The following is a 543,653-nucleotide window of genomic DNA, read 5'->3' on the forward strand; positions in this document are numbered from 1 at the left end:
AGGCACAGAGAAGCGCGCACACGGGATGTGCTGCTCCTTCATCCTCTCATATAGCTCTTTGTACCTTTCCCAGGATTGTTTTAAAAGCCCTGTGGGTGGGGGTGATCACTGTCCTTGTAAGCAGAGTGTTTTGGGAACATAGTTGACAGCCCTCTTTACACTCTAAAAAGGGCCTGTTTCCAAAGCCAGTTGCTACAAAATGGGGATTTGTGTGCTTCCCCCACCCCTGCAACCACCGCACATTCTTCTCCAGTTCCACATGAAAACACAACAATATTTCAAATCACCTGCGAATGCGAACTGCTTATTAAGATAAATCACCACAAAAACATTAAAACAGATGCTTAAGAGGAACAATATCTATTATTCCAGCTGGATTGTATACAAAGATCAGCATTTACACATCACAGACTACACAAATACGGCTTTCCCATTTGGTCAGGTGTTACTTTTTGTCTATTCTTCAGAAAGCTAAGGGTTGACCACGTCAGAAAGTGCATCTGTCCCCACTAAAACGCTTGAGTAAAATAAAGCCTCGTTTTATGAAAGGCACCCCTGTCTCTACGGCATTAGCCACCCGGCACAAAATCTTATTTAAAAGTTGTTTTAAAAAATAGACTGGATGGAACACCATAGTCTTGGGGTGGGGGGTGGGGGGAGAATAACTCAACAAAACAGAAACAGAATCCAAAGGGAAACTAAAATCCCTGGCATTCTCCACTTGCCTCACTACATTTTGGACGGGTCCAGTGCCCAATAATATTAAGTTATTTAAGAAACTGAAAAGGAATTATGATCGGCCAATAAAATACACATGGTTTTGGCAGCTGTGCTCCTTGTAAGAAGTGGTGACATAATCAGAAGCGAAAGGACCACCTCTTTTTTCTTTCTGTTTCATTCACTGTGGATGCAAAACTCCTCTAGCTGATACTCCCTAGCCTAAATGTTATAGCTCTATGGAGCTTCAAGGCAGGGCCTACTGTCAAAAAGCCTTGCCAGGAGTACATAAAACTTTTCCGAAAGTTGGGACCCCACAGGCCTTTACGATATCCTAGTTTGGAAAAACGGCCCTTATAGCAAAGCATCAAAGAGAACGTCCTCCTCCGGATGCCCAGGTACAAGACCTCTCACACAGTGAGAGGATAGCTGGCCTGAGCGGTGGAGTTTATACGAAGGTTTCCCTATCTGGTCCAGTGAAGGAAGACAGAAGCAAGTCTCATCTCTGCATGAAGTTTTTTTCCAGGGCTGCCGCTGTCCTTTGGATGGAGTGAATGTTCCTCTTGACCCTGTCTTCAAGGGAGGAGGTTGACGCACTCTCAAGCTTTATGTGGCTGCAGGAAAACAGAGAGAGAAAGAAACGTGATGAGTTGGGAAAAGCAGCCTCCTGCCTTGTACCCCAAGTGTGTTTCCCACCAGAAGGAATTTTAGGCAGGAAGGAAAGAGGTGGAAATCGGCTCAGAAGAGGCAATGCCTCTTCTTAAACCACATACCAGCTGCATATGGTATACTTCCTCAGCCACGTGCAACCCTTACTGTAGTTTTGGAACTGACATTTTATAGGAACGTGTGAAGGTGTTTAAATCAAACCACTGGTCCATGTAATAATAATAATAATAATTAAAAGGTAAGGTAACGGACCCCTGGATGGTTAAGTCCAGTCAAAGGCAACTGGGGTTGCGGCACTCATCTTGCTTTCAGGCTGAGGGAGCTGGTGTGTGTCCACAGACAGCTTTCCGGGTTATGTGGCCAGCATGACTAAACCGCTTCTAGCGCAACGGGACACTGTGACGGAAGCCAGAGCGCGCGGGTACGCCATTTACCTTCCCGCCGCAGCAGTATCTATCTACTTGCACTGGCATGCTTTCGAACTGCTAGGTTGGCAGGAGCTGGGACAGAGCAATGGGCGCTCACTCCATTGCGGGGAATTGAACCGCTGACCTTCTGATCGGCAAGCCCAAGAGGCTTGGTTTAGACCACAGCGCCACCCACATCCATGTAGCCCAGTGACATCTAATCTTTTTGGCAGTGGTTCTCCAAGGTCTTCCATCACTGTCCTTTTAACTTGAGATGCCAGAGACTGAACTCAATGCACCTGCTCAGCTATAGCTCCCCCCCCCCCCAGGTTTCAGAGGAAGGAAGGAAACTCACTGTATGAACTTCCCATTGCCATTGTCAAGTTTATCCCGTGTGAGTTCTCGCTCCTCTTCTTTTCTGTGTCTGTTCACGTTCTTCGCTCTCTCCTCTTCCCGCCACTTGGCATTGTCCATCATTTCTCGACGTTTTCTCTCCAGCTCTTCCGCAGAGAGTTTTCTCCTAAAGCAGGTCAAATGCAGTTACAGTCCCCCCAGCCTCCAGTGCGAGAGCTACAGCAGAATGTTATAACTTTGATCCGTGTTATCGGATCTGAACACTGCTTGGTCTTTTTTTTGGTGAGCCAAGGAGAACATGGGTTGATGGGCGGTCATACAAATAGGGTAAATGAGAAGACCTGGGTTCAAATCAAATCCCTGCTTAACTGGGGAACTCCGAGCAAATGGATTTTTCTTAGCTACAGCAAACTGCCTCTGGCTACTTGCAGTGTGTCAAGCTCATTTAGAGCACATAGGCAATCTTGAATGTGCCCAGAAATGAAAAGGAAGTCAGAGAAGAGCATGGCATGGCACATGGGCATTAAGGGATCTAGATTTCACACCCACATCAGGATTCATCTGGTTTTAACCAGGTCTGCTGAGTACATTGGACCACCCAGGGCACAGAACTGAAGTCTAAAACTTGCTTATTAAAAAAAAAACCCTAAGAACAGCTTTCTAATCTTCAGCATCCAGGAAGGTGGACTTGAATTAAACACAAAGTGCAGGACTTTGAATATCTTCGCCTTGCTTTGCTTTCTAGAGCTCTTTCTACAGCTCTTTCCCTTTCTTCACAATGTACCCCCTGGGACTGTACCCACTTAAACATACCTTGAGGTCTGTGGTCTTCTATAGACTTCTTGCTTTGGCGAAGGACTCCTGCCTCCCATTTTTGCCTTCTGTTCCTTGATTTTGTGGCTGCAATTCAGGAAGATCCTTTTTTATTTCCACCACGAAAATAACCATTTGGTCCCAATGAGTCTTCGGACCTATTTCATTCTCCTGCCCCTTCCCAATCTTGTACTGTTACTACTATTATTATTGATTGATTGATTGAATTTGTACACCACCCTTCATCCAAAAATTACAGGGCAGGTCACAAGGTAAAAATACAAAATGAGAACATAAAATACATATTTAAAAAATGAACAAACCAATATCCCCCCCCCTCCCACAAAAAGGCCACATAATGTTAAATCAGCCAGGGAAGTGGTAATAAACTTTTTCTGTCTGGTGCCTAAAGATATATAATGAAGGTGCCTGGCAAGTCTCCCTGGGGAGAGCATTCCACAAACCATGGCAAAAACGGCCCCTTCTTCTGCTGCCACTCTCTGGACCTCTTGCAGAGGAGGCACACAAAGAAGGGTCTCGGGTGATGAACACAGGGTAGGTGAGACATGCTAGAGATGGGATTATCTCCCTTCAAGTACACTCGGACCCAGGGCCGGCTCAAGCAGGTCGGGCGCCCTGGCGCTGAGATCACGCCGCGCCCCCACCCTCGCAGCACGGCTTCTGCACGGCTTCGCGGTGCAGCGCCCCCCCCCTTGCTGGCCTAGAGCCGGGCCTGCTCAGACCCCATTTTGCTTTCTAATGATTCTAAGCCAGAAATAGCCTAGCTTCCACAGCACTATCAAGAGGCACCCAGCAACAGAAAAGAGAAGCAGGTGCCCCCCCTCTCCTTGCTTACTGTTTATTGTGCCTAGGTGACCTTGACCTTCTGTGGCTGCTCAGCTCCGCCTCGTAAGCGTTCTTCTTGCCAGACGTCCTCTCTGGCGACAGGCCTCGGCTCTTCGACCCGGAACTCTGCTGGACCTTGTGGCCAAATGTGCTTTCGCGGCTGGCGTTTTGGATCTGAAATTGGAGAAAGGTGCGACTGCTGATGGAGGCAACCGTGCTTGCCAGCCGAGGTCACCACCCCTTCCATTCTGCTACCCCCGGGGGGGGAGTATTAAGGGTAGACAGCTTGGGCGTACCTGCAAGCCATACCCGGGTATTTTGGGGTGAAGAGGCTCCGAGGAAGAGCGGTCCATTTTCTCCCGTGACCTAAAGCAAAAGACAAAGGCAAAATTTATGCCAGCCTCTTTGTCAGCCTGGTTATTACTGAACCTCTCCAGGTGGTCTGATAGCTACGGAGCCTTCAGATATTACATGGCACCTAATTCTGAATGCCTAACCTGTAGACCCCAAGCCTTGTCAAGGAACCCAGGCTAACAGATAGACAAGGGGAAAGAAAACAAGGCAAGCCTGGGGATCCAACAAGTTGCCTGAGGCAGGAGAAAGATTTACAAGTGCATAGGCTTGAAAAGGAGGCGCTTCTGCCTCCCACAAGGAAATTTCTGAAGGGAGAAAGGAAACTATTCTGCCTGTCATCGCTTTAGCAGATACTGAATATCCACTGCTGCTTCATGGGAAGAGTAGGTTCAAGTCCTATCTCTGCAGTTGTGGGCAAATCACTCTCTTCTTAGCCTCCTTTATCGACATCTAAAGGAGAGACAGAGCCCTATCTCACAAGGCCAACTGAGAGTGGAAAACACGTTGCTAATAAAGAAGAGGAAATGAATGTTGAACAAGGTTGCACTGCGTATAAACGTACTTGGCTTTCGCCTGTTCGTCTTCGCTGCTGCTGGGGCTGTGGTGCTTGTGTTTCTTGTGCTTCTTTTTCTTATCTTTCTTCTTCTTTTTCTTCTTCTTCTCCAAACTGCTTTGCAACTGGGGGTGGGGGAAGGAGAAAGATGCCAGCTCCGTATCAAACGACAGAGTGATTTATAACGCAGTTCTATCTCGTGAAGTACAGGTGAAACTCGGAAAATTAGAATATCGTCGAAAAGTGCATTTATTTCAGTAATGCAACTTATTATTTTTTATTTTTATTTTTACAAATGCTTTCTTTTGGAAATTCCACAGTAATAAAACAAATAGTTACAAAAATAAACATCGCTATTACATTTCATTAATTACATTCCATTTATAATTGACCCGCCTAACGACAAATAACTACAATTACAACAAATAAAGGCTTGACATATCTTGCTTTGCATGTCATGCATCTATCTCCTATATTGGTTTCACCTTTTAAGTTGCATTACTGAAATAAATGAACTTTTTGACAATATTCAAATTTTCCGAGTTTCACCTGTAGTGCGAGGAAAAAGACTTCTTCCAACCACCTCTCTTTGTCCTATTCTGCATTAGATAAAGTTGGAATAATTACCTCCTGATAATATACGGGTAAAAATTGCTGCTCCAACAACCGTAATCAAGCATTGGAAAGCGGGCAGGGTAGAAAGTCACCCCTCCCTGTACCAGTCTTTAAACCACCTTGGTTGTGAGCACACAATTAAAAGATGAAGGTTACATTTATCCTCAATACATTTATATCAGCACCAATATAATGCCAGGGTCCACACTGCCTTCACACCCAAACATTTCACACCCAAGCATTGGAATTAAAATACTATTCCCCCCCACACACACACCCAAAGACAGAAGACATTTTAAATGTTAATCCTTGCTATAAGGATTTATTACAGACAATAGCACAATTCTATACACGTTCCATGGAATATCAGCTAAGGATACATAGAATGGCAGCCTTAACATACCAGTTCTTTGATCTTCTTCATTTTTACAGGGTTGTTCAGAACTTCACGCTTCTTCTCTTCCTCCCTCTTCCTAAATAACAACATTAAAAACCGGGTGCAGGGGGAGGGGGAGAGGGAGAAGAGAGATGTCAAGGTTATGATGAGATTTCCCCATGCACAGCACTGTTATCCCAACATTGCAATGAAACCTAACAGCAGGGTTACATAACTGCAGGTTTCTGCAATGTAATGTAATGTCTCAGCTTTACATTTTTCTTACATCTTTGTCTTACTAGAAAGGTAAAGGGACCCCTGACCATTAGGTCCAGTCGTGGACGACTCTGGAGTTGCGGCGCTCATCTCGCTTTATTAGCCGAGGGAGCCGGCGTACAGCTTCTGGGTCATATGGCCAGCATGACTGAGCTGCTTCTGGCGAACCAGAGCAGCGCACGGAAACGCTGTTTACCTTCCTGCTGGAGCGGTACCTATTTATCTACTTGCACTTTGACATGCTTTCAAACTGCTAGGTTGGCAGGAGCTGGGACAGAGCAACGGGAGCTCACCCCGTCGCAGGGATTCAAACTGCCGACCTTCTGATCAGCAAGCCCTAGGCTCTGTGGTTTAGACCACAGCTACTACTGGTGTTTTAAAGCCACTTTTGGGAGTCTTTTTAGCAAGGTAAAAAACCCCACTTTAAATAAATACATATTGAAGTGGGGAACTGGTGACGCTAATGAAAACAGTACTGTAAGTCGGCATCCTCCCACTGTAAAAAGGCCTTGACTCCCCTGTACTTTACAAAACATACACAGCACCAACTGGTTCCATATAAAGCTAAAGTTTTTCCTACCTTATCATGAACAGCGGGTCTTCTCGGATCTTGCTGGCCATATCCAAGGCGGAGTTGGCACCTGCTGGGGCAAAGATAGAGCCTGGCAGGAGGCCGGTCTCAGAAGAACAGCCCATTTCCTTGTCCTCCATGGGCTCAAAGACGTATTTGTCAACTGGGCGGCCCATAAGGTATTCATCTCTGCTCACCATGCCTCCTGGTCCTTGGTACATCCACTCCAGCTTCTCATCTTTTTTCCTAATTCATTGGCGGAAAAGGACATTAAACATATTTTTCAGACCAAGGCAGGAGACAAAGTGGGTGGGAGCTGAGAGAAAAGCAAAAGATGTCTCCTCTACAACAGAAGCATTTCTCAAACCGTTATAAGGAAGAGTTGACCAAGGAAGGTGAAGCAGATCTGGGGTAATTTTAAACTTTCTAAAATACGTTTTTGTGTCTGTGCTTTGTTTAGAAATCGTGCATGTTAGAAACAGAAATAAAGACACGGGTACACAAGCCAGTGTTAGACATTAGCTGGGCACCAGGTGCATTTTGCTACTGGCACTGGTCCAATTGCGACCCAGGATTGTTATTTTTTTCAGCTGGGATTCACCGGAACTCAGTTCCGGCACACCTCAGGTAGGCGCCATTATCATTCTAAGAGAACGAGGAAGGCGTTCTTGGTGAGTTCTGGCACATCTTTTTCTAGAAAAATAGCACTGTTGCAACCACATGGAGATCTCTGGATGCCAGGCTGGTAACTGACATTTCCATCTGGCTGGCCAGTTTTCTTAAGCAGGTATGCAGAAGAGCTTAGTTAATGCATTTAAATCCCACGTTTTTCTCCAAGGAGTACATGGTTCACCCCTCAACCCCCAGTTAATCCCTAAAATGACCTTGTGAGGTAGGTTAAGAGGCTGGGACTGGCCCAAGGTCACCCAGTCAGCTTCATGACTGAGTAGGGATTTGAACCCAATTCTTCCAGGTAGTGGTCCAACACTCTAACCCAACACTCTAACTCTATCCCCAACCACTGGTCCTGTTAGCTAGGGATCATGAGTTGTAGGCCAAATCATCTGGAGGGCCGCAGTTTGGGGATGCCTGCTCTAACCACTACACCACACTGGCGTCCTAGAGTACTTCTGTTATGGGGCTGCTATATAATTTAAGTGAGTAAACAGATATGGGGGAAACAAAATGTCACTTAGAGAGGGATCTGAAATATTTTCCTTGAGGCTTGAATTTGTTTTATTCTGGATTATTTTATTTGACGTTTCAATGTGTTGTAAACCACTTTGAGAGTTTTTTTAAAATATTTAAAGCAGTATAGAAATGAAATGAATAGAAATAATAAGCCTCACCCGGGGGGGGGGGTTGCCTACCTTATATATCTGAGTTTCTGACCCTGAACAGGTATAATTTCACTCCAAACTTTCCCCAAAGAACCTGAGAAACTATCATCCTATGAGGCTGTTTCTACTAACTGATTCATATTCCTGTGGTGTTTCGGTCACCCGGGTAGCTGCTTGGAGAAGCAATCCTAAGCACCTGCTCAATTTAAGCCCTAAATATGCCCGCCGGCCAAGGAAATCCTGCCCCACATACTTGACTGCCCCCACGTCCTCCGCATAACGCTGCATTTCCTCCCGCGCTCGTTCTTCATGTAGCTCCCGCTGCAGCTCCTCGATTTTCTTCCGTTCGGCTTCATGCTTCTGTTCTGCCTTCCAGACTTTCTCCACATTGCGCAGGGTTTGGGGGTGCCAGCTTTTCTTGAGGTTCTGCAAACAAGAATGAGCCCCTTGAATTGAGGTACACAACAGGTGATATGGTTTCCCTTGCCAATGGTGTACCAAAACCGCGAACGCTGCCGGGAACAATAAGGGGAAAGAAACCACTGAAGCGCAGATTTCTCCCGATTTCCTGAGTGGCCGGAATGACCCTTCCTCAAATACTGGTAAGTTCACTATCATTTTTAATATTCTGTTGGGAGCCACCCAATGTGGCTGGGGAGGCTTGGCAGATAGGCAGGGAATAAGTAATATTATTATTATTATTATTATTATTATTATTATTACACTGACTGACAGCTGGTTTCTAGGGTTCCCGACAGGAGGCATTCCCAGCTCTAGCTGCAGCTGCCATGGCTTGCACGCATCTCCCACACACACAAAAATTTAAGCAACTGAATATTGATAAAATTAAAACAAGAGAGAGTTTTAATTCCATCAATATTCAATTGTGCTTTAAGATTGCTTTCTCTTTTAGCCGTTCTTATTTTTATCTGTAAGCTGCTTTGACTCCTGTCAGGGAAAAGGCAGGGGCACAGTATTAATAAATATATAACAACAACAACAACTAACTTGGCATAGCTCAGTTGGTACAGCAGGAGACTCTTCCTATCAAGAGTCATGGGTAATTGCCAGAATTGGGTAAAAGATTCCTGCCCTGCGCGGGGTTGGACTAGATGACCCTCGTGGTGCCTTCTAATTCTACAATTCTATGATCCTATCATTCTAACCTGGGCAATTCTAAAAGCAAGGCAGACCACCACCATCGTTTTGTTTGTATGCCACCTTTCCATAGTTAGAAACATGCTTCAAGGCAACTTACAACAGTAATAATGTTACTTGCCCGAAAATGGAAAGAAGAAAAAGTCCTGGCAAAAGAAGAATGGATACAAAAATTTGTGGAATATGCAGAAATGACAAAACTTATCGGGAAAATAAGAAATCAAGATAACAAACTTTTTATAAAAGAATGGAAATGGTTTATTGAATATTTACAAATAAACTGTAAACAGATAAGAAAATTGGCAGGATTATTGAAATAGCCTGCAGTTTTATGTGTATATATTTAAAGTAGATGAGTAAATTTGGATAAATGAGTAAATATATATTTTAAGTAAATGAATTAATTTGGATATGCAGAAAATATTAAAAATAAATTTAAGGTACCACAGAAAAAGGGGGTAATAATAATAATGATTTATTATTTATAACCCACCCATCTAGCAGGGTTTCCCCAGCCACTCTGGGCGGCTCCCAACAGAATATTAAAAACATGATAAAACATCAAACATTAAAACTTCCCTAAACAGGGTTGCCTTCAGATGTCTTCTAAAAGTCAGATAGTTGTTTATTTCCTTGACATCTGATGGGAGGGCATTCCACAGGGCAGGCGCCACTACTGAGAAGGCCCTCTGTCTGGTTCCCTGTAACCTCACTTCTCGCAGTGAGGGAACCGCCAGAAGGCCCTCGGAGCTGGACCTCAGTGTCTGGGCAGAACGATGGGGGTGGAGATGCTCCTTCAGGTATACTGGGCTGAGGCCTTTAAAGGCTTTAAAGGTCAGCACCAACACTTTGAATTGTGCTCGGAAACGTACTGGGAGCCAATGTAGGCCTTTTAGGACCGGTGTTATGTGGTCTCAGCGGCTGCTCCCAGTCACCAGTCTAGCTTCCGCATTCTGGATTAGCTGCAGTTTCCCGGTCACCTTCAAAGGTAGCCCCACGTAGAGCACATTGCAGTAGTCCAAGCGGGAGATAACCAGAGAATGCACCACACTGGCAGCAAGTCAAGTTTTGAAATGTTAAAATGATTGTGAAATTATTGAAATTCATAAAATTTAAAATTGTAAGTTAAATATTTTTTTTTAAATAATAAAAATACAACTTACAACATGAAAAGATTTAGATAACTACACACAAGACAAAAGCAGGTGCTCTGCCGTTCATCTGTGACCCAGTGTGAACGCCTAGCGTCTTACAATAATACCTCACTTCCCTTTCAAAGCTGGGTCTCCCCCCCCCCCATCTGAGCGTTGGCCTCCAGGGCCTTCGCATCATAGACTCAGAACTGTAGAGTCTGAAGGGACACCCGGGGGTCATCCAGTCCGACCCCTAGGGGGGGAAACAAACCCCACAACACTTCAGTGCTTCCACTGGGGCTCGAACTTCCCACACCACCCTTCCTTGTCAACAGTTCACAGCTTTTTTGGGAGGAAGAACTATCCCCAATGTCCTCCCCCCACCCTCCCCCTCTTCACCCGCCCCCCGCCCCCACCCACCCCCGTCCTTACCAGGTCGCCTCCCCCCATGTCGACTGCGGAGGAGGCCGCACCGTCCGGCTGCTTCTTCGCCGCTTGCCCCTTCCGATCTCTTCTTCAGCCGTCGCGGCGTGATGACGTCGCCCAACTCGCCTCTCCCCCCCCCCCCGCCTCCAATAAATCGGCCCTGCGCTTTTGGCCGCAAGGTGACGCTAAGGACACACGCAGAGGCGCGCGATTCCCTCATTGTTGCATTGTTGAGGGTTGGGCTAGAACAGATGACCCTGGTTGTCCCTTCCAACTCTACCGTTCTGATTCTATGAATTCTAAGCGCACAACTCTCTCTCTCTCTCTCTCTCTCTCTTGCTTTCTTCCTCACTGTCGTTTCTGGCAGTCTTTTCTTTTTTTAAGCAATAAGTGGTGTATAAACTTTATGAAATAAATAAATAAATGGCAAAGGTACAATATAATAACAATCGTAAAATTATATGGGCAGATATTATTATAATATAATATAATCAGTGTTTCTTTTCTGGGAGGACACGGATACACATACCCCTAAACATATTTGTGAATCTTACAAGAGCAGAATTACATTTTTAATTTCTTCTCTAGCATGGTGAATCTTCAGTTCCACTGCTACCCCTGATGGCAGCCTTTTATCCTTTTACTGTACTGTATTTATTTTTCCCAATTTGAACTATAAAATGGTGGTTTTCTTGAGTCAAAATGAGAGTACCCCTAAGCTTTTTTAAAGAAAAACCCCACTAAATATAAATATAACATAATATCTGCCCATATGATTTCCGGTACATGGACTTTTATTGGAATTTTACTTTTATTGTAATGCTGCCTTTTAAAATGGTGTGCTAGAGGGGGTCCTGCTTTGAGCCCCTTCCCCTGTCTCAGCCCTGATAAGAAGGCTTTTTTTGTCCCAGCATCCAGTTTCCAACAGTGGAGGGGAACCACACAAGCAGGGCATACTGCTACCCTCTTGAAATGACCGTGCTGCAAGATGTGGACTCCCTCCATGCAGACTGAAGGTGCAAAAAAACCCTATTTCTTAAAGCTACAACAGTCTCTGCCGCGTCTCAATTCTCCAAAGGAACACAGGCCCTGCCTGGGTGAGTGCCTGGAACACCCCCCCCCCGGGCCCTTGCCCGCGCTCGGCAGAGAGGGGGGGGAGGCACCCAACCTTTGTAACATTATTCTTCCTCCCCCCCCCCCCAAACACAGAAGCGCACACACAATGTTCATCTAAATAAATTAAAAGTATATATTTTTATTAATTTGGAGAAATCAAGATAATAGTCAACAAATGGAGAGTGTGATTAGAGGACGGCAGTGAAGAAATCCTATGCTACGCTTCAATGGATGGGGAAACATGTGACTTCGCCAAAGCAAGAGGAACGGGCGCGGAGATCAGGTGTGTTGCGGCGGTATCCGTAACGTCCATTGAACCCTTTCACCGGCTTTACGTCCATCAAGTGCCAATAGTGGCCAGCCACTTGCTGCGGAGAGTGACCTGTATGTGGGGAGAGGGGGAGAAAGTAATTCTTTATTACCCTTGTGGTAAGAAAATTCCTCTAATTCCCTTATGGGGTTTCCAGAGCCTGTATAGAGTCCCTCCCCGGTCGGAGAGAAAGCAGGGGCCAACCAGAGAATCTTGAAAGCAAAGCGGCTGGTAGGCCTGATCTTCATTTAAAAGGAAATAAACTGTTGCAACAGGGTCACCACACGCAGGACAGAGAAGAACCCTGAACAATGGTGCGCAAGACCCTATAATGGCATTTGGAATTGCCCACGCTGTACCCCAAGACCACCCCCCCCCAAACATCATACATACATCACAGGAGGAGGCTGTCTTCAGCAGAAATTTGAGAGTGTTGCTTCTCTCCTGTCTGCCAGGGTACCTGATATTGCCTTACTTGGTTGCATTTTCTGGGTAGCCTGGCTATCCAGGTGACGGTAAATACTTTAGTACAGTAAATACTAAATTTACTGAATCTCTTGCACATATTGAGTTTGCTCAGCTTAACGGATACAGTGAAACCTCGGTTTTCAAGCATCTCGGACATTTCGGAAAGCCAAACGCCAAAAACCTGGAAGTAATTGTTTCTGTTTTTGAATGCGCATCGGAAGTCGAACGGCTTCCGCTGCATGTTTTTCCTTTTTCTCAGTGGATTTTGCCAACCGCCCATTGCTCCTCGGTTTTCAGACATTTCAGAAGTCGAACGGTCATTTTTTACCCCAGACCTCTCACACTGTTTATGTTATCTGCAAATGCCATTTCGATAAGAGACATCAAGCTGCTGACAGGATCGGTCCCACAAGTCCCTGCATCAGAGACCTTCAGGTTATCTTGCCCTCCTAAGGTAAGAGGTCGTAACATCCTTTGTGTGTAGCCAAAGGTGAATGCTGCCGTTGGGCTAAGGATGTTTAGCTGCCCTTGGGTTATAGCAAAGAAGGTGACATGGGTGGCGCTGTGGTCTAAACCACTGAGCCTCTTGGGCTTGCTGATCAGAACGTCGGCAGTTCGAATCCCCACAATGGGGTGAGCTCCTGTTGCTCTGTCCCAGCTCCTGCCTACCTAGCAGTTCGAAAACATGCCAGTGCAAGTAGATAAATAGGTACTGCTGTGGTGGGAAGGTAAACAGTGTTTCCGTGCACTCTGGTTTCCATCACGGTGTTCCGTTGCGGTTAAGCCATGCTGGCCACATGACCTGGAAAACTGTCTGTGGACAAACGCCAGCTCCCTCGGCCTGAAAGCGAGATGAGTGCTGTACCCCATAGTTGCCTTTGACAAGTCCAGGGGTCCTTTGCAGTTCAAGGGGACTGTTTTCTGATTGAGTTCATATAGGACTTTAGGCTAATTTTGAACTAGTTTTGTAGCCAAGAGGCTGAGCCAGGAGAGGTTGCATCCATTAGGGAGAATGGGGCTCTGAGTCAGCCTCCACCTGCCTGCCTTGATACTTATGACCTCTCCAAATAGCTGGCAGCTTCCTCCTCTAGCTTTCCACTTGTAGATCTCAGGGAGGAGGGTGGGGTCAAAGATAGGATTAGTTGGCTCTGTCCTGCTGTTGAGCAAGACCTCCTCCATGCTTGCTTTAACCGAAACAAGACTAATGCCACCTTGAACCAAAACGGACACCCTTTTGAGAATCATGCTGAAATGCAAGCTCAAGGAACAGGAAAAAAAGGACAATGACTGCAAGGACAAAGGTGCAAGGGCATGACCTTTAAAGAGGGGTATAAACAGGAAAATGTATCGCTAGCCGAGGTGAGAAACATCTGTATTTGCAGTTAAAATGGCAGCAAGACTGTATCGGCGGGCGTCTTGCATGTCTAAGTTACATGACTATAAAAATTGTGTGCAAACAGAGATTGGGGTTCAGCCTCTGAATCTCTGATCACTTGCTGTAATCTTTCCTGCTCAAGCAAGAAACAGAATTTTGCTTTTGCAGATTCCTTGGGTGTCACTTGTCGTTGCTAGCGAGTAAAGCAGGCACCCCCAAACTGCGGCCCTCCAGATGTTTTGGCCTACAACTCCCATCATCCCTAGCTAACAGGACCAGTGGTCAGGGAACATGGGAATTGTAGTCCAAAACATCTGGAGGGCCGAAGTTTGGGGATGCTTGGAGTAAAGGATTTGTCTGTGTGAAAGACCTTAGGTGGGGTTTTCCCACATTGCCAGGGAACTGTGAGAATTGTCATTCTATGAAGGGAATAGGGCAGGCATCCCCAAACTGCGGCCCTCCAGATGTTTTGGCCTACAACTCCCATCATCCCTAGCTAACAGGACCAGTGGTCAGGGAACATGGGAATTGTAGTCCAAAACATCTGGAGGGCCGAAGTTTGGGGATGCCTGGAATAGGGGTTAAGCGCGCTTAACAAACTACAATTCCCATGATTCCATGGGGGGCGGGAAGCCATGATTGGTTTACAAACTTAATCCATTCCAGAAGTCTGTCCTTAAACCAAGGTGTTCTGGAAACCAAGGCGTGCTTTCCCAAAGCAGCGGGGGACTTAATTTACAAATGGAACACACTCAACATGTTCTGCTTTCCAAGGCAAAGTTCACAAACCAAAAAAAAACTACTTCTGGGTTTGCAGCGTTCTTAATCCAAGTTGTTCATAACCATAGCTGCCAAGTTATCCCTTTTTTAAAGGGATTTTCCCTTATGCTGAATAGGCTTCCTCACGAGAAAAGGGAAAACTTGGCAGCTATGTCATAAACTAAGCCAGGCATCCCCAAACTGCGGCCCTCCAGATGTTTTGGCCTACAACTCCCATGATCCCTAGCTAACAGGACCAGTGGTCGGGGAAGATGGGAATTGTAGTCCAAAACATCTGGAGGGCCACAGTTTGGAGATGCCTGAACTAAGCTGTTCTTAAACCAAGGTACCACTGTACTGCTTTAAATGTATCGCATGGTGAAAATGGTAAAGGGACCCCTGACCATTAGGTCCAGTCGTGACGGACTCTGGGGTTGCGCGCTCATCTCACATTATTGGCCGAGGGAGCCGGCGTATAGCTTCCAGGTCATGTGGCCAGCATGACAAAGCCGCTTCTGGCAAACCAGAGCAGCACATGGAAACGCCGTTTACCTTTCCCGCTGTAGCGGTTCCTATTTATCTACTTGCATTTTGACGTGCTTTCGAACTGCTAGGTTGGCAGGAGCTGGGACCGAGCAACGGGAGCTCACCCCGTCACAGGGATTCGAACTGCCGACCTTCTGATCAGCAAGCCCTAGGCTCAGTGGTTTAACCACAGCGCCACCTGGGTCCCTTATATCGCATGGATGTGGCCTAAATTAAGTTGTTTCTGCAGCATCAAACACAGCTTCAAAAGCCTTTGATTGCCACAATGAAATAGGGGGAAACAGCTCCAAGGAGGTAGAGAGAAAGAGAGGGAGGGAGGGAGGGAGGGAGGGAGGGAGGGAGGGAGGGAGGGAGGGAGGGAGGGAGGGAGGGAGGGAGGGACGCAGGGAAATGAAACACAGGCATAGGAAAAGGCACAGGATTTCTCTCACCTGCCCCGGCCCAATTTCTCCTGTTCAAGTACCTCTGTCCTGGCCCATAGATATGAAAATAATCTACTATCCAGCCATCCCTCGAGGTACCTCCGCGGGTCTGTAACAAGCAAAAGCAATTAAAAAAATATTAATGATGCTGCTTAGCATTTTAGTACCAGCAACGTGCTAGGGGCTGTACGGAACTCGTTTTTTAAAAAAGCCCTTCTAGTTAAGATATTTTTGGGCGCGGCGAAGCGATTAAATTTGTGGGGCGGGGAAGGAGGGGTCTTTTCAACTTTTCACATTGCCCAGCATGTTCCTTTTCCCTTTTCCTAATGTAATTGGGGCTGATGTCATAGGGGCATGCAGTGCATACAGTGAGGTCATAGAGGCAGCTGTGACATCAAGCAGCAAAAGCCGATACATTCCAAGAAAGGGAAGTCCAAATATAGAAGATGTTGAAGATTTCACACACCTCTTCTGAACACCCATGCTATAGGCTCCTTCTGAACACCTATAGACACCTAGTATAGAAGATGCACAGCCTATCTATCTTTTGGAAACATCCCAAGGTCTTTTAAGTAGGACACAATTTATTCTTTTGAAGTAGGGCATGGTTCAGGTGTTTGAAGTGCTGAATGGATTGGAATCTGGCTGGACACTTAAAAAAGAGCTTGACAGGGGCATGACAGACACTTTGTACTAACGTAAAGCTATTCTAATGCCTCCAGAAGCAACCTAGATTTAGAATAATTGAAAAGGCAACAATGGATTTTACTAGCCTAATGGGCAAAACAGTAACGTCTGTATGGCTAAGCACTTCAGACGCCGATCCAGCCTTTTATTAACTCCCTCCAAGGCAGGTGAACCCACACACCACTCCAAGAGCAATGGATTCTATCACTATACACTTTCAAAAGTTGCACAATGCTTTGCATTCTCAATTAAATTGCAGCACATGGCAACCCACCCCCTACCACTGCAGAAGCAGACACTTTGCACAGCCAAGGAAAGCATAGCAGCACACTATTATGGGATGGAGGAGTTGGCCTGGCTGGAAAACTCCAAGTGGGCACAAACTAAGAGCAAGTTTCTACGGCAAATTGTCCTGCAGAATCGCAAGTCAGCAGATCCCGCGGTACCTGTGTGATTGTCGGCAGAGTTGGTTTCATTATCCTAGAGAGGCACTTACCTGTTCTGTCTTCTTCAGCACAGATTTGACCACTGGGGATGAGAAGTAGCTGGCCGCGTGGATGTCCAGCTGAGCATTATAAGGAGGCAAGGCAGACCACAGCCTGGGCAGGAGATTGGTGTAGCTGCTTGCTATAGTGTCTACGGCCACACCATCGAGGATGAATTCCTTTTGCCTTTGCAGGCATCGCCGTGTGACACAAGTCATGTTTTGTCAGAGGCAAGAGAAAAAGCCGCTGGTCACTATCCCCAGCTGTACCACTTTCCCTGTCGCCTCCCCAGCAACTTTCACTATTTCCTGACCACACAATCGGTGTCACTGTGATGCTGTCAGCATAGACAATTGCCTCCTAACAACCAAGAGGTTGCCAACAGGTTGTTAGGCTTGAGATGACTCATCTCAGGCATGGATGGTATGTCTTGATCGATTAAGGTGGGGGGAGGATAATCCTTTCCAGTGGAACAGAAGAGTTGGAAGGGACCCTGAGGGTCATCTAATCCACCCCTCTGCAGTTCAGAAATTCTGCCCAGAGCCTTCCCTGGGTGGGCTCGAACCACCAACCTTCTGGTTAACAGATGCACTGACCCATTGCACATAAATGTCTTTATTTTAAATCCTCTCATTTCATTAATGAACCTACCCTCAAAAAAATGGGCCATGGGAGTTGGAATTTCTCTAATACATAATAAAAATCTTTTAACAAAACGCTCAAGATCTTGAGTAATATTTATATGCCGTGAAAAAATATATTCTTTTCTGCTCCATTTCTTAGCTGCTTCTTTCTTCAGCTGTGAGCCATCTGCATGCACAGCAAGGTACATATTTATTTTTAAGGACTTCACATACATACTTGGGAGAACTCAAATGTAGACATCACATTCTGAGCTCAGTAATTCACCCTGCCTTATTTGTGCTGGAGAATTGTGGGCATGATGCCCTCAGACACCTCCCTTGGCAACTCCCAAGGTCCCCTGTCCCTTCAAATTTCATACATTTTCCCTAAAATAGGCTTTTCTCTTGTGGGTGCTACCTGCTAGTCGAATAGTTTGGTGGTGTAGGCTTATTGCCTGTTGGTGGGAGGTTATCATTGTGCTATTCTTGCGAAACTGCTATTTTGCGGCGCCCAGCAGAGTTCTTTAAATTCCTAAACGTGCTCCTTAGTCCAGCAGGTTTGGCAATCCCTGACACACACAAATAAAAGTAGAGAATTCTGATATTCTCCCATGGCTGTACTGAACAAAGTTCTTATTGCGAAGAACCTACTCCCAACAGGGTGCAAGGAGTACCGGTACATTAAAAAGTACACATCCCACTAAATAATCACTACAGGATTATCTAGCGCAGGCTTCCACAAACTCGGCCCTCCAGATGTTTTTGGTCTACAACTCCCATGATCCCTAGCTAACAGGACCAGTGTTAAGGGATGATGGAAATTGTAGTCTCAAAACATCTGGAGCAGGCACCCCCAAACTTCGGCCCTCCAGATGTTTTGGACTACAATTCCCATCTTCCCCGACCACTGGACCTGTTAGCTAGGGATCATGGGAGTTGTAGGCCAAAACATCTGGAGGGCCGCAGTTTGGGGATGCCTGATCTGGAGGGCCGAGTTTGAGGAAGCTTGATCTAGTGGTTTGTCATTATTTATTTTACGGCTTAAAAATATTTTAACTCTCTTTTGTTTTGCCCAGAGTTAAAATAGGACAGTACAAGCATAGAAAAAACCTACCCAAGTCTCTATCCCGTACGGACTAAAAGTTAAACTTTAAATACTTTCAGCAACACCTTTGGAACTTCAAAGTTTAAAATATTTTAATTCTACTATCCTTGCTCAGGAACTGATACAGGTATAACTGCATAATTAACATGAATGGTTAGCAAAATAAAAAAATTCCTTCAGTAGCACCTTAAAGACCAACTAAGTTTATATTTTAGTATGAGCTTTCGTGTGCATGCACACTTCTTCAGATACGCACACTTCTTCAGATACTTCTTCAGATATGCACACTTCTTCAGATACTTCTTCAGATAAATATAAACTTAGTTGGTCTTTAAGGTGCTACTGAAGGAATTTTTTTATTTTGCTTCGACTCAGACCAACACGGCTACCTACCTGTAACTAGATGAATGGTTAGGTTCTCAACTTGTTAAAAAGGAATAAATAGTACAGAAAGATATTCCAAAAGATCACAGACGAGATGCAGAAGAGCACTGGGCATGATACAGACTGGTGTAATGCCAAAGGCCAACCAGCATTGATACTTGCGCAAGCTGGGAAATTACCACAGAGTATGCTTATTCAACTGGTTCCAAGTACCCATAACTGGATCACAGGCTTGGCTTACAGGTGGGCTAACCTTCCTCAGAAGACTGATATTAAGGCTCTAGGGTGTAGGACACAAGCCCAAATCCTAGTGTTTTCTGGCAAGCAGATGAATTGCAAGGAAGTTGCATGAAAGCATAATTTCACTGAACTGGGAACACATAGCAGGAAAGTTAAAAACAAAATATCCAAGAGGGATGACCCGTTACTGGACAAGTGAAAGGCCAACAGTCGAGAAAAGCTGTCCTTGTGAAGCTTTCATACTATTTATTGCATTTACACCAGGGAACACAAGGCACACATAGGGGCGCTCCAATTTATTCCACCAACCCTTTGAGATAAGATTGGGCTGGGAGAGTGATTGACTCAAGCTTTTTTGTCCAATGCTTCTTCTGTCTTCAGGAGCCAATAAGCCAACTCACAGAAACACCCTACACGAATTGTGAAGTTGCTACAAGTCAGCGAGTTTGCTACAACCACTTTTTTATTGGACTTTTTTACAAGACAGGTTTATGCAATGCTGCCAGCGTTGGAGGCAATCCTGGGCCACAGATCTGCACATTCCTTGGCTACGGGGCCTGTGATAGCAGAGCCTGGAGGGGGCAAAAATGGTAAAAAACAGTAACTATTAAGCACCGGCAAAGGAATTCCTATGAAACATATTTACTGAACTTGTATTTAATAAATTAGTCTTGGGAAGAAGTCATTAACACACTCGCATGGCGGCTTCAGCTGCAAAGCCAAACCTGAAGCAATCAATTCACAATACAGTACAGGATAGTCGACTCACAATTTGCACTCTTTTTACTTGCGCGATTGCAGCTTTATGGCTGGCCAGGTACAATTGCACAAATTAAACGCACGCAAGGGGGAGAGCTTAAAAGCTCTTTCCATGCTGGGTTTTCTCAGTGCAGAAAGAGCTTTTAAGTCAGGGGTAGGCAACCTAAGGCCCGTGGGCTGGATATGGCCCAATCGTCTTCTCAATCCAGCCCATGGATGGTCCGGGAATCAGCGTGTTTTTACATGAGTAGAATGTGTCCTTTTATTGAAAATGCATCTCTGGGTTATTTGTGGGGCATCAGAATTTGTTCCATCCCCCCCAAAAAAATAGTCCGGCCCCCCACAAGGTCTGAGGGATGGTGGACCGGCCCAAGGGGGGGGGGAAGAGGCCCACTGACTTCAGCAAGGTAGGGATGGTCACAAGGGGGCAGTACCGGGCTTGTCCTGATTACAGTACAGTAATACCTCGGGTTACGAACGCGATCCGTTCAGGATCGCAGTTCGTAACCCGAATAGTTCGCAAACCGAACGCGATGGGCGCCGCCATTTTGCGCATGCGCAAAGCGCGCGATCGCGTGCGCGCGGCGAAAACGCTTCCGGGTTTGCGCAGTTCGTAACCCGAACTGTTCGCAAACCGAGGTGGTCGTAACCCGAGGTACGCCTGTACAGGCGTACCTCGGTTTACGTACCGCTCGGGTTACGAACTCCGCAAACCCGGAAGTGTTTTCGACGCGCGCGTGTCCCGCGCATGTGCAGAAGCGGCGCGCGCGCTTTGCGCATAGCGCAAAAATCGCAAAAAACGCTTTGTGCATGCACAGAAGCACGCGCTCGGTTTGTGACCTTTTCGGGTTACGAACTGCGACCCGGAACGGATCGTGTTCGTAACCCGAGGTACTACTGTATATGCAATTTCAGCTTCGTGTGCAAACCCTCAGAACGCAATCCCTGCCCCAAGCCAGTTGCAAGCCTACTGTGGCTTTTGCAGGGGGCACAGGACTCTTTTGGCTTCCTACCCCAAGTCAGCAACCATACCTTTCATTTCCCCTTTGTTGTTTACTATGACCCCCGCATTGTCTTCAAAGTACAAAAACACCCCGTCTTTTCTCCTATATGATTTCCGTTGACGAATCACAACTGCCGGATGCACTGCAGAAAGGAAGAGAAATTCAGTACAAGCTGCCGAATAAAGAATATGCAGCACAGGTACACCACAAACCTTGGGCTTAAACTCAAAGGTAATATGCACCCTCCTAAACATCAATTTCCTTAGGGTTCTATAGAAGAGTTTGTATTTGATATCCCTAAGGATATAACCCCAAAGCGGCTAACATTTTCCTTTCCTTTCCTCCTCCACAACAAACACTCAGTGAGGTGAGTGGGGCTGAGAGACTTCAGAGAAGTGTGACTAGCCCAAGGTCACCCAGCAGCTGCATGTGGAGGAGCGGAGACGCGAACCCGGTTCCCCAGATTACGAGTCTACCGCTCTTAACCACTACACCACACTGGCTATATATGTGAAATATATATATATATGATAGTATATGTGTATGGATTATATAGGCTTACGCCTACCATTTATTTCAATGAAAATAAGAGGTACATAAGTTTCGGTAGATCTAGCCTTGACTCTGAAGCACGATTTCTAATGGACAGGACATCAATGCCCAGCATATTACTTAGCTTTAAACTACAGGACACAATTCACCTTTTCTTGCAGCAAAATGTTTTGGTTTTTTTTAGTGCAGCATAGATTTGGCTCTGGGCATAGCATCCAACACTAACAAGAGAATCGACTTGCCCTCTGGGAGACCAACACACACACACACACACACACACACACACACACACACACTGTGTGTATGCAATTAATTGTACATTGCATGACCAGACATTATGCTCCTAGGTAGTATTGAAGGATCTACTTAGCTAGAAACAAATCTGCTTAATTGTGAACAACAGCCAATTTATGCGCATCTTGGAAACATATGAATTAGAACATAATTTAGGTCAAATATTTTCCATGATTTTAAAATGACTGCATTCCATCTCTCATCAACACAATTAAGGTCACAACACTGTTCTCCCTTATGATCAGCTATTTTCTCACTACCCATAGTCCCAATGCAATTAACACAGTAAGGGGGCTTCAAATCCATGAATCCAGCTTCCTCCATCACCCACCTTTCTTCCTGAGCTCTGGTTTGCCTTTCTTGACAGTAGCCATTACCATGTCTCCAACGCCAGCAGCTGGCAGCCTATTCAGGCGCCCCTTAATCCCTTTCACAGAGATGATGTATAGATTTTTGGCCCCTACAAAGGAAACAAGAATCATCATTCTATTCACCCCGAGCCACGGTTAAAGAGACTTCCTCTTCAAGTATATGTGACACAACTGATTGAAGCAAACCAGCACAAGCTGTCACCTCACCCAAAAGTTGTGCTATTGCTGTACCCTTCTACGACAACTCCCTGGGCCACGGGAAAGCAGACCCAACAAGTGCTTTTCAGAAGGGAAAACCTGCTGCTTCTGCCCAGAATTACAATTTTCGATGAGCATTGCTGTTTAAGAGTCAGAAATGAATAAAGGCCGCTCCTTCTCACAAATTCAGAATGGAAAGAGATCAAGGCAAAGGAATTCACTTTCACCCCTCTCTCCCCAGCTAGGATCAAGAATCCATAGATCACCCTTCGTGGAACCCCAGACCGTGATATGCCACCATTCTGATTGAATAAAATGCCAGCCAACCTAAGAAGAATAGTAAGTTGCATGCTGATGCTTGCAACCCAAAATTTGAAGGTAAGCTAGTACTTAGATTGGCTGATGCTAGGGGTTGGAACTCACCTATCGGGGGGGGGGGGGAGACTGAATCACTAGCTCATCTAGCTCAGTATTTCTCTACAATGACTGGCAGCATTGATTGGCACCAGAATCCCAAGCCTGCTGGCCTTCTCATTCCAGCTGGAGATGCCACACATTGAACATAGGACCTTTTACATGCAAATGATAGGTTGTACCAAAAGAAGAACACTCGCTCCTTTCCACAGTTGCACAACAAAATTTTAAAAGAAGCAACAAAACTTCAGCACCGCAATGTTTCTCGTAATACAGCTTAAAAAAAAAACACAAGTGGGGTGTACTGTATTAATATATATTTTTCAGCTTAAACATACCAGTGTTGTCTGCGCAGTTTATAACAGCTCCCACAGGGAGACCAAGCGAGATGCGAAATTTCGCACCAGATGAACCACCACGTCCTGTTATGGAGACAGGGATGAAAGACAGAGTTAGCCAAGACGAGCCACCTATGCAATGTCTACCACTTTTAAGGTCTGCTTCGCTTCTCCCAAAACAGTGAAGGGTTTTCTCTCCACCCACAAGCCCCTTTTCTACACAAAACCACTCTTTCATCACCGCTGCCATGTCCAACTATTGTCTTGTTCAGCTCCAATAAACTGTACTGGTCTATTAAAATGAAGTAAACGACGAGTTTTAAAGAGTGATGCGCAAAACCTAAGCAGTTTCAAGCATGGCTACTTAAAACCTAGATAATTAATTTTAATAGGTGAAAACTTTCAGCTCTTCAAGACGAAGGAAATAAAAGAAAGCCTGGTACATATCTCACACCACCCAGGGAAACCCACCCTGTTTACCAGCTATGGGGAACTGGTGTGCTCCTCCAGATTTTGTGGAATACAATCTCTGTCACTCCTGGTGATTTGCCACACTGGCTGAAGATGATCACGGGAGTCCAATAATGTTCCGAGGGCCACAAGTTTCTATACCTGATCCAGCCACTCTTGGAGGCCCAACTACTACGATTTTAACATGCAATAAACAAGATTAAGGCTTACTGCTCCTGGATGATAAACATGATGGTATTGCATGCCTCTTCTTTCTAATTATTATATATTATATATATATTAACAGCACCAACAATTGACGCAGAATTGTAGCGCTGGGAAGGATCCTGAGGGTCATAAAGTCCAACCCCTGCCAATGCAGGAATCTTTCGCCCAATGAGCGGCTTGAACCCACGACTGCCTGTTTCTTATAGAATACAGGCCTCTGCCTTTTGGGGCTTACAATCTGAAATTCCACAGAAGAGAAAATAAACAGGGGAAGTAGCAGTAAACAGGGGAAGAATTATTTTTTAATAAAAAACTGTAGTTTTAACTACGATAGAGGGGGCTGCTGAATGATACTGACAATTTTACAACTTACAAAGCTGCTTTGGCGGCTAGGAAGACTAGGGCAAAGAATTTAGATAAATTAGCCATTAATTGTAAAGGGGGCTCTTGAGATCTGATTTACACAGTTCACATGAGACTCTCCTCTATTTTATCTGTCCATATACCAAAGGTTTCTGTTAGATTTGGTTGTGGTTTTATTCTACATTAAGTGTCTGCTGATGTTTTGGATGATGTCACGGCCCTTTGCTGGCACCATAAAAGCTAGATTTTTTGAACTTATGTGTTGTTGTTGTTTTAAAATAATTATACATGCTTAAGCTCAGTTACGGGATAAACCAGAGCAGGGCAGAAGACCAGGCGACCTTATTCTCGGAAGAGCATTCAGCACCCCACATACTAAAAGCGCTCTAGAAGTTACGAATCCTGCCCAAGTCTTCCTCTTAGGCCTATACCCAAGTACACGTATATTGAGCGCATGTCCTTCCTCTGCTTCCTTCTCCTCCATTCTTCTCCCCCAGGGAAATGTATTTTTGCTCGCTAACTCTGTACAGCTTCACGGGCGCGGACACGTTCCGGCACCCTATTCATGACAGCACGTCAGGATGCAACTCAAGCCCCTGAACGCGTGTTTGCTAAGGGTGCCAGCAAACACCCTCTTTCCCACCCGACCGAACGCTTCCCTTGGATTTCCAGGATTCCCTTCCCCCCACCCCACGGTATTCCACGCGGAAATACCCAGCCGCCGTGGCAGCCAAGGTCCCCACGCGCGCAACCCGCGACCAGGTGACTCCTTATCCCCGCCGTGGCGCCGGGATGGAGACGGATTCCGCGCCACCCGCAGCCCCGGCTCAGCAGGCCTCACCTCGCTTAGACATCTTGGACGGTCGGCGGAAAAAATGAAAAGGAAGCGCAAGGCCTGCCGGGAGAGTTAGTAGTTTTTCCTCGGGAGGCGCCCGCGTCACGTGAGGCGGCGCCCCTCTCACGTGATGGCGGAGGCGGAAATCAAAAGGCGCCGGCCGCAGCGCCACCTAGTGACCCGCACGTTTAACTGCAGCCGCTCTTCCCCTACAAACCCAATTCTGTTTCTCCGCGTGGTTTACTTGGAAGCAAGCGAACTTCAATGGGCGCTGCTCCCTTGTAGCCGAACAGAACCGTGCAGCCTTAAAAAAAAAAAGGGCTTGAACTGAAATGGAAGATTGTTTTGATTGATTGATTGATTGATTGATGGTAGACCGAGGGCGGTTGTTGGGCTAGATGACCGACTCTACAAATCTAAGGGTTTTGTACCCTTAGATTCTTGCGGTTTCATAAATTAAGTGATGTTAGTCGTTTTGCAAGCCGCCGCCACCCGCGAGCATGTGCAGAGTGACTTTCCATCATCGCCGAGGAACTGCGGTTCATCCCCCAAATGTTCCAGAGCTGCCAAAGCAATTCCACGTTGTCCCGAGACTTTGGGACAACACATGAATGGATAAAAGTATTTGATCGCTTCTCTGAGCATCTGAATCATAAAGTGGGAAGTGACCCGGCGCAGGGCTCATCTAGTCCAACCCCCTGCAATGCAGGAATATTTTGCCCGAGGCGGGATTCGAACCCAAGACCCAGAGTTTAAGACTCTCACGCTCTACCCAGGGAGAGACCCGTACGGATCGCAACTTGAAAGCAGCTCACATATCTGGGATTTGGGACTAAAGACTTCTTAGGAGGAGCCCACCTTAAATCCTTTGATTTATATTTTATGTAAATCATATATATATAATTTCTATGCCGTTTTCATTCCAATGCATCCCAAAGCGGATTACGAGAAACAAACAACAACACTATAACAAGTGCATCGCAAGTACAACATTGATCATAATATAACCAACAAATCACCAGTGAAACAATTCACAGCCTATCTATAAAACGCTGCTAACAAACCAGCAATTGTTAAACATAAATAAAGCTTTCACCTTTTTTTTAAGTATCTTAAATTGGAAATCAGTTGTTTCCCAGTGACTAATTGTCTTAAATTTGGAGACCGTAACCAGCTTTTGTTGTAACCGAACTAACGTTTAGCAGCAATTCTTTGACATTTGGTGCGCCGGTGTTTTGCAAACTCTGGCATTAGAGGGCGTTTCTCTGCTAAATCTCCGTTAATCCCTTTTGGAAAGAAAGACGCGATTTTCGACTCTGGTTTCCTTACGTTGATATCCAGCGTGTTGCCGGAAGAGGGGGTATAGCTCAGTGGTAGAGCATTTGACTGCAGATCAAGAGGTCCCTGGTTCAAATCCGGGTGCCCCCTTGGACTGATTTTTTTTGTTCCTTTGATTGCCAATTTAAGAGTTTGCAAGTGTAACGTTTAAGAACCGACTCAAAAGCCACGCGAATGGCCTACAAAAGAAAACTAGCGGTACGTGTCCATTTGAGCAGGAGGAAGCTTACACGATCGCAATGCACTACTGCGCCATATTCTCAAATTTTGTATTCTTGGCTGAATTAAACCAGAATTACACTCAGTGGCAAGTTCAGCAGCCACGGTCATAAATTAAAATTCTGTCTTCGTCAATCAACTCATTAATCCTTGCTCCCTTTGTTTCCATGTCTTTAAGCTGCGTGGTGGAAAGAAATCCAACAGGTGAAGCTTTATGGCACCTGCATTTCCAAGGAGGGAAAGGCTTGTCGTGCAATCACTCAAAAACACCACATCCTTGCACTTTGGATGGGAGCAGAGTACTGTACTTACTCATACTTTCTCTTTTTCTTTTATTTTTGAGACTGAACTGCTGCCTGCACCAGGGTTGGAGAGTTATGGGTCTCAAGGGGATGGAAGAAGGTGGAGGAGGGAGGCAGGTCTGCCATGCTTAAGAAAAATCCATGTCTTCCTGCTAAAGCAGCTGCTTGGAGCTTGAAAATTCAGCCCCTTTCCACGCGGTTAAGGGTGGAGGTGTCCTGCATTTCCGTTAACTTGCTAGCACAGTGGAAGAAAGTGCTTTCATCCTTTCCCCCCCACTTTGTTTAGTGTTCACCCCCCAACTGACCTCCACTAGAAGTTAGGCATCCCTGTGTGCAGTTGAGATTCTGCATGCACCCTTTGCTTTTATTTGATTGATTTATTTTATTGAATTTATATGCTGTCCTATACCTGGAGGTCTCGGGGTGGTTCACAGAAAATATCAACATAAAAACCATGCTATATATAATCAAAATAAGAATAGCAACCCAATAACCACCTCCCTCCCAAAAAAGAGTCACATTTTAAAAGGGCATTGGATGTCAATCAAATCAACCAAAGGCCTGGTTAAAAAGGACCGTTTTTGCCTGGCGCCTAAAGGTGTATATGAAGGCGCCAGGCAAACCTCCCTGGGGAGAGCATTCCATAGATGGGGACCTTAGGACAGCTCTTGATAATCTTTTTACACCAACAGGTCCTTGCAGTTGTTTAAACCGATTAACCCAGCCATAGGCAAACTCGGCCCTCCAGATGTTTTGGGACTACAACTCCCATCATCCCTAGTTAACAGGACCAGTGGTCAGGGATGATGGGAGTTGTAGTCCCAAAAATCTGGAGGGCCGAGTTTGCCTTTGCCTGAATTAACCAGTCACTTTAATGATTATTTGGATTCTTTTTAAACGGTGTTTTATTTTTAGCTGTGCGTTGCCCTGATATTTTATGATATGGGAGTGCAGAAACGCTTTGGATTAAAAACAAATAAATTGATGCATTACGGTTTGTGTGCGCAAGGCTGAAGAAAGCACTTCCCTAACCCAAACTCGCCGTTGCCTTCAAATTTTCACTGCAGCTTCCAGTAGTGTGCTTGAAAGAAGCAGAATGAGATGCGCTTAATTTGCATGCAACTGTAAAGGTGTTTTTTTTAAGCGAGGAAGATCAAAGGGAGAAATACAGTAAATGCATTTACAATAAATTCTCATCAACAGATGTTATTTAACCGCAGAACTATGAGTTGTGTGAGAGTTATCACCCCCACCATAATTTTGGGAATTTAACATGTACAGGCAACACATGCGGCTTCGCTAAGGCCTGATATATGATAATTTTGCGGGGCTTCAGCATCAGCTACCATAGGCATGGATAATGTAAAAAAGAGAGAGAGAGAGAGAGTTGTTGGCACTGCTTGAAAACAGATGCAGCTTCAGACCCCATCTTATTATTTTTATTTCTTTTGTAAAAAGTATACACCGCTTAATTGCCAAAAACAAAGAAACCCTCAAAGTGGTTTACAAAAATGCATGGGATGTTTAAAGAAGTATCATACCGTCATGGCTTTCCCCATAATTCCTGAGAACTGTAGCTTCTTTAAAGCTGTTGAGAGTTGTAAGGAGACCCAATTCCTTACAGAGCTTCGATTTCCAGAGAAGAGGGATTGAATGCTAAACCGTTCTGGAAATTTTAGCTCTGTGAGCGGAACAGGTGTCACCTAACAACTTTCAGCGTCCTTAAGAGACTACGTTTCCCAGGATTCTTTGGGAGAAGCTATGACTCTTTAAAGTGGCACGATACTGCTTTAACTGTACGGGGCTGTTAATTCTCCACAAGTTTCCAAGTAAATTACACTATGTTGTTACATCCAGGTGTCACACCCAGTACAATGTATTATTTTGTTTCAGACACAGGTAAGAACAGTTTGGGACAAGAGCCATGTTCTTTGCAATGTAGAGAATCATTGCAATTTTTATTGTAATAAAGTAGGTCTTAACAAATTACATGTCATTATCAATGTCTATAAATGGTGCTGACCCACCTTTGGATAACCATTTTCCTGACTAAGCAGTAGTTCCAGATAGGTATTTATTGTTGGCGTCGTTCATGCTTGCAAGCTTTTCATAGCACCTGCCCCCCCTATCGTAAGCACCTAAACACCAGCCTGTATTTCCCCCTTTAATCCAGGTTTATACTTTCCACACAAAAACCTGTCAGTTAAAAAGAAAAAGAAATGGATGTCAAACACCTATTTGCAATATGACTCCCATGTCTGGAAGCACTCTTAAGTTTAGGTGATGGGAACTCCCATATTTTATTTCAAGACAACAGTTTGAATGAAGAGCGGAAATAGGAGCGTCAAGTCCACAGATGAAAATATTTGCACAGCCCAAGCTAGGAAAGAGTGTGGTTTTGAGAGAAGTTGTGTCAGGCTGAACAACGAGCATTCAGCTGAAGGATCAGTTGACTGAGATTCACATCTTCCTTAAAAAATAAGGGAAAGTGGATGTTCTTGAAAATTAACAGCATCGGTAACAAATAAATATCTTTGAACCTGTGTGGAGTTCACTGAGCCATAAACAGCCCACATACATCTAAAATTTCGTACTGGTACGGCCCTACCACTGGGTGAAGAAATTTCCACCCCCTCGGTCACAAAAGGGAAGCAGATTGTTAATTATTTTATTTATTACAGTTGTACTTTTGCTGCAAAGGAGAAGGAAAGGTGTTGGTGGGATTTTCTGCCTTATGTACTCCAGCACTTTGAATGGCGAGGGACGTGTTTAATGCTCACGTATAGACGGCTAAATGTATGGGGCTAGTCCTGATGGGGAGATATCTGCGTCTGATAGCATGACATGGAATGGGTCTGAGCCTCTTCACCTCTCATTTAGAATCAGACACGAGCAAATTCAATTTTTTGGGACACACATGGATTTGATAGGGAAAAGATGATCTGAAGAGCTGCCCTAAATATTTTATCCCCCCCCCCTCCCCAGATACATTTTGAAAAGGGCCATTTTATTTTTGAAGTAGTTTGCAAGGCATGGTGGGCCTAATGGTTAGGCCTATGGGCAGCACTCACCCTAAATATGTTATCAAGAAACTTATGCATATACAATCCCAAAGGAATAAAAATGCTGACAGGTTTATCCCAAAAGTATAAACATGTTCCTTTGCATAGGAGGAAAAACCTCTTACATAAAGCCAATTTAGACAAAGGGGACACCCAACTGGCTGTTTATTGCGAATTCATTCTGATTTGTACACAAAGATCCAGTGGTTATTTCAAGCTAGTGGTTATTTTGCCACACTTTCCAGTGCAATTTGCTATTCCTTCTCTTCTTATCTGACTTTTTTTCAGTACGGAAAGCACAGGACTACGAGTGATCTTATATAAGCTCTGCGCAAATTGTAAGTGAACAAATCAAGATTTCTGCATTGCAGGGGGCTGGACTAGATGACACTTAGGGTCCCTTTCAACGCTACCTTCTATAAATTCTATGAGGAATGCTCAATAAGAACAGCCCACATGGAAGTGCCTTAAGATGTATTAGCGAGGATTCTGCTTACATTTTAAATGTTAAAAAAACCAATTTAAACTTAAACGTCGGTTCTGTGCACCAGAAATGTACTGGAACAAGATGAGTTACATTCCAGCTCTCTGTAGTCTTCAGTTTGTACTGTAGGATGCTCAGAGTCATAGCTGTCAACTTTCGGATTTGAAAATAAGGGATCAGCAGCCTCACCCGTCCCGGGGACAGTCTACGGTATGTCTAACAATCCAGGATAGCAGTGGGAAACGGCGCTGGAATAAGGGAATTTTCCCGCAAAAAAAAAGGGAGGGTCGACAGCTATGCTCAGAGTATATAAATAAAACTTTAGGAACACAGGCCTTAGAATCCAACTACATTTCTACATTCCCAGAAATGGAGGGAACTTTCAAAGGCAGCTTGTGATAATAATGGTTTCGGATAATAATGCAAAGCCATAAATCCTACTAGCCAGGCCCTCGAACCCCAGACGTACCTCAAGTAGATCTTTGCAATCTGTATGGGTTCCAGATTTTGACACAGCACCCCTTTATGTGGCCTTACTTGTACTTCAACAATAGATAACGTTTTTCTTCTCGCTGTAAAAAAAAACCCAACAGCACCCCACTTCTGACCTGGCATCTATACCACCTCGGTGTCACCCAGTTCCACACATGGGAGAGAATTAGAACAAGACATCAAGAGAGCAGAGATTCAGTCCTGTATCTCTGGGGTGCTAACCGTGCAGCAAAACTATGCTACGCAGCGGACGGCACAAGCTTTGCGGTCACGACTGTGGCGCTAGGTGAGGGGAAGAGAGGAGACGACAGCGGGGAACAGTTCATCCGAGGAGCTCTGGCCTTCTGATTTCTCTCTCAGATTGTCGACTGCTCCTGCAGGAAAGCATCGCCGCTTGGCCCAGTGCGCTCCGGTTCAGAGGCGAGGGCTGCCTCGCGCAACACAGCCATGTGCTCCTCTGCCGCAGATAGCGATTGGTCAATCCAGTCCATGCGGCTGGGGGAGTGGCAGGCGTTGCGGGTGATCAAGACCAAGTGGCTGACCGAAAGGAGCAGCGCTGTTGTCCTTCAAAAGGATGGAGACTGGTCAGAATAATGCCAAATGCCCCCATTCCCCTGCCCCCGGTACAGAAAATGAATTACTATTTGTTGTTTGTTCACGGGATTAAAAAATAAACCAATACAGTGTGTTATACATTAAAAGAAATTTAAAAGAAAAGAAATTTAAAAGAAAAGAAATTTAAAAGAAAAGAAATTAAAAGAAAATTATATGAAAATGATGTATTGCTGGTATTTAACTCCGAGTAGATTAGGGACCCAGGTGGGGCTGTGAGTTAAATCACAGAGTCTAGGGCTTGCTGATCAGAAGGTCGGCGGTTTGAATCCCTGCAACGGAGTGAGCTCCCATTGCTCAGTCCCAGCTCCTGCCAACCTAGCAGTTCGAAAGCACATCAAAATGCAAGTAGATAAATAGGAACCGCTATAGCGGGAAGGTAAACGGCGTTTCCATGTGCTGCTCTGGTTTGCCAGAAGCAGCTTTGTCATGCTGGCCACATGACCCGGAAGCTGTCTGCGGACAAACGCCGGCTCCCTCGGCCTATAGAGCGAGATGAGCGCCGCAACCCCAGAGTCGGACACGACTAGACCTGATGGTCAGGGGCCCCTTTACCTTTTAGATTAGCAACAATGTACAGGGCAAGGTCAAATGTTTGTTGGAAATGTAAGGAAAAGGAAGGCACCTTTTATCATATGTGGTGGAACTGTAAAGTAATAAAGGAATTCTAGGAAATGATATACAACGAATTGAAAAAAATGTTTAAAATAGCTTTTGTTAAAAAACCAGAAGCCTTTTTGTTAGGAATCGCAGGTGCAGAGATACCGAAGGAACTGAAAAGATTGTTTATGTACAACAGCTGCAAGGATGCTTCTTGCCCAGAGATGGAAAGATGGTAAGATACCTACCAGGGTAGACTGGCAGATGAAATTATTGGACCAGACAGAGATAGCAAGATTAACTGGGAAAATCAGAAACCAGGAGGATCAAAACTTCAGTAAAGAATGGGACAAATTTACATTATATTTGAAAGACCACTGTAAACACTTGAACCCTTGGGCAGGGTTCAACCCTTTGCAATGTTGCACAGATTTTGGACACAATGAAGGACTGTCGGTTAGATGGACTTATAATATGCAGTTTAAAAAGTTACTTAAAGAACCCACAGAGAGGAGGAGTGAAGTCTTGAGGTTCGGAAGAATCTTGTGTAATTTCTATTATTTGTGATTATGCGTGTGAATGAAGTTGTAAAATCAAATTGTAAAAAATTGTTTTGAAAAAATACAGTATAAATTCCAAAGCGATATACAACGTAAAACCGAAACAATCAATTCATAAAATGCTGTAACACTATCATAATGATAAACACTATAATGAAAAGCACTTATCATAATGATAAAACAAAACAAAAATAAAATAAAACCCATGGGACGAACTTTGGGTATGAATGTGGTTCAAGAAGGCAATTAGAGAACAGCCTTTACCAAAGGTGTCATGGACTTTGAAGAAGCACGAAGTCAGGACCAAAGGGAGAAGCAAGCTAAGAGGAAGGCTCACCTGGCAATTCCTCAACTCCCACCCAAAAACCTATGTCTAAGGCTCCAATATGTCCTGGACATTTTCCGAACATCTCCGGGATTTGTCCTTCAAAAATGCCACCCAGGCCTAATTTCCAAAAAGCACTCAAAATGTCTGGCATCATTGCAGCCCGTATGGGCAATGTCCTTTTCTTTCATTTTGCAAAATAAAAAAATTCCTTCAGTAGCAATTCCTTCAGTAGAATGTCCTTTTCTTTCATTTTGCAATTTTCCTTAAAAAATAAACACACACACACACACACACACACACACACACACACACACACACGAAAAACCTCAACAACTTCTGTGTCCAGATTTTCACTTACGGTAACCCTACCTATGTCCCCACTGTGGAAGGACGTGTGGATCCAGAATCAGCCTCCACAGTCACTTTTGGACTCACTGTTAATACTGTTTTCATGGAAGGCAATCTTACTCGGCCACGATCGATTGCCAAAGAGGATGTATGACCATGTTGCACAATCCGTTATCCTCCACTGACAACTCGCCTATCCGACGTTGCCTACTCACCTGGCATCCAGAAGTTTGGGATCCAGTGGTGGGTACATGGATCGGACCACATCATCGACCCTGGGAGAAAAAAGAAAACCAATAGCCTATGGGGAAGAGATGGCTCTTTCAAGGCCCTTTGTAACACAAGTGGTGTGTATTAGATTAATAAGAGCTACAGGCACATTAAGAAAGAGGGGAGCGTGAGAACACAGAATATGCCCTAGCCCAGGCATAGGCAACCTTGGCTCTCCAGATGTTTTGGAACTACAACTCCCATGATCCGTGACAACTGGCCCTGTTAGCTAGGGATCATGGGAGTTGTAGTTCCAAAACATCTGGAGAGCCAAGGTTGCCTATGCCTGCGGCCTAGCCCAATACAACTCAGGTTGGTGGGGAAGGAGTGGACTGGAAATACAGGAGAATCTGCAGGCTGATGTTACTGCTACTACTAATAATTTTATTATTAATATGCTGCCCCTCTAAGTGGGTTGTTGCCCCAGCTGTTCTGGGAGGCTTCCAGCAATATATATATATATATATAACACCATCAAACATCACACATTAAAGTATTTCTGCAGTGGGCGTTCACTGAAATGGCCATAGTTTGTTCACACACTTTTCATGCGGCAGCTAACAGCAGCAGCAACAACAACAACAACAACAACAACAACAACAACATTTATTTATACCCCGCCCATCTGACTGGGTTTCCCCAATCACTCTGGGCGGCTCCCAACAATGTCAAACTGTGTGTTTCTTATGTTTCTCCCCCCCCCATCCTTTTCGCACAGCAGAAAATTATATTTTTATTTTTTTTGCAACCCTGGATGGAAAATCATTAGCCAGACCAGAGGTGGAGAACCTGTCATTGCACTCCTATTCCCATCTGCCCCAGCCAGCATGGCCAATGGTCAGGGATGAGTAGAGTTGTAGTCCAGGGGTGACTTGAGAGTCCTGAATGGGGTAACTGTGCCCCTGAAGGACCAGGTGTGCAGCCTGGGAGTCATTTTAGACTCATAGCTGTCCATGGAGGCGCAGGTCAATTCTGTGTCCAGGGCAGCTGTCTACCAGCTCCATCTGGTACGCAGGCTGAGACCCTACCTGCCCACGGACTGTCTCGCCAGAGTGTTGCATGCTCTAGTTATCTCCTGCTTGGACTACTGCAATGCGCTTTATATGGGGCTACCTTTGAAGGTGATTCACAAACTGCAATTAATCCAGAATGCGGCAGCTAGACTGGTGACTGGGAGCGGCCGCCAAGACCATATAACACCGGTCCTCAAAGACCTACATTGGCTCCCAGTACGCTTCTGAGCACAATTCAAAGTGTTGGTGCTGACCTTGAAAGCCCTAAATGGCCTCGGCCCAGTATACCTGAAGGAGCGTCTCCACCCCCATCATTCAGCCTGGACACTGAGGTCCAGCTCCGAGGGCCTTCTGGTGGTTCCCTCACTTCAAGAAGCGAAGTTACAGGGAACCAGGCAGAGGGCCTTCTTGGTGGTGGCACCCTCCCTGTGGAACGCCCTCCCATCAGAAAAACAACAAGTACTGGTATCTGATTTTTAGAGGACATCCGAAGGTAACCCTGTTTAGGGAAGTTTTTAATGCTTGATATTTTATGTTTTCAATATTCTGTTGGGAGCCACTCAGAGTGGCTGGGGAAACCCAGCCAGATAGGGGTATAAATAAATTGTTGTTGTTGTTGTTGTTGTTGTTGTTGTTGTTGTTGTTGTTGTTGTTGTAGTCTGGGTATGGTGAGAATTGTAGTTCAGGGATGGGGACTCTCAGGCCCCAAGGGCCAAATGCAGTCCTCCGGGCCTCACTATAAACACCTTGGGACTCTCCCCAGGCCACACCCCCTCCTGAGCCACACTGCTCACAACCCCTGTTTTGTACCGTCAAGGTTTTTTTTGCCTGGCTGGAATTTGTCTTTAAACTCTGATCGTGCTCCTTGCTTGCGTAGACGGAAGATAAAGATGCGGGAGGGCGAAGAAACTAGCCGGCTGTGCATAGGTAGCGTTCAAGGGCTCCGTTTGCTTTCGCCAAGGGCTCCTCTCCCCGATGGCCTGCGGCCTCCGAGAGGTTTCCTGGAAGAGAATGTGGCCCCCCAAGCTGGGGAAAGGCTCTGCACCCTTGTTGTTGCCGTGTGACAACACCTGGAGGGATGCAAGGCTTCCGACCCTCGGCCTGCTCTAACGCTTCCCGCCAGTTTGGCATCGCCCCCCTGGCAACTCTCACCTGGGGCTAATCCGCTTGGCAACCACAATGATGTCGCTGAGGCTTGCCGGAGGCTTCATTTGGGCCCCCGAACCCATCGTCATGGCAACAAGCTTCTCGGTGAGGGTGTGGCAGATCTGTCCAAAGAGAGATGGTGTGAGTCAGTGCTGCCGCGCATAGCATCCTCACATTGTGCCCCCCCCCCAAAAAAGAGAAAGGGATTTACCTTCAGGATAGCAATGCAATGGGAGACCAGGCCCCTGAAAGGAGGAAGAAAGAGGGGGGGAGAGAAACACAGCAGTGAGTTTGAGAAGCGATGAGGCATTTTAGCAGATACCACTGAAAGAACCATCCAAGCTCTCCTGTTGTACCACTTTTGTAGCCAATGCAGAAAAGGGAAGTGTCACAGGACTGATTGCTCACATGATTATCGGTTAGGGAGCTACATTGCAAAATGGAGTAAACTGCAAATTTTGAAAAATCACATTGGTTCCCTGCTCCTAATGGCAAGGGGGTATTTCTCAAAGTTCACCATTCATCTTCCTCCCATCAAAACCAGCTACTCCCCACCACCACCAACCCCCGATGAAAAATCGTAGGGTGTTTTTCATGGGGAAAAGTCTGGCTTGCCAACTGCTCTGCGTTTCACACTCAGATAGACTATAATCTCTGGTGTTGTATTAATTAATTAATTACACTGGCAAATTAATGGCGGTGTACTGGAAGAAGCAAAGATCACCAGTGCCAAAGCAATGATTCTTCAACATCAACTTCGTTGGACTGGTCATGTTGTGCTGATTATCGTCTTCCAAAGAAAATACTCTATTCCGAACTTAAAAATGGAAAGCGTAATGCTGGTGGTCAACAAAAGAGTTCTAAAGACTCTCTCAATGCAAATCTTTAAAAAATGTAGTATAAACACCGAGAACTGGAAACACTGGCCTGCGAGTGCTCCAATTGGAGAACAACCTTTACCAAAGGTGTCATGGGTTTTGAAGATGCTTGAACTCAGGACGAAAGGGAGAAGCGTGCTAAGAGAAAGGCATGTCTCGCAAACCCTCACCGTGATCAACTCCCGCCCGGAAACCTAGGTTCCCACTGTGGAAGGACATGTGGATCCAGAATTGGCCTCCACAGTCACTTACGGACTCACTGTTAAGACCGTGTTCATGGAAGACAATCTTGCTTGGCTATGAGTGATCATCAAAGAAGAAGAAGACGTCTGCAGTTGTTCCTAATACCTTTCACAATTCTGGGTGAATAAAAAACAACAACCCTATTCCCCATTTTATGCTGCCTGGGGAGGCATCGCTGCAAAACTTACGAAGCATCTTCAATCCAGTCTGCGTTCTCCAGGATGGCTTCAATATGTGGGTTTGTTAGAACCACGTCATCCAATTCCAATTCTGAAGGTTCAGATTGGGTTTCCATGGTGCCACTGAAGTCGACGATGGGCCTGCGGGGAAAGTTCAAAGGTGAACTGGGATCGAGATCATGATCTTTCTTTCTTTCTTAAAATAATTTTTTATTAAATTTTCTGTTTTACAATTTCAAATACTAATTTCACATCCTTAAGATATCAATGACTTCCCTTCTTCTCTTGCCATGGTTCATTTGACATATCTTAAATACCGCATTTTACAAAAACAATACCAATCGGTTTTCCATTATTGCATCCGTCAAAACTTATTTACACTGCTGAATTTATCTTAATGCTGCCAGCGTTTTCACCGGTACAATTATTTTCCATCATTTTTTGGTTTTGCCTATCATTTCTTTTAAGGTTTAAAATTTAAGCAGTACTGTAGCTTTGAAATGGCTTTTTTTAATAAAAAAAAAAATGAGTCACTCACTGCCCTGCAACATGTTTTGTTTTGTTTTTGTAAATTGGTGGAAAACAAAACAAATTTAAATAATAATACTGTAATCAGATAATCTGGGGGGGGGGGAATCCCAACGGAGGAAAAAACAGATACAAACAAAGGGCATACTGATATACTGCAATGGCCATTTATTCTTCATAAAAAAATGTTGAATAAAAACATACGGTGAATGGAGTGTCATTCCCCTCAGATCTTAGTGTTAGGTCGGGGTTGGGTTTTATTTTATTTTTGCAAGTTGCGCATGAATTCGAACTCTGGCCCATCTCTGGGCAGCACAGCCACCTCCGAAGCAGAGGCGGGGCTCGAGAACTACATTTCCCATCAGGCGCTCCTCGCAGGCAAGACAGCGGTTCCTTCCACCCCACACGGCTGCTTCAACTAATCTAATCTATGCAATCCAATTCACCGGGTTCAAAACCACTGCCCTTAGACCTTTCATACACAAACCACTTTACAAATCTCCTCTGGGAAGCTGTTAAAACATTGTGCATAGGAGAGATACCTTCCCAAGCAAGACTGATTCCCAGACCCTGTTTTCCATCCTGACACTCAATTCTGACATGTTGTTAAAGGGTCCCTGCGAGAGAGCACGGAGTTTTTCTGCATCACCCAGTGCAATGTCTCATGAATTGGAGGCGGCTGAGGAGGGGAGCGTTACGTCGCACCCTCACCGTTTCTTTTTCAAAAATTTGCACGCTCACCTGGTATCATAATGGTTCAAGAAGTCCTTGGGCCGGCAGTAACGTTGCCTGCACACCACGACCAGAGCCACGAAAGAAGCCAGGAAGATGGTCGCCAGCACCCCAATGGCCACAATCACAACCGTCTCCATTGCTGGCCCGTTGTACCCTCAGGGAAGAGAACACTTAGGACATAGGACACTTCAGAAGCGCTTCCACCTAGAATGAAAGGGAGCAAAAATGAGGTCGTGGAGATGCCAGTATAGGCAGTACCACCTCCACCGAGTCCTTGTGATGCGAGATATGTTTACAAAGCAAGAATCTGTGCTCGGGTTCTCTTGAAAAGTTAAGGCATGACTAATCCATATTCAGTGATCCTGAGTATAGGCACCTTCTTAATGCTTGTTAAGTGCCTTGCAAGACCAGGTGAAAATTCAGCATCCTTTTCAAGAATCCCTGCAGAAAAGGCACTTGGTGGTTCGCCAGAAATTGGCCAATGGATGGATTGCAGAAATTGCAGAAATTGGCGGATTGTAGTCTACTTTCCCCTACTGCACTGTTGCCTAACACCAATTGTTGCTTACTCCAGGCGTTTGGGGTGTGTGTGTGTGCGTGTGTGTGTGCGTGTGTACACATGGACAACAGACATGGTTTTGCTCCAGCTTCAATAGAATGGTGTGCATGTTCACCATGTGCAATGGAACGACAAAGAAAATACCATTTGCTCCCCCCGGAAAAGAAGATAAGGGAGCACCACAAATCATTTTCACATGCACATTCTTTCACAAAATAGTAGATCTAGTAGATCTGCATTGATCCTCAGGGACCCCCAATTCTTATTATTGTAACATTACAAGACAGGGGCGCCATCCGGGGGGGGGGAGGCATCACAAAATTTTAAAGAAGGGGGACGGGCCCCCTCAGCATTCTGCGGTGATGTGCACATGTTGCCCGGCATGCTCATGTCACGCAATGCTGCATCACATGCACATTCTTTGTGGCATGTTGTGCGGCATGTGCAAGTGATATCAGCACGCTTGCAGCGGTGGTCCCCTCGATTGCAGGGCAAGCCGGTGCCCCTATTATAAGACGATTTGTATTATCTTAGAGGGTTGTGTAATCTTTGAACAGTGTGTGGCTGCGAGCGGGGCATGGCTGTGACTATTATGAAGGGACCCTGCACTTCTTAAGTTGTCACAACATCATTGCATTTCTTAAGGGTGCCGACCTCGCAAAGCTCTCGTTCCCACCACCCTGAACAAACTACAGTTCCCAGGATTCTTTGGGGAAAGCCATGTTAAAAAAAAAAAGGTAAAGGTAAAGGACCCCTGGACAGTTAAGTCCAGTCAAAGGCAACTCTGGGGTTGTGGCGCTCAACTCGCTTTCAGGCCAAGGGAGCCGGCGTTTGTCCGCAGACAGCTTTCCGGGTCATGTGGCCAGCAGGACTAAACCGCTTCTGGCATAACGGGACGCCGTGACAGAAACCAGAGCGCACGGAAACGCTGTTTACCTTCCTGCCACAGTGGTACCTATTTATCTACTTGCACTGGTGTGCTTTTGAACTGCTAGGTTAGCAGGAGCTGGGACAGAGCAACGGGAACTCACTCCGTCGCGGGGAATCGAACCGCCAACCTTCTGATTGGCAAGGCCAAGAGGCTCAGTGGTTTAGACCACAGCGCCACCCGCGTCCCGATGGGGAAAGCCATGACAGTTAAAGCGACATGAGAACGTTTTCAATGCATGCTGAGGATGGGACCTAAACTGCTGTTCTAGTTGGCTTCTGTACATGGAACAAGCTGGAGGGACCCATGATCTTGTCCAGGCATCCCCAAACTGCGGCCCTCCAGATGTTTTGGCCTACAACTCCCATGATCCCTAGCTAACAGAACCAGTGGTCAGGGATAATGGGAATTGTAGTCCAAAACATCTGGAGGGCCGAAGTTTGGGGGTGCCTGATCTTGTCCTTCATCTCAGGCAGCAAAATGTCTTGGGCTGGTCATGTGTCTGCTCATTTTTTTTTTTAAAAAAATATCCCCTTTATTTTATTTCTATGGCAATTAGGCAGGCATGTTGATGGATTCTGAAACTGTCGGCCGGATTACATAAATCTGCTATTAAAAGGTGCAAGGCATATTCCCACCCCTTTTTTTTTCACCTGGCCAACTTTGGGCCGATGCCGTGTGCGAAACCGAACGACGACCCCAAACAATGAAGGTAAAGGGCTGATCCCTCCCTTGGCTAATATACACAATGATCCCTCCCTTGGCTAATATACACAATGATCCAACTTCTCGAGCAGGACCAGGTGAGAGTCCTCATGCAAATCGAGCCAGCCCACCTGGGAAATTCAACTTGTCTGCAGCAGGATGGGGCGGAGGGAAGAAGGGTCTCACCTGGCCTCCGCAGGATCACAGCCGCCGCCGCTGGTGCTGCCAGGAGGAACTTCCGTGCAAGGAAAGCAATGGAGCAAACAGGAGCGGCGCTGTTGACCTTTGCCCCCTGTCTTCACGGCCCAAAGCAAACAGTGCAAGGAATGGGAGAGTGTTTCCTTGGACACACTACTGGCCTCACTAGGCCTGCCCAGTCGTCATCTTGAATCAAGAGGAGATGGGTGTGTTTCGAGTGCGCACACAAGCTGTGGGGAAATCTAGCCCTATTGTCGGGGAAAGTGAGGCGGCTGCCTCCGACATCAAGTGCCGGGAGGTGGGAGAAGCTGCAATCCCAAACCCATCAAGTGTCCCTATTTCCCAGGGACCGTCGTGGATTGACAGAAGCCGTCCCACTTTCTAGAATCATAGAGAGTTGGAAGAGACCACAAGGGCCGTCCAGTCCAACCCCCTGCCAAGCAGGAAACACCATCAAAGCATTCCTGACAGATGGCTGTCAAGCCTCTGCTTAAAGACCTCCAAAGAAGGAGACTCCACCACACGCCTTGGCAGCAAATTCCACTGTCGAACAGCTCTTACCGTCAGGAAGTTCTTCCTAACGTTTAGGTGGAATCTTCTTTCTTGTAGTTTGAATCCATTGCTCCGTGTCCGCTTCTCTGGAGCAGCAGAAAACAACCTTTCTCCCTCCTCTATAATATATGACATCCTTTAATATACTGGAACATGGCTATCATATCACCCCGTAACCTTCTCTTCTCCAAGCTAAACATACCCAGCTCCCTAAGCCGTTCCTCATAAAGCATCGTTTCCAGGCCTTTGACCATTTTGGTTGCCCTCCTCTGGACACGTTCCAGCTGATTTGATCCTGGAATCTCCCGCTTGGGACGTCCCTATTTTCATCGAATAAATGTTGGAGGGCATGAACCATATACAGTGGTACCTCAGGTTACAAACGCTTCAGGTTACAAATGATTCAGGTTACAAACTCTACCAACCCAGAAATAGTACCTCTGCCCCAGGATGAGAACAGAAATTGTGCGGCGGCAGCAGGAGGCCCCATTAGCTAAAGTGGTGCTTCAGGTTAAGAACAGTTTCAGGTTAAGAATGGACCTCCGGAACGAATTAAGTTCTTCACCTGAGGTACCACTGCATTTAAAGCACACACACCCTGCGCACAAAGAATCCTGGAGACTGTTGTTTGCCCCTCGCAGAGCTACGATTCCCAGCACCCGCAACGTACTAGTTCCCAGGATTCCTGGAGGGAAACCGTGTGGTTTAAATGCATGGTGTGTGCGCTCAGTCTGTGTCGAAGAATGATTCAGCTGCCACCCGCCTGGTCGGCTTCTGCACACAGAAGGCAAGGGGAGACCCAGTCTTTTATTTACCAGCAGTAACAAAACGTCTTGGCTGGCTTTGGGGAGGAAGAATTACATGGGCACTGTTTGCAGGTACAGTAGGCCCACAACTTACGATCTGGGAATCACGCCTAAAGCCAAAATTGCCTATAGCAGGGGTGGCCAACTCCCAAGAGGCTGCGATCTACTCACAGAGTTAAAAACTGGCAGTGATCTACCCCCTTTTTTTGGAGTTCATGTCAAAGTTGTTGAGCTTTTTTTAGGAGGAAGGAAAGCCCATTTTTTGGGGGGGGGGTGGATCAAAGTTGTTGAGTTTTTTTGGGGAGGAGGTAAAAGGTTGAGGTTTTTTAGGGGAGCCACAGTTGTTCAGCTTCTTTGGGGCAGTGATCTACCAGTGATCTACCCCAGACATCCAGTGATCTACTGGTGGATCACGATCTACCTGTTGGACATGCCTGGCCTATAGTTACTGGGTTCAAAGGTGGGTGGGATTGCCAGTGTCTTTTTCCTGGATGTCCAACCCCTTTTTATTTATTTATTGGCCAAGTTCATAAAGATGAATGTGCACAAGTTACACGCGTGTTAAGTTGTGGGCCTACTTTACAGTGCAAGAGGCCAGGACGTAACCCTAATGTGCACCGTTAATATATTTTGTTTGTCTGCCGTCTCCAGAGCTTTACAGATTCTTAAAACACGCACTCCATTCTGCACTAAGAAAAGTCAAATATTTCAGCCTATAGATAAATGGAACAAATCAGAACAAAATACACTTAAACTTCCACGTTTTGCTCAATTTATTCTGATTAGAATAGAAAGGGGATCCGTTTGACCACTGAAAATATTAAGCACCTCCATTGTCGTCTGTTTCTGCGACTTCAATGAAGAGCTAGACATTTACTTTATTTCCCAACATGTAACAAGGGGAGGTTCACTTGCCTGTGCAGCTTGCGACAGAGAAATCCTTTTCTCTTTCTCTTTGCTATGCTTCCAAAATGGCCCTTTTGCTTACCTTTTCTTTGTGGGTGCAGTTCCACCCTCAATAGGAAAGAACTCTAGGGTAGTTCAGATAAAAAATAATCATGCTAATAATTTCAATTATTTATACCCCGCCCATCTGACCGGGTTGCCCCAGCCACTCTAGGGCGGCTTCCAACACATATATAAAAAAACACAATAAAACATTCAACATTTAAAAACTTCCCTATACAGGGCCGCCTTCAGATGGCGTCTAAAGGTTTGTCTAGCCAACTTATCTCATCGGAATTCACAATAATTTTATTATGATGAACTGTTTTTAACTACTGTACCACCTTTTCCAAAGAGCTTAAAGGGGGGAAGAGATGCAGAGGAAGGAAGGAAGGAAGGAAGGAAGGAAGGAAGGAAGGAAGGAAGGAAGGAAGGAAGGAAGGAAGGAAGGAAGGAAGGAAGGAAGGAGAGAGATCCACAGCTACTGTTGCTGCTGTTACCTTTTCCTCCTCCTCACTCAGGAATTTTGCCTTAGCAAAAGAAAAAAAAAAAGTCCTTCTCAGCAAACAGTGGCCCCTTCAGAACTGCCTGTGGAATGTCTGGTTTTCTTTCTTGCTGCTGTTCTTTTAAAGAGGATTAATCACTAAACTCTGGCTGTTTCTCTTCCCCCGCAATAAAAAACAGCCACCACTTTTGAAGCAAGACCTCAACAACAAAATGCAACAGGGAAAAATAATAATTGCACCCTAGAGAACATGGGAGAACCCCCAGCCCCCACCCCAGCGAACCAAACACGCCTTAAACCAGCAATTGAGAGTGCAGAAACTTTTCTTCCCTTTTCATTTACCTGCGGGAAGACTCGGGTAAAGTGTTCTCCTTGCCAAAGGTCCAAGAAGCTAAGAAGGGCCTCTGGTCCTGGCAGCGCCAACCCTCTCTTCTGACTCCTGGCGATCTGGGTCCTCCTGCCTGCATTCCTTAGCAGGATAATACTGAACAGATGCCAAATGGACAGAGGAGAGATTAGAAAGTGGGCTGGCCAAGCTAAGGGGACGGAGGTGGGATTTGGGGGTGGGGGTGGGGGCAAACTCAGCAGGGATGCTGAGCTCACCCTTCACTGTGGGAGAAAGTGCCCGAATATACTTGTCATGGACAAAACCATATCACTTTCTTTTTTTTTGAAACACATTTAAATTTGCAATTCGGTGTAACAGGGACAGTACAGATGTAGCAGCAATTAAAAAATATAAATTAGATCTTACTCACTAAAATATAACCTGAAGTTGTCATTTTAAACCTTAATCATGATTGTACCTTAAATTGGACCCAGGTGGGGCTGGGGGTTAAACCACAGAGCCTAGGGCTTGCTGATCAGAAGGTCGGCGGTTCGAATCCCTGCAACGGGGTGAGCTCCCGTTGTTCGGTCCCAGCTCCTGCCCACCTAGCAGTTCGAAAGCACATCAAAGTGCAAGTAGATAAATAGGGACCGCTCCGGCGGGAAGGTAAACGGTGTTTCCGTGCGCTGCTCTGGTTCACCAAAAGCAGCTTTGTCATGCTGGCCACATGACCCGGAAGCTGTCTGCGGACAAACGCCGGCTCCCTCGGCCTATAAAGCGAGATGAGCGCCGCAACCCCAGAGTCAGACACGACTGGACCTGATGGTCAGGGGCACCTTTACCTTTACCTAATTTTGGCAAATATATTGCTGGGGTAAACCCCCTCTCATTGTCTTTTATTGCTGAGTGTTTATTCATCTCGCTCACATGGCATTGTAGTTCCACATCCCAATTTCTAACTTCCATGATTTTGTATGAGCTGGAACTGGTCTGTGACCAAAATCATTCATTCATTCATTCATTCATTTGCATCACTTTGGCTTGCAAGCCAGCTAACAGCTGGAGGAGACCCTCATCCCAGCAGGAACAGTTGCAACTCCCAACAGGATCCATCCATGCAGAAAGAGAGATGGGGCATTTAAATGCCAAAATGCAGCTCGAGGTATGCGCGAAGCGATGCACATTGGGGTAGACTCCATGTGTAGCAACTGGAAAAGGCAAAATCCACATTAGGAAATGAGTGAAGAGAACTGATTCCCTAAATGGATTGTAGCCTCAGCCACAAGGAAGATCCTACAATGCAAAAAAGCAAACGCAAATACGTCTACACAGAATGCTTCATTTCTCAAAATGACGTTGTAACTTCCATCCTAAACACTCGACGTAACACCTGTGCTTTTCTTTTAGGAAAAAATCTACCGGTACTGCATACTTGTCTTGGGGGGGGGGGGGGAAGCACTACATCACACAATCCCAAATAAACACACACACTTCTTTCATTGAAAGGTTAATTGTTTATTTTAAAATCAATTGTCACAAATTGTCTTCCAGCAAAAAAAGCAGCAACCGAAAAACCAAAAAGTCCTTCAGGCCAACCACCGTTGTCTAAGATGGTTCCTAAAATGACCATCAATTTAAGAATCAAAACCTGTTTAATGTAGAAGGTAAGTGGTAGGGACTGAATAATTTTGTGCTTCTGCAAAACCCATGCCACAATGGAGATGTGCTAATTGTCCGATTCCTGAACAAAAAGGATTCGAGTATCTCATTTTTGTTGTGCCTGCTAACAATGCTCTGACTCTCCTGTCAAATCTTTTTCAGGAACAGGAAATGCTTTGGGATAAAGAAGTATATTTAACTTGTTTCGCCAACGTTTATCAGAGGCATGTTGCATTCTAATTTGTTAGGATTCCCTCTCCCAACGATTTATAACCACACAACTCCTCTGGTAGCCCAGAGCTCTGTGGACACAAAACAGTAAATAACATGACATGGCTAAAAAAAAGGAGGAGAGGAATTCATCTCTCCCCTCCCCTCCAATGATAAATTATTATTATTATTATTGGAAATACATAGCTGCATCTGCAAGGGAGGTGCATAGGGAAAGGGCACTTTCTTAATAGCAATACTGACTTATCACTTTCTGTGGACTTTAAAAGGTTGTGGGGCTGCAGGTTTTATGTCTTGAAGGTCAGACGCCACGCAGACAGTGCAGGGAACGCAGACAAACTTATATCATGTTAGATTGGGAGGGAAGACACAGAAAATATCCTGTCCTTGGCCAGGTGAAAAAGCAGGATGAACATTCCTCCTTCATTGTTCATTAAAACCATAAATACAATTCCCCCCCATCCCCCCTCGAGGTAGGTTGGTAAAGTCACTTTTCTACATCTGCCTATGGCTTTGTGCAAGGGACTTAGAAGCACCCATTGCACATTCAATGCCTCCAACCAAGCCACATGGTCCTGGAACCTGTGCAGGCAAAGATGCCGGAGAGACCACATGGTAAATTCCTGTATACCACCTTTCACTAAGCTGATGCCCTCCAGATGTTTTGAACTATAACTCCCTCCAGTCCCAGCTGCTGATGGGAGTTTCAGTTCAAAACATCTGGAGGGCACCAAGTTGGCAAAATCCGGTGTAACCAAGTCATGGTTAAGTGCCATTTTGGAACAGCGTTCCTCTAAGCCAGACATGGGGGAACCTGTGGCCACTCCCACCAGCCCCTGACAAATGTTTGGGGAAAATGGCAGCTGTAGGGCGGTCCTACTAGCCCTACTCAAAGTAGATCCCCCCCTTAAGTTAATGGACATGAGCTTTCATTGCTTTCAATGAGTGCGCTCTGTCTTTTGTTGAATGCAATACAGTCATACCTCTTTTTGCGAACGTGATCCGTGCGGGAGGCATGTTCGCAACCCGCAGCCTGAAGCGCCGCATCTGCGCATGTGCGAGCGCCAAAACACGGAAGTAACCAGTTCCGGTACTTCCGGGTTCGGCGCGGTCCGCAACCCGAAAACGCGCAACCCGCAGTGTTCGTAACCCGAGGTATGACTGTACAAGCAGCAATTGAAGGGCCACAGATCCTCCATCCCCTGCCCCCTATGAATTCCTGAATGCTGGATTTAACAATAAAATAAAATATCCCCCCCCCCAAAAAAAACCACTCCCAATCCTTCAGTAGATTGTAGAGTGGTCCTGGCTGTGCCATGTATCACAGTTTTAACAGCATCTCTTCTCCCTGTGGGAAGTACTTCCTGGTAGAATGGCAGGCCATGAAATCCGGTGTTTTCCCATGACAAGGCAACCTTAAACCCTCATGGCTCAGAGCACCTGGGCTCTTGGCTGGGCTTCTATGTGTACTCAGACGTTTGAGTTATTCATGTACCAGCAGCAGTGCCCAAACCAGGAGAGCAGGATGGAAAAGGCAGCAAGCCTATGTACACAGCTTCCAGTACATGGTGTTTTCCACTGGAAATGGGGAAGAATTAGACCTCATTGTTACCAGTGTGAGACTCCGCCACTTATTTGTGCTGTTGAGCAGTGTGACAGATGAGTGGTGCAACATTGGAGCAGGAAGTTCACAGATCTAAGCCACAGAATTTTTCCCAAATGGCAAAAAACTAGCCTTCTCAATCACCGTTGGTGCTAAAAGCACAAACTGAATCCTCTTGGCTGAACCAGAAAGTTTGCCAATGAAAACACTCATGCAGATATTGCTTCTCGTGCAACGTCAGAAGTCGTGTGTGCCCTGCATGTGCCTTGTTCTATGATACAAAGAAACATTTCAATCAGTGGCAGATGCTCCCAGGATCAATTTTTTTGCAGAGGTAGAACATGTATAGGAAGCACACTGCGGGTGGACAAAGTTGCACACCACAAACAGGGCAATCTCAATAAACCGGTCAAGTGCGATCAAAATAAAAATTTAAAAAATCCTTCCAGTAGCACGAGACCAACTAAGTTTGCCATTGGTATGAGCTTTCGTGTGCATGCACACTTCTTCAAATGCACACTTCCTTCAGATTTCGTGCATGCACACAAAAGCTCATACCAATGACAAACTTAGTTGGTCTCTAAGGTGCTACTGGAAGGAATTTTTTTTATTTTGTTTCAACTAGGGCCAACCAACAAAGCTACCTACCTATAAGGAGTGCAATCAACTCTTCCTTTTCTATCTTGGGGAGGAAAACTGAACACAAACCTGCAAATCACAGGAGCGTTAAGTTACCCCCAAGCTTAGCTAAAATTACAGACATGCACCGGAATGAGCAGGTGATGCACTGCTGTTAACCCTACAAAGCTGAACCCGCCATTATTCCCATAAACGCTTGTGACCTGCGTTATGGGATGGCATCTTGCAATTTTCTGTGTTGGGCATGAGCAGAGACAGGTGGTGTGTGCCGCACGGCCTAGAGTTTGGGTGACTAATGCTCTTGGAACGGATTTCTGTCCCTATTCAAACCCACCATCCGGATGTGCTTTTTTTTAAAACAAAAGCAAGTTCGCTCAAAAGAGCTGAAGATTCACAGGACAATTGTAGCAAGACAATCCCTATAATCCCTTAGCAAGAAGCCAGGATGCTTGGAAACATTATGGTGTGCACTTGGCCACAGAAGCCTCCCTCCCATTCCCTCCAAAATTTTGCCCACACTACATCCTTCAGCTAAAGATATTTTGGATGGGAATTGAAGATCACTTAGCTCCTTTCGCGTCTAGCAGGGTTTCACATCCAGGACCCACAACATTCAAGAGAGGCAACCATGGACATTCTGAATCCTACATTGACAGTTTTATTGCTAGCCACTTCTCTCCCTCCCTCCCATATCTTCACTGTCTCTAGTCTTGGCACTGCCCAGCAACACCGTCGTCCCCACAGCGATGGGACCTGCCCCTTTGCGTCGCAGCTGCTCCTTCATTCAACCAGGCTCCCGCGCTCCGCTGGGGAGGCCTAGCTCTCTGGGAATATGTAGCTGTATTGGCTAAGGATTTGCTCCACAATCTGGTTCTGGAAAACCATGTACATAGTCATGTTCCCTTCTTCGGCCTCCGGCTTCAGCAACGTGGGCCCAAAGACTATCGCGACGCTCTGCACAGACATGCGGTTCTCCTCCCGGAACTCTATAACCCTGCGGGGAAGAGAGGAAGATTCCGTGAAAGGGGAAGAGAGACACTGTGATGCTGCAGCGAGAGATGTATCTTATCTGGGCATCCTCGCTTGGTGGTGGCATCTTACTGTAGTTCACCTTCATCCGCGCTGCACATGTAAAGCAGCATCACGGCGCTTTAAAAAGTCATGGATCTGCCCAAAGAATCCTGGGAACTGTATTTTGTTACAGGTTCTGACAGTCATTAGGAGACCCTTGGTTCCTCCAGGGGCGATTGAGCAAATAACCCCTCTTTCTTGTGAACTTTGGGAATTGTAGCTCTATGAGGAGAATTGGAGGTGTGTGTCTGCCTAACAACTCTCAGCACCCTGAACAAACAACAGTTCCCAGGATTATTTGGGGGTTTAAAGTGGTATAAGGGAGCTTTAAATGTCTAGTGCGGATGTGGCCCGAGTGTCTTCTAACACGGGTTAAAAGACACTTGCTACCATGTGCAAATCCCTCTTCCACACACCATGTGATATCGTCAAATACTAACGCTTTCCAATAGCGAAAAAACCGAGCGAATCACCCACAGAATGTTGACCATCAATTCAAAGCAGTGCAGCTAGAAGGAAATTCCTCTATAAACCACCCAGGGGAAACTTTTGAAAGGTGGCGTAAAAAATGCAATAAATAAGTTTGGGTTGGCTGGGGGTGTGGACAGGGTGAGAGTCCTGTTTACAGACAGGAGCCTAGGGACAGGAGAGCTAACACGCTGGCGACAGGTGTGGAGAGGAGATGCAAAAGGCTGGGCGACAGCAAGACAAAGGTTGAACAATGGCTTGTGGAGTGGGAGGATAACCTCAACAGAGGGACTGGAGGGGGTGGGCCGCAGAGTTCGCACTCAACACCCTTACGCCAGCCCGGAGCATCGGGAGATGCAGCTGCTCACCTGCAGAGATGCTGGAAAAGTACCCTCATGGTATTGTGGTTAGCAGGAGGTAGAGAATTCACCAGCTCCCGTAAGCGGTAGCTGCGCTTCGAGGGTTCTGTAATTTCTGCAATGCCAAACAGAGGAAGAGTTCTTACTCAGTGCATCCCCACCCCCTATAGAGATACGAATAAATGTAGAAGCCTGCACTGCTGCTATAGTCCTCCCCATACCTGCCAAGTCCTGGGCGGAAAGATCCAGAATCGGCAGCCCACAACACCGGAAGTTGCGTAGACGCAACTTCCGGTGGCGCTTTGCCCTTCTATGGGCACCAGAAAATGGCGGCGCCAGCGCCGGAAGTCACTTCTACGCATGACCGGAAACACGTAAAAGCGACTTCCGCCGTCGCCATTTTCTGATGCCCATAGAAGGGCAAAGTGCCACCGGAAGTTGCGTCTACGCGTTTCCAGACACACGTAGAAGTGACTTCCGGCGCCGCCATTTTCTGGTGCCCATAGAAGTGCAAAGCGGCACCAGAAAAATGGCCGCCGGCAGAAGCAGATTTAAGGGAGAATATCGGGATAAAAACCTAAACGGGAGACCGCCGGGAAACGGTAGGAAAAAAGGGGGTTTCCCGGCGAAAACAGGATACTTGGCAGCTATGGCAGTCCTCCCTCCAACTTCTCTGCCACCCAATACTTGGGGCCGTGTAGCATAGAAAATGGAGACGGCATCCTGTGGAATTTATATCGTAGATCATATATTCTATGACCCAGGTGGAAGGAGTCTGATATGGTGAATTATTAATTCAAAATCCTCCTCCTCAACCACACACATCTGATCATTAATCTATGATTTCTTTCAATAAATCCCTTGGGATGCTACAGGGAGAGCCAGTGTGGTGTAGTGGTTAAGAGCAGTAGACTCGTAATCTGGGGAGCCGGGTTCGTGTCTCAGCTCCTCCACATGCAGCTGCTGGGCGACCTTGGGCTAGTCACACTTCTCTGAAGTCTCTCAGCCTCACTCACCTCACAGAGTGTTTGTTGTGGGGGAGGAAGGGAAAGGAGAATGTTAGCCGCTTTGAGACTCCTTCGGGTAGTGATAAAGCGGGATATCTAATCCAAACTCTTCTTCTTCTACAGGGCTGCTGCAAAGGGGCATGGGAAAGGTAACTGTAACCTTTTGGAGACATTGGAAGTGTGCGTCTCAGGGCGCAATCTTGATATTGCAACTTGCTGCTGGGAGTGAGCAAAAATCAGCAGTGCGTCTACTAGTTCCTCTCCTTTTGCTGCAGTGCCTAGTATGGGAAATGCCTAACATGCCATGCCATCGTGCCAAGCATTTCTTCACCACCCTGCAGCAGTCAAAATACGGAGCAGGGCAAGTCTGTCCATACGATACCATATCAGACATCTCCCTCACTAGATGTTGGGAAGAGAGGTGAGGAATGATGACAACAAGGCACACATGGCTGCTGTTCTTCAGCAGCCAGCATTTATCACACCTACCTGTGTGTCAGATGGACCAGCTCCCCTGATTTCTACAAAAGTCATTTTATCTGCTGCTTGGACTACTGCAATGCGCTCTACGTGGGGCTACCTTTGAAGGTGACCCGGAAACTACAACTAATCCAGAATGCGGCAGCTAGACTGGTGACTGGGAGCGGCCGCCGAGACCATATAACACCGGTCCTGAAAGACCTACATTGGCTCCCAGTACGTTTCCAGGCACAATTCAAAGTGTTGGTGCTGACCTTGAAAGCCCTAAACGGCATTGACCCAGTATATCCGAAAGAACGACTCCACCCTCATTATTCAGCCTGGACACTGAGGTCCAGCTCCGAGGGCCTTCTGGCGGTTCCCTCGCTGCGAGAAGTGAGGTTACAGGGAACCAGGCAGAGGGCCTTCTCAGTAGTGACGCCCGTCCTGTGGAATACCCTCCCATCAGATGTTGAGGAAATAAACAACTATCTGACTTTTAGAAGACATCTGAAGGCAGCCCTGTTTAGGGAAGTTTTTCATGTTTGATGTTTTATTGTATTTTTAATATTCTGTTGGGAGTCGCCCAAAGTTGTAGTAGTACCGGCCAGATGGGCAGGGTATAAGTAATAAAATTATTATTATTATTATTATTATTATTATTATTATTATTATTGGCTCAGGAGGATGTTATGTTTTGGGGGCAGGAATTGAGACAGAGAAGGCTAGCTGATGGTGATCAGATCCCAAACATAGCTTTCTGAGGTCCAAGCTACATGATGTATTACTATGTTCTTTAATACTGGGGCGATTTTTTAAAATCATCAATTTCTGGAGTGTGTGTGTGTGGAATCCAGAAACTCTATCATGGAGGGTAGGCTTTAACCCTTTATTGCCTGTTGTGATCCCAAATCCAAGCCAGCTCTCCCAATTAAAAATTGCAATGAAAAATGTACTCTCATATAAAAACTTGTTTCCCCCATGCAATTGCTGTCACGGCCTCCCCAAACTGGACTGGGACCATAGCGGGGGTGGGGGGGTGGGGTTAAGGTGCCTACTCTGCACACTAGGGTCCTGATCTGGATCTGGCCCTCCTGCACTGACAAATTTGTACAAAACCAAACCTGCGCTTAAGGCACAGATTCTTAGCCAAGGTATGGTCTTGTTTAGCTCCGAATGTGACTCCCCCTGCCGCTCGAAGGCCTCAAGAGAAGCAGGCCTCTAAAAAAAAAGCAGCAGAGCATAATCTGAGTTCTCTTCCTGCTCTTGTCTTTTCAAAAGCACTGACTCAACAGAGAACCGCTCCCACACATGCACATTTAAGTAATATTGCAAGGACCAAAAGATGCTCTGATGCTCCCCCTCCCCAAAGCAACGTCTCTTACTGATGGCTGCAATGAATCTGTCAAAATGACTGAAGGGAAACAGCGGCTCTGGCAACTCGCGGAAGAAGAGCTTGAGGGCCCCGGTGATGACGTGGACATCGTCCCAACGGCCGTCGTCGAGATCCAAGCGCTCATCTGCAAAAGCGATGGCAGGGAAACAGGTTAAGCAATATCCTAGGGCTGCTGAATAAGGAGCCAATATTACTCTTGTCCAGAATGTTTGGGCCTGACCATAGAAGAAGAGGAGGAGGAGTTTGGATTTGATATCCCGCTTTATCACTACCCGAAGGAGTCTCAAAGCGGCTAACAATCTCCTTTCCCTTCCTCCCCCACAACAAACACTCTGTGAGGTGAGTGGGGCTGAGAGACTTCAGAGAAGTGTGACTAGCCCAAGGTCACCCAGCAGCTGTATGTGGAGGAGTGGAGACGCGAACCCAGTTCCCCAGATTACGAGTCTACCGCTCTTAACCACTACACCACACTGTTTACCACTCTTAACCACTACACCACACAGCAAGTGCCACTCCTGCACCCATCTAAAATATGAGAATGGATGAGGATCCCCTTCAGACACAACACAGAGCGGCTGTGGAAGGTGTCCAGCTTCAGTTCCACCACTTGGGCAACTCTGATTGGCTGTGAACATGGGAGAGCAGCAGGTCTAGAAACAACTCTATGAATCTATCATAGAATTGTAGAGCTTTTGACAACTAAGATATAAATATTTTAGGAACCACCTTATTTCAGGTATTGTAAATTGTTTTAAGCTGTTTTAAACCCTGAGGCCTTAGGGTAAAAGCAACAAGTTGCTCTTTCATTTTTTACTATCACAGTACAATTGTGCGTAGGGATCTTGTTTTTATTATGAATTTTGTGCTTTTATCTTGTATCTTTATGCTGTGAACTGCCCTGATTTGCATGTAGAGCAGTAAAAGGTAAAGGTAAAGGGACCCCTGACCGTTAAGTCCAGTCACGGACGACTCTGGGGTTGTGGCGCTCATCTCGCTTTACTGGCCAAGGGAGCCGACGTTTGTCCGCAGACAGCTTCCGGGTCATGTGGCCAGCATGACTAAGCCGCTTCTAGCAAAACCAGAGCAGCGCACGGAAACACCGTTTACCTTCCCGCCGGAGCGGTCCCTATTTATCTACTTGCACTGACGTGCTTTCGAACTGCTAGGTAGGCAGGAGCTGGGACCGAATAACGGGAGCTCACCCCGTCATGGGGATTTGAACCGCTGACCTTCTGATTGGCAAGCCCAAGAGGCTTAGTGGTTTAGAATAACAATACTAATAATCCACATAAATACAGGTGAAACTCGGAAAATTAGAATATTGTCGAAAAGTGCACTTATTTCAGTAATGCAACTTAAAAGGTGAAACCAATATATGAGATAGATGCATGACATGCAAAGCAAGATATGTCAAGCCTTTATTTGTTGTAATTATAATTATTTGTCGTTAGGCGGGTCAATTATAAATGGAATGTAATTAATGAAACGTAATAGCGATGTTTATTTTTGTATTATTGTAAGTATTTGTTTTATTACTGTGGAATTTCCAAAAGAAAGCATTTGTAAGAATGAAAAGAAAAAATTAAAAAATTAAAAGTTGCATTACTGAAATAAATGCACTTTTTGACAATATTCTAATTTTCCGAGTTTCACCTGTAATACCCTTTCTAGAACTCTCTCTCTCTCTCTCTCCAAAAACACACACACAATGCTAGAGGTTGAACTTGGCACCTTCTGCACACAAGGGGAACATTGTACTGCTAAGCTTTGTCCCCTGCCAAGCTGAATCTATGGAGTCCCTTACCGTGGTCCACCTTGTAGCGCAGTTTCTGTATCGTCGCCAGATTCCCACTTATCCGGTAGAGTCCATCGATATCCAAACCTGCGGGAGGAGAAATTACAGCTCTTATACTAAAGGCCCATGAGAGCAAAAGTACTGCCACGAACAATATGACTCAAACTAAGTCTGAGCCTGAAAACGGTATCATGCAAATTATGGGTATTTGCATGCATCTCCCTTCCTTTGCACAACATATTTTCCTTCAGTGGGAAGTGAGAGGAAGAAGAAGAAGAAGAAGAAGAAGAAGAAGAAGAAGAAGAAGAAGAAGAAGAAGAAGAAGGAGGAGGAGGAGGAGGAGGAGGAGGAGGAGGAGGAGGAGGAGGAGGAGGAGGAGGAGGAGGAGGAGGAGGAGTAGTTTGGATTTGATATCATGCTTTATCACCACCCAAAGGAGTCTCAAAGCGGCTAACATTCTCCTTTCCCTTCCTCCCCCACAACAAACACTCTGTGAGGTGGGTGGGGCTGGGAGACTTCAGAGAAGTGTGACTAGCCCAAGGTCACCCAGCAGCTGCATGTGGAGGAGCGGAGACCCGGTTCCCCAGATTAAGGTCTCCCGCTCTTAACCACTACACCACACTGGCTCTCAAGGAGCTAAGCACCTCTGGAAATCCTGCTGCTCAGCTCCTTTCCGAGATGTCACCGGGCCCACATGTTTTGGCATTTTTCTTGACTGCTACAAGGATTAGGTTAGTCATGGTTTCTGCCCTTTTTGGATTGGCAGGGTGAATGGAAGGGAGCCCAAACAGTAGGTGGAGCTGCAGGCAATGAGATGCAGAGTTCCCTGCTGAGTTCCTCAAGGGCAACACTGAGACTAAGGTGGAGGAAGCCAATAAATAAGCAATGTTACCATCAGTCCAGGGGGGTAAGCAAGGAGGGCAGGCAGGTGGGGGGTGGCCGAGGGCAGACTGAGATTGGTGGGCGTTATGCCCATGTGCCTCAACAGAGCAGCCTCCACTGGATTGGGTTGAAGAAGAAGAAGAGGAAGAGGAAGAGGAAGAGGAAGAGGAAGAGGAAAAGGAAGAGGAAGAAGAAGAAGAAGAAGAATCGTCTCTCAAGACTTCCCATGACTCAGCAAAACCAGTTAATATGAATGGCACAAAACAGAAGAAGTTTTGCAAATTTTGCTGAAGTTGCACAATGTGTCCAAGCCACAGAACTGGGGATAATGGGCACATAATTTTAATTTATTTGGGGGCATACAAATGTGTACCTCTCTTCTCCACAGTGCAGATGCACTGCCTCACAAACTGAGGCACGGTACTCTTCTCACGGTCGCACAAAACTTGCAGAGGGCATCCAAACACCTGATCTGGATTAAAGAAGCAAACAACCCCACACGAAATCAGGTTAGAAACACGATCCAAAAATATCCTTTCTATTTATATCTCATTGCCATCCTTGAAATGTGTGGCAAAAGTAAGACAGCTATCAACAAATCAGTCTTCTTTAGCTTACATGCAGGCTGGGGACACACGATACATTAATGGCACATGGTTTCCCCCAAAGAACGCTGGGAAGTGTAGTTTCTTAAGGCTGCTGGAAGCTGTAGCTCTGTGAAGGGCAAACTACGGTTCCCAGGATTCTCTGAGGGAAGCAATGCGTTTCAAATGTGTTCTAAATGTATGGTGTGTACACTGTTGCAATTGAACAGCTGCAATACAAAGGCTGAAACCTCTGTAAATTGGCCTTGGCTGATCTGCATAGTCGCAAAGCCTTTTTTTTTTTAAATGGACTCTTAGATCTTCCAGGACTATACCTTTGATGTAGCCTCGTTCCCGCAGGGACTGAAGGGTTGGCCGCCTCTGCAGAAACCTCAGGAGTTTGTTGCGAACTTTGCTGGAATCGCTGTCCGAGTTGAGAGAGGTGGATGAATGCCAGGAGGCTGCCGGGGGAGAATTTGGCATTTTAGCACAGGAGGAGATTTTCTGCTGAAGGCTGAGCTTGCCCACATGCTTCAGAGAAGAGCTACAAGAGGAAATGCAAGCTTCTCTTCCAAGATAGTTTCAAAGGCCTCTTCACACATGCAGAGCTGTAGCTAGGTGGTTCTTGTGCCCCTGGCAGAACCGTCCAAATTTCGCGCCCCCTAGCCATGGACAAATCAGCTCTTCTTTCCGCCTCTCCTCCAACCCCCCCTCCACCCATTCAATTCACCCTCTATTAAAAACCTTTACTTATGAGGAATAATCAATATTTTTATTTATGGACATATTTTAAAGCTGATTTTGTGCGTACCCCTCACCTGCGCTGCTGGCAGGGCCGTCTTAAGGGTATCCAGTGCTGTGGTGCAAAATCCCTCCGGCACCCCCCCCCACTTGCTAGGAGCCGGTGGAACGGCGGCGAGCAAGCCTGCCATTGCGAGGGGGCTTGGCAGGAACAGCGCACCGTAAGGAGCCCTTTTGGGCGCTGCTCCTGCCACGTCCCCTTGCCTGGGCGGGCTTGCTAGGCGCCATTGGAACGGCGGCTAGCAAGCCTGCTGTTGCAAGGGAATGTGGCGGGAACAGCGCACCAAAAGGAGCCCTTTTGGACGCTGCTCCCGCCGCGTCCCCTTGCAAGCCTGCTGTTGCGAGGGGGCATGGCGGGAACAGCGCACGGCAGAGGATACAGTCGAACGCCCCCTGCAAGTGCGACGGAGGAGGGGCAGCGGCAGAGCTAGGCTGCTTCAGCAGCAGTGCCTCGCTTGCCGCGTCAAACATGAGCAGTGCACGGGGCTGCTGGGCGCCCCAGCCCAGCGCCCCTGATGGGGAGGCGCCGTGGCGCACCGCGCCACTAAGCCAAATGGAAAGGACGGCCCTGGCTGCTGGCAGGGCTCCACCTCACCACCCCCTACCTACGGCCCTGCATACATGACCCTCAAAATGCTATTTGCCTTGTCCAGAATCTTTGGGGGTGTGTGCGTGATCTCTGTTAGCTAGAAAGAATATCCAGACTGTGCTCAGGTGAGGAGCAAGCAAAGGGAAAGTGTGACGACAGAGACCCCACGCTGAAAGGTCACTCCCAAAAGGCACAAGACAAACTTCCAAGTAACAGACGTGCAAAAATAAGCTCCTGCACCACTGGGGGATGGATGTATGTTTTTACTTGTCACAAGGATAAAAAGGAGGGGAGGGGGGAATAATGTATAATGCCTTGAGCTGCTTTTTTTGGGGGGGAAGTGTGATATCAATGTAAACAAACAAACACCGTATTTTTCCGTGTATTGGATGAGGTTTTTTTCACTCAAAAATCACGTCAAAAACCTGGGGTTGTCCAAAACATGGAGGGGGAGGGGAGAAGTGCCATGCCGCCAGCCATTCGGTTGGCGGGAACGTGTCTTCCCCAGATGCCGCAGCGAGCGGGTAGCGATCTGGTGTGTGTGTGTTTCCTGGATCCCTGGATCGCTTCCCATGCATGGCGACATCGGGGGAGGTTGCGCTCCTGCAAACCGGATGGCTGGAGGGAGCACAAATTCACCCGATGCCGCTGTGTGCGGGAAAAGATCTGGGGAGTGTTTCCTGCCCGCAGCTATGTGGGGAGAGAGGCTCAACAACTTTGGGCCATCTCCCCTCATTTTCTTAAAATTTAGTCCCCCAAAATGGGGAGGGGGGTTCCTTATACAAGGGAGCGTCTTATAGACAGAAAAGTATGGTAATAATAGTACTAATAGACAAATATAAACCGTTTGAACTATTTGTCAAGGAAAATTTCATTCAAAAAATGCATTTCTGTGTTTGAAACTAAACATTTGCACTGAGTATTAACACTGACCTGGGCTTTTCTTCTCGCCCTCTTTCTCTCTGTTGCTTCCTAGCTGTTCCTTCGATCTCAAATCTGATGAATTCTCCTCATTGTCTTCCGGAGGGAAATCTGTAGGCTGAAGAGAACACAACATTTTACGGCGTGTTTACAGCTGCTTGAATCCCCGTTTCATTTGCCATCGTCCACACCGCTCTCAGCGCTTGATCCCTGTAAAATATGGGGGTTGCCTGATATGGGGCTCATCCAGTAAACTGGAGGGAAATTGGGCTCCAAAACACTCCGATCAGGGTCACAGACAATTGGTTCAGTGTTTTGGGGGGCAGGTGGATCCATCGCCACTTTCTGCAACTCTCCGTTCCACAGCCACTACTTCCTGAACACCTTCATTTCTTCTCCAGCAATGCTCCTGACTATTTCCTGCACATTCCTAAACTATACAGTTCCTCCTTTGATCCCCCACATTTGCACAAAACCAGAAAACTGCAGAGGCAGCCAGTTCCACCCAACATTGGGGGGCCCCCATCAACACATGCCCACCACTGCTGTGAGGCACACTGCCATTGCAAGGCCCGACAAAGCATACCACCACAAGATCTGGCCCCTCAATATATTTTTTTTGGGGGGGTGCTCAGTCTTGTCCAAACAGACTTTTTTTTTGGGGGGGGAGCTAAAGACACTGCCATCCTATAGAGTCTACGCAAGCAAGCTACGTTAAATACTGTAATCAATGTGGTTTGCTTGTGCAGTTTTCTCATTTTGTGCAAATCTGAGGGAACAAAATGAGGGAGATGTACCAGAAATTGCCCAGCTATCTGTGCAGAGCCTCTGCTGGTACTTAAGCAGTATAATATGCCTGTTTTCTTTGTCCATGGAGTCCATTGAGAGCTGGACCATAAAGAAGGCTGATCGCCGAATAATTGATGCTTTTGAATCATGGTGCTGGAGGAGACTCTTGAGAGTCCCATGGACTGCAAGAAGATCAAACCTATCAATTCTGAAGGAAATCAGCCCTGAGTGCTCAGTGGAAGGACAGATCCTGAAGCTGAGGCTCCAATACTACAGCCACCTCATGAGAAGAGAAGACTCCCTGGAAAAGACCCTGATGTTGGGAAAGATTGAGGGCACTAGGAGAAGGGGACGACAGAGGACGAGATGGTTGGACAGTGTTTTCGAAGCTATGAACATGAGTTTGACCAAACTGCGGGAGGCAGTGGAAGACAGGAGTGCCTGGCGTGCTCTGGTCCATGGGGTCACGAAGAGTCGGACACGACTAAACGACTAAACAACAACAAAGCAGTATAATAGAACACTTCCTGGCATGAACGGAAAAGACCAAAGTTTCTCCTCATATACAAATTCAAATAGGTGGACATGTGAGCTACTCTGGTCTAATTCAAATGGGGGGGGAAGTGGACAAACAGCTTGACAATGCCCAAATGTGGACAATTCCTAAGCGTAACTGGGTGTGTGCAGGTCTTCTCAAGGATGCCATTTTCCTCCCATTCCTGTGGCTAGAAGAATAAAATATCTCCCATGAATTGGCTGCCAGTTGATGGAAGCTTCCTGACTGAATTCTTGTGAAAACGAAACAATGAAGAAATGGTAAAGATCTTCAAATAGCACAGATACGCAAACTAGGAAGGCTGAGGGATTTCATTAGGTCCACATTCCTAAGTGAACCAATCTATTTGCTCTTCCTGGATAAACACGTAGTTAGCAAAATCGTTATTATATTGACACACGTTTTATTTTTAAAATGTGTACCCAACATGCAAATTTTAGTAGGTTGCTTTAAAAAAAATAAAATTGCAGGATGATGCAGAAACAGGAAGGAAATGACTTATGAATAAACAAACCAGAAGCAGACTGAGCTGTCCTTCCCCAACCCACAAACTAGTTCTTAAAAAAATTACACAGTGTTTTTAATAACACGTAGAAGCCGATCAAGACAACGGGCCGCAATAAACTTTTCCCTGGCTTGCATAGTTCATGTTACAATTGGTCCTTAACATTCTGGCGTCCAGAAACCCCAAAATGGCAAAAAATAAAACAGAATAGTAAACTAATTATTTAATGGCCTTTAATTAGCAACATGGGGTGGAAATTTTCTACAATGGAATTTTTTCAGTGTACGTCCTCTCTCTTTTAAATGTAGTTTTACTGAAGACTATTCAATGAAATTTTCCAGTGTTGCATTTGTTTCCATTTTCTAAATATGTGTTTCACAAAATTAGTAATACAGCACATGGATACAATATCAATGAAACTAGGCAATTTCAAAGTTGTAAATCAAGCCTTTTAAAAAAAATGTAAGAGAATTGTGTGCAACTGAGGTGTCATGTCTTAACTATTCACAAAAATAAGAATAATTTCCAAGTAAAGCTTTGAAGTTGCTTGAACAGAACATTCAAACACCAGATTAATGCTGCAATATTGGGCTATTGGAATAACTTCTGAGGTTTTCATACAGCATGAAAAACTAACATGGCCATTTTAAAAAAACTAAATAGAAAAGTCAAATAAACATACTAAATCAGATCCAAATGGCATGGGGGGGGGGAACCATGAAATTTCCTGGTTTGATTGTTTCCAGGGGGGAAACTGCAACACAGCCTTTCATGGTACACACAAACAGATGCCTGACACATTCAGACCAATCTTGTTTACACTTGATGCACAAAACTTGAGGGGGCGGGGCGGTTTTCAACATTTGTTTCCCCCCTGATGAACATAAGGTCTACCTTTCCCCCCAGGGTCTATGCTTCCCTCTTCCTGGAAGTCCTTGCTACCTCCTTAAGACGTTATGTCTGCCATACAAACATCTGACAGGAAGCCAACTGAGGTTTCTCATGTTCAGGGCTGGCCCAAGACATTTTGCCACCTGAGGCAGACCACAAAATGGCACCCTACTCCTTGACAGGAGAGAAGGGGTGAAGGAAGGAAAAAGAGGGGTGGGAAGAAAGATTGAGATCGGGATCTGCTGTCCCTGTGGATTCTTCCGCCTGAGGCAGTCGCCTCATCTTGCCTCATGGGTGGGCCGGCCCTGCCTGTGATAAAAACATGGGACAAGCCCCACTCTCACCAGTTTACTGATGCTGTCAGCAATTGCCTTCTGCCACGTGCTGATGATGCACTCTGAATCGTGCCGGATCAGGTACTCGGATCCTTCCCGTGTCTTCAGCTGGAACAGAGGAACCATCCGACTGTGACATCCAGACAGAAGATGCTCACCACAACCCCAAGAGCTCTGCAAAACGCCCCCCCAGATTCAGTACAATTCTCACGGGTTTCTCGTTGAGGACATTCCTGTACTTCAAAATTTCTAAAAGGTGAACGGTGCCAGACCTCAGAGCCAAGCTTGCCCTCTAGCCAGCAACTCTGCCATAAAAAGGTAAAGGGACCCCTGACCGTTAGGTCCAGTCATGACCGACTCTGGGGTTGCGCGCTCATCTCGCATTATTGGCCGAGGGAGCCGGCGTATAGCTTCCAGGTCATGTGGCCAGCATGACAAACCAGAGCAGCACATGGAAACGCCGTTTACCTTCCCGCTATAGCGGTTCCTATTTATCTACTTGCATTTTGATGCGCTTTCAAACTGCTAGGTTGGCAGGAGCTGGGACCGAGCAACGGGAGCTCACCCCGTCACAGGGATTCGAACCGCCGACCTTCTGATCAGCAAGCCCTAGGCTCAGTGGTTTAGCCCACAGCGCCACCTGGGTCCCTCTGGCCTGCCCTCTAGCCAGCAACTCTGCCATATAATGCACAAATTGGAGAAGGGTGGGGTTAAGGGACTATTAAAACCCTTTAGACAAACGCCGGCTCCCTCGGCCTGTAAAGTGCGATGAGCGCCGCAACCCCCGAGTCGTCTGTGACTGGACTTAACTGTCAGGGGTCCTTTACCTTTACCTTTTTAAATTGTGTGAGATTTACTCTCTGCACCTAGGATTTGCTGCTAGTTTCCTTCATGCTCCAACGGGGGTCACTGGAAACGCACAGGACACAACTTACAGAGCTATGACTGCAGTGTCGGGCTCATTGTATCCTGGCAGCTCCAGAGAGAGGCTTTTACAGGTAAAAAGACTTGGCTAGGTTTCCCCACCACTTGAAACTAGGTTGCCGTGTACAAATATGGACTCCCGATACTAATCTTTGCCTTTTGTAACTGACGCAGCGCAAGACACATTGCACGGCAACCATAACTTTCATTTTAAAGAAGTGGCCCGTATTTAGGAAATGAAAGGATTCGCTTTTAATAAGTCTAGTCTTCATAGAGGAAGATGCTTGGAAGATGGAGTGTTGTGGTTTTGTGGCCAAAACTCTACCATCAGCATTAGACTGCCTTAAGAGTCTGCCCGTTTTAAAAAATGCGTGTTCCCTTTTTTCCCAGTGAAGATAAGTTTGCTGAATTGATATTTGCAGGAATAGCCACATTCAGGCATGTGTAACAGACAGATTGCCTGGTGAGCAGCACAGGCCTGTGTTGCTTCCTCCTCCATGCATATTGCCATCCTCTGTTGCTATGGAAACAGAAGCAGAGATGGGGACCAGCATCCTTTACCTCCAAGACGTTCTTTTTGCTCGACTTGTCTTTTGCAGCCCAAGAAAGTGTTGCTCCACTAAGGTCCACAGTGTGCTCAGGGCTACTCAACACGGAGGGATGTTTCTGAGGGTGAAGGTAGGAAACAGAAGCAGCATGGAAGTCCACATTTTATGACTGCTCGTAACTACAGAGAAAACAAAAATCCCACCCACTTACCCATCAAATTATACCCTGCAGAGAAATTATGGGGCTTTCCAGACACCCTTTTTATTGTGCATTAATGATGGTTTGTGCTCATAATGTTACTGGGGTAGTCACACAGCTTAATTCCCAACCAGTGCATATTGTGTAACTTCCTTCTGAAATCCCGCAACTTCCACAAAGATTGGGCAGTAGGAGGTGTCCTGCTTTTGTTGTGCTATAGTCCCTTTGGACAACAATAACATCCAAGCCTTGACTTGGATAAGCATCACAGAATAAACTAGGACAGCCTGGAGGGGTTCTAAAAGATCACTGGCTCCCAGTACGTTTCCGAGCACAATTCAAAGTGTGTGTGTTGACCTTTAAAGCTCTAAGCATCTTTGGCCCTGTATACCCCATTGTTAAGCCGGACTCTGGGCTCCAGCTCCAAGAACCTTCTGGCAGCTCCTACACTGGAGATGTGAAGCTACAGAGAACCAGGCAGAGGGTCTTCTCGGTAGTGGCACCCACACCCTGTGGAACGCCCTCCCGTCATATGTCAAGGAAATAAACAAATATCTAACTTTTAGAAGACATCAGAAGATACCTGTATAGGGAAGTTTTTAATGCTTGATGTTTTATTATGTTTTGGTATAAGCTAGAAGCTGCCCAGAGTGGCTCAGGCAACCCAGTCAGATGGGAGGGGTACAAATGATAAGACAGCAGGCAGGTGGGGGAAGGCTGAGGTTTGGTGGAGCAGCCAGGGCCGTCTTAAGCGCCCCTGGCGCCGTGGTGCGCCGGATCTCTCCGGCGTCCTCCCGCCCCGTTTCCCAGTGCGGTGGGCGGGTGGGCACAGCGCGCAGCGCGGCTGCCACAGGCGCTGCCGCATGGCGGGCAAGCGGGCAGGCACAGCACGATCTCTCCAGCGCCCTCCCGCCCCGTTTCCCAGCGCGGTGGGCGGGTGGGCGCAGCGCACAGCGCGGCTGCCACAGGCGCTACTGCGTGGTGGGCAGACGAGCAGGCACAGCGCGATCTCTCCGGCGCCCTCCCGCCCCATTTCCCAGTGTGGCGGGCGGGCGTGTAGGCACAGCGCGATCTCTCCGGCGCCCTCCCGCCCCGTTTCCCAGCGCAGTGGGCGGGTGCGCGCAGTGCGGCTGCCACAGGCGCAGCTGCGCGGCGGACCGGCCAGCCAGCGGGCGGGCGCAGCTCGCGGTGCCCTCCTGGCGGGCCGGCGCCGTGGTGCCCTGCCCCACCCAGCCTGGCCGTAGGGCCGGCCCTGGGAGCAGCCTCCACTGTCCGCCTTTCAACTAGGGCAGCAAGCCAGGGCTGAGGACTCACCACACTGCTAGACGTGGAGTGTTTTGAGTCCTTGAAAAATGTCAAGACACCGCCTTCCAGGACTGTCCATGAAGAACTCCAATTCTTCCTAAGAGGGGAGAAAGGGAAGGAAGAGAAGGAAACCTCATTCACAGAGCAGTGCTAACTGAGCAGCATGAAACGGAGGGGAGGAACTCTGCCTGCTCCAAGGGAAAAGGTTCCCCTGCCCTCAGTTATCCTGATTCCCTTCCACCCGCCTCTTGCTCTGCATTTCTCAGCCACCAACTTTGGCGTTAGGGAGAGTTCACACATGCAATTATTACAACATCAAGGTCTCATGCCATGCACCTCTCCTCAAGTTCAGGGCCTCTGATGAAGAGTCAGCAAGGCAGAAGAGCACTACCTCGGTGGGGCTTCTCAACTGAGGGAAGTCAGGCCATGGTATTTGGTCGAAGGAAGAGGTGGAGACAGAACCAGGAAGCCAAGCTGAGGTCAGTTCCAAGGAAGCAGTCCAAGCAGGGCAGAAAGGAGGAGACAGAAGGGCTGGGGAGGAGGAAGAGACAGAGGAGGACTAGCAAAGTCCAAGGAGAGATGTGGGAAGAAGACAAGATGGTGAGCTTGAGCTGCACACACAGGAAATGCTTTGCTGCACAGACAAAAGTCCTCTCCACCCTAGGGCCTTTTGGAACTGCCCTTCTGCAATCAGCTGGAAACAGAATTAGAGCACTGCTGTTTTGTGTAGCGCTGTTTATCCCACAACAATCCTGCAATGAAATCCCAACTCTGTTTACACAAAAGAAGTCATTCCCTGGCATGAAAGAAACTAGGCTGCCTCTGATTCAAGATGGGGCCTACAAGCCTCCATTGTTAAAAACACACACACACTTGCATTAAAATCTTTTTTTTCAAAACCACACACCCCTCCTCAATTAAGGAGGGGCATCTTTGCTTTAAAAGAGGAGGTTTTCAAATGGCTTGGATCCAGGATACCTGCGGGATTGATTGACCCTGTATCATCCTGCCCCAAACCCCAAGATCAGAAGGAGATGCACACAAACAAATCATTCTTACCTCTGACGTTTCCCTTTATCAGCAGTCTTTGTCCGAAAGAGCATCCCAGCCTTTTCAAGTGTTTTTAACTGAGTGGAGGGGAGGAAAAGGCTGTAGTTAAAATCTGTCCTTAACATTATTCACCCACACTTTCCCATTCCTAATAACAAGCCTCTTGCCGAGGAAAATCTGTGTACACACCATACATTTGAAGCACGCCCCGCAAGAATCCTGGGACCTATAGTTTATCTGTCACAGATCTACAACTCCCAGCACTTTTAAGAAACTAAGTTAAGTTTCCAGGATTTATTTCCAGGGAAGTCATGTGCTTTCAACAGCCTCTAATTGGCCTCTCCTGTTACTTATGTGAATGACTGACACCAATCAGTGCATATCCTGTCACTTCCTGCTAAAATCTTGATACCACAAATACTTTGTCCCCAAAGCTCTGCTTTCATCACCCCCCAGTTACCAATCAAGAGAAAACAGAAGAGAAATGGAAGAAGTGGGATTTGTGGCCACAAGAGTTATCAGCTGACTCTTTATGAAGCGGAAGGAAATTGGGTCCTCAGCTCACCACCCTATAGCATCTTATTTATTTCTCCCCACCCTCCCATCTTTTCCACAGATTAACCTTGTAGCTCAAAATGCAGCAAAGATCAGGAAGCCTGCATATACTGTATCCCTTCCTCAATGGATATTCTTCCACCGGTCCAAGACAATTCAGGGTTTTCCTTACCTGTCCCTCCTTTGGCCCAGAGAAGGTTGACCAGTTTCCAAAAGGGCTGCTGTCCAGGCTGGAGCCACTGCTGGTACTGTGGTGATGGTGGCCGGATGGAGTGACCTGGGAGGTATCCTTTTATTAGCAGGAGCAGCACAGAACAAGGGCATGTCGCAAACTGCTGAGCAGCCCACAGCGCCCGTGAAGCCCTGCCCAAATATTCCTGCGTTTGTGTTGATATTACCACAGAAGAAAAGCCTTGCCATCAACTAGTCCATGATACCATTTAATAAGGGCTATCAGACAGAGAGGAAAAACTGGATTTTGACTTAAAAAACAAAAACAAAAACCTTTCCTCAAAGCTTAATACCCCAAATCAGAAGAAGAATCTTCACCTTGAATTTCTGCCCCCAAAGCAGCTTTTAAAACAGGCACAGGATCTTGCCAGCTTTAAAAAAGGTGGCATTTGTTATTTTTACAGGGTGGATGGTTTCACTGACCACTTACGACAATGTTTTGTATAACATGATCACTTGCTATAACGTTCAGTGATGTTTCCTCAATGGGCATCAAAGGCCTAAAGCGGGTTTTTTTTTCAGTGACCCATGACAACTAATGGCTATAACAACAGGCCAGCCAAGAGGACACACTTTCTAGTTAAAATGGGGATCAGACTCCAGCCTTCTTCAGTTTGTAGCAGAGGGGGCAGAAGCACAGAAGATTTGGGGGTGTTACAAGGCAGCTGGCAAGTAGGAAACAGGTCTGAGTTTTACAGCTGGGTGGCCAAAGCAGCCTTTGCGGGGAATAAGATTATACTTATTTCCATCTGGGAATGCCTGCCTCCTCCTCTGTGCTTAGTGACTCTGCACACACTCTTTTCCCTCAAAGAATTCTGGGTACTGTAGTTCTCCCTCCTGGAGTGACAACTCCCAACAACCCTGAACGAATGACAGCATGGCAAACCATGGCAAATAATAATACAGTAATAATAATTTATTATTTATACCCCGCCCATCTGGCTGGGTTTCCCCAGCCACTCTGGGCGGCTTCCAACAGAAAAATAAAATAAAATAATCGCTTAAACATTAAAAGCCTCCCTAAACAGGGCTGCCTTCAGATGTCTTCTAAAAATCTGGTAGCTGTTTTTCTCTTTGACATCTGATGGGAGGGCGTTCCACAGGGCGGGCACCACTACCGAGAAGGCCCTCTGCCTGGTTCCCTGCAACTTGGCTTCTCGCAATGAGGGAACTACCAGAAGGCCCTCAGCACTGGACCTCAGTGTCCGGGCAGAACAATGGGGGTGGAGACACTCCTTCAGGTATACCAGGCCGAGGCCATTTAGGGCTTTAAAGGTCAGCACCAACACTTTGAATTGTGCTCAGAAACGTACTGGGAGCCAATGTAGGTCTTTCAAGACCGGTGTTATGTGGTCTCGGCGGCCGCTCTCAGTCACCAATCTAGCTGCCGCATTCTGGATTAGTTTTAGTTTCCGGGTCACCTTCAAAGGTAGCCCCACGTAGAGCGCATTGCAGTAGTCCAAGCGGGAGATAACTAGAGCATGCACCACTCTGGCGAGACAGTCTGCAGGCAGGTAGGGTCTCAGCCTGCGTACCAGATGGAGCTGATAGACAGCTGCCCTGGACACAGAATTGACCTGTGCCTCCGTGGACAGCTGTGAGTCCAGAATGACTCCCAGGCTGCGCACCTGGTCCTTCAGGGGCACAATTACCCCACTCAGGACCAGAGAGTCCTCCACACCTGCCCGCCTCCTGTCCCCCACAAACAGTACTTCTGTCTTGTCAGGATTCAACCTCAATCTGTTAGCCGCCATCCACAGGCCACAGGCTTTCCAATCTCTCCTTACCGGGTTGGAGGCATACTGGTCACCATCAAACACCAGTCCTTCCTGGTTGCCATAGGACGGCCAGCCTTGGTACGCAGAGGGAACGCAGAGTCCGTCCAGCGGCTGGTAGGAGCCAACCGGAGAATAATCTTCTTCAGGGTAGGGCTCAAGTTCATCGGGAGAAAAGTTGGGGTAGTCAGTTTCTGGAGTTGGCGGCTGAAGGAGGTTTCAGACAAGAGGTCAGCACACAGCATATTGTCGCACAATAATTCAGAGGTTCTTAAATCTCCTTGGAGACTCTTCCCCCAGAAGATAGCGAGGGAGCAAACCAAAAAGGCAGCAGGCATTTCTGACTGTGCTTTCAAAGGCTTATAAAATACAGAGGCCTTCTCCTGATCGATAGGGTGGGCACCTGCTAATCTATAGCAGGAGCAGGGAACCTTTGGCCCATGGGTCCCAATTTGACCCTGCCAACCTGTGGGGCAGGTGGGGACCTGTGGCTGCCAGCGTGCAATCAGGAGCTTTAAAGAGCACTCCTGATTCTGCACTGGCAAGGGAGGGTTTGCTACCTGTCCCCCACTCATATGCTGAGAGGTTGCTAGGTTCAGTTTTGCTGCCCAGTGTCTCACTGGGAACCTCGGAGGCAGCTGACCCTCGCAAGAGATTGGAACCTGAAGTTAGAGCCAATAAGGAAGCTGGCCCTGGAGGAAGAACCATGAGGGGGGAGACTTCACCAGACGAGGCCTCCTTCTACCCGCCTTGCCCCACCCTCCAGTCTCTACTTCTCAATTTGTATTGTATTATTTTATGCACTGTGGCTTGCGTCTGTTTTATTGATTGCAGTTTAGAAATTATTTATTGTAATTGTTAAGATTAGACTTCTGTTTAATTTTCATATGCTGATATTATTATTCTATACCAGGGGTAGGGATGCGGCCCAATCCCCTTCTCATTCCGGCCCACGGGCGGTCTGGGAATCAGCGTGTTTTTACATGAGTAGAATGTGTGCTTTTATTTAAAATGCACCTCTGGGTTATTTGTGGGGCCTGCCTGGTGTTTATACATGAGTAGAATGTGTGCTTTTATTTAAAATGCATCTCTGGGTTATTTGTGGGGCATAGGAATTCGTTCCTGTTTTTTTCCTCAAAATATAGTCCGTCCCACCACATGGTCTGAGGGACGGTGGACCGGCCCACGGCTGAAAAAAGTTGCTGACCCCTGTTCTATACTATTCTAATGATTGTTGAATGTTACTTTATTCGATGTAGGTTGTTCACTTTAAAGCCATGTTTTATATTATCACATTTTTGTATTGCATCAGATTGTTATAAGGTGTGCATTCTTTGTTTTTTTTCAGCTTGTAAACCGCCTTGAGTATTGTAAGATAGAAAGGCAGTATACAAATTAAAAGTGATGAGGAGGTGATGAACAAGCAAAACTTCGAGTCCTCCCTGGATTTTCTTTTCTTACCGTGACTTGCGGCGCTACCAAGGAAAAATGGGTCACCTGACAATGTGACCTCAGGGGACTGCATCTACCTCTCAAAATGCCCTGCTTAAGGTAGAGGCGCCCAGGCTCTAGCCCAGGCATCCCCAAACTTCGGCCCTCCAGGTGTTTTGGACTACAATTCCCATCTTCCCTGACCACTGGTCCTGTTAGCTAGGGATCATGGGAGTTGTAGGCCAAAACATCTGGAGGGCCGCAGTTTGGGGATGCCTGCTCTAGCCCAATACAGCTCCCTGCCCGCTAGGGCTGGGCGACACCTGGTTTACAACCTCGTGATATACCGCCAAGCTAAACATTGTGATATGCCGACATATCACAATGTCTGAAATAAGGATAGAACTAGGTAGAGGAATGGGCTGGCTTTTCCCACATCGTGATTTTTGCCGGTGATTCTTGTGAATCGCTGCCCCCTGCATGAGGCCGCGGAGAGATGAACCGGCCGAGGTAACAGGGGCTGCAGGAATCAAGAGAAGCATTGGCTGGCTTCATGGTTTCCCCCACACAGCGATTTTCGCATAACACACACACACACACATGATTCGCAATATGCTGCCAGGTCAAAAATTGTGAAACCAGTATTGTGATGTGGACTTGAAACTGGTTTTAGATGATATATCGCCCAACCCTGCCACCACCTGACCTATACAAATTAGATCCTATGTACTCACAGATCAAAGTACACGATCTGGACCAAAATACAAGACAAACCATGACCTACTTCCTGGAACAGGAAGGACCCAACTGGCAGCTTAAAGGCAGGGTGGATAAAAACCAATGATTTTTTAAAAAAAAAAAAACAAAAAAAAACCATTTTAAAATTTAAATCAATTTTTTTTAATTTAAATTGGATTTTTAAAATAAAATGCCTTTGGAGGGAAAATCTTTCTAAGGATAGTTTTCTGTTTAAGTTACACTATAGTCCAAAGGCTATTCATCAGGAAATAATGATTTGTTTTAAGTTTTACATGTGTGCTAAGTTTTTGTTTTTTAAAAAATGTTTAACCACATCAGTTAACAAACATGGATACATCTGCTATAATGTTATTGTTTTAGTTCAATAAACTGTTTAAATTGTTATTAAGGAAATGATTATGTTTCTCCTTCCAATAAAGTATAGCAGAAAAGTCCAAATATAAACAGTTAACTTATTAAACCTCACAATAATTTCATAATTATCTATGCATTTTCTAATAGTATAACCAAATCAGTAATTTTTGATGTAACTCTAAAAACTACTCTGAAAATTTACTATTCCAAAAACGAAACCTTCATCTGGTTGTAAATATTAAGATTATACCAGCAAGAATGAGTCTTTATGTAGAAAAATGATTTAAATCAAGTCTGACTGACTAGTGATTCAAATCGTGATTTAAATCGATTTGATTTAAATCAAATCTCCCCTGCTTATAAGCTCAATCCACACACAGCCTCAACATCAAGGATAAATTATTCGGACCCTGGTGACCCTCTTCGCCACATGGCCCTGGAGGAAAAATTCTTACTTACTCCTAACATGGAAAATCAGGCCATATGTATGTATTCAACACTCATCAACCAGTCTTTCCACAGGCAGTTTCCCAGGCCATAACTTTCTATCCACCAACGTCTCATCCCTGGACGTAGATTGCTTACCTTCCAAGTCCCGGACTGCAGAATCCGGGACCGGCAGCCGTGTGACACCGGAAGTTGTGTCGATGTAACTTCCGGTGTCGCTTTGCCCTTCTATGGGCACCAAAAATGGCCACCGCCGGCTTCAAAAGTAGCTTCTACGCATGACCGGAAGTGCATCGACACAACTTCCGGTGTCGGCCCGCCCATCTATGGGCACCAAAATGGCCACTGCCGACACAGGAAGTCGCATCTACGCACTTCCGGTCATGTCTAGATGCGACTTTTGAAGCCGCTGCCGGCCATTTTTTGTGCCCATAGAAGGGCAAATCAGAAAGGGGGAAAAAAAGGTCGCCGGCAGGAGAAAATAACGGAGAAAAACGGGAGACGAAGTGATACGGGGGACCATCGGGAAAAGGTAAGTAAAAACGGGGGTTTCCCGGGGGAAACGGGAGACTTGGCAGCTATGAGATTGTCCTCAGTCCTCACTACATGAACTAGACTTCTGTGGGCTATCCACTGCATCAGAATTTGCCCCCCACCCCAAGACCCAGTAGACCCCTTCCCGACATTTACCCTCCGATCCACAGGGCTGTAGGGCACAAACGCAGGCTGCATCTCCGGATAATTGAGGGTTTCGTCCCTTTGGGGTGCATCCCACGACGTCTCGCCCGTCGATGTATTGTAGAAGAACACCTGCCCGCTGGCCTCATCTACATATTGGTCCCACTCGGCAGGTGTGGCAGGGCTAAGGGCAAGCAAGGGAGAGCAAGAAGGAGGGGGGCTCCCACCGCAAGCAGGACCATCAATGGGAAGCTCCCACGTCGTTTGGCCAGTTGCCGAGTTGTAATAGAACAAGCGGCCACTTTCTGCGTCCGTGTGGGTCTCCCAGCTCGCCGGGGGGCTGCTGAGGTGGGGCTGGGGTATGGATTCAGTTTTGCTCGCAGTGGAGGGACTCCGTTCCAACCGCAGCTCCTGGAGATTCACATACACAGGATCTTCAGCTACCTCCTTGCTTGGCTGAGGCTACAAATAAGAAGAAAAAGAAGTCAGCCAACTGCATCATCACACAATTACGTGACACACAGAGGCAGGACACCCAAAGCCTCCAATTCACATAAACATGCTGGATTTCTAATGTTTGGTCAGCTGGATGTGACCATCTTCCTCTTTTGTAACGCCCAAACTTCCCTTGTCATCTAGCTCCTGTAAGTTTTATTTCCTATATTCCTCGCTATTTCCTCGCTATTATTTTCTCCTATTAGGTAATGTTAACTCAGGATGCTTTCAGACGACCTGAGCATTCACTCAGATCTGCTTGCAGGGAGGCCAGACAACGCTGCATCAAAACAAGTTCCACCCCACACTTTCTGGTGCTTTTCCCCATCACTTTCCTTACAGCAAAAGGCTTGACTTTTTGGGAAAGCGGGATTGTTGCCCAAGACCTCCTAAGCAAGTGCACAATGACTGGCCCAGTTCCAAAAGTGGGTTTGTTAGTCCTTTCTCCCTTTCAAACCTCTTCTGTCTATTGAAGGATGTACCTGAGAAATCCAAAGAGGGTTCACGGGGAGGGCAGCCCGTTCATTTCCTGAAACTTACCTGAATGCAGCACCTAGAAGAAAACCAAGTGACACAGGCCGACTATTTTGAAATGGAGCAAGAGACTTCTGAAACAAAGGACTTTCGGAAACGGTACATGTACAAAACAAAACAAAACAAAACCTGTGCAAGCATATAACTGTATGCCAGACTGTACACTATTACATCGAGAAAATTTCTTTACAAGTTGAAAGGAAGGCTCCATTATAAAGAAAGAAATATAAATTAAGATCTAGAGCAATGCAGCATAAAAACGGCATTTGCCCAGGGAATTTGCTTTTTTTGTGCCAGTTCTGAAGTATTTCCTCTTCTTTAGGCTGCCTCAATTTTGATTTTCCTTCAAAAGAGGTTTAGTTTTTGTCAGGGGTTCTTGTGACTACTCTAGAGTAACGACGTTCCGCATGCCGGTTTTTAAAACAGTTTTTATTAGTGCAGTCTATTTACAGTGAGACAGGTGTGTAAAAGCATGTCTGCTCATTCTGATGCAGAATCCGGCACTGAACCGCCCCGTGACTTCCTCCAACATAAGAGTCTTGGGACAGCAAACCTCCTCCCCCTCCTTCTCCTGCGTAATTCCGGAACCGGAGGAAAGGGTCTACGCTCCATGTTTTCCTTTTCCCCTCTTTCCCCCCCCTCTCTTCCTCCCTCCTGTGTAGCAGGGGCTCTCCCGTGCTGCCAGAGCCCTGGCCCTCTCTCCCCACTTCCTGACTGGTCTCCTCACCGTCCTCGCTGCCATCGCTGCTTGGGGAGGAGCTGCTTCTGATGAGAGGGGGAGGTTCTCTATACTCTCTTCCCCTTACAGTTTTCTTTTCAGTTTGGGGTTTCCTCAGTGCTTATTTTGCATTTTGGTTACATTCCATTTTTTACACTTCATGGTTTAAAATTTTTACTTGTGAACTACGCAGAGAAAGCTTTTATTAATGGCAGCATATAAATGTTGTAAATAAATATAACCAACCATTTAAAACATTAAACTTTTATTGTTTTGTGTTCCCTGGTGGACAGGAGTTGCCAGGGGTCAGTTTGCTCTGCGGTGAGACAGCAAAGGAAATTTGTAGTATCTTCTACACTACAGTAAGCGAATTACTAACTCCAAGCAAGCAGACCTACACCCCAAGTACCAAACAGCTATTCTGTGCCCCTGAAATATCAAGGTGGCTTCCCCCCCCCCTCGATCCAGCTCCCAAAACAGCTACAGTGGTACCTCGCAAGACGAATGCCCTGCAAGATTAATTTTTCGCAAGACGAATGCTTTTTGCGATCTGATGGTGATCTGATGGTGAATCGCAAGACAAATTCGTTTTGTGAAAAATTCGTCTTGCAAATCGCGGTTTCCCATAGGAATGCACTGAAATTTAATTAATGCGTTCCTATGGGCAAAAAAAGAAATTTCAATGCATTTCTATGGGAAACTGCGATTCGCAAGACGAATTTTTCGCAAAACGAATTGACTCGTGGAACAAATTAAATTCGTCTTGCGAGGCACCACTGTACTTTTATCTTTGACAAGTTCAGTACTTCTCCCTGCTTTCCACATCTCTCGGCTCATAGCTAGGGTTACTACCTTTCTTGCACTGGCCTCAGCCTGAAAATAAGAAAGTGATACTCTCCGCATAATCTTAGCTCCATGTCAGGGAAGCTTCATGTGCTAAATTTCTCTCTATCTAAGGAAGGGGAGATGATAGGTAAGACAATATGGGCAGGGCTGGCTCCAGGTTTGCTGGGCAGAATGTCCTCTGGGGGGGGGGAGCCCTCTCCTCTGTCAGTGGGTCCTGCTGAGCTTACCAGGCTATTCCTATTTTTCTTTATTAAATTTGTATACCCCGCTTCATCAGAAAATCGCAGGGCGGTTCACAACATAAAAGTACAAAACAAAAATGTAAAATACAAAATACTGTAAAACAAAAGTATAACCACCCAGTAACAGCTGGTTGAAGAGAAATGCTTTTGCATGGGGCCTAAAGATATGCAATGAAGGTGCCAGGCGAGCCTCCCTGGGGAGAGCATTCCACAAACGGAGCCACTGCAGAAAAGGCCCCGTTCTCAGGTTGCCACCCTCCGGACCTCACGTGGGGGAGGCACACAAAGGAGAGGCTCAGATGATGATCACAGGGTTGTGATGGCAGCTTTCTAATCAACCCTGGGTAGCTGGGCCTAGCCATCATTTGCATTTTCCATTGACGCCCCAGAGCAGCAACACTGAGACAGGGGTAACGAGGGAGATTAAAAGGGTGCCTAGATCCAGCCAGGAAAAGATAAAGAAATTGGAACGCAGGCCCAGGGCAGATGTCATTGCAGGGGGTTGATGACCCCCCAGGGTCCCTTCCCAGCCTACAATTCTATGATTCGTCAGTGATGAGCCCTGCCAGGACCCTGGGAGCTGCCCAAAGGCTCAACCAGGGCACCTGTGACTCGGGAGTCCCATTTGATTGAAGGCCTCACCCCAGAGCCTGTTTGCTGGTGTCAAGCCTGAGTCCCCGAACATGTGCAACAGGGGCAAAGAGTGCCTCTGAGCAAGTGCTGAGCTGCACTAAGTGAATCAGAGCCTAGCTGTGGGACCTGCTATTCTGTGCCAGGACTCAGCCTTGATCATTATACGAGATGCATTGCTGAGTTTCAGTCATCACTGCAAAACTATACAGCCAGCTGCTTCTCAGCTGAGAGAAAGTTGTTTGTCGGCATGCTCAAGCAGTGATACCTCCCTCCCTGCCCGCTTTGAATAATGAGTTCATTCTGCAGCGTCCAATTGGCACCTCTGCTCACACATCCTCACTCAGCTTCCTCTGTGCACAAGTTGCTACTAGACCATCAGGTCCAGTCGTGTCCGACTCTGGGGTTGCGGCGCTCATCTCGCTCTATAGGCCGAGGGAGCCGGCGTTTGCCCGCAGACAGCTTCCGGGTCATGTGGCCAGCATGACAAAGCTGCTTCTGGCAAACCAGAGCAGCGCACAGAAACGGCGTTTACCTTCCCGCCGGAGCGGTCCCTATTTATCTACTTGCACTTTGATGTGCTTTCAAACTGCTAGGTGGGCAGGAGCTGGGACCGAGCAACGGGAGCTCACCCCGTTGCAGGGATTCAAACCGCCAACCTTCTGATCAGCAAGCCCTAGACTCTGTGGTTTAACCCATAGCGCCACCTGGGTCCCTTAGACCTTGGTTACCCATGTGCAAATAAGGAGTGCTGCTCCCCACACTCACAGGAGGAAGCAGTGGACCAACTGCACACCGACATCCACAGAATTGTGGAACTGGAAGGGACACCACGATGCCCTGCACTGCAGGAATCTTTTGCCCAACGTGGGGCTCGAACCCACGACTCTGAGATTTAAGAGTCTCATACTCTACCGGCTGAGCTATCCAGGCAGAAACAGACCATTCCCTCTCAACAGGATGGCTTCCCAAATGAGCAGCTTGCCTTCAAGGTCGAGCACAGAAACTGAGGCTAGACTTGACATCTTCTGAAAGAGTGTGTCTGGCTGTTAACCAGAAGGTTGGTGGTTCAAGCCCACTCAGAGGTGGCTGTGCGCAGGATTCCTAGACTGCAGGGGATTGGACTAGAAGACACCCCCCCCCCCGCGTTCTCTCATGCTCTACAATTCTATGATTCTAGGAAGAAAAGCTAGAAATTTAGCCAGATTTAACTCATTTGCAGCTTTGCGGCTTTGGGAATCAGACATAGAATAAAGACCTGCATTACTAAGGCACATCTGCACTTATGATACTGCACTGATCTATTTGTGAATCTATTTTTTCTCATTCATAGGAAAAGCTGTGGTGTTTCCCTTGGAGTTTGGCACAGGGAAACCAAGTAGGTAAAAAAAGGTAAAGGCAAAGGATCCCTAGATGGTTAAAGGTAAAGGTACCCGACCGTTAGGTCCAGTCGTGAACGACTCTGGGGTTGCGGTGCTCATCTCGCTTTCAGGCCGAGGGAACCGGCCGTTGTCCACAGACAGCTTTCCAGGTCATGTGGCCAGCATGACTAAACCGCTTCGGGCGCAACAGGACACCCTGATGGAAACCAGAGTGCACGGAAACGCTGTTTATCTTCCCGCCACAGCAGTACCTATTTATCTACTTGCGTGCTTTCAAACGTCTAGGTTGGCAGGAGCTGGGACAGAGCAATGGGAGCTCCCCCCGTCGCGGGGATTTGAACCACTGACCTTCTGATCGGCAAGCCCAAGAGGCTCAGTGGTTTAGACCACAGCACCACCCACATCCCAACTACCAAGCAGGCATCAGGGGAAGGTATCTCCGCCCGCTCTGTGACCTCACTCTGTTTCAAGCGGCCAATGTGCACATAGCCAAAAAAAAAAAACACGCTGGCAAGATGTGCATAAGGGGGAAGAGATTCAATGCAGTTCACATTTGAAGGCAAACCACCCTAACTTGCACTTTCCAAATGACAGGCACCCTTCAAATTTCACACTTGTCCAAATTTCACACTTCTACAGCCTAGTAACGGGCACAAAACTGCATGTACCAGGTAAAGGGTCCGTAAAAATGCATATATTCATGAAAAGGGTATGTGACAGTGTTAAATGTTGCAGAAAAATAAATAAAAAGCAGACACTGCCCTACAAATTTAGAAGTACAGTGGTACCTCGGTTTACAAACACAGTTGGTTCTGGAAGTCTGTACTTAACATGAAGCGTACTTAACCTGAAGCAAACTTTCCCATTGAAAGTAATGGAAAGTGGATTAATCTGTTCCAGACGGGTCCGCGGAGTACTCAACCTGAAGCGTACTTAACCCAAGGTATGAATGTACAGTGGTACCTCGGTTTATGAACACAATTGGTTCCGGAAGTCTGTTCATAAACTGAAGCGTTCATAAACTGAAGCGAACTTTCCAATTGAAAGTAATGGAAAGTGAATTAATCCGTTCCAGATGTGTCTGCGGAGTACTCAAACTGAAGCGTACTTAACCCGAAGCATGGGTGTAATTGGTTCCGGAAGTCTGTTCATAAACTGAAGCGTTCATAAACTGAAGCGAACTTTCCCATTGAAAGTAATGGAAAGTGAATTAATCCGTTCCAGATGTGTCTGCAGCGTTCATAAACCGAAAATTCATAAACCGAGGTGTTCATAAACCGAGGTTCCACTGTAATTGGTTCTGGAAGTCCATACTTAACCTGAAGCGTACTTAACCTGAAGCGAACTTTCCCATTGAAAGTAATGGAAAGTGGATTAATCCGTTCCAGATGTGTCTGCAGCGTTCATAAACCGAAAATTCATAAACCGAGGTGTTCATAAACCGAGGTTCCACTGTAATTGGTTCTGGAAGTCCATACTTAACCTGAAGCGTACTTAACCTGAAGCGAACTTTCCCATTGAAAGTAATGGAAAGTGGATTAATCCGTTCCAGATGGGTCTGTGGAGCACTTAAACTGAAAATACTCGAAACCGAGGCATACTTAAACCGAGGTATGACTGTAAAGGTAAGACACGTCCAGGAGGAAGAGAAAGACATGTGAATGGATGTGGGGAATGAAACCAGGGGTGATAAGGGAAATGGCAGCTTCCAACCGGAAAAGTCAAATCCCAGGCTCTATAGAAGTATGGGTTAAGGGTGTAACTACAATGGTAGTTTCCGATGCTCCCAGAAACAGTCAACATGAAAGGCAGAGCTGAGAGGTCATCCAAGCATGGACAAAGTTCAACAGTTCAGACGGGGATCCTCCTTGAGCCGAGTTGGGCACGCTCAGAGCCAGTGGGTGTTGGCTCACAAAGATGCTAAGAGCTTACAACAGAAACAGGCATGCAGACAAGAGTCTTTGAGCGGATGGGGGAAGTGGCTGCTTTATTCTTGGGCAGGCGACTGCCGAGGGCTGAGGACATAAATAGATCCCAGGTTGCAAAACTCAACTCAGCCAAGAGGAACTACCGAGGCAGAGAGCATGCTGGGGAGAGAATACGGTATCAGTCCAAGCTTTTGGGGTCTCTCACAATAATAATAATAATAATAATAATTTATTATTTATACCCCGCCCATCTGGCCGGGTTCCCCCAGCCACAATTCACCCTACACAACACAAAGCCAGCACACAGACTCAGCTGTCTTTGGGTCAAATCTCTTTCAGTCGTGAACTAGGAGGCAGCTATCCTTAGACAAGCCACTGGCCTCAAGGCACTTCCAGACAACCTGTTTATTGAGCACTCACCCCAATCTGTTTGCAGGGAGATTAGACAACCTGGGCTATTGAACAAATATTCACTCCGAGAGGCCGGTGCAAGTATTAACCCACGCTTCTCGTGACATTTTCTCACCACCTTCCCTATTGCAAAAATAATCCAATATTTGGGGGGGGGGAACGAATTTGCTGCACAAGGCCTTGAATTGCACAACTTGAATTTGCTGGCAAGCGATGGAATCCCACCTGAAAATAGTAACAGAATAAGAAATGACCCTCCATTCTCAACCAATCTGGACCTGAAATATGGGCACGGGGTAGAATGTTCCTTCTCTGCAAAACTTCAGAGCCAGATTTGGAGGAGAAACGGTGACCTGATGATAGCGAGGGGGTCATGCCTCTGGATATTCTACAACTGAATGCAATTCTGCAGCCGTGCCCTGGCAAGGCCTGGCTGAGTTTAAGGAAGGAAGTGGAAGCGCCAGATTTCACCCCCAACAGCAGACATGGGCGGAGGCGGAGAAAACCTATTTTGTGCTCTCTTCAGCATAAAACACCACCAGGGCCACTTTCAAGTCGTTTGTGGCAACTGGATCTTTGCAGGCCTGAACATGGAGAGCAAAACAGGACTGCTGCGATGACGCCACCGTCTCTCCCTTAGGCCAGCACCCTGTCTCCAAGAGAGGTCAACCAGATGCTTCTGGGAAGTCCACAAGGAGGACATGAATGAAGGCAGGACCCTGTGCTCAGAATCTAGCATTCAAAAGATATAGAAACCCCACTTTATGGTCAAGGCCGGCCTACATTACTGGTCTGTATTAAAGATCACGAAGAAACTGCATGAAGCTCTTGGAATGCAGGAAAAGCGTCACTTCAAATATTTTTAGTAGCCGGCAAACAGTCGTGCAAACTGCTTGAAGACCTCAGTACAATCCAAACAGTTGCAATCTCATGCACACTCATTCCAGGTAATTGTGGCCGTGACTCCAGCCAGACTGACTCGCTCTTTAGACCGCAAATGGGTCATTGCAGCCCTCCAAACTGCTCTTTGGAGTATAGCACCAGCAAATAAAAAGCTGCCCCCCTCCCCTCATTATGGCACTCAATTCCAAGCGATAGCACACAAGCCCCATCTCTGGTCTCTTTTAAACAGGCTGTAAAAGGCTGATTTATGTATTGTGTCCTTTGGGGGTTGGATTAGAATGTCTGGTAGTCTTCAGTCTTGTTGCAGGGGGCAGTATTATTAGGGCACCACAGAAATATTCGGATAATATTTAGGGAAGCTTTTAATGTTTAATAGATTATTGTATTTTAACACTTCTGTTGGAAGCCGCCCAGAGTGGCTGGGGAAACTGATCCAGATGGGCAGGGTATAAATAATAAATTATTATTATTTATCATAATAGCTCCCACTTTCTTGCCCCTGAATAAATTTAGACCTTTGGCATTTTTACTTCCCCTTCCTGTCTCAGTCTTGCCAATGTGGGGAGGAGGAGGAGTAGGAGGAGGGAGAGCAAACCCCAAACAGCTCTAAATTGCCTGAGCAAAGTTCAGATCCTGAAAAGGCTTTTCCTTGTCCAAAGGTGCAAAGCTCCACAAGTCTGCTTGGAAGCAAGCTAGCTCAGTGGGGCTTATGACTAGATATGGGGCTGCAGCCTAAAGTTTTCCAGGGAGGCGTAATTTTCCTGACTACTTTCTAAAAGGCGTGCATGAACTTCCCTAGGAATCTCATACCGCTAGCCCCAGATATACAAGTGACCCACTGCAGCTATTCAAGAGAGAGAGAGAGAGAGAGAGAGAGAGAGAGAGAGAGAGAGAGAGAGAGAGAGAGAGAGAGAGAGAGAGAGAGAGAACACTCTGCACATGCCCAGAGGCCCCAACACTGGCATCCCCAAACTCGGCCCTCCAGATGTTTTGGGACTACAACTAACATCATCCCTAGCTAGCAGGACCAGTGGTCAGGGATGCTGGGAATTGTAGTCCCAAAACATCTGGAGGGCCGAGTTTGGGGATGCCTGCCCTAAGACATCCACATATTTCCAGCCCCAGCCCACGGAGTACAAGTCAAGTTCTGCACCACCTCAAAAACAAGCTCTAAGCAGCACTCTTGACTTAGTAACTATCTACCTTTCCCACATCACCATACCTTGGAAAGGTCGGGCGGACGACGTGATTTGCGCCGGGAAAACGATTTGGGGACCCAGTCGCCCATTGCCAACGCAAGCCAAGAAGGTATGTCACAGAACCCAGACGCAGCGCCTTAATGGGGAGAAAATGGCTGAGGGTGGGCGGGAAAGGGACAATTCACTTTCTCAACCACTGGCCAATCACGAGGGAAGGAGCAACACAACGCAGTGCACAAAACAAGAACCCTCGCCGATTGCCTTTTGCAGGTTTCCTGTTGAGGTTTGTGGGATAGATCAGTTGCTGTGACAACAGGGGCGTTAAGTCCTACCTAATGTGCTCCTCTGACAGTTTCATAGCCACTCATCAAGACTTCCTCCTCTGAGCTCCTGGGGCCATGCACAGATCATGGAGGGAAGTGCCAAGGATTCAGTCCCTCTGCAAATCCTACGTTTTTTTTACCTGTGAGCCCTACATTCCAACAGTTATTCAGTGTGAAATGCACTCTGCACATGCACAGAGGATGCTCTCTCCCACTTCAAAAACAGGTATTCCAGGGAGGCGTAATTTTAGCAAAGCAAATGAATGGACAACATAGTTTGTATTAATGTATTAGTAGCTTCTGCAGAGGTTAGGCCAGGCATCCCCAAACTTTGGCCCTCCAGATGTTTTGGACTACAATTCCCATCATCCCTGACCACTGGTCCTGTTAGCTAGGGATCATGGGAGTTGTAGGCCAAAACATCTGGAGGGCCGCAGTTTGGGGATGCCTGGGTTAGGCTGTGTACACACTATACTTTCAAAGCACATTCTTTCCCTCAAAAGATTCTGGGCACTGTAGTTAGAATTCCCAGAAACCCTTCAGGAACCACAGTACCCAGAATTCTTTGAGGGGGGGGATGTACTTCGAGTGTGCGTTAAAGGCATAATGCATATGAAGCCTAGGTCTGGTCTTTATCAAGCATTTGTTCAGGGCTGAGGTTATAAGGCAATGAACACGCAACCCCATTTGTTCACACATCTTTCTATTACACGTTCGTTCCTCCCACAAATTTATCAGTTCCTGTTCCTATCACTTTTCTAACCACAAGAAGTCCGTTTTTATTTTTTAAGTGGATTTATTGCATCTTTCGGGGCCACATTCCTCCTTGGCCAACCCTCTGAGCCACAGGGTACTTTATTAAAAGAGAGGAAGAAACTTTACTGGGTAGTTAGAAAACTGAACACACCCTCCTCACAGTTACTCTGACCTTGACGTGTTTGCAGGCGGCCCGTGAAGTATTAGATCACTGGGTGTGTTTTGCAAAGCAGTTATGCACAAGAAATTAAATCAGAGACCAACAAGAACTCTGCGGCACCCGCTGCAACAAACCTGAATTTTAACATTCCCAAGAAGCAGCGTGCTGAGGGCAGGACAGGAGGTGCTGGCTAGCGAAACCAAGTGGTAAACTCGAGAATCCACATAAAAAAGCAACTCGTCACATGCTGGTACTTCACGACCAGGCATCCCCAAACTGCGGCCCTCCAGATGTTTTGGACTACAACTCCCATGATCCCTAGCTAACAGGACCAGTGGTCAGGGATGATGGGAATTGTAGTCCAAAACATCTGGAGGGCCGAAGTTTGGGGATGCCTGCTCAAGACAACCAAACTGTCCATCTCTCCCACCCTCGCCTGAATACCTCTATGCTTAAAGCATCTATAGGCACTGCAATCCATCAACAACCCTCTTCCATCTTAACAGGATGCCTTCATGGGACACTTCGCAAAGTGGGCTCTTGCCCAAGAAAACTCAAAGTAAAACAGGCGATTCACAGTGCAACCATTTGCATGTTTTCTTAGAAGAAGTAAGGGGAGGAGAGACTAACAGGCTTAACAAGTTGAGTGTGCATAATATTGTCACTGTCACATCTCTCTACTTAAGCCTGATTTCTGTATTATCAGTATGTGGTGTTTCTGTTTGTTTATTCAAATTTTCCCATGTAACCACAAAAAAACACAGCTTCCCATCCGGCTGACAGGTTGAGTTACAGAAATATAGTATGAGATGATACGGAGGGCTAAACAAATCAAACCTGTATACTGTATTAGTTTATAAGGTACCCTGTTTCTCCGAAAAGAAGACATACCCATAAAATAAGCCATAGCAGGATTTCTAAGCATTTGCGCAATATAAGCCTTACCCCGAAAATGAGACATAGTGATAGGCGCAGTTCTGGAGGGCCCCAAGAAAAAGGCAAGGCTGGACGCGTAATAAAAAATAAGACATCCTCTGAAAATAAGCCACTGTGGGGTTTGTTTGTTTTTTTTAGGAAAAATGAATATAAGACGGTGTCTTATTTTCGGAGAAACACGGTAGCTGCAAACTGCACCGGTAAGATTCCTCACCTTTGCTCTACCCTCAAATTGACAGCATTCAGGTGGGTCGCAAACAGCACAAGAGAAGCTCGAAAGATTGCTTTTGGCCACATGGGACAAAAACAAGTGTTTTATTTGATGCCACCAGACTTAACACACTACGGCTGCTCTCCTGGAAACCTTCAGCCGGAAGTTCCCAATGAGATCTGCCAGGCAACACCACTCACTGCCTTACTGAGACAAACAGCTAAATGCCTCTAAATGCCACTTGCAAAATTGCAAAATCTCCACTACAAACTGCAGAGGAAAGGACCTGTTTTACAGGCAATACTGCGGTTGTGAACCTGCCCAAGCCCCCAGCTTCATTAACAGAGAAGTCTCATGGCTACACTTTTGGTGGGAAGCACCTGCTCAAAAACTCTGATAAGCAATGTGAAATGGACACAGGGAGATTTCTTACAAATTTCTACTTACCCCAGGAGCAAAGAAATCGCTACCTTAGGCCTTCAGCCACACTGGTCACTTTGCTTAGCTGGATTTTTCAGCAAACAGCCCCACCCCGCCCTGCTAGGACAGGTAAAGCAAACGGGTCATTTGCATAAGAGAAAAGGGGCGAGGCCTCCCTGGTTTTAACCCTCTCCTTGCCTCATTTGGCCCCTGGACTCCTCCTCTGCCACTGAATCACCCGTAGAGAATCCGTGGCTGGAAGGCAGAACTACCACAAGACAGGATGTGGCTTCCAAGCAGGGGCATGTTGTTGTTGTTGTTGTTTTTGCTGTAATAACCCTCCCCTGGAGGCCAGGATCCACCAGGGCGACGCTGTTTTTCATTCAGCCTTTCAAGATACAAAGCACGGTAACAGGAGGAGCAACTCTGAGAATATGCAAAGTGCACTATTTCACTACTAAGCGCACAGCAGTCAGCTGCAGCTCTGGGACTGGGAGGGGGGAATATTCCCCAATCAAAGGTTGTCACTTGCATTTTTAAAATTTTGCAATTTTTATAATTTTTTTTTAAAGTATGAAAGAGTGAATGTGTAACCCCCCCCCCCAGCATTGCACATATTCAATCATAAGTCAATCATTTCTGTGGCAATCTGCTTTGGAATTAGTTTAGAATGAAAAGCAGAATAGAAATGGAGATTTTTCGTTAAAAATCCCGAAAACATACATTCTAAAACTACATTTATCCCAAAATACACATTTTTAATGTATCTTGGTACTTTTTTCCCCTCCTCCCCCCTTTTTTTGGGGAGCAGAGAACTGTATTGCAAAGCCCACAGAAGCAAAAAGACCCAGTGATAACTGCATTCCCCCATCTGGGAAGTATGAATCCGGTCAGTGCACTTAAAAATGCAGAGCAGGCTCAATCCCCGGGCCCCAGTGGACTCGGGTGCATGAATTTGGCTAGCAACTATCCCTGCCACCCTCTACATTTCAGCACACCTTCAAGGTTTCTCCAGAAACTAAGGAGAACATTTTTATTTTATTATTTTGGTCATTTTGAAATTTTAAAAAAATCAGTCCCCTGACAAAACCCATCTATTTAGTAGGAAGTTGAAAAGTGTCCCTGGATTCATTGAAAAAAATCTGGTAACCTTAGCCTAAGCACAACTGAATGCAAAGTCTACCTTGCTGACGAATGACAGCATCTTTACAAATCTAGGAACACCCACCTCCTGGTTGAGGCAAGTAACTCTCACAACATCCTGTGGCAATTATTTTCACCAAGTGCTTAAAAAGATGCACTGTAATCATTGCTAGCAGTCTCCAACAGACGTATCTCATGCATTCCTCAAGCTCTTTTAACAGCCCCATCCTATGCCAAGCGAGATGGACCAAGGCCCACGAAAGTAAATTAAGTGCGCCTAACATTGCATAAGATCAGGCTGAAATCCTTTGCACATCAGCTTGAGAGTAAATCAGTTTTGAATTGACGAGACTGTGAACACGCATAGGACTGGTCTGTAAGCGACAACAAATCAAACCGTTCTAATGGCCCTTTCCACTTCCTCTGATGATATATATTCCATACGACAACTATGCATCTCAGGGCAACAAAATTCCTAAGACCTCATTAGTTTGAAACCTGATGTCAGTTTCAACGCACAGCTCTAGGTGCAAAAGCTACTGATTACCTTTTAAATCTTTGCATCCTTCCACTGCATTTCTGCTTGTTTGAAAACACAAGGCATTTTTTATTTAAAAATTAAGGAAGACAACCCTTCCATCCCGATCATTTTAATTATCATTTGCATCATCCCCCAATATAATCTCCTCCTTCATTTTAATGGCAGAGTGTATATATTGCTACACCCCAATCCCCACACCAGTGCGAGATTCCAGGATTTCTTTGGGGAAATGAGGCACAGTGGAGATTGCAGCGTCTTTATGATATATGGTTTATTTATACAACCTGAGCCTAAGGTTCCACATAGCAGTCATACCCCAAGAGCAGGCATCCCCAAACTGCAGCCCTCCAGATGTTTTGGCCTACAACTCCCATGATCCCTAGCTAACAGGACCAGTGGTTGGGGAAGATGGGAATTGTAGTCCAAAACATCTGGAGGGCCGAAGTTTGGGGATGCCTGCCCAAGAGGTTCTGCCTCCTCCATAAGTGCAGTATTGCATTAAAACACATCCCAGCCATTTTTCTGCCTCTGTCTCCAGCCCCGCTGCTCGACAACTCAGTTGCATAACTCTTAAAACTCTCCACTAAGCTCCTGTCCATATTGCTTCCCTCCCTTTCTCTGAGCTCTTGGCTTTTATCTCTCCAGTTAAAGGGCCCCCACTTCTCTAAGGCGAGTTTCTTTTGATCGCTAAAGACCAATTACCGAGGCTAGTCCTGACTTAATTAGCCCCAACACTTGGCTTCATTAAAGGATTAGCAAGGTCTGGCACAGCTCAAATACGCACTTGGGTCTACCCTAAATACAAATGACTCTGGCTATTTCCTGCCTTTAATACTCCGAACCTAAATTAAATTCTACCACTAGCACGATCTGGAATCTAGGGTGTCTTGCACCCCCAGATTCATAACAATATGATTAATTTCAAACATGTGTATGCACACAAGCACACACACACACCACTATCATGCCAACTTCAGATTTAATAAATTCAGGTCCTCTGGGCAAAGCCGCTGAGACAGGTCAACAGGGTTGCCAACTTCTGCTCCTGGCTCTTGCTCCTCGCCTTGAAAAGCAGCTTGATCTACTGTCATCAACATGCTATGAAACGCTCCACTTCCTGTAGATCAAGCAGTTGTTAAAGGCACAGGATTTCCTCCCCCACCTACCCAGACTTGTAGCCTTATAAACCAGGGTTAGAAGCTGGTGGACTTGTAGCCTTATAAACCAGGGTTAGAAGCTGGTGGACTTGTAGCCTTATAAACCAGGGTTAGAAGCTGGTGGACTTGTAGCCTTAAAAACCAGGGTTAGAAGCTGGTGCAGTAGCAGAACAGACAACAGAGCCTTCTACTGGAAAATACGGTGCACATGTGTGTATGCAGACATCTCAGGTTTTGATTTCTGGCTTCTTTAGGTAGGGCTCCCGGGAGAGACCCCTCTCTGAAACGTTGGAGACCTGCTGCCAGTCAGTGCAGGCAATACTGAAATAGTTGGACTAATGGTCAGAAACGTAAGAGATGGCCTTATACCAAGAAGCTACATGGGGAAGTGGGTGCAAAGACAGTTCTCACTGAACATTGCTCCATCAGCATCCTAGCTCAAAGGACCCTGTGGTGGAGTATTTCTGGAGGAAGCAGAAACAGGCACCTTGTAGTCCCTCACAGAGCAACCCATGAAGTCATGTATTAGAAACAACAGTGCTCAATACCATGGGGCCTTAGTGTGCATGTGTGGAATGCACAGTTCAAGCATGCACACTATGTGGCAATGTTGTTGCTCAAGCTGCTGGGAAAATTGCAGCTTTTCTCCAAAAAATAAAAACATTAGCATACATGCATGCACAGAGCCTGGTTCACAATTTGACCATCAGCTCCCTGCTCCTATTTGTCTGGAAGTTATCCAGCTGCCACTACCCTCCCAATACTTTCTCCTTTTCAGACCTGCTGCTCAGGGGTAATGCCCTAATCCTATTCTAGCCTGGGAACAATGCTAGAGCTACCAGGTTTCTCCAAAAATAAGCCATACCCCAAAAATAAGCCATACCCCAAAAATAAGCCATAGTGATAGGCAGTTTAACCTTGTAGGTTAAACTGTACCATACTTAATACAAAAAATAAGACATCCTCTGAAAATAAGCCACCGTGGGTTTTTTTTTTGAGGAAAAATAAAGATAAGACGGTGTCTTATTTTTGGAGAAACACGGTTTACAGTATTGGCTCCCAGTACGTTTCCAAGCACAATTCCAAGTGTTGGTGCCGACCTTTAAAGCCCTCGATGGCCTCGGCCCAGTATACCTGAAGGAGCGTCTCCACCCCTATCACTCAGCCCAGACACTGAGGACCAGCTCTGAGGGCCTTCTGGCGGTTCCCTCACTGCGAGAAGTGAGGTTGCAGGGAGCCAGGCAGAGGGCCTTCTTGGTAGCGGCGCCCGCCCTGTGGAACACCCTCCCATCAGATGTCAAGGAAATAAACAACCACCTGACTTTTAGAAGACATCTGAAGGCAGCCCTGTTTAGGGAAGTTTTTAATGTTTGATGTTTTATCGCTTTATTATTATTATTAATATTAATAGTCTGTTGGGAGCCGCCCAGAGGAGCTGGGGAAACCCAGCGAGATGGGTGGGATATAAATAAAAAAATATTATTATTAAATTATTATAGGGCAGTAGCAGTAAAAAAAACCCCTTTATTGGCATCAAACACGCAGACAAAATAATAACAGATTGAAACTATCACTGTGGCAAACGCTGTGTTAAGAGAGAGAAGGGAGTATTCCGCTATCCGCTATCACGACATTGGGGTTTCTAATAATTCAGACGACTGCAGAATCTGTTGGCCCTTCAACCCAAGCCATCACAGTTTCCCAGTGCCCAGCAATCTAAGGCCGGTCGGAATCCTTATACGGGGCAGAGTGAAGATGACCCCCTCATCATCCTAGCAAAAGACTCCAGGGCCCCTGGACCAATAACTGACGCTCCAATGGTAGTGGAGGAAACGCGCCTGGGGTCGCCTGGGACATCAAGTGATCATCATCCTTCTGATATAGGGCAGTAGGGGCAGTTCCCCTCCACAGGGTGCCGAGCTAAGGGAGGGCATCATCATCATCATCTCTATTTATACGGCTACCTACTGAGAAGATCCATAAAAAGAAAGTGTACCAAAATGAATTATTGTGAAAATAATAAATACATTTTTTTTTTGCCGGAGGGGGGGGGGATACCTAATTTTGTCGTCACTCAGGGCACCATGTTACCAAAGTCCACCCCTGCTGGGACTGAGGCTTTAGGTGAGTGGGGTGTATCTTAGGATCTCATGCTTAGGAACCGAGCTTTTATTTACCTCCTGCTTCAGGAGCAGGTTTTATACCACTAGGAGGTGGTGCTGGCATTCAGGTGGTGCTGCCTGCAGTTTTAGAACCAAAGTCGCATAGGCAGAGATCCTTGCATTGCAGGGGGGTTGGACTAGATGACCCTCGGGCTCCCTTCCAGCTCTACAATTCTATGATTCCATAAGCTGTTTGGCTAGTTCTCAATTTGCAGTTCGCAGCTTTGATTTCGGTGGTCATCTGTCCAGAATCTTTGGGACTGGGCAGGTCACAAGTGAAAAAAACAAGCAAGCAAGGCTGATTTGCATCTATTTATCAGTCGAGGTGATCCGTCCGAAAATAACCTCCCCAAAATGAACGTTTGTCATTTTTCAGCTAATAAATAGATTAAGTCAGGAGAAAAAGTGGCAGTAGAAATTGGAGTTCTTGGGAAAGTCCAGAAATAAACGATAAATTGCAAGAACTCAGGCCAAAAGAAGATGGATTTCAAATAAATCTCCACAAGGTTTTATTGATGTGATGCGGAGTTTAAATGGGAATCAATCCCAATGTTGAAGGCAAATAAAGGTAAATTCCAGTAAAAATCAGGACAAGGCCCTGTTTCGACTATTCTTCGTCAGCTGGAATATGTTTAGAGATTTGAATGAATTTTTAATATAAGGAGAATTATTCTAAGATTCATTTCAACTGTCTCAATATTCCAGCTGACGATGAATAGTCGAAACAGGGCCTTGTCCTGATTTTTACTGGAATTTACCTTTATTTGCCTTCAACATTGGGATTGATTCCCATTTAAACTCCGCATCACATCAATAAAACCTTGTGAAGATTTATTTGAAATCCATCTTCTTTTGGCCTGAGTTCTTGCAATTTATCGTTTATTTCAGGAGAAAAAGTGGCGGCAGCTTTCCCTGCTTCTCCGGCTGCACTGTCAGGGGGGTCCTATGGACAGCCTTCCAGAGTCCCTCTCCCAGGGACAAGCACCCAAGTGGGAGTGTTGTTTGGCATCTGCAACAGGCCTGTCAGTTTGTTCAGTTCTGGCCACTGCCCCAGGGTGTGGCCTCTGGCATGCACCGTCCCCCACTTCGCCCTGTTATTTATAGCAAGGCAAAGCAGAACAGATTACATAAACCAAGGTGCCAGGGGAGAGTTACATAAACCAAGGTGCCACTGCAGACCGACGGCTAAAATAGTAAAGGCAGGGTGATAACATAACTCAACCCTGGAAGCTTGCACCCAAATATCTGGAGGGGTTTCTGGCAGGTCTCCTGTGCCTCTGAAAACCTGGACGATAGGCACACATTTAAACTGAACAGGGGAAGCTTCTCCTGTTGGATTTCTGCCTAGCACACAGCTGCGAAAGGCACAGGAGCCTCACTAGAGAAAACGGTGACACCTCAAGGTGAGGGGCTTTGTTGGGCGATTTTATAAAAAGAGAAGCATGGAGCCTTAAAACTGCTGGGAAATAACATCCTCTGCCCTGAAAACTATTACATTTCTAGGGGTGGATGAGATCTCTCAATTTCAGTTTCTCATTTTTCCACTCTTCAATTCTCCACATTTTCATGCCAGTTTGTTATATATATATATATATATATATATATATATATATATATATTCAAGTCCTCACATTTGCCGGCGTTTTAGTGCAAATTTATCCCAATATTCATATTTTTGAAAGCAATTTCCCCTAACATAATGCATTTTCATGCCTATAGATATAGATAGATAGATAGATAGATAGATATGCACACTTCCCCCAAACATTCACATTTTTGTACACATCATTTGGTTGGAGAAGTGCATCAAAAAAAGTGGATAAATGCAAACTTTGAAGGATCGCTGTGTTTTGGTCCACGTATTGTGAATGAAGTAGATTCACTTTAATGTCTGAACCAAAATTTTCCCCTCATCTACTGGTAGGTGGGGAGCCTAGACAGCACAGGTGAGATCTGCCTATTCAGTGGGATATGATATGCATATAGCTACATTTCTTCCCCTGCCCCAGTATAAATACTCGTCTAAGCTGAACTCTTAACGAGCTCGGGTTGCAATTAATTAAATGACGCACTGCCAAGTGGCTCCATGGCCTCTCCGGCTGAAGAGTAAGGAACCAGCTGGGCGAGCTGTCATTCTGACTGTGCATGAGTCATTACTTAAATTAGAGCTACCTTGTTCTGTCTCTGCAGGCAAACATTTGCTGAACGACTGAGTCACCCGCAAGTCACACAGGACACTCAAAATATGAAGACCTCCACGCAGGCAGGATCACTCTTCAAAGGAAGCACAGGCCTCACATGCTCACAGGTGCTGCCTTTCCTGAGATCTGGTCTGTACCTGTCACAGGATGAGGTGGGAAAGTGGACTCTACCACTTTTCAGAGCAGATGGGGGAAATTACATATTTAAATACTTTTTTAAAAAAACACCTATTAATTCTCTTTTTGAAAAAAAACACACTCCAAAAGAAAACTAGCACAGCAGACAAATATTAGAAGTTTTCTACTTAATGTGTTATTTTTCTTCTTCTGTTTGCTGGAATTATTATTTGTTTATGTGGGGGAACATGCAAAAATGGTATCTCCCACCTGTGGTCTTCTTAAGATGTTCCTTCGGCCCATTTCCTTTGGCCCATCAGTTAATCAAGCTTTAGGGAGGTGCTGCCACCTGCTGGTTCCTCTGAGTTTGCAGGAGGAACGGATCCATTTCAAGCATTTTTAGCATGTGTAATTTCCAATTTTGCTACAGTTCCACATGTTTCGTTTCCAATTTTGCTACAGTTTAGCACATTTAGTTTCCTGTTTTTCTACAGCTGTTACCCCCTCACTTACTGGAGAAGCTATTTGCAGCTGTTTCATAGGATCACAGACCTACAGAGATGGAAGGGTCCCGAGGGTCATCTAGTCCAACCCCCTGCAATGCAGGAATCACAGCTAAAGAGTCCCCGACAAGATGACCATCCAGCCTCTGTTTAAAAACCTCCAATGAAAGAGAGTCCTAATAGACAGCAATTCAAAGGGCTCAGCATAGAAATATAATGATGGGGAGATGCACCTGTTGCATTTCTGCCTGCTTTGCCTTCCAGATGTTGAACAGCACATAGATTCCAAATTGCAGGGGTGGGGCTCCTCGTGTGATTAATGAACATTTGTCTTAAATACACCAAAGCAGCAACAAAGTCTAGAAGGGAAAAGTGACTAAGAAAGAAGTCTATTCAACTATCAATTTGATTGGTCAGATCAGAGCTGAAAGACTGGGGAAACTTGGTAGGGATGGGGGATAAATTGGTTGCAGTTCACATTTAAAGGCAAATTAATTCATTTACAATGGTACCTCGGGTTACAAACACCTCGGGTTACAAACACTTCGGGTTACAGACTCCGCTAACCCAGAAGTAGTACCTCGGGTTAAGAACTTTACCTCAGGATGAGAACAGAAATTGCACGCTGGCGGGGCAGCGGCAGCAGCAGCAGCAGTGGGAGTCCCCATTAGCTAAAGTGGTACCTCAGGGTAAGAATGGTTTCAGGTTAAGAACAGACCTCCAGAACCAATTAAGTACGTAACGCGAGGTACCACTGTATCTATTTGTAGAATTTATATAAAGGTAAAGGGACCCCTGACCATTAGGTCCAGTTGTGACCAACTCTGGGGTTGCGGCGCTCATCTCGCATTATTAGCCAAGGGAGCCGGCGTACATCTTCCAGGTCATGTGGCCAGCATGACAAAGTCGCTTCTGGCGAACCAGAGCAGCACACGGAAATGCCGTTTACCTTCCCGCGGTAACGGTACCTATTTATCTACTTTGATGTGCTTTCGAACTGCTAGGTAGGCAGCAGCTGGGACCGAGCAACAGGAGCTCACCCCATTGCAGGGATTCAAACCGCCGACCTTCTGATCAGCAAGCCCTAGGCTCTGTGGTTTGACCCACAGCGCCACCTGCATCCTTAGGATTTATATACTGCCCTATATTTATATACTGCCCCGTATACATGTCTCAGGGTGGTTTGCAGAATAAAATCAGAATATAAAACCACAAAATACATAATCAAAACAACAACAACAACAACAACCCAATACCCAACCCCTCCCATTTTAAAAGGGCATAGGATGTCAATCAAAACAACAAAAGGCCTGCTTAAAAAGGAACATTGTTGCCTGCCGCCTAAAGGTGTATAATGAAGGTGCCAGGCGAACTTCGCTGGGGAGAGCATTCCACAGATGGGGAGCCACTGCATAGAAGGCCTCGTTCTTGTGTTGCCACCCTCTGGACCTCTCGAGGAGGCAGCACGAGGAAGAAGCTTTTCCTATCAGAAGAAGCAGGAAGTAGCAAGTGTCGTCCCCACTGCAACAATGGGACACAGAACACACGCCCTCTCTGCTTCATTTCTTCCCACCCATTTCTTCCCATCTTAGAACAATAGGATTCAGAATCAGCAGTCTGATTGGTCCGCAGGAGCTACCCAATCCAACTCCAGGTGGAAGTGAACCCGCAACCTGATTGGCCTGCAGGAGCAGCCAATCAGGCGGCTGGCAGAAGTGAATCTGCAACCTGATTGGCCCACAGGTGTAGCCCTGAAGTAGCCAATCACGCAAGGCCCATTGTGTAAATAAGGTATATAAGCAGATGGTTTTGGGAAAAGAGCTATTCTTCTCTTCTTCTCCTTGATGACTATGAGCTGAATAAAGAGCATGAAATTCACTCTCGACTCCGAGTATATTTCAGTGGGCATGCTACTTGCAGCCTGCATGGATTTGTATCGAAGTTATGTATTATCATTTCTCATACACATGAACTTCAGCTGGCCTGCTTTACTTCTCCCTTACGCAATGGGGAACCTGAAGCAGGCCTGACTTCCCAACCCCCTGTTTGCTTGTATCGCCATGGAAAAATGGGAATCGAAAATACTTCATGCTACAACCATGAGAACAAACAGCCTTGTTAGTTCACCAGGTGCTGGATATACATGATTGTATCTACCCGAGATTTGCTGGAAGAAGGGGAACTCTTTGGCAGCTCTGCCTGGTAGGTTTTTGCAGGCTTTGAAAGAAGCGCGCTCACTTCTTATCACTGGAATGAGGTCCCAACTTGCCAGAGGCTTTTCCTGACAACACACTCTGCCTTTCCATGCTGCATCAAAAGGGAGAGATTCGGCAAAGAGACCTTTTCCACACTGCAGAGCGGAGGAGACAGGGAAAGCTGCATTTGTTCCAGTTGTGCTTTTAAGTTGCACAGGAACTTATCTCTGGGAATAAATTGGCAACTCTGCACATGCAGATAAATCACATGGTCTTGCTTTTCTGCAGCTGTAGCCCAAAGGTGGAAAATCCTTTTGGCCTAGGGGGCCAGATCTTTATTTCTCTTCCCCCACCTCACTTCTGCAGGCCTACTTTGGTGGGTGGGTGGGGCCCGCCAACTGTCAATCACATGACATCATAATGACATCTGGTGATTGACAGGTAGGGTGCCCCGCCCACCTGTCAAAGCTGGCCCATAAAGGGTGAGAGGGAGATAGTGATCAAGCAGGATTCAGCTCCCTGCATATCAGCTGATCAGTTTGGTCCTGCTTTCTGCAGGGATCAGGTGGGTAATCAGCTGATCCAGCTGCAACTCTACCTGCTCCACACCTGACATCACGTATGATGTTTGGGGTAGGGCTAGTGGATGTGGTTTGGGGAAAACACTCTCACAGGCCAAATGCAGCCGCAGACTGCCCTGCTGTGCCCCATCCACCTCCATCAATTCCTGCACACAGAAAAGTCACATATCAAGAGAGAAGGAAGAACAGCTTCCAGGTCATGTGGCCAGCATGACAAAGCCGCTTCTGGCGAACCAGTGCAGCACACGGAAATGCCGTTTACCTTCCCGCTTGGAGCGGTACCTATTTATCTACTTGCACTTTGACTTGCTTTCGAACTGCTAGGTTGGCAGGAGCTGGGACCGAGCAACGGGAGCTCACCCCGTCGCAGGAATTTGAACCGCCGACCTTCTGATCGGCAAGCCCTAGGCTCTGTGGTTTAACCCACAGCACCACCTGCATCCCTCTTTTTGCTACCATAGTGTGCAAAAAAGAGGTGCCTCTGAGCGTGTGCAGAGTGGCAATCCTTTAAGGAACCCAAGTCAGCTCCTTCCCACCTGAAGGCAGAATGTCAGAATGTGTGGCTTACCAGCAATGGAATGCTAGCTCTGCCCAAGATATGATGGACAACAACTGATAAAAGATAGACATAATACAGTACAAGGACAAGAAGAAATATCATGGACAGTAATAGCCACACATAAGAGCAAAGAGAGAGTTTGAAGGCTTTACCTGTAGGACTGTAAATTATTTGATGTGTTAATGCAAATGGAAGTCGTTATACTGCAGCTGCGGTATAAGGGTGTGTTATTCTGACTGGTGTGTAATTGGAATTTATAAGTTTTTGGAATGCAGAGTTAAAGTAAATGATCAAATCATCAATTCTAGCACACAGGGGGCCAACAAAATAATATAACTTGGCATCTGAACAATTGGCATTATTAATTGTATTGTAATTTGGAATTAAAATTTGGTATTGACAATGAGGCTTTTATTGGGTTATTGTAATTGAAAACTAATAAAAATTATTACATAGAGCAGGCATGTCAAACCTGCGGCCCTCCAGATGTTTTGGCCTACAACTCCCATGATCCCTAGCTAGCAGGACCAGTGGTTGGGGAAGATGGGAATTGTAGTCCAAAACATCTGGAGGGCCGCAGGTTTGACATGCCTGACATAGAGAATGTGTGGCTTACCTAGAAAAGGCTGCCTCTTGACTGGGAGAGTCAGAGAAATAGGGAGTGCATGGCGTTAGCCCAACAACAAAATGGGGACCTCCACATGATTAAAGCGGATATTTTTTAAGCAAATCCCATTCCATCTGGCAAATGTTTAAGCAAATCCCATACCTGTCTAAAAAATTGATGCTTTTGAATTATGGTGCTGGAGGAGATTCTTGAGCAGGCATCCCCAAACTTCGGCCCTCCAGATGTTTTGGACTACAATACCCATCTTCCCCAACCACTGGTCCTGTTAGCTAGGGATCATGGGAGTTGTAGGCCAAAACATCTGGAGGGCCGCACTTTGGGGATGCCTGCTCTTGAGAGTCCCATGGACTGCAAGAAGATCAAACCTATCCATTCTGAAGGAAATCAGCCCTGAGTGCTCACTGGAAGGACAGATCCTGAAGCTGAGGCTCCAATACTTTGGCCACCTCATGAGAAGAGAAGACTCCCTGGAGAAGACCCTGATGTTGGGAAAGATGGAGGGCACAAGGAGAAGGGGACAACAGAGGACGAGATGGTTGGACAGTGTTCTCGAAGCTACGAATATGAGTCTGACCAAACTGCGGGAGGCAGTGCAAGACAGGAGTGCCTGGCGTGCTCTGGTCCATGGGGTCACGAAGAGTCGGACACGACTAAACAACAACAAACAACATACCTGTCTGGCACAGGGCTCTGGCGTACGCTGCTCCACCTTTTCCTGCGTTGCTTTGTGGAAGGTTTCGGAGTTGCTCTTAGGGAGCGGGCGAGCAGGACTCCACGAGGCAGCTTTGTGCAAGTTCCCAACACCCGCCTGGCCGGGGGGCGTCGCGAATTTCGCCAAGTCATCCAGGGACACCGTAGACCTTATGTGTTCAGAGGAACGGCTGTAGCCCACTGGGGAAGAATCGGAACCTGTTGCATCGCGAGGCTGCAGGGAACCGTGAGATGCGCTGAGGGCAGAAAGAGCGGCTCTGCTTGCTCCGGAAATGGGGGACGGAGCGTTCCCGCCAACATCAAAGGGGATCGTCGTCTCGACCCCTGAGGAGATTGAGCACCTCAGGGAAGGAAAGGCAGCTTTCTCTGCATCTACCTCACACACTGGGACGGCACTGACAAACCGGTACTCGTACTCCGCCGCCGGCTCCTGGCTGACCCCGATAGAGGTCTCTAAGTTGGCATTTTCCAGCATGGTTGTGGGGGGCAGCTCCTCGGAGGGTGGCATGGTGTGGGTCACAGGGCCCAGCTCCTTGACATATTTTGCTGGGATGTAAAAAGGCCGGGCTTCTTTGTTCTTCCTCACGTGCCACCAGTGGTCATTGGTTCGCCTCAGAAGCATGTATCTCTCGTTGGGCTGTATTGAAATCAGCTGCCCATCCTTAGCGGTGTACTCAAAGGGGTATTCCACCAAGACGTATCTCTCCTCCTTGCCACCCAGGGAATCCATTCTTGTGCCCTAAAGTGGCTTCCTCGGAGCAACTTCTTCTTTCTGAAAAGGAAGAAGGAAAGGTCTGTGGCATGGGTTGAGATAGGTAGGCCTTTTTTTAGCCATTAAAAAAGGGGGTGGGCAAAAGAAAGAGTTCTGTAACAAGCAGAATCCTAGTTACAGGTAGGTAGCCGTGTTGGTCTGAGTCGAAGCAAAATAAAAAAATTCCTTCAGTAGCACCTTAAAGACCAACTAAGTTTTTATTTTGATATGAGCTTTCGTGTGCATGCACACTTCTTCAGATACCTGCAGAATCCTGCAACTCGTGTAAGAGGCAAATGTAGGGTAAATTCACTTAGTTTCTGTCAGGACAGGCCCTACCGTTAGGCAGAGTGAAGTGGCTGCCCCAGGCACTAGGTTTGGGTTGCTGTAAAGGGCACCAAATTGTTAGTTTTTAAAGATATGAAGATTGTATTTTTACTGCCTGGGATGGGGAGAGGTGCTTGTGGGTTTTTTCTGCCTCAGGCGGCAAAACATGAGGGGAGGGCAAAAGGTACAGGGCCAGCCTTTCTTTTGCCCAATGATTTTGCTTATGTTAGCCAGAGAGAGAGGTTTATGCAGAGCATCTTCAGGGCCGTCTTGAGCAGATCGCGCGCCCTGGTGCTGAGGGGCGGAGATCGCTCCGCCGCCCGCCCCGCCCTCGCAGGGTGCAATTGGTTTCCACGCGGCTTTGCCACGCGGCACCCTCCTTGCCAGGCCAGTGCCCAGTTTACCAGCCCCCCGCCATGGTGCACTGCGCCACCGGGGGTCTATGTAGAGCCGGCCCTGAGCATCTTTTCTAAATTCATTCCTAACCAGTTTTAACAAGAAATAGTGGAGCTAACACCAAAAAACTAACACAACAGAACATTTCTCAACTCCATTCTTGCTGTACCTAAATATTGTTTTAAGCAGCCACTTTTCCACCCTCAGTGTCACCCCCTGGTCACTCTCTCAAACCAGTTTGCCAGTTTCCCCTTTCAATTTCAGTTCACCCCTGCTTTATTCCATAAGGTGGTTAGATTGGTCTCAACTAGGGCCAGGGCCTTTTCAGTACTGGCCCCGACTTGGTGGAACGCTTTTTCACAGGAGACCAGGGCCCTCCGGGATTTGTCATCTTTCCGCAGGGCCTGCAAGACAGAGCTGTTCCGCCTGGCCTTTGGGTTGGATTCAGTCTGACTCCTCTGTTTTCCTCCCTCATGGTTTTGATTTATGGACTACTTAAAATGAGGCTACATTTTAAATTTTAATATTGTATTTTAATCTGTATTTTAATTCTTTTCTTTTCTTTTATGTCTTATTGTAATTTTATTGGTGTTAGCTGCCCTGAGCCCAGTTTTGACTGGGGAGGGCGGGGTATAAGTAAAATATTATTATTAATATTATTATTATTATTATTACCTCTACTGTTGTTTAAAATGGCCACTTCTTCTCCTTTCAGTGTCTCTCTCTTCTTGCCGTACTCAAATTTCTCCCCTATTCCATTCCCCCAGTTGCTTCATGTGAAATGAAGGATGTGGAGTCCCCGGATATTCGAGAGTGCTTTACTCAAACCTCTACCATTGTTTACAACTGCCGTTTTTCTGTTTCTTCCATCCCTGCTTTACACATACTTCTGCCGTTGTTGCAAACCACCTCTTTGTGACACTAAGAATCCTCTAGTTGGGGCTGCATGATGACAGTGTTACATTTTTATGTATATAGGAAGAAATAATAAACAAAAACACATTCTATTAGAACTGCTTGCAACAAAATGCATACTGGGGCAAAATTGCATATAAAAATACACCTATCAAGTTAAATGCATGCAAAAATGTGTATACAATTTTCACCCAGATTTAATTCCCTCCTCCCCACCCCACTCCCATCGCTGGCTAGCTAATGCGGAGGACAAAGCTTAGGATTGGAAAATAGAGAGAAACTAGAATTGACATGTAATCTATCCCCTACCTGCGAGCAGCTTTAGGAAAACCTCTTTGCTACTGGAGCTTCCAAAATGAGCAGCTGGATCATGAATCTGGCTGCTTTTGATAGAGGAAACCCTGCTCCCCCTTCCTTCTCCTCCCATACTGATAGATGCTGACTTCTCTGTATCTGAGGTAGTGGACTTCCTCCAAACAGCAGAAGGGCTTCCTCTTCTGCAGTTTCTCTGCTTTTGGAGTCCTGATGGGGGTAGGTGGGGGGAAATCCCCAGACTAGATTACAAACTTGCAAATGGCGTTCCCGGATGAGGGCTTCAGGCCGAGGGCTTCCCAACACTACTCTGGAAAAGTTAAATGTTTTTTTTTCCTTTCAACAGCGTGCATTGAGAAATGCAATCAGATAGGTGCCAATATTAAAGCTTCTCCGGTTAAGAACATGACACGGGTTGATAAGTAGCCAAGGGCTACTTTGAAAACAGGTCTGAAGGCTTCTCCCTCTCCTCCTCAAAGCTAGCCATTTCTGCCCCCCTCCATCTTCCCTCTAGGTTAGCAACAGAGAGGGTCGGTTTGCCCCATCCGCTGATATAGATGAAGCTTGCCATGTCAAACGCATGTGAACACTAAGCTAGGAGTAAGCCCCACTGAGTGCTGTGATCTATTCCTGAGTGAGCATGCACCGAATTGTTGTGCAAACCTCCCATCTGGGGAATTTAATAAAGCAGTCGATAGGCCAGCCTAGTTTCTGTTGTGCAGTGTGCGGTTCCTATCCCCTGGTCCACAGTGTGAGCTGCAGCCAACAGAATTCTTTGCACAGGCTATTAAATAATCTATGGCCTGTGAAAGTGTGGGGAGAGGACTGTTTATGATTTATTTATTTTTACTATTAGGCTGTCTGTCAATATGCTTATGTTTTTATTATGTTTCTATCACTGATGTTTTGCGATGTGTTTCTATCACTGATGTTTTGTTTCTATCACTGATGTTTTGCGATGTGTTTCCAGTGTTGTGCACCGCCCTGACATCTTTTGATAAAAGGTGATATATAAATTGAATTATTATTATCATTATTAATATTAATGATCATACGCCTGTGCTAATGAATTACCCCTTACGAAGGCTTCCTTCTTGATGGTTAAGCAAGAATTATATGGAGTTTGCAAGGCAGATGTATTCCAAACAAGAAGGCGGTGCAAAAACCGGAAGGGTTTTAGTTTGCATGTTAAATGGCAATTTTTTAATAGCACGTTGCATTCTGGAGCCAGCATTGCACTGTGCTAACCATTGCGCACCGCTCTGATGCTAGCCCAAATGTCACACCACGCTGTCATAACAAAGGCAGCACAGTGCGTGGGTGTGCCTGTCTCGGGGCCCTTCCGTTTGTCACTCTGTGCAACCAGCTCTCTCCGTTTTCCTGCCTCTGTTCTTTTTTCCTTTTTGCTGGGAGGAGTCTTGCAAATGGGGCCAGACACTACAGCTGCGGCTGGTGCAGCGGCTTCCTGCGCGAATTGTAGTCTGGTGACAAAACGATCTGCACAGAGCCAGGTTGCACGGAAGGCCTTGCACTCCCCTTTACCTAACGGTTACCTGTTCCCAGTATGAAGCTGCGTTATGATACAGGGGGAAGAGGAGAGCTGCTGAAATGCTCTCTCACGCATAGCGAAGGTACGGGTGACATGGGTCACGTGATTGTGGTGTGCAGCCCCGCCGAAAACATGCACATGGACAACATCACTTGCGGGCCGTACATTTGCCGGCTGTAGGAGAGGACCAGAAGGCTCCGCAGTTTTCAACGTCCCAGGTTCCCCATCCTTCACACAGCAGAGCTGTTCATGCATATATCTTTATACATGTAAAGGTAAAGGTAAAGGGACCCCTGACCATTAGGTCCAGTCGTGACCGACTCTGGGGTTGCGGCGCTCATCTCGCTTTATTGGCTGAGGGAGCCGATGTATAGCTTCCAGGTCATGTGGCCAGCATGACAAAGCTGCTTCTGGCAAACCAGAGCAGCACATGGAAACGCCGTTTACCTTCCCGCTGTAGTGGTTCCTATTTATCTTCTTGCATTTTGACGTGCTTTCGAACTGCTAGGTGGGCAGGAGCTGGGACCAAGCAACGGGAGCTCACCCCGTCACAGGGATTCGAACCGCCGACCTTCTGATCAGCAAGCCCTAGGCTCAGTGGTTTAACCACAGCACCACCTGGGTTAGCATACCCTTCAACTGTCTTGTTTTATGTGGGACATGCCAGAAGCAAATCCTGGTTTCTGTTTGGATCCCGGAATGTCCCCGTCCCCGCCTTTTGGTCCAACACTCCTTTTTCAGACCGATGCTCTGGCATGAGTCAGCTGGGTTGTACCAGAGCACTAGAACAAAAGCCGCTCATTTTTCGGACGCATATTCTGATGATGGCCCAACTCTATTTCTCTGTAATGTCTGAATCAGTAATGGCCAAGGAGGTCTTGGGCGAGGTTCCGGTTGCACTAGTGAGCTGGATTATAATGCTAATAAACTGAATCTGAATCCTGGCAAAATGGAGGCTCCGTAGGCAAGTTGTTCCCAGATCTGGGAAGCTGGTAAACTTCCTGCCCGGAATGGGATCGTACTCTCCCTGAAGGAGCAGGTCTGTAGTCTGCCCCCACACCCTTTGAAAAGTAGTTTAAGTTTTGCCCATCATTGCACAGAAGAGAGTTAGAGATGGAGGAAGTAACCTTCCCTGATAAATTATCTCACTTTCAGCAAGCAGAGAAGTGAAATTGACTAAGCTGCAGATGGGGGATAGGTGGCTTTCAAAAACTGATTTTTTTTTTAAAGGAACAGATACAAAAAAAGAAGTGGGTGCATTACTGCTGGGAACATAAATTAATCTGACTGAGGTACTCCTTTATTTTTTCCTTTCTTGGCTAAATTAGCGTTTATTTTCTTTCTTTTTAATTTGGTTATAGCATTCGTTTTCTTGAATGCTACACACCTACGTTTTAAATTTATCGCGCCTAATTTTCAGAAGAAACCCAAAGTAAAATCGCAGCATCGAGAATAAAACATAAAACAGTTCAGCGTCCCAAACGAAGCCATCACATAAAAGCAGCCTTCCCTTGCCTTCCCAAAGGAAATTCCAAAACAGCCGCTGGAATTTGAACATTAAAATACCAAAATAACCCACCTCATTCCCCAAACACCAATGCTCATTCCTGTTCAAACAATGGTTTCTGAAATGCATAGAGCAGGGATGAGTTTCACTGCTTATCCCTTGAGAAGGTGCCGTCACTGTTGCCATAGACCCTGGCCTTTGGCACTCAGGCCATTCCAGTCTATGGGAATATTGGCTGTGAGTCCTGGAAGATCTGCTCCCTGCCATGCCGGCCTTTGCCCATCCGGCCTGAGAGGGTGGGGCCCTGACTGACTCCAATCTACAAAAGCTGACGTAGCTGAACAGACTCTTGGACTGGGCTGTTGTTTAGGGATTTTTTATTTTTTATTTTTGCCGTTCTTGATATCAATCTTTTGTATCTGTATTTTAGTTCTTGCTGTGCTTTATGTGGGAAATGTTTAATTTGGCTGGGTACTTTTTTGGTGGTTTATTCATTGCTTGTTTGTAATTACGTCATATTTTTCATGTGGTAAGCCGCCTTGAGCATGGTTTTAACTAAGGAAAGACAGCATACAAATATAATTATGTATGTACTGTATATATGTTTGCAGCACATATGTTTGTACCCACTGGGAGATTCGCTGCATTTTCCAAGCAAAAATATATTACAGTTTGAGTGCTAGAAAACGCTTTCTCCCTAAAAAATAAAGTGGAGGAAGGAGGGACCTGGGCCCCCTCCAGGAATAACAGATGCACATTGTTTGTTTGTCCCACATGTTTGTCCGTGTGTTGTGATCATAGAATCATAGAATTGTAGAGTTGGAAGGGACACCAGCGGTCATCTAGACCAACCCCCTGCAATGCAGGGAACTTTTGCCCAATGTGGGGCTCAAACCCACAGCCCTGAGCTTAAGAGTCTCAAGCTCTACCAGCTGAGCTATCCCTGGTGTCACCTTCCAGCTCAGTAATGAAGAGAAAGGTCTCGTCACATGTTTGGAGGCATTCACCTATATTATTTATTTACAGGTTTCCTGGGCTGAGTTTTTGGTCTTGGAAACACATTCTGAGGGGTTAGTGCTGCTGGAAACTCAGGCAAGGGATGGAGTCTGTTCAAAAGCTGAAAAAACTCAGTGCGTGGCAACCTTGTCTAACCACCCCTGTACAAAAGGCAGGTCTGTACAACAAAAAACATCAGCGGAACAATTCATGCAAGCCAAACCACAATGTGGCACAAGCGCACCGATGTAGCTACAGGTGTCTGAAAAGCAATTGTATGCGCATCTCGAGCAAGTGAGCCAAGCCACGTGCAAAAGGCAAAGGTAAAATAACACTCAGGGCAACGGGGGTCCGTGTCTGAGCACCCTTAGGTTTTGTGACTGATTGATTTATAGAATTGTAGAGTTGGAAGGTACCCCAAGGGTCATCCAGTCCAACCCCTGCAATGCAGGAATCTCAGCTAAAGCATCCTCGACAGATGACCACCCAACCTTTGCTTAAAACCTCCAACGAAGGAGAGTATATATGTCACCTATAAGTTGGTCTATATGTCATCTTTCCACAATGAGCTGCGCCCAGAGCAGTTTAAAACAAACATCCACTAGTCATCAAATACAAAACACCAGGAGGGTGTTGGTTGTGCTCACCCTATTATGGTAAAATACTGCACATGGAATTCATTGCCACTAAATGTTGTTGTGGCCACTAGCATAGATGTATTTTTATGAATGATCGGACAAACTGAACAAGGAGAGAGAGAAATCAGTATCTAGTAGACATGGTGGCTGGGGAAGAAACTTCCATGTTTCAGAGGAATGAAGCTCTTGTTTACAGATACAGGGAATAAACCCCAGACAAAGAGCTTTGTTTTCCTGCCCTGCTTGCATCTGCTTGCAAGCTGAATGGATGAGCTATGCTGCTATAGCATGTGCTCAATCCTACTCTCGTTACGTTTTTGGTATGCGTTTTTCCATTTAAAATATCACCCAAAATCAGGAATGTGTGAGCTAGCTGTGCTTCAATCTGCGTAGAAGTCTGTGCACTTCAAAATGCAGACCGAACACATTTCTCCTCTGTTCCTCTCAGGTACCGAGCTAGACGGACCTTGATCTGATTAAATAAGGGCTCCTTAATTTCCCTCAGTGCTTCTGAAGAGCAGATAGCAGGACGTTGTTTAGCGTTCTGGAGAATTCAAAAAAGCTTGCATGCTCTTCTGAGATGTTTCTTTATAAAAGTATCACCCCAAGAGGGATGTTGGGATTTTTTTCTGACGGGCCGATATGGCAGCGATTACTTTCTGTTGCCCGTCGTGTTTTCACTGTGCGTCAGAGCACCATCACTCCAGTTGCACAGATGAGGAAAACGGAAGTTTCTCCCAGGGCCATTAAACAATCCCAGTATGGCTATCTGGGATCTGGACCGCAGTTTGACCTCTCTGCCCCCGCTGGACAGCTGCCAGCCCGCCTGCCTCTCAAAGATTAATGGGCCAGAATCTGCGGACCAAAAGAGATGGAGGATTGCGTCCAGCTTCTCCATCCTCTCTCTAGCTCGCCAACTGAATGGGTTGGAAAGTATTTGGAGAGCGGCCGTTCCCTTCTGTGCAAGGAGCGCTGGCGAGAGTCCATTTCTCTACACCCCCTAACAAGCAACTCTTGCCCAGACAAACACACAAGCCATGCCGGAGCTGATCATTCAAGAAATTCAGCTCACACTATTTCAACAGCTGGAACAACATTGGGGAAACGCGGACCATTCTGACCTGTTTTCCATGCTGTCCCATCGCGGATTCAGCCCGCCTCCCGGGACTTGACCCCTTGACCCCGCCCTGTTCCCCGGTTTTACCTGCTGGCTCACATTTTCTTAGTTTCCTTTCCTGTCCCGGCCCCTTCTTTGCCTGCCTTTCGGTCCTACGCCTCGAAGGATGTCCCAGATCTTCCTCGCCGATTGTATCGAGACCAGCATGGACCTGCCCAGGCCTGTGCGCCTGGTCTGAACCTGCCTCTGGTCCTCCCCTTCCTAAACTATGTCGAGAACGGAGGAAAGGAGGGGGAGCAGAGACTGTCACAAAACAGATCTTTCCGTCGGCTTCCTCACGGGAAGGAGACTTGCGAGTGAAGGAAAGAAACAGCAGCAGGTCAAGACTTGGGTCCAGTGGCTCTCCCCAAACACCTTCATCGTCGCCAACAGCCCTAGTATGGCATTCAGTTGTCACCTGAAGGCTCAAGATCAGCTTCTCCTTGAGGGCAGCAGCCAAGACGTGCAACACCGAGAGGAGTGTTCAGCAAGTGCCGCTTCGACGCAACGCAAAAAAACAAAACCAAGAGGCACCTCTGGGGAAAACAGCCGGCCACACCCCTGCCAGTTTCTTTCATCCAGGTCAATTCCAGCTGAGTACAGGTGCTCGCTTTTCCTCAGTCAAGAAGAGCTCCTTGCATTCACCCAAGACCTAGTTCCATGACCTAGTCTCCTCCAACTCCTCCCTGGCGATGCCCGTTCTCGGCCAAGCCCTGCCGCACTCGTGCAGAGTCTTGGGAGCAGGAGTGAGGCAGGCAGAACGACACGGCTGTTCCCACCAGCCTGCACTGGATGGAGGAAGGAAGCTTCCTCAGTCAGAGGAAGTCTCCCCAAGGCCAGGGAGGTTGGGGGGAGGGCACTCTTCAGTGGGGAATGACTCACACACCACCGCCGAGTGCATCTCTCTCTCATTGCGTGTCCAAGATTTCCACCAGCCTCCTGTGCCACCCTGATTGAGTCACGGGCTTGTCGGAGGGCATGGATGGTGTCCTGGCAGGGTTTGGCTCCTCCAGTCCCCAAAGGATGTGCGTGTGCACGTTTATTTATCTCGCAAGCAGCAAAGGAAGGCAACGAGGAGCCACACGAGTCTGTTGCCAGAAGGAGCAGCCTACCTGTGCCTTTCAAAACTGAGGGCATGATGTGCTGGGCCAACCCTTGGTTTGGGCAGAAGAAAGCCGCTCCCTTTGGGCAGGCAGACCGCAGAAAAGGGAGCTGCTTTCTGTTTTCTGAGCTACAACTGCGAGCTCCGAAAGGCCTGCCACAAGCTCAGGAGGTGGTTTTCGGCAAGCTGCTCTTATCGTCTCAGCATCCACTCACCCAGGAGCCTAGGCATGCAGAGAGGGATATTTATAACCACACCGGTTCCCAACATTTGGTTTCTGCCAGGCTCAAAAGAAGCAAAAGGCGGGGAGCCATTTTTGCAGGGAGAGACGGCGGGGAGGGGGGAAGCCATTTATAAATTTGTCATGTAGGGAAGCGTGAGAGGCAGGGGCGCCATCTAGGGGATCTGAGGGGCCAAGTGCAGCACCCCAAAAAATTCAGTGAGGCCCCCCATTTTTTCACGCCCTGTGGCACGCCCAGTGGACCTTCCCGCGGCTGTGACGGGCCCCAGTGGACCTACCAGCAGGTGGCAGAAGGATGCCCTGTCCTGCGCGGTATCGGGAGATGCATGTGACATCACTTGTTGTGTGTGTGACATCACATGTGCGTGCCGGGCCTCTTTGATCTTGGGGGCGACCCGGCACCTGTGGTGAGGGCCTTAGGCGAAAAAGGGTCAATGGAGAAGCGTGGGAACCTTTTCGATATGAGGGCCACGTTCCCCTCTGGTCAACCCCAGGCCAGAGGTGGGTTGGGCCACAGGCAAAAGTTAAAGGGGGTTGCACAATGAACATAAAATTTTTCTTTGCACAATAGGCTAGATTCTGAACACGCACATGCCTCTCTGGCCTCCATTAGGAATGCAAGAGGCTCCATCCGTGGTCTAGGGCACATTCCAGCCAGACAAAAACATTGGGGTGCAAGCAGGGGCAGCGAGGGGTGTGGCCTGGAGGAAGGGGGTGTGGCCTGGAGAGAGGGTGTGGCTTGGGGAGAGTTCAATGGGCCGAGTGGCCTGAAGAGTCCCATTCAACCCCAGGCCTTTAGTGCCACACCCCTGAGTTGATTTGACAGGAAAAGGTTGTGTCCCCTTTCCCAAACTTCCAAAATACATTCCCTGCACCTGAGAAATTCCACAGGCCTTTTTACTAAAGGGGATATACTCAATGCTATTTTGATAGAAAAAGAGATGCCGGAACTCACTGTGAACACCTCCTTTGTTTTCTTATAATGGCAATGCATCCCACCTGAGAGGTGCTGAAACAAAACTCACTTCCGGCTGGGGGGGAAATACTAATATTGTCCTACATTGTTTGTTGTTTAGTCGTTTAGTCATGTCCGACTCTTTGTGGCCCCATGGACCAGGGCACGCCAGGCACTCCTGTCTTGCACTGCCTCCCGCAGTTTGGTCAGACTCATGTTGGTAGCTTCGAGAACACTGTCCAACCATCTCATTCTCTGTCGTCCCCTTCTCCTAGTGCCCTCAATCTTTCCCAACATCAGGGTCTTTTCCAAGGATTCTTCTCTTCTCATGAAGTGGCCAAAGTATTGGAACTTCAGCTTCACGATCTGTCCTTCCAGTGAGCACTCAGGGCTGATTTCCTTCAGGATGGATAGGTTTGATCTTCTTGCAGTCCATGGGACTCTCAAGAGTCTCCTCCAGCTCCATAATTCAAAAGCATCAATTCTTCGGCGATCAGCCTTCTTTATGGTCCAGCTCTCACTTCCATACATCACTACTGGGAAAACCATAGCTTTAACTATACGGACCTTTGTAGGCAAGGTGATGTCTCTGCTTTTTAAGATGCTGCCTAGGTTTGTCATTGCTTTTCTCCCAAGAAGCAGGCGTCTTTTAATTTTGTGGCTGCTGTCACCATCTACAGTGATCATGGAACTCTACATTATGAGACTGTTATTACTGAGATCACTTCTTTGAAAAATTTGGCACATTTAAAGATGCCCTTTAGAGATGCATCCTTATGATCTGAGTGACTGGAGGCTGCTGTTTTAATTTAATTTTAATATTTCGGCTCAGGTGCAGAAATGTTTCCAGGTAGGCAGGCAGATATTACATTAGGCAAGGGCGCCACACAGTTAAGTGAAGGCCTCTGGGGATGTTTCACACATCCTTGGGGAGGCTCACGTGCATCATAACCCAAGTCTGCTGTAGCATTTGGAGAATGGTCACGATATTGCTGCTTCAGCAGGTCTAAAGCTGCTGACTTTTGTTGTTGTTTAATTTGTTTGGGCGCTAAGGGATTGACTGAATTGTCTTTATCATGTCCTCAATTTCTCTTGTTCCAATGAATAGTTCATGAAACCCTGCCCGGTTTCTCTCCTAGTTTGTGTTCTTTCCACCCCACCCTTCCTTGTTAAAAATAAAACAAAATCGCAGCAGCATGAAATAATACAACTGCAGCAGCAACCCAAAGCAGCAATTAAAACACCTCCACCACATAATGAGAATCATTATGTCGGTTATTACACCTCCACTGTAGAAACAATATGCATCTGAATACGAGGTGCTGGGAAGTGCAGGTGGGGAAAGTGCTGCTGCGCTTCTCTCTCTGTTGGGGAGAAAATAAGCAGGTCTGTGCGGGGGCCACGACTGAGAAGGTCCTGCCAGTTGCCACCCGCCTCACTTTGGTGGTTCTCGGTGGGCATCCAAATAAATAACACCTGGGTGGCAGCCATATGTTGTTGTTGTTGTTGTTTAGTCGTGTCCGACTCTTTGTGACCCCATGGACCAGAGCACGCCAGGCACTCCTGTGTTCCACTGCCTCCCGCAGTTTGGCCAAACTCATGTTAGTACCTGTTATGTACTGAGCTGAATCATAGAACAATAGGATCCAGAATCAGCAGTCTGATTGGTCCGCAGGAGCCACCCAATCCAACTCCAGGTGGAAGTGAATCCGCAACCTGATTGGCCTGCAGGAGCAGCCAATCAGGCGGCTGGCAGAAGTGAATCCGCAACCTGATTGGCCTGCATCAGGCAGCTGGCAGAAGTCAATCCACAAACTGATTGGCCCACAGGTGTAGCCCTGAAGTAGCCAATCACACAAAGCCCATTGTGTAAATAATGTGTATAAGCAGATGGTTTTGGGAAAGGGGCATTCTTCTCTTCTTCTCCTTGATGACTACGAGCTGAATAAAGAGCATGAAATTCACTCTTGACTCCGAATATATTTCAGTACCGGTAGCTTCGAGAACACTTTCCAACCATCTCGTCCCCTTCTCCTTGTGCCCTCAATCTTTCCCAACATCAGGGTCTTTTCCAGGGAGTCTTCTCTTCTCATGAGGTGGCCAAAGTACTGGAGCCTCAGCTTCAGGATCTGTCCTTCCAGTGAGCACTCAGGGCTGATTTCCTTAAGAATGGATGAGTTTGATCTTCTTGCAGTCCATGGGACTCTCAAGACTCTCCTCCAGCACCATAATTCAAAAGCATCAATTCTTCGGCGATCAGCCTTCTTTATGGTCCAGCTCTCACTTCCATACATCACTACTGGGAAAACCATAGCTTTAACACTACGGACCTTTGTCGGCAAAGTGATGTCTCTGCTTTTTAAGATGCTGTCTAGGTTTGTCATTGCTTTTCTCCCAAGAGGCAGGAGTCCTTTAATTTCGTGACTGCTGTCACCATCTGCAGTGATCATGGAACCCAAGAAAGTAAAATCTCTCACTGCCTCCATTTCTTCCCCTTCTATTTGCCAGGAGGTGATGGGACCAGTGGCCATGATCTTAGGTTTTTTGATGTTGTGCTTCAGAGCAGGCAATTCTTCAGCTACCCAGGTCCCCAGCTGTGTGGTGGAACTGGGAGCCAGTGCAATTGTTTCGGCATTGGGGAGCTGCCCAGCACCAGTCGGCATCCAAGCAGATTCATTTTGAACAAAGGGCTCTGGAGTAATAAATAATAATAATAATGATAATGATAGTAGTAGTAGTAGTAGTAGTAATTAATTTATTCCCCTCCCTGGGTGGCTCCCAGCAGAATATTAAAAACACAATAAAACAGCAAACTTTTAAAACTTCCCTAAACAGGGCTGCCTTCAGATGTCTTCTAAATGTCAGATAAAGTGGTACCTTGGTTTAAGAACAGCTTGGTTTATGAACAACTTGGATTAGAACGCTGCAAACCGGGAAGTAGGTGTTTTGGTTTGTGAACTTTGCCTTGGAATAAAAACATGTTTCGCTTCCTGTTGAGTATGTTCCACTTGTAAATTGAGTCCCCCGCTGCTATGGGAAAGCACGCTTTGGTTTAAGAACGGACTTGCGGAACGGATTAAGTTCATAAACCAAGGTACCACTGTAGTTGTTTATTTCCTTGATATCTGATGGGAGGGTATTCCACAGGGTGGGCGACACTACCAAGAAGGCCCTCTGCCTGGTTCCCTGTAACCTCACTTCTCGCAGGGAAGGAACCACCAGAAGGCCCTCAGAGCTGAACAATGGGGGTGGAGACGCTCCTTCAGGTATACTGGGTCGAGGCCATTTAGGGCTTTAAAGCTCAGCAACAACACTTTGAATTGTGCTCGGAAACGTACTGGAAGCCAATGTAGCTCTTTCAGGACCGGTGTTACGTGGTCTCAGCGGCTGCTCCCAATCACCAGTCTAGCTGCCGCATTCTGGATTAGTTGTAGTTGTAGCAATGGCTGAAACCATATAACCTGGCCTTGCAGTAGCTCGGTGGTTGGCTGGAGGCCTGGGCGAGTGGGCGGCCGCAGCTGGCTCTGAGCCTAGTACATCAGGTTAAACCGCACCTCTCTCTTGGTGGCCCTGATTCCCAGATTGCAAACCTCCTTTTGGTGGAGTACAACCGCATCCGGAACAAGTTGAAACAGCCTCCCAAAGCACATAAACACCCGCTAGTCTTAATCTGAGTTGAGATTCAGTTTATTGACTTTATGCGGCACATGACAGGTGCCAGGCACCCAACCTAGCAAGCACACTGCCTCACCTGAAATCGGATGTAAGGGAGATGTAGAGTTGAGCATCATCAAGACATTGATTGCCTCCTGCAACTCATCTCTTGATGGCCTCACTCAGGTAGATCAATTCTGGAGAAACGTTTCCCCCTTTTAGGGTTAATGATAATAATAATAAATAATAACTTTTTATTTATACCCCGCCCTCCCCAGTCAAAACCGGGCTCAGGGCGGCTAACACCAATAAAATTACAATAAAACATAAAAAGCAATTAATTAAAATACAGATTAAAATACAATATTAAAATTTAAAATGCAGCCTCATTTTAAGTACAGTAGTCCATAAATCCAAACCATGAGGGAGGAAAAACACAGGGGTCAGACTAAGTCCAGCCCAAAGGCCAGGCGGAACAGCTCTGTCTTGCAGGCCCTGCGGAAAGATGACAAATCCCGCAGGGCCCTGGTCTCCTGTGAGAGAGCGTTCCACCAAGTTGGGGCCAATACTGAAAAGGCCCTGGCCCTAGTAGAGGCCAATCTAGCCACCTTATGGCTCGAGATCTACAGAATATTGTTGTTTGTTGTTTTTCTTCAGGGGTAATCTTGGAGCGGGGTCACCATTTTTTCCTCTCACTTCCTTTTCTCTCTTCCGGCTCCCCTCTTCCTCCTTCCCCTGCAGGTTGCTTGGGATGGGGCAGCGAGAACAGATCACTCTTGCCCAGAGCTTTCCAAACTGTGTGTCATGACACATTCGTGTGTTGGCTGCAGTGTGTAGCTGTGTCGCACAAACGCTCCCTGCACTCCTCCCGGGGCTGGAAAGGGGTTAGTTTAACCTCCGGTTCGCTAGTAAAACTGAACTACTGTGTCACGAAATGGTGCGTGTCTAAAAAGTGTGTCGCCAACATGAAAAGTTTGGAAAGCTCTGCTCTGGTCAGATCGCGGATCGCTTGCTTATAGATCAGTTTTGAAATCAGGCTGCAGCCTGGCCCTGCCCCACTTGAAACAGAGGTTGGGAACCATGGGAGCAAGAAAACCCAGGTAGGTATGGCCCCACAAAAGCACTGCCCCCCCAAACTCCAGTTCAGAAAGCTAATTCACAATGCCATTACTCATGCCATGAGCAAACCACTCAGGGTTTCAAGAGAATTAGCAGGATCGTATTCCCCTCATCCTCCCAACACAGGTCATTAATCAGGGTGGCCAAAGCAGTTCCTGTGCCAAAACCAGGCCAAATTGGATACAGGAAAGGACAATAATTGCTGCCATCTTCTGGGCTCCAAGGCTTTTTGAGGACACGTCCAGGAATCATTCCCAGAAAGTGGAATCTGGGCAGATTTTTGCCAAATCGGCAGTGTCTGGGAAAACCTGGACATATGACAAGTGGAGCATTTTTTAACAAACAGTGCCTTAAAAATCCCCCAAAAGCCTAAAAATGTAGGAGATGTTCCCCAAAGAAGCTCAACAACTTTGACCAAGAACAAAACAAAACCTCTGTCTGGGATTTTCACATTTGGGAATATGGGAACCTTAATTATGAGAACGGGTTGGGTGTGATCTTGTGGCTTCCTTCTCATGCTGAGATTTGACATGCCATTTTTCAATGTGACATCTAAAAACCATCCTCCCAAGCTGCTCGCATTTCCTCATGTACCGTACATACACAGAGGCACCACTTCCTCTCCATACTTGCTTTAACTAAAACCACACTACTTCCCTATCTGACCCACGCTATATTACTGGTAATACAGTATAAACATTTGCTTCCATCTCACACACTTACATCATTCCTGCCATTGTTAAAAAACAAGGTGGTGGTTGGTGAATGGACATGCCTCTTTGAAGAAGTTTACACACTTACTGAACCATTTGTACACGGAGTCGATGGGACTGGATGATTAATCATAAATATTATTATCTTTTGCTCACCTGTGCTCTGTGCATCATTTATTCATATCGCACCTTCCCTCCAGAGAGTTACTGTCTTGTGTGAAGCATCTTCCTGAGTAAAAAGCGCATGTTGTTTTTTTTAAAAAAAATATTTATTAAAAATTTTTTCCAAACAAACAAAATATACAAAGAAACAAAACACAAAAAAATTACAAAACACAAAAAATACAAAATACAAAAAATACAATACTGCAAAAACAAAAATTCTTACTTATGATCCTTATTTCTAATCTATTGACTTCCTCCTTCCACCTCCTACTGCGGTTCTTAGCATATCATACTTAGTAAATTCTAAATCTTATATAAACTCTAATTATAACTTCAATATTACCTTATTACTATATCTTTTAAATCTTATCCTTATAACCTCATTCTATATCTTACTTCTTAATTGAATTATCCTTATCTTCTATCAATACATATTTCACACCCTTGTATTATCTACAACCTCTTTGTATCTCCCTCACTTCCATTAATTCAATCTATTATACGCTTATTTTTCAAATAAATTTTAAATTTCTTCCAATCTTCTTCCGCTGCTTCTTCGCTCCGATCTCGGAGTCTCCCCGTCAATTCAGACAGTTCCATGTATTCTATCAATTTCTTCTGCCATTCATCCACGGTTGGTAATTCTTCATTCAAAAAGTGCATGTTGGTTGCCTGGTTTGTGTCAACATTGGAAAAGGACTTTTGGTTTCTTGTTGTTGGCATGTGTCTGCTTCCAGAGACAAAGGAGTGTGTCTCTTGGGTGTGTGTGTGCGTGAGAATCACAGCGCCTGCTGTGGCTGCAGAGACCCGTAACTCATAACCGCTGCCTCGTGTGTTGTTTTTGCTGAGTTAGCAGCGCTGAAGTGACCTCCCCGGGGCTTGAGCCTGCCTGGGCAGTGTGCCTGGAGGTCCTGGGTTGCCCTCTCGGCCTCACTGATGGGGTCCAAAGGAAAGCAGAGCCACATGTTTGGCACCGGCTTGGCTGCAGGAGTTGCCGGAAGGAGGCGTACAAGACACCATCCAACCATCTTAGGGCCTCCACTCTGGATTTGTGAAGGGCTTACTCCCTTAGCCTTTTCTTCTCCCAAAGATGTCCCACAAGACAGTGGGCATGGATTTTTGCTGCCAAAGCCTTTCTCACCAATGACTATAGCCGCAAGGCAGCAGAGATTGAGGATAAGGGTTTTCCTTCTCCTAGAGGGGTTATTACTTTCCCAGGTTGACGAACCCCATCTGCCCCTCATTTCCCCCAACAGCGTGTGCAGTGACGGACTTCTTGACCGCTGGACCCACAATTGGTTATCGTTTGCTCAATCCGCCAGAGCCTGTCTTTGCAAGCAGGGGATATAGACAATTCCCTAACCCATCAGTGGTTTAAGACTGCCGTCACCCGAGTTAGCCACCCACTCAAAGCTGTTTCCCTAATGTGGTCACTGTCACATGCTGATAGCTTCTAGGAGCCACTAGTGAGAGCTCCCAAGTGCAGGCTGGGAACCAAAGGTGGACAAACAATGTCTCCCCTAACACCCCATACACCCAAACTTTGAAAGTTGCAAAGAAACAAGAGACCCGTGAGTTAGTTCCTTATTAAATTATTTTTTATTATCTGCATAGAAGATTAAAAGGGAAAATAAAAAATTCATCTCTGGAATCCATTGGCCTAGCATTAAAAAATAAGGAGCAGAGAAGTGGTTTATTATTTATAAGAAGGTCACTTTGCTTGGAGGGTGTTGGAATGTGTTTCCCAGAGGATTCAGCAGCTGTTTGGCACGTGGCAATTCAGGGGGAGCCGATAAAGTGCAGAAGGCACAAGAACTCTGCTACAAAGTGCATTAATTTAAAAAACAAGACAGAAAACCCCCCACCCTTTCTCATTGTGGTTTGAATCAAAATGTCCACCAACGTTTCGTCTCCCTAGGAGTCCAAGTTCGACAAGTCTTACGCGTAGTATCAAATGCTTGCTGCGCCCGAAGCAGCCAGGTATTTGTTGGCAGTGGCCAGAGAGAGACGGAAGGGAAAGGATTGGCTCCAAGTGGCGGCAGCAGATCGGCACAAGAAAGCCACTGCCTTCTTCCCACCTCTCTCTGTCGGAAATGTGATCCACAGCTGATGTCGCCAGAGCCCATGTGATCCCTGATGGGTCGGGACCTTCAGGGGAAAGGAGTTGTGTGACTAGTCAGGGGCCTTTCTTCGCTCCAAAGCCTGCCCCTGTCCTTTCCCAGCTGTCTTCTGGCCTGTCCCCCTAAGGGCCGTGGCCTGCCCCTCTTCAGGGAGTGGGGCACCCCGAGGTCATTTGCAAAGGGACGCCTGCAGCTTCTGCTGGTATTCTTCCCGGCGGAGGCAGCGAGGACAGAAACTGGCATTTGCCTGGCAGCTGCCGTGGAAGACAGTCTTGCACACCTTGCACCTGTTGGAAAAAGAGGAGGTTAATCACTGAAGCAATTCATGCAACCTGGAAGGGAGGGGGAAGAAGTACAGATAGCCCATTAAAGCTGGGGGGGTTTATAGAATTCCCCCCTGTCAAGGGCCGCATTCCGTCAAGTGGAATCTGTTGGGGGCCACATCCCGGTGGTGGGCAGGGCTGAAGTCAGTGGTAGGACCAGTCTTTCCCCCAACCTCACCTTCCGACACCCAATTCTTCTTTTCTTCTCTCTCTTTCTTCCTCCACATCTAGCAAGCTGCCAAGGGAGGCACAGATCACTCTCAACAGAGCTCTGAACCGATCACTTGCAGGTTTGCTTGTTTGAAAATTACGACTGCCAGCTACCACCCTCTCCACCCCCTGTCTCATCACCCCCTTTTCAAATCCCCCAGGCTGGGCTTGTTTAAAAATCTGTGAATTGTGTGATCTGTTCAGTTCAGAACAGACTTCCACGCTTCGGTCGCTGCATTTGGCTTTTGAAAGAAACCCTCCCCACCCCCACCCGCCGGTTGCACAGCCCTCAGACTTATTTTCCTTCTTTCCTCTGCTCAAAAGCAGGCTGGTAACTTTGCGCCCCTGCGGCTGAACGGCTACGCAAGAGGAAGTGACCCCAGGCTGCCACCTGTGCAGGACAGCGATTCAGGAAGGGCCTGCTCCTCCTCGGAGCTATTGTCAGGAGAGCTCCAGGCACATCCTGCCTCCCTGGGTAAATAGCCTGATTCGGGCAACAGGAAACTGCATCAACTCAGCAAGAGGCACTCTTCCTGCCTCAGTACAAAGCCAATGAGCAGAGGGGCGGCAATCTTCAGTGAACCAGGCCTGCCGGCGGCTCTCTGTTTGCGCTGCTCCGATGCTGCAGCCTTGTGAGATGAACTGGGGTGCGGGTAAAAGGAAGTATGGTATTCAAAAGCTACTTTAAAGGAGGAACTGGTGCCTGAATTCCTGTTCAGCCTTCTGACCGCCCCCACTGAACAGAGATGAGGAAGACGTTCTCTTCCAGAAGCTGTTGGTCCACTGGCTGTGAAGGCTGAAGAGAACTGCAGGGCCAACATCATCCCAATGGCTACAGGTTGCTAAAAAACGGTGGATCTCCTCGCCACTGAAGCATTCTCCCATCCCCACCCCCAATCCTGCTACGGTACTGATTTTCTAAAACACTGCCCTCTTACAATAATAGGATTGGAAGGGATGTCATGGAACACCAATGTGCCCTAAGAAAAGATACCTAAAGCACCCCCAATATATGCCGACCAAGCCTTGTTCCTCAGCTGCACCTTGAGCTCCAGGGCATGGGAGATGGTTTTTTTGTTATTTTATCTATTTATTCATTGAATTTATATACCGCCCTATACCTGGGGGGTCTCAGGGCGGTTCACAGAATAAAATCAAGAGATAAAACCACAAAATACATAATAAAAATAAAAACAACAACCCAATAGCCCCCCCAACACATGTTAATCATGTGTTTATATCTTTTTGATGTGTTTTTAATTTTGCATTATGTATGCTTTTATAATTGTTAAGTTGCTTTGGAGCATTTTTGTTGTAAGACATTAATAAATGTAAATAGTAGTTGTCAGGGGTTCTTGTGACTACTCTAGAGTAACGAAGCTCTGCATGCTCGTCTTTAAACAGTTTTTATTAGTGCAGTCTATTTACAGTGAGACAGGTGTGTAAAAACATGCCTGCTCATTCTGATGCAGAATCCGGCACCGCCCCCCCCCCACCTGATCTTCTCCAACATAGGAGTCTCGGGACAGTGAATCTCCTCCCTTTCTTTCTCCTGCATAATTCTGGAACCGGAGGAAAGGGTCTACGCTCCATGCTTTCCTTTTCTCCCTTCTCTCCCTCTCTTTCCTCCCTCCTGTGTAGCCGGGGCTCTCCCATGCTGCTGGAGCCCTGGCCCTCTCTCTCCACTTCCTGGCTGGCCTCCTCAGAGCCCTCGCTTCCATCACTGCTTGGGGAGGAGCTACTTCTGATGCAAGGGGGAGGTTCTCTGTACTTTCTTCCCCTTACAGTAGTAATAGTAGTAGTAGTAATAATAATAATAATAATAATAATAATAATAATAATAATTATATAAAAAAATACTTATTCTTCACCTCTGCCCCCCTCCATTGCAAAATAGGCAGTGTGGTGCAACAGTTAAGAGCAGGCATCCTCAAACTCCGGCCCTCCAGATGTTTTGGACTACAATTCCCATCTTCCCCGACCACTGGTCCTGTTATCTAGGGATCATGGGAGCTGTAGGCCAAAACATCTGGAGGGCCGCAGTTTGGGGATGCCTGGTTAAGAGTATTGGACTATGGCCCGGGAGACCAGGGTTCGAATCCCCATTCAGCCATGAAGGTGACCTTGGGCCAGCCTCCGTCTCTCAGCCTAACCAACCTCACAGGCTTGTTGTGAGGGTGAAGTGGGGAGGAGGAGAACCATGTATACCACCTCAATCTCCTTGGAAGATAAAGGTGGTACAGACACGTAACAAATAAATGAATAACTGCGAAATAAATGCGAAAAACGAATCGCTCCTTTGAAAACTCGACTCCAAAGCCAAGGTGGGGGAAAGAGGAAGAACGCTCACCTGGTCGTTGTGTCAAATTCAAAGGGGAAGATGATGTCGTTGCTGTTGCAGATCTCGCAGATGAAGCCCCTCTGGGTGCACAGGTCGCAATTGTAGACGTGGTGGGAGGCAAACTGAATTAGAGACTGGAGGAATGTCTCAAACACGCCGTCCGCTATCTAGGAACAGAGGAGGGCTATTAGCAGGTGGGAAGGGTGGTTGTAAAAGGTAAACCTTTATCTATGAGGCAGCTGTGAAGGTGACCAGCAGTGAGGCCAGGTGACCAGCTCACAGATAACAAAGCATCTGCAAAATGCAGGGCAAAAGGGAAATTTGGGCACATATTGGGGAGAGCACCAATGAGGTTCCATGCGAGCACTTAGCCCCCAAAGCTGTTTTCGAAGCTCTCTCGAGGCAAAGGAATACTGTAAAAGCTTGCTTCTGAGCATGCGCAGACCAGTTTCTCTGTTTCGGTTCAGCACGCTGCATTCTAACGTGTGTAGGTGAAGGGATGCCAGCCTTGGGCTGGGTCGTGGGGGGAATCGTAGATAGAGTGGGGTACGTTTTCCCGAGGCAAACTCTCGTTTCAGAAGTTTCCTCTTTCCAGATCTCCTACCTGCCTCAGGTCAGCCACGCTGTATTTATGGGGACATTCCAGGAGGTAGTGCCGGTGATCGAGCCTTTAGAAAGGATACAAAAGAGGAGGAGGAGCATCAGGAAGAGTTTATTAAGAGCTTTTTCCATCTGCTGCCAAGAGCTGTATAGAAGTCATATAATCCCTATGCTCCTAATTGGCTTGCAAGGACAGGGTGATAGGGAAGGCCACACACTTTCTTGTACAAGCATGTCTACGGTCAACCTCCTTTGGCTGTTTTCCCCAATCTCATTTCTCTGAATCTCCTGCTTATGGACCCCCCGTCCCGTCCCGCGCTTCTACATTTGCCACAGTTATAAAAAATGCTGTGAAAATGCTTTTTAAAAAAAGTTGTAAAGTATATATGGAATTTGCCATTAGCTCATCAGTGCCATCTATTGTCAGATTTGTATAATGCACTTAAAGGTAAAGGTACCCCTGACCGTTAGGTCCAGTCATGGACGACTCTGGGGTTGCGTGCTCATCTCGCTCTATAGGCCGAGGGAGCTGGCGTTTGTCCTCAGACGGCTTCTGGGTCATGTGGCCAGCATGACTAAGGTGCTTCTGGCGAACCAGAGCAGCGCATGGAAACGACGTTTACCTTCCCACCGGAGCAGTACCTATTTATCTACTTGCACTTTGATGTGCTTTTGAACTGCTAGGTGGGCAGGAGCTGGGACCGAGCAACAGGAGCTCACCCCGTTGCGGGATTTGAACCGCTGACCTTCTGATCAGCAAGCCCTAGGCTCAGTGGTTTAGACCACAGCGCCACCTGCGTCCCTGATGCACTTTAACTAATTTAACTAATGCACTTAAAACATTGTAAAAAAGAAAAGAAAAGGTAAAGGACCCCATGACTGTTAACTCCAGTGAAAGGAGACTCTGGGGTTGCGGCGCTCATCTCACTTTTGAGGCCAAGGGAGCCAGCGTTTGTTCACAGACAGCTTTCCGGGTCATGTGGCCAGCATGACTAAGCAGCTTCTGGCGCAATGGAATACCATAATGGAAACCAGAGCGCACGGAAACGCCGTTTACCTTCCCGCCGCAGCGGTACCTATTTATCTACTTGCACTGGCATGCTTTCAAACTGCTAGGTTGGCTGGAGCTAGGACCCCGTCACAGGGATTAGAACCGCTGACCTTCTGATAGGCAAGCCCAAGAGGCTCAGTGGTTTAGACCACAGTGCCACCTGTTTTTTTTAATAATAATTTTTATTAATTTTGCATAATGAAAAAATACATACACATAGATAACATATTATCCCCCTTTTTCTTACCCTCCCCTCCCTCCATGGGATCTCTCCTAGACCACAGTGCCACCTGTCTCCCCTAGCTGAGTCCAAAAGTTTCTAGGCCTCATGGGTTGAAGGACAGATTTTGTATAAGGTACAGCAATCCCCAAATTATATGCCGAGATGCACTAGTGCATTCCTTGGAAAACTAAACCACTATGTACCGGAGGATGAATCCCACCATTCTGTCCCTCCACTGATCCTGCTGCACAGAGCCTCTTCTCTCTTTGCCAGTGCAGAGGCAGTGAAATCTCTTTTAAGGGTTGCCTTGATGCTGCCTGTGCCTTAGCGGACAGACTTGGGGGAATCCCCGTAGTATCACCATTGCCCAGAAAGAAGAGCTCCACAACTGGGGAAGGTGAGGCAAGGAAGAGGTCTGCCCTTGTTCTAGGTCAAGAATATACATTTGTTCAGCAAAAAACTGTGCAGGTATCAAAAGTTTGGGGAACAACAGTATTGAAGGTACACAATATAGCCTTTTTTTCTCTTGGTGAGGATACACAGCTCTGCTTATTTCCTCAACAGCAGTATGTTTATGTTCTTCAACAGACATTTAAGCACATTCCAATTACTGTAGTGTTTTTTTTCCAAAAGCATTTTTTAATTTGATGATGGAACAGTGCGCTGGATAAGTAACTTGCAAGCAGCAAGTATTTGCAAGCAGCCTCAAGTACACTCCTAAGAATCCTGTTCAGCTGAGGACCAACTCTCCCTACTTTAGTGCAGCAAAAGAGGCTCTGCCCAAAACATCATTCTTTCTTTGAAAGTCATTCTTTCTTTGAGGGTTTATGGAGGACTGAGCATTCCTTTTTTGAAATGTACATAAAAAATGAAGCCAAGATCCTCAAGGACAGGCATCCCCAAACTGCGGCCCTCCAGATATTTTGGCCTACAACTCCCATGATCCCTAGCTAGCAGGACCAGTGGTTGGGGAAGATGGGAATTGTAGTCCAAAACATCTGGAGGGCCGAAGTTTGGGGATGCCTGCTCAAGGATCTGCATGACATTTTCCATGCATGTTAGCTGCCTGCTCTTATCCAGTTAGGAACATGGACAACAGAGAGTGGGTCAAAGGCTTGGGGCCTGGGAGAAGGGGGGGGTGGACCCTCTGCATCGTGAAGCCTCACCTCTTGCTGATCTCCTTCAGGGCCCCACTGCGGCAAAGGACCAGGTAGTCACCAAGGAGCTTTAGCTGCTCCCGGCTCTTGTAGATGCGGCTCATGTGGTCCACGTGGTCATAGAGGGTCTCGTTCACTAGCTTCAAGTTGATCAAGGGCTGGCTATGAATTTGGGACAGGAACTTCAGAGCCTGCCGGCAGACCTAAGAGATGAAAACACCTGTAAGTGTCCTACGTTGGCATCTAGGGAAGCCAGCCAGAGGGGGCATTATATAGGCTGGTTTGGATATTTCCCATTATCTTCCTCTCAGCCTTGACAAACCCAGATTTTTTTGCAAGTAGTATCTGCCAAAGAATCAGGACCACAGAATGGGGACAAATAAGAAACTGTTATACGAATTTTAAGGTCTCAAATATAGAATATTCATAAATGCACACATATCTAAATGTATGAACCAAGTGTCTGAAATAGTACGGGAGGGCAACCCTGAAGCCATTTTGACTCTCCCAACGACCTCAAATATTCCTCTGCAGTAAGGGAGGCAAATGGGGAAAGCCTTCCCATTGTCTTTTTGCTTGCAAATCCTGTCTTAAGGGAGACTTTGTGTATGAATAGGGTGAGCCTGTGACCTGGATTCAGGAACTAACCTGTGACCTGAATTCAGGAACTAACCATCACCAGGAATTAACCATCACAAAAGAATGGCCAGGCTGCCCAGGTAATGCAATCATTGACCATTCTCAGGTATCCTAGCAGACAGGATTTCTGCTGTAGACCGCCTCCTTCTGTGATGTATGTGTGATATTTTAGGGGGGTGGTTGTGGGCTACAGGGTGAAATTTCAAAAGTCTGTATAAGAGCTTGCACACCATTTTGTCAGGGTTCTCCTCCCTCCTGCGTGTGGTGAGTGGGGACCCTGTTGCAACAGCTCCTTGAATAAAGATCAGGCTTACTAGATGCTTTTGCTTCTCAAAATACTCTGGTTGGCCTCTGTTATTTTCTCCTACCGATAGGGAACCCACTTAAGGACTCTATATGGCCACCAGAATAAGGGAAAGAGAGCAGTTTTTATTATAACAAAACGAACAATGCACGAACCACATCGGGAGTCAATCGGAGCAGTGTGCGCCTTCCTGCCCCCGCCTCCCCGGGGATGCTGCCACCCCAGGCCTGTGCCCTCTGTGCTCAAGTCGCCCAGACTTACCGGGCGCCTGGTGAGATCCCAGTTGTGAATCAGCCGCGAAGGAATCACGGACTCTTCATCCCAGTGGCAGCTGTCGCAATAGTAGAGGCCTGTGAATGCGCAGAGCTTGGGCTTCACGAAGGAAAAACCAATCTGCCTGGAGCAGCCTGGAAAGGAAAACAGAAACAGCTACGTCAGGGGTAGGCAACCTAAGGTCCATGGGCCGGATGCGGCCCAATCGCCTTCTCAATCCGGCCCATGGACGGTCTGGGAATCAGCGTGTTTTTGGGGCATAGGAATTTGTTCATTCCCCACCCCCCACCCCAAATATATAGTCTGGCCCACCATACGGTCTGAGGGACGGTGGACTGGCCCACAGCTGAAAAAGGTTGCTGACCCCTGAGCCACATTATACCTCCCCTGTCAGAGTACAGTGGTGCCTCGCTTAACGAATGCCCTGCTTAACGAAATTTCCGCTTAACGAAAGGATATTTCGAGCGGAGGTTGCCTCACTAGACGAATTCGTCTAGCGAATCGCGGTTTCCCATAGGAATGCATTGAAATTCAATTAACGCGTTCCTATGGGCAAAAAAAAAATTCCAAAAAAATTTCAATGCATTCCTATGGGATTCGCTAGACGGATTTTTCGTTATAAGAAAAGACCCGTGGAACGAATTAAATTCGTCTAGCGAGGCACCACTGTATCAGGCACTGGACTGAAGGGGGCGAGTTGTCTCTGTTCCACCCCCCCCTTCTCCTGGAGCTTCCAGAGGAGAGGAAGGCAGTATTGAATTATAGCAGTGGTTTGAGAAAGGTCACAGCTTAGAGACAGGCGAACAGAAGAGTTGGGAGGTGTTGGGAGAAGGGAGGGGGGGGAGACAGAGACAGAGCAGCCAGCTGACACGTTATCACTGGATATCATTTCTGACCCCCCTTCTCCCAGAACTCGGCGTTCGTTGAGGGTGCAAGAGCAAAGGACCCAGAGACAATTAGCCCCTGGGGACCACCGTAAGGGAAAGTGCTGTTGGTAGGAAGGGAGGCGGAAGGAGCTCAGTTGGAGCAACGCCATTAAGGGAGGCAGACTGCATTCCTTGTCTCTTGGTGTGATGATTGAATAAACTCATCAGTAAGAACCCTTTGTTTTTCTCTGCTCCTTGCGGCCACCGGGAGAGGGAGAGAATTCCCCCGAGCCTGAAACAGAGGCAGGGTGTCTCAGAATACCAGTTGCTTGGAATCGCTAGAATCGGAGAACGCCGCTGCACTCAGGTCCTTCGGCCTGATCTAGCTGGGCTCTTTTTATGCTAAGGGTTCCTAAGGTTGCTACAAACTGGCCCTTGGCAATTTTGAGAGTCTCCTACATCTGTTTACCCACCCCGTGCTCTGCTTTGCAGCCAACTTGCCACTCCCCAACCTACCCGCGCAGATGAAGCTCTGGCAGTCCAGGCCTTTCTCTGTGGGGATGGCGACCAGGTACTTCAGGAGGAAGCCATTCCCCTTGGTGGTACTTTTCAAAACGGCCTGCGAGTTCCCGTCCAGGTTGCCCCCCAGGCTCAAGGCCTCCTCCGCCGTCTCCAGGTACGACATCAGCACCCGGCGGACCAAGTCCCTCCAGTCGGCTGCCTCCTCCGCGTTCTCGGCTCTCAGCTTCAGCACCGCTTTCGACGTGATGACCTTGAAGAAGGCAGGGCCCCCCAGGCTCACATCGGGCAGGATGTCCTGTATGGTCTCGATACCGTAGCTGTTGCTCAGCGTTTTCTCCCCGTTCCGGGCCCTGAAGCACTTCAGGGCTTCTAAGGACAAGGAGAACACAAAAGGGGCCCACGTCTTTTCGGTTTCCAGGTACAGAACAGACTCCTTGACCGCATCCAGCTCGGGGTCCAAACCGCACGTCCAGTCCAGCCCGTTGCTGCCTGTCCCGTTGTATTGCAAGAGGGCCGAAAGCTCGCCGGGCGGACCACCGGCAGAGTTCGCTTCCGGGTCCTCCGCTGCTTCGGGGCCCTCCAGGGTCTCCCAGCCTTCGTCCGGCTGAGGCCTACATTTCTGAAGTGCCTCGTGTAGCCGGTCCAGCCAATCCTCTGCCTCGTCCTGAGAGGCGGCCCGGAGGCACAGCCGTTTGCCCGAGAAGGTCAGGTCAAAGCGTCCGTCGCTATGAGCTGCGCCCAGGCAATCGCACCGCAGCAGGGAACAGGTCTCCACGCACACCCGCTCCTCGCTGTCCACAAAAAGGCGCAGCTCCAATGGCGAAAGTTCGCAGAAGAACTCCTTCCAGATGCCCATGCCTCCTCGACGCTCCAGGGTCCCCAGCTTCAGCAGACCACGGAAAGGGTTTGAAAGGCCTGGAGGTGGAGGATTAAAAAAGAAGAAGAGTATTACACACCCAGCCAAAGTGATTCAGAAGTCATAAATAACGATGCTGCTGACCACCGTTTTGTCTTGTCTTTTGTCATAAATATTCAAAGGTGACAGAAATGAAATTTATGCACAAAGTAAACACACATACGTTAAGTTCATAAACCACATGTCTGAAACAGTACAGGGGAGCAATCCCGTGGCCATCTTGACTCTCTTAATGACCCCAAATGTTTTCTCTGCAGTAGAAGGAAGTGTCAGTCCTGCAATTCAGGGGGTTAGAATAGATGACCCTTGGGGTCCCTTCCAGCTCTACGATTCTATGATCTTGGAAATAGTTCTTTTCACTTGCAAAATCCTTCAAACCCTGTAAACAGATTTCTCACATGAATAAGGGAAGTCTGGGACAATGGATTTAAGAACCAAGGTATTTACCATTTTGAAAGAATGGCCCAGACTGACCAGGATAAGACAATCAGTGACCGTTATCTGATATCTTGAAAGACAGGAGGACAAGCCACACTCTCAAATTTCTCTTGTAGACTGCCTCTTACTGGTATGATGCTTGTAGGTGGTCTTTGGGCTAGGGGGTCTGGCAAATCCTAAAGTCTTTAAAAGTTGTTACACACTTTTATTCTAGGTCCTCCCCTCCTTGCAAGGGCGGGAACTATGTTGCAACAGGAAAAAAATAAAGATTTGCCTTGCTTTGACTGGTTCCTGCCTCTACATGTTATTCTCCGACTTAGGGGACACTGAGTCCCTTGGTGGGTAGTTGGGCTGCTAAAGCCAACCCCAAATTTATCTTCTATCACTTTCTCCTCCCTGCCCCATCATTCGTCCCATGGCAGAAAGACAGTTACCCATTTGCCTTCGGTGAACGACACTAAACCCCTTCGATTCCACCTCGGGGGACAGTTTGGGCTTCCTGGCCTTGGCTGAGGTCATGTGAAGCTTGTCTTGATCCAGAGTGCCGCTTGGTATTGATGGCTGGCTATCTGCAGGGCGCTCTGGCGAAGGACTGAGTGAACGGGAGAGACTTTTTGCTGTTCCGTCAGGAGGAGGAGAGGGAAGGTAAATGTCATCTGCGGTGATCCAGCTTGTTTTCTGTTGGGGAACAAAAAGAGCTGAATTCAGCTGGACTATTCAACAGGGACATTAACAAGTAGCAAACAACCTTTTTACCGCGCTAAGGACTTTATAGAAGTGGCACAATTCCTGCCTAGGCCCTGCAGTAGGGCTGGAAAGGCTGTGCCCCTTAGCGTAATTTCAAGTAGCAGAGGGTGGGGAGCCCAAGGGGGAAGGAGGGGGGGGAACCAGGATGAAAAGCCAAAAGAAATGGAGAGATTGAAGGAGGGGAAATAAGTCTCCCATGAGCAATTGGTTCAGCCCCTCGACAACACTGGTCTAGCTTTCTCCCAACATCCTGCTCGGACATGGAGGAAAAGGGAGGGAAAGGGGTTTCCAAAGGAGAAAGAAAAGTGGGGTGTTTGACCCCAACCATCACCTGCATGAGCCTCCCTCAATTGATTTAGAACAGGGTCAGTATTTGTAGTGGGTAGGTTTATCAGTGGCTAAGACCTAAATGGAGACCCCTTGATCCAAGTCTAAATACACCCTGATGACCATATGGTGGGAGCAATCAATAGGGGAGGCATTGAATAGAGGTGGTTGTTATCCCAAGGGTGGCCTGTTTTAAATTAAGGCGGTCAAAACTGTCAAATTTAAACCATCAAAAAAAGACACCAGTGATAAAACTTGATCTAAAATGAAAGCTCACATACTTTTTGAGCAAGCGTGCATTCTAACTGTGTGCTCTAATGAAACTTATACAGTATAGGACACTTAAAGGTAAAGGGACCCCTGACCATTAGGTCCAGTCGTGACCGACTCTGGGGTTGCGGCGCTCATCTCGCGTTATTGGCCGAGGGAGCCGACGTACATCTTCCAGGTCATGTAGCCAGCATGACAAAGCCGCTTCTGGCAAACCAGAGAAACACACGGAAACGCCGTTTACCTTCCCGCTGTAGCAGTACCTATTTATCTACTTGCACTTTGACGTGCTTATGAACTGCTAGGTTGGCAGGAGCTGGGACCGAGCAATGGGAGCTCATCCTGTTGCAGGGATTTGAACTGTCGACCTTCTGATCGGCAAGCCCTAGGCTCTGTGGTTTAACCCACAGCGCCACCTGCGTCCCTAGGACACTTAGGTAACCGCAATTCAAAACCTCTGCCCATGCTGCCCACACAGCTTTTGGTATTGCAGAACCAAATATGTCTCCTTATGAAGGATACTAAGCAAGATAATTTACTTGAAGCTTTAGGCCATTGTCTTATCCACCCTTAATCAGAAACAAGCCCCACTGATCAAAGTGGAGTAAGATTTGGCTGTGGCATAAGTTTATCTGAAAGCAAAATTACTGAGCGCAAAATTGTTTAATTGGTTTAAAGGTTACTAATTTCTTCCAAACTGAACACATTGTAGCACTCGGGGAGTTGGGCTTAAGGGTCTATGCTAGGGTTACCACCCAGATTTGTGAATAAGTCCCCGGGCAAATTCCATCCCTGGAATGTCCCCGGATTTCATCTAATGTCCCCGGGAAACGCAGCAGTGGCAGTCTCAGCAGCCCACAGCAGTTGGCTCTGGCTGGCTTCAGGAGCTGCTCGGAAGTCCCCATACGATGGTGGTGCAGGGGCTCTAAGTTGCAGCTTCCAGGCTGCCTCCACTTTCCCTGACCCCAGAAACTAAGCCAGGGGTCCCCAGACTACGGCCCGGGGACCGGATGCGGCCCAATTGGCCTGCCAATCCGGCCCGCGACGACCCCCGCCGCCCGCCGCCCGCTCTTATGGCGCGCAGCGCGGCAGCACTCTTCGGGGTCGGGGGAAAAGCGCCGAAAATCCTTTGTGCGCATGCGTATGGGCCTCTCCCAACCTGGAAGAGGTCATTTCTGGTGCACTTCCGGGTCGGGGGAGGCCCATATGCATGCGCACAAAGGATTTTCGGCGCTTTTTCCACCCTGGAAGCGCACCGCCACACCAGTAAGCGCCCGTGCGCATGCACGGGCGCACACTCCCCCGCCCGCCGGCCCGCACAGGCGCGCGCTCCCCCGTCCTCCGGCCCACCGCGCGATCGGCGCGGTGGGAACCGGCCCAAACGCCGGTAAGTCTGGGGACCCCTGAACTAAGCTGTGAAGGGAGGCTTCATGTTGCCTATCGGAGCAGCCTCCCAACTCCTACTTGCATGCAAGCAGGAAGGGGCAGGGATCTCTCAGTTAGGCAACGGGAAGCCTCCCTCCCCAGCTGAGGGATCCCCGCCCCCTCCTGCTTGCACGCAAGTAGGAATGGGATTGGGGCTGCTCCGATGGGAAGGGAGGCATCGCGCTGCCCGAGCCTCACCACTGCCACCGATCTCGGCCCTCCTTCTCCAACAACTCAGGAACTGCCCAGGCTCCTGGAGAAAGGAGATAGAAGCCTCAGAGGAACGGGAAATGTGGTGGTTGAGGTCAAGGCAGCGGCGGCTCCTCTGCCACCGCCATTGCTGCAGCATAAACATACCGAACACGTAGTATGTATGTATGTATTTATAGTGTCCCTGGATTCATTAAAAAAAATCTGGTAACCTTAGTCTATGCGGGCTGAGTTGATGATCACAGTGAAATACAGGATGGCATGATTGAAGCAATGATTCTGCAACATCAGCTTTGTTGGACTGGTCATGTTGTGAGATGCCTGATTATCATCTTCCAAAGCAACTACAGTGGTGCCTCGCTAGACGAATTTAATTCGTTCCACGGGTCTTTTCTTATAACGGAAAATTCGTCTAGCGAATCCCATAGGAATGCATTGAAATTTTCTTGAAATTTTTTTTGCCCATAGGAACGCATTAATTGAATTTCAATGCATTCCTATGGGGAAACCGCGATTCGCTAGACGAATTTTTTGTAAAGCGGATTCGTCTAGCGAGGCAACCTCCGCTCGAAAGATCCTTTCGTTAAGTGGAAATTTCGTTAAGCAGGGCATTCGTTAAGCGAGGCACCACCGTACTCTATTCCGAACTTAAAAGTGGAAAGCATAACGTTGGTGGTCAACAAAAGAGGTTTAAAGACTCTCTCAAGGCAAATCTTTAAAAATGTAGTATTAACACCGACAACTGGGAATCACTGGCCTGCGAGCGCTCCAATTGGAGAACAGCCTTTACCAAAGGCTTTGAAGACGCTCGAACTCAGGACGAAAGGGAGAAACGTGCTGAGAGGAAGGCACACTTGGCAAACCCTCACCGTGATCAACTCCTCCCCAGAAAGCTATGTCCCCACTGTGGAAGGACATGTATATCCAGAACTGGCCTCCACAGTCACTTACGGACTCACTGTTAAGACCATGTTCATGGAAGACAAGCTTACTCGGCTACGAGGGATCACCAAAGAAGGAGGGGGCATCACAGACAACAAAGGGCCTTCTGGTACTTAAAAAACTAACAAATTTGTGTTAAGTTCAGATTTAATTTTGAATGAGGTTATCTTAAAGAGAGAGAAAATTATAACAGAAACTTCAGAAAAAAGTAGTTTTAATTTTATTTTATTTTTTAAAAAATCCACCTATTGTTAAGCATAGAATCATAGAACTAGAGAGTCGGAAGGGACTCCAAGGGTCATCTAGTCTGACCCCGGGCAATGCAGGAACCACCTTGATTATCATTATGGTTAATAATTTGTGTATCACTAGAAAAATGACAAGCACCGTGTCCCCTAGAGATCTGCAATACATTCAGGAATTTGAAATATTGGTTCAGCCCTGCACGGGATTTCTACCTTGTTTGCCCTGGCAGTAGCTTTGCAAGACAGATGATTAATATGCCTATTTTATAGATGAGGAACCAAGGCAATGATTTCCGCCTGGTGAGTCACGGGCTGAGATGTGATATAAACTCATGCCTCCCAGATCTCCATACAGTAGACACAGGACCCACGGTGACTGGTTAGGGGAACGCCTATCCGAAGTCTTAAGAGGACGCAGTGCAGCAAGCTCTCAACCGCTGAACCTTAAGGTTTTAAAGGGCTCTCCTCTGTAGAATGCAGAGCAGGTATTTGGGCAGGTTGACTCAAGCAGCATGACATCACTTCCTGCTGCGTGTGTAACATGTAGATTGGCTGACCGCCAGGTATGAGAGAGAGGCTTCCTTTGGAGGCACAAAGAGGAAATGGAATTGGGGAGAGGACGTTTCCAATTAACTGCAAGGAAAAGCATTTCCTGACCTGCAAAGTAACTGCTTCATCAACACCACTCACTCTTGAGCTGGTCTATAACCATAATAAACAAATGAAACACCACTCACTGACTGAGAGGAGCAGGAGAGACTCTGCTAATTCTTGTACCTATAATGAATATTAAGTCACAAGAGGCAGGTTGACGCCAGACCAACAGCCACATTTGAGCACGCTAAGCCTCCCCACGCCCCCTCAGGTTCCCAGAGGATCGTGAATGAACAGTGAGATCATTCAATAAATAGTGAAAATAAAAACTCAAGAAGGACTAGTCAGGCTAATTCGGGCTGGGGGAGGCGGGCGGGCAGGGATGCCCTTTTAAAATCGCAGTACAATCTCCTAAAATTCCAAGCTTGGCCAAGAAGTCAAAAACCCTCTAGTGCACCAAACACATTCACAAAACTTCAGGGACACGCTGTCACTGGGCTTTTGAGCAAAACATTTGTGCTTTCGCCCTTGCCACCAGAGCTATAAGGAAATCCCATCTTGAATTTTCTTTTCACAAGAGCAAAATATTAAAGATTTTAACAGGACCTCATGGGATTTGGTTCACTGGAAGGACAGATCGTGAAGCTGAGCCTCCAATACTTTGGCCACCTCATGAGAAGAGAAGACTCCCTGGAAAAGACCCTGATGTTGGGAAAGATTGAGGGCACTAGGAGAGGGGGACGACAGAGGACGAGATGGTTGGACAGTGTTCTCGAAGCTACGAACATGAGTTTGACCAAACTGTGGGAGGCAGTGCAAGACAGGAGTGCCTGGCGTGCTCTGGTCCATGGGGTCACGAAGAGTCGGACACGACTAAACGACTAAACAACAACAACATGGGATTTGGGGGGAGACAAGATATGACTTACAGGTGAGATTGGCGAGAGAAGTCGTCCTGTCCTTGGATGGCTTTCCTCATGGATAACAACTTGACTGATCCTATATTTAGCCCCTCCTCTCTTGATGCTACGATGAGTTTGGGGTGCACCCGCTACTCCTTTCGCGACGTTTTCTGTGTCCAGCGCAGACGCTTGCTGGACCCGGGTACTGGGAGCTGCTTCCTTGGTTTGAGGTGGGTCACCTGGACTTGGAAGCTGTGAGTCTGCCGCGTCAGGAGGTGGTTTGATGTTGGCAGTGTGTTTAGCTGTTACAGGACAAGGAAGGCGTGTGGTGCAGAGATCAGTGGCGGGACAGGGGCACTGCAGTGAGGAAGAAGCCGACAGGGTGTCAACTTGCTTGGCTTCTGCCGATTCCGGCTTTCCCTGTGCTCTGCTGAATTCTGCTAGCACCCTTGAAAGAAAAACAAAAGTTTAAAACAAAACTCAAACATATGTGTGGGGGGGGGGCATGTTATCTGTTTGATCGCATCTCCCACTATACCGTGTGCTATGCCAGGGTTTCCCAAACTTGGGTCTCTCTCCAGCTGCTTTTGGACTACAACGCCCATCATCCCTGACCCCATTGGTCCTGTTAGCTAGGGATGATGGGAGTTGTAGTCCAAAAACAGCTAGAGATCCAAGTTTGGGAAACTCTGTGCTATGCCAACAGAGGCAAGTAATCCCCTTTGGACATCAAATGATCTCCAGGCTCATTATCTTCTAAGACACCAATTCTAGCCTGAAATAAGGAATTTTAGCACACTAACAAATGTGTTAGTTCTATGCACTGAGTTGGATAGTAAGATTAATGCAAAGGAATTTGCTTTTTTGTGTGGTTTAGCACTCCCTTTTGAGAATGGAGTGGATAGGTATACAGAAAGTAACACGGCGGGTAGTATGTTGTGACTCAGACATGAGTTCAAATTCTTCCTTAGCCACCCCCAGCCACAGCTTCCTCATCTCGTACAAAAGGGTGTTGTGGACCTGGAAGATGGCTTAAAAGGTATTTTCAGGCACAATACCTATTGCAGTATTTGCTTAACACCAATAAATGTCAAAATGGAAAGCTAGTGTGGCTCTTCCTTCGATACTGGGAATTATCTGCTGAGTTCAAAAAGCTAAAGAGGGTAGAGGAGGTTGTGTTGGGAAAGCTACAACTAAAAAGTTGTAGCTTTGTATACGTGTCAGTAATGGGTGATTTCCTCTGGGATCCACAGCTTCCTCTGGGATCTTAGCTTCACACCACGTATGTATTAGTCATCTAATAGAATGCCTTAAGCACTCTATTAGCACTTTGGCTCACCAAGGTGAATGGTGATTGTGTGGTACCATAATGTTCTGTCTCTCTGGGCTTTTTTACTAGCAGTGCAATCCAAGGTAAAGGTAAAGGGACCCCTGACCATTAGGTCCAGTCGTGACCGACTCTGGGGTTGCGCGCTCATCTCGCATGACAAAGCCGCTTCTGGCGAACCAGAGCAGCACATGGAAACGCCGTTTACCTTCCCGCTGTAGCGGTTCCTATTTATCTACTTGCACTTTGATGTGCTTTCGAACTGCTAGGTTGGCAGGAGCTGGGACCGAGCAACGGGAGCTCACCCCGTCGCAGGGATTCGAACCGCTGACCTTCTGATCAGCAAGCCCTAGGCTCATTGGTTTAACCACAGCGCCACCTGGGTCTGGGCTTTTTTACTAGCAGTGCAATCCTAGGCGTGCTTATTTATTTGAAAAAACACAGTGGGGTTTATTCCCAGGTAAGTACGGTATGTTTTTAGGATTGCAGCTTAGATCAGGATACTGGGCTTAAAAGACAATGACTTCAGCTTCTGCGAACAGTACGGCAACACCTTTTCGGTAATAAACCTCACTATGCTACTCAGAAGCAACTATCTCAATTAGCGCTTTCGCGGTTTTCAATCTGAGAGTATTATTTGAGGCTGAGAAAGCACCTCTCTATTGGCTGTGTAAGTATGTGATCAAGTTCTCTAATTAGTCAAATTTGTGATCTGGACTGGGCTACGCATAATACTGCAAGCCGCCCTGCGATCCTTGGATGAAGGGCGACCTATAAATTTAATAAAACAAAAAGAAAGAAACTCTGACCACTCAACCTGGTAGAAATATCATGTTAACAGATTCAAAACCAGACATCGCATGCCAACTGTGGGCAAGCCCCTTGTCCATTGGCTGCACTGCTGTGATGTCACGGACCATTCCAAGCAGAGAGTTGAAAACTGGAAGTGGAACGTATGTTCATCGGGGAGTTGGGGACACTTCATATATACTCAAAGGGGCAGGAAATGCCTGACAAAGAGGTCTAACAATATCAGAGCAACTTTCTGTTAGGTAGGGGAAGAAGGTTGGTTTCCATACATTAATCCAGCCTTCTATGCATGATTTTAATAATATGCTGTTATCCACCTGGAACCTCCCAGGTTCACCAAGATAAAGATTAGGAAAAAATAAAATAAACTCATTGCCAAAGTAAGATATGGTAAGGTCTAGGCGAAATCTGGTTTTCAATATCGTTATATAAAGGTATAATAAAGGTAAAGGACCCCTGGACGATTAAGTCCAGTCAAAGGCGACTCTGGGGTTGCGGCACTCATCTCACTTTCAGGCCGAGGGAGCCGGCATTTGTCCACAGACAGCTTTCCGGGTCATGTGGCCAGCATGACTAAACCACTTCTGGCGCAACAAAACACCATGACGGAAACCAGAGCGCACGGAAACGCCATTTACCTTCTTGCCACAGATGTACCTATTTATCTAATTGCACTGGCGTGCTTTTCAACTGCTAGGTTGGCAGAAGCTGGGACACAGCAATGGGAACTCACTCCGTCGCAGGGATTTGAACCGCTGACCTTCTGATCGGCAAGCCCAAGAGGCTCAGTGGTGATATATCACCAGCTGAATACTGTGATATGCTGATATATCATGAGGTCTGGAATGTATCTCGGTGGCTTCTCCCTCCCCACCTTAGAAACGGCTGAGATACATTGCCCAGTTCCAATGAGCAAGCCCCCGTACCATTCTGGCTCATGCAAGCTGGACGGGCATGGGGGCTTCCTTAAACTGCTCAACTGTGGGGTGGGAAGCCTCCTGCCCCCCCAACTGTGCAAGCCCCAATGCATCTCTGGTTTGCGCAAGAAGGAGGGGCAGGCAGGTAGGCAGACAGAGCCCAAGAACGTGCTTGCCCCAAACCTTCTCAGGCTCCAACCGCCTGCCTGCCTGCGGCTTTGCTGTCTGCAGGCAATTTGACCTAGGAATACATCCATGACTCCCTGCCCACCGTGATGCATTGCTAGCTCAGACTGTCTGAAACCGGTATCAGGATCTGAACACCAGTTTACCAATACATCACCCAGCTCTAATGAGGTCTGGCCCTTTCCTTCGCATACTCACTCTTGGAGGGACTGGTCCAAGTCTTCTGCTGTTGCCACGCCAAGTTCAGCGTCCTCCGAGATGGGCTCCTCACCCCTGTCCGCATTCTGCGTGGCAGCAGATGTCCCAGGGGGAAGGCCGTCGGAGCCGAGGCTGGAGGACAGCTGTGAAGAACCTGTTGTGCTGATGCTCAGGTCGGATGCTGTGAGTTTCTCTGCCTGTTGGCTTTTGGCGGCGGGCAAGAGTGCTGGGGAAGCCTCGGCGTCATCCGAGCCAGAAGACAGCGAGAGGGAGCCCAGCGATTCTTTCCTCCGGGGCTCCAAACTCACAAGCGGCTCTGAGGCTGGGCAAAGTCCCGACAGGGATAGAGGCGTGAACGTCCATTCGTTCAAGACTGCCGACTTGTAGGAGAGGTCGAAAGCCAAGGAGGACAAGCCTTGCAGGTAAGTGAGAAGGAACTCAACCTCCTCGGTGTCCAGAAGCAGGGCTGGGGAATGGTAATACTCGTAGAGGTGGGCTTTCTCGTGGAGCAAGAGCTTCAGGTAGCATTCCATCAGGCCGTCATTCAGCGCCAGCCTTAGCCAAGCACGGCAGCGGCCCACGTCTGTGTTGATGAAGTCCAGGTGTTCCAGCTCAGAAATGATGTTTCTGGAGAAAAGTAAAGAGAGAAGCAGGAAAGGGGGAGAGAGCACAAGGCCCATTAATGCTGCAGCTCTGAAGGACCTCGGAAAGGGGGGGTTGTTTAAAAACCAGAAGCTTTTTTATCCCCCATTCCTCCTCTGACCTGTCTTCATTGTCCCACCCCACCCCAAAGCCTTCCTCTTCTGAGGCTCCCCTTTGAGGTTCTCCGACAGAGACCTCCAGCCACTCCTCATGGTCCAGCCAGCCCCTGACACTTTTTTGCCTATATCTGCCTAAATTCCTAGCAGGACTTTCAAGAAGAGATGAGAGGTCCCTCCATCAGCCACACCCCCTTGAACTTTGGTTATCCACCGTAAGCAGAAATCTCACATTTGCATCTCACTGCCCGACTCCATCCCCAGCAATGTTCAAACACGTAATACCAGCCGATTTTGCTGATGGCTGTAATCTCCACCCTCAAAAGCAGCTGTCTTCCCCACCTCACCTGTGTGTGATAGTTTTCAGCAGGGCCCAAAAGGCTGGCTGGGGAAGGGGCAGGCGGCCGCCAAATTTTCTCCCTTTTGCTCCCGATTCTGCCTTGATGTGCTTGGCCTTCAAGCCATGCACAAACACTGCTTCGAGGGCACAGCAGAGGGTGTTCGCATCTCCATCGTCACTGGTTACGAGGGCGTCGGAGGTCACGTAATGTTTCTGCAGCGCTTTGATGGAGTTCACCAGATGTGTCTTGATCAACTAGGGTAGCACAAAACAGAGGCTGTATTAGGTTAGGGCCAAGATTAAAGAAAGCCCTCCTCCCTAAGGATATTGCCAAAATGTTGAGGACAGCAGGAAGGGCTCAATTGTAGCGCACTGTGTTAAGAGCCGAAGGGTGGCTAAAATGTTTAAAACAGATAATAAATGTTGGAAACGTAAAGAAAAAAGAGGGTACCTTTTACCATGTGTGGTGGGAATGTAAGAAAGTGAAGGACTTCTGGGAAATGATTTATAATGGGATGAAAAAAATGTTGAAATATACATTTGTTAAAAAACCAGAAGCCCTTCTATTGGGTATTGTGGGTACAGAAATTCATAAGAATGAGAAAAAAAGTTTTTATATGCGATAACTGCAGCAAGGATACTATTAGCCCAAAAATGGAAACAAGAAGAAATACCAACTAAAGAAGAATGGCAAGAGAAACTGATGAACTATGCTGAGATGGCGAGACTAACAGGGAAAATTCGGAACCAGCAGGACCAGACTTTCCTAAAGGAATGGAAGAAGTTTTTGATATATTTGGAAAGCAATTGCAAGCAATTGACATCGCTTGTAGGGTTAAAAGAAGTTTTGTAAGGAGCAATTTATAAATTATTGTGAAAAGAATTATAAATAGATGTATTAGAAATTTGAATTTATAGCAATAATAATAGTAACAAAATGCATAATTGGAAAGACTTTAGAAAACCATCAGTCAAGGTTGAAGGAAGTCTTAGGCTGTGATAGCCAAAAAATTTGAAATGATGTTTAAAAGGATGTTATGCGGGAAAATATGTGTAAAAATTAATAAAAAATATTTTTTTAAAAAAATCTGAACGGTTGAGAAGAGGATTGTGAAGCTAAGGCTATAAACACAAGGTGCTATTTATGTACTATTTCAGACCTACGTAGTCATATGATCAGATTCAAGTTACCTAAACTACGTCTGTTTGAGCAACAAACAGATTGTAGGTGGAGCAATAAATGTGAGAATATCAGCGCCCCTGAAGCAATGGCACTGATTATAGCTCAGTAGGTTAGATCATGGTGCTGGTGATGCCAAGGTTGCAGGTTTTATCCCTGTATGGGACAGGTGCATATTCCTGCATTGCAGGGGGTTGGACTAGATGATCCTCAGGTTCCCTTCCAACTCTACAATTCTATGATTAAGGAGATATCACAACTTGATATTGAAATTACCTGTTAACATTTTCCTTCTGGTGTTGTCATCTTACAGCTGATCATGCCCATCCGCAATACTTACAAGATCTACATTTTCCAACTATGCCTTCCCCATGGCAAAAGAGGATGGTCAGAGGAGGAGATTATTTGTATATTATTTACTATACTGTCCATGGGCTGAAAACCCTACAAGTAGTTTTCTATCCAAGTTGTTGTAGACCTTTTCTGTGCTTTCAGGTTTTATAAAGATTTGCTTCCTGTTGTTGAATCATGATAAAAATATGGTGCCAGCAGAAAAAGAATATTTTTACACAACTTGACATAAATTTCTCCAGGCTGCTGTTATTGCCTTTTTTATTTAAGCCTACTGGTAAACACCTTCTGCTTCCTCCATTTGTATACAGCGGTACCTCGCAAGACGAAATTAATTCGTTCCACGAGTCGTTAAGTGTTGCGATAATTTCGTCTTGCGAAGCGCAGTTTCCCATAGGAATGTATTGAAATGTAATTCATGCGTTCCTATGGGGGGGAAGCGCAAAAAAGGCGCCGACTCACCCGCCACGGCCGGAAGTTTTTCAGGGGGAAGCAGGAGGAGGGCCAGGGAGAGGCTCCCTCCCTCCTTCCCCAGCAGCTGGACCCTCACACCCAACCAGCCAGCCAGCCTGTTCGCGTGCAGGCAGGCAGGCTTAAGGTGAGTGAGGGGGGATCCGGCTGCTGCGGAAGCGCGAGGCAGCCGGGCTCCGGGCGATGGCGGCGGAGGAAGCGTGAGGCGGCCAGGCTCTCGGTCTGACTTCCTTTTCGCGGCGCCCTGCTTCGTCTTGCGAAGTTCTCTATGGCACGGCCATAGAAAACTTCGTCTTGCGAGTCTGCCAAAAAATCGCTAAACGTTTTCGTCTTGCGATTTTTTCGTGGTTCGTCTAGCGAGGTACCATTGTACCTCAATTACTGTACTTTGGAGTATTTGGTTGAAATTAATTTTCCTCTGTTTGGGATCTCATACTGGATTGAACTACAATAATCTTGAATTAGTGATGTATGGAAGTGAGAGCTGGACCATAAAGAAGGCTGATCGCCGAAGAATTGATGCTTTTGAATTATGGTGCTGGAGGAGACTCTTGACAGTCCCATGGACTGCAAGAAGATCAAACCTATCCATTCTTCAGGAAATCAGCCCTGAGTGCTCACTGGAAGGACAGATCCTGAAGCTGAGGCTCCAATACTTTGGCCACCTCATGAGAAGAGAAGAATCCTTGGAAAAGACCCTGATGTTGGGAAAGATTGAGGGCACTAGGAGAAGGGGACGACAGAGGACGAGATGGTTGGACAGTGTTTTCGAAGCTACGAACATGAGTTTGACCAAACTGCGGGAGGCAGTGCAAGACAGGAGTGCCTGGCGTGCTATGGTCCATGGGGTCACGAAGAGTCGGACACGACTAAACAACAACAACAATCTTGAATTAGCCTTGAGGATCTTAAAAAGAAGAAATGAGCATCTGTTTAGAAGAAAAGTAATTGAAGGAAGTCGGTAGGCTTAGGTTGGAGAAGAAATTAGGGAATGGGATGTGTAAGGAAGAGAGAAATTATAGAAATGCTGGCAACGGTCAATAATGCCAGTGTCCTGGGGTAGCCCAGTTGGCAGAGCATGAGACTCTTGATCTCAGGATTGTGGGTTTGAGTCCCACGTTGGGCTAAAGAATCCTGCATTGAAGGGGGTTGGCATAGATGACCCTTGGGAGTCCCAGCTCTACAATTCTGTGATTCTATGAAAACCAGGGAGGGGAGGCAATGTTCCGTGTTCAGAATGAATCTCATAGCAGGTTGTGGATGACTCAAGAAGGGCTGAGCTTGACTGTCACCATCCATGGCTGTTGAAACGGGGGCCTTCTCTCCACGGAACAGATGGAAAGGGATCATGAGACATGCCTGTTCAAGCATCCAGCCTCCACTTCCAAGTGATACTCAGCCCTTCCTCTGGAAAGCCCTGGAAATGTTTCACAGCCACTTGACATCCCTATGGCCAGTGAAGCCTCACCTCCATAGGCCAGCTCGGCTGTAATTATTTACCTGGGTAACTTCTCGGGGCCGGCATCCATTCTCAGCTTTGTGGTTGGAATGCATATCTATTGCTGCTTCTGCCCAGTTCCGGAATCACATGGTAACCTGAGGAAAAAGCAAACAGGAAGAAAATCAAACACCACCATCCTGACCTCTGTGATGATTAGTCTGGAATGCCCACCACATAACAGTCATATGAGCAGAGTTGGAGACCAGAGGCCAGCTAGGACAGCCTTCCTCCAACCTGATGCTCTCCAGATGCTACAACTCCCATCAGCATCTTAGGGGACCAAGCAACCAGGGAGCTGGCCATGAGTGCGAAACACACCCCTCAAAAGTTGTGAGACAAGTCCCCCGAGCCCAGTTCCCTTCTCGAATTAGGCCAGGGAACCTAGGTCCTTCCTGCTTCTTCTACAGGCTCAGGGAGCTCAGCTCATGGCAGGCGCCTAGAATCACAGAATTGTAGAGCTGGAGGGGAACCTGAGGGTCATCTAGTCCAACCCCGGGCGACACAGGAATCTCAGCTAAAGCATCCATGACGGATGGCTGCCTAGCCTTTGCTTTAAAACCTCCAATGGAGGAGATTTGGGCCTTATATCTGATCTAGAATCACAGACCTGAAAGCAACCAAAAGGCCATTCAGTTGAAGCCCCTGAGGGGAAGCAGCATTGCCCACCCAGAACCTCCCCACTCCAAAGATCAGGCTACACAACCCAGAAGAGCCCATAACACCAGATACGGAGAGCAGGTGAGCTGCAGAAAGGTGCTAACTGAGCAATGCCGCTAGGCGGCTCAAGCAAGCGAGCCAAGCTGCATGCAACTCATCCCATCAGGACAGCGGCCCGTTGGACCACAGGGACCAATTTCCTTCTCAGAGCCGCACGATCATTCAGCAGGGTCCTAGAATGAGCAGCCACTATCCACTAAGCCTTCACAAGAGACAAAGATGGAAGAAAGAGATAACCCCGGCCAGAGAAGAATGGCAAACCAAGCTGATGGACCATGCCGACATGGCAAAATTACCGGTAACTAGGAAGCTCAGAAAAAAAGAAGACAAGAACTTTAAAAAAGAATGGGAAAAGTTTATAATTTACTTACAAGACCACTGTAAGCAGGTTAAAACATTAGCAGGTTTTAACCACAATTGTAAAGTAATGGAAAGTATGGATAATTTAGAAGGATAAAAATTTGGATAAGTATTGATATGCAGTTGTAAATCTAATCATTAAGACCCATGGAAGAGATTAGGGTGGGGGTGGGGAGTCAGGAGATTCAGAGTAATCTCGATATTTGGATTTTGAATTGTTTTTTGTTGTATGTTTATACGTCTTAAAATCCAATCTTTTTATATATAAAAAAAGACTTCACAAGAGAAACTTGAGCAGAATGGTGCACAGCCCTCCACCCACAGAGGAACGTGGCAAAGTGCTCAATATTATATTACCGGTAGTAGTCTCCCTTCCGCTTCCTAGCAAGTCCCTTTACCAGCCACGGCAGCCAGGATGCAAGCAACTGCGCTTCACGGCTATTAATCTACCCCCAAACTGACACGGCAGATGCACAAACACCAACCTGCTCCGTGAGGAGTTAGCGGACAGCCTGGGCAGGAGCAAGCGAGTCCAAGCAGTGAGAGGACAGTCACGGACAAAAGCTGCCTAGCTGCCAGGGGAGACGGGGCAGGAGGGGAGAGTGTAAGCGCCTTGCCTCTACGCTAGGCTTGTCACAAGACCTGCTGAACTCTGAACGCTGCAATTTTAAAAGCTAAGCACAGCAACCACAAAGCCACAGCTCTCTTAACCTCTGATCTACATATTTATCGGACAGTCCAGGGAGACAAAAACAAGCCCCCAGCTCCTCTCGTCATTTTGCACCAACTTGAATTTCCTCCCGTGGAAAATTGAGAGAGGTGGAGGCGTCCCCAGGGTTAGACCTGCGGCCCCCAGAATCCCAGATCAACACCTCCGCCCCATCCACACCCTGGTTTGCCATGTTGGAGTCACATTCCCCCATGCCTAAATAACATTGCAAATTTCTTAGCTGGCCGAGAGACCTGGATTGTTCAGAGTTAGGGCCCTAGCCCAATAGCAGGACACATATTTTCATGAGGATGGAGCCCAGAATTTTGGGTAGGAGGGCTGTGAAAGTCCCTGCACGACACCTTGGAAATCCACTGCTAGTCAGACCAGGTGGTACTGGGGGGAGACAGGCCATTGTGGAAAGAAAGCAACTGCTTACAACTATTTTCACACAGATTCCGGGACCTGCAATGGTGTGGCAGCTCCACAGTCCAGCGCAGGAAATCATGGCACGAGTGTGTCTCTGAGCATGCACAGAATGCCTTCTCCCAGCTGATATACGCCGCCTCCACTCGTCTGGAGCAGGCCGGACGGTGCAACTTTCAAATTATGCCGTGTTCTGAAATGCTTTCGCTTTGAAGGCAACCTAAAGCGCAACAGTTCTGAACAGCTGAGGCTTAGAGAGCCTTCAAGGCGGAAGCATTTCAGATTGCAGTACAATCTCGTGCACAGGCCAAGATATAAAAGTTGCACTGCTCCACATGGCTCCGGGACACTTTCCTTTGCTGCTTTCAGTGGCTTAGTTGGACAGCTATTTCGTTTTACAGCCCTTTCTAGCCACGAGAACCCAGCGCTGCACAGACAGCGCAAATCCGATAAAAAGCAACTAAAAACATCCCAGTACAAACACACAAAAACCCTGTTCTCAATTCCATGGTTCAGCCTTGGAACATGATGAGAAGTGTGTGCTTTCTCCTCACTAAATAACTAAATATAAGCTGGGCCCCAAATGGCTCCTTAAACCAGGGTTACCGTTGCCAAAACGGAATGTCTAGTCGCCATTTTGGGCCAGACAGCACAAAAGTCATATTTTTCCAATACGACTTTTTGGTTCCTGAAATTCGTTCTGATTGTGCAGATAAAATATAACGGATGGAATTCTGCAGGATGTGTTGCTAGTGTGCGAAAACAGTCAAGATTCAAGGTATGCACCTCCAGATGGTGGAGGCGTCCTGCGCCATTCTGAAGCCCGGGCATCTTCACTTGGTTGCAAGGGGCTGGTAGGCAGGTGCAAAATGCGCCTGGCGAATTTTGAACACTGGCTCTGTGTGAATTTGGCTTTCAGAATGGGGTCTGGAGCCCACATTCTGACTCCCAAGTCTGGATCCGTGTGGGGCACTCTTACAAAGGAAGTTTACACATGCAGGCATATACATACAAGGGGATTGTTGACAGGATCCTACCATGGCCACCGCTTGCCGTCGGCACGCAGAGCCTTTCCTGCTGTTCCTGACAAATGGTTAATGACCGTTGCCTCGCTACTTCCCATAACAGAAAACCTGGGCGATTGCTGACTAGAAATGTTTCTCCTCCCCGTTCCCAAAAGTCTCTTCACAAACAAACCCTGGAAGAAAAGACGGGGCTTGTGTGGGGAAGGGAGAGGCGGTGTGGAATCTTGCCGAAGGAAGGCATTTCACAGCTGGGAAACATAAAGCAATAGGGCCGCTCACACAGATTTAAGTTCTCTCAGCTGTTCTTAGTAAATACGCATCGAAACGCAGCACACTGAGAGCACAGGGGCTGCCCTGGCCTGGTTCAAATCTCGCTCGTGTACATTAGAGCAGCTGGAATAAAATCAAGGGCACACAATTGCTTGAACGCCCTGGTCTCAAGAACAGAATCCTCAATGCACAAGCCCACTTCTTTCAAGCAGCTTAAAAAAATGAACAAACTCTAAAACAACAGGTAGATATATATATACAGCATACTCCCAAAAAGCACATATAAAGTGTGCTATGTAGGCACAATTATGACACGGAGGCATAGTTGTGCAAGGATATATTTTGGCATTCCACCCACTCACCGCGATATTATCCATGAGGGAGCCACATCTATGTTAAAGCAGGCTGCTAGATCCAGAAGCCACTAGTATTCTCCAGAAATCTGAAAACTGTCAGCCAGATCGCTCCTTTCTTTTAAGACAAAAGGCGGCTGTGAGCAGTTGACAGACTCCCAAGTCATCGTCATGAGACGCAAGGTTATAAGCAACAATAGGCAAGTCACATTGTGACTAAGTCGGAACCTGGAAACTTAAAAGCTATTCATCTCTGGGACGTAAACACTTTGTTCCGTGCAACGTGAATGATGAGACTTTTCCTCCCCACCTGACCGGTGCTGTGTTCCCACATTTGGGGTCTTTATCTGGGATGCTGACAAATGAAACGTCTGCATAGCTGCCAAGTTTTCCCATTTCTCACGAGGAAGCCTATTCAGCATAAGGGAATTTCCCTTAAAAAAAGGGAGAACTTGGCAGCTATGGACGTCTGTAAGCTTGGAATGTCTATGGTGATGATTTCTGAAGAAGCTGAGAAAGCTTTACAAAGTCACCTGCTGGGTGAACACTATGTGGTTCTCCCCCTTTCATATCCTGCCCAACCTATGCAAAGAGAAAGAGGCAGGCAGGCAGGCAGGCAGGCAGGCAGGCAGGCAGACCCCCCTCTGTCGAGATATCATGTCTCAACAGGTGGGAATGCCTTGCAGACAGCAGCAGCGCCTGGAGACAACCAGCCAGGTCAAGTTTCCTTAGCAGTGGCCAGAGGAGGAATGACCACTGGGAGGAGCGCAGAAAGAAGAAACGCCGTGGTGCATTTGCAGCAGCAAAACTGGATGTCTTCATCTGCCCCAGCTGCAACGAAACATGTCTCTCCTTTATTGGTGTCTACAGCCATATCAGGTGCTATAACGTTCCAATGGTTTGACTTCACTCTCCCCCAAGGGACGCTCTTCCATTGTCTCCCGAGACAGACGGATGCCAACCAACATGTGGATTCCAGAGGGTTTATAACAGGATTCAAAGGAAGCAAGTTTTGAGTGTATGAGAACCCAAATTCAATCCCCAGTATTTGCAACAGACCTCTGAATGAGATCATGGAACGCTGCTGCCAGTCGTCGTCTACTACTACTACTACTGCTACTACTACTAATGATAATATAGCATAAGTAGGTGGCAGAAGGCATGAAGAATAGGACACCCAACTTAAAAGGCTGAGCCTTTGGCCCAGAAAATTAAAGACATTTCACTAAAACTTCCTGATGACAAAGAGCAGTTCAGAACTCGAACAGGTTAAACAAAGGAATCTCCTCTCTCAAGTTTTTTTAAACACAGTGGTACCTTGGTTCTTGAACCATCCGTTCCAGGAGTCCGTTTGACTCGCGAAACGGTTCGAAAACCAAGGCACGGCTTCCGATTGGCTGTGGGAGCTTCCTGCACTCAAGCGGAAGCTGTGTCAGATGTTCGGCTTCCGAAAAACATTAGCAAACCGGAACACTCACTTCCGGGTTTGCGGCGTTCGGGAGCCGTTCGTGAACTGAGGTACCACTGTAAAAGGTTCAGCAAATACATGTCAGAGATACTTCTCAGATTCGCAGTAAGGCTAACTAAATCAATGAATCACTATTCCTCATATTAAGTGCCCCCCCTCCAAGGCCAAAGCCCAGGCACCGCCATGGCCTTTAGGAAGGATTTCTGCCACGCCTGCTCCCTTCAGTCCTCCACAGCACCCTCACCCCATCAAAATTTGACCGCTGACATTAAAAAGATATTGTACAGGCGTACCTGCTACCTCTGAGGTTGTTCTTTGTTGCCACCGCCCATGGCAGGAGCAGCAATCCACAGCAGGTGAGGAAGGACCGTCCACCCGTTTCTTACTAGCCAGCGTGACAAATACTTCAGTGGCTTGTGAATGAGGAACATCTCATTCCCCATCACCTGCTCGGGGAGGCCATTATGAAATGAGTGAGATTCCATCTGCGTGAGCCGTTGGGCCCTAAAGGGAATATTTCAAAATTCAACTTGCAGCCAGCTCATCCACGTCGGCAACACAATTTCTGCACCGTAAACGTGCCTGCTGTTGCAAGCCTGCAGGAACTGCACTCATTTTGGAAGAAACTCTCTGCTTTCTTCACTGCTGCGGAAAACAATGGTCAACACATTTTGGGAAGCAGGGAGCTGTGCCCTTCCTCCTCCAAGCCAGCTTTTGCACCACTGGCATGACATACCCTCCACAAGCATTCAGGCCCTTTGCTTGCGGCAATGCTCACCCTGTTGGCATTCCTCATGACAGAAAGCACAGGGGGCGAGCTATTCCCCGGCCACCTCTAAGCTTTCATGAGCCCAAGCTGGGCAGGCTGCCTTAACTATGGGGCATGGCAGCGGAGAGGGAAGGGGAAAGCATTTTCAGCATTTTCCCATGATCCTCGATTGCCATGCCCCCTTTGGCACGAGAAATGATCCAAAACGATATATAACGAAATGGGAAAAAAGTTTACAATAGCTTTTGTTTAAAAACTAGAAGCGTTTTTTATTAGGAATTGCAGGTACCGAGAGCTCAAAGGAGCAGAAAAGACTCTTTATGTACAGAACAAACGCCACTTGGGTGCTACTAACCCAGAGATGGAAAGACAAGGTCTCAACCAGAGAGGAAGGGCAAACCAAGCTGATGGACTATGCCGAAATGGCAAAACTGACTGGAAAACTCAGGAACCAGGAGACAAAAACTTTACTAAAGAATGGGGAAAATTTGTAAGTTATCTAGGAGACCACTGTAAGCAGATGGAAACATTGGGAGGATTTTGATTTCGCTTGTAGCGTAACAACTACCATGGACAATACGGATTGACATAAAAGTTAGGGTTTGGAAGAAGATGGGGTTTTAAATGTTTAAAATGGGACTCCGTGGAGGGGGTGGGGGTGGGGAGTCGTGAGATTCGGAGTAATCTCTGTATATGGATACAGTGGTACCTCTGGTTAATAACTTAATTCGTTCCGGAGGTCCGTTCTTAACCTGAAACTGTTCTTAACCTGAAGCACCACTTTAGCTAATGGGGCCTCCTGCTGCCGCCGCACAATTTCTGTTCTCATCCTGAAGCAAAGTTCTTAACCTGAGGTACTATTTCTGGGTTAGTGGAGTTTGTAAACCTGAAGCATTTGTAACCTGAAGCGTTTGTAACCTGAGGTACCAGGTTTGGATTTTTATAACTTTGTATTGGTTTTAAAAAAAGATTGCACAGAGAGAGAGAGAAATGATCCAAAACATTTTAGTAGCATGGAACATGTACTGAGAACGGGAGCAAAAGGAGGGATGGGGAGTTATGGGGAGGCCCTGATTTGACCCTTGTGGTCCCTTCCAACTCTACAAAATAGCGGGGGAGAGAAGGCAGGCAAAATGCGAGGGAGATAGTGAAAGATACAGGAAATGGAATGCATATTTCCAAAAAAATAGCAAGGAGAGACAAGAGGGCCTTCTTAAACGAGCAATGCAAAGAAATAGAGGGAAACAACAGAATGGGAAAAACCAGAGATCTGTTCAAGAAAATAGGAGATATGAAAGGAACATTTTGTACAAAGATTACCATAATAAAGGTCAAAAGTGGAAAGGACCTAACAGAAGCAGAAGACATCAAGAAGAGGTGGCAAGAATACACAGAGGAATTTTACCAGAAAGATATGGAGGTCTTGTACACCCCAGGTAGTGTGGTTGCTGACCTTGAGCCAGACATCCTGGAGAGTGAAGTCAAATGGGCCTTAGAAAGCACTGCTAATAACAAGGCCAGTGGAAGTGATGATATTCCAGCTGAACTATCTTGCTCTATAGGCCAAGGGAGCCGGCGTTTGTCCGCAGACAGCTTCCGGGTCATGTGGCCAGCATGACAAAGCTGCTTCTGGCAAACCAGAGCAGTGCACGGAAATGCCGTTTACCTTCCCGTCGGAGCGGTACCTATTTATCTACTTGCACTTTGACATGCTTTCGAACTGCTAGGTTGGCAGGAGCAGGGACTGAGCAACGGGAGCTCACCCCATTGCAGGGATTTGAACCGCTGACCTTCTGATCAGCAAGCCCTAGACTCTGTGGTTTAACCCACAGTGCCACCTGGGTCTTGTGGAATCAGGGAGAGGGTCAATTGCCCTTCTGTGGTCCCAGTCTGGATTGGGCTGCCTGCAGCTGTTTGTGTTTTTTTTTAATTATTATTAAGAAACATCAAAATAAGTTTGACATTTCATGTAATGTCCAGTTTGGTCATGAAGAGAACAGAGAAAAAGCCCTTTTCAGGGGGTGGGAACCCACTTGCAATTAGGTAATTAAACACCTCTGCTCATCTGACCTGTCAAAAGTAAATGATCCCTCCTCCTTCACTCTTTACAGGTTACAAAGGTTTAGGTCAATGATGGTCAAACCTGGCCCTCCAGCTGTTTGGGGACTACAATTCCCATCCTCCTTGACCACTGGGTCCTGTTAGCTAGGGATGATGGGAGTTGTAGTCCCAAAACAGCTGGAGGGCCAAGTTTGGCCATCACTGGTTTAGGTGATAAATGCCCAAATTATCAGGTAAACCCTCCAACAAGAGCAACAAGCAGTATTTTTGCACAGTGAGGAAATCAATTATGTTGGCCATGACAACTTTTGTCCTCTTGGCGGCAAATTTCCCAACCTCTGAGATTGTAAAAGCTCATACAGTCATACCTTGGTTTAAGTACGCTTTGGTGTGAGAACTTTCAGTTTAAGTACTCCGCGGACCCGTCTGGAACGGATTAATCCACTTTCCATTACTTTCAATGGGAAAGTTCACTTCAGGTTAAGTACGGACTTCCTGAACCAATTACACTCATACTTCGGGTTAAGTACGCTTCAGGTTGAGTACTCCGCGGACCCGTCTGGAATGGATTAATCCACTTTCCATTACTTTCAATGGGAAAGTTCGCTTCAGGTTAAGTACGCTTCAGGTGAAGTACAGACTTCGGAACCAATTGTGTACTTAAACCGAGGTACCACTGTACTGTCACATTTTGCAAGTTCCCAGCTCAGATTGTGGTTTCTTTGCATAACTGAGTGGGAGGGTTCACATGAGTGAAAGAAAGGCATTCAGCCCTGACACAAATTATGATCAAAGGTCATCATTATCTGTGCTTAAATGCCCATGAACAAGCAAACAAAAACCAGACACAAAATATACTCAGATTCCAAAAATTAAAACAGCACACAAGACAGTGGTAAGCAAAGGCCAAAATAAATTTATCTGTAAAGGGTTCTTGAGCAGAGACTTCTACACAAGCATTCACCTATGTGGGAAAAACACAGCCCTGTCATTTACCTGGCCCCATTCTGGATTCCATATCTTGATCACACTAAAGAATAACACCTTTATCTGCAAAATGCCTGTCATGACAGGCAGGGTGAGAATGGGTGCTGTGTTTTGTCTGTGTGTTCGGCATCAAGTATGGCAGTAGCAGAATCCGTGGCCTTCTGGACATTGTGGGAGTCCAGTTCCCATTCAACATGACAATTGGTCTAGGATGGTGGAAGATAGTCTAACAACACCTGAAGCATCCTAGGTTTTGGTAGCTCTACCCCGCGTGATCCTTTTGGGGAGGGGCGGGATCATGGGGTACCGGATGTGGAAAGCAGTTATTTCCCCTTCTTTATTTCCAGCAGTGTTACTTATCTGGAGTGATATGCTTAAAAAAGCGCATGTGATCTTTGCACCAAATGTTTTGCAACTATAGGCTTCAAGCAGAGTATGTTAAAGAGCTTTAAGTGCTCATAAAATCTTGCATGATGGTTTTATTGCATTGTCATGTGAAATAAAAAGCACACACTTTATATAAACTTTATAAACACACTTTATAAACTCAAATGCACACACACTGCACAGCTATAATGTTTGCAGAGCATTCCGATGGGGAAATGTATACGACTGCTGTCTTAGTCAATAAACTGACCAAACCATTTACAGTGTGTTGCACAACTAATATGATGCTTCCAGTGATTCAGACGGAATATTTTGAATACTATTTTAAATACAAGTACTTATGCAAATTGTCAAACAAGAGGAAAGAGGAGCAAGCAAGGCTGTCTGCAGGTGTCTGGTGATGTGAAAAGGAATGGCTGTGATCCTTCACAAATGAGTAAATCCCATTTAGATCACTGTCCTTGGTTAACCTAAATATAGGTGAGCTTGCAACTCACAGGCAATAACTTTATTAAAAACTTCTTTATAGCTGCTATTTATTTTGTGTTTTTAGTTTACTGGATTCTGCTGTTTTATATTCTCCTGTATTTATCAGTGTCTGCTGACCGTATTGGGGCTGATTTTGTTACCTGTAAATTGTTATTAATCTGTTTTTGTGAGCTGGCTTGTGAGGAAAGCTGCCCTAAAAGACAGAGTATAGATTTACTGTACTATGAATGCATTATAGAAACAGATAGCTCTGTGTGCAGAAACACAAAGACATTCTTACCCCTCAATTCAGCAGAAATGAGGAAATGCCTCTGCTGGATGAACTGTGTTGTAACATGTACTTTTTCCTGTATAACTATTTTTCATATGCTAATTTATGCAGATATAATCTTAAATATAGACCTTAAATATATACAGCTATGTGACCGACCCGATTTCTTATTCAGATTGTTAGCCCTAACATAACACACCTGCACAAACGCATACAGACAGCTGGGTGTTGGTGATGCAAGCACAAATTACATTTTAAGCACACTCAAAAAGTACAGTACAGTCTGTGGACAAGCACCGCCACCCTCTTGTGGGATCCCTTTCAGTGGTGGCCCAACCACAGTTTCACATGCTCGGGGGCAGGCATTACCTTACAGCAAGTGTCCCCCATGAGCAGGGTTTTACCAGTGTTGAAGCAATGATTCTTCAACATCAACTTCGTTGGAACTGGTCATGTTGTGCGGATGCCTGATTACCGCCTTTCAAAGCAACTACTCTATTCCGAACTTTTAAAAATGGAAAGTGCAATGCTGGTGGTTAACAAAAGAGGTTTAAAGAGCCTCTCAAGGCAAATCTAAAAAATGTAGTATATATACCAACAATTGGGAAAACACTGGCCTGCGAGCGCTCCAATTGGAGAACAGCATTTACCAAAGGTGTCATGGACTTTGAAGACGCTTGAACTCAGAACGAAAGGGAGAAACGAGCTAAGAGGAAGGCACGCTTGGCAAACCCTCGCCGTGATCAACTCCTGCCTGGAAACCTATGTCCCCACTGTAGAAGGACGTGGATCCAGAATTGGCATCCACAGGTACTTATGGACTCACTGTTAAAACCGCAAAGGAGCGAACTCTGGGGCACCACTGTGGTGGAAGTTGGTGCCCTCCCATACGTGACTGATCAGAATTATGTGCCATTGAATTCAATGGGTCTTACTTCAAGGCTAGGTTACTGCAAGGTGTTATACGCGGGGCTGCCTCTGAAGACGGCTCGGAAACTTCAGCCGGTGTGGAATTTGGCAGCCAGGTTGCTCACCGGGGCAAGACAGTTTGAGCATATTACACAGATTACGGCCCGACTGTACTGGCTGCCAGTTAGTTTCAATGCAAAGTGCTGGTTTTGACCAATAAAGTCTTAAGTGGCTCAGGACTGCAATACCTCAAGGAGTGCCTCTTTCCATATGAACCCTGAGATCATCTTCTGAGGCCTTTGTTTGTGTGTCTACTCCTGAAGAGGTCTGGAGGGTGGCAACACTTGTGGGATATTCCCCCCCAGGGAGGATCGCCCAGCACTTTGCTACATATCTTTAGGTGCCAGGCAAAAATGTTCCTCTTCTCTCAGGCCTTGGACTGATTAAACAACCCATGGCCTTTTAAATGTGTCTAGTGTGTGTGTGTGTTACTGCTTTTCTCTTATGCATTTCTGGTTTTTTATACTGCAAACCGTGCTGTGATCTTCAGATGAAAGGTAGAATATAATTTTAATAATTAATAATAACCATAGCTGCCAAGTTTTCCCTTTTCTCACGAGGAAGCCTATTCAGCATAAGGGAAAATCCCTTTTAAAAAGGGATAACTTGGCAGCTATGATAATAACCACAACAACGTGTGTATAGGACTGTGGTCTAAAGCTGCTCCTTGCTGCTGGTGAACTTAGCAATAAATAAATTATCTGTTCTTCTGCAGTCTTAGCTGCGCTTGAGTTAAGGCGGTGCAGGCGGATTCCCTCCCGAGGGTGCCGAGCCAAGTGTGTGCAAAATAATAACAACAACAACTATATTTGTAGAAGTACCTCCTAACAAGATCCATAAAAAGCAACTGTAGCAAAAGGAATTGTTTTGAAAATAAGAACTATTTTGGAAAGAAAATAAGAATGGTTTCCTCCTGGCTCAGGGCGCCCTGTGAGTGAAGTCCACTCCTGTACTTAGCACCCCTGCCCTGGGTTCTGCTCATGGTCACGAGAGAGGGTGACAGTGTGATGGCTGTTGGTCACACTAAAGGGTGACAGGAAAAGCAACTGTAGCAAAATGAATTGTTTTGAAAATAAGAACTGAAGTCCACCCCTGGGCTTAGCATCCCTGCGCTGGGTTCTGCTCTTGGTCATGAGAAAGGGTGACAGCGTGGCTGCTGTTGGTCACACTAAAGGGTGACAGGGGAAGAGAGAGACCTATATCTCAAGAGACCCATCCCTTCACCTTACACCGAGCTTTTCTTCTTCTTCGTCCCCCCTGTCCACGCACCTTAACCCTTCGTTTTCTACAACCCTAAGTGTCACCAACCCCCCCCCCCCATTTTCTTCCCCCTGAATGTGCTCCCCCGACGACTCCTCTCTCTGCACGGCCTCCTTGCACCCCCACCAGAAGCGGCGCTTGAAGAGAATGGCGGACAAGAGGCGGGAGTGGGGGAGAGAGAGAAAGAGAAAGAGAGAAAATCTCACCTGCTCAGCGGCGCGACTCAGATGGCGAAGCTGGACTGAGGAAACCCGGAAGTCAGCGCGGAACAAGCAAGAGGCTCCCGGGCAGGAGCTCGCGCCCTGACGTCACACCGCCGCCCGAGGAGCCGCAGAGATAAGTAGGGGGGGAAAGGGTAGAGAGGCCCATGAGGTCACAAATTGCCAGCTGCAAAGCCTTATCTGTCCCCGCCCCGTCCAGCCTCTCCCTTACCGGGAGTGGCTGCGATGAAGCAGCAGCGTATTACGTCGGGGAAATTATTCATTCATTTATAACCCAAAAAATAATAGGGGCGGAGCGGGGGACGATTAAGCAGCAGCGTATTCCCCATTCAGGCTACATGGGGAATCCCCCCCCCATCCTAAAAAATAATAGCGGGATGGAAAAGGTGATTAAGCAGCAGCGTATTCCCCATTCAGGATACGTGGGGGAAAATCTTTTATTTATTTATAATCTAAAAAATAATAGGGGAAAATTGTGGTTAAGCGGCAACGTATTCCCCATTCAGACTATGCGGGGGAAATCATTCATTCATTCATTTATATCCCCAGTGTGATTATCTCAATTGCTTGCACACACCCCACTTTGGGGACAGCTGCGTCTGCAGCTGGGCTACATTGCAGTGAAGGGCCACAGCTAAGCGGCAGAGCATCTGCTCTGCATGCAGAAAGCCCTGTGTTCAGTCCCCGCAGGGCCAGCCCGCTCAAGAAATGCATTGCCCACTGTTGCTGCTGCGGTGGCAGCTGTGTCGCACACCTTGGAGGCGGGATCTGCTCTCAACCCTAGGGAGAAAATGGCAGGGGGTGGGGGAAAGTAAAGGTGATATGTTTTGGAAGCTCTGCAAACTCAGCATCTTAGTAATCAAGATAACCCTACAATTAATGGGCGGTTGTTACAAGAACGAGCTCGTGCATGCTTATACAGTCATACCTCGGTTTAAGTACACATCAGTTTGAGTATTTTCAGTTTAAGTACTCTGTGGACCCGTCTGGAATGGATTAATCCACTTTCCATTACTTTCAATGGGAAAGTTCGCTTCAGGTTAAGTACGCTCTTCCGGAACCAATTACACTCATACCTCGGGTTAAGTACGCTTCAGGTTGAGTACTCCGCAGACCCGTCTGGAACAGATTAATTCACTTTCCATTACTTTCAATGGGAAAGTTTGCTTCAGGTTAAATACTGTATTCACTTGCTTTTTTATGTGCTAATTGGTTTGCTTGGATGCTGTGCTTATCTGTGGGCCCCAGGAGGATGCTTGGCTCTCGGCCCAAAGAAGGGAGCGTTCTTTTCCCCTTTTGGATAGTTGTCACTTATGCCCTCATGGGACAAGTGGATGGATGGGAAGTTCTGGCCAAACTGAAATACGCCGTGTTCTGTGCAGTATAAGTAATGCTTAATGTATTAGCACTTTGCAGACAAGCTGTGACAACCTCTCACTATTGCGGTGTCTGTCCTGCCTCTGTCTGTAAGGGCAGCCAGGCTTTGCATGCTGTTTTATAAGTCTACACCTTTCTTTAATAAAACATCAGAATGGGTTCTTCCAGCGTTTCCGACATCCTTCTATGAAATCGCTGCATCAGACCACTCGACCAGGCCCTCCTTTGGGCCTGTAGTTCAGAACAATGCCCTTTGGGGTGTCCTGTCTGGCCTGATTTGGAGCATGGCCCCCTTTCCCATTCCTTTGATTTCCACTTCAACTGTCGGGATTTGATTTGTTCCTGATGCAGATCTTTTGTTCCTCTTTTTGTTCCCAATGTGAGACCTTCACTCATCCCTTCTTCCCTGGTTGGGATGTGGTTTGTCTGAGGTGCCAAAATGTCCTGCGCTGGTCCTGTATCCCTGGTACCTCAAGGTAGAGCTGGGATGCTCCCTCACATGAAAACCTGGTGATCAGCTACCAGTTGGCAGGTAGACATTGCTGACTCTTGAGAAAGATGGACTCTGGATAAGAAGCCTTTTTCTGCATTCTTAAGCCACTTTCTCAGCTCAGCTTTTATGAGGATAATGGACTGCCCTTATGTTGGAAAAGCATGTTGTGTTTAATGTTGAAAACCTCAGAAATTGACATACACCAGCTGGGGGGAAAGGGACCAGTCTCCCTTGCTGGCACCTTTTATTTCAGGCTGCTGCCAGATCAATCGCAGCTACTGCACAAGCCTGAATTTCGCCGTCGGTTTCTATGGCTAATAAGGTCTTTCTATTTGCGCAGGGGGAAACCGAAATACTGTACGGCTACGCTATTAAAGGATTTCAAAATGCGAGCTCAGAAATCATCGCCCTGCGAGAGGCGCGCCACTCTAGCTTTATCTCTATATTTTTATAGCGAGGAATGGGCGGAGCAAAGGATCTGATAGGACCGGGGTGGAAAACAGAGGCGGGTCTTTCTCTGAACTCCTTTGCGCCTCCTGCTGGCCACCAGGACTACTTCCCCCCCCCTTCCGCGCTTGGATCCCGCCTACTCAAAGCTGCCTGCGCTCGATGATTGGCAGACACACCCGTTCTGGGATTTCACTGGCTGAAAGCGGTAACACACTGAACAAGCTCCTCCCCCTGAGATAGCTGATGTAGTAAAGAAGAGAAGAGCATATCTGAGCGTGGGCAAAATGCAGGCATTCTAAAAACAGACCAGAAGGAGATGTTTCCTTGCTCCCTGCAGCATGTCTCTGCCTGGGAACTGGTAGCTTTCAGGTACGAAAATGTGAGATCCTAAAATAATACTCCTGGGCCATAGGCAGGTGCCCCCCCCTGCAATCAATACAAATCTGAGATTCTGCCCCCTACCCAACAAAAACCTGTCCTCCCCCCAAAAAAACTCCTGGCTAGGCCCATGTCCTGTGCAAAAGGCAAGGCAGCTTATCTTTAAAACCAGTGGTGGCCAACCTTGGCCCTCCAGCTGTTTTTGGACTACAACTCCCATCATCCCTAGCTAACAGGACCAGTGGTAAGGGGTGATGGGAATTATAGTCCCCAAAACAGCTGGAGGGCCAAGTTTGGCCATCACTGTTTTAGGTGAAGCTAAGGCTTTGCTTGGGGAATGGTTTTCAGCAACACAGGTCACTTGGAACTGGGGGGGGGGGAGGAGCCCCTCTGACCATGTGCAGAGTATAGGACTCAAATTTGTGCCAAGACTCAGAACTACGTTCTTGCTTCCTGCATGTAGACCTGCAATATACAAGTAAATAAGTAAATGAGAAAGAGTACTCTGGCCCATACACAGAATGCCTTCCCCCTTTTTTCAGCAATCATTCATGCTTTAATCTGCAATTGTGAGGCTAATCTACCCCTCCCCCCCTTCAGATAATATTTTCTTGGTTCAGATTTCACTTGCAGGATGAATTTGCTGTGGCCTTAGGCAAAGCTGTAATCTCTTGGCATCATATCTTGATATCTGCAATATGAGGACAGTAACCCTGGCGAGAATTGCAGAGTTGTAAAGATCCCCAAGAGAGCTGGTGATGGCCTGCTGTCAGCGAGGGAAGATTTGCCTCCATCAAAATCACTCCCTTGCTCCAGAGGTCCTTAGTGGGAGTTGCTGGCTAGCAGGTGGCAGCTGAAATCACAAAACGCTGGGGCCAGGAACAGTTGCCTGAATAATCCTGGCATCACATGCACCCAATGTTATTTTTGTGCTGCCTGGTATTAGTTTCATTCCTGGAGTCTTTTGTAAGTAGGTTTGGGAGCTTCGTGAGAAGCTGTGACATAGGATACAGATATTTTACAGGCGTAAATGTGAACTCCCCCTGGCTTGTATGAGTGCTAAACATGAGATAACAAAAAATGTTAGATAACGAAAAGGGTCCCTTTCAGAGGAATGCATTTAATAATATTCCTTATAAACAACAATAGTACTTTGTAAAGTGCTCTAGATAATATACAGCAGTATTCACAAAAGGACAATCATTCATCCTCCTCTTCATCCCCCCCTTCGCCTTCTTCAGCTGAACTCCTGCAAATGAAAAGAGAAGACAAGGTTAAAATTGAACCAATTGAACTGGATTCTACTCCGACGAGTGTGGCAAACTCCCCCCCCAGTGCCATTGCTGCGGCAGACTTAAGAACTGGGGCCCAGCCTTTTTGTTCTGTATTGCTGTTTCCGCTCTTCGATTCCCCTTTTGAAAGTCGGATGCCTACAATCTCCGACATTGGAGAGGCTGTGCCCCTGAATACCAGCGCTGGGAATCAGAAGTGGACTGAACTCAGGTCACGCTAGCGGGTTTCGCATTAGCATCTGGCTGGTGTGAGAAAGATGGTGACCTTTGTCCTGAGCTCTCCTGGGCACGTTGTCAACACAAAAATTATTCTGAGGCTCTGTACACACACACACACACCTTTAAAGCTCATTCAGATGAGTTCCAATGGGAACCGTAGTTTGCTAAGGGTTGCTGGAAATTGTAACTCTGTGAGGGGTAAGCTACAGCCTTCTTATGGACTGACCAGGCATTCAATAAGAGCACCGCCAAACCAGAGGGCTCAATGCTTCAGTAACATGTGGAGGAGTGGGTGGGCTGGGACAGGGACAGGGACAAAAGATTTAGACCTCCAACCCAGATGGTGGTCAGACGCGGGACCTCAGCTATACCTTGTCCTGCTCACCACCACCACTGAAATTGGGACAGAGAGCCAGTGTGGTGTAGTGGTTAAGAGCGGTAGACTCCTAATCTGGGAAACCGGGTTCGCGTCTCCTCTCCTTCACATGCAGCTGCTGGGTGACCTTGGGCTAGTCACACTTCTCTGAAGTCTCTCAGCCCCACCTACCTCACAGAGTGTTTGTTGTGGGGGAGGAAGGGAAAGGAGAATGTTAGCTGCTTTGAGACTCCTTCGGGTAGTGATAAAGTGGGATATCAAATCCAAATTCTTCTTCATCTTCGCCGCTGCCTATTGCTTGCCCACCAGACACATCCTGGCACCATCACCCAATGTCACTACACAGCTGGGAGATTAGGACCACAGATAAGAAACAAGGACCCTGTAGCGGGTGAACCCTTCACTGTTAGGTTGAAGGTAGTAATTTCACTAAAACTCTCCTTATCTCCTTTTGGAAGGGGTGGGCTGTGCATTTAACAGCTGGTGGCATGCAGAAATTCAGTATAGTTATTAAAGGTGTACGAGGCCTTGCCATAAAAAAATAATAATAAGGTAGCAGCTGTATGTGGCAGGAGAGACCCACGCAATCTGGTACAAAAAGAGAAGAGGGTCTGCAATCTGCAGTGGAACCAATGCTTTTCCGCCTTGTCGGAGCTCCCCAGAGGACATAGTCATGTCTCAATCCTGTGTATGCTCACTTAGAGCAAGTCCCATTGGAACATACCTTTGAAACAACACAAAAGGGATCGGGATGCACATTTCCATATAGACACACCTGTTCTGCAACAGGCAGGCTACAGACCACATCTAGCCTTCCTACGGAAATGTTCCAGACTGGTCCCGCTTCTTTGCTCAGTTCCCCACTTCTCTCCACGACTCCACAATCTTTTCCTGTGGTTTGCCAGCATGAACCAATTCTGGCCTGCTAGTTTAGTTTATGATGCTGCGGGTGTATACACCAGGCATCTTGCAGTACCTAAACACAGCCTCCTAAGGTAGCATTATTGATGCTGTTGCAAGACCTTTGTTGGCAAACTTTGGCAGAGATAATAGATTAGTGTTTGTAGAGCAGGAATATTTTACCATAAACTTAGGAACAGGTTCCAGGGGTGGGGGAAGCAAATTATACAACCACCTAGGAGGTTGATGTTCTGTGCAGAAGAGTTTGGATTTGATGTCCCACTTTTTCACTACCCGCAGGAGTCTCAAAGCGGCCAACATTCTCCTTTCCCTTCCTCCTCCACAACAAACACTCTGTGAGGTGAGTGAGGCTGAGAGACTTCAGAGAAGTGTGACTAGCCCAAGGTCACCCAGCAGCTGCATGTGGAGGAACGGAGACGCGAACCCGGTTCACCAGATTACGAGACTACAGCTCTTAACCTCTACACCACACTGGCGCCCTAAGCAAGTCCTATGACTTCCTCATTCTTGTCCCTGGATTTTGTCCCAGGGGGCATTAGCTGCTGATATCTACAGGGGAAGGAGTCTAAATCTCCCTCATTTGAGCTAGTAAGTGTACAGAAAGAAAAGAACAAGCAAATATAACAAGCAAATACAAACACTACCCAAGTTGCAATGCCTCCAAGATGGACTTCCTAGAAAGGGATCTCTGCCCACCTGAGGAGATCTAAACCTAGATCTGATAGAGGAAACCCGATTCATATGCTCGGGGGGAAAAGTACTGATTTCAAATTACAAATACCCATGCGTATTATTGATTAATTGAGCTTCTGCCTCCCTCCAGCAGAAGTCTCCTCCCCCCCCCAAAAAAAACCAAAGCCTGCCCCCTGCATGCTCCTAAGAGGTATTTCCCCAAAAAAGCTCAACAAATTTAGGGAGCAACAACTTTGGGCTGCTCTCCCCAACAAAAATCAAGGCTGCACCCATGTAAATGCCCTGTATTCCTTCAAGAAGTCTTCAGAGGGAGGGATATCCAGAGAAAACTCCTTCCCCTACCATACGACTTCTATCAGTTTGGAACTAGAGATGGAGAATAGTTGTTTTCAGAGAGATGAAGGCAGGTAGTTTGAAATTGGTGTTGCTGCTCAGAATGTGCGCACATTTTTGCCTCTAGCCAAACAGGTTTTGCATTGCCTAATGCGCGCGCGCACACACACACACACACACTTGCAAAACCTGCTCGATCAGAGAGTGGGAAACACAAGAAATTTGTGTCTAAACTCTGGGGTGGGAAGCCTCTTTCTGAATACTTCCAACTCTTTTTTTCTGCTTGTCTCTAGGTTTTAAGTTTCCAGTGGTTTTCCTGACTTGCCCTTTAAACAAATACATACTGGAGATCCACTTTAAAAACAAAACCTAAAACAAAAATGGAAAAGCCTCCAGTTTGCTTAGAGAGAGATGGACAGCACCCTATAGTCTGATTTGCAAAGAAGCCAGAAACATGTCATGTCCATGAAAACTGCTGCGGGAAAGAAAATGTTTCTTGCAAAATGTCTGGGGCTACAGTACCAGAAAGACAAAAACCTTCATGCCAAACAGAATAAAAGATGGAAATCCAATGGGACTGGCTGTTGATCAAAGGAAGGGGGCCGGGCGGGAGGAAATCACCTTCTCCAGATATTATGAAGCAAAGAAATGTTTCGATTTCTGAGCCTCTACGTTAAATGAAAAAGCCCATCAAATGCCACCCAGAAGTGGACTGCTTCTGCTCCCCAACCCCTCCTCCACAGCTCAGTTTCTTTCTCCTTTTCCAGTAATGCACGTTGCTTCATTTTGTTTCTAACAATAACTACATTAATAAGGTTAGGAAAACCTTTGCACAATTCTCTGCGCTTTGAAGATCGTGAATCTGCAATGGGGTGCATTATGTAACCGAGCTCTAAAAATCAAACCACCTGAAGCAGGGGTGGGGAAACTTTTCTCTGATTGAAGGCAACCTTTGGGGCACATACGGCAGTGCTGGGTGGGGTCGGAGGCAAGAGTGCGGAAAGCAATAAATGCGAGGTTTGCAAAGTAGGCGAGTTTCTGCCTGCACTCACACAACCCTCTCTGTCCTCCATCCAGAGAACCAAGAATCCCAAGGGCCAGGTATTTGGAGCCTGGGCTTGAGGTTTGCCTCTGGTTTGAATGGAAGAAGGAACTGACTCTGGCATTACTTACGGTTTCTTTGACCCACTATCATCTTCTGCCCCTGAAGACCTGATGAGCAAGAGAGAAAAGCAGGAGTTATGGTCACTGCAGCTGATCAATACATCCCTTCCTTCCCTCCCCTAAATTGCAGCTGTGTGTGCTTTAACTCCATGTCATGTTCATGGCCACATTTGGGGCAGTGGAAAAGAGCAACTTTTGGATTCCAAGCACAGTAGGCAGATGAAAAGGGGACCGGGTTCCTGCCCCTTTAATCGTTATGCGGCCAGGCACGGTGCTAGGGCTTTTTGCGCCCTAGGCTAAATCACCTTCTGGCGCCTCCCCCCGGCACATGCGTTATGACGCGTGCAGAACGCCGCTGCGTCCCCTCCATAGGCGGGAGGGCGCTGAGCTCTCATTTCGGCTCACGCGCCTCCCGCCTATGGAGGGGACGCTGTGAGCTCTTCAGCTGCCACGGCAGCGAGCAAATGGCGGCGTTGGCAGCAACAGCGCCCATAGCTGAAGGCTTCAGCTATGGGCGCTGCCACCGCCACCGCTCACTCGTTGCTCCCAGCGCTGGCGGCAGCGCGGGCGGGCGGCGGGCAGGCTCGACAGCGCCCCCTCCATTTCGGCGCCCTAGGCCAAGGCCTAGTTTGCCTAAATGGAGGCGCCGGCCCTGTATGCAGCAGAGCAAAATTTCAGACAGCAATGAGCGATCCTTGCTGAAATCCCCTCTTCTGCATAGCCTTGTCCTCTTTTTGCTTCTGGACACTCCTAATTCCCAAGGTGTGGAAGCAGAGTTGCTGTTCCCTCGCAGCTTGAAGCAAACTGAGTGCTGTGAAATAACCCACATCTCTGAGCACCCTCTCCGTGTTAAAAACGGAGATATGAAAGCAAGGAGCTAAATGGCACCTTAAACCTAGGTTGGGGGCGCAACAACAGAAAGCCTAGGCGTGCTTTTTTAATAGCAAGAACGCAAAGCTGAAAATGAATGAACTGCAGCTAAAATACTATGTTCATTTTCCACATGGTCTAGTCCTTCCCCTGCTCAGCCCCCTAATATTCTTAAGAGGGTCTCTTCTCCAGTCTTCAGAGAGTAGCTGGAAGTGGGGAGGCTGAAAAAGGTCCTCCTTTCCTTCCACTCTGCAGTTTTTATCTGAATTCTTAGGCACGGTTCTCCGCCAGAGCTCAAAAACTACTTGCGCTAATGAAATTCCCTGTCGCAAAACACACCTAGAACAACGGGAATTTTGAACACTGGACCCTCTTCCCTTCCCTAATAATCTGATTATCTAATCTAAACTGGTCTTAAAAACTGGAGGCTGTTCAGCAGCACTAGATTTTCGCCACGAAGATATCCCGTCCTAGAAACTTGGGAGCGGGGGGGACTCAAAGCAATCCCTCCCCCATTTGCCTCTTTACAGATTAAATTCTTTTCTTCCTATGTTTTTTGGGGAACAGATCCCTTCTCTTATTCTCCTTTTTTTAAAGAAGAAAATGTGCTACAGTAGCATGCAAAGCACCCTGTATTATGTTTGGGGGGGGGAGAGAAGAGTAGAGATGTGCATATCTGATGTCTTTTTAAAATATATAATCTGGCGAGCCTTTCCTCTAGCAGACTGCCTTACAGATCAGCTGTAAAATTTGATTTTTAAAAAGCCCAAACATTTGCTAGTTACTTACTCTGGCTTCGGAGCTGGAGGTGGGGGTTCTGGCGCCCTGATTAAGAGAGAAAAAGGAGATGTTAAAGAGGGTCTGCTGCCATCTTCCTTCCTCAATATGGTTTACTTGTTTTTGTCACTGCAGGATGCTTTGATTAATTCAATAACCTAAGCAACCATTCCCTCTTTTGCCTGAGACATCCTAGGCATCTTCAGATACAGTCATACCTTGGAGTTCTAAGAGAATCTGTTCCGGAAGTCTGTTAGACTTCCAAAACGCTTGGAAACCAAAGCACCGCTTCTGATTGGCTGCAGGAAGCTCCTGCAGCCAATCAGAGGCTGCAGAAGCCCCGTCGGACGTTCGGCTTCCAAAAATAGTTTGCAAACCGGAACAGTCACTTCCGGGTTTGCGGCGTTTGGGAGCCAAAATGTTCAACTTGCAAGGTGTTCAGGATCCAAGGTACGATTGTACAATCAAACCTTGGTTGTCAAATGTAATCCGTTCCGGAAGACTGTTTGACTTCCGAAATGTTCAACAACCGAGGCGTAGCGGTTGCAAGAGCTTCTTGCACTCAAGCGGAAGACGCGTTGGATGTTCGGCTTCTGAAAGACATTTGAAAACCAGAGAATTTACTTCCGGGTTTTCAGCGTTCGGGAGCCAAAACATATGATAACAGAGCTGTTGGGGGACTGAGGTTTGACTGTCCTTCAAGGAAACTTTCCCCGCAAGGCTGATTCCTAGTTCCATATTCAATACAGCAGCCTGTGACACATGCAATCTGATAAGGATCAAAATGTGCGCACCCCAAAATAAGCTTTGGATCAACTCAAATGGCAAATTCCAATGCAACAAAGACTGCTTTGAATAAGACAAGCTAGCAAAGGGCTCAGCAAGCTTTATCTTGCCTGGGCCGGATCCGTACTGTGGAGATCCCTCTGTGAGCCAGACTGCGCCAGCGTCTGCATCTGCACAGACGCGATTTTTGACATCTGAGCATGTGCAGGAGCGATTTCCGACGCCGCGGAAGCGAGTCCCCTCACCGCACTGTGCCGGTTTTTGCTCAGTGCGCAAGCAGGCAGCTCAGTTCGGGGGCGGCTCGTGAGGCAGTAAAACGACCTCTGTCAGGCCGCTTCTGGCCCATGGGCCTTAGGTTGCTGACCCCTGGGCTAGCATAAAGGAGGGAAAGAAGGAGAAGAACACGAAAACACTTCAGTGTGGAATGTGGGGTTCTTCGAAAAGCAGCATCTCTTCAGGATTTCAGGCAAGAGTCTAAAATCAGGGCAAAAAATGTTGATTCGCACCAGCCTCTCTCTCTATTAATCTAGGGACACCCACACAATGATTTCCCCATCCTAGTGTTGTCCCAAAACTTTCCCCCCTTTATCCCTGGAAAGTCCAAAACAGCCAGAATAAACAACAACAACAACGACAATCCACATTCAAAGGGGGAAAGATTTGGGACAACCTGAAGTGTTCCACTTTTTGCTCTGGTGTGGACAGGCCCTTAAATATCACTGGGACGCAGAATACCCTACATTCGGATGTTGTGCAGGGGGAAGTAGACCCGTAGAGCAACAGATCTGCTTAAGTGTGATTCAGATGCCAAGCAACTCAGGTGTCTTGCTGATGGAGTTGTCAACCCTCCAGGTTGTATCGCAATGCCTAGCTGCAAGAGGAAAAAGTTAGAGCCCAGGTTGATGATTCTGCGGTTGCATAATAATACTCACAGTTTCTTTGAACTCTCCTTTTTAACAGGGGGCTCTTCAACTCTGTCAAAGCAAGAAAAACAGAGGTTAAGGGGGGTCGATTGCGCTCAAGGATTGCACTCCCTTCACTCTCCTCGTGGTCATCACATAAAAAGCCAGCTCCAAATATAGCAATTTATTTGACGCTGCTCATGTTTGCTTTGATCTCGGAAAGGGAACGGGAACTGTCTCCTCAGAGTCTCTAAGACGTTTCCCATACCCTATAATTCAGATTATCGAGAAGAGGGGGGATAATATTTTAACGCCAACTCAGGTGATGAGTATTTCCTTCGAGCCTATCAGCACTTGCAGTGGGGGTATATTTCACTGCCTGTTCATAAGAGAGTCGGAGTCTTCAACTTCACCCTCACAGGCCGGCAATTTAGTTCTTCAAGGGGACTACCGGTAAGCAACGCAGACCATTCCTTTGTAGTCCTGCTCCCACCGGGACTAAGACTAATATAAAATTCTAAAAAACCCTCAGTTGAGGTTTAAAGCTTGAGTTAATTGGGTGTCAAAAAGCCAAATCTCATTTAGCCTCCACAGAGTCTATCATCTTTTCCTTATCAGGCCTGTTCCACTGACGGTTGATAATCGGGCTTCTTGCCTAGAGCTCTTCTCATAACCCAACCAGAGTCTGGAATTTTGCCCAGATGCAGATAAGTCAGTATGATGGCAACTGAACCTCGGTAATTAATGTATTTAAGATATAATATTGGAAAAGAGAAAATTTACTTCCCATGTGCAGGTGTCACAGATTATAGTTCTGTTACCTACGAGCTCCGAATCTTGTAGATCTGCTCCGGCGCCATTTTGTCTTCCTACCCATGATATGAGCTGTCCTAGACAGGTGTGTCGTAAAATTGGGCACAGGGGAAGGTATTATGCCAACACTAACCCAATTACCTGGGAGCAATTCCCTTTGAACACAACAGAGCTTACTTCCGAGTAGCCTTCATGAACAGGGTTACCATTTTTTTTAAAAAAACAACAACAACACAACCACAACAACATTGTAGGTGTATCGTGCAACAAGTTCTTGACACAATAGCAGTGAGTTGGGGTGGATTTATTCTGCTTTACTTTGTTTTGTGACGCTTTCCCACGTACTACCACGTTATGTTTGTCCAGAGGGGCTGAAGCACCACGAAAGCAGGAGAAAAGCAAAACCAGAACTTTTGTGGTATAAAAAGCGAGGGGATTTCACCAGGAAGTTACAAGATAGGCATTGCCTGGAAATGAAGCAGTGTTACTACCCCCAAAACATTTGCAAGCACAAACGGTATTGAATGAGAATTAGTGTATGACCCTCCAATAGCACAAATCAACATGAATGTGCAGTAAATAAGATGTCTGAAGGGGTCCTCAGTTTCATTTTAAGTGGGGCTTCAGATCTTGCCTTGCCAAAGCCCCAAACAAGCCCCTCTTCACTTTCTACACTAACCCTTCAGACTACATTGACATGGAATGATAGCAGAAGCCGATTGGACTAAACTAGCTAGTACTAGCCTAACTTCCCTTCCCTTGCTAAACAACAGGAGAGGCTTGGAGACTGATTCGGTTTAGCAGGGCTGAGGACTGGAGTGTGAGATTATTCCCCTTTCCAAATACATATTCCGTTAGGGAGCAGAATCCTTTTTGGAATGCAAAACTTAAAGAGAGAATTTTCGCATCATCTCTTGCTTTGCAAATCAGCAAAACCACAAACGTAACCCAGTAGCAGCAGTTTGCACCCCGGGCGGACCCCAATTTTTAAACCTAGGGCATAACTAACAGCCCAGAGTCGTACTGCAAGGGGTTACTTACACTTTTACTGAACTGGGCTTTTCCGCAGGGGGTGGTTCCCTGGAAAACAGAGAAGAGCAGAAGTTAGGTTGCATGGCGGTCAAGTCTGAAGGGTTTCGAAACTTAGCAGAGTTAGAACTCGGCTACATTGGCGCAGGGTTTATCGCCAACGGGATTTCCCTGTATGAAGTTTTCAACGCGCTTCTAACGGAATCGCTTCTTTGATGCGTCTAGATCTAGTCTGAGTTAAGAATCTGGGTCAGGCATGTCCAAAGTCCGTTCCGTGGGCCTAAACTGGCCCGCCGGTCGATTTAATCCACCACCACCCCATGGCAGTATATGTCCTTGGGTAAAATCCTTTAAAAAAGCTCAGCAACTTTGGGTTTAAATCATAAAAAAACCCCACAACTCAACAACTTCGATCCTTAAAAAAGCTCAACATGTTCACTTCATCAAATCTGACCCTCTTTGAGAAAAGTTTGGGCACCCCTGATCTGGGTGGATGTTTAAAATTCTGGTGGATTTGCAAAGTGGCACTACGCAAATTTGGCCTGCGATGGTTCACTTCTCATAGCCGGGATTCGGTTTAAAGCAGAAAATGAATTTGGGCAAATGAGGCTGTTTGCCGTGTATGTATTTCTTCACTGAGCCTAATCTATCATCTATCTATCATCTACGGCAGGCACGTCCAACAGGTAGATTGTGATCTACCAGTAGATCACTGGATGTCTGTGGTAGATCACTGCTAGATCACTGGCACCCCTAAAAAAGCTCACCCAAATTTTTCCTCCTCCTTAAAAAAAGCTGAACTATGACCTGAAGCCCTAAACAAAAATGGGCCTCCCTCCCTCCTAAAAGAAGCTCAACAAGTTTGACCTAAACCCCAAAAAACAGGGCTTCCCTTCCTTAAAAAAAACTCAACAGCTTTTCCCTGAACCCCCCAAAAGGGGGTAGATCACTCCCAGTTTTTAACTCTGTGAGTAGATCAGAGTCTCTTGGGAGGTCGCCACCCCTGATCTACAGTATGTATCTATCATCTATCTATCATCTACAGTATCTATCCATCTATCATCTACGGGTATCTATCTATTTTCTTTCTATACCGCCCTATACCCAGAGGTCTCAGGGTGGTGCATATAAAATATCAAATACATAAAATCCAAACAAAAGCAACAACCCAAGAAACCCCCCCCCCAAAAGTCAACATTTAAAAAAGGGTATAGGATGTAGATCAAGTCAGCCAAAGGCCTGGTTAAAAAGGAACGTTTTTTGCCTGGCCCCTAAAGGTGTATAGTGAAGGCGTCAGGCAAACTTCCCTGGGGAGAGAATTCCACAGACGGGGAGCCACTGCAGAGAAGGCCCCGTTCTCGTGTTACCACCCGCTGGACCTCTCAATGAGGAGGCACACGAAGGAGGGCCTCAGAAGATGATCTCAGGGTCCGGGTAGGTTCATATGGGAAGAGGCGGTCCTTGAGGTATTGCAGCCCTGAGCCGTTTAAGGCTTTATAGGTCAAAACCATCACTTTGAATTGGGCCCGGAAACTAATTGGTAGCCAGTGCAGCTGGAGCAGGATCGGTGTAATATTCTCCAACCGTCTTGCTCGGATGAGCAACCTGGCCGCTGAATTCTGCAGCTGCTGAAGTTTCTGAACTGTCTTCAGAGGCAGCTTGTTGCTTCTGCAAGCCTGGGGCAAGTGGGGAGAACAAGGATCTATGCCAGGGTGGTCCAACTTTTCATACCAAGTGGGCCGCAAGAGTACTTCGACACAAAATGTGCGGGCTGCACACTGCCTTCTCACTCTGGGGGCAGGGAGTCAGGCCAAAATGTGACACCCAGCCCAGCTCTCGCACTGCCTTCCCAAAGCCAGCTATGCAAGGCAAGGCGTAGGGTTTGGGGAAGGAGGCGCAAGCCTCTGGCAAGGCCCTAGAACCCTCCCACCTCCTTCCCAAAGCTGAGAAAGCGCCAACTAAGTTTTAGGACAGAGGACCCTGTCAGAGCCTTCACCCCCCTCCTTCCCAAAGCCCAGTGCCTTACCCAGCTCTGGGGAGGCAGCACGAGGGCTCGGTGGGGGCGTCAAATGTTGCCAAGGGCAACAAGTAAAGCCTCGAGGGCCACATGTGTCAGACCTCCCTGATCTATGCCAGGGGTCCCCAAACTTACCCAGCTTTGGGCCAGTTCCTCCAGCGCCAATCATGCGGTGGGCCGGGGAACGTGCTCCCATACGGGCGTGCACTCGCTTTTTCTGGCGCGGCGCCGGAAATGGCTTCTGCGCATGCGCAGACACCATTTTCGGTGCACTTCTAGGGTGGCGCAACACCAGAAATAGCCTGTGCGCATGCGTATGGGAGCACATTCCCCTACCCTCTGGCCCGCATGTGCGCACCAGCTATTTCTGGTGCCATGCCAACCCAGAGGTGGGCAACCACACCGCGGCATGCCGGTAAGAGCGGTCGGCGGGGTCCGCACAATTGGCTCACGTGGGCAGCATCCGTCCCCGGGCCTTAGTTTGGGGACCCCTGATCTATGCATTGCATAGTGCTGAAGTCTCCATGTCTTGATTCAGTATGCCCTGACTGATAGGCAGGGCTCTTTGCCTTAAACTGCTGTAAAACAGGCAAAAATGCAAAGGAGGAGGGCCCCTGACCATCAGGTCCAGTCGTGTCCGACTCTGGGGTTGCGGTGCTCATCTCGCTCTATAGGCCGAGGGAGCCAGCGTTTGTCCGCAGACAGCTTCCGGGTCATGTGGCCAGCATGACAAAGCTGCTTCTGGCAAACCAGAGCAGCGCACGGAAACACCGTTTACCTTCCCGCCGGAGCGGTCCCTATTTATCTACTTGCACTTTGATGTGCTTTCGAACTGCTAGGTGGGCAGGAGCTGGGACCGAGCAACGGGAGCTCACCCCGTTGCAGGGATTCGAACTGCCGACCTTCTGATCAGCAAGCCCTAACCACCCTGCTATGAAAAGTTGCATCTGCTGAACCTGTGCTGGTTACACAGCTGCCAGGAAAGGAAGAAGACGAAAAAGGTGACTCAATCTATCCACACATACCCCAGATTTCATTTGCAGCCATAAGAGCAAAAATGTGTGTGTGTGTTGAAGGAAGGAAGGAAGGAAGGAAGGAAGGAAGGAAGGAAGGAAGGAAGGAAGGAAGGAAGGAAGGAAGGAAGTTGCAAGTCATACAAGTCTGGTCACAGCTCGTTCGTTTCTACCTTGATTTGGCCCAGTTGAATATATCGTCCTCATCCGAGGTATCTTCATCGTGCAGTTTACCAATCATGCTCCTTCTCCGAGCATCATCCAGAGGCTGATACATGTCTTTGAGCCAAAGAGGCTTGTCGACAGAACCCTGAGAAGGAAGAAGGGATGTGAGAATGGGAGGGAGCCTTTTGAGAGTTAGGACTGTCAGAATCAAGACCGGAGCCAACATGCCTGTTGGCCTCTCCAATGTTGTTGGGCTAATACAACTCCTATCATCCATGGCCGTTACCCAGGATGGCTGTGGCTGATGGGAGTCCAACAGCATTTGCAGCACAGGTAAGAATGGGGGGGGAGGTTTACGCGGTCCTACATTTTAACGCGAACTTTCCTAATTCACGCTCCCCAAACCAATATGCCAACTGAAATGTAGCAATCCTACACAATTAGCATTTTGCATACTGTATTTCGCAGAGGGGTTCTCCCACGAATATGCATGCATCAAAGGGATAGTGCAAACATGCTTTTATTAGCCAAACATGGGCTTGAGATGCTTCTATTCAGAAAACTGCATTGAAATAACGCATACAGATTTTTACACTGTTGTTGTTCTTTTTTAAATTGCAAACAGATGCAGAAATTGGGCAAACTCAGGTTAAGATTGGGAAAATGAGAAATGGGAAGAAGCGGAAACTGGCAGAATCTTGAGAGGCAGTAATATTTCTCATTGTCAGATTTGGGGACAAACAACAGCCGATCACTGCCTCCATCATTCCCATAGCTGTCAAGTTCTCCCTTTTTTTAAGGGAAATTCCCTTATGCTGAATAGGCTTCCTCGCGAGAAAAGGGAAAACTTGGCAGCTATGCATTCCCAAAGGACTTCTGGCTGTTCACTGACACCAGATCAGGGTTTCCCAAACTTGGGCCGCCAATTGCTTCTGGACTACAATTCCCATCATCCCTGATCACTGGTCCTGCTAGCTAGGGATGATGGGAGTTGTAGTCCACCAACTCCCTGGACTAGATGCTTAGTAAGGGAAATGAGCGGGGGCTTGCCCAAGGTCACACAACGCATCCCTAGTTCAGATGGAAACGGGGACCCAAATCTCTCAAACCCAATGAGACGATTTACCTGTCTGTCTTTCTTCCTTCTGCCCAGAAAGGTCCTTTAATGTTTAAAAAAAACAGGGGGGGGGAGAAATGTGTGTGCTTGGTATTAGTTCTAGGAAGATGTAAAAGACCTTTTGATGGTGTGTGCAGATACCTTATGAATGAGCAACAAACAAAATTTTGAATCTCAGTGCAACGCTTTACGAATTCCCGCCTCTTAAATTTGAGGTCCGGGTTTTAAAATGTAATGACTGCCATTTGTACACTTCTTCCACAAATGTTTCGGGTACTTTTTCACATTAATGTGAGAGAAATTCATTATGGTAGCATAAAGCTGTCCTGGCTATTGGAAACACCTGAAAATGAGACATGAATCTCTCTGCCTGTCTGTCTCTCAAAAGCCTTTGTCAATTATTAGGGCTGTTCTCTGTATGCACAAGGAACATGCAAATGGCAAGTAATTCCTGCCGCCCCACATTGAACTTTGAGATGGATGTCCGAAATGCGCCTCCATGCATACTGCGGTAGGTGCATAGACAATGCTTCTGCTTGCCTTCCTGAACATATGGTAACAAAATTACTCCGAAGTGACTAAAGTCCACCTACGGACCACCAACAAATCCAAAATTTGGCACACACACGACCACTGATTACTAGACCAGTTTAAAAGGAAGACACTGGCACACCTCTCCGTAGAAACATGGGGTTTTAGGTGTCTCTTAAGACAAAAGGCTGCTAAGGCAGGGCGTGTTGAATTTTCCAACTTTGAAATTCCCAAAATGAGGGGGTGCTGAAAAGTCGTAACGCGACCTGGGAATTCAAAATATATTTTGGTTAAATTAATATAGTTTTGTTTTGTTTGGTAAGTAAGATGTGTGTAAAAATGGCATAGAAATCATTTTTTAAAATCAAGCACTTGCCGTTATTGTATTTATTAATTATTTATCTAGCATTACCTAACCCTTTTAGAAGGTAAAATTAAAATTCTTTCATTTTCCAATAGCGGTTTGCGTGCTTCCTCATCAAACATACTTAACAAGCTAAATGTTGGCCAGATCACAAAAATAATAGGAGATTTGGATTCCTCACAACCAAAAACGTATTGTTAAGACGCCTCACTGAAGAAATTTGCACAAATTAAGCTTCGCCCCCTAAAATGACACGTCCTACTCCTAAGGGCTAAACTTGACTTGCTCTTAAGTATGTAGCAGGCAGCAACAGTATAGGACTTGATTTTCCTTAACTAATTGTTGGGGGACAACTAATTGTTGTTCTCACAGAGGAAGGGATAGAATCCCCACCCCCCAAATCATGCGCTTGAGACTGAGTCCTGCATGCAGAAATCTAAATGGCAGAGAACTAAGCATTCCTGGGTAAGAATTACCGTTTTTCAGAGCCGTCCTTTGATTTAGCTGCCGAACGCTGAGAGCAGATCTGTTTGACAAGAAGAGGAAGAAGCGATTGTGACTGACTCAAGATTCTAACATTACTCAGAGGTGGGTAGAAGGAATGACTAGGGTGGCCAAGCAAGAGACTATTTTGTTGTCATGTCTATAATTATAATTGTTATTACTATTATTACTTATTCCATTTATAAGGTAAAGGGACCCCTGACCATTAGGTCCAGTCGTGACCGACTCTGGGGTTGCGGCACTCATCTCGCATCATTGGCTGAGGGAGCCGGCGTACAGCTTCCAGGTCATGTGGCCAGCATGACAAAGCCGCTTCTGGCAAACCAGAGCAGCACACGGAAACGCCGTTTACCTTCCCGCTGTAGCGGTTCCTATTTATCTACTTGCATTTTGATGTGCTTTCGAACTGCTAGGTTGGCAGGAGCTGGGACCAAGCAACGGGAGCTCACCCCGTCACAGGGATTCGAACCACCGACCTTCTGATCAGCAAGCCCTAGGCTCAGTGGTTTAACCACAGCGCCACCTGGGTCCCTATTCCATTTATATGCCACCCTTTATCCAAAGATCCCTGGGCAGTGTACAATATTAAGAACATAATTTAAGCAGCATAATAATAAAAACATAATACAGAGCATAATAATACAATAATCATAACAGTCTCTCTCTCTCTCTTCCCCTCCCCCCACAAATTTAACATGCTATAGATTATTTAATGACAAAGGCTGGGCTAAAAAAATGGGTTGGCCTGGCGTTTAAGACATGTAATGATGGTTACCAGGCAGGACTCTCTGGGGAGAGCATTCCACAGACGGGGAGCCAACACAGCAAAGGCTCCTTCTTACATTGTCACCCTCCGAACCTCTCAGGGAGGGGAGACACTGAGATGGGCCTCAGATAACAAGCGCAGGATCCTTTCTATTTAAAAGAATGGAGCTACAGCTCAAAGCTGCATGGATTCCCCTACTTCCTGTTGTGAAGGCGTTTGCTGCGCTCATTCTTTCTGTTCCTGGTCTTAGCCCTGACATAGAAACAGAAGACCCATTTCAGAAGAGAGATCTCTCTCTCTATCTCACTGTGCGGGGTGGGGGGTGGGGGGTGGGTAGGGATGGAGGAGGAAATTGATTCAGTGCACATTTAAATACAGTGCAAATTCACACTTTCTGAAATGGTTCATGAGCCAAAACAAAACTATGCTTCAAAATTCACAGTTATCTAAGTTTTGCAATGCAGTTCTCCAACCGAACTGTGTTTAGGGAGGGGGAAAAATGCATATATTGGGGGGATGTGGGCATAGAAATAAACACATTAGTGAAAACAACAAACAGAAATGCATTGTATTAACGGCAAAAATGTGCACATTAGCTGAAATTGCGTATACAAATATGTTTAACAAGAAAATTGCACTAAAATACTGATGATTTCTCATGCAGATCTATTTTTTAAAAAAATGTCACTAATTGCTGTAAAAAGTGGGAAAGCGCATTTAAGACTGGAAAAATGAGAAAAGAGCCTTTGTCCTTATGTGTAGCTCTGGCTTAAATTAAGGTGAAGAACAAGGTGTTATAACCAGCCGGGTGTTAGTCCTTCCACAGCAGCAGAATATAGTGTGTTTTGGGGATACAGTATATGATACCCATTCAAAGCAATGGAGTATATGGCAAGTTAAGAGATCAAAATAAGGATTTTTAAAACAAACAAACAAACAAACAACAAGAACAAGAACAACAACAACAACAGATTTTTAGCTTACCTCAATCAGGCAAATTACTGCAATGATAATCATTATCACAGCCGTCACTGAAATAGCTAGCAACAGCTTGTTGCCGTACCCATATTCTGGAATCCCCTGCCTCGCTATCTGCAAGATTGGACAAAATAAAATAAAATAAGGCAGTTGGATTTTTCTGTGTGTCTCTCCTCTCTTCAGCCACAAGCACTGTTTTGAGGGTGGTTTGCACTCATACAAACACATAAAGCTGCCCTATACTAGAATTAGATTTTGATCCATGAAGCCCAGCATACTCCTATTGAATCTGCCAACCAATGTCTTGGTTTTTTGCCTGGCGCAAGGTTTTTTGCTACTGCCACGGGGCTTCCCACTTCTTCCCCCTGAACACTCCCTGCATCATCCCCAAATCTCCTCTGGAGGGTCTGGAGAACACCCCCCCCCCCAAAAAAACCAACAACAGCGGAGATCAGGGGAATGATTCCACCTGATAAGCACAAATCCTGGCACCGACGGAAGAATCAGAGGAGTGTGATGCAGAATTCCTCCCTATATCTGGGTTCTTCTGTATGCTAACCATATGGTTCACCACAAAGCTATGGGCCTTCTCAGAGGCAGCCAAGGGACCTCTGCACCCCGTCTACATCAATAATTTTTTCGCCTCTCCTTTCTACCTTATGAAGTGTGTTTAAAACGTAAGAACAAATCTTCCTAGAAACCTACACCAAATCAATCCCTGGAGTAAACAGACTGGGGGAGCACACCCAACTAAGCTGGACGTTGGCCCATGGGCGTACCCAGGATCAAAGCTAGGGGGGGCACACCAGCCACACACCCAGCCACGCCCCCCAGCCACCCAATTGGCTAGGTGGCAATGATGTGGCCAGGATCCCCCCAGGAGGCATGGTCAACGTCCACGCCCCGCAGAGGAAAGGGGGCCGTTTGCAAGGCAGCACATAGAGCCACCTGCGCTTGCACTCCTGCTTAGCCAGCTCCTTTAACGGCACGACAGCGGTGACTAAAATGAGGCAGCAGCAGCGAAGCTGCCTCCGTTGAAGGAAACCTGGACCTGGACCTGGGCTAACTTCAGCCCACACTCTTTCAAGTCACAGCGAGCTTTGCGCAAATGAGGTGCCGTGGAGCATTGTGGGACAGCACTTTCTGTGCTGTGCTCGCTGTGACTTGAAGGAGTGTGGGCTGAAGTTAGCCCAGGTCCAGGTCCAGGTTTCCCTTGACGGAGGCAGCTTTGCTGCCGCTGCTGCGTCTCTGCCTGTCCTCTCCAGCTGCCCTATGCTGGGTACGCCCATGCATTGGCCAACCTTCTGAGAGACCACTGGTAGGCTCGCCTACACTTGCCCCTTACCTCAGTGTTTGTGGGAATGTAACATAAGCAGTCAAGTACAACACTTCATGTTTGCCCAGAGTGGACATGCAGGGGGGGTGTTACTCCAGCCAGCAGGACTCCCTGCCACACCTGGTCTGGAGGATCCTCCCCCTGCGTGTGACCAGGTAGGGGGAGGATGGGCATGACCCTGGGAGACCCCATAAAAGGAGCTGGTCATGCAGCCATCTCTCTTTTGATGCTCTCTTCCATTGTGGCCACTGCTCCTGGTGCTGTCTGCTGGCTCCCTGCCAGCAGCACATGGACCCACCCTTACAAGGATGTAAGCCACACTGTGTCTGTCACTACAAGCTAAAGCCTGCCTTCAGGGATCATACTGTGAAATGAATGTGCGTAAACTTTTCATTACATATAAAGGAAGACTCTTGTGTCTTTATTCTTTTAGGAGGGAATCAAAGGGGTCTTCCCAGGAATATAGTCCAATCTGGGCATGCCAGATTGGATTGCTTAACTAAAGAGATTCAAACGAATCGGCAAACTAGCTTCTTGCTGTGTAAAACGGGGAATGAGCTCTGCTATATATATGACTCACTAGTGTGAGTTAGGAAGGATAATATTGAATCAATATGTCCTCTCCTACTATCCCCCACATTCCCACAGTCTTGTGCAACTTTGGACTGTAGTCTTCAGATTACAACTTCCATCAGCATAGCCAATGGCCAGGGATGATGGAATTTGTAACTCAACGACATCTGGAAAGCATGAGGTTGGCAGAAGCTGCCTTACCTCGTCGGAAGGTTTCCCCATTAACCTTGGGCTCAACGTGGTCTTGTTGGCTGCATTCTTGGCAGACCAAAGGTACGACTTCCACAAGGAGGTGGTCTCCTTGATGTTCTCTCTCTCGCTGAAGAGCTTCATGAGGAGGCCTGTCCTGGAGATGAGCTTAGCGCAAGCCAGCTGGATGGCGGGTTCTGTGCAGTCCATCTTCAAGATGCGGATCACGTGGGAGATGAGGTTCCTCACCGGCGCGTTTGGGATGAGCGGCTCCAGGCGCTTGTTCAGCTCCGCTTCAAAGAGGTCGCCCTGAAGCAAATAGTCATCCGGAGCTGGCAAGAGCTGAAGGCGCGGGGAAAACGTGGTCCTCTGCTCGTGGTGCTCCCAGTGCGTCTCTTGCGACAAGGTGATGTCAGGGGAGATCTCGTTCAAGGTTTCCGAGTCGTCGGGCGGGGGCTTGGATTTATCTTCTCCTTTCATCAGCTGGCTGAGCAGCTCCTCCTTCTTCAATATCTCGGACTCGAGGCGCTGCCGCAAAATTTCCTCCGACTTGTCTATGCTCTCTTCACGTGGAGGTGCAGCGGCAGGTTGAACCTCGACGGCAGGTTGAGCCTCGACGGCAGGCTGAGCCTCGACGGCAGGTTGAGTTTCGACGGCAGGCTGAGCCTCGACGGCAGGCTGAGCCTCGACGGGAGAACCTGGGTTAGATACCGGTACTACTTGCACCTCCTCCTGTCCTGCGCTGCTGGTTTTGTTGGGGTGCTTCAAGATAATCACTACCTTGCCTGTCATGTCTTCGGGATTTTCGTCCACCATGATGGAGGCGGTCAAGGGAGGGGAGTGGGTCGGGTACTGCCCGGCGGAGCGTTTCCGAGAGGAACCAAGCACTGCTCGGCGGAGTCGAGCCACACTTAGAGGCTCTGGACCCCCGGCTAGCTCCCTCCAGTTCCGAGGCCTAGCAGGGGAATCTGTGCCGCTTGGCTGTCCCGCACGCTGCATAGTGGACCCTGCAAATCCTCGCCTCTCTCTGCCAGCCCTGAGAAACGACTCCACCCACCTTGGGGTGCTCCCACGCCAAGTTTCTCTTTTCACCCTTCTTAGGTGCCTCCCCTTCCCTTGGGCAGCCCCTGCAGCTGGCTGTGCCATCGGAGGCCCCTCCTTCTGAGCCGGCTGTGGCCCGCCTTGACTCTCCCTTTCGTCTTCTGCAATTTTTTCCTTGAGCGCCACCTGCAGCAAGTTGGCCAGCAGGTACAGCTTCTTCAGCTCACTCTGGTCAGCCCACTTCACATCCAGGAGGTCCTCGCTTGTCAGCTTCTTGAAGCCCTTGACGGATTTGAAAAGGCTGGTGGGGAGTCGGTGGAAATTGAGTTCCAAACTAGACTTGCCCCCGGTGGCGGTGGCCGAGAGCGTCAGAGTCAGGTTGGCGCGGTAAGACTTCTCGGGCATAATGTTCAGGGTGCTGCCGCTATCGTTCTGCTTCCTGGCTTCCAACACCTTTATGACATCTTCTTGCATCTTGCTCATCGCCTTCTCTTTCTCTGCTCAGAGAAAGAAGAACAAGGAAAGAACAATAGAGTTGTCCGATGTCTAGAGCAGTGAGCTTCAGGAAGGGAAATGGGACAAATACATTGAAATCACATGGCTTCCCTTCAAGGAATCCTGAGAACTTTGAATTGTTCGGGGCTCCTGGGAATCGTAGTTCTGTAAAGGGTGAGCTACAGTTTCCAGGATTCTTGCTGGGGGGCAGGGAAAGCCATATTTTATACAGTGGAACCTCGGTTTATGAACACCTCGGTTTACGAATTTTCGGTTTACAAACGCCGCGGACCCATCTGGAACGGATTAATTCACTTTCCATTACTTTCAATGGGAAAGTTCGCTTCAGTTTATGAACGCTTCAGTTTATGAACAGACTTCCGGAACCAATTACACCCATGCTTCGGGTTAAGTACGCTTCAGGTTGAGTACTCCGCTGACCCGTCTGGAACGGATTAATCCACTTTCCATTACTTTCAATGGGAAAGTTCGCTTCAGTTTATGAACGCTTCAGTTGATGAACAGACTTTCGGAACCAATTGTGTTCATAAACCGAGGTACCACTGTAAATGTATGGTGTGAATGTGACCGTTCTGTCCAGTTTGGGCTGGATATGGGCCCAGTTGCAACCCTATACCCTTCTACCTGGGAGTAAGCCCCACTGAATTCAATGGGGCAAATGTGTGTGTATGTGGTTTCTCAGCCCTGTTGTTTTGGGTCAATGCTACTGCAAATCTAGCACCAGTTGCACGCCTGTGTTTTATCTGACCACCCTTTGTGTTAATTTCGTACAGGTTCTGTATTACTCTGAGCCTGTAAGCTTTTAAATAAACCGTTTATTTTCCAAGAAGTCGTCCTTCTTTTTCCCAGTTACCTTTTCCTTTAGAAGGTCAACCACGGCCGATTACAAATGTGGAGGAAGAGCCTAAATGCAGGATTCTGGGGGTAAAAAGATTGCACTTTGTGGATTTGTTTCGATTTTGGTGCCATTTTGAACACAGGCATTTCTGGCGTCATTTTTTAATATGTTCCATTTCCCAACATTTTCCTCCCTTAGGCTGGGGTGCTCACAATATCATTTAAGCACATTCTTCCCCTCAAAGAATTCTGGGTAGTGTGGTTTGCTCCTCACCCTTAACAAACAACAAGGCCCGGAATTCTTTGAGGGAACGATTGTGCTTCACATTTGCTTTAAAGGTACAGTGGTACCTCGGTTTTCGAACGTCTTGGAAGTCAAACGTTTCGGCTTTCAAAAGCCCAAAACCTGGAAGTAACTGTTTCGGTTTCCGATGCTTTTTGGAAGCTGAATGTGCCACGTGGCTTCCGTATTGAGTTTTCCAGATGTAAATACTTCTGGAAATGCATGCTTCGGTTTTCAAACGTTTCGGAAGTCGAATGGTCTTCCGGAATGGATTACAATAAAAAATGGAGGTATAGTGTCTACCCAGTCTTGGAGTGAAACTAAACAGACAGAAACAAACATTTAAAAAAAACAAAAAACCTACCACACAAAGTGAAGTTTGCGGCACATGTGTTGGCACAATCCAACTTGACCGACTCACACAAAAGTTCAATGTCATCCTGAATATGGCAGAGGCAACAGGCCATCTTCTTGGGCAAGATGCTGCAGATAGAAAAACGACAAACTTCTTTAGCCTCTTCTTGTTGCAATTTACCAGCAATCTGAGCAGAAAGATTCCATGTTGGGGATAAAAACCATACCACCTGCTAAGGCCCCCTTACCAGTGCCGGATGTACGTATAAGCTAAACAAGCTATAGCTTAGGGCCCCACTCTCTTGGGGGGCCCCAAAAAAATAAAGGAAAAAAAACTGGATGTGCGCTCATCTCGCTCTATAGGCCAAGGAGCCGGCGTTTGTCCGCAGACAGCTTCCAGGTCATGTGGCCAGCATGACTAAGCCGCTTCTGGTGAACCAGAGCAGTGCACGGAAACGATTTTACCCTCCAGCTGTAGCGGCACCTATTTATCTACTTGCACTTTGATGTGCTTTCGAACTGCTAGGTGGGCAGAAGCTGGGACCGAACAACGGGAGCTCACCCCGTCGCGGGGATTCGAACAGCCGACCTTCTGATCGGCAAGCCCTAGGCTCTGTGGTTTAGACCACAGTGCCACCCAGGGCCGTCTTAACGATATCCAGCACCATGGTGCAAAGCTCCCTCCGGCACCCCCGTTCCCCAGAGTTTTTTAGGGAGGACGGCGCTGCCGGCGGGGCTGGAGGAGGCGGGCAGCAGCTGGAGGGCAGCTCCTCTGGCGGGGAAGAGGTGGAGGCTGGCCGCTTCGTGCCGCGGTGGCCACAGCAGATGGAGGCTCTGGGCATGGGGCTGCTTCGGTGCAGCATGGCGGAGGTGGGCGAGGGCAGTGAGCTGATGCCAAAATCATTATATACACTAGATTTTGCAAGCAATCTAACCTTCCCCAAAGCCTGCAGTCAGTAAAAAAAAAAAATGATGGTTTGGGATAAGCAGCTCAAATACATTTTGGTTGTTTCCCCACCCCAAATTTATTCTGGTTGCAAAATCAGGCTTAGCTCTTGCTCCACAGTTATGCCCCCAGCTAGGAGAAGGAAACTGGGACTTAAAAGAAAAACCTATTCCAGATTCTGCGTTGCGGCATTTTCCATGTACGAGATTCCAGTGGCTGAGGCCAAGTGCAGAGATTGGAAACCCTCTCCATGGACACATTCACATGGGGATGGTAATGCGTAACTTGAAACGCAGATGGCGGCAACTTCCTGCCACAGTGAGGAATGCCCTTTATCCATCTGGCCACCCGCGTCCCTCAACACAAAAACACAAAACACAAAAACAGTGACAATTTGTTGTTGACAAAGGACAGCTGGACATATAAAGGGCCCCATTACCTTCAGTAGCTTAGGGCCTCCTCAAACCTAAACCCGGCCCTGCAGGGCCACAAAGGATAAAAATTAACCACATGGGGGACCACAAAGGGAAAAAATATACCATAATTTTCCATGTATAACACGCCCCCATGTATATTTTTGGGGACTCCAAATTGAGAAAAGGGGGGGGGGAGATTGTATCCGTGTATAAGACGACCCACAGTTTTGAACGTAATTTTTAAATAAAAGAACCTAGTCTTATACATGGATAAGTACGGTAGGAAAGATAAGATTAGTTGCCATTTTCAGTTCTTCCTTCTCTCACTTGGACCTCAACAAAATAAAAGGGTCACACACGATACTTACAGAGTTTTCAGTTGCAGGCAAGTCCTGAGAAGGGCCTCCAATATCTTTGGGGTCACATCAGTGGCGCCAAGGTCCCTAGAAAAACAACGCAAGAGTCTTTGCTGTGCTAAACGCCAAGGCATACCAAGAGATATAAAAGATGGAGCACCTTGTGTAGAGGGTTTAATAAAGCTCACTGGGCGACCTCAGTCTGGTCAATTATGTCTTAGACTAGACTGGCCTACTCGACAGGGTTGTTGAGAGGATGAAATGGCATTAACCCCATGCCTGCTACCCCTCAGTTACTCAGAGAAAGGATGGGATGCAATTGTGAGAAGCGTCGAAAGGCCATCGTTTTCAGCTTCTACTGGGAAATAGGTTTGCTGCTTCTGAATTAGACACAGCTCCACATCATGCAGAATGGGAAAAGAGAGAGCCAGGGGCTCAGTCCTTGCCACCTATCGGACAACACTAAAGACAAGACTGCCTCAAAGCACATGCAGAGTTCATTTCTGTCCCTATGCATCTGGGTGTGGAGAGGAAAACATTCTGATAAAGTTGGTGGCTTTGAAGCAAGCTTGAGCCCTCAACTCAGCCTGGCCCCGGAGTCATGCTTTCAGGTACTTACAGGAACTTCAGCGAGGGCAGTTTGTAAAAACGGGCATCTTCAATGACCGTTAGCGGATTATGGTTGAGAACCCTGCAGAAAAACCAGGGAAAGGGAACAACAACAACAACAACAATAATAATAATAATAATAATAATTTATTATTTATACCCCGCCCATCTGGCCGGGTTCCCCCAGCTACTCTGGGCGGCTTCCAACAAAATACTAAAATACAAAAATCCATCAAACATTAAAAGCTTCTCTAAACAGGGCTGCCTTGAGATGCCTTCTAAAGGTCTGGTAATTGTTATTCTCTTCGACCTCTGGTGGGAGAGCGTTCCACAGGGTGGGTGCCACTACCGAGAAGGCCCTCTGCCTGGTTCCCTGTAACTTGGCTTCTGGTAGCGAGGGAACCGCCAGAAGGCCCTCGGCGCTGGACCTCAGTGTCCGGGCAGAACGATGGGGGAGGAGACGCTCCTTCAGGTATACTGGACCAAGGCCAATTAGGGCTTTAAAGGTCAGCACCAACACTTTGAATTGTGCTCAGAAACATACTGGGAGCCAATGTAGGTCTTTCAGGACCGGTGTTGTGTGGTCTCGGCGGCCACTCCCAGTCACCAGTCTAGCTGCCGCATTCTGGATTCGTTGTAGTTTCCGGGTCACCTTCAACTAGTTGTTGTTACCAGATTAAAAAGCAAACAAAGCCAGCCGCTTAAAAATACCAGGCCAGATCAAGGCTGTTTTGCTGCCTCAAAACAGGTGAACTGCACAGAGCAGTAGTCTGTCATTAGAGATACTGTGAAATTCTAAAGCATTAAAGAGAGATTATGGGGCTCAACTCTGTGTGGAAATATAGAAGCCATTCATCATCATCATCAATTGTTGTTATTGTAATTTTATTATTTATACCCCACCCACCTGGCTGAGTTTCCCCAGGCACTCTGGGTGGCATACAGCACATATAAAAACTTCAGACCTTCCAAGTGTCCCTATTTCCCAGCAACAGCCCTAGATTTACAGAAGCCATCCTGGTTTCTGATTTGATCCCGGAATGGCATGGTTTTGTTTAGGATGTCTCTATTTTCGTTGAAGATGTGTTGGAAGGTATGGTAAGTCATCCCTATTTTCATCAGAGAAGTATTGGAGGGTAATGGAATTATCCCATATTATTATTAGGGACCCAGGTGGCGCTGTGGTTAAACCACTGAGCCTAGGGCTTGCTGATCAGAAGGTCGGCGGTTCGAATCCCTGTGACGGGGTGAGCTCCCGTTGCTCCGTCCCAGCTCCTGCCAACCTAGCAGTTCGAAAGCATGTCAAAATGCAAGTAGATAAATAGGAACCGCTACAGCGGGAAGGTAAACGGCGTTTCCATGTGCTGCTCTGGTTTGCCAGAAGCGGCTTTGTCATGCTGGCCACATGACCTGGAAGCTATACGCCGGCTCCCTCGGCCAATAATGCGAGATGAGCACGCAACCCCAGAGTCGGTCACGACTGGACCTAATGGTCAGGGGTCCCTTTACCTTTACCTTTAATGGAATTATGCGACCCTCAAAGTTATACAACCTTTAGAAGACATCTGGAGGCAGCCCTGTATAGGGAAGGTGGTTGTTGTTGTTTTTTTTAAAAAATGTTTTATTCTGTTTTTATACATCCTGGAAGCCATAAGTGTCATCTGGTGGGGGGGGGGGCTGGGTGCCTTGGCACCCACAAAATTTCCACCTTGGGGAGAAATGCCACTGCCTCCATGCTCCCCACCCAAGCCCTTGCTGGGAGTCCAACAATTTTACCTGGAGGTTCACTAAGCCCTGAATTAGCATACCCTGCAACATTTCTCTGACAAAAATAGGGGGAGAAGTGGGTGGCACTGTGGGTTAAACCACAGAGCCTAAGGCTTGCCGATCAGAAGGTCGGCGGTTCAAATCCCCGCGACGGGGTGAGCTTCCGTTGTTTGGTCCCTGCTCCTGCCCACCTAGCAGTTCGAAAGCACGTCAAAGTGCAAGTAGATAAATGGGTACCGCTCCAAGTGGGAAGGTAAACGGCGTTTCCATGCGCCTCTCTGGTTCACCAGAAGCGGCTTAGTCATGCTGGCCACATGACCCGGAAGCTGTCTGCGGACAAACATCAGCTCCCTCGGCCAGTAAAGCGAGATGAGCGCCGCAACCCCAGAGTTGTCCACGACTGGACTTAACTGTCCTTTACCCTTTACCTTTATTCCATAAAAACAGGCTTATGTAAATCTGGGACTGGAAAATAGGGACACTTGGAGGGCCAGCCCTACACCAACCCTGGTATCGTGATTTTTCCTTTTAGGAGGAGAAAAACACGGGGGTTAAAGCAATTTCAAAGCTCTTGCTTCTGATATAAACACTTTTTTTGTGTGTTGACCCTGAATATATGTCCTCTGAAGGGCTCTGGTTACCCCGTGACAAGAAAGCGGTTCTCTGCACATTCTCAGGGGCCCTTTCTTTATTACCACTGCATTCTACATCTTGCAGGGCCAAGGGCTACAATTCAAAACTATTGTTGAGGGCTGAAGAAAGGTCAAAGGTCAAGCAGAGTACGTTCAGCGTTACCCTAAAGGCATTAATTGCTGACACACCATTTGGGGTCGTGTGCGAGGGTGGATCTACACACACAGGAAACACATGCTTTAAATAAGCCAGAAATCAAATCGTTATAGGGGGGAACGGTATAGAAAATTGTGTAGAATTTCTTTTATCTTCTGGCGCCATCTGGTGTTGCATGCTTATAACTCATTCAAAACAGTGTTTCCTCACTAATGTAGCTCAGGCCCTAGGCTGGCTGCTCTCAAGCAAGCCCTTGCGGGTTTTGATTTCACTTACATCTTGAGCAAAAACTGCATTCCGTGCCAGGCCTCAAACGCCCCTTGTGTGATCCGCCCAATAATGTTGCCGCTGAGATTTCTGGGAAGGGAAATAAAAGCAATCGGACTTTGCATTTGTACAAACACAAGCTCTCCCTCCCCCCCCCAATCCTTGTCCAATAGTGGATATCAATTCTCTTTTAATTTTTTTTTATATAAAAAAAATAGACTTTATTAAGATTTTAAGATTAAAATACAATCAATACATACTCGGAGATCGCAGTCATACCAAATGTAAGTTCATATATACAAAATCATATAAATCATAATATACAAAATCATATAAATAATAATATACAAAATCATATAAATCATAATATACAAAATCATATAAATTATATAATAATAAAAAGAAAAGAAAAAAGAAAGAATATATTCCAAAACCTAGGAAGAAAAGAAAGAGAAAAGAGGAGAAAAAAGGAAAAAGAATAAAAAGGGAATGGGAGGGGGGGGGGATGAAAGCCATTCCATCTCTGCTGCTCACCCACTCCCAGCAAACACCATTTTATGCCCCTAACAACTTACATAAATTGCAGAAATGGGACAGGTTCAAAGGCGTTTTTCTCAATGAAGTGGATTTTATTGCACGACAAGTCCCTGTTTAAGACAGCACACGGAGCTTATCAAACGAGAGACTATAAGAAAGACATGTCCATCCCATGGTTTCTGCTTTTAACATTTATTTATTTTTGCCTGATGCTTTTGGTCTAGTTTAGCCAGTGGAATCTGCATAGAATGTGGCATATAGCAAAATGTACTTATACAGTTGTTCTTCCATGGACCCATCCTTGCAGCTTGACTCATGTTTATGACATCACCGTAATAGTATTAGCCATGACAGCTAAATGGAACCTCCAGGAATAAAGGCAGTATACCTTGAAATATCAAATGTTAAGGACAAACCTTGGGAGAAGACCGTCACCTTCAGGCTCTGCTTATTAGCGTTCTGGAGGTATGTATCTGGCCACTTATATGTCAAGATGCTTGCCTAAACAGATCTCTTTACGAGTTGGGAGATAGATGTGGCAAAGCAATGCAGGCTATTTACTTTTCCACATGCCAACCTGATTTTGTCATTTGGATCCTCTTCTTTTTAATCTTTCTCCACAAATCTGAAAACTGGATGTATTTCTGATCTCTGATAGGACATTTCAGATTTTGAAATTTCTAGCACCGCAAATTCAGTTTCACAAGAATTCAAAATTGAACAGATTCATATGCTTTGATTGAATCATAGAATCATAGAGTTGGAAGAGACCACAAGGGTCATCCAGTCCAACCCCCTGCCAAGCAGGAAACACCATCAAAGCATTCTTGACATATGCCTGTCAAGCCTCTGCTTAAAGACCTCCAAAGAAGGAGACTCCACCACACTCCTTGGTAGCAAATTCCACTGCCGAACAGCTCTTACTGTCAGGAAGTTCTTCCTAATGTTTAGGTGGAATCTTCTTTGAATCCATTTGAATCCATTGCTCCGTGTCTGCTTCTCTGGAGCAGCAGAAAACAACCTTTCACCCTCCTCCATTGGCTCAAGGCATGGCTAAAAAACGGAATATACTAAATTCCATTGCAAGCCTGCTGTTTGGCTGCCATTTCCGAGTAAGCCTAGGTGAATATCAGACTCATACCCTCCCCTCTGCTCCTTCAGCAAAGCCTTTAAGAATGTGGAATCTTTTGTTTCTGTTTTTGCTTAGCTGCAGCTTGCCATTTTGCCCAGACCAAGATAATTTGTGGTTAATGTTAGTTATGGCTTGTTTGCAATACATCAGTGGGTCTGTGTGAATGCATGTTAAAACAGAAAGTTGGTGTTTTGGGCCCACTCATGGCTGGCTGTGGGCAGGATTTCTGCATTTGCAGGAGTTAGACTAGAAATTAGGGTTGCCATACATCAGGAATTTCCCGGACATAGCCTGAATATCTCATTTGGAAACAGTGTCCAGGAGGAAAATCTGGATGTATGTCAACCCATGTCGGAAGTCTAGATTTTGGCAAATTTGCTTAAAAATAGCTGGAAAACTTGTTTTTCTTTTCCCTTCAGATTTTGCAACAACTTTGGTCAAAAAAAAAGCTCAAGAAATTTTGTGTCTGGATTTTCACTTTTTGAAATATGGCAACCCTACACTAGACGATTCTTGAGGTCCCTTCCAAATCTATGCTTTTCCTGCCCAGACACACGAGGGAAAGATCTCTTTGTCATTTGTATATTCAATTTTTGAAATTCTTATTTTGATGTTGAAATTTGACGCCAGCAGAAAGTGTTCCTCAACTTTTGAAAGTTTTGTGCGTTGGATTAGCCTTTTTGGAAATCCACATGTTGGCGTAATAAAAACACGAATTCAGAAACTTCTGCCATGTGGTTATGACTTGGCTTCTGAACAAGAGGTATGGAATCAATCTCGTTTGGAATTCCGACTTGGATGAAAACAGCAAGGTTAAAAATCGCAGCCCTACCAAGTCAAAATGTTACCTGCCACCACTGATGAAGCTCTGAATGTCATGGAGATGGAACATTATATTACTTCCATAAGAAAGGTGGCATGCTGAGACTAAAAAGCAGGCATCCCCAAACTGCGGCCCTCCAGATGTTTTGGCCTACAACTCCCATGATCCCTAGCTAACAGGACCAGTGGTCAGGGATGATGGGAATTGTAGTCCAAAACATCTGGAGGGCCAAAGTTTGGGAATGCCTGCTATAAAGCCAATAAATTACTGCAACCAGACGCAGAAACTTACAGGTGAGTAAGGGAAAGCAAGCCATCCAGAGAGGTATTCAGAAGTCTGCTCAGGCTGTTGCTCTTGAGGACCCTGGAGAAGCGGAGACAAGATCACAGCCATGTTTTCTGCCTTAACCAGAACGGGCATAACCAAAGCACAGTCCGTCTGCACTTGCAGAACTCAGGCTCAGCTGCAGCCACAAGTAACCTGCCATGCATAGCAACTGGCTCCAGGTGGAGACTCGCACCCACCTCCTGCACACACCCAGCGGGTCAAAAAAACGGCTTGAATCACTTTCATAATGGAGATGCAAAGCCACTTTCATGGAAGCTGCCTACAGAGGTGGATCTCCATCCTCGGACTGGAGCCAGATTTCCCCAGTCCTAATATGCACATTTGCAAAATTCGGGAAAGCGTGAATTCAGGAATCATAGAATCATAGAGTTGGAAGAGACCCCAAGGGCCATCCAGTCCAACCCCCTGCCAAGCAGGAAACACCATCAAAGCATTCTTGACATATGGCTGTCAAGCCTCTGCTTAAAGACCTCCAAAGGAGGAGACTCCACCACACTCCTTGGCAGCAAATTCCACTGCCGAACAGCTCTTACTGTCAGGAAGTTCTTCCTAATGTTTAGGTGGAATCTTCTTTCTTGTAGTTTGAAGATTCCACCTAAACATTAGGAAGAACTTCAGAAGTCTGCTCAGGCTGTTGCTCTTGAGGACCCCTGGAGAGGTGGAGGCTGGGATGTGGTTTAGTTCACTCGCTGATTGTTTCAGAAAGTACAGATTAGGTAGTTTTGCCTTTAAATGCCAACCGAACTGAATTTCTTCTCCATTCCTAGCCCCTTACTCACCCCTGGATTAAGATGCTCTGTGTTGCCCCTGCTTTCAAAAGTTGTGTCAATCTATTTGTCATGTTTGGGGATTTCTGAGTACAGTATTCTGGCAAAGGAAGCAATGTTCTTAGCTGGGAGCTTTCTACCACCTCGGGGTTAGACAAATGTATATTTATTAACTCACGAAACTTCTGCAGACATGCAAAGGACCCTGTCCCAACAATCCCAAGTTTTCAAATTGATTTGCAGCATAACTGAGCTTCGTTTAGCTAGATCAATCTCTTTTGCCTTGACCTAGCCCGCTCAGGCCACATTCATACCACACATTTAAAGGACCATGATCTCACTTTAAACAATCATGGCTTCCCCCAAAGTATTGTGGGAACTATAGTTTGTTAAGGGTGCTGAGGGTTGTTGGGAGATCCCTATTCCCCTCACAGAACTGCAGTTCCCAGAGTAGTATATCAATCCCTCTCCACAGGGAGAACAGCTTGGTGAGGGGAATAGGAATCTCCTAACAATTCTCACCACCAGGGCCAGCCCACCCATGAGGCGAGGTGAGGAGATTGCCTCGGGCAGCAGGATCCACGGGGGCAGCAGACCCCAAAGTAGATCTTTATTCTCACACTCCCGTTCCTGGTGTAGATTTTCATTCACCCCTTCTTCCCTAGCTGGGAGCGGATTGCCATTTTATGGTTCGCCTCAGGTGCCCAAATGTCTTGGACTGGCCCCGTTCAGCACCTCTAGCAAACGACAGCTCCCAGAATTGTTTGGGGGAAGCCATGACTGTTTTAAAGTGGGATCATAGTGCCTTCTTTAAATGTATAATTTGAATGTGGCCTTAGTCATCGGTCAACTGCCAATAACCAATAACCAAAAACCACCATGACTGAAACTGGCCAAAACCAAGGGCAGGGTAAGTACTCACTGATGACTCTAAATATTAGAGAATACTCACAAGTACTCAGCCCAAGGATAGGCCCTCCACACCTGTTTCCCAATGGAAGAAATCGCATTATCAGTGAAGTCTCTGGGGAAAATAATAAACATGGGGGAATGAAAATTAAACGGATACTCCTGGTGTGGGAAAATGAACTCTGCATCTCATTTGTCATGTTTAGCTGGCCTACTGAAAGCCAAATTTCCAGACGGGCAGTGTTCCAAGCCTCCACAGAACACTGTTTCCTGAACCTGGAAGTCTCACATTTATGGGGGCAATGACCAGGGGAGATGAACTCCACCCATGCCCAGGAACATTTCTCATGTATGTTGATGACTTCTAGGAAAGAAGGTCTTGGGAAGAGCTGGTGCAATAGATCAGTGTTTCCCAACCTTGTGCCTCCAGATATTTTGGGACTACAACTCCCATAATTCCTGACCACTGGTCTTGCTAGCTAGGGATGATGGGAGTTGTAGTCCCAAAACATCTGGAGGCACAAGGTTGGGAAACACTGCAATAGATCCAGACTCTTCTGTTAAAATGTGCATAGCAGAGGTTCGTTTTTCAGACTCAGGGCCACATTCCCCTGAGTGGGACCTCCCGGGGGCCAGAGCTGGATCTGAGGCAAATTGAGTGGAGGAATTAATTTGCACTATAGGCCAGTGTTTCCCAACCTTGTGCCTCCAGATGTTTTGGTACTACAACTCCCATCATTCCTGACCACTGGTCTTGCTAGCTAGGGATGATGGGAGTTGTAGTCCCAAAACATCTGGAGGCACAAGGTTGGGAAACACTGCTATAGGCTACAATTCCAGCCAAAACAAGTCAGACCTCTCTACCTTTCTACACACCTCTCCAGTTCTGTCCAGGCATTATGGCGGTTCATGTACACACTCCTGCCAGGCGGAAGTACTCAAGGGGGAGAAGGGGTGCAGAGCAGGCCCAGGGAGAGGTGTGTAGAAAGGTAGAGAGGTCTGACTTGTTTTGGCTGGAATTGTAGCCTATAGCAGTGTTTCCCAACCTCCAGTTCTGTCCAGGCATTATGGCGGTTCATGTACACACTCCTGCCAGGCGGAAGTACTCAAGGGGGAGAAGGGGTGCAGAGCAGGCCCAGGGAGAGGTGCGGCCCAAGAGGAACCCCAGTTTGCCCGCTGGACCTTAAGGTTCCCCAGCCCCGCTGAATATTTTGCATAGGGTCACCTCTCTCCTCCATGAATGGCAGGGGGAGGCAAACGTCAGAGCTAGGTGCAAAGGACATTCAGCTAGACTCAAAAGCACATGGTGTCTGCCTTAGTTGGGGATGTTTTTCGTGTACCCAGACCTGAAGCTCACAGTCCTTCCACACCCAAATCCATGCCTAGGGTTGCCATACGTCCGGAATTTCCCGGACATGGCCCGTATTCAGCCCTCATAAACAGCGTCCAGGTAGAAACTGCCAAAGTGTCCAGGAAAATCCATTTGTATGGCAGCCCACGTCTTGACGAATTTAATAAAGAATAGCTCAAAAACTCAACTTTGCCAAAGAAAAACGCTCAGCAACTTTTCCACCTTTTGAAATAGCAGGCTAACTATGGGTGGCGTCATTTTGCAGTTGCAATTATTAAAACAACCGAGAATAATCCCTGCCAATCTACTGCAAATAACCAAAAGAGAGAGGCATGACACATTTTTTCCCTGCACTTCTGCACTGTTTGCAGCTGCAGGAGAAGCAGAGAGCTACATTCTCTCTCTCTCTCTCTCTCCCTCTCTCACACACACCCCAAGTTCAAAGCAGAGGAGCCCTTCCAGGAAAAAAACACAATGCAGTAACCATTCTAAGAAAGTATTGGGTGTCCTCCTTCATGCCAATTAACAGTCGTGCTTAACTCCCCAAATTATAGAGAGGACAAGTTGTAGTTTTCTACCACCTTAAGTAGTGTGGAGACACTTAGATGTTTCTAGGGCATGAACTCATTTTGTGTAGAAAGCCAGCTCTACCAAAACCAACATGAGAAACCCAGTCTTGTACACTGCTACTCATGGCAGGCAGAGTCCAAACAGGGACGCCCTAGGCCCAGACACCTGCTTAGGCAGCATGTGTGACGGAATGACCCCTGGAGGAGGAAGGTGTGATGCGATAAACCCCATCTTTACCGATGGACCTTCTTTTCCTTGAACCCCCTAGGGAAGGACTCAGAGGAGGAAGGATCAGAGCCAGGAGAGTGGTGGTGGGACATTGAAGACACGTCGGAGGATGAAAAGGGCAAGGCAAAATGGTTGGGTGCTGAACAAGCAACAGGCTTGAGTGAGAGAGAGGAATCAGAGGCAGAAGGCACTGCAGATGCAGTTGAGGAGACAAGAGGCTGCAGCAGCTCCACAGGAGCCTGCTCTCCGAGGGCATGGAGGGCCTTGCATGTAGCAGAACAAAGAGCACAGGGAGTCCCTCTCCAGTAAGAGTTAAAGACTGCAGGGAAAACAGCTGAGGCGGCGATATAGGGGGATGTGGGAGGCACAGATTATCAGTTCTGGCAACTGATGGGGCCAGCCATGCCTGTAGGTTTCACGTTTGTATTCCGTTTCCTTGAATAAAGAATCAACTTTACTGCTCGTCTCTCTGCAGTGAACCAACCTGGACAGCCTGTCCCCTTTGGTCGTTTGCCTTTGTTTACCTGGATGGAGATTCCCGAAGGTCACACCTATACTACAGGTCTCAGCACATACACAACCAGCTCTCTACCTAGTCGTCCCTCAAGTTGCCTGGGAGTCAGAAGTCCCCTGCCCCCATCTCTCTCACCCCCGAGTCTTAGATAAAAGGCTCTCCCTGAAAGCGTTTTGCCCTCCAAGAGTTCTGGGAAGCGGGGTGGTCATCTCTCGGGTTCTCAAATACTTACAAGAAGAAAAAGACGTGAGCATGGCCAAACGGCTTGGGAAGAGGCACACGGTGGAGTCCCGGAGGGCTGCCGATCCTGCTACAGTTGAGGATCTCCAAGGTGCAACGGCATGGGGTTGGGCAAGGATCTATGGCTAAGTCCACCCTCGTAAAGGACACCAGCAATATCACGAGGAAGAAGAGGTGGGCATTAGAGGAGGCAACGGGGCCCATACTACAGAGCGGATTCCAGGCCCCGCTCCCCTCTTGCTCATCTGACCCCAGCAAAGGATGAGTTGGGAAATGGCGGCCAACACTGGTGGTGGCTCCATGCGGTTACCAAGCAACCACAGCCACATGCCTCTCCATCACGGAGGCTGCACTGGCGAGGCTCTTGGAAGAGGCCACCGCATCACCACCCCATGCCTGTGTATTCCCTGATCTTTGACCCCTTCACAGTAAGCCTCTGTGTGCCAGTTCCAAGCATTCCGCTCGGTTGTGACATCATTTCTGCGTTACTCCCAGCATCCTAGAATTCTCGTAGCCATGGCAACAAGGGAGGTCCAAATTCATAGCCAATGCCTTGATGTTCTCGAGATGTTTGGGGCTTAATCGGCCTTTCTAGTTAACCTCTTCCCAGCTCTTGACAATAGCCCAATCTCTTTATCCATGTACAACACTGAAATATTTCAATGGAACTTAGTTAACAGTAGAACCAGGGGAAACTCAAAAGTATTTACATTAAAAAAACAAAAAACCATTTACACAACATCATTCACAACTGGGCTAGTATGGAAAGAAGGCTCATATTTTTTTGGGGGGGGGGTACACATTCAAAGCAGCATGATTAACACAAGACTAAAATATTATCGTAAATATTTCAAAATAAAACATTTCCAAGGAGGTCAACTACAGAATGCACATTTAACGCAGCAAAGCGAACCAAAATTTGTTTTATCTTAAACATTACTGAAGGAAGTCAAATATAAAATGCATATTTAACAGTATAATTAGCAAGAGAATTAAAAAAAAAATATAATAATCATAGAACTTCCTATATCGCTGCCAATCTGTCAGGGTTGCGCCAGACGAGGAGTGGTGGCAAGCCCACCTAGGCGAGGCGGCAACCACGGAAGAGTCTAGGAAATAGAGGAATTCGTACCTGGAGAAGACGGGTGGCGACACTCCTCGGAAGAGGAAGAATCAGATAGGGCAGAGGGAAGGCCAGAACAGGAGGAGGAAGGAGTCGAGTCAGAATCAGGCCCTTGTGAGGAGAGGAGCCGGCAGGCCCCCTCCCCTCCTCCCTTCACAACTGTAGAGTTGAGAAATGTAGGGAACAATTGGAGACAGCTGGAGCTCGTAAGAGGCGTGGTGATGAGCTGGCTACTTAAGGAAGGCTGGCTGCCCCCTTCGCCAGCACTTGGAACTGCCGTGCTGAAGCACATGGTTATCCTTGCTCATCCTGTTCCTGATTCCAGTGTTCCTGACTTTGGCTTCTCCCGACCCCCAGTACTGATACCCGACCTTGGCTGGTCCCTGGCCTGGACTGTTGGACCCAGGCTCCATTTGCACCTAACTGCCACCTTCAGCATGCGCCCTAACACAATCCTGCCAATAGGGTTGCCAGACTCAATAGAGGACAGGACTTCTGTGCCTTTAATTGCCCTGCTCTCTTTCGAGTCTGGAAACCTTAAAGAGAAACCAGCAGACCCTTTGTTTAATTTCCAAGCAAAGGGTCTGCTGGTTTCTCTTTAAGGTTTCCAGACTCAAAAGAGAGCAGGGCAATTAAAGGCACAGAAGTCCTGTCCTCTATTGAGTCTGGCAACCCTATATCTGACTGGCAGAAGTTATCAGGCAAAGGTCATTCCAAATCCCAGGCTCATATTTGCTACACTGAGGACAAATATTTACCTTTGAATGAAAGAAACATAACTGATCATTGTTTTTCAGGAACCAATTTATTAGAAAAAAGCGACTAAATTGGTGAGGAGGGAACCACTCCGCTTCGTTAAAAATAAATAGGCAATTATAGGCAATCGTTTGATAGGCAGGTGTCAATTTATGAAAATTATCACCTGCAACCACTGCAAACAACAAAATGAGACTTCCAAGTAATGTCACGAGCTTCAGGCGCAGCAGTTGCCCTTTCAAAGCAGAGAGAAGGACTCAAAAGGTGTAAAAAAAAATCCCCCTTCGAAGGCATTGCTCTGTGGACACCAGGTGCTATTTTCAATGCATGCTAAAATCAAGAGATCTCCTCTTCCTCTACAGGACTTAACTGTGAGAGTGATAATTCGGTCACCTGGGAAGAGAAGGAAGCGCTTGTTATTCTGCGCAATCTGGATCACTTAACTTTCACAGACTGGGGCTGTGTACACAGCATAAACTGAAAGCACATTACTTCCCCCCAAGAACTGTACACCCCTCATACAGCTACATTTTCTAGGACCCTTAATGAATTACTCTTTGTATTTTCAATATCTGTGCCTGGTGCTCTTACACCATGATCCTTCCCTCCCCGCAGTGGGTGATTTTGGGGGGGGGGGGGACAGGCTTGCATGCGGGCCTGAGCAATCAGGAATTTGTTTTTGAAATACCCGTCACCTTTCCCTATCTGTCATTCTACTTTCGCACTGCCCCACACACAACCATAGCTGCCAAGTCTCCCGTTTTTCACGGGAAACCCCCGTTTTTAAAGCAGTTTCCCGCTGTTATCCCGAATGGCGATATATCCCGTAATTCCACCGGATTTTCAAAGCAGCTCCTGCCGGCCAGGGAGGCTCCTTCTGCGCATGTCTGGACATGCGCAGAACCCATTTTGGGTGCCGCTCTTCCCCATGTCCGGGCACTGGAAATCGGGCAACTCTGGCACCTGAAGTCGCTTCTACGCATGTCTGGACATCCGTAGAAGCAACTTCCGGTGCCGCGCTGCTGCTGAGCCCGTATTTAAAAACGGGAGACTTGGCAGCTATGCACACAACTAAAAAGGAGCTTGATCTGACAGGATCTGCCAAGGCTGCAGAATCCCTAATTGCTTTGATGGATTCGATGAGAAGAGCTCTCCCCCAGCTGAAAACCACTGCGAATCTGAGCATGATGGAGGATACACACATGCTAATAGCGACTGCTTTAGCATCTTTGCAAAACGAAAGCCAAAAGTTAACTCATGGTGTTGATGAAGAAGTGCTTCCTTTTGTTCTGATCTGTTAAGATGCCACAGGGCTTGAAAACAGAGCCCTATGGTTCAGACACTGGGTCTCTGTGCAACCCAGGACGCAAGACTCTAGCTGAGAGTTTGCTGCAACAGCCAGCAGTCCTCTTGGCCTCGGGAGCCAGGCGACGGGAAGTCCATCACCGGCTAGAGGCCACCTACTCTTCTGCAAAGCCACCTATCTGGCTGCCTAAGCCAGGCATCCCCAAACTGCGGCCCGCCAGATGTTTTGTGCTACAACTCCCATGATCCCTAGCCAACAGGACCAGTGGTCAGGGATGATGGGAATTGTAGTCCAAAACATCTGGAGGGCCGAAGTTTGGGGATGCCTGGCCTAAGCAAACCTGATAAGCAGTTTATCCTCAGTGAATCTACAACAGATAAACTGTATTTTCTCTGATCACTCTCTCCTATGAAGCTAAGGTGCCCAAGAGATGAGTTTAACAGATCAAAGCAATCAGGCACTGTACATTAGATAATGTTCCAAGTTACCTGGACAAGACCTTTGAGTTCCTCTTCTGTCAAAAGGTCAATGTGGTCTTCCTGAGGACAGCTGTACTCCACAGCTACCTTCCCATTCTCTGAAAACAGTCAAGCAAATGTGGTCAGGCTTGAACAAGCTAAAACAGGGGTCGGCAAGGTTTACCTCGCCTGGGCCGGTTCACTCCAGTGGAGATACCTCTGTGGAATGGATTGTGGGCGCGCATGATGGCATCTGCACAGATGTGATTTCTGGCGCAGCGGAAGCGAGTCCCCGCACCGCACTGGTTTAGTGCCGCGCATGGGGACTCGCCGAATGGGCAGCTCGGTTCGGGGGCAGCTTGTGGGCTGGTTAAACAACCCCTGTGGGCCGATTGTGGCCCATGGGCTTTAGGTTGCCTACCCCTGAGCTAAAACAAGGAAAAAGCTTTCTGTATTATTTTGTAACATGCTTGAAATTTATTTGGGGTTTTATTTATACAGGGCCAGATTCAACTAGACAGACCCACTAGCAGAAGCCTGTGAGAGGACTTCCGCTAGCCCAACAGGGTTTCCCCTCCTCGTCTTCCAGCCCACTCCCTGAAATTGGCTCTGGGCGGTGGTGGAACCCCCAGAACCACACACTGGAGAGAGGAGCTCATTCCATCAGGCAAACAGAAATACTTGTCTCCTTAGTGCTACGTTGAATTCCTCCTGCAGGATTGACATAGGATTTCAGAATTAAAAGTATTGTTCTATATTTCAAAGAGTTATCAAATTGCAGAGCAGGAAGGGGTTCTGAGGGTCATTTAGTCCAACCCCCTGCAATGCAGGAATCTCAACTAGATTGCACATGGCAGCCGCCCCGCCCCCCCCCCCCGCCCAACCTCTGCTTAAAAACCTCCAAGGAAGGAGCCCACAACCTCCCGATGGAATCCATCTCTAGGGAGACAAATGGGTGCCCCAGGAAAGAGCAAATAGAATGTACAGTATATATGAAAAAATAGACAAAAATAAAGAGCCTTGCCTAGAACTATAATGAGAATCTTCTGAAATGCATCCGAGAGGGCCCGATGAACGGCAAGCTTCTGGATGTTGTTCGTGGCCATGAGAAACTCTGAAAGACAGAAGCCAGCAGAAGACCAGATTGTTTCAAGATACATCTGCCTGCCAGCCAACTGTTGTAAGCCTCTGAACCAATGCTTTAAGCCGTAGCAGTTTGAATGTCCTTATAATGTTGGACCTGAAACACTATTATTCCAGATGTCTGTGATATCAAAGAAAATAATTAAATCCGTAATATTACAAAGGAGTATCTCTAATCATAACAAAATGCACAATGAAACTCCAGGTGGTCATTATAGTTCTAATATAAATATAAGGATATTTTTAATGCATTCCTACTAAAAAAAAAGTGGAGTGAGAAAACTACGACTACACATTCCCAGATTTGACTAGGTATTTGTCAGAATAAGGCAGGTCCATGATTTCTTCCATAATTAGACTTCACAAAATATTCATACATTAGGTCTCCATTAGTTCTAAACAACGTCTTAGTATAAGCAATGAATTTCTGCCATCGTGCCCAAAAGCTATCTTGTCTCTGTCTTCTCTCACGATCTTAAAAAAGAAGTCTTTTTTTTGGCACAACTGCAAAATCCCATACCTTTTCATTGATTTTTTTGGTTTACGTACTTTACAAACCAAAAATTTGAACAACACAAAACAGTCCAGTGAAATCTTCTCTACACTGATCTACCACTCAGCAAGGGGACTACGGGTCAGTCGGCATCTTTCAGCCAAACCTATTGTCCAGGATCCTGATTCTTTAGGCTCAAGCAATAACCCTCTTCCTGATCAATGTTCTTGTTGTTGTTGTTTAGTCGTGCCCGACTCTTCGTGACCCCATGGACCAGAGCACGCCAGGCTCTCCTGTCTTCCACTGCCTCCCGCAGTTTGGTCAAACTCATGTTCGTAGCTTCGAGAACACTGTCCAACCATCTTGTCCTCTGTCGTCCCCTTCTCCTTGTGCCCTCAATCTTTCCCAACACCAGGGTCTTTTCCAGTGAGTCTTCTCTTCTCATGAGGTAGCCAAAGTATTAGAACTTCAGCTTCAGGATCTGTCCTTCCAGTGAGCACTCAGGGCTGATTTCCTTAAGAATGGATAGGTTTGATCTTCTTGCAGTCCATGGGTCTCTCAAGCACCATAATTCAAAAGCATCAAATCAATGTTCTTACTGACCACATAATCAACAACAACACTTTTATACTTCCTGTTTCATTCTGTCTTCCCGCCCCACCCCATATTACCTTGGCTGGGATCCACATGAAGCTCAGCCAGACCAACCCCTCTGGTGCGGATCCCATATTGGGGGATGGTTAATTCTTGGACACACAGATACTTGTCGTTCCTGCTCCTGGGCGATGTCCTCACTTCTTCCACGTCATTCTCGTCTTCAAAACCAGATATGTTCTGGAGCTGCTCCCAACAGAAACTGTGTTAGCAAAGGTCTGGCTGCTTTTAGCTACCCCAGAGGTTGCTCCCCTGTCCCTTCATAATTCTAGGGAATCTTTCCGCATGCCAGGACTCAAAAAATGCAGTTGCCAGCTCACCACCAGTGACCAGGAATATTTTTATGGCAACCACTTTTTTGTGGGTGAGCACAAAACAAGTGATTCTTCCTCCAAGTCATGTGGCACAATCAGAGTTCTAGTTTATCTTCTTCTTCTTTTTACAAAAATGCTTTTATTTATTTTTCATAGTATCTCCCTCTCTTCTTGACCGGGGTTTGGGGTGGTGGTCAAAAGCAGTGAAGGTAATTGGTATAGGGTGGCCCCCATCATCCTCTAGGGCCCAGAGGAAGGAGAGAGTGGTTCTCACAAGTTAACACTGAGTTTGGGAGACTTTCACAAGTCGAGAGAGATTTTCCCTGCACCTGAGCAACTCTCCGAGCTCACTGCAAAAGGAGAGGTTTACCCCTCAGCAATCCACCCCGGACAAGCTAGACGACCCAGGAGAGGGGAGCAATTAGCAACTGGTGACAACATCAAAAATGGCTGGCTACTACCGTAAGAGCAGCCGAGATTTGTGGGCCCCTAAAAGCAATGCCTGAAGTGGAAGAAATTGAGGTGGTGAGACGAGACTGTTTATGTCTCCCTGAAAAGAAGAGAGAGAGGACTGGTCTGCTTGAAAAGTGGGCTGGCAGCATCATTATCAACTTTAAAATGCCAGGCATTTGCTTTTTCATTAGGATCACATGGCATGATGATACCCTAGCCCAGGCATCCCCAAACTTCGGCCCTCCAGATGTTTTGGACTACAACTCCCATTATCCCTGACCACTGGTCCTGTTAGCTAGGGACCATGGGAGTTGTAGGACAAAACATCTGGAGGGCCACAGTTTGGGGATGCCTGCCCTAGCCTGTTGTGATCTTCATCTTTTTTTAGTGGGTCTGGGTAAGATCTGTCCCTTTTTATACTACTGCAAGATGAGCATTTTTAAGAAATAAATTTTGTTGTTTAACATTTTGTACTTGTATGGGTTTTTTTTACAATTGTAAGCCATTTTGAGTGATTAATATATGTAATAATGATGATAATAATAATAATAATAATAATAACAACAACAATAATAATAGTGCCACCACCGCATCCCACTTCAAGCACTTCCTATAAAGCTTACAATGGACCTTCGTTTTTTAAAAATCAGATATAATTTGTTCGCTGCCCATAACAGCTGGAGGGCCAAGTTTGGCCACCACTGCCTTAGGTCAGGCTTCCTCAACCTCGGCCCTCCAGATGTTTTTGGCCTACAATTCCCATGATCCCTAGCTAGCAGGACCAGTGGTCAAGGATGATGGGAATTGTAGTCTCAAAATATCTGGAGGGCTGAGTTTGAGGAAACCTGCCTTAGAGGGTAGCCATGACACTTAGCATCCCATATGAAAGTGGGAGTGAAAACAAGAAACCAAAGTGCAAACAGCAGACTATCTTTACCGTAATGATACGACTGGACCAGCTGTTGAAACCAAGGAAGTGATTGGCTAGCTCCCGGCATCTGTAGCTGCTCAAACCCAAGCCTTGCTGTGAAAAGGGCCGCTGTCTGGTACAGATGCAAACCTGGGCATGGAAGGGGTGGGAGGGGAGAAAAAGAAGTCCCAGGTGATAGCGACCCACAATCAGCATCATCTTTTCTTCCACAGGTGAAGACAAGAAGCGATGGCATTTCAACTATTTGCATCAAGAGCTAGGGTTGCCAGACTCAATAGAGGACAGGACTCCTGTGCCTTTAATTGCTTGGAAATTAAACAAAGGGTCTGCTGGTTTCTCTTTAAGGTTTCCAGACTCAAAAGAAAGCAGGACAATTAAAGGCACAGGAGTCCTGTCCTCTATTGAGTCTGGCAACCCTATCAAGAGCAGTTTCAAAACATTATCCCATTCAGTTTGGTTTTTTTAAACACAAAGCAAAGCCTTACAATGGTTTCAAAATCTTACTGTTTTCTTTGCATTAAGAAAAGAAGCTTTTGCCACCCCACCCATCAATATGAAGTCGCAGGAAGAGGAAGGAACTGCTTCCTGGCCTTGGGATCTGTAGCAGCATGACATGGAAGGGGGAAGGTATAAGTGGTCACCCTAGGAGGGCAATAGTGATGGAAGAGTGGGAGGAGGGGATTGGCAATAAACCAAGCAGTGGGTGGCACTGTGGTCTAAACCAAGGGTCCCCAAACTAAGGCTGGATGTGGCCCAATTGCCTTCTAAATCCGGCCCACAGGCGGTCCAGGAATCAGCATGTTTTTACATGAGTAGAATGTGTCCTTTTATTTAAAATGCATCTCTGGGTTATTTGTGGGGCATTGGAATTCGTTCATTTCCCCCCCCAAAAAATATAGTCCGGCCCAACCACAAGGTCTGAGGGACAGTTGACTGGCCCCCTGCTGAAAAAGTTTGCTGACCCCTGGTCTAAACCACTGAGCCTCTTGGGCTTGCCGATCTGAAGATCGGCGGTTTGAATCCCCGCGACGGGGTGAGCTCCTGTTGCTCTGTCCCAGGTCCTGCCAACTTAGGAGTTCGAAAGCACACCAGTGCAAGTAGATAAATAGATATCTCCTGCAGCAGGAAGGTAAACGGGGTTTCCGTGCGCTCTGATTTCCATCACGGTGTTCTGTTGAGTAAGAAGCGGTTTAGTCCTGCTGGCCACATGATCTGAAAAGCTGTCAGCGGACAAACGCCAGCTGCCTTGGCCTGAAAGCGAGATGAGCACCACAACCCCATAGTCGCCTTTGACTGGACTTAACTGTCCAGGGGTCCTTTACTTTTCTTTTTACAAAACGTGTATATATCGAGAGTACAAATACTGATGCTTATTTTCACAGAGACTTTAAAGAATGAATTTGCAAACTGATGAAGAAATGTGGGGAACTGGACTTAAGAATGGGGGGGGGATGAGTACCTGCTATAATGTCTGAAATTGGAGGTGCTGAGCCATGAGGTTAATGCAGTGTTGGTGGTGCTAAGCGCTATTGATTTACAGTCAAACTATACATGATGTGAAGGACCTGTGATTGAAATGTGCAACGTGTTTTTATTTTACAAACAACAACAACAACCCAACAGCTGTGTGAGTCCCCACTTGAATTGGGATGGGGACACAGGGCCAGAGTGTTATGTGGCAGTTGGAGAAGCTTTGTGGCTGCTTTTGGTAAAATAAAAAGATGTCAGAAATTCCTGTCATGGTACCTTCTACATCCTGCTTCTAACCCCAGGCGGAAACTACCTCATTGCATTAGAATTTACTCATAAGCGCACACCAGCTATTCTGTAGGGAATACACCTGTAACATAGACACAGTCTTAAGCTTCTGCACTGGTAAGATACCTTCAAAGGGGATTTCTGAAACAAGGGCCGCTGGTTACAAGCACATTGTGCCTTGCTGGCATCTCTCGCCGAGTAGAACTTCACAAGGGCATAATAGCCAGGCCCAGCGACTGGAGCATTTTGGTGAACCCTCACGGAATAGAGCGGCCCAAATGCAGAGAAAGTTAAATATAAAGCATGCTGGAAGGGAAGAAAAGAAATTCCATTGGAAAAAGCAAAGCAAGAAAATCTACTACCGTAGCATAGCCAACTGCATGAGGCCTCTGCAGGATAAGATTCCAGGTGCTATGGCAGAGTAAAAGGTACTGTAGATCCATGGGGCACAATGTACCAAAACAAGCTCCACTGAAAATAATAGGGGCTGTGCCCATATAACATGCTACAATCCTTTGTCTCAGTTCAGTCCTCATGTGATAGCATTCAACCTCTTGATATTTTGTCCAATTGAAGATGCTGCTTTTGACCTTTATAGTCTTTCACAGCTTGGGGATCAGGCACCCTAAAGACCACTTTATCCCCTATCAACTTGCCCAGGCACAAAGAATTTCCACAGCGGCTCCTCTCAGAGCATCAGCAGCTGAGATTGCAAGCAATTTTATTGTGAAGCTGCTCCCTTAAGGCACCCCCTTTCTATCAGGTATCAGGCTAATCAATTTTTTATTCCTTGGGGGATTTTTTAATGCTTTGGACCGAGAAATAGCATTGAGAGCGCAACCTATTTTCAAACCGGTTGTTTTCACTTTACTGTTTTAATTGCTTATTTCAGTTGTGTGTTGTGCTAATGGTTCATTACCTTTTAACTGGCTTAGTGCGCATTTTATCGTTGTTTTGATTCCTAAACTGCATCATATACCGCCCTGGGATAAATATCTATACAGTAAAAGCCTGGAATAAGCTAATGTGTTTCTGATCCGTTTTACAAAGCTAGGAACTGGTCGTCACTCCAAAGCGCGAAGACCGATTCAAAAGCTGCTTCCAATCAGAGACAAGGAATCAGCGGGACTCCTGATCTTATTGGACTACAACTTCCGCCAGCCGCAGCCAGCACAGCCGGTAGTCAGGGATGATGGGAGTTGTAGTCCAACAACACTGCGAGAACAGCGAAAGGTCCCCGCGGGCTCCCCTGCCCCGCTCGAAGAGTTCCGGGCCAGGCTGAGGCTAGCCAGTCCCGCGTCTGCTGCCCATCCCGACGTTCGTCCGTACACGGATCCAGCGGAGGCAGGACAGGAACGACAGCTCCTCCCGTGAGCCCTTTCAAATAAAGTTCCGCTTCCAAACCATTCAAAGAAATTTGCGCGCCATGTCCCCGGCAGCATAAACGCTATTTTTTCATTTAAATTAATTTCTTTTTCTTTTTTAAGCAGAGCCGAAACCAGGGCAGTTCTTAGCCCCGGGCAAGCAAACGGGCTACTAGACACTGTGCGACCCGACACGCGTTCGCGAGCAGACCCGAACGTCTGAAGAGGTCTGCAAAGAAACCCGCACTCGCCCATGCATGCATGTCGGGCGCCAAAGGTTCCCCACCCGAATACCTGAATAACCCACCCAAACACAGGGCAAATCCAAGGAAACAGGAAACTATTGCTGCCTTGCAGGGGGGTTGGACTAGATGACCCTCAGGGATCCATAGCTGCCAAGTTATCCCTTTTTTTAAGGGATTTTCCCTTATGCTGAATAGGCTTCCTCGCAAGAAAAGGGAAAACTTGGCAGCTATGCAGGGATCCCCTCTACAATTCTGCCATCTTGCCTCTGACGCGTCTGTCTCCAATCCCAAAACGAGCAGGGTCCGTCCATTTCCATCCGGGACGCGGAACTCCACTATTTCTGCCATGGGTGAGCTGCAGAGCATGAAGCGGATTTGCAGCCAAAAAAAGAAACGCCCTCTTCCCTCCTGGGGGCGGCCCCCTCGTCCACGTGTTTGCTCCGGTGACTTCCCGGGATTCCCTCCGCCCTCGCCCCCTGCGTCGATATTCAACACCAAACCTCAACTCTGGAGCACAAAAAAGCCCCCAATAAATTAAGGCTGCACTGCAGTCTTACAGGACGCTTCCTTATTGAGAGGTGAATATGCTCTTGAACTATATATTCCCGTTGTATGGAAATGGAGAACAGGACAGCGATTGGATGTTTGGATTCTGCTCGCACTAATAGTGACCAAGAAACTGATACCGATGAATTGGAGGAACAGAGATAGGATTCCCCTTAATCGATGGCTTGACAACAGGGCAACCTTTGCAAGATATGAATGGACAGCTTATACCGGTAGATCCATACTTTCTTTGGATAAAAAACAATGATACCTGGAATGAGTAATTGTTGGGTTACTGCTGACAATTCAATGTGTACAGTATTAGGGTAATATACACATCTGTATATTAATGTATGGTACCGTAATAGAAGGTTTTTCTTTTTAAAAAACTATTATTATTTTGACAAAATACTAATCATGAATAAATAAGAATAAAAAAATGTGCACCCCACCCCCGACACCATTCCCAACCTCCCAAAATGTCAACACCACTTGCGATGGTTTGACCCCTTTCCATTTTAACAGTGCAAATTCTACAAACACCTTCCGTATCTCCGCAAAATAATTTCTCCTGCATATTCCCCGTCTTACCTTAATGTTGTTGTTTAGTCGTTTAGTCGTGTCCGACTCTTCGTGACCCCCATGGACCATAGCACGCCAGGCACTCCTGTCTTGCACTGCCTCCTGCAGTTTGGTCAAACTCATGTTCGTAGCTTCAAGAACACTGTCCAACCATCTCATCCTTCTCCTAGTGCCCTCAATCTTTCCCAACATCAGGGTCTTTTCCAAGGAGTCTTCTCTTCTCATGAGGTGGCCAAAGTATTGGAGCCTCAGCTTCACGATCTGTCCTTCCATTGAGCACTCAGGGCTGATTTCCTTTAGGATGGATAGGTTTGATCTTCTTGCAGTCCATAGGACTCTCAAGAGTCTCCTCCAGCACCAGAATTCAAAAGCATCAATTCTTCGGCGATCAGCCTTCTTTATGGTCCAGCTCTCACTTCCATACATCACTACTGGGAAAACCATAGCTTTAACTATACGGACCTTTGTAGGCAAGGTGATGTCTCTGCTTTTTAAGATGCTGTCTAGGTTTGTCATTGCTTTTCTCCCAAGAAGCAGGCGTCTTTTAATTTCGTGACTGCTGTCACCATCTGCAGTGATCAAGGAGCCCAAGAAAGTAAAATCTCTCACTGCCTCAATTTCTTCCCCTTCTATTTGCCAGGAGGTGATGGGACCAGTGGCCATGATCTTGGTTTTTTTGATGTTGAGCTTCAGACCATATTTTGCGCTCTCCTCTCTCACCCTCATTAAAAGGTTCTTTAATTCCTCCTCACTTTCTGCCATCAAGGTTGTGTCATCTGCATATCTGAGGGTGTTGATATTTACCTTAATACCACATGTTAATTTATCATTAAGAGATATATCCCACACCTCTTTATACCTTTCTTCCATTTTACATTCTGCTTGCCCCTTCCACTTCCTAGCTATAATAATTCATGCAGCTGTCAATAAATTTGTAAGCAAGTCTTTCATAGCTGCAAACCCTCCACCCCATCATAAATTGATAATAATGCTACCTCTGGACTTTTGGTCAGCTTTAACCCAGTGATTTCTGTACAAATACGTACAAAAAAATGTACATCTTTACACCTCCACCACATGTGACTGTAAGTCCCGGTTTACTGGCATCCCCTCCAACATAATACGGAATATTCTTTGTTTATTTGATTTAATCTGACTGGTGTTAAATACCAAAATCAAATTAATTTATCATAATTTTCTTTTATTCTTATGAAAGGTTTCTCTCCCCCCCCATTCTCACTTCTTTCTTTGTTCTTCTTTCTTCTCTTAATAAAATATCAATAATAATTTTTTAAAACTCTGGAGCACGAAGCCACAGTAAATTAAGGCTGCAGTTACTTACTGAGCACGGTGGGATTTGTTTTCAAGTAAACATGGATTAGGCTGCACATAACTTTTCAGCCAGTGCAGAGCACTTTTACTGGAATAACTACAGACTGTCTGGCCAGAGTGGTGCATGCTCTAGTTATCTCCCGCTTGGACTACTGCAATGCGCTCTACGTGGGGCTACCTTCGAAGGTGACCTGGAAACTACAACTAATCCAGAATGCAGCAGCTAGACTGGTGACTGGGAGTGGCCATCGAGACCACATAACACCGGTCCTGAAAGACCTACATTGGCTCCCAGGCCATTTCCGAGCACAATTCAAAGTGTTGGTGCTGACCTTTAAAGCCCTAAATGGCCTCAGCCCAGTATATCTGAAGGAGCATCTCCACCCCCCATTGTTCTGCCCGGACACTGAGGTTCATCTCCAAGGGCCTTCTGGCGGTTCCCTCCCTACGAAAAGTGAGGTTAGAGGGAACCGGGCAGAGGGCCTTCTTAGTAGTGGCTCGCCCTGTGGAACACCCTTCTCCCAGATGTCAAGGAAATAATACAGTGGAACCTCACGCTGCAGACGTAATCTGTGACGTAGGCACATCCGCAACCCGCAGCGTTCGCATCCTGAACGCAGGCGCCGGCACGATTTCGCTCTTCTGCGCATGCGGGAGCGGCGAAACCCGGAAGTAACCTGTTCCTGTACTTCCAGGTTTCCCACGGTCCGCAACCCGAAAACAGGTAACCTGAAGCGGCCGTAACATGAGGTATGACTGTTCCTGACTTTTAGAAGACATCTGAAGCCAGCCCTGTTTAGGGGAGCTTTGAATGTTTGATCTTTTATCGCTGCTATTATTATTATTATTATTATTATTATTATTATTATTATTATTCTGTTCGGAGCTGCCCAGATGGGCAGGATATAAATAAATAAATAAATGTTATTATTACTATTATGAAGGCTCATCCAGACTTGCACTTGTACCATGCCTAGAAAGCAGATGTCCCAGAAGTTTTGCCCTTGCCCACTCCTTTCCCTGTGGAAAACCAGCTCTCTAGCACTAAATCGGAAGAAATGTCAATCCGGAGGAAACCCAGCTGGTGTTTGGTCCGATTTAGCACTAAAGATCAGGTTTTCCCCAGGGGAAAGAGGCAGGGCAAATGGAAGTTTGGATGATCCTAGAATCATAACCAACCAGGGCTAGATTGGCATCCTTCCGTCTCAGGAGACAAGAGAGGAGTGCTCCTTTGGGGGTGAAGTCAAACTGTTGGAGGTTTGCAGGAGAGACATGTTTTGTTGCATCTGGTCAGGGATAAAGAGGGAAGGAAAGGGCTTTCAAATCAGAAGGTGACAAGAACTTTATCTAGAAACAAAGCACAGGGATTTCTTTCTTTCTTTCTTTTTTTAATGGAATAAGTCCCATAGGCACAAACACTATGAGTGATTTGCAATTTATGTGCATTTAACTTGTGCACATTCAGCTTTATTCGCTTGGCAAATAAAAAATCATAAATGGATTGGACGTCCTGGAAATAAACCTTTGGCAGTCTCACTTGCCACTAAACTCAGTGTGCTTTGACTGTACACAATTTTGGCTTTAGGCACTTTCTCTGGAACGTCAACCCAGCATAAGTTGAGAGTCACCCTCGCTTCAGACCTTCATGCAACTTTCATGAAAGGTGGAAGGGGGCTTCTAAGGACACGTCCTTAAAACATGCATGATCGAGAACCCACTTAACACAAGGTTCCTGACTGTAGGGAGGTTCAATGGAGCATGCTTAGAAGGGTCCCCCCCCCCCCGCTTTCAGGCCTTCACAGTTGGAAATAAACCTGATGGGGGCAAGGGCCTATCTGAGTTGATCCAATACAAATAACAATGTCTGAATGGCAAAACTATAGGCAAAACTGCGTTTATTTTTACAAGTACAAAGAAGCATAGAGGGTTCTTCCCAGCAGCACACGAGGTCACAGCAGAGGCATCAGCAGCACACTAACTCCAGGCCTTGGGAAATGGTGCCGAAGGGAGAGGTAGATCTCTTCTGCCCTCAGATGGTGCAGTTAACTTCCCCGAAACGCCGGCACTTCATCACTTTCAGGTAGGTCTCCACCTTGTGCAGGTCCTTCTTGAAGCAGGACAGAAGGCCGTAGTTTTTCAGCAGAGCGTCTTCGCTCCGGAGGTTGACGTCAAATTTGTCGTAGGTGGGCCTGAGCAGCTGGACGCCCCGTGAGCTCCCGTCCTCCAGCTCCTGTGGGGAAATACGCTCTTGCAAATGGGAAAGGTACTATGACAGACCTTTAAAGCCCTAAACGGCCTCGGCCCTGAAGGAGCGTCTCCAGCCCCATCGTTCAGCCCGGACACCGAGGTCCAGCTCCAAGGACCTTCTGGCGGTTCCCTCACTGCAAGAAGGGAAGTTACAGGGAACCAGGCAGAGGGCCTTCTCAGTAGTGGCGCCCGCCCTGTGGAGTGCCCTCCCAACAGATGTCAAGGAAATAAAGAACTATTTGTCTTTTGGAAGACATCTTAAGGCAGCCATGTTTAGGGAAGTTTTTAATGTTTGATCTGAAGGCAGCCCTGTTTAGGGAAGTTTTTAATGTATTGTGCTTTTAATATTCTGTTGGGAGCTGCCCAGCTTACCTTCCAAGTCCCGGACTGCAGAATCCGGGACCGGCAGCCGTGTGACACCGGAAGTTGCGTCGACGTAACTTCCGGTGTCGCTTTGCCCTTCTATGGGCACCAAAAATGGCCGCTGCTGGCTTCAAAAGTCGCTTGTACGCATGTCAGGAAGTGCGTCGACGCAACTTCCGGTGTCGCTCCGCCCATCTATGGGCACCAAAAATGGCTGCCACCGACACCAGAAGTCGCTTCTATGCACTTCCGGACATGTGTAGATGCGACTTTTGAAGCCGGCGGTGGCCATTTTTCGTGCCCATAGAAGGGCAAATCGGAAAGAAAAAAATGGCCGCCAGCAGGAGAAAATAACGGAGAAAAACGGGAGACGAAGCGATACAGGGGACCACCGGGAAAAGGTAAGTAAAAACGGGGGTTTCCCGGGGAAAACGGGGTACTTGGCAGCTATGCCGCCCAGAATGGCTGGGGAAACCCAGCCGGATGGGCGGGGTATAAATAAATAAATATTATTAGGAAACATGGCCCCAAATCCCAAACTTGGGAGATTTTGAAATTTTCCCGCCGTTTGCTTCATGACTAATTATGACAACTGCTCCCCTGTATTGTGGGTGGGCGGAGGCAGAGGCTTGCATGCAGCCCCTGGAATGGGAGAAGGCAGGTAGAAAGTGTCTATTGGCAAGCATTTGAAGCCTACAGTATCTCTCTAGGTACTACTGCAAAATCGAGTAAGGGGCCTTGCAAAGGCAGTTGTGCAATGGATGGGTTGAGATGCAGCAGCAGCAATGCGGGACTCAGCAGCAGTTACTGCTTCCGGTCCCCGTCCCCGTCCCCCCCCCCCCAATGTGGCTTAATTGCAAGTTGAGAGCATTAAATGCCTTGTTGGGTGAGGCCAAAAGAGAAGCTCACATGAGCACAACTTCCATTCCGCAGCAACTGTCTCCAATCAGGGAAGTTAGCACACAGTCATCGTGGTTAGTAGGGTGACCGGAACTGCAGCTTCACTCAAAGGGAACTGCTTGCCCCTTTGCCCCTTGGGAACAGATGGCTTACCCTCATGAGAGCCTGGATACCTTCTTCCAAGTCTTGGAGTTTTTCATACACTCTGTCCGAAGTCCCAAAGACCAGACTATTAGTGAACACCCTGCTTAGGAACCGTACAGGACCGAGCCAGGACTGAATGAGAGTTAGCGAAAACCTGAGCAGCTCCATGTCCTCGGAGGGAAAATAAACAGAGGCCAGTGTTAAAAAGAACCATAACGTGTCACTCGTCGTCGTCGTCATCTCTCTCTCTCCCCCCCCCCCCCGGCCACCATAGCCTTCAAGATTGAAGATACTCTGTTAAGTACGTCATCTCTGTGCCAAACCAGCTTTGCACAAGCAAAGTAAAACGCTGTTGTGGTGCTGACAAAAACCGCTTCTGATCCCTGAATCTGATTTTTTTCCCCTGCAGGAAGGAAAGTGAAGAGGGAAACACGGGAAAGGGTGAAATAAGGCTTGCTTTGATGCAACATCCTCTAACCTACCCTCAAACAAATCAGAATGGATGCTCATTCAACAGTAGGCATCTAAGTTCTCTGCAAACAAATAAGATTGCTCCATAACAAGGTTGCCAAGAAGCGCCCTTGATAACTTTCTAAAGAGTTGTGAATGCCAGATGATGCTTATAAAGCTGGCGGATGCAATTCTCTCAATGGGCATGAGTGGCTGGAAACATTACTTCCTCAGTGATTGATTCCTCAGTTACGTTGTTTGGGACAAGTTATGTTCAGATGGCAGCTGGAAAGAAAATGGGATTGGAAAGTATTGTTACAGAAGTTGGGAGCTGCCCTACTGATTGCCAAGTGGGACAATGGGAAGCTGAACACACAATACACGCAAATTCCAGATTTTGCACCTTGATGCAGCCATTCCATAAAATAAGGCAACAACCTACTGTTCTTTGCTGGGCATCTTCCTTCCCTGTGGGCGCAGGGATGGTTTCGGAATAACAGTATGAAGACGGAGAGTTTTTGTTGGAATACCGCTGGGCTTCTGAGATGTAGGAACGTTCCTGAAAAGGAAAAAAAAGCCACAAAATGCTACGAGGGTTGCTTCCTCCATCCACTGTTTAGCCAGGAGCAAAGGTGAAGTAGAGGCTGGATATGGGGCTGCCAAGCCAAGTTATAATTGTGCCTGAGCGGCACTCAGCCGCCCTTGTTTACTGTCAGAAGGAATGATGATATAGAAACCAAATGGATGCATTTCTGAATGGTACATATGGTGGAATCTACACACATATTTTTAAAAAACCGCTGTGAAAAGACTTTTTTAAAAAACATTTTTAAAAATACATAGAATTTGGCATAACTCACTGTCGCCATCTACTGTCACATTTGTATATTGCACTTTACAACACATTTAAAATGTTTTATATGCAGCTGTATAGCTGAGTCCTATTACTCACAAACTCCTTGAAGGTATCAGCTGCCAGCAGGTGAAGATGCTGTGCCCTTATAACTGCATTGGCAAACAGGCTGGAGAGGGGCATTGCGGGAAAGGCGGTTGTTCCCTTCGGCCATTGCAGGGCCAAAATAGTCAGAGCAATGACAAACAGAGAAGAAGGTCTAGAAGCTGCAAAAGAAGATGGAGGCTGAGATTCTCAGATCAAAGGAGAGTCCTTTGCAATGCGTGCAACATAATTGAAAGAAGCAAAGTGACACTTAAGCAGCTCATTTAAATCCATGCTTTGGGCAAATCTTCCAATTTGATATATTCTGCTAAAGCCGAGCTCCAGTCTGGGTGGATCTCTGTTCATCTCTGAAAAGCCTTATACGTAATCAACCTCTAAAAACAACGATAGGCAACCTGTGGCCCTCAAGATGTGATATGACTCCAACTCACACCAGCCCCAGCCAACGTTGCCCGCAGTCAAGAATGATGGGTGTTGGAGTTCAATGATGTCTGGACTCTGGAGAGTCACATCGCCTTTTCAGGTGAGCAAAGTTAAAGGTTACAAAATTCGAGCTGCTATAGAGCTCAGATTTCACATCTTCTACAATGACCTTACAACAGGCATCCCCAAACTGCGGCGCTCCAGATGTTTTGGCGTACAACTCCCATGATCCCTAGCTAAGAGGACCCAGTGGTCAGGGATGATGGGAATTGTAGTCCGAAAAATCTGGAGGGCCGAAGTTTGGGGAAGCCTGCCTTACAAGGTCATAGCTTCTTTTTGAGCAAATTAAACTAAACTTTGCTAAACCCAGGCTGTTTTCTGTTAACTGGTACTACCACTAAGAGCTGCCTCTGAACCACACAACCATCTTTTCTGGAGAAATATACATTTAATAAAGTGTGAGCACTCCCAGAGGCAGCCAGGGCATTTAAAGCAGCCTTTGACTGTGTTCAACATATGCCTGGCGTGCTCTGGTCCGTGGGGTCACGAAGAGTCGGACACGACTAAACAATAACAACATATGCCCAGGTGAGATAGTGATCCTCCTTTGGGGTGGGGGGAGGTTTGGCAAGATAACTATATATAATTCTTGCTGGTTCTTGCATGAGCAGGTGGGTTGGAGATTGTGTTCCAACTCACCTTTTCTATTATTTCTTCAACTAGATTAGAAAGGCAAATCTAGACAGCCGCCTTCTGGCATCCTCACCCCAGTATTTGGGCTCTAAACTAGAAGCAAGATTTGCTGGGAAAGACATAAATAAATACCTTATACCTGGTCAGACCTATGGTCTCAACAGCCCACCTGCACAGAATTGTTAGTCGCCTTTCTGAGACCTTCCGCAAGAGGTATTTTAGCCAGAAATGCTGGGGACTGCAACATACACGGTGCAAGTAGTCTGTCTCTCCACTGGGGAGTCTGCTGGCATTTGAAACAAGCAGCATGCACCTTGTCTGACATTTGGTGTGGGCAAAATGAATGGGGAAAACGAGAGCAAAATGGAAGCAGTCATTGGTGCATGCAGACGGGGGTGGGGGGTGGATGTTCCACAAACATACACCAATCGTCCCTTCAGAATCATTGCCTGACTCTTGAGGTGCCCTTATTACCTGAACTTACCTGACAGTTGTACCTATTTGCAAGACAGACTCCCCTGCCCCGCCCTCCAAGATTGCTGGATCTCATTTTGCTCCTGGTCTCATAAAACCCAAAGTTATGAACTTGCTTAATACTAGCACCGAGAACGGCATCGATCAAACCAGCGGCTAATTCCCAGATATCATCTTAACTTCGACTGCCACCTTTCTGACGCACAGAGATTTCCACAACTTTAGCAGCTGCGCAACCAGCCGAAACGTAACAGGTAAACATTTTCCCCATTGGGAAATCTGCACCCATTGGATTTCTGCAGAACTTGCCACTATTAAGGACGCAGAATCTCCATTCGTTCAGAAATATGGCAACCTCCCTCTTCTTAACATGCAAAAGCATACCTGAATCCATGTCCCGCTGGCAAATCACGGAGGTGTTTGAAGGCAGTTTTCCTCTCATCTGTACTACTTAATGCCCCACCTGAGCCGTACTTATACGCCAAGCATATGATGTTTATTGATCGGATGCGTAGGTCCATGGTTGCGTTTGCTAACCAGCACATGCGGATGCATATATGTAGAGGCTATCCGTGTCAGTTGGCAACAACAAGGGTGTTGACCTGCATCATCAACACCTGGGCAGATGTTAGGACAACCTGATCTCAGCTGTGTCCACATAGGCTGTTGGTACACTGCCAAAACAGGCTTGTGATCAGGCGGTGGGGTGTCACAATGCCCATTGAAAATTCCACCATCTTTCTTGCTAGAGACCTCCGGCAAAGATGAGCGCTGGATTTGACTGTTTGTACTTGGTTGTTGACAATTGGGACCAGATTCTGTTGTTGGCATACATGATTGCTGTACCAAATTTCTCTGTGCTAGGTGGGGACTACAGCTGGGGCAGGGGAATAATAATAATAATAATAATAATAATAATAATAATAATAATAATAATAATAATATTTTTATACCCAGCCCATCTGGCTGGGTTTCCCCCAGCCACTCTGGGCGGCTCCCAACAGAATATTAAGAACATGATAGAACATCAAACATTAAAAACTTCCATAAACAGGGCTGCCTTCAGATGTCTTCTAAAAATCAGGTAGTTGTTTATCTCCTTGACATCTGATGAGAGCGTGTTCCACAGGGTGGGGGCCACCACCGAGAAGGCCCTCTGCCTGGCTCCCTGTAACTTCACTTGCCGCAGGGAGGGAATCGCCAGAAGGCCCTTAGAGCTGGACCTCAGTGTCCAGGATGAACGATGGGGGTGGAGATGCTCCTTCAGGTATACAGGACCGAGGCTGTTTAGGGCTTTAAAGGTCAGCACCAACACTTTGAATTGTGCTTGGCAATGTACCGGGAGTCAATGTATGTCTTTCAGGACTGGTGTTATATGGTCACTCCCAGTCACCAGTCTAGCTGCCGCATTCTGGATTAATTGTAGTTTCTGGGTCACCTTCAAAGGTAGCCCCACGTAGAGCACATTGCAGTAGTCCAAGCGGGAGATAACCACAACATGCACAACACTGGCAAGACAGTCTGCATGGAGACTTTCAAACATGCAGCTTCTTCTTAAACATGGAGCTCTGTTGTTGTTGCTGTTGTTGTTGTTGTTGTTGTTGTTGTTGTTGTTGGCATCCATCTATCTCAAGAGACAATGGAGTAACCCCCCGATGATAAAGTCACCTGTAATACTGTTCCTACCCAAAGAGACTGCTGGGCCTCAGAAGTGGCAGCTCCCAGGGGAACACTGCTAGGAACTGGAACGAATGGGGCTGAAAGATGGAGATGGTTGTTGCTGCTTTGGACACCAATGAGGGGAGTTCTTTTTTGCAGTGGTGTAGTGGACCCAGGGACCCAGGTGGTGCTGTGGGCTAAACCACTGAGCCTAGGGCTTGCCGATCAGAAGGTCGGCGGTTCGAATCCCTGTGACGGGGTGAGCTCCCGTTGCTTGGTCCCAGCTCCTGCCAACCTAGCAGTTCGAAAGCACATCAAAATGCAAGTAGATAAATAGGAACCGCTATAGCGGGAAGGTAAACGGCGTTTCCATATGCTGCTCTGGTTTCCCAGAAGCGGCTTTGTCATGCTGGCCACATGAGCTGGAAGCTATACGACGGCTCCCTCGGCCAATAATGCGAGATGAGTGCGCAACCCCAGAGTCGGTCACGACTGGACCTACGTAATGGTCAGGGGTCTCTTTATCTTTATCTTAGTGGTAAACTGTGAAGTGCAGGAGCTCATGGCCATGTGACTGTCTTTGAAGAAAAATTCAACATGCAGGCAGTGGTGTTGAATACACACACAAACACACAACATAGCATAACAGCCAATTTATTAGGAACCGCATGATTGCAATCCCGTGTGTAGTTTCTCGGAATGTAAGGCGGCCATGATTTCAGTCCTGTCCTGTATTCCTCTCTGTCAGCACCGTTTCCATTGTTCTACGGTTTTGCTTCTGCTAAAACCTAAATCATCATCATCATCATCATCATTATTAAAATCTGAAGATCACAGGTTGGTTCACTACATAAAAATACAACACAATGAGAACACAAAATACACAACAAAACAAAAACAAAACAAACAACAGCTCCTTCAATATGAACACAATTATGTAATCATTAATTACATGATAAATGTCAGTGCATTTCAATGGAAGGGAAACATCAGCAACAGTGCAGAAAATAACACAGTTATGTGACGTTCTTGGACTTTAAAAAAAATGTGAATGCTGCTCATATTTCTGTTTGCGTGACTTCTGTTACGGATCTCAGGAAAATGTGTGAATTGTGGCAATTCCTGTCCTTGTTTTTATTTCTGACAGAAATCTCCAAATTCACTACCTGGGAGTAAGCATAGCTCAATTGGTGGACTCTTAATCTCAGGGCAAAACATTCCTGCATTGCAGGGGGTTGGACTAGATGACCCTCGTGGTCCCTTCCAACTGACCCCAGAGCTGCTTATTTCTGGTGCTCCAGCAGGTGCTGCCATCTTTGCTCCTGCTCTGAAAAAGCCCGAGAGTAGCATTTTTGTGCATTCCCCTTCCAGGCTCCATACTTTGCGGGTAGAGAGGCTGGGATTAAGAATTCTGGGCTGCATCAATAGGAGTATAGCGTCTAGATCAAGGGAAGTAATAGTACCACTGTATTCTGCTCTGGTCAGACCTCACCTGGAATACTGTGTCCAGTTCTGGGCACCACAGTTCAAGAAGGATACTGACAAGCTGGAACGTGTCCAGAGGAGGGCAACCAAAATGGTCAAAGGCCTGGAAACAATGCCTTATGAGGAACTCTATGATTCTATGATTCTAAGAAATCTGAGGCTGTCTTCTGAGGATATTGAACAGTTTGGGTGAAAACGGGGTAAAACCTTAGCACCACCACCACCAATAAAGCCATCACAATAAATACCAAAGGAAAATACTGTTTATGTACGCTACGACAGCTGCACGGGTGCTGCTTGCCCAGAGATGGAAGGAAGATAATGTACCTACCAGAGAAGAATGACTTAACAAGGATGATGCTCTATGCTGAAATGGCAAAAATGACCAGGAAGATCAGAAACCAAGATGATCAAAAATTAAATAAAGAATGGGGGGAAATTTATAAGTTGCTTAAAAGAACACTGTAAATAATTAAAAAGATTGGCAGGATTTTGAAAACACTTGCAATGTAACAAGAACTATGGTGAGAATTGAGTGTTAAGGGAATATGGAGAACAGTATATGATGCAGTTACAGGTAGGTAGCCGTGTTGGTCTGCCGTAGTCGAAACAAAATTAAAAAAATTCCTTCCAGCAGCACCTTAGAGACCAACTCAGTTTTTTATTTTGGGATGCGCTTTCGTGTGCACACGAGGGCACAAGGAGAAGGGGACGACAGAGGACGAGGGCACAAGGAGAAGGGGACGACAGAGGACGAGATGGTTGGACAGTGTTCTCGAAGCTACGAACATGAGTTTGACCAAACTGCGGGAGGCAGTGCAAGACAGGAGTGCCTGGCGTGCTATGGTCCATGGGGTCACGAAGAGTCGGACACGACTAAACGACTAAACAACAACAACAATTGATTCTAATTGTTAAATGTAAAACTGAATAAAATATATATTTTTAAATTTAAAAAATCCATCGTGATAAGTTAAAGAAACACCATCGCTTTTGGAAACAAAACAAACAATCCCCCAATTCCCAGCCCTGCTCAACCCCCTGGAACAGGAGTGGCCAACTCCCAAGAGACTGTGATCTACTCACAGAGTTAAAAACTGGCAGTGATCTACCCCCTTTTTGGGGTTCCGGTCAAAGTTGTTGAGTTTTTTCAGGGAGGAAGTAAAAAAACGTTGAGCTTTTTTTGGGGGGGGGGGAGCCACAGTTGTTCAGCTTCTTTGGGGGCAGCCAATGACCTACCAGTGATCTACCACAGACGTCACGATCTACCTGTTGGACATGCCTGCCCTACTAGAACATTCAGAATATCAAAATTCCAGGGATTCTGCATTTTGAACCAATGTTTTACTCTCTGTGTCGTGATGGTGTGGTCTACAATTTCATCCTTTGCTGACATCTCGGTAGCACACCCACGGGGGGCTTATGCAATCCTGGGCGGGGATCTTCCAGTTCATGACATTTCGAGGAAAGTCGCCCCCTGTTAATAAACATGGATTTTGCAAGGTGAGTTGTGGGCCTTTTCTCAGAAGCCCCTCTGAGCTTGGCCTCATATGTGCATCATGCAAAGGTCATCTCCTAGGAAAGCCATTGTGCGAGGGGGTGGGAGAGAGGATCACACCCCCTGCCAAGGCCAGGTGTCCAGTAACTGCAGAGGCACCAACATCTGGGTGTGTTTTTCCCCCCACTTTCGATGCTGGGTTGCTTTCAGGTTCATCCGTGTTTGCTGGATAACGCCCACGTTCAGCCTACCTTGTGAAATTCTGATCACTTATGGAACACCTCAAGAAGGCGCATCAGAGCTGGAGGAAGCACCACACAACAACAACAACAACAACAACAACAACAACAGTAGTAGTAGTAATAATAATAATAATAATAATAATAATAATAATAATAATAATAATAATTTATTATTTATACCCCGCCCATCTGGCTGGGTTTCCCCAGCCACTCTGGGCGGCTTCCAACAGAAATATTAAAGGTAAAGGTACCTGAGGGGGGGGAGGTTCCACTTTTTGCTCTGGTGTGATAAAGGTAAAGGTAAAGGGACCCCTGACCATTAGGTCCAGTCGTGACCGACTCTGGGGTTGCGCGCTCATCTCGCATTATTGGCCGAGGGAGCCGGCGTATAGCTTCCAGGTCATGTGGCCAGCATGACAAAGCTGCTTCTGGCAAACCAGAGCAGCACATGGAAACGCCGTTTACCTTCCCGCTGTAGCGGTTCCTATTTGTCTACTTGCATTTTGACGTGCTTTCGAACTGCTAGGTTGGCAGGAGCTGGGACCAAGCAACAGGAGCTCACCCCATTACAGGGATTCGAACCGCCAACCTTCTGATCAGCAAGCCCTAGGCTCAGTGGTTTAACCACAGCGCCACCTGGGTCCCACAACAGAAATATTAGAATACACTAATTTCTTAAAGATTAAAAGCATCCCTAAACAGGGCTATCTTCAGATGTCCTCTAAAAGTCTGGTAGTTGTTTTTTTCTTTTTGACATCTTTTTTGACAAGGAAGTCAAAGCAGCCAGTGATGTGTGTCAGAGCACATTTCCTCCCAATAAGTTGGGTGTGTGTGTGTGCTATAAATAGGTCTGTAAATTTATTGGTGGTCCGAAGAAAGTAGGCACAGAAATACGAGCTTCTCAAAATACTAGGAAACAGCTGTTGTAAACCGCCGGGATATATTTTTTTAATGATACAGTGGTATGTAAGTATTCTTACAAATAAAAGAATAAAATCCCTGACCATTGGTCACGTTGACTGGGGCTGATAGAAGTTGGAGTCCAACAAGCCACAGGTTTGCCATCCCTCTGGTACAAACGACAACAAAACAGCAACAACGGCCAAACACACCAGTATCAGAATCTGGACAGTCGTCTAATAATATATTTCCTCAAAGGGCAGCCAGCTCTAGAGCCTGCAAAGGAATTAGAAATTTCTTTCTTTCTGTCTTGTCTTGTCTTGTCTTGTCTTGTCTTGTCCTGTCCTGTCCTGTCCTGTCCTGTCCTGTCCTGTCCTGTCTTTTGTCATACCCAAGTACAGTGGTACCTCTAGTTACGAACTTACCGTAATTTGTTCCGGAGGTCTGCTCTTAACCTGAAACTGTTCTTAACTAGAGGCGTGCTTTCGCCAATGGGGCCTCTTGCTGCCGCTGCACCGCCGGCACATGATTTCCGTTCTCATCCTGGGGCAAAGTTCTCAACTCGAGCAGTGCCGGCGTGTCCATTAAGGCGAACTAGGCAGCTGCCTAGGGCGCCAAAATGGAGGGGGCGCTGGCCAGCCTGCCTGCCACCCGCCGGTGCTGCCTGGCATCGCCTCCACTGCGCCTCTCAGCTGTTGAGCGGCTTCCGGAGAGCGGCCTGAAGCCGCTCAACAGCTGAGAGGTGCAGTGGAGGCGGCCCCAGGGAAATGGGGGGGGCGCCAGAAGGTGATCTCGCCTAGGGCGCAAAAAACCCTAGCACCAGCCCTGAACTCGAGGTAACTCTTCCAGGTTAGCGGAGTTTGTAACCTGAAGCGTTTGTAACCTGAAGCGTTTGTAACTCGAGGTACCGCTGTATTTATTTTATAAAATGAAAGATGCTGGGCTTGGAACAGAGTCCTTGAAGTCGCCACTTTTATTGTGGAAACATTGCTCTGCAATCACAGGAGTCTGAGGTATGTTGGGTGGGGTGACTTAAGAAGCACTGAGGGAAAGATGCTGAGCTCACATCCAAAGATGGTCTCCCTTTTTATGCCAAGTACCCAGGTGGCGCTGTGGGTTAAACCACTGAGCCTTGATCAGAAGATCAGCGGTTCGAATCCCTGTGACGGGGTGAGCTCCTGTTGCTCGGTCCCAGCTCCTGCCAACCTAGCAGTTCGAAAGCACGTCAAAATGCAAGTAGATAAGTAGGAACCGCTACAGCGGGAAGGTAAACAGCGTTTCCGTGTGCTGCTCTGGTTCGCCAGAAGCAGCTGTGTCATGCTGGCCACATGACCTGGAAGCTATACGCCGGCTCCCTCGGCCAATAATGCAAGATGAGCGCGCAACCCCAGAGTCGGTCACGACTGGACCTAATGGTCAGGGGTCCCTTTACCTTTACCCTTTACCTGACAAAGACCTCCAACATGCACATGCTCAGAGAAATGCAGTTGCGTTTGAGGAAGTTTTCATGTAGACTTTTACATGCGGCCCTGATCCTTTTTACGGAAGGGCTGGGTATAAATCTGTAAAAAAAATAACTGAGCCCAGGGACTGAAAACTGGTTCGCCAGAGCTTGATTCTGATGGCGAGACCTGCCTCCAGTTTCAGCTCTCCATCTCTTGCTGGAGAGTCCCCCGTTAGCAGATATAACCCCACAATCCTTAGCTGACCCCTTGACCACTGTGTGTTGTGTTGTGTTGTGTTGTGTTGTGTTGTGGGGGCTCTGATCTTTGCCGCCCTCATCGCCTTGCAGGGGACAGCCATCTGTTTATCCAAACAAGGCACTTGCCTTTGTATCTTATTACATGCAAGAGGGGGAAGAGGGAGTGGGTGGGATTTAATTTCCAGGGAGCAGGTAATGATCGGGCACATAAATATTAAGAAAACCAGTTACGTTGGCTCGAATTAAAATGCAAACGTACAGAATTTTCACTCCCTCCCTAGAACCAACAAACCAGACCAGACCAAAAGGAGGAAAAAATATCTGTGCGGAGGAGGAAAATGGATGGAAAGCACGACAAGAGCTGAAACAGGAGAAGTTCTGGGTTTATTTTTCTGATGGGGTTCCTGCTTCTTTGCAGGAAGAAACTCAGCAGGTGCTGTTTCCAATTTTGAATCCTTATGAGGAATCCTTATGAGAAAGCCTTATGAGGAACGGCTTAGGGAGCTGGGTATGTTTAGCCTGGAGAAGAGAAGGTTAAGGGGTGATATGATAGCCATGTTCAAATATATGAAAGGATGTCATATGGAGGAGGGAGAAAGATTGTTTTCTGCTGCTCCAGAGAAGCGGACACGGAGCAATGGATTCAAACTTCAAGAAAGAAGATTCCACCTAAACATTAGGAAGAACTTCCTGACAGTAAGAGCTGTTCGGCAGTGGAATTTGCTACCAAGGAGTGTGGTGGAGTCTCCTTCTTTGGAGGTCTTTAAGCAGAGGCTTGACAGCCATATGTCAAGAATGCTTTGATGGTATTTCCTGCTTGGCAGGGGGTTGGACTGGATGGCCCTTGTGGTCTCTTCCAACTCTATGATTCTATGATTCTATGAATCAAGACACTATTTCATTGAAGGGCTAAGAAATCTCTGCCCATTGAAAGGAACATGCAGTCAAGGTCCTTGGAGTCAGTACAACCTCAGAGACCAACGAGGGTCTCAAAGCTAAGATGGCGATGGAAGGGTGAGCCATCGCTGGCAGAACTGAAACTTGGTTGTGTAAAGTCCCCTTTCCATTGCCTTGCCTGAATGAACGTGTGACATTTCCACCTCCCACCCCACCCCTGCCTCAGGTACCCATTTCCCTGCTGCACAGGGGGGGGGGGAATTATTTAGTCATGCAAAACGACAGGAAAGAAACAGATCTGCTTCGGTGAACCACCCGAAAACAAGAGGAAACACTGTGAAGCACCGCCAACTCCTAGCAAAAGATCACCGGGGGCCAAAGCTTTGGTACTGTTCAAGTGTGTTCTCTCCAGGGTGTTGTGTAATTATAAATTGCCACTGTTTCCTTCTTGCTTGGGCCTCCTCTGCTTTGAACATCAGCATGTGTAGCCTACCCTTTGACACCCCACCAATCAAAATTGTGATGCTCGTCTTTTTTTTCTTTTTCTTTTTTGGTCCCAAGCCCTTGTGGGAGCCAGCTGATCCTTGAGAGAGCACAAGACCGAAAAAACAAGCGTCTTTTGGCCCGGCGCCCTGGCGCAAGCCAGCTGATTCGTGGCAGAGAGCAAGACCAAAAAAACCGAGTGTCTTTCAATCTGACGGTCTGGCGTGAGCTGGCTGTCTCATGCCAGAGCTCTGGACCAAAAAAGGGACCTAAAAAGGGACATTCCAGGATCCAATCAGAAGCTGTTGATGCAGCCTAGAACAGTATTAGCTTCTTTTGCAGCTACTTCACACTGTTGACTCATGTTAAGCTTGTGATCCAGGCAGGCTGCAGCTATTCTCTTCAGTGAATTCACTCAGTAGGAAGCACTCTACACTTCTGAGTCATCAGAGAGAAGGCTAAGACACATAGCAACACTTCTGCTGCTCTTTGGGGCTGTGGTCATAAGCTCTCGAAGAGACAGTCCAGGTGGCCAAACAAGATTCCACCTAACAAGCTAGTAATACGTCCCAGACTCCATGTGTCTCTCCACTGCTATACTTCTCTCATGTGGGAGTCTCAAGACACAGTTTCCGACAATGGTGCCAGCTACCATAGAGTTTTCTCATACCCCCTCTCCTTTTCTGGATCAATAAAATCCACTCCAGAGCTGAAAGAAACACAGTCTCCTCCATTTCTAGCTTTCAGGCTGTGAGTGGTTATTACAGAACCAAAATGGTACCAGCTGTGGACAAGGGAGTATGAAAACATTCAGAAAGAAACCTAAGCCTGGGAACTCAAGAAGAACCCAGTGTGGACTGAGCATGCTCAGTGGGCGTGGAATGCATGACAAATCTGGGCAGAGGAAGAACTGGAAAATCAGCAAAATTCTACATGGAAACTTTTGGTTACAGGTCACACACACACACACACACATTCAAAAATTAATAAATAGAATAAATCAGCTTTAGAACTCTTTTTTTAATTTTGAAAAGCTTAAAGATCACTTTTGGAAAATTTATTGGAGAGCTACTTTTGAAAAATAAAGGCACAAGGGAGGTTCTCTTGCACGAGCACCATTGAGATTAGTCTGAGCTGTGAAACTGAAGCTTTGGTGACAGGACTCCTCAATTCAATTCAATTCAATTCAGTCTTCTTTATTGGCATAGAAAGAGTACGTCGTATACATGGATCAAAACACAACACTGGCAGCGAGTCGTAATAGGAGATACTTTAGGATAAAGCTGTCCAGACATCATGAGATACAAAGGTGGCTCTTGGGACCTATATGGTGATGTAGTTTCATGGCATCACGCAAAAATCTTGCCACATTCTCCACAACGTCATTCCTACAGTTATTCAGCAGAAAGGACACCCTGGAAGAGTCGGTGAAATAGATTCCCCCCCCCCCCGGGCAATAAAATAAAAACGTGTGATAGATTCGATCTGTTTTGTGCCACAAAGGCAGTACCTTTCAGAATATGGGATTTTCAAAAAAAATCTACCTTGCAGAACTGCAAACGGCAATACATTAAATCTTATAAGGGGGGTCATAAAGGTGATGTAAATTTGGAATGTCCTGGCCAAATGACAGGACATTTCAGTAGATTGTGTGCTATACCTTAATGTCTTCTTGGTTAGTTTTAAAGTACTAATGTTTGGTTCGGAATCGGTGAATTTCGATTTCAGCTTCTAATCTTTCCAAACTTATATTTGGGACTCCACATTTTCACACGTCAGCAATTCATGAAAATTCATTTGCATTTTAGATTTGATTTAATATTCATTATTTCTATTCTGCTTTTCCATTATTCCATTATTAAATTAGGAGAATTGCTCCCAATATACATGGGAGGCTGTATATTTTATTTGCAATTTAGCCTATTATGCACATTTCGGCAAAGCAGTTCCCCTTAATACAATGCATTGCGGTATATAATTTTCACCAATATGTGCAATTTTTTTCCGCGCACTATGCTTTAGCATATGCATCTTTCTGCATATCACTTGGCTGAAGAACTGCATTGCAAAATTCAGAGCGGTGTGCCTTTTGCGGGATGGTTGTGTTTCGGTTTGCATATTGTTTCAAAACATGCAGATTACATTGGTTCGCCTTTAAATGAGAATTGAACTCAATGGCTCCCCCATCCCTACGTTTGGTATTGGCTTACTGAATTCAACGCTTCAAATATCCAGCTTTCCTTTAAAAACCACCCTAAATTTATCAGCTTCAAGAATTGAGGATGTGTGCATGTGTGGGAGGAAACCCATTCAAATTAGAATGCTAATTTATGGCAAGCAAACTAATGTTAGAAAAAAAACCCCACCCTCAAATTTAATTATTTACAATTTTGTGTTTTCCTCTTGTATGGGGAGGGTGGGAGGGGAGTTTCCCTAAATAGGGTCTGCCCAGTACCCCAGCTTTGGGTACCTCTTAACAACAAACCGAATGCCCAAGGAATCAGGAGTGAAGGAGTACCACATTTGATCTAGCAGTTCGGCTGATGATAGCTAAGCAAGCAAGCAAGCAAGCAAGCAAGCAAGAGCTGCATCAAGAGCATTGTAGCCAAGCAAAACTTGTTCCAAAGTCAGGTGTGGCACACCTTGCCGAGGATGCTGCAAAACTTTTCATTCCTCGCCTGGACTCTCTCCCAAATTCCACTTGTCTGTTACTCTGTCCTGGTAAGTACAAATGTCTTCATATGTATCAGCTAGTTCAACCATCAACCCCTGCAAGGAAGCAAAAGGGAGAAAGTTTGTATACAAAGGCAGGGATCCACTCTTGTCCCCAGACAAATACATATTCATCATTCACTGTCTTTTAAATCACCAGCAATGGCCAAAAGGCACCCAGGTAGCAACCATCAACGGGCAGCAGCAGGTAGAAGGGGCAAAGACCAGCATTCTATCTTCCCACCCCACAATCACAGAAATGTATGATTTGTAATCATTATGATTTTCATATTTGTGGCAATATTTTTGTGTTGATTTGCTGTCATTGCTTTGGGTTGGGTTGCCCCTCACCCCCAAATTCCTCAAATGTACCAATGAAAAGGCTGGACCCGAATGACATTACAGAACCACACAACTTGTATGGCTTTGGATTGCAATATATTTTCCTACGTCCCTTCTCCGCAAACACTTTCTCTCGCTCGCCGGACGACAGGCACACAATTGTTTTAAAGCACTCAGCAGTCACCTGAACACAGATTATGCCATATACAAACACCATTGTCTTCCCCCATTCACTTAGGACTCGCCTCCTCCTTTTTCTCTTTCACTTGTGTGAAGATGCTGACACATGTATACTGTCTGCCCCCCTCCAAGCACCAGTAAGTGATAACTTCTGCAAGATAAACACTTCTGCTCTTCTTCAAACCCAGTGCTCCACCAACAGCTTCTAGTCTGGCTCTCTTTGCCCCTACCTTGGCTGATGTCTGAATGAATTCCTGTACTTTCCCTTCTCTCTCCTGCCAAAGATAGACTACCCCACTTTCCAGCTTTACCATTTTGAAAATACCTCGCTCTGTTGCTCACCTCGTACGTGTGGTCCTCAGCTGGTGCATCCTTGGCATCACCCTGAAGGAGAAATAGCATCACATTATTCCAAGCTGTTTAGTCTCTGTTTGAAAAGGAACTGCTAGCGAAGCATCCTTCACCTTGACCAGTGATGGCGAACCTATGACACGCGTGTCAGACGTGACACGCAGAGCCCCCACTGCTGGCACGCTCCCCACCGGCCCATTTGCGCTGCCCCCCCCATTTGTTCTCCCACTCCTCCTCACGCTACAGCTTGTCTCCGCTGTTAAAACCCGGATCCTTTTTTGTTGTTGTTGCTGCTGGTAGCCAGAGATTGGTTTTTTAACCCTTTCTGTGCTGTTTTTTCTGGCGCTTTGGCAGACAATGATTGGGTGTAACAGCGTTCATTTTTTAACTCGTTCTGTGCTGGGGTTTTTGGCACTTTGGTAGACTTACGTTGGTGCTGCGTGTTAGTTCCAGTGAAGGTATTATTCGTCATTTATTTCTGTTCTCTTCCCCCCCACCCAAAAAAAGCGCAGCAGCTTTGGGGCATCCCCCCAAAAAACAAAGCAACTTTTGCACCCCCCCAAAAAACCTCCCAAACCAAAATTATGGTTTTTTTCTCGAAGTGACACACCACCCAAGTTATGCTTGGTATTTTTGCGAATTTTGACACACCAAGCTCAAAAGGTTGCCCATCACTGACCTTGGCAATTGTTGCGTCAGAATCAGCAGAGTAACTGAGCAGGATTGTCTCAAACAAGGGCTTGGGGAAATTGCCATGGATGATGCTGAAGGGGCAGTGCCAGGGCTGGTGGGCAGCGAGATGGTGTTGCCCAAAGGCCTACAAAAACTTGCACCTGTCCATCTAAAGATGGTCTAAAAAATACCTATGCACACTACCAAGCAACACAGTTTCATGGGACTTCATGGGTGATTCAGATTAATCAGTGTATATTGAGAAGGCCTTAAACCAGGGGTCAGCAAACTTTTTCAGCAGGGGGTCGGTCCACTGTCCCTCAGACCTTGTGGGGGGCCAGGCTATTTTTTGGGGGGGGGAATGAACGAATTCCTATGCCCCACAAATAACCCAGAGATGCATTTTAAATAAAAGCACATATTCTACTCATGTAAAAACACCAGGCAGGCCCCACAAATAACCCAGAGGTGTATTTCAAATAAAAGGACACATTCCACTCATGTAAAAACATGCTGATTCCCAGACCGTCTGCGGGCTGGATTGAGAAGGCGATTGGGCCGCATCCGGCCCCCGGGCCTTAGTTTGCCTACCCATGCCCTAAACCCATTGCGAGGGAGTCCTTGGTGGGCCTTGGCTAGTTCAGGAAAACCTGGAGGCACCAGGACCAGAAGTGGAGCTGTGCAGAGATGGAGGCAGAGATCAGCTCTTTATAAGTTGGTGTGTTGCTGAGTGCCTGGTGCCAGTCCCAACATGATGGAGGAGGAGGAAGAGGAGGAGGACAAGAATGACAGAGGAGAAGCACAGAGAAAGCCAGGAGGGCAAGGAGGAGAGAAACACAAAGGGAGAAGTGTAGGTGAAAAGGGATGAACGTCAGATGAAAATGGCATGGCCCCAGCGAGGACAAAGTGTAGGGTAAAGGAAAGAGGAATAGGAAAAGGGGGGATGGGGCTTTTAAGCTGCTGTGGCAAGCTACTAAGAGGATAAGAAGGAGAGGAAAGATTGACAGAAGAAAGGACTGTGTACATAACAGAATAGACTGGGGTCCTATGATGAAACTGAGTAACCTGGGGTTCTGAGATCTCTTGGGATCTGACACCCATTAAAGCTCTAGCCCAGGCACCCCCAAACTTCAGCCCTCCAGATGTTTTGGAGTACAATTCCCATCTTCCCCGACCACTGGTCCTGTTAGCTAGGGATCATGGGAGTTGTAGGCCAAAACATCTGGAGGGCCGAAGTTTGGGGATGCCTGCTCTAGCCTAAATATCTGCACCAGCACCTGATCTCTTGTCTATTACACCTCTGCAACGCCATGCTGGATACAAGAAGTGGCTACCCAATAGGGTTAGTCATGGAGGTTCTGTGCAAAGCCCAGTCTCTCTACATGGGAGGTGAGACTTGGTTGGGAAAGTACAGAACAGGTCCTCTTTCACAGTAGCTCTGATTTTGTGGAACCAGCTCCCCAGTGGCTGTCATCTGTTGGCTCTGCTTTGCATGCAGTCAGGAAACAGCGCTACAATATAATCATGATTTCTTATTTATACCCCTCCCATCTGGCTGGGTTTCCCCAGCCACTCTGGGGGGCTTCCAACCGAATATTAAAAACACAATACGCTAAGACTTCCCAGTTTGATCAAGCTGATGCTACTTGCAGGCTGAACCTTAAAAGACTTGCCACATATCGGTTATCATGGCCTTGTTGCAAATGGGTTGTTTGTATTTACTGCTGTATACGCACAATGTCTCAAAAAAAAACCCCAAACAAACTGCCTTTTAAAATGAATGAAATAAGGTTAGGACGACATCATTGGGCTGTAGCAGCGCTTGAGCACCAGCGATGTCAGAATTTGGCATTTCCACAGGAGGGCCCAACTCACTTACCTTCCCCATAGTTAGAAACACAGGGACACTCACAAACAGGACAATAAGAAGGGACTGGATCACGATGATGGCATCTTTCAGGGTGTTTCGTTTCTGCACTTGCTGAAATGTGCTGATACCTTAAAAAGAAGGCAAGATAAGCTCAGCCTATGGCAGGCATCCCCAAACTTCAGCCCTCCAGATGTTTTGGACTACAATTCCCATCATCCCTGACCACTGGTCCCGTTAGCTAGGGATCATGGGAGTTGTAGGCCAAAACATCTGGAGGGCCGCAGTTTGGGGATGCCTGGCCTATGGTCTGTCATTCTGTGGCACCTTGGCTGCAATGCGACTATGGTTTCTTTTGCATCTTTGAACACGAACGACTCCCCACTGTAATACACAGCCCACAATGCAGTGTGACTGTGAGCATGGTTTGCATTTGCATAAACATCCAGGGTTCTAGTGGAATCCAGTGTTGTGCTATGGCGATGGGTCTGTCAGTGTAAGCATTGTGGCTTGCTGGATGGAACAACCCCACCCATCTCCTCCACGGGGTGTGGGTGGGTGGGTGTCTCACCCAGAGCCAATATCTCTCCCATCCATCTCCCCGGAGCCAATTCTGGGGGGCAAAGCAGGAGGAGGGAAGAAAGAAAGCTCCATTGCACAAGTGGACATCCTTGTTCTGGGCTTCCAGTAACAAGACTCATTAACTGCATCCTTCCCTTTGTATGAACAGAGCAAGGATGGGCCCCTAAATGGGATCAGAAACAATCCAAGATGCCAGGCAATACCTTTTCCTTGTGAATATGTGGCTGTTCCCTGCATGTGCCCCATGAAAATAGGGACATCCCGTTCCATAATGATAATTTTACTATTTATACCCCACACATCTTACTGGGTTGCCCCAGCCACTCTGGGCAGCTTCCAACATATAAAATAAGAAGAATAAAACATTAAATATTTTTTAAAAAACTTCCCTAAACAGAACTGCCTTCAGATGGCTCAGGGGTCGGATAACTCCATACCCTCCAACATTTCTCCGAGGAAAATAGGAGCATCCTAAGGAATAGTGAAAAGGGACGCAGGTGGCGCTGTGGGTTAAACCACAGAGTCTAGGGCTTGCTGATCAGAAGGTCGGTGGTTCGGATCCCTGCGACAGGGTGAAGCTCCCATTGCTCGGTCCCAGCTCCTGCCAACCTAGCAGTTCGAAAGCACATAAAAGTGCAAGTAGATAAATAGGGACCGCTCCAAGCGGGAAGGTAAACGGCGTTTCCGTGTGCTGCTCTGGTTCGCCAGAAGCGGCTTAGTCATGCTGGCCACATGACCCGGAAACTCTATGCCGGCTCCCTTGGCCAATAACGCGAGATGAGCGCCGCAACCGCAGAGTCGGTCACGACTGGACCTAATGGTCAGGGGTCCCTTTACCTTTAAGGAATAGTGGGACATTCCGGGATCAAATCAGAAACCGGGACGGCTTCTCTAAATCAGGGATGTCCCTGGAAAATAGGGGCACTTGGAGGGTCTGTGCCCTGCTTCATGGTTACTCACAGCCACAGATTACAGGACCTTGGAAGCAGGGAAAAGGAGTATGGAAGCAAATTAAAGCTATTCACCCATGACTCGCAGTTCAGTGCCGCAGCAATGCTGCTGACTATTTTGTGTCTTGTTGTTCTCACAGAAGTAGATGCCATTGTCGGCGAGCTGGATTTTTCTGATCTGCATCAGGACCACCGATTCGTTCCTCAACACCTGGACTCTGGAAGTGTTCACCATCTCCTGATGCTTGCCATTCTCCATCTCTTTGTACCAATTTGCCGGAGAGCTGGATACGCACCTGAAGGACACCTGGCTGCCCCACCTGGCAGCGATGAAGCGTATCTGCGTTGGCGTCTCGGAAACTACAGCATGTGCACAAAAGGTGAAAAACCACAAAATGGCAGCGAAAGGGAGGGCGGAGGTGAAGAGATCTCTCTCTTTTTATCAAAACAAGACAAAGCAAAGCTCTCTGGTGATTTAACGTCTAACTGGAACCCCATTTTACACATATTTCAAATGTGAGCACAATTTTGAAATCTGAGCTCTGAATTAAACCTCGCTCCAGCCCTAGGAGGAAGACTATGACTATCACTTTGAGAACAGCAAAAGCAGCTGGGAGGAGAGAAGAGTTCAGGGGTATTTTTTTTAAAATCCATTTTGTAAGTTGTGTGCCCTTCTTTCTCAATTTGATCCTTGTTTTGCGGTGTTTTATGCATTGTGACTTGCTGTTATCTGATTGATTATAGTTTAGTAATTCTTTATTTTAATCGGTAAAAGTTACCCGGATTCCAGCAGGAACTTATGAGGCGTGCCCCGATTGTAAATGAAGCAGTACATCCACCCCAGAACTTACGTCAGTATTGAAAGTGGGGTCATATATAGCTGCCCCAATACCACCAGGAGCATAAATAATAATGAGTGTGCAATATACAGGATGTCTGGAAAAGCCCTGTGTCTTCAGGATTCTAACTTACATGGCCTCTTGTAGGCAGTGGGGGAGGAAGAGGAGTGCGGGGGGGGGAGCGCCCCACCCCCGGCAGCGTGATCCTAGTGGGGTGCCAGCATGGCCTTCTCCCCACCCGCGATGGGTGCCACGCCCCCAGGATGCGCGCTAGCCCCACCCCCACCTGATCTCCACCCCCCACCCCCGGTGCCGGAGCATTAAGCTCTGCCGCTGCTTCTAGGAGTCATTGCAGTCTGTCACGTTCATCTCTGCTGGAAGAGGAAAGGCACTTTGAAAAGGAGCCATTTAAACATTCAGATGAAATAGTTTGCAGTTTCTACATGATTTTTACGGCGGCGCTTTAGCGTTCATTTTGCATAGGACCCTGAAGAATTTGCACGACACTGGAAGGTGGGAGGCAATAGCGTCCAGCTATTTCCTTCTCATTGGCTTGCGATTTTAGCAAAAGAGTGGGTGCGAATGCACGATTGTTCTATTTCATCCAAGCCCACGAAACAGCAGCACTGACCGAGAGCCCGCAGCCTAGCGGTTAGTGCGTTAAGTCTTCCAACAGCGTGTTTGCTCAGATATTAGCGGCACTGAGCAAACTGGGGCTCGCTCAGACTTAGAGCGTTGCAGGTTTACAGCAGCCCTTGTCACGTGTTACTTGTGTAAAAAGGATCAGAAAGGGTGACACCCACGCCTTGGTAATCGCCATAATGTGAAACTTTTGGGGTGCTCGGCCACCCCACCTCCTGCAGCTTCTGCCATGCCTACCCATGAGTAACGTTGGAAGATAGCTGCCACAGTAAACCTGCTGAGAAACAGATCTTGTTCAATTCAACATGACCTACTCTCTGGTATATGAGACCCAGGTGGCGCTGTGGGTTAAACCACAGAGTCTAGGGCTTGCCGATCAGAAGGTCGGCGGTTCGAATCCCTGCAACGGGGTGAGCTCCCGTTGCTCGGTCCCAGCTCCTGCCCACCTAGCGGTTCGAAAGCACATCAAAGTGCAAGTAGATAAATAGGTACCGCTCCGGCGGGAAGGTAAACGGCGTTTCCGTGCGCTGCTCTGGTTCGCCAGAAGCAGCTTTGTCGTGCTGGCCACATGGCCCGGAAGCTGTCTGCGGACAAACGCCGGCTCCCTCGGCCTATAGAGCGAGATGAGCGCCGCAACCCCAGAGTCGGACACGACTGGACCTGATGGTCAGGGGCCCCTTTACCTCTTTACTCTCTGGTATAGGATTGTAGCCTTAGACTACCGTAGTATCACAGAAGTCATTCAAGGCCTGCCGTTAACGTCATGTTATTACGGTATTCCTTAAGGTATTTTTTGTGCATATCCTACCTAGGTGTTCTGCCCCCCCCCCCCGATGGATTTTCTAGGGTCTTGACGTTGGGCACAGGACCCTCTGAATATTGAGGGGGCCAAGCACCCTAAAAAAAAGATAGGGCTCCCAAAGTGCCCCACCCCAAGGAGTCGATGCCCTCACCTTCATCCCTGACCATTGCCTATGTTAACTGGGAGCTGTAGTCCAGCAACATCTGGCTTGAGACATGCACACTGTCCCCTCAACTTGCCGTCCCCATTTGAATAAACCGACAGGCCCATTTCACCGAAGGGAATAGAACACGAGCGAGAAGAAGCCATACCTGTGACCACAAAGCAGGTTCCCAGCATCACCCAGAACACTCCGCAGACCCGCATGAAATAAGGCGCCATGGCCAGTTGAAGCTGCCAACTCAAGCCCAGCTGCAGACCTGGTGAAAACACAACCAGCTCTCAGTTCCGCCTTTGAAAAACTGAAAGTGCCGAGGCCTCTCCCTGGCCGATTCTCTGTTTCCTGCCCATGTAAATGCAGCTGCGATGGAGGCAGACCCTTTGGGCAGGGCGCACTCTTGTCATGTGACCAGGGGCTGCCACGGGTGGGCAGTTTGACTGACAGGGCTGCCATGGAGAAGCGGCCATTGGTAGGTTAAGCATATAGTTGGGACAGAGACTGGCTGGCCTGTAGCAGATGCATTTACACAGAAGTGTAGTGGTATTTAAGAGTGTTAGACAAGGAGCAGGGAGACCCAGACTCATATTCCCACACAGCCGCAAAGCTCACTGAGTAACCTTGGTCAAGGGACTGTGTTTCAGCTAGGGCTGGAAGGATCAGTCAGTTTTGGATCTCTCCATTTCTCATTTCCTCCACTTTGAATTCAGTGCTCCACATTTCTGCAGCAATCTGCCATTTTTGCTTTAAAATCCTCGCGAACATTTTCCAGCCTTTTAGCGCAAATTTCACCTAACAAGTTCATATTTTTTTTGCATACAGTGTGCATGCTTTTGCAAACAATCCCTCCGACCGGAATGCATTATTGTATATTATTTTCAGCAATGCATGCACATTTATGCACACTTCCCCCACATGTATTCATTTTGGGACGGCTTATTCGCTCGGAGAACCTGATGTTGCAAAATCTGGATGAATTTTGAGCTGTGATTCAGTTCTCATATTATTTCGAAAAATTTGAGATTCAGCTTTAAATGCAAACTGAATCAAATTAACACACACACACACACACGTGCCTTTGCCCAGTCTAGTGTTGGTGTGAAGATAACAGGAAAGGGTGTGTGTGCGTTTGTATGCATGTGATGTTCCTCACCATATGCTACTGTCATGGAGGCAGGAGGAGGAGGAGAAGGAGGAGGCGGCCTGGCCCCTCATGGTGGCATTGGGACCCAAGGGGAGGGGAGGGATTCCTGCTGCCACTGCTGCAGTCCTCAGCGCATCTCACAACAGTGATGGTGTCAGGCTTTGGGGAATCGGTTTCCTCCCCCCAGAAGATCAAATGAAAGGAACGCCTTACCAGTTAGAATCTTTAACAATCACAGCAAGAGAACAAAGAACACATCTTCTAGAAATGGCGGTGCTCCCAATTAAGGGATACTCGCCCCTCCGTCCCTATTAATCTACGTTACTCCTACGTTTTGTAATCTGAGTTTGCACCCTCTGTGCTTTCTGTTCTGACACTTTCTGAGCTCTCTGGGACTTTGGAGAAGGGGTGTGAATGCTATTCGGCTTCCGGAAAGCATTCAAAACCCAGAACACTCACTTCCGGGTTTCGATCGTTTGGGAGCCGATTTGTTCAGGAGTCAACAAAGTGTTTGAGATCCAAGGTATGACTGTATTCCATTGGCAGTGAGCATTTATAGGGGCCATGGGGATGATGATACAAATGTAGAATAGAATGTCCCTATTTTCACGTGAGGAATGTTGGAGGGTCTGGTTGGGATTCCTCTGAGCATGTAGGCTCCATTTAGCTGTCGTGGCTTCTGACCACCAACAGATCCAATCTCAATGAATTTGTCTAATCCTGATCTAAAGCCCTTTATCTTCTCTGTGGTCATCGTGGATCTTCCATGGCAGTCCGTTCCAAAACACAGAAAAGTTCTGGTTTTTCTCTTTTCATTGTCTGCTCATCAGTTGCTCGTCTTCCTCAGCTGGCCTTTCTCTGACATAGCCAGATGCAAGAGTAACTGAAGGGCCAAGCTGTGGCCCTCTCTCGGTTCTGGAAGCCTGCCGAGGCTCATCTGCATGGCTTGTTCATGAGGTTGGTTCGGTGGAAGCAATTTTGTCCTTGTGCGGCAGCTCCTTCCTAACAAAGCGCTAATACGGACAGCCTGCTCTAGTGCCGGTTTGACACACAGGAACGGGTGATGATGTGACCCCCTTCGCCTCTCTGCACCATTTCGCCACTCATTCCTATTCAACAGAGAGTCGAGTTTCACACTGCCATCTTTGGGGCAGCAAGCATTGCATCCGATCAAATATGGATCTCTCTCCCTGTGGTTTCATTGCCTGGAACTGATGTTCCATCTACTGGGACAAGCCCCGTGCCTTTGGAATTAATGTTCTACAAGGACATGCTGTTCCCACAAGTGGGGAAAACAGATAATCGTGGATGAATTTGCAAAAAAGGCCTGTCAGGAAGACCATAAGGACACAGTTGTGTGTACATTTGAAGTGACCTCACCTCGCTTGTTTAAAAAGTATTGTAGCACACAAAGCTGGCACCCAGAAGGGGGTAGAGCTGGACCAGGGGTCAGCAACCTAAGACCCATGGGCCAGAAGTGGCCCAGAGGTTGTTTGACCGGCCCACGAGCCGCCCCCAAACTGAAATGCCCACTCGTGCCTGGCACTAAACCGGCGCAGGGACTCGCCTCTGTGGCACTGGAAATTGCATCTGCACAGACACCAAAAATCGTGGGCGCGTATGATCCAGCCCACAGAGGGCTCTCTGCAGGACCGATCTGGCCCAGGCAAGATAAACCTTGTTGACCCCTGAGCTGGACTTTCCTCAGTGTCCAAGCTCATTAAGGTAGAGATGGGTAGCCTCCAGATAATGTTGGACTACAACTCCCATCCTCCCTAGCTAGCAGCATGGCCAGTGGTCATGGATGATGGGAATTATAGTCCCCCCCCCAAACAGCTGTAAACTGAAGTTTGGGGAACCCTGGACTAAGTAGGGTGCCATATTTTGAAGTGCAAAAAAGCGGAGACATTTGCCGACTTCTGCTTTTAACCATAGATCGCTATGACGACTCTACCCATGAAAAAGAGGATGTGCCCTGGAAAAAGAGGACATATGTCCACAATATACACCTAAAGCACACTGAACACGCGTGGCTTCTGTAAAATATCATGGGATGTATCATTTACCACTGGCAGAGCTACTATTCCCAGCACCCTTAAGAAACTAGTTCCCATTATCCTTTTTTTTGAGGCGGGGAGCCATGAGCTTTAAATGTATGGTGTGAGTGTTTATGTAAGGTGCTGCTGAGACCAGCACTCTTCTGCTGCAAATATGCTTGCTGGAAGACTGGAATTTTCAGAAAACCCATGACTATTGGATCCATTCAGGTAGTTCAAGAGCAGTGCAAGTATTTGCCGTTGTTTACTGGGAATTTACTGGGACCCAGGAGGCGCTGTGGTTAAAACCACTGAGCCTAGGGCTTGCTGATCAGAAGGTCGGCGATTCGAATCCCTGTGACGGGGTGAGCTCCTGTTGCTTGGTCCCAGCTCCTGCAGTTCGAAAGCACGTAAAAATGCAAGTAGATAAATAGGAACCGCTACAGCGGGAAGGTAAACGGCGTTTCCATGTGCTGCTCTGGTTTGCCAGAAGCGGCTTTGTCCTGCTGGCCACATGACCTGGAAGCTGTACACCGGCTCCCTCGGCCAATAATGCGAGATGAGAGCGCAACCCCAGAGTCGGTCGCGACTGGACCTAATGGTCAGGGGTCCCTTTACCTTTACCTTACTGGGAATTGCATATTCAGTGTTTGAAAAATAAGCTCAAATATGGCCATATGACTAAATTATGTCCATGCTGCAGTGTTATGATTCCGAACCAATCTGTTTGCGATTTTTTTTCTGAAGTTCATATGGTCTTTGTTTTTAAAAAGAAATACATGTGCATTCCTGTTCATGTGACATATTTCTTTTTGGCGTGTGTTCCTATGTTTTTGATGGATTAATAAAAACAAAACAGAAGGAACAGCTGCTTTTGCTCTCCTAGCCAGCTAAAGGGAACCTGGGAAGGGAGCAGACACAGGGGGTCCCTGAGGGCTGAGAATAATAACATGACGGGAAACAGAGTTACGATGTGGCAAAGCCCTTTCCCATAGCTACTAGAAGTACTTCTGAGTAACCCTCCATTTCAGATGCCCACCAAAGCTTCATTTGCACCAGAAGCCTGTGATATTTTTTAACAATTAAAAGAAGAGAAGGCCTCTGAGCATGTGCCAAATGCAGGACTTACTCCAGGACCCCATCCTGGCTTGACTTCTTTTCAGTTCCAGGGCTCAGCCCATAAGATGCAAAGCAGCAAAGTGAGCATAAATATTTGAGTATTAGTTACAGGTAGGTAGCCGTGTTGGTCTGAGTCAAAGCAAAATAAAAAAATTCTTTCAGTAGCACCTTAAAGACCAACTAAGTTTTTATTTTGGTATGAGCTTTCGTGTGCATGCACACTTCTTATTGGTATCTGAAGAAGTGTGCATGCACACGAAAGCTCATACCAAAATAAAAACTTAGTTGGTCTTTAAGGTGCTACTGAAAGAATTTTTTTTATTTTATTTGAGTATTGTTATAGATTGGGGGAGGGGGAATCCCCCTAAACCCTAGGAATTAATAAATGGTAGGATTTTGATTATTTGGGATGTGAATGGAAGAGGAATTCCTGAGCTAGTCCATGCAAAATGACCTGGCCAAGTGAGGGCCATTAAGAAACAATTCAAGGCCATGGAGAGCCAACTGGCAATGCAAGAGAACTCCTTCTCCCTTGCCCTGAGGTCCGAACAGAGACTGGGGGTTTGAAAGGTGGCCAGGGTAACTGGATTCGAGGTGACAGGAAAAGTGAGTTTTTAGCAGGCTGTTCTGGGAAGGAGTGAGAAAGAGTAGGATCCATCTTGGGCAGGCTGGCTGAAGGTTGGTTGGAAGAGGTGCCTTGGACTCCGAGGCTGTACAAGCCCCTCCTGAAATGACCATGCTGTAAGGTCTGGACTCCCTCCATGCACACTGAAATTTAGGTTTATAGGTTCATAAACCATATTTATTAAAGCTGCGACAGTCTCCGATGTGTCTCGATTCTCCAAAGGATTACAGACCCTGGGTGAGTGCCTGGAACCCCCCTGGGATTCTCGCAGAGTGTGGATGGTCGCACCCAACTTTTGTAACAGTATGAACAGATATTCCCTTTCTCATATCAAAATAATGGCAAGCAGCTCTTCGCCTATTGGGAAGGAAAGGACTTGGGGGGCATGTTTTGCAGGCAGGCTTAAGCCACATCACCTCTTTCTCTTTCTCTTTTTAAACACCAAGAAAGGCAGGCAGGTGCGGGTGGAAGCATTAGTAAGAAAACCAGCTTATAGTTCTGAATGTAACAATAGCTCATTTACAGTTTATTTTAAGAAATGTACAAAGAAAACATTGCACAATGTTATGGAGTTAAAGCTTTTTCTTTCTTTCTTTTTATCACAGAGTGTCACATAATGTACAAGCAACAGAATCTATTTGAAATGGAGCAGAGTCCTCTTTTCCACAGCTGTTCCACAGTTGAAAACTCTCGTCTCAGGTAACACAATTCCTGGATGGCCCCCTGCTCCGTGGAGTAGCTGAAAAAAAATTGGATTTTCCAGTAGGCAATTGGGAAACTCCAGTTTTGCCACTTAGGAGGAGAAACATCCCCAACAAGACTCCGCTGGCTAAAATGCAGGCATCCGATCCTGAAAGATGCCCCCAAAGAACTGTAGTCTCTGCTTGGAGAAGGGGGCGGGACAGGAAGATTACCTTTAATTGGGAGAAAGATTCACTGTGCTCAAGCAATAAGCCAGGTATCCATTAGCAGCGTTCTCTCTCATTCCCCCAAAGGCATGTGCAAAACCGAACCAGTGATTTTTGGCGATCAGATTAGACGCCGAGACAGACGCAAAGTTAATTTGGGGTGCAAAAAAATAAATTTATTCCAAAGTGCATTTTCCTACCTGAAATTGGCTTGCAAAGCTTCAGGTGGCTAGGCTTCTAATCTAAATTTTAAAAACGCATTCCAGATATTACCCGCTTTGAAGGATTTGGGGTGGATTACAGTGGTACCTCTACTTACGAATTTAATGTGTTCCGAACACACATTTGTAAGTCAAATAAATTTCTAAGTCGAATCCCATAGGAATGCATTGGGAGAAAAAATTCGTAAGTCGAAGCAACCCTATCTAAAAATTCGTAAGTAGAAAAAATCCTATCTAAACTGCATCCAAGATAGCGGACGGAGCTCCATTTGTAAGTAGAAAAATTCGTAAGTAGAGTTATTTGTAAGTAGAGGTACCACTGTACTATGTTTTATATATGCTGTAAAACGCCCAGAGTGGGCTGGGGAAACCCAGCCAGAGGGGCGGGGTATAAATAATAAAGTCATTATTACTGTATTATCATTATTAAGACTTGAGGTGCAGTTCATCAGAGCTTAAACCCAGAACCTAGTGGCAGTTCCGGGGTTCAGACCAGGGACGAGTCGAGTAAGAATATCGAGGAATGGCATCCTGATCAAGTGAAAGTCTTCTGTGTGCAAAACTTTTTTCTGAAGGGAGACCTACACTGGGTGCACACAAGCCAGCTGTGTGGGATGGTAACAGGAAGGCCACGGCACATGCATTAAAGCAGGCATTCCCAAACTCGGCCCTCCAGATGTTTTGGGACTACAATTCCCATCATCCCTGACCACTGGTCCTGTTAGCTAGGGATGATGGGAGTTGTAGTCCCAAAACATCTAGAGGGCCGAGTTTGGGGATGCCTGCATTAAAAGGACAATAAACACAGGGAGGACAGCTGACCCTATTAGGGTGCCATGTGTGGTCTTAGTGCACTAGACCTGTGGTATGTACCGTACAACTGCGCATACAAACAGGAGATGGAGCTTTTGGGTTCTGCTGTTGGCCGGGTGTGCGTGTGCTCGGATTCCCCCCTGCTCCGCTCCTCAGAAGACACATGGAATTGCCTCCAAATCCAGCGCCGATACCCCTTCCCCTTAGAATCACAGAATCATGGAGGTACCCACTCCAAGGGTCATCTTTCTAGTGCAGGCATCCTCAAACTGCGGCCCTCCAGATGTTTTGGCCTACAACTCCCATGATCCCTAGCTAACAGGACCAGTGGTCAGGGAAGATGGGAATTGTAGTCCAAAACTTCTGGAGGGCTGAGGTTTTAGGATGCCTGTTCTAGTGCAGTGTTTCCCAACCTTGTGCCTCCAGATGTTTTGGGACTACAACTCCCATCATCCCTAGCTAGCAAAACCAGTGGTCAGGAATGATGGGAATTGTAGTCCGAAAACAGCTGGAGGCACAAGGTTGGGAAACACTGTTGTAGTGCAACCTCCTGCAGTGCAGGAATCTCAGCTAAAGCATCTGAGACAGACGGCCATCCAACCTCTGCTTAAAAACCTTCAAGGAAGGAGACTTAAATATTTCAGGCCCTGTCAGGGGACCTCCCTACAGGGGGTCTCCCCGCATCATCCTGACCAGCACTTTGCCCAGCGAGAGCAGCAGCAGCGGGTCACGGGGAGGAAACGAGGATGGGAGCAGAGCGGAGGAGGCAAGGCTCAGCGATGTATCAGAGCTCCTGCACCACTCTAGCCAACAAGTAGGAGAGGGAGCACAGCCGCTTCCGGCGCCCGAATTGAGGCACGTGTCCAAAACGCAAGGTTAGAGGGCGGCGTTTCGGGGTGCCCAAGCTACTATGCTGGCCCCGGAGCAGAAGGGCGCCATTGCCGGATTCTGCGAGTGACTAAGAGGTCATGTTTTCCTCTATCTCTGCACTGTAAATACTATGCACGATAAAACCGTTAAAGACAGAACGGACTTGGGCGTGTTTACTCGGGAGTAGCCGCAACAATCCCCTGACAGGCCCTATCCAAGTTAATCCAATTAAACAATTCCTCGGCGCCATCTATACTTTAAGACGAAAGTATGATTATGATTATTTTATTTAAAAAAATCTGTTATTTTAAAAACTGCTCTGGAGAAGGTGAGGTGGTGGTTTTGTGATGTTGTGCAGAGTTGCCATCTGGTGGAAGGAAGCAGAATTGGTTTTTCCTGGACTCTACCCTGCAGAGAAGGTTGTACTGTACGTGTGGAGCAAAACAGACTGCTCTAGTTATGCATGTCTATACATACCCACTATCTAGCGAATTGTTTGAAGTCCACAGGATGACACCCACCTACCCACTCACTCCTCATGGGTCAAGGGATGATGGCTAATTTTCTATTAACCTCAATGCTTCCATTGTCAAAACATCCTGCCATTTGCTGGTTCTATTTGAAATTGCTCAGCAAGCCTTCTCTGGGGGATATTTTATTTGCACACTTTTTTTTAGTGGTTAGGAAATTGTGCAGATTATCTATCTATCTATCTATCTATCTATCTATCTATCTATCTATCTATCTATCTATCATCTATCTATCTATCTATCTATCAATCATCTAAAATGAAAAGGTAAAGGATCCCTAGGTGGTTAAGCCCAGTCAAAGGCGACTCTGGGGTTGCAGCGCTCATCTCACTTTCAGGCCAAGGGAGCCAGTGTTTGTCCACAGACAGCTTTACCAGGTCATGTGGCCAGCATGACTAAACCGCTTCTGGTGCAACAAAATACTGTGACGGAAACCAGAGTGCACAGAAACGCCATTTACCTTCCCACTGCAGCGATACCTATTTATCTACTTGCACTGGCGTGCTTTCGAACTGCTAGGTTGGCAGGAGCTGGGACAGAGCAACAGGAGCTCACCCCATTGCAGGGATTCGAATCACCGACCTCCTGATCGGCAAGCCCAAGAGGCTCAGTGGTTTAGACCACAGTGCCACCCACATCCTTCCTATCTATCTATCTATCTATCTATCTATCTATCTATCTATCTATCTATCTATCTATCTATCTATCTCTGCAAGTGGAAAAAACAACAACAAAAGCTTTATAACCCGACTGGATTCTTACATCAACAAAACTGCAGTCCCCCCTCCCCTTTTGGGTGGGTGGCAGCCTTTTCAAAGTTCGATCAACTGCTGGAGGAGGTCAATGATCCACACTGCCCAATATACTGTTTCTAACAGATGGCAATAATGGTTGCCTCAGAGGTAGAGTGTGGCAAACAGAACAAATAAACCAATTTCTTATTGTCAGATTCGGTGGGGTGATGCAGGGCTAAGAGAGGGTAGCGAAAACCGGTACTGTTTCCGTTCTTAAATATTCATGTGTCTCCCATTATTTAAACTGGCTGGGCTGAGGGCACAAGCCACTGGGAACATCTTCTTGCGTGGGTGCAGTTGATATAAACGGATGTTTACCAGGAATATCTTGCCTTTGTATTTCTGGGGGGCTGGTTCAGGAAACTATTGGGTTATCCAGATAGCAGGTCCCTGAAGTTCAGCCTCTGAGATTCCCTTTCCTCAACCCTGCACATGGGAACAAACCAATGCAGACTCCAAGCTTCTATGCTTCTATACCCCGCCTGCTGTGTGGACTGGGGTGGGGGGGGCAATGTGGGGAAGTGGTACCGTCAGGACAGGACTTTGGGGCAGAAGTCCAGGACTCCATGCAGAAGAATGAATCTAAAATTACTCAAATGCACCACTGATGGAGCGGAGGGAGAGGCGAAGCAAAACGGCCTATCATTTCTGAACAGAATATATAGTACTATGTAAAAGCGCAGCACATCTTCCTAGGTAATTGGTAGAGAGTGAGAACAATTTTAAAGCTGACATTAAACCCTGAGAACAGATCAGCACATTACTTTTGCTATTTATTTATTTTTACTTTTAAAAAATAAACGAAATAGAGCGTTCAAATGGTTAAGACTCTTAATTGCACTTTAAACCATTTCTAACACAAAAAAAATCTTGTGAGTCCTTTCAAATACCCGAAAGGAAAAAGCTGAAGCAAGTTTTTTTTTTTAAGACATTGTGGATTTTTGTTCACCAATCTGTCCCCTCATTTCAATTATTATTCAGCTCCATTCACCACACCTTTGCATGCTGGAAACAATCCTAAGCCAATTGCATATCAGTCTGTTTTTAAGAAATACGTCCTTTTTTCATAAGAAGTCAGCTCCACAGAGCCCTATCCAGATGTTAATGTCTGAGAACCAGTACAGACGGCAGTTCTTCACTGCTTTTGGGAAAGCAAACGAAAATGGGTGAAGACAGAAGTTTTCACAAAGTTTGTCCAGCAGATAGCAGTTGTTAAATGCAGGGCTCTGTGAATTCTACTTTCCGTGATCGTATGGGCACTGAATTCGGCATCTTTAAAACCTCTGCTTTTGTTGAAAAAGCAAGCAGGTATCTAGGCCTTGAGGCTGCAAACATAAAGCTTGAAAGTTTTTTGTATGTGCATGTCTGTTGCATGCCAGTGATACAGAGGCAAGTTTTTTGTTCGCCCCTGGTAAGCAGAATAAATTATGCAGAATATGCAGCCACGGGAAAATTTGTGTAATTGATTCAGGCCACAAAACCCAGTTTTTCATACCTTTTTCTTTTTAAGTGAAGCATATACACAACTCTGGTTGAGTTCCTTAAAACTGGTCTTCTGGTTCCATGCCTAAGCTTGAACATGGCAGGGCTGAAATTATGAAGACTTGCATCTCTGGCCATTTCCTTCTCTTCTGACTCTTCTTCCAAGACTTCTTAAAAACGCTAGTAGGGAAGCACTGAAAACAGAACTGGCCCTGGAACATGTGACACCGGACGTCGCCTACCGTTAAACTAAAACACCTGTTCTTTTCACCTGTAATAGAGATCATTCACATTAACCTCATGAGGAAAAAACGAGGCATCTTCGCTCATTGTGGCAAATTTGGACGACAACAACAACGACAAAACCCCAACTTGAAACCAGAAGAGGCTCTGTTTCCAAAGTTACGATGTTGAGCTGAGTACCGGGAACCTAGTAAGAGAAGGTGGTTAGCTCACTACAGCACATGATTTTGGAAGGGCCCCTGCGAGAGAAGTCTTTTGGATCCGGGTGCCAATTGACGGTTGGCCAAAAGTGCTTTGCATTATACAAACGACTCTTTCACACCACGTTTGGTGCCCCCCTTCTCTTTACTTTTGCTGGGATCGTCTTCCTTTGTTCCGCTGGGATCTTCCTTCTTCTCTTTCATTTTCCTGGGGTCGCCTTCTTCCTTTTCCCCACGATCTGCCTCTCTCTTGGTTTTGCTAGGGTCGTCTGTAGTCTCTGCGCTGGCGACTGGTTTGAGTTCAATAGGTGGGGACGTTTCTGGAAGCACTTGGGTGTCTACCTCTGAGCCTGAAGACCCATATATTTCATTCATTTTCTTCGCAATCAATCCTTCTTTCTCTGGGGCTCCTTCCTGCAGGGTCTCCTCATCCTGGCTGTGCCTGTACATGTAAGAGGCCTGTTTCATCGACCGCCTTAATAAATACCGTCGAAACGCCCGCTGGATTTTGGTGGCACACACCTCCTCCTGCTTCCTTTTCAGTGTGGTGGTGATGGGCTCGTAGGAGACCTTTGAGGGGTTGGCAGCCATAAACTTCTCCTCCATGGACTGCTTCAGGGCATCCATTTCCCCCGAGTCTCCCAGCACTTCTTTGGTAAGTGCAAAGAGGATGTCCAAGCAATGTATCTTATCCCCAGGAACCATGGGCAAGTCCAAAGTGATCAGCTTGATCTTGTTGGGCTTAGGGATCCGCAGCGGAGGTTGCAAGGTATCCGTAAAGTCCGAGAGTATGGCGTAATCAATGAACTGCGTGGCTTCAGTGTCAAACTTCTCCCAAGTCTCATAGAACATCTCAAAGTCGTCTTCACACAGAGGTTCGCTGCTCTCCTCCGTGGCAACGTTGAAGTTCTCCAGGATGATGGCAATGTACATGTTGACCACTATCAAGAAGGAGATGATGATGTAGCTGCAGAAGAAGAAGATGCCAATGGCAGGGTTGCCGCAATCGCCCTTCACGTGGCTGCCAGGGTTCTGCAGTTCGGGATCACAGTCCGGGGGGCCGCTGTTCAAGATGGGATTCAGCAAGCCGTCCCAACCGGCTGACGTGGTGATCTGGAAAAGGCAGATGATGCTGTTGCCAAAAGTCTCGAAGTTGAAGATGTCGTCCACGCCAGATTCCTTCTTCACGTAAGCAAAGTTGGACATCCCAAAAATGGAATAGATAAACATGACCAGGAAGAGGAGGAGGCCGATGTTGAAGAGCGCCGGCAGCGACATCATCAAAGCAAAGAGGAGCGTCCGGATACCTTTGGCTCCCCGAATCAGCCGCAGGACACGCCCAATTCTGGCCAGCCGGATGACCCTGAAGAGGGTGGGCGATACGAAGTATTTCTCAATGATGTCCGAGAGGACAAGTCCTGAAAGACAGTTGGGAAGACGTCATTTTTTTCAGAAGCTCTTGACCATCATCAAAAAGATATTTTTTTTAAAAAAAAACTGTTAATAGCAACTGGATTTGCAGAGGCAGGGGGCCTTCTCGGTAGTGGCACCCGCCCTGTGGAACACCCTCCCATCAGATGTCAAGGAAATAAACAACTGACTTTTAGATGACATCTGAAGGCACCCCTGTTTAGGGAAGTTTTTAATGTATGATGCTTTATCGTGTTTTATCGTAAAATTCTGTTGGGAGCCACCCAAAGTGGCTGGGGAAACCCAGCCAGATGGGTGGGGTATAAACAGTCCTTTCTTTCCTAAAAAAATGTTTAGGGGTACTCTCATTTTGACTCAAGAAAACCACCATTTTATAGTTCAAATTGGGGGAAATAAATACAGTAAATGGACAAAAGTACAAAGATTCACAAAATACCCCTGCGTCCTCCCAGAAAAAAAGCACTGGGTATAAATAATAATAATAATAATAATAATAATAATAATAATAATAATAATAATTATTATTATTATTATTCACACTGTAGAAAAAGTTCCGTCTTTTGTTCTAACAGCAAGCTAAACTGAGATGTCAAAGGCGCAAAGAAGCACGAAAGAATTAAAAGGAAATGGCATTTTAAAACACCACCATCTATCTGATAGGGACCTATGAGCTTATAAAATGTTGATGGCGTAAAGCAGGGGTGGACAACCTCAGGCTCCTGCTACAACCTTGGCCCACCTGGACGGGGTCATGAGCCCATCTTGCTGAAATCACACCCACCCGTCCACCAGGTGATGTCAGGGACTGGGCAGAGGAGGAATGGTAGAGACCGCCTCCCCAGCCTGACCCTTCCGGAGAAGACAAAGAAGACAGTTCAGAATTACAGCAGAGGTTTGAGGGAGGTCACAGCTCAGAGGCAGATGAGGGGAAAAGCTGGGAAATAATGGGAGAGGAGGAGGAGGAGGAGGAGGAGGAGGAGGAGGAGGAGGAGGAGGAGGAGGAAGCACCAGGGGAGAGACAGCTGACGGACTCAGCATCTTTAGAAAGCATTCCAGACCCGCCCTCTCCCAGAGAGCCTTGAAAGTAGGAGAGCAAAGAGCTCAAAGGCAGAGGGCAGTTCTCAGCACCCGGAGCGATGACTCATGAGAAAGTGGGAGAGACAGAGGGGGGGATATTCACTCGGGGCATCGCCATTATTCCGAGAGGCTGCATTCCCAAGCCTCTCTCTGTGAATGTTGAATAAAAAGCAGCTGGTAAGAACTTTTCCTTGTCTTAGCCGTTCCTGGCAACCCGCCCTGGGGGTTGGTTCCTCTGCCACCTGACATGGGGGGGGAGGAGCTGACAGCAGCTGTTGGGAGATTGGATCATCAGCAGAAGGTGAGTGGGGAGAGGGGATTGATCCTGCCTGATTCAGCTGTGTGTGCCAGTTTCCTAGTCAAACCCCGCGGAAGCAGGGATCACCATCATGTCTGTAGCCCCGCCAGCCAGCTGACTGTTGCCGCTTGCAAAGTACGCACAGGGCTTTGCGGTGTTTGCTCGTCGGGTGATGTGTGGCGTTTACAAACCCTTTTTTGGGCCCATCTGTGTCTTTACCTGCCCCGCACATATCCCTGATGTCAGGTGTCAGGCAGGTGGGCCTCACTTAACTGAAATGGCCTTGCCAGGCAAATGAAGAGGCTTGGCAGGCTCACAGGCTGAAGGTCCCCCACCACCATAGGCGCCAACTCTTAGGGGCCGAGGCAGTTTTGGTTCCCCGGTTTTTGTTCGCCAGGCCCCCTCAACGTTCAGAGTATGGGAATGTTAGGGATGTGGATTAGGATATATTATTAGATAGATCCTATCCAAGCTTGTGTTAGCAAGCTTTCAATATCAGCAGAGTGACATTCCCCTTTTGTGCGCAGCACAGCATGTGCGTTAGATTCGCTAGAATCTCTATAACAATATTACACTTCATAGTTCAATATTACACTTCCTGGCAAAGGTCCCCTTTGTCCCTCTTAAAAGAAATACACAACACAGTGTTTATAAAATAAGATAGAGTTTACTTACAGTTTCATCCTGAGTTACAGCATAATCTCAGAAAGGCAGGCTTGCTTAGAAAAGTTACAAGTATATATACATCTAGAGACTACTTAGTAAAGTAAGACTCCATTTGGTCTCACTCTTGGCTGCAGGCCTAGAGTGAGAACCATGCTAACTAGAGATTCTCTGGAGATGTGTCCTCATCGAGGGAGGAAGTAGCTAAGAGAGAGAGTGATTGCAGGCTAGGGCTTTTGTCTAATCCAACTCATTTGCATGTCTGAGGGAACAGGAACTGACCTGTAGTCAGGTGTCCCTCCAGGTGAGTTCCTGTTAGTGGACACTCTAGGAACTGTTGTGACTTGTCTGCCCCAGTGTTCCATCCCACACAGAGGACGTCGCCCAATGTTGTATGTGCAACATCCAGGTATCAGGACATTGGGACTGGAGAAGCTGGCGCCTCTGCCCACTGCTGAGCTACAGAATAAGATTTCTCTAAAGAGAGGAGAATGTGCTTCTAGGCGGAACGTGGTAAAGATGCTCCTATGTAACCTCCACTACTCTGCTGAACGCCTCTGCCCTACTATTCCCCATTATGCCTACTGTCAGATTTAAGATTCAGGTAGGTAGCCGTGTTGGTCTGACGCAGCCGAAATATATATTATTATTATTTTTTAAAAAAATTTGTCCAGTAGCACCAAGAACAAACTTAGTTGGTCTCTAAGGTGCTACTGGACAATTTATTTTGTCAGATTTAAGAGTTTTTAAGAAAGAGAGCAGGGACCCAGGTGGCGCTGTGGGCTAAACCACTGAGCCTAGGGCTTGCTGATCAGAAGGTCGGCGGTTCGAATCCCTGTGACGGGGTGAGCTCCCGTTGCTTGGTCCCAGCTCCTGCCAACCTAGCAGTTCGAAAGCGGGAAGGTAAACGGCGTTTCCATGTGCTGCTCTGGTTTGCCAGAAGTGGCTTTGTCATGCTGGCCACATGACCTGGAAGCTATACGCCGGCTCCCTCGGCCAATAATGTGAGATGAGCGTGCAACCCCAGAGTCGGTTACGGCTGGACCTAATGGTCAGGGGGCCCTTTACCTTTACCTAAGAAAGGAAATGTTGCCCATTGGCCATCTTCACATTTTCCTCACCTATGATGGAGATAATGACCACGACGAAATCAAAGATGTTCCAGCCGACCGTGAAGAAGTAGTACCGCAGGGCAATCATCTTGAGGAAGCACTCGGCCGTGAAGACGACAATGAAGACCAGGTTGACTTGGAAGAGGATGTTTATCTTGGTTTCGCTTTGGTCGTCTGTTTCCACCATCATCGTCACCATGTTAAGACAAATGAGGATCATGATGACTATATCAAAGGCTTGTTGGGTCACAAAGTCAAAGATCATCGCTTGGTATTTGTTCTTTAGTAAGGTGGAAGGCAGGCAGGCAGGCACGGGTGTGTGAGAGAGACACAGGAAAGGGACAAAGACACACGGGAAGAGACAGACGAGGGAAGAGAAGAGAAGAGAAATGGAGGAGAAAACCCCACACAAGAACGTTCAAACGGGCAAAGAAATGGGAAAATACTCAATCGCCCAGCATCCAACCCCATGGAACATGATCTAAGAATGGATGTGTATGTGTGCTCCAAAAAGTTTTTGTGTGGAGTAACAGGACAGTGTGCTGGACTTTGCCTGGGAACACAGCTGGCTGAATAGGAACCTCACTGAGATGATTTGAGGCAAGGAACCAACTCTCAGTCTAATCGAGCCAACAAGGCTGCTATAAAACAGGGTTTCCCAAACTTGGGTCTCCCGCTGTTTTTTGGACTACAACTCCCATCATCTCTAGTTAGCAGGACCAGTGTTCAGGGATGGTTGGAGTTGTAGCCCAACAACAGCAGAGGACCCAAGTTTGGGAGACCCTGCTATGAAAGTAACATAGAGAACAACCCATGAATTACTCACTACCTTTGAGCTCTTTGGAAGAACTGTAGGATAGAAAAGGGAGGGAGGGAGGGAGGGAGGGAGGGAGGGAGGGAGGGAGGGAGGGAGGGAGGGGAAGGAAGGAAGGAAGGAAGGAAGGAAGGAAGGAAGGAAGGAAGGAAGGAAGGAAGGAAGGAAGGAAGGAAGTTGTTTTTGTTTTGAAAATTCTGAGCCTTCTGTAAAGTAAATGCACATAAGGTTTATTTATACTGTCCTAACCATGAGGAAGGGCAAAAAGCTCTGTGGCAAATTGAAAGTTTGTCCTCTGATCCTCTGTTTCAGACAGACACTTGCCTCCTTTGATTTTCCTAAGCCTTTGCTCAGACCCTCTTTTAAGAGATGCCTGCGGTCATTAAGAACCAGCAGGACAGAAATTCCCTGACTAGTCCAAAAGCAGAATGGTGATCCTGTGAATAAGACTCTTATGAGTTGTATGTAGAAACACTATGTGTAGTTTTATTTGTTTATTTGTTTCGAAAGAAAAACTTTAATAAAAACGGCATTTTTTCTTTCTTTTTCTGCAGCCTAGATAACCTCATGGGCAGAAAATACACGGCGCTAAGAAAAAAGAAATCATAGGCTTGTGCAAGAATGCAGTGGTGTTTCAGTTTGCATTTTTCAATAAAGTAAAAATAAAAAGCTTTAAAATAAAATAAAAAAGGAAGGAAGCAGTGGGGAGTCGAGGGACTTTGATCTCAGCAGAAACTGGGAAGCAAAAGTGAGATAGAAGGAAAAATGGGAAGGTTGTGGTATGGTAGCAGGGGTGGAGAACAGATGGAGATTGCCTGCGAAGCAATTCCAGGTCTCCCCTTCCCCACTCCCTCCCTTGTTCCAAATAGATTTACAAAGATCTGCAACAACATCAGGGGTGCACAGGATCTGCCAGGGCCGTCTCAAGCGTGTCGCGCGCCCTGGCACCGTGGTGCCGAGATTGCTCCGGCGCCCCCCGCTCCGCCCCGTTTCTTGGCGCAGCTGGTGGGCGGGCGCAGGGTGCAGCACGGCGCCCCCCTGCCGGGCCGGCGCCCTGGCACCCCGCGCCACCCAGCCTACACCTAGAGCCGGCCCTGGTATCTGCAGGCAGGTGTACGCATCCTCTGTTGTTACGAAACCCAGAGCCCTGCATTCCCTTTCCTGCAAGAATCTTGGCTCAGCGCACAAAAGGAGGGTCTCTTATTCACACATCAAGGAAACTGGCATTTTGTGAGCAAATGAATGTTGGGCACCTTGCGACTCTGGCTCTGTGGGTGCCGGAATTCGAGATCTCTCGATGCAATGGACAAAAAGCCACTCACTCGTAACAGGGGGATACTGTGGCTGCACTTGCTGCAAATTACGTTTGCATTAGTTGCCTTGGTATAATTTCTCATGTGCCGTTTCCACTGGCTTTTAATTGATATGGGTCTTCTGCACATACTGCTAGTTTTATTGCTTTACTGCTGTGGCTTATAATAATAATTCATTATTTATACCCCGCCCATCTGGCCGGGTTCCCCCAGCCACTCTGGGCGGCTTCCAACAAAATATTAAAATACAGAAATCCATCAAACATTAAAAGCTTCCCTAAACTTGGGAAATTGTTTCATCCCGATTTATATTCCCGATTTATATTCTAATACGTTGTTGGGTTTTGTGCTTTGAAAAATTGTACAACCGTGAAACACAACATCATACAATATGCCAGAGTCAAGCCTTTGTTACGGTGCACTGTATAATGTTGTGGTTTATGGTGCAGTTATTGTTGGCTACCTTGGACCAGAAAGCTGGCTTCTCATTATTTAAGTAAATAAATAAATACCTGGGGCCTTGGGATGGGTTTTACCGGCTTCTTTGAGCCTAGCTTCTTCATGGCGTTGTAGTATTTCTTTTGTTCCTCTGTCATGAAGATATCCTTTCCTCCAAAGTAAAAAAGGGAATCACAACTTATTAGACATGGGAGGAAGTTGTTCGTTGCCGTGCCCAAGACCCACGCAAGGTTTCCGCAGTCTTTTGAGTGGCATCCCCAATCCACACCCAGTTTCCAGGGCTCAGTGTGAACCGCAGAATCTGCCTTTTAATTTATGAGGCTGAGCGATGGTAACTGGGCTGGATTTATAGAGTTTTGTCAATTTCGCTTGACTGCCTCCCTCTTTCCCAAACACCCCAAACTCCCCTCCTGGCTTTCCACTCGTAACATGTCTCCTGGCTTGTTCATGAGTGCTAGTTTATTTTCCTCTGTCGATCAGTTTGTCGCTCAACAGCAGAAGCCTCAAACGCTTCCCCTCGCTTCCATCCTGCCAAATGACGCTAACTCACTCTTCAGTGTCTCGTGAGTGCTTTGGATTTCTAGAGATGTCCCAGTTGTTGCCAGGCTACTCTATTGTGGTCTTATGCCTTTCCTTAGTTTAATTAAATAGCCCAGGACTTATCTAACTGGCTGCTCTCAGCTCTGCTCCATAGCTGTCTTTGATTGGCCCAATCCCAAAAATGGGTTTGGCCACCTTCTCCCTTCTCCCTGCCAAACCACTTCAGTCTATTAAAAGAAGGGCCCAGGAAAGTGAAAAGTTGTTCTTTCAGAGGGCAGGCAGTTTCCCTCCCTGATGCAACACACAAGTGCCTGCGGCTAACCAGAGGTCCAGGGAATATGTAGCTGTCTCTTTTTTTGAAATGGCTTGATTCAATGAAAGCACTGCAGGGGGTTGGACTAGATGACCCACGGGGTCCCTCTGCAATTCTATGGTTCCATTATTTTTGAAAGCCTGTAGCTTAAAGGGAGTGGGCTCTCACATTACTGTCTTGAAGCAGCTGATGGAAGCACATTGCTCCCCACAGAGGTCACACCCACAGCATACCTTTAAAGAACATTTAAACATATATCTAAAGTGCATGACTCCCCCACTCCTATTTAAAAAAAAGAATCACGGGAACTATAGTTTACTCCTTGCAGAGTCACAATTCCTAGCAAACTTAAATTACAGTTCCCATGATTCTTTGGGGGAAATAATGTGTTTTCAATGTGTGGGGTGTGTGTGACAAAATAATAATAATCCTGGGAACTGTAGTTTATGAAGGGTGCTGGGAATTATAGCTCTATGAGGGCTGTGTCTACACAGCCTAGATAATGCTCTCATTCTAGATTCCTTTTCATTGAGTGGGGAGATGGAACACGTGGCCTACATAATCACCCCCCAACCCTGATTCCATGTACATTTGCAGGGGAGCCCCAGCTGGCTATGTTGTCTACAAAGCCTATTTTCCTCATGAGTCTCCTCTTCCCCCATTTTCTATGCTCTTTGCCCTTTGGGGAAGTTTTACTTCTGGCACAGAAACTGGTGAGGCACGAGCCTTGGTTCAAGTTAAGCCCTCTGATCTGCACATGCTCCGTGAATCTCTGCTATTATGCAGTCCCAGCGCTGAGAGAATAGTATCCAGGCCTGACTGTGGAGCTCAGATTTGGTATCCAAGCTCAATATCAAGATGGGCTTCCACTTCAAAAACCAGCTGTTTGAACTGGTCCCAGCTGATGTCCCTGAACTCTGCGCCAGATACTGACTCCTGTAGTCGGAGCAGTGTGTCAGTTTGCATTTCTTAGTGCAGAAAGTATTGATCTGATGTGTAGCCACCGATCTGTGGCGGTGACGCCTGCAGCTGAAACCCAAAGCCAAGAGACACTTATCTTTTTCTTCTGCTGGTTGAAGTTGTCGATGATGACACCAATGAAAAGGTTGAGAGTGAAGAAAGCCCCAAAGATGATGAAGATGACAAAATAGATGTACATGTAGAGGTTCACTTCGTATGCTGGCTGCTCCTCGACCTGGGAGGTCAGAGAAGAGGTTGAGAAGAGACCCTCTATTTGCGGTCGGGCCCCCCGCCTCCCCCATTGTGCAGGCCAGACCCGGTTGCCCCTACAACAGACTTGTGGGGCTGAGCAAGCACTTCCTCCTCAGCCCAGAATTACCTCACGAGAGTCAACGGCTGCGTACATGATGTCCATCCATCCTTTGAAAGTGGCCTATGGAGAACGCAGAAGGATAAACTCATTGTGGCACCCAACAGAGGCGGGGTCTTGCTGCTAGGTTTTTAAGCACTTGGGAAGGAGGGGGCGAGGCAGAGATCCACAAGAACAAGATAAATGTGCATATGTCAATTTATACTCTTGGAGGGGGACCCCAAACCCAGAAATTAATAAGTAGTAGGATTTTGATTATTTGGGATGTGAAGGGAGAAATACAAGCCACAGAGGAATTCCTGGACCATCCTATGCCCTGGCCAAGCTAGGGCCATTAAGAAACAATACAGGACCCATTGAGGGCCACTGGCAGTACAAGAGAACTGCCCTCCCTCCTTGCCCTGAGGTGTGAACATAGACTGGAGACTTCGAAGGTTGCCAGGGTAACTGGGTCTTTAGCAAGGTATGGTGAGAAGAAGAAAAGACTGGGCTCCATCTTGGGCAGGATGGCTGAAGGCTGGCTGGGAGAGAGACTGAAGGTATAAATAGGTGAATAAACCCTATTTCTTAAAGCTATGGCGATTCTCAAAATGGACCATAAACCCCAGGTGAGTGCCTGGAACCCCCTAGGTTCTTGCCACCACTTAGCAGAAAGAGGGGGGAGGCACCCAACTTTTTTGGCAGTACGTATGGATGCTTTGGGGCTAAATAAGATGGCGGGTGGGAGGGTTCTCACCAGCACCTCCCTTTTTCAGTTCCTTCCCCTGCCACAAGTGCTCCTATACCTGTGGAAGTTCACCATGCAGTTCAGAACGTTGGTTGTTAGCTCCGTTGGTAGAGCATGGGTCTCTTGATCTCAGGGTCATGGGTTTGAGCCCCAGGTTGGGCAAAAGATTCCTCCTACATTGCAAAGGTTGAACTAGGTGACCCTTCTGAATCTATGATTATGTAGGGTTCTATATCAAATGGGGAAGACTTCCTGCTTCTGAAGTTCACCCTCCAACCGGTGGAGGGGAAAGAGAGTTTGAGAGGGGGGTGCACCAAATGGGGACTGGGCTGTGTGCCCCGAATCTCTATTGTGCGGTTGCTATTGAGTAACTAGAAACTAGGGCAAATGTGCCTCCCCAATGAGTAAGCATCACAGTGTTATAAGAATTTTAAGGTCTCAAATATAGAATAAATATTCATAAATGCACACATATCTAAATATATGAACCATGTGTCTGAAATAGTACAGGAGAGCAATCCTGAAGCCATTTTAACTCTCCCAACGACCTCAAATATTACTCTGCAGTAAGGGAGGCAAATGGGGAAAGCCTTCCCATTGTCTTTTTGCTTGCAAATCCTGCCTTAAGGGCGTCTTTGTGTATGAAAAGGGTGAGCCTGTGACCTGGATTCAGGAACTAAAGTATTAACTATCACAAAACATGGTGAGACTGCTCAGGTAATGAAATCAGTGACCATTATCAGCAGGCCCGGATTTAGGTTTGATGAGGCCCTAAGCCACCGAAGGTAATGGGGCCCTTTATATGTCCAGCTGTCCTTTGTCATCAACAAATTGCCGGTGTTTTTTGTGTTGAATATTTGCTATATGGTAATCTATGGACCTAATAGGTATCTAAAGCCACTTGCACATAACAAATAGGTGCCTACACAACGCAAAACACTGTTGCTGTATGTAGGTTTTATTTTATTTGTTTTTTATCTTATATTTTGGAAATGTACATCCAGGTTCCCCACCCCCTTACATTTTTTGGGGCCCCAAGAGAGTGGGGCCCTAAGCTATAGCTTGTTTAGCTTATATGTAAATCCAGCACTGATTATCAGGTATCCTGGCAGACAGGATTTCTGCTGTAGATGCCTCCTTCTGTGATGTATGTATGATTTTTTTGGGGGGGAGTGGTCGGGCTACAGGGTGGGCAATTTCAAAAGTCTATACAGTATAAGGTCTTGCGCACCATTTTTCAGGGTTCTCCTCCCTCCCACGTGTGGTGAGTGGGGACCCTGTTGCAACAGCTCCTTGAATAAAGATCAGGCTTACTAGCTGCTTTGCTTCTCAATATACTCTGGTTGGCCTCTGTTATTTTCTCCTACCGATTAGGAACCCACTTAAGGACTCTATAGGCGCTCCGGAATACCCCATAAGGGAAGTGGAGCAGTTTTCTCTTATAACCACAGCAAACCACCGGGGAGACGTCTGGATGCAGTATGAAAAAAGGTTGCCACATTGACATAGACGTGACAGTGGGGTTTTTCCTTGCAATGCATTATGGGAGAAAAGTCCTCCGAAGAAGCGTATTAAAAGGAGGTTCCCCTAGTAGGCAGAGAAGGGGGGTGAAGGAGGTACACTCACCACCTGCAGAAGGGAGAGGTATCCCATGCCCACATTGTCAAAATTGACCTTAACGTTGACCCAGCGGACATCCGTGGCATTGTAAACGTCGAGGAGAGTCATGCAATCGGTCTTGTTGTTCACCACGGAGAGCTCGAAGTAGTCGCCCGTGGTGGTATTGATGCAGCGATAATACTTCCCTGCGAAGAGGTTGACCCCCATAATGCTGAAGATGAGCCAGAATATCAGGCAGACCAAGAGGACATTCATGATGGAAGGGATGGCTCCCAGGAGGGCATTCACGACCACCTGGCTCCCAGAGAAAGAGGCGCTTTAACCAAAGTGATGCCGAAACTGATTTTTTGTTTTTCACAAATGCAGAACACAGCAATCTTCTTTTTTAAAAAACAAACTAACTAACTTAAAGTAATTAATCCCACATTTAGAGTTTTTCAAATTATATTGCTTGTAGGCTAGGAAAGGTAAGAATGTAGTACAGTACTGTATATCAGCTTATCGGAAATTTAACAACATTCATACCGTATTGGCCCGAATATAAGCCACACCTTTTTTTTTCAAATTCCGACCGTGAAAAGTTAAAGTGCAGCTTAAATTCGCCACCTTACAAAAATGGGCTTTTACAATATTGCTGTAGGGTTTTCTTCTACATTTGCCATTTACGGGTGTGAGTGCCTGTGGAATTTTAAGGGAGCGGCTTATATTTAGGACCCAGGTGGCGCTGTGGTTAAACCACTGAGCCTAGGGCTTGCTGATCAGAAGGTCGGCGGTTCGAATCCCTGTGACAGGGTGAGCTCCCGTTGCTTGGTCCCAGCTCCTGCCAACCTAGCAGTTCGAAAGCACGTCAAAATGCAAGTAGATAAATAGGAACCGCTACAGCGGGAAGGTAAACGGCGTTTCCGTGTGCTGCTCTGGTTTGCCAGAAGCGGCTTTGTCATGCTGGCCACATGACCTGGAAGCTATACGCCGGCTCCCTCGGCCAATAATGCGAGATGAGCGCGCAACCCCAGAGTCGGTCACGACTGGACCTAATGGCCAGGGGTCCCTTTACCCTTTACCTTTTATATTTAGGTATTGTCTTTTTTTCTCTCCTGGAATTTTAAAGGTGTGGCTTATTTGCGGGTGCAGCTTATTTGCGGGCCAATACGGTAAGTGGGAATGATCCTCAGAGTTACCAAAAGTTTATAGGGTTGTCTGAAGCAAGGATTGCCAAATCAAGGATTTTCAGTGTCATAATGGAGTGGAGAATATTCTGCACATGTGGATACAATAGCACACTCTTCACCTGTGAGATGTGATGCTATCCAGCCCTCAAAAAGCTGAGATTACAGGATCCAGTGTACTGGAAACATACAAGACTCTAGGGCTCACCCACACTTAGCTTTTGCCTCACACTTTCTGACTGGGAAGACCTGGTTTCTCATCCCCATTCATCCATAGTCCCTGGGTAACCTTGGGCAGTCACTATCTCTCATGCTGGCTTATCACTTAGAAGAGTTGTTGCAAGGACAGAACGGGAGAGACAACTCAGTGGCCACCAAGGGCGTACCCACCATGCGGCAAGTTAGGGCAGCTGCCCTACTCTAGAAGCAGAGCTGGTGGGCAGAGGCGGAGCACAGCCCGGCGGAGCGCGAGTTCGCCATTCCCGCCGCACCGCGCCGCACCCTCCCTCCAGCTCCCCGTCGCGCCCTCTGGCAAGGCCAAGCGCGGCGGGGAACCAGAGAGCGCGGCGCGGCGGGCAGGAACGCTGAACTCGCGCTCCGCTGGGCTGGGCTCCGCCTCCGCCCACCAGCCCTGCTGCTAGGGAGGGGCACAGCCCGGCGGAGCGCGAGTTCGCTGTTCCCGCCCACTTTGTGGCCCCTCCCCTTCCGTGCCTTGGCCCCTCCCCTTGCCCCCCCCTAGTTTTGATCCTGGGTACGCCCATGGTGGCCACTATTATGAGCTCCTTGGAGATGTAAACATCTTTAAATAAGTTAGGCACCAGAAACCGCTGCTCAAAGGACACATTTCTGAGGCCAGCCTGAGCCCCACAACCTCCTTCCAAGAGACACGAAGTCCTCACTCTGTGAAATCCTCACTGTCGGCAGGGGGTGGGAGTGGGGAGCGAAACCTCGGGATGCCACGCAAAACTTACCCTCATGCCTTCAAATCTGGACAAAGCCCGAAGAGGTCTCAGAGCACGGAGCGTCCTCAGAGATTTGATTGCCCCCAGCTCCGAATATCCCATCCAGTTTGCTGTCAGGCTGATGAGCGAGACCTGGGGGGGGGGGGGGAACCACAATGCTTAGGGACAAAGCTGTCAAGCATGACAAGAGAATGGATATGATCGCCCTCATCCTCCCCAGGAGAAGCAGCTGGCCACAGGATCCCTGGTCAGGATCTCAGTTTCTTGTCAAACATCCTTAAAATATCCACAAGAAGGAACATGGTTACCCCTTTAGTGACCCACGTTTTGAGACCAGTGTTTGAGATGGATACATCTGCTGTCAGAATCAAATTTTGACAGGCGGCTTCTACGGTTAATACTGTGATTTGTTTGCAGGGGGCAAGAGTAACAGCTGTGTGTTTGTTAGCAAAAGACAACAGCAGGGTTGGGAGGGGGGGTTGCCAGGATTACAGGTGGCGTGATGTCACCACAGGAAAAAATGTCCTTTTTACCCAATGCTTGGGTTGTGTTTTTAGCAAGGGTTTGGGGGAAGAAGAAGTGGGGGGGGGAGCTGAGGCCATCCAGGCTGAGGGATGGACAAGCTGTGTGGAGGAGACACAGAGATGCTGTCTTGGCTTCTTTTGAAATCAATGGTCCACTTCTGTGGGCAGCAAGTCCCTTGTGAGGTGTGATGCTCAGAACCCTTTCTCCATCCAGACTTGGTAGTCAATATGTGTAAATAAGCCATATTTCATAAAGACACTACAGCAGGCATAGGCAAACTCGGCCCTCCAGCTGTTTTGGGACTACAACTCCTATCATCCCTAGCTAACAGGACCAGTGGTCAGGGATGATGGGAATTGTAGTCTCAAAACATCTGGAGGGCCAAGTTTGCCTATGCCTGCCCTACAGCCTCCACTGTGGCTCATTCCCCCCCCCCACAAACCCTGGTTAAGACCCCTGGAATTTTCGCCTCTTGGCAGAGATTGGGGTAGCCGGCAATGATACTAAAAATGGACTCCTGTCTGAAACAACTCCCCCCTCCCCCAAGCCACAACTTACGTCAACAATGAGGAAGTCCAGCCAGCACCAGGCATTGGTGAAGTAGACCTTGAAACCATAGGCCACCCACTTGAGCAGCATCTCGATAACGAAAACATATGAGAAGACCTTGTCAGCATATTCCAAGATGATGCGGATGGTCCGACGTCGCTCTATGTAGATGTCTTCGAAAGCCTGAAAGAGGAAGAGGCGCAAAGTCATCTCTGCAACCTACCCACATGGGTGTATTTCAGGACAGGATACCAACCATGAGACCAGTATGACTCATTGCGCTCTCGCTCTCTCTCTCTCTCATGCCATGCCTCCCAGTGTGGACAGAACACAGTGGGATGTTTATAGCGACAACAAAAAAGTACAACCCTCTCCCAGGTGTGAAAAGTCAAGTGCAATTCCATTTGCCGTTCATAGTGGGAAAGCAATGCTTGGGTAGCACGAGGAGACACCCACCTGGAAGCAATGAGGTCAGAGATCACACCCACTAGCAACTTATTTGAGAAGAACTCTAGAATCATAGAGTTGGAAGGGTTCCCAAGAGTCATCTAGTCCAGGAATCTCAGCTAAAGCACCCATGACAGATGGCCGTCCAACCTCTGCTTAAAAACCTCCAAGGAAGGAGAGTCCACAACCTCCGGAGGGAGACCGTTCCACTGTGGAACAGCTCTTATCATCAGAAAGTTCCTCCTGATGTTGAGTCAGAATCTCCCTTCTTGTAACTTGAAGCTGTTGGTTCGAGTCCTACCCTCTGGAGCAGGAGAAAGCAAGCTTGTTCCCTCTTCCGTGTCACAGGCTTTGACAACCCTGTTGAAGCTAAAGTGAGGTCTCTTTTCTTCCTTCACCCAGGAAGATATGTGGGACCGGATTCCTGAAGGACTGTGCCTAATATTTTGCCCTCTCTTTTTGGAGCAATTTGAAACCACTGCCCTTCCTCCCCAAGGAGTAGCCAGCCCTTACTCACCAGGGCTCCGCTGCTAAGGAGGATCATGAGGATGATGAACGTCTCGAACCAGTTGTGCTCCACAATCTTGAAGCACGTCTTCCGGAGATTCCACCACTTCTCCCCCTTCTCTGTCTTGACATCAACGTATAGGCAAGGGCATCTCCGGACACAGGCTGCAGGTAGAGACATGCCAATAGTAAGCCCACAGCTAGGAATAGAAGAAAGCTGCAGTTTCCATTCTGACCTGTACCTGTCACAGCCAGCGCTGTTTCCATTTTGCTGCGGTTTGGTTTCTGCCAAACGCTATGCTATTTATCTCGCTGCCTGCTGCTTAACGTACGTTATGTAACAATTTATATAACGTTCGGTCATCTCAATGAAAAGGAAATGCAAAAACAACAACAACAACAACAACCCCAAAATCCCACCCCAACTAATAGATGATGTCTGGTTTGCAGGCTTAAAAAAAACCCTGCATATGCGCAAGGACATTCTTATTTCTGTTACTTTGTCACGTACTCTAAGGCTGTTTTAACAATGAAAGCAGGTTCTGGGCCTGGGCCCTGTCAGTCAAGAAGAAGAAGAAGAAGATGAAGAAGAAGAAGAGGAGGAGGAGGAGGAGGAGGAGGAGTTTGGATTTGATATCCCGCTTTATCACTACCCGAAGGAGTCTCAAAGTGGCTAACAATCTCCTTTCCCTTCCTCCCCCACAACAAACACTCTGTGAGGAGAGTGAGGCTGGGAGACTTCAGAGAAGTGTGACTGGCCCAAGGTAACCCAGCAGCTGCATATGGTGTGGAGACGCGAAACCAGTTCACCAGATTACGAGTCCACTGCTCTTAACACTCTTAACCACTACACCACACTGGCTCTCTCAAGGCAAAGCATTATGCACTCTCTTCTTCACACGTACCAGAGCAGAGCATGGCTATATTCAAGTCCTTCCCAGAAGACCCGTTTTGCTGTCTGGCCACCTTACCTTCAGTGAAGCATTCCTCTGGCCCATCATTCTCGCCGGCCTCTTCAGCCGCATCTACCTCCTCCTCAGGGTCTGGGGGCTTATAATCAACAGTGCTGCATATGGACGACCCAGTCCCATCTGACAGAGGCTTCTGAGAAGAGCAAAGGAAGAGAACGAAAGAAGGGCCTTAGATTTTATGCGGGGTGTATGCGTGCCACCAAGCGATGTTCAGTTATGGGCCTACATCTATTACAATGAACAAATGACCGGATAGCAGGGCATTAAGTACATCCTCCCCAGCTGCAAGCAGCAGCCCACAACAACATACTCTCCAACATTTCTCCCATTAAAAGGGAGTGCTATTTTTATAGAAAAAGAGGTACCGGAATTCACCATGAACGCCTCCCTTGTGTTATAAGAATTCACCATGAACGCCTCCCTTGTGTTATAAGAATTCTAAGTTCTCAAATATAGAATAAATGTTCAAAGCAAACATATACATAAGTATATAAACCACGTGTCTGAAATAGTACAGGAGAACAATCCTGAAGCCATTTTGACCCTCCCAAATTGACCTCAGAGTGGCCAATTTCAAAAGTCTTTCTGGGGCTTGAACACCATTGTTCGGGGTTCTCCTCCCTCCTGCGTGTGGTGAGTGGGGATCCTGTTGCAACAGTTTATTTCCATTAATAAAGATCAGGTTTACTAGGCACCTTGCTTTCAATATTGGTTGGCCTCTGCTTTCTCTCCAACCAATAGAGATCTCCTGAGGAACTCTATACAGGCTCTAGATACGCCATAACAGAATTAGAGGTATTCATTTTCCTTATAACACTTATTCTCTTATAATGGCAATGGCGCCCAACTGAGAGGATGCCAGAACCGAGTTCCGGCTCATAAGCTCCAGGGATGTCCTATTCCAACATTTCTCCGATGAAAATAGGGATGTCCTAAAGAAAAGCGGGACATTCAGGATCAAAACAGAAACCAGGACGGCTTCTGTAAATCCGGGACTTTCCCTGGAACATAGGGGCACTTGTAGGGTCTGGTTTATATAACATCATCAGTTCCTTTTACTGGAGCATACCAGGAGACACCTGGGAGAGAGCAGCCACTAGCATGTGTCTGCCATAACATCTCCTTAGCCCTTTGACGTGGCTTTCTGGCCCAGACGAAAGGAGTTTCCTGGGTCTTAGACTTCTTACTTCTGAGGGCTTATCCACACTTACATTTCTTCCATGCTTTCCAAACATGGCCCACACTTTAAAGCTCTGTCTTCCTCCCAACCCCACAAGTTTCCCCCACGACAGCCTGCTCTTTAAAGCTGAATTGGATCAAACAGCAATCTGCAGAAAAGATGAATTGCTGTATGTGGCACTTTCTAAAGAGCCGGCTCCCTCAGCCAATAACGCGATATGAGCGCCGCAACCCCAGAGTCGGTCACGACTGGACCTAAAGGTCAGGGGTCCCTTTACCTTGTGATGATAACTACTTACGGCAATTCCTGAATCCAGGTCACAGACCCACCCTATTCATACACAGACACACCCTTAAGACAGGATTTGTGAACAAAGAGACAATGGGGAGGCTTTTCCATTTCCTTCCTCCTTGCAGAGAAATATTTGAGGTGACTGAATGAAAGAGTCAAAATGGCTTTAGGACTGTTTTCCTGTTCTGTTTCCAGACATGTGGTTTATATATTTTTGTATGTGTTTGCCTTGTACAGTTATGGACATTTATTTTATATAAGACCTTAAAATTCCTGCAACAACCTGTATCTTCTGTAATTAGATCCCCCTGCAAGGAGTACGAGTTCACAAGCACACAGCACCTCTTTCAAGCAATGAAGGAGGAGGGGATTTCCCAACCTCTCCAAAATAATTTTTCCTACCAAGCTTCAAAGCCTTTGCTAACCCCCTTTCAGTTGGCTCCCTCGCAGTTGGACATGTGACAAATAACCTGAGATATAATTAGTACGGTCGAGTTAGGTTCTCTGAAACATCGATAGCTCGGCTTACGTGGAAGAGCTTTTAGGTCAAAGTTTATGCCAGTTCAGAAATGGTGAAATTGACAGGAGCTGGAGGCAGGCAGGTTCCCTCTACCCCTAGTGAGCACCTATTTGTTGAATCTAACCCAGGCATCCTCAACCTCCAGGTGTTTTTGGCCTATAACTCCCATGATCCCTAGCTAGCAGGACCAGTGGCCAGGGATGATGGGTATTGTAGTCTCAAAACATCTGGAGGGCCGAGGTTGGGGAAGCCTGATCTAACCCATGGGTAGGCAAACTAAGGCCCGGGGGCCAGATGTGGCCCAATCGCCTTCTCAATCCGGCCTGCGGACGGTCCGGGAATCAATGTGTTTTTACATGAGTAGAATGTGTGCTTTTATTTAAAATGCATCTCTGGGTTATTTGTGGGGCCTGCCTGGTGTTTTTACATGAGTAGAAAGTGTGTTTTTAAAATGCATCTCTGGGTTATTTGTGGCTGTAGGATATTAATCAGCCCAAGGCCTGGTTGAAAAGGAACATTTCAGCCAAAGGCCTGTTCTTACGTTGCCACCCTCCGGACCTCATGTGGAGGAGGCACACAAAGAAGGACGTCAGATGATAAACGCAGATTCTGGGATGGTTTATGAAGTGTAGGTGGGTTCCCACAAGGCAAGACACAGTGATAACAGCAAGAACCTTTATTGAACTAACAAAATTGGATAACAGGGGCAAAGCAACTGCTTATATACATTTCTGAAGGCCTGGGCCACTCCCACTCCCCACGTGATTGGCTATGCAAATCACTGAAGCTCCCCCTCCCTGACCACTGGAAGGATCCTTTCACTTCATCCCCGCCTTCTGAATCTTTACCAGGCAACTCAGAGGCAGAAGCAGGACTCTGCAGGCTAGAGATGAGTGGAATTTGTGCCGCACTGTCGTGCTCAGCCCCAGAAACCACAAAGTGGTTATCAGAGATAGAAGTGTCTCTGCGCATGTGCAGAGCGCCACCTTCCCACCACGGAGCAAGGATAACCACCCACCAAGTGGCTGCAGTTAGAGGGCAGAGCATCCAGGGAAGAATGTGTGGGCCCCACTAACTGCCCAAGCACTACAGAAAGGGGGGGGGGTTTGAGGGTAGTGGCAAAAGCTGAGAGCAAACTGCAAACTGAAGGCACCTTTTATCATATGTTGTGGACGTGTAAGGTAGAAAAATAATTTTGGGAAATATATATAATGAACTAGCTGTACCTGCCACGCATTGCTGTGGCTCAGTCATGGGGCTCTTCCATTCAGCGTCCCTGTTCCGCACCCCAGGCGCATGATGCTGCGATATCCCTGTTTGTGGTCCCACCAGTGTGTGATGTCGTTCTTGAAAATCCCCCCACCCTGTTCCGACCCTTTCATCCTTCCCAAAGGGTTGGGGTTCCCCCACTCAGCGTCCCTGTTCCCCACCCCAGTCACATGATGTCGCGACACCCCCGTTTCTGGACTCCCCGTGTTACGTCATCTTTGTTCCGCGTGATGTTATCCGGCACCCCGACCTCTCTCTCTCTCCCCCCCTTGTATGTTGTTGTTGTTTAGTCGTTTAGTCGTGTCCGACTCTTCGTGACCCCATGGACCATAGCACGCCAGGCACTCCTGTCTTGCACTGCCTCCCGTAGTTTGGTCAAACTCATGTTCGTAGCTTCGAGAACACTGTCCAACCATCTCGTCCTCTGTCGTCCCCTTCTCCTAGTGCCCTCAATCTTTCCCAACATCAGAGTCTTTTCCAAGGATTCTTCTCTTCTCATGAGGTGGCCAAAGTATTGGAGCCTCAGCTTCACGATCTGTCCTTCCAGGGAGCACTCAGGGCTGATTTCCTTAAGAATTGATAGGTTTGATCTTCTAGCAGTCCATGGGACTCTCAAGAGTCTCCTCCAGCACCATAATCCAAAAGCATCAATTCTTCGGCGATCAGCCTTCTTTATGGTCCAGCTCTCACTTCCATACATCACTACTGGGAAAACCATAGCTTTAACTATACGGACCTTTGTCGGCAAGGTGATGTCTCTGCTTTTTAAGATGCTGTCTAGGTTTGTCATTGCTTTTCTTGTATACCGAATGTGTATGAGGGCGCAGAGATTTGTTGGTTCTCCCGGCGGGTCCCGCTGGGTGAAGGGGTAGGATCCGGTCCTGTCAGTGTCTGTGCCGCCTGCCTCTCCCGGAGGCGGCGGAGTCTGTGGTGTTGGCGGAGGATCCGGTCTGTCTTTTAAGGGCAACGGCGGGGGCGGCGGCGGGGCGCGGGCTGCCTCTCCCGGATGTGGCGGATTCGGTGGCGACAGGACCTGCCGGTTTTTTTATGCGTGCAGGGGTGGGGTAGGGGCGGGACGCGGCCATTCTCTCCTGGAGGTGCCGTTGGTGGTGGTGGTGTTGGAGGTGGGACCCGGCCTGTATTTTATTGCCATGGCGGTGATGGGAGCGGCGGGGGGAATTGGCCTGCCTCTCCCGGAGGCAGCGAAGGCTGTGGCGGCGGGGCCCGGCCTGCCTCTAAAGGCATGACCCAGTGGGGAAGGGGCAGGATCATGGCGTTGTCCTTTGAGGAGTCGCCGTGGTGGCAGTTATAGTATGTTGTGTTGGCTGACGTAACGATCTGCCCCCGCCCTCGGAGGTGGAGCTTCTGGGTTAGATGCTCCCAGCATGCCCGGCTTTCTGATTCTTGAGGTCAGAAACACTGGGTTTTAGGTGTTTTACCTGCCGCAGGTGTGACATCTGTCTACGCAAACATTATGTGATCCCTCGCGTATTCGCATATGATGTTGTGTCCAAATTTGAACACAATCGGTCAAGCGGTTTCGGTGAAAAGTGGAGACCCACAAACATGCTCAGTTTACATATACAGTGGTACCTCGGTTTATGAACACAATTGGTTCCGGAAGTCTGTTCATAAACTGAAGCGTTCATAAACTGAAGCGAACTTTCCCATTGAAAGTAATGGAAAGTGGATTAATCCGTTCCAGACGGTCCGTGGAGTAACCGTTCATAAACTGAAGCGAACTTTTCCATTGAAAGTAATGGAAAGTGGATTAATCCGTTCCAGACGGGTCCGCGAAGTACTTAAACTGAAGCGTTCATAAACTGAAACATGGGTGTAATTGGTTCCGGAAGTCTGTTCATAAACTGAAGCGTTCATAAACTGAAGCGAACTTTCCCATTAAAAGTAATGGAAAGTGAATTAATCCGTTCCAGATGGGTCCGCGGCGTTCATAAACCGAAAATTCATAAACCGAGGTGTTCATAAACCGAGGTTCCACTGTACATATATATATATTGGAAAAAAAATGTTTAAAATAACTTTTTCTAAAAACAAACAAAACCTGAAGCCTTTCTTTTAGGAATTCTAGGTGCCGAAATCCCAAGAATACCGTATTTTTCCGCGTATAAAACTAGTCATAAATTATTCCGTGTATAAAAATAATGTCAGAAATTAGGGGGCGTGTCTTATAGACGGAAAAACACGGGATTTATATCTGCAACCACAGCTGCACAGATGTCATTGGCCCAGAGATGGAAAGAAGATAAAGTCCCGCCCAGAGAAGAATGGCAGATGAAGTTGATAGATTATGCCAAAATGGCAAAAAATGACAGGAGGAATCAGAAATCAGGAAGACCAAAATTGTAATAAGGAATGGGGAAAATTTATAATTTATCTTTAAAAAAATTGTAAACAGTTAAAATCGTTAGTAGGATTGGAATGACACTTGTAGTTTAATGGTGAATTTTGGACATAATGGAGATGGAAAAGATTTGGATTATTATAAAAGATGCAGGAGGAAATGACTAACAATAGGGTCCATAAATGGGAGGTGGAGGAAGTCCAGGAGATTCTTTGGCATCTCAATTTTATGGTGTATGTTGGATATGTGAGCGAAAAATGTTGATTTGAAAAACCAAATAAAAAAATTTTTTTAAAGAGAAAGAACGAACCACAAACTATAAGCATCTGTTTGCAAAACTGGCTGCTGGCTGGGGGCTTAATTTGCTCTGACACTGGGGAGGGGAGGGGCTGGACGAGAGACCCTGAAAGCCCCCACAGTCCCAAGTCACTGCTAAGGAACATGATACGTCAACAAATAGAGGAGGACTTGGCAGGGAGGCGAGGGTGAAGAAGCATGCATGGAGACTAATTTTTCAAGCGTGATTATAAATGACTGGGGGATGGGAAGGCAGAGGAGCCTAAGGGTTAAGGAAACTTGCTGACCCCTCTACAATTGGATCTGGCATTAATACCCCAGTGGGTGTCATCTGTGGACATGTGACGATGAGCCTTGGGAGGCGGGTGCCACCCCACCCCGCATGAAAAAGCTGCTAGGCTTTGAAGCCTGAGCCATCGCACCTTGCCTCTAAATGTAACTAGGAGAGGCACAGCACTAATGAGCCCCAGGAATTGTATATGAAAGCTGGTCACAGTCTGATGTCACACAGTTACCAGCGGAGGACGTGCCAGCTTTTAAAGATATAAGTCTAGGCTCTTCCCCACCCACACACCCCGTTGCCCTGAAGGCCTCAGCAGAAGGACTACTTGGAAATTATTTGGAGACTGCAAATGGACCAGCATGCAGCTGTGGCATGTTAACAAGCACCCATCCAGGGACTATAGAACCACTGGTGCTTTAAAGGCTGAACTGGTTAGGGAGCCTCCACACTTTCACTTGACCCATATTTTGATTGCATTGCATACCAATTAATTCCTCCGGGTCCAAGCACTTTCCTCGGCCGTTCTGCAGCCGCACCTTGCAAAAATCCCACTGAAGCTCGGCTAAGCCGAATCTCTCTTCGGGTTTTCTGCATGTCTGATAAGATAGGTGAAATATACTCGGAGTCAAGAGTGAATTTCATGCTCTTTATTCAGCTCATAGTCATCAAGGAGGAGAAGAGAAGACGAATGGCTCTTTTCCCAAAACCATCTGCTTATATACATTATTTACACAATGGGCCTTGCGTGATTGGCTACTTCAGGGCTACACCTGTGGGCCAATTATATTGTGGATTGACTTTTGCCTGCAGCCTGATTGGCTGCTCCTACAGGCCAATCAGGTAGCAGATTCACTTCTGCCAGCCGCCTGATTGGCTGCTCCAGCAGGCCAATCAGGTTGCGGATTCACTTCCACCTGGAGTTGGATTGGGTAGCTCCCGCTGATTCTGAATCCTATTGTTCTAGGATTCAGCTCAGTACATAACACCCCTCCCCTCTAAGTTCCAGTCCTGCCCGGGAAGTTGCATTCGTAGTCCCCAAGGTCTGCTGGCCGCCTCCGTGTGCGTTGTGGCCTGGGGTGTTCCTTGGTCAGGGGTTCTGGTTCTGGCTCGTGTTCCGAGGCTGCTGGCTGTGCCGGGGCTGTCTGGTCTGGCGCCACTGAACCACTAGGTTGTAGCTCTGGTTCCGGTGTCCTTCCAGCCTCGGGGCGCCCCTCTGTGCCTACTGCTTCTGCTTCCTCTGCCCACCCCTCTCGCTCTACAGGCCTCACTGCCCTGCTGTCCCCTTGGGACCCCTCTGTCCCGCTCTCCTCCCGGGTTCCTCCTGGGAATCGTCGCCGTATCTGGTCGCAGTGGCGGCGCCAACATTGCCCCCCTTCCGTTAGTACCTCGTACGACACGGGACCGGTCACCTTGGTGACTGTGGCGGGTACCCATGCTGGGCCTGCCCCAAAATTCTTTGCATACACTGGGTCCTGGGCCACAAATGTCCGGGGGTTCCTGCCCTTCCCCACCACTACCTCATCCTGAGCTCTGTCGGGGTGAAGTCGGTCCAGTCTAGTTGCAAGGCGCCGGCCCATTAGTAATTCAGCTGGGCTCCGGCCCGTCATTGTGCTTGGGGTGCTGTGCTGTGCTAGAAGAAATGCAGCAAGGCGGTATTCCCAGTCCCCTTGTGTCATGCGGCGGAGGCTGTCCTTGGTGGTCCGCACCATGCGCTCCGCTTGGCCATTGGTGGCAGGGTGGAATGGTGCTGAGCGGATGTGGCGGATGGCGTTCTGCGCTGTGAAGGTCTGGAACTCCTCTGACGTGAATGCGGTTCCATTGTCCGAGACAAGGGTGTCAGGGAGCCCGTGGGTCGCAAACAGCTTACGTAGTACCCGGATGGCTGCCGCCGTAGAAGTGGATGGTACCAGTGCGACCTCCAGCCATTTGGTGTAGGAATCCACCACTATGAAGAATGTTTTTCCCTGGAAGGGGCCAGCGAAGTCCACGTGCAAGCGTGACCATGGATGTCGGGCGGACTCCCAGGGCTGGACTGGGGCCCTTGGGGGATCCGGGCGGGATTCTTGGCAGGTCTGGCAGTGTTGGACCCAGGCCTCTATCTCTCTGTCAATCCCCGGCCACCACACATAACTCCTGGCAAGGGCCTTCATCCTCACTACCCCTGGGTGTGTCTCGTGTAGGGCTGTGAGGACCCTTTTGCGGAGGGGCTGGGGAACAACAACCCTGCTTCCCCATAACAGGCACCCCTTGTGGGCCGACAGTTCATGTTTGCGGTTTGTGTAGCCAGCGAATTCTGGCCCGGGGCTGCTGCTGGGCCATCCTCGCCACACCCAGTCCAGGACCCGGGAGATGACCCTATCTTTTGTGGAATGGTGCGCAACTTCTTGTGCCTGAATGGGTCGGTCGGGAAGCAGCTCCAGGGTCATAACCTCTTGCGCAGGCGCTGGGTCGGGGCCTGTTTCTGGTAGTGGTAGCCTGCTGAGGGCGTCTGCGTGGCCCATCGCCTTCCCAGGGCGGTGGATTAGTGCATACTGGTAGCCGGCAAGGAAAATTGACCACCTGAGGACACGTGGAGACAACACTTGGGGGGTCTGCTTCTCAGGGGCAAACAGGCCAAGCAATGGCTTGTGGTCAGTCACTATGGTAAAGGGCCGCCCGTACAAGAAATCATGGAATTTTTTTACGCCCTTCACGATTGCCAGACCCTCCTTGTCAATCTGTGAGTAGTTTCGTTCGGCTGCAGCAAGCGTCTGGGAGAAGTATGCCACCGGCACCTCTCTTCCATCCGGGAGTTGGTGTCCCAGGACAGCGCCGATGCCATAGGGAGAGGCGTCGCATGCCAGCACCACTGGCAGCCTCTCGTCGAAGTGTGCCAAGACCGAGTTTGAGACGAGCAAGTCCTTGACTGCCTGGAATGCGGCCCTTTGTCGCTGGCCCCACACCCAAGGGGCCCTTTTATCTAGGAGTCTGTGTAGGGGCTCCGCTACCGCTGCCTTATGGGGAAGGAAGGCATGGTAAAAGTTCAATAGTCCCAAGAATGACTGAAGTTCGGGCTTGCTCTTGGGCGCTGGGGCCTCACAAATGGCCCGTACCTTGTCACCGGTTGGATGGACCCCTTCTGCGTCCACCTTAAATCCCAGAAAGTCCACCTGCGGCACTCCCAGTAAACACTTTTCCCGCTTCACCTTGAGGCCCGCCGTCTGGAAACGGTGCAGGACGGAGCGGAGGCGGTCCTCAAATTCCTCTGGTGTGGGCCCGGCGATCAGTACATCATCGAAGAAGGGGGTGACACCAGGAATCCCTTTAAGGAGAGAGTCCATTAGATTCTGGAATATGCCTGGTGCCACGCTAACGCCAAATTGCAGCCGCTTTACTCTGAATGCCCCTCTGTGCGTCACAATCGTCTGAGCCTCTGCTGTGGCTTCGTCCACAGGCAACTGTTGATACGCTTGGGCCAAGTCCAGTTTGCCAAAGATTTTTGACCCAGCCAGGGTGGCGAGGACATGGCTGACCACTGGCACTGGGTATGCATGGGCCGTGAGAGCCTTGTTTATGGTGCATTTGTAGTCTGCACAGATGCGGACCGAACCGTTAGGCTTGACGGGTGTGACAATTGGAGTTTCCCAGGGGGCGTTGGGCACCGGCTCCAGCACTCCTTGCTCCACGAGCCGGTCCAATTCCTCGTCTATGCGGGGTTTCAGGGCGAACGGGACCCGGCGGGCCTTGTGCCTGATGGGTCGTACAGCGGGGTCTAGCTGTAGGGCAATGGGGGGTCCTGTATATCGTCCCAATGCCCCATCGAAAACCCCTGGAAACTCTTTGCATATGGCGTCCACGTCCACTTGTAAGCTAGTGCGGTTCACCCCGGTAACGGCTAGCCCCAGAGGTCCAAACCATGCCAGTCCCAGTAAGCTAACGTAGGGGCCCTTAACTACCAGCAAGTCCAATTGTTGCTTTCGCCCTCGATATTGCACCCTGAAGGTCCCCACCCCCATAGTAGGGACCTTACGTTTCTGGAAGTCCCGGAGGGTGAATGGGGCCGGCCTTAGTTTGGGACCCCCATTAGGGCACAGTTCCCTTAATGTTCGGGCCGAGATTATGGATAGAGTTGAACCCGTGTCCAGCTCCATGCGGCATGGGGCTCCCTCTATCTGTACCTCTATATAAATTTTCTCTGTGCTGGGATGGGGCAACTGGAATACCTGGTAGTCCGTGATCTCCGTCGAGTTGCCTTGGTGCATGGTGCCGTGTGACCTGGGGCTCCTGGGTCGGTCATCTGATGCTTGTCGACGGGTGAGTCGAGCCCGACACACCCGGGCGATGTGTCCCAATTTTCTGCACTGCCTGCACTCTGCGTTACGGAAACGACAGGTCCTCCTCTCGTGGTTCTCCTCGCAGCTTGCACAGTTCCCTCCTTCTCGTCGAGGCTGCTGTGGTGTGTGTGCTGCTTGAGTGCGCCGCTGTACTCGGTGTACTTCCTCCCTGTCAGATTCGGATTTGTCGGTGAGGTCTTCGTGGTAGACCCTCGGTTGGGATGGCGGGGCCGGTCGTGCCTCTTGCGTTGACCTCTCGGCGGCTTCGGTTGCCAGGGCTTCCTCCAGAGCAATCTGGAACGTGAGGTCTTTTTTGGCGTAGAGGCGTCGTTGCAACATCTCGTCCCTCAGGCCACCGACGAGGCGGTCACGAAGCATGTTCTCCAATTCTGAGAAGTTGCATAACCGGGCGGCTTGGCGGAGGGAGGTCACAAACCCAGTTATGGTTTCCCCCGGGGCTTGCCGTTTTGCGTAGAAGGCATTTCGGCAAGCTACCACCGAGGGCTGTGGTGAGAAGTGCTCCTTCAGCCGTTCCATTATTGTTTTGTAAGAGACGGTAGCGACATCTCTAGGTGCAAGGAGAGCCCGGGCGATTTCAAACGTCTCCTCTCCACAGACGCTGAAGAATGTCGCCCTCTTCATGGCATCGTTGGTGACTTCTTTCGCTTGCAGGAGGAAGTTGAAACGGGCGGCGTACCCTTCCCAGTCTCCTGATGCTGGTTTGAATGGCGAGAAGCTGCTGTCGGTTGCCATTCTGGGTTCCTTGGGTCCTGGAGCTGAAGCCTGGATGCACGGTGCGATGCAGCGGTGCAGCAGGTAGCGGTGCTGCGGTGCAGTGCGTGGTGGCGGTCAGCTCAGCAGGATCCCACCTTCGTCGCCAGTGAAATATACTCGGAGTCAAGAGTGAATTTCATGCTCTTTATTCAGCTCATAGTCATCAAGGAGGAGAAGAGAAGACGAATGGCTCTTTTCCCAAAACCATCTGCTTATATACATTATTTACACAATGGGCCTTGCGTGATTGGCTACTTCAGGGCTACACCTGTGGGCCAATTATATTGTGGATTGACTTTTGCCTGCAGCCTGATTGGCTGCTCCTACAGGCCAATCAGGTAGCAGATTCACTTCTGCCAGCCGCCTGATTGGCTGCTCCAGCAGGCCAATCAGGTTGCGGATTCACTTCCACCTGGAGTTGGATTGGGTAGCTCCCGCTGATTCTGAATCCTATTGTTCTAGGATTCAGCTCAGTACATAACAATAGGATTCAGCGGGTCAGATCCATTTTTGTGTGTGTGTGCAAGGCACAGCAGCGGAAGGATAAGAGAAGCTCTTGGACCTGGGTGTCAAGGACGGGGAGTGGCGAGAGGCACCAGCCAGGGAACCCCCACAAGGGAAACCCCAGAGGAGGAAGGATCAGAGCCCGGGGATTGGTGGTGCAACCCGGAGGAGAGGTCAGAGGGAGAATTGGATGCTAAAGGGGCAACGGGGTTTAGCGAGCAGGAAGAGCCGGTGACAGGGAGCAGTTCAGACTCTGAGGCTGAAGCAGAGGTGGGGAGGTTAAGAGGCTGCTGAAGAATCCAGGGAATCTCCCTCTTTGGATGCGACGAGCTTCCCTCCCCGCTGGTCCCCAAGTACATGCAGGATATTGAGAGCAGAACAGAGGCTCACAGAGGTTCACAGATGCAGTTTGAGACTGCTTGGGAAACATCCAGAAGAGGAGGAGCCTTAGGAAGGGTGGAAGGCAGGGACCTGCTGAGAAGTATGCTGTTTGCTTGAATAAAGAAGAAACTTCACTGCAAACAGAGCCTTGTGTCTTTCATGCTGACCTGCGTCTGACTCCAGCCCTGACAGTGGGGGAGTGAATAGGCGCACAAAATATGGCTCAACCAAAAGTGTGGAGGAGCCCTTAATGTCAGGGCTCAGTTCAAAGTGCTGGTTTTGCTTGTTTAGAGTACATTCTACACGGTCCTTCAACAAATGATCTCAGAGCAGCTAGAAATAGTTAAAAACAGAGACAGACAAACACACACACACACACACACACACAAAATACAGCAGCAAAATAAGATAAAGTATGCAGAACCAGTCTCTCGCCAGGTTAAAAAATCACAAAGTTGACACAGAAGGCCTGAAAAGTCCATTAAATCAGGTGTAAGGCAGGTATGTGTGACTTGGCAAATGGAGAAGTCTGGTGGGAATGCCCAATTGATCTCACAAAGCATTTCATCATCTGCCCAGGACTTAAGCTCTATCTGCACTTAAGAGCTTTTGCTGGTTTTATACCAACGGAATAGTTACGGGTGCTTGCAAATAATCCTAGGAATCCTCAGAAACAGAGTCTGAGAGAGATCATTAGCTCCCGTTAGGAACACAGGAAACTGCCTTCTCCTGAGCCAGACCTTTGGCCCATCTAATTCAGGACAATGATTGGCAGCAGCTCTCCTGGGTTCCTCCTACCTGGGGATGCCGGGGATTAAACCAGGGACCTTTCTGAAGAGCTGCAAAGGGAATTATGGCTAAGCCCATTCAAGTCTGTAGTATGGATAGGGTTGCCAGCTGGGGGGAAAGGCAAGGGCTCTGGCACCTTTAAAAGTACAGTGGTACCTCTACTTACGAATATTTCTACTTACGAATGGAGCTCCGTCCGCCATCTTGGATGCGATTTAGATAGGATTTTTTCTACTTACGAATTTTTAGATAGGGTTGCTTCTACTTACGAATTTTTTTTCTCCCAATGCATTCCTATGGGATTCGACTTACAAATGTGTGTTCGGAACGCATTAAATTCGTAAGTAGCATAGCTGCCAAGTTTTCCCTTTTCTCGCGAGGAAGCCTATTCAGCATAAGGGAAAATCCCTTAAAAAAAGGGATAACTTGGCAGCTATGGTAAGTAGAGGTATCACTGTATTGTTGAAGTAGGCATTTCAGCAGGTGCTGCTTGTATGAGCTACACCAGTATACCTGAAAGAGCGTCTCCACCCCCATCGTTCTGCCCGGACACTGAGGTCCAGCTCTGAGGGTCTTCTGGTGGTTCCCTTGCTGCAAGATGTGAGGTTACAGGAAACCAGGCAGAGGGCCTTCTCGGTGGTGGCGCCCACCCTGTGGAATGCCCCCCCATCAGATGTCAAGGAAATAAACAACTATCTGACTTTTAGAAGACATCTGAAGGCAGCCCTGTTTGGGGAAGTTTTTAATGTCTGATGTTTTATTGTGTTTTTAATATTCTGTTGGGAGCCGCCCAGAGTGGCTGGGGAAACCAAGCCAGATGGGTGGGGTATAAATAATAAATTATTATTATTTATTACCTGCTAAAAATTCCCTCTTCTTCGCAAGTATTAAAGGTGCAGGTGCTCTCTCCTCTTTTCAGGTATCCACCCTAAGAATGGATAGACTTTTATACGTAGGGGAGGCTTTACTGTGTTACACTGCGTAGCCCATTCAAATTGCCCACATATAATGTAGGCACCTCTCCAAAGTATCCAAAAAGGCTATGCAGTACAGTGGTACCTCAGGTTAAGTACTTAATTGGTTCTGGAAGTCTGTACTTAACCTGAAGCGTACTTAACCTGAAGCGAACTTTCTCATTGAAAGTAATGGAAAGTGGATTAATCCATTCCAGACGATGAAAAACACCCCCTAAAACAGCAATTTAACACGAATTTTACTGTCTAACAAGACCAATGATCCATAAAATGAAGGCAATAATCAATGTACTGTACTATAAAATAAATAAGCCAGTATTGTAGATGAAAAAAGTAACATTTACAGTGGTACCTCGGGTTAAGTACTTAATTGTTTCCGGGGTGCCATTCGCACCCCGAAAAGTACTTAACCCGAACGGCAATAGCGCGAGTGCGCAAAACACTGTTAGAATGCTTCTGCGCATGCGTGTGCAGCAGAACCCGGAAGTAAACACTGCCCCTAGAGCGGCAGCCTGTTACGGGCTGCTGTGTGCGAGCAGCGGCCCGTGGGGCCACCATGCACCAGCAGCAGCACGTGCTGACTGCGCATGTGCAGCATCCCGGCGCGTATGGAGTGCGCAAGAGCACATGCACAGTCAGTATGTGTTGCTGCTGGCACATGGCGGCCCCACAGGCAACTTTACGCAGGAGCAGCAGCGCCAGCCTGGATGGACCGCGCATGCAAGCCAAGCGGCAAGGTTCGCCACTGGATGCAGGGGTAAACATTTTGTGAATCTTTATACTTTTGTCCATTTACTGTATTTATTTTTCCCGATTTGAACTATAAAATGGTGATTCTCCTGAGTCAAAATGAGAGTATCACTACACATTTTTTTAAAGAAAAAAGCGCCGATTATTATTATTCTTATTCTAAGGTGGTGGAAGAGCTCTTGGAGCCCACCAGAGTATCGAGCCTCCCTCCCTAAGTCAGGCAGAAGCTCCCCGGGTTTGAGGAAGGAGACAGCAGACTTTAATACTCTAAATTACTGGGAGCATTTAGGGGAGCAATCTAGTCCCCCTAGTACTGAGTAGCTTTGGGTCTGCCTCCGTCCTCTTTGGGATCTAGGACTCACCTTGGTGTCTTCGGCAGTCTCTTCTCCTGTGTCGGTTTCGTCATACAGGTCAGACTCCTCCGAGGCTATCGGGACATGAATGGTCAGGTGAGGATTGTTGATGAAGTTCATATGGTCCAGTTCATCGATGCGTGGCTCTTTCCTGGCTATGCCGTCCATGGCTATCCCATCCATGTAGTCGGATTTGAAGTCCTGGCCTGTGTCCAAATGATTGAGGACAAAGTTTTCCTTCTTGCTGTCTTCCTGGTCTTCGGCAGGTGGCTCAACCTTCTTCTCCTTCAGCTGCCGGTGAAGCAGGAGGAGGGCATGTTTTTTCACAAAGTCGATCCCCCGGGTGATTCTGCCAATTGCGATCTGCAAGTTGTTCATCTCGCCATCGTCGTCAGATGCTGCCAGGCTGTCGGCGCTGAAGGAGCTGAGCAGCAAAGCTAAGAACAGGTTGAGGACCTGGAAGGGAAAACAAACAAAGAAACAAACAGATGCCAGCTCAATGTTCAGCAACATGCTCCCAGCGCCTTAACTTTCTTCATTACACAAGTATGGTACTGTACTTGTGTGGAATATTTACAGATCTCTCCTTAGGGCTCATCCACACGTACCTTTCCTCTGTGCTTTAAAACTCCTTGTCCAAGCATCCACCCACCCTTTTTTCTGCTCTGGAGATTTTCCTGTGAAAAGCCACTCTTTAAAGTAGAATCGGAGCAAACGGAAAACCTGAATAGCCATTTGCTCTGATTTATCTTTAAGAACAGGCCTTCCAAGTACACTGGAAGCTTGGTTTTCAAACGTAATCCGTTCTGGATGACCGTTCGACTTCCGAAACGTTTGAAAACTGAAAGTGGAAGCCTCAATACAATAGCGAAACTCAAAACGGAAGCCACGTAGCACATCCGGCTTCCAAAAATCGTTTGAAAACCAGAGCAGTTACTTCTGGGTTTTTGGGGTTTGGGAGCCGAAACATACGACAACGGAGGCGTTCGCCAACTGAGGTTCCACTGTATCCCTATTTTCCAGGGACAGTCCAAATTTACAGAAGCTGTCCCGGTTTCTGATTTGATCCCGGAATGTCCCGCTTTCCCCTAGGACATCCCTATTTTCATCAGAGGAATGTTGGAGGGTATGGGTACTGGTAGGATGTACTGATGTACAGTAACATCAGCAAGAAAGCGGAATGTGTTTGCTGAGGAAAGCCAGCCTCCTGCCCACTCACAGCTGTCGGAGTTTGTGCCTCTCCTCTGCCAGGAGCACATTTGAGACGGGACTTTGCTGATATTCAAGGTCGTCGGTGTGTCTATTTGCACATGGCTCATGCCTCATGACTTAACTAGGACCTTTATATAAACCCCTCCAGTTTCCTTGCAGCTCTCGGGTGCTTCTCTGAAGTGCCAGTTAGAGCCAAGAGCGCCGCTGGCTTGCTGTTCGTAACCCTAAAGGTTCCTCAAGTCATTTGCTTTTTCCGCTCGGTGGCTTCCGCCGTTTCTCTCATAATAAACCTGCATCGGAAATGCCTGAAGTGATGGCTTGGGGGGGGGGTAGCCAGCTCAGGGACTCTAGAAATATACCGAGTGCAGAGGCACTCATACATACATCTGGTATGTATGTAAACTGCTTAAAGGTTCCATTAGTGGCGTAGGAGAGCTGGGGTGGGGTGGGGAATTACATCTGGCAACCAATGTGCCCCTTTGGTTTCAGATAGTACATGGGTAAGGTAAAGGTAAAGGGACCCCTGACCATTAGGTCCAGTCGTGATCAACTCTGGGGTTGTGGCGCTCATCTTGCATTATTGGCCAAGGGAGCCGGCGTACAGCTTCCAGGTCATATGGCCAGCATGACAAAGCCGCTTCTGGCAAACATGGGTACATGGGTAGACAAGTCTAAAAAGCCCGGGGCACAAATTTAGCGTGTATTTAGTGTTAACTCTGGAAGTGTATACAAGATTCCGATCAAACTAAGCCTCCCATTGTATATTTTGCTCTAGAAGGCTTTGTTTCGTCAAAATAATGTACAGCTGTACCTTGGAAGTCAAAGGGAATCCGTTCCGGAAGTCCATTCGACTTCCAAAATGTTCGAAAACCAAAGTGCGGCTCCTGACTGGCTGCAGAAAGCTCCTGCAGCCAATTGGAAGCCGTGGAAGCCCCGTCGGACGTTCGAGTTCCAAAAATAGTTCGCAAACTGGAACACTCGCTTCCGGGTTTGCGGCGTTCGGGAGCCAAAACGTTCGGGAACTAAGCTGTTCGACTTCCGAGGGATGACTGTATACACTTCCAGAGTTAATGCTAAACACATTACTCCTGGCAAAGGAGCCACTGCCTTACAATGAATTTAAGTATTGTGCTGGTTTAATTTCCAGAGGTGCTCCCTTTTATTCTACCCTATAGCTGTAGCCTTCGTCCCAGGTCATCCCGTTCAATGACCGTGGAAGGCTCCCCTGCACATATCACTTTCTCAGCAAATTCCTTCAAGATTAAGGGACCCTAAGCAGGCTGTCAATCTTCGGAGGCCCAGCCGCCAGGAATTCCTGAAACCTCCAAAGCTCCTCAACTCAGAGAGCGAGTGGCCGGCGGGTGACAAAAGCTTCCACACTTCGGGTGGGTTTGGGATTCCTCCCCAGCCTTAGCCTTAAAAAGAAAGAAAATGAGGGCAACTGAAGAGCAAAGGCCTGTGAAGCGAAAGGACGGAAAGCAGTGCAGCAGCTTGAATATTAGTCCAAGTTCATATTCTTCCTTGATCAGGAAGCTCCATGCCAAGGAGAGGGAGGGTTTGATGAAGAGGGCTTAATTTGTGGCCGGATCCGCCAGGTCTCATCCCCACTCTCTGTCACTAACACAGACTTTGGGCTTTCAAATTTAAGCAGTGCCTTGGATGACAGCAAAATTAGGCGTCCCTCCACCCCACCCCACCCGCCTTCCGTTCTATGTCATTACTGCGGTGCCCCCTGTGACACCCTCTTGGCACAGCACCCAGGATGGGCAAACCAGTCGCGTTCCCATAAATCTGCCTCTGCACCAGGACTAAGTCCTAAAACATGCACGACCGGATTGAGGTTTGATGAGGCCCTAAGCTACTGAAGGTAATGGGGCCCTTTATATGTCCAGCTGTCCTTTGTCAACAACAAATTGTCACTTGTTTTTTGTGTTGAATATTTTAGGGAGCAGGCGAGCAGGCAGGGCCCATTACTTACATCGAAGGAGCCTACATAACACAAACCACTGTTGCTGTATGTAGGTTTTATTTATTTGTTTTTTATCTTATATTTTGGAAATGTACACCCTGAGCACAATTCAAAGTGTTGGTGCTGACCTTTAAAGCCCTAAATGGCCTCGGTCCAGTATACCTGAAGGAGCGTCTCCACCTCCATCATTCTGCCAGAACACTGAGGTCCAGCACCGAGGGCCTTCTGGCGGTTCCCTTGTTGCGAGAAGCCAAGTTGCAGGGAACTAGGCAGAGGGCCTTCTCGGTGGTGGCGCCTGCCCTGTGGAACACCCTCCCAACAGATGTCAAAGAGGAAAACAACTACCAGACTTTTAGAAGACATCTGAAGGCAGCCCTGTTCAGGGAGGCTTTTAATGTTTAATAGATTATTGTGTTTTATTTTTCTGTTGGAAGCCGCCCAGAGTGGCTGGGGAAACCCAGCCAGATGGGCGGGGTATAAATAATAAATTATTATTATTATTATTGTTGTTGTTGTTTTTTCCTTTAAATTTTTTGGGGGGCCTCCAAGAGAGTGGGGCCCTAAGCTATAGCTTGTTCAGCTTATACGTAAATCCAGCACTGAAAACATGGATTAAGAACTGTAGGCTTTTCGCTGAAGGAGAACTATATGAAAATGATGTATCTGTGGTCTTTCACACCTATAAAATTAGCAAAGATGTATAGAACTGCTTCAGATGTATACTGGAAATGTAAGGAGAAGGAAGGCACATTCTACCACATGTGGTGGACGTGCAAGATAACAAAAGCATTCTGGGAAATGGTATACAATGAGTTGAAAGAAATGTTTAAAACAACGTTTGTGAAAAGAACAGAGGCTTTTTTATTAGGAATTTTAGGTGCAGAGATACCAAAGGAGCAGAAACTATTATTTATGTATGTGATGACAGCAGCGCAGATGACCACTGGCCAAGAGATGGAAAGAAGATAAAGTCCCGACCAGAAATGAATGGCTGATGAAGGTGATGGACTATGCCGAAATGGCGAAAATGACCGTGAAAATCAGAAACCAGGAAGAGAAGAACTTTAAGAAGGAATGGGGGAAATTCACAATGTATTTAAGAGAACACTGTAAATAACTAAAAACTTTGGCAGGATTTGAGTAACGCTTGTAAAGTACTAAAAATCCAAGGTAAATATTAAGAAAAATAGAGAAAATAAGCGAAGCAGTTGAAAGAGATTGAAAACGGTAACCATGGAAGGGCAGTGGTGAGTCAAAGGATTGAGGGAATCCTAAATGATGTTGATGTTTAATGTTTGATTTTAAAATTGCAATGTAAAACTTAATAAAAAAAATTTATCTATTAAAAAAAAAAGAACAGTAGGCTTTTCTGGAAAGCTGGCATGGTTTCAGAAAGGGCTGAAGGGCCACGAAAAAAATGCCAAGCAAAGCCAAGAGTGACACAGAGCCCTTCTCATTCCAGCTGGATGGCAGGATCATGGTGCAGAAAAGTGGAATTGCTTTGCACTCACCCCTGGCCATCTTTATTGTCTACTCCCTGTTTATGTGGCATTGGGGACCTCTCCAATGGACAGATTCGATTTGCAGTGAGAAGTGCCTGTTTGACCGTGCAGGTCCCCCCAAACACTTGGGCCCTCCCATGTTATTATGTCCAAGTTTCTACTCACCACCAGGTTCCCAATGACCATGACCATCATGAAGACGATGAGGCACAAGGTCTGCCCAGCCACCTCCATGCAGTCCCACATGGTCTCGATCCACTCCCCGCAGAGGATGCGGAAGACAATCAGGAAGGAGTGGAAGAAGTCATGCATGTGCCAGCGCGGCAGCGTGCAGTCGCTGCTGATCTTGCAGACGCACTCGGTGTAGCTCTTCCCGAACAGCTGCATCCCCACCACGGCGAAGATGAAAACGATGATGGCCAGCACGAGGGTGAGGTTGCCCAGGGCACCCACAGAGTTGCCAATGATCTTGATCAGCATGTTGAGCGTTGGCCAGGATTTGGCGAGCTTGAACACTCTCATCTGCGAAAGCAAGAGGAATCCTGCTTAGCCCCTGGAAATCTCAGCTGCTAACCACAAGGCGCAGGCATTAGTGCAGGGATGGGGGACCTGTGGACCCCCAAATGTTGTTGGGACTCCAACTCCCATCAGCCCCATCAATGACCACAGACAATGGGAGCTGCAGTCCAACAAGAGGACCACAGTTTCTCAATCCTTGCCTTAATGCTTAGGAGGACATATTTAGCTAACGGAGATCTAGAGCTGATCACCTGCAAGTTGTTATACTGAAAACCCGTGCCCATCCTTCAGACTAGGAGTGCTGCAGCCACAGCCTTGTGTTGTTAACTTTAATTAGTAGTCTATAGATACTTGAACCTCACCTAGCAGACGTAACATTTCTACTCCTCTTTATAGCTAAGGTGGGAGGCCTGTTGGCTCTGGCTCCACCCACTCTGGCCTCTGGCTCTACCCACTGCTGGTTCTGTGGCTTGATTCCAAGCTTCATAGGCAAAAGAAGTCGAGTTTGCTGCCACGTCTGATTCTTGGCACCTGCAAAGTCGTGTGACTTTTCCCACGCAGTCTGAATTCAAGCCGTGCAAACGCTTCACTTGACGTCACGGTGACATCAGGTGATTGACAGGTGGGCAGACTTGCGCACCTGTCAAAATGGCCCATGGGGGTTGCGCAGTGTTTGAAACTGCCATTGCTCTAGGCACATTTTGCAACAGGGAATTTCATTAGCGCAAGCAGTTTCTGAGCTCTGGGCGCAGAACTGTGCCTAAGATTTCAGATTTAAACTGCAGAGTGAAAGGACCCTTTCCTGCCTCTCCCCCTCCAGCTACTTTCTGAAGGCTGGAGAAGAGACCCTCTTAAGAATATTAGGGAGTTGGGCAGGGGAAGGAGTAGGCCATGTGGAAAATGAACATAATATTTTAGCTGCAGTTCATTCATTTTCGGCTTTGTATTCTTGTTATTAAAAAAGCATGCCTAGACATTCCATTGTTGCACCCATAACCTAGGTTTAAGGGGCCATTTAAGCTCCTAGCTTTCATATCTCTGTTTCTAACACTGGGGATGTGGGATGTCAAAATCTAGTTCTATACCAGACTTCCCCAAACTGCGGCCCTCCAGATGTTTTGGCCTACAAATCCCATGATCCCGAGCTAACAGGACTAGTGGTTGGGGAAGATGGGAATTGTAGTTCAAAACATCTGGAGGGCCGAAGTTTGGGGATGCCTGTTCTATACCCTCCAAATGTCCCTATTTTCCAGGGGCTCTTCTGGATTTACAGAAGCCATCCCAATTTCTGATTTGATCCTGGAATGTCCTGCTTTTCCTTAGGATGTCCTTATTTTCATCGGAGAAATGTTGGAATGTGTGGCAGATTGTCTCTATCAGAGAAATGTTGGAGGGTATAGAGTTATCCAACCCCCAAGCCATCTGAAGACAGCCCTCTAGGGGGATTTTTAAAAAATGTTTAGTTATATTATGTTTTTATATCTGTTGGAAGCCGCTCAGAAAGGCTGGGGCAACCCAGTCAGATGGGAGGGTTTAAATAGTAATATTATTGCGCATATAATATTACCATTTAAACCCTCCCATCTGACTGGGTGGAATATGCGCAGCTTGCAGACTTAACATATGGAATAACAGAACAAGAAGAACATATGTTTAGAGAAGATTGGAAAATGTTTATTGAATATATGGGGGTAAATTGTGTACACTTGAAAACATTGGCAGCATTAAGATAAATTCAACAGTGTAAATACGTTTTGATGGGTGTAATAATGGAATACTGAATGTAGCACCTTAAAGACCAACTAAGTTTTTATTTTGGTATGAGCTTTCGTGTGCATGCACACTTCTTCAGATACAGTGAATACAGTGAATACAGTGAATACAGTTTCACTGTATCTGAAGAAGTGTGCATGCACACGAAAGCTCATACCAAAATAAAAACTTAGTTGGTCTTTAAGGTGCTACTGAAGGAATTTTTTTATTTTACTTTGACCCAGACCAACACGGCTACCTACCTGTAACCGGAATACTGAATAGTTTAGTCTATGTAAAATATGCAGGGATTTATGGTATGCAAAATGAACCATGGAAAGAGAAGAAGGGAAGTCACTGTAATTTTGTAAATTTAATAAAAATTATAAAATAATAATAATAAATAATAATATTATTGTAATGTTGTTGCTGCTGCTGCTGCTATTGTAATTGAATAGGGCATCCCTATTTCCAATGGAGAAATGTTGGAGCGTACACCCACACACCCACACACCCATGCTGTGAAACCCAAAGGGTTAGAAACTGGCTATTCTCTGAACAAAATACAGTTGATATTCTTGCAAGGCCAAATTTTGCCCAGCAAATAGTAGACTAGCTAGCACTGATGGCTGCAATGGCACAAGCTTCCTTGTCGACATCACCAGTGTCTTAGTAGAGTTGCTCTACCTCAGGCTTCCTCAACCTCGGCCCTCCAGATGTTTTTGGGCCTACAACTCCCATGATCCCTAGCTAGCAGAACCAGTGGTCAGGGATGATGGGAATTGTAGTCTCAAAACATCTGGAGGGCCAAAGCTGAGGAAGCCTGCTCTACCTTAAAGGTGGATTAGGCAACCAGACTAGGAACAAATCAACAGGCACTCAACACATACATTGCAGGCTGTGAGGCTGCCTCTGGCACTGGTCAGTTTTCTGTGCAAGCGCTGGCGAGGTGGCTTGTGGCACCTTCTAAAATAGCACAGGGACACTTCGCCATAGCTGCCAAGTACCCCGTTTTCCCCGGGAAACCCCCGTATTTTCTTACCGTTTCCCGCAGATGGCCCGAATGGCAAAATACACCGTATTTCCACGGATTACGGAGCTCCTGCCAGCAGCCATGTTCTTCTGGTGCCGCGCCGGTACCGGAAGTCGCTTCTACGCATGTCCGGAAGTGCGTAGAAGTGACTTCTGGCGCTGCGAACATTTTGGAAATGGGCACAGCAGCATCGGAAGTCGCTTCTAAGCATGTCCGGAAGTGCGTTGAAGCGACATCCGGTGCTGCGGCGCTGCTGATCCCGGACTTTTCAATCCAGAACTTGGCACCTATGCACCTCGCTCCTGCTCTGCCCGGGGGCGGGGTGGAGAAAAATATTGGCCCTGCTTCAGAAAGAAGCCGCAGGGACACAGGATGACATAACAAAGTTACCTACCAGACGGAAGGAGCGTAGCACAGACAGGCCCTGGACATTGGCGAGGCCGAGCTCAACCAAGCTGAGCGTGACGATGATGCTGTCAAAGATGTTCCATCCAACCTGGAAGTAATCATAGGGGTCCAGAGCAATCAGCTTCAGCACCATCTCGGCAGTGAATATCCCAGTGAAGACCTGCAAGGAAGTGCCGTGAGAAAGAGGACACAGTGAGAGGAGGGCCAAGTCGACTGCTCCACGGACAAGGGGCAGAGGAGCAAAGAAAGCCACAGTCAAGGGGGTTAAACTAGGCCACAGCTTTGGGGCTTGTAGCAGATGAGAGGGGTTGGTATGGCAATAAGTCTGATCATGACCCAAGCAGCCCACATGCTGGGAGTTAACCAGCATCAGGGACCCATCATGGCACAGGTGTTGCATCTTGGATCCTGCTGGCAACCTGGGGTGAGTGATGTCAGGGCCACCCAACCCTGAACTCAGGTCAGGGGTCAGCAAACTTTTTCAGCAGGGGCCGGTCCACTGTCCCTTAGACCTTGTGGGGGGCCGCACTATATTTTGGGGGGGGAAATGAACAAATTCCTATGCCCCACAAATAACCCAGAGGTGCATCTTAAATAAAAGCACACATTGTACTCATGTAAAAACACACTGATTCCCGAACTGTCCTTGGCCCGGATTAGGTTTCTAGCAAAGGTGTTCTCGAATTACATTCTTGCCTCTTTTATTGTCAGCAAACATATTCCTTTTGCCAGAGTTTGTGTTCCTCTTTATTCGCCTCGCTTGGACAAGACTTTGAATTTCTTTGTGCTTTATTGATGTGTGTATTACCCTGTTTCCCCGAAAACAAGACATACCCATAAAATAAACCGTAGCAGGATTTCTAAGCATTTGCGCAATATAAGCCATACCCCGAAAATAAGACATAGTGATAGGCGCAGTTGTGGAGGGCGCCAAGGAAGAGGCGAGGCTGGAGGCGTAATAAAAATAAGACATCCCCTGAAAATAAGCCATAGTGTGTCTTCTTGAGGAAAAATAAATATAAGACAGTATCTTATTTTCGGGGAAACATGGTCATTGTACAAACGGACCTAAACCGACTAGCTTTCCCTTTCATCCCAACAGGGCAGGCTCCCTGCTAAATTCACATGGTGTCCGAGTGTCTCTTTGTTAATTCCACAAGAGCTTCCTTGATTCTGCTAATTCATCACTATTTTTTCCGAGAAGCTTTCATCCTAATCCCATTAGTTCTCATACCCTACAGAGGCTTACCCTAATTATATATACAACTGCATCTGTGCATATTCATCCTCTGAAGGCTCATCCATATTTTTGTTTGCCCCAATGCTTTCCCTTGGGAAAACCTGCGGTTTAGTGCTGAATTGCAACAAACAGAATGTGGGTTTTCCCCAGATGGCCATTTGTTCCAATTTAGCACTAAAGAGCAGGTTTTCTAGGGGAACGTGGCTGGGGAAGGGCAAAAGCTCACAGGACAAGCGGAAAATAGCGTGGACCCATGCTGCTGGGCAAGCATAAGTGTGAATGAGTCTGCAACCTCCTTGACTCTGTCTTTCTTCCTTTCCCCTTCTGTCCCTAGTTGTCTTTTTTAACACTCATGTTAGGGACCTGCCTTTTGCTTGTGCTACCCGATGACCTGCCATGTGCATCAATGGCACTGCGTTAGTAATATCAAGATCACACCGTTGTGTCTGGATTCTACCTTCCAGTGTTGGCAGAGCATTAATATCTTGGCAACCTATCTGGGACCTGGCAAATGTCCCAGAAACCAGCATGCTTGCTTGGGGTAGGGTTTCATCAAGGAAATACAAGGGGATTAATAGGACAAAACATGCCCACTGTGTTTCCTACGAGGTGTTAGAAGCTGGCTGCAGGCCTAGCTCGAGAATCACAGTGGGGGGTTGTATGCTGAGAGTTATCAGAGGACTTTAGTGCAAAACAGGAAGCACCTAAATATTAACTAGTCTGAACAAAATAAAAAAAAATTCCTTCAGTAGCACCTTAAAGACCAACTAAGTTTTTATTTTGGTATGAGCTTTCGTGTGCATGCACACTTCATCAGATACACTGAAACAGAAGTCACCAGACCCTTATGTATATTCAGAGGGTGGGATGGGGGTGATGGGAATGGGTGATGGGCTGATAGGAGTGGTAAACCTGTTGATGACTGTTAACGACTGCAATTGGTCTTGCGGGGGGGGAAGCAAGGGCTGAGGTGCTAAGGAAAGCTTGATCATGTATAATGAGATAAGAATCCTATGTCTCTGTTCATTCCAGGTGGCTCCATGGTTTTAAGCTTGCTAATGAGTTGCAATTCAGCAACTTCTCTTTCCAGTCTGTTTCTGAAATTTTTCTGTAATAAAAAAGCTGCTTTGAGATCTTGTATAGAATGTCCTGGGAGATTGAAGTGTTCTCCTACTGGTTTCTCTGTCTTGTGATTCCTGATGTCAGATTTATGTCCATTTATCCTTTGGCGTAGGGTTTGGCCTGTTTGTCCAATTGCAGTCGTTAACAGTCGTTAACAGTCATCAACAGGTTTACCACTCCTATCAGCCCATCACCCATTCCCATCACCCCACCCTCTGAATATACATAAGGGTCTGGTGACTTCTGTTTCAGTGTATCTGATGAAGTGTGCATGCACACGAAAGCTCATACCAAAATAAAAACTTAGTTGGTCTTTAAGGTGCTACTGAAGGAATTTTTTTATTTTGTTTCGACTCAGACCAACGCGGCTACCTACCTGTAACTAGAACTAGTCTGAAGTTACTAAGGGCACAATGCTATACCTGGCAGTTAAGAACTCAGTGGGAACTCAGTGGGAACTCAGTGGGATTTACTTCTGAGTAGAACTGTGCTGTTAATGCAGGGATGCATATTAAACCCAGCCAGCATGCATGGCTAATGGTCAGGGATGATGGGAATTGTAGCCCAACAAATATTTGGAGGTCTATAGGCTCCCTGCCCCCGTGTTAACATATTGAATGTGTCAATGTTTATTTTACTCTTTGTACTGGGGATAAAACAGACAGATGAAGGTTCTCAACAAGGAAGTTTCGGTTCAATTTTCAGCCAGGAGGGGAGTGGGCTCCAAAATTCAGCAACTGATTTCAATGAATTGGGAGAGGACATTTGATGGCCGCTGTAACTGAAACACTGTCATCTTGTCGCATTACTTATTGGGCTTCGGTGAGGGGGGAAACACGCCTCCCCCTGTAAAATGCCCCCTTCATTTAACACTGAGATCCAGCGCCGAGGGCCTTCTGGCGGTTCCCTCACTGCGAGAAGCAAAGCTACAGGGAACCAGGCAGAGGGCCTTCTCGGTAGTGCCTCCCGCCCTGTGGAACGCCCTCCCATCGGAGGTCAGGGAGATAAACAACTACCTGACATTTAAAGGTAAAGGTAAAGGGACCCCTGACCATTAGGTCCAGTCGTGACCGACTCTGGGGTTGCGCGCTCATCTCGCATTATTGGCCGAGGGAGCCGACGTATAGCTTCCAGGTCATGTGGCCAGCATGACAAAGCCGCTTCTGGCAAACCAGAGCAGCACATGGAAACGCCGTTTACCTTCCCGCTGGAGCGGTATCTATTTATCTACTTGCACTTTGACGTGCTTTCGAACTGCTAGGTTGGCAGGAGCTGGGGCCAAGCAACGGGAGCTCACCCCGTCACAGGGATTCGAACCGCCGACCTTCTGATCAGCAAGCCCTAGGCTCAGTGGTTTAACCACAGCGCCACCTGGGTCCCTATACCTGACATTTAGAAAACACCTAAAGGCAGCCCTGTTTAGGGAAGTTTTTAATCTGTGATATCTTAATGTATTTTTGTATTTGTTGGAAGCCGCCCAGAGTGGCAGGGGAAACCCAGCCAGATGGGCGGGGTATAAATAAATAAATAATAATAATAATAATAATAATAATAATAATAATAATAATACCCAGAAATGGTACAGAAAAATGAGGAGTGGCATTTTAGCTCAGCCCTATAAAAACTTTGAGGATTAAAAAAAGTTGGGTTTTTGAGCTTTAGGGGAATAATTGCTGGGCAAAAATGATATGATGTAAGTTACTAAATTATGAATAGCGTGGCAAGGACCCTCATTTGGAATCTGTCCCTCTCTTAAGCCACAGTGTATCAGGATCATCTACTGAAGATAGCTGGCATCAAGCCACAAAATGAAGAACAGAGGGCTTGTGACTGGGAAATGATCCATAATGAATGGAAAAAAATGTTTAAAAGTATACTCCCCCCACCAAAAACAAACAAACCCAAAGTCCTTTCTGTTGGGGATAATTCAGACTGAAATTCCTAGGTGTCAAAAAAACCAAAATAATAATTAAAAAGATAGGAAAGAATGAATGAGTTGAATTAGAATCAGTTACGGAGTGGGGGGGATAGTCAATAAAATAAAATATTTAGGTATTGTGGTTACCCCAAATAATAATAACTTATTTGATAATAATTATTTAAAAATTTGGAAAGAAATTAAAGAAGATTTAGAACGGTGGAAAGGCTCGAAAAAAGGCTATTTATGTATGCCACTACTGCGGCCCGTGTTTTGTTAGCCCAAAAGTGGAAAACGAGTGAGGTCCCAACAAAAGAAGAATTGCAACTTAAGCTGACAGAATATGCAACAACTTGCAGACTTAACGTATAGAATAAGAGAACAAGAAGAACGTACGTTTAAAGAAGGGTGGAAAACGTTGACTGAATATACAGTATGGGAAATAATGGTGTACAGTTGAAAACACCGGCAGCATTAAGATAAATTCAACTGTGTAAACAAGTTTTCATGGGTGGGATAATGGAATATGCCTGGAATGGTATAGTTTTTGTAAAATACGCAGGGATTTATGATATGTAAAATGAACCATGGAAAGAGGAGGAGAAGGGAAGTCACTGATGTCTTAAGGCTGTTTAAATGAGCATTCAAAATTGCAAAACAGAAAATTTAATAAAATTATATACAAAAAAAGAACAGAGGGCTTGTGGTTCTCCTACCAGGTTCCCCACATTCAAAACCTCATTGAATGCGTCTGTCATTGGGTAGTGTTCCATAGCCATGAAAACGGTGTTGAGGACAATGCAGATGGTGATCCCCAGATCCACAAAGGGGTCCATGACAATGAGCTTAATTATGTTCTTCATCTTCACCCAGAGAGGGCAGCAATTCCACACAAGGACTGCGTGGGCGAACTTGTACCACCACGGCGGGCATTTCTGGTGCGCCTCTTCCAGCTCTGAAAGCAAAACATTAACAAGGAACGTATTGATTGAAACCATAGAGACCCATGGCTATTTGAGGGAAACAATAAGTTAATTCATTTACATATACGTAATCTTAATTACGGGACCCAGGTGGCACTGTGGGTTAAACCACAGAGTCTAGGGCTTACTGATCAGAAGGTCGGCGGTTCGAATCCCTGCGACGGGGTGAGCTCCCGTTGCTCGGTCCCAGCTCCTGCCAACCTAGCAGTTCGAAAGCACGTCAAAAAAGTGCAAGTAGATAAATAGGGACCGCTCCGGTGGGAAGGTAAACAGCGTTTCCTTGCGCTGCTCTGGTTCGCCAGAAGCAGCTTTGTCATGCTGGCCACATGACCCGGAAGCTGTCTGCGGACAAACGCCAGCTCCTTCGGCCTATAGAGCGAGATGAGCGCCGCAACCCCAGAGTCGGACATGACTGGACCTGATGGTCAGGGGCCCCTTTACCTTTACCTTTAATCTTAATACATATAATTTTTGTCATAATGTTATTGTTGTTTTCCTCTGCCTTTAAAAAATATTTTATGTATTCTTTTTCTTTCCTTTTCACTTTAACTTTTCTTAATAAAGTTGAATTTATATATATATATATATAAAAGTAACAAGGACCTCTGGCACACAATCATTCCCCCCCCCACTCAGTCAAAGTCAATACAGTGGTACCTCGACTTACGAAGACGATCCATTCTGCGGCCATCTTCGTAAGTCGAAGTCTTCGATTCTCGAAGCACCTGTTCTGCGCATGCTGCTTCTGCGCAGGTGCAGAATGTGCGCGCAGGGCGAAAAGACTTCCGGGGTTGTCGACTTCGGAAGTCGAAACCTTTGCAAGTCAAGTCGTTCGGTTGTCGAGGTACCACTGTACAGTCATACCTTGCCAGTCGAACGTTTGGCTCCCGGACGCCGCAAACCCGTAAGCGAGTGTTCCAGTTTGGGAACGTTCTTTGGAACCCGAATGTCTGATGTGGGTTCCGTGAGTTCTGATTGACTTCAGGAGCTCCCTGCAGCCAATTGGAAGCCGTGCTTTGGTTCCTGAACATTTTGGAAGTCAAACGGACTTCCGGAATGGATTCCGTTCACCTTCCGAGCTACGACTGCGCTTACTAAGATGTCCAACTTCACCCAATAAATTGGTGAGACAAATCAATGGGCATAACAATCAAAACCCCTGATCCACCATGCCCAAGGGGGTTTGGATGGCATGAAGGTGTTCCTCTGGCCAACCAAGCTCCACTGCAAGGAGCACCCCCATGTACCCCAAAGAGCAGTAGCCAGCGGAAACCCCCCAAATGGGGCATTTCAGGGGCAGGAAGTTGCTGGGCCTGTCCAGAATCGGATGTGCTGGATCCTGAGCTGCCCCTGCTGTGCTCACATGGCAGCAATGGGCTCAACGTGGACCTCTAGGCTGTGCCAATCCGGGAGCTAGCACAGCAAAGGGGCATTTTTGAATGAATGCCTGCATTCAAGCTCCACCATTGCCCGTCCAAGTTGGATTGCAGCCTCCTGCTTAAATTTGAGACCAAAATTTCACCCAGAGCCAGGGAACCCTTTTCAGTCTGAGGGCCACGTTCCCTTTGAGGCATCTTCTGCCGGGGTAGAGGCAAAGTTGTGCAGCTTAGTGGGTGCGCCTCTTACCTTTTGCATGGCTGGAATGTGACCTAAGGTGCAAATCCACAGGTGTCTACATCTGCTCTTACAGTATGGAAGAAAACCCTCTCCAAGACAGAAGTACTGTTTCTGGGAGACAGGGAAAGGGCAATGGGGCCAACACCAGTAAAGGCCCTGTCACTCATGAGCAAGTCTGTGTGCTGTGTCCCTTACACGTGACAGAAGGAAACACATATTGGGAGGTGTGCTACACTATTGGAAAAGGCTTGGACCCTTCCCAGGGTGCGGCCGTCTTTTTCGAACCACCAAAGGCACCTGGAGTTTTCAGAACTAGAACAGCACCTCTCTTATTCTCTGGGCTTCTGACTAAAACAACAGTCTACAGTACTGCCAAGTTAATTTGTATTTATTTGATGGCTTATGCAATCCCCGTTCTCATAGAATCATAGAATCATAGAGTTGGAAGAGACCACAAGGGGCATCCAGTCCAACCCCCTGCCAAGCAGGAAACACCATCAAAGCATTCTTGACATATGGCTGTCAAGCCTCTGCTTAAAGACCTCAAAAGAAGGAGACTCCACCACACTCCTTGGTAGCAAATTCCACTGTCGAACAGCTCTTACTGTCAGGAAGTTCTTCCTAATGTTTAGGTGGAATCTTCTTTCTTGAAGTTTGAATCCATTGCTCCGTGTCCGCTTCTCTGGAGCAGCAGAAAACAATCTTTCTCCCTCCTCCATATGACATCCTTTCATATATTTGAACATGGCTATCATATCACCCCTTAACCTTCTCTTCTCCAGGCTAAACATACCCAGCTCCCTAAGCCGTTCCTCATAAGGCATCGTTTCCAGGCCTTTGACCATTTTGGTTGCCCTCTTCTGGACACGTTCCAGCTTGTCAGTATCCTTCTTGAACTGTGGTGCCCAGAACTGGACACAGTACTCCAGGTGAGGTCTGACCAGAGCAGAATACAGTGGTACTATTACTTCCCTTGATCTAGATGCTATACTCCTATTGATGCAGCCCAGAATTGCATTGGCTTTTTTAGCTGCTGCATCACACTGCTGACTCATGTCAAGTCTGTGGTCTACCAAGACTCCTAGATCCTTTTCACATGTACTGCTCTCAAGCCAGGTATCACCAATCCTGTATTTGTGCCTTTCATTTTTTTTTGCCCAAGTGTAGTACTTTACATTTCTCCTTGTTAAAATTCATCTTGTTTGCTTTGGCCCAGTTTAGTTCTCGTTTAGTTCGCAGCAATTCACAATATTAAAAATGATAAACATTATAATATGCACTGATATTTGTTGTTGTTGTTTTCCCTAATGCCAGAAGCAATCCAGCTTTTCCCAAAGTCATGGAGGAATTTACCTTCCAGTGTGTTGGAGACTATGCTGAGGGCACTCTCTGCTCGTTTATTCAAGCCTATCTCTTCTGCGCTGAGGTGGTTGTGGTCAGGTTTCTCCTCGTGCTCCTCTGCCGGATCTGACTGCAACAGGGAAACAAGGCTGATTTAGTGCAGGGTATCTCACACCTTCTGCCTCCAGGGCCCACATGCGACAGCTGAAAATGGCGGAGGCCCACAAACCACTCACAAAATTGGTGGAAACACAGTGTCAGAGCTTGGCAAAATCAATGGTCAATTACGGATATCTAATCTATCTCTGGAAATTGCTAAATTCCTTGTCACATGTTTGTCTTGTGGCAAGGAGTTCCAGAGCTCAGTTTTTCTCAAGCTAGGCACACACATTTACTTTGGACGTATCATGGCCCGGCACCCCTATTTTGGGACAGAATATGCTCATCCAGAAGCATTTGTCTTTCATATTTTCCCTTCCCACCCAGACATGCCTCTCAAAGTTTTTCTACCCGTCTCCTGTAATCCTTTCACACTCAACGTGTAATTCATTCCCACCCACCCCCAAGCTCCTCAATATTGTTGCTGCTGCTGTTGATAATGATGGTGATGGTGATAAATTGCCCTTCATCACAAGATCTCAGGGAAGTTCACGAGACAAAAACACAAGGTAAAAGCACAAATAAATAGTTAAAACAAAAACAACAAAACAATAACCTACCTCCCACAAACACATTTAAAAGCCTGTAGAACAGGCATCACCAAACTGCGGCCCTCCAGATGTTTTGGCCTACAACTCCCATGATCCCTAGCTAACAGGACCAGTGGGTCAGGGATGATGGGAATTGTAGTCCAAAACATCTGGAGGGCCAAAGGTTGGGGGTGCCTCCTGTAGAATATCAATCAGCCAAAGGCCAAGTTGAAGAGGAATGTTTTCACCTGGTACCTAAAGATGAAGGTCCCAGGTGAACCGTTTGTGGGAGAGCATCCCACAAATGGGTAGGTAGGTGATGCAGAAAAAGCCCGTTCTTGTGTTGCCCTCCAGGCCTTTCCAGGGAGCTATCAGGAAGGACGGGGAATGCCCTTGTACAAGGACCCTTCAATTCCTCCTGCGCAGGCAACACACCTCGTCTATTGTGGCTGACCGATCCAGCACCAAGCGTGGGATGACCCGGCCGTTGCAGTCTTTTGGCCCATCTTTATCACTAGGCGCCTCTTGATCGGACTCTCCTGTCTTTTTTTTCTCCACGATAACGCTCTCTGCGGAGCTGTGATGTTCTTGAAGCTGTGGAGAAACCAGATATCTGGGTGAAGAGCATTGCCATATATATATAATGATTTATTGGAGGTACCCAGCACAGACTGGGCTCAGTTCTGTTGAACTAAGGGTGGAGAGACCCAGGTTCAACTCATTTAGCCAAGACACACAGGGTTGGTTTCCCTCCCTCCTACCTGATAGAGTTACCTGTGAGAACAAAATTGAGGGGTAGGGAGAACCAGTTCTATCTCAGAGAAAAGGTGGAATAAAAATGTAAATAATAAATAAAGATCTATACATATATATATTTAGATGGTAATGATTTTCCAGCTGAGAATAACTGGGTGCCATTTCATGTCTTTGCCTTGGCCAATTGTAACTGATGCATAATCGTCTTTATTATTAAAGTGTTGTAGAACAGGAATATTATTTCTGTACCTTACTAGTGGGGGACAATAACAGTGACCTACATTAAAGCACTCATTGTAATAATAATAATAATAATAATAATAATAATAATAATAATAATACAGTAATTTATTATTTATACCCCACCCATCTGGCTAGGTTTGGGCGGCTCCCAACAGAATATTAAAAATCTGGCCGGCGGGGTTTGTCACGAGCTCCGAGACAGCCCGGCTTCGCTGAGGGGGGGGAAGGCTGCGAAAGCGCCGCAGCGCCCCAAAAGAGTTCCAGATCGAGAGTTCTGGAAACAAAGCTCCGGCGGTGCCCCATTTTTTAGCGATTCCCCGATCCTCTGGTGAGCTCTAATAAGAGTCCCGGAGAGAAAGGGTTGCAGTCGCGGGGGCCATTTTGGAGAACAGCGTTACCTCAGCGAAGTGAAGCTTCGAGTCCGGTGGTGGTGAGCGGCAGATTCTTCTAAATTTTTGATTTGGAAAAACCCGTGAGTAAAGCTTGAATATATAATATTGGACTGTAATTCGGTAACGGGAGTAAGGGGAAAAGAACGGAAGTCACCTTCTCCCACTGATTGATGTAAGAAGCAGTGCAATTGAAATGACGACCAGTCTCAGCGAAAAGCAGCTTATTATATGAACTCCTTCAGAGACTAAATTTAAAGAATTACCTCCGGTGGCAGGGTGAAGGAGAGAGACTTATTTTAAAGCTGATATCCCCTGCACCTTAAGAAAGGGAGAGCTTCTCCCTGCCCTGAAATCGGCAGCCCGGAGAGGACGGTAAGCTGACTGTGAAGATGGACGTCAATAAGGATTTGATACTTAAAAACTTTTTGATTGAATGTTTGAAACAAATTTAAAGTTGAAGTTAGATACTATGGACAATACACAGTTTCCAGTTTGGATTTTGCAATAATATATCTCTTTTGTAAACACCCCCTGGCTCTCAAGCCTCGCGCCATCCTCAGCAAGCTGGAACAATGGCAACAAAAGACTGCACATCTGCGTTCAAGGACAAAGTGATAAAACTCTTATGGGAATTTAGAATAGAAACGTACAAGACTCAGCAACAATTGTTGGAAATAAATCAAGATCTACAGGAGCTCAGAGAACGGGACTTACCAGAGGAAAAGGAGCAAGATTTGCAAAAAGAGGACTTGGTTAAAGAAGGAACACAAGAATTACAGGAAAAGGTTTCAACCGAAAAAAAGGCACAAGACGACGAGTGGCCGTATGAACTGAGCGATGGGAAAAAGGAAAATTTAAAGAACAAAGATGGATCACAGGAGTCAATAATGCAAGAGCTACAGGAGAGACAGAACACCCATGAGAAAAATGGCCAGCAAAGAAGAAAAGAAGACTGGGGAGGGGGAGACAGAGGGGGGTGGTTTTTGAAACAGGTTAGGAAGGGGGTGGGTTGAAGGAAGACTGAATATCAATTATTGAGGACAGATAAAAAGGACTGACAACTGGACTGACGACTTTGAAACTTACTGGACTGGAAGGGAAAGGCCGTGATCGGGGCGGGGAGGGGGAAAATCATGATTTTTAATTTGTGCAAATAAGAATAATAAAGAGGAGCTTTGGAGGATAAAAAATAGGCAGGTCAAAAATAAAAGTAATGAGCAGATTTGTTTATGAAAAAGATTTAGAAAGATCAAGCTAGTTTGATTAAAGAGGATTTAAAAAGTGGGACAGTTGTTTATAATATAAGGTTAATTTTTTTTTGTAGAAATAGAATGGGAATAAGAATAAGAATACTGTTAAATAAGAATCGAAAATGGAAATCGGGATAGGGGGGAGGTTGGGGAAGTCATTTTTCTTTCATTTTTCCTTTTTTTTCTTCTTTCGTTTGTTTTTCTTTTTTCTGTTTGGAAATTGGCTGGACGGATGCCCCCCTCTTCGTTCCCTCTCTTGGAGTCTCCCGGTGGCAGGGGGGGATTCTGGGGGGGAGGGAGGGGTGGGGGAGAAACCCAGCCATAAAAGGAAACACTGCCGGCTGCCTGCCTTTCGGGGGTCCCTCTGGTGGGAGAAGAGGGCCTTGGGAGGGTGGGTGGAAGCCAGTGGTAAACATGTAATGTAGTATCTTTTGTTTTTGTTTTTGTTTTGTATAAAATCAATAAAATATAATTTAAAAAAAATAAAATAAAAATACGATAAAACATCAAACATTAAAAACTTCCCTAGACAGGGCTGCCTTCAGATGTCTTCTAAAGGTCAGGTAGTTGTTTATTTCCTTGACATCTGATGAGAGGGTGTTCCACAGGGCGGGTGCCACTACCGAGAAGGCCCTCTGCCTGGTTCCCTGTTACCTCACTTCTTGCAGGGAGGGAACCGCCAGAAGGCCCTCAGAGCTGGACCTCAGTGTCCGGGCTGAACGATGGGGGTGGAGATGCTCCTTCAGGTCTAGTGGGCCGAGGCTGTTTAGGGCTTTAAAGGTCAGCACCAACACTTTGAATTGTGCTCGGAAACGTCCTGGGAGCCAATGTGGGTCTTTCAGGACTGGTGTTGTATGGTCTCGGCAGCCACTCCCAGTCACCAGTCTAGCTGCCACATCCTGGATTGGTTGTATTTCAACATATATGTGAGGTGGCTTGCAATACTATAACCACTATATCAGCTAAGCAATATAACAAACCCTCCAACATTTCTCTGATGAAAATAGGGATTTCCTATTATTATTATTATTATTATTATTATTATTATTATTAGACTATTTATATCCCACCCATCTGTCTAAGTTGCCCCAGCCACTCTGTGTGGCTTCCAACACATATAAAAACATTAAACATAGGATTTGTAGAGGTATTATAGTATATTAAGATTTAGATATATCTGTTAATTAAGAACTGAAATGTTTGTTAAGGAAGTAATAAGAGGTGAAATATGTCAGTCAATGTAAAAATAAGAAGATTTGAAGTATGATATAGAAATTACTAAGGATGATATACAACGAAACGCAATTGGGAGGGACATGAGGAAGTCAACAATGTCAGAACATATGAAATGATAAATATGGTTTGCTTTTTGTATTTTTGTGTTTTATGTGATTCTTTGTATTTTTGTGTTTTATATGTGTTTTCAGTTTTATAAAACCAATAAATATATTTTTAAAAAATTAAACATAAAAAAACCTTTCCCTATACAGGGCTGCCTTCAGGTGGCTTGTGGATCGGATAACTCCATACCCTCCAATATTTCTCTAATGGAAATAGGGACGTCCTAAGGAAAAGAGGGACATTCCAGGATCAAATCAGAAACTGGGATGGCTTCCAGGGTATTGTAGCTGTCCCTGGAAAATAGAGGCACTTGGAGGGTCTGCCTAATCACAGCTGAATGGGATCTGTTAATGCAGTACAGTGGTGCCTCACTAGACGAAATTAATTCGTTCCACGGGTCAATTCGTGTAATGAATTTTTCGTCTAGCGAGTCCCAGTTTCCCATAGGAATGCATTGAAACTTAGGCTCTGCGGGACTGGCGGCGGCATGCAATGGGGCTTCGGAGAAGGTCTCCGAAGCCCCGTCCGATGCCGGCTGTGTGCGAGGCGGCTGGGGGAGAAGCTCTCTTCTCCCACCCACCGCCTTGCCTGACTCCCCCAACATGGAGCGCAGCTTCGAGACCTCCGAAGTTGCACTCCATGCCAGCTGTGCGCGGCGAGAGGCGGCGGCGGGGGAAGCTTCTCCTGCCGCCGCCTCCCACCTGCCTTCTCCAGTGTGGGGTGCAGCTTCGGAAGCCTCCGAAACTGCACCCCATGCCGGCTTTGCGCTGTGCGGCGGTGCAGTGGCTTCAAGGGGAAGACAGGCAGGGGCAGCCGCCGCACCGCCGCATTTCGGCTTCCCCCCCCCCCCCCCGGCAAATGAAGATTAGCTGTCAGCTTCCCACGCTGACAGCTGATCTTCCTTTGCCGCCTTCTATGGCCGCGCTTCGTAAGACGAAGCGGCGGTCATAGAAAATTTTGTCGTCTTATGAATGCCTCGCGCAACGCGAAACTCTTTCGTCTAGCGAGTTTTTCGTTGTGCGAGGCATTCGTAAAGCAAGGCACCACTGTAAGTAGAATTTGCTTGTTTGTGCAGAAAAGACTTAAAGTATAAATATTCTGGCAGGCTATTTCCCTCCCCCCCCCTCTATTTTTATTCTGCTTTTATGGAGGGGGAACTGAAGGCCTTATCCCTGGCCACAGAAAACCCACATCTATTTGTCAGGAAAGACAGTGACCTGGAAAAGGATGGGTGGTGGTGCTTAGGACCTTGTTTGAAGATTCTTTTTGTGTGGTTCGCATAGAGATGAGGGATCAATTCAAATCAGTTTGCATCCAAAGGCAAAACCTATCTACATAATTGGCACATTCCAAAACAATACATGAACTTAAACCCAGGCAGAAATCAATACTAGCACTTGTTTGAATTTTGCATTGCAGTTCTCCAGCAAAAAAATGCACCCACTGGGTGAAACTGCAGAGAAATGGGTGCATGTTCAAAGAAATTTGCACTAAAATGCTGGTGCGTTCTCATGAGGACTTTTTTATTTTAAAAATCACAAATAGAGGTAGAAATGTGATGAAATCAGAAATAGTGGAAAATAAGAAACGGAGAGAAACCAAAAGTGACCATTTGCTTATCCCCAGATCCGCATTGTTTTCCTGTCATTGTTTAATTCCCTCATTTTATTTCACAAAGTTACACCTTTCTATCAAAAAAGGGGACAGACCCCGTAGGTAATGAAATCAGCCCAGAGTCCTGTTAAGACTTGAACTATATATGGCGTTCGTCTCAAGCCAAGTCCCCCTCCCGAGAAGATATTCGCTGTCTGGAAATAGAAAATCCACTTCCGAATGTTTAGATTAGAAGCACAAGGCTACAATACACGACACCATTCTACACACACATATGGACAACTGCATATTTGCACAACCCATTTGTATGGGTGGCTCGGGGTCAAGTGGGCGGAAGCAGCTGGCAGGGCAGAAGCCTGTTACAAACTCTGAGATGCCTGAGATGCCATCCCTTGTAGATGCTTTTTAAAAAAACAAAAAACAGACGAGGACATTCAAGGCCAGAAGAGCAGCTAGCGCAGGACACAGGGATCAAAAAAGGGCAAATGGATGTGATATGGCTGGAGGTGAGAGTGAAATTTGATTCAGTTTGCATTTAAAGGCAAACCTACAAACTTTGCTCTTTCCGATACAATAAGCAAACTGAAACATCCTTCGAAACTTGCATTCCCCTAAGTGCTCATCCAACTGACTTTCCCCCTGCACATTCTAGACAAAGGCCTGTCCCTGATTTTAAGGTTCCATGTTCAAGTGGGGGGGGGGTTGCCTCGAGCTTTCCCCGTGAAAACCTGCTCTTTAAAGCTGAATCGGAGCAAACATCAGTTTGGGGTTTGATGTTTGCTCTGATTTAGCTTTAAAGAGCAGGTTTTTCACGGGGAAAGCTCTGAAGGAAAAGGGGGGGGGTGCTTGGCCACAGAGATGTAAATTGTAGACTGTGCCTGGAAAAAGAGGAGGAAAGACAAGTGTAGATAAGTCCTGAATCAGAACAAACAGCAATTTTATGCAGACTGCCATTGCTCCGATTCAGCAGTAAAGAGCGGGTTTTCACAGGGAAATTGCCAGGGGAAAATACAAACAAAATCACCTCACAGAAATGAATATACTAGTTTAATCTGCACAAAAGTGCATATATTCATGAAGATAACATGCAGAATGTGCCTATTAGGCAATATTGCAAGCGAAAATGTTATAGTAAGAGAATTCACATTAGAATGCCAATGAATTTTCATGAGGGCCTTTAAAAAAATAATATCACAAATTGATATGGAAATGTAGAGAACTGAACTTTGGAGAAATGGAAAGTGGAAAAATGAGAAACGGAAACCAAAATATTTGTCCACTGAAGCTGTCAGGTATTGGTCATCAAATGTGATATAATAGAGGAATAAGCATTCGTTGATATATGTGGCATTGTGCAGTATGTAAAAGGGAGGGGTATAAAAAACAATGTGGAAGGAAAGGTGGGGAATCAAATCATAAGAGAAGTGTATAACGAATTTGAAACTAATTGGTTAAAGTTATGGAAAACTATTAAAATTTTTAACACACACACAAAAAGGCATGCACCATCTTTTTGATGGGCTGCCACAAGAGAATCCTTGCTGGCCCTGAGTAGAAGCAGGCACACAATAATTTCACCATGGGTTGATGTGGCTGGCATTCATCAGGGGCCGAAGGAGAAGCTCACATATGAGAAGCGCATAGCAGGCAGGTCAGGCTGAAGGCAAATTACAGCTGTACCTTGGTTCTCGAACGTCTTAGTACTCAGACATTTTGGCTCCTGAACGCTGCAAATCCGGAAGTGAGTGTTCCAGTTTGCGAACGTTTTTCAGAAGCCAAACGCCCAACACAGTTTCCATGGCTTCCAATTGAGTGCAGGAAGCTCCTGCAGCCCAACAGAACCAACAGCCTTGGTTTTCAAACTGTTTCAGGAGTCAACCGGACCCCTGGAACAGATTAAGTATACCACTGTATACTTTTTTTCTGAGAGTTGAGGGTGCTCCGAAAGAGAGACCGCTGCCTGTTTGCATGGGCTGATTCCATTTTAACCCTTAAAAAAAGGTTTTATAAGATTATGTTTCGAAGAATGTATTAGTCTAAGATGAGAGCCTTGCTGCACAGGGGCGCCGACGTGCCCCCCACATTGAGTGGGGTGCGGTCACATGATGGGTCACATGATGCCGCCTGGGAAGCATGGAGGGCAATCCTCATGCTTGCTCGCCCCAACCACCCTCCAACTCCTGGGCTCCCGGGCAGAGGCTGGGAATAAAAAAAGGCAAAGATCTCCCTCGCTCCTCCCAGCCCACTGCCCGGCTCCTGGGCTTCCGGGCTGCTGGGTGGAGGCTAGGGCTGGGGCATTTAGAAGGCACCCGGCAGAAGGGGGGCGGCCCCCTCAATATGAGGGGGTTCAGCCTGCCCCCAAATATTGGGGGGGCCTGGAGGCCCTTGCACCCCATATACCCGGCACCCCTGCTGCTGCACTATGCTGTACTTAAGATATGCCTTTGCCGCTGGAGATCTGCAACGCCGCAAATGCACCAGCAGAAGTCCATGCCAGTGCTGTGGGCAGGGGAACCGAAACAGGGCAGAGACAAGGGCACAACTAGGAGGAGTAGCCATATGCCATATAGTATACCCCCACCAGACCCCAATCGCCCACCCCCGCAAGTTGGCGTGACATTATGCCCAATTTAGAGGGATTCAATGGGGTGCAGAAAAGCCACTGCTTCCCCATCTTCTGCTGCTGTGCCCACTCTGCCACCATGAAGCATACAATACCAAGGGACTCCAATCAAACCACACCACCGGCAGTGTAAAAAAATCCCTGGCATTATGTGCTTTTTTAGGGTGCAGTTTTCTCCCCTCGGCTTTTCCACTCCAAGCGCTTCATTTGTTCAGGACTGATGGGAAGAAGGAGACTTTCTATATCTGTTCAGTTTTAAGCAGCTCCAGGAAGCGAGAGGCGAGCCTTGCTGACGGCAAGATATATTTATGCTGTCAGTAAACAAGGAGGCAAAGGGGCTGCGTCACAGCTCAGGAATGGACTGGCAAACTGCTGGCTCATAGCATCCTGCTGCAGGCTCCCCGGCAGTGGCACTCGAACTTCTGTTACTCCACCCTGTGCTGACGACTTGGAAGGATGTACAACTAAAATGGTTAAAGGACAAGCAAGCGAACCAAGCCCCCTCTGCAAATAGAATCGTCTCCCGGTGCTTCGTTTTCTTTTAACCAAGCAAGTCAACCAAACAAAGAAACCGACAAAAGAAACCAAATCCATTCAGACATGATACTCTCCACTGTCTCTGAGAATCGCCCATGCCTGCTTAATACTAGCTGGAAAAAGTTGGAGGCAAATAAAACAACTGCCAATTCAATTCGTAGCAGCAGGCAGGCAGAGGGTTTTATCCAACTTGCACAGGTGCCCTGAAATTATCCCTCCAAAGGACCTTTTTAACTTGGCCTTTGACACCTGAGATGTATATTTCCAGGAACCTGCCCACCCCCCGCCCTGCTGGGCAATGCTTTACAGGCCGGTGCAACCTCGCGGTTTGGCCTCCTCTGCCCCCTTAACATTGGGGCGGGGGCTGCGGAGCCCCCTGATAAGGAATATGGAGGGGGCTGACAACACCTACGCCCCCTGAGACAAACAGAATAAAACACAGACCAAATTGAAGTGCAGATGAGTCCATTCTCTTGTACAAAAAGAAATCAACCCTATTAAAGTTGCCCTGTGTTGTAAAAATTTAGGGTGCACTCTACGACAGACACAACAACCAGAACAATCCTGAGGCCATTTTGACTCTCCCAAAATGACCTCAAAATATTCTTCTGCAGTAGGAGGAAATCCAGTTAATAAAACTGCCTGGAACAGGGCCGGCTCTAAGGCAAGGCTGGGGGGCACAGGGTGCCAGGGGGCGCCGTGTGGCTGCAGCAGCTGTGCTGCGCACTGCACCCGCCAAATAGCCGCGGTGGGAAACGTGGCCGGGGGGCGGGGCGCCGGAGCGATCTTTGCACCACGGCACCCGGGCGCCCGATATGCATAAGACGGCCCTGGCCTGGAATCTCTAGGGGGCTTATTCCCCCCCCCACCGCAACTCCAGTCTTGCAAGTTCCTGTAAAGCTGAGCAAACTGTCAACAGGTGTAAGTTTGTAAATAAGAGATTCAGGTAACTGAAATATTTACCATCTCAATAGAATGATCTGGCTACCATTATCAGGTACCTTGGCAGGCAGGAGAGAAGCAACATTCTCGAATTTCTGTTGGAGACCACCACCTTCCATAATACTTTTTGGGTGTTCCTTGGCTAAGGGGTGGGCAGTTTCAAAAGACTTTAAAGGGGCTTGCACACTTTTGTTCTGGGTCTCTCTTACCTCCTTGCAAGGAGGGGGAGGGAACTCTTGTTCCAACAGAAAAAGAAAGATCTGCCTTGCTTTCTCTGGATCCTGTTTCCATCCATTCATCTCTGACCAATAATGGACAGGGGTCAGCAAACCTTTTCAGCAGGGGGTCGGTCCACTGTCCCTCAGACCTTGCGGGGGGGCCAGACTATATTTTGGGGGGGTGAACGAATTCCTATGCCCCACAAATAACCCAGAGATGCATTTTAAATAAAAGCACACATTCCACTCCTATTAAAACATGCTGATTCCCGGACAGTCTGCGGGCCAGATTTAGAAGGCGACTGGACCGGATCCGGCCCCCGGGCCTTAAGTTGCCTACCCATGATGTTGTCCCTTGGGGAGCTGGGCAGCAAAAGCCAGAAAAACATGAATGGTACGCTTTGAACTTGAAACTAAAGCTAATGAAGAATAAACCGAAACAGGGCATTGTCCTGGATTCCTAAAAAATGGATTGCTACTGGAATTTGTCTTATTATTCTCAACTTAAAACTTTCTAAAAATTAATCTGCTACCTGGCCAGAGCTCTTGGAATCTTTTCATTTGAGTAAAGGAGTACCATCAAAAAGCCACCAACCAGCCTTTGTTGCTCTTCCTGGTGCTTTTTCAGCTGCTCCACCATCTGCTGGAACTCTGCCTCTTTCTCCTGCTCCTCCAGCATCGTTGCATCATTCTGCTCGGCATAAGCCATCGCTACCACAGCCAGGATCAGGTTGATGAGGTAGAAGGATCCCAAGAATATGACCAGAACGAAAAAGATCATGTACGTTTTCCCAGCCGCTCGCAAGGTCTATGGGGAAAAAGAAGAGCGCGCTGTCACCCTTTCTACCGAAGGATCCCTCACCTCTAACTTCAGATACAGGCTTTTGCTCTCTGTGCATGCTCAAGGGCACCTCTGCGTGTTGCTACTTCTCACGTTTCCTTAGCATTTGAAAATATACCTAATTCTGGGACTGGAGACTAAAGTGGATGAGGCTGTCACTGGATCTCTTGCCTGCTTACATTTCTGTAAAAAGCAACTCAAGAGTCAGGTCAGGGCCATGGTGTTTGTGGTGTGATGGATTTAACCAGTAATAATAATAATAATAATAATAAGTGTACAATAATTTATTATTTATACTCCGCCCATCTGGCTGCGTTTCCCCAGCCACTCTGGGCGGCTCTCAACAGAATATTAAAAACATGATAAAACATCAAACATTAAAAACTTCCCTAAACAGGGCTGCCTTCAGATGTCTTCTAAAAGTCAGGAAGTTGTTTATTTCCTTGACATCTGATGGGAGGGTGTTCCACAGGGTGGGCGCCACTGCTGAGAAGGCTCTCTGCCTGGTTCCCTGTAACCTCACTTCTCGCAGGGAGGGAACCACCAGAAGGCCCTCGGAGCTGGACCTCAGTGTTCGGGCTAAACGATGGGGGTGGAGACACTCCTTTTACTGCCCAGGTAATTTTAGGCTCTAGGTGCAATGGATTTGTAGGAATCTCCTCTTTAGAGGTAATATACTTGTTTTGAAATGTGGCAAGAGTGTCCTGCTGCGATTGGAGATGTGGCCGCTTATCTCTGGTTTGGACATGATGCTAAGTGAGGAAACATGGTTTGTTTCCTCCCAGTTCATGCTAGCAGCAAAGCAGACACAATTTGCCCATGCCTGGTAAACCATGGCTTAGTATTACACCCAATACTTACATGTGAACACCAAGGAACTCCTAATGAGCTTCCATGGAACTACAAAGCTCTCTGGAATATAGAATCATAGAACTTTAAAGTTGGAAGAGACCCCGAGGGTCCAATCCCCCTGCAATGCAGGAATCTCAACTAGATCATACATGCGGCCTCAAAGTCCCGGGTTTTCTTGGAACGACAACATAAGTATGGCCTACCAGTTGAAAGAGGTTCTCCCAGTAGTCTTGAGTCATGAGACGGAATAGGGAGAGGAAGGCCCAGCTGAAGGTGTCATAGCTTGTGTAGCCGTAGTTTGGGTTCCGGCCAGCTTTCATGCAGAGATACCCTTCTGGGCATTGCCTACAAGAGGGAGGAAAGGATATCAGCATGACATCATGCAAGGAGAGATCATAAGAGCAGCATCAAGTCCCTACTAAATCCATGCAGAAGCCAGGCATGAAATAACCACATTCCACACACACACCCCTTCCTCAGTATAGGGTTGCCAGCTTTGAGAACTGCATAGCAGTCCGTCATCCAACACTTTCCTCCAGCAGAGAGTTACAGTAACCAGCTACCAGGTAATGATGGGCTTCTGCTCTTGTCAGGTCTATTGACTCTTGGAATTAGAACAGGGCTAGACATAGAACAGGAGACCTAAAAGGTAAAGGACCCATGGATGGTTAAGTCCAGTCAAAGGCGACTATGGGGTTGCGGCACTCATCTCGCTTTCAGGCAAAGGGAGACAGCGTTTGTCCGCAGACAGCTTTCCGGGGTCATGTGGCCAGCAGGACTAAACCGCTTCTGGTGCAAGGGAACACCATGACGGAAACCAGAGCACACGGAAACGCCGTTTACCTTCCCGCCACAGTGGTACCTATTTATCTACTTGCACTGGCACACTTTCGAACTGCTAGGCTGGCAGGAGCTGGGACAGAGCGACGGGAGCTCACCCCGTAACGGGGATTTGAACTGCCGACTTTCTGATCAGCAAGCCCAAGAGGCTCAGTGGTTTAGGGGGAGGTGGGACCTTTAGTCTCAGCAACTGGTTTCATGCTGTAAGACCTACAGGGAGTGAGCTGCTGTGTTCATTAGGCGTGACACTCAGCCGAGCCTGTAAAGATCGTGTTTTTTGCTCATCCAGAGTTCACTACAACTTTGAACTGTGTTGATTTATCAACCGGCCGGCTCCGTGACAGCTGGCCGATGTGGTACCCTCTAGATGTTCCAGGATTCTAAATCAGTCCCAAACAGCGTGTCCAATTGTCTCAAGGAGATCAAAAACCTCTTGAGGGTGCCATGTTTGAGAGACTCCGCCCTCCACCTCACCATTCTTTAAATCAGCAGTTTTCACACTGATTTAAAATGGTCGAGTCACTAGAAGACAGATCCCCTCCCCACCCTCACTCCAAAGAGGGACCCGCGGTCGGGAAAGATCTCACTCACCCTGCGTCGGAGCTGTTCCCACAGAGCAGGGCATCAAGTGCACCCTCAAGGAAATAAAAGTTTTCTTCACGAGAAAGAAAAGGGAGGTGTGAGAATAAAGTTCGTACTGTAACACAACTGCAGGCTTAAAGCAATGATTGAAGAGTCAAACTAGATATGACACAGGAAACCTGCAATCAGGATCTCAACCAGAGAAGCTTAAAAGCAGATGGGGTGGGGTGGGGCTTGCCAAACTGGATCAGGCCCATGGTGCGTTGGAAGGGGTCATGAACGTCATCTATAGTCCAACCCCCTGCAATGCAGGAATCTGCAATGCAGGGCCTTCTTGGTAGTGGCACCCGCCCTGTGGAACACCCAAACTTTTAGAAGACATCTGAAGGCAGCCCTGTTTAGGGAAGCTTTTAATGTTAATAGACTATTGTATTTTAATATTTTGTTGGAAGCTGCCCAGAGTGGCTGGGGAAACCCAGCCAGGTAGGTGGGGTATAAATAATAAATTATTACGGTATTATTATTATTATTAATACAGTGGTACCTCTACTTACGAATTTAATGCGTTCCGAACACACATTTGTAAGTCGAAAAAAATTGTAAGTCGAATCCCATCGGAATGCATTGGGAGAAAAAAATTGTAAGTAGAAGCAACCCTATCTAAAAATTCGTAAGTAGAAAAAAATCCTATCTAAACCGCATCCAAGATGGCGGACGGAGCTCCATTCGTAAGTAGAAACATTCGTAAGTAGAGTTATTCGTTAGTAGAGGTACCAGTGTAATAATTTCCCCCAATGTGGGGTTCGAACCCACGACCCTGAGATTAAGAGTAGGGGCGAGTCTTTTTTGAGGCCATTTTTAACTTTATGGCAATGAATGTCACAAGTTAGCGATGTGTTAGATGAAGCATCTCCTTTGTATGTCATGCACCGAAGTTTCATTGGAAGACCCATGAGTCCTGGATGAATGAATCGATTTATTATGGTCACAGACCAGAAACATGGACATATACAACGATAGAGAACATGTAAATATAGATAGGTTGAAATTAAACTCTGTAAGCTGGGGCACGGTAAATAATACAGATATAAAATAATTAAAATATGTAGGTTAAGTATGTACCGGTACAGAGAGGTTCCCCCCCCCAAAAAAAATCAGCTTTGATAACACTAGGACCTGTGAGTTTTAACCTGTGAGTCTTAGTGCTATGAAAGTTGGTGGCGGTGGGGAAATCTCTCTGTCCAATCGTGGAGCGATTTCCCTTGAACTAGCTTACCAGCAGAAATAGAATCAGCACGTTTCGAGCTGAGTCTTAACTGAGGGTTGCTGCCATTATATGCATGTAATGTATTTTAAAAGATACTGTTCACGCGGGTTTTTAAAAGTGTTATCAAGTGATGAGACATGCATTCATGTTTGACCCACTCCTGAGAACTAGGCTTTGAACACAGAAGGTTCGGAGTTCAAGTTCTGGCATCTGAAGAGGATCTCAGGTAACAGGAAAAGGAAATATTTATTTCTGTCTGAGAGAAGATCAGGCAACACAGAGTTACATGGATAAATGGCCGGACTTGGTGTAAAGGCTCGCCCAGACTTTCTTTTTGTACTACGTATCTAAGCCACAGGCCCTGGCTTTAAAGCTCTATGTCCAAGTGGGCTTTTTAAAAAATCCTGGTGCTTTCCTCAAGAAAGCCCACATTTTGCCGCTGAATCGAAGCAAACAGCAATTGGGTTTTCTGTGGATTGCTGTTTCCTTCGATTAAGCAGTAAAATGTGTGTTTTCCTGGGGAAATCAGTAGGACCGAAAAACAACAACAACCAAAACACACACACACTCTCTGATACAGAGCTTTAAAGTACTGACCTGTGCCTGGAAAGTGCAAAAGCATGTCTGGATGAGCCCCAAGATAGCTTATTTTATTATTATTATTTTATTTCTTAGATTTGCATACGTCCTTATGCCCATAGATCTCGGGGCGGTTCACAACATAAAATCACAATTTAAAAAACACAAAATACGTAATAGATTCTAGCACGCAGGACGACGACACCTAAAATATATAATTTAGTATCTGAATGATTGGTATTAGTAATTGTATTATAATTTGGCATTGTTACAATGAGGCTATTAAAAAGATAAAGGTAAAGGGACCCCTGACCATTAGGTCCAGTCGTGACCGACTCTGGGGTTGCGCGCTCATCTCGCATTATTGGCCGAGGGAGCCGGCGTACAGCTTCCAGGTCATGTGGCCAGCATGACAAAGCCGCTTCTGGCAAACCAGAGCAGCACATGGAAATGCCGTTTACCTTCCCGCTGTAGCGGTTCCTATTTATCTACTTGCACTTTGATGTGCTTTCGAACTGCTAGGTTGGCAGGAGCTGGGACCAAGCAACGGGAGCTCACCCCGCCACAGGGATTCGAACCACTGACCTTCTGATCAGCAAGCCCTAGGCTCAGTGGTTTAACCACAGCACCACCTGGGTCCCCAATGAGGCTATTATTGGACTGTAATTGAAAACTAATAAAATTATTATCAGCAAAATATGTAATAAAAATTAAAAGACTGCCTACGAATCCCCCCTTCGTGCGCAAGGAACTATTAAGGAAAGGCTTTCGTGATATAAGATTGTAAGAGGCAACGAAAGGCTTTGACCGTGGAGTCTTACGACCAATAAATTTATGTACAATACAATACAAATACCTTTGCTGGCATTACAAGTTAAGACATTTCAAATCACTGGGATAAGTTTAAAAGGGACAGAGGTGAGGCTGTCGAGGGTCACAAGGCACTCGATTCTTCTGCTTCACCCTAGAGCGATGATTAAATAAGAACCCTTTCGGGTAAAATGGAGATTAAAAAGGAAGCCACTTAGGCAGTAGCGTCCTTGGCCCTATCCGCTAGGAGGAACCTCATTTGGCTTCCTCTCGGAGCCGTGGGCTATAGGTCCAACATCTTGCTCAGCATCTGTTTGCGGAATCTGCTGTGCAAAAAGGTAAAGGTAAAGGGACCCCTGACCATTAGGTCCAGTCGTGACCGACTCTGCGGTTGCGGCGCTCATCTCGCATTATTGGCCGAGGGAGCTGGCATACAGCTTCCGGGTCATGTGGCCAGCATGACAAAGCCGCTTCTGGCAAACCAGAGGAGCGCACGGAAACGCCGTTTACCTTCCCACTGTAGCAGTACCTATTTATCTACTTGCACTTTGATGTGCTTTCGAACTGCTAGGTTGGCAGGAGCTGGGACCGAGCAACGGGAGCTCACCCCGTCGCGGGGATTCGAACCGCCGACCTTCTGATCCGCAAGCCCCTAGGCTCTGTGGTTTAACCCACAGCGCCACCCGCGTCCCGCTGTGAAAAGGGCAGTCCAAAAGAATATGGACCAGTGAATCTGGCACTCCCTGACTGCAGGCACACAGGCGGGCTTGATAAGGAATTTGCGAGTATCTACCTGTGGTCACTGCAGAGGGGAAAGCATTTAGCCAAGTGAAAAAGCAGCCCTTACCTTCATTGTGAATGTACTCATCCCAGTCAAAGGTCTCATTGCTATACAGGGTGCCGTTGTCGTACAGGGTGCTGTTGTCATACAGGGCATCATTGTCGTACAGAGTGGTGTTGCCCATGAAATCGCCATCCAGTGTGTCGTTGGTGAACGGCGGCCACCGCACACACTTTTGCCGCAGGTTCCCCATGAAAAGCTGAAGGCCGATGAGGGCGAAGACGGCCAAGCAGAATACTGTGAGGATCATGACATCGGAGAGCTTCTTCACGGACTGGATCAACGCACCCACAATAGTTTTCAGCCCTAGTTGCGTGGGGGGAGGGAAACAGCATTACTTACGGGCAACAAACTGAGCTTAGTGGCTTTATTTAAAAATAAAAAACCAAACTCCTTCTATTATTTCTATATTTATCTCTCTATATATTTGATTTTATATATTTAAATTTACAATCATATCGCAACACATCCAAAGTTACAAGATTCTCCCGAATTTCTGGACTTCCCACCTTCCCCTCCATGGTTTCTGTTATTAAACCTTTTCTACTGCATTTTTTAAAAATAATCCTGATTATTTATAAATCCATTCGATCCATAATAAAAGCTCATACCAATGACAAACTTAGTTGGTCTCTAAGGTGCTACTGGAAGGAATTATTATTATTATTATTATTATTATTATTATTATTATTATTATTATTATTTATTTTTTGTTTTGACTACATCAGACCAACACGGCTACCTACCTGTAACTAATTCTATCCATTGTTCTCATTACATTAGAAGCGTTATTGCAGTCCTGCTAATGTTTTCAGCTGCTTTCAGTGTTCTTTAAGGTAAATTGTAAATTCCCCTCATTCCTTATTAAAGTTGTGGTCTCCCTGAGCTTTCCAGTCAGTTTTGCCATTTTAGCATAGTCCAATAGCTTCATTCTTCTCTGGTAAGGGACCAACATTTATTTTATTTTATTTGTTTTATTTATATACCACCCTGTACCCGGAGGATTCAGAGCTGTATAAAGGTAAACGTAAAGGAACCCTGGACAGTTAAGTCGAGTCAGAGGTGACTATGGGGTTGCGGTGCTCATCTCGCTTTCAGGCCAAGGGAGCCGGCGTTTGTCCACAGACACCTTTCCTGGTCATGTGGCCAGCATGACTAAACTGCTTCTGGCACAACAGAACACTGTGACGGAAACCAGAGCGCACGGAAACGCCATTTACCTTCCCACCGCAGCAGTACCTATTTATCTACTTGCACTTGCGTGCTTTTGAACTGCTAGGTTGGCAGGAGCTGGGCCAGAGCAACGGCAGCTCGCCCCGCCGTGGGGATTCAAACCACCAACCTTCCGATCGGCAAGCCCAAGAGGCTCAGTGGTTTAGACCACAGCGCCACCCACGTCCCAAAGTATATAAAGTACAGAAGCAACTGTAAGTGTTACCCTTGACAATAGCTAACTATATGCCATGTGCTGGGAAGCAACCTTAAAATCCTGTACTTTAATAGTTTTAAGCTGGTTTTCCTGCAATATAATTTAAAGTCAATTGGTTTGCAGAGATAGGAAAAGCAGCCACTTTTACCCGTTTCCCCCCGCATTGTAAAAAGCAACAAATGCACTGGAGGAGCTTTCGTCTGATAGTGTACACTGCATCTTCAAAAACAAGGATCTTAACATTTCCACCTTTGCTGCAATTACCTCTTTCCCTGAAGAAGATCAAGGGTGTGCTTTGGTAATGTGTTCTACAGGGCATGTTAAAAATTTTTTGGGGGGGTAACAGGCAACTCTTGGGCATAAAGCAAATGAAGAGCTTCCAGACCCATACAAGTTGCGTCCAACAAATGCTCCCCACTGGAAGCTGATGCATATGAAATCTCTGATGCATATGAAAAAATGAAATCTACCTGAAGGTCTTCGCCTCCATCAATGCCACCCTCCCCATTACCCACCTGGAATGACTGTGATGGTTTTAAGCGCCCGGAGAACCCGGAATGTCCGTAGAGCAGAGATGTTGCCCAAGTCTACGAACTCTGTGACATAGCTGGAAAAGAGAGGGCAAGCGAGCTGTTCATTGAAAGGCAACATATAAAAGTATAGAAACAAGGTCTATCTGTGGGATGGAACACTGGGGCAGACAAGTCACAACAGTTCCTAGAGTGTCCACTAAGATGAACTCACCTGGAGGGACACCTGACTAAATTCAGCTTCCTGTTCCTCTAGATATGCAGATGAGATGGATTAGCTGGCAGACAAAAGCCCCTAGCCAGCAGCCATTCTCTCTCTTAGCCTTCTCTCCTTCAACGGGAACACATCTCCAGAGAATCTCCAGTTAGGATGGTTCTCCCTCTTGGCCTGCTGCCAAGAGAGAGACCAGATGGAGCCTCACTTTACTAAGTAGACTCCAGATGTACATATTTGTAACTTTTCTACGTAAACCTGCCTTTCTGAGATTATGCTGTTAACTCAGGGTGTCATGTGAGTAAACTCTATCTTATTTTAATACTATTGTGTCGTGTATTTCTTTTAAGAGGGACAAAGGGGACTTGCCAGGAAGTATAACATTGAAGTATAATATTGTTGCAGAGGTTCTAACAAACCTAACGCTCACGCTTTACTGCGCACAAAAGGGGAATGTCACTCTGCTGATATTGGAAGCTTGCTAACACAAGCTTGGATAGGATCTATCTAATAATATATCCTAATCCACATCCCTAACATTCCCACACTATCAACAGGCAAAAAGAGGGAAACAACTCCTCCAGGGATGGAACTATGTAGGAGACACAGCTCTGAAGTCAGCTGTGACGGCAGCAAATCTCCGAGTTAAAACCAGGATCTGCGAACAGCATTTGACCCATATCAAGGGCACCAGAGCTCAGCTGAGGGAGACAGTGCCTGAGGAGATAAGACTGTGGGATCAGAGTCAGCATGCAAGTGAGGGCTGAGCACCTTTGCTGTTAAAAACGGACCCTTTGCCCCTTTCATTGGGACAGAGCCTGGGTTTAATTAGATGGAGCTGCTGTTACAATGTCCAGTGTGGACTTGTGTCAGGTCAGGATGCTGAAAAGATAGGAAAAGGCAAAGCAAAACGTATGCTCAGTCATTTACTTTGATAGAAAGTGTATGGAAACTTTAAAATCCTGCACAATTCTTCCTCGGGAGAGGAGGAATGCTAAATATCGCTTTGCAATCTTGCTTCTCACATGGCGCAACATTCAGGGTAACATTTACAGAATAAGTTTCCTTTGGGGTGGAAAGCACTGGTAAGAATCTTTTTATTTACAGGTTGACCAAGCATGATAGGAGAATGGCAGGAAACACACAAGCTGTTCACAACAACAGCAATAAAGCCTCCTTATATTTCGGAGGCTCGCAAGTTGTCAGGGGGTGATGAGTCCACCAGAACCGTGTGTCTCAAGTCTCCTTGGCAATATTTAGTAAAGGAAACATTTGCTATCATGCCAGTACACTTTCTGTGTCTCCAGCACTGCAACCAGGAGCCAATAAATTAGAGCAGGGTGTTATAAGAATTATTAGGTCTCAAATATAAAATAAATGTTGATTATAAACACACATACATAAGTATATAAACCACATGTCTGAAATAGTACAGGAGAGCAATCCTGAAGCCATCTTGACTTCTAATGACTCTAAATATTTCCTCTGCAGAAGGAAGTATCTTGGACAAACCTTTCTCAGGAGTTATTTTCACTTACAAATGCTACAAATCCTAGAATCCTAGAGTTGGAAGAGACGACAAGGGCCATCCAGTCCAACCCCCTGCCGAGCAGGAAACACCATCAAAGCATTCTTGACATATGCCTGTCAAGCCTCTGCTTAAAGACCTCCAAAGAAGGAGACTCCACCACACTCCTTGGCAGCAAATTCCACTGCCGAACAGCTCTTACTGTCAGGAAGTTCTTTCTAATGTTTAGGTGGAATCTTCTTTCTTGTAGTTTGAATCCATTGCTCTGTGTCCACTTCTCTGGAGCAGCAGAAAACAACCTTTCTCCCTCCTCTATATAGCATCCTTTTATATATTTGATTATGCCTATCATACCACCCCTTAACCTTCTCTTCTCCAGGCTAAACATACCCAGCTCCCTAAGCCGTTCCTCATAAGGCATCGTTTCCAGGCCTTTGCCCATTTTGGTTGCCCTCTTCTGGACACATTTCAGCTTGTCAGTATCCTTCTTGAACTGTGATGCCCAGAACTGGACACAGTATTCCAGGTGAGGTCTAACCAGAGTGGTACTATTACTTCCCTTGATCTAGATGCTAGACTCCTATTGATGCAGCCCAGAATTGCATTGGCTTTTTTAGCTGCTGCATCACACTGCTGACTCATGTCAAGTCCTGTTTTAAGGGTATATTTTGTGTATAAATGAGGAATGCCTGTGACCTGGATTCAAGAACGAAGGTATTTACCATTTCAAAAGGTAAGGTAAAGGTAAAGGTAAAGGTAAAGGACCTCTGGATGGTAAAGTCCAGTCAAACGTGACTCTGGGGTTGCGGCAATCATCTCGCTTCAAGGCCGAGCGAGCTGGCATTTGTCCACAGACAGTTTCCGGGTCATGTGGCCTGCATGGCTAAACCACTTCTGGCACAAAGGGACACCGTGATGGAAACCAGAGTGCACAGAAACGGCGTTTACTTTTCTGCCACAGTAGTACCTATTTATCTCCTTGCACTGGCGTGCTTTCGAACTGCTAGGTTGGCGGGAGCTGGGACAGAGCAAAGGGAGCTCACCCCATCGTGGGGATCGGGAAGCCCAAGAGGGTCAGTGGCTTAGACTACAGCGCCACCCACTGGCCAGGTAATGCAATCAGTGAGCATTATAAAGTATCTTGTCAGACAGGAGACAAACAACACTCTCAAATTTCTGTTGTAGACCGCCTCTTTCTGTGCGGCACATGTATGACGCTTTTCAGGTGGTCTTTGGCTAAGGGGTTGGGCAGTTTCAAAAGTCATTAAAGTAGAGTTGCCATGCTTCATAAAGCAAAAGTGTGGACACAAAAGTTGTTGACACTTCCAATTATGGTATTCTGGGTATGTCCAGGAGACGGTAGCTAACTGGAAATATGGTCTCAGTACATGCATGAGGATTTCCACCCCACACCCACATGCTGACGCCCTTGTTTCCCCCAGCTGGTTTACCACATTGCTCCTGCTAAATGCAACATACGCCATAACGATGACACTGAAATCCAGCCAGTTCCATGGGTCTCTCAGGAATGTAAAGCTGTCGATGCAGAATCCCCGGGCCAATATCTTGATCATAGACTCAAAGGTGTAGATGCCAGTGAAAGTGTACCTGTGAACAGGGAAGGGTTACGGAGGAAAAGGGGAGCAGAATTAATAGCAAAAAAAATATGTGCAAGGTTTATTACTGATTTTATTTTATGTATTTTTAAAAAATACATATCAAGATTAAATATCCTGCAGCCTGTCCTCCTAAAAAGCCTCTCGATCCAAGAGCATAAAAATAGGGCATTTTGTAAACAATTTGCAGCAGAAGAATACAGGGATACCTTTTGCAAGCAACTCTTAAGTTAGAAGGTAGAATTTGCTGGACTTGTACTTCCCAAATTCAAATTCACTCCAGCGCCAGAGATCTTTCTTAGAACCTCGGACCCTTTTAAAAATTGGATGTACTCAAGAAAATGAACCCAAGGACCTTTGACACTCAGGCTGTAGGATCAGTTGCTAAAGGGAAGGATTCGGGTTAATGGACCTATGCAGGGAGAGTTGAAAATAAATGGTGGAAGAGATGGGTGTATTCCCTCCCCCCCCAAAAAAAAACGAAAGCACACTCACTGCCTGTATTCACAGATACTACGAAGCCAAAATAATTTGCATGGCTTTGAAGAGTGAAACAACCCCACAACCTGCCTTATAATCTTCTCCTCATGTCAGCCAGGTTACAAGAATACTGCTTCTCAGGGAGTTTGAGTCACCCGCCTGATGTTTTTGAAACATTGTAGTAACTGCCAAGTTTTCGGATCGCTCAAGTTTCCTCATCTGGCCCCCAGCTTCGCTTTTGGATTAAGAATGCCTGCAAGCTGCTCCTCTGGTTCCATTTCCCCCTCCCACAGCCCAGCCTATAGCGACCAGGCAGAAAACTGGTAAGAGAAAGGTAGGGGGGGGGGAAGAGAAAGAAAATTAACACTTACTCCACATCCTTGGCCCACGGTGGAGGGTCACTCATGGTCATGAAGACACAGTTGGCTAAGATGGTGATCATGATAAACATGCTGAATAATTTGAAATAAGGTCAAGGAAATCTACCAAGCACTCTGCTGAAATTCCCAAGACAAAGCTGTTTGTCTCCACCCCCATCATTCTGCCCGGACACTAAGACGGATAATATGTTGTGTATGTTTTTCCTTATTATGTAAAATCAATAAAAATTTATTTAAAAAAAAGAGAGAGAGAACAAGGGAAGTGTTCATGGTGAGTTGCGGCACCTCGGCACCTCTTTCTCTAGAAAAATAGCACTGGGAAATAGTATAAGGGTGTTTCTTTTCCTCATGTACTACAAGAAAGCACAGGAGTGCCTGGCGTGCTCTGGTCCATGGGGTCACGAAGAGTCGGACACGACTAAACGACTAAACAACAACTACTACTACTACAAGAAAGCAAGGACACTAAATGACACTTTTGTGAAATACTCAGCTGGCCTCTGCCGCTGCAGCTGCCCCCCGTCTGGTCCTACAGTAATGACATCAGCAAAACCCCACAGCTTCCTCCCAAGTGAAGCCATGCCATGCGTGTTCTCAGCGAGTGCAAAGGATATGAATGTATAAGCACTTGGATGGCACCTCTCCGGACAATATTGAAAGGATCCAACATATAGAGAGCAGGGGTGGCACTGAACCGGAAAATGGACTTTCCTTTGTTGAGGAGGATGTATGTCTGAGGAAGGGAGAAACAGACATTGCTATTAACCTCAAGTCATGGCAAGTTCTCTTTCAAAACGACGACTTAGCCTGCAAACATGTGCTATCTAGGTATGTTGTAACCCAAATGAGGACTCGCGGCTTCCCGAGCATAATGTGGTGTTTGGAAGCGTCTATGAGACGGGTGGCGCTGTGGTCTAAACCAGAGAGCTAGGGCTTGCCGATCAGAAGGTCGGCGGTTTGAATCCCTGCGACGGGGTGAGCTCCCGTTGCTCAGTCCCAGCTCCTGCCAACCTGGCAGTTTGAAAGCATGCCAGTTCAAGTAGATAAATAGGTACCGCTCTGGCGGGAAGGTAAACAACATTTCTGTTTCACCAGAAGTGGCTTAGTCATGCTGGCCACATGATCCAGAAGCTGTCTGCAGACAAACGCCGGCTCCCTTGGCCTATAGAGCGAGATGAGTGCCGCAACCCCAGAGTCGTCCGCGACTGGACCTAACGGTCAGGGGTACCTTTACCTTTTATGAGATTATTGCCAGCCGGACACATAACAGAATATGCATATTGTATTCTGTATTGTATTTCTGCAGTGAAATGTTATAAAAGCATATTTATTTCAATAGTGATATGAATTGTTTATGTGGTGTTTACTTTACGAAACCTGGAGTGTTTTTGCACATAGCATGCTTATAATCTTTTAGCTACAACAATGCATACAAGATGCGAGAACTGTCCATAATTTTAGCAGAACTGGGGAGAGAACTTGACTTTTGTGTGGGATAAGCACAGCATAGATGCTTCTGACTGAGCCCCAGGGTCCTTAGTTTGAGCATCACTACTTGAGTAAACAGTGAATGCTTACCTGTTCTCAGACTGCCTTGCCTCTTTCTCAGCTCAATTGCCTGCTTATCTCCAGGCTTCCAGACCTTATAAATTATTATTATTATTATTATTATTATTATTATTATTATTATTATTATTATTATATCTATAGCACCCTTCATCCAAGGATCACATTCTAATTTCTGATTTCACAGAATATTTCCTAAGGTACAATCTTTGTTTTCCTCAACACTAGTAAACTGGTGCGTAAGAGGATGGGTGAGCCAATATGGACATTTCAAGGGCAATAATTAACCGATGAATAAAAAAATAAAATCATAGCATTTATGATGTGCTCCTGTATACGAGCATTCAGCCTGAGCCATTCCCAAGTCAACTTCACACCCCAAGCAACCCAGGACAGCCTCAAAGGTCTATTGCAGGCATCCCCAAACTTCGGCCCTCCAGATGTTTTGGACTACAATTCCCATCATCCCTGGCTACTGGTGCTGTTAGCTAGGGATCATGGGAGTTGTAGGCCAAAACATCTGGAGGGCCGCAGTTTGGGGATGCCTGGTCTATTGGTACAATGCTAGCTCACATTTATTTATTTGTATTTCCTGAAATATTATAAGCGGTGTTTGAGTTATTCACTTTCCCAATTCCTACCCAACTCTTCCTGCTTACTTTCTGATCTTTGTAGAATGGGTCCAAGTCTTCTAGAGGCACCCCAATGAGCTCTGGGGGAGGGTCCCCATAAATCATTGGGAGACTTCTCCCTTGCTCCAGGTCACTGCGGGGTTTGGCCTCCTTTTCCTCATCGTGAATCTCCTCATGCTTAGGCTTCAACTTCTCGGCTTCTCGCTCCGCGATCCGTTTCTCTATCTCCTGGAGGGACTCGCGGGTGAATGGGCGCAGGCACTCTGGACCAGGGATGTATGGCGGCGGGGCTGCCATCTTTGCATTCTGCTCCTGGGCCTATTCTGCCTGGTGCCACAGGGCAGTGGTGCGGAGGCTGGAAAGACAAGAAGGAAGGGGAAATTTTCATTTTGCACCAGACTGTACTCCACTACAAGCTCATTCATAGGAACGCAGGTGGCGGGCGCTGTGGTCTAAACCGCTGAGCCTCTTGGGCTTGCCAATCGGAAGGTCAGCGGTTCGAATCCCCGTGATGGGGTGAGCTCCCGTTGCTCTGTCCCAGCTCCTGCCAACCTAGCAGTTCGAAAGCACGCCAGTGCAAGCGGAAAAATAGCGGTAGGTACTGCTGCGGCCAGAAGGTAAACAGTGTTTCCGTGCACTCTGGGTTCCCTCACAGTATCCCGTTGCGCCAGAAGCGGTTTAGCCACATGACCCGGAAGCTGTCTGTGGACAAACGCCAGCTCCCTTGGCCTGAAAGCGAGATGAGCGCCACAACCCCAGAGTCGCCTTCCACTGGACTTAAGCATCCAGGGGTCCTTTACCTCTACCTTACAAGCTCATTCATACAATGACTGGATGCATTCAGACAACCACAGACCCTACAAGTGTCCCTATTTTCCAGGGACAGTCCTGGATTTACAGAAGCCACCTTGGTTTCGGTTTTAATCCTGGAATGTCCCACTTTTCCTTAGGACGTCCCTATTTCCATCGGATAAATGTTGAAGGGTGCGGAGTTATGCGGCCCCCAAGCCAAGGAGATAAGTAACTCTACAAACTTTAGAAAATACCTGAAGGCAGCCCTGTATAGGGAAGCTTTGTTAATGTTTCATTGTGTTTTTATATGTGTTGGAAGTTGGCCAGAGTGGCTGGGGAAACACGGTCAGATGGGTGGCATGTAAATAATAAAATGATGATGATGATGATGATGATGGAAGAGGACGCCCCTATTTTCATTGGAGAAATGTTGATGGGGAAGGTACGCTGCTATGGTGGCGGCAGTTCCCAGTGGGATCCTGACTCCAATACACAGCCAGGCAGCCTTTGGGCAGCCTCCTGCACTTGGCAGTTTCTCCAGCTGCTGTGGACCATCAGAGAAAGCGTCAGGTTTCAGCAACAAGATGACTCAGGCCATTCCTCCCAAGGAGGAAGAAGAAGAAGAAGAAGAAGAAGAAGAAGAAGAAGAAGAAGAAGAAGAAGAAGAAGAAGAAGAAGAAGAAGAAGAAGAAGAAGAAGAAGAAGAAGAAGAAGAAGAGGAGGAGGCAGGAGGAGGAAGACGCATGTGAGATGGAAACAGGGCTGCAGCTCACCACCATCAGGGCTGCTCCAGGGCAGCTGGGAAACGGCATTTTAAGCTCCCACAATGCTCCAGGGCACTGGGGCGATTAAAATGGAAGCACTCAGGCCCAGCTGCTCCATGTGGAGGGCCTTGGGCACTCAGCCTGCTGGGGCACTGGAGCCTGGCAGTTGTCCTGCGATGCCAGGTGCAGATTCCAGGCCGGCCGCTGTGCCACTTGTCAGCCGCACTGGACCCCTATGTAGGCCTCTGCCCCCATTCTAGCAGCCAGCCCTTCCTCATTTAAGTCCACAAAAAAAAAAAAACCATCTTGGCTTGGGGATAAGCATAGCTGTCAACTTTCGGATTTGAAAATAAGGGATCAGCAGCAGCCTCACCTGTCCCGGGGACAGTCTACGGCAGGGGTCAGCAAACTTTTTCAGCAGGGGGCCGGTCCACTGTCCCTCAGACCTTATGGGGGGCCGGACTATATTTTGAAAAAAAATATGAACGAATTCCTATGCCCTACAAATAACCCAGAGGTGCATTTTAAATAAAAGGGCACATTCTACTCATGTAAAAACACCAGGCAGACCCCACAAATAACCCAGAGGTGCATTTTAAATAAAAGGACACATTCTACTCATGTAAAAACATGCTGATTCCTGGACCGTCCGCGGGCCGGATTTAGAAGGCGATTGGGCCGCATCCGGCCCCCAGGCCTTAGTTTGGGGACCCTGGTCTACGGCATATCTAACAATCCAGGATAGAAGCGGGAAACGGCGCTGGAATATGGGAATTTCCAGCAAAAAAGGGGGAGGCTGACAGCTGTGGCTTGGAATAAGGGAGTTTCCCGCAAAAAAGGGGAGGGTTGACAGCTATTTGGATAAGTGGAGGTCATTGCAGAGAAAATAAATGCAGCAATATGTCAGAGGAGATCTGTAGTTAATGCCAGGGAGGGGAAGGCAGTAATTTTTGGCATGAGAATTAGGGTGTTGCCCGAGTATCCTTATCTGTGAAGTATTTTGGAGACTACAGAAATGTACTGATCTCGGACACTGCCCTGACCACAGCTAGCATTCAGCTCTGGCCCTCAAATGCCCCATAATGGACTCACACCCATCCCAGGATCGAGAACTGGTAACCACACACACTGAGAAAATAAAACCATGGGATTTTAAAGTTACCGGACTATGCAGAGATGACGGAGCTGACGGCAAAAATAAGAGATCAATGAGACGGAAATGTTGCTGGAGATTATTTTTGGACTATTTAAGAAAAATATATACAGTACAGTATAGTCAAATGAAAATGCAAGCAGGATTTGAATTACAGGCAAGGGAAGCAGAATAAATAAATGATTGCAATATAAGATATATTAGGAAATAAATGTAGTTACAGGTAGGTAGCCGTGTTGGTCTGAGTCGAAGCAAAATAAAAAAATTCCTTCAGTAGCACCTTAAAGACCAACTAAGTTTATATTTTGGTATGAGCTTTCGTGTGCATGCACACTTCTTCAGATACATTTAGGAAATAAATGTAAGTTATGGCAGCAAAGAAAGGATTACAACAGGAACATCACTGATGTAAGGATGGGAAGTCAAAATGTAATAAATTATTATATTGAAAGTGAATTGAACAATTTAAAAAAAAATTGGGGGGAAACTAATACAAAATTATTAGAAATTATTAGAAAAAAAGAAAAGAAAAGAAAACCATGGGAGTATTTTATTGGGGGGGGGTAGGATTTTGATCATATCCACATTCGGGAATTTGAGATAATGGAATGAATATTTGATCTGGGCCAGGTGGAAAGACTGCAAATTAATTATTATGATTGTAACTATTTACTACTGCTGCTGCTGCGACTACTACTACTTTCCTGTGGCATGTGGCTGGCGTCACTCGGGGCCAAACCAGATGTTACTTTGATGACAGGACTGCCCATTTAAAATCTGGGGGTCACTGGGACAGCAATACATAGCGTGGAGAGGTTTAACTCTTCCCTGTCCGGCCACAATCCCAACGACATCCCCTCAAGCAGCAATTATTGCTAGAGAGGAAAGCTCCCAGGTCTCCCCCCACCCCCAAATATCATTGCCACGCAGGGGATGATTTTATATATTGCTATTAAATGTATTTCAATGCCATGCCATAACCAAAGCTCTGGGCAGCATACATGAAAATGCTTAAAATGCGAAAGGAATAGACAGATAAATACAGTTGATATTTAGTTGATGAAGGTGATAGTGAGTTGATGTCTCTGCATGAGACAAGCTAAGATCTACCCATGGGGGGCTTCCGGTTGACCGCGCCATCTTTGCTCAGACGGGGGTCCGATCAGCGGAGCGGACCTCGGCGCTTCAGAGGTGGAGGGAATTGCTCCAGCGAAGCAAAACCTCCTTAAAAGCCCCAAATCGAGCTTTTTGGGGACGGATTTTGCCTGGCGGCGCCAAAAGCGGGCTCTCTCCTCCCCGGATCGGCTTTGTTTAAGCCCCCGAGAGCGAGGAGGTGAACCGCGGCGGACAGGCTGACACTGCTGCTCTGAGAGCGCGAAGCTGCGAGTCTGGGAAGTGGAGGCGGCCAATTCTTCCAAGAATAATTAGCAAATGAATAGACTGTGAGTAATTTGGATTGTTTGGAATTTAAATTAAGGCAATTTGGATTTGGGAGAGAGGGGGAAAAGAGGAAGCCACCCCCCCCCACGGTAACATAAGAGACAGTAAACAGAAACCCGAAGCCGTAAACAGAAGATCTTAACTTAAAAGGATCCCTCAAAGGCATCAAAGAGAATCTCCCCTAAATGCAGGGTGAAAGGGGAGAGAGACTGTGGTTGTGAGTGCCCTGCAGCAAGAGGTAAAGACTAAGAAAAACCTTTCTTTTCCTCGGGAGCCGGCAGCCCAGACAACCCAGTGAGTTGATCAGGATTTATAAGTCAATTTTTATTTCACTGTATTTCTGAACTTTGTGGAAATTCTTTTTTGGTTTAAATCTTTGTGAAATGTGAGTTCAAACTTTATTGTCAATAAGACTTGAAGAATGCAGCCAGCTTGTTAAAATGGAGTCGAGAAAATAAACTGTGATCATATTCCACCCCACGTGACAAGTTTTGACCTTGGCAGGATTGAACTATGTCAACAAAAAAGTGTTCCCCTGAGTTCCAGCGGTCTGTTTTGACCTTAATGTGGGAAACAAGAATAGAACTATGTCAAGAGGAGACAAAACGGCAAGAGTTACAGCAACAATTTCAGATGGTGATGGCAGAATATGATTTTCTAGAAGATGAAGCTTTTGAAACTGAAAAAGATGAATGTGAGAATGACAATGATGGTGACTGTGATTTGGAAGAAAAAGATGAAGATGAGGACTGTGATGATTCAACACAAAATGAAGCACACCACGAAAAAAATGATGACTTTACTCTACAAAAAGTTGGATGGAGTGCCCTGCATTTGAGGGGGGCACGATTGGTATTACTGGAACTCCAGAACACCCACAGGGAAGAAGGAAAAAATATGCAGAGAAGAGAAGAAATTCAGGGGTCTTGTATGGTGGCCTGGATGGCAAAAGACTGTAAACAGGGGGTGGGGTGAAGGGAAAGTGATGTTGTGATTATAAGGATGGATTAACAGGTTTATAACTGGTTTGCTGATTATGGAATTTGCTGGATTGGGGGGGTGGAGCCGGTAATCGGGGATGTAAGGTTAAATTGAGAATAGTTATAGTTTTAAAAGTGAATGGATTTTGGAAAAATGTGAAAATATGGAGGCTTATAGAGGGAGTAAAAATTAGGCACGGGAAGATAAAATGGGAGTTTGATTTTTCAGTGATTTGAACATTAGGTGAAAATGATAATAATTGATTTATAAGTTGTATAAGATATAAAGGTGTATTTTTATAAAGTAAGAAACTGTTAAAGATGATAAAAAAGGGATGAAAACCGGGGAAGGGGGGGGAGGGGAAGCCCACAAAATATGGTTTTACAATTATGAATGTAAGAAAAAAATTTTCTGTTTTGTACTGTTCTTTTTCTCTTTTTTTGCTCTTTCTTTTTTCTCTTTTTTCCTATTTCAATTTTTTTCTTTTTTTGGTATGACAATAGATGGTTGGATGGATGTCCTCCTGCGTACTGCCCTGGTTTGCTGGAGCTCCCTGGTGGCAGGGGGGGGCTTTGGGGTCAGGGGAGGGGGAGGAGGACAGAAATCCAAGCATAAAATGGACCATCTCTGACTGTTCACCTACATGAGATCCTTCTGTGGCAGGGGAGGATCCATGTGGGTGGGTGGGAAGGAGGTGGAAAAGGTGTTTATGTATGTACCGTTTTCTTTTTTGCAGTTTGTAAAATTAATAAAAAGTATGTTTAAAAAAAAAAAAGCTAAGATCTACCCATGAAGGAGGACTTTATATTCTTCTCTTTTCCTCTTTTTTTTTAGATTCGTTACTCTGCTGTAATGCATTATGAAAAGTCTTAATAAAATCTGAAAAGAAAGATTAAATACAGTGCAAACTGCTATAACAACAATACAAAACTGTTACAGATCCGGGCACTTATTCTTTTTTCGCCCTGGTGCTTTCCCTGCAAAAAAAAACACACAAAAAAACCACCCTGCTCTTTACTGCTGAATCGGAACAAACACCAGTCCGTGGAAAACACAAATTGCTATTTGCTCTGATTCAGTGGTAAAGATCTGAGTTTTCCTGGGGAAAGCGGTGGGGCTCTCAGAACACAGACCAGGAAAACGCGTACCTGTGCCTAGAAAGCATGGGGCAGAAATGAGTGCGGATAAGCCCTAAGGGAGCTTTCAAACTGTTGCAATTTTCAGGTGGGATTCAATCCTATACCAGCAAATTCTGGTTAAACAATTAAAGCTGATTCAGAGCTCTTGAGCAACAAGCCCACTTCCCCAAAGGCTAGCAATTTTCTTTGCAACGAGGAAAGTGAAGGGGAAACACAGTGGGAAGTAGGAGAGAACACTGGCTTTAGATTCTATTATGCTGGTTGGTTCTTATGGCTGTACATGGTTTTATGACAATTTTTGTAACTGGTGAGCATTTCATCTTTATGGAACCAGCTTTGTGAGGACAGTTGTTCTGCAGGGGGGAAGCCTTCCTAATTACTATTAATAAAATAATACTCAGCCTGTCTGGCTTTTCCTGGCTGGATGTGAAATGGAGAAAGAGAAAAGGGGGGAGGGAATGATGCCGACAGTGCAGACTACACCATGGGAGGGTTGTCAATGAGGAAGACCGGAGGGTGGGGGGGCACAGAAATCAAGATGTGAAGGATTTCTGCAGGGGCAGGTGGCATTTGAGTTTAGGAAGCAAGTAACTACAGGGCAGTTCAGGACATTAAGAAAGCACACTCTTTTGGGATTAAGGCTGCAATCCTAACTCTCCTTCCCACTAAATTCAACAGGGCTTCCTTTTGAGTAAACCTAGTTAGGATTCTGCTGGAAGTCTCACTGGACTGAATTCTGAGTAAAGACACTTCAGATCACACTGGGAGGCTTCATGTCAATACTGTAATGTGACCTGACTTTTGCCTTTATTGTGAGGACAGGCAATGCAAGACTAGAATGGGGGACACAGCCCTGAATCACAAATTATGCAGGGCCACTGTTCTAATTCCATCCCAGCTGACTGTGAAAGAGCAATGTATTGGCAGCGCTAAAGAGTCCTAGTGTAGCCTGGAAGCAAACTGGAGAATCTGGACAACGCTACTGCCATCCTGTTCCATTTCAGTGTTTCCTGTGTTCCCCGTGGCCTTTTTTCAAACTTGGTATGTGGCAGGTTTTTTCCAGCTGAAATACAATTATAGCATGTGCAGTGTATATAGTCAACATGCTGTTGAAGCTTTTCTAGGCTACTGTCCTTCTAATTAAAAGCTTCCACATTGTTGCTTTCTTCCATTTGATGTTCAATGGAGCATGGCAGTAGTAATGAATTCCCCGTTAGTCCTCCCCATGGGCAATAGGAACTGACTAATTAAGACATAATTCATCAGCAATGATGCACTACACAGAAAGAAAGCAAAAGGGCAGAACCTGCGAGAAGGAAACTACTAATTAATATTGATGGGGACCTTTAAATAATACTTACTTCTGGATAAACTTTCTAATCTTAGCTTTGACGACAACACTGCTGAACAACTAAGTGATATATAAAGTGCTTTGTGAAATCGCCATTTTAATTCCACTTCCAGCTAATTGTGGGGAAGCAAAGCCTCAGCAGTATCAAGGGCTCTAAGCAAACTTAGATCAAAGAGTGCTGGAACATGCCTAACTAGTCTCACTACTGACAACATGTCATTTTTCTCATGATTGTGTTACTACAACTGAGCCACACACAGCTAGGAAAAAGCGGTAAGATTGCAAGGGGAGAGGGTACCGTTTCCAGCTGGGCTTGAACTTCAGGCACCACACATTTTAAACATTGGGTTAAAAGGTAGCTTGAAAATACAGACCTCTCTCACACCTAAAATTGTCCCTGTAACCCAATGCCACTTGGCCGAGTCCATTTCCTTCTGCGGTTTTGATGGCATACTTTGTTCCTTCAAACTTCCTGATTCGAAACTTGCACAAAGAACCTCCCTCCACTTTCCGGGATTATCTGACGCCCTGAAGGAAGCTGACTTAGCGGCTAGCTGGAGAGAATTTTATCCTAGGAGGTGAAACAAGAGCCCTTATGAAAAGGCCCATCCGGAACAGAGGTTTAAAAAGCAACAGCACAGAGCCTAATCCTGCCAGTCTTGAGGTGTCCTAAATTGCAGAGTACTGTATATTGTACACAAATGTATACATGGCAAAAGGAAGTTAAAGTGACAGTCCTAAGAATGCCTGAGAAGGAACGCCTAGCCAGTGAAATCCATGAGATTTATTTCCAAGTAAGTGTGCTTAAGACTGGAGTAGCGCACTTGATGAAAACAGATCTCTTACAGCTCTATCTTTCATTGTTCCATTCCCCATAACTGCCAAGCAAATATCAGTGCAACAATGACCACACCTCAACTCTTCGTCTGGAAGAATAATGCAAAATATTACAAACTTTCCGGAACTTTCTGGTGATTCGTAGACGGACGCATTTGATGCTGGAGTAGAAATACATGCCCCCACCCCATTTCATACACTTTGTTGTGATTGCAGTTAGTTTACAACCACTAGTGAAATGCTTGCCATTTTGATGGGCATGTGTTATGGAGGGAATACCTTTAGTTTGTGCAGATGCCTGATTATCGTCTTCCAAAGCAACTACTCTATTCCAAACTTTAAATGGTAAGCATAATGCTGGTGGTCAGCTAAAAAGGTTCAAAGAAGGCAAATCTAAAAAAAATGTAGTATAAACACCGACAACTGAGAAACACCGGACTGCGAGTGCTCCAGTTGGAGAACAGCCTTTGCCAAAGGTGTCATGGGCTTTGAAGACCCTCAAACTCAGGATGCAAGGGAGAAACGTGCTAAGAGGAAGGCACGCTTAGCAAATCCACACCGTGATCAACTCCTGCCCGGAAACCTATGTCCCCACTGTGGAAGGACGTGTGGATCCAGAATTGGCTTCCACAGTCACTTACGGACTCATTGTTAAAACCGTGTTTATGGAAGACAATCTTACTCCGCTACAAGTGACTGCCAAAGAAGAAGGCCTTTAGGTTGCGATCATCCTTCTAGGGCAGGGTGGGGCTGCATCCCCTTGTGGTGAACCCTCTGGGGACCACGTGGCCATGGTCCATGGTGGGTGGGGCCGAAACCAAAGTGTGGGGGGGGGGGTCATCTTCTCTCTTACACACACACACACACATACACAGCCATGTAAAAATGCACACACATGTACAACGTCCCCTTCTCTGCATATATTGTAGTGACTTCCATACACAGAAACACTTGAGGTTCATCCACACTTTTGCTTGTCCATGCCTAGAAAGCAGGTGAATACAGTGGTACCTTGGTACTCGAACAACTTGGCTCCCAAACAAATTGGCTCCAGAACGCCGCAAACCCGGAAGTAAGTGTTCCGGTTTGCGAACGTTTTTCAGAAGCTGAATGTCTGATGTGGCTTCCGCTTGCATGCAGGAAGCTTGCTGCACCTTGGTTTTTGAACGGTTTCGGGAGTCAAAGGGACTCCCGGAAAGGATTAAGTTCGAGAACCAAGGAACCACTGGAAGCATCTTTTTTGCTGGTCCCACACTTTCTCGGAACGCATCTGATCGGTTTTGCCTTTCCCCTCCACTTCCCCCCCCCCCAAAAAATATTCTTTAGCACTAAATTGGAACAAACAGCAACCTGCACAAAACCCGATTGCCATTTGTTCTGATTCTGTGTGGATAAGTCTTATATCAGGCATCCCCAACCTTTGGCCCTCCAGATGTTTTGGACTACAATTCCCATCATCCCTAGCTAAGAGGACCAGTGGTCGGGGGAAATGGGAATTGTAGTCCAAAACATCTGGAGGGCCGATGGACTCAAAGACATTTGACCACGGGTGGCCACTGTAAACTGTTGCTAGGGAGGAGGAGCCCAGTTTGCAGCACCACCATTGTTGAGGCTTGTTGCCTTCTTTTGTCTCTCGCTATTAGGATTGAATAAAACTCATTTTAAAAAGGACTCTACCTTGTTTTCTCTGCTCTTGCTGCAACCGGGGGGGGGGGGGGGGGAGGAGGAATAGCTTTCCCGAAGCCTTGACAGAGCCTTGACACTGCAATAGAAATGTTTTGAACCAGCCTTCCCCAAACCTGGTGCCCTGGAGGAGTTTTTGACCACAGTTCAAATAATCCTAGGATGTTGGGACTCGTGGGAATTGCATTCCAAAACAACTAGAGGTATCCAGACTGCAGGAGGCTGTTTCTAAACAAGCAGAGCTAGAACTAGCGTGGCCACTTACACCTTGCCACCCACCCCTGAAAAAGGGCATAGATTTGAACAGCATTTCCACATGGTAATAGGTATATGTGTGACTTTAGTAATGACTTTAATTTCACTGGAAATATAACAAATCAAAACTATGGCCTAACAATAATAATAATAGTTTGTTTGTTTGTTTGTTTATACTTCACCCATCTGGCTGAGCTTCCCCACACTGGGCAGCTTCCAACAAAAGATTAAAAATACATTAAAACATCAGTCATTAAAAACTTGCCTAAACAGGGCTGCCTTCAGATGTCTTCTAAACGTCAGATACTGTAGTTGTTTATTTACATGACATCCGATGGGAGGGCGTTCCACAGGTCGGGTGCCACTACTGAGAAGGCCCTCTGCCCCCTGTAACCTCGCTTCTCGCAGTGAGGGAGCCACCGGAAGGCCCTCAGAGGAGGACCTCAATGTCTGGGCTGAACGATGGGGGGGGTGGAGACGCTCCTTCAGGTATACAGGTATAGATTACCTAAGACGGGCTTCCTCAACCTCAGCCCTCCAGATGTTTTGAGACTACAATTCCCATCATCCCTGACCACTGGTCCTGCTAGCTAGGGATCATGGGAGTTGTAGGCCAAAAACATCTGGAGGGCCGAGGTTGAGGAAGCCTGACCTAAGATACTGCTTATGCGGAGGGAGGGCGAGAGCCGGGGTGAAGCGGTGGAGAAGTCAGCAAAGTCTGGATATACCGGCAGAGCCAATCTCCCATTTGCCTGCACTGCACTGATCTTCCCGCTGCTGCCCACTCCCAGCTCTGGGTAAGCAGCAATGACCCCACCGCCAGGAAACCAGCATTGCAGTTGCACCCTGTGGGGCAGGCCATGTCTAGACCCATGCACAGGGGTGGCCCTTACCTTCCAAGTCCCGGACTGCAGAATCCGGAACCGGCAGCCGTGTGACACCGGAAGTTGCGTCGACGTAACTTCCGGTGTCGCTTTGCCCTTCTATGGGCACCAAAAATGGCCGCCGCCGGCTTCGGAAGTCGCTTGTACGCATGTCAGGAAGTGCGTCGACGCAACTTCCGGTGTCGCTCCACCCATCTATGGGCACCAAAAATGGCCGCCGCCGACACCGGAAGTCGCGTCTATGCACTTCCGGACATGCGTAGATGCGACTTTTGAAGCCGGCGGCGGCCATTTTTGGTGCCCATAGAAGGGCAAATCGGAAAGAAAAAAATGGCCGCTGGCAGGAGAAAATAACGGAGAAAAACGGGAGATGAAGTGATACGGGGGACCACCGGGAAAAGGTAAGTAAAATCGGGGTTTTCCCGGAGAAAACGAGGTACTTGGCAGCTATGGGGTGGCCCATCCTATTTCGCCGTCTGAGGCAAAACGGAAAGGCGCTGCCGCCGCCCCATCAAAGCCTCGTTTACCTGGGTGCTTTCTGGCGAGATATTGCAACAGTTAGCGCCAGATTACCACCGTGGTGGCCGGGGTGGGACACTCCATCCGATTCCACCACCCGAGGCAGCTGCTTCAGTCCACCTCATGGGCAGGCCGGCCCTATGTACTGGCTTAATCTGCTGCCCTTGTGCTGGTGCACAACTTCAAGGCCGCTGATCTCTTTTATCCGAAATCCAGACTTGGGCCAAACAGCCCTTGAAACAGAGCACACCTTCTAATAGAGAAATTCTCCTCTGTAATTCAGGACTGCCTTCCTTCCAGGAACTAAAAAGTGTAAAAGGAGAGCTAAAAAATATATATACGGAGCTGCCTTGTACTGCATCAGACCACCGATTGCATCTAACTCATTCCTGCCTGTTGCCTCCAACTACAGTACTCTGTCATTTTTAAATTTTATGACCCCCATTTTTAATGCTGCTCTGCCATCTGCTGTTTTAGATTTTATTGCTGTCAGTTTTGTCCTGTGCATTTTATTACTTTTGTTGCATTGTTAATTGGATTTGTACCGTACTTTCATTGTAAACGCACCCTGGGGAAGTGGCTTTGAGTGGCAGGGTCTGAACTACTACCCAATAAATAAGCTAACTTTTATGTCTTTTCAAATTTGTGAACGGCCAGGATTGAAGCTGGGGCGTTCTTGGCGCAGGCAGGTCATCTGCCACTGAGTGGGGTCTCCCTCTCGACGCTTTGCCATTTCTGAATCAACAGTCAGGGAAACAAAAGTAGCATTACTAGCAATAGGGATGAGCGACTCTGTCCATTTTTGTTCTTCTCATTTTCTCATCTCTTCCCCAGTTCTCAACATTTCCACATCAGCTTGCAATTTCTTTTTATAAGTCCTCTTTAGTAAGAATTTCTCCTAAAATGCACATTTTGTTTGTATGTAATTTTGTGTAAAACACACATTTTTGCAAGGCAGTTTTGTCTAATATAATGCATTTTGCACAAAGGTTTTTATGGGCACTTTAGCCAATGGATCTTTGGGTTACTTGGCTGAGGAACATCACTGCAAAATTTGAATAAATGTTGATTTCAAAAGCTGGCTGTGTTTCTCTCAATATTTATTTCACTCATTTAAAAAACGGTATATTCATCCTTTTTAATAAAACAACAACCCAAAAACCTTGTGAACTCAAGGCAGCTAAGAATATTAAAATGTTTTAAAAGTATACAAAAGATATATAAAAACAACTATAGGGTGGCAATAACCAGGGCCAGAATAATCCTGGTCAGGCCACGCAGGCCCTAAGAGCAAGAGGAACTCCATTTTCTAAATCTCTCTGTCTCAAATTAGACAGCACTTCTCTGTTTGTACCTTTCTCTGTAACCCATTGCAAAAGGAAGTTAGCTTAACCGCAAGATGTTCTGTTCCATCTGAAGAGGATGTAGCCCGCCACAAACCAACCACAAGTTCTAAGTAGGGCGCAACCACAATTGTGCCTGTAAAATTCCACATAGACACGTGTATAAAAGTACCAGGTACATGACGCCACTTAGTGGAGTTAGGTAAATGACTTTGCATCTTGGGGTGCTCTCTCTTGATTGGTTGATGAAGTACTGCAGAAAGGCTGGCCTTCACTCTGTCAAAAAGGTATAAAAGCTCTCTGTACATGGACAAGGGTGGGGCAGAATGAGGAATGGTTTTTTCCCTACTGCTCCATATTGTTTTGCCGACAAACCAATAAATTTGTTCAACTGCCTGAGATTTTGTCTGGTCAATTTGGGAAGCCAGTCATCCACCTTACACAACAACAATCAAAATGAAACGGGATTCAACATACCGGCAGTTGCCCCAAGTCCTAAAAAAAGCTAAGTACAGCTTGAGAAAACATGGAATTCATCAATACAAAGTGCAGAAATGGCCACAAACTGCTTTTTAAGGGCCTTAACTGCACATTATGTCACCAACATGATTAAAAACCATGTAACTGGTTTTTTTTAAAAAAAAATAATGCTAGCTAAGGAAGGGACATTGTTATCAAGATTACAGTGTGTGGGGAGGTCAGGGGAAGGCTTAAGCCAGGCACCCCCAAAATTAGACTACAATTCCCATCATCCCTGACCACTGGTCCTGTTAGCTAGGGATGATGGGAGTTGTAGTCCAAAAACATCTGGAGGGCATAGTTTGGGGGTGCCTGGCTTAAGCCTTCCTGTGATATTCCCTCACCATGGGCTCCTATTAGTAGTAAGAAAAAGCTCCCATGGGCGCTGATGGGAGGCTTTTTGCTGGGATTTCCCCCCTAATGCTAAATGCTGCAGGGGTTGGCCCTGCTTTCCAGAGTGTTGCTAATATTAGAAACACTGGACTCAATGGACCTTTGGCCTGATGCAAGTTCATTATCATGGAACTCCAGGACAGTCTCCTCCCAAGAATGCCAACCCTGTAGAAAGCTGCCCCCAAAAGGAAACGAGACACAGGGGTGGAGATGCAGAAATGCATCTACTGTATGTTGTTCTCACATTTTTGCAAATAGAAGCCACGTTTTTTTGGGAGGGGGAAGAAAGGGACCACAATGTGTCATGTCAGCCTTGTACCCAGATATAGTAAGGTTTGTGTAGAACTGGGTCTTTAAATGTGGCTTGAAGGAGGACAGGGGGCAGAGGAATTAATAATACTCCTGGAATAGACTTAGCCCGGGAGAGGAAACGTCCGTGCTTTTCTTTGAAAGCAGATACCTGCATCAGAAGCACTCTGAAAATCTTGTTTACAAATGCAATTTTGACGGGAGGAGGCTGCAGTCCTAGACTTACTTACCCAGGAGCAAGCCCTTCTGAACTCAATGGGAATTACTTCTGAGTAGACATGGATAGGATGGCACACCATTCATATATTACATGAATTCATATTAGACCCCTCCTTGCTTTCAAGATTGCATGGTCAGTGGAAGCCTTCCCTGGCCCTCTATTCCAAAATCAAGTGGTGAATTAAGTGACTTTCACATACAAAGATGGGTAAATCATTTCTTGCACCTGTAACATTGACTAAAATATTGTTGCCCAACGCCCCAATCTCCAACCGGTGTGAGACTCGGGGGCTTCCAGACGCTTGCGCAATGTTCACTTTTCTCCGAATGAGGGACAGCGTAGTAGACCTTGGTGTCTTAGGATATGGGGTTTATTCACATATCTACAACCTGAGCAGTATGTGGACCAAGAACTCCCAGAAATGCAAGCTGGATTTCGAAGGGGCAGAGGAACCAGAGACCAAATAGCAAACATGCACTGGATTATGGAGAAAGCTAGAGAGTTCCAGAAAGACATATACTTCTGCTTCATTGACTATGCAAAAGCCTTTGACTGTGTCAACCACAGCAAACTATGGCAAGTTCTTAAAGAAATGGGAGTGCCTGATCACCTCATCTGTCTCCTGAGAAATCTCTATGTGGGACAAGAAGCTACAGTTAGAACTGGATATGGAACAACTGATTGGTTCAAAATTGGGAAAGGAGTACGACAAGGTTGTATATTGTCTCCCTGCTTATTTGACTTATATACAGAATTCATCATGCGAAAGGCTGGACTGGATGAATCCCAAGCCGGAATTAAGATTGCCGGAAGAAATATCAACAACCTCAGATATGCAGATGACACAACCTTGATGGCAGAAAGTGAGGAGGAATTAAAGAACCTTTTAATGAGGGTGAAAGAGGAGAGCGCAAAATATGGTCTGAAGCTCAACATCAAAAAAACCAAGATCATGGCCACTGGTCCCATCACCTCCTGGCAAATAGAAGGGGAAGAAATGGAGGCAGTGAGAGATTTTACTTTCTTGGGCTCCTTGATCACTGCAGATGGTGACAGCAGTCACGAAATTAAAAGACGCCTGCTTCTTGGGAGAAAAGCAATGACAAACCTAGACAGCATCTTGAGAGTTGGACCATAAAGAAGGCTGGTCGCCGAAGAATTGATGCTTTTGAATTCTGGTGCTGGAGGAGACTCTTGAGAGTCCCATGGACTGCAAGAAGATCAAACCTATCCATTCTGAAGGAAATCAGCCCTGAGTGCTCACTGGAAGAACAGATCCTGAAGCTGAGGTTCCAATACTTTGGCCACCTCATGAGAAGAGAAGACTCCCTGGAAAAGACCCTGATGTTGGGAAAGATGGAGGGCACAAGGAGAAGGGGACGACAGAGGACAAGATGGTTGAACAGTGTTCTCGAAGCTACAAACACGAGTTTGACCAAACTGCGGGAGGCAGTGCAAGACAGGAGTGCCTGGCGTGCTCTGGTCCATGGGGTCACGAAGAGTCGGGCATGACTAAACGACTAAACAACAACAACCTGAGCCTACGACAGAGGGGCTCACAGCATTTACACTCCAGAAGGTCTTTGATTCACCCATTGTCACTGCCTTGGATTCCAGCAGAAATCAAGCATGGCTCTCCCTCTCGGACTGCTCCCTGCAACCTTCTCTGGCCTAGCTCACACAAAACTCTAGTTATCTCCCACTTGGACTACTGCAATGCACTCTACGTTGGGCTACCTTTGAAGGTGACCAGGAAACTACAACTAATCCAGAATGCGGCAGCTAGACTGGTGACTGCGAGCGGCCGCCGAGACCACATAACACCAGTCCTGAAAGACCTACATTGGCTCCCAGTATGTTTCCGAGCACAATTCAAAGTGTTGGTGCTGAGCTTTAACGTCCTAAACAGCCTTGGCCCACTAGACCTGAAGGAGCGTCTCCACCCCCATCGTTCAGCCCAGACACTGAGGTCCAGCTCCAAGGGCTTTCTGGCGGTTCCCTCCCTGCGAGAAGTGAGGTAACAGGGAATGAGGTAGAGGGCCTTCTCGGTAGTGGCGCCCGCCCTGTGGAATGCCCTCCCATCAGATGTCAAGGAAATAAACAACTATCTGACTTTTAGAAGACATCTGAAGGCAGCCCTGTTTAGGAAAGTTTTTAATGTTTGATGTTTGATTGTATTTTTAATATCTTGTTAGAAGCCGCCCGGAGTGTTTGGGGAAACCCAACCAGATGGGCGGGGTATAAATATTATTATTATTATTATTATTATTATTATTATTATTATTATTTGCCCTGTGGCACAGAACCACTTCCTTAGGGGCCATGGCTAACTCAACAACGGGATCCTCTGTTAGATTTTAACACTTGGTGAATGCAGGAATTAGAATGGACTCAGCCTAACCACCACCACCAAAAAAAAACCCTCACACTATACATGTCATTTGGAAAAAGGCTTCTCCTGCTTTCCGTCATGCAGTTGCAATAATTATAGTAGCCACAGAGCAGGTGAGGGGCGAAGTTCTGGACAGATTAATTGTGAAATTACTGTTGTCAAGGGCCCCACGTTATAGCCAGAAAACTGCAATACCTTCTGAACTGTAAAAGCAAGCTGTCTGGGCATATGTATAAATTAAACTGATTTAATGGTCGTTAACTGCCCTTTAGGAAGCCACGGGAACCCCACTGGAAATCGCTACTTGGAAGCCACAGTTCTGTGAGAAGCCTAGAGATCTCTAGCAGATTCACTGCAATGCTCTCTGCATGGGGCTACTAGCCTTGAAGTCTGTTAGAAACGACAGCTACCGGTAATAAAAAACACTGCCGCTAGAGTTCTGTAAACCAGTTAGAGGTCTTTTGTTTGAGTAAGTGGTATGTGCATTAATTAAAGAAATAGAGTCTTAGCTCTGGCATAGGCAAACTCCAGCCCTCCAGGGCCAGTGGTCAGGGATGATGGGAATTGTAGTCCCAAACATCTGGAGGGCCAGAGTTTGCCTATGCCTGGTCTTAGCAGATGCTCCCATCAGAAGTGCCTCTCCCCATATTAGCCATCCTGGACTCTGACATCGACTGGGAAGAGTTGCTTGCTGCAACATTACCAGCGAATATCGCTTGTTGGGTTGGGATGTAAGATGGTCAGATTCTGGGATTCGCTCCCCCAACAGGTGTGGACAGAAATGTTGGCCTTGCATCGTCTAGTCAAAACCTACCTTTCTCCCAGGCTTTTGGAGGAATTGTTTCATTTACTCTGGGGTTTTAGGCTATTTATTCATGGCTGTCTTGCTAATTTTTTTCTATATTTGATGTTAACCGCCTTCCATTTTCGCTATTGTATTGCTCTACTGAATTGTTTCACTATATTGTTCTATTATTGTTAGAAACTGCTTTCAAACCTCTGATGAGGTTTTTAAGCAGAGGCTGGATGGTCATCTGTCATGATTTAGCGGAGATTCCTGCATCCTAGGGAGTTGGGCTAGATGACCTTCAGGGTCCCTTCCAACTCTATGATTCTATGAAAAAGCAGTTTATAAATTCTATAAATAAAATAATAGCAGCAGCAGCAGCAACAACAACAGCATCCTTAGCACTTCATCACACTAATGTTCCCATGGATCTTTGAAAAAAGCCATGCCAATTGTACAGTGGTACCTCTAGTTGCTGACACAATCCGTTCCGGGGTGCCGTTTGCACCCCAAAAAGTCTGCTACTAGAGCTGCACTTCTGTGCAAGCTCAGAGCGCAATAGAGCACTTCTGTGCATGAGCGAAGCATGAAGAACACTTCTGTGCATGCATGAAGCGCGCAGAACGCCTCTGCGCGTGCGGCGAAACCCGGAAGTATACACTTCCGGGTTTGCCGCGTTCACAAGCCGAAAAGACACAACATGAACCTAACGTAACACGAATATGACTGTATGCCCTTACATAAGCTCAAACGGTGAATAGGTCCACAGCTGCTTCCGCTAAATATACACCATAAGGAGCAGCGCATTATCTGACCTGTGGCTTGCTGGACTTAGAACCAATTTCCCGTGCCATTGCTCAGCCCTAAAATGTGCTAAGAAAAAAACAAGTGCCTCTGGCCATGCACAGAGTGCCCGTCCTACAGACAACCTCAATGAGCCTCTAATGACCTGGGGTTAGAATGACAAGAAGGTGGAAAGATGCGACTTTGGCCCTGGCAGCCCTTATTTCCAAAAGTAAGGATTGCACCTGATGTAGGAAACATCTTGCGCACACCCAGAAGCTAACTTTCTTTTATTTTTGTGAGACTGGCAAATCTGAAAGGAAGCTCCCATGGGCCAACAAGCACAGCCTTGTCCCCTGAAACGCCTAAGTCGTCTCCAATGTATCTCTGCTGCTGCAGCCCCTTATCCCCAAACACAGAGAAATGGTTCACCCCTGCAGTGGGAAATGAATGTACTGTAAAGGAAATGGCTCTAGATGACTGAAACAAGTGATGTAGTGATTGGTCTTTGTGGCAATCCCTAAATAAAGGGTGGCATTAGCTATGTGTTGCCACCCTCCCCCTTGGGACCAAAGCTAAACACTGGTTTGAATAATTTAAAAAAACGCCCTTTTCATCACAAACTCAAGATCTGGCATTACAGGAGCGTTCAAATGTGTTTTCTCCTTCCTCTATTTCTCTCTACCGCCCCTGCACTTTGCTGATCCCAGTGAGAGATCTTGAATCAGATTCTCAGCTTCAAATGCAGATTGACCTTGCTTGGTGCATCACGGAGTCTAAGCCCTTGGGCGACACATCAAAACCATATCTCTCCTCCATCGATGAGCCAAAGGGGAGGGTTGGTGGCGGAAAATAGGCCCACCAATTCTACTTTAAGCTCTTCAGACGTTCTGAGCAAACAGGCAAAACAGCCAGACGCCAGGTGTGCCAAGCAATTCGGGGGATTATTGGTGCGAAAAGGCGAACGAACCGATATTTCTTCCCGAGCCAGAAAACTCATTTTCATCTTCTGATCCCATTCAATTGTATTATTTTCAAAAACAGGGCTTTTACAGTCCCATAAACTGTTTCTGGTTCCGGAACCCAACGCTGGAGCATGTGCAAAGTAAACGACACAGAGAAGAGTGCCTCTGAGCATGGGCAAAGCGCCTTTCCCTACCCATTGTTCAAGAAATCACTGCCAGGGCACACATTATCAAGAATCTGGGGTGGGTGGGGGAGAAAGACTTCCAGGTCCAAACATGCGCAAGGCGGCTTGAATTCCGGCCCATCTCCAAATGTCTTGGGCAGTGAATTGCCACAAGCGGTATCCAGCTTTCAGGGTTAAGTGTCTCTGAACATTGCCCTAGCAAGCAGCGGCTAAGAGCCCTGTGCGTGGCTTGGGTTTATATTTAGAATGATAGTTGAAGACAGCAAGAGCTGGGTGCATTTCTGGTGCGAAAGCCAAGATTCTAGTCATCCCCTGGAGCTCGGAGAAGATGGTGTCAGCCAGCCCATCTCGCCTTACAGCCCTGCCGCTCTCACAAGCCATTAGCAGCTTCTTCGCAGGCTGGTGCCTGCTTAAATCTTGGTCGCACCATTCCTCCTGTCAGCTTTGTTTATGGCCCCTGGGTGCGCCACCCACCCACCCACAACAACTCCCCGCAGCAGTGTCCCCCCAACCCAACCCACCCATGTTTTTCTTTCTTTCTTTCTAATATGGCTGAAGGAAGCTGGTGGTTAACTGGTTTAAGGGGAAAGGGGGGGAAAGGAAGCCACAGCCAGTGTTTTAGCCAAAGGTGTCGCAGCAATAGCAGCAGCAGCAGCAACAGCAGCACATAACTCTCCATGGGTCAGTCAAAAAGCCAGGCAGGAATAATCAGCCACGCAACAGAGAAGGTGGAGGTCAACCCGCTTCTTGCGAGAAAGAGCAACGAGGCATTTCCGAGGCGCAAAAGCTCTGCCAGGCACCAGCTTTGGGGGTGGGTGGGGGGTTTCCGCCGCCTACTTACTGTTCAATGGAGTGAGCAATATCCCAAAGAAAAGGCCTTTCCCCCCGCTCCCCTCAGACTTGCCCCGAGAGTGGGAGCTTTCAGGCCGAGCTGCTGCCTGTTGGCAGAACAGCTGCTGTTCCCTTCAAATGGTCATGCTGAAACCTGAGGACCGGAGGGTTCTTCAGGTAGCATCGTCGTCCTCTCTCGGCTTTGGCACTCGCCCTTCTGGGCAGCTGGTCAAGTATCAGATGGTTCCTGCAACCCTGCAGCTCCATCTCGTAGTGCCGGCCGATTGTACAGCCACCCGAGGATTCGCACAAAGGGAACACCGAGGTTACATTTTCTGCGCTCGAGGAGTGGCAGACTTGACCCACAGAATAATATGTACCCTGCAATTTCTCTCTCTCTCTCTCTCTCTTATACCACATGTCAAGATTGCCTTATGTGCTCAGGGGCTACAGTATTCCCCAGAGGTGTGTCCATTCTGGTCTTCTGGATGCAGCATGAAGAGGGATTTCAACAATAGCTCCACAGGACACGCACAAAATTTTATATCCCTCATTACAATTCCACAAATCCCATCCCAGACCCTCCAGTCTCCCTGTTTTTCAGGGACAGCCCCGGATTTACAGAAGCTGTCCTGGTTTTCAATACAGTGGTACCTCGGTTTATGAGCACAATTGGTTCCGGAAGTCTGTTCATAAACTGAAGCGTTCATAAACTGAAGCGAACTTTCCCATTGAAAGTAATGGAAAGTGGATTAATCCGTTCCTGACGAGTCCGTGGAGTACTCAACCTGAAGCGTACTTAACCCGAAGCATGGGTGTAATTGGTTCCGGAAGTCTGTTCATAAACTGAAGCGTTCATAAACTGAAGCGAACTTTCCCATTGAAAGTAATGCAAAGTGAATGAATCCGTTCCAGATGGGTCCGCGGCGTTCATAAACCAAAAATTCATCATAAACTGAAGCGTTCATAAACTGAAGCGAACTTTCCCATTGAAAGTAATGCAAAGTGAATGAATCCGTTCCAGATGGGTCCGCGGCGTTCATAAACCAAAAATTCATCATAAACTGAAGCGTTCATAAACTGAAGCGAACTTTCCCATTGAAAGTAATGCAAAGTGAATGAATCCGTTCCAGATGGGTCCGCGGCGTTCGTAAACCAAAAATTCATAAACTGAGGTTCCACTGTAAATTTGATCCCGGAATGCCCTACTTTTCCTTAGGGCGTCCCTATTTTCATCGGAGAAATGTTGGAGGGTATAGATTTATGCGACCCCCCCGAGCCAAGGAGATAAGTAACTATGCAACCTTTAGAAGACATCTGAAGACAGCCCTGTACTGAGAAGTTTTTTATCCCACATTCCCACAAACCCCACCCCTGCGGGCAAGATTCTAATATATGTTCACTCAGAGGCAAAATAAATCCCTTTGAGCAAAGCTCCCTTTTCCCCTGGAAGCACTTTAACTGCTTATCTCCTTGTTCATGGCATTCCTGAAGAGGCCTATTAATTAGTTTCCTATTTCCTGACAGTGGATTATTTAACGACTTGTTTCCTACCTAGCACTCATTAAATTGGATAGATAGAAAGATGGATGACTGGGCCGGTACCCAAGAAGCACAAGCCACTGTAAAAAAAAGGGGGGGGCAAGGAGAAAACAATAAAGTAAAAGGCCACCAGCTAGGGGAAGTCTCAATGGAAATTTGCCAGGCCACACTGCTGCAGGTACAGATTTAACTAGCGCCCTCCTGCCATATTAGCCCACAGGAAGGAAGGTCCTACCTAGGCCCAGAATCTCCAGCTGGAAAAACCTTGGGCAGATCGACGGCATGCATTTGAAACAGGTATCTCCACTCTTTTCAGATCCAGGACCCCACTTTCATGTTTTACCATATACCTGCATGGTGGTACTGCTCCTGTCGCGACCCACCCTGGACCAGGCCGCAATCCACTAGGCCACTACATCCGATGCACATTTAAAGCACATGAACCCCCCCCCCCAAGAAAATTTCTGGGAACTGTAGTTCCCTCTCACAGAACTACAACCCCCAGCATCCTTAGCAAACTACAGTTCCCAGGATTTTTCGTGGAGGGGTGGAGCAGGGTGGTCATGTGCTTTAAGTGTGAGTTGGTCCAGCTTTAAATATATGTACCACCCATTTTATTTATTGTAATCTTTGTGTTTCACGTGACTGTTCAAACTGGTTCCTTGTCTTGGAGCTGTTTGTCCAACTACTGGTAGTTTATCTGATTTCATGTGTTTCCCCACCCCCACCCCCACCCCTCAGGCCGGTACCCACAAGCAGTGAGGAAAGGGGCTAGCTTTATGATGCAGCCTTATGACACCCATCCAGCCACCCACCGGTGTTTTCTTTCAACCTGTAGAAATCAGCTGAACTCCCCCAGAATGTGGACTTCACTGGCTTTTCAGATCCCAAGGCTAGTTCCTTGACAGAATATAGTTTTCCAGGGCAGAGTAAGTAGTAAAAATACTGCCTGGCTGGCCACTCTGCAGTTAACAAGTACAGTCATACCTCGGTTTAAGTACGCTTTGGTTTGAGTACTTTCAGTTTAAGTACTCCGCGGACCCGTCTGGAACAGATTAATCCACTTTCCATTACTTTCAATGGGAAAGTTCGCTTCAGGTTCAGTACGCTTCAGGTTAAGTACAGACTTCCGGAACCACTGCACCTAGGATCATGTTTCCTTGTGAGTTGCTTCAATCCACCATTTATCACTTACTCTCAATAAATAGAAATTAGAATGAAGCATGTGGCTCACAGAGAAGGGGATCTGCTGCCCCAATCAAATTCAAAGTGTGTGTGTCCTTCCCTCCATTGCTGTGTTTCTTTTTTTCTTTTTAAAGCATCAACAGCAAGCTAACATGGGGAATCCTTTCATAAGTCTCCAATCCCCCTTGCCTTGTTTGGTCTCGTGTCTCAAGGCTCAAATAAGGATTCTGCACATTTTCTACACAACAAAAAGTAACTGCCCCCCATTCAACTTTGTTCTGGTGTTCAGGGGGGAAAAATTACACTTACAATTAAATGTGGATTCTTCCCATGTCTCAGCAATCAATGCTTGTTCTCTGGATCCCCTGCTAACTTTAGGTAATTGTCTTTTTTTAAAAAAAAAAATGCTGTTCTTCAAGAGTACCTCAACCCAAGTGTATTTGTGCCTACCTACAACCTCCCAAGTCCATGTTATATATATTTTGATGTGGCCGACAAATATCATGCTTAAATAACAGTCTTTAAGGCTCTTTGAATAAGTGACAGGCATGCCTAAATCTCACATAGGGTTGTCATATTTCAAAAAGTAAAAACCAGATCACCCCGAAAGTTGTTGAGCTTATTTTAGACAAACCCCGAATTGTGATTTTTTCGATTGACTTTCCTAAGATCCAGGGAAAAGTGCTGCATTTTGGAAATCCCCCCCCCCACATGTCAATTCCACCTTTGAAATCCCAATAATATCTGGGGGAAGTCCGGACGCATGGCAGCTCTGTCAAGTCAAATGCCTGAATGCTGTTGGGATTGTGCTCTTTTTAAAAAACACAGCAGACTAGCAGCAGGTCTGCTTTCCCCATGTTCAGAGGGACTCTTTATTGCTTTGCCAGCCAAGAACCAAATTTAAGCCCTGATCTTGTGGACAACTTACCTTGACCTCTCAGGTGCACTCAAATCCCCAGTGATCACATTCACCGAAATATTTTGGGGACAGACGGACGGACTCCTGGAGAGTCCTAACTAGACGCTACTTCAGATGAGCTGAAGTCAAGCCTGTTTCTCCGTTTCCACAGGCTGTTTCTCAGAGGCAACGAATGCTTCTGTCTGTACTGCGGCTGTATCCAATATCAGTGCCCAGTCGAAGGACATGGGGTCACAGTGCCATCCTCAGGCCCTCCAGAGGTTTACCAAATGCTTTATTGTTTGTGGTCTCCTCCACCGCTTTCTCCCGGGTTTGCCACTTCACTTACTTTCTGCACTGCAGAATAAACTTTGAAGTTCACTCTAAGAGGAAGGCTGAGAATCTCATTTTGGACTCTTCATTGAATTGCAAATCCTAGGTTTCTTGGACATGGAGAGCAGTCTAACTGGTACACAGTACCATATACAGATGTCATATGCTTTTATGCTTGACATTAGCACCAGTATATTTGAAATATGTTTTAATTAAGCTGCAGAGGAATTCCTATGCAAAAACCATCCTGGCTAAGCTAGGGCCATTAAGGAACAATACAGGGTCATTAAGGGTCATTGGCTAGACAAGAGAACTGTCCTTCCCTCTTGCCCTGAGTTGTGAACAGAGACTGGGGGTTTTAAATGCTCCTTTCTCCTTTCCTGTTGACACTTGCCACTGCATCTGAGTGACAAGACCCAGGCTGTGGACCTTCAAAAAGTTGGCATGGGGGCTTCAAATTGCTCCTTAAAATATATAGGTAACTGATTATGTCATTTCATTTCAGGGACGACTTGAGGGAATTCCAGTTCAGAAAGGTTGGCATCTCTCAGGGAGATGTTTCAAATGGCTGGTATGCTCTTGAGTGTTGTATCTATCGGCTAGAGGGTGAAATAATGGAAGGAAAAGCCACCTTCGTGTAGCTGGAAAATCACAGATCAATGAACTAGAATAACAGTTTTGGAACTGAGAGCTTGGGCTCTGCAGAGGCTCTTGTTTTTAATGCCAATGTCCATCTCTGGTGTAAGTGGGGCAAATTAAGAAGATAGACTCTGAGCAGAAGCAGAGTGCAAGGTTTATACTGAGCCCAGAACCTCGTTTTTGTTTATGAGCCATATCTGACTCATGAGATGCCATTTAAAAAGACCAGTCGCAGAGCAGTGCTCTGTAGCTTTAATCACCCTTCCCACATTTGTGAATTAAGCAGAAAGGGTACTCAATCAAAAGATGTGATGTCCAGCTTGAGCCCCAAGCACCTCTTGCTTTATAAATTAATTACTGGAAGGGCCATAGTGCCAGCCCTATGCACCCTTACCCGGACATAGTCAGAGATAACCTACACAATTAACAAGGGCCTTCAATTAGCTAATATATCCCACTGTAGGTTGAGACAAACACAGTACAATTTGCAGGACCAAAGTTCCCTTTGAAAAGAGCTCTTCTCCTGGACAAGCCAATTAGGCTAAGCTAAACAGGACTTACAGTAAGTAGATCTCTAGTTCAAACCCATGATGCTCCCACTGCAAGTGTGCTTTAGACAAACAAGTTAAACTTCACAACCTATCCGGCACAAGTCAAAGAGACGCGCTAAGAGTTGAACAAAAAGAAAGACTTTATTTTTCAGTCTTAAGATATGGCAGTTGGATGCATTTTAGTGTTTTTTCCTCGTAGTATACATTAGTATTAACAGAATTCTGCAGGAATTCAAATCTTAAAATATTGGCCCTGCTTTTATTATTGGCCAGATTTTCTAAAGGTCAGGAACAAGAGTATATTGCACTCTTTCAAACTTAGCAAACATTGGCAGGTATGTGCGCAGCGTAGCGGGGTACACAAAAGGAGAAGGCCTTGCATCCAGCTGTTAGCATCTGCCTGAGCGGAAGACCCAGAATTGTCCCATCAATGGGTTTGGAAGCCAACCCACTTGCCCAGCCTTCAACATTCAGCGTGTGCAGTGAACGTGTAATATGTATCTACATGAATGCCCCGAAGCGGCATTTGAGTTAATCTTTGGGCACATCACGATATACAGACAAGGCTGCCCACCCCGAGGGAGGCAGCTCATAGATATATATACATATACAAACAACTCATGTGCAAAGGAAATCACAGTCCGAGGTGCCCACAAGCCGGAGAGTGTCCTGGGAGATGGCAGGGGTCCAAGGTGAGTGTAGCACAGAGCGAGCTCCCTCCATGGTTGTGCTCTTCATTTGCGATGCCGCCTTTGCTCCTCTTCTTCCTCACTGCGCTGGCTTTGAAGTTTTAGGAGCCTTGATCCTTGCTACTGTGCGAAGGTTAAAAGAGGGTTCAAGTTGCCCATTGCACCAAATGCTACAGCTTGCTTACACTCACTCACTCACTCACTCATATTGAAGCACATATTCATAATCTCTCTCTCTCTCTCTCTCACACACACACACAGCCACTCATCCATCAATAGCACAACCCTCAAACCCTGAGCCCAGATCATTTCACAACAGAACAGATAGAGATGCCCAAACAATGCTCAGATCCCCCAAATCACACAGTCCGACAAAACATTCTTTGTGACCCAACAACTTGCCTGCTCCTAAGATCGACCACCTTTGGTCCGGTAAGAAGAACACCTTACCTGTTTTTGGATTTTAGTGTGCCAACAGCCAGTCCTCTCAGTTGGGGACAAAGGAAGCTACAAATCCCAGTATCATTCCTCTAGCTGTAACCTCATGAGTGAGAAGGGAAGGAGTTTCCAGCAAAGGTTAGGGGCAAGAAGGGATTTGACAGGATAGAATTGGTCCTGTGATTGTTGTTTCACTGCCCGGCATTCCTATTTCATAAAGCTGTGGTGCTCAGATAGGAAAGGAAGGAGGATAAGGAAGGAGTACAAGGAGACAGGGGTAAGCGTGGAGTGCATCAATTATGTCTGACAGGAACGCCTTGCCATTATCAGCTTCCGGGCAGCAAGATGGCACAGGGGGCCTTCGTTCCGCAAGAATAGTGGCTCCATATAGCCACACCCAAGCCACCAGCTCCAAAGACAGCTGACCATTCAGTTCCCTTATAGTACCATTCAGAAATCCTGCTTCTTTGGATGAGGAAAATGGCCGACTGGGTCAACCGTTGTACAAGCCAGGAGAAGAGGTGTCCCATTTGGCAGAAGGCCCAGTTGGGCTTCCCTGTATTTACTCTTGTTGGTTGTAGCAATGTAGCCTTGAAAGCATTCAAGAGTCGGGATCTGGATCTTGCTGAATCTCTTCCCTCTTATTAAGACCTCTTCCTCACCCCTACTGAAATCTGAAATGGCCCTACTGAGAGACACCAGCAGCTGGGTGGTCTTGCATTTGGCCAGGAGGTCAGATAGTTTCTGCCCGAGATGTTGAGAGATCCACATTTTGAGTTTCCCCAGGTTTTTTTTAATGGATCCCCAAATCAGATTAGGGAAGTATTGTTGGAAGGTATTTAAAACTTCAGGGAGAGCAGCCTGTCCTCACACAAGAGCCCACCTGACATGGTACAACCCAGACACAATCTCAGGGAAGACCAGACCTTATTCCCAACCTGTTGCAGGAGTTAGCAGCCTTTTCTGCCTGCTGTTGGAGGGAGGGATCTTTGCGGAGAACTGTAGGGGATTATTAGCCTCAACGAGTTACTATTCTCTTCTTAATAGGGCTGTAATTTTCAACTGGGGTTTAACATATCATTCTCTGCTTATAAAGAGAGAGGCATCTGAGTACGAACACTCTACAGCTGCAGTAACTTCCTTTCTACTAGGGTTGGGGACCCTGTGCCCCCTCAGCTATTGCGGGACTTCAGCTCCCATGGGCACCAGCGAGCATGGCCAATGATTATGAACATCTGAAGGCCTCACAGGTTCCCCACCCTCCTTTAGCCCGCTATTTCCCAACTGTCTGCTAGCTGAGGCCCACTTTCTTCAGTGTTGCTATTAGGTAAATTTAGGCTCCGAACTGAATGGGCGGCCCCCTTTTTATGGCAACGTGGTGAGCCAGCCCTGTTGAGTTTTGGAACCCCACCTTCTCCTTCTGCTGAGTGGAACAGAATTAAAAGTAGAGACTTATTTCTCTCCAACCTCACATGCGGGCGACGACCCCACTCCACCATCTTGGGGACAACCTGGCACCGCTGGTGGTGAGCTTGTGGACAATAAAAAAGATAAAAAAGGGATCTAGCCTCCTAGTCCACCCAGGAGCAGTTTTGTGTTGCTGTGGGAAGCACCTCTCCAGGAACAAAACAAAACAAAACAAACAAAGGGCAGAGAATATCAGGACTACCGTGGCATTCATACATGTGAAAACGTGTGGAAGAAAACACACCCCAACTGTCCTCACACACCCCAAATGCTCGATTTCCACTCCACGGGAAAGGGAGCAGTGCGTCTTCCAGGCACAGAAATAGCTGAGGAGAGGAGCATTGCTGTGCCCCTGTGTTGCGTGGCTTTTTGGTGGATCCAACATGGTACATTCCTCGGTGGGATTAGCAAAGTGAGGCACACTTGTAGACCTGTGAAGTAGCATCCCTTTCCTGGCCCTTTCCCCCAGGAAAGGTTGCGAGAAGTCGTGACATGGTGCCCTCGGCAAGGGTCATCCGTGGGGAGCTGCTCCCACAGTGCGAGGCAGTGCAGTGCAAGTTGCCCCTCCAAAGGAGGGCGCTTCTCCTGCCCATGTCCGTCCAGGAGGCAATGGAAGACTTGGTGGCTTGGGATGTTGGTTATCTGCTGACCAGGAAGAGGAAAGGAGGGTGTTTTTACCTTCCTCCCCACCCTATGGTGAGTATACAGACCCAGAGCAGCAGCACAAAGATCAGGGTTATGAGCTGGGGCTAAGCCCCTCCCGACCTGAAACACAGAAGCAAGGGGGGGTAATTTTAGTGGGAATGCAGAGCAGTAAAGGAATGCAAGATAGAAGTAATGGTGGCGATTCCTCAGCAAGGTTAAAAGAGCCAGATGTGTTCTCTGTCATTCATTTGTACATGATAGAAGCATCTGGAGCGGAGGTTCCCAAACTTATTTGGTCTACCGCCCCTTTTTCAGAAAAAAATTACTCCACGCCCCGTGGAAATTGAAGGGGTGAGGCCAGTGTCGCAGCTTGCCTTCCATTGGCCAAATGGGCAGGCAAGCTGCAATCCACTTCCCCAGCATCATTCCTCTAGCTGTAACCTCATGGGTGAGAAGAGGAGTTTCCAGCAAAAGTTAGGGGCGGCGAGAAGGCATTTGACAGGATAGAATTGGTCCCGTGATTGTTGTTTCACTGCTCTCCACTTCCCCAGCCTGGGTGAAGTTGAAAAGGGTTGACCACAGCCCAGGAAAACCCCTCACCTCCAGCATGACTGCTGGATGTAGGGGAGGCGTTGTCGCCGTCCTGCAACAGCACCCGACCTGGCGGTAAGCATCATTATGCAACAGATGAAACATGTACAAATGGTTTTTCAACATTGTCCTCTTTCTTTATGTTTCCACCGCCTCCTTATTTTTATTCAACGTCCCCCAATTGCACCCGAGGCTGCACTGATTTGGAGAGATGCCTGTTTGTGGTGTGCTTTCTCTCTCTGCTTGCTGAACACTGGAGTCTAGGTCCCACTGTTTCATACGTTTGGGATGGGAAAGAGAGATGATGCATTGGACAAGACCGCTGGCTTTGGTCTTCTTAAGCACAACTCCACAACTTGTTATAGTGCAGACCTGCAGACACTGACACAGAGAATACTCTTGTGTAAGTTGGGTGCCTGCGAAAATGTCGTTAATACATAACGGAAAGCCAGCGGGGCCATTTTTCAACTGAATGTACATTCTAACCCATGTACGATTCACATTTGCAATACAGAAACGGAACTCCCAAAGTCTTTTTGAATGTCTGGCAATGCTCTGAAATGCCTTTGTGATAAACAGGGGGGGGGGGTACTCACCCAGCCTGTACAAAGGGGGCCAATTTCTGACATTGGGTCACCAATGAGGGCTTCACCTAACTGCCATTTTCATGATTCAATGCTTCCCAACCCACAATGCTGGCGCCAAGATTTTTGGGGACTTAAATCAATGCCCTCTCATTGGGCCCTTTAACTGGGATGTGCAAATTCTGGCAATTCTCACACATTTTAGATCAGTGATCCCCAAACTTGGGTCTCCAGCTGTTTTAGGACTACAATTCCCACCATCCCTGACCACTGGTCTTGCTAGCTAGAGATGATGGGAGTTGTAGTCCAAAAACAGCTGGAGAAAGTGAAAATAGTGGAAGTGTCAAGGCAGAGGGTCCCTCTGCTGGTTTGGTGATACCAGCAAATATTTGATTTTGCCATGATAGGGGGCAGGGGTTGGAAAAGGTGGCAAAGGTTTTTTTATATTATTGCTGTTGCCATGAGCACCATTTGCTATTTTACAAACTCAGGTTGTTTTTTTCCAATGCAAGAGTTGTGGAAATAGGAAGAATTCAAGTTATCTTGTACCATGTAGTTTGCTGCCACAACAGAAATTATTCGCTCCTCGCATTATGGGCCCAAGGCTACACATGCAGCAGAGAATGACATCCGTTTCAGAATTCTAAAACTGTTAATAATTTACAACTGCAGATAACACATTTCTAACAGAACAAGTCCATTGAACTTTGAGGGACTCAGGGATGAAAATTTGGTTCACTCTGCATTTTAATGCAAATCTCCCTAATTCACATCTCCAGAAACTATGCAAACAGAAGCAGAGCTACCAAATTTGTGATGCAGTTCTCCAACTAAAAAGATTTGTATAAAAATGGGTATATTAGGGGGGCAAGTATGCATGTGTTTTAAAAATTGCAAGCATTTTTTCCTAATTTAGCATTACATTAGATGAAATAACTCGCAAAAATGTGTCTATTAGGAGAAATGCATGCAAAAGTTCTGACAATTTTTGAGGGAAGCTTTTTTATATACAGTGGAACCTCGGTTTATGAACACCTCGGTTTACGAATTTTCGGTTGACGAACGTCGCTGACCCATCTGGAACGGATTAATTCACTTTCCATTACTTTCAATGGGAAAGTTCGCTTCAGTTTATGAACGCTTCAGTTTAAGTACTCTGCAGACCGTCTGGAACAGATGAATCCACTTTCCATTACTTTCAGTGGGAAAGTTCGCTTCAGTTTATGAACGCTTCAGTTTATGAACAGACTTCCGGAACCAATTGTGTTCATAAACCGAGGTACCACTGTATATAAAAAATCACTAACTGAAACAAAAATGGGTTGGACTGATTTTTTTAAAACTGGAAAAATGATGAACAGAAATTGAAATTGATTAATCTATACCAGGCATAGGCAACCTTGGCTCTCCAGATGTTTTGGAACTACAACTCCCATGATCCCTAGCTAACAGGGCCAGTGGTCAGGGATCATGGGAGTTGTAGTTCCAAAACATCTGGAGAGCCAAGGTTGCCTATGCCTGATCTATACCTTAGTTCTGAATTAACATAGGATTTTGTTAAGCATCTACTCTTAAGCCATTCCAGTCTAATAGGTGCAATTATCTATTTTCTAACTCTATAGAAGGGGTTATTGCTGCTAGTATGCATCAAACGGGGGGGGGGAATTATCAAGGGAATGTTTAATGTCTAAATTTTGCACAAAAAAACCCACCACTACGCTATTATTTTAATTTTCTGTTTTGTAATATTCTGTTGTGTTTGTTGTTGGATTTAGAAACACAGGATGCAAAAAAGTGGATTCAAGGCCGCCGCCACCACCCCTTTGATTCACGGAAATTACATGGGTGACACTTCGCCTAACATTTATCTCCATGGCAGACAAAGATTCACCTGCTAATTTTCTGTGCAGTGGACTCCTGTCAACTTGAGATTTAGTTTTAAATCCATAATCATATTCTGCTTTTAAAGTACCCCTATAAAACTAAATCTGGTATACCATCTTTTTAAAATGTAGCCTAACCTTTCTTTCACATATTTTATTGATTCTGTATCTGTCAGCAACTTGCATAAAGCTCATTCCTTTGGGAATTAGACAGCATTCTCCTCTTGTGCCCTGAATTTTGACATTTTCAAAATGTTAAATTTAGGAGAGATATTGTGCAGCAATTGTAGTACAAAAGCATGGAGACACACTTTGGGAGTGGTTGGGGAAATAATATATTGAAAACTCCTTGCTACTGTAACCAAAGTGACAAATACAATCTGATTTGCAATCCCTACACGTGTGGATTATTATATTTTAAAAGCCCTAGATGGCCCAAATCCTGCATATCTCACAGAACAGTCTCCTTCCACATATTCCCCTTTGCCTGCTCTGATCAGGAGAAATCATGGATAAGGCGCTCACTTTTCTTTCCTGGCATCAGTGGTGCAGTAATCTCTGGGCTTAACGGTCATATGGATGTGTGTGTGTGTGTGCTCTTTATCAGGGGTTCGCAAACTTTTTCAGTAGGGAGTCGGTTCACTGTCCCTCAGACCTCGTGGGGGGCTGGACTATATTTTTTGGGGGGAAATGAACGAGGGATGATGAGCAGCACGCGAAAGGGCTCCAGAGAGGGGCTGCTTTAAATGGCAGGCGCTCGAGAGGGGCGCTCAGCCAACCACGGCTTCTGTGTCTTGTGAGCGGCAGGGGCATGATGAGCGGTGCGCAAAAGGGCTCCGGAGAGGGGCTGGCACCAACAAAGCTCAGCCCCCTTCCTCCTCTAGGCAGGGCGGGGAGAAGCCAGGAGGAGGGAGGGAGGTGCCAGTGCCGTGTGAGGGAGAGGGAGAGAGAGGGAAAGAACGTGTGCACTGGAGATTCACACAGCGATTCCCAGACCGTCCATGGGGCTGATTTAGAAGGCCATTGGGCCTGATTCAGCCCGCGAACCTTAGTTTGCCAACCCATGCTTTGGATGGTAATGTGCTTCACTTCACTGTATTTTGGGGGACTTTTGCAGAGTTAGGCCTTGGACCACTACCCTAAAGTTCTGTTCCAAATGCATCACTGCTTGGCAGGGCTCCTGTGATGGCCCGAATGAAAGGGAGACGTTTGTTCAACAGGTGCAGTTTCAGCTCTTGAATTTCTATTGAATTTCTGCCTGTCCATGAAGCCCTGCAAATAATAAAGGCGGCCACCCTACTCGGGGTGGAGGGCAGCATCTATTCAATATCCATATAATAATAAAACTTATTTACAATGTGATATGGCTACAAATTATCACACAGGTTCCTCCAGTAAAAGATGTGCATGCTCAAAGTTTCTTGAAAGTCCTCCCTAATAATCCAACATGCGCCTTTGGGTATGTGCTATATTCGTGTATACTAGCTTTGGCGCCATGATGCAAAATGGGTGGGATAGAAATGTAAGAAAATATATGTATTATACGGTAGGTTGTGGAAGAGGGAACAAGCTTGTTTTCTCCTGCTCTTGAGGATAGGACTTGAACCAATGGCTTCAAGTTACAAGAAAGAAGATTCCGACCAAACATCAGGAAGAACTTTGACGACAAGAGCTGTTTCACAGTGGTACGGTCTCCCTTGGGAGATTATGGACTCTCCTTCTTTGGAGGTTTTTAAGTAGAGGTTGGACGACCACCTGAGATTTTTGCATTGCAGGGGATTGGACTAGAATCCAACCCCAGAATTGCATTGCTGGGGACATAGAATCATATAATTCTTCCAACTCTATAATTCTATGATTCTATGAAAGGAATGCACTTTGCATGTGGCCATAGGTGCGATCCTCTTTTTACTACTTGACATGTTCCATGACTGGGTGCTAGCAGTTAAAACAAGAGCCGCATTGCCGCAACGTATAACATGGTGTTTGGGGTGGTTTTTTGTTTACCTCTCTCTACTATGCTGAATGAAAAAGCACTTAATCACACCATTACCTTGTTCAACCCAATATTTGTGTGAATCTGTTCTAGCTCAGTCTCCACCCGCAGAGGAGAATCTCCACCCCTACTTCCCAAACTCCTGGCTCTTTTAAACTTCCAAAGAACAATGAAGCCATGAAATGAGAGGAATGCCAAGGGAGATTGCCAGGTCACATTCACAAAATACGCAATGGACAGATAGCAGCAGATAAACATGGATGTGTCTCTCATAGCGCACAGCAGGGGCAGATCTTGTCTTCTCCCCATTAGGGTGGTTACCAGGTTCCAAGGGACATTCGTGGTTTTCGGAAAGGAAAATCACTGAGTGGCCAGATGTGAGAGCTTGTTCCTATGGGCATGTTAATGGGAGAAGTAATCATACCGATTTAAAAGAAGTCCCTCTTTGGCCATCACCTGCTTTTTGCAATATGTTCAAAGGGCCAAATTTGCAACCTACCGTGGTTGGGAATGTTAATGAGCACTTAGCCATCAGTCCTTGTAATACCCGAATACTGCAATTTAGGGTCCAGTTCTGCAAACTGCTCCATACCCCTTTGTGTGTATATGGAAAATTAGTATGTCAGGGTTAACTGTTCAAGCCAAGCGTTTCCCCTAACAACTTGTTTTTGTTTTGTTTTTACGTGCAGGGAAATTTCCTTTTTTTTGTATGGAGGGCATTGAACCACATTAGTCCCCTCTTGCAATTCAATATGTTCAAGTTACGTTACTTTCTGTGTGCAAGAACTAGGCCTTTGTTGTTGCTTATGTCTAGGTCTATGGTAAGTTATAGCATACTACAACTTTACAAATGAATCTGCTGAAAGACTTCCTGGCTGAACCAGGTGGTGTATTTTGTTGCGATGAAGTTTTTCTAACTCTGTGGGTCCTGATGAGACCATATTTATATAAGGTTTACATTCTATACACGGCAGGCAGAGAAGTCCGAGCCATACACAGAATCTTTAGGCTAACTCACAGCCAATGTCCATACAGTTGCACACAAGTAAACCCAGCACCTGTGAGTTAAGATGTTCCTTTTTCAAAAAATGGCAGCAAAGAATTACTTGAGTGGGTCCTCTCTACTCTGGCTGTACTCAACACTTAGGCTGCATTCACACTATAACTGTAAAACACACTAGAAGCACACACACCCCTTTAAGAATTCTGGGTACTATAATTTACCCCTCACAGAGTTACAATTTCTAGCAACCCTTAACAGACCAGTACCCAGATTTCCTTCAGGGGAAGAATATGCTTGAAAGGTATAGCACGTGCAAATTTGGTTGTATGGTTTTATCATTCCCCCAACCGCATCCCTATAAAATCAGGCACCTGAGAACAGGAGTTTTAAGGGTTGCCTTAATGGAGTTTCTTAATTGGCCATTTTCCCATTCAAAATGGCTCTCCCCTGGCTGTTTTTGCCACACAGAAGGAAAGGATAACCATATATATTTCCCCTACAAGTGGAAACATACCAAAGGCACAGGAAGCAATGTTGAGCAGGAAAGCACCTGAGTAGTTTCCTTCCCACAATGCTGCAGCCTCCAGGGCTACTCTGGGTGAGAAAGAACCACTGAAATACTACTAATGGAGCATTACATGTTATGGGGGCCTCAGTTCAAACCAAATTCTCCATGTATTGAGGGAAGGGGACACACAAAAGCCCCTGGTCTCCAAATCCCCTAGGTAATTATATACTCGGGGCATGTGTGTATGCACAAACACAGGTATCTATATGGGTAGTAAAAAGTGTGTGTGAAGTTCATTACTACAGCATTGGGCCTCGGGGCCCCTGGGTTTAAATCTATGCTACCCACAGAGTACTTTAGTCAAGTTGCACTCTATTGGCCTCAGTTTCTCCAGGAATAATGGTTTATCTTGTAGGTTTCTTGGGCGGGTTTAATACATTTCAGGGCTGCAAATGCTCATTATAATATGCGAGGGCCTGTATGTGTGCTAAAATATGGTGCACATCCTTTCATTTAACAGAATGGGGGGAGCACAGAAAATACAGTGATTGGTTTACATGTAATGGTGAGGTGGAGAGGTCAACACAGGGTTTCCTGAAAGTAGAGCCATTTTTTCCATGTCAGAACAAACACAGTTCATGACAAATACCTGCTTTCACCATGAGGGCCCACTCAAAAGGATAAATCCTCACAGTGAAACCAATGGGGGTAAATTCCTCTCACGGGGACTTTACCACATCAGATAAGAAAAGGTAACATGTCAAAACGTGGGCCTCAGAGACCAAGGGCCAAGGTTAACATCAAGCACCTCATCATTATCATCCAATATTTGAGAGCAGGGCCTGTTGCTGTGTTAGATAGCTGAATCCTTAACAATCCTGCTTATTGCCCAAAGGCCCTCCTCCCGCAAGCCAACTAAGGAATGGAGAGCAAAGCGTTGCTGATGCCGGCTCTGGTGGATGCGTGGAGAGAAGCGATGGCATGGCGCAGATGAGATCTTCTTGGTCGAGAGGGGCCTCCACAAGAGAGCTGGTTCAGCCACCCACATGATCATTGCAAGCAGGGAGTGCGGGATGAAGGCGATGCGGAGGATGGGATGGAGGGGATGAGCGATGGAGGGGGTGGTGGCGAGGTGTGGTGCTTAGATGCCCTGCTGAGCCGGGTCATACCTTCCTCTGCGAATGTTCCTTTGCAAGCCGAGGAGAGAGAAGGAAAGAGAGAGAGGGGGACGGGGGTTAGCAGGTAACTTCAGCTGGGTACACCTTGGCCTAACTGCCTCAAGTCTTCGTGCCGCATGCCATGGTCGGTAATGCAAAACCCAGCCATGCATGCAACATCTTCCTTACCATCCAGGACAGCTTTTGTGCAGAGATCTACCACCACTATTCTTCTTAGCTGACATAGCTCCTGCCAGAACTTTAAAAGGGCCTTGGGAAGGCCAAGAAAGGAGGAAGAGATTCGCTGGGATCTCCCCTGCGGCACTAGGGCCTCAAGTACAAAGTCTATGTTTGAGCTGAAATTCTAATATTGGGTATGAGCTTCTTAAAGCATGTTTCTAGCCCTCAGTAGCAAATTAAATGAGCATCTTTAAAACAGGTAGCAATTAGAAAACAGAAGAAATGTGGGCAAAGCTGCCACTATATTAAGGAGAGGGGATTTCCCACACAGCAAAGGTTTTATGGTTTCCTTTAGCCTCGTGCTATAGAGCCCTCTGCTGAGGCACACCTTTTGATTTTTCTTACCACCTTCACCCCATAGTTCTAGTAAGGAAAGAATCGGAATTTGACTACCAACCCTTTCCTCAAAGCACATTTGGATCATCTCATGGCATATTCTCCTTAAAAAAAAAAAAAAGCTCCGAAAAACAACAATTCAAAATGCTTGAGAAGTATATAGCTGAGGGATGTGATGGGGAGAGACTTGAAGATGCTCGTAATTCCAGAGAAGAAATTGCTGACCTGGAAAGAAGGTGGTCAGCTATTTTAGCTAGAAACCGGAGGGCCAAGACCATGTTCCACACCTCCCCATCCTCTCCCTCATCCCAGCGTCCAGAACAGCAGTTTGGCTGGGTCTGTTGTGCCTTGCTTTCCAATGCAGTAGTGTAGACAGGCAGGCATATACAACATACAAATACCAGCAATTATTTTTGTGGGTGGGGGAGATTTGGGGTGGGGGTTTGAGTGGGTTACCGTTCACTTTGTAGGAGCCAACTCTGAGGTTCCTGCAGCTTGTGCCTTCGGAATTTACTTAGTAGAGGATGGCACCTGACACAAGTTTCCGGACTCTATTGTCCCCCACCCCACCTCCATGCCAAGATCCCCTCCCTCCAGCCACCATCTCCTTAAAGCCAGTATTTTGAGTCATGCGACCGTTATTTCAAACACTCCTCTTTCACTCATGCAAGTGTCAGTCCATGCAGAACATCAAACAGGGAGCCTGGTGTGGATCAGAGAGGAAGAGTGTGACTCCCCAATACATTCTTTGTTTACCCCAACACCACCACCAGTTCCCCCCCATCAACCCAACTCCTGAATGCTGCCATTAACCCCCAGTCCACACTGCTGAATAACTGCCTCCCCCCAAACAGCCCCACCCTCCCAAAGCAGACAGTGATCTGTAGCTAAGCCCATGTCTAGATGATCTAACGCCAAGTGACCCTTCTACCCAAAGCAAAACCTCAGGGTGCTGGACCCACAAATTTCCCCCGCAGTAATAAGCTGCAGGTCAACTGGGTGAAAAATCCCAGTTCATTAGGTGAGAGGGCAATGGACAGAGGTTAAAGAGGATGCAAAGGCCCCAATTCAAAGCAATGCAGATGGCAGCTAAATGTGTGCCGGTACATACACTCCTAAGACAGATTTTTAAGAACTGGGGTGGGAGATGACAGCACTTACAGTCCTCCCAAACTCCTACAGGCCACATGTTCATGTGGGGGCAGGAAACAGATCCTGCTCCAGAGCTGCTGCAAGTACAGGCAAACTGCCTGAAATGGTTCATGAGGGAAAGCTAATGGCATATCAAAAACTGCAATTGTACCAGTGTACCCCAGCCCGGTCACCGATTCCATTTGAAAGCTCCCTAAGACCAGTTCATATTCTGCCTTTACAGGTGGCAAAGTAACACCGGAAAGCAATTTTAACACATCACACATGGTGAACATTTTGTTCTGGTGTGCCCCCATTCATCAGGAGCTGGGCTTCACCACATCAGTCTGCCCCCATCCCCACCACTCCCAGTGTGGCTCTCAACACAAGAGGGTGCCTTCCGTTCTCCATAACATGCGCCGTGCAAAATGCATTGAGGGTTAAAGAGTAAGCCTGACAAGTGGGCTCAGGAGCAGACCTGAAACGCTCCCTAAAGTTGTGGCCACATCTGGGCTGGAGGTGGAGTCAAAAATGCCTCCATCAATTGATATTCTCCAAGGCTTGGTGCCTTTCTCTGCTTTCCCTAAGCCTGCAGCCCAGGCTTGTCACATTTCCCTGCTGCAGCCAACCCCTATCTGTCTGAGGGTGGATACAGACTACCAGTCGGTGCCCCATTTGGCATGGCAATAAGCACCATGTGCAAATCTTCCTTTGCCACCCTCCCCCTTGCACCGATGGCTACTTTCTGGGATGGTTGAGGAGTCTCCTGAAAGGCAGGGGCTCTCAAATCAATCCCCAGCTCCTCGTTTTCTGACTGAAGGTCCTGCAAAGAAGGAACTGGCCACAGGGTGTTGATCCATCAGGTAAGACCAATCCCCGTCTCCAGTCCAGGCAGGTATCCGTACCATCCCCAGGAACCCCCCCCCATGCCTTCCCTACACTACCAAGTGAAGCAGTTAGCAAGTGGCCTTTCCACAACAACGCCACCGAAAAACCGTGGTTGTATGAATCCACCCTGAGAAAAACGGCAAAAGCTGAACTTGGTAGGGGGGTGGGACATGCCTCAGCTCAATGCCCCCCCCATCCCCAGAGCTGAGTGCAGGCACCAAAGGAGCTCACTGCAAAGGGCACCTGGAGCAGAACATGCGAGAGAGCTTCCACCCCCAGGCAATACAGCGCAGGGGCGCACTATTTGAACGGCACAGCATGCGCAAGTCGACGCTGCTTACTTGAATCCCCATCCGGTGCCGCCCAGGACGATAGCCGCCACCAGGATTGCTCCAGCAATGGAGCCAATGATGATGTTGGTTCCGCTGGGACCTGCAGAGGAAGAGGAGACAATATATATATATATATATATATATATATATATATAGAGAGAGAGAGAGAGAGAGAGAGAGAGAGAGAGAGAGAGAGAGAGAGAGAGAGAGAGAGAGAGAGAGAGAGAGAGAGAGAGAGAGAGATTACAACCATAGGTGAATGGCAGAGCATTTGCCTTGCATGCAGAAGGTCCCCATTTAAATCACCAGCATCTCCAAGTAGAGCTGGGAGAGTCCTCAGTCTGAAATCCAGTAGAGATGCTGCCAATCTGTGTAGACAATACTGAGCTAGATGGACTAATGTTCAGACTCAGTATAAGGCAGCTTCCTCCCCATGTTCCTATGAAAAGGAGAGGGCCTAGAATATGGGTGCTTGACTGACAGAGCCTGAATTAGGTGGGGCCTGAATTAGAAAGAGGGAGCAGCCAGTCTGAGCTAAGAGAGAAATAATTTAATGTAGGCTTAAAGAAAACGGTGGGTGTAAGAACTCGTGACTTTAATCTGTGCATTTAGATTGACAACCAAAACAAGAGGTGGCTTTCAAAGAACTGAAGCTGCATGATTCTGGGACAGTCTTCCAAAAACAACTGTGGTAGAAAAGAACCAGAGCAGGATAAACTGATGAAAACTAGTGATATGTACTCAGGTTTCTCCCAGAGGTTTGATATTTTTGTATTCCTCCCTTAATTTAAAAAGTGATAAATAAAACAAGGCATGTGGAAGCCAACAGCAGATTCGAGAAAGGGCTTTGGAATCTTCAGAGGGAACACAGAGGAGGGTCTCTGCTACGACCTCATGTTGGTATAAGGACCAACACATTTGCAATTTTGATTTGCAAGTGCATGAGATAAGGTTCTGGCCACCTTTAAGAGAATCTCGACCTGCAAACTTACCCTTGTACTTTTCTGTCTCCCCTGTGGGCTTTGGATCTGGGATAGGGTCATAGACACTGCAGTCCTTTCCTGTCCAATCAGGATAGCAGATGCATTGGCCCTCATTGCTGCAGACCTATAACCAACAAAGAAACTGTATGCTTTGGTCCTTGCAGATGTTCCTCTGATGTTTAGTTAGTATCCTAAAAATGCCCATATGGGCTGCTTTCAGAAGAAGCAAGTTGCTTTTCCCTATGGTGGCATGGACACAGTTACAAGATGAAATGGGATAAACAAATTTAAATCCCCCAACAACATTAAACAAAAAACCAAAGCATTGTTTTCTAGCCTTTTCCCCCATGGCGGGGAGAGACCACTTCTGAATGAGATTATTCTCAAACAAATTAAATGCATCCATCACTTTCAATTTTGCCATCACGTAATACACCATATTATGCTCATAGAACATAATGATTAAACGTATGGACTGGGTCATGATGACATACTTCCATTTTGATCCATACTTTCCAACTTCAGAAAAGACTAAAGGAGGCTTCTCTCAACCCCCCAGTTTCAAAATCATTGTCCCCAAGACTTGGGCCCTGGAGGAAATAAAACCAAGGAAACTGGAGCAGATGGCTCAATATTCGCATCTGTGCAGACCGTACTGCTAAGCATGTGCCAAGAGCAAGGCACTTTTGAACTGTTTGCAAGTTGTACCCCGTGGTCAAAGCAGATCTGGCCACCCCAGCTGCCTGGACAGGTGCTGAAGTTAAAGGCGGATACAGGAAGGCATTTGTGGTCAAGACACAGCATGCTGGGTCCACAGGGCGTCCCGTCTTCCACATAGCTCACATCCGTGCCATCTACAAGCTGCACGTGGCCGCCCCTAGGAGAGTAAAAGAATAGTTCCACTGTGATTGCTCCCACACATGAAAGAGACAAGGCTCTATAATTACAATGCTGGTGGAGATAATGGGGGAGGGAGAGGGGCCCACCAGTGACTTCTTTTGACAATTCCTGTTGCTGCATCTCATGATCTACTGCGAGGGACACCTGCAATCCACATGGAAGTTGTGGTGGTGTGCCTGTAGGACTCTGCCAGCCAGACTTTGCTAATTTGCTGAGAAAAGAACACCTGGGGAGGAAGTGCTTAACCCTCCCCCCCCCACTGCGGATGGATCTAGATTGTGAGGGTCAGGGCCGTCTTAAGCATATCCAGCATCATGGTGCAAAGATCCCTCCAGTGCCTTTCCCAGAGTTGTCAACCTTTCCCTAAGCCTCTGTGGGGATCGCTCTCCTCTCACAGAGGCTTGGGAAGGAAGCTGCACGCCCGCCAGCCATATATGGCAGGGCCCAGCTTCCATCCTAAGTCTCTGCGGGGACCGCTCTCCTCCCATGGAGGCTTGGGAGGCAAGCTGGACGTCCTCTAGCCATATAGTTGGAGGGGCGCAGCTTCCATCCTAAGCCTCTGCAGGGATTGCTCTCCTTCCACAAAGGCTTGGGTGGCAAGCTGCATGCCTGCCAGCCATATGGTTGACGAGGCACACCTGGCGTGCATGCAGGGAAAGGTGAGGCCTCTGGGAAAGCCGCGCAGCTCCCCCACTTGCTGGGGCGCCCCTGAGAGGCCAGTGGCAACGCACCAGTAAGCCCAATAGGAAAGAGTGAGGCTCTACTAACCTGCAGTCAACATAACGCTTCTGGTGATAGAAAGTCATGGTGGTGATTTCACCAAGAAGTTCGCCCATACGTGGAGAACCGGTCACATTGGCGCAGAGGAGGTATCCACACAACACGTCTCTGAGTGCAGGGGGAGGAGAAAGAACCAGATAAGCTATGAAAAGAAGGGATTTTGCACCAGCTTGTGGTGCTCTGGTGCGGTGCATTGTAGGAAGGGGACACAGTGCATTCTGGGAAAGGGCGAAATCTGAGATTACTCACTGCTTGATGCAGGGCACCCAGCGGTTCCCCTCGCGCCCGCAATTCCCTCGCTCAGTGCCTTCAACATTCAGCTTCTCATAGCAAAACCTTTCAGCCGAAGCTTGAGTCCCAGGAAGGAAAAGAAGAGGGAGGAATGGCATACCAGAGAACGTAACACACATAGACTCCATACTTCCCTGACCCGGCATTACATTCTCTACAGAGCTACCCTTCTGAACAGCTGCTCATCAGGGCTTCTAGCGAAAGCCAAAAACCCTGGGGGGGAGGGGTTGCTCCAAAAATATTTTGCAAGAAAGGGTGTACTTCTACCATTGGTATGAAGGTGGCGCTGGTGCCTTCAGATGATCGGCAGTTTACTCATTTATTACCGTGACACTGGGAAGATCTCCACGGACCCAGCCCTTGGAACACAACTTTTTACCAGACTCAAAGCTGGTGAGGCCTTGGCGTTTATATTACTCGTTCAAAAATGTTGCTAGTATCATAAGATCCCAATGCAACAACAGCAGGGCAAATGCAAAGCAGGTTGGGTATCTGGGGTTTTAGTTTTACACTCAGAGAGGCAAACCTTCATAACTGAATAGTCCACAGTTTAACCGGATTGTGACAGTATATTTTGCTGCCACTGTTGTGGCGACTGGGGTCAAGATGCTGCTTTCTTCGCTCTGCCCTTCTCTACTTTCACAATGATCTATCCCTACCTTCAAAGTTCTCATCAATGATTCTGGACACCTCTTAGGCTATAGCACTTACTGGTCTAAATCAGCAGCTTGAGTTATTCAGGGGCATTTGTTCCTCAGGCGCCTCTGCATGTGGTGAACTGTTACCTGGATTGCAAGTGTTAACCTAAGTGAGGCTGCTGGTGGATAGGTCTGCGATCGGACAAGGAGCTGGACTACGGTATACCAAGCTTGCAAGTCCATTGGGGGCCTTCTAAGGACATCTTGGTACAAAGCTTTGTTGCAAGTCAGTGCCAGTTTCAGAGAGCATCCAACTCAAGCAACCCAGACTGTTAACTACAAATTAAGCCCCTCTTACAACGTGCCAAACAAGAACAGCATGTCTGGTCTTTAGCTGTGGTGTAGCCCTGACTATTTCATTATACTAATGTTGTGAAATGCTGCAAAGCCCTTGCCCTCTGCTCTTGACTTGGCACTGGAAAAAATCAGGATACAAGATGGAATCGGAGCCAGCCAGGCACAGACAGAGAAAGAGATTGGCTGGGTATCACTGAGAAACTAGCCTATAGATCAGGCATCTTCAGCCCTCCAGATTTTTGGACTACACTTCCCATCATCCCTGGCCACTGATCCTCTTAGCTAGGGATCATGGGAGTTGTAGGCCAAAACATCTGGAGGGCCGCAGTTTGGGGATGCCTGCTATAGATGGACGAGTTTGAAGACTCACTCTCTCTGTCTCGCAATTAAATTTTGCATGTTAGCATCTCTTAGGGAGGCAATGACAGGGAAGGCTGAGGATACTGCTGTCTGTTCAGCAGTGGTTTTCTGGTGCTGAACCCTCATCAGCCTCTCAGCCCTTGGCATGGCCGCAGGATGACCTTACGTTGTCCCTCGTTGACTCAAGCCATTAACCACCTCCAGCTAAGGTTGCTAGGTCATTAACCTCCTGGCCAGAACTCAAACAATATGCCTCTCACCCTAGTTGTACCCCACTGCCAGCAAAAGATAGCAGTGGGGCAACAGAGTGGGTATCAAAATGAGAGGCAATACAGCGGTGTACATCCTCCTTGCCCTGCTCCTTTTAAAGCCACAGGAAGAGCCTTCAGGAAGAGCACCTGGTGGGGTTATGCAGGTAGGGTGGCTGTTCCGTCTTCCCAAAGCTGCATATTGCTGTCACTTACAGAGATGGGGAGTTTGGTGTGATGCAGGCACGCTGGCAGGAAGGGATTGGTCCTACTGCTGCACCCACACCACACCAAAGCTCCCAATGTCCTGTGCTTCCCCATCTTGGTAGGCAGCACCAATGCACATCACTGGGGAAACAGGAGCAAAGAAGTCCTACCTGCACATCCCTCTCCCCTGCCCCGGCCATTAGTGCCTCCCTTTTGCCAGCACACATCACCCACTGATGTTATGGGGACAGCATCCCCCACTCATCTGAGTGACCAAGAGCACTACTTACCACGATCCCACAATGCACTGCACTGGCGGTCCCTGGTTTTACAACGGCCTCCGTAGCACCGGCCCTGCGCAGCAGAAAGTCAGAGTTGCTAGAGGTTCACAAGATTCCTCACTTGATCATATGCCTCCGTGGACAAATAGAAGGCTCTAATGTATGGGGCCTGGGAGTGCAGATTCAGCTCCTCAGGTCTCTGCAGTACTAAGGTTGCATTAACCGTTAGAGTAGATATTCTACAGAGCAGAGGTTTGGATAATTTGGGGTCACTACGAATAAACTAGCATTTCCCCAAGCAATTTCCCTTTCTCCATATTTGGAACCAATGAAAGTTCCTTTAGCATAAATTAATGGGTAGGGAGACAAGAAGCTGCATTCCCAGGAAATCTTAACACACTGGGAGCCTGACCAGCATGAAAAGCTTGCTGCTTTCAGAGCAGGAGGGAGTAGACACAAATAAAGGTGTGTCCTGCTGATCAGCTTTGTCTGATAATATAACTATCAGACACAAACTGCATCATGCTCAGGGGACCTGACCTATCACACTCTTGATTTCCTCCCTACTCTCAAGCTGTACAATATATGGCCACTCTACAAAGATATGTTTTCCCTCTCCATTCTTCTGGACATTATTAATTCTAATAGAAGCTAGCAGTGAGCTCCTTCTGTGGGCTGTGTCAATCTCTACACTGAGATGACTTCTGTACTTTCCTGAATTGCCTGTAAGTGAACATTTCACCAAAGCTGGCTTTCCCCTTTCACAGTGGTGCACTGCTAGGAGAAATTGTGCCTAGCAGAATTTTCACCCACTATGCAACCCTTAAAAGGCACAGGCACACTTCTCTGGCAGTGAGTGCAACAGCTTTAATCATACATTCATTCCCTTGCTTTCCTTCCCTGGTGCTGGAACCGACCAGGATTTCTCCAGCCTGTGCATGGCAAAGGCACATGGATGCAATTGACTATGTATGCCCCTCACTGGCAACAATGCCAGGGATATCACACCCAAGTGTGAAGCCGAGATACCAACCTTACCTGTTCATTGTCACAAAAATAGCCATCCTGCTTGTGCAAATTGGGTGGGCACTATGGAGTAAAGAAAAAAATACAGAGAGAGGGGAAAGGCAAACATAAATATTCAATATAGAACAGGACACAATACTTCACAGCTCAAGAGTCACTAAATTAACCAGTTCTCCACATAGCTAGGATTGGAGGGTAGGGCATCCAGATTAGCTTGAGAGCTTCCTGCCAGAATTTGGTCCACGTGCATCTTCTTTTAGAAATTAAAGCTCTGGAGAATCAGATCTTGGAGGTGCAGGAGGCATCCCCTGGTGTTCAAAAGGGAGGTGGTTTGACTGGAATCCTGAAGTGCATCTCCCTGATCCTCCTGATCAGATCTTTGCCTGGTAACTTGCCCATCTCACCTGACTGGAGTCACCTGTGCAGGTTTCAGGGATGTCACACTCATTCACGGGATCTCGGCAGGTTACACCCCGTGGCTCATACTGCAGGGTGCGAGATGGGGGGAAAGCGAAAGAGTTATTTAATACTGGCTGTTAAGGAAAGGGGACAGGCAGAAACATCTCCCCATTGTTCTTGCTCAGTGTGCTGGCCTCGGAGGTGAGGGGAAGCTAGGCTCCGCAGTCTACTCAAACACTCCTTTCCCAACCATTGTCAATGCAGAAAGAGAAATATTGCCTGCACTCTCCCTGGAGCAGCATGGGTTGCTGCATTTGTGATCTCATTTCTTTTGATAGAAAATAATAATAATGAGAGCAGCAATGGCAACTTCCTGCAGTTGCTTGTACATCTGTTTACCGAATGTTCATCCAGGTTTGTTTGCATGAAACAACATTGGCTATTTATTGAAAATTCATTCTGCTTTGATTGCAGGAATGTTAGAGGACATTGTTATCCCCCACATCCCACCATAGCTGCCAAGTTATCCCTTTTTTTAAGGGATTTTCCCTTATGCTGAATAGGCTTCTCGCGAGAAAAGGGAAAACTTGGCAGCTATGCATCCCACACATTTTTATGACACTTTCCTTATTGCAAAAAGTCTTTGAGGGAAGTGGGTTTGTTATGCAAGACCACCAAATCAACTATCATTGTGCAACCCAGGGTCAGGGGACGCCCCCAAGGGGGGCAGGGCACAGAGAGAGCTGGCTGCAGATTGCCTTGCATTCTCACTCACGCACCCGCAGCCTCTCCCACCCCACCTTCCCAGTCAGGAATGGCTCAGGGGAAGGAGGAGCCATGGCTGTGTGCATTGTGTGCCCACAACCTCTCTCTGCCCCTCGGGCCAGGCTTAACCTGGGAGATGGAGGAGGCGTGGCTGGATGCCTTACACCCCCCGCAGCCTCTCTGTGCTGCTATGTAGCTGCATGTGGCCCAACCCAGGAGAGGGGCGCAGCAGCTCTCTGCCACCGACTCTCCACTTCGCCCCCGGGTCAGAGGTGACCCGGAAGTGGAGCTGCACAGAAGGAAGCTGCCTCCGCAGCTCCAGAGTCAGGCTCCGATGGGAGCCTGTTGTAGAGGCGTCTAGTCACGCATCCTTCAGAAAATGCGCCCAGGGCAACCAGCCCCCCACGCTATGCCACTGCCTGAATCTGCCAGGAAGTGACTGAATCCTAGCCAAAAATAGTGACAGTCTGGAAGCACCCAAAGAGTCAAGTGGTTGTGGAAAGGCTCACCTCATGCCTAGGACCCACAGTAATAATAATAATAATAATAATAATAATAATAATAATAATAATATATTTACACCCCCGCCCATCTGGCTGGGTTTCCCCAGCCACTCTGGGCAGCTTCCAACAGAATATTAAAATACAATAATCTATTAAGCATTAAAAGCTTCCCTAAACAGGGCTGCCTTCAGGTGTCCTCTAGAAGTCTAGTAGTTGTTTTTCTCTTTGACATCTGGTGGGAGGGCTGGACTTTTTCAACACAACACAACATGTTGGGGTTCAATCCCTGTGAATAGTCTAGAAGCTTCTATAAGACAGCTGAAGCTAAGCAGTTGTGGAGTAGACTAATGACCTCCAAGGGGAGCCTGTCACATACACATACGTGCACATGCATGATGTATGTATGAATGATATGCGTGTGTTTTATCTGCCTGAATTTATTTTGCAGAAAACCAGACAATTGTGCAATAAAAATTCATGCCTCACATGGGCAGTGCCCACTGTGTTTTGGCCTAGTTTGCAACACACCCACAGGCACAGCTGATTTTTCATCTGCTGCAGAGTTCCTTAAGAATGTGCCTCGCTTCAAACTAGTGCCAAATAGACTCTGAGTGGAGCTTATGCCCATGGGAACACCTCCCCCCGCCCGCCCGCCCACTGCTGCCAATCTCGCCCACTTACCTTGCACCCTCGGCAGCACAAGCCATCACTGCACATAGCATCGTGCGTCAGTGTGCATTTTTTGCAGCAGTTCCCCCCACCTTTGGAGCACTCCTTCAAGGGGGCAAAGCAGGGAGAATGAGGGGGGGGGGAGAGAGAGAGGGAGAAAGAAAGAAAGAAAGAAAGAAAGAAAGAAAGAAAGAAAGAAAGAAAGAAAGAAAATAGCCAGGTGTAACACTTTGCTGGGAATTTTGGATCAGAGCTAACAAACCCTGTCTAACAATGCGTGCCTGGAATTCTGAACTGGGCCCTTTGTGTTAGACTGGAGACTGCCAGGTTCCTCCAAGGCTTTCACTGAGAGAATTTCGCCATGTGTCTCAGACTCCACCGCAGTGCTTTAGTGATGCAGTATCTTCCAGGTACAATTTCTTGCCCTAAAAGGCACAGTAGCCTCAGGGTCAACATTGCCATTATGTGTGTTCACCTTTGCCTCGTCTGTTTTCCTAACCTCTACCACACGGGTGTCAAACACAAGGCCCGGGGGCCAAATCCGGCCCGCCAGACCTCGTCATGTGGCCCGCCGAGCGCCCCAGCCAGCGGGACCCAGCAGCGGGACCTTGCTGCTGAAGTGCTGCGCCAACAAAGCGCCAACAAACAGCTGGGGCCGGGGGGGGGGTAGAAAGGCGGCCAGAGCAGCGCTGCGTGGAGCGCCCCGAGCCACAGCAGGAGGAGGAGGAGGCAGCTTGCCAGGTCAGCACCCGGCAGCGCCGCACGGAGAGTCCCGAGCCTCTGGGACGCAGCAGTGCTCTGTAGCACTTTGAATCCTCCTCCTCCTGCCACGGCTCGGCGCCTGGAAATGGCTGCTGCTGCTGCTGCTGCTGCTGCTGCTGCTGCTGAAGCACAGACAAAGCACCCAGCAGCGCCGCGTGGAGGAGGATGATTCAAAGTGCTACAGAGCACTGCTGTGTCCCAGAGGCTCGGGACTCTCCGCACGGCGCTGCCGGGCACCGACCCGGCAAGCCGCCGCCTCCTCCTCTTGCCTCACCTCCTCCTTCCTCCTCCTGCCGCGGCTCAGCCTCATGAACGTGAGCTCAGCAGCGGCTCAGCCTCACGAACGTGCAACTCTGAGGCTTTACGCACTTCTCCTAAAACGGACACCCGCTGCCTCACGCTGCACGGGAAATGCTTTTTGCCCCTGGGTCCCTTCGCGCTCTTTTCTGGCACTGAATCGAGGCGGCGACCCCCCCCTTCCCTTTCTTTCTTCCTCTCTCTCGTTCTTATTCTTTCTTTCCCTCTCCTTCTTTCCTTCTTTATCTCTGTCTTCTCTCCCTCTTTCTTTTTCTTTCCTTCTTTATTCCTTCTTTCCTACTCTTCTTTCTCTCACCTCTTTCCTTCCTCTCTCCCTCCTGCTCCCTCCTTCCTTCCTTCCTTCCTTCCTTCCTTCCTTCCTTCCTTCCTTCCTTCCTTCCTTCCTTCCTTCTGTCCTTCCCATCTTTCTTCCTCTCCCTCATTCTTATTCTTTCTTTCCCTCTACTTCCTTCCTTCTTTCTCCCTTTCTGTCTTCTCTTCCTCTTTCTTTTTCTTTCCTTCTTTATTCCCTTCCTTATTTCCTACTCTTCTTTCTCTCCCCTCTTTCCTTCCTTCCTCTCTCCCTCCCATTCCCTCTTTTCTTCCTTCCTTCCTTCCTTCCTTCCTTCCTTCCTTCCTTCCTTCCTCCCTCCCCTCCCCTCCCCCTCCTCAGAAACATAGGATGCTGCTTTATACTTCTGGCCCTTAAACCCTGGAACCAGGAGAGCAGCTCCAGTGAGTCAACCTCAGCCAGTCCCTTTGGTGAAGGGTGGTGGCTCACTGGCAGAACATCTGTCCTGCATGCAGAAGGACCCCAGCATCTCCAGGTACTAGTAGCTCTGCAAAGGTCCTGCATGAAACCCTAGCGAGCCTCCACCACCCAGTGCAGTTACCAAAAATCATTTTTCAATAAATTGTACAATAATTGTACATTTGAATATCTACTTGCCATTATTCTGACTATGTTTCTGCTTTCAGAGCTAGTTATTACTTACATTATTACAAAAAACAGTAATAATTGAATGCAGTGACAATAATTTATGATAATAAAGAGTGGACACATAGTCCTACAGATACAACCGGCCCTTTGAGGGTGACCAAACTGCTGATGTGGCCCCCGATGAATTTGAGTTTGACACCCCTGCTCTACCACTACTTTCTGCCCCCACTCACTGCCTATGTTTTCCCTCTATGGCAGGTAACCTTCCACAAGTCTGTGCTCTCCGTATATTTTGGACCAACTCCCATCATACCCCAGCCTCCTGAAATAATATGAGGAGCTCATAAGCATGCAGAAGGCAAGACTAAATAAGAGGCCCAAGTCCAGCAATGCCATCCCCACGTCACCCCACCTCCACCCCCATGGCAATTTCAGCCCCACTTGAAACTTACTGCCAGAGACCCACAGTCACATTCTTCTCCTGCCTCTACAAATCCATTACCACATTCAGGGGGATCAAGGAGCTGTAACAACAGGGGGCAGGAAAGAGATCAAATCTTTAGCGGCCTCCAAGCCATCTTCTCATTTTTGCATGTATACCTTGATATTCCACCCCCACCTCCTTTTAGCACTAGGCCAAAACTGTGCTAAAACTGTGCTAAAATGGCCCCATTTTTAGGGAATGGAGGAGGCTTGCTGTTGGAGTAGTAACAGAAGTGGTATCCTTTCGTTTAGTTATCCTTCCATAAACTAAATTTCTCCATTGCTGCACCAAGCGGCAGCCTAGTTGACCACCTTTTTTCGTTGACAATGCCTTACTTGCATTGACACTGTGCTGCTTGCAATGACGGAGCAATCTAGTTTACAAATTAAAAATTTAACACGGCCCAGGAAAGCCCTTCCAAAAGTATCATCAGCAGATGGCCAGGGTTCAATCTTCAAATATTTCATGAACATAAGAAGTTATGTCTACGGTGATGCTGCCAGGTTTGAACGTTATAAAAGAATTAACAGGCTTCTTTCTATTGATTTTTGAAGGGCCAATTTATGCCCTTCTGACCATCTGATAAATGTATGTGTAAGAGAGAGCAACTAGCCTCCAGCACATGGCTGTCTCTCCTTTCCACTTGTGCCACTTCAGCCCCCCCTCTCCTGCCCCCCCCAATAATGTTACTGAAGAGAGGCCCTAGCCCAATGTGTTTCAGGGTAGTTGTAGCAGTTTTGCACAAGACACAGTCAAAAGAGTGTGAGGCCCACAAGAGTAATTGCCAGTATAAGCATAAATGAGTAAGACAGTGGAAGTGTGCACCCCATAAGCAGCTCTGGGCCACCACTTCACTAGAAATCTGTGGTCTTTGAGGTGCACTAGCCCCATAACTGACTCAAATGCTTCATTTCTATGCAAGTCCATCTCATCTCTGCTGCCTCCACACCAAACTTTGCCAATGTACATATAATTCAATACAGAACTTGAGCTATGTATCCCCAAATAATTTTGGGGTCACCCCCAAATCATACACTCACACCATCAACAGAATGTATCCTATGCCACATCCTAACATTGTGGCTGGACCAATGCTTGGAGGAAGCCGAGTGTTTGGACCTATTTCACTCTGATTTCAAGTCAGTTGTATGGACACTGCCTTGGTCACCAGGTCCATTCCCCTTGACTTCTCTGTGGCTTTTGATGGCCACAGCACCTTCTGGACCAAACCAATGCCATGGAGGTGTGAGCCCACTGCTTTCTACTGATTCCAGAACTTGAGGAATTCCACAGTGCTGCCTCCTGTCCCGGTGCTTTTTAACATATTCACAAACCCACTGAGAAATATCATCAGGAGTTTTGGAACGAGGTGTCATCAATATGCAGGTGACACTCAGCTCTATCTTTCCATGCCATCTGAATCGGAAGAGGCCATTCAGGTGTTGGACCGGTGCCTGGAGGCATTAATGGGCTGGACTGAGGCCAAAGAAAATGAAGCTGAATCCAAACAAGATGGGAGGTTTTATGTGTTCCAAGTTATCAAGTCCGGGAAGTGGCAAGGCAGCCGGTTCTGAATGGAGTTGCACTTTCTTGGAAGATACTTTGGCTGTAGGCTATAGGTGAGCAGATGAGTGCTTTGGGTTTACCTTCAGTGGCTTGTTAAAGAGACAGCTTCCCCCGCCATCGGCCAGGAATTTATTGTACTCATCAATGCTGCAGCGTGAGAACTTCCGTGGCAGGTAGAATCTGTGAGTTAGAGAAGAGAGCCATGGGCATACATTAATGAGGATGCTGTTCCTGACTGCAAAGTGAAGCACTGCTACAACAAGTTTTTCCCTTTGGTGAGCCTCATCTCTTCCCCACACTCACCCAGTGTCCTCCATAATACAGCCCAGCCACGAGTCAGGACAGCGACAGTCGCCTGCAGAGAAATGGGGTGATAAGAAAAGAGGGAGATACATACCTTGCTAAGGAACTGGGAGGGGTATATTCTATGACCCCTTCTTTTCTCTGCCTACACTTTGTGTCTCCAAAATCTGTAGCTATTCGTTCAAATGGAACCTTCTAATCAAAGAATCCTAGGACTGCTATCCCCAGGTGTCATTTATCCCATCCTCTGTCTTAGGACAATACATCCCATTAACAGCAATTCTGCCTGTATAACCTCAGGTGATCAGACTTGCCTTAAAAGTATGCCTCCAGTTCAGAAATCAGAGCGTGTACATATTTGCAATCTCGCTCTTCTCAGAGATGCGTCAGAAGCTGTCATCGCTCCCTACTGTCATGATCTGAACCCTGATCAGCAGCCAAACTCTGACGCAGAAGAGCAAGATGAACCAGCTGCCTCAGGACGACCAGTGATGCAAGCTGTTGAGGTGCTGAACCCGCACCTGGGCCCTGATACTAAGTTGAAGCCTGTTAGTCATGAGGCCCATGAGTCACAGCCTTCAAAACTGGGACCCCCAGAAACAGCAATCCTTGAGTCAGATTCCTTGGGGCCTTGAACTCCTTGGTACCTGCCCAGCAGCACAGGGTGCTTTAAGCACCAGGGGAGAACAGACTCAGATTCCATGGAGTGCTATGCTTCAGACCAGAGGGCTACCCCTTGAAGCTCTCCGCTCTTCAAGAAGGGGATGGGGCATTAGATGATCAGTTGGAATAAAAAGCCTGTGGAGCTCCAGACCTGGTTAGCGTAAGCTGTCTGTTCAAGGCTGTCCGAAGTCATGTAACTTCTGTCTAAATATGCTTAGAGGTCTACTGTGCCCTGTGGACTCCTGCTTACGGTCAGGTCAGGATATCCCTCCATTCAGTCTGACACCCAGCTACTTACCAGCAGAGGTACGGTGCTTGTTCCACATCATTCCAATGTTTTGCCCCAGGGTCTGTGCTAACGTTACAGCCATTGCTCCCACATTGCCATACTTTGGGAAGGAAGAAGATGACATCATGTTAGGAAGCCAAGGCTCATCTTGTGGAGTGCTGCTTTGAGTACGGTAGGTTTATCTCTGCCCCTATTGTGGCCAGTTTCAAGCTCAAGTGGCCAAGGTCACTGGCCTCCCTTGGGCATTCAACTCTGGGAAGATCAGCCCCAGAGCCAGCCCAATACATTTACAGCTGCAGGTTGAGCAGCCTACTTCCACCATGCCAAGGTGCACAGTACCCAAGGCCAGCTAAGGTGCTTATTCTGGTACTCAAGGCAGAGAATACCACAAACACCTCTCTTCCTTCCCTGGCAGCAAAAATAAAACAAATTAAATAAGTTAGCAATTTCCTGCCATTTCATCACACCCAGAATTGGCTGTCTCACTCTACCCAATGGTAGGACAGGGCATAATCCGCACCTGCTTGTGATCTTTCCTATGCTAATTATTTATGTAGTCTCATAACAGTCTATGGTGCTTTACAGACTAATGTAAGCAAACAAGATACACCCCTTTCTCAAGGATCCCCCAATCTAAATGTAGATGAGAGGACAAAAAAGAAATAAGAGATAAATGGGAACAAGTGCAAGTACAAAACTTTAATCTTTATTTGAGTGGGGGGATGGGGATGGGGAACCTGTGACCCTCTGGGTGCTGCTGGACTCCTAACTCCCATCAGCCCTGACCATGGGCCATGCTGACTGGGACTGGGTGCCCCAACAGCATCTAGAAAGCCCCGGGTTCCTCATCTTTGTGGCCAAGGCTTCACAGAAACAGAAGCTTTGGGAGGAATTTGAAAGAGAGAGAGAGGTGGCATCATAGAGGTACTCAAGGAGAGAGGTAGCAGGAGAGAACTGGAGGGGAGTTTTAGGAGATATCTTGGGCAGCTGAGAGTGGCAGAGTTGGAGGAGCATGCAGCTTTAGTTCCCCACTTTTAATATCCCACAAATTTCAGGTCCAGTATCTGCCCCGCTCACCTCGTTGACACCTCCACCTCGGGTGACTGAGCAAATTCCTCCAACGTATGCCGTCCCACTGCGGCTGCTTCTGAAAGTGTGTCCGCTGGAGGAAGAAGAGAGGAGGAGGGTTCACTGTACAGGAGAGGGAAAGGGTAGCCTTGTCCAGTACTTCTGTGCTTCCCTCTTATTCACTTACTGCAGCAGGGCAGGCTGCCCTGTGGCACTCCATATCTTGTTGGACTGCAGCTCCCATAATCTCTGACCATTGGCCATGCTAGCAGAGGGTGGGGGGAGCTGGAATCCAAGGAGATCTGGAGGGGCCACAGATTCCTCATCCCCATACTACAAGCTAGAACAGTTGACTGGAGAAGAGTATGGATTCAGGGCTGTAGTGGAAAAGAGGCAATCACATATGTCGGCTCGTGGTCTCTGGATATAGGAAGAGCTGGGGAGAGCCATACTGGTCAAGGTTCACCTTCACCATCACCTTCACCATCACCCTTCCAGGAAAGTGCTCTTCCCTTTGAATCAAAAGTTCCCACCCCAAAACACATTTAGCACCCAGAATCCAAAGTCTACACCCATAAGCCCATGCTTTTTATCAAGATGCACGTTAAAAAGGAGATACCATTTGTACTGGCATACTTTAGATTGCAAAGACTGTTTGTCCCTGTTTTGTTTTGGTCTGTCCATATATTCTAATTTTAACTGATTTAAGAGCTGCTCTTTTGCCTATCATGCTAGGGGGGAAAAACTCCGCTCTAGTTTAATTTCACAGGCAACCTTTTGCAAAATGTATCCTAATTAAATTACGGAGCTTATGAGCTCTAGCATCTCACTTCTTGCTAGGTATCATTTTGCTTCACCTGCCAAGAAAGCTCAAATAATGATATCTGGAAAATCTCTAGAAAGAAATATAACTCGCAGCATGACTTGCAGGTAGAAGTGGCTACAACACTGGAGAGTACTAGCAAAGACCATTTGCCAGGCTACCAGAAGGTTTGCCACTTAAAGCTGCCACAGACCAGCCTGACCTGAACTTGTGCCTGCATAAAAACGTAACGGTCAGAAATCAGCAAGTGAACTTTTTCATTACATGAAGATGAGCATTGTTACTTGTGAATAGCCTTATTCATGTATTGAAATAACACGTGTGGGTATAAATTGTGGAGGAGACATGCAAAGCAGTACCATCCACAACCAATTCCACCCCAGCCTTCTTTGATGAGTGCATCTGGGTGAATATCGGAGTTGGAGAGAATTCTAAGCACATTTATCCTAATGCCCAAAGATTCCCCCTTTGGACTTTTCTGTTAGGGAGGATGGGATAGGGATGTTGGAGGTTTTGTGCCCACATGGGTTCTTTGAACACATGAATAACGTTCAGCCTAGCATCAAAGGCAGAGCTACAGTGGCTAGAAAAGCTGGCAACCCTCTTTCAAGGTAGTCAGGTTCCCATTCAAAACTCACGAGAAGAGATGTACAGCATCACTGTTCTCAGGAAGAGCATCCTGGCGGTACTTCATGAATTCGCTCAGTGTCTCCAGGGAATCTTCGTCTACCTGGACCTTGTCCCCTGATGCCCATGTCTCCATGGCAACCAACACAATTCTTGTGTTCAACTGCTCCTTATAGATCTGGGCACCAGAAATAGCAAATCAGAGGTCCTGCTTCAAGGGAAGAGGGACTCAGCCATCATATACCTGTGGCATCCTCCCCAGGCATAAAGAAGCCTTTGTGGACTATACAAACAAACAAACAACCCCAATGCCAAATCAAAGCTAAAGCAAAACACATTCCCTCCTTAATACTTCATATCCTCATTTTCTTTTGGGTTATCATGGCATGGGGAGTAGCTCCTGTGGCTGACAGGACCCTATAGAATCCTTTCCCATGGGGCAGAGTATCTCCTGCCTTGATAATTCTCACCTTTTGGGGAGTGGGAAGTGACCATTATGGGTCCTTTTTGGACAGAGTTGCAATGTACCCTCATACTCACCACATCAGCAAGGTTCACCACAGACTTTGCAAAGTTGCTGGTAAGGAGTACGGAGCGACGCAGCTGCTCAAACTGAAACAGAACATAAGAAAAAGGGTCTGAAGGGACATCACCCCATGCTAGAAGACCCTGAACCTGGAACAGCCATGGATGGTTAGGTGTGGATGTGTGGCTTCTCCTTCTACTCAACCCTTGCTTTCTGGGGGTGGGGGGTGGGGAATATCAGTTTCCTTCAATGCATAAAAGAAGCCACAAGCAATGACCTAGATTACTTCCACACTAAGGCCTTTGAGTGCTGCTGAATCATTGCTCTTCTCCAATCAACCACTGCATTATTTGGCAATGATTGCCCTAGTGGCCAAATCCTGGTGTTTAATCGGAAATGAGTCCTGATCACCAGAAGTGCTCTGAAGCACAAGGCAGCACCTTATAGAGACACAGACTTTTGGATCTTCTAGTTCAGTTCACTGACTTGCAGTGGCTATTTAGGGTTTCAGACAGGAGTCTCCCCTAGATCCATCTAGATACCAGGGATTGAACCTGACCATTTTCAAGCAAATATTTATAGCTGAGCAGGTCCCACTTCCAATACTTTAGCCAATACATTGCAGCCTCTACTCTTCCTGTTCGGCACAGTCACAGTGTTACCGATGCCTTTAATCTTAATGCCCTTAATCAGACAGTTCCTGATCTGAGTGGGGTAGGATGCTTTAAATAACTGTTTTCCTCCTTCACCACTAACGCTTCATTTAAATGAGAGGCAATCAGTAGTTTACCACTCCCCAAGAAGGAACAGGAAATGACTAATCAAGAGGCTATTCATCTATGATGTTACTGCTGCACTGAACTGGATGCAGTAGCAGGCACAGAAGCTGGCACAAGGAAGCTGCTAATTAAAGGCACAATAGCACTGGAAAATTTGTCAATTCATACTAGACAGGTTGGCAGTGTAATTGTATTCAATATACAAATCAGGCCTGAAAAGGGTGGGAGGGCAATATAGAAAGCACTGGAATGCAATGGACTGGCAATGATGTAATCTGGATTCCCTGGAAAGAGAGTGAACAAAAAGCAGAAATGGCTTATGCAGAGGGGCGGTGCCTTCCTGACAGTGAGGCAGCTGTCCAGGCTGACAAAAAGCTCACTTGCTAGTATGTGCTTCTGGAACGTCCAGCTTCACACCGCAGGTGAAAAACCAGCTGCAATCTTTTTGTTGAATTAAGGTCTTGTGTGAAGCTCTGATTTGCTCTAGCTGTTGACTCATTTTCATTAGCTTGCAAAGTCACTGAGTTATATGGTGCTCAACACTGATCCTGCAGGAATGAATTGTCAGCGGAGAAAGACCTCAACGAAGGACAAACTGACCACGCCTTTTAAAAAAGAGGTGGGTAATCAGCTTACAGAGTGGGACTGGAAAGGAGATCTGCTTAAGCACTTTGCCCACTTGCTCAAAGAAGCAGAGTTGGCAGGTGTACCTATGGTGAGATGGCTTATTTTTCATTCTGTCCTCTTGGGCTACCTTCCCTATGACCCATTCTAAGAGGTCTGCAACCACAACACAGTACACCCATCTCAACTTCTTTTCCCAGGCCTGGACCCACCTCTTGGTAGCACTCACCAGCTGGTGGTCATTAACTACGATGAGTTCAATGAATTTGGTCTCGCTGTGGACAGTCCGGTGACTTCGGTGAACCTGGGTAGGGTGGAGAGAAGTATGCAAGGTCAAATAGGTACTACTTAGGCCTCTTAGAACTGCCTCACTCTCCCCACCAACAGGCATAGATTTTATATGCAGCCCCGAGTATACCCAACCCTTCCTCCCATGCCCACTCACCCCTTCTCCCATTATTATTTTTTACTGAGGACACTCATAATAGGAGATCTGAATGCACTGTGCAAATGAAACACTCTCCAGAGTATATTTTGGAATGCCATCATAATATTTTGCTAGATCAGTCAAAGTAGGCCCCAACTGCATCTTAGCTTTTGCACAGGCATCCCCAAACTTCGGCCCTCCAGATGTTTTGGACTACAATTCCCATCTTCCCCAACCACTGGTCCTGTTAGCTAGGGTTCATGGGAGTTGTAGGCCAAAACATCTGGAGTCGGCCGCGGAGTTGGCTGGCTGAGAAGTAAACCTACCTGCCTCCGGCGTCGCAATTTAGGGAGCCCAGATGGAATGTAGTAGTTCAGTTCAGCAAATAAACACCCTGGGTAGGGGGCAAGAGCGGGTACACATCAGATTTTGAGGGGGAGGAAAGGGGCATGACTGGAGAGAGAGAAAGGAAACAGCTGCTTAATTCCTAATAAGCAGGCTGCTAGGCCTCAAGCCTGCCTGGAAATCCCCCTCTCCTGAATCAAAAGCATAATATTAGACCCGGGACCTGAGGACTCATTCATGAGTTATTTGTGTGCAGGGAAGAAGTGAAGAAACTTTTCCAGCCCAAAGATCACATTACCTTGTGGGGTGCCATTGAGGCTCCCAGCCCCCCCCCTCTGTGTGTGTGTGTGTGTGTGTGTGTGTGTGTGTCCAAATGCACATGGTGAAGGTCCCAAACTGGGTCTTCGACCTGGGTGAAATAAAGCCTAGTGTCGCCCCTGGGTAATCTTCCAAGAGCTACATACTAAACGTCAATGGTATCCACACACACAGCCCTCCATCCTCCTCCTGAGCAAGCAAGTGGCATTATCACAGTTCAATGATACATTCCAGCCAGGCAAAAGCGCAATGAGTTTGTGGCCTGTGGGGGTATCTCAAAGGCAGGGGTGCAACTAGGCTTTACAGTGGTACTTCGGTTTAAGAACAGCCCTGTTTACGAACTATTTGGTATACAAACTCCGCAAAACTGGAAGTAGTGTTCCGGTTAGTGAACTTTACCTCGGTCTATGAATAGAAGCCGAACGGTGGAAGGGCACCAACAGCGGCAGGCCTCATTAGGGAAAGTGCGTCCCAGTTTAAGAATGGCTTTGGTTTAAGAACGGATTTCCGGAACGGATAAAGTTCGTAAACCGAGGTACCACTGTATTTCACCCAGGTCAAAGACCCAGTTTGGTACCCCCCCTCCCACACATATACACACACAGAGGGGGGGGCTGGGAGCCTCAATGGTGCCCCTCTGGAGGCTTCACCCGGGGCAAAAATCCTGGCTAGCCCCCCACACCACCGTCCCTAACTACAGCTCTGTCAAAGGCGAAATGCAAAACCTTGGAGGTTCTCCACCCCTAGCGTCAGACATAAATGTGTGGACATGGGCTGTGATTTTAACCAAGTCTTCAAAGTTACATCTTCTTTCAACCACCATGTGCTCCATGCTGTTATTTATAAAGAAAGCCCAAAGGTCAATGGTTGTGCTTCCATGCAGTGAGGATTGTCAGATGTGCAGCAGTCCCAACAGCACAGAGCCCCTGCAACACAGGCAGGAGTGCACATGTTAGGCTCTGTTTACAGATGACTCCATGCACAGTGTCAGGGGTTAGGCTAAACCTATGACCCCAGTCCATACTTTTCACACACCTTACACACAAGTAGCAAGTGAATCAACCCTTTGACACCACTTTAACTGGCATGGCTTCCCCGGAAGAATTCTGGGGCATGCCTTTGAAGGAAGAAACCATCTGATCAGTTGCCACCCAGAAGCCATGCTATCATGCGATCCAGCCTTACAAGGGCTCCCGTGGCATACTGGGAGTAAATACAAAAGAAGCAATGTAATTGAGCCAAGAAGAAGGAAAGGCGACTGGTTTAGAGTCGGCAAAAACCTTTGTTTTAGAAATCTGATTTTGGAATATTTGCAATGTGGCTGAGTTTTCCAGAGAGGGGTCGGCCAGGAGGGCCTAAGTTTGAATCACTCTTTATTGACGACTCAGTGAACTGACCGTTAGATTTGCAAGAACAAGGAGTGGCAGATGGGCAGGCAAAATAATATAGACAGGGCATCCTAAGAGTACAAATACCGTTGGACATACAGTATGGGATTATCAATTCAATTTCAATTCAACACCTTTATTGGCATATATATAAAATATAAAATATCGTATGGGATTATTACAAGTACAGAACCATTCTTCTGATACCTGCCTTTAAAGAATCCTGGCATAAGCTGCTCAAGGAAAGAGCAGTCTGAGGAAGAAGCCCCTCGAGGAGGAAGCCTCTGGAAGCTGACACCTCAGGCATCTGTGGAAGTGGACTCTTGCCTCCCCAAGCTTAAACCATAATGAATTGATTGGTTTTTAAGGTGCAAGAAGACTCCCTGGTGTTTCTGTTGCAAGTGACTAAACACAGCTTTCCCTCTGGAAATTGTTTTAAGTGGAGCTGTCTCTTTACCAACTGTTCAAGAGCAAGCTGCAAGTTTGGAGCCTGAAGCAGTTTTTAGGCTCCCGATTGTGCTCTCAAGCATGCTCCAGATTGGCTGACCTACTACTCGGAGGATTAAGAGCATCTATAGGCTATTGAACTACCATCTGGATTGCTGCAGCTGCTCACTGCCAGGCCATGTTTCCCCCCAAGAATTGAAATTATGGGAGGTGAGGGCTGGCGAGACAGACCTTCTGCCCTTGGCAGACTGACTGGCACTATAGTAGGGGTGGGAGGAGGGGGTGTAAAGGTAAAGGTAAAGGGACCCCTGACCATTAGGTCCAGTTGTGGATGACTCTCGGGTTGTGGCGCTCAACTCGCATTATTGGCCGAGGGAGCCGGTGTACAGCTTCCGGGTCATGTGGCCAGCATGACTAAGCCGCTTCTGGCAAACCAGAGCAGCGGACGGAAACATCACTTACCTTCCCGCCAGAGTGGTACCTATTTATCTACTTGCACTTTGACGTGCTTTGGAACTGCTAGGTGGGGAGGAGCAGTGACCGAGCAATGGGAGCTTAGCCCGTCGCGGGGATTCGAACCACCAACCTTCTGATAACTTAAGCTTTCAATAAACTTAGCTTCCTTTTTTATTCTAATTTTGCACAACTCCATCAATGAAATTTTCATTTGCAGTGCATTAAGTTTCAGTAGCTTTTGGGGCATCCAGTACATCCAGTACTTCAACTGACAGACTTATAAATTAACTTATAGGATCAGGCCTATTTCAGAACATCACATTCTGTTCAGTGACAAAAACGAGAACTGAACTTGTTGCACTTGGAAGAAGCCAGAGATGGCACCAAGACTCTGTTATTGGCTTTTCACCTAGAAAATGACAACACTGCATCCTGATGATCTCTGGAGGGGATAGGGAATTCCCTGGAATACCCTTAAAGATGGGATGTGGGTGGCGCTGTGGTCTAAACCACTGAGCCTCTAGGGCTTGCCAACCAGAAGGTCGGCGGTTTGAATCCCTGCAATGGGGTCAGCTCCTATTGCTCAGTCCCAGCTCCTGCCAACCTAGTTGTTCAAAAGCACGCCAAAAGGTGCAAGTAGATAAATAGGTACCGCTCCAGCAGGAAGGTAAACGGCGTTTCCGTGCGCTGCTCTGGTTTCAGTGTTCCATTGCACCAGAAGCAGCTTAGTCATGCTGGCCACATGACCCGGAAAAACTGTCTGCCAACAAATGCCGGCTCCCTCGGCCTGTAAAGTGAGATGAGCGCCGCAACCCCAGAGTCGTCTGCGACTGGACTTAACTGTCAGGGGTCCTTTACCCTTACAGAGCCATCCAAATGATGGGAATTCTGCCTTTTTGTGGGCAAAATCTGACGGTGCAAAACCAGCTGCATCCAAACTCTGCCAGCAGAAAGCACCTGAGCCCGGTGGAGGATAAAACACAATTCCATGGTGCCCATAGTGTTGCTGCCAACAACCACTCCTAACACTCTGCCCACCAGGCATGCATGCCCCATCCCCCCACCTGCCTGGCCAATCCACTGACACATGTGTACAGCAAGTGCAGCCAAGCATGACTCTGTAAACAAAAGCATGTGCTCACACCAGCATCCCAAGCAATTGCCACCCACACGATCCTGTACACACACCACAGCCATGCCAACGAACCCCAGCGATGCGTGCACACAGGGCAATGCCTCATCCATTGCCTTCAATCTGCAGATCCCAGGATGCAAGTGGTGGCTGGAGGCCCCAGAGCCTGACTGCAGCTGATAATCGGCACAGAGGGATGTGACTCCCCATTTTCCAGTACGCAGAGATGATCCCATCATATGGCTTGGACCCCTCCCGGACAGCATGACTGGGCTACCATGCAAGGCTGCCAGGCCCAGGTGGGCAGGGGTGGGTGCCAAGGCCAGTGTCTTTGATAGTGCTGGACATCTCCTGCATCATCATTTGCAATCTGGCATGTGGAGGCCTGATGGGTTTGGCAGGTGTCTATGGTACCAGAGTACCAGTGGGTGCGTATATGTATCTTCAACCTTTCAGGCCCAGCCATTTCAGAGTATGATGAGGTGTTCATAAGTATTTGCTAGTAATGCATGGACTCCCCAGCCCCCTGCAGAGAACTATAGTGCCCAAAGGCAACAGTAGTTTAAATCTGTAGCCTAGACATCCCCCCAAATCATTACAGGGTGTGTTATAGATCCTGCAATTATATCTTAAGAACTAGCTGGCCCGGCCATGCGTTGCTGTGGCTCAGTCTGTTAAATGGACCCTCAGAGTCCCCCTTCAGACTTCCCTCACCTTCAGAGGCCCCCTTTATTTTCTTTGAGATATTTTGCCCCCTCCTCTCCCCATTCCCCGGCACATCCCTGTGAGTGGCTCCACCCGCCTCCCTGCACTCATTGTGGAGCAAATGTCTCCTGTTCACCTTTTTTGTCTGCACTTATTAAGATGAAGTACTTTATGGCTGAAGAGATTGCGGGAGTGAATTCCTGCTTGTTAGGGAATAGGTGCAAAATGTGGCTTACAAGCAAGGAAACTATTGTACCAGTCTGTTAAAATCATGCATACCCGGTCCAGTTACAAAATCAGGAGGCTTGTATGTCAATAATATATTACAATTGAAACCAATATTTCTACATGTGCTGCTGCTACTACACAGCTTTACTTATTAATGGGAAATAATAATCACAGGTGTTCTTAAAACGGACAATGACAAATTTCTCCTCCTTCCACCCTGTACATGGTTAGAGTCTGAAATAGCATCTCTGTTCAGAAGTAAGAGGATACTCTGTACATGCTCAGAGGCGCATTTCTTCTTGCAGCAATAGAAAACAGATCCAGCCAATTAGCAACATCAGTTTTATAATTTATTAAGACCATTATAACTACCTGAATAATTATTTTTTTTGAAATGGACAAAGTAGGACCCCAACCTAAAATAAGCACTGGGAACAATGGAATCAAAGAAATAGATGTGCATTAAAACATTCAAAATTTGGATCCCGAAATTAGGATTTCCACATTCAGATTTGAAATCTGAGAAATGTTTTGTTCTTCTAAAGTTTTCTAATCTAAACATAGGAATCACCTAAAAGAAAAAGCATGCCAAATTTCAAAATATGAAACATTGAGTGCATGTCTTATATTGTAAATATTTTATACAGTCATACCTTGGGTTCTCAAACAGAATGTGTTCTGGGAGTCCGTTCGACTCCCAGAACCGTTTGAAAACCGGTTGGCTACAGGAGCGTCCTGCAGCCAATCAGAAGCCGCACTGGACATACTTCCGAAAATCGTTTGAAGTTTCGATCGTTCGGGAGCCGATTTATTTGGGAGCTAAGGTGTTTGAGATCCAAGGTACAACTATAATGTTAATGTACTTCCTTTTGGGAAAACGTGGGAGGCTGGAAGATTATTCACATGCAAAGCTTGGAAATTTGCTCCAACTCCTAAAGAACAAAAGTACACAAAGTTCTTTTGGAGGATAGTCACGTTTACCTGGTTCCGTGCAACCCTGAGCAGTGCGAGGTACAGGTGTCTTGTAGATCAGATGAGGGAGTGGACCCTGCATTAGGCAACAACAAAATATAACATTTGCTAATACCCAGGCATCTATCCTTTTAACAGGGGCTTACAGAAATGGTGTCAAGAATTCTCACTCTTTGACCAGCCAAGAGAGCTGGCCTCAAGTTGTACAACAATACCCCAATTCCTGGACTGATTGTATGGAAACTGTATGAGGTATTTCTGGGCTCAAGATTTCCTTAGGTTGCACCTTCTGTCAAGAAAGCCCGTTTCCATGGACCCTCCCAAAATCTTACAGTGGTGAAAATTTGAAGCCTTTAGTTAATTTTTTGTTTCCTTCTTTCTTTGAACTGGGCTCATTGCCAGGGTCTAGAACTGATTTTACCAGGTTGTACAGCTTTGTAGTTTGAGAATCAGTGAAAAGGATAAAGGGCTTCTGAGCTGACCTGTTCCTCCTGACTGAATAACTACAGAAGCCCTGTGCAGATGACCCAAATCATGCTGAGTATTCATAGATTTTAGTCAATCTTCACAGGGATTTTGTAGTTATTCAGTAGTGAAGAACAACCTGTTTATGCTCAGATGCCCTCTCTCCTTTATTATTGATTCACACTCCCAAATGCCCTGGGGCTGAAAATCAATTTCCAGACCCTGGCAGAGTGTCCTAGTTCAAGTCTATATTATATTATATTACCATTACTGTGCTTTTTTATTCCAAGATTTTGTTAACAAACAGCCTATATTCTATCAGTTTCTTTGCCCCTACCTCTGCTCCACCCAACTTCTCTGCCCACCCAAACAATCCCTCAAAAAGGGCACATTGAGGAAGAAAGGTATATTGTGCCATTGATATACCACATGCTGTAGTGGCTGAGGGGTGAGAGTGTGGAGGCTGAGGACTCTCCAAGGAGGGGATGAAAAGATGCAATTGGAATCTCCATCCATTTGCTGCCATGGCAACAAGAGTGAAAGGAGGCACCCTGGGAAACTCCTTAAGATTGCTTGTGCAAAGAAATGTTTGGGACTAGGCACAATGCAGGGGAAAAAATCATTTTTAGAAGATGCCTGGGCACCCCACCCCTAAAGATACACCATCAAGATATAATGCTATAGAAGTACTTGATTTCTTTGGGGACAGGTTTCAGGTGGGTACAGATTTTTTTTTTTAACTTACAGTGCATATTTTTTATCATGCATGTCTCTGCCAAATGCTGGGGGCTTTTCAATTATCTGTTCAGCAAAGAAACCTACTGAAATTGCCTTAGAGGGAGAGAGAAATCCATGCTTTGAAATATACAGCCTAATTCACATGCATGTCAATAATAAATTGAGCAATATACATGCACACGAAGAAAAACAGAGGAATCAAAACAATTGCTTTGAAACATTGGCCATAGGAAAAATCTACCCCTCATGGTTTTTAAAGTGGCGCCCTTCTGTCTGCTTTGTCATGCCAACCGAGCAAAAAATAAAACACATTTATTATGTTTGTATTTCACCCTTCCTTCAATGCTGCTTGAGGCAGAAGCATACGTAGAGTTGTCCCACTATAGCCTCACAACAACCCCAAGAGGTAGGCTAAGTTGAAAGAGAATGACTGACCAAAGTTCAGTCAGCAAGATTAACAGATGACTGGAAATTTGAAACCAGATCTCGGCGCTGTAAAGCTAACATTCTATTCCATATACCGGTGCCGCATACTGAGTCTTACTCTGTTATTACGGGCTTCTTCCTAGAACAAGTTCCTAGAGCCTAAAAAGGGGTTTTCTTCTTGTTGAGGTTGCTGTTGGGGGGGAGGTGGCAGTCAGGATAAATAAAATGCAAGCTAATCCATGCACTGTTTCACTCGGCCTTCCTTTCACCTCTGGGCATGAAACCCAAGTGAGGCATCTCTGTGGCAGTGATGGAATTACAGCCTGGTCCAAGACTTACCTCTTGGTGCTCAGGTGAATTGTGAGGCTCCAGAAGGTACGTGGCCTTTCCATCGGAGAAAACGCCGCTGAAGGAGGGGTGCAAAGAAACACAGAGAGGTTAGTCAGTCAGTCGTGGCCATTACACGGAAGAGTACTCACTGCTAGCACCTAGTGAGGCCCGTCACACCAGTTTGGAGGAAGGAGGATTTTATGTCCGGAGGCACTATGGGATTGCGGCGCTCATCTCGCTTTCAGGCAGAGGGAGCCGGCGTTTGTCCACAGACAGTTTTCCAGGTCATGTGGCCAGCATAACTAAACAGCTTCTGGTGCAACGGCACACCGTGACAGAAACCAGAGCGCACGGAAATGCTGTTTACCTTCCTGCCACAGCGGTACCTATTTATCTACTTGCACTAGAGTGCTTTCGAACTGCTAGGTTGGACAGAGCAATGGGAGCTCACCCCATTGCGGGGATTCAAACTGCCAACCTTTTGACCGGAAGCCCAAGAGGCTCAGTGGTTTAGACCACAGTGCCAGAGGTGCTTTGGCTTATTGGCAGGGCCAATTCAAGACATGTAGTTGTGTGAGGTGGAACAGCAAATATTGCCCTCTTTCAGATTGAGGCTGGCCAAGTTATTTTGGCACGTGTAGCAGAGAATCCCACTAGCATCACTCTCCTAGAGTAAAAATTACAATAATAAATGGAACATTTTGTGTCCCTTTCCCTTCACGGCATCCGAACACAGCTCCTGGAGGAGGCTGCTTCATTCTACCCAATGACAGAACCGGATGTGCTTGACGGAAATGGATTCCCCCCCCCCCCGGTTCACTTCCTTCCTTCAGTGCTTGCTACTTACTGGAGGCCGTGGCAGGTGGACAGAGCCGCAAAAGAGTTTGCTTCCCCGCGGAGACCGCCTTGATAGTAACAGTGCTCTCCGGCTCCCTGAAACAGACCGTAAAAGAAAAGGACCTCTTTCTCAAGCTTATGTAAATCAGATTAATTTGCCTCTTAACATAGAGCCCCTTCAGCGCCAGAATCAGTAACTGGGTGCTTCTGGGTCAAACCCAGTCCTCAAGGGGTACCATATGGCCCATGCTTGTCAATCCAGAGGCAAGAGGAATATATTTGCTGCAGCAGCAGAATGGTTTGGCTTGGCAGTTCCTCTTATGCACATGGATGAAGTCTACCATACCCCATACCCCCTTTCAAAGAGGCCCTCCCTTAGCAATAGAGAATATAGACAACAATTCTAGGTTCTAAAAGGGCAGGTGGCATGGCTCAAACTTGCTTAGAAGATGCATTCTTGTTCTCTGACCCCAAATGCACAGGTGTGCCTTGCAGCAGCTTGGTGGTGTGTAAAAGGCACTCTGCACACACTCAGAAGCATTGCAGGTTTTTTTCACACATTCCAGGGCTTATCTGTGGTATCCAAGACAGGTTTCTGGGCTGAGCTCTGTGAGCTTTTTGAGCTGCGGTGAGGTTTTGTCTCTGACCTAATTGTTAAAAACAGTGAGCCCATAGGAACAAAATTCCACCAAACTCTTCACAAGTATTTTAAAAAGGATATGAGATGGAACAATAACAATAAAATGGGTTAATTATGTAGGTGCCTGAGAAGGAAAACAGAGAAGAGTGGTTTTTGTGAAATAATCCTTACTAGTTCTTTTTATTCTTCTTGGAATGATATATATGAGAACACATATGCTTGCTTTGTCTTTTTAGACTGCATTTCCATACGTGCTTTTACCCACTGAGCTTAGTGAGACTTATTTCTGAGTCAGTATGCTTAGGAATTTTGCAGTTTAAACCAGGTTTAAATAGGCTTCCCCTCATACCAATTTTTTAACACCTCCCCTGACACTTTGGAATGATGCAGCTTTTGCTATAAAGAGCTGCAAGCTTATTTTTACTTTTTATGGCACCATCAACATACATCTCATGAGAAGAGAAGACTCCCTGGAAAAGACCCTGATGTTGGGAAAGATTGAGGGCACTAGGAGAAGGGGACGACAGAGGACGAGATGGTTGGACAGTGTCCTTGAAGCTACCAACATGAGTCTGACCAAACTGTGGGAGGCAGTGGAAGACAGGAGTGCCTGGCGTGCTATGGTCCATGGGGTCACGAAGAGTCGGACACGACTAAACGACTAAACAACAACAACAACATACATGGCACTTTCCCTCACCAGTTATCTAGTCATCCCATCAGACTTAGCTGAAAGATCAGCTCCACCAGGCTTCCATTGGCCCCATTTCCATTCCAGCTGGTCATTATTTATGAGAACTACTGAATTTTAAGAATTGGTGCCTGGGTTTGTTTTCTTCCTCTTCCCTCCTTATATTTTCCTTTTGTGTCATGTCGTTTTGATGACACAAAGAGGATAGGGACTGTCTTGTTATTTACTGCACTGTAAGCTGCTCTGAGAGCCTTTTTTGGCTAACAGCAGGGCAAACCTGTTTGAAATAAAGAAATAAAAGTTCAAGGAGTAGCATAGGCAAGAAGGTCCCTGTCCCGAGGAGCATGCAATAACTAGATGTGATGACGCAGCTGTCCCTGTCCCATTCACATACAAAGGGTGAGTGGGGGAATCCTATGTTTTACAAACAAGGAACATGTGGATCTAAGAAGCAACCCCCCTTCCCCATTTTGTCTTGCCTGTTCTAAGCAGTTTTTTCCCCTGTAGTTTGCTCCAATAGCAGAAGACATGAGCCAGGCAGTGAGAAAATTGCTTAAAGCAATGAAATGCAACAAGGCAAGGTGCTCAGTGATGCTAATGCTCCAGTGACTCGTAATGTGGCCCTCTTTGTGCTGACAGTAAGAAAGATTAAGAGGAAGAATCTGGATAAAATTGCAAGGGAGACTCAGAGGTCTAAAAAGAAAAATACTGTATGCCATGTGGAGACCCCAATTTATGTGTGTGTCTGCATTTTATGATTCTGATGGTTTAGGCCAGGCATCCCCAAACTGCGGCCCTCCAGATGTTTTGGCCTACAACTCCCATGATCCCTAGCTAACAGGACCAGTGGTCGGGGAAGGTGGGAATTGTAGTCCAAAACATCTGGAGGGCCGAAGTCTGGGGATGCCTGGTTTAGGCAGAGGTTCTGTTTTTATATATGGATATATAGATTTACAGTATTATAGCTATTTCTCTCTTTGATAGTGTTTATATGGTTTTGTCATGGCCTTTGGCTAGTACAATAAATGTTATTTACTACACAAGATAAGGTGTGAAAATGCGGCAAGCTCAGCTCCCCCCACATTTTTTGTGTAAAGTAAAAGACTCACCCCACAGCCACTTTATAAGTGAATAGGGTACTTACATATATGTGAATGAGGCTGCCCCACCCTGTATAGCTTGGCCCTAAATGCTATACAGCATGCTCTACCAGTTGGTAAAGCACAAGACTCTTAACCTTAGGGTCATGGGTTTGAGTCCACTGGACAAAAAGATTCCTGCATTGCAGGGGGTTGGACTAGATGACCCTCGTGGTCCCTATGATTCCATGAAGTGACAATGAAGCTGTTGCAAAGGGGAGGGAGGCAAGAGCAACTGGGGGTGGCTATGTACAAATGCAGTTTGCACACACTGAGGATTTGGTTCCAGGAGGAGACTAATAGATAGGGGAGTTATCAGAGGTTTGGAGGCTGGATTTGAAGGGGTGCAAGAGAAAGACAGGCGGTACCACATAAGTAGTCTGGGAACAGAGCTTCAGACATAAAGGGAGGCAAGAAATACTTGGCTGGGTCCACTGTCCCATTTATATTCAGGGGGCTCCCACTGTCGGTTTGGGAAGTGATGTACACACATCCAGAGCTATCCTGTAGTTTCTTAGGAAATACAGTAATGAGTTTTGATGCCTCTCCCCCCACCCCAAAAAAACCCAGCTTCCATCCAAATTGAGAAAAAGAACCACCTAGCTGCGTTTCAAGATGGTGGTGTGTACACTGCCTAAGTTTCAAAGAGCAAATGTTCTTCAGGATGCAGAGGCAGTGGCCAGGGACATGTTGGGCCAAAAGATAGGATCCAGGAAGGACAATGGGTACTTTAAAGGGCAAGGAGCCAGTGTTGAATAATAATATTGATGATGATGATGATGATATTTATGCCCTGCCCATCTGGCTGGGACAGCCCAGCCAGATGGGCAGGGCATAAATATTATCATTATCATTATCATCATCATCATTAATATTATTATTGTCCTAGCCAGAAGGAAATGGGAAGCTGGTGGTGTTGCAGACTGAACAACAGGAGAAAGTGAACCATTTGGGCATCTGAGTTCTGGATAGTTGAGACTAGAGGGCAATGAAATGATCTATGCCAGGGGTCCCCAAACTAAGGCCCAGGGGCTAGATGCGGCCCAATCGCCTTCTAAATCCGGCCCGCGGACGGTCCAGGAATCAGCATGTTTTTACATGAGTAGAATGTGTCCTTTTATTTAAAATGCATCTCTGGGTTATTTGTGGGGCATAGGAATTCGTTCATTTTTTTTTTAAGTATAGTCCGGCCCCCCACAAGGTTTGAGGGACAATGGACCCTGCTGGAAAAGTTTGCTGATCCCTGATCTATGCTTATCCACACTTGTCCTTTGCCCTTTCCTTTTGCGGCACAGATCCGCACTTCAAAGCTGTGTGTCTGAATGCTCTTTTTTCCCCCACCCTGGAGCTTTCCCAACAAAAAACCCGCTCTTTCAAGCTGAAGATTCAGCAGTGAAGAGCAGGTTTTCATGAGGAAAGCTCCAAAACAAAATAGCACTTGGACATTGAGCTTTAAATCGTGGAACGTGCCTGGAAAGTGTGGAGGAAAGTTAAGTGTGGATATGCCCAAAGAGAGACAGTTGTGGAGGTCCATGTGAGAAGTGACCAGAGGAGCATGCAAACCAGAGCTAGAATGGATGGGAGTGAGGGCAAAGGTAGGTTTACTTTACGCCATGCTCTGCAAGGAGAATCAGTGTGACGGTGATAAAAGGAAGGTGAGGTTCAAAAGAGAAAGAGAAGTCAAAAATAAAGGCAAGGTAGTTAGCTTAGCAATGTTATCAAATAGACACAGGCAGCAATTAAGAACAATGGAATGTGGGACACTGCCAGTCACAGCCAGCCCATCATGAGGCTTCGGGGGGGGGGGGCAGAATCCACAGGGGCAAAAGAGCTAACCTCCAAGGACTGCATTGCTGCCTGCTGCTGCAGTGGCAGCAACAGCTGCAGCGCACTCCTTGGTAGCCAGAACTGCCACCTCCTTGGTGGCCTCTCTGCGAACAGAAGGCACTGTTGGTCTTCTCCCATCTCTAGGGAGGAAATGGTGTGATTCAGAGCAGGTCCCTTTCCCCACTGCTACAGACTTTGATTCCCACTTCAGCCAACAGATAAGGTTGATACGATTCCCCACCTTGTTCCCAATGTATATCTTCCCTCCCTCCTCATTCCTGACGCAAATCTTTATTCCCCCCCCCCCGGTTCCTGATGTAGATCTTCACTCACCCCTTCTTCCCTGGCAGGCAGGGAGGGCACCATTTGTGGTTTGCCTCGGGTGCCAAAATGTCTTGGTCCAGCCCTGCCACCAGTTGCCAGACAATGGACACCTTCGCACGTTATGCATACACACAATAGGGGATCCATGGTTATGAACTAGCTCAGAGACATACCACCATGGACTGCGTCGGGGAAGAGGCCTGCTATCTCACTCCCTCGATCGCTCTCCTCCCTTCCCTGAGTCTTGCCATGCACCAGTTCACGTGTGCCCCTGCACACACAGGCTGGTGCTCAAGGCTGCTGCTGCAGTCTGATAGGCAAGCGAGAGCCCCCTCCCACTCCCCCCCCCAAGGTCTATTTATAGAAGGCAGTGTGGTTCAGGTTAGCTCAGCAGGGGATGGGGGAAGCCAGAGCTCTATGCAAAGAGGGAGAGGGGAGAAAAAGTGGGGGGGGGCCCTCAAAGGATCTGGCCGCCCACTGCTTGTGAGGGTGCATGACCAACCACTTAGCAAACACTTAGAATTATTGATGCTCCACTTGTGAAGCTCTCGTTTGCACCAATTCCTGGCTTGTGCGAGCAGGGCTATTTCTGGAGCTCCCATTCATTCGTTTTAAGACTCAGCGTCTGCAATCCACCTCACTGCGTTAGCAGCTGCAAACACCGAGAGGCCTTCCACAATCTCCCTCTTGGCAGCTCTTTCATGTCTGAGGGAGGAAGCGGTGGTGGAAGAGACAGAGAGAGGGACCCAGCCTAGGACAACTGTAAACTGTGCTGAGTTGTGATTCGTGTGCAGGAGACTGGCCAGGTTAATTTAAAATTTAAAAAAAACACCGGGTCTCAGACTTTCCCAGAACCCCCATCCTCTAATGCAGAAGCCTAGCCGCCTGGTCTTAGATCTTGGGATGTTTTGTGATCAGTGAGGATGAAAAAGCACTTTATTTACGCTCAGGGAAGGAGGAGCAAATATTCATTCATTTATTAAACTAATTAGTCGCTTGTCACTCAAACAAGGGACTTGCACTGAAAAATTGTATCTACATAAACACAAGAAAGCCTCTTTAGCTTGTGTCCCCTTACCGTGGTGTGGCTGCCGTTTCCATCTTCCCCGAAATGGCGTTCCACATAATGTGAAGACAGCAGGTGGCTGATGAGAGAAGGGAAAGGGGAGATGCATGAAGAGCATTATGTTCAGATATACTGTAGCTCAGTTGGTTACAGTGTGGTGCTGATAATGCCATGGTTGCAGGTTCGATTCCCGTCTGGGACAGCTGCATATTCCTGCATTGCAGAGGGTTGGACTACTAGATGATCCTCATAGTCCCTTCCAATTCTATATTGCTATGATACATGGAATCACACTCCCACCCTCCTGTTTTCCCCACTCCTTTCTTACCAAATCACATGGAATGAATAAACCTACCTAGACTTTCTGGTAGAGATGGCACACCAAATCCGTTTCGCACTGTGCCCATTGTGCCCATTCACCTTTTTCGCTCAGGGTGGCTGCTAGCATCTCATCCCTACCTGGCATGTTTTCTGTGTGCATGCCCATCCTAAGGAAGCTCAATGGCCTGAACAGGGCTCTGGAATGAGCCCCACTGCTCCCCAAACCAACATGAATGAGTTTCCATTATCCCTTCCTTGGGTGTCAAGAGCCCTGACACCCCATTCATTCCAATGCACCAGCAGCTGGCTCCTCTTGGCTTCTGCCAGCCTAGCCCTTTGAATATGCAGACTTTCCCTGGAAGGCCTAGGCCAGGAGATTCCTTGGGAGAAAAAGAATTTGAATTACTGTAATGCAGCTACTGGTAATTGAGATTTCCTCTATGGCATGGCTGGTTTGGGCAGTAACAAAATCCTTCTATTATTACAAAATAATTATTATTTCTAGGAGTTTATTTATTTTATTTAAGAGATTTCTTACCTGCCCTTCACCATAAAGTCCCAGGGCAGGTTACAACCATATAAAGGGACCTCTGACTATTAGGTTAGTTGCGGACGACTCTGGGGTTGCGGCGCTCATCTCGCTTTAAAAACCCAATTAAACAGTTTAAAACAAGCCAAAGGATGTACATCAATCACAGAGGTGGTCCCACAAAAAACACACAGATCTTAACTATCAAAGGCCAGGGTAAAGAGGTGCATCTTTATACCTAGTCCCACCTTCCACTCAAATGATATTCTGGGCTGCTTACAACAGATTGCAAGAATACAAATCAAATCAGACACTGACATGCACAACCCCAGCAGCCCTTAATGTCCTGGCCAATTGCAGAGGCCAGAATATGCTTCCCGCCAGTTCTACAGTGTCAAGGCAAATCCCAGCGCTAAGAAAAAGATTCTGGGATCAGGCTCCGTCAGGCTCAGGGCATCTGGGCTCCTGGATGAAAGCACGTATTGGCAAGGGGCAAAACTCAATTACCTGACACATGCGGTTAATCACACCATCTCTGGTTACAGCCCAAGACTCATCGGCCACCTCGTCTTACGGGTAACCTGGTGCCTTGAGCTTAATTTACTTGCAGGATGGCAGGGGAGAGGCAGAAATCCAGATGCCCTATTAAATATTCAAGGGCACTCACCTAATCGCAGCCTTCAGACACTGCCGTCTCACCGAAGAGGGGGAAATAAACTTCCCACAAATATATATATTCATACATTATTTTATTTCATTTTTCTGTTGGAAGCCGCCCAGAGTGGCTGGGGAAACCCAGCCAGATGGGCGGGATATAAATAATAAATTATTATTATTATTATTATTATTATTATTATTATTATTATTATTACATATGTGGTGACTAATGTGGGGGGGGAGCTAAACTTCTTCACTGCACAGTGCAGATCATTACAGCAGTGCACGCAGTCCCAGCACTGTTACACAGTGGGGATTTGTTTTGTTCTTGTTCTTATCCTTATTATTTGCTTTTATTCTGTATTTTTAGGCTGTGGAATGCTCTGAGATCTCCGGATGAAGGGCAGTATACAAATTTAATAAACAAACAAACTACGCTCTATAAATTAAGACAAACTCATAATACACACAGAGACGCACGTCTAGTGTCACAAAATACATGGCCGAACTCTTAGGCGCACAATCTCACCTTAATTTGCTCAGTCACACTTGCATTTTGCATTCTACATACATGCACGAATATGGTTTGTATTCCACCACCCATATCTACACCCATAATCGCAAACACAACTTCCAGGAATACCTGCAAAAATAGAGTCAGGAACAAGCCAGGCCAGAATATACAACTTCCTGGCAGTCTAGATTTTGCTTCAGAAATCAGTTACTGTTCCCCCCCTTACATGGTGTCATGGGTTAGTGGGGGAGCAGGGATCCCCCAGATCCCTGGGTGCCATATTCCCCCCTCTAGATTCTTGGGTGCTGGGGTTTAATCAGAGCTTGGTTTTTTGCCAGAGAGAGGGGCAAAGGGAGAGAAGCAATGAGGGACACTCTTGGAGTGTAGTGTTCTGAACCCACTCCATGGAAGGCTTCAGGTGTAAATGTGTGTTTAAAAAACCATATTTCTTAAAGGTACTGGTCTCTGCTTCATCTCTTTCCAAAGGAACACAAACCCTGGTTAAGTGCCAAGATCCCAGGGATTTCTTGCTATCACTCAGCAGAGATTGAGGTGGCCTGTAACAATACCTTCTTTGTGCTTCAGCTAACATCAGGATTAGTTAGTTAGACTTAGTTGGTCTTTAAGGTGCTACTGAAGGAATTTTTTTTTATTTTATCAGGATTCTCCAACATGGAACGAGAGTTGCACAGAACATTTCTGTCTCTCCGCTTCCATTTTCTCAAGGCTGTAACCAGCCGAGGGATGCAATACACACACAGTTTACTCCAAAACTGCCCCATAAAAAAGAATGGGATAGGGCTGGTGTAAACGTGCAGTGGTTCTCCCTCTCATGCAGTAAGCCTCCCATTACAAACTCCCTCATGCATACACAAGCAGTGCCAGTAGGACGATTGCACCCACGCACACATCTTGTCACACATACCTTGGCATGTCGTGAGGAATACACAATCAGCACACAGATACACCTTCACTGCGGCTCCTATCCTGTCACACTCGGCGGCAGTCATGCGCTAAGAACACAAGCACGTGCACATCCATTCCCTTACGGCCTTGCACACCACCTCACACGTCGACAAGTGGCAGCCCCTCTCATGAGACTTCCAGTGCAAAGACAAGCTTGGCATTCTGTACATTGTTTATCCCAGGCCCAGTTTAAAAAACAACAACACAAAAACCAAGAGCTTGAATTGAGACAACTGTTTTCTGTACTACTACAGGTGTTAATTAACATAGCAAAGCTTGGATGGTCGCGCTATCACCAATTACTGTTGTTGAAAAGAGGCAATGTAGACACTTATCTCGTATACATTGAAGCTTTCTGCTGAACTGTCGCACACAGCCCCTCTTGCACTTCATAGCTATTTGACTCCACTATTAACTTTTCTCTCTCTAGTCCAGGGTTTGCCAAACTTGGGTCTCCTGTTGGTTTTGTACTACAATTCCCATCATCCCTGACTGCTGGTCTTGCTAGCTAGGAATGATGGGAGTTCTAGTCAGGGGCGTAGCTAGCTGCTCCGGCACCAGGAGTGGTGGGGGCAGGGCGAGCCACCTAGGGGGGCGGGGCGAGCTGCCCACAGGGGCGCCGCACAGGGGTGCCGCGGCGATCTGTGCATGGGGGCACCGCATGGGGGCGGTGTGGCGATCTGCGCACGGGGGTGGCACAGTGAGCTCCCCAGAGAGTCCGCCTGGCAGACACAAGCCATGCTGCCGTTTTGGAGAGACACGTGGCTCAGGTGCGCTGCAGGCAAGGTCCTGCGGTAAGTGCCGACCCCCACGGCGTGCCATTTTGTCACCCCTCTCAAAGATGACACCCGGGGCGGACTGCACCCCCGCACTCCCCCTTCCTACGCCCCTGGTTGTAGTCCGAAAACAGCTGGAGACCCAAGTTTGGAGAACCCTAGTCTTGTCCCCATCCATCTAGATGTCAGCTGTTTCATTCATCTGATGAAGGGTTAGGTCATTTTATGCCACAAGAAATTTGTTATTCTTCAAGGGGCCATAAGACCATAAAACGAGATGTCCAGATTGATGGAAATCACATCCTCTGTCCCAAGTCATTCCATATCTATAAAAACATCATCTGGAAGATTGGAAAACGTTTATTGAATAAATGGGAAATAATTGTGTACAGCTGAAAACGCTGGCAGCATTAAGATAAATTCAACAGGTTAAACAAGTTTTGATGGATGCAAGAATACTGGTAGGTATAATTTTTACAAAATGTGCAGGGATTTATGATATGTAAAATGAACCATGGGAAGAGAAAGAGGGAAATAAGGGAAATAATTGATAAGGATGTAAAATGAGTATTTTAAATTATAAAATAGAAAATTTAATAAAAATTATATGTAAAAGAAAGAAAGAAAAGAAATGTCATCCACAGGCACCAATTAAAGTCTTAGGTTTATTGTCATGATAACTTCACATGCAACTACTGCACTTCTGTAGCTTCCACTCTGGTAGTTCGACTGGTATGTAAAAGGATTAATTTCTAAGCAGAGGTGTAAAGTGACTCTCAGGTGCATGGGGTTCACACAGTGGGGAGAAGCAGGCATAATCCAGCATTCTGTTTTCACATATGGTGGTGGACACCTCTGGAAGCACACAAAGCAGGGCATGAGGAACAGAACTAACTTTTTTGTAGACTGCCCTTGCATCTGCTGCTAGACCAACTGTGGACATGAAAGCACAGTGCAATTTTGTTGTGTGGCTAATTGATGGACTTGTCCATTGTGAATCTGTCTGATCCTTTTAAAAAGCCATCTCTGATCTAAAGACCACCATATCTTAAGAGTTCAGAGGTTTTATTGCAGGCATCCCCAAACTGCGGCCCTCCAGATGTTTTAGCCTACAACTCCCATGATCCCTAGCTAACAGGACCAGTGGTCAGGGAAGATGGGAATTGTAGTCCAAAACATCTGGAGGGCCGAAGTTTGGGGCTGCCTGTTTTATTGCCATCAAGTGGTATATAAATTTTGTTACATGAATAAAATACTGTAGGTTCCTTCTGGCAGTGAATTCTTCATGGGTTCTCAAAATCTAGTCCACAGATCACAAGTGTGGCATGTGGCAAGGATGCAGAACAGTTAATAATATCTGTAGGGCCCTGCATTTCTTTTTTCTTTCTTTTTTAATGAAAAAGCTGTTTTGATCAGGGCTTTTAAAGATACCTGTAGAAGACCTTTCCCTCTCCCTTACCTTATTATGAAGCTGTACATTCCAGCAATTGACTTTTGTTTTAAGCCCTCTCACCATCTGCCTGGAACAAATATTCATGGCCACAGAACTGACTAGCAATTTATTATTATTATTATTATTATTATTATTATTATTATTATTATTATTATTTCACACCCATCTGACTGGATTTGCCCCAGCTACTCTGGGTGGCTTTCCCAAAAACCATAGTAAAACAGTACATTAAAACTCCCCTATGCAGGGCCGCCTTAAGATGTCTTCTAAAAGTTGTATAGTTACTTATCTCCTTGACATCTGATGGGAGGGTGTTCCATACGGTGAGCACCACAACTGAGAAGGCCCCTCTGCCTGATTCCCTGTCACCTCATTTCTCGCAATGAGGGAAACGCCAGAAGGCCCTTGGACCTCAGTGTCCGGGCTGACCAATAGGGGTGGAGATGCTCCTTCAGGTATACTGGGCCTAAAGCTGTTTAGGGCTTTAAAGGTCAACACCAACACTTTGAATTGTGCCCGGAAACGTACTGGGAGCCAATGTATGTCTTTCAGGACCGGTGTTATATGGTCCCGGAGGCTGCTCCCAGTCACCAGCCACACACACACACCTCATACATACAAGGGAACACCCACATCTGAGTCTGAAGGAAAGATGCAGAGAATACTTACTGGTTCAACTCAAGGTCCAAGGTGAAGGCTGAGCCAAAGGCATGGACAAGGAAACTCACCTGGGCCAGGTGTATAACCTGATGGAAACAAAGAGAGACCATGTGAGGGCAGAGTGACACATTCTCAGGTTCTTCCCTGGCATTTATTTTAAGTGTATCAGTTACACCAGCCTTTCCGAAGCAGCTGTCCTCCAGAAACTGCCGGACTACAGCTCCCATCATCCTCAACCACTGGCTGTGCTGGCTGGAGCTGATGGGAGTTGGAGTCCAGCAACATCCAGAAGGCAAAAGGCTGGGCAACGGCTGGGCTAACCAGTACTGACAGGGGTTGTTCTGCAATATTCCTTCAAAACCAAGTATGCTCCCCCCGCACTCCTCTTCCTCCGCCAGTGGCAGAAGGTCCCAGGTTCATACCCCTGAAGTCTTGCTGACGGTCCAAAACTAGTCAACTTCTCCCTTTTTATGTCTTAGCATGTCTGTTAAGACCCCAATTTTGTCACTCAAGATATTTTTTCCATATCCTTTCTCCATGTCTTCTCTAAGGCCACAATTTTTAGTCATGTCCCATCCTGAACCCAATTTCTCCATATAGGGCTAAGACTCTGGCTAAAACCTACTGCCAGTTAACGATGGTGATGCTGAACTAGATGGACCAATGGGCTGACTCAGAAGAAGGCAGCTTCTTATGCCCCAATGAAATAATAATAATACAATGGCCTGGATAGCTCATTTGGTTAGAGTGTGGTATTGATAACACCAGGTCACAGGTTTGATCCTCATATGGGACAGATGCATATTCCTGCATTGCAGGGGGTCGGACTAGATCAGTGTTTCCCAAACTTGGGTTTCCAGATGTTTTTGGAGTACAACTCCCACCATCCCTAGCTAGCAAGACCAGTGGTCGGGGATGATGGGAACTGTAGTCCAAAAACAGCTGGAGATCCAAGTTTGGGAAACGCTGGACCAGATGATTCTTATGGTCCCTTTCAACTTCATGATTCTATGAATGCACACCCCTAGGCATGTGCAGAGTGCAATTCCCTCATCTTTTGATTAAGCATACTCCCTCCATACATCTCTGATAATGGGTTTCTATATTGGCTTGGCTTAAGCTGCTGCAATGCTCTCGCTCTCGCTCTCTTTCAAAGGAATTTAACTATGCACATAGCGGTTTTCCTATTCTAGATGGCTATCTGGAAAAACTCCCACTTACCAAACCAAAAGTCCATCTGCCCAAGTATCTGGTATTCAGAAATATATCACCTTTGAACATGCAGGTTCCATTTATCTATTATGGATAATAAACTGCTGGCAGACCTGTCCTCTATAAATTTGTCTGATCTCTCTTAAAGCTTTCTAAGCAGGTGGTTCTCATCACATCTTGTGGCACTGAATTCCGTAAGTCAATGCTGTATTTTGCAAAGTCCTCCTTTCCCTCAGTCCAGAATGTACTGCCAACAGAATTTACTGCATGTTTTCCTGGACCAAATCGCATCAAGTGAAAAAAGTGATGGACTTGTAAGATCCATTGAGATGGGGAAAGAATGTCATATACAGGGCAGAGCTATGTGCTGTTGGGAGGGAGGGTGAGTACTGAACAGTTGAGTCAAAAAAAGTTTTCAGAATGACTGGATGTAGCAGGTTAAAAGCTTCTGGGGTTGAGTCCTGGCTCAAAGTACGGTAACCCCTGCTCAAATGCTGCTGCAGCAAATTGGGATAATGCAATTTTTGGCTGTGCAATGGAGGAAAGGAAGGGAGAGGGGGGAGGAGGAGGGAGTGACTAAGGTTGGATCTGAAGGTGACTCAAACATTAGGGCCAGTTCTGGTTTCTCTGTTGTGTGCTCTCTCCTTTCTTTAAGGTGGGAGGAGGGGGGGAGAGAAAAGGAAGGAAAACGCAGGGTGAAATTACAAGAGCATTTCAAGGACTGAAAAATAAGATTTCCAGGGAGAGACATCAAGGGATCAACATATTTAGCTGCAATCAAAAAGATAACTGAAGGGTATGACACTTTCACTGAACACTCCAACAGAAATGTGTTTTAACTCTTGCTGTGGGCTGACTTGTGCATCCAGTTTAGCATCTTGCAATAAATTTGCTCCAAACCTTATTTCTATATAGATTCAAGGGGGGGTGGGGCTAAAATGGGGTAGAAGAGAGGAAAAAGGAACCCTAGCAAGGCCAAATAGTTTTGACTCGTCTTTGCCCCATGCCAGGATAATCAGCTGTGTGCAAACAAACAGGATTGCCATACTCTGAAGAGCAAAAAAGAGGACACATTTGCCGACTTCTGCTTCTAACTATGGATTGCTACGACTCTGATTTTACATATCCATTTAGAGGACACGTCCTGGAAAAAGATGACATATGGCAACCCAGAAGGACTTGTATATCTGGTGTGCTGAGAAAGGTAGCATGCAGAGTTCCCTACAAGCAAGCAGTAGCTAGTGGACCGGCCAAGAAAAAGCAGTAAGAATTGGGCTATCTGATTGAAATGCCATGGAATCCCTTGTCAGCCAGCAGCTGTTGCCATTTAGGATAACAACCCTGAATACAAATATCGTCAAGCAGGTATCCTCTCGCATACTTGGACTTTCGAAGGGCTTTTCCCCAAGTGCAATGCTTTCCCTGCGTCAATTAAGCAGACATGGAATAAGAGGGCAACTCCGTTTACGGAATGGCAAACTGGTTAAAAAAAAGGAAGCAAGCAGCGAGTAAGAATAAATAGACAATGAACACAATGGGAGAGACGTAAGCGATTGGGGATCACTTGTACCAGGACCATGACTTTCACTTTGTTCATAAAGGAAACTGCCTTGGGTTTTTTTTATTACCATCAAGCAGTATATAAGTATTGTGAAAGAGAGAAAAAGAGAGAGAGAGAGAGAAGCAAGATTGTTATGGCAGGTCCACCTGTGACTTAGGTATTTTCACTAGACTGCACAGTCCCTATATGCATTCAAAGTATATACACCTGACTGCACAGAAGGGATCCGGAGGTCCATTCTACATAATGGCAGAAATGAGTCCTCAGTATGGCGCCACTGACTTTTCGTAACTTCCTCCAGTTACATATCAGACAGTGATATGTGTCTGTCATACCACATGGATCACAGTATGTGATCAAATCCCACCTGAAAATAGTAACAGTCTGGAAGTGCTTCATGTCTACTATATTCACTTAAAACAAAAAAAGGTGGGGTCTAACTATTGCTTCAAATGAGCCACGAGCTGAACGCTTCCCAACCTGACCTTGCTGCCTGCTGCCTGTTCAGTATTATCCTCGGCCAAATCCAGTGAGCAACAGTTGCCCAAATTGACAGAGAGCAGCAAAAGCAGGCAGGGGAAGAGAAGGGAGAGAGCATAGCTCCCTTCACCCGTGAGTCTCTTTGGGGGCTAAAACATTAGTTTCCCCACATACATTTTCTACATGTATACGGCAGACACATAAATACCAAATGCACTTGGACATTCATTATTCTGCTTTCTGTTTTACAGATTCCTTCGGTGTTTTATTCATTTTTAACAGTTTTGTGGATTTTATTTATGTTCTATCAATCAATACTTTTATTGCTTTTATTGTGTACACCTCTTATAAAGCTCTCTTCCCCAAGTAAAAATCTGGCTGCCCTGTTACTGTTAGCTTGGCCCTGCAGTTAGTTAGCTGCAGAGTTGAAACTAGGAGATATTTATTTATTACATTTATATAGCCACCCTATAACAAGAGTTTGCTGGGTAGCTCACAAAGCGAAAACATCACCAACAACATTAAAAAACCCGCACAAAACAATAAACTATAACAAATTATTACATGCAATTAATTGGTAAACACTTTTGAAAAAAAATCATTTGATTACCAAGTAAATCTTGGAAAGTAATTGTACATGACTGGAATTAAAAATACTGCCTGATCAGATGGACATTGCAGACTTAAATTGATTTAGAAGCCTTGCTCAATAATTTCAGTTGCTGGTTTCTAGACACCTAAGTTATTCCACATTACAGCCCTTTAGCAAAGCTGAGGCTTTTCCCTCAATCAACAGAAAGAATCAACAGAACATAATTAAAATATGGATTCCACAAAGCACCTGATATAGCACTATATTGCCCAGCAATGTATTTTCCCCATAGCCAGAATCCATTTCCTGCTAAGCAAAGGTCCCCTGCAACATTAATTAGTGATTTCCTCTTTGCAAATTCTGTTTCCTATCTTCCTGTTTGGTGCAGTGTTGCTGATTAATTACCGCATCTGTTTTCACAGGAGAGGGTCTTTAATTAATGGTCTCCTGTTCATTTCTTTCACAGCAAAAATGAAAGGAAACCAGTAATTATCCCTCCCCACAAAACAGGAAACAGAAGCTGATGAATGAAGTCACAGCTCATCACTAATTCCCCCAGCCATGCTGAACAGGAATATGTGATGCAGAAGCTTTTAATTAAAGACACAATGTCTCTTGAAAAAACTCAGTAGTGCTTTCTCACTCCTGAACAGGCTGCTGGTTCACTGCAAACAACTTCAACAAAAATCAGATATGAAAAAGATGAGAAGCAACATTGGCAGGGGTGCCAACTTGATTAAAATATGTTGGGGGCAGGTAGCCCTTACCCCGCACAACCAATCACAAGACCAACCAATCACATGCACACCATTTGAATGACAATGCCCATCAACTTTTGGGAAGCTCGGCTGCTTCAAATATTTTAATGGGGGGTGGGGGTGGAAATGACCTCAGCCCCTAGGAGTTGGCTCCTATGAACATTGGGATGCAGTGGCTTTGCAACAACGTCAAATGCATTCGTTGCAAACAGTGAGTGAATGAAGCATGGCAATTCCAGACTAATTAGCTAGTATGGAAGCAATCTTAGTACATGCCCAGAAGCATTTCCACTTCATTAGCATTTCACATTCTGTGGGATGGAGGCCTGTGAAGCCCCCCCCCCTCCAAAAAATCTCCATAGGGCAGCTGTCGCAAGGAAAAGGATAAAGATTGTCAAGGTGTTTGGGACACAAAAATGGTACCATGCACAGTGAGGAATCTTAACAGAATCCTGCCACGCCCAGCCTGATCAATCTTCCCACTCGCTTATCTAGGCAATGCAAAGATTTTGTTCTGGAGTTAGCTACCACCTGGAAGCGGGTGGGGAGGGACACAAAGGACAACCTGCGGTTTAAACCCATCCACGCTGCAATCAGCTGTGCATCACACTTGCTCAGCACGTTGGGCTGCCCTCACCCACCCTGCCCCAGCCAGCAATCCACCACCCCACCAGAAGCAATTCTACCTTTGCTTCCATCGTGGCTGAGTGATTATCTTATTCATTATGGATGAGATCTTCTACATGCCTCCCATTTAATCTAGTTTAGCACTTGCATACACCTACAGCAGAGAGTTTAATGGAATCTGTTAAAGAGGGTTTGAAGGTGGGGGTGGGAGAAGAGTGGATTGGAAACATTTACAAGTGTGTGGGAGACATTAGCATACCTTCCAACATTACTCCAATGAAAACAGGGACGTCCTATATTATTATTATTATTATCATTCCCTGTCCATCTGAATGGGTTGCCTCAGCCACTCTGGGTGGCTTCCAACATATATAAAGACATAATAAAACATTAAACATTAAGAAACTTCCCAATACAGGGCTGCCTTCAGATGTCTTCTAAGGGTTGTATAGTTACTTATCTCTTTGGCTCATAACTCCATACCCAACTTGATCTTTTTAAGAAGCCGTTGTTTTATCATAAGATTTGAGTTATCCACCATCTTAATTTACCCAGAGGCACACTCCGTAATTAGATGGAGCAGGGAAGGAGACATACCGTATATGCAAATTTCATCCAAATCTGTACCAGGAGCCTGTGCCTCACTCAAGTCTTTTAAAGTGCCTATACTAACAACACCCCCATTCTCAATAGTGCCTTGCTAATGTTTCCTCATAGGCAGAGGCAGTCTCTTGTGCCTGGATTCCCAAGGTCACATTCACACCAGACATATAAACACGTTTAATGCACATGGATTTCCCCACAGAACCCTGGGAACTGTAGTTTACCACAAATTTCACTTCCCAGTACTCCTAACAAACTGCAGTTCCCAGGATTCTTAACAAAATGTTTGTGTGACTCCCAAACACCTACCATACTTACAAAGTTCTGCATCTCTGTATCATCTATTGACCAGGCCTAGCCTTCTTCAATTAGCCTGCTTTGGGTTGGGTGATTCTGCCATAGCTCTTCAGGATCCAGAGGAATTGAATGACCTGATAATTTTGATCTGTTGCAGAGATACGGAAAATTCACCTGCCTTTGAAGGATGCTGCCTGTTGGGTCTCTCCATGAGTCACTGATCTGAGTTTGCCTCCTTTCAATCAGGAAGCATCCCCAGAACAGTGATGCACAAAGAAACAAAGAAGTAGGGTTGCCAGACTCAATAGAGGACAGGACTTCTGTGCCTTTAATTGCCCTGCTCTCTTTTGAGTCTGGAAACCTTAAAGAGAAACCAGCAGACCCTTTGTTTAATTTCCAAGCAAAGGGTCTGCTGGTTTCTCTTTAAGGTTTCCAGACTCAAAAGAGAGCAGGGCAATTAAAGGCACAGAAATCCTGTCCTCTATTGAGTCTGGCAACCCTACAAAGAAGGTGGGGCTCCTCTAAGGGCTATGCCTTTTGCATAGTGCATGACCGGAGTGAAAGAGTAAAGGGTAATTCCAATTTTAATTTCCAAAAATGGACCTCAGCTATCAGAGGCATGGAAACCAAGGGGCTAACTTGCATTTGTTGGCATGGGGGGAAATGACTCTCCCACCAAAAGCCTAGATCTCTGGACAACAACTCGATTTTGCAAAAAGGCCACTATGCACAGGGAAGGGAGCCAAGGCTCTGAATCCTGCCAAAAAATTCCACAGATGTTCTGTCTTCTGAATCTCCAGACCTCTGCCCCACTGGGGGAGGGGGCTGTTGAGATCCAAGGCTGCCAGCTGTCAATTCCTAGTAGAGCTACTGGTGGTGGTGGTGGGGAATCCCTCTTGTTAAAAGGATGCCAGGAGCCTTCAGTTCTGTTTGGCTGTCTATAAGTCTCCACTGCTCTCTCCTCTTAATTCCCTTGCATCTTTGCACTGTTCGCGGAAGGCTGAGCCAAACACATTTCAGAGAGAGAGAGAGAGAGAGACCCAAACAAACTCCAGGATTCATTCTGTAGTCAAGTGGCTTGGCAACTCCATATGTCAAGAGAAAAAGAGATTTTTTGAACTGTTTCCACTGAAAGAGATGTGAAAAAAAGATCAGGAGACCCAAAGGTAGAAGGGAAAGAATGGTTTGCAAATGTTTTTAAGTGGGGCAGAGCAGGAGGATAACCAGTATGGGAAATGTGGTTTTTGAGACACAGAACAGCCACATGTACTGTACTATCTCCCCTTTAGGTTCTAGTTGGAATATTGATATATCTAACAACCTATACTAAAAATAAATCCATTAACATGTCTCTATTCTTTGCAAGAAAGACAAGCTTGTATTTCTCAAGCGTGTTTCGTGGGAGGATTTGGTGCAAAGCAAAGTACTGCTTGCATAACAGCGCCCCTTAAAAACCATGGTGTGTGGGGTGTGTGTGTGCACGCCAAGTCATGTGGTTCAAACCAACAGCTTCTGTCTTCCTTAAGAATGTAAGAATTGCTTTGATAAACCAAGTGGGGTCAGCAAGATTTCAGTGATGAAGCTCTCAGTAGGGAACGATGCCAGCCCCCTCATGCTGCCCCCCCCCAGCTAGCTAGCTAGCTAGCTAGCTAGCTTCTGAACATGGAAGTTTTTGCTTTGCTTTGGCACAGTGTCTTCTAACCTCCCTGCAAACAAAACAAGAAAGAATGCTCATTAAATGGCCAACATCACCTAATCTCCCTGCAATTGTTCAATAAATGTTCAATAAATAGGTCATCTGGAAGCAGCCTCAATTAGTTGTCATCAATAGGTCTTGTGGCAATGAATTCTGTATTGTGTGTAGCTCAGGATTTTAACAACATGTTAGATCAGATCCAGCCATCATTTTCCAGTGGTGGACAACTAGATGCAACAAGGAAACCTCATAAGCAGGGCATGGAGGCAGCAACTTTCCTCTGCTGTTTGCCTGCCTGCAAACAGCAGTAAGAGATGTTTTGCTTCTGAACTTGGAGATGTACATTGCAATCCTAACCATGTCTACTCTAAAAACTCCTGCTGAATTCAATCGGGCTTCCTTCCAGGTAAGAGGGGTTAAGATTACAGCTTTATTTATTTACAAACTTCTTCCATCACCTTCCACTAATAATTTCAAAGTGATTTGCAACAAGGTTTGCAAGGTTATATTTGCTATCACAGCTGCTACCCAATCCTCCATGCAAAAGTTAGGAAAGAAAGAAAGAGCAGCAGACACACAAAAAAGATCATGAGTGCTAGAAGGAAAGCAAACAGTAAAGAGCTTCATATCCAAGGGACAATGAAATTAGCACTGAAATATGGAATTGTTAGGCTAGAGTACATGGGAAGGTTATCCAGGCGAAGGACGGGGAACCTCTGGCACTCCAGATATTGTTGGACTTCAACTCCCATCAGCCTCAGCTAGCAAGGCCAGTAGGAAGGAACAATAGGAGTTGTAGTCCTATCTGGAGGGCCATGGGTTCACCACACCATATCTAATACATCTTAACTTTCCGATGGCTTACAATGGGATCCATACCAAATCAGGTTTCCTGTTATTGAGGAGCAGCAGTGCTTCACTGAGAATTGACTCTGGCCTTTCCCTGGGTCACCCCAACCCCTCTGCATCCTTGATCTTCAACTGGGGGACTTCAACCAACACATAGGTCATGATTTTGTCTAAACTCCACACACACCCCAAATCCAAAACCAGCAGGGCCACAAGCATCTTCCAACAAGAGAGGAAAAAGAAAAGATGTGCACAGAAAGTTATAAGGTCAACGGGGAAGGTGTGTGTATTTGTGCGTGCTCAGTGGCAGACCTTGGCACCTCAAATTTCAGTTGCGCCCTGTGCGATGCCAAGATCTTCCTTTGGAAGTCGTTGCTGGTGGAACCAAACCAATCGTGCTCCCCTAGCTCTGCCTTTGATGTGTGTGAAGAGGCAGATCCAGACAGCGAGACAGTGGAATAAGTAACACACAAGACATTAAAAATCTAAAGTGGCCCCATTTGGGAGATTAGTTAAAAGTGAGGTGTGAGCTTGGGGGCCCTGAAGGCTACTGCATACTTGTTCCCCTCGGCCCCATCAATTTTCTCTGACTCCTCATCCTTCCCTTTTTTTCTGATACCAGGAAACCAGGGCTGAGATTTATAATTCTGCTCTAAGTCAGGACATTTACAGTTGCAGCATTTCATGTTGCCATGTTTTAAGACTTGAATGGTATATCCAAATATTGTTCTACTCTGTTCACAATTTCTGATCGCAGTTTTATTTGATTATGCTCTTAAAATGAACTTGCACAACTTTGGAACCCAGCTACCACACAACCTTAGAACCAAGCTATCGGGCAACGCAGATTTAGCCAATGTAATGTTAGTCAATAGTTTAAACAAGAGCACGAAGCTCTGCTTTTATCTAACAGTTTCAGTCGTTCACAGCTTTTTCCTATTTATCCTGTAGAGGAGTTAAGAACTTGTGAAGCATTCTGCTTTGATGTAGTTCTTAGTTTCCAAAGCTTACCTACAATTGCCAAAAAAAAAATTGTCTTAGGAATCCTTGGCAACAGTAAAACTAGCCAAAACAAAATTCAAGGGACCAGATGGAAAGATCAAGATCAACCATAAATGCTAGTGTTTCCTGTTCAAAGGAGGGAGGCTGCTGGGGCTGCAATATTTATTGCCTTCCTTGAATACCCATTCTGTCATTTCCATGTGATCACCACATACCTGATCCCTCATTTCCTTGGGACCCTCAGTAGCTAAAGCGCTGCTAACCATCTGCCCCAATTTTGTCCCTCCATCTAGGCCAGGTGGGCAGCCTGACCTCCCCCTACCAGAGAGTTGGAAATCCTGGAGAGCTGCTGCCGGCTGAGAAGAATTAGATATGTATCCTATTCTATGCAGGTGGGGGCAAGGGCAGAAAGGATGTAACAGTTGTTTGCCCGGGTGCATTTTCTGGTTTCTAGGAAAGGAGCAGCATTCTCACCTTCCTTACAGCCAGATGGGCAATGGGGAATGCCAACCGAGATGCACATGTGGCTACTCGCAAACTTCCTAGACAAATGCTCAAACTGCCCAAGAGGCCAGGCAGCTCTGCTCTGTCACCGATCATCACTGCATAACAGTATCTTATTAAAAAGTTGGAAGCAGCTCTTGCCACCCAACCATTGTGCATGCATACCATCTGGCTTCACAGAACAGCTTGGAGTCTGCTCTCCCCGCCCACACCCACCCCTGCTATAATGTTAAGAAGAGTCTTAGGACAATGTCTTCCTCTTTAAAAAAAAAAGAGAGAGAAAGAGAAATGGAGAGACAGGGTTCACTTACAGGGCTTTCTCCTTTTCCGCCACCTCCTGCTCCTCCGCTGCTGCCAGGCTCTTTTCTCACCCTGGTGTCCAGCTGATGGTTTTGGACCTCTCCCCCGGAACTCTGCCCCACTAGCCTGGTGGGGTGGGTGATTTCCGAAACACCCCATCTTTTGTGCCAGCTGGCATTCGGGACCCGCCTCCGCAAATCGCCAGGTTGCGTACCCGCTTTTACAAAACCTACTCCAAGGAAAGGGGGGAGAAAAGAAATAAATGCAAAACCAGTAATCATGGTGTGATAAAGGAAAGGAGGGAGGACTTGATGAGCTGGGGCTTCATTTCTGAGAGGAGCAGCTAAAGCGGGCAGAGGGGCTGCAGCCGGTCTGCAGGTCACCTTTTCTGATCTGAAAACACTTACTTATAAACTCAGAGAGGGGAATGGTGGTTGGTTGAGGTCACTTGGTGGGGAAGGAAAGGTATTCTAAATCATGCGTGGATGCATTCCTTTCCAGACTTCAGGTTTGTCCCAGGACACGTTGGGGGCCTAAATTCTCATCAGATCAAGCCATGGAGGATACAAAATTAATTCAACATGTGGCAGAGAGGCCTACATACCAAAGGAACAAGGGCTATGGGGCCCCTCCAACCATCTCAGCATTTGCAAACTCTACATTGCCAGGCCCTTAGCTAGGCTGGCATAGTATTGTTCTGGGTATACTCCCTGCAAGAGCATCTCTGGATGAGTGTTTTTATTAGTTTCTCAAAATGAAAGGGTGCTGGGGCTCAAGCATTTTTAGAATCCGCATGCCTTGAATGGCATGCCCTGTCCCCAAATCCTGGATCTGTGCAGGACTGTTCTGGTTGTTCAGTGCTGATGGAAATGCACTCTTCACATGCTTAAGGAGCCCTGACATAAATAGACACCTAGGGCTGAGCCTGGGCTTGTTCCCAAGCAGTTTGGGGGTCAGTGTCCCACCCTTTTTGGCCAACAACACTCGGCAATACATTCGTGATCAGAGTCTGATCCAAACCCACACATCCCCTCTGAAATGTGAGCCCAAGCTGTGTATATCAGCCCCCCCCCTTTCCCTCAACTCTCTCTTCCACCCCTGCCATTCCCAGGCAGAACTGACAAGATATTTTCCGCTGTCCACCCCAGCTGTTGCTCAACCATCTCCACCTTAGGGCTGGAAGGAACTGCAGAAAAATGTGTCTATGCAGCAGAAAAGACTGCAGTCACAGCACTGGCGAGGTGGGTGTAGAAATGTGACTGTGGGGAAGGGGTGCCCAGCCAACTCGGGGAATGTTTACAAGTAACAAATTGCAACCCACCTGCCCACCCCCTTCCACACCTTTCAAGTGCCCCGTTCAAAAAGGCGGTGCGGAGCAACCATGTATTATTTGGGAGAGAGGGGAGCAGCGGTGGTGCAACATGATGCTGCTCCCAGTTAGCTCAGAGAGATGCATGCATTGTAACTCCCACTCCTTTGTTAGCTCCAACCTGCTGGTACCCAGGTTCCCCGCCCCATACGATGCCCTCTGCCCCAATGCAATTCAGGAAGGGACTGGGGAAAGTTGTTGTTGGGGGGGGGGCAAAGCTAAGAGAGGCTCCTCTCACCTGAATGACAAAGCAGCAGAGAAAGGAAGGCTGTCAACAACACCCAGTTCTGTAGCGGGTAGCTCATAATGCCTTCATAATCGGAATCAGGGCTGGCACCAGTTGGTACAGCATGCGAGGAAGACAGGTCTCAGTGCCCTTTCTTCTTTTTCTTTTGCTTTGCATTGAAAGTCTGGGATACTCCCTGGTCCTTGCCTCTCTTCCTTCTTTTTCTTCTTTTTCTGCTTGGAATTGTTGCTGAGGGGAGGAAGGTGGTCAGAAGAGGAGCGGAGAGGAAAGAGAGAGAGAAAGGAGAGATGAGAATGTTTTGCAGAGGCAAAATCAAAACCGGTGAAGAGCCAGGAACGGGCAGGGAGGATACGGAAATTTCTCCATCCTGGCTCTGCAGTGATGGATACAAGAGTCTAACATGATGCGAGGGAGAGAGATGGGGAGAGTTGGGGAGGGGGGAGGCAAAGGAGAGAAAGGACACGTGAGCTGCAAAGATCCCTCCCTCCTGCCTTTTTAGCATGGAAGAGCTGTCTCTTGTCGCTCTCTCCCCCCCCCCTTCCTACTCTCTTTCTGTATGGACAGGCAGCAGGAACCAGCAAAAAGCAGGGGGTGGGAGAGGCAGGGTGTGCACACACTAACCTTCTCTGCACATGCACACAGGCAAATCAGACCCGTTTACTCCGGTGGAAATCAAGGCGGAATATACACGCTCCCAAATCATGGAATTGTTTCTTCTTTCAGGAAGATTAGGCCAGGAGCTCAAGTTGATTCAGGTCTCGGGATGAATTGGAGATTCAGCACTGGAACATGGAAGAGAGGAAGAATGCCTCTGAGTATACGCAGAGTGCCTACCATCATTACAGGGTAACCTGTAGTTTTCACCAAAATTCACCCCCTTCGTTCAACGTATCTGGGATTAAGGAGCAAGGATGACCTATTTAGAAGAAATGGGGAAGTGTTTGGTAGCTGATGCCAGGTCAGTCAAATCAGGTGTGGTCTTGCATAGTCCTCATGTACTTATAGACTACAGTATGGTTACCAGATGTCCCCATTTCCCGGGGACAGTCCCTGGATTTACAAATCTGTCCCCGGACAAAATCCGTCCCCAGAATGTCCCCAGATTTCATTTAATGTCCCTGGATTTATATTTTAAGTGTCTTAGATCAAATCAAACTTTATTTGCGTAGCCGACAGGCCATAGCATCAAAAGGACAAACACTAACAAAAATGCATTACATATATGGTTACCAATAAAAGCTATTAAACCTATTAAAACCCAAGGTAAAAGCTGGGTTATCATTAATCGATGTCCTTCTGTCCCATGGCCGGCGACCTTCTCTCTGGTAGACTGTTCCGGGCCGGTTAAGTGTCGTAGATTTATTAGTAGGGAATGAATGTTGCCTGATTGGTTCAACGGCACAAGACATCATCATATGGGGTCTTCCGGCGAGGCAAAATGGCGGGCGCCACGGCAGCGAGTAGCTCCTGAAGCCAGCCAGAGCCAACTGCACTACCAGGCTTGCTCTGGGCTGCTGAGGCTGCCACTGCCAAGGGGGAACCGGGGATGCCCTTGCGTCACCTGGGAGAACCACTGACCGACCCCCCCCCCCGCGACCCAAATCGAGCCGGGAGCGAGAGCGTCCAGCCACATGGCCGAATGCCCAGCGGCGCTCTCTCTTTTTAAAAAAAGTGTCCCCGAATCTGGTAACCTTAGACTACAGGGTCAAGTCAAATTGGTAAGCAAGCCTAGTGTGCATATGTTCTCCTGAAGCATATACCTCCATTCACCTGCTTGAGGAGCTAGGTCTCCTGCCAGGTGGATTTTCAACAGCACCTCTTTGTCTTATCATGCCACAGTTAGGGTTGTGTGGGCTGATTAGATATGCGTTGGCAGACAGAAGATCCTGTCTTGAAACATGGGAATGGAATTAGGGGACAAATTAAATGGCTTTAGGTTCTACCTTCTGATCGAATTCTACGTTCACCTGAATAGTTTCAGGAAGTCTGGCAGTGAACTGAAATCATTATCATCATCAATTCATTAATTGCCTTCTAAGCAACCATCACAAGGCTATGTACACTAAAAAAAATTTTATATTATTTTATTTTTTATAATTTTATATTTAAAATTAAAATGATGCAAAGTAGACACTTGTGGTTAAGACCCATTTATCCAGCTCGGAACGTCTGTCAGAACAAAAATGTATTCAGGTGGTTCCAGAAATTGCAGATAGTGGGGGCCTGTTGTATCTCCCAGGGAATGCTGTTCTACAGAACAGGGGCAGCTACATTGAAAGCCCTGCTCTAAGTTATTGCAGAGTGGGCTTCTGAGATCTTTGGAACTTGCAGGAGAAACTCTCCCACAGCAATCCACTGAATGTATAAGGGATAAGGCAGTCTCTCCATTAATTGCACAAATCAAATGTTGCTAAATTGAATGCACAATACGAAGTCCCTCCTCCAACTCACCCTATGGTAGTGCTTAAATTTCTAAATGGTGAGATTTGAAGTTTATTAGGAGTACCCTCTCCTGTGCAATCCAAACTGGGTAGGGGCAGTCTGTTGGTACTCTGTGGTAAAGAGGGAAAGGTAATTTGCACGTGCTCAGAGACACAAATGTATAACTGTAGGATGGAACATTTGGTGTAATCTGTTTTCTGGGCACTATGGGGGCTAACATGTTCCATTAATTAAGGGATGGTCCATCCTTAATGATATCATAGAATCATAGAGTTGGAAGAGACCACAAGGGCCATCCAGTCCAACCCCCTGCCAAGCAGGAAACACCATCAAAGCATTCTTGACATATGGCTGTCAAGCCTCTGCTTAAAGACCTCCAAAGAAGGAGGCTCCACCACACTCCTTGGTAGCAAATTCCACTGTCGAACAGCTCTTACTGTCAGGATATAATGGAGTGGCAACACAAGCTGCAGCGCTGAAACTTTTTCCAGAGAAGAATGTCAGCAGGTACAGCACCTGAGCTCAGGGTGGTAAACATGAGCATAAAGCACCTCACTTTAGTGTGTGCCATCAGGTAGTCTAGGCTCAGATAGTGGCTGGCCCAGTGAAACTCATGGCTTATCATATCTTTCCAGCCAGAGCCCAAACCTGCTAACTCCTAAATCACCTTTTGCCAGTTTACTAGTCTCTGACTATTAGCACACCACAGTTGCAGGTTCAATCCCCGTATGGAACAGCTGCATTTTAGGGGGTCAGGCTAGATGATCCTTGGGGTACCTTCCAACTCTACTATACTACAAGTCACCACATGTGACTGGTTTGTTTCAGTACGTTAGAAGTTGCGGCAGGCCCTATTCTAAAAAGTGCAGGGCATTTAAAGTGCAAAGGTTCTGTCTAAGAATGGCTTTTATAGACTTCCATTTTGGCTGCAAGTATACAGCAATAGGACATGTGAGAAACCACAACATGATTGTGTGTTCATTAACAGTTTGTTGATAACTTTGCGTATAGCATGCAATACATCCCAACTTACTAGGGTTGCCAGACTCAATAGAGGACAGGACTTCTGTGCCTTTAATTGCCCTGCTCTCTTTTGAGTCTGGAAACCTTAAAGAGAAACCAGCAGACCCTTTGTTTAATTTCCAAGCAAAGGGTCTGCTGGTTTCTCTTTAAGGTTTCCAGACTCAAAAGAGAGCAGGGCAATTAAAGGCACAGAAGTCCTGTCCTCTATTGAGTCTGGCAACCCTAAAACTCACTCCCCCAACACCCACCCAAGCCTCCCCATTGGCCCAAACATAACCCATCCCCACTTCCCCAAAGAAACAAAAATTGGAATGGAAAATTTAAAATATTAGTATTAATCATTGGTTGGCATCCATCTGCCTCGGGAGACTATAATAGAGTGCACCTTTGGAGGTGATGTCAATTTGTGTATCAGAAATATTGGTTTGTGTGATATCTCTCTCCTTAGTGCTAATCTGCATACAATTCTATGAATCCACCCCAAATCTGTTTGAAGCCCCCATCTCTCAGAGAACCCTTTCATGAGCAGCCAGCGCAGCAGATCATGCATCCAACCCTTCCATCTTTGGTGTCATCCTAGATTTCCAGCGCCTCAAGATTATTATTTTAGGCTGTCAGCACAGCTTTGCTAAACCACCCCCTCACATGGTCCCCATTTATATGATACGTAGGCCAACTATCAGTAATCTCTGAAGTGCTATCCAAAACTAAAACGCATTCTACTTTTTCAACCTCTTTCCAAAAAGAGGCAACAACCGGGCGCTGTGAAAACAAAGTAAATGACTTCACTCTGATTTTATACCACCAGTTCTCATCATTTGTTTGGATCCCCAAGGCTTAGACGGTGCCGGTGTCCAATACGTCCTGTGGATTAACTTTAAGGGAATATCCAATGTGGGAAACTTGAAATTGCATACAGCAGGCCTGCAAAACACTACCTGAAATTTTGAGCTCTGCATTTTCCCGGAATCTAATTTCATTTCTAAATTAGGGATTAGCTTGTTGTGCATCACAGAATACAAGCGTTTGCTGGATTTCCAGTGGGTCCACTGCATTAAGCACATTTGGGTCAAACGTTACCTCAGCTTTATGCTCATGTTCTACGTTCTGCCATGACACTCCTGCTGAAAGGATACATTTCTCCTGTAATGATTTAAACGTGTATTATTTTTTTGTCAAAATCTGTGAGCAGGGTGAAATATGAATTTCCACCCATGAGGCTTTGCTCTGTTCAACCTGCATACATAGCATAAGTTATCTCTAATTACAGAAGAGTTGGACACGACTAAACAACAACAAAGAAGATATGGAGGGGGGAAAGCAGAGCATTCAATTCTGAGGCGAGCACAATTTGAGGGAGACGTCTACAAAAGCTGGGCAGCGTTATAGCATTTTTGACCTTCTGATACCAGTATGCCCACCATAAAAGTTGCCAGATGTTACACAGGGTTGGGCAGTTGATCGGTTTTGAGCCGCAAGATGGTTTTGTGACAGAAATGTTAGTGAGAAAATGATTGACAACAGGAGAGTGAACAGAGGGTCTGGAGGAGTGTGGCAGTTGGGAAATGAGTTTGAGATTCTGAGGGACAGAGAGGTGGGGGGAGGGGCAAAGAGAAATGAGACAAGGGAAACCTTAAAGTATATATTTAAAAGTTAGGACAGCTATTGTGACATTTAAGATATGGTTATGTAAGGTCAGGAAACGAGAACTTTTAAGAACTCTGTATATAAAGATGACTGGCTTAGAATGTTTCTTTTCTTCATCAGGGACCTACGTTTAACGGTCTTTGCTCCGATCTGAGAGGATCCCAAAGCAAATATAGCTCAACTCACACATCTGATGTAGATGTACTCAAGTACGGTAATAATATAAAGGGAGAAGGAAACTAATCTCTTTTGAGTCAATAGGTGGCGATGGCAGATACTTTGAGGGGAAACCTTGACTCCATGGAGCGAAAGACAGACTTTTTGCAAAGGATCCTGGGAAGTCACCATTTTGTGGGTTCTCGAAGCGCGATATATTAATTCCTATATATTAATACTGCAAGAGTAGACTCCCAATTTAACAGCAATGTGGAATTCAAGGGTGCGAGATATTCATATAGAGAAGCAGAGATTCATGGAATTGGAGAGTGGAACCCTTGCCATGCAGGAATCTTTTGCTCAATGTGGGGCTCAAACCCACGACACTGAGATTGAAGAGTCTTATGTTCTACCAATGGAGCTATGCTCTCCATGAATTCAAAATATAGAGGAATGAGTGAATTTTGGTAACCAGGACCTTAAAGGAAAATGACACGGAACAAGTGCAGTCAAATGTTTGCCGTTGTTTATTTCGGTTCAAAGAGAAGGGGGCGCAGAGCAGAAAAAAGCCGCATAAAGCAGCACTCAAGTCAAAGAGCACTTGTAAGGATGCAATTATGAACCCTGACTCCGTAGGCTACTGGAGGAGAAAGGAAGAAAGGGAGGAGAAAGGGAGTGAGGGAGAAAGAAGCTCAGAGATGTTCCTGTAACCCTAGTCCTCCTTGCAGCCTGAGATCGGCTGCTTTCTGTCGGAGCACAGAACAGAGCTGGGATTGCTGACGGAGGTCCCTAGCAGTGCAGCATCCGTCAAGCTCTTGAAGGAGCGATGGGAGGCCCTTGCCGGCTCACACAAAAGCAGTCAATCCCATTCTGACATGGAAGAAGGGCTCTTCGCCTCAGGAGAAAGACTAGTCATTGGGCAGAAGGGGGCAGAGAGGCCATGGCTAGGGCCTAGACCCAGTTGCTGTGGTAACACACCAAGCTAGCTCAAATATATCCATGAAAGACAAGCAATGGCGGCCCACAGAGCCCAGCAGCGTGGGAGGGCTATGTGCTTGCCCATGGGGAAGCCAGACATGCTTCTTGATTCAATACTTAGGGCTGGGAAAGTCCCAAGAAATGCATGCGTCCTTCCCTTGGTAGGGAGAAGGAGCGGCCACCTTGCCCTGGATCAGCTGCTGCACTGTGTCTTGGAGGCAGCCAGTGTCTGTAGCAAGAGGCTCAGAAGACAGACTGTCCCGAGTTAAGCGTGATGGGCCAAGGTTGCTGAATGGTACCGCAGAGAAGCCGAGGGGCCTGGAAGCCATCTGGCTGTCACACCGATTCAGAGGGCATCCTCCTGGTTCCCAGGGAGCAACTTCTCATCCGGCAACCTGTCGTTTGAGGTATGCTCGGATAAGGCTCGCTTCTTTCTTGTCTGCCCATGCAGGCTGCCCGAGAGCTTGCGTTTCCGAGGCAGCACAGCAGGCTGAACTAAGAGCCCCCTCTCTTGGGGAACGGCACCATGGTCAGCCTCGGCGGAGGCGGAGGCCTCTGAGCGAGTGCTGGCAACCAGTCTGCCCGCTTTGTGATGCTCAGATGCTGACCCCTGGGAGGAGCCAAATGGCGCTGGGTTGAGGAGCATCTCTATGGGCAGCTCTGCAAGATGGAGAAAGTCTTGGTCCTCGAGCAAGTGAGCTGAAGCCTCTGGGTCAACAGCCTGTCCTCCAGCAAACATGCAATAGTCCTCCAAATGAAATTCAGAATAGTCACCAATACAGGCACTGGGAGGCACCCTAAGAGAAAGAGAATATAAATATAGCAAATGATATAAATATAGCACATTTGGGCCCCAGGTGAATATATTTTTCGTACCTTAAAAAAAAAATAAACCCATTATTTTAGTGTTCCCAAACCAATTATCTGCTTCTGTCCAGTTTTTCTACTGGAAGTTTTAATTTTATCATATTACACAAAGAACAATGTCATTGGACTGCTTTATCTAGACTAAACAAAATAAAATGGCCCCACCCTGCATTTTTTTCTTCAGTCAGAAGCATGACCATAAGACAGATACTCTTCTATATTTTTCAGCCACCTAGACAAACTTTTGCCACAAGCAATGAAGGGAATAATAGAATTAAAGAACTGGAAGGGACCCCAAGTGTCATTTAGTCCAACCCCCTGCAATACAGAAATCTCAATTAAAGCATCCATGACAAATGGCCATCCAACCTCTGCTTAAGAGCCCTCCACCTTCTGGCGAGTCTGTTCCATTGTTGAACAGCTCTTACTGTCAGAAGTTCTTCCTGATGTTTAGTCAGAATCTCCATTCTTGTAACAAGAATCCATTTGTTCAGGTCCTATCATCTGGAGCGGGAGAAAGCAAGCTTGCTCGCAACATCCTCCACGTGACAGCCTTTGAAATATTTGAAGGTGGCTATCATATCTCCTTTCTGTCTCCTCTTTAACCAGGCTTAACATACCCAATTTCCTCAACTGTCCCGCAAAAGGCTCCAAATGTGGTCTGACCAAGGCAGAATAGAGAAAGACTATTACTCCCCTTGATTAGTGTTTTTAGCTACTGCATTACACTGTTGATTCATGTTAAGCTTGTGATCTAGTAAGACCTGTAAATCCCTTTTACATCTACTACTGGCAATCCAGGATTATGCTGCATGAAGAAGTGCTTCCTTCTGTCCATCCTGAGCTTCCTGCCAAGTCAGTTACTACAAGTGTAGCCAGGCAGCAGATCAGAATCCCTGAATATAGCCACAATACTCATCAGATTTATGCAGTGGTTCCTCAGTCCTTCAAAAAGAGCTGGATACTATTAACTCTTCACCCCCTCCAAAACCCTTAAGTTAAACATTCACCTCAGTGGTGGAGAGGAGGAAGAAACCACAAAATCATTGGTCAGCTGAGAGAGGATGCTGTCCACGAGAGTGTAGTGGGACGGATCCAGCGCAAATTCTTTATGCCGTTTACTTTGAAGGTGCTGCAAAAGGCAAAATGGCTGCATCAGAGGCAATGGGAGAGGTCTGAAGATGGGAAGGAAATGAAATATTCTGTACCAGCAAACCTCTTTATTTAAGCATCCAGACAAAATAAATAAATGAAGAATTGCCTTGTTTAGGAGCTGGGAAGACTGATACAACCTCAGGAGCTTACCCACCAAAGAAAAGCTGCTTTGGTGGGGAGATGGAGAAGGAGACTAGAACTGCCAGAGGAGAGGAAGTAATCATCAGTGCCCAACTGAATATGTTTGTGCCAATATTTAAGAAACTGGACCAATTGGGGGTTTTGCATTCTGCGCAACAGAAAACCACTGGTCTCCAAGGAAGTTACCAGACTTTTAATTCTCAGGAGGGGTAAACAGAGTCACGAGGACTTGTCCTTCCTCCCAGTCTATTCAGCACTGAATACATTTATTCTTCAGTGACATCTGCACTACCAGGCCTGGGAGACATTAGTACCCAGAGCTGTGCATATGCTGGGATTCTGTAAGAGCACAGAATGTGACGCTGTCACAGAACGTATCTTCCTGAAAAGCTCAGCTTCTTTAAAAACACAAGCAGATTTATCCCTTATGTTGCAAAGATGCGCCTGTTAGTACATGCCTAATGGTGCTGATGTCTCCAAAGCCAGACAGTTGGCTGGATGAGAGCTGGGTCTGAAATTCCAATGGGAACTTTTCAAAGTGGTCACGTGTGTGTGTGTGTGTGTGTGTGTGTGTGTGTGTGTGTGTGTGTGTAAAGGCAATACATATTCAGGGGATGGGGGTAAATTGTGAAATTTTTGGAGTGGCAAAGAGCTTTACCTGAAAAACGGCAGCAGCAACAAAGACTTTCAATTTCCTTTATAAAAATGGAATTCTATTTCCACCCACCTCCATATAAAATTCACCTGGAACAACACTATGCTGTGATGCAATGCCACTCAGAGGAGTCATTGCAGGGCAGATGTGGCCACCAGCTGTTTCGAGGAATTTTGGGGTAAAGTCATTCTTCTGGTAAAGCTCTTCACCACTGAAAATTTAATATTCTCCTCATGCCTCCTCCAAAAATTGCATAAATCCCCCCAATGCTGTCATTGCCTGCAAATACAGGTGAAACTCGGAAAATTAGAATATCGTCGAAAAGTGCATTTTTTTCAGTAATGCAACTTAAAAGGTGAAACCAATATATGAGATAGATGCATGACATGCAAAGCAAGATATGCCAAGCCTTTATTTGTTTTAATTGTAATTATTTGTCATTAGGCAGGTCAATTATAAATGGAATGTAGTTAATGAAATGTAATAGCGATGTTAATTGTAGTATTATTGTAACTATTTGTTTTATTACTGTGGAATTTCCAAAAGAAAGCATTTGTAAAAATTAAAATTAAAATTAAAAAAATAATAAGTTGCATTACTGAAATAAATGCACTTTTCAACAATATTCTAATTTTCTGAGTTTCACCTGTAGGTTTACAAAAAGAGCAGGGGACATTTTCAGCATAGCATCAGGCTGAACATGATATAAATTGGTATAGGAAAAGGCTTTAGTACCCTGCCTAGCTTAGACCTAGTACTACAATGGAGCAGAGGTTACGTCCTCCAAGGCCGAAGCTGCAAGGCCTGGTGTAGCTTTAGTACATGCAGTTCAGAATATAGGTAGCTGTCCCAGGAATGAGCAGACACTGGTATAAGTGGGCTTGTTCTCTTTCAGCCCAGCTCTGAGGCCTTTCTTACCGTCTGCAACTCTGCGAAGACTTCTTCACAACATTCACAGTAGCCTTTCTGTGGTTTTGGCATGATACAGCAGGCCGAAGGAGGGAAGAGTTCATTGGGTGACTGTTTGCTTTCAGGTGCTCTGCAGAAGGGGCAAAACATACGTATTCAGAACATTCCATTCCCCTGGTGCACAAACCCAGTATCCTACTTTGTTCCCCCCACCTTCAGATTTGTCGACACAATTTAAAACTTTTATAGTCTCCTCAGCACTTGGGAGTCCCATCCAGGACTACCTTTGGTTTCTGAACTTCCCTTTTTACACCTGCAGCAAAAATAGCTGGTACTATGGGCAAGATTCCAGTTTAACTACCTGGTTTCTCCACCACATAGACAGATTTTATTTGTCCTGTATATTTATTGGCGGGTGGCGCTGTGGGTTAAACCACAGAGCCTATGGCTTGCCGATCAGAAGGTCAGTGGTTCGAATCCCTGCAACAGGGTGAGCTCCCGTTGCTCGGTCCCAGCTCCTGCCAACCTAGCAGTTCGAAAGCACGTCAAAGTGCAAGTAGATAAATAGGTACCGCTCCAGCGGGAAGGTAAACGGCGTTTCCGTGTGCTGCTCTGGTTTGCCAGAAGCGGCTTTGTCATGCTGGCCACATGACCTGGAAGCTGTACGTCGGCTCCCTCGGCCAATAATGCGAGATGAGCGCCGCAGCCCCAGAGTCGGTCACGACTGGGCCTAATGGTCAGGGGTCCCTTTACCTTTACCTTTTTATATTAATTGGCTGAGTTTCATAAGTTTTCCTCCCACACCATTAGCTACCTTACCCACCCGTCCCCCACAAACACTTACTTTGAGCTGGAAGAGGTTCGTGGGGGTTGAAATGGGCTATGTCTTCTCAGTGGCTGGAAATACAGTTGGGGGAAATTCTTGAATTGTTGAAAGAATGGCCTGAGTTGCCTAGACAGAGAGAAAAAACTCTCAGCAAGTACTTGGGAAATGAACAAGAATGGCCCTTGGGAAGTCAGCGTGTACAGAGATCCACCTACAGGACCTTCATGGGGGGATAGCTGGGCATCATGCCAAGATGGGAGACATCATTGCCCACTTCATTCCCCCGGACCTCTCAATGGGTTTACCAGAGAAACCATTACCCATCCCCTGCATTATGTGGGAAAGTAAGAAGAGGCCAGGGCATGGGGAACTGGATCAGGCTAGCGAGCCAGATCCAGAACTCCCCCATGGACTGCCTCGACAGAGCCAGATGACATCAAGTTTCTAGTCTTTGAGAAATTAATAGGCAGGGTAGAGTCCCGAACTCCATGACTCTTACCTGCTCTCATCTTCAATTTTCAGGAATGGCGCTTTCAGTCTTACTACTAGGAAAGAAACATAAGAAGAAAAGCAACTGTTGGCAGCTCTCGTTATTAAAATATCAGAGGAAAGATAGATACAGCCACCACCACCCCAGACTTTGGATTAGTGGAAAGGTCACAGGAAGCTAGGCAGCCCGGGCACCTCTCTTTAAAAAGCTAAGCATCAAGTCATTACAGATTTGAGGAAATTGGGAGGTGGGGGGGGGGAGGATTGCAGTTAAGCAGCCAGCTCTGGGGGGAAACAGCTGAGCAAGCTGTTGCAGGTGACTGTTACTTAAACACTGTGCAACAAGGCGATTATTATATTAAAACAACAGCCTGCCTCATGGGCAGGCACCATGCCAGCACCACACCAACACTGCATTGTTAGCAAGTGGGAGACAGTCCAGAACTGGCAGCCACAATAGCACATCTCCAGGGAACAGGAGATGCGGCTGGACCTTGTTGCCGGCACAAAGAAAGCCCATCAGCAATTTTAAATACCAAGGGGACACTGGAGATTTCCCTGGAAGGGGGGAGAGGCTACAGAGAGAGTGAATGATGTACAGTGAGCTGTATATTTTTAGGACCTATTTTATGCTTGTGATTGGAAGTTGTTTTTAATATTGTGTTTTAATTGTTGTAACCCACCCTGGGACATTAAGAGTGAAAGGTGGATAGATAACAACATAATCATCACCACCATGGCATACAAAGCATATGCTAAAATGTACACAAGAAAAATAAATAAGTTAGCACAGTGGTTTTCAACCAGTGTTCTGCGGTACCCTGGGGTGCCTTGAATGATGGTCAGGGGTGCTGCGGGCAACACTGGCCTCTGTTCCTCTTTCTTTCCCTCCCTCCTCTGATGCTCTCTTGCATCTCTGCCTCCCTTAGGCTTACACAGTTGTTTGTTGCAGCAGACCTGGCTACAAGCTCCGCAGGCAAATGGTGCCTCTGGAGCTGGTCAGGGGGTGCCGGTTGCCAGAAGCAGAAGCTGAGGTAGCCCAGCCAGCCAGTCCTTGCTGTTGGGAATGGACAGACAAGTCCCAGGTCCCTGTGGGGCAGTGTGAGGAGGCACCTCTCTTTGGGGCAGTGGGGGCAGCTCAGAGACCAGGGGCGGCAGCAGTGACTGCCCGGAGGACTCCCAAGTAGAGGGGAGAGGAGGCTGAGGAAGCACTCCACAAGAGAGGGTGTTCGATAAAGGGTGAGAGGCTGCCAAACTCTGCAGGCAAGAGGTGACATAACTGGGCTCCTGAGACCCACAGGAATGTCACATAAATAATTTGTTGGTCAAGGGAGCCGTGGACTCAAAAAGGTTGAAAACTTCTGAGTTAGCAAAACCCAATGGAAGTTCCGAGCTCTTATTATCGCTAGGCTTGGAAACATGCAACACTTGTTTGGAAAAGCAAGACGAAGGGATGGGACTTTAACTGATCTGGACAATGCTGCCTCCTACCCACAGATCGGCAACTTTTCTTCCTATTTCTTGCCTGCAGCGAAATTTTCTCCCACAAATTCAGAGTTGTGTTTTTTTTAAGTGTTCAGAATTGGAACTGACTCGAGTCTCTTTATTTTGCATGAAGTGATTTACAGTATATACATTTTCTTGTAGCAAACCTCTCTGGCTTTCTCTCTCCCTCTCATTTAAGCACAGAGTGTACATCACCAAACCGCAATATGAATTTGGAGTTTATGCAAGGTGATGGGCAGGTGACAACACAGGGCGCCCCCTGGCCTTCAACAACACTGAAAGCTCCATGCCTACCTTCTGAAGGCTGGAACCCAGAAGCAACCATCTTCACCTAACCCAAGGGAAATACACAGTAAGAGATGTCAGGACAATGAATGTGCAGCAAGCATTAAAAAGGCTGGCAGAGGCAGGGGAAAACAAACTAAATGCACACGGCAGCAGAGGTCTTCAAGGTTTCTGGCAGCTAGTCCCAGCAGCACTGACCACCAGTGCATGTAGCAGGTGATGTCCCAACCCATTCTCCCAGTGCCACTGGTCAGGGAACAAGCTTGTTCACATGACAGTTTATGTAACACTGGAGCATATGAAAGTGGGTTGTGCTGGTGTGCTCTAGAACTAGAAGCCACAAGCCCATGGAAGAGGCGGAGCTCTGTAGTCTCCCCAAACCCAAGTTCAAATTCTCAGTCTTCTCTACCCCACAGTTACATTGTGCTTTTGAGAACCTGTTTGCATAATAGGAAATTATCTCCTAAGAATTGGCAAACGCCTGGAAAAACAGCCTCAAAAGTCTTCTACCTAAATCTCTCCTGCTCTGGGGTGGGACAAAAACAGAGCCTGTTTGTGGGAAGCCAATAGGGCCACAATCATTTCAATCATGCGGGCACCTAACCTTCCAGGCAAATGGTGTCAATCAGCCACAGAAAGAAAGGCCATGATGTATCCCGCCCCTCCTGCAGAATTTACCACATCTTAAGCGTGGCATTTCCCGGGCCTGTTATGATCCTGAAATCATAAAAGCTGCACGAAAATGTACCTCTTAACGTTACCAACCTTTGCCGCGGAAGGGTGCTTCTTAGACAACAGTCGTATGTAGGACAGCATTTCTGAGGAGGAAGGAGCCATTAAGGAGCCCACATTATATTCTACCCCCTAGAAAAAGATAAGAGTAGGGGAACAGGAGCACAACCTAACTCAGGCAGTCTATACATTGCTGGCTTGAAACTCAGGAAGGCGTTTCTCAATTCAGATCATATCTGGGTTGGGAAAGAACGCATCAACACACTGTATTTCAAAAGAAACAACAGGAAGCTATTGATTATGGCTGAAATCATGTGTACACCGCTTCTCACGCCAGTGGTGGGCTTGCACTGCATGTGGAATAAATGGGAGTGTGGACACAGCCTCACACTTTCAGCACTTGGATGGGGGAGAAGAGAGAGGGAGGGGGAAAAGAGGCTACACCCAGTTATCAAACCAACTCTGAGCACTTGTTAGGTCACCAACCTTTCAAGCAGCTGCTGCGGCTGTGTCCTGAACAGCAGCTTGATCAGCAGAATCAAGTGATCACACTTATTTTCACACCATGGAAAAAGCTATCTTAAAACTTCATCTGCTAATTTCTGCAGATCAAGCACAGGAACAAGGTTGATCAGCCGACAATTTAAGTAAGCTGTGTCAGAAACTGCCAGAGGGATTGGAACATGCGTAGGCAAACTAAGGCCTACATGAGTAGAATGTGTCCTTTTATTTAAAATGCATCTCTGAGTTATTTGTGGGGCCTGCCTGGTGTTTTTACATGAGTAGAATGTGTGCTTTTATTTAAAATGCATCTCTGGGTTATTTGTGGGGCATCGGAATTCGTTCATATTTTTTATCAAAATATAGTCCGGCGCCCACGAGGTCTGAGGGACAGTGGACCGGCCCCCTGCTGAAAAGGTTTGCTGGCCCCTGGATTAGAATGAGGCATAAAGGAGAGATGGGGCCCCACAAATAAGGTGAAGTTCATCTAATGTTTGCATGAACCAACAAGCGCTCAAGTTGAGGAACAAGCCTTCTTTTCTCCCACCCCAGCTTTTTCAGATGCTCGCTACTGATGCCACAAAGAACTCTGCAACATCTCAACAAATTTACCCTGCAGGACACCTGCTAAATATACTTAACAATTCTGAAACTGAATGAGCAAGACAGAATATGTGCATATCTTTTTAAAAATTTTATGCACACATTGTACAGAAGCAAAGCTTTTTGTATAGCGAATCACAGAAATTACCTGCTAGCATTTGCTTATGTCGTTCCAGCCTCCCTGGTAAGGAAGAGGCTGGAACTACATCAGTCTTTTGGTCCAATTAAGGCTATGGTTGCCAACTGACAGAAGAGAGGCCCACCCCGTTGCATTTAGCAGCAGACTGGCTCACAAAAATACAACTCGGCAAATGAGGCATTTCAGTGGAGAAGAATGTCTGTTGATCAATCTGCTGAGCCACAGGAGTCAGAGCTAGTGAGACAGTCAGCAATCCTAATCAAGACCCATGCAGAAGAGAGTGAGGGAAAATCTCCCCGGCAACCACCCCATACCAATGAAAAGCTCTTCCATCCATTGCTCTCGCCTGCCACCTTCCGGCAACAAAAAAGCATTGCGCTATTTCATGCAGAAAAGAGATTTGCCTCTATAATGCGGTGTTATTGATTGAAATCAAGGCGATTTAAATCACTCTGGGAAAAAGACCAATTTAAATCATTGATTTACATCAAGTTTCCCGTTTTGAAATCCATCATTATCTGAGCAAGCATGCACTCTTAACTAGTTGCTCAAATAACGAGCATATTGGTCTGCATCTAAACAGAGTCCATATGTAGCACAGGAAAATGTCTTATATTGGCCCACCTAGCCAAGTACTGTAGTTTACTCTGGCTGGCAGTAGCTTTACAGGGTCCAACACAGAGAACTTGCCCATCACCAGATCCCTGATCCTTTAAACCAGAGATTGAACCTGGAATCTTCTGTGTGCTAAGCACACTTTCTGCCAGAGCTAAAAAACCTACCCTAAACCTCAAGGCAAGTCAAAAGCAGAATTCAAATCCTTTGGCATTGCAACCCATATTTTAGGATAAAATAGGTTCAGATATATCAAGATAAAATATAAATTTAAATACAAGTTTTCCATGAAAAAGGTTTGCTGATTCATGCAAAAACAGAATTGAAAGGATTTATAGCTGAATGCATGCAAAATGGACACAGATTAAAATAGACACATCTATCCCTAGCTCTGTCTCTCATCATTTTACACCCTCTATGCACGCCAGAATCTGCCCAATGTTCTCTTATTCACCTATTATTCAGGATGATGCCAAGTACTGACCTGTGAGATCCAGGTTTGTATCCCTGCCCAATTACATAGCTCACTTAATACCTTCAGACAAGCACCATCTTTAGCCCAACTAGCCTCCCAGACTGTTACAAAGGCAGCATCAGACAACCCTAAGCCCCTATAGCAGGGCAGAAAATTTTATATTAAGGTTTTTTGTTTTTTTATTAACGTATTTATTAAGGTTTTTTATATATATAAAAAAAGAGAAATATAAAAAGAAGAAACAAAAATGACATACAACAAAAAGAAAAAAGAATACAAAAACACACAAAAAGAAGAAAATTTTACAAAAACAAAAATTCATATTTGATATCCTTATTACTAATCTAATCTGTTGACTTTTATATTAAGATTTAACAGGACCTCGGGGTTGGAGAAACTTTCAAATTGCTTGGAAGAATGAAGCGCACAAATTGTGTATTCCAACCATGTTGTTGTTTAGTCATTTAGTCGTGTCTGACTCCATGGGAACCAGAGCACGCCAGGCACTCCTGTCTCCTGCCAACCTAGCAGTTCGAAAACATGCAGTGCAAGCAGATAAATAGGTACCACTCCGGCGGGAAGATAAACGGTGTTTCCGTGTGCTGCTCTGGTTTCACCAGAAGCAGCTTAGTCATGCTGGCCACATGACCCAGAAAAACTGCGGACAAACGTCGGCTCCCCTGGCCAGTAAAGCGAGATGAGTGCCGCAACCCCAGAGTCATTCATGACTGGACTTAACTGTCAGGGGTCCTTTACATTTATACTGTATATATACACAAAACATCAGCTCACAGAAGTTGTCTCTCTTAGGTAGGGAGCCCTGGTGGGAATCGTGGAGCCACGCTGGTAAAATATTTAAACCAGAGATTGTATTGGTAAAATATTGGTAAAATATTTAAACCAGAGAGTTCTTCCTTTCACTGTCAGACTAAAATGCTTCTTTTTGCAATACATGATCTATCTTTGCAAAGCCATCTCCATGGACCCCCCACTCCAGATTAGAAAAAGGATACCATCTATGTGTATAATCTGTACCCCCCAGGATCGCGCAGTGGCAAGGATGCTGTTGCCACAGGTGCTATCCTGAAAGAATGAAAGAAAAGAAAAACAGAGAATGTATATAGCAATTACTAATCAGAGCGCCTATAACAAATCATGTGGAGCAGCGAGAATACTTTTCACGAAACAGGTGAAGGACCAAGGTAACTCACTGAATCAAAGGTTGTCTTGCCAGTACTCTGCTGTCTTAGGAAGGCCAACCCTCAACTTTCTCATGGAGCAACAGACTACCACTAATAGTGACTGGCGTTTGTCTGGCATACAAGCTCATACCACCTAGATTATCTTTGACAATAACACTGAGAGCTTTCTGTTTCCCCTGCAGCACATGAAACTTGTCTGCTCGGTGGGCATATTTATGTAGTATGTCTGCTCTCTGGATTGCATGGGGGAGACCTAGATTATTAAAGTATCTATTTGTTTTGTCTGTCACCTGACACAAGGCAATTTACCATCAGATTTGAAAACGTACAAAATTGTTAAAAAAACATCCACAATTAAAATCTAAACACTCTAATAAATATATGATAGAGAGAAAACATCTGCTTCCAAGGGGGAGGGGGATATTACAGTATTAGCAACCCAACCCAACCCTAGCCTTGACTCATCTTGGTGAAATTTCATTGAAAGCCAGGATGGAAATTAAAGCCTGAACCTGGCACCCAAAAGATGTCAGTGCTGGTGCCAAGAGGGCCTTATCTGAGAGCATTGCACAGGTGAGGGGTGGGGTGGGGGGACAGAAAAAGGCCCTCTCTTTATTGTCATCCTCCAAGCCTCTCTCAGAAGAGGCACAAGGAAAATGGCCTCAGTGACACTCATAAGCATAGCTGCCAAGTTATCCCTTTTTAAAAGGGATTTTCCCTTATGCTGAATAGGCTTCCTCGCGAGAAAAGGGAAAACTTGGCAGCTATGCTCATAAGGTCCTGGTATAATCTTGCCAGGAGAAGCAGTCAATCAGGTATTGTGGTTCTAGCCTGTATAAGTCTTTATAGGTTAAAAGTAGCACCTTGAATTGGTCCCCAAAACCTATACATAGGAAGTGCAGTTGTGCCAATACTGGTGTTAGTCCCATGGGTAATCTGGAGGCTGCATCGACACCAGGTATCGCAGTAATCCAATCAAGAGGATACTGGGAAATAGATCATCACAGCCAGGCCATCCCTGCTCAGATATGGGTACAGCTGGACCACCATCCAAAGCTGGGGGAATACATTCGTGCCACTGAGGCCATCTGTGTCTATTACATTAACCCGTCTCAGTCGGGGTTAAAGCTCAGTTTTGAGACAGAGAGAGTACAACCCTGTTGCTTTTGCTTGATCTCTCAGTGGCTTTTGATACCATTGGCCACGGCGTCCTGAAATACTGCCTGCCCCTGTGCAGTACTATAAGATCACTTAGATCAGGGGAAATTCAACTCATGGGACTGCACCCTAAAGAACATTATTGTATTTTTGTTCTAATGGATATTGTTTTTATATTGTACATAGATTAGAGTTTTTTTTACATCTGAATCAGGAGACGCAGTGCCTGGATGTAATGGAGAGCTGGATGAGGGCCAACAAACTAAGACTGAATTCTGGTAAGGAGGCAACTCTGCGAGGAAGTGATTCCCAGGCACAACAGATTACCAGTTCTGGACAGGATTGCACTCCCTCCGGAGGAACAGGTACGTGCTTTCGGGTTGCTTCCAGAACCATTTTTGTCACTGGAAGGCTAGGCAGTCTTCCTGGTGAGGAGCACCTATTACTAACTTAGGTTGGTATGCCAGTTACACCCTTACCTGGACAAGGTTATCTTGGCTACTGTGATTCATGCATTGGTAACCTCACAACTGGACTATAGTGAGGCATGCATTGAGACTGGACTAAATGCTGCCACTGGTACAGATTGTTGCTAACTAGAGTACCTGGACTCGCACATATTTTACCTATAAGGAGGGAGCTACAGCAGCGGTGGATTAGCTACTGACCCATGTTCAAGGTCACATAAAAGCCCCAATGATCTTGTGACCAGGTTACCTGAAAGACCATCTGCCCTGTTAAGATAGTTTGGATCATCTGGGGAAGTTTTACTTGAGGTTCTGCACCCTACAGAATATCAACTAAAACTGGGCATTAGCCGCTGCTGCCCCCATTCCCTCTCTAAATCACCCATCAGTTGCTTCAAAATACCTATTTTTGCCCAGGTTCTCTATGACTCATAAAACAGGATTTCTGTTTTTTTATGATACTGTTTTACGTAAGAGATTTTAAATATTAAGCAGTTTTTAAAATGCTTATAAATAAATGAATAAAGCAACAGAAGAGGACCCTAGAGAATCCTCAATGCCACAAACTTGATCCTTCCAGGGTGGTGCAGCCTCATTTAGAACAGGCTGAACTCCACTCATCTGGTCAGGGGAACCACCCACTAACTAACTACCAGCATCTCTGTCTTGTCTGGGCTGAGCTTCAGCTCACTGAATTATTGTTCAGTTTAAACGTTAAGCAGGGGCTTGAGCTAGGTCAACTCTGTTGTTTCATCCACAACTGTGACCCATCACCCCGCCACAAGGATGAACAAAGTGATTGGTAGGGTTGCTCACCTGCCCCCTGATGGCTTTATGCAAGAGCTTTTTCCCACGACTGATCAGGTTCTGCATAAAGAGATGGGGAGGGGAAAGAATTGGGGCAAAGGAAAGAGCAAGTTAAAACAAATGGAGAAATCAGATTTCACTGGTTTTGGCAATGGGTTTTATCAGTTTCTATTCATCACTTCTTCATATGCACCCACCCTTATTAGCATTAGGCTTATTTGTGCACTCTTAGTTCAGTTTAACGGGTTTTGGGGCATCACATCTGGACTTCTAAAAGCAGAAGTGGGAAGGGATGGTTGGATTACATACATACATACATACAGGGAGCAGGAACAGGAATGGCCAGGGATGAAAAAACAAAAACAAAACTTATGTCAAGGTCAGCAAACGGAATGCCCATCCAGATTTCTCCTTCTTAGAAAAGACATAAGTGACAGTAAGCACTTGAAAACCTGGTTTGTTTGAAGTGAGATATTTTTTATGGTAAAATGGGGCATGGCTGTCTGATGCTTGAAACCCTGTCCCACCAGAAGGGTGTTTTGCATCCAAGGCAACAGAATACCTCTTTTTTAAAAAAAATATATATGCTTTTTTTAAAAAAGCAGCCTGCAGCCATTCTTCCTAGCTAGCCCAAACACTGGAAGAAAATGTTTATCTGTCTGGATAAAACCTCTGCAGCTTATTAGGACTAAGGAGGCTTGTGCACATTTTTCTACTTTTTAGCCTAAACAATAAAGTTGTGGGAGGGCGGGAACCTCTGCACTGCTAAGTAAAACTGCTTTTGGGCAGTGGAGAGAGATAAAAAGGCTGAGCTAGACATGACAATTGTGTAAATTGGAACTAGCATGCACTTTGCTGTTTTTGGTATACAGTACTGTATAGCCTAAATAACATCAGGGCTGGGGGGAAAAATCTCCCCATTGGCGACAGTGATGGGTGATAAACATGGGCTTCCATCCTGATGGAAAAGTAGGGGGGATTTTTGCTGGTACCATGGCAGAAGGGAAAGGACTTAACTCTACTTCTGGGTCACTGCAGGCCTATCTGTGGTTGTTTACAAAAAGATGCCCGCTTGTTTCATTCACGCTATTAACATCACATCTGATTCGGTCCAAAGATGGGCCAGTGTCCTGCCTCAAACAGAACCAGAGCCAGAGAACCCCTTCCATTCCTTTCATTCTTGGTCTCCAGCATGAAAAACAGAAAAGAAAAAGGTACTGGGAAACATGGAACAAGTGAAGTTTTTTGTTTTTGTTTTTTAATGAACCAATCCATCTTTTAAAAATGTCAGTTGAAAACATGCTTCAAAGCCCAGAGGTTTTCTTTAAGAATTCAGAGCAAACACAAAAAAAGGGTTGCATTGGCAAGGTTGATATTTAAGTATGGTAGCCTAGTAATTCTCATACTGAGCGCAGGGGCTGCTAGCATGCCACAAAAAGGAAGTTAATTTTTAGGGCAGTATTCAATGCACTTGTCCCATCAGCACAAGGACTTTTGCCCAGGCAATGGGATTTCCCCTCTCTCTCTTCCTGTGCACCATTGTGGTGTACTGCCATACCTTGGTAGTCGAACAGAATCCATTCCAGAAGTCTGTTCGACTTCCAAACATTTAAAAACCAAATTGGGGATTCTGATGGGCTGCAGGAAGTTCGAGTTCCAAAAGAACATTCGCAAACCGGAACACTCACTTCCGGGCTTGCAATATTCGGGAGCCAAAATGTCCAAGTTCCAGGGCGTTCGGGATCCAAGGTATGACTGTAATTGCTAGAGTGTTGGACTTGGACATCGGTGATCAGGGTTCTTATCCCCACTCTGCCACGAAGCTCACTGGGTGACCATGGGCCAGTGACGCTCAGCCTAACCTACTTCACAAGGTTGTTGTGAAGGTAACATGGGGAAAGAGGAAGAAGTGTGCATGCCAACCCTGAGTTCCTTGGAGAAAAGGTGAGACATAGATACAATAACAAACAAACTTGTTCTGGGTTTCCCCCCAGCTCTCCAGATTTGAGGAGAGCACTGGAGGTGGTGTGGTGGGAGTTCCACTGTGGAAAAATACATAAAACTCCCAGTCCTAGTCCCCCACCTCCCGCATCTCTTACAGTGTCTATTGGCTTGTGCAAGGGACCCATTTTGAGCTCTGCAGAAGTCCGGGGTCCAGCTGGAGCATCCTTCAATGCAGAACTACTTTGCTTTTCCATCCACCTCTCCCGCCTGGCCTCTTGGCTACTGGAGACAACGCAAGTCACTTCTTTGCTCAGAAAACTTTCAACAACCTGGAGCCAGAAACAAACAGGAAGACAGTTTCACAGCCGATCACCGGGGAATGGGGCACTTGACTGATTAATGGTGGACATTTCTTGCTTGGAAAGAATCACAACAGCTACACACACACCATGCATTCAAAGCACTTTCCCCCGAAGAATCCTGGAAATGGTGGATTGTTAAGAGTGATGAAATCTGTAGCTCCATGAGGATTAACTACAATTCCCAGGATTCTTTGGGGGAAACCTACGGTGCGTGTGTGCTGCCAATCCTGCTAACAAACAACCCTAAATCGAGAAGGTTGATGGAAGACCAACGGTATGAAGGCTACATACACGTTATACCTTTAAAGCATGTTTTCCCCTGCAAAGAATTCTGGGCACTCTATATAAGGGTTGCTTGCTGTAACTGCAACTCTCTGAAGGGTGAACTACAGCACCCAGAATTATTTGAGGGAAATAAGGTGCTTCAAACGTGCTTTAAAGGTACATCATGTGTATCCAGGCAAAATTGTCTGAGCCTGTCTGTTCACACACATCATGCAATATCCACACAATGCCAAGTGGATTCCCTCAGCAAGTTATAATCAGTGCAACCAACTAATGCTTCCAGTTCATTTAATAAAAAAAATCTGACTGATAATTTGGAACAGTTGACAATTTTGTGGCAATGTCTTTCCTGTTCTGCTTCGAAAACTGCAGCGCCTTAAGGAAAAGACGACAGCATGCAAGGAAAAACTTGGTATGTCCCAGTTTCCCCTGCGGTTAAGTTGCAAGGGGGTGGCCAATAGTACTGAACTTTGAAAAGACCATGCACATCTCTTGACTGAGCCAATAGTAAGCAAGCACGTTTAAACTGATGACTGAAATACACTGAATACCGCCCCACTTACCCATTTCTGATCTAACTGTGCTACAGTGCTGAACTAGTACAAAGAAAAATGTTGGGACTCATGCCTGTGTGGAAGCCACACCTGCTTCCCCGGGAGACATTGCACTTCCTGGTGCAATGGGCAAACTCTGTCCACTCATGGATGGGGGACACTCATTCTGCATATGCTCAGAGGCATTCTAGATGGAGTCCTCCCTGTTAAATTGGTTCTAGTTACAATTATGCCTGACTGAACTGTAACACTGGCTTTCCTAACGGAGATCAGTAAGAGAAACAACCGCACTGTACTCACCCCACCCAGCTGCTTCACACACTCTCCCAGAAACTCCAGGTTCTTGCCCCTGGGGAGGTCCAGGTAGAAAGATTTCCCAACCAAAGGACGGCTTCTGGCTGAACGCGCAGCCTCCTCTCGTTTCCTTGTCGCTTTCATCTGGCTCTTCTGGGCGTGGCCATCTAGGCTGGCTGCAAAGTAATGAGGGATGTCGTCCAATCACAGTCTTCTTTTTTACTCAATTGCTCAAACACTTGCTTTCTTCTCTGTTCTCCTCTGCCAGCTATTTCTGTTCGCCACACCAAGAGCTAGTGTGGTGTAGTGGTTACAGCAGGGATAGTCAACATGGTGCCCTCCAGTTCTTGCACACTACGATACCCATCACCCCTGACCATTAGCAATGCTGGCTGGGGCTGATGGGAGTTGTAGTCAAGAACGTCTGGAGGGCACCACAGTGGTTACTCCAGGAGACCTGGGTTCAAATCCCCAATCAGCCATGAAGCTCACTTGGTGACCTTGAGCTAGTTACTGTCTCTCAGTCTAACCTACCTCACAGGATTGTTGTGAGGGTAAAATGGGGAGAGAACAGTGTATACTACCTTGAACCCTTTGGAAAAAGGCAGGGTATAAAGCAGAGACATCACCTTGCCAACAAAGGTCCATATAGTTAAAGCTATGGTTTTCCCAGTAGTGATGTATGGAAGTGAGAGCTGGACCATAAAGAAGGCTGATCGCCGAAGAATTGATGCTTTTGAATTCTGGTGCTGGAGGAGACTCTTGAGAGTCCCATGGACTGCTAGAAGATCAAACCTATCCATTCTGAAGGAAATCAGCCCTGAGTGCTCACTGGAAGGACAGGTCGTGAAGCTGAGGCTCCAATACTTTGGCCACCTCATGAGAAGAGAAGACTCCCTGGAAAATACCCTGATGTTGGGAAAGATGGAGGGCACAAGGAGAAGCGGACGACAGAGGACGAGATGGTTTGACAGTGTTCTCGAAGCTACCAACATGAGTCTGACCAAACTGCGGGAGGCAACGGAAGACAGGAGTGCCTGGCGTGCTCTGGTCCATGGGGTCACGAAGAGTCGGACACGATTATACGACTAAACAACAACATAAATCCATTAATTAATTAATTAATTAATTAATAGAATTTTGTAAATTGATGTGACCTTGCCCCCTATGTTAAACATTTGTGAGATTGATGGTGTTCTACATATTGCATCTTTGCTGTTTATAACTAAACGTTTATTGTAATCATTCAGAGTGACTTGGTTTCATTATTGGGTTGAAGGCAGAGAAAGTTTACAGGGCAATCCTACATATGTCTGCTCAGAAGTGTGTATACTACAATGTACAAATTGCAGCCTTAAGCTATCCTTTAATAAGCTACAATGCTATGCACACTTATCTGGGTATAAGCCCAACTGAACACTCTAAGATTTACTTCTGAGCAAACATGCACAGGATTGCAGTGTTAGTCCCTTTGAACCCAATGGGACTTAAGTTGTGCCCACCGATTTCACTGGGACTAAAGCACCCTTCCTCTGCATCAAAACCATAGCTTGCCAATATTCTGTTAGCAGATATTATTTCACCATCTATTGAATTTTATGTTACCTGATTTAAAACACTACTCATGGGGACTTATTTACATTGGACTGAATTGTTACAGGATGTGATTTATGTTGTACATTATTTCATCACTTCTATGGGTTGTAAATTGCCTCGAGTACAGCAGTGCAAAAAAGCAGGTAATGAATTAAAAATGAAACGTGAAAGGAACTCCTTACCCTTCCTTTCTCTTTTAAAGCCTTAAAAAGCTTTGGGTCAAAGTTATTTGAAGGCCCAAGAGCACTTTGAGCGCAACGTCTGATATCAACACAAAACCAACTCCTCAGTGTTATCAGCCCAATCGTATGGAATACTGTCCCAACAGAGATTTAGCAGGTGTATTCTGTATTAATCTTTACTCTTTAAAAAAACAACAACTTCTATGCTGCCAGGTTTTTGTAGACAATTTTGTTACAGTCAGTTGGTGATCTGTGGTTTTGTTTTTTGTTGTATTTATGTTTCATAGCTGCCAAGTTATCCCTTTTTTTAAGGGATTTTCCCTTATGCTGAATAAGCTTCCTCGCGAGAAAAGGGAAAACTTGGCAGCTATGATATGTTTGTTATATGCCAAACTTAATTTTTTAAATAAATTTTTATAAACCAACAGGTGGAAGTCCTGCTTGTCACCAAGTGCAATTAAATTGGCATTTAGAAAGGGGAGAACATTTTCCAGAGTACCCCAAGGCTCTGGAACTCTTTATCAACTGGGCTCTTGGAAAGATCCGAGAACTCAACTATTCTTGCCAAGTTTTCCTTGAAGAATTTTGGAATTAAAAGAAACTGCTGTATTTTCTTGCTGCTGTTGATTTTGATTATATTGGACTTTAATTTCATCTGTCTGTTTTATTATGTATTGGCTTGTCAATCTTTATTATTTGTGATTGCATTAGGCTGCTTTTATGGATGCCACTTTGAGAGAGCTTTTGCTTTTAAAGGCAGCACAGAAGCATTTTAAATAAAAATAAATCCACAGTTATCTATGCTGGCTAGGGAACTCTGCCTCATCTAGAGATTGTGTGCTGTGTTCAGCTTTTATTCAGATTCATTTCAGTGGGTCTACTCTGAGTAAAATTAGAAAGATAGCTGAATATAACCCCATTGCTGCATTCACTCACCAAGATTTTGCCAGTGCTGAAGTGTCCAGTCAGCCATTTTAGCAGAGAAAACTGGGATGGGCTAGGCCAGCAGAATCCTCAGCATTAAAAAAAAATCACTTCAGAAGGCTAAAATAAAAGGAAAATAAAGTTAATCAGCCTTGAAGTTGTCACTTTCTGAGGACATTTGCTGAAGCTCCAAGAATATTTAAAACAAAGAGTTCCCAAGAGCACAGATAAAAGTTCTGCTATACTGCAGACGAGAAAACCTTCTCATATTAAGGCAGCCAAATGCACTAACATTGTAACAGGCCCTTAAAGAGAGAAAAACTGCACCCCAAGCATACCTCAGCCAACTCACAGCTTTCTTTTTCTCCAAATTCACATGACAAAAACTGCTTTGTTTTCACAATGACCCCCACCGCACCTGCCCTTGCAGGAACATTGCCCATTCAAGAAAAGAATACACAGTATGTAACTGGGGAATCATAACCCTTGCATTCACTGGGAAATACCAGGCAAAATCATAGCGGGACCCATTAACATAGCGAAGGCTTTTTAGCAATACTGTGTGAAAGAATAATAATAATAATAATAGTAGTAGTAGTAGTAGTAGTAGTAGTAGTAGTAATGTATTTATACCCCGCCCATCTGGCTGGGTTTCCCCAGCCACTCTGGTTGGCTTCCAACAGAATATTAAACTACAATAATCTATTAAACATTAAAAGCTTCCCTAAAGCTTTTGGTCTCGTGAAAAACACTGCAATTGAGTAAAAGGCTTTAAGCAGATCCCATCAGCGGGATCCTCAGCCAGCATTCCTTAAAAACCGAACGTTCTACTTACATGTAAAACTTTCTTCCGCCCATGAATTTAAGACCTTGTTTTCCCGAAACTGCCAATGAACCAAGTTTAAATTTCCTGCCAATAGCTATAGTTGTTAAAGAGTTCGTGAGCTACGGCGGCCGGGAAGGGCAAAACTGAGGGGAGAGGGTGGGGCTTGAGAGGGGGAAGCTCACATAGGAAACTCCTCCAGATGCAATTCGGATCGCGTTTTGCATTGGAAAAGGGAGCAAGAGTGCGGCTTCAAATTAAAGGCGAGAGAGGTTCACTCAACACCACCTCTCTGCCTCTGATTTCCTTGTTATTCATGGTTACTTCATAAAATAGGCTACATAATCCTATGCTGCAGCTATGCTCTCCCACCCACTAACTGGGAGCTCAGTGGATTTATTGGTTATGGGGCTGAAAGTCAACTACTCAGGCTCTGATCAAAACATAGCTGCCAAGTTTTCGCTTTTCTCGCGAGGAAGCCTATTCAGCATAAGGGAAAATCCCTGTAAAAAAGGGATAACTTGGCAGCTATGGATCAAAAACCATGCCCTCACATGGCACAAGGGTGGAGTGCTGATGTATCCTGTTTTACATGAACCAGTCCTCTTTTGAAAGGGCTGTCCACTTAAAGCCATGGGAGCAGCCAAGGGAGGGCAGGGGGGCAGCTGCCCCTCATACACATATAGAAAGGTAAAGATACTCCTGACCGTTCGGTCCAGTCACAGACGACACTGAGGTTGCATGCTCATCTCGCTCTATAGGCCGAGGGAGCTGGCGTTTGTCCACAGACAGCTTCCGGGTCATGTGGCCAGCATGACTAAGCCGCTTCTGGCGAACCTGAGCAGCGCATGGAAACACCATTCTCTTCCCCCCCCCCACATAAATCCTGGCTACGTCCATACTTGAAGCCCAGTTTAAAGATGATGCACCAGAAGGGGTTTGGATTAGATGACCCTCAGGGTCCCTTCCAGTCTGACTCTGCATTTAAGAGGAGCATGTTGTGCAGCAGTTATTAATCATGGACAGAAGAGCAGGCCAAGCTAATTTTGTTTGGCTGGTTGGCAACCCTGATGTAGGTTACTGGGGTTGGAGGTGGGGGAATCAGTATTCTGTAACTTTCACAGCTGTGCGGGTGGCTTTCCTCATCGTCATTGCAATCCCATGGTGGGAAAAGCTGCAAGCGATGGTTTTCTATAGATCATGCCACCCAAAAGAGCAAGATGGAGAACTCTGAGGTTAGGGCGCTTTAGGGTAACTAATCTAAATAGTTTGCCTTCTAAATAGTAATCTGAGTACAGGCATTTCATTCAGCATCACTTTGGGCAGGCCAGTTTATTTCTTACCCTCCCAGATGTCTGAATTATTTAGAAGGAATGGAAAGGTGTCAACATGACAAGGGTTGAAGACAGCTTACTAGGCATTTTGTTTGTCAGTTGAGGTTCATTTAGGAGAGCAAGCAGGGTTTTTATCCTTCCAGCCTAGACTACAGTTGCAATGAATACTGGAAACCCCAAAGCAATCATTTTTTAGTTTGGGGTGGTGGTGTAGCATTGATTCTGTGTAGCACTACGGTATCTTTCCAAGTATATATATATATATATTTAATGGCTTCTGAACATTTTCATTTCACAGCACATCTAGGGTGTTAAAGGGGCTTCTGATGGCACCTGTTTTGTGGAACAAACACATCTGAAATATGGTGGGCACAAACAGGGGTATGCATCAGAAATCGATCAACTAGCAGAGGCAGGTGGCTGGTTGGTTGCCAGCCTCCTACAGTTGCTATAAAGACAATTGGTTTCACTCGCCTGTGCTGAACACCATACATTTGACCTGCTACTTGAATCTTGCACTGTAGCTGTTTGATGTTTTTAGTATTTTAAAGGAAATATAAGAAAAACTGAACAGCTATTTGAATTTGGCCTGCCATTTGAATTTGGATGGGGGATTTTTAAGAACTTGTTCCTCCTTGACAGTATGTTCCCCTCATAAAAACTTAACTTTCTTCTTAGGCATTTCCTGACTATTGGGACCAGTTTTAAACTGCCTTCTCTGCTGGCTTGATGTTTTACTGTATTGATATACCAGTACTTTACTGTATTTCAGAGCTACTGACAATCTTTCAGAATTATTGGGAGAATGGGTCAGATGCTAGGAGACTGGTGGGGAGTAAATGCTGGTCCCATTTTTTAAAAAAATGGGTGGTGGTGGCTGATCATGTGAAAAGAATCCAGAAGCTAATGCAGTCTATGCTTGTGAACACACTATCCCTTTAATGTACATTCAAAACGCATCATTTCCCTCCAAGAATCCTGGGCATTGTTGTTTAACCATCAGTTACAATTCCCAGCAACCTGTAACAAACTATGAAGGTAAAGGGCCCCCTGACCATCAGGTCCAGTCGTGTCCAACTCTGGGGTTGTGGCGCTCATCTCGCTCTATAGGCCGAGGGAGCCGGCATTTGTCCGCGGACAGCTTCCGGGTCATGTGGCCAGCATGACAAAGCTGCTTCTGGTGAACCAGAGCAGCGCACGGAAACGCCGCTTACCTTCCCGCCGGAGCGGTACCTATTTATCTACTTGCACTTTGACATGCTTTCGAACTGCTACGTTGGCAAGAGCTGGGACCGAGCAACGGAAGCTCACCCCATTGCAGGGATTCGAACCACCGACCTTCTGATCAGCAAGCCGTAGACTCTGTGGTTTAACCCACAGTGCCACCTGGGTCCCTTATAACAAACTATAGTTTCTATAATTATTTGGGGAAATAATGTCCTTCAAATGTGCTCTAAAGGTGCAGTGTATACATATGAGTTCCATTCTTCTTCTTCTTTAGCGATCACTCATAGCCGAGTAAGATTGTCTTCAATGAACACGGTCTTACCAGTGAGTCCATAAGTGACTGTGGAGGCCAATTCTGGATCCACACATCCTTCCACAGTGGAAACTGTGAGAAAACCATGAGGATCATCTACTGAGTAGTTCAGGATCATGGGCGTAGCCAGGATTTATTTTTTAGTGGGCAGGCTTGGGTTGGGTGGGCAGAACTGAGTTATCAATTAGCCAGTTAAGTATTTTTATTTATTTATTTATTTATTTGATTTAGGGGGGGCAGCTGCCCCCCCCACTCCTGGCTACGCCCATGTTCGGGATGCCCCGATTTAAGGAGGACATGGACCGACTGGAGCCATGTTAACAGGTGAGTGACTGGGACGGTGTGAGGTGCGTTATGTCTGGAAAAGTAAGTATTTCCAGGATAATGTTTATCTTGGAAAAACGAGGCATTCCAGGGCTGCTGTCAGGACAAAGGGCTGGAGCAGACTTTCTCTGTGGCTCCAAATGGCAAAACCCTCTGCAAAGAATTGTAGAGTTGGGATCCCGAGGGTTATCTACTCCAACCCCGTGCATGTGCAGGAATCTCTCAGCTAGATCATCCATCACAGATGGCCATCTAAAAAACCTCTTACTGTACAGTACTTCAAAACCTCCAAGGAAGGGGAGAGAGCACACCGTCGAGCAAGGATCGCTCTGAAAGAAGCAGGATCTGTCCGTCCTTAAGTCCGAGGCTAAATCCCAACCCTACTACGCGGCGCGCTTCCTTGGGGGCAAGTCTCCCATGGAGCGAAACGAGGGTCTGCACTTGAGCATTGCGCTGACACGCAGAATGGCAGCAACCTGGGTAACCCTCGGGTTTTCCGAGCACGTCTGCAGGAACCCCATGACATATCCTCGTGAATTCACAGCAACGCGCCTCTTTTTCTCTCACCGCCCTCGGTTTCTGGGTAGCCAAGAAGCGACAGGGGCTGGTTTCTTTTGCCGTTGACAGCTCTTCGCGGGCGTCGCCTCAGCCCTTTCTGCAACCTCTGGAGGCAGCTAAGCGCGAGCTGGCCCGTACTGCCCATGCGCAGCTGTCGCCGCCGCCGCGCAGGCGCGCAGCTGTCGCCGCTTCCTCCTCCTCCTCCCCAGGGTTGGTGGCGAGCCAAGATGGCGGCGCCCTGCGCGTTCGAGCCGTGGCTGGAGGGGCGCCTGGCGGCTCTGGGTCTCGACGGGGACGTGTACGGCGGGTACATACGGGGCGTGCTGCGCGAGGCCGAGTGCGACGCCGAGCGGCTGGAAGGGCTGGCGGGGGCGCTGGCGGCGGGGGAGCAGGTGAGCGTGACACCCCCCGCACCGCATTGCAGCACAAGGGGGGGAAACCGAGGGGGAAAGGGGGCCAAGACCCGGACAGTCTCGGGTGCCACCTCTCTGTTTTAGAGCTTATTTCCCCCCCCCCTTGCCTGCCTGGAAGCCAGGTTCTCCCGTGAGTCACTTCTGATCTGAGGAGCTGATCTGGATAGCGAGGAGTGGGTTGGATTTCTCCCCACAGGCCCTGCCCTGCCATGAGGGCAGCTACCTCGGGCGGCCAGTTGTGAGGGGTGTTGGAAAGGTGCCTAGAAAAGTGCGCCAGTCTAGCACCCCCACCCCCGAGCTAGCTTTCTGTCTTCGCATGGCTGGCACGCCAGGGAAGCAACTGTTTTGGGTGACATGCACCTCCCACCCCACCAGGGTGTTGGTCCCGATCTGTGGCAGTGGGGAAGTGTTGGTGGCATGTCTTGCCCTAGATGCCAAGAGATCTCTCCATATAAAATTGTTGTTGTTTAGTCATGTCCGACTCTTCGTGACCCCGTGGACCAGAGCATGCCAGGCACTCCTGTCTTCCACTGCCTCCCTCAGTTTGGTCAAACTCATGTTTGTAGCTTCAAGAACACTGTCCAGCCATCTCGTCCTCTGTTGTCCCCTTCTCCATATAAAATAGCCACTCTGGGTGGCTCCCAACCAGTGGCGTCGCAATGGGGGGTGGGAGGGGGACAGTGCACTCCCGGTGCCGTGTCTCCAGGGGTGACAAGATGGCGCCCCGTCGCGGCAGTGTGAGCAGCCATCACGCAGCCACATGTGGAGGATCTTCCATTCGCTGCTGCAGCCGTGAGCAGAGGATCCCGGCACTGTCTGTACGGCGATGGAGCGCCGACAGCAGCAAACCGCTACGTAGTGCGCATGTGCAGCGTTGCTACGTAGCGACGCAACAAATGCACACTACATACCGTGTTTCTCATATTTTAAGACACGTCTTATATTAATTTTAACTCAAGAAAATAAGCCTATGGCTTATTTTCGGGGGTGTCTTATTTTTTGCCGAGCCCCGACTGAGCGCGCGCTTTGCCGAGCTCCAACGGAGCGGGAACCAGCGAAGGCAGCAGCCCGCCGCCGGCTTGGAGCTCGGCAAAGCGCGCGCTGCTGCCTTTGCCGGCTCGAGCTCCAAGCCGGCGGCGGGCTGTGCTTTTGCTGGTTCCCGCTCAGTCCTGCTCAGTCGGGGCTCGGCAAAGGCAGCAGCACACGCTTTGCTGAGCCCCGACTTAGCGGGAACCAGCAAAAGCACAGCCCGCCGCCGGCTTGGAGCTCGAGCCGGCAAAGGCAGCAGCGTGCGCTTTGCCGAGCTCCAAGCCGGCGGCGGGCTGCTGCCTTCGCTGGTTCCCGCTCCGTTGGAGCTCGGCAAAGCGCGCGGGAGCCGACTTCCGGTTTCCTCGCGCTCGCATCGGACGCGCTCTGCGGGAGCTCCGAGAAAAGCTCCGTGCACAAAGCTGCTGCCTAAGGGGTCTAGGGGCAACGCAAGGCTAAGCGCCCCCCTAAAAGCCCTGGGGTGAACCAGGGCGAAACAATAGCCTGCAGCGCGGCTGGAGGAGAAGCCCCTGAAGCCTAGATCTCCAACGCAAAGCGGGAGGAGAGAGAGGAGGAGAAAGAGAGACTGACGTGAGTGAGTGATAGCGACGCCAAGAGGTAAAAGAACAGACTCACAAGGAAGGCAAACCCCAGCCCAGCGGGCTGCTGCCTTTGCTAGTTCATGCCGGGTCCAGCATGTCTTATTTTTGGGGGATGCCTTATATTTTTTAGGCTTCAGAAAATCGTGCCATGGCTTATTTTATAGGCACGTCTTAAAATATGAGAAACACGGTAGCAACAGCCCACCCCCGGGTGCACATCACGTTTGCCGCTCCGGGTGCCCAAGCAGCTTCCTCTGCCACTGCTCCCAACAGAATATTAAGAACATGATAAACCATTAAACATTAAAAACTTCCCTAAACAGGGGTGCCTTCAGGTGTCTTCTAAAAGTCAAGATAGTTTATTTCCTTGACATCTGATGGGAGGGCGTTTCACAGGGTGGGTGCCACTACAGAGAAGGCCCTCTGCCTGGTTCCCTGTAGCTTCACTTCTCACAGTGACGGAACTGCCAGAAGGCCCTCGGAGCTGGACCTCAGTGTCTGGGTAGAACGATGGGGATGGAGATGCTCCTTCAGGCATACTGGGCCGAGGCCATTTAGGGCTTTAAAGGTCAGCACCAACACTTAATTGTGCTTGGAAACATACAGGACAGGTGTAAAACACAGTCAGCAGTCTAGCTGCCACATTCTGGATTAATTGTAGTTTCCGGGTCACCTTCAAAGGTAGCCCCATGCAATGAGTCTTGTGTGGCGTACTGGCTAAAAAGGCTCATAGAATCATTGTACAGTTTGAAGGGGCAGAAATTTCAACACACTGTTCCTGGTCCTGATCTAGCTTCTTGTCATGAACTTGGTTGGTATCCTTTTTAAGCCTCCCCCAACCAGCTCCCCCTCCACCCATATCTGCAGTGTGGGGACAATGCCGATCTACCTCGCGGGGTTGTCGTAAGGGGTCCAATGAGATAATAGCCCTCCCCAGGTGTTCTATTTATTCATGGGACCGTGGTGGTGAGTCCTGTCCTCTCTCTTGTTGTGTTTCCTCGGCCCCCTGTGGGTTGAAGGGTGAGATTCTGAAACATGGAGGACCTGTACTCATTGAGGCCCCTTGCGTAATTGGGAGGTTCCCCACTTCAGGGTTCTAAATCGCACCAAGATCTAGCCACCTACTCAGGACAAGTGCAACAGATAGGCACGGCTAGTGAAAAAAAGGGAGAAGTCCCTGCTCTCCCTCACACGATACATCTCATAGGACCAGGTTGGTAGACTGAATGCCAGCCATTTTCTTTTCTCAGATAATTCTCTCCATGAGTTGTAACTCTCATCATGCTTCAGAGAGAGAGAGATCAAAGATCTCATCTTTTGTATTGCCACACTAGTCATCAGTGGGTGCACCTGAAGAGTGTTTCGCTTTGTGAATTAGTCTCTTCACCAAATGATCAAGTTCCTTAATAGCATTGGCTCCAACTGGCATGGTCGGGGGGTGGGCATCCCATTTATAGAGTACCTGCACTCAGACATTGCATACCATACAAATATGAGCATGTTACAGACATGTGATGTACAAAGTAAAAAAAAAGAGCAAAGTAGCTTTTATTAATTAATTTATTAAATTTGTATACTACCCTATACCCACAGATCTCAGGGCGGTTCACAACATAAAATTGCAATATAAAAAAAATGCAAAATACACAATAAAAACAAAAACAACTAAGCTAAACTTTTGGTACACCTTGGTTAAATTCTGTTAGGGTTATGATGGTTTTTTTAAAAAAAATGGCCAGGGGGCAGGTCCAGGTTTGGCATTCCAAGCCCTTACTGTGTCTTGGTGATGGACAAGCCTTTCTCTTCCACTGACAAGCATCTTTTCTTTTAATCAGGATGAAGATGTACTACAAGAAGTTTGCAGAGAAATAGTTGAAAGGTGGTCAAAGGCCCAAAGTGACGGAAGTAATGAAAAGAAAGAAGGTATTTCACATTCCCTTTGGCAATACTGGAGTGGTTGCTGGATGCTTTCTGCATGGCTTTCAACTTACTGGACCAAAACTTTGAAAGTCTTTTCTCCCATTTCTGCCCTTACCCTATTCGTTATTTCCTATTTCCCTCCCCCTTGATCTGTCAGGCATCTGTTCCCTGGAACAATAACGGAAGCTTTTTAGAAAAATTGTTTTCACTCTGCAGGTGAGGATCTCTTGCACACACTGTCTTGTCAGGAGGCCTTGTTCTGCACAACGTAGGAATTGGGCCTTTAGTGTTGTGGCATCTGCCCTTTGGAATTCCCTCCCCTTGAATATTAGACAAGCTCTGTTGGCTTTTCGGCCCCTACTGAAGCCCTTCCTCTATCCCACATGCCTTTTTTTGTTATATGCAATGGAAGTAGTTTTTATTGGAATACTCATAAGTATATTGCAAGACAAAAGCCTTTACTCTGATGCATTTAAACATTCTTCCATCAGCAGTTCTGGAGGGGAGATTCCCCCCCCCCCAAAAAAATCCACCTTTTCCTCCCAGAGTTCTCAGTATTATTGTATAAATGCCCAACAAGCCTTTTAAATTGAGATCTTTCTCAGCCTGCACCTTTATTGAAATTGTTTATAATAAAAAATTTTAAGTGCTTTATTGTTTGTCTGCCTGGGCTCCTTTGCATGGAAGGACAGGATAAATAAATAAGTAAAAATAAATAAATCTGAAGAGCAATTACAGATTAAAGGAAAAATTACCCCCTATTCTATATTGCATGCATTTCCTATAGAATTTTTTTTTTGTTTTGGCGGCACCCATATACCACTCCATAACACAGTTTTCTGGGCAGCTTGCAGTAAAAACAGTATACTGTATATATAAAATAAAATATTAAAGCATAAATTCAAAGCTATAGCAGTGCAACAAAACCAAGAGCACATGAGACCTATAAGATTATAAACAATAGATTTAATAAGGATTTTTCAGCTGTCTGTGAATAAATGGCATAAAGGTTTATTAGTTATCAAGAGGTTAATAGGGTTATCCGTTTGATAAAAGTTTGATATTTTTCCATAGGTCTGGCTATAACAGAACATTGGCTTTTGCCTTCGAAAATACAAAAGATGTATGGTACAGAAAGCAAATGTTGGTACTGCAAAGCAGCAACAGGAGACTTGAGCCACTTGTGGTGGGAATACATTTAACATTACTGGAGAATTATTACACAGCTAATAGGAGCAATGCTAGGAACTTATGCAGTATATAGTCCTGTGATATGTTTGCTTAATTATGTAAAATAATGTGCTGTCTGATCAATAGGCTCCTCTTTTAATCTACAAGCTAAGGAAATACAAAGATGGTATTGATTTCACGTGTGTAAAATGACAAATTTAAACACTAATCTTTGTTATATATTATGAATGCTTGTATGTACAACACTTGCGTATAAATACATATGGATGTAATGATGTTTACATAGTTTTAAAAATCAAAATGTTTAAGAGTAGTAGAAATGTGCCCAGTGTTCTTAAAATGACTTGGGTCTGACCTTCATCTTTCATGATTTCTGTGTTCAGCTCAAAGCAGCATTTTGTGCTGCCCTCCATGTGTCATCAGAGCTTGAATATCTTCTGGAAGTGATGCAAGATTTAAAAAATGCATTTCGGGCAAGCAATTTGGGATGAGTTGGGCAAGAAGTTATTTTAGGGGCCTGCTTAAAATACCGAATTGTTTTGATGTTGATTCCAAATGTTACTCGCCTTGTGCTCAAAATAGCACATGAAAACTGGCCACAAGCTGTTCCTCTCCAGTATCTTGGCTGTGCTGTAACTACAGAACATAAGCCCCCAAGGGTGAGATTCAAATAGGACTCGGCTCGCCTATGTATGTTTCCAAGCACAATTCAAAGTGTTGGTGCTGACCTTCAAAGCCCTAAATGGCCCCAGCCCAGTATACCTGAAGGAACGTCTTCATCCCCATTGTTCAGCCCGGACACTGAGGTCCCGCTCTGAGGGCCTTCTGGCGGTTCCCTCACCGTGAGAAGCCAAGTTACAGGGAACCAGGCAGAGGGCCTTCTCAGTAGTGGCGACCGCCCTGTGGAACACCCTCTCACCAGATGTCAAGGAAATAAACTACTACCGTATCTGACTTTTAGAAGACATCTGAAGGCAGCTCTGTTTAGGGAAGTTTTTAATGTTTGATGTTTTATCATCTTTTTAATATTCTATTTGGAGCTGCCCAGAGTGGCTGGGGAAACCCAGCCAGATGGGTGGGGTATTATTATTATTATTATTATTATTATTATTATTATTATTATTATTGAAGGGTGATCATGGACTTCTCTTTCTTTACCCTTGCTTTGTCCCCTTTCCTTCCCAGATGAGATCCAAGCTATCGCAAACATAATTGAAAAGCAGGCACAAATCGTGGTGAAGCCCAAAGAGGTCGCCAAGGAAGAGACACTACAGAAGGCTGCCCTCCTGGCACAGTATGCTGAGGTGACAGATGATGAGGAATATCCTTTGTGCTGCAAGTTCCCAAATCATGTTGAATCTACTCTGTAGACTGGCTGATCCAGTAATTCAGGGGCTGGAGTCCGTGGGTTCCTTCCCCCCTCTATTACTATAATTATTATTTATTTTGTATACTTCCCTATGCCCGCAGGTCTCAGGGAGGTCACAACATAAAATCACAATGTAAAAACACAGAATATATATATATTATAAAAACAACCCAATTAACCACCTGCTCCCCAAGACATTTTAAAAGAGCATTGGATGTTGGTCAGCCAAAGGTCTGTTTGAAGATTAATGTTTTTGCCTGGCGCCTAAAGGTGTATAATGAAGGTGCCAGCCAAACCTGCCTAGGGAGAGCATTCCACAGACGGAGCCACTGCAGAAAAGGCCCATTCTTCTGTTGCCATCCTCCGGACCTCGTGGAGGAGGTGCACGAAGAAGGGCTTCAAAAGATGATCTCAGGGTCCAAGTTCCTATGGAGAGAGTATAGCCTGCTCTGTCCCATGAATTTAGTTTACAGTATACAGTAAATTACAGTATACAGTGGAACCTTGGTTCTCGAACAGCTTAGTTGAAGAACAAATCGGCTCCCAAACGCTGAAAACCTGGAAGTAAGTGTTCCGGTTTTCAAACGTTTTTCGGAAGCCAAACATCCCATGCGGCTGTCGGCAATTGTTTCCGGGTTGCCTGTGCCAATCGGAAGCCGCACCTTGGTTTTTGAACATTTTGGGAGTCGGGATTAAGTTCGAGAACCAAGGTTCCACTGTACATGCATATTTATAGTAAAATTCTCTGCCTTGGACTATAAGAACATTCACTGTGGGCCAGTATGTGTATTATGGGTTAATGAGGGGTAATAAAAGATCTGAAACTGTCCCTTAAATCAAAACAGATTTCAACAATGGCAATCCATCAGATAGAAAATAGGTTTTTATTTCATTGCAGTATAGACCATACATTGGCAGCCTGTGATTGTCACATATCCAACTGGTGCGGACTGGTCAGGCAAACTAACAGAAAAAATTGCTGTGATTAGTGCAAGTACAGATGGCTTTCAAAATGGTCTAGATACAATCATGAACGGCCAGTTTATTGTTACCTATGAGATGTGATGGCTAGGAATCTGATTGTCAGCTTCTGGGAAGAAGCAGAGGTTGAATATCTCCATCTTGCCATACTCATGATAGGATGACTTATCTACAAGCAAATGTCTTCAGAATATTCTGGCAATGGGGAATCAAATTTCAGTGTCTTGTATGGCTTCACAGTCCTTTTTGGGGGGTTGTGGTCATGCTGTGTTGTCACCAGAACATCCCTCCCACCACAGCATTCCTTATCACCCAAATCCTAATTAGTGACCAAATGCCCTTAACTCGGCGCACTGAAGCAGATGGCGAAGATGATCCTGGGGCAGCAGCAGTGACCGTCAGTTCCGAAAAATGTATCCTTTCAAATAGGGTATTCTGAGGCCACAATATTACTAGTAATGTGAGATGGGGAATGTTGACTTGGTTGAGAACAAAAGTGGGGTAGTAATTGGCAGGGAATACTGTGAGGGGGTAGCAATTGTATATAGTACGGAACCTCTGGAAGGAAATATTGAGAAGGTAAGGATGAAACAATCCTACTGGGTGGTGATTGGGTTGCAAGCTGTAAATAGTGAGTTATTGAGTCACTTTTTATCTGGTGTTCTAGGGGAAAAAATCTGCCAATAGATGCTGGTCCAGCTTGGTTTCATTTGTTTCTTGTAAGCTAAACTGGCTGGGTTACTGTAGCTCATACAACAGATATTACAGGTAATTTATAAAGCACTTCCTAATTTGCAGCTGCTATGTGGTTTTCATTGTATTACCTCTCAATACAAGTGAGGTTCGTTGAGATAAAGTAATTGGAAATCAAGGGTACAGATCAGGGAATTGAATGCAGGGATCCCAGGCTCTAAATCATGGATTGACAAACTAAGGCCTGGGTGCCGGATTTGGCCCAATTGCCTTCTGGATCCGGCCCGCGGACGGTCTGAGAAGGTGTGAAGATTCTGATCATTTGGGCTGTGCCATTCCCCTCACACACACCGCGGGGGCACCTCCTGGCTTCTTCCCGCCCTGCCTAGAAGCGGAAGGGGGCTGGGCTTTGTTGAGCCGCGGTTGGCTGAGCGCCATTTTAAACAGCCCCTCTGGAGCCCCTTTTGCACCCCTCATTATCCCCCGCCGCCACCGCCAGCCCCTGCCACTCGCAAGGCACAGGTAAGCAGCCACCGGGGCTCATTTGGTGCTGTGGAGAAGGGAGGGGAGAGTCGTGGGGGGGGATTTCCCCCCAAAATATAGTCCAGCCCCCCACAGGGTCTGAGGGACAGTGGACAGGCCCCCTGCGGAAAAAGTTTGCTCTAAATCTTTCCATGAACCGGTTCTGGTCAGTTGTCTTGATGTGCCAGTCGCAGGAAGAATGATGCTGTTGCAATCAACTCAGAATTCACTCTGTGTGTCGAGTTCCTTGTTCTCCTCAACTCCCTCCTTGTCAGCTCTGTTCAGAAACACAAACCTGGAAGCCGTTATGAATGCCCGGAAGCTGGAAAGAGAGCACCTGCGGGATGAGTCGCATCGGAAGAAGGAGCAAGACAAACTCCAGCGGGAGAAGGACAAGTTGGCTAAGCAAGAACGTAAGGAGAAAGAGAAGAAGAGAACACAGAAAGGCGAGAGGAAGCGGTAGCGTGGAACTACAGCTGGACTCTTCTCTTTTCTTTTCTTCCCTCCCCTCTATCTTATATGGCACAGCATGCACACAGACCCAGAGTGCTCAGAGGAAGGAATCCTTTCAAACACTTTGGTGTGTGTTGGCTTTCAAAGCTGCAAATCTGTCCTAGGCAAGGACTTTGGGGAGGGGTGAAGGGAGTCCTCTGAAGCACTGAAAGAAAACTGCACACACATTTTGTTGTCCAATTTGTTGGGCTCAGTGGTCGTGGCCAACATCTGTAACCAAAGAACTGTGTGGTGGCTGCCTTCCCCCTCCCCTCGTCCCTTTCTATTTTTATTAACTACATATGGGGAAACTGTATGGTTGAGGGACATATTTGGAAACCTCTTTATATATTCACTCTAGCCAAAGGTTGCTTTTGGTTGGTGGAACTGTGAATGAAACCCAGTTTCCAACGTATGTAAGCCAGGGAGAGGCAACACCCTTTATGAAGTTGAATTAAGAGCCTAGTGCAGCACCCGTAATATTCTGCAGCCAAGTATCACCTAATTTTTGTTTTTCTTCTCATTTGGGGCTGGGCTAGTAAATCTCTGTAAACTTCAACAAGGTTGTATTATTGCCATCTAAGTAAAGTTCTGTGAATTTTATTAGCGCGTGACATGTTTGAATCCTTAGCTCTTTGTCATGTACGGCATTTGTAGTAAAACCTCTTGACAAGCTGAGCTGGAATGGAGGGACAGAGGGACCAAAGCTGTTTGTAACAGGTTGCTCACAGCCCAGAGTCTGTAAGAAAGGATAGTTTGCCAGGGTTAAAATTCCCAGTGAAAGGGAGAACTGTGTGGATCCATCACGGGTGTTTTGTTGCGCCAGACGCGATTTAGTCATGCTGGCCACACGACCTGGAAAGCTGTCCATGGACAAACGCCGGCTCTCTTGGCCTGAAAGCGAGATGAGCGCTGTACCCCATAGTCGCCTTTGACTTGGCTTAACCGTCCAGGGGTCCTTTACCTTTACCTTACTCTCAGAAGATAGTGAAGCTAAATGCCAGAGTGTCCAGATTAGGGCTGGGCAATATTTGGTTTTCAACACTGCGAAATATCACAATGTCTGAAATAAGGATGGAGCTACGTAGAGGCATTGGCTGGCTTCATTGTTTCTCCCACATGGTGATTTTTGCATAGCATGCACACACACCATGATTCACAATATATTGCCAGGTCAAAAACAAACGGTTATCATGATACAGACTTCAAAATGGTTTTGAACAATATATCAAAATATTGCTCAGTCCTAGTCCAGATGCCAGTACCTGAGTCTGGGTGAAGGGTATATGACTATGTTTAAACTGGAGGTTCTTAGTGGTGCTGCTTCCCTTTCTATCGTAAAGAGGAAGAATCTGCCTCATTCAGACTTAAGTTCTTATCAGGCCAGTCTTTTTTTCTTCGGGAACTCTGTGGAAGAATTCTGAAGCTGCTGAAAAAAAAGGGACCTGGGATTTTCAGTGAAGGAAAAGGAGGAACATCTGCCATCAGACTTGAGAAAACAGGTTCCTGAGCTAAACCCTGGCACAATGTAGCCCTGGGTGGGAACAAAAAAGAGAGAGCTTGGCTGTTGGGAGGGGCAACCTACTTTGTTGAGAGACAAGTGGGACCAGGGAAATGGAACAAATCGCCTAGTAGTAAAAGAACTTCCTAATCTTCCACAGAAAAAGCCCACTCTCTTGTCGCTGCTCTCTAGACCTCCCATGGAGGAGGCACACAAAGAAGGGCCTCACATGATGATCACAGTGTCTGGGTCAGTTCATACAAGGAGAGGCTGTCCTTGAGGCATGGGGCACCAAGGACATTATGTCTTGTTCATGAGGCACCTATTGAGCCCTCTGAAAACATGACCATCATGGGCCTCCCTCTCCATCTATGGTGTGTGTTTGCGCTATCAAGGATGATTTCATTTCTAGAAAGCTGTTTATTGCCAAGGGAAGGAAACTGCTTTCAGTAGATGGATTAAGTTTGGTGAACAAGGAGTTGGAAGGAAAAATGGAAGACTCATCTCAAGTGGATTCTAGGGTGTTCCACATTATTGTATCAAATTAGCATCCCTTTTTAACTAAAGGTGGGTCATATATACAGTAGAAAAGGCACTTAATATATGAATGACAATAGATGGCATTCACCTGTCTTTGTAGGTGTAGCCCATAAAGCCTGCCCAGGCATCTCATGGGTGATACTTACAGAGGGCATTCTGTCTTACGGGTTTGAAGTTCTTTCTAATGTGACTTTCAGACTTCTGGAAGCTTATAAATTTTACTTCAAAAAATGAAGTGGAAAGTATTGCCTCATGTTCTAGTATGCAGCTGTCTATAATTTAGGTACAGATTGACAGTTGTAGCCACCAGTCTTCCAGAATGCCTGTTTAACCTCAGCACCTACATCTTCACAAGAAATGGCTTGCATGGTTTCTAAAAGTTGCTCAGATCATACTTTTGTCAAGTTGTTTGAAAGGGAAGGCGTTCTATAATTGTGGTGACTCATGGTCAGTCTTGGAAATAGTGATAAAACAAAGAGAGAGGGACATGATCTGCTATGAAGGCCTCAGGCTTGACAGTAAAACAGAGCCTGAATTACGTCCAAAGATAGGAATACAAACGTAGAAATTGTAGCATTCTTTTCAACAAAAAGCCAGTTTATTAGGCGAGAGTAAAGATAGTACAATATTTATTTTCATAACATGTAACGTATCAATGTCAAAACTCAACCCATCTTTGTGGCTACTATGGTATGGTGGTATGAGTCTGCTGCCTTATGAAGTTTATGTGGGCAGCATGGAAAGTCATATCAATGATCAAAATGGTCCCCTACAGTTTCTCCTGCAATCTCAATCAGTCCCTTACATCATCTAAAGGCAATTTGTAGTTTGATTACACTTTTTAGCATACCGGGATTTCTAAAAGTTGGAAGAACACAGATGTTTAAAATATCTGTGTACCTAACCAAGGGTAGATAAGTAAATTTTATCCAGACATTATGTATTTATCTTCATGCTAGATTGTTAAAACCCAAGATCTCCTGAGCCACATAATAACATGTTAATTGAATAAATTACTCACATACAATAAAAAGATCAGATATTAAGAAAAAAAAACCAAGCATTCAACAGTGCTAAAGTATGCAGAAGCAAACTAAGAAAACAAAATATACACCAAACAATCTCAAACCAAACTGGCTAAAGAGTTAACGTCAAAGAAAGTGCACTTCAGAACTTCTTGATACCCTCCTTAAAATTAGTAAACCAAGGGTGTTAAAATATTCATTATTTCAGCTGCAGTGCAACTGCTAAAGGCTCAATTATATAAATGTAATTTTGATCACATTTAAATACTTTTAACAGATAATATTGATATTATTTAAAATAGGTACAAATGATTTTTGTAAGTTTTTTAATGTTCCCTAACATGCATGGTTAGATAATGGCTTTATATAATATCACTAATTTAAGAAAATCTGGTCAATTTCTTTTAGATTCTTAAGATTTCAAATTCATAAATAAGTATTTTTAAATATTTTCATTTAACATTCATACTGGGAATGTTTAGCTTTGTTTCCTTCCTGTTTCCAGGTACTCATAGTCTAAAGAGAACAATTCTTTTTCTATCACAATCAAAACTTATCTGTTACTAGACTGCACACAGTAACATGTGACAGTAATTCAAATTCATTATTTGAAAACAGAATTACTAACGAAATCTAAAAGAACTGTATCACACAGGCAAAATGATCATTGCATATGCCTGCACTGTAGAATGGATTTAAGTTCTACTTTGGCAGTTTAAAACTTTCTGATTTATTTAACATAACGTTAGATCTGCCCAGTCAATATATTGATTCTGATAACATCAAAGGCTTCTTGGCTTGCGTTAACAGCTACTCAGCAGGTAGCTGCTGGGTTTAGGATAAGCAAACATCAGTTCACATATCTCTTTACTTTTAATCTGGAAGGAAAGCTTTAAAAGTTCATTTACAATATTTAGTACAGTGCTATAATACATCCATATCTGTTATCTTTGTTTTTTCCTCAATGTTTTTTTGTTTCTCCCCTCTGGATCGCAGGGTTGCCACTATTCATCGGTTCATAGGTCTTATCTTCAGGTAGGACTAGCTCATGTAAGGCTTTTTCCACCTCCGCAGTTCCAGTTGTAGGGGTTGTTTTTGGCAAGGTCATCTGAAGAGCACACCACAGCGTAGTGCGAGCTTTGCGTGTTGCTATGCACATCTCTTTAATGGCCAGCGCAAGAGCAAAAACATCTGAGATGGGGGGGGGGGAACAATATTTGATGTTGATACTCTTTTGAAGTGTTCAAAATTGTGTACTTTAGCATAGAAAACTGCATCAATGTTTTGCTGCTTTCCCTGGCTGTTGTACAAGAGTAATTCCTGTCAGTTTGAACAGTGGTAGAAATGCAAGGTATGCAAATTATGAATGCCAAATACATATTCTCCCCCTAAAGAACACAATCCACAAGGAACTTATTCAGAGACTCAGTGAACAAAAAGGAACAGCTAAACTCACATTTGTGTTTTTGCATACCTCCCACTATTTCAATAATCCATTTGCAAGAGATATTCAAGGAGATTAAGATTACTGAGCTAATCAGTCACAAGCATAATGTGAATGAAGCAGCTTTCCCTACAAGTCATGTAAACAGTAACTGATAGTTGTTTTATAAAGAATAAACATCTTTTGGGAAATCCTACTATTGGCAGGGCCTAGAGACTAAATTTTCCATGAAGTCCCTTGTAAGTAGTGAGTGCAGAAGACATCTGTAAGTACAAGTTCTCGCTCCTTAAAGGAATTTGGGTCTCCTAATTCTCCTTAAGAAGGAGTGGTGGGGTGTTTTTTCTGCATTCTACTAACATAATTAAGAGTTCTAGTTACAGGTAGGTAGCCATGTTGGTCAAAACAAAATAAAAAAATTCCTTCCAGCAGCACCTTAGAGACCAACTAAGTTTGTCATTGGTATGAGCTTTCATGTGCATGCACGCAAAAGCTCATACCAAAGCAAACTTAGTTGGTCTCTAAGGTGCTGCTGGAAGGAATTTTTTTATAATTCAGAGTGTTGCAATTACCACTGTTTCAGATGCTGGGTAAAAAAGAAACAGCACAAAAGAAGAACCATTGTCCAGGATGGAATACCACTCCTTAATTCCAGAAGACATTCTGGATTCATTGCATCAAGTAATCTGGCATCTCAACTCTGAACCTTGTACCACTGTACAAGCACTGTAATAAAAAACCCAAAAGTGCCAGGGGAGACTTACAGTAAATGGCAGTAAGCTGAGTTAGCAGTCAATACACCATAGTCAAAAGTATTTGCTTGCACAGCAATTATTGGATTGTAGTGCTCAAGTAATTTACTCCAAAGCAGCCTTGGTGAAATCCTACTGAATCTAATACTATTTTGGAAATTGTTATTTAGTACACAATGTGCTTACTCTTTGCTAAGTGTGTAAATTTCGAACAAATATATTAAACATGCCTCTCTTATTTGGGCCAAAAGCCCTGAAACGGCTCAAGGTAGAGAAACTGGGAGAACAAATATTAAAAGAAAAGTGCACCTCTATCATCTTGACATCTGGGAGCTCCTTGTCTTTGCCGATGTGAAGCATTGACAATTTCATCCTTTCTACGGGACTGCACAATGTGAATTGCTTCCAGGTGCTTGTCAAGAGCAGTAGAGATGTTAGCATGAAGAGGAGAACTTCGCAGGCGTTCCATTTTTCCCAGCAGAGTCACAACCTCCAAATATTAAAGGACAGCAATTTAAATTCTTTCATAGTTCTCTTCCTTCCTATAAAGCAGTTCTTATAAGGTCTGTTGATGTCTGTCTATAAATCCACAGCTACAAACATCTCATTTATGTCAGAACCATGTAATTAGCTTTTGGTCTTGTGTTTCTGAAAGAGCAGATCCCCAAGTCATATAGCAAGATAGGTTGATTTTAAAATAATCTTAACATAAACCTGTGGGGTCTATATAGGGTTCCTAAGTAATGTTATCCTGGCAGTAAAAAGGCCGAGTCCTAATTCACTTTAACAACATACTGTAAAAAAAGGTAAAGGTAAAGCACCCCTGACAGTTAAGTCCAGTCGTGAATGACTCTGGGGTTGCGGCGCTCATCTCGCTTTACTGGCAGGTTGGCTGCGGGAACATACAGAAAACAGATTAAGAACTACACTGACAGCTTCAGAAAGGACAGTGCCAGGTTTGGCCAGGAAAGCAAAGGAAAAGTTTTGATAATTCATTTTGGATCAGGTCTTCAAAAGAAACGCATGATGAAAAATGACCAGATATCCCTATGAAATGACTTTTCAGAAGATAAACACTGTGTTGCTAATCTAGTAATCTAAAGTAGGTCAGAAGACTATGAACCAACTACATAATCATTTCCCCAACTTTTTTCCAGCTCCCTTTCACCCCTCCCTACAACCAAACACCTTTTCTACAGTTGAATGTGCAGGTATTCTTGTGTGCAACCTGCTGTGAGATGTGAGTTCCTATGCACTGGGTACTAATCCAATCCTTGCTTTACAAGAGACTGAAACAGGACATCTCTGATGCCCTCTGATCTACTACATCACTTCTCCCAACTTGCCTGGAACTTCAGCCCCATTAAGGTTGTCATATTTCACTTAGGGAGGTAATATGAGATGGAGAAAGGTTTAAGTGCCTCCTCCTTGTCATTTCTCAAGCAGCTTTTGGAGCAAAGCAAAGAAGCCGCCACTGAGCTTCCATTGCACACGTGTAACTTGGCCCTGTGTTTTCATTTCACTTTTGTGTGTGATTTGTTCCAACTTTCAGGAATGGATGAAGTGGTCCAACTTTCGAGTGTTGCGTTTCTAACCCTTCTGCTTCCCAAAGGACTTGAGGTTCAGGGAAGGTACTGCTGGGGTTTCCTATGCTGTGTAGACCAGTCTAGTAGGGGTATGAAGCCAAGAAGCAGACAAAATGTCTCCTTTTTTAATCTGTTGCCTCTGCCAAGGCTCTGTAAATTGTAGACAGATAGGACTGGAATTAGGAGTGGCTCTGACTCACACAGAATGGAGTACACAAAGCTATTTTGCATTGTCCTCCCAACTGGAACAACTGGGAAGAACAAGCCATATGAGAATACCCTCCAACAACCATATATGTTTTGTGTTTAGAACACCTAGCATCACAATTCCAATGTTAAGGAGAGGCAGAATTAGAGGTATACTTATGCCAGTTTGGGGAACAGAAGAGGCTGATAAGGTCTTGGACGTGAAGGGTCCAAACTAGTCAACATTTGGTATTCTGACATTAAATAACTCACTCTGGCTTGTTCTCGTAACTGATCCACAATTAAGCGATCAACTCTGGATGGATTTGATGTCAGTCTTGGAATTGGAGTGTTGTTAGTACTAGACACTTTCTTCCCAGGGTAATTCTTGGCAAGAGCTGATTCAGTCTGGAAAAGATACAATTAAACTGTCATGTTAAAGACGGTAAATTATGGGGAGTATATTTTAGGAAACTTGACTTATTCTTCTTTTGGGATACAAATGATGAGGATATCTGCTTGAATACACAGCCATTATTGGCATCTCAATTGTGAAGCCAAACCCAAACTCCTGAAAATAAAAAAATAGGGTAGTAACCTATAGCACATATTTACAAAACTCAGCATCCTATTTCTAATTTGACAAAGGGTGTTGAGCTAGGCTAGAATAATTAATAATAATTATAATAATTATAATAATTTATTATTTATACCCCGCCCATCTGGCTGGGTCTCCCCAGCCACTCTGGGCGGCTAATTCAAGATCTCAAGAAGCAAAACACACCTGCAGCTGAGGTAGCAAACTGAAAACAAAACAATAATGTTACCCAAAGTACTGCAAAATAAGTAACTGCATTGCACTAATTGTTGCCATGTTGCCTGCAGAGAATAAGAATTATGCAGCATTCTGTAGAAAGGGTACAATTTAGATCTACAGTGGTCAGTGTGAAGGTTTCCCTACTAATTTTAACAGACCATAAAAAATTACATTCAGAGCCTTCAAAAAGTAAAACAGGCAAATTTTAATGTCCATTATTTTAGCTTCCAAATACCACTTATATTGGAACGGTGTTAGAACTAAAAACATATCACAGCAATTTAGAATATGCATTATGTATACTGTATACCGTGTTGGCTTTTCCCCAAGTTCCAACCATGAAAAGTTAAAGTGCGGTTAAATTCATGACCTTACAAAATTGGCTTTTATGATATCGCTGCTGAAACAGACTTACAGTAAAACGGAACGGGTGTGAGTGCCTGCATAATTTTAAGGGAGTGGCTTATATTTGGGCCAAAACGGTAGGTCTTTTAACTGGCAATCAAAGTTGCATCATACAACTAAGTAAAGGATTTAGCTCCAAGCACAAGTGACATTCTAAAATGCTACTATGTTGCAAAAAATGCAGGAATTTGTGCCCAAAGGAGGCTGCTAGAATAGAATTGTGGAATGTTAGGAAAACTGTCAGAAGTGTTTTTTTCCATTGGGCTTAATTCCACTCAAGTGGTCCACAGAAAAGTTTTGCAGCAATCAAAACTATCAGTTCTTGGACCTGGCACTAGATTTATGTTCTCTGAAAACTTTCTGACAAGCTTGAGGCTGTCTTAAACAGGATCAGATTACCAAACAATTTAACAAGACCCTGACCTACCTAAAGTAGTACTGGTTTAAACAACCATGCCAGCAATTTCCAATTGATCAGGACTGAGGACTGGGCAGCCTGTTCCTTGTCCCTGGTCATAGGCATTGATAATCAAGCTGTTCCTATAAGCTTAGCCTAATCCTTCTGTTTTTTAGATACAGTAGTGAACAGAATCTTTGAAACTACTTAATAAGTACCATATTGAGTAGTTTCAAAGATTCTGTTCACTACTGTATCTACTCCGTTTTGTACTCCCTTCTCATATGCATAAGTTTCTTCTTACCTTTTTCCGTTCTTTCTCCAAAGCTCTCCATTGTTCGTAACATTCTTCCAACCTAATATGAAGTTCACTGGCTGACCCACTCCGAGTTTTCATTGGTCTTTGAAATCCAAATGTTGGCATGAAGCCTGTGAAAGAATTGTCTCCATACATCATATCATTAAAATAAGGGTACAAGTGGCTTAAATCATCATAGGAGAACAAATCATAGGAATCCATCAGGGGAATGACAGAATGCCCAAAAGGATGGGTAGATTTCAAAGGAAATCTGTTGGAATTAAGCTGTGGAACACTTGGACTGTGCCTCAAGTCACCCATCATGAAATTGTTTGGAAAGCAAGAAGCCTGAGTGCGGTTCACACGGTTACTGACAATATTGTCTCCACTTCCTTGCCTGTGGCTACTGAAGTGACCTTGAGACTCCAGTAAATCTTGGTAAGTATTCTGTGACAGTCCATCTAGATGTTTTTGTCCGTCCTCAGCATCATAATGTCCATTCTGTGATTTAACTTGAAAATTGTGCTTGTTCACATTTTCAATGATCCCATATTGCTGCGTATAGTTATCACAAAAACCATTTGATGGTTTGATTTTTTTGTCAATAATGGACTCAAAAAGACTTTCTTCTGTTACCTTTCCCAGTCCTTCTGCATGACTGGCAGAATGAACTCTGTCTCCAGCATTGCTATCATTGAAATCAAAACCGGAAAATACTGTGGGGTTTTCTTGGCAATATTTCTGGAGCAACAAATTATTGCTTAAAGTTGCATTGCTTGATGGCAACTGAGAAAAATCATAAGAATGATTGGAACCTTTTGAACCAGCAGTTAAATGATTATTCAACTTTATCAAGGTGCTTTGATTCCGAATAGGGATGGAGGAACTGTTTTTAGTCTGTATGTTGATCCATGTTGGCCTTAGATTTGTGCCTGATGAAGAAGTTACTGGGTTTGTTGATAAGATATTCAGTGATTTGAAATATTCTGAATTTTCTGTAGCATTTGCAAAATCACCACTCCCCGAAACAGCTGTGTGAGATTTGAGGGCAAAATCTGATTTTAAACCAAAGTCAGGGGTAAATGAATTTTCATTCACAAACTGCTTTTCTGACATGAGTCCGGTAGTCTTTTGAAATGTAAAATTCTGCTGTTCTGAAGAGACATCTTCCATTTTCTTCTGGACAGCTGGTTTATTTTGAAAAAGTTTACTATAATTATCAGTATCTAAAGCTGGTAACTCAGGTGTTCCACTTGGTAATTTTTTACTCTCTTGAACACTATAATTTGCATTTTTATTATGCTTTGTTTTATTTGGATGAGAATAATCCAGGTATCTACAATAATCTGCACTTTCACCATATCTACTAAATTGTGAAAGAAGCATCTCAGCTCTCTTTTGGTGCACCTGTGCATCATGTCCTTTAGGACCTACCTTATCCCTTCCATAAGCATAAGTATCTGCTCCTGATTCTTTTATTGCTTCTAAAAGACTGGTTTGTGGGGCAAAACATGTTTTCACATATGAATAGTCTTGAAACTGTGGTGTCTTTGCATTCTCATTGTTCTGAATATTGTAACAGCTGACATGATCATTCCTGGAAGGGTACAGCCATTGCTCATCAATGTCGATGTTAGTGAGCCCATGGTAAAGGTCATCCACTTTCTGTTGCAATGCTACAGGACCAGCATGCATATACTGTTTGTCAGACACGGGCAAAGTTTCTCCACCATAAAAAGTCTGTTGAGGGATGGCTCCATCTATTGGCCTCTTTGTTTCCGACAGCAGGTCAGGGTGGTCTGTAAATCGGGTTGTGCTCACAGGCCATACTGATTTTAAGTTGGAGGCGCACGCCCTACAAGAATGAAACATAAACAGTTGCACAATTCCTTACATAGATTTTACCCTATTATACTAATCTTTGTTTTTACTTTTGGTATATCCCATGGCCAGTGTGTTGTCAGAGCTATTGCTATAATTTCAAATGAAGACTGTGAAAGCCAGAGACATGTATCAAGCTAGATCACACTAATATTTTTTTGGGGTGTGTGTGTTCAAAACCGATCCCTGAGGTCTGCATGTAGTTGGCATACTACTTGTTTAATGCACATCTTTATATATGAATGATGTGTAATAAGCTGTTTAAAGTACTTGCAAAAACCACAAATACACTAATAAAAAATGTAAGATTCAGGTTAATACGCATTGCTGCCTTCCTGATAATGGCAGCAGAAATAACAAGCTTCCACTGATGGCAGATGCAGAATATTCTCAGTGGAACAAGAGTAGCTGGAAAAAGTGAGTAGATGTGTAGGAAATTACTATCCTATGTTGAATATACTACCAACCCGTCAGCAAAATATGGCTGAGATTTATCTTGTTCTTCCAAGATGTTAGACACAAGTCCATATAAGTCTGTTTCACTGCCATAGTCATTTCTTTCTGTTTGAATCCTAAGTGGGGTGAGAAAAGTAGGTTAAGTATTTGCTAAGAATGTCTGCCTATATTCATATTTACATTTCTATTATTTCTAGCTATAACATTTGCCACCAAAATAAATAAATCAACAACAATATCCTGGAACTGCAGCTTTTAGAGCTGCCTGTGTTCCACAAAGATCTCACACATTAACAGATTGTTTGAGAGCTAGCATGGAATGTAAAGGCTGAATGTAGACCACGGAGACATTTCACCATCTATAAAAGAGGGGAAAGAACCTAAATCCCTTTAACCTCTTGACTGTGCTGCTTCCCAAGCCTACAAAGACCCACTTCACAACCATCATGTTGACTTGAAGCCCAGCAAGTTCTTTTTTTGCTCAGATTATTTATAGTACATTGTACACCAAGACATATTGTATGACCCTGAAGTTCAGAATTCCCGCAGACTAGTATGAATGACAGCATGTTCCACCTGCTGATGAGTGGAATATACAAATGATTCAATAATTTAACTTGTCCGCCTCACATGCAGACTGTGCGTATTTGACTGCATGCAGACTTGAACCACATACAATGTGTTCATCCGTGCTGCAGGCTAATCCCAAGGACAGGTGTAGGAAACTTTTTCTGGTTGGTGCATAGCTGTCAAGTTTTCCCTTTTCTCACGAGGAAGCCTATTCAGCATAAGGGAATTTCCCTTTATAAAAAAAAAGGGGAGCACTTGACAGCTATGGGTTGGTGGGACAGATCCTTATCTCACTACCCCTGCTGGGCCAAATCTGACAGGTAAGCATGTCTACCCACCTGTCACTCACCCATCACCGTGATATCAGGTGACACTGAGCTTTGACTTCAAAGCACAGTACAGGACTGTTTGAAAGTCTGTAAATAGCTCCATGCTGCTACATGAATCTCTCAAAACAGGAGGTTCAAACAGCAGAGTGGGGCTGCTTGCAAAGGAGCTTTCAAACAGTCCCACACTGCTCCTTGAACCTCTGGTTGTCAGAAGTCGAAGAAGCAGTGCAAGGATGGAGAAATGGTTTCCATTGAAACTGCTGCTAAACTGGAGGTCCCACCCACCTGTGTCTTTCAACAGTTTAGAACTGCTTACTGCTCTTGGAGCAAGGCTGCTTCTGCCACCTATCAGCTAATGGGCAGTAAAAGCATGTCTTGCTATAGCAAAGGAACAATTGGCAACTCATTTTAGGCTCCCAATTGTTCCTTTGAAGGCCTGCCCTTACCTGCCTCACGCCTGATGTCATGTATGGAGCAGGTAGGCATGGCTTGCCAAAAAGAGCATGGTGAGCTAAAAGTAAAAGCCTCCCCAGCTTCCCCACTCCAAGTTGAGGCAGCCTAGCTAAACAATCTCTTTTAAGATTTTAGACAGCAGGAAGATAAATGATGTTACTATGTTGTAAGTAAATCAACTGATAAACAGTGATGTGGTTTAACAGAAGATTTTGAACTCAGGTAATTTGTATCAATTTTCTTATGCCCTAGAGAGTGATCTTACTTGCCATGTTTATTTTACTTTAATAAACAAAGCTAAAAATGTGAAATTACCAACTTTGCCTAATACTGTATTTGCACAATGCTGTATTTTTATTTGGCAGCCATTCATTGTTGCTAATAAATATATGAAATAGAAAATTTCCATGGAAGAATGAAACACTGGGAAAGTTTTCAAATAAGGGATCCATAGATTCAGTGAGCTATACCAGGATCTCAAGATCATCTAAATCACACCTCTGTCCTTTGACATATGCTGTACACTAACCCACTTCTAGTGGTGCTGGCAAATTTCTCCCAAGCCAGGTGCAGAAGAGTATTTCAGGGCACTGGAAAACCCACCTCAAAAGGAAAGGTATGTTTTATAGCAAGTGTGAAGAAACTTCAGCCCTCTAACTAATCATTCATTGTCATTGGCCATGCTTGCTAGAAGTTGTAGTTCAGCAATATCTAGACGGCCAAAAGTTCCTAACACCTATTTTACATACTCCAAACTTCCTCTCCCACTCAAATCAAAATCTGCCACTCTCTCCACGCCCTAAAGCCATCCCTGCTACACACTCTGAACATTAGCCTTCCTTCCCCCATTAGTGGAAAAACAACAGCACAAATAATTTTTCTCTTCCCTCGCTTGCTCCCTACCTTCTTCTATTGCCCTCACTGATGTGGTGCAGTAGATTATACAAAGTGTGATGGGGTGCAGTGAACTATGGAAAATGTAGTTCTTACAGTTCTTGCAACTTCAGGAGCTCTTAAAATAACTACAGCCACAAATCCATCCTCTATTAGACTGAGGGGTGGGGGGTGGGAAAAGGAAATATTTCTTTTCAACTCTCCCATAGCCTCTGCTGCTCCCACCAATGACATGGGCAGGGGGAGTGTGTTTGGGGTATAGAAGAGGGTATAATAACACCTTTCTGAGTTCTAAGTTTGGCTCAGGATTTCCACACCTACCCACCCACCCTTAGTTTTCCAAGTTTTCATATGGAAAGCCCAGAAAAAACCCAGAACCAATCAGGAAAGCATCAGAGGGGTCGCTCATCTCGTATGCTATAAATAGGTGGTAAGAACAGAATGAAGTGGCTGGTGCCTGACAGACACCTTTACACCTTTATGGGACAAATTAAAGGAATATAAATTAAAGAAAGTGAGCACAGCTGCATTCTACATCAAAAAGCAAAAAAACTTCAGAGTTGCTAGCCTGACCTGAAAAGAACTCCATTCTGACACCAAATATAGAGTCAAGATGAATCTGAACATAAAAAATAAAAACCCATCATGTTTTTTGGACATATATTGTCAACTTGTACCCTTCAGTCCTGTAGAAATGACCAATTAATGCAATGAAAATAAGCAAACTATTTACCATACATTTTTCTCTTCCTAGTCATATAACAGTTAAATTATGTACCTGTTCTTTACACTAATCTGAGAACTAGGGGGTTGTTTAATATCATCTGCATATGTAGACCATGGGACATAGAAAAGAGAAGAATCAGCGTGGTTTGAACATTCAGAAGCTGTAGAAATTGAAGTACTGTAAGTCTGCCGTAAGTCTACATTCTCTTCACTCTGTATTTTAAATTCAAGAAGAGAAAATTAATATTAAAATATTATTTATTTTACTACATTAATTTCATAATTAATTTCCTAAATTGAGAATAAATTGGTTGGAAAGGACCAAAGGCCAAAGTTCAGCTAATTGGTTCCAGACAGTACAAGTCATCCCCATGACTACTGCAAAGTAGCCACATCACAACACACTAAAGAGAGATTACTCAACCACTTTGACTGGTTGGGGGGGGGGGGACTTTTACTGATCTGAAATAGGCTACAGCGAAGGTATATAATAGCAACCACAAATACAGTTACATTCTGCTTTAAAACGCTTGAGAATATTTATCCCCACAGTTCCAGAGATAATGTTCTAAAATTTTACATACTTCTGTTTTCTAGTTTCTAAGAAAACCAGTAAACAACAGTAAATAAAAATTGTTTCCAAATTAATCTCTGAGGTAGGAGTAAGTTATTACTTCTGGCAGTTAAAGGGAATATGTTGTTGAAACTTAACAAATTATACAACACTTTGTACTTTCATTTATTACTAAGGCATCCAGTGTGCAATCAGTTTTACTTGTGTAAATGAATAAAGTATGCCAAAGTGATGTGTTCATCATATGACCCCAATGAAGTAATCCTAATCCACATTTTTGTATACTGGATGCACGAAAGTGTGATGTCCAGGGGGAAACATCCAGCAATAGAGTAATGTGTGTAATGTTACATGCCTAAGCCCATGTGGTTTACAACACATTCTGTCTCCACAGGAAATATAAGCTTATAAGTGCATTGTGATACTTGATCAAAGTAACTGAAAATGAAAACTGAGTATGCCTTATATGCATTTAATTTTAATTGGTGAAATGATTCCTTGTTCAGTTTCCATGGCTGTTCATTCACATATATTATCATTTATACAGTACTTTTAATGAACAAAATATTTTACAATTCTCTTTAATGTTTTGAAAAATGAATTTGAAATATTTTCTAGTTTTATATTCTAGCATCAAGTCTAACAACCTGCACCAGCTGTAAGGAGCTAAAAAGACAAGACTTGTATAAGACCTAAAGCAGGTTTTACTTTTAATTCATTTTTTTCTTTTTTTCTATCAGAACTAAGTTTACATTACTTTTGCATTTAAAATCCCTCATTTCCCTCACACAAGCTTTCTTTATTTGTTAAACAATTGAGAATTGGATATACTTGCCAAACTACTATACTTGGAGTAATTACTCCAAGATCTTTTGGAAGATAGTAATCTACCTTCTGCCCACCCAAGCTAGACAATTCATGGCTAAGTGAGAATATGAAAATGTTTGAAGCAGCTATGGTTGCACAAATTCATTATGGACAATTCAAAGTTACACCAATCTGATTAGTAGTACATTTTAACATGCAAGTGTTAAACTGAATTTGCTAAACCTTTCTTTTAAAAAGGTAAAGGGACCCCTGACCATTAGGTCCAGTCGTGACCGACTCTGGGGTTGCGCGCTCATCTTGCATTATTGGCCAAGGGAGCCGGCGTATAGCTTCCAGGTCATGTGGCCAGCATGACAAAGCCGCTTCTGGCAAACCAGAGCAGCACATGGAAACGCCGTTTACCTTCCCGCTGTAGCGGTTCCTATTTATCTACTTGCATTTTGACGTGCTTTCGAACTGCTAGGTTGGCAGGAGCTGGGACCAAGCAACGGGAGCTCACCCCGTCACAGGGATTCGAACCGCCGACCTTCTGATCAGCAAGCTCTAGGCTCAGTGGTTTAACCACAGTGCCACCTGGGTCCCTAAACCTTTCTTTTAAATCCCATTAAAAGTTAGGATTCCTATAAATTATCTATCAAAATTGGATGGTTAGCTGAGAAGCAAATGGAAGATAGTTAGCTATTCAGAAATTTTATTTTTAAAGGCTATATTATTTTATTTGCAGATGCAGTCAGAAGGAGTTAAGATACTGTGTACTACTCTCTCGCTGAAAGATGGGGCCATTTATTAATTAAATTTATTCCCCATCTATTCTTCCTGAAGAATGCTGAAGGCAGCTAACGACATAAAATCCATAGACACAATTTTCAATAATTAAGGATTGGTTATAGAAACCACAGTGCCTATATATACCTATCCCCTTCCAATAACCTTGAGAAATAAAAATGTATTCAAATTCTTCCTGAACACAGCCTTGGAAAAAGTATGTCTGGTCTTCCTCAGAAGGGTTTCAGAGATGGGGTACTGCCAGAGAAAGCCCTTTTGTATTTGTACACTACAAGCCATCCATGGTATGGAGAAGTATGAACCTTCCTCTCTATATCACAATTTGTATTTGTCTAGCACTCCATACAATAGGTAGCTTACTAGGACAGTTGATATAGTTGTAGCTCTATAAGTAAGAAAGAGGTACCCTACTACCGGTAGTCAAATTAGCTCAAACTACCGGTAAATGACCATCAAGTTAACAGAGCAAGAAAGCAATAGCCCTGCCACACTGTTGTCCCAGAAACAGGTATTCAGTCAAACACTGTCTCTGAACCTGGATCATTAATCTACAGGGCTGCATCAGCACATCAGCTCATCAAACTAGAGGACATGGCACCACACTAATACAGCAATTGGGGGTGTGAAGATAATTTAAAAGAAAGAAAGTCCACTATTCACTGAAAATATTGGATACTTCTACTATAGATGCCCAAGCAGTGTTTGAAAATAAGGAACTCTTTACCTTTCAGATCAGCTTGAAAGCCCACACACACTACTCTGGAACTCCTTGGAGAATTTGCATGTTAATAGAGTTAACTGCCATTCAAACATGGCCATATGCTTTTTCACCCAGGTTTTCTTAAAACTTAACCATCTCTTACATTGTTTTAATTGATATCAGTCAAATATGTTTAACTTAAAGTTCAGCTATAATGAGTTATCATGTACTTAGAAGTGAGTGTTGAAATGTAACACATTAGAAGGGGAAGTATTTCATGTAATCCCATCCCTTCCAAGTTCTTCTAGATATGACAAGACACTGAATATAGACGGCTGCCCTCCTGGATATCATTGTAGGACAGAGATGATAAGGAAATAAGCATTAGAGCAGGGGTTCCCAAACTGTGGTCTGCAAGCTACATTCAGGTGGTCTGCAGTGTGTCTGAATTTGTGGCTGAAGGTGGAAGATGACATAGCCACACCATACTGATTTTTAATTGTATTTTTATTGCTTCTTTTATTTCTCATTTTGTATTTTACTGGATTACAATTTGAATTTGATGGGCTTTAAATTATAATACAATGAATCAAATACAATATATAAGAACTAAAAGAAGCAATAAAAGTAAAATTAAAAATTGTACAGCATCAAGTACAGTGAACTGCAATTTCTACAACAGGCATAAAAAATAATTGTGGCCTGCAAAAAATCTCAGGAATTTTCAAGTTGCCCTGGAGGGTGGGAGTTTGGAAACCACTGAATTAGAGTAACATATAAAGAGCCAACCCCCGTGATACTTTAATTTATAGTACCCTGTTATTACTCAAGTACAGAAATCACATGAGAAGAAGCTCTAATCCATTTCAAATACAGTGTTTATTATCAGGCCAGTAAAATCAAATACTGTAGAACCATGCCAATAGTGTAATGCTAGTAATGCTACATAATGCTTTATTATGAATACTCTCTAATGTGTTTCTAAAAGAAAATTATCTCAAGATGATTAAAAACTGACTGAACCTGCAATTTGTAGCAATCATAGAAGGAGCTGCAACCTGTCATGATAACGTTATTGAACACATCCGTCAGTCTTCCACTGGACTCTGCACTATTCAAATAGCGGCTGGTGCCTCTGAACGCTACTTTGGGCTGAGACAAAAAAGTGGAAAGACAAATTAACCTACATCTAAATTGTTTGTTTTACAGATACCAACACACACACACACACCCCTTCGGATTGCCTACACACTGCATTATTATGCTGAGTTTGAGAGAGCCAGTCTATTGCATACACACCCCTCCCCATTTCTCCAAAGTGTCAACGAGCCCTGATCTGCAATCAATCTCCCTCTGTGTGTGTGAGAGCCGTGAAGGGGGGGGGGGCTGCACAGGTGCATTTGACTCTTTCAAACTCTGCTTTTAGGGACCTAAGCCGACTCAGAGCCAAACAGGTGTCGCTGCTCTGAAGGCAATCATTTCTCTGCCTAGGAACAGCTGAGAAATGGCAGGCAGATGAGGAAAATTGTGGTGTAAAAAAAACCAAAACAAAAAACAAAACAACCACCCACGACTCGGCCAACAGTTGGTTCCACACAACCGGGTCTCCCAATTCTGGTATCCCAGGGACACGCCGAACTTGTCGAGTCGTCCGCTTCCCCAAATGCCGCCCTCTGCACTCCCGCCTTGCTTCCTCAGACTCCTCAGCCCGCGACACCCGTTCCTTCTCGTCTCTCCCCTTCCGACGACCCCTTCCCCCCCTCCATCTTCCTATTCAAACCTAACTCAGAAGAGCTGCTTTCCCACTTTCTGGGGAGGGGGAGCCCACCAGGCGCAGCTCTCCCCACCATTTCAAGACCCCTCTGCCCCCTCCTTACTCTTTCGACAGCTCCCCCCCCCGCGCGGCTCCCTTGGGCCCTTCTCCCCCCTCAGCGCCCCGCTCCCCTCAACCTACCCGCCCTAGAGAGAGCAACCCCCGTCGCTTGCTCTCCCTCCGCTCGGCCACCCCCTCACCTCCATCCCCTTCCCTACACAGGTTTAAGGGCGCCTCTAACTCCACACACACCCGCCCCCTCTTCAAGGGAAACCAGGGGCCAAAGAGGGGCGTCGCGCTGCCCCCGCCATGACCGCACAGGGGGGCGTGGTAGCTCCCTTCACCCTTCAGCCCAGACTGGCTCTGACGGCGCTGCGGAGGCGAGAACAGCCAAGGCAGCCGTTACCAAGCTTGACAGGGAGGGGGGAGGGGAGGGGACGGCCGGGTGGCAGAGAAGGGGCCCGCCGAGGTTCTCCCTCCACCGCGCGATTGGCCTGCACCTGCAGCCGGGCGGCCAATAAGGCGCCGACTTTCCTCCCTCCGCTCCTTTTCCTCCTCCCACGTAGGCCCGCCTCCTCCCCCCTCAGGTCTCAAGACATTTAACCACGAGGGTATGGAGCTCAGGGCCACCAATAGAGGGCGGAGCCCGAGGCAAAAGCCTAAGTGTGATTCCAGTACGCCTCCCCTCCCCCTGCTCGCGTTAACTGGCGGTTGCTGACGTCCGTCTCCGGAGAGGTGGGCCAATCCCATGTTCATATAGGGCGCACCACCTCCTCCTCCTCCAAACCCCCAGATCAGCGCCGGCTTCTTTGCGCATTGGGCAGCCCGCGCGTCCAATCGCAACCTCTCCTTTCTTTTTTGTCCCCTTCCGCCTACCCCATTCAGCGGACCGAGGGTCACCTGGCGCGCGATTGGACGCGTCGCCGCCTGCCCAATGAAAAGCCGGCAAAGTGGTTTGTTTACCCGGTGATAAGCAAAAGGCGGTTGGAGTAGTAGAGCTTCAACCCTTTTCCCGCTCGAAAAAATAAAGCGGGGGAGGGGGGAAAGCGGATTGAGGAAATCCGTGGTGGGATTGAGAGAGAGAGAAGAGGGTAGATTTAAAAACTGAATTTTAAAGAACTGAACAACAACAACAAAAAAACCTGAGGCAAACCTACAGCTAGTGAACACGTAGCATGGGGAAGGAGAGCTGTGAGAAAGGACTCAGGCACGAGCAGGCCTGTGGTGCAGTGTTGGTGCTTGCGGGCAAAGGAGAGAGTTTGCTAGGGCTACTAAGATTCAGCCATATATTCTCCTCACCACCCCCAAAAAATAAAAAAATAAAAAACATGTGAAAAGGAAATATGTTGCATATGCACTGTATTCAGGATCTGATATGGGGAGAGCCCCACTGCACCTCGACCATTTTAGGGGTCGCATAAAAACCTAAGAGAAGCTTGCTGGGTCAGGCTAGTGGCCCAACTAGTCCAGCATCCTGGTCTCACAACCAGATGCCCATGGGAAACCCGCAAGTGGGATGTGAGCACTCTCGCCTACCCTGAATTCGGAAGGATACTGCCTCAGACCTTGGAGGTAGAATACAGTTGTTATGGCCAGTAACCACTGACAGCTTCATTCCCCTAATCCTCTTTTAAAGCCATCTGGGTTGGTGGCCGTCACCGTCCTCATGTGGGAGTGAGTTCCGTCGTTTATGCACTGTGTGAAGAAGTGCCGGTACTTTATTATATCTGTCCTGACATTCAGTTTTGCTAGCGTCTTAATGTTATGAAAGGGCAAACAAAACACTTCCACACATAATTCTATAAACTTCAATCGTGTCACCTCTTACTTGCGGCTTCTCTGAACTGAAAAAATCCCAAATGCCACAACCTTTAGGGAAGTTTCTCCATCATTTTGGTTGCCCATTTCCGAACCTTTTCCAACCCTCCAATATCCTGTTTGAGGTGAGGTGATGAGATTCATACCCAGTATTTCAAATGCAGTTGTGATACAGATTTATATAACATGGCAGTTTTACTTTCAATTCTTTTCCTAATGATCCCTAGCATAGGATTTGCCTTTTCCACAGCTGCCAATATACTGGGTCAACATCTTCAAGCTGTCCACTATGACCCAAGGTCTTGTTCCTGGTTTGTCACTGCCAGGCCCCATGACACCATCATCCATTGCAGATAATGAAACATTCTGTCTGTCAGCACTTAGAAAAGGATGCTGTGGTTACTAAGACCCAGCATGGGTGTCTCATTCCAGACAAATCTCATTTCTTTTTTCGATAGAGTTACAGGCTTGGTGGATTAGGGGAATGCTGTAGACATAGTGTATCTTGATTTCAGTAAGTCCCCAATGATATTCTTACAGAGAAGTTGGTAAAATGTGGGCTGTATGAGGTTAGGTGGATTTGTAGCTGGTTGACTGTTGTCTAATGGAAATGTTGCTTGGGATGGTGAGGTACAGTATATATTAACCCCTTCATGGCCCAAGTGGGATTCGACATGAATACGTTCAGCATCGACTCTAAGTCACCAGTATCTCTTCTATCCTGTAGCATGGATGCAGCCCTATGTGCTGGTCTGAAGTATATGCAGTTGTCGCTGAATTTCTGTCCAACATGACACCCACTGGGGCACATGTCTTCCTTGCAGATGTCTTCCTTGGTGCCTCTGGTGTCCTCCCCACCCCACCCCCGCAGCCCTGAAATTAGACATTATATTGTAGTCCTTTTAGGAACCCAGATCTCAAGCCACTTAGGACTTTATAGGCAAGTAGCAGCAGTTTGAAAGCACGTCAAAGTGCAAGTACTGTAGATAAATAGGTACCGCTACAGTGGGAAGGTAAACGGCGTTTCCGTGCGCTGCTTTGGTTTGCCAGAAGCGGCTTAGTCATGCTGGCCATATGACCTGGAAGCTGTACGCCGGCTCCCTCAGCCAATAACGCGAGATGAGCGCCGCAACCCCAGAGTCGGTCATGACTGGACCTAATGGTCAGGGGTCCCTTTACCTTTACCAGCACAGAGCAGAATTGTGTCCGGAAACAGAGCAGCAACTAGTGTGGCTGTTTAAGAACTGAAAATATAAGTTCAGTGTAACTAGTCAGTTAGTAGCCTAACTGGTGGATTCTGTACAAACTGGAGTTTCCAGGGGGGGGGGGGACCCTGAATGGCAGTCCTACATACAGTGTGCTGTAATCAGGTTCCCTAGAGTTTACCCACACATCTTTTGCATTTACTTGTGTAAGGGGACTCAGGAGTGATCCTGTCACCACTTAGACATACAACTGTGATAGGATCACCACTTAGAGCAGGCATCCCCAAACTTCGGCCCTCTAGATGTTTTGGACTACAATTCCCATCATCCCTGACCACTGGTCCTGTTAGCTAGGGATCATGGGAGTTGTAGGCCAAAACATCTGGAGGGCCGCAGTTTGGGGGTGCCTGACTTAGAGAGTGTAGTAAACTTGCATAGCATCCTGATCTTTTCAAACCTCTGTTGGTGATTTGTCTTTTCTGGCCTCTCTCTCCATCCATTCTCCCATACCTTCTCTCTTCTCGTAGTACCAACAGCATGTCAATACCATGACACACAATGCAGAAGTTAGAAGTTACTGTAATAAATTTGAGTGGTGCTTTGTATAGTTTATTTATGTATATGTTTCAATTAATATTCTATTGAAACATGGGGAAAACAGTTTAAAATCTGTGACGTATATACTGTACAGGCTGGGAATCAGAACAGACAGCAGATGGTGCTAGAAGCAAAGGCAAATTTCATTGCTTGAGTCTATATTTGTGTCCAATCCTTTTTTAAATCATCAGTATAGGAATTTTCTGTGAGCCTCAGCTGGGAGTTGGCTAGGTTTTCCCAGTTGTTTTTTTGTTTTGCCACAGTATAGAGCATTGAAGTTCTCAAACCCATATTTAAGGCCTAATCAATGCAGAATTAGATGTACTTACGCACACATGCATACTCAACTTGGCTGCCCCCCAAATCCTCTTACTCTTCCCCACTCCCCCACAAACAATATTTTGTAAATGGAAGTAAAATAACACTGCCTACCCCATAAAATATGTGCAAATTGATCCAGAAATGGCGTCGCTAGTTTGGGACAACTTGGCTCAGTAAGTCCACAACCAAGTTTTACCAATGTACAGCCAAAAGTATTGTAGCCTTCCCAATTGCAAAAGAACTGGCTTCCCACCCTGCTTCAGAGTTTTTGGCAGATTATGCAAACTAATAGTCCTTAGTCATGTTCCAAAGACAGAGTGGCAGAATGTGCTGCCCAGGTTTTTTCTTCTGTTCATTACCAGTAATTCTAGATTTTAAGAACAACAGAGCTCAGGGTGGTTGCCAAAAATCCAAAGTATAAAAATAAAACAAAATGAAATAAAACACTAACTAAAATCACTGACAAAAACAACAATAAGAAAACACCCAATTTCCAAAAGTTTGGAGAGGCTAAGGAAGAATATCAGTAGGTTTTTCAGAGGAGCATGTTATCACACTATCACAGTTCCGGGAGACACGGCAGAAGAGCCGGTGTTTCCGATAGATGATAACATTTAAGTGGACCCAGATACAACCTGAAACCATTAAATAGTTTTCAGAACAGGTGTTATAGGTTATTACCTAGCTTAGCCATACCTGTCAGCAGATTGGTGCTGATGTTTTATACTATCTGCATTTTCCAGACAGACTTCAAAAGCAACCCTCCATAAATCTCATTGCAGCAGTCTAGTCTGAAAGACTCTTTAAGGCCGGATGGCAATAGCTTGATCATTGTCTACCAGTGATATGGGAGATTTTTCATTTTCTTTACACAACACTTGGAGCTCCTTTCTGGAAATTTCTCTTCCCCCTTTCATGCAGGTACAAAAGTATCCGAGACACATTTTGCTGGCACAAAAGAGCTGCGCATTTTCAATAAATGCTAATCTGTAGAACTGAAACACTTGTGCTGTACCCTATACCTACAGACTTTGGTCCAATCAGTAACAGACAGACAATTTACCTGTTCTCTTATTCTCTAGGACTCAGAATTGGAACCAAGTTTGCAGTCCCAGAGGGACATTGGCATTAGGAAGAACTGAGAAAACAACTCTTAAAGAAAAGCAAGGAAAGCTGGGATGGAAAGAGGTATGTTTAGCCTTAGGAAAAGAAGATTAACAAAGAAGTCATTTGCACACTTCCCCCGGGAATAAGTTGCATTGTGTTAAGCAGGACCTACTGCTGAGCAAATGTATCTAGAATCAGAGTATGAGACGTGGGGGTGGGGGGAAGAAAGGTTTTTTTTTAAAAAAAACAATCACCACCACCTTGATTAGAACAGGCACTTATTTCATCTGCCAATAATGGGGCAAGAAAAAAGACAAGGGATTTAAGCAATGGGGTCAGGATCCTAGATTTACTTATATCTAAATCCTACCAGTGCAAGTTGGGAATACAGTAATTTCAATTGCATGGCTCAAAGCATATGATTTCAGTCAACTCAATAAGTTGACATGCGGTAAAAAAGAAAAGAAAAATTGATATAATCTGCAATTATTTCACTAGCAAAAATGGTCATCAATATAGCAGGTTCTGTGTGGGGAGTAGGGAGGGTTTGAATGCTGTGAACCCCCATAGAAGGTTTCAACATTCTCCTACTCAGCCCCTATCAGGAGGAGTTGGGCCATCTACCAGTAATTTCCTGTGGGATGTACTTTGAAATTAAGTGGGACCTACCATAAAATGTTGGTGTGTATCTTTACCTTACAGCAGAAGTGTTTTTCTCAGGTTTCTGCCTGCTAGCCAACCATGCCCTCTCTCAGAATACTATATAAGATATAAGGAGTCCAAGCAAGCCTTTCCACTCCTCACTCCCATATTTCCATTTTATTTTTATTTTTCTTTTGAGTGACATTAAACATTCTGTGGCTACTGAGCATGCTCAATACTTAGTGGGCTGTTTTGGGGCTTAGGACACATATACTCTAGAATCAAATCAATGGAAACGAAGTACTTGTTTTTTCTATGTAGTCCACACACAGTCTAGATCTACTGCATGTTTTTTGATGCTGAAAAGCACTTCTTGAGAAACTACAGTGGTACCTCAGGTTAAGTACTTAATTGGTTCTGGAAGTCCGTAATTAATCTGAAGCGTACTTAACCTGAAGCAAACTTTCCCATTGAAAGTAATGGAAAGTGGATTAATCTGTTCCAGACGGGTCCGCGGAGTACTTAAACTGAAAGTACTCAACCTGAAGCGTACTTAACCTGAGGTATGACTGTAGTTTCATTCAGAAAATGAAAGCTCATTGCAGATTAAGCCTGCATTACCCTGCAGTGCATCTATTTGAAAATAGATGTAGCCAGTCCTGGCAAAGGTGTGTGTGTGTGTGTATCCACATTTGTGTAATGGCATTTTGGGTGTGCATATACAAAGACAGCAATCACCACCTCCTTCTTTGTTCTTCTGGGATATTTGTAGGGAGGAAAATGTGTGGATAGTTTATCAAGGGAAGGGTTTTCAAATGTGTATCAAGTAACCATACCCACTCCTGGATGGCAGGATCTAGAATCATTTTAGATTGATAAAGCAGCATGTTGAGGATGAGCATGAATGATTCCAGATTGAGGAAAAACTACACTTGTGTTACAAGCGGGTTACTGTGAACACAGCCTTTGTTAGCTTTGGGGATGACAAGTAACCAAAAAGAGACTATTATTTAAAAGCCAATCTGAGGTAAGTATGTAAGCCTGCATGCCTCACTAACTTCTCATTCTAGGCTCCTTTTCTGAATGTTTAACTTTCATTAGAGCTTGTGGATATACAAGGAAGATAGTTCAATCTGTCTTCTACCTGATTCCTCAGTAAGAAGTCAACCTGCTCCTGGCTTCTTATGTTTTGACAAAGGCACTGGAATAACTGAGTGCATATTGTTAAATATTATAATGCACTTTATAATTATTTAATACAATTAAATGGATTTAGACATTTGAATAATACCTGTATTTAATACCTTTATAGTTTGCTCTGCATTAATTTCACCTGCCCACATGCATTCTTAACCACCCAGCTGCATGTATTCTTAGCTCTTTGGACATGGACATGGTAACAGATTGTTAAATTGATTGATTATACTGTCCATCATACGAAGATCACAGGGAGGTTCACAACATAAAGCTCCTAAATGAGAACACAAAATATATAACAAAAACAAACCAATGATTCTTCTCCCACAAAGACATTAAAAAAACATAGATTGTTTAATCGGCCAAAGACCTGGTTATAGAGAAACGTTTTTGCCTGGCGCCTAAAGATATGTAATGAAGGCACCAGGCGAGCCTCCCTGGGGACAGCATTCCACAAATGGGAGCCACTGAAGAAAAGACCTGTTTCATGTTGCCACAATCCAGACCTCTTTTGGAGGGGGCACACAAAGAAGGGCCTTGGGTCCCATGGTCTGGGTTAGTTCATTTGGGGAGAGACTGTCCTTGAGGTATTGTGATCCTGGGGAGAAATAAGGCGCAGTGGAGTCTGCAGTGTCTTAAAAAAATATGGTTTGTTAACATATATGTACAATCTGAGGGTACATGAAGGAAATGCAGTTTATAGCATTCTCAGGAGTAGTTTGTCCTTTCCTGCCACTGCATTCAGAGCCATCCTACACACCATCTCTTTGTTCCTGTTTATCGCCTCCACAGCAGCCCATGGAATTCTGCCCCTTTCCTTCCCAACAAACCATTAGATTTCAAAAAGGACAATTTTTCCTGTGACATCATGCCCCTGCCTCACCTTGGCAGCCTCCCAATTCTCCCGTCTCTGTCCACTGCTTGGGATGAGGGTGGGAAGGACAGCTTTTTTCACTGCCAGTGTTCCTCACTGGCTCAGTTCCCCATTGTTTTTCAATGGCTCTGTACTTGTCTTGGCTGGTTTGCATAAGCTAACCCATGAATTCCTTGTCTGACACAGATCTGCAGCTTGTATTTTCCCTTCATATCCCAAACATTATCTAAATACCATTATTAGCTTTCAATATTCACTAACAGACTGAAGTGCCTCAGCTATAACAATATGAATGTGGTAGAGCCAGAAAAATTCAGCAATTGAATTAACTGTATTTGCCATATCTGATGCTTTCAGCACTCCCACTCCCCAATACGTACACACACACACTGGTTGGCCTCAGACCCTAGAGCAGTGTTTTTCAAACTTGGGTCTCCAGCTGCTGTTGGACTACAACTCCCATCATCCTTAGCTAGCAGGACCAGAGGTCAGGGATGATGGGAATTGTAGTCCAACAGCAGCTGGGGACCCAAGTTTGAGAAACACTGCCCTACAGCCTAGGCCCTACAGCCTACCTGGCTCTTCCCATTTATTCTTTTTGCAGTTCACCTCCTTGTACCTTGGGATGCTCTGGCTAAACTCCACTGAATGTGTTCCAAGCATTTTTCCACTCCCTTCATCTCCTGCGATTTTACTTTTATTTTATATTATGTTATGTTGCTCTTTGCATCTCTTGCCAGTGTACAATCTGACGTTTTAGTGAGATTGGTTGGGTCTCAAATCCTTACAGCCCTTGACCCATCACTCTGATGCAGCCCCCAAACTTTCAAGCCATATTTCCCCAGCTCTAAACAAGCAGTTTTGATCTGGTCACAAGTATGGCTTCCCTTCTCACTCATCACTTTGTTGCCAAAGAAAATATATTTGCTTTTTTGGCATGCGTGTCTCAGACAGTCTGTGGTCCATCTTGCAAGCTTTGAAAGTGGCGGAGAGGAGGTTGCACCATACCCACCCCCCAAATCCCCTTCACATACAGTTTTCAGCCAGTTGATACGATGTTTAGCATTTCAAACAATAATTTAACTCTGACACAAGCAGTACCGTATACTGTATGCTCTTGGAATGTGGTGTATTGTATCCTTGTGTCAATGTGTGTTGTCCACAAAACAGGGAACAGCTTAAGATGCTTCAGCAAATTCTGCCTTTTTCTTTTGGAATACAGTATCAGACCTTACCATGTCTTATAAAAAACTGCTCTTGAAAAGCACAGCTGTCAAGTTTTCCCTTTTCTCGCGAGGAAGCCTATTCAGCATAAGGGAATTTCCCTTTAAAAAAGGGAGAACTTGACAGCTATGCTTGAAAAGTAAGACGTAGAATACAGTGGTGCAGTTTAAGAAACACAAGACCAAAGCCCTCATGGGCACTTGGAACCACACACACACTTTTTCTAGATTGTGCCCAGCTTTTCCAACATAGGATAACACCCCAATCCCTAGGCCTGGGTGCCCCATATTTTGTAACTCCTCCATGAATGGGGTAGAGATGCTGTGTGAATACAGTACCTGCAGTACTAAAAAATGTATGGTGAGAAATAGTACACTGGGATTCTGGGGTGGTAGGAAATGAAAGAGAACAACTAGAAAATGTAATAACCTAATAAAATGATACTAATAATAATAATAATAATAATAATAATAATAATAATAATAATTGTATTATTCACATGAATCTCTAATGCTTGTCAGCTATCCCATTACTTTTGCAGTCATTTGCCATAACACTGTATGGTGGGAGCAGGTTTGCTTCCTACTGGGCATTAGGGTACAATACTCTCTGCACACTTTTCCTTGTTCTTTTCCAATAAATTAGCTAGTTGTTTTCCCTTTATTGTTTTTCTTTAAAATGAAAGCTGAAAATACAAGAATCTCGTGTGAGCCATATCCTTGCAGACGCTCCCTGTGCTTAAGGACTGGAGCACCTGTTAAGTCCATATGCACCAGGGTGCGGTGTACTGAAAGCAGGCTCTGCATTCTGTGAATGAAAACCCACATGAGGACCCACTCCATGCAGAAAAATGGGGATCTTGGGGGGGGGGGCTTGGCCAAGTGGGATCTACAGATCACATTCTACATGTGGTCTGATTGGCAGGAAATTTCAGAGGGAATGCAGAATAAATGAGCCAGAGCTACAGTTGGGTTTCCATTTATTTTTGTTCAGTCTTGGCTTCCAGTGGCCTGAGCTTAAACCAGGCATGCCCGAGTGCAAAAGCTTTAATGTGCTTGCCCACTCCAGCTCATTGTTAGGTAATTTTTCAGTGTTGACTATACATTTAGCCAGTAAGCTCTGGAGCAAGGCTCCATGTGTCTATGTGCCTGTTTCTCACTGGATTAGCTTCACAAGAGGCAGAAAAACAAGGCCCCAGAAAGGGGAACAAAGGACCCTCCACTCAGCCCAGAGGCCAGCGCTCTGTCTCCAATTACCTAGGCTGAGCAGGGAGGAGGAGGGAGGAGGTGTGTCTGTGAGGGGAATACCATCTGATATGTGGTGTGTGTACAGTGGACTTCACTGGAGTTTATAAGATTCCCTCCCTCCCTCCCCCCACACCATGGACAAAAGGGAGGATTCAGTACAAATTCCACACTGCTTTTCGAGGGGATTTGTTATCGTCTATTCTTATTTCAGAGCCTTTTCCTAACGTAAAATTTTAAAGTTCTGCTGGATTTTGTGGTCACTGCAGCAACATGAGCTGCCTTAGTAGGTTATCCTCAGTAACCCCCCCCCCCAGTGGATTCTGACCAGCTGCATCTACAGAGGAGAGCATGAGACTACTGTACAATATACCTTCCTCCATTGCCCCCCTTCACACTGCCTAAGAGAACTTGCATCTTGTTAAAGAGGTTCAAACCTTCCTGTGATTGGTTGGTACAGGCACATGGTTCCTTTCTCCAGACCATTGTCTTGCTCTTCCTTCCTTATCTGAACTTTTCCCTATGCACTTAAGAGTGGATCCTCTTGGGCAGGAGTAGGCAACCTAAGACCCGTGGGCCAGATGTGGCCCATTCGCCTTCTCAATCCGGCCTGCGGACAGTCCGGGAATCAGTGTGTTTTTACATGAGTAGAATGTGTCCTTTTTAAAAAAAATGCATCTCTGGATTTTTTTTTTTGTGGGGCATAGGAATTCATTCATTCGCCCCCCAAAAAATATCGGCCCACCAAATGGTCTGAGGGATGGTAGACCGGCCCATGGTTGAAAAAGGTTGCTGACCCCTGCTCTTGAGGCACCATCTCTTTTGAACTAGAGTGCTCACGTGCCTTACTTTACAGAGGGCAGACCTCAACTGTCCAATCCAAGTCCACTTTAAGGATAAAGAACCATAAGAAGGGAGAGGACGGGCCTTCAGGTTGACCATAAACAGCCCTTGCACAGCAGCCTGAGCAGTCCCACAGACCACCTGGTCAGATTCTTTCTCTATGGTTAGATATATTGCATTCCTATTTAAATTATAGTAATATACTGTATGCATTTGCATCTACACATATAAATCAGCACACATTTTATACAAACCTGTTTCCTCTTTTTCTTTTTTTGGCGATGTGTTTTCTTTTTTGGCAGGGAGCGGGATGTGTCAATGGCCACTCGATTTTGAGCAGCTTTTATTCTGACAATTCAGGAATGATCTGGGCTATCGCTTAGATTCTGCCCTGGACTCTACTTTTAACAGAATACCTACCAGACACTCTGATTCCAACTATTGCTATTGTGGCCATTTTAGTATTTTGAACAAAAAAAAAACCCCACACCTTCATCTGACCTGTTTCACCGGGAAACGTCTCCTTATTGGACCCTATCAGGCTTGGTTTGTGTATGTCAAGGCTCAAGCATCGTAAAGAATATCTGGCCTGGCCCCAAGCTTGCTAACGTCAGTTCTTGTAAAGCTGTGCCCACACTAATGCAATTTCAGTACATTTTCTTTCATAACATCATCTTTTATTGTGGGCCCCATGCATCGCTGTACTTGGTACAGCACAAGCTCTGCATGCAGTCTCCTGTGCAAACTACATTTGTTTTTTCTTTTCCTGTAATGGTTGAGTAGGCTGTTTTTTTACATAGGGGTGGGGGCAGGCTTAGTCTTTGCTTGGTTGTTGTTTTTTAGAAATGGTGCCAGGTTTGTGCATAGCAATGCCTGGGTTACAGATTCCCACCTTTATGTTTGCTTAATGTGGGAATGCAGATGAAGGCCTCTGAATACTAGTTGCTGGAACTTGCAAGTGAGGAGAGTGGGGTTAAAAGACATGTCCTTGCAGGCTTCTTATAGGCATCTGGTTGGCCACTGGCAACAGGATGCTGGATTAGATGGGCCTGTGGCCTGATCTAGTAGGGCTCCTTGTATTTCAGGGGAGACATATCAGGTGGGAACATTAACTGGGGGCTCATAACTTTTGCCCTGTGCTTTCTAGACAGAGGTCTGTGCTTTCGCAGTTCACATGCTTCCCCCCCCCCCCGTTTTCCCTAGGAAAATCTGCTCTTCATGCTGAATCAGAACAAACAGCAATTCAGGTTTTCTGTGGAATTTTTTTTCAGCAGCAAAAAGTGGGTTTTCTTTGGGAAAGCACTGGGGCAAAAAGAAAAACGCTCAGACACAGAGCTTCAAAATGCAGACCTGTGCCTAGAAACACTACACAAAAAGAACGTCTGGATGAGCCTTTAGCCCTCCACTTGCCCATCACTTATACCGGTACCTACCACCATCCTCATCCCATGGTCTTCTTTCTTCCTAGTCTAGGTTATTTCTGGCTTCAGAGTTTAGGTGGTGGGGCAAAAAGAGCAAAGATGGTGGGTTGTGAGGGAAGAGTTTAGCTTCCCCCCTCCACCCACCACTTTTGCATTCACCTTATTCAGCACACACATAACTATGTTGGCTGATGCCATGTATAATACTACCTTTCTGCTAAGTGGCAGCCTTAAAATCAAGTGAAAGCTGAGTGCAGGGTGGGGACCAAAGGTGGACAAACTATCCCAGAAGGAGCATGGCATGTCCTCCACCAGAGGTACTACCCTTTCCCTAACTCCCCATGGAAGTTTTGGGTAATTGGGCTATAAAGGTTTTAAAAAAACAAAAACATCAGTGGAAGGATCCAGTGACAGACAGCACAAGTGATTCTAGGATTTCAAATAGCTTCTTTTGTCTTCCCAGATAGATACAGCTGGCTATAATAGTGCCCTCTTAGAACATGGTATTCTTTTCCATGCTCATGGAGTGTTGCAGCGTTGCAGGAGGACTCATCAGAGCATAGCTTCAGTATGCAGTGTACACATTACAGACTTCGAATGCAGCTAGGTCAGAGGCAGTAATGCTTCTGAATACTATTTGTTGGAAACCCCAGGAAGGCTGAATGGGGTTCAGCTCTGGTCCTGGTCCTGAATGGGGTTCAGCTCTTGTGCTCTGGTCCTGTTTGTGGTTTTCCCATTGCCATCTGGGAGGCCACTATGAGAACAGGATGCTGGACTAGACAGGCCACTGGCCTGTTCCAGCAGGGTTGCCTTATGTTATTTTGCTCACTTCTCTTTTTCTGCATTATATTAGGGGAAATGAAATTGCTTGGGGGGGGGACGTGTACATGAGGCAAGATAGCATACAAAAGAGGAGAAAATTGCACTAAAATGACAGTGAATTTTCATGACATCTTTTTTTTAAAAAAATCACAAATCGAGGCAGAAATGTGGAGAACTGAAGACTGGAAATACAAGAAACTGGGAGAATCTAGCAGTTTCTTCCATCTCTAATTGGACTGATACATTTATTTGCACTTATCTGCAAAACCAGCCTGAAACAAAAGCTGAGTTTCTCTTCCTCCCTTCGCCACAAAAGTTATCTCTGATGTTACTAAGAAGGTGCAATCAGAGGTCCAACTTTTTCCTAAGAACCATGCTTAGCATCAGCATTTAGCAAACAACCAAAGAGGTTCTGATAACAAATCATTCCCCCTTTCCCGACCGGATTGGGTGTTTGAGAGCTGTGGCCCTTGCAAAGGCTTTGATGGCAAATGAACCCCTCTGGTCCTTAGGATGAAGCTATAATACCCCTGCACGCATCTTGTTGACTTCAGTGGAACGATGCGTAAAGATTGCCGCCTTCGCCACCTTTTTCGTGGCAAGCATGTAGCAAGTTACAACAAAGGGTGTTCTGTGACAGACAGGAGGAGGTGGGTAGGTAGAAGTGAAGGAGGAGGGTGGGAGGGAGCCAATAATGCTTGCTCCTCCCCCGCCACCCCCATTCAGCTGGCTCATGGCCCCCTTTGATTCGTTTTGCCTGTACCAAGAGAAGGGACTTGCACTTGATATATGAAGTGTTTTCAAACGGAATGCTTGGAAATCTCCACAAAGACTTCTGTGTCCAGGCCACGTTATGCCTCCGCCTCCCCCACTTCCCCACTCCTGACCTACACCCCTCTCAGCTTCACATTGGCTTGCTTCTTTTTCTTCTTCTTCTTCTGGCTCGATCTCAGAAGTCTGCCAAAGTGTAGGAAGGATGGGCAGATGGAGTGATCAGAAAGGTGTTCGGCTGCAGGCGGACACCATCCAAATGCGTGGTTGAAGGTGGAAGCACAGGACCACTGATTACCAGTATAAGGCTGCAACTTAGAAAAACCGATGACACTCAGGATGGCAGTTTTCTCTAGGCAACTTGTGGCAAGTAGATTGTTAGCTTGCCCCTCTGCACCAGGGGTGAGGGAAGCTGTTTCAGCCTGCAATCTCTCATGGGCAATCTTGGGCACGTGCCAGTGGAGGGTGGGGTGAGAAGCAGAAGTGGCCAGGGAAACAGATGCGACCCTTTATTTTGTTTAGTAGGCCTCACAAGCAGTTCCTATGCACACCCGCATACATGCGTTGCTTCATCTGGGCAGGTAGGAGGCGTTCTCATAGTTTAAGGGCACATTCCAGCCTGTCAAAAATACTTAAAAGAGACTGGGGAGAGGAAGCATGGTCTGGGGAGATTCCCAAGGGCCAGACAGGGAGGCCTTGAGGGCCACTTTTGGCCCCTGGGCCTGAGGCTCCTCACTCCTGTCCTATTAATCATGGTTGTGTAAAGCAGCAGTAGTCATAACAAGAGAAGTGTTTGGATTTGATATCCCGCTTTATCACTACCCGAAGGAGTCTCAAAGCGGCTAACATTCTCCTTTCCCTTCCTCCCCCACAACAAACACTCTGTGAGGTGAGTGGGGCTGAGAGACTTCAAAGAAGTGTGACTAGCCCAAGGTCACCCAGCAGCTGCATGTGGAGGAGCGGAGACGCGAACCCGGTTCCCCAGATTACGAGTCTACCGCTCTTAACCACTACACCACACTGGCTCCTCCCCTGAGCATGCTCAGGGCTCTGGCTTAGGTTGAGCTGTAGCTTAACTTTGGAGCCTGTTTTCAGTGCCAAGTTTGGGCCAGGAATGTAATGTAATACCAAAGAAGAAAGTGGTTCTAGCTACTACGTATGGAGTGCATTTCCCTTGCCATCTAGGGTTAGAAAGCAGTGCCTCCCTGCTTTTGGGATGCTTTCCCTAGGGAGGCTTGGCTGGCACCTTCATTATACACCTTTAGGCACTGGGCAAAAACGTTCCTCTTCAACCAGGCCTTTGGCTGATACCCTATTAAATGATACCCTATTAAATGTGTTGTGATACCCTATTAAATGTGTTGTGGGAGGGGGTATTATTAATTTGTTTTTTCCTCTTATTTCCGTTGTGTATTTTGTGTTTGTTATATTGTTCTACGGATGAAGGAAGGGCATACAAATTTACAAATTCAATAAACACATAAAATAAAGCCAAGCAGGTCTGAATCTGCTCAGCTCCTGAATGGGAGAGCTGCAGGGAACACTGACCTAAGCTCATTGGAGGAAAGAGATAATACAAATGTTAGAAATAAATTTGTGAGTGAAGGAGTGAAGGCCAGGGGCCTATCTCGGAACATTGTGAGAGCTAGACTGATTCCATTTTATGTATGCAACTCCATTTCAGCTAAATATTATGTTCAGCTCAAGAGTGCAGCACAGAAGCAGACCAAGTGGTTTAGGGAACTTCAATTTAGGGAATTTCAAAAATCTAATCATTGTACCTCCTGCCCTGCACCTGTTCCTGTTTCTGCAGCTCGCCACAAACTTGCAAGAGGAAACTTAGCTCCCCACAAGAGTTGTTATTTCCCGTTTGTCACAGTGGCGCTGGTGGCTACTCTAGAGTAACAACTCCTCACAGCTCTGCATTTTATCCTTTTATTTAGTGCAGTCTATTTACAGTGCTGAAACAGTGCTATGTACATGTTGTCAGTCGGGTGCAGAACCTCCGAATGGAGATTCCCGCGTTTTCCTCCAGCAAAGTAGCCTGGGGATACTAAATCTCCACCCACGACGTTTCCTGCGCAATTCCGGGGTCGCTGGGATCGGTCTTCTTCCCGCGGCTTCCCTGCTTCCCCCTTCCGTTCCCAAGCGGCGCCTTGGCTCAGCTGCCTTGCCCGAGCCCTGGCTCCTACTTCCTGATTCCTCGCTAGAGACATCCCCTTCCCCGCTCCCACATGCGCTTGGGGAAGAGCTTGTGGATAAGATGGGAGGCGGCTGTCTATAGCTTCTGTCCCTCACACCGTTTCTCCAGGACGCAGCTCACCGCAAGTCTACAGGTGCGAGACATCGTTATGAGCTGTTAGACCACAGGGAGACATGGGTGCAGCGTCAGGAGGCAGATGGTAATTAGGAGGTCATATATCAGGGTCAGGCAAGGGTCAGGTAGTTCCACTTGCAATAATGAACAATTAGCACCAATTAGTGGAGTTGGGCGGGTGACTTTGTATCTTGGAGTGCTCTCTCTTGATTGGTTGATGAGATATTGCAATAAGGCGGACCTTCACTCTGTCAAAAAGGTATAAAAGCTCTCTGTACATGGACAAGGGTCGGGCAGAATGAGGAATGGTTTTTTCCCTGCTGCTCCATATTGTTTTGTCCGACAAACCAATAAAATCTGTTAAACTGCCTGAGATTTCGTCTGGTCAATTTGGGAAGCCAATCATCCGTATAACATTTCTGGTGTCCTAACATGAGTAGCTAGGCCACACTCCCACCCTGTCTATCTTACAGAGTCAATTCTATCACAGGTCACAGTATTTCTCTGGGGGATTGTCAAGGCTCCCCACCAGAGACAACCACCCTGCTCTTGTTCTCATGGTCACTTACTCTGGAATGAAAGAGGGAATCCTAAGGGTCATTGACACTCTTTCAAGCTATTTCATCCTCTCTCCTAGAGCATGTAAATATATTCCTAGAGTTCAAAAGTGGCTATCCCAGGACTTCTAATCATGTAAACAGGCCTTTGGTTTGTTCCATTGGGTAACTATGGCTATTGCGTCTGTGCATTTCTCAGGCCTCCCTTCTTTGGTTTTGCTTAAGTGTTCTTCCTCAGTAACAGCACTTCAAGTGATAAGAGCATATGCAGGAATGCATCCTCTTTGTAGTCTTGGAGCAAGCAGCTTGTAAAAACACCACATTCTCCCTACCCTTGGCAGGCATCAGGCATCCCATGGGAGGCCAAGCTGTTCCATCCCGTCTGACTCACAATGCTGCTGAGACAGGGATGGGCGGGACAGCCAGGAATAACTAGGAGCAAGGATCGGACAAAAGTTCAAATATGGGTTTTCCTCAGCTGCCGACCCCACAGTGCCTCAAGTTTGCAGGGCTGCATCTGGTTAAAGGGTTGGGCTTTCTAGGACTGGGGTTCCTGGCTTGTGGGAGAGAACTTGGGGATCAGCCATGGAGACCCACCACAGTGAGCAGATGTGTCTATTGTCTATTGCTTCACTTCTAGAGTCAAACCATCATCAAACCTTGGGTTACATGAAAATACACTTAATAATCACACGAGACATAACCAGCTGCACTCTTGCAAAATCAAGTATACTATTCACTGTATCATAGAATATATTTCAACAGAAATGAGTCATAAAATTCAATGGAAAAAGCAGAAGATCCAGTGGATCAGTTCATACTCTAATCAGTTCATGGATTACATCTAGACATTTGTACGTGTCTGTTCCACCTGCGTCAGTTCATAAAGTCCCAGCAATCCACATAACAAGTAGTTTCAGTTCCACAGAATCCAGTTCCAAAGACAAGGATTTCCGTAATATTAACCTTGTTTCGCCATCCTGGGCTTCATCAGTAGTACAGGTTGTGGGTGATGCAAATAAACCGACCCACGTCTGAAAAAGGTTGTTGACCCCTGTTCTACTCCCTTTGGAGAAATTTGGTGAAACAGTCCCTCCAATTTTCTATCCACAAATAGGATAGAACCAAGGTTTCATGAAAGGTCTTTTAGGCTATAAATGTGTGGAAGCTATGGGTCAGAATTTTTTTTATGGGCTACTGATTCTTGTTGGTTTCTTTGCAAATTTACCTTTGCTCCCAACCAGTTCTATAGCTATAAGCTGGGTTTCTTGCCCCAGGCCATTGAAGCTCCCAGTTTGTGTGTGTGTGTGTAAATGTGCAGGGGGGGGGTGACAAGCTGGGTCTTTGACCTGGGTGAAATAAAACCTAGTTTTGCCCCTGCCCAAATATGCTTGCTATACTTTTGGCAGTCTAGCCTAGTACTGAGCAGAACTAGTGTGGGTGGAAAGTTCCAAAAGTGTGGGTTCACAGAGAATTTAAAGCAGTGGTCCTTTCTTTGGGTCAGGCACCCCCTTGAGAATATTATGAAAGCTATCGACCTCCCTGCTCAGAAAAATGCACATAAACACATACACAATTTTGCATTTGATCTGATTTTATTGCGTTGGGGAAGTCATTTCCTTTTGCGCCCGGCTCACGTACTCCCTGAAGCCCATCCATTATGATGGGGAAAGGAAGGTGGGAATGAGAAAGAGGAAGTTATGAAGAGGTGCCTGGGGAAGATAGAAAGTCTTTCTGTTCATTCTGTGCATCAGGGGGTGAGGGCAGGGCCCTGGAGACAGGCAGATGAAAGAGAAACCTTCTGGTGTGCCTTTGAAAGGGCTTCTTCTGACAGCCCAGTTCCTGAGAAATCCTTGAGCCAGGAAGGCAAAGGGGAGAGGGGATGGCCTTGTTATCAAGAAAGAAAACAGAGCTGGCTTGATTAATGTATGGCAAGCACGGCTGGGCCAGCAACTGGCATATTTGGTTGAAAAAGCTTTCTGTCAAAAAGACTTGGAATACTGGGAGGGAGGGAGGGAGGAGGCAAGGTGAAGCACAGACAAATGAGATGAATCTAACTAGGACATGAAGGATAGGTCTATTGGTGCCATGATCACTTAATGCATACAGGGACGTACCTAGGGGTTGCGCCAAGCGCGCAAGCCCAAGTGGGGGAGCAAAAAATGGCACCTCTCCACTCTGGTCCAGAATGGCTAGAAGCCCACCCACCTGTCTGCACACTTCCTGGGCCACTCCTCCACTGCTCTGGGCAGCCGGGCAAGGCGCACAGGCTTTTCTGGGTGCCTCGGCAGAGGAATCTGGTCATTGGCATTGACCATTGCGCGATGGAGGGGTGGCACCAATACAGCTCCTTGCCAAGGGCACAAGGGAGCCTAGGTACATCTCTGAATGCAGGTGGGGAATCTGTGGCCCTCCAGGTGTTTTTAGACTTTAGCTGCCATCAGCCCCAGACAACATGGAGGGCTTTGTCATGAATCCAGTCAGATGCTTTGCTTCCACAAATCTGCCAGACCAGCCTTCCCCAACCTGGTGCCCCCCAGCACTACAGCTTGCACCATCCCTGTCCATTGGCTCTGCTGGCTGGGGATGATCAGAGCCGGAGTCCAGCATCTGGAGTACTGGGGGAAGGCTGTTGCAAAAAGACTGTTTCAGAATTTATGCCGCTTTAATTATTCAATAAGCTTCTCCTGATTTTCAATCAGAATTTATGAATGACCTACCCTGTGTTCAGGGTCACATGCTGTTGTCATTTTTTAAAAAAATTCTGTGTTGTTTATCTTAATTTATGGCGCTGCGGATTGCACAGAAGCAAAGGGAGACAAAAAAAGATGATCTAAATGACAATAAGGCAAGATATGAGGGGTAAGCAGGGGTGAAGGAGAAATGAAAAGAAAAAATTCAATTTATTATTGATGGCACCGAGCACTGCATCCAATGATTTGTTAAACTGAACATCATTAGGGTAAGGCACAGAGCCAAGGTCCTAATCATCTGCATTCATTAACCACCCCCTGGCATTTTCGTTGGCTTTGAGGATGCCTTGGACAAATGCCAGACAAATTGTTATAATCATTTCCCCTAAATTGCTCCTGGAGTTTCAGTGGGCTGCCCAATCCCGCTCATGACAGACTTTTATGTACAGTAGTGGCATAATCAGTTGTTAAACAGCTGCAGTGAGCCACCCCAGAGGTGGCTGCAATTTAGAAGCATCCCAAATCATGTTAAGCATTTTGAAGATCTGCATAGTTAATGGTGTAGCTAATTCTCACCCTAACCCCACATTCTCACTCCCACCCTCCAAAAAAACCTGAAATATGCCATTGGAAAGTTTCTAAGCGTGTTCAACAGAAGCCTCTTAAAAACCAACTCAAGGTGGTCCTGAACCCCTGGCCTACCTGGCAGCAAGTTAGTGTGTCAAGTCCAAGTCCAGGGGTCAAGCCATGACACAAGCAAAGTCCAGGAAACACAGTCCAGGGCCTAGCCAAGTCTGAAATTCAGCAGTCAGAATACAGTCCAGCATCAAACCCAAATCACAGTCCCATAGAGGTCAATCAACATGGGCAGTTGAGCATGCATAGCACCTCAGTTCTGCTTCCCTTTTGTACTTGGCATGCTGGTTGCAGCATCTGGGCTTGATAACGCATGTGACCCTCACCTGTCCCAAGCCTTCTCCAGCTGAGGAATCACACCTCTTCCTGGAGCCAGCAAGCCCCTCCTAGCCAGCTAGGGAGCTTGGGCTCTGCACCCTTGTATGCCTCAGCCTCCTAGAGTCCCTCTCCCACTGCTCCCTACACTTCAGAGCCTGCTGCAATCGTGGAGGACAGGCTCCTCTTGTGATGGGTTCTGCTGCTCTGGTTCCTGTACTTTGACCTCCATCCCCTTGCCATCCTCCGTCATCCTGTGAGGCCCTGCTACACCCCTTGTGCCTCGATTCTCTTTCTCCTCCCCGTCATCTTGGCAGTTCAATGCAAAGATGTTGGTACTAGACACAGGTACACCCCTCCCCCTGTTTTAAGACCTTGTGTGTTCTGACAAATGCCTGGACGCAGTTTGTGTGTAGAGCACTTTCAGCATTAGGCAAAGTCCTTTTTATTTCCCCCGCGCTTTTTAGATTCAGTCTTAGTCCTGCGGTATGTTTCATTTATGATTTTGTGGCTTTTACTTGTTTTATTTTGCGTTGTTTTGTGTATACATTTTAATTGTTTTATTCTCTTTGTAAACTATCCTGGGAATATAATCGAAGAGTGGTATAAAAACAAACAAACATGGAAAGTGCACTGTATAAATGTTTCAAAAAGAAACAACAGATGCACGGAGGAGCATATTTATATGTACAAATATGTAAATGCTACATATAATCACCAACATGCTGATGGTTTGAGTTTCCATTTTGAAAGAAAATAGAACAAATTTCTGTGCCAATGTTGCACATTGAATTGTATATGTGTAGTTTGGTCTCTTTTGCGCTCATAACATTACCTTCATAGGTAATGGGGCAGGCAGCAGATAAGTGCATGCTGGAGGGGTATAAATTGGGGGGGGTCTCTTTTTAAAATTCTTTTATTTTTTCACATCACAATAAAACAACATAACTCACAACACATCAACCGTGTTGCTTAAAAACATCAAATCAAATTCTTAAAGTTCAGTCCAAAAAATATTTCCACATATTACTATGAGATCACAGGGCATTATAAACACAGTTGTATTGATACATATAATCCAAAACTGTTACCACACATTATAGAAAACATGTGGTTTATATTTCCCTTTGGTCACAGGAATCTGGCACATCAGCTTTTCAGCCAGGGCTATTGTCCATGTTCTGGGGTATCATGCTTCAATTTTCAAGCCCAAGGCAGTATGCCAACGTATGGCTATTTCCATGTGTGTCGCCACAAGGAAGAACATTTAAAGTTCTTTATGAGCAATAGGTGGAGCAGGCATGTCATTTATTCCAAATAAAGCAAGTTGAGGGGAAGGTTGTAGATCCGTTTTGTATATCAAACTCAATTATTTAAATAACAAAAACCAAAATTTGCAAAACTACCACATATGTATGTAAAATCCAGCCTCCCTACACCCCCTTCAACAGGTTGATGTTGCTCCTGGTATCATGTGGGATTAATTCACAAGGGGGAAGAGGCTACCTATGTAAGAGATTCAAAGAGGATTCCCTTAATCGGGCTGAAACAGTTTTAAAAGTCCCCCCCCCCAAGCATGTTCCATTTTTCATTAGACATTCTTACTTGATAGTCTGTTGCAGGGGTATAGACTTAGCTCTATGACCATCAGCTCCCTTGTGGATGGAATCAGTGACACCTGCTGTTCCACTCACCGAAACAACCCAGTTTTACCTGGGAGAAGTCAGCTTTGTGGACTACACAGAATTGGCTCCCTTAAAGCAGAGCTCTCATCAGGATTCCTGAAGTTAACTTTCTCCACACATCAAACAACAGCTTAAGAGGTAGACACAGTTATCAGGACTGTGGTGTGGGATAAAAGGTTTAACCCCCGCTCCCCCACGTACTGTGTTCCAACATCTGCTATTTCCCTTAAAAGTGTCTCGTGTAGCTTGGCCTAAGATGGGTGATTTGGCTGTCTATCTGTCTCTGAAGGTGGAGCATCCTTGGAATGGATGCCAAGTGCTTTGTAATATTTGTGTGTTCAAGGTGAGTCTTCCCCGGGGCCATCCTCAGCCTTTCATTCTTCAGCCATCATGGGAGATAACTGGAGAGGAAGTGCTCTTCCTCAGCCCCTCTCTAATTATTACCAAGACCCTGAGCAAAAGAGGCACCTTTTCTGCTCTCTTGTCACTTTACATCCTGACACTGATGGACTGAGGGCAAAGAAGCAACTGTGGCTCCTGGCTACTACTATGAAGCCAGTGCAATTGATCAGATGGAAGAGCTGGACTTTTCCTCGGTACCCGAGTTCAGATTTCATCTCTTGGTGGCCTTGAGCAAGTCAGACTTACACGTTGACACTGCTTTCCATAGCTGAAATAGGAGTTAGAGTCTGCAAGTGACCATAAGAATATATACTATGAATGATTGTTTAACAGCAAGAGCTAAGGATCTTTTGTCTGTACTATTTCTTTTGAATCTCACTCGAGCCTTCATTGATACACCTCACCATTCACTTCTCTCGGCTTTTTGGAGTACCATTTTGTCATGTATTTATTAATGGTATGTTTGTTTGTTTTTAGTGTATTTGAATGGTCCTACTTTCCCCCTTTTTCTTCTTTCACTCCTCTTCTTTTTCCCTCTTCATAATCTCCCTCTTGGTTCCATTATTCATTCATTTGGTCTTCAATACCACCTTTATGCCAAGGACCTACAACTCCACATTCTTTACCTGATCTTTACCCTTCATCACTTGGCCCCAGTCTCTGCTATCTCTCCTTGGATGAGTGCCCATTGTCTCAAACTTACCTCTGCCAAGTCTGAGCTACTGTTTCCCCTCCTTTTTTTCAGCCATTTCCAACATCATTTTCTCTTGTTCTTGCTAACATTGCAGGGTGTTCTGCTCTGGCTCAGAAGTACTTTTTAAATTTCTTCTCTGTGTCGAGGTTCTTTCAAAGGTACTGTTGATGTTTCCAGATAGTTCATATATCTACGATTTGTTCTTTCATTTCTATTGATGCCACTTTTTTCTTTTTTATGACATACTGTCAAAGAGTTGGGGGTGCTAATTTGGCTAGGACAGCTGGAGGTATTTAACCTTTTCTGCCCATAACATTGTCCTAGTATAAATTATCTCCCTCAAGCTGCTGTAGAGATTGCAAGACTGCTGTGGAGCAGTCCTCTGAATTGCATTTCAAGATTTAGGAGGTTCCTATCAAGGCCCAGGGAAAGAAACTGCTGGTGACAGTTGTGCAACAGACAAATTAACATCTTCTGTATGCCATGACACTTCACATCTCTGAAAATGTGTTGTCTGAACAGAGCCTTATGCCATAACAAGACATGACTTGGGAGATGTGTGACCAATATCTTCCACAATATTTAAAAAAGCCTTTTAGTAGTCATATCCAGTGAAAGAATTGGATTGGGAACATGGCACTGTAGAGAGAGGGCTTGCCACTTTCCACCGTTACCATATTTCTGATTTTAAAACTGCCCCTGAAACTGCTGTGCAGATACTACCAACTTTGGTATCAGACAAAGACATTTCTCTCCTCCTGGGCATTTACATGTTAAGAATCATAGAACTGTAGAGTTGGAAGGGACCCCGAGGGTCATCTAGTCCAACCCCTGCAATGCAGGAATCTGCCCACAGCCATCGCTGGGTGGACTCGAACCACCAACCTTCTGGATAACAGCCAGACGTGCTCACCCATTGCACCAAGAATCTCTGCAGCAGTTGTTTGTCTCTTCCTCAGTTACTCTTTGGTGTTCAAGGCTACATTGGGGGCAGGGGGAGGGTGGAGAGAAGCAGGTGAAGGGAGGTACTTCTTAAGCTCTGATCACCCTGCTGGTTTTATATTTGATTTTAAAAAAATAATTTTGTATTGTGTATTGGAATTTTATTTGTGCAAATTACTTTGTAGAAAGCCACCAATAAATTAAAGACATATGTACGTTCAAAGTATTTGTCCTGCAGGGGAAATCATAAACACATTATATAGATACCTATTTGTTTTCCCATATGGGGTAGAGCAGTTTTGGGTGGTGGGGTTTCAGCTGTAACTGGCAGTAGAGTTGCAAGAGGGGAGGTTAACACCTCTCTTCCTGTCCTGCATTGCCATTCTGATTTCCTTATACATACCAGGCTACTATTAATCTTTACAATAAGAAAACAAGAAGTAAATAATTCATTCAAGCCATGTCTCCAGGATGCCATAAAAGTGAGGGACTGTTGTTGAGTGCGTGGCAGGCTCTTTGTGATCCACAGCTGCTCTTGCTAAGAAATATTGGTTTACTCATGTGGCAGGGTAGTACAGTCCCTTGAGGGGAGCCACCTTTTTTCTTCTAAATTATCTTTATTTCAGTTTTCTGCTGAAGAGGGCTGGAGCCTTGCATTGCTTCTGCTTGCTCACCCAAGCAGCCTTAGCTGCTATTTAAAAAACGAAGCAGAAGTATTTTCTGTAGCCTTAGGAAGCCATTTTGACCAGGCTAGCAATAATTCAAAGAGGACATCCTGAAGGTCTCTTCCTCCCAAGTTATGTTTATCCACCAATCTGTGCTGCTGCCGGCCAGTTTGATTCAGAAGTGAAGTGCTCAAAACTAGAGTCCCATTCAGGTGTTCAAATAATGCTTATGAGCATAAAATATGTAGAAGGTTGGGGGTGCATGTGCTAGGGGACCAATGCCTGTGATATCTTAATTCCCGCTGCTCCATAACAGACCTTCCCATGTTGAGTGGAAAGGTCTGGATGGCATTTGTATGCACAACCGGCTGAACATGCTTACAAGCCCCTGCCCTGGTTTGAGAACCCTGTGTTACCCTGCGATCGTGGAGAGGCTTTTTAAATACACTTAGCCCAACAGTGGCTGGGAATGCTGTGGCCCTGGCTGGTATGCGTGTCCTCATGTTCACTACATACTTTGTGAAATTATGTTCTTGCATATTCTTTGGACCTCTGAAAAAGGGCTTAGGGGGCCGTGCAATCTGTGCTCCTCCAAGCCGCCCTTCCTGACCAGGAATCCACAAACGCATTCACCATGGATGTCGTGGAAACTGCCCCTCGCAACTCATGTCTCTCCTCCTCTCTGACAGGACTGAGTGAACTCAGAAGGATGTGGCTCAGGCAGGCATTTAAAGTTTACTGTTGTCTGGATCATTAACGCAAATTCTGAAGATGTGGACAAGCAGGAAGCCGGACAAGCCACTCTGAAGAAGCATTTGGGGGTAGGTACCACTAATCTTATCTTTGCTAACTGGAGCTACCGGTAGTAGAGATTCCAGACTGAAAACAAGTGGGCAGAGTTTGATTATAACTTTTATTTTAAGTGTGTGCAGGTTGTATTGAGACATGGCAATTATTGTGTTAGTTTTCTTGGTTATAATGCTAGTGCTTCTGTCTCAGTTTCTAAAGTTCCTTTTATTCTCCCATTGCCTGTCACATGTGGATTTTTTATTGATATACCCCCATTTCACACTGAATTTCCTTCACACCAGTGGGTGTGTTGTGACACAACAGCAGACGTCATCGGGCATATTGCCACCCCTCCTTTATGTGCACATGCACTTCTGTTCCCCCATGATTCATCCATATGAAGAGCTGGAATACTGTCCCAAATTTTGTCCCACCATTTTTTGGTTTTGCAGGGATGCAAACAGATTTTATCTGGAAGCAGTTAACATGGAAGTGAACTCTAAACTTAGATTCTGCTAGATTTCTGGAATTCTGAGTGCAGCCTCTATCTCTCATGGTTCAAGTTGGCAGTTGGCAGTGTTAGAATGAAAATGTTTTCTTAGCCTGAACTTTGCTGGAAACATCCAGAGAAAAGGGAGGAGCGAGGAAAAGAATTGTACAGGGAATGATGTTATATTTTTTGGAATTATTATTATTATTATTATTATTATTATTATTATTTATAGCTTCTGCCCTTTTCTTTGATGGGAACTCTAGCTCAGGGTAGCCTCTGAAAGCTTAGAAGAGCAGGGCAGCATTCTGAAATGGTAACCGCTATTTGTAAGATTGTTTAGTCATTATTGGTACTGCTGTTTGCATTACAGATGACTGAAGACCAAACTGTCTTTATCAGGCCTGATCCAATGAATGCTTACTCCATAGTGATTGGGTTTCAGGGCTCATCTATAGCTCAGTTGGTTAGAGTGTTGTGCTGATAATGCCAAGGTTGCAGGTTCGATCCCCTTAAGGGACAGCTGCATATTCCTGCATTGCAGGAAGCAGGACTAGATGATCCTGAGGGTCCCTTCCAACTCTATGATTCTATTCTATTCCAATATTGTCCTACCACTTCCCCCTGGGAAAGTGTGATCTCTACCACTCAGCTGGAGCAAACATCAATTCGCAGATTGACATTTGCTCTAATAATTCAGTGCTAAGTAGCAGGCTTTCCTGGGGAAGCCAGCAGAGCAAACAGAAAACTGCTCGGACTCATGTTTTGTAGGGACAAGCTGAAAATCTCTTGGGCTTCTGCTGAAGTGTGGATGAGCCTTAACTGAGTTCAGTTGAGTTTATTTTCATGTAAGTGTGCATGGATTACAGCCTTAGAAGAATACAGCGAGGAATCAATGTTTGTAATCATGAAAGTTAGGAAATGTTATAATTGGAATGGAGAGGGCTCTGCGTCTCAAGAAAAATTGTGTGTGCGAGAGAACTTGAAACTATTTTCTTCATATATAAATAAAATGTTTTTTTACCCAGAAACCAGAGATGCTTTATAATACATGTGGTCCTATTATGCATTTCCTGTTCCCAGTTTGCCCACTTCTGAGCAAATACCTCTGCTGAAAGTGATACAAACCACCACTTTGAGTTTCCATTGTTGGCTCCCGTATTAATTCTCTCACCTGTGTTGCACAGTTGAAGTTTTCACTCTTCACCTGCTGTTATCAATTGCCTTCCCTTCCCCCAATAAAGCATTGAGGGACTTTTCGTGAAAAACAAGCTTTCTCTGTGGAGTTGATTCAATCCTGTTTACTGTGAAGCAGGAATTTATACAACCAAGTGGAGCAGGGTGGGTGTGCCTCTTTGCACTTTATGGCGCAGTGTCTCTATCCACAGGGCACTTATTAAAATGGGAAAGCCAGAATTTGAACAAGGTGTATTGGGTTGGTGTTTAATGGTGAAACGGCCTGCCTAGTCTAGGTCATTACACTGATAGAATAATTGCATGTTAGGTTTATAGAGGGCCTTTATTAACCAAAGGATACTGAGGTAGAGTTGATAGGCTTCTGAGATGAAACCACATTAGCCAGTTAACAGCTGCACCACAATGGTTCAACGTTGCCCTAAGGGTCGTCTAATCAGTGTAACCATCTGCGATGGCAGGTTTCTGTAAACATAATCCTTATCTTCAGTTATCTAGACTTTGGTATCCTACTTGAAAAATAAAGACAGGGTACCTGCAGTTTTTCTCAACTTTCCATCTTGCATACACACCAGTTTATGGAGTTAGCTGGTCTGGCAGCTTCCTCTGATACAGGCTGCTCTACAATCCTCCTTCCTAGCTGTGGTCATCTCCACCTGGAAACTCAGACCCCAACAAGAGGTTGTCAACCTTTTTCAGTCCTTGACCAGCTACATTCTTTCTGCCCCTGTGGGGCTCAGGGGCCAGTTATGTCACCACTTGCCTGCAGAGCCGCCAGCCTCTCATCCTTTTTCGATCACTCTTGTAGAGTGTTTCCTCAGCCTCCTCTCCTCTTCCCCTCCTTGGGAGTCCTCTGGGCGGTTGCTGCTGCCGCCCCTGGTCTCTGAGCTGCCCCCGCCCCAAAGAGAGGTGCCTCCTCACACTGCCCCACAGGGGCCTGGAACTTGTCCTTACATTCCCAACAGCAAGGGCTGGCAGATTGTGCCAGCTAGACTTCTCAAGGTTCAGACCTTAAAGATGTAATTAAGAGAACATGTGTAACTTTGAGGCCAAAATTAGTGAGAAATATATACAGATGGTTTCATTTGATTCACAAACCTTTATAGTTGAAGAAGATCCATGGTGCCACCCTTTCATGTGTGTTGCTCAGCTGAAATGTTATCCTCAAATTGCTGCCATGGGGTGGGATTTCAGACAAATGGGGGAAACAATCTCTGTTTTAGAGTCAGTTACAGAAGAGGTACACATCCTGTTGGTTTCAATGGGCGTCTCATCCTATTGGCACAAAACACACAGACATTCTACTATGCTTCTGAAGAATCAGAACTGCCTGATAGGCAGATGCAGTCTATCTCCAGAAGGCTTATAGAACACGATTTTCATATATTATTCTCCCTGGCTGGTCTTTTTATTAAAGAGGTGGCTTCATGTGATGCAGAGAGCTCCTACTGTGAAATTTTGGTGTGATGCCACTTTAAGTGGATACAGGTGACCCCACAAATCACCACTGCTCTGTTGGGGGCTGGTGCTTCATCAGGAGGCATCTTTGAGTCTTTCGTAGAATAATCCCTTTTATCAAGTCAGTATAGCGGATTGAACTTACTTTGGCCAAGTAGCCTACAAGACCAGATTTCCAGTGAATTCCAGTACGAGACTCCCGATGGCTTTGCTCACAAGGTTCATAGGAACGTGCAAGCCCACTCACCATGACAAGGTGATGATCCAGCAAGTGAGAAGTACTATATAGTTTTCATCTGGAAAATAGCATGGAGGGAAAGAGTTAAATCCCTTCTTCCCCAGTTCCACAGTTCTGATATGAATCTCAAACACACATGTGCACATGCACACACATAGACAGGGCTGCTGTCCATTTTTTAAATGAATGCAGAAGATCAGTATCATGGAACTCCTGAGTCCCATCTAGCCTGGCTCTGAGATTCTCAGGATGCTGAATTATGTGTGCCATAGTGACGCTCTATGATTGTGGGACACCAACAGCCCTATTCCTGACACAGCATGCCTTTAAAGGACCTCTACGCCCAACGAGGGCTGAAGGATTACAGAGAGAGAGGGATTGTGTTTGTGCAGCAGCTGAGCTCCACGTGGGAAGTCAGAGGGATGTAAAAGCAGCAGTGTGCAAGTCTTAGACCCTGCTGAGGCATCTGGGAAGGGCATGCCCCGGCAGCAGGCGAGGCAGGGAGGGTCCCTGCAACCTGCTGCTTGGACTTTGACTGTAGGCATGTCTGGGGCACATCTCGGCTGACTCTGTTGTGTGTGAATGGCCTGAGCTGTGAGCATAGGACTCTGTGTTGGCTTTGGAGCTGAAACGCATCCTGTGAATGTGTCAGAAGGTGCGGATGTTTCTCATTCTGACGTTTGCAGGAGAAAGCACAGTGGTGGTTGTCTGAAATGAGGCTTTCAGCCTTTTCACTTTACCCTAAATCCGGAATTATGGCTTATGGCTTAAGTTGAGTTTAACCCCAGGTACCTTAATGCTTTTAAAAAATGCACACCTTGATATGTAAAAAATAATAATGGCTCTGAGCACGTGCAAAGTGCTTTCCCTCCCTAACACATCACCCCAAGTAGTCCATCCAGGACACATATTGAATTAAGAGGACAAAGCCCTGACGCCCCTCACTCGAGAAACGATGCGTTGGCTAGCTGGAAGTATTAGCAAGCGCACCGTGTTCCCCAGAGATATCCTTGAAGTCACTGTGCACCTATTTGCACACGTGAGTGAGTGAGCGAGCGCACACACGCCTGCCTTTAGGAGGCTCCTTTTGAGCTGTAAGGCTGGGATTAATAAAAGGAAAGGATCCCTCCTCCTTAATAGACTGCAGCTGCATAAACATTCCCAGAATTCATAGCCGGCCCTGTCTCCGGGAGCCTCCTCCCTCCCAAACCAAGGCAAATTCCACCCTCCCCCTCCCCCAAATTCGGTGACAGCTGCTCCGGAACTTCCCTCCACCAAGTCTGTAAGCCTGGAGAGGTTCGCTTTCCATTAGGGCATTGTTTTGCTTAAGGTGAGAACCCATGGGAGGAAGAAGTGCATGCTGGGAAAGTGGACCTGGGCCTCACGCTTGCCAAACCACTGTCTGCGAGCTGATTGGGCCTCTGGCTGCTCCCTAAAGTCTTTGGGGAGGGTTTGGAAAAGGGAGCAAAGTCTCTTTCTGACTCCTAAAAATGTTACAAACAGGAGGAAGGAAAGTTTTCACTGCCAAGTCTTATATGACCAAATGGGACATGGAGCAACGTCACCCGTGCTGCTTCGTTTCTGACCTCTTCCAGCAGGTGGCACTGTAGGGATGAGGGCAGGAGTAGCGCCTGCTACTGCTAATGGTACGCTGGGCACTGCGGCCAGGAGCTCTGTGATTCCAAGACTGGGTGGAGGGAGACAGATACCATAGATTGGCCAATAAGCAACCACAATAAAGTGGGGGGAGAATAGAATGATAGCACTTATAGTTAAAGTTAAGGTGCATCAGGGTAATGTGTGATATTAAGGAGCACCCTGAGCTGCACATATTCATTTCTTTTTCTGCTCTTTTAACATGTGCAACAGCTCTGCAAAAAAATAAGAACACTCAATTGCAGTTATCCTCAGTACAGCCCCGAATAACTAGGTCACCCTTTAGTGAAAGGGAAACTGAGGCCAACAGGTAACCTAGCCAGTGATTCCACAGCATAAATGGGACAAAGCCCTGGTTTGCGTCTCTCTGGCCGTAGTTTGACACTGATGCCAATGGGAGCGTCTTCGCCTCACAATGTAAATAGCAGCATCAGTAAGGTGATATTTTTTACTGGGACTCGGGCAGGCAAGGCAAATGACAGAATCCTTCTCTACCACCATGCGCTGCAATCACAAACCTGACTGCCTCCACAGCAGCTGCTACTTACAGGTTGGTTTTTTTAAAAGACCACGCTGTGTTAAAGCATGTGTTTTAACTGGGCCTGGTTTATCTCCCTAAGACAGGCAATGGTCCTGCAACATCTCAGTCCCACTGGCTCAGCTTTCCCATGAAACAACATAAACAAGCTGCTTCAGGCAGCAAATTCCATTTTGCAGTCTCCAGGCTCCATCTCAGGGTGTGTTTTACAAAAAGAAAAGAAAGATCTCCAACAATTTTCACTTTATGTTGCAAGTGTGGAAAAAAATGCCTCTGTGGCTGGCAATGCAACAGGCCACCTTACTCACAAGGGAGTTCCCGCTAATATCTGCTTTTGCGGTCCGTGTCATGGTGGTGTTGGAATAGGCCCCAATTTGAACCTGTTTTCAGTACCAAAGCTCAGCCCTGTGAGAAATGTAAAAAAGAGTGCCTCTGAGCATGGGCAGAGTGGTTTCCTCCCCATTCCCCACTCATCCTGATGGAGAGAGAGATTGACCTGCAGCTTTCTTCAGTCACTGTGTTCAGGCTTGCTATTTGTGATGTTGAAATAAAGAAAAGGGTTTATACAGTATAGTACAGAGTCTCTCTCTCCCTGCTCACTGCAAAGCTAAGGACTCCTCCCTTTCCTCATATACAACTGGAATTTGGGTGTGTAATGCCTAGCCATGCTGGAGCCCTGGCTTCTCAAATTTTTGGAATTAAGCACTGCTTTTGCCCCATAGCCCTTCCCTCATTTAAACCCTCTGGAAGATTCCCAGTCTTTTCTTGTCACTGGAGTTGCCATACTTCATAGGAACGGAGGAACTAAGCTGCCTTCTACCACGTCCGTCTATTAATCCATCTATCTCCGTTTTGTCTGTCTCCGTGGTGGGCAACCTCCAGCCTGCAAGCCTAATCAAATTAGTAGTCCTACTTTGGCCCACGAGGGTCCTTCCACCAAGTCACGTCCACCTACCCTACACATAGCATAAAAAGGTAAAAGGGACCCCAAACCGTTAGGTCCAGTCGTGGACAGCTCTGAGATTGCGGTGCTCATCTTGCTTTATTGGCCGAGGGATCCAGCGTACAGCTTCCAGGTCATATGGCCAGCATGGCTAAGCCGCTTCTGGCGAACCAGAGCAACACACGGAAACGCCGTTTACCTTCCCGCTGGAGCGGTATCTATTTATCTACTTGCACTTTGACGTGCTTTCGAACTGCTAGGTGGGCAGGAGCTGGGACCGAGCAACGGGAGCTCACCCTGTCGCAGGGATTTGAACCGCCGACCTTCTGATCGGCAAGCCCTAGGCTCTGTGGTTTAGCACATAGCATACATGGCATCAAGTGTGAAGCAGGTAAAATTGTTGATGCAAAGAAACAATTAGGAGCATTGAAATGCACTTTCAGTTGTTTCTTGGCAAGCAAGGCTTATATCCACTGACTTTTAAATACAGGTGACAACCATTTTGCACAGGGGTTCCGTTGCTCTGCATGCTTCGGCAGAGCGGTCATAAGCTTTCTCCGCCCTGTTACACTCCACCCTGCCCCGTTATGCCCAATTCCACCCACATTCTGCTCTCTTCTGGGTCCCAAAGGACCTGTGCGTAGGGGGTCGTGTGTGACACCAAATCCAGGCCCAGGTTTTCTAATCCAAGCTCCCGAGTGGAGCTGATCCCTGCTGAAAATGTGACTTTCAACCAATCTGCAGTTACTTCAGGCCCCGCTAGGATCGGCTGCTTCCGGACTTTCTGATTGGGAACTCGCATGTGGAACCAAACCCAATAGGGTCTGCATCTGCCACCAGCTGCTTGGCAGTCACTTCAAGTCCTGCCTGGATTGGCCAGGATCTTCCTTTGTAGGACACTTTAAGCTCAAGCTGTGGTGCAAAAAGGGGGAAATGGTCACCTGACACCACGGTATGATTGACAGGTGGGCAGCCCTGTTGAAATGGCCCACCAAGGGTAGGGGACTTCAAGGTCCAGTCCACCAGACTGAAAATATTCCCTACCCCTGAACTATCCTGGCAAGCCTCTCAGTGCCATCTCTAGGCAGAGCGAGACAGCTGCTTTAGGCGGCAGATACCAGGGGTGGGAAGTGGTTCCGAGGTGATGGAGGACAGGCATGTGTATAGCATGCACAATTTGCCCTATACCCCCTAAACTAGCCTGCTGGCCTCAGATGCAATGGATGATGTTGTCCTGTTGCTAGTTTCAATGTAAGAGTCAGTTGCCAGTCTGACTGGCTTCTGTATGTGGAATCTTGTCCTTTACCTCAAGCAGCAAAGTGCCTTAGGTTTCCAGACTGGACTGTTTCCCAGCCTGCCTGGAGGAATTGAACCTGGGAGGTTTTTGCATGCAAAGCTTGTGCTCTTCCACTGAGCCACAGCCTCTCCTCTCCATCCTTCGATGGATGTTAGAAAAGGAAGTCTGGCCTATAAACTACCTCAGCCATGATGTTTGGCTTCATTTACCTTGCTGCTCCCCTTCTCCCACCCATCCCCCACCTTCCCTTTCAGAGCTACTCGCAGCCAGCAAATCTCCATGTCTCTTCTGGAATTCGTCCAGGGACTTGAGCAGCTTTCAAATAGACTCTTACTGAGTGCCGAGAAATGTGTGGAAGCTAGCTAGTGCGGAAGGAGGCAGGGGTGGTGGAGGAGAGGGAAGCAAAGAGGTAAGGAGGGTGAAGAGGCAGGGGGTAGATGCTCACATTACCTGCTGAACCCCCAAGCAGAAAACATTTTGGGTGGGATGAAGGGGGCCACCTGACCCAGCTCGTCTTGCACGGTGGAGACCACAGGACGCAACAAGCAAAGCACACACTCAGTAGCCAATGTAACACGGGGGACAATGGATTGAATGCAAGGATTGCTGGATCCCAGGCATCTCTCTTGATAAGCACTAGCTGTAAACCATGGGAAATGATCAGCATCTAGTTGCTCACTGGCATAGCTTTTAAAAAAAACAAAAAAAACCAGCCTCACATTTCTAGCTTTTATGGTTATTGCAAGAACAATTTAGTTGTTCTCTCCTCAATTCTCCAAGTGGTCAAGTTTCAGGGTGAAGCACTTAACCTGAGTCCAGTTTTCTTTAGAATAAGGTTTTTTAATATTTGCATTTGGCTGAGTATATTCAGTATATGGAAGTTCTCTGCCTTTCTCCAGAGTCTTTGTTTCTGCACGCAGACAGCTTGATGACCTCATCCCCAGCCGAGGAAAGGGGAGGTGGAGAAAGAAAGTCATGTCCCTTTCTCCGGAATGGTTCTCCCCTCCCAAAACAGTCATTTCCTGGGCATTGGGCATCCATTGATAACTTTGATAACATTCAGCTAATCTGAATGTTATCAAAGTTTTGGTGATGGAGTCCAATTTTTTGCTGTTCTCCTTTGCACATACTCTACATCCCCATCATGCCAGTTCTCTTTCAGCAGCAGTGATGCCTATTTCCATGGAGCTCTGAAGTTGTGTGTGTGTGTGTGTTGCTCTTATTTTCCTCTTTCTCCCTGCTGCCACTACTGTTGTCACAGCTCCTGCCAACCTAGCAGTTTGAAAGCACACCAGTGCAAGTAGATAAATGGGTACTGCTGTGGCGGGAAGGCAAACGGTGCTTCCGTGCGCTCTGGTTTCCATCACGGTGTTCCGTTGCACCAATAAAGGTTTAGTCCTGCTGGCCACATGACCCTGAAAGCTGTCTGTGGCCAAACTCCAGCTTCCTCAGCCTGAAAGCGAGATGAGCACCGCAACCCCAGAGTCGCCTTTGACTGGACTTAACCTCCCAGGGGTCCTTTATGTTTTACCTTTTTTACTTTTGATGTTGCTGCTGGGTGAGCATAGAAACCTAAGTAAGCTGTAGGTGCATAGAAAACCTACTGCATAGAAGCTGCATAGAAACCTACTGTAAACTACAGTATAGCAGCGCCATCTAAAATGTACAGAGTTGCCTATCCCATCTTTGAATAATGATTCTAAATCTGCATATACGTCATACAATTAAAAGCACATTTAAAGCGTGTGACTTCTTCCAAAGAATCCTGGGAACTTTACCCCTCAGAAAGATATAGCACCCGTAACAAACCACAGTTCCCAGGATTCTTTGGGAGAAGTCATGTGCTTCAAATGTATGGTGTATACACAACCTAAGACAAATGTTTAGGTAACCAGTTTTGGTTTTCTTTGCTTGGTTGCTAACAAATGCAGAATTTGGCTTGTCGGCGCAGAGAATTTGGGCTTTCTGTTTGCAAAATAGAGTCGCTTTAGCTTTCATTAGTGAGCTTACGTTTATACACCACTAGCTTCAGGCTAGACTGGCTTGCAATTTAACACAAAAAATGCAGTAAGAATGACATAAAAGTTTGAGGTTCGCCAGGATTCTTGTCACATCCACGCCTTTTTTGTGCTCTATGGCTTACATGTGTCCCTGGGAGCTTTAGGTGTTTCCATGGTGTGCTCCGCTCTGTGCCGTGTGGTTTTGCAGTTGGGTATGGTGTGCAAGCTATGTGTGCCTGCTTGCAGTTCATCTTGCAGTCCAGACTTCGCTCATACTGTAAATGTTTCTCGGAGAGCTACACCACAGCCTCCTCCCTTCTTCCCTCCGGGCTTCTCCTAGCCTCAGGAAAATGTTGTGGAATGTAGACACATATTCCAATGCTGGGCACTCATCAATCACTCCTTTCTATACATAGAACCACGTTTCTCTCTCTCTCTCTCCCCCTTGCCTAATTGCTGCTTATGTCCCCCCCCCCCGCAACCCCCCTTTTGCTGCCTTGCTCTCTCATTCTCTTTTCTTGATCTGCTTCTTTTGTTTTTCTGGTTCCCTTTGCTTGATACCTTTGTTTTTTACCCCCCTTGCTAAACTTTCCCCCACTCTCATTTCGTTTAGTTTATTGTTGCATTTATTTCCTTTTCCTGCTCTCATTATTCTTTTATTTTTTACGCATGCATCCCTCCCCCTCCCTCCAACCGCCCCCCCCACCAGCACACACACTTCCATCCATTTCAAGCCTCAGCTGTTGGCTCAGTGTGTGTCTCAGCATCTGGAGTTGTTTGAAGAGAGGAAATCGCCCCCCTCTCACAAGGGCTTTGTTCTATAGGCTTTTTCCCTCCTTCCCTCTCCCTTGCTGTTGTTCTTGTCATAGCTGGCTTGGCACTAAGGGGGTACAGTGGAAAGTGGGGGAAAGTAATTAAGGGAGAGGGAGGGCAGCTGGAGGAAAGAAAGTGATACTGGGGTAGGAGAGAAGCCTAGAAAGAGAGAAAAGGAAATTTGCAAAATGTTACGTTGGAAAAGGAACCAACAGGTCACCTTGTCCAGCCACCAGGACCAGCTCTACCCATAGCTGTCAAGTTTTCCCTTTTCTCGCGAGGAAGCCTATTCAGCATAAGGAAATTTCCCTTTAAAAAAAAGGGAGAACTTGACAGCTATGGCTCTACCATTAGACAGATTGAGGTGGCTACTTCAGGCAGAAGATGATGGCTAGTGGTGGGACAACTGTGGCAGTCACCACCATCCTGCCCTGTTCCCTTCTGTGTACCATACGGGTGCCTTGCATCCCCTAAGCGGGTGGCGCTGTGGTTTAAACCACTGAGCCTCTTGGGCTTGCCAATCAAAAGGTTGGCGGTTCGAATCCCCACAATGGGGTGAGCTCCCGTTGTTCTTTCCCAGCTCCTGCCAACCTAGCAGTTCAAAACCATGCCAGTGCAAGTAGATAAAGAGGTACCACTGCAGCGGGAAGGTAAGCGGTGTTTTCATGGGCTCTGGTTTCCATCACAGTGTCCGGTTGCGCCAGAAGTGGTTTAGTCATGCTGGCCACATGACCCGGAAAGCTGTCTGCAGACAAACACTGGCTCCCTGGTCTGAACGCGAGATGAGTGCCTCAACCCCATAGTCACCTTTGACTGGACTTAATGTCCAGGGGTCCTTTACCTTTTTTACCTTAATGCTATCAGGTGTAGTGGAGGATGCTTTCCCATCAATAGCATCGAAGTAATATTCAACTGCCAGGCCAGTTGGTTTCTGCATGTGGAACTGATAGCGGGTAGGGGAACCATCTTGCCTTTTCCTTCAGGCAGCTAAATTGTGTATTGCACTAGTCCTGCCAACCACCTGACCTCAAGCACGGAGACCCTATCCCAGGTGTGGGGAACCTTTGGCCCTCCAGATGTTGCTGAACTACAACTGCCATTATCTCTGCCCATTGGCCATGCTTGCTAGGGCTGATGGAAGTTGTAGTTCTGCCACATCCGGAGGGCCAAAATTTTCCCTCACCTGCCAAGGGTGGACAAACAGCAGGGGGTGGTGGGGGCCCTCACTCCCAAGAAGCCTGTAAGGGCAGAACAGATTATTCTTGCCAGAGGTCTGCACCAATTGCTCATAGAGAGCTGCATGAAAATAGGCCCAGGGCTGCGGGGGGGGGGGGGGAGAAACGGATATAAAGCTGTCGTGATAATTTATTCCTTAAGTGTTGAGATGATCCATAGAGAAGGAAACAGCTACAGCACAATCTACGCAGGTCATTACCAACCTATGCAGGCTGGAACAACTGTGCTTTGGTTCTCTACACCCGAGGAGGTTTGTTTGTGTACCTGTTCAGTTGTGTCACCCCCATGCCATGTACCCTATCATCTAATCTCTGGGCTGCATGCCATAAAGTATACCATCATAACACATTATAGCACCTCTGAAGTGCATTCTTTCCTTCAAATAATTCTGGGCACAGTCACTTGTTAAGGATTGCTGGGAACTGTAGCTCTGTAAGGGGTAAACTCAGGACCCAGAACTCACTTTGAATGTGCTTTAAAGGTCTGGTGTGTATACAGTCCACACGGTCTCCCTGTCAGTGTTTCATATCCCTTTGCTGGCTTGCTGTCCTTTAGTTCAAAATGAATGTGAATGCATTAGATCTGAAGGGATTTCACGTAGATCAGGCACGTCCAACAGGTAGATCATGATCTACCGGTAGATCACTGGACGTCTGTGGTAGATCACTGGCAGATCACTGGCCCCCCCCCAAAGAAGCCCACCAATTTTGGCTCCCCTAAAAAAAGCTCAACACTTTTGCCCTGGACCCCTAAAAAACGGGGATTTCCTTCCTTAGAAAAGCTCAATAACTTTGACCTGAACCCCAAAAAGGGGGTAGATCACTGCCAGTTTTTAACTGTGAGTAGATGGCAGTCTCTTGGGAGTTGGCCACCCCTGACATAGATGATGGAGCACATTTGTTTTCTGATGCTTCAGAGGGTAGGATCTGGTCCATTGGGTTCAAAATTCAAAAAAGAGGCTATAGATTAAAAGGTTAGAGAGAACCTTCTGACAGCATGAGCCACCACCTATGGGGATATTGAATGCTCTAGCTGTGGGTTTCCTGCATCAGTGTGGGATTGGAAGTAGATCGTCCTTGAGGCAGCCTTTCTAAAGTGCATCACCAACTTAAAATGCAGCCAGGTTTGTCTTATTCTTCATTTGGATTGAAGTTGGGGGTTTTTTGAGGGAGGGGTGCCTCAAAATGCAGTTTTTCCTAAGAAATGACAGAGTAGGTATGAATTGTGTCTGACATGATGGGGTACTTCCCAGACCAGTGGTGCGAGTGCCCTAGATGCAGAGTAAATGGAAATGAGTACACAGCCCAGCAACTGAAACAAAGGGTTTATCTACACTTACCTTTCCTCTGCTTTTCCCAGACATAGTCCACTCTTTAAAGCTCCATGTCTGCTCACCCTTTTCTTTCCTCCAGAGCTTTTTTTGTGAAAACCTGCTCTTTAAAGCTCACTCAGAGCAAGCAGCAATCCATGGAAAACCTGAGCCTATGTTTGCTCTGACTGAGCATTAAAGAGCAGGTTTTGGCAGTGAAAGCTCCAGGGCAAAAACAGAAAAACAAAATGCTCGAACACTGAACTTTAAATTGTGGGCCTGAGCCTGGAAAGAGCAGAGCAAAAGGTAAGTGTGAATAAGCTCAAACACTCCCATCCCCAGATGTAAGCCCATCTCACTAGACTAGACCATATTGCAGGTGGACATTGATACCCCACTTAAATGTACCGGTAGTCTGGTGCTGGAGAGCTCTGGTATTTGAAACATGGTCTGGTAGGGAATCTTCCCTTCAGATGTGTCCTGGTCTATGCCATTCTTTGTGTGTGCTTTAGTCAGATAACTAAACGTCCCATCATCTGAGGCTGAGCAGACAAGTTATTTCAGGCTTTGTGGGGGACCGCAGACTGCAGATTGTACCTCTCTGCTGTCCAGCATGTTTCATTCTTTATTACCCTCCCTAGTCCTGGGGTTGATAATTTGTTGACACAGCCGCCCCCTGTCCTGATTATTCCTAGGTGATGGGAGGGCAGCAAACAGGCTTGTTTCAAGTTCCTCCATCCCTGGAAATAGGATCTCTGGCTGTGGGGCAGAACTGGCCTCTTGCCCTTTTGTTATCGGTCATGACCTTTTCCTTGGAGACGCCAGATTTCTCTATGTATCTCTGCTGACAATCAGAGTGTCTTCACACTCTGTAGAGCAGCAAGATGTCTTTTTCTTACTCCCTTCCTAGTCTCAAGGGTGCAGGGGGGGGAGTCCCACTCAAATCCTATCTGATTAAAAATACACTGTATGAAAATAGATTGAAATTGTTCAACACCCGCTCATCCTGATGTTAAAAGCCAGCCCAAATAATAGCTGTATTGAAGCTTCCAGGGGAAGGAGGCTCCACAGCTCTGGGGCAGACATCAAGAATGCCTATGGGGGGCTTGGGCTTTGCTCTTCATAATCGTTACCTGGGAGATAAAGTCAAGGGTGTCCGAGAGAGGTGGTTACTAAAGTATTGCCTCTTTATAGACCCCTTTCCATTTACCAGCTGCAACCTTTGCGTGTGCACATTCTCTCCACAACTCTGGGTGCTTCCATGTGCTCTTTTTTGGTAACTTTCAATCGCGCACTGGCTAATTCTGGTCACACAGTTATAGTTGGTTGGGGGGTCTTGTGCAACAAACTTGCTTCCCCAAAAGCTTGGACTTTGGGGCAATAAGGAAAGTGTTTTGGAAAGTGCGCTGGAAAATGTGAAAACACTTGCTTTGGATACAACAGCATTTAACCTCCCCGCAAACAAGGAAGAACGAACGCTCATTAAGTTGGCAACATCATCTAATCTCAATGCAAATTAATCAGGATAAGTGTTCAATAAACAGGTTGTCTTGAAATGCCCCCGTTGATTCAGGGTGATGGTGCTTTTCCCATTTTACGTATGGTGAGGCTAGAAACCAGACCCCTACCGGTAGTTCAACTTTCTAATAGTTCACAGGGTTGGTTCTTAGCTATGCTTGTGGGCTCATTCACTTGCATGTATTTTACTCACATATATGCAGGATTACAGATAAATGCATCTGCCCACATACAGACCTGCCAAGCTATCTAGTTGAAATTGGAGATGGCGGTTTTGAACCAATTTGTTCCTGCCGCTCCTGCCTTGTCTCCTCTGCCCCAATTACCTGTTTGTTTATGGTCAGAACCATCTTCATTAAGATGTTCTAAATAATGCTATTGGCAATTAACAGCTCATAAAAAGCTAAGCATGTTGCAAGGTCATTTGCTCTGCTCTGCAAGCTTTGAAGGACCCCTCTGTAGTTAACTTTTCTCAATCTGATTTGCTGCAGAGGCAGAGCTCTCATATCTATAACCCTGCAATTTCTGCTTCCAAGACCTGAGACCAGAGTGACAGCTCAATTTCCCCAACATTTATTTAATTTGCTCCTAGTTAGCCTATTTGTGGCCACTGGAAAAGAAATGTGTGTCAGAATTAAAAGGATTTAAATCTATTGGTCAGCCTTGAATCATACCATTACAGTATGAACTACTTTGCTGTTTAAAGCATGGCAATGGAAAATATTGGGTGATCTCCTGCTCTTGCTATGCCAGGCAGTCACCATGCCATGACATCACTCTTCCCCATTGCGTGCGCGCGCGCACACACACACACACACACACACACACACGTACTCACACTCAACACCCAAAATGAAACTACATCGCCATGGCAAAGCAGTTAGAGGGCTGTTTGGACAACTCAGATAAAGATCCCCAGAGAAAGATGCGTGCCCCGCTACAAGAACAATGCCTCCATGCAGATGAACTCAACAGCATGGCCCACAACACATTTGCACTGTTGCATTTGTATAATAATAATAATAATAATAATAATAATAATAATATTTCTGTACAGTGGTGCCTCGCTTAACGAAATTTCCGTTTAACGAAATTTCCGCTTAACGAAAGGATTTTTCGAGCGGAGGTTGCCTCGCTAGACGAATGCGTTTTACGAAAAATTCGTCTAGCGAATCACGGTTTCCCATAGGAATGCATTGAAATTCAATTAATGCGTTCCTATGGGCAAAAAAAAATTTCAAAAATTTTCCAATGCATTCCTATGGGATTCGCTAGACGAATTTTTCGCTATAAGAAAAGACCCGTGGAATGAATTAATTTCGTCTAGCGAGGCACCACTGTAGTGTTTTTGGGTGTTCAAAACAATACACATACAGTACATTATTTTGTTGTCAGTCCTTCCAACAACCATTTAAGATTGGTCATGATGATTATTGTGGGCATCCCTCTGTCTTGAGAGACAATAGATTGTACCTCCGGGGGTGAAGTCAAGCTGCTGGAGAATCACAGTGCTTGCTGTGGCGGCAGAGACTCATAACTAGTGAATGCTGCCTCCCGCGTTGTTTTTGCTACATTAGCAGCACTGAAGTGACTTCCACTGGGGTGCAAGCCTGGGCAGTGTGTATGGAGGTCCTGGGCTTTCCAGGCGACCAGACCTGTCTCTGGGCTTCACTGATGGGGTCCAAAGGAAAGCAGAGCTGCAGTAGTTGCCAAAAGGAGGTGTACAAGGCACCATTCAACCATCTTAAGGATTCCACTTGTGTAGGGTTTACTCCTGAGCCTTTTCTTCTCCTGAAGACGTCTCACAACGAAGCGAGTTAACATGATGACTATCCCTATATTATAAATAGGGACTGAAGCCGAGCCTCAGGTTTTCACTTTGACAGGGTTTCACGCAGGGCATAGAAAGCTTCGTCCAGTCCTTTCTGCACTCTTCACAGGCATTTTCTACCCCCAAGCCATGCCCCTTTCCCTCAGGGCACACCACCCCCTGGCTCCTTCATTAGCTCTCTCGCTGAACATCCTCAAGAGTCTTTGCTGGGTTGCAGTGCGTCCTTGAAGCATAATGATGCCTGTTGCTTGCCTGGAGGAAGAAGTGTGTGGTGTGTGTGTGTGTTCGTATAGAAACGTCTGGCTTCTTCTGCGGCAGGAATGTAGCCTACTATACAAAGGAAAGAGCCAAATCCGTTGCTGCACCCACTTTCCCCTCTAGTCCCACCCATGTTCCCCTCTGGCTCCACAGACCACTGACAGGCAGTCTTGGAAGGTTTCCCATGGGTACCATTGGGCAGAAGGGGATTCCACACCCCTGGTTCAATGGAAGGCAGGAAGAAAACAGGGCAGGTGAGGGTGTCACTTTCTCTGTGGACTTCTGTCCTATCCCCAGTTTCAGCATAGGCTTCACTGTCTCCCTCTTTCAGAAATTGCATTGAACAGCAGTGCTGTTATTGGCGTGGTGCATCCAGGGCAGGCCTCAGGCCTGATTTATGGTGTGCCTGGAGCACTGTGGCTAGCAGGGGAACTCTGAAGAGCCAGGATGAATGTGAGTGGAGGAGGTAGAGTTATAAGAGCCAAGGGCTGTCTCTCTCCTACTTTGGATTGTAGCGGTATACTGGAGATGCTAGCAACCTCTTTCTTTCCTAAATGCTTTCCAGGCACTTTTCTTTAAGAGAGAGAGATAATCCGCAGCCCACTTCTTCCCACAGCCAGAGGGAATGGAAGGGTTCTGAAGGGTAGATTTTAAAACCTTAGTGATGTTTGCATTGTCCAGTGCTTTCTGCTCTACTGCACTTTTGGGGCTGCAGCATTCAGCTGAATACCTTGATTGCTTATACATATATACACACACACATACTCCCTTGAAAATTACAAACACCCCCTGCACGCCCTCCGCCAAGGTTGCAATTAGCATACATTAGCAGAAACATCCAGTCAGCTGAACTCCAAACCAGCTGGATTTCCCCTCATCTTGCCCCTCTTCTTTTCCAGCACCTGGCTTGTGCCAAAATGGCCAAACATGGAACGAATGGGACCTTTCCGGCTGCTTGGCAGGCCTTGGGAACATATTGAGTCTTGGGTGATGGAGGTGGCGGGGGGGGGGGGATGGGTGACATGGTGCAAGGGGGTGGGTGGCAGTTAGGCTCGGCCCCTTAATTGACTTCTCCCAGAACTGAGCCAAACTGAGCCAGCTGAAACAACAGAGCAGGGGTAATTAGTTCACATCAAAGCAAAGCCACCTTGCCTACGTCTGGCAAAGAAGAGGCAGGCAGGCATTTGTGCCTGGCTGCTTGCCCTCTTTTTTGACTTGCCCCTCTGGGAAACAAAATAAAGCCACACATCAAAGGCCTACACCCATGCCGTGCCTCCCTGCCACCGCTGGATCAAGGCCTTTCTAGGTAAGCATGTAGGATTTCACCTCAACTCAGGGCTTGGTGTGTGGCTAGGGGCTGCCAACAGCACAGGCTAACAGGTCACCCTGGTAGATGACTGGATAAGCACCAATAAACTGTGCTTGGATTCTGGAAGGTGGAGGCTCTTTAGGTCGGTGGTTCCCTTTTCTGGAAGATAGGAAAGTTACCTGTCACACTCCCTCTGAAGGAGCAGATGCATAGCTTGGGACTACTCTTGGATGCATCTCTGTCATAGAGGCCCAGGTGTCCTCTGTGGTTTGGTCAGCTGCAGCCATTCCTAGACAGGCAAAGCAGTCCATGCATTAGTAACCTCAAGGCTGGATTACTGCAATGTGCTCTGTGGGGGGCTGCACTTGAGCCTGATTCAGAAGCTCCATTTGGTACAGAATGTGCGGGCCAGATTGTTGATGGGGACACAAATCTGCACATATGACACCATTGTTAAAATATTCAGACTGGCTGCCCAACTACTACCAAGCAAGGTTCAAGTATTTCTAAAGCCCTTAGGCCCAGGGTACCATAAAAGTAAAGGTAAAGGGACCCCTGACCATTAGGTCCAGTCGTGACCGACTCTGGGGTTGCGCGCTCATCTCGCATTATTGGCCTAGGGAGCCAGCGTACAGCTTCCAGGTCATGTGGCCAGCATGACAAAGCCGCTTCTGGCGAACCAGAGCAGCAAATGGAAACGCCGTTTACCTTCCCACTGTAGTGGTTCCTATTTATCTACTTGCATTTTGACGTGCTTTCGAACTGTTAGGTTGGCAGGAGCTGGGACCAAGCAACGGGAGCTCACCCCATCACAGGGATTCGAACCGCTGACCTTCTGATCAGCAAGCCCTAGGCTCAGTGGTTTAACCCACAGAGCCACCTGGGTCCGGGGGGGGATGGGTGCCATAGAGATCACCTAACCCAGGCATCCCCAAACTTGGCACTCCAGCTGTTTTGGGACTATAACTCCCATCATCCCTAGCTAACAGGAGCAGTGGTCAGGGATGATGGGAATTGTAGTCCCAAAACAGCTGGAGGGCCGAGTTTGGGGGTGCTTGACCTAACGCCTCAACCCTTATATTTCAACTCAGTCACTGAGATCATCTTCACGCCTGTTGTTGGTTGTCTGCCGAGTTAGCAAGGCTCATCTGACAGCAACAAAAAACTGAGCCTTTAGTGTCATCAGTCCAGGCCTGTGGAATGCTCTGCCAATAGAGATTCAGTTGGTGCATTCGGTTTCAATCTTTAAATGCCTGCTGAAAACTCTTCTATTCCGCTAAGCTTATGCAGGCAATTAAGAAAATACATTCCTGTGGAAGTTAGCTGATTTCTGTTTTTACATTTATACATAGTTTTTATTGTATGATTGTTGTAAATTACTTTGTTTTGTTTTTTTTTAATGAATGGCAGTATACAAATACTTACATAAATAAAAATTACTTGCACCAGGAGATAGATGGGAAGGTGTGTACCTCTGTTCCTTGTTTTGGACTTCTCACAGATTTTGATGCTGTACTATCCTTCTGGGCAGCCTGGCAGGCTTGAGTTTTGGGGGGCTACCATTTTGTGGTGTCTTCAATACTTCCTAAAGTGCAAATCTCTGAAGGTGGTGCTGGGGGAATCTGCTCTAGCCCATGGCCTTTGACACATACATCTCCAGAAGACTCCATCCTGTCCCCATCACTTGTTGAAATCTACATGAAACTTCCAGTTGAGGTCATATGGAGATCTGGGCTGTGTTGCCATCAACATAGGAGTTGCACCCAACATTAGAGCTCTTGTATGATCTAATCTGACATGGGATGGGATGAGACAGTGGAAGTTCTGAACTGGTGCCCGGAGGCCATTTTGAAACAGAAGAGGTTGAACTAAGTGAAACATAATTCGGATATGATTAAAGCAGCTGTTGTTTTGGTGGTTCAGAGGAACCGGGGAAGATATTCAAGCTGTCCTGAACGGGTCTGCCCTTCCATTGAAGAAACAGCCTCACAGGTTTAGGGGTACTCCATCCTTGTTTATGGACGTGCAGATGGCACTGGTGGCCAGGAGCAACTTGTGTCCCCATTCAGCCATGAAAATCCATGGGTGAACTAACCCAAACCTAGCCCCTTCCTTTGATGGTGAGAGAATAACATAGGGAACATCATGTTTGCCACCTTGAGCTCCTGGGACAAAAGGTGGGATATAAATGTAATAAATAATACTAACTCCCATCGTCCCTGACAATTGGCCATGCTGACTGGGGGTTCCCTATCCCTAGATTACTGCAATTCACTCTACACTGGGGCATGAAGACAGTATAGAAACTTCTGCTGGGTAGGGATGGTTAATTTGCAGCCTTCCAGGTGTTGCTGAGCTACAACTCCCAACAGCATGAGCCAGTATGACCAACTGTCAGGAGTGATGGAAGTTGTAGTTCAGGCATCCCCAAACTCGGCCCTCCAGATGTTTTGGGACTACAATTCCCATCATCCCTGACCACTGGTCCTGTTAGCTAGGAATGATGGGAGTTGTAGTTCCAAAACATCTGGAGGGCTGAGTTTGGGGGTGCCTGTTGTAGTTGAACAACATTTGGGGGGGCACAGATTAGCCCCCCTGTCTAGAATGTGGCAGTTAGACTTGTTCCTCGAACCAACAGGATATATCATATTATTCCAGTTCTGTTCTGATTCTGCGCTGATTCTGTCAGAGGGTGGGCTAGATTATCCTCAGGGTGCCTTCCATTCTATGATTCTATCTTCTGAGGTAGTCCCTTGTGGCTTTGACCAGGAAAATCCCCCAAAGGATTAAGAGAGCCCTCAGTTTCCTAAGGGGTCATCCATGGCAAGGAGATGTGGGGAAGTTTGATGCTGCCAGACCAAATTCTCTATTTGCAATCATTCCACTTGTATTTCTATGCTAAAGGAAAATCATTCAAGATATTGCTCATTGTAATGCTTTAAGGATAAGTTGTGACTTAGGGTCTTTATTATTCATACATATGTAGTTTCCTGGTTAGCTTTTGAGACTAATTTGAATGATTCAGCAGCTCAGGCCTAGCAAAGTTTACCCGAAATGGTGCCTTGCAAGTGCTGTAGCTATGGGCTAGCCAGGTTGTTTGCCCCGGGTGAAGCCCCCAGAGGGGCGCCATTGAGGCTCCCAGCCTCTGTGTGTGCCTTTGTGTACGTATTAAATGCACATGGGAGAGGGCGTGCCAAACTGGGTCTTTGACCCAAGTGAAATAAAGCCTATTTTTGCCCATGGATTTTATAAGGCATATTTTTATCCAGGGGAGTCCCTGCACAAGTTGGTTCCATCTCTTTCTGTCCCCGTTCTGCCCCCACCCCATTTTGGTGCCGAAAATGGCACACATGTCAGCGGTCAGACATGTGCTGATCATGTACAACTGGGGAGGTGCCTGTATACTTGCAGAGAAGCTACCTGGCAAAATGTTTGACTTTGCTCAGCTAAGCTCAGCATTTGCGAAGTCGGTTTGTTACTTTGTTATAACATTGCTTAGCAAATTTCATTGAAACTGAATCTGACAAAACCCAAGTGAATTAGAAAGGTTGAATGGCAAAGCAGAGGAGAGAGAGGTCTCTCTGCTAACCATCTCCCCCTCGAAGCAAGGGCAGTTCTCCTGTCTGTTTTTTTCTAGCCTCTGGGTACACTATTATTGTTGATCTCCTGTTTTCTGGATTCACGATGCCCAAAATCCCAGCTTTTTTAAAATACAAAATTTCTGTCTTTTGTGATTTGCAGATCATACAAAATGTCACAAGGGACTGGGAACACAGGGAGCAAAGACCAAGCATTTCAGTATTGAACTGCCATGACTTCTAACACTGCTGAAAGATTACTCATAGCCTCCATCTTATGTGATATTTCTGAAATGGTTCTTGGTGTAGGACTGTTCACATTTGCTGATGAGTCTTTGACATTTAATTGTGTCGTCCTGAGCAATATGGCTAGGAATGAGATTAATGAAATGGACTCTGCAGGGGGGGAAAAACGACCTTTAGAGCAACCCAGACTACTTTGCAAGACCTCTGCAGAACAATGTTTACAAGCGCTACTATCAGAGCTGCTTGCAAAAGCTCAGTTGCTCTGCATATAAATCCCTAGGAATATGATATAATTGGCAAGTGGTCCATTGCTGGCTTAAAATACAATTCTGTACAAGAGGTGAGGTTGAGGTGATCAAGCTAAGATTTATAAGAGGGTAACAGTAATCTAGGTAAGATTACAATGTACAAGTTGACAAAAACCTGCTGCTTAGATGTAAAAAATTGCAGTGGAAAGTACTGGTTGATCTTCTGCTCCTGCTATGCTAGGCAGCCACCATGCCATGACAGCACTCTTAATCCGATGCACACAACACTCTCCACACAACACCCAAGGAGGAAGCCAAAATGAAACTACGTCCTGCAGAAGTCTCCGTGTCATAGTAGTTGAAGGGCTATATGAAGAACTTGGAGGCGTCCTTGGAGCCCTGTAGTAAGAACAATGCCTCTATGCAGACCAACGCAACAGCACTGCCCACAAAACATTTGTATTTCTGCCTTTGTGTGTTTTGGGACCAGCATTTTGCAGGAGAGTGGGGGTGGAGGCTGCGAGAAAGCCACTACTTGCATAAGAAGAACGGTAGCTACAAAAGCAAGCTCAGGGGGTAGCTCAGTGGGAAAGGCAAAGGGTATATGAAACAGAAGATGCACTCCTGGAGAGATCTGAATGTGACCTTTGCAAAGCCAAGAGTCCCTTTTGAGGGGTTAAGCTGGTAACAATAACTTCAGAAAGCAAAAAGCAGCATATTTGTGGCCCTGAATTTGAGTTAAAGGGAGTGGCCTGTCCTGCCCCCAGGACGCCTTTCATTTAGTTCAGCTTCCTTCATCCCATCAGGTTGTGCTGTCCCATCCCCATTCAGGAAAGTTGCCAGTATCTGCTGGTTATTTTTCCGAGACACAATATTGCCCGTGATCCACTCAAGTCAACAGCAACCCCTGTTTTTGTATGGTACATATTTACTGTATCTGTGTCCTCTCCTTAAGGGGGTTGCTGCTACCATGAGTGGAGTAATGGAGGGTGGATAAAACAGTACATGCCATTTCGCTATAGGGAATGGGAGACACTCTGTGGCCCTGGGTGTTTTGCGATCCCGGGACTCCCATCCCCTTTTTTGGAAGATTTGGAGGTGTTGGGGAAAGGGATGGAAGCTTTGAAGTGTGGTCTCCCCTCCTTTCTTTCCAACAGCCTTGCAGCTCCAGTTGTGATTCCTGTTGGGCATCCAGAGTTCTGAGGTAGAGTACCTGAAAGGTTGCTGAGAAGACAAGTGTTGGCAATGATTTCATTGTGAACCTTGGGACTTTTGTGCAGTGTGCTCTCTCAGCAGTGAACTCCCTGCCAAGTTACCACCTGTTGTGCTCTGAAATCCATAAGCAAGAGGATAGATCAAAATGGCAATGGTGTTCCTTGGCTATGTCTCATATCATGTTGCTCATGTGCTGTGATTGGCTGAAGGGTTAGAATCCAGGCCTCCATTACTGCTGTGAGGGTAGAGTCCAGTCGTCTGAGGTTCCCTGTGGCAGATGTAAACATTATCCTTGCCTATTCATCAACTAGTAGTGGAGCCCTTCACTGTGTCTCATCGATGGTCAGCACAAGTTTGGTTGGGACGAGGGCTAGGGCTTTCTCAGTGTTGGCACCAGAGATGGCCTCCTTTCTGGTTGCCTTCCATCAGTTGTGAATATATTTTCATTTTATTAGGCTTTTCATTTGTCAGATTAAAGTACTTTTACTGAAGGACATGTTTCATCTGCTAACCCCAGGCCAGCTCTGTTATGTTTTAATTGTTGCTGTATTTTATTATTGTGATTTGAACTATTGTAAGACATCTTGAGTAATACATATGGATTAGAAAGCCATGGTCATTAATCTTATAATCAATAAATCAGTACATACCAGGTAGGACCAGCCTGTGAGCCCAGAATTCTGACTAGGCTTCCTTCCTTCCTTCCTTCCTTCCTTCCTTCCTTCCTTCCTTCCTTCCTTCCTTCCTTCCTTCCTTCCTTCCTTCCCAATATTCCCTCTCAATCTTCCCAGTTTTCCTCCTTGTTTTGGCAGATATTCATTCATGCATTTCTAAAAATTATATACTACTTAATATAAGAATAAATATCTTGAGTAGTTTAGATTGAAACATAATTTTAAAAAACAATGTAAGTTCATATAAAAATGCTAGAATCAAATAAAACTTTTAAAAATCCAAATAAGGAAAACAGAATAAAACCAAGGCTGGGGAAAGCTAGTTTGGCCAGTGGGCCAAATTCTTATCTCCCCTACTCATTGAGGGCCAAATTTGACAGGTGGGTGGAGCCACCGGCCTGTTAATCACAATAACATCAGGTGACTTGTAAGCATCACACAGGGCTTGCAAAATGTCCTGGACTGGGAAGCTCCACTTGAAGTCATTGCCTCTCAGCTGCTGGGCATGCAGGGATTTGGCTGCACAAATGGTTTGGGGAAAACGTCCGCATGGACCAAATCAGAAGTAGCCCCACAAACAACACATTACTGTATAGTAATCTAGAACCATTATTTTATTAGTGCAGGGATATTGCTGGACCCATGTTAATTCCAGCCACTCCCAGCAAAGGCTTTTAGGAATCATTCAATTCCGACCTGTAAATGTAACTTGAGGATAGGACAGGAATTGCCCACGTTAATTTGTCAACACACCTTTCCCAAACAAAGGCAAGCATTAAAATGCCCCATGTAGCTTTCTTGTCTTTGCTTTTTGAAGGGATGGGGCTTTGGGGATCAAAGGAGCTTGTAGGTGCTGAAGAAAACTACACCAGAAGTCAGTTTCTATAAAAGAAGCATGGATGCTTATATCTTCCTTTAAGCTTGGGTTGGTGGGGGCCTGGGTGGTGGTGGTAGAAGGTAGACCAAGATCTACTAGTAATTATAGGGATGTGATGGTGGTGAGCTCCCATCACCATCCTAGCTTCTGCCAGCCTAGCAGTTCAAAAGCACACCAGTCCAAGTAGATGAATAGGTACCACTGCGGCGGGAAGGTAAACGGCACTTCTGTGTGCTCTGGCTTCTGTCATGGTGTCCCGTTGCACCAGAAGCGGTTTAGTCATGCTGGCCACATGACCCGGAAAGCTGTCTGTGGACAAATGCCGGCTCCCTCAGCTTGAAAGCGAGATGAGCGGTGCAACCCTATAGTCACCTTTGACTGGACTTAACCGCCCAGGAGTCCTTTACCTTTCATGTGATGTTTTTTTTTAATATATCTTTTTTTAAGTATGGAAATACCACCTGAAGCATAGGGGAAAGGGCCAAATTGGACACTGAGCCAAGCTGCAATTCACTGCTATGCACATTGGTAATTTCCATTGAAACCCAGGTACAGCAACATTCTCTTGAGACCTTTTTATGTTATGCCTGTCTTCATCCCATATTACTTACGGTATTTGTTAAATGTATATTGCACCCTTCCTTCCAAAGCTAGCCAGGTTGGCAAACATCAAGTGATAAAACAATAAGAACATATTAAAGAACATTTTCAAGAACGATTCCAATGTACTTGCAGACCGGGAAATATCTTGGTTTAAAAGGCTTGTTCAAAGAGGAAAGTTTTTAAGTAGGCACCTAATAGACCACAATGTTAAAGGACCTCCTTATAAAGTGGTATCTGCAGGAAGCCCTCACCGGCAGTGATTGATTGTCTATATAAAGGGTTTGGGCGTTTGAGGGATTAAGATACAGTACATTCCATGGTGGAACCCCAACACTGAAGGCTGATCAAAGGGCTTCACCCTGGATCAAGACTCTATAGGAGAAATTTAGTGCGGCTTGCTGTTAGTTGCAGTGAGTCACATTCTGGACGGTACTAGGATTTTTGGGAAATGGGATTTCTCTCTCTCCCCCCCCTTCCCTTTCCATGTGTTAGTTCCCTGCCTGAGCTTTTTTGGGGGGGGGGGCAAAACTGCACTGTACCCTATAAAGAGCCTCATAGGAGTCTGCATGCAGAGGAGGCTTTGCAGGATCAAGGCATCGCAGAGGATATGGAGGCACATTTCAGGCACAACAACTGCTCCAATAGCCAGAAAACCCATCTTGATGGGAGTTGGAACAGAAGCCTGGCTGGGAATCCAGTTGCTCGCCAACCCCTCCTTCGTGTTCTTTCGTTAAACAGCTCTGGTTGACTCTTTGCAACTGTGAGTCATTTAAAGAAGGGCTTTTTTGTCTGCACGACTGGACAGCCTTCCCGTCTGCTGCAAAGGAATTTCATATTCCACCGCCCCCCCCTCCAAATAGCTCCAGGTCTGTAGCAGTTTATTGCACAAACAGCCCCACACTCTTGTCTTACATTAGTGGGGGGGGGCAGGGAGGAAGAGAGAAGAGAGGAATCCACCCAGTGCAGATCAAACCTCTCCCCTTTTCTCCCTTCCCCCTGGCAGCTGGGATTCTTAATGTGTTAAGCAGGCTGCTGCTCTGCTGAGGGACAAATCTCCATTTCAAAGCCCGTGTGTCAACTTTAAGTGGGAACACACAAATGTCCTGTGCAACTCCTTTTGGGGGCATGGGAGGGAGTGATCATTCCACACACACAGAGAGAGGCAGAGACAGAGAGAGAATGTGAAATGGGTTTTTAAAGCAAGGTGGGAGAATCTGGCAAAGGCTATGCCCTTTCTGAGCATAGGGTAGGAAACTTTTATTTCCAACAGATTCAGCACCCCCACCCTGCTCCCCCAAATTGGGATTGCAAGCAAAAAATGGTTAGGGTGAACAAGGAGAGTTTGGGAGGGAGTTTCTGCCGAGCTCCAAGTTATGTATGCACTAAGCAAGAGGCCAGGGGAAAAGGGGAAGAGGTGGGTGGAAGGGGGGGGGAGAAAAAAGAAAAGTTTTCAGGCCTTTTGTTAAAACACACATACATACACACAGAGGCACCCGCCTGATATAAACTGTCTTGACATTAGATGGTCTTGTTTTTCTAGGCTCACAAAACCAGAAGGATTAAATTAAGAACAAAATGGGGAGAGGGGGAGAGAGTTAAACTCCTGGCCCCAGCATTCCTTGGCAGAGGAAGGCCGTTCTCCACTCCCCGCCTTGGGTCCACGTTGCACGTTGTTCTGTCCACAGAGCTCGGCAAGTGGGGCGCAAAAAGTTTGGGTGTAGTCCCTTCTTGTGTGGGGTGAGCGTCTGAAGTACCTTTGCCAAAAAAAGGGAAACTAATGAGACCCATCTGTCGGTGCTTTTGCAAGATTCATAAGACAGGTCTGAGAGTTGGAGCGGGGTGGGGGTGGGGGGGTGGAGAGAATGCTGGAATATGAGCCATGCAGAAAAACTTTAGGCAATTTTTACCAAACAAAACAAAAACAAAACAGAAAGAGGCCCTGGCAGCAGAAATAAGGGCTCAATCCCATGGGGTAGCAGTTGGTGATGATATTGTGGTCAACTCGAGAGTTGTGCTCTTGTGTCACTGAAGTCACCTGGAAAGGAAGGAGGAATTCCAAAACTGGGTCACATAAATAAAGTGGCAGGCACCCGGGGGGAGGGGGGGCCAGTGGCGGCAGAGAGAGAAAGTTCACACACTTCTTCTGTCCAAGAAAAGAGAAAGTTTAAAAGGCCATTTGTCGCCGAAAGCTCTAAGTCTAATTTCCCCCCCCTCTTGTAAATTTCGGAGTCAGTAGAAATAACTCCATTTTTCTTTCTCTCTTCTTCTTCTTTTTTAGAACTTCCCAAATCACCAGTTGTCGTGGAAAAAAATAATCCAGTGGGAGTAGCAAAAGAGCCACTCTTAAGTGGCGACAAGGGGGTGGTAGCGGGGCTGGCATGCTCCCTGGCAGGCAACATTCAAACACCAAGAGGAAAATCCCATTCAACTTTTTTTAAATTAGACCAGATGGAATTTGCTCCTCCTCTATCTAGCTGGATTGCTTTGATACTGGACACATGTTTGCAGCCTTCCAAACGTCCATCTGGTTTGCTTTAGTGGCCCTCTGACTTTTGGCTTTAAACCACACTCCCTTCTCTGATGGAAGAGGATGCGTGTGTCTGGGGGTGGGTGGGTGCGTTCTGGAGGCTCTCTTTTTCACCCTCATTCTGTTAAGGAGGCTTAAAATGTGGAATGCAAAGGCGTACACTCTTTCTCTCTCTTTCTTTCCCACCCCATTCCTTGCTGCAATGCTATACAACTCTCACTCTCTCTCTCACTCTCTCTCTGCACCCCCCCCAATCTTTTTTGGTATACACACCAGTCCCATAATCCACAGGACCAGTAAGTTGCTTCCTCCAGGAAAATTTTGGTGCAAAAGAAAATGCAAAACTATTTATTTCTATCCATTACCTTTTGAAAAACCAACTAAGTGACACAAGTAAGGAAACAGCAACAACCCGCGTTCTCTCTCAGAGTCACAATTCTACCACAAAAAGCTGAGAAATAAAACTGAATTGAAGGTGGGAAGTTTTATTTCATGCCCCCCCCACTTCCAAGTTTTACTCTTCAGTGTACTGCTTCTGCTTTAAAGAGATATATTACTAGAGGTGTTATCATCTCACAAGCATGGGTGGAATTTTCTAGCTGATTTCTGGTTAGGATCAGAGTGACTTCTATAAAAAAAATTTAGAAGCTTACTTTAAATATAAAAATGACCTTTTGTGTATATGTGTGTAGCTAGGGCTGAATTTTGATTGTTGCCAAAATTCAGAATTCCATTTAGAAATTTAAAAGAGGGATAATGGTTGGTGGGAGGCAAAGACATTTAAGTAATTCATTAGAAGCTTTTAAAAAAGACGTTAACTGTTTTTTAAATACAGGAATTAATTTTCCGCTTGAGATAACTGAAATTTAGGCTGCAGTTTACTTCAGTGTAAAAACCCCTGAACTTAGTGCGACTTATTTCTGAGCAAAACGCTATAGGATTGGGCTGCTGTTATATGTATATTTTCACTGTTATGACAAAGGGCACCAAAACCCCTAACAGATTTACTTGGAGGAATTCCAAAACTGGGTCACTGAAGAAAAAACTTGGTATCTGAAGAAGTGTGCATGCACACGAAAGCTCATACCAAAATAAAAACTTAGTTGGTCTTTAAGGTGCTACTGAAGGAATTTTTTTATTTTACTTCGATCCAGACCAACACGGCTACCTACCTGCAACCAGAACTATGGAAGGCACCACATTGAGCCGCATGAAATGGAAGTCCATCAACCTCACCAGGTATCTGAAGAAGTGTGCATGCACACGAAAGCTCATACCAAAATAAAAACTTAGTTGGTCTTTAAGGTGCTACTGAAGGAATTTTTTTATTTTACTTCGATCCAGACTAACACGGCTACCTACCTGCAACCAGATTTACTTGGAGCGGGAAAGAGAACAATGAGGTGGCAATTAAATCTTTCAAGAGGTTACATAACATTCAGCAAAATGCATGTGTAGGCAATTGTCACATATGATTATCTGCACATGGTCATCCTTTGTTTCCCTAGAAAGTGCTGTTTGATTACAAATTCTAACACGTGAATCAACGCACATAGATTTCAGTGGAAGCCTTGGACTGTGGTCTCACAAACATTTTTGGAAATCCATTCTATCAAAAAAAAATCAGCGGAACTTACTTCCAAACAAATTAGTTAATGCCGTGAATACGACAACATTTCCACCAGACACACCACTCTTACTGAACAAAAAACACAAACCTGATACTTCCTCATAATGTCACTTAAGAACCTGTCCAAATATTTTTGAAATTTTTTGAAAGCTGGCAAGGGAGAAGGAGTAGCACAAAAAAGGCACAAAATTGAGCCATATTTTTTTTCAAGGAGCAGGGGAAAGAATTTCTGGTAACGTAAGGTACAAGTTCTCAAAAGTTAAATAAATGCCTTGTGTATATATATATATATATATATATATATATATGGGGATTCTCCTTGAAAACTTTATAAAATGTCATCAAGCACTTTCCAGTGTCCCTTTCTAAAAAGGTTCTTTCTTTAAGAAAAAAAATAGATTCATCCCTTTGGCAAGCAGGCATTGTTTGCTGGTCTGTGAAGTATGCATTGTAGCATTTAACTGCTTTATAGAATTTGACTGAGGGTCATCTCGCCAACAGATTGCTTTTGAAGCTGCTGCCATTTCTGAAAAAAACTCAAAACTGAATTTGCAAAGAACAAGTCTGTTTAATACAGGAAATGTAGTTTTAAAAAGACACCTTTTGTACAAAACATCTAAAGGGAGTGGGGGGAATAGAAATGTACAAATGCAACAGAAAAAAAAAACTCTGCAGCTTGAGGCAGGAGGGAGAGGGGGACCCTTTTCTTGCAGCAGATTTCTTTCTTTAGCAGAAATCACCATGAGGAGATGCGCACAGCCAGGGCCCAATTTTCAGCAAAGGAGAGAAGACTCACATCCCACCCCCAACAGCACTGTGTTTTCATAGATGCAGAAAGTTACTTGCAAACCTTCAGAAGCGGAGAAGAAAAAATGAGAGAGATGGGAGAAGTCTTCCTGGAACAGTACCAAAAAAACTGTAGTCTCCAAAGGGGAGTTGGTGGGCGATGTGTTTTTGCAGGGGGTGGGGGAGCAATTCCAAGCCTGGCTCTTCAGAAAAGTTTAAGCGAGAATGTCCTATTAAGGGGCCAACCCAAACAGCAGGCAGTCCTCATGGCTCCATGGAGAAGGAGGGGTGATGATGGTATGGCAAAGGGGAAAAAATATATATAGTACCCAAAGAAGGGGGGGGGAGAAGAATATGGGTGCTCATTTCCTTTCTTTTACCCTCTCCCTATGTTTCTGGGTCCTTGCTGGCATTCTCTCTCGCTCTTTTTTTTTAAATAGAAATATATAATTAAATTTACAAATGCTATTTACAATTTTAATTACAAAAGACACCCTTTAATAGTTAATAAAAACCTAAAGCAAAAAAAAGTTTTAATTAAAAGGAGACAGTTTTAAATACTTCGGTCTCTCTCCCTCGTTCTTTTCCTCCTGTGCCTCCGTGTTTTCTCTCGAGATTGTCAAAAGGAAGGTCTCGGCGCTGTGCAACAGGACTTCCCAAATTCCAGAGAGAGGCTCCCCCTCCCTGCAAAAAACAAAACAAAACCATACCCCCCACAGAGCACTTCCGGGGTGGGCCCCCCCGTTTTATTTCATAATTGTTTCAAAGTTTGGGGCTGGCAAACCAAGTCTCTCCTTCCCCCACCTCTCGATATCCCCCTTTTCAAACGGTCGTCTCCCCGTGTTTGCTGTTAGTTAGCCGGGTATAGAATTTCCTCCAGGAGTGCAGGGTTTTCCCCGACCAGATCCAGAACCCCGAGGTGATGCCCACGATGAGCGTCATGAGATACTTGATCATGTAGACGGTGAAGTCGGGGTTCATGCGCGGGGTGTACTGGAGCGGGCAGGGGATGGCCAAGCTCTTGCAGTTTTGGCTGATCCAGCTGCGCTCCCAGTGCTCGCGGAAGGCCTGCTCGTAGAAGTAGCAGGCGATGACAATGGTGGCCGGGACGGTGTAGAGCACACTGAAGACGCCGATGCGCACCATGAGGCGCTCCAGCTTCTCCGTCTTGGTGCCTCCGTGCTTCATGATGGTCCGGATGCGGAAGAGGGACACGAAGCCCGCCAGCAGGAAGGAGGTGCCGATGAAGAGGTAGACGAAGAGTGGCGCCAGCACGAAACCACGCAGGGGATCAATGTTGTTGAGGCCCACGAAGCACACGCCGCTGAGCAGGTCGCCATCAATCTGTCCCATGGCCAGGATGGTGATGGTCTTGACGGCTGGCACGGCCCAGGCGGCCAAGTGGAAGTACTGAGAGTTGGCCTCGATGGCCTCGTGGCCCCACTTCATGCCAGCTGCTAGGAACCAGGTGAGCGAGAGGATGACCCACCAGATGGAGCTGGCCATGCTGAAGAAGTAGAGCATCATGAAGAGGATGGTGCAGCCTTCCTTCTTGGTGCCCTGCACCACCGTGCGGTAGCCGTCGTCCTGGAAGCGCTCGTTGCACACCACACGCTCCTCTAGGACGAAACCGGCGATGTAAGCCACGGACACCATGGTGTAGCAGCCCGACAGGAAGATGATGGGCCTCTCCGGGTAGCGGAAGCGCTGCATGTCCACCAGGTAGGTGGTGACGGTGAAGAAGGTGGAGGCGCAGCACAGCACCGACCAGATGAGGATCCATATGCGCGCGAAGCGGATCTCCTCCTGGTTGAAGAACATGTGCCCGTCGGGCTTGGCTGGCTCGCAGGGCGCAGCACAGTCCTTCTCGCCCAGGAACTTGTAGTTGAGGTAGCTGGGCACCTTGAGTACGCGCGGGCAGTGGAACGGGTGCTCCAGGGTGGCGTAGCGGGGGTGGCCCGCCGTGCCTTGGCCGGCGATCGGGGTGGCGCTGGTGAGCAGCGCGGGCGAGCCGCCTTCCTCCGAGTGGTTCTGCCCCACGCAGATCTGCTCCGCGCCGTGGCGTGGGAAGTTCTCGCAGCGCAGCCGCTCGGGCCACTGGAAGCCGAACTTGTTCATGAGCGCCTCGCAGCCCTGGCGCGCCCGCTCGCAGATGGAGCGGCACGGCGGGATAGCCTGCTCCAGGACGGTGCACACAGGCGCGTACATGGAGCACAGGAAAAACTTGAGCTCCGGCGAGCACTGCACCTTCACCAGCGGGTAGAACTGGTGCACCTCCAAACCCGCGTCCTCTTGGCTCGTGTGCCCCAGCAAGTTAGGCATGATCGTCTGGTTGTAGGCAATGTCGGTGCACAGAGGGATGGAAATCGGCTGGCAGAAGCCGTGGTCGGGGATCGAAATGCCCTTCTCCCCATGGAACTGGGCCCGGCAGGAGCCCAGCAGCAGCAGCAGCAACAGCGGCGGCGGCGGCGCCAGGCAGCGAGCCAAGGACGCGTCGGCAAGGCGCATGGTGGCTCTCTTCCCCCCTCGGTTCTCACCGACACCCGATCGCCTCGTCTCCTCCCCAGGACGAGCTGGGATCTGTCACTCCCTCGGGGGACACGGGTCCTGGCAAAAGTTTCCGAGTTGGTTTTTTGCGGGGAGGGGTGAAGAGGGGGGATCCGCCTGGGAGATCCAGGCGAGCAACTCCACTCACCCAGCAGGAAACTTCCTTGCTGTGCGTCTCTCCGAGCGCCTTTCGCGTCCCTTTGTGTCTTCGCTCCCCAATTAGTCCGTTTCAAAGGAGGGCCCCCGGGCTGAGCTGCGCTTCGCCCAGCCTTCTCCTTTTTCTCCTCCCAACTTAATCAATTCCAGTCCGGCCCCCTCTCTTCCTTTTCCCCCTTCCCAGCGCCATCAAAGAGACCTTGGCTGCCTAAGCCCCTTCCCAAAATTTCCTCTCGCCCAATCAGATTCAAAATCAGGGACCAGCCCTCCTCCCCCCTCCCTCCCTTCCCAGGATTGGTCAATCGCGGAAGGGGAAAAAATTAACGAGATCACGAATCAGATGCCAAAAACCTCTCTCTTCCCTCTCCACCTCCCCCCCCCCCGCGCCCGCTCAATCACGAGCCTGTGGCTGCTTTTAAGGAGAAATAATTTACCTTCGATGATGATTATTCACCTCCCGCCCCAATTATAATTATTAGCAGGCAGATTATCTTGGTTGTGCGGGCAACACAACTACTCTCCCCCCGCCCCCACTTTCCAATTCTTAATAGGCAAAGTGCAGAGCGCCGCCTCTCCCTTCTCTGCAAACAATTTCCAGTCAAAACACACAGAAAACTGCCGGAGTGAGTTGCATGTTTATCCCCAGATCCTGTTGCCTCTTCTTTCTCGCCAATCTCCCTGCCTCCAATTCCACACACGAGATGGAAAAAAAAGTTCATGAAACTCCCTGCTTCCTGTGTACTGTATTTTATTATTAACTTTTAAAAAAATGCTTGAGACCCCTCAAGCCAGGCATTTCACCCAGAAGTGGTGCTTGGTGTTTGGGAAGCTGGAGGCAATTAATGCTCTCTGCTCGTGCTCAGAGGCATTCCTGTCTGTATTGTTAAGTTATACATTGTTGCTCTATATACAGTATCACTAAGTTGGGAACAAGGTGTGGGAGTGAGCCCTTCAGTTTAAACCTGATGCGTGACCTTGTTGGAAAGGAATATTCTCCCAGCACAATGTCTGATTGTACTCAGTCTTGAGAGGGGTTGCCTTCCCTTCTTAGGCTCAGAGCAAAATCTAGAACAGCAATGGGGACCCCTGGGACCTCCAGATGTTGCTTGAGGACACATCAACCCTGATCTTTTGTCACTTTGGCCAATGGGAGCTGGAGCATCAGCATGTGGAATGCTACCTGTGATCTAGATGGTGGAAGGTGGGTGCCATTTTGCAGCCCCCCCCAATTATATTGAAAAGATCTAGTGGCTGTATTTGGCTCATGTTTATCCTAGTCCAGGGGACCAAAAGACTTCTTCCCTTTCTCCCCAAAGACCAGGACTTTTTGAAGTTATTATTTTCCTCTATAAGTGTGTGGACTGACTCACTTGCTTGGATCATCTGATGGCGTTTGTTCTGCAGTCCACTCTCCACTTCTGATGCATGAAAGACTGATCTGGTTTTTGTCTGTAGTTTGGTGGCTGAGCCTGCTTTTAAGGCAGAGAGCTGAATTTTCTGGCATTGGAAGGGCTCTGAATCTAGAGGAACTTCCAGACAATCTGTTTATTGACCATTAATAGAATCATAGAATTGCAGAGTTGGAAGGGACCTCAAGGGTCATCTAGTCCAACCCCCTGCAACACAGGAATCATTCATCCTTATTTGTTTGCAGGGATATTAGATTGTTGTTGTTTAGTTGTTTAGTCGTGTCCGACTCTTCGTGACCCCATGGACCAGAGCACGCCAGGCACTCCTGTCTTCCACTGCCTCCCGCAGTTTGGTCAGACTCATGTTTGTAGCTTCAAGAACACTGTCCAACCATCTCGTCCTCTGTCGTCCCCTTCTCCTAGTGCCCTCCATCTTTCCCAACATCAGGGTCTTTTCCAGGGAGTCTTCTCTTCTCATGAGGTGGCCAAAGTATTGGAGCCTCAGTTTCAGGATCTGTCCTTCCAGTGAGCACTCGGGGCTGATTTCCTTCAGAATGGATAGGTTTGATCTTCTTGCAGTCCATGGGACTCTCAAGAGTCTTCTCCAGCACCAAAATTCAAAAGCATCAATTCTTCAGTGATCAGCCTTCTTTATGGTCCATATTAGCTATTTAATGGGGATTCATTATGAATCTGTTTTCAGGGGAGGTTAGAGGATGTCATGTCTAACCAGGCATTATCCCACAATTCCAGTACATTTTACCATCACTTCCATTCCCTTACTACAGAAAATCACAGATCTTTTTTGGAAGAGAGTCTGTTGCGCAGGACCTCTCATTCGGTGTAAATGTGTGGTCTGAATTTTCTGGTATGCAATTGAATCCCACCCCAAAATAGTGACACACTGGAAGCACCCCATGAATTCCAAATATTACATTTGCAGAATAGCTGGACAGCAGCCCAATTCATAGCTAAGCTAAAGTACTTAGATGTAAACCAATTTAGCTTTGATGGAAATAAGTTAGATTATAGTCAAGTATTTTGGGTTAATATGGACCCACAAGGGAAAATTTAGGGTCCCTCCAGATGACCTATTTGCTTGTACAAAGCTTACGTGGAAGTTAGATATTATCTGGCCCTCAACAAATGCTTCCAGGGTGTTCCAGCATCTTCCCCTTGGCCATTAGTTCATCCCACACTTTTCAATGCATTTTCCCTTCACCTGTCAAACTGCAAAAAGTCGTTATGTTTTTTACAAGTGGATTTGCTGCACTGGGCTTTCAAATTCAAAGAAGGCTTTGAATTTATTTTAAATGTGCAAGCCTACAGTTCCGGTGTGTCGCTGAATCCCTCCCACAAAATACTGAGAGCCCCTCCAGACTGCTGTTTTTTGAGAGCGCATTCTGCAACATATTAAAGACACAATAATAGTACATTCATGCTGGATGTATAATGCACTGTTCGCACATTTCTCTTTATGAGCTGTTCTGTGGTACGTCCGCAATGTTACAGCCTTATTGCCATCTGGAGGGGCATCCTTGTGTGATAAGTGGCACCAAACTAAAACACCCCACCCCAGAAGATTTGTTGTGTGAAGTTACAGGATTTCAGCAGGAAGCTATGGTACATGCACTAATTGCAAATGAAGCAGTATGTCCACCCCAAAAGTTCCTCTGCGGCCAGGAGTTGTAGGCCCGTGAGACGGTGTTCTAGGCATTTAAGCAGCGGTCCATGTGCATCAGAACACATTTCTGCTCAGAGTTGTTGAGGGAGCTTCCAGGTTTTCTATTACACTTCAGGAAACATTTTTCCCATCATCTTCTGCAGCAGCTCCTGTGCGTTGTCCACAGTAATCTGCACCTTGACGTGCTCCATCAGCACCCCGAGGTTCATCCACCCCCGGACGAGAAGTCCCCATTGTCCGACTCCATGCCTGTCACAGCCCTGCCAGCAGGGGCATTGCTAATGAGAAGTTTCAGAGGACCCAAGATGTATTGGGAGGAGCGAGCGAGTTACATCTCTGGTCTCCAAAGCACATAGAGAACTGACATAATCTACAGATCCAGCTATATAACGGATGATGGCTTAAGGTGACACCATCTGAACCAATTAAGTATAAGTTCTCCCATCCTTGCAGCACTGTGACAGGAAATGGTATGCCTGCTGGTAGCTTCGTCGTCATCATCATCATCATCTAGATTTCTTAACTGCCTTTCGTCGTGAGGTCCCAGGGAGGCTTACAACAGTCTAAGACAGGCATCCCCAAACTTTGGCCCTCCAAATGTTTTGGACTACAATTCCCATCTTCCCCGACCACTGGTCCTGTTAGCTAGGGATCATGGGAGTTGTAGGCCAAAACATCTGGAGGGCCGCAGTTTGGGGATGTCTGGTCTAAGAAATAGTATTAAAAACATTTATCTGTTTTATCTATGCAGACTCCTTAGAAGGAGAGGAAGTACAACTCCTAATTCATGGAATTTGCTTCTCCAGGATGCTTGGAAGGCCAATAGCTTTTAAAACACAGATTAGACATCTTGACAGAGGGACCGTGAAAGCCAAGTGGAGCCCACAATGGAGAGGAGGATCAACAGCTGTTAAGTCATGATCACTCAGAACAGAATTTCTATGGCCAAGGCAGTATATCTTTGATTATCAGATCAGATAGGAACATAAGAGTCTGTCTTACACCTTCGTCCATCTAACTTAGTCTTATCTACACTGATTGGCATCAGCTCTCCAGAATTCCATAAGGGGGTCTTTCCCAGCTCTTTTTGTAGCACGAAGGGGTTGAACCTGTGCACTGCCATCGAGCGGCAGTAATTCCTTAATAGAAGTAACAGGAAAAGAGCTAGTGTGATGTTGGACTGGGACCCAGAAGATCAGAGTCTAAGTCCCTATTCAGCCATGAAGCTCACAGGGTGACCCTGGCCTGGACCAGTCATAGTCTCTCAGCCTAGCCTTCCTGAGCCTTCTTTTTGTGAACATAAAATGAGGAAAGAGAAGAACTATGTAAACCACCTTGAGTGCCTTAGATGAAAGGGGGAGATAGATGTGTAATAAATAAATGAAAGAGAGCATATATTGGCTGAGATGGTGCTTCTTTGGTCTTTTCCAGCAAAGGAATCCTTCTGTTTTCACACACACCTGGGGCACAACCTTAGATCAGTGTATATGTTTGCAATACTGGTGGGCCAAAAAGGGAAAGACTTAAGGTATTCCCATTTACTCTGCATCCAGTGTGTTTCCACTGCTGGTTTGGGGAAGCAACGTACGTACGATGGTAGCCACCATCCATAGTTTCTTTTACTGTGTTTTGATGTGTTCCCCACCCCCCACCCCTCAAACCAGCCTCGATTGGAATTGATAAAAATAATGACCTAGCTGCCTTCTAAGCTGGTCATGTGTGCACAGCGTAAGATGCAACAGTGAGAGAGCAGCAAAGGGAGACACACCCACACCCAATTCCAAATATGCTGAGAGCACTGCCAAGCATTGCACAGCCAGACCGATGGTTGCCCAGCGGAGTCCTCTGCTCCCTCTCGGGGAATGCAAAAGTCTGCAGAAGGATTCTGTGTGGCTCCTAAATGTATTCCCCATATTTTAAAGAGAGCGGCTGGTCCAGTAATAATTATACGGAGAATTCCCCCACCCAAAGAGTTAAAGATCCTCTTGAAAGTGTCTCTTCTTCCTCCTCCACCTAAGCTAAAAGCCTCCATCTTTCTGTGAGCTGGGAGACCTCTTAAAGGGACCCCTTTAATAGCTAGGTTGCTCCTTGTTTATAATTGCCCCTTTTCACGAACAAAGAAATGCATTATGGCCCCCTTTTCTTTAATGGCACCTCAAAGCAAGAACATTCTTTAACATGTTGTTGTGAGAGTTTGTTTGGGAGAGGGAGAAATTTAGGATTGGCTGAGGAGGTCTTAATTATGCAAAATATAGGGGCCATTAACAAGCAGATCTTAAAGCAAAGTTCATTACATTTTAATTGATTATAATTGTATGTTGGGATTCTCCCATACTTATTGGATGTGCTGGGTGGGTGCAAATTTGATTTCTATGTCAGTTCTGGTAGGAAAGAAATTCTGAATTGGGGGGGAAACACCGTTTATTAAAACAACTGTTTCATACTTATTTTAAATCCTGCATCAAATTTACATATTCTTGTATGCTTTGGGATAAAATGACACTGAAAAAGTGTGGAAGTCTTATTTCATTCTACTGAAATGCTTTAACTTTGTTTATTTTCACATTACAGAAAGATGGAATCATCAAGCAAGGCTGGCTGGTCATTAACTACATAATCTCCTTAAATTGTTCCTTAAGATAAACTTAAGACACTAGTTTGGAACCAGAGTCAAGCTGCAGTCCACTTTCCTGGGAATTCAAATGGACTTATTTCTGAGCATATGTGGCTAGGATTTCACTGCAAATAACTTGAATTAGGATGTCATACACCACCACCCCTTCATGGAACAGCAGGGCCATTGCTGCATCCACAGGCCTGGGGGTGGGCAAGACAATGAGAAGGGGCTAAGTCCATAGAGCTGTACTGCTGATAGGCAGATACCCAGGCAATAGAAATACAATTGGTAGAGAGGGCTCTGTGTGATGTCATTTCTCCTGCCTCTTCTAGAGAGAAAGGAGCATATAGTACTTCCTGTTCCCCTCTCTCTTCCTTTGACCAGTGTTGGATTCAAACATGCCTCCACTTGATCCAACTTTAGGCAAATGCCCACACCCTCCAAGTGTCCCTATTTTCCAGGGACGTCCCTGATTTAGAGAAGCTTTCCTGGTTTCTGATTTGATCCCAGAATGTCCTACTTTTCCTTAGGATGTCCCTAGTTTCATTGGAGAAATGTTAGAAGGTATGTTAAATGTTAAATGTTTTGTTATGTTTTTATTTATGTTGCAAGCTGCCCAGAATGGCTGGGGCAATCCAGTAAGATATGTGGGGTGTAAATAGTAAAATTATCATTATGGAATGGGACACCCCTATTTTCATCGGAGATATAGTGGTACCTCGGGTTACAAATGCTTCAGGTTACGAATGCTTCAGTGTTACAGACTCCGCTAACCCAGAAATAGTATCTCGGGTTAAAAACTTTGCTTCAGGATGAGAACAGAAATTGTGCTCCGACAGTGCGGCGGCAGCGGGAGGCCCCATTAGCTAAAGTGGTGCCTCAGGTTAAGAACAGTTTCAGGCTAAGAATGGACCTCCGGAACGAATTAAGTTCTTAACCAGAGGTACCACTGTACGTTGGAGAGTATGCATGCCTGAAGCTGGTTATACTATATAGGTATTTTGCCTGGATAGTTTTTACTGCTGCCATTACTGCGAACCAGTGTATGATTATAAGTAAATTATATTTTTTTAACTTACTTCCCAAGTTGTTCCCTGATTCTTTATTAGGCTGGGCAAGAAGGGGGAAGCCAGAGTACTTTGTTAACTGGACTTGCTCAAAACAGAGTTTTGCAGCCTGATTCCTAGGCTTTTAATTTTGCTAACAAAGGATGGCATTTTAAAAACTCTGTTCAGCTCTCACACATGGGTACCTGGAGTGATAAATTGCAATTAAGGTACCCTCCCCTACCCATTAAAAGTCATACCACAGTCATTGCAGTGAAGCTGGTCCCGAAGGATACCATAGCTCATCCCACTGAAAGCCACCAAGAGGTCAAGGAGAATTATAGAGGATCACATCCTCGCTGCCCTGCATTCCGACATAGGACAATCAACGGCCTAGTCATCTACTACCGTACCTGACTCAATCTGTACATCACACATAAGAGGAGTCCTGCTGGATCAGGCCAAGGGCAGCATCCTGTTCTCGCAGTGGCCAACCAGATGCCTGCGGGAAGCAGGCAAGCAGAACACGAGTGCAACGGGGCAATTCACTCACCAGCAATTCCCAGCAACTGACATTATAAAATACTGGAGGGACAGTGGAGGGAGAACACAGCCGTCATGGCTAGCACCCATGGATAGCCTTAACCTCCACAAATTTGTCTAATCTTTTAAAGCCACCCAAGATGGTGGCCATCACTGCCTTGTGGGAAGGCTACCGTGTGTGTGTGTGTGTGTGTGTGTGTGTGTGTGTGTGTGTGTGTGTGTCGACTGCCACCGCCAAAAAAAATACTGTTTTTTCCTCCCCTTCTTGCTGCAAGGAATCTTTTCTCCCCACCCCCACCTTGCGCTTTTGGGGAATGTGGTATGTGTAACAGGACCAAGCCATCTGCCTTCCTGACACGAGGTGGCCTTTCTTTCTGAACAACTGACCCTAACCCTTTCTTCCCTTATCTCTCTCCCCTTCTCCGCTGCCAACTTAACTCCCTCCCCCTCCCCCTCCTCCCATCTCCGCTTACCCTCAGCATCTTATCTCCTTGGCCGTTGTAATTCTTCCTCTGTCATATTTCAAAACCCCTCTTAGCTCTCTCATGCCTGACCCAGGGCCTTTTATCTGGGGCCATTTTTCTCCCCGTAACTTGACCCTTTTTAAAAGCATAAAAAGGAATCCCTTCCCCTTTCTGCTATCTTCCTTCCCTCCTCCCTCAGACATACTTTCCAAGTTTTCTCAGATAGGCAGCTCAGAGCTGGGCTTTCGTCCCTGGAGCAATTGACCCGGGGCCAGAATTCTCCTGACTTCCTCAGATCCTATTGCCTGCTTTGTTTCAAGTTATTTGGGAACCCCCCCCCAAAAAAAATTATATGAAGGCAGGCCAGGGGCTCTCTGATGCCATATTTGAAAGCATATGATTTGTCTTCATCTATTGGACTGTTGAAATATGCTTTGCTACTCTTGTATGAAACCATCACTGGTAAGCATATCTTGTTGCACGATTCTTTGGATCTTCCGAAATATTACACTTTAAGTTCAGTAGGGCATGTTCATGACTTATTCTTTTCCTGGATTGTCATGGTTTCTTGCCAGTAGTATTTTGCACATGTCCATTACTGCCCACTTTAGGAACATAGGAAGGTGCCTTCTGCTGAGCCACACAGATGTTTGCTCCATCTAGCTCAATATTAGCCACGCTTACTGGCAACAGCCCTGCAGGATTTCAGACAGATGCTCTACTCCTGAGCTATGGCCCTTCCCCAAACTTTCCTGACAGCATGGGGCTTCCCTTTTGCTTTTAGCTTGTATCTACAACCAAAGCTGCCCCCAGTTCAACAAGGTGCAAAGTCTTGCCTTCCAGCATTTATGCCAGATTACATCTGTCGACTAGTTCACATTATGTGAAAGAGCTTCCGCCACAGAATATATGCAGGTTTTGTTTTTCCTGACTCTTGAAAACTACAAGATTCTTTGAATGATGGATAGATGGGGGACCTTCTGCAGAGCCATGTCTCTGACCCCCAAGTTGTGCTTTCTCATCTCTCAGCATTCACACAGAGATGCCTGTATCCAAGAACACATGCTCCATGTTGCCTGGGGCTTGGAATATATTGCAGTAAGATACACTACACTTGATACCGGATATGACGGTGTCACTATAGAAAAGGCATCCCCAAACTGCAGCCCTCCAGATGTTTTGGCCTACAACTCCCACGATCCCTAGCTAGCAGGACCAGTGGTCAGGAATGATGGGAATTGTAGTCCAAAACATCTGGAGGGCCGAAGTTTGGGGGTGCCTGCTATAGAACATTCCTCCAGGGCTACATCTTGTGTGCTGGAACTGTGGGAAGTTGTACATGCCTTTGTTTGTTCATCCCTTCAGTAGCTCGCTCTTTTCTTCCAAAGAGTAGTTTTATGGAGTGAATTTTTTAAAAAAATGCTTTAAAATAGTAAACTCCTACATAATTCAAACAATTCAAATTGCGTTAATACCTAAGTAAAGGTAAAGGGACCCCTGACCATTAGGTCCAGTCGTGACCGCCTCTGGGGTTGCGGCGCTCATCTCGCATTATTGGCTGAGGGAGCCGGCGTACAGCTTCCAGGTCATGTGGCCAGCATGACTAAGCCGCTTCTGGTGAACCAGAGCAGCACATGGAAACGCCGTTTACCTTCCCGCTTGGAGCGGTACCTATTTATCTACCTGCACTTTGACGTGCTTTTGAACTGCTAGGTTGGCAGGAGCTGGGACCGAGCAACGGGAGCTCACCCTGTCGCAGGGATTCGAACCCCCGACCTTCTGATTGGCAAGCCCTAGGCTCTGTGGTTTAACCCACAGAATCCAGAATTGAATGTGCAGTCTGTACAATGTGCATTGCAATTTTTGTTGCGGGTTGTCAGGTTTTCTCACGGGGGCTTTTGTCTAAAAAGTACTTGCAGAAAACCTGGCAATGGTTTCATACCATCTTATTCTGTACTGTGACTTCTTAGAGCAGGTTTGTCCAACTCCCAAGAGACTGTGATCTACTCCCAGTATAAAAAAAACTGGCAGTGATCAACCCATTGTCATTGGAGGGAGGACGAGCGTGCATGGGGTGGTAGATTGCCCAGAGTTGTTGAGCTTTTTTGGGAGGTGGATTGCACAGGTTTTTTTAGCTTTCCCCCATAACTTTTTGTACACGATAAGGATCCCGCAATCTACTGGTAGATCGCAATCTACTGGTTGGACATCCCTGTCTTAGAGGAACAGCATGCCTGAGCATTGTGGGCAGAGTCGTTTCCCCAAATCCTCTCTTCCTGTCTCCTTTGCATTCCTGAGGAGAGGGACTCAAGGTGATGCCCCATTTTAACCTCTGAACAACCCTGTGAGGTAGGTTGGGTGGGGGGAAGTGACTGGCCCAGAGTCACCCAGTGAGCTATGTGGCTGAGTGGGGATTCGAACGCTTTTCTTTCATGACCTACTCCAACACTCTGACCAACACACCACACTGCCATGATGTGCTCTGAGTGACTTTGGCCCAGTCACTCTTTCTGAGCTACTTCACCCCTGTTCCTCTCACAGATCTACAATCCTCAGTGAAGAAGGGTTAGTTGTCAAAGCATTATGGGAACTGTACCATAGTGTTATAAATAGTGTGAATGTAACCTAAGCTGCTAGCATTTGTAGAACCTGAGATATGAGGCAAAATGTATGGGCACGCTATTCTCTTCCATTGTTTTCTTAAAAAATGTGCCCTCCCTTTGTTCTCTGCTTGTTTGCCTCTCTTTGTGTGCCCACCTCAGTGGGATTTTTCGGGTTGTTGGTTGGGGTAACTGGCTTGTTTGGGCAAGTTGTTTTTCAGCTTATCCACACTTACTTTTTGCACCACTCTTTCCTGGTACAGGTCTGTGCTTAAAAGCTCTGTCTGTCTGAAAGTGGGGGGGGGGGGTTGCCCCAGAACTTTCCCCATGAAAAGCTTCTCTTTAGCACCTAATCGGAGCAACAACTCAGGCTTTCTGCTGATTGATTGTTGCTCTAATTGGGTGCTAAATTGTGGTGGGGTTTTTTTGTGGGGAAACATCAGACATAGAGCTTTAAAGCAGGGGCAGGCAACCTAAGGCCCACGGGCTGGATGCAGCCCACTCGCCTTCTCAATCCGGCCCACAGATGGTCTGGGAATCAGCATGGTTTTTACATGAGTAGAATGTGTCCTTTTATTTAAAATGCATCTCTGGGTTATTTGTGGGGCCTGCCTGGTGTTTTTACATGAGTAGAATGCGTGCTTTTATTTAAAAAGCATCTCTGGGTTATTTGTGGGGCCTGCCTGCTGTTTTTACATGAGCAGAATGTGTGCTTTTATTTAAAAAGCACCTCTGGGTTATTTGTGGGGCATAGGAATTCGTTCATTTTTTAATTTTTAATTTTTGCAAAATATAGTCCGGCCCACCACACGGTCTGAAGGACGGTGGACCGGCCCACAGCTGAAAAAGGTTGCTGATCCCTGCTTTAAAGCATGGACCATGCCTGCAAAGAGCAGAGGAAAGGTAAGGAGATAAGCCCTCTGTCCCATCTGTGAAAGGGATACATGTTTTCTGGATGCTTAATTCCTTTTCCATATCCCTCTATACTGTATTAATTTTGCACTAGGTTGTCATCAGGCTTCTTTGCACTGGCATCACCACATTTGCATAGGGGCCAATGTGGCTACCTCATTGGCTCTCAACCTGCATGCCTAGCTCCTCCTACCCCGTGTGCCTATTCCACTTCCACACGCTTATGTATGCATCGCCTTATTCTCAACTGTTGGGCGGGTGCACGAGAATAATGCACGTGCGTTCACACACCCTAGGGGTGTACCTATTGGAGATGCTGGCTCTGTGTTTCGGCTTTCTTTCTTCAGTGACCTGCTCAAAGGGTGAGAGTTCTGTGCCATGGATTTCGTGGTTGCCCTTGAAACTGGAGACTCTTAAGCCTCAAAGTTTCCCATCTGTAAGGTGAATGTCTGATGTCTTCTGAACACTGTATATGTTCCATGTGCAAATATGTGCGAGATATGTATACCTGGCTTGTCTGCTGTATATGTGCTTTCATTTCTCTTGCGACGAGTTATAGCAGGGATTGTGTTGGTTCGCTCTATAGTAGTCTGATATCACCAAGCAGGACCATTCAAATGCCTGAGGTCCCTGCTATAACTGCACACCTTAGAAAGATGAACAGAGTCCAGTGGTACCTCTACTTACGAATTTAATGTGTTCCAAACACAAATTCGTAATTAAAAAAAAATGTAAGTCGAATCCCATAGGAATGCATTGGGAGAAAACATTCGTAAGTCGAAGCAACCCTATCTAAAAATTCATAAGTAGAAAAAATCCTATCTAAACCGCATCCAAGATGGCGGATGGAGCTCCGTTCGTAAGTAGAAACATTTGTAAGTAGAGTTATTCGTAAGTAGAGGTACCACTGTGTTTGATATCCTTTCCACCCTTTACTGCTGGCCTCTACTCTTTCATGGCTGGTTAGTGTATGGTGCTGTTAATGCAAAGGCTGCAGGTTTGATCCCCATATGGGACAGCTTGCAGGGGGATGGACTAGATCAGGCTTCCTCAAACTTGGCCCTCCAGATGTTTTTGGCTTACAACTCCCATGATCCCAAGCTAGCAGGACCAGTGGTCAGGCATGATGGGAATTGTAGTCTCAAAAACATCTGGAGGGCCAAGTTTGAGGAAGCCTGGACTAGATGATCCTCAGAGTCCCTTCCAACTCTACAATTCTATGATTGGGGTTTACCTAGTGACCTGCTATGCTCTGTCCTCAGGCCCTGCCAACGTGCCAGAACATTGTATTTTCAAGGGTTGGTAACCCTGACCTAGAACTGTACATATTCCACCATTTCAAAACCACCCAATGCAACTGCAGAAATTAGTGCTGGCAACAGAATTCTACTTCTTAGGAATCCCTGCGTTCATTTTAAAAGCAAAGCGAAACATCTCTGCAGCTTCTAAGGCTGCAAAGGTATACAGTGCATGTACAAGACGGGTGAATCTCACTGGCAAGACCCCAAAAGAATGATTTCCAGGGAGCAGCCCTTCAAGGGGCAGCCAGAGCTCTTTGCCTTCCCTGTGTGGAGCAGAAGCAAATTAAATGCATGGTGCAAAGTAAGCAAATATGCTCCATGTGCATTATGAATTTTCACACACTTCTGCAGCGAAGAATTTGGGCTGCCTTCCTGCCAAATTTTGATTTTGAGGGGTGGGGAGCAGAAACAGGCTGCTTGGGAGAACTGGGTGATTTGTAAAACCTGCCTGTAGATGGATTTAATTCTACGACCAAGCTTATTTCGAGACAGGGCCGGTCTTGTCTGCACCCTGAGACTCGGTCATAAATAGCATCAAATTGTCCTGTAGTTTTGACGTGTCCTGAATAAAACCTCCAGCGAAAAGTCCTCAGGAAAGAATGGGCCTGTTTCTCTCCTAGTCCGAAATTTGCACCCAACACCAGGGCCTTTTCTATCCTGCTTCTCCCCCCTCCCTCTAAGTTTTCTTTCCATTGTTCGTTCTTCTTTTTCTTTTGGGATTTTCTCCCTGACCCAACTCCCCCTGCTTGCTTTTTTCTTTCTTTCCCTCCTTCCCCCTTCTCTACCCTGGCCTGTTTTTTCCCCCTTTTCTAACTTCTTTCCCTCTCTCTCTCTCTCTCTCTCCTTTTCCTGTAACTTAAGCTTTTGTTGAGAGTAGGAGAAGGCCAGCCTGCCTTGAAAAGAGGCCCCCTCTGCCTTTCAGGGCGTAATTGAAACCATCGCGCTGTTCGTAGCTGTGGGGTGGGGGTGGAGAGAGGGGCTCCCGGAATCAAAGACCTGGGGCTGGGGCGGAGGGAAATAACTTGACCCTTCAAGACAAAATTTGATTTATGACCCTCTTGCCCACCAGCTAGTCAATCGGCTTTTCCTAACCTAACACTTGGCAGCAGGAGAGAGAGAGAGAGAGAGGGAGAGAGAGAGAGGGAGAGAGAGAGAGAGAGAGAGAGAGAGAGAGAGAGATCTCCCCCTACCTCCAAAATTAGAGGACCAGAAGCAGAAGGCCTTAACTGGATCTTATGCATGTACATCTAAACGGTACAGTACTTGCTAGCAGACACCACCAGCAAGAACTGTGAGGGAAACTCTTTGTGCCAATTCCCTGCTGCAGTGCAAGAGGCCTGTTTTTGTTTGTTTGTTTTAAGTTCCTTCGCCTAAAACAGCTGAAAGGCAGGCAGAAATTCAGCAGGCTAAGCAGTTTACATCCCTGGGCTGCCTCCAGCGCCAAGTCAGTAAATCCTTAACTAGTTGAATTTCTACCTCTCATGCAAGTTGTTGAAAACTCAGAAAGTCTGCTGCCAGAGCAATGGGCGTCAACCATAGATACCTTTCCTTTGGTGGGGAATCAAGTTGCCTGTTGCCTAAAACTGTCTCATTGTCCAGCCCTTCAACCCCACCCCACCCCAGAATACTCAGTGAGGACTAACCAGGGCTCATGTGACCTCCAGAACATGTGTGGCGATAATAGAAGGAGGAGTGCCTCTAAGCAGTATGGAATTTGAGCCACGGGACTCAACCTCAGACCTGTTTTCAGTATCAGGCTTGGATTGTACTTTCCTGAAAAAGCTAGTCAGATGGCGAGCCTCTGAACATGCACAAGACGACTTTTCCTGATCTGGAAATTATAAGGCACACACCTTTGTATCTGTGTTGTTGGGCTGGAACTCTCTGCTAAGAGAAAAAGGCCTCCATCCTAGCAGATTTCTACCCTAACCCTCATTAGATACCATGCCCTGCTCATTCATGTTGCATTTCCATAGTGCAGAACCAGGAAGTCGTCTTAGGCTGGATTTGCCATATGCATTAATTCAGCTCCCGTTTCTCACAGCCACATCTCTTACTATATTCTAAGGCAGAGCAGTAAGTTTTATGCTTCCAGTGGAGGAACCTCATTCAAAGTGTGTCTTAACTCGTTGATTTCCAGAAACATGGGCTTCTGCTGGGAGCAGCCCAGCTCTTGCAGAATGTGCCTTAAATTACTTTGCAGTTGAACTGAGCTCTTGTATACCACTCTTGCAAAAGTCTGAGCAGGATGCCCTCTCCAATACTTCGGATGGCATGTCTTTTATTGGTTATAGTTTCCTTAAACCAATTTTATAGACATTGCTGTCTGCAAACCATGTGGCTTTGAGCTTTCCAGGTCAGTCATATACTGTGTTGGGAAAACATTTGTGCTATTCATAAATGCTGAGCATGGGTATGCCTCCAGCTCACTCATGATGTAAGCTATTTCCTATTCACTTCAGTTCTTTGAAACCACCTAGACGCCAGGCAAATAGTCATACATGCTGCAAATCAGTTTCAGCATTTTATGCTGGGTGTCGGAAAAGAAGATGATTCACACCTTGCTTCTATTTCATGGGACTGCATCCGGAGTCACACCTGCTCTTTCCAGTCCTCTGTATAGAATCTTAGTCAGTGTCTGCATGAAGTTGCATTATTTGTGCATCGTTTGTACAGGTGTGGCCAGAAATGTAATCCTCCTCATGGTGTTGCAAGCACACAATGCTGCTGTTTGTAGTTTGTCAAAAGCTGTTGCAGGCACACGTTTTTACCACAGTTCTAGTTACAGGTAGGTAGCCGTGTTGGTCTGAGTCGAGAAGGAATTTTTTTATTTTGTTTTTACCACAAATAGCAAAAGCTGTTGTTTTGAGGGGGCTAAGGAAGTAGTGGGGTGGTGAAAAGCAGGAAGTAGAGGGAAAGAGGGGCAAAGGAGCCATAAAGCTGAAGGAGCTAGGGAGGGAGCTACGGAAAAGAGAAGTCAGAACGAGGAGGAAACCTTACATAGGACCTATATGCAGTTGTCAGGAAAGAAACAGGGATGTTAGCTTTGGCTACTTGGGGGACAGAGGACAGAGGAAGTTGCAGCAGCAGCAGCAGCAGCAGCAGCAGCAGCAGCAGCAGCAGCAGCAGCAAAGAGCTGAATCCATCTTTTCCCAAGACGCATCCATTGTAAGTCACAGAATGTTCACAAACGGTCTAACTGCTGAGGGGCAGGAGTCCACCATGGGATGATGGTGAGACGGTCTCTGCAGAGAATTATTTGCCTTAGAAAGAACAGATCATGCCAGATTTTAGCAGTCAATAGGGTGCTCTGCAAGGATGCAGGGAAGAAAGGAGAATGGAGTGCTTGGGGAACAGAAAGAGGCAGCAATGCCAAGGAGCAGGCGTATAATAGTGTAAAAACTTACACAGGGACTAGATTGCTAAATGAATGCATTTTTGACACTGTTGTTTTGGCTGCGTTATACTTGTGCCAGTGGGAGTGGAAGGCCGACCCGGTGCTTCCTGCGGAGGTTGGCTGACATCATTTGAGAACCCTTGATGCAGCGTCACTGTTGGAGGGGAGGAGCAAGGGCAAAACTGGCTCCAGCTTTGGCTCCCAAGACCATGACTCATTTAGGGAGATTAAATGCCATGCGCTCCGTTAATGAAATGTTTGCGTCTTGGCCTCCCCACACACCCCTCCAGTTGCTGTCTCCACTCAGCGAGAACAGCTGAGGGCCCTCATATGACCCAGCATGGGGGGCTGCCCAACGGAAAGCCAAGGAGGTAGTAGCCGGGCTACAGATCCCGCAGCTGTGCTTGTCAGGCTAGATCTGGCTGGAATCCTCACCCATCTGAGGCGGAGGGGGGGCACTGGCAGTGATGCCGCAACCGCTTCTGTAGAAGAGGGACAGTCACTTTGCAAGAAGAGGAAGTCTGCCCCTCCGTCTGAAGCAAAGAGAGGCAAATTCAAGGAGTCCGCCATCTTGGCCAGTTTGCTGCTGCTGCTACTACTACTACTTAAAAGAAGAGGGAACAAAACTCCATACCCTCCAACATTTCTCCGATGAAAATAGGTGGCGCTGTGGTCTAAACTGCTGAGCCTCTTGGGCTTGCCAATCAGAAGGTCAGCGGTTCGAATCCCCACGACGAGGTGAGCTCCCATTGCTCTGTCCCAGCTCCTGCCAACCTAGCAGTTCAAAAGCACACCAATGCAAGTAAATAAATAGGTACTGCTGCAGCGGGAAGGTAAAAAGTGTTTCCATGCACTCTGGTTTCCATCACGGTGTTCCACTACACCAGAAGCGGTTTAGCCAAGCTAGCCACATGCTGGAAAGCTGTCTGTGGACAAACGCAGGCTCCCTCGACCTGAAAGCGAGATGAGTGCCGAAACCCCATAGCCTTTGACCGGACTTAACCATCCTTACCCTATACAGTGGAACCTCGGTTTACGAACACTTCAGTTTACGAATTTTCGGTTTACGAACGCCACGGACCCACCCATCTGGAACGGATTAATTCACTTTCCATTACTTTCAATGGGAAAGTTTGCTTCAGTTTATGAACGCTTTAGTTTATGAACAGACTTCCGGAACCAATTGTGTTCATAAACCGAGGTACCACTGTACAACAACAACAACAACAACAACAACAACAACAACAACAACATGCTGTTTACCTTTCCGCCACAGCGGTACCTATTTATCTACTTGCGTTGGTATGCTTTCAAACTGCTATCAGTAGCTGGGACAGAGCAATGGGACCACACCCTGTTGCGTGAATTCGCCAGGCGAGCCTCCCTGGGGAGAGCATTCCACAAACGGGGAGCCACCACAGAAAAGGCCTCTTCTTGCGGAGGAAGCACATGAAGAAGGGCTTCAGATGATGGTCGCAGAGTCTGGGTCAGTTCATATGAGGAGAGATGGTACCTGAGATATTGCAGTCCTGAGCTGTTTAAGACTTTATAGGTCAAAACCAGAACGTTGAATTGGACCTGGAAACTAATTGGCAGACAGTGCAGTCGGGCCAAGATTGCCGTCATATGCTCAAAACCTATTGGTTGCTGAATTCTGCACCAGCTGAAGTTTCCGAACCGTCTTCAGAGGCAGCCTCACAAGTCAATAAATAGTAATCTAACCTAGAGGTTACTGTACAACAGAAGTTAGGGGTACAGCTGGGCCACCAGCTGAATCTGATGGAAGGCAATCTGCACCACCAAGGCCACCTTAGCCTCAAGCAGCAGCAATTAATTCAGAAGTACCTCCCAAGCTGTGTACCTGCTCCTCCAGAGGAAGTGTAGCCCCATCAAGAGCAGGCAACCTCGCATCCATCTGAAAACCACCCTCTAAGGGGGCCTCAGTCTTATGCAGATTGAGCCTCAGTTTATTGACTCTCATCCAATCCATTGCCAAGGCAAGACAGTGGAGAGTGCTCTTGTCTGGGTAGAGGCAGATTTAAGGGGAGAACAAGTGGTTTGGGCACACTGGGTGCAGAGCTTTGGGGTGCTGCAAGGGACACCGCACCTATGATGTAGAATGGAGCGCGAGAAGCAGGGGGCACTGAATTTTGGCATCGCACAGGGCACCACTGAAATTTGAGACCCAAGGTCTGCCACTGTTTCAGGTTTCCTACAGGTACCTACGTTGAGAACTAGACTCTGGACCGAATCTAGCCTCATGTTCTTACGGCCGTCTGCAAGGAAGTGTGGTCCTTTCGAGTGGCCGCATCACATGATAGCTCCTGCAAATGAAGGGTTGCACTTGTTGGGGAATTTGTATTGGCTGTACCTAGCAACCTGGATGTGGGTCAGCAATGAGAGGTCCAAGACCAGATAAATAACCTTTCCTGCATGACTCTGTAGTGTGCCTATGTGCTTTGCTGCAGGATTCATTTTCTCCCTGATCTCTACAGTCAAGTCACAGGGAACCCAAGTCGAGGAGCGGGCCGTCAGTTTTGGCAAAGGGTACCAAACAGAAACTACTCCCTGCTTCCCATCGGAAAGTAATATTGCAAGAGGGGGGGAGGCAAAAAGAGACTGCAGGTGGGCTTGGAGACGGCTGAGCCGGTCTTGGACCCTCTCCTGCTGCTTCCATTCGCCTCCACCCGTCTCAAGCTCGCGTGTGGCGAGAAAAATGCCGAAGGGGACAAGCTATTTATAGGGTGAGGGATCTTCCAGGACGCTGTGACAAATTTTATCCCATGTAAGAGATTTGCAGCACAGAAACTAATTAGCTGTATATTCCCCACCCTGCGGCAGCAACACCAACCTGCTGCATTATGTTCTTTTCTACTCCCCTCTCTGCCTCTTGCATTACGGGGTATCACATAACTTTTGTATCTAGCTTGAAAGAGGCAGCGGTAGGATTCCAATCTACTCCTGAAAGTATGAGAGCCGGCTGCTCTACTTCTAGGTATTTGGCAGCAAAAGTGGGTGGGGGGGACACTCTGCTTGGGTTCAGAGGCACTCTTGTATATCATGAATAGCTCAGTTGGTTAGAGCATGGTGCCAATAATGCCAAGGTTGCAAGTTCGATCTCCGTTTGCGACAGCTGCATATTCCTGCACTGCAGGGGGTTGGACTAGAAGATGATCCTCAGGGTTGGTTCCAGCTCTACAATGCCATGATTCTATGATGTTTTCCTTTTCTCAGTTTTTTAAGAAGGAGCTTCTCTAAACTGTAGCATCCATGCCCAAGAGGGAAGTCATCAAGATAGCCATGGAGAAATGCAAAGGATCGCAGAAGTACAGCAAACTTTTAAAGGGGTGGGGGAACCTAAGGGAAGAGGAAGGTCCAAGGCAGTTGAAAGAAGACTGAGCATACCTAGTGGCCACAGAATGACAAATGAGAGTTGAGGGGACAGAGAAGCAATGGAAAAATTGGAAGGGGGGCAATGGACTGGGGTGCCCTGGAAGATGGTATGGCTAGCTGGCATCCAGAACAGGAACACTAGTCCACACTGCAACATTTTGTTGCAGGCCCCACGTGAAGATATATCATTCGCAAGCGGACTTCTACCAATATTTACCACTGTGGTTCCCACTTTCACCCAGCTTTCTGCCTGCACTTGAGAATTTGCTGCTTTGACTTATTTCCCCCGCATGTTGCATGCTTTAAACTGCAAATTGTCCAAGGGGAACTGTCCTTTTCAATTATCTGTCCAGTGCACAGTATTGCATTGAAGTTCTATTTGAGGGAAATTCCTGGGCCTGACCCTGCTTCCTAAAACACATCCAGGGGCCTGACACTGAACTGAGCAGTTCTTGCTGCAATCAAGCCCTGCAGCTTGAGTCTTCCTACAAGTGAGTTGCCAAACTGAATCCTGAGGATATGTTCATAGGAATAGAGTGCAACCCCATGCACAATGACCTGGTGGAAAGTCCCATTGGCGGCGGGAGCGGGCAGGGAAACGACACCCTGCACACGCTGTTTTTTATTCTTGTTTTGCATATATACCTTGGCACTGAAAGCAGAGGAGGCGCCAGGTTAAACTAAGCTTTATGGCAGAGTGGGAAGTTGCATCTCAAGGAATCTGTGTCTTATCAGAGAAAGAAAGCCAGGCCAGCTGTAGCAGCCTCCCTTCCCTGCCCCCACCAAGGTTCACACCCTTGCTTATCAAGACAGGGGAGGTTTTGCGTTGCTGGGGCTCCCCATCCATCAAGCCAAAGTCGCCAGCCCTTTCCAAGTATACTACCGGTATATCGATTCCTCCCACCGCCACCCCTCGCCCCTCTGTTGACACAACCTATTCTCCAAGCTAAATATTGGGCGTAAAGGTTTCTTTGCTCGGTTCATCAAACTTCAAAGCACACCCCAGTCATATTTCAGCCTTTGCACGGTACTTCCACAAATCCCTCCCCCACCCCCACCCCGGTTTTACATAGTAATAGATGAGAAGATATAGCTGGGGATGGGGGTGCAGAGAAGGGGTTAGCTACTCTTCTTCATAATGCATATCCCTTTAGAGTGGGGAAGGCTAGCTGTGCACCCCACTCCAAAAATGTAGATAGGCAACAGAGACCATTTTTTTGTGTGTATGAAATTTAAGGCACGGTTTAGCCAAGGCCAGGCCCTTTCTAAGTCCCATTGATCGCAACAGGAGAACTGGATAAAGATATTACAAGTGTCCTGTTGAACAGGCTGTAACTTTTTGCTGGATCATACGCTGGACAAAAAGTGTTTTGGAGGGCATTGCTATTGGGGAAGAAGGGAAGTCTGTTGGAGCCCCCTGCTTTTTTTTTTTTAAAAAAAAGGTGTGTGTCTGTGTGTGTAAATGTATTGACCCAGTGTGTAACTTGGCGCTGAACAAAGAAGGAGAATATTGACATGCATAATTCTTTGCAACTGCAGCATCCCTGTAGAGCCATACTAAATCATAGCCAATGCACTTTTATAGCACATGAGTGTTTGCCCCGCCCCCCCCGGCAAGAATCCTGGGAGATGTAGTTTGGTCAGGTGCTGGTAATCACAGCTCTGTTAAGGGGAAAGTACAGTTCCCAGGATTCTTTGGGGGGAAATCACACATGCTTTAAATGTGCATTTAAATGTACCTTGTTGATCTGTCTGCGATTCTTGCTGTAGAAAATCTTAAAAGACATTCCTCACCCAGTGAAGTGGTAAAGGTAAAGGTAAAGGTAAAGGGACCCCTGACCATTAGGTCCAGTTGTGAACGACTCAGGTTGCGGTGCTCATCTCGCTTTATTGGCCGAGGGAGCCAGCGTACAACTTCCAGGTCATGTGGCCAGCATGACTATGCCGCTTCTGGCAAACCAGAGCAGCACACGGAAATGCCGTTTACCTTCCCGCCGGAGCGGTACCTATTTATCTACTTGCCCTTTGACGTGCTTTTGAACTGCTAGGTTGGCAGGAGCTTGGACCAAGCAACGAGAGCCAACCACCTCGCAGGGATTCGAACCGCCGACCTTCTGATCAGTAAGCCCTAGGCTCTCTGGTTTAACCCCCAGCGCCACCCGCGTCCCGTAGAGAGGGGCTATTTAGTTCACATGGAAATTTGGGTTGGGTTCATATGGGAGGAGGTGTATCAAAGCATAATACCTTCCCTTTTCTTTCCCTCCCCTCTCCAGCAGTTGCACTGCAACAGCTAGGCACCAGACTGCTCCCAACTGTCCTGCCCTAGGTGGGTGGTGTTGATGCCGGATGGTTTGGGGTGGGGGTTAGGGTTAGTGGTTGCATACCAGGCTGGGAGAATAGAGAATAGAGGAGACCCCCTCCCCGTTCCCCCCCTGCACAGACCCCTTCAGCTTTGCCTTTGTCTCACACTTAAGAGCCTTTTAATTAAAACCAGCCACAAAAGGCCTGGCTAGCTGAGTTCTGCCGGCAAGAGGAGGGAGGGAAGAGTATCATTGCTATGGAAATGAATAGGAGAGTCTGTGTTGCCATTACATACTTGGCATCTCCAGCCTGGCAATGATGGGCAGGGGGAGCAACGCATATAGGAAAAGGCCGCCACCCCCTCCTCACACACCAGGAACGAGGTAGCAGCTTTCCCATTGCAGGGCAGCTGGCTGGTGGCTTGGGAGTCAGGGCTGGTGCAGTAGCAAGTGATCACAATGGTGTGGTCACGCATACAGAAAGCTGAACTAAGGGTTGCTTCGCCAGCAT

At 46.4% G+C, this 543,653-nt stretch overlaps 16 protein-coding genes and 1 non-coding gene across 35 annotated transcripts; 2 read left to right on the forward strand and 15 right to left on the reverse strand.

The window, feature by feature from the left end:
* Window positions 1-344: 344 nt before the first annotated feature.
* Window positions 345-10,694, reverse strand: CWC25 (CWC25 spliceosome associated protein). 2 transcript variants are annotated; one of them, XM_088656121.1, is made up of 10 exons: window positions 10,615-10,694; window positions 8,145-8,317; window positions 6,561-6,621; window positions 5,732-5,801; window positions 4,723-4,838; window positions 4,103-4,172; window positions 3,817-3,980; window positions 2,961-3,047; window positions 2,149-2,313; window positions 345-1,331 (listed from the first exon to the last, which is right to left on the reverse strand). In XM_088656121.1, exons 2-10 carry the CDS (start codon window positions 8,278-8,280, stop codon window positions 1,217-1,219), a joined length of 984 nt encoding a protein of 327 aa, XP_088512247.1. In that variant the 5' UTR covers window positions 8,281-8,317; window positions 10,615-10,694; the 3' UTR covers window positions 345-1,216. The 2 variants fall into 2 exon arrangements, with proteins under 2 accessions (XP_088512247.1, XP_034992451.2); XM_035136560.3 differs by having other exon boundaries at window positions 6,561-6,797.
* A 1,153-nt stretch (window positions 10,695-11,847) lies between these two features.
* On the reverse strand, window positions 11,848-18,036 carry SPMAP1 (sperm microtubule associated protein 1). Its single transcript, XM_035135945.3, has 3 exons — window positions 16,788-18,036; window positions 15,614-15,713; window positions 11,848-12,106 (listed from the first exon to the last, which is right to left on the reverse strand). Exons 1-3 carry the CDS (start codon window positions 16,992-16,994, stop codon window positions 11,949-11,951), a joined length of 465 nt encoding a protein of 154 aa, XP_034991836.1. The 5' UTR covers window positions 16,995-18,036; the 3' UTR covers window positions 11,848-11,948.
* A 1,537-nt stretch (window positions 18,037-19,573) lies between these two features.
* On the reverse strand, window positions 19,574-24,967 carry RPL23 (ribosomal protein L23). Its single transcript, XM_035136569.3, has 5 exons — window positions 24,941-24,967; window positions 23,059-23,142; window positions 22,069-22,197; window positions 20,920-21,033; window positions 19,574-19,700 (listed from the first exon to the last, which is right to left on the reverse strand). The coding sequence occupies exons 1-5, from the start codon at window positions 24,951-24,953 to the stop codon at window positions 19,618-19,620; spliced, it is 423 nt and encodes a 140-aa protein (XP_034992460.1). The 5' UTR covers window positions 24,954-24,967; the 3' UTR covers window positions 19,574-19,617.
* Window positions 24,968-26,290: 1,323 nt separating this feature from the next.
* TRNAC-GCA (transfer RNA cysteine (anticodon GCA)) lies at window positions 26,291-26,362 on the forward strand. The gene has a single exon. It is a non-coding gene; the product is annotated as a tRNA-Cys (tRNA).
* A 3,640-nt stretch (window positions 26,363-30,002) lies between these two features.
* TMEM98 (transmembrane protein 98) lies at window positions 30,003-43,982 on the reverse strand. Of its 5 annotated transcripts, none has more exons than XM_035137165.3 (7): window positions 43,812-43,982; window positions 38,278-38,475; window positions 37,018-37,149; window positions 35,920-35,953; window positions 35,715-35,830; window positions 33,495-33,554; window positions 30,003-31,395 (listed from the first exon to the last, which is right to left on the reverse strand). In XM_035137165.3, exons 2-7 carry the CDS (start codon window positions 38,406-38,408, stop codon window positions 31,188-31,190), a joined length of 681 nt encoding a protein of 226 aa, XP_034993056.1. In that variant the 5' UTR covers window positions 38,409-38,475; window positions 43,812-43,982; the 3' UTR covers window positions 30,003-31,187. The 5 variants fall into 5 exon arrangements, with proteins under 5 accessions (XP_034993056.1, XP_088512251.1, XP_034993058.1 ...); XM_088656125.1 differs by lacking the exon at window positions 43,812-43,982 and adding an exon at window positions 43,465-43,560; XM_035137167.3 differs by lacking the exon at window positions 43,812-43,982 and adding an exon at window positions 43,008-43,047.
* Window positions 43,983-48,560: 4,578 nt separating this feature from the next.
* ARHGAP27 (Rho GTPase activating protein 27) lies at window positions 48,561-105,527 on the reverse strand. 4 transcript variants are annotated; one of them, XM_088656122.1, is made up of 17 exons: window positions 104,781-105,522; window positions 98,335-98,601; window positions 96,148-96,957; window positions 71,606-72,055; window positions 67,937-68,131; window positions 66,091-66,195; window positions 65,373-65,440; window positions 64,323-64,410; window positions 62,823-62,927; window positions 61,347-61,445; window positions 58,274-58,379; window positions 56,286-56,411; window positions 55,740-55,838; window positions 54,494-54,571; window positions 52,679-52,813; window positions 49,837-49,942; window positions 48,561-48,923 (listed from the first exon to the last, which is right to left on the reverse strand). In XM_088656122.1, the coding sequence occupies exons 3-17, from the start codon at window positions 96,913-96,915 to the stop codon at window positions 48,746-48,748; spliced, it is 2,706 nt and encodes a 901-aa protein (XP_088512248.1). In that variant the 5' UTR covers window positions 96,916-96,957; window positions 98,335-98,601; window positions 104,781-105,522; the 3' UTR covers window positions 48,561-48,745. The 4 variants fall into 4 exon arrangements, with proteins under 4 accessions (XP_088512248.1, XP_034990887.3, XP_088512249.1 ...); XM_035134996.3 differs by lacking the exon at window positions 98,335-98,601 and having other exon boundaries at window positions 104,781-105,527; XM_088656123.1 differs by lacking the exon at window positions 98,335-98,601 and having other exon boundaries at window positions 104,793-105,522.
* Window positions 105,528-114,257: 8,730 nt separating this feature from the next.
* PLEKHM1 (pleckstrin homology and RUN domain containing M1) lies at window positions 114,258-151,227 on the reverse strand. 5 transcript variants are annotated; one of them, XM_035135890.3, is made up of 12 exons: window positions 151,093-151,227; window positions 138,365-138,460; window positions 134,870-135,117; window positions 133,765-134,391; window positions 130,354-130,774; window positions 125,099-125,342; window positions 123,305-124,225; window positions 121,911-122,056; window positions 120,716-120,909; window positions 118,280-118,343; window positions 117,685-117,842; window positions 114,258-115,088 (listed from the first exon to the last, which is right to left on the reverse strand). In XM_035135890.3, exons 2-12 carry the CDS (start codon window positions 138,416-138,418, stop codon window positions 114,971-114,973), a joined length of 3,195 nt encoding a protein of 1,064 aa, XP_034991781.3. In that variant the 5' UTR covers window positions 138,419-138,460; window positions 151,093-151,227; the 3' UTR covers window positions 114,258-114,970. The 5 variants fall into 5 exon arrangements, with proteins under 5 accessions (XP_034991781.3, XP_034991783.3, XP_034991782.3 ...); XM_035135892.3 differs by lacking the exon at window positions 151,093-151,227 and adding an exon at window positions 143,987-144,202; XM_035135891.3 differs by lacking the exon at window positions 151,093-151,227 and adding an exon at window positions 142,235-142,623.
* A 3,661-nt stretch (window positions 151,228-154,888) lies between these two features.
* LOC118095830 (leucine-rich repeat-containing protein 37A) lies at window positions 154,889-190,584 on the reverse strand. 2 transcript variants are annotated; one of them, XM_035137105.3, is made up of 18 exons: window positions 190,266-190,584; window positions 186,274-186,345; window positions 184,498-184,569; window positions 182,290-182,361; window positions 181,724-181,804; window positions 178,902-178,973; window positions 178,295-178,369; window positions 176,575-176,693; window positions 173,546-175,071; window positions 171,442-171,549; window positions 169,664-169,713; window positions 168,302-168,335; window positions 167,184-167,320; window positions 163,993-164,031; window positions 162,169-162,210; window positions 160,463-160,498; window positions 158,813-158,851; window positions 154,889-155,054 (listed from the first exon to the last, which is right to left on the reverse strand). In XM_035137105.3, the coding sequence occupies exons 5-18, from the start codon at window positions 181,741-181,743 to the stop codon at window positions 155,006-155,008; spliced, it is 2,346 nt and encodes a 781-aa protein (XP_034992996.2). In that variant the 5' UTR covers window positions 181,744-181,804; window positions 182,290-182,361; window positions 184,498-184,569; window positions 186,274-186,345; window positions 190,266-190,584; the 3' UTR covers window positions 154,889-155,005. The 2 variants fall into 2 exon arrangements, with proteins under 2 accessions (XP_034992996.2, XP_088512253.1); XM_088656127.1 differs by lacking the exon at window positions 190,266-190,584 and adding an exon at window positions 189,126-189,337.
* Window positions 190,585-191,042: 458 nt separating this feature from the next.
* On the reverse strand, window positions 191,043-200,590 carry RDM1 (RAD52 motif containing 1). Its single transcript, XM_035137106.3, has 7 exons — window positions 200,396-200,590; window positions 198,649-198,828; window positions 196,771-196,893; window positions 195,084-195,252; window positions 193,801-193,890; window positions 192,807-192,895; window positions 191,043-191,405 (listed from the first exon to the last, which is right to left on the reverse strand). Exons 1-7 carry the CDS (start codon window positions 200,495-200,497, stop codon window positions 191,349-191,351), a joined length of 810 nt encoding a protein of 269 aa, XP_034992997.1. The 5' UTR covers window positions 200,498-200,590; the 3' UTR covers window positions 191,043-191,348.
* Window positions 200,591-203,981: 3,391 nt separating this feature from the next.
* GH1 (growth hormone 1) lies at window positions 203,982-207,818 on the reverse strand. Its single transcript, XM_060282076.2, has 4 exons — window positions 207,648-207,818; window positions 207,138-207,254; window positions 206,255-206,416; window positions 203,982-204,821 (listed from the first exon to the last, which is right to left on the reverse strand). Exons 1-4 carry the CDS (start codon window positions 207,729-207,731, stop codon window positions 204,621-204,623), a joined length of 564 nt encoding a protein of 187 aa, XP_060138059.2. The 5' UTR covers window positions 207,732-207,818; the 3' UTR covers window positions 203,982-204,620.
* Window positions 207,819-219,284: 11,466 nt separating this feature from the next.
* Window positions 219,285-228,528, reverse strand: CD79B (CD79b molecule). 2 transcript variants are annotated; one of them, XM_035135812.3, is made up of 5 exons: window positions 228,360-228,528; window positions 225,841-226,125; window positions 224,246-224,364; window positions 221,686-221,727; window positions 219,285-220,878 (listed from the first exon to the last, which is right to left on the reverse strand). In XM_035135812.3, exons 1-5 carry the CDS (start codon window positions 228,427-228,429, stop codon window positions 220,777-220,779), a joined length of 618 nt encoding a protein of 205 aa, XP_034991703.1. In that variant the 5' UTR covers window positions 228,430-228,528; the 3' UTR covers window positions 219,285-220,776. The 2 variants fall into 2 exon arrangements, with proteins under 2 accessions (XP_034991703.1, XP_088511192.1); XM_088655066.1 differs by having other exon boundaries at window positions 224,279-224,364; window positions 228,360-228,526.
* A 5,104-nt stretch (window positions 228,529-233,632) lies between these two features.
* SCN4A (sodium voltage-gated channel alpha subunit 4) lies at window positions 233,633-333,932 on the reverse strand. The gene is made up of 26 exons (XM_060282321.2): window positions 333,798-333,932; window positions 313,290-313,617; window positions 311,677-311,797; window positions 311,056-311,143; window positions 310,068-310,196; window positions 306,832-306,923; window positions 304,894-305,193; window positions 301,400-301,463; window positions 300,172-300,313; window positions 298,871-299,083; window positions 288,795-288,953; window positions 287,683-287,800; window positions 284,446-284,684; window positions 279,436-279,609; window positions 275,903-276,259; window positions 271,064-271,510; window positions 256,015-256,147; window positions 255,054-255,208; window positions 254,099-254,272; window positions 253,025-253,147; window positions 250,894-251,181; window positions 248,550-248,603; window positions 248,268-248,405; window positions 246,411-246,515; window positions 243,781-244,051; window positions 233,633-240,608 (listed from the first exon to the last, which is right to left on the reverse strand). The coding sequence occupies exons 2-26, from the start codon at window positions 313,557-313,559 to the stop codon at window positions 239,290-239,292; spliced, it is 5,673 nt and encodes a 1,890-aa protein (XP_060138304.2). The 5' UTR covers window positions 313,560-313,617; window positions 333,798-333,932; the 3' UTR covers window positions 233,633-239,289.
* Window positions 333,933-339,057: 5,125 nt separating this feature from the next.
* On the reverse strand, window positions 339,058-404,269 carry ADAM11 (ADAM metallopeptidase domain 11). 4 transcript variants are annotated; one of them, XM_035134762.3, is made up of 27 exons: window positions 403,847-404,269; window positions 402,251-402,468; window positions 391,768-391,844; window positions 385,895-385,961; window positions 380,206-380,291; window positions 379,368-379,434; window positions 377,409-377,475; window positions 371,735-371,802; window positions 371,211-371,285; window positions 369,593-369,664; window positions 369,064-369,230; window positions 367,612-367,696; window positions 366,544-366,634; window positions 365,583-365,634; window positions 365,360-365,459; window positions 363,682-363,753; window positions 361,243-361,335; window positions 359,299-359,379; window positions 358,907-358,957; window positions 357,878-357,941; window positions 355,736-355,835; window positions 355,475-355,594; window positions 354,515-354,683; window positions 353,816-353,930; window positions 352,833-352,923; window positions 349,909-349,926; window positions 339,058-342,294 (listed from the first exon to the last, which is right to left on the reverse strand). In XM_035134762.3, the coding sequence occupies exons 1-27, from the start codon at window positions 403,911-403,913 to the stop codon at window positions 342,279-342,281; spliced, it is 2,349 nt and encodes a 782-aa protein (XP_034990653.3). In that variant the 5' UTR covers window positions 403,914-404,269; the 3' UTR covers window positions 339,058-342,278. The 4 variants fall into 4 exon arrangements, with proteins under 4 accessions (XP_034990653.3, XP_034990656.3, XP_034990655.3 ...); XM_035134765.3 differs by lacking the exon at window positions 349,909-349,926 and having other exon boundaries at window positions 339,058-339,744; XM_035134764.3 differs by lacking the exon at window positions 349,909-349,926 and having other exon boundaries at window positions 339,058-339,747.
* Window positions 404,270-409,627: 5,358 nt separating this feature from the next.
* On the reverse strand, window positions 409,628-430,745 carry DBF4B (DBF4B-CDC7 kinase regulatory subunit). Its single transcript, XM_035135105.3, has 13 exons — window positions 430,610-430,745; window positions 429,787-429,894; window positions 427,079-427,248; window positions 425,733-425,906; window positions 423,643-423,693; window positions 421,013-421,082; window positions 417,700-417,752; window positions 416,944-416,980; window positions 415,154-415,199; window positions 414,673-414,780; window positions 413,838-413,958; window positions 411,979-412,100; window positions 409,628-410,898 (listed from the first exon to the last, which is right to left on the reverse strand). The coding sequence occupies exons 2-13, from the start codon at window positions 429,821-429,823 to the stop codon at window positions 410,448-410,450; spliced, it is 1,440 nt and encodes a 479-aa protein (XP_034990996.3). The 5' UTR covers window positions 429,824-429,894; window positions 430,610-430,745; the 3' UTR covers window positions 409,628-410,447.
* Window positions 430,746-434,556: 3,811 nt separating this feature from the next.
* Window positions 434,557-444,165, forward strand: CCDC43 (coiled-coil domain containing 43). Its single transcript, XM_035135835.3, has 5 exons — window positions 434,557-434,745; window positions 438,230-438,317; window positions 440,691-440,826; window positions 442,210-442,268; window positions 443,346-444,165. The coding sequence occupies exons 1-5, from the start codon at window positions 434,581-434,583 to the stop codon at window positions 443,531-443,533; spliced, it is 636 nt and encodes a 211-aa protein (XP_034991726.1). The 5' UTR covers window positions 434,557-434,580; the 3' UTR covers window positions 443,534-444,165.
* Window positions 444,166-446,179: 2,014 nt separating this feature from the next.
* MEIOC (meiosis specific with coiled-coil domain) lies at window positions 446,180-463,056 on the reverse strand. 2 transcript variants are annotated; one of them, XR_015946632.1, is made up of 8 exons: window positions 462,721-463,056; window positions 461,731-461,859; window positions 457,872-458,032; window positions 454,859-454,963; window positions 452,517-452,641; window positions 450,867-451,001; window positions 449,131-449,311; window positions 446,180-447,819 (listed from the first exon to the last, which is right to left on the reverse strand). XR_015946632.1 is itself a non-coding variant. In XM_035135832.3 (8 exons), the coding sequence occupies exons 1-8, from the start codon at window positions 462,724-462,726 to the stop codon at window positions 447,590-447,592; spliced, it is 2,796 nt and encodes a 931-aa protein (XP_034991723.2). In that variant the 5' UTR covers window positions 462,727-462,940; the 3' UTR covers window positions 446,180-447,589. The 2 variants fall into 2 exon arrangements, 1 of the variants encoding a protein (XP_034991723.2); XM_035135832.3 differs by having other exon boundaries at window positions 452,517-454,365; window positions 462,721-462,940.
* A 55,479-nt stretch (window positions 463,057-518,535) lies between these two features.
* FZD2 (frizzled class receptor 2) lies at window positions 518,536-521,706 on the reverse strand. The gene has a single exon (XM_035136358.3). It carries the CDS (start codon window positions 521,279-521,281, stop codon window positions 519,596-519,598), a length of 1,686 nt encoding a protein of 561 aa, XP_034992249.1. The 5' UTR covers window positions 521,282-521,706; the 3' UTR covers window positions 518,536-519,595.
* Window positions 521,707-543,653: the final 21,947 nt, after the last annotated feature.

Source organism: Zootoca vivipara, chromosome 12 (assembly GCF_965207765.1).
Source record: "Zootoca vivipara chromosome 12, rZooViv2.hap1.1, whole genome shotgun sequence".
Classification (NCBI taxonomy): Eukaryota; Metazoa; Chordata; class Lepidosauria; order Squamata; family Lacertidae; genus Zootoca; species Zootoca vivipara.

What these genes read in the sequence shown, in the direction of transcription:
- CWC25 (XM_035136560.3), bottom strand. An exon ending in TCACCTAGGCACAATAAACA is followed by an intron (nt 3,048 to 3,816) that starts GTAAGCAAGGAG and finishes CCTGAATTGCAG; the next exon opens with CCACAAAATCAAGGAACAGA. An exon ending in GGCAATGGGAAGTTCATACA is followed by an intron (nt 1,332 to 2,148) that starts GTGAGTTTCCTT and finishes GTTTTCCTGCAG; the next exon opens with CCACATAAAGCTTGAGAGTG.
- SPMAP1 (XM_035135945.3), bottom strand. Translation starts at nt 16,994, where the DNA reads ATGACTTGTGTCACACGGCGATGCCTGCAAAGGCAAAAGGAATTCATC. An exon ending in TGCTGAAGAAGACAGAACAG is followed by an intron (nt 15,714 to 16,787) that starts GTAAGTGCCTCT and finishes TGCTTGTTACAG; the next exon opens with ACCCGCGGAGGTACCTCGAG. An exon ending in GAGAAATTGGGCCGGGGCAG is followed by an intron (nt 12,107 to 15,613) that starts GTGAGAGAAATC and finishes CCCCACATACAG; the next exon opens with GTCACTCTCCGCAGCAAGTG.
- RPL23 (XM_035136569.3), bottom strand. An exon ending in AAACTGCGCAGACAACACTG is followed by an intron (nt 22,198 to 23,058) that starts GTATGTTTAAGC and finishes TTTCCTTTGTAG; the next exon opens with GGGCCAAAAATCTATACATC. An exon ending in CAACAAAGGGGAAATGAAAG is followed by an intron (nt 19,701 to 20,919) that starts GTATGGTTGCTG and finishes TGCCCCCTCCAG; the next exon opens with GCTCTGCTATCACAGGCCCC.
- TMEM98 (XM_035137165.3), bottom strand. Translation starts at nt 38,408, where the DNA reads ATGGAGACGGTTGTGATTGTGGCCATTGGGGTGCTGGCGACCATCTTC. An exon ending in GACTGGATTGAAGATGCTTC is followed by an intron (nt 35,954 to 37,017) that starts GTAAGTTTTGCA and finishes TCCTCCTTTCAG; the next exon opens with GGGCCTGGTCTCCCATTGCA. An exon ending in GCCAAGCGGATTAGCCCCAG is followed by an intron (nt 33,555 to 35,714) that starts GTGAGAGTTGCC and finishes TTTTTCTCCCAG; the next exon opens with GGTCGATGATGTGGTCCGAT.
- ARHGAP27 (XM_035134996.3), bottom strand. Translation starts at nt 96,915, where the DNA reads ATGGATTCCCTGGGTGGCAAGGAGGAGAGATACGTCTTGGTGGAATAC. An exon ending in CTGGGCCAAAGGAGGGACAG is followed by an intron (nt 65,441 to 66,090) that starts GTAAGGAAAACC and finishes CCCTCCACTCAG; the next exon opens with TTAAAAACACTTGAAAAGGC. An exon ending in CTTTTCCAGCATCTCTGCAG is followed by an intron (nt 48,924 to 49,836) that starts GTGAGCAGCTGC and finishes TCTTCCCCGCAG; the next exon opens with GGTTATAGAGTTCCGGGAGG.
- PLEKHM1 (XM_035135890.3), bottom strand. Translation starts at nt 138,418, where the DNA reads ATGCATTCCAACCACAAAGCTGAGAATGGATGCCGGCCCCGAGAAGTT. An exon ending in CTGAAAACTATCACACACAG is followed by an intron (nt 134,392 to 134,869) that starts GTGAGGTGGGGA and finishes ACTTTTCTCCAG; the next exon opens with AAACATCATTTCTGAGCTGG. An exon ending in GGGATCTCACCAGGCGCCCG is followed by an intron (nt 120,910 to 121,910) that starts GTAAGTCTGGGC and finishes TTCATCTCTTAG; the next exon opens with GTCTGCCGGCAGGCTCTGAA.
- LOC118095830 (XM_088656127.1), bottom strand. Translation starts at nt 189,337, where the DNA reads ATGGGCCCCGTTGCCTCCTCTAATGCCCACCTCTTCTTCCTCGTGATA. An exon ending in GCTCACGTCTTTTTCTTCTT is followed by an intron (nt 186,346 to 189,125) that starts GTAAGTATTTGA and finishes TATTTTCCCCAG; the next exon opens with AGACTTCACTGATAATGCGA. An exon ending in AAGCCCAGTTCAGTAAAAGT is followed by an intron (nt 162,211 to 163,992) that starts GTAAGTAACCCC and finishes TTGCTTTGACAG; the next exon opens with AGTTGAAGAGCCCCCTGTTA.
- RDM1 (XM_035137106.3), bottom strand. Translation starts at nt 200,497, where the DNA reads ATGCTCTGCAGCTCACCCATGGCAGAAATAGTGGAGTTCCGCGTCCCG. An exon ending in TGGAGACAGACGCGTCAGAG is followed by an intron (nt 198,829 to 200,395) that starts GCAAGATGGCAG and finishes CTTCCCTTCCAG; the next exon opens with CATGCTTTATATTTAACTTT. An exon ending in GGTCCAGTCGTATCATTACG is followed by an intron (nt 195,253 to 196,770) that starts GTAAAGATAGTC and finishes TGTTGGGAGCAG; the next exon opens with CTCCAGAACATATCTGGTTT.
- GH1 (XM_060282076.2), bottom strand. Translation starts at nt 207,731, where the DNA reads ATGCCCCTCTCCAGCCTGTTTGCCAATGCAGTTATAAGGGCACAGCAT. An exon ending in AAGATGCCCAGCAAAGAACA is followed by an intron (nt 206,417 to 207,137) that starts GTAGGTTGTTGC and finishes TTTCCCTCCGAG; the next exon opens with GACATGGAGCTGCTCAGGTT. An exon ending in GTATCCAGGCTCTCATGAGG is followed by an intron (nt 204,822 to 206,254) that starts GTAAGCCATCTG and finishes ATTTCCCCACAG; the next exon opens with GAGCTGGAGGACGGGAGCTC.
- CD79B (XM_035135812.3), bottom strand. Translation starts at nt 228,429, where the DNA reads ATGGCGCCTTATTTCATGCGGGTCTGCGGAGTGTTCTGGGTGATGCTG. An exon ending in TGTTTCTAACTATGGGGAAG is followed by an intron (nt 221,728 to 224,245) that starts GTAAGTGAGTTG and finishes TTTCTCCTTCAG; the next exon opens with GGTGATGCCAAGGATGCACC. An exon ending in CTGAGGACCACACGTACGAG is followed by an intron (nt 220,879 to 221,685) that starts GTGAGCAACAGA and finishes GCTTCCTTGCAG; the next exon opens with GGGTTGATGGTTGAACTAGC.
- SCN4A (XM_060282321.2), bottom strand. Translation starts at nt 313,559, where the DNA reads ATGGCAGCCCCGCCGCCATACATCCCTGGTCCAGAGTGCCTGCGCCCA. An exon ending in TCCTTAGCAGCGGAGCCCTG is followed by an intron (nt 254,273 to 255,053) that starts GTGAGTAAGGGC and finishes TTCCTCTTTCAG; the next exon opens with GCTTTCGAAGACATCTACAT. An exon ending in TGGACTTCCTCATTGTTGAC is followed by an intron (nt 253,148 to 254,098) that starts GTAAGTTGTGGC and finishes CCCCCCCCCCAG; the next exon opens with GTCTCGCTCATCAGCCTGAC.
- ADAM11 (XM_035134761.3), bottom strand. Translation starts at nt 403,913, where the DNA reads ATGAGCTACCCGCTACAGAACTGGGTGTTGTTGACAGCCTTCCTTTCT. An exon ending in ATTCACCTGAGCACCAAGAG is followed by an intron (nt 377,476 to 379,367) that starts GTAAGTCTTGGA and finishes TGCCTAATGCAG; the next exon opens with GGTCCACTCCCTCATCTGAT. An exon ending in TGTATTATGGAGGACACTGG is followed by an intron (nt 365,460 to 365,582) that starts GTGAGTGTGGGG and finishes TCTAACTCACAG; the next exon opens with ATTCTACCTGCCACGGAAGT.
- DBF4B (XM_035135105.3), bottom strand. Translation starts at nt 429,823, where the DNA reads ATGGCTGACTGGACACTTCAGCACTGGCAAAATCTTG. An exon ending in TGGGTTCCAGCCTTCAGAAG is followed by an intron (nt 415,200 to 416,943) that starts GTAGGCATGGAG and finishes TTTCTTTCCTAG; the next exon opens with TAGTAAGACTGAAAGCGCCA. An exon ending in TCCTCCTCTCCACCACTGAG is followed by an intron (nt 410,899 to 411,978) that starts GTGAATGTTTAA and finishes TCTTTCTCTTAG; the next exon opens with GGTGCCTCCCAGTGCCTGTA.
- CCDC43 (XM_035135835.3), top strand. Translation starts at nt 434,581, where the DNA reads ATGGCGGCGCCCTGCGCGTTCGAGCCGTGGCTGGAGGGGCGCCTGGCG. An exon ending in CGCTGGCGGCGGGGGAGCAG is followed by an intron (nt 434,746 to 438,229) that starts GTGAGCGTGACA and finishes TCTTTTAATCAG; the next exon opens with GATGAAGATGTACTACAAGA. An exon ending in AAGTAATGAAAAGAAAGAAG is followed by an intron (nt 438,318 to 440,690) that starts GTATTTCACATT and finishes TTTCCTTCCCAG; the next exon opens with ATGAGATCCAAGCTATCGCA.
- MEIOC (XM_035135832.3), bottom strand. An exon ending in ATGATTGCTACAAATTGCAG is followed by an intron (nt 458,033 to 461,730) that starts GTTCAGTCAGTT and finishes TTTAAAATACAG; the next exon opens with AGTGAAGAGAATGTAGACTT. An exon ending in CAGCCATATTTTGCTGACGG is followed by an intron (nt 454,366 to 454,858) that starts GTTGGTAGTATA and finishes TCATTCTTGTAG; the next exon opens with GGCGTGCGCCTCCAACTTAA.
- FZD2 (XM_035136358.3), bottom strand. Translation starts at nt 521,281, where the DNA reads ATGCGCCTTGCCGACGCGTCCTTGGCTCGCTGCCTGGCGCCGCCGCCG.